A 523,822-nucleotide genomic window follows, 5' to 3' on the forward strand; every position below is an offset into this window, starting at 1 on the left:
TAAGTGACTTGCCCAGAGTCACAAGGAGCTGCCTGTGCCTGAAGTGGGAATCGAACTCAGTTCCTCAGGACCAAAGTCCACCACCCTAACCACTAGGCCACTCCTCCATAAAAAATAATCCAGAAAACAGTGAAACAACAGTAAGGAAAAACACAGAGTATAGAGGGGCCAATTCCCAGTTACTAGTGCTGTCCTTGATCTTTACCTTTCTTTTGTCCCTGCCTAGGGAATGGCACATGCATCATTTTTAAACCCTGCCCTACCGCTTCCAATTTGCTCTCCCAGTGCAGTCTGGAGAAATACATGATTAGAGCTAAAGTGAGAAGGCTGGAGAACATCACCCTTTACCACACCCAGCTGCTGCTGCTTCAGGAGGGGCAAGTGAAGTCCATACATCGCCTGCACAGGAATAACAATGTTTGTTGATGTAGCTTAGTTTACCCTCCTGGTAAGGGGGGGGGGGGGGGCGACGACTTTACCTGTCTCCACTAAATAACCTGCAAGCGATCATAACAACCGTAGGCAGCCTGAGCAGCTGCAGCATACTCCGAGTAAGGTGACAAATGCATTTTGGAAATGGACCCCATTAATCAGCCAAAGCTCGGTCACCTCCCCACCCCCTCCAAATCTGCATATGAAATGATGTCCAACTTTATAGCCCTTACCTCTGATCTCGACCAAAACCAGGCAAACAACGAAAGCCGATCTCAAAGGCAGCATTATGGTCTGCAAAAGGGTAAAGTCGATCCAGAGCAGATAAACGGACCTTTTAAAAGCACAAACCAGCTTTACTGCCAATGCAACCCAACAACCCGGGTTGCACTAAAAATGGGGGCAACCAGAGCAACTTGTATAACGGTAAGATAACGTTAGCAAAAGTCATAAAATGTGTATAACCACTGCCCTCTTTTTTTATGTCCAATAAGCTGCGAGACTGTTGGCAAAAGTTGCACAGTAATGCTAAACAGACAGTAAGAAATCAATGCTGGGAGCCTGGAGCCCTTTCCATCCCCACCCTCCCCCTGTCCAAGCAGAGCATTGCCACAGACCCCTTAGTATTAAGACACCAGCTACAGTGTGTGACAGCTGGATGAATAGACCGCTGCTGCCTTAGGCTACAGATATTAAGGGATGGGGGCTGTGGTGTCATTGCAGTCTCTGGATCTCTCTCTCCAAAAACCTTGTACCTGCGGCCATCCTCTCCTGAGCTCTTGGCTAAGAGTTTATTTATTTACTTCCTTTTTGAAAGAATTCACTCAAGGCTACACTAAGAATAAATCAAACAGAAGCAATCGACAATTATAGCTGTAAAATATTCAAATAACAATACAAAATATGGCGTGGAGGGGGGTGTTTTCGAACGGGGCCGGCCATTTCTAAGGGTGCCCATCTCCGAGGGCGGCGCCGTGAAGGGGCGGGGCCAACCGTATTTTTGAAACGAGACGGGCGGCCATCTTTTGTGTCGAGAATACAGTTGGGGCCGGCCAGATGCATTGGATTTGGCCGGGTTTGAGATGGGCGGCCTCAGTTTTTGCCCATAATGGAAAATAGAGCCAGCCATCTCAGACCCGGCCAAATCCAAGGCATTTGGTCATGGGAGGAGCCAGCATTTGTAGTGCACTGGTCCCCCTCACATGTCAGGACACCAACCAGGCACCCTAGGGGGCACTGTAGTGGACATCACAAATTGCTCCCAAGTACATAGCTCCCTTATCTTGGGTGCTGAGCCCCCCCAATCCCCCCAAACCCACTACCCACAATTGTACACCACTACCATAGCCCTTATGGGTGAAGGGGGCACCTACGTGTGGATACAGTGGGTTTCGGGTGGGTTTTGAAGGGCTCCCATTTTCCACCACAAGTGTAACAGGTGGGGGGGGGGATGGGCCTGTGTCCGCCTGCCTGAAATCCACTACAGCCACTAAAACTGCTCCAGGGACCTGCATACTGCTGCGATGGACCAGAGTATGACATTTGAAGCTGGCACAGAGGCTGGCATAAAAAGATTTTAAAGCTTTTTTTTTTTTAGGGTGGGAGGGGGTTAGTGACCACTGAAGGAGTCAGGGGAGGTCATCCCCAATTCCCTCCTGTGGTCATCTGGGCAGTTCGGGCACTTTTTTGGGACTTGGACCTAAAAAAAAAGGGACCAAATAAAGCGGACCAAATTCTCGCCGGGGCCGGCCTTTTTTCCATTATCGGCCGAGGACGCCCATCTCTCCTCGGCCGATAAACACGCCCCAGTCCCGCCTTCGCTATGCCTCCAACACGCCCCTTGAACTTTGTTCGTCCCCGCGACGGACTGCAGTTGGGGGCACCCAAAGTCGACTTTCGATTATACCGATTTGGGCGCCCATGGGAGAAGGACGGCCATCTTCCGATTTGTGTCGGAAGATGGCCGCCCTTCTCTTTCGAAAATAAGCTGAATAGTATACTACTTACAATGTCAACACAATATGTAGTAAAACATTTTAATAGACAGCATAGAGTATAACAAAGATTGAACATATAGATAGGTTAGAGAGTAAGAGGAATTAGAAAATAAGGTGACTAATTTAAACAGAGTTGCACATGAGGTCAGAGAGGTGATTAAATAGAGTAGGAATGGATAAACATGTCCTGCTGCAGTACCTGCTGCCCGTGTCACTCCTCGTGTGTGTGTATGTGTGAGACTAACAGGTTAGTTATTTTTTTCCAGTAAAGGCTTGGTTGAAGAGCTAAGCTTAACCTGCTTCCTGAACTAGAGATAGTCTAGTGTTAAGTGGAGCCTTTCAGGGAGTCCATTCCAGAGTGTGGGGGCTACTACGGAGAAGGCTCGCTTGCAGGTATCATCGTGTAATGTCTTTTGGAGAGAGTGCGGTTAGTGAAAATCCTTGAGAGGACCTTAGTGTCCTTGAAGGTGTGTAGAGGGTGATGCTGGAACTGATTTTTTGGATAATTGAGGGATACACCATCCAAACTCTCGTCCACGCTCTCATTACCTCTCGCCTGGACTACTGCAACTTACTCCTCACCGGCCTCCCACTTAGCCATCTATCCCTCCCTTCAATCTGTTCAGAACTCTGCTGCACGTATCATATTCCGCCAGAACCGATATACTCATATCACCCCTCTCCTCAGGTCACTTCACTGGCTTCAGATCAGATACCGCATTCAATTCAAGCTTCTCCTTCTTACCTACAAATGCACTCGGTCTGCTGCCCCTCACTATCTTTCTACCCTCATCTCCCCGTTCCCGCCCGTAACCTCTGTTCACAGGATAAATCCCTCCTCTCGGTACCCTTCTCCACCACCGCCAACTCCAGGCTCCGCTCATTCTGCCTCGCCTCACCCTATGCTTGGAACAACCTTCCTGAGCCCATATGTCAAGCCCCCTCCCTGCCCATCTTCAAGTCTTTGCTTAAAACCCACCTCTTCAATGCTGCGTTCGGCACCTAACCCTTACCGTTCAGTGAATCCAGACTGCCCCAATTTGACTGCCCCTATCGGACCGACCGTTCACTTGTCTATTAGATTGTAAGCTCTTTGAGCAGGGACCGTCTCTCTTTGTTAAATTGTACAGTGCTGCGTAACCCTAGTAGCGCTCTAGAAATGTTAAGTAGTAGTAGTAGAGGGTGATGCTGGAACTGATTTTTTGGATAATTGAGGGATACAAGCATGAATACATAAAATAAATAAAAATAAAGGCCTTGAAGATCAGACATAGAGTTTTAAATTTGGCTCTGTATTGTACTGGTAGCCAGTGAAGTTCATGCAAAAATGGTGAGACGCGGTCAGGTCGCTTGCATTCTTCTATTAGTCTTTCTGCAGTATTCTGAATCATTTTGGAGCTGACGCAAACCCTTTGTAGTCAGACCATTGTACAGTGCATTGCAGTAATCCAGTCTTGATGTTATCATGGCATGCACAACTGCGATAAGATTTGCCTTCTCAGTGTGGGAAAGAGGCAGCATAGTTGTTGCAAATAGTAGAAGCAGCTCTTGAACATACATACATACATAGTAGATGACGGCAGAAAAAGACCTGCACGGTCCATCCAGTCTGCCCAACAAGATAACTCATATGTGCTACTTTTTGTGCATACCCTACTTTGATTTGTACCTGTGCTCTTCGGGGCACAGACCGTATAAGTCTGCCCAGCACTATCCCCGCCTCCCAACCACCAGCCCCGCCTCCCAACCACCGGCTCTGGCACAGACCGTACAAGTCTGCCCAGCACTATCCCCGCCTCCCAACCACCAGCCCCGCCTCCCAACCACCAGCTCTGGCACAGACCGTACAAGTCTGCCCAGCACTATCCCCGCCTCCCAACCACTGGCTCTGGCACAGACCGTGTAAGTCTGCCCAGCACTATCCCTGCCTCCCAACCACCAGCCCCGCCTCCCAACCACCGGCTCTGGAGCAGCTCTTGAAGGTTGCTTGGATTTGCTTTTTAGAAAGCAGTAGAACTTATGAATGTCCTGGTGGTACTTAAAGCATGGCAATAGCTTTACAGTTTTTTTTTGGTGAAGGATGTGGGTGTTTTGAACATTTTTTTTAAACTTTTTTTTTGTAGGAGAGATGGTACACAGTCTGATAGATGCAAAGGCCACTGTAAAGTAAGCAAACAGAATGTTAGGAATTATTAGGAAAGGAATGGAAAACAAAAATGAGAATATTATAATGCCTTTGTATCGCTTCATGGTGCAACTGCACCTCGAATGCTGTGTGCAATTCTGGTCACCTCATCTCACAAAAAGATATAATGGAATTAGAAAAGGTACAGAGAAGGGCGACAAAAATGATAAAGGGGATGGGACAACTTCCCTAAGAGGAAAGGCTAAAGCGGTTAGGGCTCCTCACCTTGGAGAAGAGACGGCTGAGGGGAGATATGATTAAGGTCTATAAAATAATGAGTGGAATGGAATGGGTAGAGGTAAATTGCTTGTTTACTCTTTCAAAAAATAGTTTAGTTTATTACAGGCTTGATATTCTGCCCTTCATAGACTATAAAGGCGGTTTACAATAAACAAGAGGAAGAAAAAAGGAGAAGGAACTGAGCAAAGAAGAAGCAGAGATACTAGGGGAAGGGGGCACACAATGAAACTACTAAGAAGTAAGTTTAAAACAAACCGGAGAACATATTTCTTCAGTCAATGTGTAATTAAACGCTGAAATTTGTTGCCAGAGAATGTGGTAAAAGCAGTTAGTTTAGCAGGGTTTAAAAAAGGTTTGGCTAATTCCTAAACGAAAAGACCAAAAAAACCATTATTAAGATGGATTTGGGAAAATGCACTACTTATTTTTAGGATAAGCAGCATAAAATCTATTTTACTGTTCTGGGATCTTGCCTGGTACTTGTGATCTGGATTGGCCACTGTTGGAAACAAGATACTGGGCTTGATGGACCTTCAATATGACCCAGTATGGCAACATTTATGTTACCTTATGTTATGTTATATGCTCCCACTTATTTTCTTTAAGTTTTCAAATCTCTGCCACGCATATACTTACGTCATTAGGTACGAATTTACAGTAAAGTCTGAACAAACAGAGCAACTGTATTAAGTTCCTATGCTCAGTCTCTCAGTCTTGTCCCACACAGTATTGTTGCATATTTCGAGCTTGATTCTTCGCCCTTTAGCCATAAGGGCTATTGTTGTGGTGTACAGTTGGGGGACAGTAAGTTTTTGACGGGTTGTGGAAGGCTCAGCATACAACATGAGTTACATGGGTAACGGTGAGATGTGTACCTGGCACCTTTTAAGTGACGTCCATTGCAGTGGCCCCCCTAGGGAGCCCCATTGCTCTGCTGGGATGTCTGAGTGGCCAGTCTACTAAGAATGCTGGCTCCTCCTACATCCCAATGGCTTGAGTTTATGCATTTTCCACTCGGCCTTTTTTTTTTTTTTCAAAAATGACCAAAAAGATAAATGCATTGAGCACAAAAACATCTAGCAAACGGCCATTTTCAAAACAAAAAGAAACATTCTTTCTGTTTTGAAAATGGCTATATTTCCTATTCGAATTTGGGACGTTTAGAGCAAAATGTCCAAAGTCAGATTTCAATGTCACATCAAAAATGCCCCTCTAGGTCTCTTTGCCCTGCAATAAACAGAATTCTGCCATGAGTGTCGGTGTGGCTAGCAAACCTGCCAAAAATAGAGACCACTTTACTTTATTGGACTACTTGCTTCACCAAGAAAAACATGAGGAAAATTACAAAGATTAAATATCAGTGCAATTACATTTGAAATTTATTTCCCCCTCCAGTACCACTGCATTCTGTTTCTTCCTAAATAATTTATTTGATTATCCTTAAAATCCAAGTCTTTAACTATTTCTTAAAAGACCCATAGCAGCAAAGCTATCATAAATCTAATGGAATGGTGTTCCACAATTTAAGCCCTAAAAGCCAAATATAACTTTCACCATATTTTCTGACATTTGGATTGATTTAAACCCCCAGAGGACATTGATTTATTCCCCTTTTATGTTTCTTTTAGTGCTTAATTTCATGACCTGCTTTCTATGAAGACCAGTGTTAGCTCCATGTAACACACAGCAGTAACATCCTTTTCAAACAATATAGTTTGTGATTAACAAAAACAATCAATAAAAACTTTGTTTAACTATTTAGTCTGTCTAGTGTATATTTTATCACCGTTTTCTTGCCAAATAAATATTAATAGAACAGTGACTGTCCCAATCAGTTATATTAAATAAATCTCCTGTTAAGACTTCTGATACATTCACCAAACATATGAAAAATGCTAGTACCAATAAAGATGTTGTTACCATAGCTGAAACAGGCATGGCTGTAGCTGTATTTGGGTCTGGAGGAGCACATGGGAGACCCGTAATGGCTGACCCCTGCAAATGTGAATCCTGTACATGATCAATGTTCTCATATATATGTGGCATCTGCAGTGTTAATTCCCTGATTAAATGCTTCAAGTCTGGAACCTGGCTGGCCTGCATTTCTAAAGCTAAAATTTGGGCTTTCATTTTATTTTCCTGAGCTGCCTGGCTTTGTACCTGCATTCTAAGGGCGTCTAATTGATCATTTAAGCAACTAGCCATTGTGATTAGAAAATCCTTTTCTGTGTTTACCTGCATGCATTCTCTCTCTTTGGCCAGTAACTTCTCATTCATTTCTGCATGTTCCCTTAAGACTTTCTCACACATGGCCCACATTAACCAAGTGCATGCAGAAATTCTCTTTCTCCCTTCCTTAATTGAATATAAATTACAATATTTTTCGAATTTGCTCTCCATATCAGAGATGCTACTAATGTCCTGCACTACTCTAGGGGTCCATGGATTGGGGCCCGAGGATTCTACGCATTGCTTAGGCAAAGTGGGGTTATCTATGTCCTTCTCAAAAGAAACTGCAAAATTGTTTTTTATTTTATGCCAGAGCATGCCTAAAGATTTGATTATGAGATACATAAAGTACATGAGTGCATAAGTACCTAAATAAGACCAAACATCCATCCAGCACAGCATTCTAAATATTCTAAATGCCCTGAAAACCTTATCAATTTATCAATCGGAAATTTAATTAATGAAACCTGATACTCAGTTCACTATAAAGCAGCAAAATACAAAAATATAATTTAAGAACACTGCTATTTTGGCACAATATTCCTGCGCGCAATTCTCCACCAATTAATATGTTACAAGAAATTCTACCCACTTCTCCAGCAATTAATATGTTGGAAGAAATGAGTTATTTTGGGGAAAATAGCTCTAGAGCAACTCGCCACTGCTTATAATTTAAGAGCAGGTGCTGTATTTATATTGATTTCTCCACCAATCACCAAAGGTGATAATTGCAATAAATTAAATAAATTAAGTATATATATATTCAGAACACAAAGAGACCATATTTTTAGCTTCAAAAAGATTGATTTAATTTACAATTGCACACGAGAGGTAGGTTTTAAAAGGGATCTTTACAGGTAATCTGTGCTTAAAATAGAACAAAGTAGCAGGTAGATCAAAAGTTGTTACTCACAAGTCCTTGTTACACAGTATGAACAGCATTAGGTAAGCACATGTTTTAGGAGCAAGGCTTCAGCGGAGCGGACCCCAAAGAGAGCAGCAGGTCCCAAGAGAAGCAGGTTCCAAGAGGAGCAGGTCCCAAGAGAGCGAGCTGGGCTGTTTCCAGGCCTTTTATAATGTTAGCAGAGAAGCATGGTGTGTGCATGTCTTGGATATTTTGCAAGGCATTATGGTTAATGTAGTCTCATCTCTGCACACGACCCCTGAGTTGGTCCCATGTCTTATGACATCACGAGACTTACAGTCTGGAGTTTGCTGGCAAATGTCTTTTGATGTCCTGTTCAGTCTCTGGGGCAGATACACATTACAAGTCCTTCCTTTCTGCACATGTCTGGAAGCTGATGGGAGGGGCAGGTATACCTTTGACAAGCAAATGTCCTGTTTATGCTTCTCCTGAGTATTCAGGTGCCCACCTTAGTCCATCTTTTGTTAGGTGGGAGGGCAGAGGAAGCTCTTTTGTGTTTGTTAAGTGTGTGTAGTTAAAAAGGAATGGAGAGAGAGAGGCTTGAAATGAAACTATTCTCCAAAAGCTGCACAAACATATATCTTCAAAAGATACACAAATATATTGGTGTATATATAATCCAGCAAACATGCTACATATTTCAGTAATAAACTGATACCGTTACATTCCCTCTCTTGGCTCCGAGTGAAAATAAATTTTTAATATATTGGAATGAGGAGCCATAAAATGAACTATAAAAGCTAAAATTAAAAAAAAACAACTGTAATCTAGTGCAGTAGCATAATAGCAAAGGTACTGAACTGTTTACATGGGCATGTGTACTGGAAGAGGTGAATCTTTTAATAATGGACATTGAACAGACTGGGCCGTGCAGGTATTTTCCTGCCGTCATCTACTATGTCACATCACTATGAATCTTGGAATATGTCCTTAGCTGGAATATGACTGTTATAAGCAAAAAGACTCATCATTATTAATTTTGTTTACTCATGACTTACATTTAGGTAGCTAGGGTTAAGTTTTCTGTGTTCAGTTTCATTAGGCTTCCATTCAGTCAGGTGGCAGAGTATGGCTTTGCTCTGGTTTAAAATAGGATTGCAAGTACATTTTATATGACTTCAGCCACACAAGCGTCATTTTGCTCTATTTCCAGAGACCACCTCTTTTTGTGTCACCTGCTCAGGGGCATAGGCTGCTCCCAAGTTTATGCCACAGGATATCTTACCCAGTATGCTAGCCAAATCAATGGCATGAGAGTGCGCAATTGACCAATTTACCACCGCAATGGGGTGGAACAATCTATTCAGTCATATTTTCAGCATTTGACATTCCAAGGAAAAATATTCTATGAATGTTTCCTAACACTGTGAATGTTTCCCTATATTCTCTATTTCAGAGGCTAACTGAGGTATTCACAGCAGTGATAAGCAAGAGTGTAAATGTGGAGCTATTATACTACTGTTTCATTAGAAACAAGAAAGACACATGTATGCAATTATAATAATTTACACACAAAACAATTATTCCTATCATTCCTATGCAATAATATTTACTTAATCATTGACCAAATAAACAAAAACAGAGTCATGGTATAGTGCCATGAACTACCTTTCAGAGAGAAACTTTTTATTTTTCAGAGAGAAACCTTTTATGGGTAATGAGTGTGGTAAAAGGTTACCATATTTATCTGCTTTAGCAGTGTTTAATGTAGCCTTTAATAGACAATACTCGTGTTTAATGTTGTAAAGAATTTAGAAAAGATATGTTAATTTTACTTTGCACACAGCCAATATTTCATTCCAGGGAGAGACATTGTGTGCGTCCTGTCTGTAATGTAGAATAAATTAAAAAGGTCAGAAACATTCCCTGTACTGATTGTACCTGATAGATCATGTAAAGAGAAACCTTTGTTCATAATTTCAAATATACACATGTGAATATATCAACAATAGTGAACATGGTTTTCTTTCCTATAGCTCGTCTGCCAGTGAAAATGGTCTCTTTTTTTTTTCTTTCTTAGACAATGTGAACTAATGGAGGGACTGTTAGTAGGGAGGGTCTATTAATGTCTGCTTATAGCTTCTTGTGTACCCCATAACATAAAACAAACATGTAACATGGAGACCACATAACAAACAAACAAAGAACTCTATTAGGCCTTTAGGTCTCTGATCGTCCATTCCAGATCCAGGATTGAGCTTAACCTGCAAATAAAGCACAAGAACACAAAAGCAACGTACGTGGCATCCATCTTGGATTTGCCAAAGCATTTTCATTCACTATCTCATAAGTAGAACAACATAGATCTGTTTATTTTTAAAATATCCTAGCACCATAAAAATATTAATCTCGTAAGTAGAACAGAATCAGATCTATTTAAAATTAATAAAGCACCAAAAAGCAGCACCTGCGGCATCCATTTGGATTACCACCGCAGTCTCATTCATTTAGAAATAAGCAACAATTAGCAAAATTATATATGGTTTTTATCTCAAGTAGAACAGCATAGATCCATTTATTTTTAAAATATAAGTAGAACAGGATCGGATCTATTTATTTAGAAATATATCTGAGATAGCCATATATATATTAGTTACTAGCACCATTAAATCTTAGATTTAATCTTAGATTTACACTCGAACTCTGAAAAAGACAGAAAAACACATTATACATTAATTTAGCAGGTCACATGGCTCTCCGGTTCTGGTGGGGGGGGGATCCCTCTCTTGTTCACAATTCCTTCCCATAATCTTATATCATTGTATGCGAGCAGCAGCGTGCAGTGCAGACAGGCTTTACTTTCTTAAGCTTTAGTTTCTTTTCTATAAAAATAAGCATATCTTGTTAATTCACATTAAAGCACAATATTAAGTTTCAGCTCCAGCGGGAGTTACCTATTATAAGGAGGCATTTTTAAAACTTCTTACCCAGTATTTTAGTTTCAACTCCAGTGGGAGTCACTCATCAGAAAAAAGACATTTCTAAATCCTTAAACAATATTATATCAAAAACAAATTACAACAGAAGCTATCACAGAGAGACATTTTAAATCTGACTTATTGCAAAGAGACATTACTAAATCTTAAATGTTCAAAAGAACAATAGAAGCTATATTTTTAATTAAAAGAACAATAGAAGCTACATCTTTAATTGTTAACAGTGTTACAAAGGGTTAATAGCAAAAACTTTTTCTATTTTCCTGTCCAACCTATACTAAAAATCAACCACCTGGATCCCACTGCCATCTGCAGAGCGGGTCATGCTGTGGAGAAGTCCAGTCCAGGCTGGATGCATCTCCTCATGTTTATTAGGAATTAAATTGCAGGAAGAGCTGACAGAATGTCAGTTTCTGGTCCAGCAGGACTTGCAGTTAAAAGTTTGTTTATCTGGCGGCAAATTTCTCTTTTTATTGTTAGCTATCTGCAATATCTGCAAGGCTACATGAGAGTTTAAAATGTCACATGCTTGCTTGTGGTTTTCAGTAGCTACATACTTAGGAGCTGATTTCTTTATTAGAGATTCCCTTCTATGGGAGCTTAGATCAGAATGCAGCCCAGTGTGCTGAGGAGCTGAATCATGAGCATTTAAATTAGACTGCAGAACAGGTTGTGCATATATGTGCTGAGGTTTTGGATGCTGTGAGGGGGCCTGGGAGCTAGTGGTTCTAGTTGAACCTCCTGCTACGGGTGTGGACTGTGATACTGTTACCATAGCTGAAACAGGCATGGCTGTAGCTGTATTTGGGTCTGGAGGAGCACATGGGAGACCCGTAATGGCTGACCCCTGCAAATGTGAATCCTGTACATGATCAATGTTCTCATATATATGTGGCATCTGCAGTGTTAATTCCCTGATTAAATGCTTCAAGTCTGGAACCTGGCTGGCCTGCATTTCTAAAGCTAAAATTTGGGCTTTCATTTTATTTTCCTGAGCTGCCTGGCTTTGTACCTTCATTCTAAGGGCGTCTAATTGATCATTTAAGCAACTAGCCATTGTGATTAGAAAATCCTTTTCTGTGTTTACCTGCATGCATTCTCTCTCTTTGGCCAGTAACTTCTCATTCAATTCTGCATGTTCCCTTAAGACTTTCTCACACATGGCCCACATTAACCAAGTGCATGCAGAAATTCTCTTGCTCCCTTCCTTAATTGAATATAAATTACAATATTTTTCGAATTTGCTCTCCATATCAGAGATGCTACTAATGTCCTGCACTACTCTAGGGGTCCATGGATTGGGGCCCGAGGATTCTACGCATTGCTTAGGCAAAGTGGGGTTATCTATGTCCTTCTCAAAAGAAACTGCAAAATTGTTTTTTATTTTATGCCAGAGCATGCCTAAAGATTTGATTATGAGATACATAAAGTACATGAGTGCATAAGTACCTAAATAAGACCAAACATCCATCCAGCACAGCATTCTAAATATTCTAAATGCCCTGAAAACCTTATCAATTTATCAATCTGAAATTTAATTAATGAAACCTGATACTCAGTTCACTATAAAGCAGCAAAATACAAAAATATAATTTAAGAACACTGCTATTTTGGCACAATATTCCTGCGCGCAATTCTCCACCAATTAATATGTTACAAGAAATTCTACCCACTTCTCCAGCAATTAATATGTTGGAAGAAATGAGTTATTTTGGGGAAAATAGCTCTAGAGCAACTCGCCACTGCTTATAATTTAAGAGCAGGTGCTGTATTTATATTGATTTCTCCACCAATCACCAAAGGTGATAATTGCAATAAATTAAATAAATTAAGTATATATATATTCAGAACACAAAGAGACCATATTTTTAGCTTCAAAAAGATTGATTTAATTTACAATTGCACACGAGAGGTAGGTTTTAAAAGGGATCTTTACAGGTAATCTGTGCTTAAAATAGAACAAAGTAGCAGGTAGATCAAAAGTTGTTACTCACAAGTCCTTGTTACACAGTATGAACAGCATTAGGTAAGCACATGTTTTAGGAGCAAGGCTTCAGCGGAGCGGACCCCAAAGAGAGCAGCAGGTCCCAAGAGAAGCAGGTTCCAAGAGGAGCAGGTCCCAAGAGAGCGAGCTGGGCTGTTTCCAGGCCTTTTATAATGTTAGCAGAGAAGCATGGTGTGTGCATGTCTTGGATATTTTGCAAGGCATTATGGTTAATGTAGTCTCATCTCTGCACACGACCCCTGAGTTGGTCCCATGTCTTATGACATCACGAGACTTACTGTCTGGAGTTTGCTGGCAAATGTCTTTTGATGTCCTGTTCAGTCTCTGGGGCAGATACACATTACAAGTCCTTCCTTTCTGCACATGTCTGGAAGCTGATGGGAGGGGCAGGTATACCTTTGACAAGCAAATGTCCTGTTTATGCTTCTCCTGAGTATTCAGGTGCCCACCTTAGTCCATCTTTTGTTAGGTGGGAGGGCAGAGGAAGCTCTTTTGTGTTTGTTAAGTGTGTGTAGTTAAAAAGGAATGGAGAGAGAGAGGCTTGAAATGAAACTATTCTCCAAAAGCTGCACAAACATATATCTTCAAAAGATACACAAATATATTGGTGTATATATAATCCAGCAAACATGCTACATATTTCAGTAATAAACTGATACCGTTACAATGTCACGCCTGCGGGGCAGCACTTTACAAAACCAGAACACTGTACCAGTGATTTCATGGTGAGAATTCTGAAAGGGAACTTTAAAACAATACAGGAACATAAGACCTTTGAAATCAGAACGATTGAATATTTTGACACCCACCAGACAGGACTTAAAGATCTGGGTTTTCTAGCCCATTATAAACCATAAAATTGTACTGCTTTGTCACCCTCCTGTCTCCATGCATATCCCCCTGTCCCTCTTCCTGTCTCTCACCTATCCACCCCCATCCTGTTAGACTGTCACTGAAATGCTTTGATGTTTCGCTCATATATACTGTCATCTACCAACATTTGCTTATTTCCGATCTGACGAAGAAGGGCAACCTTCGAAAGCTAATCAAGAAATGTATTAAGTCATGTCCAATAAAAAAGGTATCATCTTATTTTCTTTTCCATGTTTTATTTTGTTTTATTTCTATAGATTACTTTTAAAATTGGGCTAACATGGCTACCACACCTCTCTACCAAACTCTTTGAAATCTACTTTCTTTGTATGGCTGGGATGGCATGGGGGCCCTTTTATTAAGCTGCATAAGCGTCTGTGCGCGCCCAATGAACGCCAAAATGGAGTTACCGCCCAGCTACCACGTGGCTCTTGTGGTTATTTCATTTTTGGCACTCGTCTGATACGCGCAACTGAATAATTTATTTCTGGACGCACGTATCGGACACGAGCCAAGTGGCATTTGACGCGCGTAGGTCATTATTGCCCTGTTACCGTGTGACTCTTTACCACTAGGTCAGTGGCTGGCGGTAAAGGTCGCAGATCCAAAATGGACGTGCGGCAGTTTTGATTTTGCCACACGCCCATTTTCAGCAAAAAAAGGCCTTTTTTTAAAGGCGTGCTGAAAATGGATCAGCGCAGACCCAAAACCCGCACATACACTACCACAGGCCATTTTTCAGCGCACCTTAGTAAAAGGAGCCCTTAGTAAACTATCCATTTGAAACTCATGCATTCTAGGGCTACCTTCACGATCTCAGTGTCCACTGAACATAGAAAAGTCTTTATAATGATCATAGTTGCATTTTGCTTGTGTTGCTAATTTTGTGAGCAGGACTAGGTACATGAATGATATCAATACCAAAATAAACAATTAAGGCTTGCAACTAAAACCAAATAATTCTTGAGGACAGAAAGACAAATATGCTAATATTTTTATTATAAAGCCTACAATTTTTAAACCAGTCAAATTATCCTATATAATAATTCTCACCACCAACATTCTAATGTGGGACTGCCTGTGTCCGTGGCTCCTGGAGTTGCTGAGCTAGGCTCCGTAGCCAGGATGATGTCACTAACAGCTGATTCCCAGGCAGGGGGAGGAGTAGGGAAACACGCGGAGCATGTTTCCCTACTCCTCCCCCTGCCTGGGAATCAGCTGTCAGTGCGCCGCTCCCTGCCACTTTGGAGCAAGTGGCAGGGAGTGGCGCATCAAAAAACTACAAGCACGGCACCACAGAACCCCCCCCCCCTCAGCGCATCACCTAATCCCCCCCGGCACATCAAACACCCCCTCCCCCCCACCCCAAGCACATCAAACACCCCCCCGTCAAACCTCATCGCCACCCACAGATGCCAGTAGTAACGCTGTCCGGCCGCTGCTGCTTCTCCTGTTGAGCAGCAGCGGCCGCTACAAAAAGAAAAGAAGCGATAAATGTTTTTAAACCCAGCCCAAATCATTCGCAAATGCCCGAGTCTTACAACGCAGTCTCTGCAGCCGTTCCTCCTCTCGCCTACATGTCACTGCCCCTGGATTAAGACCCCGGAGGAGCGCAGTGACGTGACAGGCGAGAGGAGGAGCAGCTGCAGAGACTGCGTTGTAAGACTCGGGCATTTGTGAATGATTTGGGCTGGGTTTAAAAACATTTATCGCTTCTTTTCTTTTTGTAGCAGCCGCTGCTGCTCAATAGGGGAAGCAGCAGCGGCCAGACAGCGTTACCACTGGCAGCGGGTGGCGAGGGGGTTTGTTGCGCCGGGGGGGGGAGGGGAGGATCGCTGGACATGGATGGCTGGAGACGGGGCAGGGGAGAGGGAGGTGGGGTGGGGGTCCTGAGACCAGAGAAGTGGGGGTGGGGAGGGAGGCCCTGCGAGAGGGGGGGGTGGGGGCTCACACTCACTCACTGTCTCTCACATACACTCTCTCTCTCTCTGACACACTCCATCTCTCTGTCACACACACACAGTCTCACACACTCTCTCTCACACAAACATACACACACACTGTCTCTGTCTCTCTCTTATTCTCTCTCTGACACACAACTCCATCTCTCACACACATACTCTCTCAAACAAGTCCATAAACCGCTACTAAACGGACTTGGAAAAATCCAAAATCCCAGGAATAACATGTATAGAATGTTTGTACGTTTGGAAAGCTTGCCAGGTGCCCTTGGCCTGGATTGGCCGCTGTCGTGGACAAGATGCTGGGCTCGATGGACCCTTGGTCTTTTTCCAGTATGGCATTACTTATGTACTTATGTACTTATAAACATACACACTCCGAGGAAAACCTTGCTAGCGCCCGTTTCATTTGTGTGAGAAACGGGCCTTTTTTATTAGTAGTATATATTTGGACAGAACTTGATCCCAGGAAGAATTTGTAGCCAAAAAAAGAAGGTTCTGATAATTATCCTGGAGATCATAGAGGGTAGGGATGTTTAATGATTAGTCTGAATCCACACTGGGCTCTCAGTGATTATGATTTCAAAGTTTATTTATTTATTGGGATTTATTAACCGCCTTTATGAAGAGATTCACCCAATGCGGTGTACAGCAGGTAGAGTTTGACATAAAACTTACAATTTTGTTGACAACATAACAATAGTAAAATAACCAAGAATAAACATAGATACAATAAATAAAATGAAACATAATAATAGAACTACCGTGAAACAGTATCAAAAATATACAACACTGGAATTCAAATATCAGAAATATACTAAAATGTTAGCATAATACTAATGATATGCCTAATAAGCATGCATTAGAGCATTCAGCTAACATAGATATGATGCTACTACAATATGGCTTACCATATAGCTGAAGAACCAAGAGCAATATGACAGGATCAAGATGCGGGGTACAGCGTCAGCTGGGATAATTTGATGGTTCAATTGTCTTGACTCATTTCTTATACCATTTCAGCAGCAGGTCTCTGTCAATCACAGGTTACAACTGCTGTACTTTGAATGGTCTCTGTAACATTCCTCTCAGTGTTTCTTTTGTTACATTTGTACCCTGTGCTTTCCCACTGGTGACAGGCTCAATGCAGCTTACATGGGGCAATGGAGGGTTAAGTGACTTGCCCAGAGTCACAAGGAGCTGCCTGTGCCTGAAGTGGGAATTGAACTCAGTTCCTCAGGACCAAAGTCCACCACCCTAACCACTAGGCCACGCCTCCACTGTTGCTACTATTGGAGATTCTACATGGAATGTTGCTATTCCACTAGCAACATTCCATGTAGAAGTCGGCCCTTGCAGATCACCCATGTGGCCGCGCAGGCTTCTGCTTCTGTGAGTCTGACGTAGAGAGCTGCACGGCTTCCGTCCCCGCGGGAATCCCGCGGAACCCGCGGGATTCCCGCAGGGATGGGGGCAGTGCCTGTGGGGTTCCCGCGGGGATGGAAGCAGTTCAGCGGGGTTCCCGTGGGGACGGAGGCAGTTCCTGCGGGGTTCCCGCGGGGATGGAACCAGTTCTGTGGGCTTCCTGTGGAAGTGTAAGCTGCACCTGCACCAGTCTCTCATCTACCGAATACCAATTGATTTGAGTGCTGTCTCCTCCTCCTCTTCTTCCTTGCTTTAACAGCATTAAGGAGGTGGTAGAGTCACAAATGATGACGGAATTCAAAAAGGCATGGGATGAACACAGAGGATCTCTAATTAGAAAATGGAAGTTATATAAAAGCTAACTTTAAATGGCTGCATGTGTGTGGATATGTCAAGTGACACTTAGATGGCAACTCTGACTGTGATGAACTAGAGCGGATACCTGGCAGACTTGTATGGTCTGTGTCTCATACATGGCAATCTGGTGTAGGATGGGCTGGAAAGGGCTAAGACAGCAACTTCAGTGGCTGGAACATGAGGACAGTGCTGGACAGACTTTTACGGTCTGTGTCCCACAAATGAGAACATGAATAGGCTGGAGTGGGCTTTGATGGCAACTCCAGCAGTTGGAACATAAGGATGGGGCCAGATAGACTTCTGTGGTCTTTGTTCCAGAAACACGAAAGAAAGACCATAATCAAGTATATAATATCACACTCGATTTAATGATGAATTGATCATGAGTGTGACTATTGGGCAGAGTGGATGGACCGTTCAGGTCTATTTGTTTTCACTTACTATGTTACTATTAATCCTCTTTGCTCCCAGGCTGGTGCACAGACCTCAGCTCTGACACAGGCACGAGAATCAGATGTCACCTGACCTACTGGCGCGTGCATGTGGCGGCCTCTCAGCACACACTGCCAGTGAATCAGAGACAAATCTTACATGTGCGCACCAGAGTGTTCCAAGTTCCAACTTCCGTTCCTTCCTTGCCTACAGTGCTGTGGCTCAAATCCAGAAAGAGACTGAGGGAGCTGACTGGATCTTTCTTTTATGTACTATTAAATTCTTACGGGGATGGGTGGGGATGGGTTAAATTCTTACGGGGATGGGTGGGGATGGGTTAAATTCTTGCGGGGATGGGTGGGGACGGGTTGGGATGGTTTAAATTTTTGCGGGGATGGGTGGGGATGGGTAAGATTCCAGTGGGGATGGGTGGGGACGGGTAAGATTCCAGCACGGACGGGCGGGGATGGGTAAGATTTCTGTCCCCGTGCAACTCTCTAGTCTGACGTCAGACTCACAGAAACAGAAGCCTGCGCAGCCTTCTACATGGAATGTTGCTAGTGGAATAGCAACATTCCATGTAGAATCTCCAATAGTAGCAACATTCCATGTAGAATCTCCAATAGTATCTATTTTATTTTTGTTACATTTGTACCCAGCGCTTTCCCACTCATGGCAGGCTCAATGCGGCTAACATATGTGCAGGACGTCAGACTCACAGAAGCAGAAGCCTGTGCTGCCACATTGGTGGAATAGCAACATTCCAACATTCCATGTAGAATCTCAAATAGTAGCACCAGTGGAGGGAGGAGTGGTTAGGGTGGTGGACTTCAGTCCTGAGGAATTGAGTTCAATTCCCACTTCAGGCACAGGCAGCTCCTTGTGACTCTGGGCAAGTCACTTAACCCTCCATTGCCCCATGTAAGCTGCATTGAGCCTGCCATGAGTGGGAAAGCACGGGGTACAAATAAACAAAACAAATATTTTAGGGCTGCACACCCCTCTTTCCAGCTATCGCTTTGCAATTTGTCTGTACCACAATGCTGCTTAATGACGTCACCTGGAGACCAATGGCCGGTTCATGCAGGCTCTAGTAAAGCAAATGCACATTCATTAAACCTGCCTCTTAAGTTCTCCTCTCTTGGCATTTGGTTGGCAGCATTTTCCTACTCTTTTCTCTGCACAAAATCACCTGGCAGAGAAGCAGTCTGGAAACACTCTGCTTAGCTGAGCAGCAGGCACACCAGGAGGGAACAGTCGTTGAGAAAAGCAAATACACCTACTTGTCTGTCGTTCTCTCATAAGAATGAATATAATTTACAAAAAGATGTTTTTTTCAAACAAAAGAGAAGGGATCTTTCACCACTGCTGCCAGAAGTAGAAAATGTTGGTGTTGTTTGTTCAAGCAAATCTTTACCAATGATTGCCTTTTATTTTTCTTACAGCTGTGCCTTAACTTCCCTGCTCACAGCTACCCTCAGCCTACCTGTTCTGCATGGTAATCAGGCCTGTGCTTTTCCATCACTGGGAGACATGTAGGTATTTCCTTCCAGTGAAAAAAAAAAAGAAAGAAAGCAGAGCTGTGGTAGATGTACTAAAAATTTAATTGTAGAGATGACGAACAAGTATATTGCCCGGCACAGGCCGTGTTTCGCCCAGAAGGGCTGCGTCGGGGGCTATGTTGTACTCTTCACAATCAAAGACTTGTTAAAAGGTGTGTATATTATTCTCCTAAATAAAGTATTAAAAGCCAAAAGGCAGCCACACCATAGTAAAAAAAAACCAGCGCTGGGACGATACAAAACGCCAAGGTACAATCCGCACTTCAGTGTCAGATCTACCACTGATCTGCTTTCTTTTTTTTTTTTTCCACTTCGGAGTTTGCGGATCGTCTGCTTTGTTGTTTCATAGGATATTTCCTTCCATTACTAAGGGAAAATGCACAGGGTGGACCCTGGTGACTACAGTTGTTTCTTCCATATTCATATAGGAAGTTTGTAAACATGGGGATCAAAAAAGGTGAAATGCAAGCATTTTCTTCCCTTGCAGCTGAGATCACACATTGCCATTGGTCGACTCGGACATTTTCATTCTTTGCTTATATTTAGATTTATTTATCTATCGCGATTTATTAACCGCCTTTATGAAGAGATTAACTCTTATATCTAGATTGATTATACCTTACCATAAGGTGCATGTGGTGTTCTTACGCACTGCAAATGTTTGCTTTGGGTTTGTTTATTTTTTTCAGACCTCAGGGCAAGATGCACTAATCTAAACGTGCCTTTAACGAGCCTTTAACAAGCCTTTAATGGACAAGTTTTTAACCCTGGCATGTACTAAAGCCCAATTTCCGACGACGGAAGCAGCAAACGAAAACGGAATGCAGATGAGCAAATTGTGTAGAAACCCTATTGAAATGAGATGCACTAAAGTTTTCTGCTTGCCCTAACGCAGGAAAACTCCGGGAAAGCTAACGAGAGGCCTGTACCTCTCGTTGGGGCTGCCCGGCTTCAAAAACAATGTAAAAAAAAAATCGGGAGGGGGCAAAAACGCCCCCCCGCCTGAGGTCGCCGCTGCTCCCCGCTCCCCCTGCATTAAAATCGTGACTTTTTTAGGCAACCCCGGCCCCCCCTCTCCCTCCCTTCCTCTCTTTCTGCTTTTTTAGAAAAAACAGCTCCCGCCATCCTCCGCCCCCATACCCTGCCCCCGCCGTCCCCCCTGAGGGCAGCGGCGATCTTGGCCGAGGGGGGGGGGGGGCAAGGCCGTCCATAAGGGACGAGTTTGTTTTTGTTTTTTTAAAAATGTTTTTGCATGCGCAGAGCAGCCAGCATAACGCTTGGCTGCTCTGCGCATGCTTTACGGGCCAATTATCGACGGTTTTAACGAAGGGTTAGAGAATACAAGTGAGCTGCAACGAGCAGCTCATTTGCATTCCCTATCCTTCATGCATAGCCGTTCCGTACCGATTCGTTATGGAATTCGGTACGGAACGGCTCTAACGAGGACTTTTGTGCATCTTGGCCTCAGTCCTTGGTGTTTTCTTAAGGTGCCCCAGTCAGGTTCTAATTAGGCCTTACCCTGTGCAGCTGCTGAGGTTTAAGGTTTAAATGACATAGAGATGGGAGTAACTAGTGAGGTAATTAAATTTGCTGATGACACAAAGTTATTCAAAGTCGTTAAATCGCGGGAGGATTGTGAAAAATTACAAACGGACCTTACGAGACTGGGAGACTGGGCGTCTAAATGGCAGATGACGTTTAATGTGAGCAAGTGCAAAGTGATGCATGTGGGAAAGAGGAACCCGAATTATAGCTATGTCATGCAAGGTTCCACGTTTGAGCAGGGACTGTCCTTCTATGTTTAAATTGTACAGTGCTGCGTAACCCTAGTAGCGCTTTAGAAATGTTAGTAGTTAGGAAGTAACCTGTTCCGGGGCAGAAGGAGGGAGCTGCAGCGAACGAGAGAATTTAGCGAGCGTAGCGAACTGGGAGCAGACAGGCGCGCGCTGCGGCACCCCGCCAGCAGCGTGCGCCCAGGGCGGACCGCCCCCACCGCCCCCCCCTTGGTACGCCACTGGATACATGGAACAACATTACAGTAGAGGTGGTGGAAAGAAAGACTGTATCTGAATACAAGAAAGCATGAGACAAGCACATAGGATCTCTAAGAGAGAGGAAGGAATAGTAGACAGTATGGGTGGGCAGACTGGATAGACCATATGGAGGGGCATAATCGAAAGGGGCGCCCAAGTTTTCCTGAGGACGTCCTCGCAGGACGTCCCGGCGAAGGGACGGGGAAGCCCGTATTATCGAAACAAGATGGGCGTCCATCTTTCGTTTCGATAATACGGTCGGGGACGCCCAAATCTCGAAATTTAGGTCGACTTTAGAGATGGTCGTCCCCGATTTTCGGTGATAATGGAAACCAAGAACGCCCATCTCAGAAATGACCAAATCCAAGCCATTTGGTTGTGGGAGGAGCCAGCATTCGTATTACACTGGTCCACCTGACATGCCAGGACACCCTAGGGGGCACTGCAGTGGACTTTAGAAATTGCTCTCAGGTGCATAGCTCCCTTATCTTGTGTGCTGCGCCCCCCAACCCCCCCCCCCCAAAGGGGTGAAGGGGGGCACCTACATGTGGGTACAGTGGGTTTCTGGTGGGTTTTGAAGGGCTCACATTTACCACAACAAGTGTAACAGGTGGGGGGGGGGGGGGGTGGGCCTGTGTCCGCCTGCCTGAAGTGCACTGCACCCACTAAAACTGCTCCAGGGACCTGCATACTGCTATCAAGGAGCTGGGTATGACATTTGAAGCTGGCAAAAAAATATTTACAAAGTTATTTTTTTGAGGGTGGGAGGGGGTTGGTGACCAATGGGGGAGTGAGGGGAGGTCATCCCCGATTCCCTCTGGTAGTCATCTGGTCGTTTCGGGCACCTTTTTGAGGCTTGATCGTAACAAAAAATGGACCAAGTAAAGTCGCCTATGTGCTCGTCAGGGACACCCTTCTTTTTTCCATTATCAGTCGAGGACGCCCATGTGTTAAGCACACCCCAGTCCCGCCTTCGCTACGCTTCCAACACGCCCCCGTGAACTTTGGTTGTCCCCACGACAGAAAGCAGTTGAGGACGCCCAAAATCGGCTTTAGATTATGCAGATTTGGGCGACCCTCAGAGAAGGACGCCCATCTCCCGATATGTGTCGAAAGATGGGCGCCCTTCTCTTTCGAAAATAAGCCTGATGGTCTTTATATGCCTTAATTTTCTCTGTTTCTAATTATTATTAACAAAGAAACTGGATTTCCTATGAAAATTATTGCAGCACTACGCAGTGTGTTTTTTCTAGCAAAAAAGGTGCCGGTACTCAAATGCTAGGTCACCCTTCAGGGGTGGGGTGATTTCTGAGGGACCTATCCCACGATCGCCAGGTCCCCTGCAACCAGTCACAGAATCTATGACAAGGCAGAATTGGTGTGTAGAACCTGAGCTGTTTCGTTAAAACTTGGGGACCGTGGGTCAATTTTAGCAGGCAATGGAAAAGGTGCCTGTACTCAGTACCCCCAAGTACCCCCTCAAAAAAAAAAGCCCTGGCACTACCTGTACTGTACAGTTTTGAAATGGTATAACTGATGGCCAAATGTTGAATTTCAAATGACTTCAGCATGAAAGGAAAATCCACAGGAAAAATTCAGTTTTTCTCAAAGGAAAGAAATTAAACTTGTAAGTGTCACTTTGCTTGGATAATTTTGAAACAGCACATCTTATGTTCAATAAGTTTATTTCCTTCAGCTTCAAGGAGCCGAAAGAAAAATCCCTGAGGAAAAAAATCATCTAAGCAAAAACCTCTGCGGAAAGCACTATGCTATTTTTGCCTGAAAAAGATTACATTTAAGAATTTCTTTTGCTTGGGCAGGAAATTATTTCCTTGTGGGAAAGATGCACTGTGCAAAGATCAACATGTGAAGGTGAGACTCGCAACCATTTTTATAGTGCTTGAAAAATATCTTATGTCAGCAAAGTCATATATAAAACAACAAAAAAATGTCTACAAATGAAAATCCAATGTAGAATTTGGGTTTTGAGCAGACTCTTGAAATTGTACCAGTTTTCCTGAGACTATCAGATGATCTCTATCCTTTTCCATTTCAGAGGTGAATGTTACAAATAAGGTACTCCGGATGTGGTGATTTTTTTTTCAGTTGTATTTCAATTACATTTATGTGTATCATTTAGCTTCAAATGTTCTTTTTTAAATGATATTAGTATTTATAGTTTTGGCTTTCAGAAAACTCTTAATCCTATGAACCATGGCCAGTGCAATGATATTAAGAAGCCCGGGATGAAATACATATAAATAAATATTCAAGATTCTTAAGTAAGGAAGCATGGAGGTTGACATTCAAAGGGTTTGTATACGAACTGTGGAAATTAGCAGGCAGGGCCGGCTTAATGATCGGAGCAGGCAATGCTGTGGCTCAGGGACCTGGCAATGAAGGGCATCAACATCTCCAGCCTCTGATGTCACCTGGTCTAATGGTTAAGCCTCTTCCCCCTCCTCCCCATGGGTCTAGCATCTCTCCTTCCCTCCTTTGGTCCAGAGTTTCTTCCTTCTCTCCCTACCCAGTCTCCCAGTCCTCCCTCTGCACCTCCTTCCCCACGGGTCAAGCATTATTCTTCTCCTCCCTCTCCCCGTGGTCCTGTAAACTCTGTCCTCCCTCTGCACCTCCCTTCCCACAAGTCCGACATCAGTTCTTCTCCTCCCTCCGCCTCCCCCATCCCTGTGGTCCAGTAAACTGTGTTTGAGTTACCAGCAGCAGCAGCAGCATGAAGGCAGGTTGCCTTCTCCCAGGCCCTGGGTCTTTTTTCTGCTGCATCCCACCCACCAGGGAGAAGAGAGAGAGAGGAGAAGGAGTGATGCCGACCCATTGAGGGCCAAATTGAAAACTTTGAGGTTGACATTTTGAGGGGAACCTGACGGAAGAGTAAAACCAGGTTCTAGATATGCTCATCAGAGACTGAGTTAGGGGAGGTGCTGGGAATTTTACAAGAAGTTTTGGAACACTCTGTCCCCAGTGCTGTTGATGGATGTGTTGGTTAAGGAGAAGATTCCAAAGTCCTTTTACAAGATACATGTTTTTCAATTTTGCATAAAAGTGGAAAGCACTTTAGGGATGCAGCTCATCTAGACCAATATCCAGATTGAACACAGATGCAGAAATCTTAGCAAATATTCTAGCCAGATGGCTCACTGAGCTTATGCCTGATCTCATCCACACGTGCATTTGATAATGCACACTGAGTCATTAGTATACTTGATTGAACTGTGAAAAATAAAGATGACCTAATTGCGGGGCCCTTTTATTGAGATGCGCTAAGAAACGGGATTAGTGTGCCCTTAGGCCGGCTTTTTCCACGGCTAAGCCCATTTCTAGCTTGGCCATCAAAAACTTCTTGGAGTGGAGGAGTGGCCTAGTGCTTAGGGTGGTGGACTTTGGTCCTGGGGAACTGGGTTCGATTCCCACTGCAGGCACAGGCAGCTCCTTGTGACTCTGGGCAAGTCACTTAACCCTCCATTGCCCCAGGTACAAATAAGTACCTGTATATACTATGTAAACCCCACAGAAAGGCAGCATATCAAGTCCCATTCCCTTTTTCCTATTTGAGATTCTACATGGAATGTTGCTACTACTGGAGATTCTAGATGGAATGTTGCTACTATTGAGATTCTGTTGCTACTAATTGAGATTCTACATGGAATGTTAATGTTGCTATTCTACTAGCAACATTCCATGTGGAACCCTGCCCTTGCAGCCGCGCAGGCTTCCGTTTCTGTGAGTCTGACGTCCTGCACATATGTGCAGCCGCATTGCTGATCTGCAAGGGCAGGCTTCTACATGGAATGTTGCTAGTGGAGGAGTAACCTAGTGTTTACTGCAGTGGACTTTGATCCTGGGGACCTGAGCTTGATTCCCAGTGCAGCTCCTTGTGACTCTGGGCAAGTCACTTAACCCTCCATTGCCCCAGGTACAAAATAAGTACCTGAATATATGTAAACCGCTTTGAATGTAGTTGCAAAAACCTCAGAAAGGCGGTATATCAAGTCCCAGTTCCCTTTCCCTATTTGAGATTCTACATGGAATGTTGCTCCTATTGGAGATTCTAGATGGAATGTTGATACTATTGAGATTCTGTTGCTACTATTTGAGATTCTACATGGAATGTTAATGTTGCTATTCCACTAGCAACATTCCATGTAGAAGCCTGCCCTTGCAGCCGCGCAGGCTTCTGTTTCTGTGAGTCTGACGTCCTGCGCGGCTGCAAGGACAGGCTTCTACATGGAATGCTGCTAGTGGAGGAGTGGCCTAGTGGTTAGTGTGGTGGACTGGGGAATTGGGTTCGATTCCCACTGCAGGCACAGGCAGCTCCTTGTGACTCTGGGCAAGTCACTTAACCCTCCATTGCCCCAGGTACAAATAAGTACCTGTATACGATATGTAAGCCGCATTCAGCCTGCCATGAGTGGGAAAGCACAGGGTACAAACAAAAACAAAGGACTTTTTTTCTGTTTCATGAATATATGGCTATGCATACGTTCGCATTAGCGAGTTGCTATTTAAAAAAATTACTGCAGGAACAGTTACCACCTCCTATGTAGGAGGTGCTAAGGACCCCCGCATTATGGTCCTGCTAACCAGGTAATGCACCAGTTGTTAAGACGTTATTTTACTCAAAATACCAGCTACTAGTAACTAGATCTCATTATATAAAATGGGCCCTGTGGTAATATAGTAAACGAAGACCTGGACGGTCCATCCAGTCTGCTCAACAAGATAAACTCATTTTACATGGTATGTGATACTTTATATTTATTTATTTATTTATTTATTTGGTCCACTCGTATCCCACATTTTCCCAGCTTATGCGGGCGCAATGTGGCTAACAAAGTTACTAGAAAATAACATAAAACAATTGGATAAAATTGTTTCAGTAAAAATATTTTTTACAAATTAAGTACAGAGTTGCTAAAATAAGAGAATACGGATGGGAATACAGGAGCAACAAAAGGGAAGCTGACAGAGGGTGAAGAGCGGGTAAACTAACAAAACAGGGGGGGGGGAAGGGGGTTAAACAGCATTGTTGGCTTCGGGGTAGGCTTTACTAAACAAATAAGTTTTTAGTAATTTTTTAAAATATGTCTAGCCAAGTTTGATTTGTCCTTTCCATTCTCAGGGCACAGACCGTAGAAGTCTGCCCAGCACTCTTCTTGTACTAAAAGTTCTGAAGCTAACGTTGAAGCCCCTTAAAATTTACGCTCCAGCCCATCCATATCTATTCAGTCACGATCAGGGCATAGATCTTAGAAGTCTGCCCAGCACCGGTGTTGCCACCCAATTTCTGCTAAGATTCCATGGATCCATTCCTTCTAAAAAGGATTCCTTCGTGGTTATCCCATGCTTGTTTGAATTCCATTACCATTTTCATCTCCACCACCTCCCGCGGAAGGGCATTCTACGTATCTACCACCCTTTCCATGAAAAAATGTTTCCTGACATTACTCCTGAGTCTGCCCTCTTTCACCCTCAATTCATCTCCTCTAGTTCTACCACCTTCCTGTCACCTTTTCCAGAGACGGGAAGGTGGTAGAACTAGAGTACATGATTTAACACGTCTTAATGGTAGCCTGCTTTGGTAACTCTGTGCTCTGAACAGTTTATGCACATCTAAAATGGGAATGACGCTTCTAAAAGCACCATTGTAGTGAAGGAGTAGCCTAATGGTTAGTGCAGCAGGCTTTGATCCTGGCAACCTGGGTTCAATTCCCACTGCAGCTCCTTGTGACCTTGGGCAAGTCACTTAACCCTCCATTGCCCCAGGTGCAAAATACTCCAATTGTGAGCTCTCTAGGGACAGAGAAAGTACCTGTATATAATGTTTACAGCATTGTGTATATCTAGTAGCGCTATAGAAATGATTAATGGTAATGGTACCTTGAGCTCTGAGAGAGATAAGTAGACTAAAAATGCCAAATTAAGTTCAGAGTTGGGCCTCAGCCATACGAACCTTTGGTGAGAATCAGTTTAAAACTGTTTTTCACCTTTGCAAAGATCCAGGAATGTATGGGTGAAAGAGGTTTAAAACTGATAACGAAGGAGTATACATATACTTCAAGGGAGTAAAATAGAGTCTGATCATCTTCCCTCTATCTGGGAAAAGAGGGTTTTTCACAAACTGAACAAATCGCAGGCCTCTCCGCCTCTGACACACCCCTCCAAAAATAAATACTACATACTTAGCATTTACAGAGGCAAAACTAACGCAGAATGCTTTGCAGGTCCCACATTAGGCCGTTTTTCTAAGTTAAGTGGGCATTAGCGCCTAACACAGCTTAGTGAAAGGACCCCTATATTATTAATGATAGATGCTGAAAAAGCTTTTGATCGAGGATAATGGAGATACCTGTTTTGTGTGCTTAGGGCAGTGGCGTAGCTACGTGGGGCCACGGGGGCCTGGGTCTCCGTAGATTTGGCCCAGGACCCCCCCTACCGACGACACTCTCAACCCCACTCCCGCCGCCAACCCTCCCCCGCCATTGCCGTGGGCTACCTTTGCTGGCGGGGGACCCCAATCCCCGCCAGCCGAGGTCCTCTTCTTCCCGCGCAAGGCTTCGTTCTGTTTCTGACGTCCTGCACGTTGTACATGCAGGACGTCAGACTCACAGAAACAGAATGAAGCCTTGCGTGGGAAGAAGAGGAACTCAGCTGGTGGGGATTGGGGTCCCCCGCCAGCAAAGGTAGGCGACGGCAGCGGCAGGGGAGGGTTGGTGGCGGGAGGGGGGTCGAGAGGGTCATCGGTAGGGGGGGGGCAAAGTTGTTGTTGGTGGTAGTGGCAGTGGCGGGGGGGTCAGCAATGGCGGAGGGGGTCGGTGGCGCCGGGGGGGGGGGTGACTAAAATGTGCCCCCTCATCTCGGGCTCTGGACCTCCCTCCCGCCGAAGTCTGGCTATGCCCCTGGCTTAGGGAGAGGATTTTGGATGAGATTTTGATTTTAAAGCCACAGACACTATAGGGCTCATTTTAGAAAAAGAGAAAAACATCTAAAAAGTGACAGAAAGCAGCATTTAGACGTTTTCTTGCCAAAACGTCCAAATCAGTATTTTCAAAACCCATTTCCCAGATGTTTTTCTCTGCATTTCATCTGCAGTATGTCCAATCCTCAAGGGGGTGTGTTGGGGGCATGTTAAGGGTGGGATTTGGCCATTCCCAAGACCTGGCTGTTTTTCAGTCATAATGGAACAAAACGAAAACATCCAGGACTAAAACTAAGACGTTTTGAACTAGATCCTGTTTTAATAATGATTAAGCCACAAAACAAGTGCCCTAAATGACCACTGGAGGAATAAAGGAATGACTCCCCCCTTGTTCCCCAGTGATCACAGACCCCTAAACCTCATATATGTGAAACAGTACATACCAGCCTCTATGACAGCTTCAGATGTTATGGCCAGCCATATTAGAGCAGCAAGCAGGTCCCTGGAGGAGCCTAGTGGTTGGTGCAGTGCAATGTGGAGAAGGGGATCTAAGCCCATAATCCATTCTGCTGTTACACTTGGAATGGAAAGTATGAGCCCTCCAAAACCCACCAAAAACCTACTGTACTCACATATAGGTGATACCTGCAGCCATAAGGGCTATTGTAGTTGGGGTAGACAAAACAGCGAAGATGACAAAAAAAAAACCAAACACAAAAAACAAAAATATATGGAAAGGACGACACTTCTAAAATATGAAGCTTAAAAATCTTTATTGATCATAAAAATATTGCAGGGTAAAGGAGAATAGGACTCGACACAGCTGTGTTTCGGCCGGTGAGGCCTGCGTCAGGAGTCTTCTCACCATGCAGAGTCTCTTACTTAAGTTTATACACCAGATAATTCTAGTCGATGTATAGATGCGAGACGCCAAGTTCGCGCAGCTTCATTCCATATTGTTGCAAGGACATATAATTGGAGACTCAGTAATACAAACGCTCTTGATACACCCCATCTACAAGTTGTTTTATACATCGACTAGAATTATCTGGTGTATAAACATAAGTAAGAGACTCTCCTGACGCAGGCCTCACCAGCCAAAACACAGCTGTGTTGAGTCCTATTCTCCTTTACCTTGCAATATTTTTATGATCAATAAAGATTTTTAAGCTTCATATTTTAGAAGTGTCGTCCTTTCCATATATTTTTGTTTTTGTTTTTTTTTGTCATCTTCGCTGTTTTGTCTACTGTGGTTTATTTGCGAAGACTAGTTTCTTCTGTTTTTTTGCAACTATTGTAGTTGGGTACAGTTGGTTTTTGATGGGGTTTGGAGGGCTCACTATCTATATATATATAACTCACCCTCAACGTTCTATTGGCTTCTGACGTCACTGAAGCCAAAGTTCATATGTTCGAAGCTCTGAAGCCTCGAAAATCACAGTCTCTGGGCCCCGCCCTCGCGTCAAACGTTATGACGTTGAGGGCGGAGGCGGAGCAATTCACCGCCCTCGCGTCAAACGTTGTGACGTTGAGGGCGGAGGCGGAGCAATGCACCAACATCGACGACGGGAGGGGGGGCCACAGGAAAGCCTTGCTAGCACCCGTTTCATTGGCTCCAGAAACGGGCCTTTTTTTACTAGTACAATATAAGGGAGCAGCAGTGAGATGTGTACCTGGGAGCTTTTAGGTGAAGTCCATTGCAGTGCCCCCTAGGGTGCCCCATTACTCTGCTGGGACGCTTAGATGGAAGTCTAATAAGAATGTTGGCTCCTCCTACATCCCAATGGCTTGATTTTGTGCATTTTTCACTTGGACTTTTCTTTTTTTTAAATAGACCAAAAAGTTAAACACATAGAGCACAAAAACATCTAGCAAGTGGCCATTTAAAACAACAACAAAAAAAAAAGATGTTTTGCTGCTTTGAAAATCTTCATATTTGCTATTTGGATTAAGTTGGACTTTGGACGTCCTATCGAAAATGCCCCTCCACAAATAACATATATCCCCACCCCTGAATTCACCTTCAGCTCCAACATGATGCATCAGTGGACTGGCTACATTTGCATTTTCTTGAAATAATTATGCAAAATTCAGCTGGAGTGTGACAATTTTCCATGCCAGCAAATATTATTTGTATGTTATATTTACAGAGAAATTACAAATCTGGAGAACATACACTTTCTTTCTTCTTAGCTGAATTCTTTTCGTTCCCTCCCCCCCCCCCCCCCCCCCAACCTCACCTCCTCAGAAAATCACCTAATTTTATTCATATCACACTGTCTGAAGGAAGTATGAGTCAGATAAACAAGCAGCGTCACACCCTTTGGGGCTTTAATTAGTGAGAAATGATTCAGCGGAGTTGAACCATCTTCTAATACTTCCCAGCTGTTTTGCTAAACAATCATTTTGCAGGCCTAGTTTTTATGTATTTACTAGTTTACCCTGGGCAAATATGAAATTAATTCCTGCCATCAGAGTGTCCCAAAGCAGCAACAAGAACAGACTTAATGCATATCAATCATGTCTTTACAGTGTTCTGCACCAAGACATAACACTGTAGGCTTAGAGCAGCGGATAATACTTGCCAAATTCAAAATGCAGCAGAGCTGTATGACCTACATTTCTCACTTACCGGTCAAAAGGGAACAAGCTGGCAACTGCCAGGCAAGAAAGAGACCAAACTCCAATCATCTCAGGTTATCTGAAAGTTGCTAAATAGATTGAAAAACTACTACTACTACTACTTATCATTTCTAAAGCGCTACTAGACGAACGCAGCGCTGTACACTTGAACATGAAGAGACAGTCCCTGCTCGACAGAGCTTACAATCTAATCAGGACAGACAAGCAGGACAAATAAGGGATAAGGACAAAGAGTAGCAAGATTCTGTACAGAATCCCAGAGAGTAGCAAGATTCCGGAATCCCAAAGAGTTGCAAGATTCCGGAATCCCAAAGTGTAGCAAGATTCTGTGCAGAAAGAGTAGCAAGATTCTGTACAGAATCCCAGAGAGTAGCAAGATTCCGGAATCCCAAAGTGTAGCAAGATTCTGTGCAGAAAGAGTAGCAAGATTCTGTACAGAATCCCAGAGAGTAGCAAGATTCCGGAATCCCAAAGTGTAGCAAGATTCTGGAATCCCAAAGACTACTACTACTACTTCTCATTTCTATAGCGCTACTAGACGAACGCAGCACTGTACAGTTGAACATGAAGAGACAGTCCCTGCTCGACAGAGCTTACAATCTAATTAGGACAGACAAACAGGACAAAAATATCATATAAAGTGTTTTTCCCCCATGCAGCACATAATTGAGCTGTGTGGTCTAGGCAACTAATATAGTGGAATTCAGAAGAGGTCTGGCCAGTTCCTGGAGCAAAACTCCATAGAAAAAGTATTAGCCAGTTGACTTAGAGAGACATTACTCATCACTAAAAACACAGGCATCGCTATGGAAGTGAAAAGAATGGTGAATGCCAGTCCCCGAAAATATTCTTGCCACCCCAGTCAAAATTGTCCTCTTTGAGTTGAAAAGGAAGCAAGGCTGGCTCAAGCAATTATGGCGGTCTAAGCTTTAACTTGATCTGATGTCTCGCCCCCTCCCCCATTGATTCCTTCCCCAGTGCCCCCCAAGGTCCAGCATTTCTCCCTTGCTTGCTCAGTCCAGTGTCTCTCCCCACCCCTCTGGTTCGGTCTCTCTCTTCCTCCCTGCAAAATATAAGAATAGATATTGTATTGTGAATATCCTGAAAACTTGACTGAATGGGTGTACCCTGAGAACTAGGTTGAGAACCACTGCATAATTCTGTATTTTCGGAGGGTCTGTCCATGTCCTGTATGTGTCCTGTATGTGTGTATAGAGATCTGTAGCTTCGTCCAATCCAGATGTGGAAGCAGGATTATATTATTTTGGAAACTCTCATTCTGTGTCACTTAAAATTGCAGTAATCATGCATATTTGGAGGAGTGGAGGAGCAGCTTAACAGTTAGTTAAGCTACTCCTGCACTCCTCCAAATATGCATGATTTCATCCTAGTGAATTGGGTTCACTTCCCATTGCAGCTCCTTGTAACCTTAGGCAAGTCACTTAACCGTGGAACACACTACCAACGACCATAAAAACAATGCACGACCTAGCAATCTTCCGAAAACTACTGAAAACCAACCTGTTCAAAAAGGCATACCATAATGATCCATCCTAAATACTAGACGACTAGACTCTACATGAACTAGACAAAACCGAAAACTGCACACTAGACTGATAACCTATGAGCTACTAATGAAATTGAAGCAATACGCAATACCATTTTATCTCATATACCGGAAATGAACTTTCTATAGTTGATTGTCTAACTTATTCTATAATTCACTTTATCATTTAGGAACTTCAATGCAATACCACTGTGTATTCTACTTTACCGTTTATGCACCTTAATGCAATACCACTTGTATTTCTCTATCATGAAATGGCGATCGCCATTACGGTATAATGTAACCCACATTCAGCATGCAAATTGGTGGGAAAATGTGGGACACAAACACAACAAATAAAAATAACCCTGTTATCTCAGGTACAAAACTCTCAGATTGGGAGCCAACTAGGGACAGAGAATGTACTTGCATATACTGCCAGATTCTACATATCGCGCCTAGATTTACGCACCAAAATCTAAGTGTATTCCATAACAATGCACGCAACTTAGTTGGCTTAACGAGCCAATCAGCATTTTTAACAGCACTTAACGAGCAATAATGAGCACTAATCGGCAATCATTAGACTTTACATGCATAACTTGCTAAACGTATTCAGTAATGAACTGCGCCTAAATTCCAAAGCGCACAGTTCAAAAGGGACATGGCTATGGGCATTTCATGGGCTTTCCCAAATTTGTCTGTGTTGTTAGAAAACATAGCCCAGTCCTCGTAAATGTTTTCATTGGTGTAAATGGAGGCACTGGGATATCAACTAAGCATATTTTACATACCATGCCTAAAATCTTACAGAATATGCTTAGGTTAAAATGTGTACATCTAGTAGCGCTATGGAAATGTTAAGTAGCAGCAGTAGTAAAATGATTCCGCATGGATTTTCCAGGCACCATATATAGAATCTGGCCCCCATAATGTATACAGCACTGCATACATCTATTAGCACTATAGAAATGATTAGTGGTAATATATTTGTTCCTAGGGACATTCAGTTGGGAAATTGGGACATTTTCTTCATTTTTATTCAGCCATTTTGTCAACACGGCAGCAAAGTTATTGATTCATACTCTTTTCCCAGTTGTGCGTGTGTGTACTTACTATTCATACATGCACAGTGGATTGAATGGGTGCCCTGTCAGCAGTGGCATTCCTGGGGGGGCTGGCACCCGGGGTGGATCGCCGATGCGCCCGCCCCCTGGGTGCAGCGCCCCCCCCGATGCAGCGCGGACCTCCCCCCGGCAAAAGGACACCCCTGCGAAGGAAACCCCCCCCCCCCGCCGGGTGCACGCCGCTGGGGGGGGGGGTGCCACGCGCGCCTGTCCTCCGTTGTTCCATGCTTCTTCGCTGCCCCGGAACAGGAAGTAACGCGCTAAATGCTTGGAAACCCATACCTGTGGGCTTCATAGCATTTTGTGCTTGCTGAGTCCATTAGCGCATGCTAAGCTTTAGTGAAAGCAGCCCTAAAATTTTGTACTTGGAGCAATGGAGGATTAAGGTCTTGCTTAGGATCAGAAGGAGAGGCACAGTGGGAATCGAACCGAGTTCTCAGCCCACTGCATTAACCATTGCTTTCCTTACAAAAGATATATATTAAATTAAATGCTTTTAACAACTATATTTAAAAACTTAAATTTTTAGAAAAATCTGGGGATCCTTAGAAAAGTAGCAATATATACTATATGTATACTTAGCTTTATGGAGGTAATGAGTGCATCAGAGTGCTACCAACACAACACATCCGCCATGCACCGCTTCTCTGAAATCACACCTAATAATTGAACAAATACGTAGCCATCACATCTCTAACACAGCTTTTGTTTAGTTCACATTAACTACTTCCTCCTTTATCCATTTTATCTTTATTAAATTTTGTAAAAATAATAATAGCAATTGGAAGAAATGTATGATTGTGTTATAGAATGTTTCAGTCACGTTTTTTCCCCCCTTTGCTTACATTGTCTTTTTTCCCTTTATGTTATAGTTTTTCCCTTGGTTTGTATGTGGTACTTTTTTTTACCTGTGCTAAAAAGGGAGCATGTCAGGGCAGGCAGAGTCAGCAGGCCTTCAAGGATTTCAATTTGAAATCCCTGTGCATGATTTCAGCTGCAGGCTTTGTTCCCGCTGCAAAGCAGATCCCAAGTCCATGGACTGTATACGCACAGCACGGCAGGGGGTTTCTCTTTAAGAATGTCTGAAAATTTAGTCTGGATGAGATACTGAATACAAACACTAAAGGACATGGAAATACTGATCTTGCATTCTTGCTTGTTCCCAATGGGTCTGCGAGATCTTTGTAGAGTAACGTATTGCCTCCTGGGGCCTAGGGATAGATTCATTCTGTTTCAGTCAGCAGAACTAGTTAGTATTCTTTAAACAACTCCTGCAGGACGAGTCACTGAAGGAGAACTTCCCTGCTCTGCCAATACTGGCCTTCTGGCCTAATCTGAAGGAAAAATGAGTGAAAAGCAAGCTTCTAACAGAAACACAGAAAGAATTTAGAGCTCCTTTTACCAAACTGCGGCAAAAGAGGGCCTGTGCTGGCATCTGTGCGTGTTTTTCACGTGCGCCGAGGCCCTCTTTTACCACAGCAGGTAAAAGGGGAGTCTTTCTTTCCTATAGGAAATAGCCATGCAGCAAGTAAAGCACTTGACGTGCGGCCATTTTGTGTGTGTGTGTGTGGGGGGGGGAGCCCTTACCACCACCCATTGAGGTGGCAGTAAGAGCTCCCACACTAATCCAGCGGTAACCGGGCAGCATGTGGCACTGCCTGATTGCCACTGAGTATACTCCAGCAGTACAAAAATAAATATATTTTTTTAGTGCTGGATATGACGGCATGCTAGGGGTGAGAAGTACCACTGGGTTGCTGCAGTAGCCTAGTGGTACTTCCTGTTTAGCGAGCAGTAAGCCCCCCCCCTCCTCGGCCACACATTTCTTCCCGCAACACATTTCTCCTTCCCCACCCAAAAGGTATTCTGGGGGAAAAAAAGTTTTCAAAAATTGAGTTAATGTCAACAGTTTTCATATACAGTGGTGGAAATAAGTATTTGATCCCTTGCTGATTTTGTAAGTTTGCCCACTGACAAAGACATGAGCAGCCCATAATTGAAGGGTAGGTTATTGGTAACAGTGAGAGATAGCACATCACAAATTAAATCCGGAAAATCACATTGTGGAAAGTATATGAATTTATTTGCATTCTGCAGAGGGAAATAAGTATTTAATCCCTCTGGCAAACAAGACCTAATACTTGGTGGCAAAACCCTTGTTGGCAAGCACAGCGGTCAGACGTCTTCTGTAGTTGATGATGAGGTTTGCACACATGTCAGGAGGAATTTTGGTCCACTCCTCTTTGCAGATCATCTCTAAATCATTAAGAGTTCTGGGCTGTCGCTTGGCAACTCGCAGCTTCAGCTCCCTCCATAAGTTTTCAATGGGATTAAGGTCTGGTGACTGGCTAGGCCACTCCATGACCCTAATGTGCTTCTTCCTGAGCCACTCCTTTGTTGCCTTGGCTGTATGTTTTGGGTCATTGTTGTGCTGGAAGACCCAGCCACGACCCATTTTTAAGGCCCTGGCGGAGGGAAGGAGGTTGTCACTCAGAATTGTACGGTACATGGCCCCATCCATTCTCCCATTGATGCGGTGAAGTAGTCCTGTGCCCTTAGCAGAGAAACACCCCCAAAACATAACATTTCCACCTCCATGCTTGACAGTGGGGACGGTGTTCTTTGGGTCATAGGCAGCATTTCTCTTCCTCCAAACACGGCGAGTTGAGTTCATGCCAAAGAGCTCAATTTTTGTCTCATCTGACCACAGCACCTTCTCCCAATCACTCTCGGCATCATCCAGGTGTTCACTGGCAAACTTCAGACGGGCCGTCACATGTGCCTTCCGGAGCAGGGGGACCTTGCGGGCACTGCAGGATTGCAATCCGTTATGTCGTAATGTGTTACCAATGGTTTTCGTGGTGACAGTGGTCCCAGCTGCCTTGAGATCATTGACAAGTTCCCCCCTTGTAGTTGTAGGCTGATTTCTAACCTTCCTCATGATCAAGGATACCCCACGAGGTGAGATTTTGCGTGGAGCCCCAGATCTTTGTCGATTGACAGTCATTTTGTACTTCTTCCATTTTCTTACTATGGCACCAACAGTTGTCTCCTTCTCGCCCAGCGTCTTACTGATGGTTTTGTAGCCCATTCCAGCCTTGTGCAGGTGTATGATCTTGTCCCTGACATCCTTAGACAGCTCCTTGCTCTTGGCCATTTTGTAGAGGTTAGAGTCTGACTGATTCACTGAGTCTGTGGACAGGTGTCTTTCATACAGGTGACCATTGCCGACAGCTGTCTGTCATGCAGGTAACGAGTTGATTTGGAGCATCTACCTGGTCTGTAGGGGCCAGATCTCTTACTGGTTGGTGGGGGATCAAATACTTATTTCCCTCTGCAGAATGCAAATAAATTCATATACTTTCCACAATGTGATTTTCCGGATTTAATTTGTGATGTGCTATCTCTCACTGTTACCAATAACCTACCCTTCAATTATGGGCTGCTCATGTCTTTGTCAGTGGGCAAACTTACAAAATCAGCAAGGGATCAAATACTTATTTCCACCACTGTATATATTTTTATACAAGTTGGTAGCACTGCATAAAAATGGAATATTTTTTCTTTTTTTCCCGTTTTGTTCTCTCTCATTTGGGGGGGGGGGGGGGGGGGTAGGGAGTTGTTTAATTTGCCTTTTTGATCTAGTGCCACCCTCAGGGATCTTCCTGTGCCAGTAATTTACTGCCTCTGTTGTGTTCCCTCAGGCTGTCTCCTGCTGTCACCTACTGAAGGTCTGGCAGTCTCTTCCTGTAAGGCTTTGACAGTCTCTCTCTCTCTCTCTCTCTCTCTGTCAATCTCTCACACATGAAGGCTCTGAAGGTCTCTCCCTCTCTCACACACACATTCACAGAGAACTTGGAAGACAAAATTTGATCACAAAGCATCAGTTTTGGGAAAAAATTTAGACACTTACTTTACTGTTAGAAATTAGGAAAAGGGTTACTTAATTATCTGAAGTTGTTCCAGAAATGTTGAAAAAGATTTTTCTATGTTCATGAATGATACACTGTTAATATTCTGAGAGCACTGTGAATGAGAATGTGGGTAAATACTGCTGTTGGTTTGCATAAATGTTTAAAATAAAATTTGTTTTAATGTTAAATTTCCTGATTTGGCATAGAGATTATTTGGGGAAAACAACCATGATATATTTTAACATTCATTTATTGACATGCAATACCTTGCTTCGCCACCAGGGGGTCTAGAAAACGCTGGTTTATACTAGTCTCCTTGAACAGAGACGAAGCATGAGAAACCTAATCTGAAAGGGTCTCAGGGTGGGTTTGTGTCAAAGCAGTGCCTCTTGGGGTGCTAGGAACTGGCTTTCTAAGCAGTGCTATTTCTTCCCCTGGGAATGTATCTTCATTCAGCCCATTCATAGAGCTGTTATGTAATTCTGTTAGTCTTGTCCCTGTTCACTGATTGGCCCAGCAGGGACCAGCCCAGGTTGGACTTGGGTATTTATGCCCTGCCCCTGAGCTTATCCTCTTTTGGTTCACTATTTTGGCTTGCTGCTCCTGAGGTTCTGTATCTGTACCTGAATTGCTTTGCTTCTATTTGCCTCTGGATTCCAACGCCTGACAGCCTGGGTTCCTGTATCATCTTTCCTGTTTGGTGTTGGAAACTAGCCTGGAGGTAAAGTGACCTTATTAAACTTACCTTAAACAACCCTTCATTGTGTCCTGTACCTGTCTGTTGCAAGCAGAAGGATCCTCTGTTTCTCATCCGGTCACCTACTGCCAGAGGATCTGTCACAAAAGGCTACTGTTAATGGAATAGCCCTGAGGATTACTGGCATGTTTGCAAGTTTGAGCTCCAACCTGAGTAAAGACAGGAGCAATTTGAACTGATAGTAACCTCACTGCTAATTTGACAATGCCATGAGCTGGACTTGATACAATTATAATTAAAGATTTCTGCTGAGAAGGGTTTTAAGAGAGGGAGATGTTGAATCATTACTGGGGGATTGTGTGTACTAAAATTCACCAAACGGAGGCGCTGTGTCAGGATTTTGCTATCCATCTTATAGGACAATATTCAGCCAATACAGTCAGTATTTTTTAAACACAGATTTTCAGGGCTGGGTAGAGCGGCCTGCACCTCTGGTAATCCGGATAAAGTTAGGATAACTTTATTTCCATCCTGATTTTATATTGATAGTTATCTGGATAGTTGGTTGAATATGATCGCTTTCTGGACAACTTGCCAGGTCAGGCAGCCTCCACTTCCTGACCTCCCCCCCCCCCCCCCGAATAAGTACATAAATATTGCCATACTGGGACAGACTGAAGAACCATCAAGCAGAACATCCTGTTTCCAACAGTGGCCAATCCAGGTTATAAATACCTGGCAAAATCCCAGATCACAAGTGATTTATCCATAACCACCTTAACTTCAGGAAAATACTGAAAACCATCCTGTTTAAGAAGGCCTATCCCCCTGATCCAGATTAACTTTTTACTTCCTGTGATACAGCTAAATATGGACAAAACTAGACTTTTATTACCACCCCCCGCTTCATTCCTTGTAGCTTATACTTATGTTTCTTATCATGCTTTCTACTTTATTATGTATCTGTAATATTGAACCGGAGCTTTACGGTATTGTGTAAGCCACATTGAGCCTGCAACTAAGTGGGAAAATGTGGGATATAAATGTGTTAAATAAATAAATAAAAATAGTACAATACATTTTATGCTGCTTATCCTAGAAATAAGCAGTTGATTTTCCCCAAGACCATTTTAATAATGGCTTATGGACTTTTCTTTTAGGAAGCTATCCAAACCTTTTTTAAACCCCGCTAAGTTAACTGCTTTTACTATATTCTCTGGCAAAGAATTCCAGAGTTTAATTACACATTGAGTGAAGAAATATTTTCTCCGATTTGTTTTAAATTTACTACTTTGTAGCTTCATTGCATGCCCCCTAGTCCTAGTATTTTTGGAAAGAGAAAACAAGTGATTCGCGTCTTCCCAACTGTCGGCCTTCCCCTAGGTTCTAGTTTAAAAGCTGCTCTATCTCCTTTTTAAATGCCAATGCCAGCAGCCTGGTCCCACCCTGGTTAAGTTGGAGCCCATCATTCCGGAATAGGCACCCACTTCCCCTGAATGTTGCCCATTTCCTTACAAATCTAAAACCCTCCTCCCTGCACCATCGCCTCATCCACGCATTGAGACTCTGGAGCTCTGTCTCTTGAGCCCTGCACATGGAATGGGGAGCAGTTTGGAAAATGCTACCCTAGAGGTTCTGGATTTGAACTTTCTACCTAAGAGCCTAAATTTGGCAAGTCACCAAGCAATCATCACGTCCACCAGCCACCCAGATATCTATATGTCTAATAATCGAATCACCAGCTACAACAGTCATCCTAACCCTTCCCTCCGGGGGAGAAGCTCCTGGAGACACATCCTTAGTGTGAGAGAATATTGCATCCCTGGTGGGCTGGTCCTGGCTACAAGATTACTTGCAGCTGCATCAGGGTGATGCTTTCCTTTTAGAAGATCTTCCTCCTCCAAGGCAGCGCAGGGGCTGCCAGAATGGAGGTAGGCCTCCTCTATGTACTTCTCTGTCTCCCTCAGCTCCTCCAAGTCTGCTACTCTAGCCTCGAGAGAATGTACTTGTTCTGTGAGAGCTAGGAGTTCTTTGCATCGTACGCACACATATAACCTCTCACCAACTGGGATATAATCATACATGTGACACTCAATGCAAAAGACTGGAGAGCACCCCTCTCGCTCCTGGACTGCTGTCTGCATCTTAGTATTATAAAGCTGTTTAATTAAAACTTCTTAAGGTACTAGGGATATCAGATGAATATAAAGAGCCTTAAGATTATATGGTGTAATTTGTAATTTATTTAGTGTTTGCTTCATCTCCGCTTCATTTTAAATTTACTACTTTGTAGCTTCATCGCATGCCCCCTAGTCTTTGTATTTTTGGAAATAGTAAACAAACGATTTACGTCTACCCGTTCCACTCCACTCATTATTTTATAGACCTCTATCATGTCTCCCCTCAGCCATCTTTTCTCGAAACTGAAGAGCCCTAGACGCTTCAGCCTTTCCTCAAAAACTCATTGAACCAATTCAAAACAGGACCCACTAGACCAATTTCACTCAGTCTTGTCATCAATAACCCATGGTCAACTGAATCAACAGTAGCAGATATGTTGTATTGTAACAAGAGTAACTGTTTGCCCTTACATAAATATCTATGAACAACTGATGTCAAACTTAATAAAAGAGATTCAGTACTGTGCTGGGTTTGAAAACCAAATTGTGATGAATGTAAACATGAATACGATTCAATATATTGAGATAATTGCTTACTAATAAAAGTCTCCAAAACTTTAGCGAGTAAAGGAATCCCTGCAATAGGCCTGAAACTAGAAGTAAAAGACAAGTCTAGGTATTGGTGTAAGAGCAGTAGGACCTATTTTCAGAGGAAGTTTACCCCAAATTAAGATATTATTAAAAAAAATTAACAAGCCATAAAATAATATTAACCAAAGGTTAAATTCATAGACTAGATGGACAGCTATCCAATACACAATAACAGTTTGAGAACTTAGGGGTCCTTTTACTCATGCCACAGTAAAAAGTGGCCTGCAGTAGTGTGGGCACATGTTTTGGGCATGTGCTGGGCCATTTTTTACCATGGCTGGGAAAAAGGGCTTTTTTTAATGGGCCAGGAAATGGGCGTGCTCTGAAATTAAAACTAGCATGCACCTATTTACGGCCTGAGCTCTTACCGCCACCCATTGACCTAGTGGTAAGGTTTCATGCGCTACGTGTGTGGTAACTTTCAATCAAAAAGGACCCTACCACTCAATCTAAAGAACACCGTTCAGAAATTTGGTTGGTGTAACTCATTCATTCAAATGGTGAATGGAGGAAAGCCTCTGTTCGTCCCCGGTCACTCAATGAAATATCATGTGACTCCTCAGGACTCAGCTCTTCATTGGCTTAAAACCTCCATTATGGTCATTATTTAAGTTTTTTTTGTTTTTTATGTTTTTATATATTTTTATATATGTCCTTTATATATCAAATTTATGCAGTATGTAGCACTTATCTTTGCTTGCCAACGGGGTGCCCGTTTCGCTTCAATAAGCTTTATCAAGGAAAACCTCGTGTAAAAAATGAGGTCACGTTAGACTGGCTAAATCTTGTTTAATATATTCTACAGCAGTACAGCATATTTTCATTTCGTGCAATTCTTCATTATTTTAAACACCATATTTTTCATCTGATGTGGTAACTTACTTGGTCAGAAACAGCATCTCCTCTTTCTGCTGTTGCCAGAACCCATTTAAAGATGGCGCCCTTACATGCCCACGCTCATTAATTCAGGACAGCCACTATTGGTTGGCGATTTAAAGGGGTGATCTTCCCTATTCATTCCTTAAGGGGCCACAAAGCTGAATTACTTGTGTTTGTATTATAAAAAGGTTGCCCATTGTATCGTTGTATTGAGCCCATGAGGTTCCAGAGTCTGCAATCTATAAATTCAGCGTTGTTCTAATCATAAAAGACGTTTACCTGTGTCTCCCCCTCTGCTATTAATCTGCACCTGATCTATTGCAAAGCAGCAAAATTGTGAAAATTCATGTCTGACTGTGTTGCAATGGGCTGTCAAGGGGGCCCCAATTTGTTGTCTTTTCAGGCAGGACTTGTGTTCTGTCATGCGAGTATGTAATTTTCGTGTGGTTTTGCCCACATAAAACTTGATACAGGGGCACTGGATGATATACACCACATGATCTGATTTACAATTAGTGCTGGATCTTATAGAATAAATTTTTTGATCTACTGGATTCACGAATTCTGCCTCTTCTCTGGTGATATTACAAATGCTGCAATTGCCACATTTAAAATGTCCCTTTGTTGTGACTGTCTGTATCCAAGTTTTGTTTTAACATAGCGGGGCTGAGTATTTCCTTCAAATTCGGCCCTCTTGAAAAAGCTATGCGTAATTTGCTAGCTATAAATAAAGGATGGGATTGTACAATGTCCCAATTTTTCTTAATGATGTTGCCCACCTCTTCTCCTCCCTTTGTGTACTTCAGGACGAATGTTTCCACTTCTTCGTCTTTTGAACTGTATTGTCTTAGTAGATATTCTCTAGTATTGTATTTAGCTCTTGTGTATGCTGTACCTACTACTCTTGGAGGATAACCTCTGTCTTCCAACTCCCTTCTTAGTTGTTTTGCTTGTGATTTGAAATCTTTCAAATCAGTGCAATTCCGTCTATACCTCAAGAATTGTGAATAAGGTAAACTGTTTTTGAGGGTTTAGGGATGGCTACTGTGGTATTGCAGGAATGTATTCCTGTCAGTTGTTTTCTCGAACACAGTAGTTTTCCATCCACTTACCGTTCTTTCTATGCTCACATCTAGAAAATGAATATTTGTATTTGACCTCTCAAATGTGAACTGTATTGCCGTATTGCAGTTGTTCAGCCATTCCACAAAGGACTTCAGACTTGCATTGTCTCTCCCCCAGATCATGAACACGTCGTCAAGGTATCTTAACCATAATTATATGTGTTTGTATTGGGGGCATGTTGTGAGCCATTTCTTCTCATAATCATTCATATAGAGGTTGGCCACTGACGGTGCAAATGTGGCTTCCATCGCTATACCTGAAGTCTGAAGGTATAGTTTGTCTTGGAACAGAAAATAGTTCTCTCTCAAAGCCAACGTGGCCAATTGTATTAGGAAGTCTGTTGGAACTTACATGGGTCGTGGCCTATCCTCCGGTGTTTTGTGTAAAACTACTAAGGCTTCTTCCTTTGGTATGGATGTGTATAGTGATTTGATGTCCAGGGTGACTAATAATGTCTTACTTGTGGAAGCCAGATTCACAGTAATTAGCCTAAAAGTCCCCCAGAGTCAATTAGAAGAAGTACCCAAGTATGAAATATCATGCTTTTCTACATTAGATATTTTAGATAAGTGAGACTGATCATTTAAAACTTCATCCCAGATTAATTTTCTCTTTTTACAAATGAAATCAGCAAGTTCTTGAGAAGTAGGTTGTGAATTAACAATTGCAACAGAGACAGTGGAAGGTGCTAACAAATTATCAACTATCTGAAATAACTTCTTAGAATTTGCAAAGCCAGTACCAATACATTTTTGCGTTAAAAAACTTTTTTTGCTTCTGCAACATGAAACTTATAAGACTTTAAAACCTCTCTCCATTTACATTTAATAGAAATATCTTATATTTCTGCCAACTCCTTTCCAGTCGCCTACATTCCTGTCTCATCTCCCTTAATGTCTCAGTAAGCCAAGGAGCAGGTCTAGAAGATCTTACTGTCCGAACATTTAAAGGGACAACCAACTCCAAAATAGTTTCTATAGCTTGATCTCAATTACGCATCTGAATCACCGGGTCATATTCTGAGGTATCAAGATTACTAGAAACCAAAGGCCAGAATATATTAGCGTCTATTTTTCCTCTAGACTTAATCTGACGCTGAGATTGTGTTTTAGAGATAGATGCCATAAGAATATGAAAATTAAAATCAGCTTTAAAATGGTCAGCTGACCAAACAGTATCGGTGATCAGTTGACATGGATAAGAAATAATAAAGTCCAGTGAGTGTCCTTTATCATGTGTAACACGATGAGATGATAAAACTAGATGACAAGAATCTAAAAAAGATTTAAAACCAAAAATCCCTTACATCTGAATCCTGTTCTAACGGTAAGTTTAAATCCCTCCAAAATAACCATCCTAGGGGTCCTTTTACAAAGGTGCACTGAAAAATGGCTTGTGGTAGTGTAGGCGTGGGTTTTGGGCATGCAGCAATCCATTTTTCAGTCGAAAATGGACGTGCGGCAAAATCAAAATTGCCGCGTATCCATTTTGGGTCTGCGACCTTACCGCCAGCCATTGTCTTAGCAGTAAAGTCTCACGTGGTAACCAGGCGGTAATGGCCTACAAGCGCCAAATGCCACTTGGCGCACATCTGAAAATAAAAATGATCTTTTTTGGCCGGGCAACAAAAATGAATTTACCGCAAGAGCCACGCGGTAGCCATGCAGTAACTCCATTTTGGAATACATTGGGCATGTGTAGATGCTGACGCAGCTTAGTAAATGGGCCCCCTAGACTACTAAGTAGTATAATGGGACAAAAGTTCATATAAGGTATCCTGGACCAAAGCCCAAGAACCAGGGGGACAGATATATCAACAGCAGTCCTATAGTACCCAGGGAACAGGATAGATCATCTTGAAACTGATAAAATTGACATGCTAATCTGGTGATAATCGGACAGCACACACCCATGGTCGATTACCGTCGGAATGCCTACCCCTCGCCCCAGGGGCGTAGCTATGTGGGGGCCATGGGGGCATGGACCCCCACAGATTACGCCCTGGCCCCCTCTACATTTGACCCCTCCCTGCCGCTGCCCATTCCCCGCCCCGCCGCCGCATCAGGTACCTTGTTTTCCGGCGGGGGTCCCCAATCCCCACCTGCCGAAGAGTCTTCTTCAGCGCCAGTCGACTCCGGCACCTTCGTTGTGTGATCATCTGTTTCTGACGCCTTACGTCCTGCACCCTGCATGTAGCGCCTTGCAGGACGTAAGGCATCAGAATCGGATGATCACACAACGAAGGTGCCAGAGTCGACCGGCGCTGAAGAAGACTCTTCGGCTGGCGGGGATTGGGGACCCCCACCAGCAAACAAGGTACCTGATGCGGCGGCGGGGCAGGGGGCGGGGGCGGTGGCAGCGGGGGGGGGGGCGGTCAGCGGCAGGGGGAGGCGGCTAAACAGTACCCCCCACCTCGGGCTCTGGCCCCCCCTCCCGCCGAAGTCTGGCTATGCCCCTGCCTCGCCCCTGCGCTAGAAAATAGAAATGTTTTCTGGCATGGGAAACACTGTGCAGCCAACACAGAACTACTGCAGGGTACCACTGTGTGCCATGTGATAGTGCTGTTTTGTTATGTGCTCACACCCCTTTTTGCCTGCATATATTAGAATTTGGGCGCAATGCGTTACAGAATGCTTAGCAAGTTATGCAAGTAAATTCTAATTATTGCCAATTAGTGCTCATTATTGCTTAAGTGCTGTTAACAATGCTAATTGGCTTGTTAAGCCAATTAAGTTACATGTATTGTTACAGAATATGCTTGGATTTTGGCGCAGAACGCTAGGCGTGCTATATAGAATCTGGCTGTAAGCGGACAGATTTAGGGCATAAATGGGACCACATACAAGTCTGTCCTATCTATTCCCCTCCCTTTTACAAAGCCGCACTAACAGCTGCCCTTGTGGTAATGGGCTGCGTTGGTGTTACCGCACAGCAGTCACTAGGATGGCTTTGTAAAAGGGGGGCGGGGTATATGTGCTAAACAATGGCCAGCTTTGAATATCTAGTAATTACTCTGTTGGCGGTGAGCAAAAGGCTCACCGTCACCAGCTGAATATTAACCCCTTATTTGTCAGTTACTTACCACTGTGTGTCTTTTACTCAAAGATGTACATTTCAGTGGCTCTGAGATGTGAAAACCTTCCATGACAAAACAAAAACCCTGCAGAATTTTTGCAATTTCGTCCAGATTTTTAAAATAGCTCTTTCAGATTAAAGTTTCAAATTATGGACACTAGCTGAGAGGCCGATGTCATGTGTTATTGTTGTGCTCTAAAACTCAGTGAACAGTTCCCTAATGCGTGCGTTAAAAAGTTTACACTTGATGCTGTAAACAAATTCTGCTGGATTCTATATAGGTGCCTAGAGATCTGTGTCAAAATTGAGGCGTATTCTATAACAACGAGCATCACTTAATTGGCTTAACAAGCTAATCAGCATTGATAACAGCACTTAACAAGCAGTAATAAGCACTAATTGGCAATAATTAGAATTTACACACCGACTCGCTAAGCGTATTCTGTAATGAACTGCACCCAAATTCTAATGCGTACAGTTCAAAAGGGGTGAGGAAATGGGCGTTCCGTGGGCACGGGGATTTCCTCCATATTTTCGTTGGTGTAAATGGAGGTGCGTAGTTTTGGACACTGGGATATCAACTAAGCATATTCTACATACCACGCCTAAATCTAGGTGCCGCTTATAGAATACACTTAGGTGGAAATGTATACTGTGTGGATTTTTTAGGTGCCTTATATAGAATCTGGACCATTATGTACAAATAATGTGCATGTAACACGTGTACAAGTATGGGAGAGTGAACTGATTGCCACAGAAACATGAGTACATTATATAGTAACATAGTCGATGACGGCAGAAAAAGACTTGCATGGTCCATCCAGTCTGCCCAACAAGATAAACTCATATGTGCTACTTTTTGTGTATATCTTTCTTACCTTGTTTTGTATAAATGCCACAAATAAATAAATAAATAAATAAATAAATCTGTCATTTTCAGGGCACAGACCGTATACGTCTGCCCAGCACTATCCCCGCCTCCCAACCACCAGCCCCGCCTCCCACCACCGGCTATGCCACTCAATCTCAGCTATGCTTCTGAGGATCCATTCCCTCGGAACAGGATTCCTTTATGTTTATCCCACGCATGTTTGAATTCCGTTACCGTTTTCCTCTCCACCACCTCCCATGGGAGGGCATTCCAAGCATCCACCACTCTCTCCGTGAAAAAATACTTCCTGACATTTTTCTTGAGTCTGCCCCCCCTTCAATCTCATTTCATTGGGCATGTGTTGGCAGCAGAATAAAAATGTTATGCGAGAATGTACCAGGACCTAGAGAAACACATGGCTTAGAGGTGCTTTATCTGAAATGCATATTCTATGTATTATGGGTGACTTATAAATTCCTGCATTTAAGTGCATAACCCATCATTTCACAGGGGCCCTTTTACAAAGCTATGGCAAACAGTGGCCTTAGCATGCCCTTACGTCATTCCTACCACAGCTGGAAAATGGCCGATTTTCCATTGGCCATGCACTAATGTTATTATTAAAAACGTAATATACTGCCCAAGCTGACTCGCAGATTGGGGTGGTTTACAATCTAAAATAAGAACAAAAATAAGAAAATTGAAAATGAATTAAAATGTGTGGGTAGGACAGGAGCCTAGCATGTTGCTATTAGCCATTAACAAAGATTAGAGAATGAACCCTCACCAAAACTTAGTTTGTAGGTAGTAAGGGCTCAAGATCTGATCAGCTAGCCTGCGGCAATATGGCTGCACTAACTGATTAGCACAGACAAGTCCCCTAGGAGCAAAAAATGAAATCTATGTTTTAGCACGTGGGTGGCATGTGCACATATGCACCTTACCGGGAAATGCTTTAGCATACATCACAGTAGTATGTCATTTTAAGCTGTAGTAGTGCTTACCACAGTTTGAGAAAAGGGCCCCACAGTGACAACACCTCCCCTCACAAACTTTCGCCTGCCATTTTTAAAAAATTGACTCAACTCCTTCAGTAAATCAAGAAACGTTGGGAGTACTCCATGCTCACACAAAAGAAAAAAAAACAACAACAACAGGCATTACTACTACTACTACTACTATTTATCATTTCTATAGCGCTACAAGGCATACGCAGCACTGTACACCATACACAAAAAGACAGTCCCTGCTCAAAGAGCTCACAATCTAAATATGGAATGTTGCTAGTGGAATAGCAACACTCCATGTAGAATCTCAAATAGTAGCAACAGAATCTCCAATAGTAGCAACATTCCATGTAGACTCTCAAGTAATAGCAACATTCCAGAATCTCAAATAGTAACAACATCCCATATTCCACTGCTCTAACCACTAGGCTACTCCTCCACTAGCAACATTCCATCTAGAAGCCTGCCCTTGCAGATCAGCAATGCAGCCACGCAGCCACGCAGCCACGCAGCCACGCAGCCACGCAGCCACGCAGCCACGCAGCCACGCAGGCTTCTGTTTCTGTGAGTCTGACGTCCTGCACGTATGTGCAGGACGTCAGACTCACAGAAACAGAAGCCTGCGCGGCCGAGTTGCTGATCTGCAAGGGCAGGTTTCTACATTACTACTACTTTTTATCACTTCTATAGCGCTACAAGGCATATGCAGCACTGTACACCATACACAAAAAGACAGTCCCTGCTCAAAGAGCTTACAATCTAGATTGTAAACAGGTAAACAGACAGAACAATTAAGGGTAAGGGGATAAATAAGTGAGGATAAAGGACAGGGCAAGTGAGTAGTGGTTAGGAGTCAAAAGCATTAACCCCTCACTAGCACTAGCTGTAGTGCAGGCAAACTTTCTGCTCCTCCCTAGACCATGAATCTTCTGTGCATTGTTTTTCATCTCAATCTGATAGCTACATTTAAATGAGCAGTGCACTGATGTTAATGTGAGTCTTTGTACAGAGTTTTCTTGTGTGCTATGGTTCTTTCTGCATAGAGCAATCATTATAGTGCAGAAAGTTGTGTGCAGGGCCCCACGCTAAGCAGTGCACTAAGCCTCCTGCACATTATTACATCAACCTCTGAGTCATATGTTTTGCACTTTTTTTTTTAGTATTTGTCAGAAGATTTCACTGGGGTCCAGCAGGTGGCGCTATGAGATAAAAGTCAATTGAGCACATGTTCTTTGTGTATAAAGGCAGTTTCTAAGACCATAATGCTTCTATATTGATGTCTTTTTTTGTTTTACTACAATATTACCGGTACCACTGTTTTCTCTTCTCCACATGTTAAAACATCAACAAGTACAGGTCTTTTTCTGCCGTCATCTACTATGTTACTATGTAAGTAGCTTTTGTGTCTAAATATCTAATTATATAACACTTTAATCCCATACACAATTTCCTGAAATAAATCAGAACTAGAACCCTGTTAAATATGGTGTCCAGGGTGTAACAGAGGAAATTACTACTACTACTACTTATCACTTCTATAGCGCTACAAGGCATACGCAGCGCTGTACACCATACATAAAAGACAGTCCCTGCTCAAAGAGCTCATAATCTAAATAGCGCAGACAAACAGACAGAACAACTAAGAGGTAAGGGAATTAAAGAGGTGGGGATAAAAGGATACAGGGCAAGTGAGTAGTGGTTAGGAGTCAAAAGCAGCGTTAAAGAGGTGGGCTTTTAGCCTGAATTTGAAAACGGCCAAAGACGGGGCTAGACGTACAGGCTCGGGAAGTTTATTCCAGGCGTGAGGTGTAGCGAGATAAAAGGAACGGAGTCTGGAATTAGCAGTAGAGGAGAAGGGGACAGACAAGAGAGATTTATCCACAGAACAGAGTACTCGAGGGGGGACGTAGGGAGAGACAAGAGTAGATAGGTACTGGGGAGAAGGGAGTGAATGCACTTATAGGTCAGTAAGAGAAGTTTGAATTGAATGCGGAAACGGATAGGGAGCCAGTGAAGTGACTTGAGGAGAGGGCTAATGTGAGCATAGCGACTCTGGCGAAAAATGAGTCGCGCAGCAGAATTTTAGACTGATTGAAGAGGAGAGAGATGGCTAAGTGAGAGGCCGGTGAGAAGCAGGTTGCAATAATCTAGGCAACAAGTTTCTTTAGAGAACTCATTTTTTTTATTCAAAAAGTGTAATTTGTATATCACTCAGTGCCTCTCTCCTTTCTCTTCCACATTCATTTTTTTCTATCTCTTACTTATTTATTGGGATTTGCTTGCTACACCTCCTCTCTCCAGTTCCTTTCACCCGATCTCTCCAGTTATTCACCATCATAAAACTTACAATGGTTGTCTTCAGTTCAATGAGCAACATCAGTGGCCTCACAACCTAATCCTGACCTCATATCCTTTCTTTCTTGTTTGCCGCAGCTTGAGTAGGGTTGACACCTAATCCCTGGTCACCCTAATAGGCTGATTCAGTCCTGGTTTTATCCCCATCACATAACATTTGTAGTTTTGATTCTCCATTTAAGGAAATGAGAACAACTAATAGGGTAAACCAGGACTGCGCCCAACTTTGCCAACAAGGGCTGCCTCAGGGGCATAAGATAAAATTAGTATAAGTACAACATACAACAATAATAAATAATAATGAATGACAATACAGATAACAAGCACTAACTTGGACATATAGAGGGCCATTTTCGATATGACGTCTTAAGTCTGATTTTGGACATTTTGCAGAAAACATCCAAAATCCAAATAGGAAAGAAGGTAATAAAGAAAAATGTCTATTTCTAAAATCTATGCGTGTTGTTATAGAATACACCCGGTCAGTGCGTAATTTACTTGGTGTAACTGCACGTGAGTAAATTTAGTCATGCATTCTATTAACCGTGCAGAAATGTAGGCATATTCTATAAAGTAGACTTAAATTTAGGCATATTTTTATTAGCGCCAATTTTTTAGATGTGATATATAGAATCTAGCTCTAACTGATTAGCGTTTAGTTAGCGCAGGAGCCCTTTACCACCTACAAAATAGGTGATGGTAAGTGCTCATGAGATAATGGGGAAATTAGCCTGTGGTCATTAATAGAAAAAAAATGGAAAATGGGGCCTCTTACCGCCATGCTAAAAGTGGCCTCAGCACGCAGGAAAGACCACACTGGGGATAGCACAGGCCACTTTTTAGTGTGGTTTGGTAAAAGGATGGTAAGCCCAAAGTGACAGTAAGCCCAATGTGGGCTTACTGCTCGCTAAAAAGGAAGTACCACCGGGCTACCGCAGCAGTTCCCACCCCCAGCGTGCCGTCATATCCAGTGCTACAAAAATATTTTAATATTTGTAGCGCTGGTGTGAGCCGGTGGTAATCAGGTAGTGCCGCACGCTGCCCATCAGGTTAGCACGGGAGCCCTTACCGCCACCTCAGTGGGTGGCGGTAAGGGCTCCCCACCCCCCCGAAATGACCATTTCCTGAAGAAAAGAAAGAAGTACCTTTTACCCGCTACAGTAAAAAGGGGGCCTCGGCGCGTGTCAGAAACACGTGCTGACCCCAGCGCAGACCCCCTTTTGCCGCAGCTTGGAAAAAAGGGGCCCTTAAGAGAAGCTGAGAAACAGCAAAGTAGAAAATAGAAAAAGAAAACTTCAGCAAAATAACCATCTTTTTGCTGTAGAGCAGCAATTCTTAAAACGCCCAGGGGGAGCACTAGATTTTAAGGATATCCAGAATGAATATACATGAGATAAACTTGCATGCTCAGCTTCAATTTCATGCAAATTTATATCAGTGGCATAGCCAGTATGGGGCCACGGGGGCCTGGGCCCCTGTAGATTTGCCCCTGGACCCCCTGCTGACGACCCTCTCAACCCCCCTCCTGCCACCAACCCGTCGTCACCTACCTTTGCTGGCGGGGGACCCCAACCTCCGCCAGCCGAGCCGAGGTCCTCTTCTTTCCAATCCCGCGCAAGGCTTTGGGATTCGGAAGAAGAGGACTTTGGCTCGGCTGGCGGAGGTTGGGGTCCCCCGCCAGCAAAGGTAGGCGACGGCAGGTTGGCGGCGGAATGGGGGGTCGAGAGTGTTGTCGGCAGGGGGGGGGTCAGAGTTGGTGGCGGGGGGGTTCGGCAATGGCAGGGGGGGGGGTCAAAGTTGGTGGGGGGGGTCGGCAATGGCAGGGGGGGGTCAAAGTTGGTGGCGGGGGGTTCAGCAGTGGTGGGGGGGGGGGGGGTCGGCGGCGCCGGGGGGGGCTAAAATATGTCCTCTCTCCTCGGGCTCTGGACCCCCCTCCCGCTGAAGTCTGGCTACTTCCCTGATTTATATCATGCACATTTATGGGAAAATATCCACTGTATCTGATTGTAACTACAACTGAAAAATGCAAAAGTTAAAATCCCAGATCCCCTCCCTTCTCTTCATTGCAGATAGGCTGTAAATCTGTCTAGTTGGTACTCTCCCAGGACAGGTTTGACAACCACTGCTCTAGAGAGGAAGGCAATACAACTCCTCTGCTTTGCTCAAGAAATGCCTGTTTCCAAAGAAATATAGTCCAACAATAACGACTGAAAACAAATTGTCTAACTTTGTTGTCTCGACATTTTATGTTTCTATTTGGGCTATTCTCAGTGGGGCTCATTTTCAAAAGAAAAGGACGTATAAAAAGTGACACAAGGGGCAGATGGATGTGTTGCTAACATGAAAACGTTTAAACCATATAATCAAACAAGAAAGAAAGTTTAAGTCCGATATTCGCCAAAAGAAAAATGTTTTGAGAGCAGGCATTTTGTGGGCGTGAGATGGGCGTGATGTACGTTTTTTTTGTGATGGCAGACAGCAAAACGATCTCCTTATGCTGGAAAGAAAAACATCGTGAATTAGACCTGCTTTAAAAGTGACTATCTCAAGACCAAACTTGTCTTTGGACCCATTTAAGATTTTGCTGAGTTGGAGAGGTGAAATTGTTGGTTTGTGAAAAAGAGTGGAGAGTTGCTGAGTGGTCTGTAACCTTTTAACCCTCATATTTCCTGTCTTGCCTCCTCTGTGTCTCACCTCCTCAAGTCCTTGCCCAAACCTGCAAGCCCACCAGCCACACCCGTCCCTTGCTCTGTAGCTCGCCCTTCCTCCACCAAACCTTCACTCTCCCCAAACCTCCACACCTCCCATTCAAACCTTCTACCTGCTTGTCTTCTGTATCTGGTTGCTCCTCTGTTTTGTTCACTCCCAGTTTGTCAATGTGCTTTGCAGCTGTTTGTGTGAGGACTGTGTGCTAGTGCAGGGAGAGACTGTGCTGTGTGTTTCTGCTGCTTGTGTGAGGACTGTGTGCTGGCACTGGAAGAATGAGTGCTGGTGTTGGGATGCCTGTATGTCAATCATGGATATGCTGAATGCTGTTGTAGCTGTCGCTTTGCTTGATGTGGATGAGAGGTTGAAGGGGAGGCCCAGGAGGAAACACTGCAATCCCAGAGTATTTAGACCTAGGGCCCGCTTCATGGACCTCACTGACCAACAGTGCCTTACTAGGTACCGCTTTGAAAGGACTGCCATACAGCACCTCCTCCAGGCCAGGAAATGCAGGAATAATCCAATGCCAGTTCACCCGGGTGCACGCCGCTGGTGGGGGGGGGGGGGGGTGCCGCGCGCCTGTCGGCTCTTTGTTTCCATGCTCCCTCTGCCCCGGAACAGGAAGTAACCTGTTCCGGGGCAGAGGGAGCATGAAAATGAAGAGCCGACAGGCGCGCGGCACCCCCTCCCCCCAACGGTGTGCACCCGGGGCGGACCGCCCCCACCGCCCCCCCCCCTTGGTATGCCACTGTATGAGTCTTTGTCTGGCTTGGCCCCCAAGCTGGTGTGATCCCGGTTTAGCTCTGTGAGTGGGGGGAGGGGTCATCACCCTCTTGTTCTGCCTCCTGCTGCTGCTGCTGCTGCTGTGTGTCCTTTGACAGAGACTGTCTTCATTGCAGTGCAAGTTGTGCAGCATGCAGCAGGCCATGAATATCTTGGTGGTCTTGTCTGGGCTGTAGAGGAGCTCCCCCCTGGAATGGTCCAGACATCTCAATCTGTTTTTCAGGTAGCCAAAGGTACCCTCAATGATGGTGCGGGTGTTCTTGTGGCTCGTTATATTCCTTGTGCGCCTCATTTTGGGGGTGGACAATGGAAGTCATTAGCCAGGTTTCCCCTCTGGGGGGAGCAGGATTCATAGACATAGGTGTGTATTTTTTATGTGGACCTTGCATGTTCTGGGGGCAAGTTGAGGGAGATAGGGTGTTGACTTAAGGGAATGGAGGGTTAGGAATCCCAGTATTGCTTACCTAGGAGCCAGCCAGTGGTGATCTCCCCTCGGTCAAACCTGCGGTAGATTCCGGAATGCTACAGGATATAGGCATCATGGGTAAAACCTGGGTAGCGAGCACAGACATCCACAATCTCCCCTGGGCATCACACATGACCTGCATGTTCATGGAGTGATATGATTTTCTGTTCCTATAAATCTCTTCTTGAGCCTGGGAGGGTCTGAGTGTGACTTGTGTGCAGTTGATGACATCGGTGACTGAGGGAAAGTGGTCTATGGTGTAGAACTGAACCATGTTGTTCTGGAGGGCCCTGGTGGTAGTGGGGAAGGCAATGTAACGCCGCTCTGTTTCAGGCATAGTCAGACCCTGAGGAAAAGAATGTTGGTAGTTGTGGCCAACTCAGGAGCCCGACTCTGAACCTGAACAGGGAAGAACAAATCACTGACCTCGTCCACAGAATCCTGGAATAAGTCGAGGAAATTAAACTAAAATTCAGGATTTTTTTCAGCAAAAGGACCAGTCACATGTAAGGACAACAACAGTTTATTTAAAATTTCAGGTGTACTTGCGCATGAAATATTTCAATTAAAATAGCAAAATGTTTTCCCACTTTGTAATACATTTTGATTGTAATTCACCTGAATTATTTCCAACATTAATCATCATTAGTGTTCATTTTCCGGTCTAATAGCGGCAACCATTTGACAGAACCTCAGAAAATTACAGAGGAACAATATCAGATAAGTATTAGTTTTTCTCTTGGGTATCTTTTTTTTTTTTTTACTTCTGTATTTCCATTTTCACCTTCCCCAAAGAATTGATTCTTTCTGTTACTTTATTTTTCAGGTACCTGGACTCAAGATAAATTACAAGATACTCGGGTATGTGTTTATGCATTTGTGTGCCAGTTCCTATTTTTTTTCCCTTTAACTCCAGATAAAAGTGTCTAACACTTAGCTCTATAAAGGCAGTTTCTTCTTGCTTGGCTGGACTTTGGTCTTGCTTGAGCGGTGGGCCCCTTCAGTGACTCCAATGAAGCGTTTGTGACTTCCCCAAATGCAAGAAAAACTAATTAGATTCCCTAACTTTAGTAGCCTGTTCTGAATAATGATTGACCCTGCACTAGAGTGCTGTCTTATTTTCAGCACTTCGGCCACATATTTCTCACAGTCAAAATTAAACTGGAAGCAATTTTAGCACCACCACATTCACCACAGTTGTCAATATTTCTCAGCCACCACTCACACAATCATGCTGGATTTTTGTTCACTGGGCCTAGCCCTGCCCACACCATCATAGGCCTGAAACCAGGTCAGGTCTCAAACACACGATTGTAGCTCACTTTAAAATGTCAGGCAGTAAGCTGTTGGATAACCTCTCAGGACCCACAATAAGTTTCACAGGCACTCTCGATTTCAGCACAGTCAATACCCTCAGACATGTCAAGAGATGCAGCTGCTTCTGCTGCCCCATGGAAATTGGACCACCTGGTTAGCCCTGTGGATGAGTTGCTGCTGGACACAGCACCCAGCAAAGCAGTGTGTGCTACCTAGCTGCAAGGCAGACTCACTGACCTGGGGTCCTTCACGTATAAAATGTGCATATGTAGCTCCTGCACGAGTAACAGTCCTCAGTGTGGACTGTCATGTCTCTTCGGAGGGAGCCTAATTTTGGTGCGCCAGAGACAGAGCTCCTGATCTTCCTGATATATAGGCAGAGATGTTTATCTCAGATCATAGACTTACCAACCAGAAACACAAAAAGATCAACATGCACATACCTAAATCTCCACTACCCAAGCTGCAAAGGACTCAAATACAAATCAACCTATGCGTCCAGCTTCTCCTATATAAGCACGCAACTATGGAACACATTACCAAACGCTGTGAAAACAATGCATGACCCATCAAACTTCCGGAAATCATTAAAAACCAACTTGTTCAAAAAGGCATACCCTAATGATCCAACGTAAACGCCTGAACCCTGCTACACAACGAAACTAATATTCGAACTGGACAAAACTTAACTCTTCCTCCTTGATTCCCTAATCTGTCTGTCACACATGAACTTTACCACATTATCACTCTGTATTTGTCATACCAGAATTGGCGATCGCCATCACGGTACTATGTAAGCCACACTGAGTCTGCAAATAGGTGGGAAAATGTGGGATACAAATGCAACAAATAATAACAACATCTATAACATTTGCCATACGTACACTTTCTAAATGTTTTGTTTTGTGTGTGTATTTTCAAATATTGGAATATGTTTATTTATTTCTTCCATTATGGACTTGCGTTTTTAAATGTTTTCCGGGAAACATTTATTTCACCATTTGAATGTTATATCGAAAATGCCCCTCGGTGTCTTTTTTAGTCTTCTTACCCTTTTCTAGAGTCTTCCTTCCATTTTCGATTTCTTCTTTCCCCTTCTGTCTTCTTTCCTTTCTTCCTTCCTTCTGTCTCTAATGTTGATCTTTCCCTCTCATTATTTTCTGTTTCTCTCTTCTCTGTCTCTCTATCTGCAGTGTATTGTGACTTCATTGAATCATTTCAGGAGTTGAAGTTGTTGACTTTTGTTGTTTAGTTTCGTATTGTGCATAATTAGGGATGAATCCAAGTGCAGAAAAGCCATCTGAATGCTGTATTGTAATACAACGATACACTTCTATATTTCTAAACCATCCCACACAGTAAGTGTTTATGCTGATGTATGCACACACACTCCTTCCTGTTCCCTATATGCTAGAAACCTTAGAAGAGTAGCCTAATATTTGGGAGCTGTGTGAGTTTTATGAACGATGGAGAAATATGATTTCAAAGATATCAACATCGTCAACCTTTTTCATAGAGCAGGAATATCCTATTTGAACTCTCTAAGCACCTGGCCATTACCAGAATAAAAGGCTGATAATTTAAATGAATGAATAACATTAAAATTCTTATTTAATTACATTAAAGACAATCAAATCCTAATAGACTTGCAAATTGTCAAAAGGAGCTTTCTTGCTGTTTTGAGCATTTCGGTTTTGATCTGAGGTTGCTAATTTGGGATTTAGGAAAGGTCCTCTTGATTGTCAAATGTTCTCTAGGTTCTGAAATTCACAGTGGATATAATGAATCGATTTATATAAACCTGTGACCCTATAATTAATTGTAGCTCGATTTATAAATAAGGTGAGAAACCAGTCTTTATTTAATGCAGAGATAAGGAGGGGACTTGCACCTAAAATTATAATCACATGCATTTGTTTGTCACTAAAGAGGCTTTTGATGCCTGTCCCTCTCCTTGTTTTGGGAGGGGCAGTATTTCACTTTCTACTACATCTAAGCTTTCAACTCAGCTGGAACATAAATCAGGCCCCAATGCTCAAGCTTACCGTGTTTGCAAGGTTTGATTTAGCGGAATTAGAAAAGGATTAAAGAAGAGTGACTAAAATGATAAAGGGGATGGAACTCCTCTCCTATGAGGAAAGGCTAAAGAGGTTAGGGCTCTTCGGCTTGGAAAACAGATGGCTGAGGGGACATATGACTGAGGTCTACAAAATCCTGAGTGGTGTACAACGAGTAGAAGTAAATCGATATTTTACTTCAAATCCTTGCTCAAAGCCCACCTCTTCAATGTCGCCTTCGGCACCTAACCATTATACCTCTATTCAGGAAATCTAGACTGCCCCAATTTGTTTGACTGCACATTTTGTCCTTTAGATTGTAAGCTCCTTTGAGCAGGGACTGTCCTTCTTTGTTAAACTGTACAGCGCTGCGTAACCCTAGTAGCACTTTAGAAGTGTTAAGTAGTACTAGTAGTAGTAGTAGTTCCAAAAGTACAAAGGCTAGGGGACACTCGAGGAAGTTATATGGAAATACTTTAAAAACAAATAGGAGGAAATATTTTTTTTTATCTCAACGAATAGTTAAGCTCTGGAACTCTTTGCTGGTGGAGGTGGTAACAGCGGTTAGTATATCTGGGTTTAAAAAAGGTTTGGACAAATTCCAGGAGGAAAAGTCCATAGTCTGCTATTGAGACAGACATGGGAAGCAACTGCTTGCCCTTGGCTTTGTAGTATGGAGTGTTGCCATGATTTGGGTTTCTGCCAAGTACTTGTGACCTGGCTTTGGCCACTGTTTGGAAAACAGGATACTAGACTAGATGGACCATTGGTCTGACCCACTATGGCTACTCTTATGTTCTTATGGTTCTAGCCAGTCTAGCACACATGTTGTTCAGAGTCTAATGCACAAAGAGGTTCTGTGTCACTTTTACCATTTGCGGTAGCAGCTACCGATAATCCTGTGCAAATGTATTACAATCAGCTCATTAGTATTAAAATGGGCATTCTGTGTGATGCACAGATGTTTTTGTGCAATGCACAGAAAGGAGTGCCTACCTGTAACATTCAAAATGTTCTGACATGTCTGGAGCTGTCATTGCATGAGGGCGACTTCTCGGTGGAGCAGTCTGCTTGCATTTTTAAATAGTATTTGCACGTGTATGTTAAATGTGCCATGTGTGTGTGTGTTCCGCACGTAACAGTAGTGTGAAAAACTTGTTGTGGAACATTTGTTAATAGAATCTGCACGTGTGTGGGTGTGTGCGTCCTGCACATAAATGTGCTATGTGTGTGTATTATATGTGTGTGTGTCCCCCACACAGAGCACCACTGCTACTGTTCTGGATCCCTATGACACGGTTGTCGCCTTTTTTCCACTGGGCATACGTATAACATCAATGCTTACCATGAGACTATTCTATGCATGTGCCAGATGCTTTGCCTACCGAGCCGCTTGCAGAATTTCCGTGCATCTCATTTGCATGCGATTTCCTTTGAGCATCGATCGCTGTTTCAACATCGGTAAGTTCAACCATGGATATAGATGCACGTGGTATTTAACAGTGACTTTTGAGCGTTGGGGGGATAAGTGTATAAAGAGGGTGCTATAATTCCTTCACTGACTACCTGCGTAAATGATTAGAATACTGTTAATGGTATAGTTATCTATTGCAACACACGCAGGAAACAGCGAAGTTGATGATGAGTAGCAGAAGATTTATTTTTTTTATTTTCTATTTGCTTATTATTCCTTAGGTTTTCTTTGTTCCATTGTTCATGATGTCGGCATAAGCCCCGCCTTCGAGCACAGTGTAGCTGTCGTTTACTTTCACATTTCTTATTCATCCGTGTTTTGTACTCACTTTTTATAATTCTTAGGGCCCTGTTTAGTAAGACGTGCTAGCTTTTTTAGCGCATGCTAAAATTAGCATAGCCGCCAAGAGGGGGGGCAGGGGGACAAAATTCCCCGGGCCTCCAAGGGGGGCCCAGCGCTGCAGTCTCACCCACCCTCCGTCGTCGACCGTCTGCCCCCTGCTTTGAAATCGCAGTCTCACCTCCGTGAAAGCAGCACTGCAGGCAGCAGAACGCCTCCCTTCGCCCCTCCTTCCCTCCTTGTGTCCCACCCTCGCGGAAGTTACGTCAGATGAGGGCAGGACACAGGTGAGTGCAATTTCATTGCAGGGGTCCTGGCCCGGTGGCAGACGGAGGGGGGAGCGGCGGCAACCTCGGGGAGGTGGAGGGGGGAGCAGTGGCTGCAGCGATCTCGGGAGGGGAGCGGTGGCGACCTTGGGGGGGGGTGGAGGGGGGGTGCGGCAGCGGTGACCTTGGGGGGGTGGGGCAGTGAGGGTGGCAGGGGCCGGGCCCCGGGCCCGGCCCAGTCTCTCAGTGGCCCTGAAAATTAGTGCGTGCTATGGGCAACTTAGCATTTAGCGCATGCTAATCATTAGTGCGTGCTAAAAACGCTAACACATCCTTAGTGCTGCTTAGTAAACTGGACCCTTACCTTAGGTTTTTTGTTGCTTTCAACACATGATTAATCTCTGTTTTACATTTTTCTTATATAATATTTAATCATCATTGATGTATAGATTATTATTGATTTATAGATTGAGTGGAATTTACTGTTTTTGCTGGACAAGCTACACATTGTATTGTTTCAAAATCAGGCATGTCATAACCTTAGGCATACCATTGATTTCTTTCATTTTTAAGTAGAGAGGTGTGGTAGCCGTGTTAGTCCACTTTTAAAAGTAATCAATAGAAATGAAACAAAAGAAATCATGGAAAAGAAAATAAGATGATACCTTTTTTATTGGACATAACTTAATACATTTCTTGATTAGCTTTCGAAGGTTGCCCTTCTTCGTCAGATCGGAAATAAGCAAATGTTGGTAGATGACGGTATATATAAGCTGGTGTGTGACATAGGAGCCAACTTTTCAAAATTATTGGGGGTGCTAAGCCCAATGAAAATAACCCCTCCCTGGACACGTGCAAGAAATTTTCTCAATATTGGGGGTGCTCAAGCACCCACAGAGTCGGCTCCAATGGTGTGTGAGTGAGGTTGATGATTTATATATGTCGTTTAATATTGTACTATATAGTGTTATGAGTAGTCAGTGAACGTGAATCATGATTGTTAATGTAGCTTAGTGTGCTAGTCAGTGGCATAGCTACAGGGGGCCATGGGGGCCTGGCCCCCCAAGTTGGCTCTGGGCCCCTGGTTTGGCTAGTGGGAGTCCCCATCCCCCGCCAGCTGAAGCCTTTTTTCCAGCGCTGGTCTCCGGCGTCACTGCACTGCCTGCCCTACTCTCTCTTCCCCTCACATCCGACACGCTCATTTTAGTGAAACTTAGCATGTGCCCCCCCCCACACACACACTTTGGGCTCTGGCCTCCTCCCACCTCGAGGTCTGGCTACGCCCCTGGTGCTAGTATCATATGAGTGTGTTGATAACCCTTGCAGACCTGGAAATAGAGTCACAAGGATATTTATTGATTGCATTTGTATCCCACATTTTTCCCACCTATTTGCAGGCTCAATGTGGCTTACAGAGTTTTGTTATGACGATATATGATGTGTGCTGTTATCTCATTACCCCCAACTTGATATCTTTTTTATTCATTTATTTTAGTTAGACAACCATCCCAAGGCATTGCTGGGAATGTATATTAACAGGGTGAATTGCATTAATACAGTACTTATAGTCATTATTCCTCTTATATGGTCCAAGTAACTACTTTATGGCTGTGATAGATGTTTTTTTTTTTGTGCCTAATATTTCCTGAATATCTTCTTTTACATTAATTTGGCTAGTCTAAAAAGCCCACATTTTTCCAGTGATTTCCCTACCTTTCCTCCTCTCCTCAAGAGGTGAAAATGAGTTTCGGTGAACTGAGCCTTTTGTGAGTTTCTCGGAGCGGAAAGATTTGAGTCATCACTAAAAGATGACAAGAGTAAGGAACAAACTGCAATCAGCAGAATGTTGCCCAGGAAGGAAAAGGATTGCCCTGAGGGAGCTGTAGATATATTGGAAACATCTGAATCTTTTAATTTAACAAATTTCTTGGAATCTTTGCAAGATGTTATCGGTACATGAGCTATTCTCTTGGTCTCTTTCATTTCAGATCTGGATAAATCTCTTGTCTTGAAAGCTTAGTTTCAGCAAAAAAAATATATTTCTTTTATGGTCAGATTGCACAAGTCTGGAGCCATGCAAATGCATTATAAATCTTCTTTACAACTGAAATCTAAAGTGTGGTACCTGCAAAGCCTTTGTGGTAAATGCAGGGGTGTGATCAGCATCTGCCCTGCAATTAGCACACAGGGCAGATGCTTACTGGACCCAAGAACACTGCATTATATGCAGCAGTAGACAGAGCAGGAGCAACTACACTACCTGCCCCTCCGTGTAATGCAGTGCAAGGTCAACTGTAAGTAAATAAATAGTTCTAATGCACAGTAGCATAGCCAGAGTTTAATATTTAGATGGGCCTGGAGGTGGACTGGGTGGGCACAGGCCTCGCATTTCCTCTCCACCTGCTACCACCCCCCGCCCTTCGCCCGCTGCCGCCTTTCCTCTCCATCCACCCGCAGCCACCGCATTTCCTCTCCACCCGCTACCCCCCCCCCCCCACGACAGCCCCCTGCACATGGTCAGTTCTGGTCATTTTTACTGACCTGAGACGCCGTTCTCCCTCCAGCACCGGCGATTCCCATAGCCAGCCTTCTGCCAGCGCACGTCGTCGGGGCCTCTTCTCAGGCGCGTCCCACCTACTCTGCAACTTCCTGTTTTCCGCAAAGGTGGGATGCAGGAAGTTGCAGAGTAGGCGGGACGTGCCTGAAAAGAGGCCCCGACGACGCACGCTGGCAGAAGGCTGGCTATGGGAATCGCCGGTGCTGGAGGGAGAACGGCGCTTTAGGGCAGTAAAATTGAGCAGACCACGCGGACGGGGAGAGCGGGCAGAAGAGGCTGGGCGGGCCTGGAGCAAAAGTGGCTGGGCCTGGGCCCGTCCAGGCCCACCCGTGGCTATGCCCCTGCGTAGTGCATCAGTGCTCTTCTCCTCCTGCTTCTCTCCACCTGATCCCCCTGTCACACTTTAGAACCCCAATAGCACCTGTTCCGTACCCCATCCCCTGATGAAAACATCAAGACCCCTCCACATGCCCCTGATCCAAAGATCAAGATCCTCTGCACCCCAATGGAAAGATCAAGTCTTCCCCCCCCCCCCATCAACCGAGCTCGGTGACACACTAGCCCCACCCCATCCTGGAAAACCCTGCCCCCTGCCAGCAAACTGTAACCCCTATCTACCTTCCTCCACCCTTATCTCCTCCTGGGACTCACCCTGGTGTACGTATCAGTGGCCAGTGGTTCCAGATGGCAGCAATCTCCCTTCACTGACACATGAGTATTTATTTATTTATAGTACACTTCTACCCCACATTTTCCCACGCACACAGGCACAATGTTGCTAACATAGGATAAGTAAAAATGACAATACAATAAGAGAAATGGTAAGAGACAAAAATTAGGCAAGGAAGGGGAAGGGGGCATAACAATTGCAGGTGTAGGTAAGCGGGACTATCGATCTATAAGAGTGTGGGGGGAGTAGACCAGTCCAAATAGATGGGTTTTCAGCAGCCTCTTGAACAGTTGGTGATCATTTTGCAGTTTTAAGTACTTCGGCAAAACATTCCAATTCTTGGCACAGGAGTATTATTGGAAAGACGAAGTGAAGATCTTCTTGTATTTGACGCCTCTGCACCAGAATCTAAAATTGCACCAATGATTCCTTATATGGAAGGGTGATCTCTCGTAGTAATACCGTGAGATTACCACCAGGGTCATCGGCACCAATTTCGATTCTGGTGCCTACCTGGATGGCAGCGAAGGGGGATTGTTGGAACCCGGGACCACCGGCTACAGATGCAGATCTACACGGTGAGTCCCAAGGAGATGGGGGTGGGGGATGGGGTGGAGAGTAGACTGAGAGGTAGAGTTTTGCTGGAAGGAGGGGGGCACCAGAAGGGGTGGGATTTGTGTGTCAAGGGGCTGGGTTGTTAAGAGGAAGGACTTGGCCTTTGGATCGAGAGTGCCGGGGGTCTTGATGTTTTCATTGGTTTACCCTCTCACTCTTCCCTGTCTCCCTATCTCCATTGCCCCAGGTATAAATAAGTACCTGTATATACTATTTAAACCGCTTTGAATGTAGGTGCAAGAATCACAGCAAGGCAGTATATCAAGTCCCATTCCCTTCCCCTTTCCCTATACAACCATCAAATTAATATATTCTATTTTCTAGCTCTGGGATTGGTGCACACTGATCACAGCAATACCACAGGATGCCTCAGCACACCCTGCGGTGTATTTTGTCATGTGCTACCCACATAGTACCCCTACCATGCTTTAGTAAATGGGCAGCTTCCGCATTAACTGTGCGCTATCCACTTAGCATGCGCTAATCATAACACAGTTTCCGAATAACACAGGAATGCCTACTCTCCACCTATGAACCAAACTCCAGATGACAGTACAATCGTCTGCTGGCTCCCAAAATCAAACCTTGTTCTGATATTCACCCAGTTTATGCTGTCCTTGTAAATTAATATTTATTTATTACATTTGTACCCCACATTATCCCACCTATTTGCAGGCTCATTGTGGCTTACAAAGTGTAGTTATGAGATAGTCATGACAGGATCTTGTATACAATTAGTATAAGCAGAAGATATATGAGGAATTAGAGAAGTAGGTGTTAGATAGGGTGGTGTAGGAGTTGCATTTTGATACTTGAATGAGTTGGGTGGTGATTTGTGTCATTAAGGGTTCATTTTGTAGGCTTTGTTGAAGAGATGTGCCTTCAAGGATTTGCGAAAGTTAGTTAGATTGTCTATGGTTTTCAGGGCTGTGGGTAGTGCGTTCCATAGCTGTGTACTTCTGTATGAGAAGGTAGTGGCGTGTGCTTGCTTATATTTGAGTCCTTTACAGCTGGGGAAGTTCAAATTGAGGAATCTGCGGGCTGATCTTTTGGCGTTTCTGGGCGGTAGGTCCACTAGGTTTAACATGTAGAGTGGGGCATCCGCGTGAATGATTTTGTATACGGTCATGCAGATCTTAAACTCAATACGTTCCTCAATATATGTGGAGCAAAGCAGTAGACCCGTAAAAATCCGCTTGAATGAACACAAGTCTAGGATCAATACTAGGGCAGAACAAGCTCCCCTTGTCCTGCATTGGTTACAAAAGAATCATGGGCTGTCTGACCTACGGGGGCGGGTTATAGATCACATTGAGACAGGGTGGGAGGGTGGGAACTAGGAGGCTTGGCTGAACTATAAAGAACAGAAATGGATTTACACTCTTAATACAGTCGCCCCCTGGGGGATTGAACGTAGAAATAGAATGGATGACATTGATCTGACTGTCCTTTAAATCAGTGGCGTAGCCACAGGTGGGCTCGGGTGGGCCAGGGCCCACCCATTTATGGCTCAGGCCCACCCAACAGTAGCACATGTTCAGTGGTAACTGGTGGGAATCCTAAGCTCCGCCAGCTGAAGATTTCCCCCTGATGGTAACGAAAATGCTACTCTCCACAACACCGGCACCTGCGCATGCTCAGCTTTCAGTGCATGCCTGCTGCCAAGGTGAAAAGAAGCGTTTCCCCACCAGCTGAGATAATTTATTTTTTTGGAGGTGGGGGGGGGGGGGGGGGAGGGGAGAACACTTGGTGCCCACCCAATTCTTGCCTAGGCCCACCCAAAATCTGTTGTCTGGCTACGCCCCTGCTTTAAATTATGTTTTGCCCTCAAACCATCTGGGTTCTGTGATTGGTGGGGGTTCACGAGTTTGTAGTATTTAAGCAGTTTTGCATCAAGATGCCGCCGCTGCTGCCATTTTGACCGTGGGGCATTATGTCGGCAGGTTGGAAGGAGACTAGTATTAAGTAACTCTGTGGATTGAAAATGGTTAAAATATCTAGAAAGGGTTGGTTTAACACGTTTACCCTTTATTTATAGGGGACCTCCTTGATAAAGATATTGCGAAACACGTGCCGTGTTGGAGCAGTTTTCATTTCAAGATGAGTATTGGTTAAATTCTATCACTGTAAAATGAGTAATGCATAAGTAAAATTATTGAAGATATTTAGGTGGAGGTGGTTGGACCAATGATGACATACCCTGTTTCCCCGAAAGTAAGACATCCCCCGAAAATGAGACATGGTAGAGGTTTTCCTGAATTGGTAGATATAAGGCCTCCCCCGAAAGTAAGACCTAGCAAATTTTTGTTTGAAAGCAGGGCCGCCGAGAGCCGGACAAGGCCGCCCCCGGGCCGCCCCCCCACCTGAGGTCGCCGGCCCCCCCCTCCACCCACCCTCCGTTGCTCCCGGAACTAACCTTAAACGCCTCCTTTCACCTTCACAGCAAGCAGCAGGGCAGACCTCTCCTTCCTTCCGTGCCCCGCCCTCGCGGATGTTACGTCAGGCGAGGGCGGGACATGGAAGGAAGGAGTGGCCTGCCCTGCTGCTTGCTGCGAAGGTGAAAGGAGGCATTTAAGGTTAGTTCCGGGAGCGACGGAGGGCAGGCGGGCCAACCCCGATCCAACCCCGATGTTTCCCCGAAAAATAAGACAGCCCCTGAAAATAAGACCTAGTGCATTTTTGGGGGCAAAAATTAATATAAGACAGTGTCTTATTTTCGGAGAAACACGGTATGTGCACAAGACTCAACAATAATGCTGAGACTGAGGTTCACTGTCTTACAAAAAGAATTGTTAAGATACTTTCTATGAGGCTGGTTTCACTAACATTCAGAAAACTGGATGAATTTATTTTATTACCATTTTGCTCACACCTTTTTCAGTAGTAGCTCAAGGGGAGTTACATTCAGGTACACTGGATATTTCTCTGTCCCAGGAGGGCTCACAATCTAAGTTTGTACCTGAGAGGCAATGGAGGGTTAAGTGACTTGCCCAAGATCACAAGGAGTAGCAGTGGGATTTGAACTGGCCACCTCTGGATTGCAAGACGGGTGCTCTAACCACTAGGCCACTCCTCCACCCCAAAGAATCTTGTTACTCTTTGGGGTTCTACATGGAATGTTGCTACACTTTGAAATTCTGCATGGAATCTTGTTATTCTTTAGAATTCTAGAATCTTTATTTATTTATTTAGATTTTGCTCACACCTTTTTCAGTACATTGGATATTTCTCTGTCCCAGGAGGGCTCACAATCTAAGTTTGTACCTGAAGCAATGGAGGGTTAAGTGACTTGCCCAAGATCACAAGGAGCAGCAGTGGGATTTGAACTGGCCACCTCTGGATTGCAAGACAGGCGCTCTAGTCACTAGGCCACTCCTCCACTCAGAACAAGGTTACTCTCCACCTATGACATGTTGCCTTTAAAAAAATATTTCTGAAAAATAAGTAACATGCAGAACAGCATGCACACACAGCCTGTTTGTGTATGCTAGCCGTTCCTTATTGTGCAACTTTGACCCAGTCACATTACCTCTGTCATGCTTAGCGTGCAAGCTGTTTTTGACAAGAGCCTGAGAAGCATGTAGTCTATTTTTATCATCAGTACTCGTCAAATATTGCTATTAATAATATTTAAAAGAAATGGGAGAATACAAGCCCAAAACTCATTAACACCATCATCCACTGTAGAACTAGAAAACAGCTACCTCCAAATTCAAGGGGATGGGGGGGGGGGGGGGGGTTAGAATAGCAAAGCCATTTGCTCCAATAAACAGGAATAAAAAAAAAGAGATCTAACCTGTCTGAGCAGAAAGCAACTGAAAAATCAATAAATATATTTTTTCTCGGCTGTATCCAAACGCTGAGTGAAATAAAGGCAATGCCATGGTCATAGTGGTAATGGCACGTGAAGACCACTAGAGGGAGATATTGAAGGAGCCTTCTTTCATTATGAGCCAGATTGAGAGATCAGAGTTGATATTCCGCAAGAACAATGAAGGCTGAGTGTTTGGTATGGTCAGTACGAAGTCTCGAAAAGCATGTTAATGCAATAGGAGGGACGGAGCATGCAGTGCCCGAGGATGGAGTGGGGGAGTGATCCCTGCAGTGAGTGCTACAGTACAGAGAGAGAGAGGCAGATTTAGCGTGAGAGGGAGAGACTGCTTGGCTGGAATACTAATGAAGCGGGTTCCCAGCCTGCAGCAACGATCGCTGCAGACTGGCACTCTCTCTCTCTCTCTCAGACTGTCACATACAACAACCACACTGCCTATCGCACTCCCCTCCTCCCTCGCCCCCCTCTCTTCCACGCACGCATTTCCCCAATCACATACACCAAGCGCAGCACAGGAAGCAGCAGCTTCTCTCCAGCCTGCAACTTTCAGCCCTCTCTTGGCTTTGCACCTCGTCTCTGCCCGTTTGACGACTTCCGAGGGCAGTCTCTTGGGGAGCTCTTCCTTTCCGTGCCTGTTCCCTGTTGCTTCCCTCAACTTTGCACGCACTCGGTCCTCCCCGCTACCTTAAAAATCCGTACTAGAGGAAGTGAACCGGCACTGTTCCCATGGCCGGATTATTATTAGCATTATTAAGTTCTAATTTTTGGCCAGTGATTTTACGGCTGGCCCAAGCTTTAGCCTCCAACGCCGGGGATGCTGCTGCCGGGCACTTGAGGAATGGATGTTGATCTTTTCGTGCATGGGGGAAGCATTATTCTATCCGGTTTGGTTGCAGACAGAGAGAGGAAACCCATTTTTTTTTTTAAATCTCTGTCAACTTGGCACGAACCAATGCAGATGCTCCACAGGTTTTAGTTTGGTTCTTTCTGTGCAGTGGTGCCAGGGACCATCAAGTATCCATCATTGCACTGATCGCCATAATTACAAAATCATCTTCTTCCCGGCTGCGGCTCCAGGGTGACATGCAGTCCCTCATTTCTCCTGTGACCAAGGCTATTCTGGTAGCTTTGTTCATATTCGCCATTCTCCTCATCCTTTATGTCATTCTATGGTATATCTGCCGGGACGTGGATTGCGATCATGGAATTTAATCTGGGATGCCGGGCAAAGGAGTGGAAAAAGAATTAACATCACAGTCGTAAAAGAAACAGGGGGGGAAAAAATTCCCTAAATCCATAGACGGTGCCTACAATCAAAAACCACCCTGAAGTTGACCTTCAGATAGCAGGGTGACCTGGTAAGTCTTTAAGTTCTTTATTGACAGAGAGAAAGACAAAGAGAGAGAACCAGAAAAAAAAAAACTTCTTGTCAAATTGAATTAGAAATCAGCATTATTACAGGAAATATTACTTTTGCGTAGAACCAAAAATACGGCGCGGTTATTATAAAACTGCGCGTCGAAAGCACGTGCGGACGCATATTAAGGACACACTTTTTTTGTTCCCGTTGAATATGTCTGTGAACAAATTTGTGCTTCCCCAAAAAAAATGATTTCGGGTGATTATTGCTTAGAACAAGGAAAGCTCGCCTGGCTCCTTTGCTCTAACTGACCAGTCATCAATTTCAGGTCTCACAGAGGAACACAAAGCCTAGATTTCTAATCAAATGTACTTTTTTTTTTTTGCTTTCTGAAGTGTTTAGACGTCGCTTGTATCTGTTCCTTTTGCCTTTGTTTTTTTTTAAATAATATGCTGTTTTTATTTTCTGGAGATAGGGGAGAGGGCTGGAGGGCAAAGAAAAGCTGGGCTGCGAAACCCACTCATTGGTATGCAGGAGAGAGCTGCGCTGCTAAACAGACCATAAAGGTGAGCCCGTGGGACAGAGCAAAGAAAAACGTTTTATCCCGCAGTAGGAGCGGGAGCAGATACATGAAAAGACCACAATAGATGGTCTGATTTCGTTGGTGACTCCTTTATTCAGGGAGTAGATTTGATCTAAGGTACTTAAGGGAGGAAGCTTTACAGCCCCAATGAAAAACTTTGAGCTATTAAGTTCTGATGACTTAGGAGAGGGCAATTTTTGCTTTCGTCCGGCATCAGGACTGAAATCAATCTTGTCCGGATTCAGGATCATCCGTATCTGGAAGTGATGATCACACGCTCCCTCTCGGCAGTCAGATCACAGGGTGGTTGGTGAACGGGGAGCTCGCCTACCTCTAGTTTCCTCTTAGCCTGGTATTTTCTCGTTCATCCACAATGATGTCCTGATTTATTCTGCCGCGACCTGTCAAGTCAGTCAGTCACTGAGACCTCGGGCTGTGACAGAATCTCCGGATCTTTAAAAACAATTTGGAGCTGAACGCAGTGCCAGGCTGAAAGGATGCTTCCGTGACTCTGCCCTCTGCAGTTATTTCTCACTTCGTAGTGAACTGTGTACTCTTGGGAAGGAAAGAAGTAGCCACAACACCTCCCTTACACCTCCCTTAAAGTATTACCTTGTTGGGTGATGTCTGTTTGGGTGCATTTCTGTTACATTGTACAATCAAAGTCATTTTAAAGGGAGAAAATATTTCGCAGATAAATAAATAGTGATATACCTGGGTAAAAGGGCTGTTTGATAACGGGGGGGGGGGGAGGGTGAAAACATATGGGATGATTCTTATGTCATATATATATATATATATATATATATATATATATATATATATATATATATATATATATATATATATATATATATTAACTCTCTGCAAAATTCACTTTTGGTTAGGATGTGTATCCCTGTTCTTTTTGCTATAAACATAAACAGGGCTACCCAATAAATTTAACTATTGAAGACCCATCTCTTTAACAAGGCAGACCACAAAGATCAACAAATGTGAACTCCTACACATTTATCCAGAACTGCCTTACGATATTTGCTGTTATACTATCATCATGCTTTATCATTATCATATTTACTCAAGATCTTTTTGCAATACTAAATAAATACTAAACGCAATAGATAAATAAACAACAATAATAACGACAATTCCATACTGTTGATACAATTGTATTAGTAAGCTCATGAGTTTACTAATACAATTGTATAGATATATGGGATTGTTTTTGCTAGGGATAAGATGGGACATTCCTCTTCTAATAAGCTACCCTACTCATTTGATTATGTTTGTGACCTGTAAACAGCAAGGGAAGTCATGTTTTGTTGGTTTCTAGTTGGCAGACATCGTCTTCCTCCCTTACAAACCCCTTCACACACAGTAAAGCTTCCTTTTGCTTGAAGTATGAGGCCACAAAGGCTGAAGCGTCTAGGGCTCTTCAGCTTGGAGAAAAGACAGCTGAGGGGAGATATGATAGAGGTCTATAAAATAAGGAGTGGAGTGGAATGGGTAGACGTGAATCATTTGTTTACTCTTTCCATTATCAATAGAAATCAAACAAAATAAAACATGGAAAAGAAAATAAGATGATACCTTTTTTATTGGACATAACTTAATACATTTCTTGATTAGCTTTCGAAGGTTGCCCTTCTTCGTCAGATCGGAAATAAGCATTTGCTTATTTCCGATCTGACGAAGAAGGGCAACCTTCGAAAGCTAATCAAGAAATGTATTAAGTTATGTCCAATAAAAAAGGCATCATCTTATTTTCTTTTCCATGTTTTATTTTGTTTGATTTCTATTGATAACCTTAAGAGTGGACTAACACGGCTACCACACTCCTTTACTCTTTCCAAAAATACTAGGATTGGGGGGGGGGGGGCATGTGATGAAGCTACAAAGTAGTAAATTTAATACGAATTGGAGAAAATGTTTCTTCACTCAACGTGTAATTAAACTCTGGAATTCGTTGCCAGAGAATGTGGTAAAGGCGGTTAGCTTAGTGGGGTTTAAAAAAAGTCTGGACAGCTTCCTAAAGGAAAAGTCCATAGACCATTATTAAATTGACTTGGGGAAAATCCACCGCTTATTTCTGGGATAAGCAGCATAAAATGTATTGAACTTTTTCGGGATCTTGCCAGGTATTTGTGACCTAGATTGACCACTGTTGGAAACAGGATGCTAGGCTTGATGGACCTTTGGTCTGCCCCAGTGTGGCAATACTTATGTAAATAAATAGATGTTTTGCTCTGGTAACGTACAATAGGCCCAGCTTACCTGGCAAAGTAGGGGTTTTTTTCCTTAGTGGCTAGACAACTCTAATCCACTTGTTCAGAGCCCTTTAAGTGTACATGCCAAGGTGTGAATTTTGCTCTTGTTTTCTGTGTCTTTCCTAGCTGGCCTGAGCAAATCTATTTGAAAGTAATAGAACTTTAGACAGAATGTAATTTGAAAGAATGACTGATTCAACATTAATAAAAGTCCTATGATGCTATTGACCTATATGTGAATGGAGAAAGGCAGATTTCTATCTACAGTATATCTGTATCATAACAACATTCATTTTAAGAACAAATTCACATAGCACCATTTGATTTTACTGGTACCGTTGTTTTTGTGACCAATATCTTAATTATATTATTTATTTATTTATTTATTAGGATTTATTTACCACCTTTTTGAAGAAATTCACCCAAGGTGGTAGACAGCAAGACATGCACATCATGCAAATTCACCATAACACTGTAATATCTATGACACCAAGGATGACAATATGGTGACATTTCACGCTATATAACTGATCAGCAATCACAATATTTTGAAGGGAGACCAGGTTCTCAACTCTTCCTCTATAGCTGCAAATAGGTCTGGTTTTTCACGCTAAAACTATACAAATTAGCCTACGTTGTATGTATACAAACACAAATTTTTGACTACTGTGGAAATCCAAAAAGCAAACTTGTTTATAAACTCCCCTCCCCAAGAATCTGTGCTCACGTCATATCTGTCCATGGAGTGTAGAGGGAGACACGACTCACTAGCAGGGAGAATTTCAAATTGAAGCTCTTTATTAGGCACCAAAATAAAGACCCGACACGGTGTGGTGTTTTGCCTCAGGGGTCACTAGACTTTAAAAACATCAACTTGTATCTATAGCCCTCTCCTCAAGTCACTTCACTGGCTTCCTATCCGTTTCCGCATACAGTTCAAACTCCTCTTGTTGACCTATAAGTGCATTCACTCTGCAGCTCCTCAGTACCTCTCCACTCTCATCTCTCCCTACATTCCTCCCCGGGAACTCCGTTTACTGGGTAAGTCTCTCTTATCTGCACCCTTCTCCTCCACTGCTAACTCCAGACTCCGTTCCTTTTATCTTGCTGTACCATATGCCTGGAAGAGACTTCCTGAGCCGGTAGGTCAAGCTCCATCTCTGGCTGTCTTCAAATCTAAGCTAAAAGCCCAGCTTTTTGATGCTGCTTTTAACTCCTAACCCTTATTCACTTGTTCAGAACCCTTATTTTATCATCCTCACTTTAATATTCCCTTATCTCTTGTTTGTCCTGTTTGTCTGTCCTAATTAGATTGTAAGCTCTGTCGAGCAGGGACTGTCTCTTCATGTTCAAGTGTACAGCGCTGCATACGTCTAGTAGCACTATAGAAATGATAAGACGTAGTAGTAGTCTTTGGGATTCCAGAATCTTGCTATTGTTTGGGATTCCGGAATCTTGCTACTCTTTGTCCTTATCCCTTATTTGTCCTGTTTGTCTGTCCTAATTAGATTGTAAGCTCTGTTGAGCAGGGACTGTCTCTTCATGTTCAAGTGTACAGCGCTGCGTACGTCTAGTAGTGCTATAGAAATGATAAGTAGTAGTAAGCCCGCATTCGGCTTACCGGTGCTTAGTAAAAGGAGCCCTTAGTTTTGTTATCTATAAACTATCATTTATGAATCTCTTTAGAGTTATAAAAGTTTGGCACCAATTTTTATGTTTTCAATACGTCAGCAATTGAGCACTTTGCTATATATATAAAGAAGTATCTTCTACATTTCAGCATTATTTAGGATTTATTCCAATTGCCATTCAGACATCACTGCTTTTTTGAAAAAGCTTTCTGGGTGAATGATGCCATAGCTTTGAGCCAAAAACAAACACAATTTATTTATTTATTTTATTTATTTGTTGTATCCCACATTTTCCCACCTATTTGCAGGCTCAATGTGGCTTACATGGTACCGTAACAGCATTTGCAGTTCCAGTATGAACAAATACAAGGTGATATTATGGTAGAAAGATGTTCAAGTATGGTGAATACATTGGGGGAACTTAGAGAGAAACATGAAGAGTTAGGATATGCCTATTACGGTCTTTGGTTTCGTTATGTCGCAAGTGCCCAGGTTTTTTATGTTGGGTCGGTGGGCTATGCCTTTCTGAACAGGTTAGTTTTTAGGATCTATCTGAAATTTAAGTGGTCGACCGCAGTTTTTACTACTTTAGGCAGTACGTTGCATAGTTGTGCGCTTAAATAGGAAAAGCTGGATGCGTAAGTTGATTTGTATTTGAGTCCTTTGCTGCTTGGATAATGGAGATTTAGGTATGAACGTGCGGATCGTGTGGTGTTTCTAGTTGGCAGGTCAATGAGGTCTGTCATATATCCCGGGGCTTCTCCGAAAATAATTATTGTGAACTATTGCACAGATTTTGAAAGCGATACGTTCTTTGATTGGGAGCCTGTGCAGTTTTTGTCGTAGGGGTTTGGTGCTTTCAAAACGCGTTTTTCCAAATATAAGCCTGGCTGCTGTGTTTTGTGCAGTCTGAAGTTCCTTTACGGTTTGTTCTTTGCATCCCGCAAAGATTCCGTTTAAAGAGCAACTCTGCTGTTTCATTTTGTGTTTCACGTACACTTTGATCAGCATGCTGGCATTTCCTGTATCTTATAAGTGTACATTTTTCTAACCAGACTGCAAACGTATAGTTCGTGCCGCTGGGAAGGTCTTACAGTGTGTGTTTCCCACCTTAGAAGATGCGGCGTCCCACACAGCCTAGGATTCTGACAACTTTTTTGAGTCTTCTTTTTTAACTTCAGTCTAACAGGTATTTTTTTTAAACTATAGAACTAGCACTGGTTGGATTAAGAAAATTTTATATTTCATCCATACTTTTGTACAATGAGTAATTTTTTTTTAATATAACATATCTTTTTAATAGAGACGCGTTCTAACATGCACTATATGCACTTTTTAAAAATGTATCTAACATTCTAACAAAGGTACATTTTAACAAACATTATATGTTTCTTTTTATGGTTTAATATTTGTATTGGTTTTCAATACAATACAAACAGGAAACAATAGGTAGATAAGAGTAATACGAGGCAACTACAGAAAGCACTAAAAACCAACCTGTTTAAAAAGGCATACCCTACCGATCCAACTTAAATGCCTTATTTTATCATCATCACTTTAATATTCCCTTATCTCTTATTTGTCCTGTTTGTCTGTCCTAATTAGATTGTAAGCTCTGTCGAGCAGGGACTGTCTCTTCATGTTCAAGTGTACAGCGCTGCGTACGTCTAGTAGTGCTATAGAAATGATGAGTAGTAGTAGTAGTCTTTGGGATTCCAGAATCTTGCTATTGTTTGGGATTCCAGAATCTTGCTACTCTTTGTCCTCATCTCTTGTTTGTCCTGTTTGTCTGTCCTATTTAGATTGTAAGCTCTGTTGAGCAGGGTCTGTCTCTTCATGTTCAAGTGTACAGCGCTGCGTACGTCTAGTAGTGCTATAGAAATGATGAGTAGTAGTAGTAGTCTTTGGGATTCCAGAATCTTGCTATTGTTTGGGATTCCGGAATCTTGCTACTCTTTGTCCTCATCTCTTGTTTGTCCTGTTTGTCTGTCCTATTTAGATTGTAAGCTCTGTTGAGCAGGGTCTGTCTCTTCATGTTCAAGTGTACAGCGCTGCGTACGTCTAGTAGTGCTATAGAAATGATGAGTAGTAGTAGTAGTCTTTGGGATTCCAGAATCTTGCTATTGTTTGGGATTCCGGAATCTTGCTACTCTTTGTCCTCATCTCTTGTTTGTCCTGTTTGTCTGTCCTATTTAGATTGTAAGCTCTGTCGAGCAGGGACTGTCTCTTCATGTTCAAGTGTACAGCGCTGCGTACGTCTAGTAGCGCTATAGAAATGATAAGTAGTAGTAGTAATCTCTGCAACACAACCAAACTAAAGCACGTAATGGACATAACACAACTCTTCCATTCTCCGATTCCCTAATGTGGCTGTGCCACATGAACTTGTTCTTACCACAACATCACCCTGTATTTGTTCACACCGGAGCCTGCAAAGGCCTCTCCGGTACTATGTAAGCCACATTGAGCCTACAAACAGGTGGGGAAATGTGGGATACAAATGTAACAAATAAATAAAATAATAATAAAATGGTAAACGTGAAAAGAGGAAAGAAAAAGAAAAAAAAAAAAAAAAAGAAAAAAAAAAGGAAAGTACATTGCATGCAAACGCCGTAGGCACTTAAGTAACAATAGCTAATGACATTTAGCACAGCAAGTTACATTAGGAATTGTTGAAGTAAGATACAATAGGAGACCATTTCTCTTCATGTAGGGCAAACTTAAATGATTTTTTTGCGAGGTACGTTTTGTATTTATAAGCTTGGAGCAAGAGATTCCACCATTCTTGGTATGTGACTTGAGCCTATGATTTCCAGTGCAAAAAGATTACCTTCAAAGCCAAAGAAAGCATAAAAAAAAATGATACTACCTTAGAAAGAACACCACTGCAATGAGCACACGTGTTTTTATTTATTTATTTATTTTATTGCATTTGTATCCCACATTTTCCCACCTCTTTGCGGGCTCAGTGTGGCTTACAATACATTATGAGTCATGAAATACAATTTGTTACAACTTGGTTATGGATTACATTGTGATGAGTTTTTTGAGTCAAAGTTAAAGTATCGATAAGGAGTATAGTCATGGAAAAAGCACTGAAACATTGGAAGGAAACAAGGGAGACAAAAAGGGGCAATATATGATAACAGGAAAACACTTGGTATACATTTTCTGTGAGTAAAGGTATGAGTGTGGTAAGATTCCGGGGGATGAGAATTCAGGAGTGGCTGTATTGATGCATAACTGAACTATGAGTGTGGGCTTTATGTGTATTGGTTCTTTCCGTAAATTTTCTCAAAAAGATGGGTCTTCAATAGTTTGCGGAAGGTGGTTTGTTCATAGATCGTTTTCAGGTTGCGTGGTAGTGTGTTCCAGAACTGTGTGCTCATGTAAGAAAAGGTTGATGCGTGTAGCCCCTTGTATTTTAAGCCCTTGCAATTAGGGAAGTGGAGGTTGAGGAAAGTTCGGGATGATCTTTTAGCATTTCTGGGTGGTAAGTCTATTAAATCAGACATGTAGGCTGGGGCTTCGCCGTGAATGATTTTGTGGACTAGTGTGCATACTTTAAAAGTGATGCGTTCTCTCGTAAGGGTTTTGCACTTTCATATTTCGGTTTTCCGAAGATGAGTCTGGCTGCTGTATTCTGGGCTGTTTGAAGTTTCCTCATTATATGCTCTTTGCAACCTGCGTATAGTGAGTTGCAGTAGTCCAGATGGCTGAGTACGAGGGATTGCACTAGGCTGCGAAAGACGGATCTTGGGAAGAATGGTCTTATTCTTTTCAATTTCCACATGTTCACACTGTTCACACTGACAGCACTATTCATGCAGCTCTTTTTCAAGATATACATGTATTAGTTTGATTTCATCTCTTGTATCTGTCGGTGTATATGTTTTCATTATTTATTTATTCACTTTATTCATACTATGTTTATGTTTTATCAATTGACTTATGTTGAAAACATATTTATTTGCCTTTAAATTATTTTTAAATTATTTCTATTTTTAGGCTTGTTTGACTCCTACAGCAGGCCTTTGCGCCGAAACACGGCCGTGTCGGGTCGTTTCTATGACTTTTACAATAAAGTTTCTTACATATTTTGCTATCCCTCTTTGGATCCGCCTCATTTTTTTGTTTTATATTTCAACATTTTTATTGATGGTATAACATGTTTAAGAAACATCAATCGCATGGTACATTTCGTAATAAACCAAACAGCCTGGATAAATACAGATTGAAATGACCACCATCATACATTTTTCATTTTCTCCCCTTCCCCCCAGATCAGCCCTTCACAAGGAGATCCCCCCTCCCCCGAACTAAACAATATCTGCTTCTCGTAGGGTCCTGGCTCTTGTGACCCTCACGAGCTACAACCTCAGCAGGAAAATAAATCTAACCCCCCCCCCCCCCTCTATATTTCAACATTATAGATATTATTAATGACATACTTACATACCCACATGAAAAAAAACAATGTTGCCTGCTGGTGCCACTGGACATCACTCCCCACATCTAGTCCTCCCCTCCGGTAGTCTATTCAGGACTTGGCTGCGCGCTCTAGGAGACATGATATTAATGTACGGCTGCCAGATTGTTAGAAAGTTCACCCTTCTCTTTGGTGATAGTCTCGCCCCTCGGGATTCCCAAAGCATAAGTTGGTGAAACCTATTCCTCCAATACCAAAAAGAGGGGGGTTGATCAGATATCCAGCAATTGAGAATACACTTTTTACCCAATACACAAGCCTTATATGTCAGCATCTGCTCACCCTTGGCACCCCTTCCCCCTTGACTCCCCGAAAGAAAAATTATGCTCTCAAATATGAGATTGATCCTACGTCCCAAGATCTCTCTGAAAATGTTCTCCAACCTCCGCCAAAAGAGCTTAATATATCTGCATTGCCACATGCAGTGTACGAATGTAGCTCCTTCTAGCTTACATTTTTGGCATCTGTCTTTGTCAACTACGCCTGCATGGAATGCCCTCCTCTGAGAAAAATACGGTCTGTGTATTACACGAAATTGGCATTCCTGAAGTTCTGCGCTATGCACTATTCGGGTTATCCCCATTAATGACTTCCGTATAAGTGGTTCAGATATTGGTCTCTGCATATCTTTACTCCACCGTGCTGCTATCTTTGCTGCTTCCCGTGGTGGCTGTTCCCTTTCCAATAGCTTACAAAACCAGGAGACTGAAATTGGGCCTACAGCATCACCCTCCAGGAACTCCCTCAACCTCCTCCCAAAACTGAGCTGCAGGGTTTCCCGTGGGAGGCTGAGCACGTAACGTGAAAGCTGATGATATGCATAAAGTGCCATGTGTCCCCCCGAACAGGTATTTATGAAATCTTGTGTTGTCACCCTAATCCATCCTCCTGCATAAAGCTCTCCAGCGATGTGATTCCCTTTTCCTTAAACCTACAAAATATGCTGTTATCCCTGCCCGGCGGAAAGTCCTCATTACCCTGTAGGGGCAAAAGAACACTACTAGTCAGGTCCTGCCCCCAGGCTTGCAACAGCTCTCTCCATATCCATCTCAGAGGTTCTAATAACCTGCTATGTCTACCCCTCCGGGGTATCTTTTCCCGTGCCACATGCAACAAGTAGTTCACGTGCCATGGGGAAAAGTATGCCTTTTCCATTTCCATATCTGTATAAGTGTTTGTCCCCAAGATCCAATCCCTTAAGTGACGCATTAAACAAGCCTTATTATATGTGGTTATATCCGGTAAACCTAGGCCTACCCGCCTCTGAGCCCCCACCAGGTGTTGCCATTTCATCTTAGGTTTTTTACCCGCCCAACAAAACGATACCACTAACCTCCGGAGCGTTATCAGGTCTTTTCTCAAGAGTCTAATTGGCAGTGCCGCTCCATGTCTCCACCGGAAGTCCCCCTCACTTTTTTGTTTTATTGAGCTGTTAGTACGCAGATGACCAGTCCCCTTCTGAAATGGACAATAAATGGTCACTATTTAGGCCCACCCTAGTCCTACTCAAAATAGTTTTCAACCCAGTGCTCAGGGACCAACTAGCCACAGTAGTGTACCAAGGGGGGGGGGGGGGTCTGCCCCGGGTGCAGGCAGCAAGAGGGTGTATGGAGCAGTCGCATGGTTGCTGGCTGTGCCGGTCCCCTGTCCCCTCTGATGTTACTTCCTGTTCCGGTGCACAGGACCAGCAGAGCTGACAACCACACGACTGCTCCATGCACCCTAGAGCTAGGAGGAAGGGTGGTGGGGGTGATGCGCTTCGGAGAGGTGTACTGCACCTTTGGGGGGGGGGTGATGTGCCTCAGAGGGGTGTGACATGCCGGGGGGGTGGGCGCAAGCGGTGACCCACCCCAGATGGCAACCAAGATAGGTATGTCACTGCCTGGCCAGTAAGGTTTTCAGGATATCCACAATGAATATGCATGAGACAGATGTGCTTGCACTGCCTTCTAGGCATATCTTGAAAACCTGACTGGCCAGGTGGTCCCTGAGGACTGGGATGAAAACCACTGGCCTAGACCATGCCCCCTCGCCATTTGCACATTGTTCATTGTGAATCCAGACTGCCCCAATTTGACTGCCCCTATCGGACCGACCATTCACTTGTCTATTAGATTGTAAGCTCTTTGAGCAGGGACTGTCTCTCTTTGTTAAATTGTACAGCGCTGCGTAACCCTAGTAGCGCTCTAGAAATGTTAAGTAGTAGTAGTAGTACACGTTTGTATCCCAGCTTTGTAAATTGGAACTTAGATGTTTATGCAAGGTAAGTGTTTTAAGTGCTGGTTTATGCACATTTAAAACACAAATGGCACTTCTAAAATAAGCCCTTATAACAAAAAAGGACTTGATCACTATAAATAAATGTTGGTACTGTTTGTACTTCTAAAATAAGCACCATAGTTTGGCAGACTGATCATAGTTTGCTGCAGCAAATGCTAGTCTATAACAGATTAAGTACATAAGTAATGCCACACTGGGAAAAGACCAAGGGTCCATCGAGCCCAGCATCCTGTCCACGACAGTGGCCAGATTAAAATACGCATATGAAAACAATTTGAAAAGCTCAGCCAAAAAATACACAGCAACAGCCTGCAGGTTTTTTCCCCATATCTCCAGCCATACAGCTTACTAGTAATCTGAGAGGGTGCTTTTCCCCTCCCCACCCGTCTGACACAGGAGAAATTCCAAGTTGCGCCTACAAAGAAAAGCTACAAAAAAGGTATGGGATTTGCGTTACAAGACGTATGAGGAGAGACTTGCTGACCTGAACATGTATACCCGGGAGGAAAGGAGAAACAGGGGTGATATGATACAGACGTTCAAATATTTGAAAGGTATTAATCCGCAAACGAACCTTTTCCGGAGATGGGAAGGCGGTAGAACTAGAGGACATGAAATGAGATCGAAGGGGGGGGGGGGCAGACTCAAGAAAAATGTCTTTTTTCACGGAGAGAGTGGTGGATGCTTGGAATGCCCTCCCACGGGAGGCGGTGGAGATAAAAACGGTAACGGAATTCAAAAATGCGTGGGATAAACATAAAGGAATCCTGTTCAGAAGGAATGGATCCTCAGAAGCTTAGCGGAGATTGGGTGGCAGAGCTGGTGGGGGAGGCGGGGCTAGTGATTGGGAGGCGGGGCTAGTGCTGGGCAGACTTCTACGGTCTGTGCCCTGAAAATGGCAGATACAAACCAAAGTCAGGTATACACATATAGTAGCACATATGAGTTTATCTTGTTGGGCAGACTGGATGGACCGTTCAGGTCTTTCTCTGCCGTCATCTACTATGTTACTCCCGTTACTATGTTACTCCATCACTGCCATTTTTCATACTGGTGCCAGCTGATGCCATTTTGCTGCTGTGAAGGCGCAGAATAAATTTCTGCCAGTCTTGGGTCAATTGGTACCACAGGTAGGGCAGGAGAGATAGGGGAATGCTCTTGCCCCCAGGGGACTCCTATAATTATGGATAAATTGGGATGGTCGAGTGAGGAAAAAGGTTGGGGAGGGATTATGGCAGCAGTGATGGAGTGATCTTTTCAAGATGAAAGAAAAGAAAACTAGAGGCTTTTTTATTATTTTTCTTTAGTTGCATTTTTGATACACAGTGACACAAGACATTTCTTTGAAACGTCCTGATTTGCTTTTCTATTATTAGGATTTTTGAAATTTATACATTCCAATAATAGTCAAGAAAACATTATAATAAAATGCTAAAAGAAATAATAAAAAAAGATAAAAAATCATATGGCAGACCAGGGGCGTAGCTACGGGTGGGCCTGGCTGGGCCCAGGCCCACCCAATTTCAGCCCAGGCCCGCCCAGCGCCAGCCCCAGCACCCATTGCCGGCCACTGCTGCTTTCCCTGTTGAGCAGCAGGGCCGGCGCTACAAAAAGAAGAAGCGCTAACGGCGCTAAGGATGAGAAATGTTTAAAAAAAAAAAAAGCGCGGCACCGGCAGGCACTGTCTCGGCAGCCTTGAGGCATTGGCTGCTGAGGCATTGGCTGCTGGCTCGCAGGCTCCTCCCGTCTGCGGGAGGAGCCTGCGAGCCAGCAGCCAATGCCTCAGCAGCCAATGCCTCAAGGCTGCCGAGACAGTGCCTGCTGGTGCCGCGCTTTTTTTAAAAAAAACATTTCTCGTCCTACAGTCCTTAGCGCCGTTAGCGCTTCTTCTTTTTGTAGTGCCGGCCCTGCTGCTCAACAGGAAAAGCAGCAGTGGCCGGCAATGGGAGCTGGGGCTGGTGCTGGCATGCAGGGTGGGCCTCGTCGAAGAAAAGAGGGAAAACATGGAAGGATGGGGAGAAAAAGAGGGAAAACAGATGGAAGGATGGGGAGAAAGGGGGAAAACATGGAAGGATGGGGAGAAAAGAGGGAAAACAGATGGAAGGATGGCAGAGAATGAGGGAAAACATGGAAAGATGGGGAGAAAGAGGGAAACATGGAAGGATGGGGAGAAAGAGGAAAACATGGAAGGATGGGGAGAAAGAGGGAAAACATGGAAGGATGGGGAGAAAAGATAGAAAACAGATGGAAGGATGGGGAGAGAAAGAGGGAAACATGGAAGGATGGGGAGAAAGAGGGAAAACATGGAAGGATGGGGAGAAAGAGGGAAAACATGGAAGGATGGGGAGAAAAGATAGAAAACAGATGGAAGGATGGGGAGAGAAAGAGGGAAAACGGATGGATGGGGAGAGAGACTCTGGATGGAAGGATGGGGAGAGAAAGGGGAGAGACTGGAAGGATGCAGAGAGAAAGGTGAGAGACTGGAAGGATGTGGAGAGAAAAGGGACACTGAACAGAAAAGGGTAGAGTGATACAGAGACACTGGTTAGAAAGAAGGAGAGAGACATTAGATGGAAGGATCAGGAGAGAGGATAGATGGATGGAAGGATGGGGAGAGGAAGAGGGAAGACGCTGGATGGAAGAGTAGGGAGAAAGAGGTGACACTGGACGGAAGGATGCAGAAAGAAAGAGGGGAGACTACTGGAAGGATGGGGAGAGAAAGAAGAGAGCTGCTGGATGGAAAAGGAGAGTAGTGAAAGACTGGAGAATAAGAGGAAGGGGCATGGGGAAAACAAGGGTGAGAAAAAGATGAAAAGCCATAAGTAGATGAAGGAAATTAAAGAATGGATAGTAAGAATGAATTAAATCAGGACAGAGAGAGAGAGGCAGAAAAATATTGAAGAAAGCAAAGAAAAAGGAGAAAAAAAATGAGAAATGGCCAGGAAACCATGGCAGAAGAGTTAAGCGAAAACGAAGGAAAGCAGAATCTAGAGACTGGGAGCGACACAATGAGAAAAAGTAAATGGCCATACAAGAAAGGTAAAGAAAATAATTTTATTTTTAATTTAGGATAAAGTAATATGGTACCTGTGTTAATGAAGTTTCAGAGACCAATACTTCCTTCCTTAGGTCAGGCGAGGATACCGTAACAGCATTATACTGACCTGAGGCAGGAGGTTTTGGCCTCTGAAAGCTCATTGAAAAGGGTGTTAGGCTATTAAATAAATTTTCTGAAATCTGATGCACTGAAAAGCAGCACTTTACCCTGTGTGACAAATGCATCTGATTAGCGTGACTAAATTTTGCTGGGGGAGGGGGGTAGAGAGAAAAATTTGTGCCCACCCACTTTGGGTTCAGGCCCATCCAAAATTGGCAGTCTGGCTACGCCACTGTGGCAGATTCCCATCACGAGAAAGAAAAGAACAAACAAAACAATTACACAATGCAAGTAATTATGAAGGCTAAACTTCCACCAATCATCCCTAAATGAACTTTTTATCCCCAAACCCTCCAAACAACTATAGCAAGAAAAAGAAAAAAGCATCAATCCTCACTTAAGGGCCTTTTTATTAAAGCTTAGTATGTATTAACGTAATTAGGACATGCTAAATGCCAAGAAGAAGCAAAGCAAGCGAAAAGAGGAAAAAAACCTCATGTAAACAAAAGAGTGAGGTGAGTCCAAGGAGGATATCAAGAAGATTTTATTGTAAACAGCATAAAAGCGACCCAACACGGCCGTGTTTTGGCACAAAGGCCTGCCTTAGGGGTCAGGTTGATCTCTTGTGTTATGGCGAAAAAAGCTTAACGTAAGAGTAAATTTCAAAGTCCTTGCGGTTAGCTTGGCAGAGTTTAAAAAGGGGTTAGACGGTTTCCTAAAGGACAAGTCCATAAACCACTACTAAATGGACTTGGGAAAAATCCACAATTCCAGGAATAACCTGTATAGAATGTTTGGACGTTTGGGAAGCTTGCCAGGTACCCTTGGCCTGGATTGGCCGCTTTCGTGGACAGGATGCTGGGCTCGATGGACCCTTGGTCTTTTCCCAGTGTGGCATTACTTATGTACTTAACCTCTGTGCCAAGGTACCCATTCTATAACCATCGGCTTCTTGGCATTTAGTGCACACTAAGTGGTCCTTTTACTAAGTTGTGCTAACGGATTTAACATGCACCACTCAGCCCATTATATACCTATAGGCTGCATGGCACTTGCACACACCAAATCGTAAGCACGTGCTAAATCCATTAGTGCCCTAATTCTGTTAGCATCCCCTTACTCTGTTCTGAAAGACATTTTTCCAGCTATGAAGGCTGAAAGAAGGTATACTTGATCCCTTGAAATGCCACCAGGTATTTCCATGGGAACATTAAATAAAGGTAGCACCCAAAACAAGCATTTGTGTTTTCAATTGAAGAAAAGCCCATGGCACAGTTCAGTTGACTAGGCAACAGCAGGAAAAATGTGAACCTTTCACCCACAAAACAAAAACATTCTTCTTTTTAAAGTTAGATTTAAAACAGCAGACTTATCTTGTTCAGAAGCAAATGGCCCTATTTAAATACATACATACTTAAATACATAAGAGTGGCCCTATGAGAGACATCTTGAGAAGTCTTAAGAAAAGCGGAGTATTTATTTATTTATTTATTTATAGCATTTATTACCCACAATTTTCCCACCCACGGGCAGGCTCAATGTGGCTTACAACAGTTTACAAAAACATACAACAATTCAGCAAACAAACAATCAATCGCAAAGGAGGGAAAAAGAGAAAGAGTAGTGGCGATCAAAATGCCGCCATGACAGTTACAGTTCAGAAGAGATGCCAGGCGGGTTTGGAGCGTAAGCATTTCCAAATAAAAAGGTCTTGAAGCGCTTTTTGAAGGTCGGGTGATCAGGGGTAAGTTTGACCAATTTAGGTAGACCATTCCACAAATGAGCGCTAATATAGGAGAAGGTGGATTTATTTATTTATTTATTTGTAGCATTTATATCCCGCTCTTTCCTGCTCAATAGCAGGTTCAGTGCGGCTTACAATGTATGTGTACAAAATATAGCAGAGATAACACAATGTATGGGTACAAAGTATCCTAGAGGTAACATTCTGTTTCTGTGCCATCTCTGTGTTGCATTGTATCCTTTTGACTTAATGTAAGCCACATTGTGCCTGCTTTTGTGGGAAAATGTGGGGTAAAAATGCACCAAATAAAAAAAAGAAATAATGAATGGGTACAAAGTAAGACATGGATAACACAATTGTATAGAGAAGGGTAAGAGGGAGAGATGTGAGGGGAAGGAATGAGTTATGGTAGTGTTAGTGGTGTGGATTAGGTTTGTGAATTAAGTTGGGTTGTTTGGGATGTGTAGGTGGTCTTATACTTGAGGCCACAAAGTATTGGGTAATGCAGATTTAAGTACGAACGAGCTGATCTGGGAGAGTTCCTAGGTAGCAGGTTGATTAGGGTGTCCATATAAGCTGGGGCTTCACCGTAGATGATTTTATGCACCAGAGTGCAAATTTTAAAAGCGATGCAGAACTCACTAAATCTTTTCATTTTTCAGATTCATACTAGGTGAAACATTTTGAGGTGCAAATATTCAGGCATTTGGGAACATTACGTACCTCACTGAGAAAGTTCTTGAACAATATTTCAGTGGGGGTGTAACTTCATAACTGGAAAATTTAGGACGTGCAAGTTCTTAGATCTAGCAACGTTTTCCCAAGTTCTCTAATTTACAATGCAAAATAAAACTGTCCTTAATCTCAGAAACACCTGGGCTGGTAGGGGCTCGCATTTGTTGGTGCACTTCAGTTTGTTAGTGTGTGTTAAAAAATTTAGTGCACTCTAAACTGATGTGGAGCAGCATCTTCGAAAAGACGTACAAATCAGAATTGAGGCATCCATTTCTGGGCATGTCAAGTTCTTCTAGTATTTTAGAACATAATCTGTCGAGGGAGGAATCCAAGATGGCATCTTGCTAAGACATACCTTTGGTTCCTCTGTGATCCCCTGTGTGTTTGTTCTACTGTTTGGTCTACATTTGCTTGATGAAAGTATGGACTAAAGGAAAGGGAAAATCTGAGCTGCTCCCACCACAGTTGTGAAGACCCTGACCAGGAAGTAGACCACTCTGGAGGATTTTCAGGACCCAAAGATTTCCAACGTTCTTGTTTCTTCTGCTGGCCCAGTGGAGGTGTTCGTCAGCAACAGTGTCGAGGTGGCTTCTTTGAGTCCTGTGGATAAAGCGGCACCTCAACAACCTGGAACTGCTTCTGCTGTAAGGGAACAAAGCCAGAGCTCCGCAGGAATTGCATCCAGCTCAGTGTTGCCGGTGGGATCCTCTGTTGCAGTTTCTTCTCCCCGAGAGGAAGAGCCATCAAGAAATGCTGAAGCCTTTGACGCTTTGGCATTGCAGATTGCCATGGGTCTAAAGGGCATAGGGCGAGACTGCGCTCCAGGACTATAGGTGAGAGAAATCTAGAAGCCAGCCACTGTTACCTCAGAGGTGCTTTGGGAAGACAAACGTGAGCTTAACGTGTCTCTTCTAAAGATTTCTAATATGTTTGTGATTGATTCTAAAAGAGTTAAGGATTCTGTTATGACACAGGGTCAAATACTGGACCAGCAAACTACCAAAATTGAAACTTTAGAAATCAAAATGAATGAGGTTCATGATTTGAATATTCTAACTATTAAAGAAAAATATTTTATGATGCACAAAGACAGGAGTGCTCCAAAGCAATCTGCTGCCCGAGGCAGGGATGAGATGCCACCCATGCTCGAGGCAGGGATCAGATGCCATCCACGCCCATTCTGGCATCTCACCCCTTCCCTCCTTCCCTCCTCAACCTTCTTCTCCATGCTGTTTACCTTATTTTCTTCTTTTCCAAAAGGTGGCAGGTAGCAGCAGTGATTTCCATAGGCTGCCCTGCCGCGGTGCCACAGGCACTGGCCTCTTCACTGTACTGCGCGTCCCATCTCTGCGGAAGCAGGAAGTTATGTCACGAGGCGGGCCACAGTAGGGAGAAGAGGCCGGTGCCGGCGGCAGGGCAGCCTGTGGGAATCACTGCCACTGGCACTGTTGCCTTGTGGGGAAGAGGGTTGGTAGGGCTGCCACTGCACAAAGAACACGATCTGCCAACATAGAGCCTGTTTTAAAATACATCCAAGGATGGACGTTTATGCACCATTTACATGCAGCAGGAGCATCCATTCTGTAACCAAGAATGTCTGAAATATCAACAGGATCACCACAGCAATATAAATGTTTATACGCTGGCAACAACTGCCTGACACTGGGACTGTACAAATCATGAGCAAAGTTGATTTAAGAAGTGTCTGTCCTTGCACAGCAGCTTTTTCCAGTGCAGAGGCTCTGCAGCGGCATAGAAAATGTAGCGGTTCGCAGGTTGTAACAGCTCTCATTGGACCACCACTAAAATTGTCTCAGAATGCTGCTGTCCATGAGCTTGTGAGACCTCCTAGTTCCCTCATTCAGATGTGATGGAATGTGTACGGAAGAGAAAGGAGATACCACAAGGGGGAGAAAAGCAATAAAGATTTATACATCATGATGAAAGGCGTGCTCCAGAGAACTCAAACACTGAGAAGTGCAAGCAGTGTGACACAAAGTGCACGCTTCAAAGGGGTGGAAAGTGTCACTTCCATTTACAGAAAGTAAACTTCAGGTAGCTACAATACTGAGCATTAGAACGTGAGCTGCCATAGCCACACAGGATTAATTAAACTCTGGAATTCGTTGCCGGAGAACGTGGTGAAGGTGGTTAGCTTAGCAGAGTTTAAAAAGGGGTTAGACGGTTTCCTAAAGGACAAGTCCATAAACCACTACTAAATGGACTTGGGAAAAATCCGCAATTCCAGGAATAACATGTATAGAATGTTTGTACATTTGGGAAGCTCACCAGGTGCCCTTGGCCTGGATTGGCCGCTGTCGTGGACAGGATGCTGGGCTCGATGGACCCTTGGTCTTTTCCCAGTGTGGCATTACTTATGTACTTACTAGCCGTTAAGCCCGTTAAAATGAGCGAGATTTCCAGCTACCCTCCTCGCCGCCGCTCCCTCCCCCCTCCGTGCCAGGCCCCCTGCGCTGACCTGACAGCGCCTCTCACCTCCGTGTGAAAGCACTGCAGGCAGCAGCAAATCGCTCTGCTGCTGCCTGCAGCACTTCCACACGGAGGTGAGAGGTGCTATCAGGTCAGTGCAGGGGGCCCGATACGGAGGAGGGCGGGAGCAGCGGCGGGGATGGGGGGAGGGGGGAGGTTGGTGCGCGCGATGTTCGTTTCCAGGCGGCAGCGTCCGACAGTGACTCTGACTCTGTTTCTCTCTCTGTTCCGCCCTCTGACGTCATCATGTCTTGACGCAAGGGCAGGACAGAGAGGGAAGTCTCTACTGCGCATTTGCAGGTGAGTTGGTCACTTGTCTTTTATATGTTTGATGTACTTATGATTATGGCAACTTCTTAGTGTAATACGCTTTGCAGTAAGCATTTTCACACACGCTAAGGGGTGAATTCTATATATGTTGGCACCAAAAAAAGCGCTATTCTATAAGCCATACAAAGCTAGGTGTCGTCTATAGAACAGCGCTTCCGCCCAGGAATTGCATCTAACTTTAGGTGCAGCCGTTTGCACCAACTGAAAGGTGATGGAAATGTAAGCACCTAAATTAGCCATGTTTCTTATTCTATAGCAAAATGCATAAATGCTGGGAACGCCCCCCTTTTGCTCATTGCTTGTTAAGCCAATTACTGGTGCTAATTAGCTTGTTATTTAATTAAATTATGCACATAAATTTGGCATGTGCCCAAATTTACATGCGCAATTTTGGGCAAATTTTATAGAATTAGGTGGTAAATGTGCATTAGAGCTTAATGGCCTTTAGTAGATATACCCCATAGTTCACATTACTTATTACTTTACCCCGAAGTGAAAAGAAATAGAAGAAAACCTAAATAAAATCCCAAAAACGTTTGGCCTGCGCATCCCTAGTTCTATTGTTTATTTTAATTTTACTAAAGCACAAACAGAACTTGAAATGTATAACAGACTCCAATATACTAACCATCATAATGGAAACAATATTGTTTTCACCGCTTACATTTGTTCGTGGCAACCTCCCACCCCCCAACCTCTAAATCCTATAAACGACAGTACATAACAAATAGCGGTCACCTATGTAGATCCTTCATGGTGACCTATGCTGAGAACAACACCCCCCCCTCCACTGAAACCATCCCATACCCAACTCCCCCCCCCATCCCAAGCATTACATGTCCGACACACCAGTATCAAAGTTCACGGATTTAATCAAGAACTCCGAGCTCTAGGAGGAAGGGCTTCCCACATAGGATGCCAAATCTGCTGAAAGGTCCTCCGAAGTCTCGCACAGCCCCTCTGTGCATCCAATATCTCTAAATTCAATAAATGATACATTCGTTCCGCCATTCAGTCAATGATGGCAGATGTGATTGCCTCCAATTTCTCAGAATACGTTTCTGAGCCAAAGCAAAGGCTTTTCTCAATAAGTTATTAGATCCTCGCCTCAGTCCCAAAGAGACAAAATTAAAGAACAGTTGTACATCCGCCCGCAGTGGTAAATGCCTATTCAATACAGTCTGCAGATAGACCATTACAGATTTCCAGAACAGTTGTATACTAGCACAGGACCAAAATCTGTGAGTTAAGTTAGCCAGAGAGAACAGATACCCACGACATTCAGCCATAGTAGAAAAGCCAGTCTTAAATGCCTGTCCTGGGGCTACAAACATGCTCAGTAAGAACTTATATTGCTGCTCCTGTAGAGGCACTGATCTAGTTAACACTTTAATGTGTTTCATAAGAAGATGAAGACCAGCCCCTGTCACTTGTTCATTGGGTAAAAGTTCCACATTCCAGGCAGGCCAATGCATCACAATCCCATGGTTCCTGAAAGACACCAAGACTCCATTGATATAAAGAAAGGTTGGCTTTAGTTTGATGAGATAAAACACAAGTCTCAGTTACCAGGTCAGCCATATCTTGCCTTACTTGATGATTCGCATTACCAGTCCTGATGCTGAACCAATCCATCTGCCTCCAAATCCGCAAATGCCTTAATAGTACCGAATTCTGTTATCAGATCTTTGACATAACAAAGTCCATGTCCCTGCCATCTTTTCAAGTACAATTTGGAGGCATCTGGATCAAGATCTCTGTTGCCCAATGACACTGTAGTACGCAGCGAGGCCTTCATTGTCCAGCAAAGCCAATGCCAGCCCTGCCACATAGACTTCAATAATGGATGTTGACGAATAGGAAATATCAGATGTGTCTTAATATGCAGATAGGATAAAAGGTGCACAGGTGCCATTAGCTGTTGCTCCACAGATAGTGGAGTAAAATAATAAGTACCTTTAATCCAATCCACCAAATGTCTCATTTATTTATTTATTTGTTACATTTGTATCCCACATTTTCCCACCTATTTGCAGGCTCATTTTGGCTTCCATAGTACCGTTAGGCATTTGCCAAGACCGGTAGAGAAACAAATACACCTTGAAAACCTGACCTTTAATGGGTATCATTAGAAAATCTAGTTTCCAGCATTCCGCTGACAACATTCAGGTTTTTCTCTTTAGGAACCGAGAGAGAACTGCACAAAGTGTAAATGACTGCCTTGCAGAGGTCTGAAACTGAGTTTCTGTTAACAATAAAATCCAGCTATTAATTGTTGGTAGCTTCTTGGACTCCTTAGTGCATGGAAGGCTAATACTGGATGGTGTTTCCTAACTTCCAAATCTGAGGTAGCAGAGGCATTCTACTAGATTCCAAGTTAAATCTGGACTCTCACATCTCTATAGTTACAAAGAATGCCCTTTTCACCTTTTCATCAATCAGGCCACATTGTAATAACAAAGATTCAGGAGGGATAGGCCATCTCGCTCAATAGACAGAGACAATTGTTGTAGAGTGTTCCAAAGACATTTACATAATACTTTAGTAGAGGAGTGTGGCAGCCGTGTTAGTCCACTCTTAAGATTATCAATAGAAATCAAACAAAATAAAACATGGAAAAGAAAATAAGATGATACCTTTTTTTATTGGACATAACTTAATACATTTCTTGATTAGCTTTCGAAGGTTGCCCTTCTTCGTCAGATCGGAAATAAGCAAATGTGCTAGCTGACAGTGTATATAAGTGAAAACATTCAAGCATTACTATGACAGTCTGACAGGGTGGGAGGATGGGGGTGGGTCGGAGGTATGCATGGGGACATCAAAGCATATCATTGATATTCTAACAGGATGGGTGTGGATAGGTGAGGGGTGAGGTGATCAACAGAGACATACAGCTTTATGGTTTATAATGGGCTAGGAACCCCAGATCCTTGTTAAGTCCTTTCTGTTGGGTGTTAAAATATTCAATCATTCTGACTTCAAAGGTCTTACGTTCTTGTATGGTTTTAAAGTTACCTTTCAGGATTCTCACTGTGAAGTCACTGGTACAGTGTCCTGGTCCTGTAAATACTGTAATACTTTACAAATTTTATTATAATCCTTATTGGTTAAATACATCGGACCAGCACATATGTCCACTTAGGGAACAGCACCATCTTAAAGAGCGCTATTTGACCTCTCAGAGTAAGTGGCAAGGGAGTCTATAATGTCAGAAGATCCTGGGATTTATTCAATAAAACAGTGACATTTTCAGAATAAGCTCTTGCCACAGAAGCAGTGACATAAACTCCCGAATATTTAATGATAATGGTAAATCGGTTTTCTATTCTGCTATTACCTCGCAGTTCTAAGCGGGTTACAATTTTTAAGAAGCCAGTTTCATTTAACTGGGAAGAAGGACCATAGTAATAAATTCAATAATTGAAAACAAAAATACATATTAAAGTAAAGAATAAATACTGATGTTAATAATTAGAACGAGATACATATTTCTGAAACAAGAGGGTTTTCAAATGTTTCCTAAAAATCATATAAGATTGAGAAGATTTGAAAATAGATGTAATCATAGTTCCATAATCTTGCCGCTTGAAATTCCAAACCTAATTCAAACAGATATAACCTCTTTTTTTCCTTTTGATGATGGGAAAGAATAACCTACAGTACCAGTGTGTCTTGTTCTCAAAGCATAAGTAAATATAAAATGTGGATATAAGTAATCTGGTGCCAAGCTGTGTAGAAGTTTAAACAGAAAACACGCCAATTTGAAATAAATTCTGGCCTCAATAGGCAGCCAGTGTAATGATAAATAGCTGGAAGTAATCCTATCGAATTTAGACAACCAAAAATCATTCGAACTGCTATGTTCTGTATTGTCTGCAGTCTCCTTACCAAACTTCTATTATATCCTAAATATACCAGATTACAATAATCCAGTTCAGAAACTAAAAGAGACTGAACCAGGATTCTACAAATGCACTAACCTACAAATGCACTCAATCTGCAGCCCCTCATTACCTCTCTACCCTTATCTCCCCTTATGCTCCTACCCGAAGCCTCCGCTCACAGGACAAATCCCTCCTCTCTATACCCTTCTCCACCACCGCCAATTCCAGGCTCCGCCCTTTCTGCCTCGCCTCTCCTATGCTTGGAATAAACTTCCTGAGCCCATATGCCAAGCCCCCTCCCTGCCCATCTTCAAATCCTTGCTCATAGCCCACCTCTTCAATGTCGTCTTCGGCACATAACCATTGTACCTCTATCCAGGAAATCTAGACTGCCCCAATTTGATTGTCTGCACATTTTGTCCATTAGATTGTAAGCTCCTTTGAGCAGGGACTGTCCTTCTTTGTTAAACTGTACAGCACTGCGTAACCCTAGTAGCGCTTTAGAAATGTTAAGTAGTAGTAGTAGTAGATTCTAAACTGATCTTGTTCAAAATCACTATATGTACGCATCTCAATTTTTTCATCAGGAAAAACCATTTCTTCGCTAATGAAGAAGCCTGTTTTTCTATGGTTAAAGCACTATCAGTAAACACCCCTAACGTTTTAATGACTGTAGAAAATTGAAAGGTAACTTGGTTAATAATGATGGATTTTGGAACATTCTCTGGATGCATGTCAAAACAGATAAATTTTGTTTCATCAGTATTCAATTTTAACTTATGATCAAACATCCAATTATTTATTAATGACATGAATTGTTGATTAAAATAGGATCAATTACTGAAGTTTATAATCTACCTTCTTGAGGGGAAAGGTTTCAGCTCAATCTTCATAACCATAGCCTCCAAGAAGCATAGCTTCAGATTTATCAAAATTTAAGCACAAGCCAGATACATGTCCGTGTTGTTGTATTCATGATAAAACATTCAACAGTGACTCTTTTGGATTAGTTAACAGCAACAGTAGATCATCAGCAAAAGCCATACATGGGACCTCCTCAGTCCCAATTTTCAAACCCTGGATTGAGGCAGCCTCCCGTAATACAACAAGCAAGGGTTCCAAAAATAGATTAAACAAAAGAGGGGGACAATGGACACCCCTGCCTCGTATCCTATCCCAATGAAAAGATAACTGACCATTAGCCATAACTGACCAGACCTTTTTTTGAGGGGGTATTTGGGGGTACTGAGTACCGGCACCTTTTCCATTGTCTGCTAAAATTGACCCATGGCTCCTAAGTTTTAATGAAAGAGCTCAGGCTCTACACAACACCTCTGCCTTGTCACAGATTCTTTGACTGGTTGCAGGGGGGGCTAGCTATTGTGGGATGGGTCATTCAGTAATCACCCCACCCCTGAAGGGCGGTCTGGCATTTTAGTACCCTCACCTTTTTCGCTAGAAAAAAAACGCACTGGACCAGACTATATGATACCATCAATCAACTTACCTCAAAGAAACACTATATATAAGGCAAGAAACTATCTCAGACTACACCTCCCAAATTCCAAAAAAGTGATCTACAAAACTGCAGACTTCACTTACCTAGGAACCACATGGTGGAACTCCTTACCACCCAAAATAAGAAATATAAAGGAATATGCTAGATTCCTCAAAATCCTCAAATCGTTCCTATTCAAACAAACCCTCACAAAGAACAACCATATCTCACACAATTAATTATTACCTGAATTGGTTATTACTCTATTTACTATTAACTATCTCTTTGCCTCATGTACAATTTCTCATTCATAATAGATTTTCTAAATGTTAAACATCCATAGCTAACCCAGTATGTTTATGATACTGTATTGTAAAATGGGATTCTTACAACAAATTAGTTTCTTATTCATTATTCTTTGTTATGTATCCAGTACTATTTATTGTAAGCCACATTGAGCTCAAACTTGTTTGGGATAATGTGGGATATAAATGTCACAAATAAATAACTAAATTAGCCAAAACTGCTGATAGGGGATTAGTATATAAAATATGTATCATATCTGAATAATACCTCACAAAGCCATATTTATCCAGCAATTTAAACAACAATTCCCAGTTGACACAGTTGAATGCATTATGAGCATCTAAACTGACTACAAGGGCATGAATTTTGTAAGTAGCACAACGTCCCATAACTCGGCAGACGTTCCATACCGCCTGCCGCCCTTGCACAAAATCCACCTGGTCAGTATGAATAATTCCAGGCAACAGCTTAGCCAATCAAGTAGCTAATAGTTTAGCAATTAGTTTTAACTCAAAATTAATAAGAGAAGTAGGTCTGTAGGAGTCCAGCACAGCCGGATTCCTACCTGGCTTCGGTACCACTACTATTAGGGAACGATTAGCATGTGGTGGGAGTGTAAAGACTGCAAATCTGTCTCAGGGATAATTGGCAACCGAAGTTTAGATATATAGGAATCAACATCTTTCAAAGAGACATTTTGCTTGCGATAAAGATTTTTGAAATATTGAGAGAAAAGTGCCGTTATCTGCTCCCTGTCAGTGACCAGCTGATTTTGGAAGAGTATGCCTATAGGAAAATGGGGACTGCTCCATGGATGAACAAGATGGACAAGAAGTCGACCTGTGTGGTCACCATACCTATACAATCTATACTTATAATATTTATAGGACCGCATCGTGTTTTCATGTACTTTTACGTTTAAAGCCACTTTAGCTGCCAATAGTGCATCCCTATCAGATAAATTTCCAGTGAACAGCCATCGCTTCTTGCTCTGGTCTATTTGGTTTTGTAAATATAGAAGCTCTCTAGCTGCATCTTTCTGGTTACCCACCACATATGCTATCGTTTCTCCCCTTAAAACCGCTTCGGCCGTTTCCCAGGGCAATACAGGATCCGAAACGTCAGCCACATTATCTTCTACAAAGTGTGTCCATTTGCTAACTATATGCTGCCTATAGGCCTCATCCCAATATAAATAATTTAGAAAAACGCCAATTTTTAGACACAGGCTCAACTGGAAAACCTCGAATCTCCAACCATATAGTTGCATGGTCTGAAAGAACAGAAAGTCCGATATCTGCTTGCAGAACCCTGGGAAACAGCAAAGAGGCAACCAACATGAGACCAATGCAAGACACTGAGGGATGTGCATGGGTCACATAGGTGTAATCCCTGTCCAATGGATGCAATATTCTCCAGGAATCCACAAGGTCCAAAACTTTATAAAAGTGACTCAATCCACGAGTCACTGGGAATAACACCACCAATGAATACGGAAAACCCCCTCCCCCATTAAAAAGATTTGTAATGGATAAACTCCAGAGAAAAACATTTCCACTGATACTCTCTCACTGCTCCCAGGCTTGTCTTCCATCCTCCGCTCAGTTCCTGTGCCTTTTCTATGCTGAGGAATCCTTAATGACACAAACGAACAAACCAGAAAAGGTACCAGCAATAGTTCCTGTGGTGCAAATAAATATCAATTTTTTGTACACAAAATAACCTGGAAAATAAACACCTAAGGGATCGATAATGGACGGGAGAGGCTTATGCAGGTCCTGGCTGAATATCAGCCAGGACCCACCGTAAGTCCAGAGCCCAGCACACGTCTGGTCAGATATTTATTGCCACTGCCCAGACATAGCCTGACATTGAATATCCAGGTCTAATGTAGCTGGCGATCATCAGCACTTAAAAAAAACTACTGAACACCTCTGGCTGAATATCATAGGACTAGCCATTGAGCCCGTGTAAACGGGCTAGTTTAGGAATGGGGGGGTCCGAGGCCCCCCCGAGGTCGCCGCTGCTCCCCCCCCCCCCCCCGGCCTGAGCACTGTCTGTTATTGAACTTACATCGCACCATGCAGACGCAACAGGCACATCAGCAAAGCTGCCATCGGGACGGGCTTCCTTCTCTGCCTGTGTCCCGCCCTCGTGTGACGTAACGCGGCAAGGGCGGGACACAGGCAGAGAAGGAAGCCCGTCCCGACGGCAGCTTTGCTGATGTGCCTGCTGCGTCTGCGTGGTGCGATGTAAGTTCAATAAGAAAGACAGTGCTCGGGCCGGGTGGAGGGGTGGCGACTCCGGGTGGGGGGAGCGGTAGCAGTGACCTCGGGGGGGGGAGGGCGGAGCGGTTTGCGAGTACGTCTGCGGCATGCGCAGTAGAGACTTCCCACTCTGTCCCGCCCCCCTCATCACGTATTGATGCAGGGGCGGGGCAGAGAGGGAAGTCTCTACTGCGCATTTGCGAGTACGACACTTGCCTTTTATATGTTTGATAAATGTTCAATATGAAAATATGTAAGAAGAGAAGCCATATATGTACTGCATTGTGGCCCAATAGACATCAAATAAAATCCTTTACTGTAGCATCCATTAAACAATCGATACACACTTTAATGACGCATTATATCATTTTTTTGTATTTTATTTGTAAACACTTGTTTTTGAAACTTTTAAACACTGTATTCAAATTGGAATGCAGTGATAAAAGAGAAGACCACCTCTGATTAATCAGACTCTCTATTTCTGCAAGAGTTAAAACCATCCACCATCTCATTAGAGACATATGAATAAATTTTTGGAATTTTTCTAGTGCTTGTCATTCTTTGTAAGCTACTTGAATTACACCTTGTGATCGTGCTGAGGTCAGTTTTCCTTCTAGCTCCTTTTTGCACAGGTGCTTTTTCTGGCTAAAATAAGTCATGTGCACGTGTGTCCAAACCTCAGACCCCCCCTCCCCCCCACGCACACACACACACTGCAGGTAAAATTATGTGTAGCGCAAAGAGGCTAATTCTATAACTAGCCATCTATAAGTAACTGCCCAGACAGCACCTTGTAAGAGCCTATTTTATTTAGAAATGTGGGTGCCTTTTTATCTTTTCTACAATACTAGCATAAAAGCAAAACTGTCTCTATATTTTAGGTGTGAGCATTCTCTTCACATGGCCACACCCCTTTTTGAGTTACATGTGATTAGAGTTAGATGTCATGCCTTATAGAATACTGTGCAGCCAGATGCATGCACAAATTTTAATGGGTGCCAATTAGCATCATTAGTTGGTTAGCACCCAATTATTGATATTAATTGGCTTGTTAGCCAATTAATTTGCATACAAATCTCGGGAGCGTACCCAAGTCTTGGCGAGCAAATCTAGGTGTCATATATAGGATCTGGGGGTTAATGTACCTGTACCAAGGCCCCAGTGCTCAGAAGCAAATGCGGGCGCTAGAAGCCATTAGCGCAGGACTAACACCCACATTTGCTACCGCAGAATGCACAGACAGCTGTAGCATGGGGAACAACCAGCGTGCTGAATCATACTGTAAGTAGCATTCATGCTAAGGACAGATCTAAAGAAAGTTACTCTGAAGGTTCTGGTAACGTGAGTCCAAGATGCTCTAGTGAATGGCAGACGATCCTTACCCTCAGAAAAAGAAATGGAGAAGCCACCGTAGCTCCAGTCTGTGAAGGAGTCGAAAGGGTAGCTTTTCCTCCTTCTTCCCTCCTCCACTCAGCATTCTGGGCTTTCGCTTAAGAGCTGTTCTTGACACACAACTCTACAGCGCATGCGCGAGGCACCATCCTCCCTTAACTCTCCAAAATCTCCATCATGCTCAACACTATGACCATGCTTAAATTTGCATGTCATTAGCGTTGAGCATGAAGGAGCTGTTCAGAAGAGCATGAAGGATACAGCACTGGAGTTTAGATCACCTGCCTCCAAGTGCACAAGGACAGTGGGCAGTAAGCACCAGTCCCCAAATTCTATATATGGCACCTAATTTGTGGCATGGCCAAATTGCGTGCACAACTTAATTGATTGTCAAGCCAATCATCGCCGAAAATTTGTATTTAACAACCAATTAGCGGCACTAATTGGTTTTCATTAGAATTAAAGTGCACAACTTTCTAGGCATATTGTATAACAGAGTGTGCATAAATTCTAATGCGTGCAGTCATAAAGGGGGCGTGGTCATGGGTGTGGAATGGGTAGGTCATAAGCATTTCAAAAGATTATGCACACTATTATAGAATATACCCGATCTATGCCTAACAGGCTCAGGTTTTTAGAAAGGTGCATGAGATTATTGTGATAAGTAAGAGGGTGTCCTATATGGGGTAGGCCACTAGAGGGCGCTAGTAGGAGAATAGGTGGAGGTCGCTAGGACCGGGGAGAGCTCTGGGAGGTCCACAGGTGTAGTGTGATAAGAGGGTGTCCTATACTGGGTAGGCCACTAGAGGGCGCTAGTAGGAGAATAGGTGGAGGTCGCTAGGACCGGGGAGAGCTCTGGGAGGTCCACAGGTGTAGGAGGTTATGGGCTGGGTCCTGTGTAGCTAATTAACCACTTTATACCCCACCTGAGTTGTGAAAGGAAGAGAAGAGAGCTGGTAGCTGAAGAAAGAGAATCCCCCTGGAAAGAACTGGCTAACCCTATGGACTTGTGGTGGACTGTGTGTCCAAAGGAGATCAGCAGGCTGAAAATCCTGGGGTAAGAAGTCCCTAAAGCATTAGTGTTTGACTGTGTGTCCTCAGTACTTATAGGAACTGTGTGTTCAGAGAAAGGACTGTGTGTCCAAAGAAGAAAGGACTGTGTGTCCAGGACTGTGTGTCCAGAATTGTGTGTTCAAAGAGGGGACTGTGTGTCCAGAACTGTGTGTTCAAAGAGGGGACTGTGAGTTCAGGACTGTGTGTCCAAAGAAGGAAGGACTGTGTGTCAAAAGAAGGGGGGACTGTGTGTTCCAGTACTGAGAGAAGCAGGCTGCAAAGCCTGGGGTTAGAAGTCCCCAAAGTATTGGAGCTAGTACTGAGCCCATGTATCTGTGTGGGGAGGCTCAGCGTGAAGATCTATGAAAGCATAAAGTATTAAGCTAGAAGAAGTGTGCCCAGGGGCTGGAATAAAGAGTTGCCTGAGAAATATGCAGTTGGTGAGACCTGTTTAATTTGCTTAGTGGGAACCAGGTCAACCTGAGCGAGAAGGGGTAGCACACTAATCTGCATACAATTTGTATATTGAGAACCAGGTCACCCTGAGTGAGAAGGGGGATACCACAGTATTCTATAAGCTATGGGTAACTTTAGAATCACGGTAACCATGTGGTTTTTCAGCACCGATTTTTAAGGTGCCATATATATAGTTTGCAGTCCATTCTCATTCTCCACCCATAATCTTCCCTGTTCCCACCCCCTAACACAGCATGCAATTAATGCATGAATTAGAGCAAGCTGTTATGTCACCCTGGTAAGAATTACCCCTCTCATGCGTTAATAGCACATGCTAATTTGCATATTAACTGCTTAACCCACATTTGTAAAAGGGCCCCTAAATTTGGAAGAGACATGTTCCAGGGCTGTGTTCAGGTCAGGGAATATAAATTGCATTTTCAACTCTATGCATGTTATTTTTCAAGCAGAAAACAGCAATAATGTCATCAGGCTTTTTGCACCTGTGCTAATTTCCAAAGTGAAAGTTCGTGCTTACTTTCACTTTGAAGCTTGGTTCAAAATTCACAGGTGAAAAGTACATGCAGACCTGAACCCAAAGCAGCTAGGTGGGAAATTGCCCCCATAATATATTGCTGGAATTATTATTATCATTATTACTTTCATCATTTCAGCACAAGGGCTGAAATATCTTTTTAAAAAATTATTTCACTTACTATAATTTTCCACATGATGTCTAAAGCTCTCCTTCCTGGTTCCTGAATTTGGAAAGCTGGCACCCCACGTGGAATGGTGTTACGGGAAGCCTGCATCATTGTTTAGAGAATTTCTGCATATTTTACTGTCTGGTGGCAACCTCTGTAATTAGTCCTCTGGTACTTTCTGCACTAATGTTTTTGACCACCCTTCATCAGGAATTACAGTTTCAATAATAATTTTCCTGGTAAAAATAGCACAGCAGTAAAAGAAGTAAAAACAGTGACACAGCAGAACACAGGCAGTTCTGTATAATCTGATACCTAAGAAAAATCCAATTTTCTTTATTAATTTGCTTAATGGATTTAATAGTTCTTTCAAATTAGAAATGTCACCTCAGGCTTAAACTTGCCCAGCAACTGGACATTCATACGTTGCACTGTTTAAAAGCACGCCGCAGTTCGGAAACAAGAAAGGAACACAAGAAGTGGCATTGTGAAAGCGCAACCCTTTTTTTCCCCTTAATTGTAGGTGAACAAGAAGGACAAAGACATGAGTTGGATGTAATATGTTGTAGGCTGAAAAGTTGTGCCCACCGTCTGTGACCCAATATAAACACAACACCTACTGAATAATTACCCCTTTCATTTTGTTTGCATCCTGAGGGCTTATGCATAACAAATCAGCACTCACTCATTGGTTCCTTTTGCTGTATCATGACAGCGATGCTGGTTCCAACTTTGAATAACAGTAGAAAATTACACACCATCCTGTGAACATAGTGGTCACAATCCCTTGTCTTCAGAACAAACACCCCCATTCCACTGCCAAAGAAATTGGCCTGCAAATTTGTGACTATGTTGAACTGACTTTCTTCCTCAGGGTTCATCAGAGGGATTCATAATTAGAGCTTCCACCCAGAGGCATCTCTGGTTAGAACTGCATCCTGTCTCCCTTGTGCCCTGTAAAGCCATATTGCCCACACAGCTCGCACCCCTTCCATTGATGAAAATGCTGTCAATCAGGGATTTCCAATCCATCATGGGAACCCCGCAGCTAGTCGGGTTTTCAGGAGATCCACCGTGAATATGCATGAGATTTTTGCATGCATGTGCTAGTTCACCTCATTCATTGTGGAAATCCTGAAAACCTGACTGGCTGTGGGGGTCAACAGGACAAGTTTAGGAAGCCCTGTGATTCGTTTTTGTAGTTGTATATGGGCCCCTGAGAACAAAAGAGGGCCAAGTCCACTTTGTTACAATGGGAGATATTGGCCGTCTACGTTGTGAAGTATACATTTCAGTAAAAAGAACAAGTAATGCCTGAATCGGCTTTAATCTCTTTGTATGTAGCTATGGACATGGCTCAAATTTTCTTCTAACCATCCGATATTCAAAGAAATTTAAGTGGGTAGGAGAGGCTCCTGCCTGCTTAAATCACTCATGGCCACCAACTGCTGCTGACCAGCCACGTGGAAAATGGGAAGGTGAGGGACAGTACAGGGGTTGGAGACATGGAGGAGCTGCCAGTTATGTGGCCCCGATATCTAGCCTGATAAGATATCAAGACCAATTAAAAGATAAGTAAAGATGATTTTTTTTCTAGAAGTTAATGGCATTTAAAGAAATCTATTTAACAAAATTATACAATAAGAAATACACATAGGTGTTCCATACCATGACCAATGACGAGAAAGATGGGAAATATTAACCGTATGAGAATTTATAGCGTTGTACCGCCAGCAAACAGAGTACCGCCTCTGATGGTCTGAAGATACCATATATGTGTGAACAATTATAATAACTATAATAGTAATCAAATATGTATAACAGTGTATAGTATACAGTATTGTGATTATTGAATGGACAATTAAAGAGGGCATTTGACTTGACACTTCTCTAAAATGGCTGCCATGATCTCTAATGGCAGCCTCATGGTACTGCCCTATCACTTCTTGGGACCACCAGGGACTTCAGGTAGGTCCAGGATGGCATATCCTGAGTGGCAGAGGAGTTGGGAGAGGGGTCTAGCATTGGGGGAGAGAGGTGTTGGGGGGGGGGGGGCTATTTTTGCAAGGGGAGTGGTGGGGTTGCACAGGAAAGGGTATAGGAAGGATCACCGGTCGCTTTTCCTTTCTGCGAGTCATAGCCAATATTCCAATATTCAGCTGGGATCTGCATAACTGTATTATGTGGGCCCCAGCTGACTATTGGCTGAGACCCATATAAGCTCAGTGGCCAGCATCAATGCAGTTAGCCCCAAACATTTAATGCCAGTGCCCAGACATGGCCTGTTACTAAATAGCCAGTACTAATTTAGCCAGCAATGGTCAGCATTTAAAAACCGCTGACTGCCACTGGCAGAATTACAGCCAGTAAGTCTTTAAGGCCATATGGGCTATGAATCACTGCACAGCTGAAATTATGCAAAAAGTGGACATGGCCCACTTATGTTTTGAAGGGCTCATTATGTCCTGGTGTAAAATGAGTCTTTGTAGTCTGCGATGACCTTGTATTTGGTCAGAGTAAGAAGATCCACAGATATTGCACTTGAGCTTTGCAGACCCTATGAAGATAATATTCAAAACACCCACATTACTGCAAAGTCTGCCAATAAAAAAATATTCACATACTTTAATTTGAATATTGCCTAGAAAAAAAGTATTCATGGCCAGTTGTCTGGCTAAAGCAGGAATGCCCTAAATTAAAGTCTGTGGGCCAGATGTGGCCCGTGGAATACGTTTTCTGGCCTTTTATGATTTTCCTGCCCCCAATGTACTCTGTCTTACCTCTTTCCCTTCCTCCTTCTTTCCCTCCTACAGCTGAGAGTCGGATTTCAGGGACCAGACTGTGAGCAGTCCAGCATCCCTCTCAGCAGATCAATGTCTCTATCCCCTTCTGTTGAGCTTTCACTGCTCAGATCCTTTTCCTCCTTCCCTCTACCAGGAAGGTGTCAGAGGTCCCCAGAATGAGGTGGGTGAGAGGGCAGTGGGGGCTGACTATAGCCTCTTCCTCTGGAGCCTAGAACTACTAGACCTGCCCGAAGCCTGCCTCCCTCCTCTTCCAGTGGACGACACCGCAAAATGGCGGCGCCCAGCCCCACCCATTGCATCCTGGGATACGCTGGGCGGGGCTACAAACCATGTAAGGGAATCGCTCCCTTACATGGTCTGTAGCCCTGCCCAGTGCATCCCAGGATGTAATGGGCGGGGCTGGGCGCTGCCATTTTGCGGTGTCATCCACTGGAAGAGGAGGGAGGCAGGCTGCGTCCCTCCTCCAACTAAAGGTAGGGGGGGCCGGGAGGGAGGTTGTCACTACTTCGACTCATGCTGGACCACCAGGGATTCGTAGGACAACGCTGGGGGGGGGGGGAGTTGGGGTGGCTTCGCTCGCCAGGTGGGAGAGGGTAGGGGCCGGGAGGGGGGTTGTCACTACTCCTACTCAAGCTGGACCACCAGGGATTGGTACAACAATGCGGGGGGGGGGGGGGGAGTTGGGGTGGACCTCCAGCCCCCCCCCCATCACTCGCTGGGTGGGAGAGTGGGAGGGGGTTTGGCCGGCGGCGGCCACTTGATATTTTCTGGGGGTTTGGGGGGCTGGAGACCCACCGGATCTCCAGCCCTCCCTGAACTTGGGGGGGGGGGGGGTGAGATCATCGGGGGGACCGGAGGTCCGCCAGACCTCCAGCCCCCATTTTGCCTTGCTCGGGGCAGGGGTAGTCAGGGCTTGTTGGTCCCATGGACCTCCAGCCCCTGTGTTTGACAGGTTTGGGCTTTTGACAGCCCAGACCTGTCAAACAAGTGCGGGAGAATTGTGCTGAGCGCATGCTCAGGTACAATTCTCCTGCACTTTTACCCCTTGATCAGAGATAATTGCGCTGCTTAAATTTGCATGCATTATCTCTGATCATCGATGCAGAAAAGCCCTGCGCTGTTCCAGCGCTATTTTTAGAGCGCTGTTTGGAACAGCGCGGGGCTTTGGATCATGAGGGCCTTGGTGAGGCAGAGGTGGGCTTGTATGTTTGTTTCTCTGTTCCAGAGCTACAGGAACAGAAGTGTGTATGGGTGCTTTTGAATTCTGGAGCTGCAGGACTGGAATAGAGGGTGTGTCCCTCTCTGGAGCGGCATGACTGGGGTGCAATATTGGGTCATAACGTCATTACAGTAATTTGTTTCAAATTTCAGTAACTTACAATATAATGAGTTGCATTTGAATTACAGTGGTGGAAATAAGTATTTGATCCCTTGCTGATTTTGTAAGTTTGCCCACTGACAAAGACATGAGCAGCCCATAATTGAAGGGTAGGTTATTGGTAACAGTGAGAGATAGCACATCACAAATTAAATCCGGAAAATCACATTGTGGAAAGTATATGAATTTATTTGCATTCTGCAGAGGGAAATAAGTATTTGATCCCCCACCAACCAGTAAGAGATCTGGCCCCTACAGACCAGGTAGATGCTCCAAATCAACTCGTACCTGCATGACAGACAGCTGTCGGCAATGGTCACCTGTATGAAAGACACCTGTCCACAGACTCAGTGAATCAGTCAGACTCTAACCTCTACAAAATGGCCAAGAGCAAGGAGCTGTCTAAGGATGTCAGGGACAAGATCATACACCTGCACAAGGCTGGAATGGGCTACAAAACCATCAGTAAGACGCTGGGCGAGAAGGAGACAACTGTTGGTGCCATAGTAAGAAAATGGAAGAAGTACAAAATGACTGTCAATCGACAAAGATCTGGGGCTCCACGCAAAATCTCACCTCGTGGGGTATCCTTGATCATGAGGAAGGTTAGAAATCAGCCTACAACTACAAGGGGGGAACTTGTCAATGATCTCAAGGCAGCTGGGACCACTGTCACCACGGAAAACCATTGGTAACACATTACGACATAACGGATTGCAATCCTGCAGTGCCCGCAAGGTCCCCCCTGCTCCGGAAGGCACATGTGACGGCCCGTCTGAAGTTTGCCAGTGAACACCTGGATGATGCCGAGAGTGATTGGGAGGAAGGTGCTGTGGTCAGATGAGACAAAAATTGAGCTCTTTGGCATGAACTCAACTCGCCGTGTTTGGAGGAAGAGAAATGCTGCCTATGACCCAAAGAACACCGTCCCCACTGTCAAGCATGGAGGTGGAAATGTTATGTTTTGGGGGTGTTTCTCTGCTAAGGGCACAGGACTACTTCACCGCATCAATGGGAGAATGGATGGGGCCATGTACCGTACAATTCTGAGTGACAACCTCCTTCCCTCCGCCAGGGCCTTAAAAATGGGTCGTGGCTGGGTCTTCCAGCACGACAATGACCCAAAACATACAGCCAAGGCAACAAAGGAGTGGCTCAGGAAGAAGCACATTAGGGTCATGGAGTGGCCTAGCCAGTCACCAGACCTTAATCCCATTGAAAACTTATGGAGGGAGCTGAAGCTGCGAGTTGCCAAGCGACAGCCCAGAACTCTTAATGATTTAGAGATGATCTGCAAAGAGGAGTGGACCAAAATTCCTCCTGACATGTGTGCAAACCTCATCATCAACTACAGAAGACGTCTGACCGCTGTGCTTGCCAACAAGGGTTTTGCCACCAAGTATTAGGTCTTGTTTGCCAGAGGGATTAAATACTTATTTCCCTCTGCAGAATGCAAATAAATTCATATACTTTCCACAATGTGATTTTCCGGATTTAATTTGTGATGTGCTATCTCTCACTGTTACCAATAACCTACCCTTCAATTATGGGCTGCTCATGTCTTTGTCAGTGGGCAAACTTACAAAATCAGCAAGGGATCAAATACTTATTTCCACCACTGTATGTGATAAAAAAAAAAAAAAGTAACAAATTACATTTTGGCCGTAACCGTAACAAGAATCTGTGCCACAGCCCCCTGGAGCAGCCATCCCACCTGGATCCTCATCCTACTCTCTGAAGTACAAACTTGAAAAAAGGGGGGAAAAAGTGTTCCACGAGACTGTTTCAAAGAGAAATAGCAAGATATTGAACATTACCTGTATCACATTGCGTTTAGCTTGATATCAGCATACGTCCAACCAAAGACTCCTGAAGAAGGCCCTTGCGGGCTGAAACACAACTCGTGTCGAGTCCTGGATGCTTAATAAAAGGTGATAGTTCGGACATCGCCTGCTGCCCTTTCTTTTGTCACCCTTGTTGTGACTTAAAGGGAGGAAAGCCAGGAGTAAGGTTATGTAACAAATCTGGGACCTGCCTCCTCCTCCCTTCTCCAGAATTTGAAATTACTGAGAGGACCTGAGATGGTACCTTTCACCTTTGCTCATCAAATGCTTCTGATTGATTAATGAGCTGCTAATTGGCATTAACCACAAGTTGTTGGTTATAATTGGTGCTAATTGGCGCTAATTAACAGTTACATGCATAACTATCAGAGTTCTATAAAATGTGCCATTAAAATCCGAAGCGTAATAAGTGCAAAGAGGGGGGGGGGGGATACCTGGGAGGGGCATGCCCAGCACTTGCATTAGTGTACATAGGTTCTAGAATACTAGCAGCTACACGTCTAACTGCCAGCAGTTAGGTGTGAGAATTTACACCAGCCATTGAGCTAGCACAGGTGCTCACGCCTAAAATTAGGTGTGTAACTGAAGACTTGCACTAGCTGACCTAGGGGCAGCCCAAGACAATCTGCTGCCTGAGGTGAGCAATGTGCAGCTGCCCCGGCTCCTCTGCCACAGCCCTTCACTACCCCGCTACGGACTGATATCTCTCCCCTTCCTTCTCCAACCCCTTTCCATGAATTTACCTTTTATTTTCTTGTTTTTCACTACTACTACTACTACTACTTATCATTTCTATAGTGCTACTAGACGTACGCAGCGCTGTACACTTGAACATGAAGAGACAGTCCCTGCTCGACAGAGCTAACATTCTAATTAGGACAGATAAAACAGGACAAACAAGAGATCAGGGAATATTAAAGTGAGGATGATCAAATAAGGGTTCTGAACAAAAGGCGGCGGCGGCAGCGATTCCCATAAGCTGCCCTGCTGCCGGTCCTAGCCCCTTCTCTACTGCAGCCTGCCTCTGAAGAAACAGGAAGTTACATCAGAGAGGTGGACTGCAGTACAGAAAGGGTCCTGGATCGGCAGCAGGGCAGCCTATGGAAATCACTGCCCACGCCACATTTTGTAAAACAAGAAAATAAAAGATAAATGCGGGGAGGGGGGTTGGGAAGGGAGGGGGGGGGGGGGGGGGCGATGCTTTCTCAGAAGAGTGCCGCCTGAGGCCCACATCTCAGTTGGCCTAATAGTAGGGCTGCCACTGAGCTGGCCGATACAGAAAAACCATTTAACCGGCCAGGAACAGCACCTGGCTGGTTAAATGGTACTTAACCGGCTATCTGTCGATATTCAGCAGGAGATAGCCAGCTGTCTCCTGCTGAATATTCTCAATTAGTGCTTAGCAGATAGCTGGTTATATCGCTAAGTTTGGGAGCCAAATCTGGATGCGTTGATAGCAGATCTATCTTTGGCCGCTGTGAACTTAGCCAGCCAGTGCTGAATATCGACATGGCCAGCCTTGTTCTTAGTGGCCAAAAATAAACCAGATATTCAATGCTGGTCACCAGAAATGGCCCAGCATTGAATATCCAGCATCATCGCCAACTGCAGGCGTTAGCTGGGCTAACTCCTGAAGGTTGAATATCGGCCCCTAGGATTCTATAATGGCAATTGCACATGAAGTGCCAATATAGTATTTGCACATAGCTCGCATCATCCCGACGCTTGACTTTAGGCAATTTATAAGTGGAGAGGTGTGGTAGCTGTGTTAGTCCACTCTTAAAGGTTATCAATAGAAATCAAACAAAATAAAACTTGGAAAAGAAAATAAGATGATACCTTTTTTATTGGACATAACTTAATACATTTCTTGATTAGCTTTCGAAGGTTGCCCTTCTTCGTCAGATCGGAAATAAGCAAATGTGGTAGCAGATAGTATATATAAGTGAAACATCCAAGCATTACTTTGACAGTCTGACAGGGTGGGTAGGAGGTATGCATGGGGTCCGATCTGACGAAGAAGGGCAACCTTTGAAAGCTAATCAAGAAATGTATTGTTATGTCCAATAAAAAGGCAATTTATAAGAATTACCCCCATATGAAACAATACAAGGTGGAAATTTTCAAATATCACCCAAATGCAAGGAGAAGGCGAAAGAGAGCCTTCAGATGGTCATCTCAACAAAACTTGGAAGGAGAAGCAGGCCAGTGGTACACTGTCACAGAGAGGAGTCCGCTTCTAGAAGCTGAGTAAGCATTGGCTGGGAGCAACATATGGACCCAGGCTCCTTGTTGAACCAGACTTATCTCGTTTTGCTGCATGGGATGCTGCATGAGATAAGTGAGTGCTTTGCGAGTGTGAACTGTTATCGGTATGAAGAGCTGACTCATTTGTTAATAGTGGGCTTCAGTGTTGCTGGAAATATTTATGTGCAAGGGCGGCCCAAGACAATCTGCCACCTGAGGCAGAAAATGAGCTACTGCCCCGGCTCCTCCACTGCCAGCTCCCGCCCTTCCCTCCCCAACCCCTTTCCCGAAATTACCTGTGGCCTGATTAAGAAAACATATTGCAGCATTTTGAAGAGCTTTCGAATGCTTTAAGTTAGACATGGTAACGCCAGCATAAAAATTACCCCCGGAATGCGGAAAAGGCCTTTGCAAATCAGACTCAAGGACTATCTTCAAAATTGTATAGCTATGGGCTACAGGGACCTGAATGCACACTAATTTGTTTATGCGTGCTAAATCTGTTATTGCACCTTAGTGAAAGGACCCCTAAAGTCTGGAGAATAAAAGGGAAATGGAAAAGGGACTTGATTACTGCCTTTCGAGGTTTTTTGCCACTACATTCAAAGTGGTTATATAATATTCAGGTACTGATTTTGTTCCAGAGGGCAATGGAGGGTTAAGTGACTTTTCACAAGGAGCTGCAGTGGGAATTGAACTCAGTTCCCCAGGATCAGAGCCCACTGCATTAAGCACTAGGCTACTCCTCCACTTATCCTTATCAATGCACAGTCTGAATATCAGCTGGTGCCCCGATAACTTCTGGTAGTTGGTCAGACCCAAAATATTCATTGCTGGTATCTGGATTATTATACCTTTGACCATGTCTCACAATCTGCTTATGCTCATTCCTCAATCTCTTCCTCTCCATCCTTCCTACTCCTTACCCCTCCCAATCTCTTCTCCTTTTGCTCATCCTATCTTTGTTTACCTCTCTATGCTCAATTTACATATCCTCAAAACCCCACTACTACTATGTTTACTACAACTTGTAACATTCTCCTTCAAGACTTTGTAATTCTATTTACTATGTAAGCCACGTTGACCCTGCTATGTGTGGGGCAAGCGCGGGGGTAGAAATGTAATTAATAATAATAGTAATAATATAATAATTAAGTCTGACATTAAAAAACTGGGGGGAGGGGTCCTTTTACTAAGCTGTGATAAAAAGTGGCTTGCAGTAGTGTGGCGGTGTTTTGGGCCATTTTTTACCCTGGCTGGGAAAAAGGGCTTTTTTGAATGGGCGCGGAAATGGGCCTGTGCTGAAATTAAAACTAGCGCATGCTGAGCCCTTACCGTCACCCATTGACCTAGCGGTAAGGGCTCACGCGCTACCCCGCATGGTAACTATGCAGCACATGCCAACTGATGATTACTGCCAGGAATGCCCCCCCCCCCGCAGTAAACAATAGAAAATTATTTTCTAACCGCAGGATTCAGCGCACAGCAAACTCAGAATTACTGGCCGATGGTAGTGCTGATTTGGCATGTGCTACCCGCGCATTAGCCCTCCTGCACCTTAGTAAAGGGGCCCCTGGGTTATTTACTGCCTGTGGTGGGCAGCGCCTTTAAATTTGTTGACCACCATATTAGGTTCATAGTAGATAGCAATGTACACAGGAAAAAATAATGTGGTTTGTTGTCAATTCATAGTAACATAATAGATGATGGCAGATAAAGACCTGTACGGTCCATCCAGTCTGCCCAACAAGACAAACTCAAAACATAAGGTATGATGTGATACTACATATGTATACTTGATCTTGATTTGTCCTTGCCATTTTCAGGGTACAGACTGTAGAAGTCTACCTGGCACTGGCCTTGTTCTCCATCTGTCATCGAAGCTTCACTCCAGCCCATCCAAGTCGGTCCAGCCACAATCAGGATGCAGACCTTAAAGGTCTGCCCAGCAATAGACTATCTGTCTAGCCATGATCAGGGCACAGACCGTAGAAGTCTGTCCAGCACTGGCTTTTGCTCCTCAATTACTGGTGTTGCCATCTAATCCCCGCTAATCTTGTTTGGTTCCATGCCTTCCATACAGGATTCCTTTATGTTTATCCCACACACTTTTCAATTCTTTTACTGTTTTTATCTCCACCACCTCCAGCATTAGGGCATTCCAGATATCTACCACCCTCTCTGTGAAAAATACTTCCAGATATTATTCCTAAATCAGCCTCCCTGCAACCTCAGTTCATGTCTTCTAGTTCTACCATCTTCCCATCTCTGGAAAGGTTTGTTTATAGATTAATACCTTTCAAATATTTGGATGTCAGTATCATTTGCCCTTTTCTTCCAATTTTCTGACATTTTCTCTTCTTCCTTCCTTTAGTGATTATGTCCTCCATTTCTCTGTTCTTTCCATCTCACCTTGCTGTGACCCTCCTTTTCATCGTCTTCCTCCCATTCTTCATCTTTACCCCTAGTCTCTTTTGTCCCTTGTCTGCAACTGTGTCCATTGCCTTAATCACCTTTTTATTTTCTCCTCATAGCACAGGGATGTCAAATTGCTGGCCAGCCTGGCTTTTAGAATGTCTTTAGGCAAAGAACCGTGTTTGCCATTTTAGTTCCTGAGGATATATTTATTTATTTATTCATATTTGTATCCCACAACCCACAATTAGCCAAAAACGAGTTTCGGTTCAATGCGGCTTAGAGACTACATTGATTCAATTACATTTACAGGGTTGTATGATGCTGTGTTTTACAGTGGTTGGCAAGATAACTATTAGTGCCTATAGAATAGTCATTGGGTTCCTTGAGAAGACATGTCTTAGTTCATTTCTTATATGAAAAGGTACGTTATGGTTAGAGGTTGTGTTGTGTATTGTTGTTCCAGAATGATTAGCGCATACTTTACTCATTTATCATTCATGAATATGTATGAGAAATTATTTGCATGCTTTCCCTCAGTTTTATGCAAATAACCCTCATTCATATTCATCAGGGATCTCCTGAAAACCAGATGAGCCTGTGGCCCTTCATCCCTACTCCCCCTTTAAGATAACCAGTAATGAAAATGTTGCTTTGAAACGGATCTTCCAGATGGAACAGAGATTCGGTGTTAAGGATTTTTCTAATTCTCCTGCTCCTATGAGCAGAAACGAAAACAAATATAGTTTCGCATGATTACACATTCTTATAAGACCTGTCTGGAGTATACAGATCAATCATAGGTTAAACAAATAGACAGATCTACCCTTTATCTTATTGCACAGATGCATATGTCATTCAGATTTGCAAACATTTGTCCTGCTTTCTTCTGGCAGAAAAATGAACAATAGGCCCTGTTACAATACAGTTCTCAGTGAGTAAAAATGGAAATAGGATGAGAGTGGAAACATGATAGACAGAACAACATATTTACATTCATGATGGCTTACTTTATTTGCGGAATTGGGTGTCTGCCCATTTCCATATTTACCAAATGCTGTCAAACATTTTAATACATTACCGTGAATCTGGACAGACTTTAGTAAGTGGCATCTCCCTGGAGTCCCCTCCCCCCCCCCCATCATGTCTGTGTAGTTTTTTCATTCAGTACAAAGCTATTTGCTGCAACAGAGACATTTGTCAGCTGCAATCAGTGGTTTTATATAGAGAATTGCTCTGCTTTAAAAGTACATTATTCTGCTTTCAAGGTTAACATTCGCACCTTCTAAAATATGCATTTTCACTTGACAACATTATAAGACATCAGAGTGATTCATTTCTGTTACATAAGGATGGAAGTTCAAATTCATTTTAAAGCAAAAGCAAAGTGGGTCAGAAGACTGAGCAAAGAGAAGAGATGGGAGGGCCATTTAAATCCTGCTAGATTGGGAGATGATATTTCCGTTGTAAAGGAAGTGGCAATTTTTCATTGTCTGATACATAACACATGAAGAATGGTGTTGACAGAGCATGTCTTATTTAAATGCATAAACCCAAGAATTCAATATGAGGCTCACAGCAGGTAACTGAATGTTGCAAATGAAATGTCTCACCTCCCATTTAAAGGCCTCCCCTTCCTAAGGTGTGGTAAAACTTTGCAGTTACAGTGCAGTAATTGGCAGAATTAACATGCGGTAACCGTGAAACCTCTGTGTTAATTGTTTGAGGCATTCCCAGTAGTTTTCCATTTAATTAACACAGATAACATTTTTCTAACTGTGTTATGTACCACGTTAACAGTTAAAGTGCATAAACAATCTCCCCATTAACGGCATGAAACAATTCCTACCCATTTATTGCCCATTGCATGCCCGCTTCCACATCAGATCATTAGCACAGAAATTACCACATGGTAACTGCTAAGGTTCAGCGTTAATTGTTATCGCGTATTACAGGCCGACCAAATTGCTTTTTTTTTTCAGTTTCAGCTAAAATCGAAGCTGCCGCCAAAACTATATGAAAGCTTTCAGCCGAAACTGAAACTGCAGCCAAAATTCATCACTTTGTTTCAGCCAAACTGAATATGAAACCGAAAATTCAAGTGTGGTTGTGTGAATGCGAAACCAATGAGGTCTGCTGGATAGAGAATGACATGGGGCAAAGTTTGTCCCCGTTCCTGCCCTGTCCCCATGGGTTCTATCTCCATTCTCACCCTGTCCCCCCCAGGCTCTGTCTCCTCTCCCTATCCCATCCTTGTGGGCCCACCCTGTCCCTGCTGTTTCTGTCCCCATCCCCGTGGGCTCTAGTCCTCATCTACAGAAACCATGAACACTTATGATTTTATATTTAAATCTTTTTATTAAAGTATAAAAAGGAAACAATATGCTGTTCAACTGTTATAAATCACAAATAGAAAACAATAATAACAACGGGCAACTATAATAACACCCACCACCCTCCACCCTTCCAATCCCAATAATAGCAGATTTTCTACTACTCCAAGGAATCCTAATCCACCCTGTTAAAATGTACAGGGGTACAAAATACAATCCATTCTGTATGCCCTAGCAGGGGAGAAATATGCCCTATGAAGCACTGTTATGATTTTTTAATCTTTGGATGAATAAGTCATCAACAATCTCAGAATTCAGTCTAGCTTTCCTGTCTTCCACAGTCCTTCTTGCAATAGAAGATGTCTTCTTAGAAGATGTGCTGGTAGAAGGAATGCACAGGATCCCCTGTGCAAGTTTTCCCAGTTTTTGGCCAGCAGTTTTGCATGCTTTTCCAAAAAATCAAAACATGGTCGTCTGCATCACTCAAACATAAATAACAGTCCAGTTAATTAACAGACTTCAAAGTAGAAAATGACACAGGGACAGCATTTGACCCCATCCCCTTGGCTCTGTCCCCATTCCCGCCCATCCCTGCGGTATCTTCCTCCATCCCTGCCCCATCCCCTCAGCCTCTGTCCCCATCCCTGCAGTTACCGTGGGTCTCTTCCATTCCTGTGTCATTTTGTATCAAACCATTATGTGGAGAACTCTATTTGCCATGCATCAGCTGCAATCATGGTACAAAAAAAACCCATACAAACAGTAGCACCCCCCCCCCCCTCCACCCCTCCAGACTACCTTACAATCCCTGGTGGTCTAGTGGTGTAGTCAGGGCAGGAGCTATGCTTCAGTCCTGGCAGCCATTTTGAGAGAAGAGACAGAAAGGGCGGGAGTAACTGGCAATTGCTGTTGCCCCAACTACACCTCCAGACTACCAGGGATTGTAAAATAGGCCCAGAGGGGCCAATGGGTTGGGGATGGGGGGTGGGGGGGTGGGGGGAGGCAGCGGTGGAGGGGGGGGAGCCTGGGAGGAGAGGCAACTCCTGCTCTTGGAGGAGGGAAGTAGGTAGATATTATTGGACAAGACACAAATTTTCAGATTCTACAGAAAACACATGGTTGTTTTTGGTTGAAACCAAAAAGATGGCTGAAAGCTAAAATACATTTTTGGCTGAAGCTGAAACTGGGCAGAAAAAAAAGGATTTGGGGCCAGTTTTGGTGCCATAACCAAAACTTAAACCAAAATTCAGTTGGCCTCTATCGTGTTTTAATTTCCATATTAACAGCTAAATTAGCTTAGTAAATAATAGGGACGAGCAGCCAGAACATTTTTGTTTCATGTTGTTTCTCGTGTAGTTTCTGGGAATATTCAATTTTGTTTGGACATTTTTAGTCATTGAGTGTGTGCTTTTTAAAAAACAGGGTGAAGTATGTGCAAAGAGAGAACACAGGTCTCTTTAAACTAAAACTTAACGTGTGCTAACGGAATTAGTTGCACTAAATGCTATGAAGCCAATAGGGATCAAATGGGCTTCTTAGCATTTAGTGTGCACTAATTCCGTTAGCGTGCACTAAGCTTTAGCAAAATGGCCCCAATGTGCAAAGAGGGTGACCATTTGCTGAAACAGTGAGTACAATACGCACTTGCGCATGTGCAATGGGCACCCTCTTTGCATATAGGTCAGGGCCCCTTTTACAAACTGCGGCAAAAGGGGGCCTGCACTGGCGTTGACGCATGTTTTTGACGTGCGCCAAGGCCCCCTTTTACTGCAGCAGTAAAAGGTAGGGTCTATTCTTTTTTCAGGAAATGGCCACGCCGCAAGTGAAGCACTTGCCACGTGGCCTTTTCGGGAGGAGCCCTTAGCACCACCCATTCAGGTGGCAGTAAGGGCTCCCATGCTAACCCGGTGGTAACCGGGCAGCATGTGGCACTTGCCCCGATTTCCACCGGGTACCGCCGGCGCTACAAAAATAAAATATTTTTGTAGCACCGGATATGACGTGCGCTGGGGGTGGGAACTATCACTGGGCTGCTGTGGTAGCCTAGCGGTACTTCCTTTTTAACGGGGGTAAGCTCGCGTTGGGCTTACCGCTGCTTTGTAAAAGGGGCCCAAAGTGCACACTGTCTCGAATGAGTGCACAATATTATCGAGAAATAATAAAACAAATTTTCATGCTTTTTCTGCCCTTTTTCATTTGATAACAACATAAGCACATAAGCACCGCCACGCTGGGAAAAGACCAAAGGTCCATCAAGCCCAGCACTCTGTCTCCGACAGCGGCCAATCCAGGCCCCAAGAACCTGGCAAAAACCCAAAATTTAATAACGATCAATGGACTTTTCCTTCAGGAAACTATCCAGACCCCCTTTAAACTCAGCAAAGCCAGCTGCCGTCACTACCTTCTCCGGCAATGAGTTCCAGAGTCTAACTAAGCGTTGAGTAAAGAAAAACTTTCTCCGATTTGTTTTAAACCTACCACATTCTAATTTCATCTTGTGTCCCCTGGTTCTATTATTGTTAGAAAGTGTAAACAAACGCTTCACATCAGTCCGCTTTACCCCACTCATTATTTTGTACACCTCTATCATATCACCCCTCAGCCGCCTTTTCTCAAGGCTAAACATCAATATATCATTGATGTTTCCCATATCATTGTAAATGAATGTCCATCCCAAGTACATAAGGGACTTTGGGGACCTTTTACTAAGTGGCAGTAAGCCCAACGTGGGTTTACCGCTTGCCATTCTGAAGCTACCGCAGGGCTACCACAGGAGCCTGGTGGTACTTCCCACCCCCAACACGCGCCATTTCCAGCACTACAAAAATATTTTCTATTTTTGTAGCGCTGGTGTTTACCCGGCGGTAATCGGTTACCATTGGGTTAGAGTGGGAGCCCTTACTGCCACCTCAGTGTGTGGTGGTATGTGCTCTCTCCGAAATGGCCGCGTGGTACATGGTTCACTTTTTTACATTTGTAGCTACGCTTCCTGTGACCCGCTATGAGCGCACCACAAAGGTCTTTTTGAAGACCATCTTTGAATATAGCCAATTGCATTATGCTTGGTTCGTGACATGGACCCATCGTGTTTTAGGTACTTGAGAGTTCTACACGTTACGCCACAGCGGCAGACTCCTGATGCAGGCCTGTGGGCCAAAACACAACAGTTGTGTCGAGTCTTTTCGTCAATAAAGAGGTTTTTAAGACTGTTTCCAGGATTTGTATTTCCTTGGTCAAGACATCACACTTTTGCCTGTTTCTACGTGGTTCACTTACCACACGGCCATTTCATTTTGGGTAAAAAAGACAGCCCTTTGTGACTAGGGTCAAGGGTCATGAATTTGATATATCAAATCCATGAGGGTGGTGGATATGTAGAATGCCCTCCCATGGGAGGTGGTGGAGATGAAAATGGTAATGGAATTCAAACATGTGTGAGATAAACACAAAGGAATCCTGTTTAGAAGGAATGGTTCAGCAGAATCTTAGGGGAGATTGGGTGGCGACGCTGGTAATTGGGAAACAAAACGGGAGCTGGACAGACTTCTACGGTCTACGCCCTGATTGTGACTAATAGATAGGGATGGGCTGGAGTGTAAATTCGACATTAGCTCCAGAACTTAGTACAAGAACAGTGCTGGGTAGACTTCTACGGTCTGTGCCCTGAGAAAGGCAAGGACAAATCAAACTCGGGTATACATATAAAGTATCACATACCATGAGGCATACCATGAGTTTATCTTGTTGGGCAGACTGGATGAACCGTAAAGGTCTTTTATCTGCCGTCATTTACCATGTTACTATCCAGCTCATTTCGAAAGGGATCGCCGGCGATCTTCCGACACAAATCGGGAGATCGCCTACCAAATCGGTATTATCGAAAGCCGATTTGGCCGGCCCCACTGCTTTTTCGCCACGGCGCTTGCCAACCTTAAAGGGCGTGTTGGTAGGGTAGCGAAGGCGGGATGGGGCGGGGGCGTGGTTCTGGATGGCCAGCTTCACCTTAATGAAAAAAATATTGCCGGCATGAACGAGCATTTCGCTGCCGACTTGGTTCCATGTATTTTAGGACCAGTCTGAAAAAAAGTGCCCCAACTGACCAGATGACCACCGGAGAGAGACGGGGGATCACCTCCCCTTACTCTCCCCGTGCTCACCAACCCCCTCCCACCCAAAAAAAAAAAACTAAAACCTTTTTGTCAGCCTGTATGCCAGCCTGACATGTCATACCCAGCTCCTGACAGCAGTATGCAGGTCCCTGGAGCAGATTTTAGTGAGTGCACTGCACTTCAGGCAGGTGGACCCAGGCCCATTCTCACCCCCCCTACCTTAGGGCTATGGTAATGGTGTAGAGGTGTGCAGAGTGGGTTTTGGGGGGATTTGGGGGGCTCAGCACCAAGGTAAGGGTGTTATGCACCTGGAAGCTATTTTTGTTTTTTTTCTAATTTTTTAAGTGCCCCCATAGGGTACCTGATTGGTGTCCTGGCATGTCAGGGGGCCAGTGCACTACAAGTGCTGGCTCCTCCCTTGACCAAATGCCTTGCATTTTGCTGGATTTGAGATGGCCGGGCCCGGTTTCCATTATGGCTGAAAATCGAAGCTGAACATCTCTTCTCAACCCGTGATCCGGCTCTAAACCCGGCGAGCGATTTTGGCCAGCGCAAGCGTATTTCAAAAGATTGCTTGGCTCCGCCCCCTTGCGGAGCCGGCCCCGCAGATGGCCGGCCAGGGATTTGGCTGGCACCGTTCGATTGTGCCCTCCATGTTACGTTTCTGTGGACATACAAGCAGTTTACATATGGTGCTTTTTGTGTCTCTAATGGGCTCACAATAAAAGTTTATACCTGGGCAATGGAAGGTTAGTGACCCTTTTACTAAGCCGCGTAAGTGTCTACGTATGCCCAATGCGCGCCAAAATGGAGTTACAAGCTACTGTGTGGCTCCTGTGGTATTTCATTTTTGGCACCCGTCCAATACGCACTCTGAAAAATATTTTATTTTCGGACATATGGATGCGTGCCACGTGGCATTTGACGCACATAGTCATTACCGCCAGGTTATTGCCTGAAAACTTTACCGCTAGCCAATGGCTGGTGGTAAGGTCTCAGACCAAAATGGATGTGTGGCAATTTTCATTTTGCCGCACGTCCATTTTTGGCAAAAATGTTAAGATGGGAATTTTTTTAGAGGTGCGCAGAAAATGATTCTGTGCGCACCCAAAAACACGCTTCTACCTTACTGCAGGCCATTTTTTCAGCACCCCTTTGTAAAGTGCTCCTAAGTGACTTGTTCAGGGGTCACAAGGAGCTGCAGGCGGGAATAGAACCCAGAACCCAGCTCCTCAGCCCACTGCACTATACATTAGGCTACTCTGCCACTGCTAGAAATGGCTTCAATGGTAGAGATGGGCAGAAACTGAAGAGTTTCTTTTAATTCTCTTTGACATTGCCAAACAGGCCAATTGTTGTGCACTGTTGGTTCAGATTCAAAGTTTTCATAGCCCATGACTGAAAGCTCAGGCTTAAGAATACAAAACGATCTGCCTTCTGAAAAGCAGATTAATTAAAGCAGAGGTGTCCATCCTCAGCCCTCACCCAGTCAGGTTTTCAGGATTTCCACACTGAACATGCTTGTGATCTATTTGTATACGATGCAGGCAGGGCATGCAAATTGATCTCATACATATTAATTGTGGAAATCCTGAAAATCTGACTGGATGGTGGCTCTTGAGGACCGAGGTTGGAACCCCCTGAATTAAGCCTTTTTTTTTCATTTTCTACTAGTACTTCTATTTTTGAGATAATTCTATAAACCCTTTTTGCCTGTGAAATGCTGATTTATGGACGGATAAAGATTCTTATGTTTATTATGATTTGATAAAATCACTTATTTTATGCGCCTTTGTTAAAAGGCCCCTAGGTTTGGCTGAAATAGCAGACAAACCTACCTTAGGCATCTAAATTAGAACTCTCTTTTTGTGAATGTTGGGCCAGTACTAGATATGTATCTGTATAATCACTAAATAGCTAAATTGGCATGAACTCTATATAGATTTTGCATTTGAAATGCTGTATATTATGCATAAAAGTGTCCAAATTTTACTAAGGCTATTTATGCTAACTTCAAAGCACAATGAGATGAAATGGTGTGTTCTGGTTATAAATGTAATTACTATTTTCCCTGTTTTGATGTCTCTAATTCAGTCACAGCCTTTGTGGATGAGCTCAGATGTGCTGCCAAGGAGGAAGGCAGACCCATGCATGATGCTCCATACCTCCAAAGACCGCACAAGAACAGTAACAAAGTCGGCGATGCAGCCCGTACTGTACTAAGGCTTGCACACGTCTAGATCACTTCACTGTTGTTGTACTGTGGTTTGCTTGGCATTGAAACACGAACCACGTTACATGCTAATGCAACAAGTTGCAGAAAAGCCAGGACCAGCCCTGCGTTCTGCCCTCACAGGCCTTCGTTCACGGACAGCAGACTATGACAGCGCCAGTACTTTTTCTGGACTAAACCAGCATAAATATCTCCAACTGTTATATAAATGTAACTGTTATCGACACAAGTTGCAACAGCTTGACGGAAGTGGGGCCACTGTCCATGATACCGTGAGGTTGTACAAGAACGTGGTAGGTGCTGTGCCTGTCTTCAAGGAAACTGAGAGTACGGCAGATGGCACAAGGTACTGGCTTCCCTGTCACAAACAAGGCCATAAAAAATCTGCCGCTTACATCCAACAGTCTTAAGCACTGCTTGGAAGAATCACTTTCCAGGCACTTGCATGGAAAATGACATTGCATGAGATTCCGAAACTCCATTCTCCAAAAGAAAATGGCTGGCATGTTTCAGATAGTCCACTCAGCTCTGCTCTCAGGTCAGAGGACCTCCTGCAGGTGAATCGCTGGACCTTCCAACCTGCAGATGTCAGATATTCACAGGTCCAAGGATTGATCTTCTCAGTGTAATCAAGCACCTAATCAGCACCAAAGCCTACTTTGGCACAGCAGGCAAACTGTGTACAAGTGCCAATAGAACAATTCCTTATAAAGGTGACTCAGAACGAGACAGTTATAAAGTGTGAAACATCTATTAAGGTTTTGGAATTTCCAAATGTGCAAAATGCTTTGTGTATTTGTTTATTTATTTATTTATATTTTTAACTGCATCACAAAATAGTACTTCAGACAATTAGAGTGACCACTTTTTTTGTACCCGTGGAATCTTGTTGTATTCACTGTGTGTTTTGGGGCATAGACGTTTGTGACTTCACACATCCTTGGCTTGTTAAATGGTTCTTTGTCGCGTTGTAAGAATTCAGTGTCATGTACATACATTTTCACAGTGTAACCATGCTTTTCTTCAAGGAAGTTGGCTAACACTCACCCAGCTGTGAACAAATTTTCTATTCGCTTTCTCAATGAAATTTGTAGGTGTATAGTTTGAGCTCATCTGAAGGATGCATTTTGCCTGATTTTGGTAAAACAATCACATATTTAGCTGTCAACACAATAACTGCCATCAAGGTTTGTTGTCAAAAATACTTGTCTTTGGTCTTTTTCAACACAATCAGAGCTGTCTTCTTGTGCGCTGTGGTGTCATCAGTCTTCATCACATCTATGTAGGGATTCCCCATTTAATTTCCCCCCTCCCCCATATATGCCAGATGTTGGCCAATGGTCACACTGTGTTCCCTTCTGACTATGGCATGCTGGTTATTAGCAAGTAATTTTATTAAGGGGGTTTCATACACACATAAAGGCCTTCATACAATGACCTCTGTATATAAGCACATACTTCTAGGCAATCTAGGCATAGGCATGTTGGAGGAGGAGTTTGGGTAGGGCATAGGCGGGGTCACAATCACACAGGTAGGTTATAAAATACACACTTCAGCCACACAAATTTACTCCTGCTCCTGGTCTGGTATAAAATATATGTACCTGCATTTTAGTCAGGATTTTGTGCTAGTATTTTATAACAACACGAAGGGGAAGGGTAGGCCTACCATCAATATCACTGGTGGTCCAGTGGTCTTCAGGCAGGAGCGATCTTCAGTTACTCCTGCCCTGAAGTAACTGTCTCCAAAATTCTGCCCCTAGAAAAGTCTCACACTCCTATCATTACCCCTAGTGGTGGTAGCACAAGACTACCACTAGGGGGTGCCATTTGGAGACATCACCATCAGGGCAGGAGCAACTGGAGTTTTCTCTTACCAAAGACCATTGGACCACAGGGATACTAATGGTAGGCCTTTAAAGATGGTGGGGCTGCTTTGTGCTGGTGTTTTATAACAACGCAAGGGGAAAGGTAGGGAATGAAATAATTTTTGATTTAGCTCACACCTTTTCAGTAGTAGTCAAGACAAATTATATTCAGGTACGGGTGAGCCTATTTGTCTTTATAAAATAGCCTTAATAGTCACCTATTTTGGCCTCCAACCAATGCGCCCTGTTATAGAATGCTCTCAAATTCTGTAAGTATACCACTACCTGTATCAAAAAGGGATTGGACAAACCACTCTTCAAAGTAGAAAAAACCTCCAATAAATAAAAGAAGCAGCACTTAAATTTCTACCTTCTCCGAATAAAATATCTTAGAGGTTAGAGAGAGAGATTAAACATGGAGGAGAAAGCCTCAGAGCATACATGGGCACCTTTTTAAAAACTTTATAGTGGCATAAAATAACTCCATAGTATCTCTATAACTAATTTTTCAGCTCTGAATGCATTTCTATACAGTCTCTATCAATGGATTGCCCACTTCTATATTAAATCCAAGGAGCTTAGCCAGTTTTAATAATTCCAATCAGTCCTTACTGACATTGGCCAGTGTAGGCTCCCTATCATATCTTTCTTCTTTGACCATACCTTACACCCCTAAATGTTTCATAAGATCTCTTAACGCTAATCATCTTACTGTCCCTTCCCCTTGACTCGTTCATTACGAGTCTACCTACACTTCTGCCTTCTTCTATATTGCTCCTAAATTTTGAATGATCTCCTGCCCCTCATTAAGTCTGAATCCTCATTTATTACATGTATGTCGATGCTTAAAACCCACTTTTTTCAGTTAGGGGTCCTTTTACTAAGCTGCTGTAAAAGGGGCCCTGCCCTAGTGGCGGTGGCCGTTTTTGCCATGCGCCAGGGCCCCCTTTCCCGCAGCAGGTAAAAAAGGCTAAAAAAAGAAATGACCGTGCAGTAAGTTTACACTTGCCATGCAGCCATTTCAGAGGGAAGCACTTACTGCCACGCACTGACGGTGGCAGTAAGAGCTCCCACGCTAACCCAGCGGTAGCCCCGTGCGGAAATATTTGTTCAATATTTCCACTAGCACTGGAAATGGTGAATGCTGGGAGTGGAACTACCGCTGACCAGGGGCGTATCTGAGGTTCGGTGGTAGGGGGGGGCAGGGGCTAGAGTGAGGGGGCACTTTATAACGCGCCCCCCCGCCGTTAACCCTCCCCCACCGCCGTTAACCCTCCCCCACCGCCGTTAACCCTCCTCCGCCTACCGCCAACCCTTTCCCCGCCTACCGCGGTCACCCTACCCCCCGAGGTCCGCTCCTGACGTTTTTTTTTAAATATTACTTCAGCTGGCGGGGGACCCCAACCCCCGCAAGCCCAGCCGAGGTCTTTAACTTCTTCATCCTCGTGCTGTTCCTGCAATGCATCCTTCCAGTTGGACGGAGTTTGACGTCGCAGCATGTTGACGTCCTGCACGTACAACGTGCTGCGACGTCAAACTCCGTCCAACTGGAAGGATGCATTGCAGGAACAGCACGAGGATGAAGAAGTTAAAGAAGACCTCGGCTGGGCTGGCGGGGGTTGTGGGTCCCCACCAGCTGAAGTAATATTTAAAAAAAACGCAGGAGCGGTCCTCGGGGGGTAGGTGACCGCGGTAGGCGGGAGGAAAGGGTTGGCGGTAGGCGGGGGGAGGGTTAACGGCGGTAGGGGGTCCAGGGCAAAATCTGCGGGGCCAAGGCCCCTGTGGCCCCATGCAGATACGCCCCTGCCACCGACACCTGCGTTGGGGCCTGCGGTAGCTATGGGTTACCGTGCGGCAACCCTTTAGTAAAGGGCCCCTTATCTTTTGGACTCTAAATCTTAGCGCCCCTGACCTGCCTCCTATGATTTCAGGTACATTTAGCTCCAGCCTCTTCCTTTTCTTCTGGGTGAATGATTGCTTTTCCATTTTAAACTGGTGTTCCTTTCTAATTTTAATTCAATTTAATTCTATTTTATTGTAAACCATTGTGATCAATCTAAATGAACTATAACATATTATACCGCTGCTTCAGGGATTTTAACGTAGACCATTTAGCATAGTTTCAGCTTTCCTCTGAAACTCTGCTAAATGATCCATGTTAAAATCCCTGAAGAAGCGGTATAATACCGAGAAATACTGGCCAATGTCAGGAAATATTGATGGGAGTTATTAAAAACAGTTAAATTCCTTGGATTAAATGTAAATGTGGACAATCCATTCAGGACTGGCTCAAGGGACTGTGGCGCCCTGAACCAGCTTTTTGGTTTGGCACTCTCCAGTTGGCGCAACCCCCATTGACACACCCTTCCTCAGGCTATCCTTCCCTCAGCCTACCTTTGAAGGCAATTTCCCCCCTCCTGAATACCGACAGTGTTTCACCTAATGCTACCCACATCAGTCCCTGCGTCTTCCCTCTACTGCGCCCCTGTGGAAACATGAAGTTATGTCAAGGAGGGGCAGAATGTGGCAGAAGGAACACACCAGGGCTGATGTGGGTAGTGTTAGGTGAAATGTTGTCTATGTTTGGGAGGGGGAAAACTGCCTTTAAAGGTAGACTGGGGAGGTGACCTGAGACAAAGAGCAAGGGGGTTGCCGGTTCTTTTTTTTTCCCTGCACACGCAACACTGCCAGGTAAGCTCTGGGCCAGCTTAACCTATAGACCCTGTGACATCACAGGCTCAGGCGTTTGGCACCCTGGGCCAGAACCTCACCTGGTCCATAGGTTAAGCTGGCCCTGAATCCATTGATAGAGACTGTATAGAAATTGATTCAGAGCTGAAAAATGAGTTATAGAGATACTATGGAGTTTTTTTAAATGTCAATGATTGACCTAAAAGCGTTAAAAGTGAAGAAGGTACCCATCTAAGCTCTGAAGCTTTCTCCTCCATATTTAATCTCTCTCTAACCTCTCTTTATGAAATATTTTGTTTGGAAAAGGTGGAAATTTAAGTGCTACATCTTTTATTTATTGGAGGTAGGGGTTTTTTTTTTCAATTTTTGAAGAATAAAATTGCTCTCCAGGTGTCAATGCCGGCTGATTGCTGAGAATCACATTTGCACCCCTTCCAACTCTTCACCGCCCAATCACTCTGAATACAACAAAAAGAAAATGTAATGAAAATTTATGTGATCTAAATTATATCACTGCATGTATGCTTAATCATGCTGGTAATATGTTTCAACCTTGAGAAAGATCTAATGCATAGTACTGTATATTGTATGAACTAGAAAGAAAGAAGAAGTTTCCAAAGACTTGTACAAAACGTTTGCACTGTGAAAAGGCTTGTAGAGGGGTGTTTGGAACAAGAAACTGAATACCGAGCATTGAGGCATTAGTGACATCACATATCTAATGTACAACCGATCTTAAGACACGCTCAAAACATTCAGCTAACTGTATATAAAATAATTAATTCCAAATCCTGGACATGTTGTGAAAAATCTGTTCTAGGCCCCTTTTGAATACTGGCTTTTCAACAAGAGTATTATTTTTTTTTAACCACGTTTTGGTGCAGATTTACGAAGGGGTTTCTCTCATGTTTAGTACATTTGGCAAATGCGGTCACAGAAGAAACCACAGATTTGTAAATCTGATTTTGCTCAATTACCAGTATGCAACAACTGGAAGTAAAATGTATATATGTGAAAGACAATTCTGTAACTAGACACGCAGTTATGTGCGTCTCGCACAAATGCAAGGGGTGTACACCTGGAGGGGCATAATTGAACGGGGATGACCATATCTAAGGGCGCCCATCTCTAAGGACGTCCCGGTGAAGGGGCAGGGAAACCCATATTATCGAAACAAGATGGGCGTCCATCTTTTGTTTCGATAATATGGTCGGGGACGCCCAAATCTCAACATTTAGGTCGACCTTAGAGATGGTCGTCCTTAGAGATGGTCATCCATGGTTTTCAGCGATAATCGACACCGAGGACGCCCATCTCAGAAACGACCAAATCCAATCCATTTGCTCGTGGGAGGAGCCAGCATTCGTAGTGCACTGGTCCCCCTGACATGCCAGGACACCAACCAGGCACCCTAGGGCTCAGGCCCATCAACAGTAGTACATGGTAATGAAAATGCTGCTCTCCACAATACTGGCACCTTCGCATGCTCAGTTTTCAGCACATGCCTGCTGCAGACTACCAAGGTGGAGACTGGAGAGAAGCATTTTCCCACCATTTGAGATATTTTTTTGGTGTGGGGGTGGGGGAGAGAACATTTGGTGCCCACCCACTTCTTGCCTAGGCCCACCCAAAATCTGCTGTCTAGCTATGCCCCTGCCTACATGTGGTACAGTGGGTTTTCGGGTGGGTTTTGGAGGGCTCCCATTACCACCACAAGTGTAACAGGTAGGGGGGATGGGCCTGGGTCTGCCTGCCTGAAGTGCACTGCACCCACTAAAACTGCTCCAGGGACCTGCATACTGCTGTCATGGAGCTGGGTATGACATTTGAGGCTGGCATTTGAGGCTGCCAAATGCTCGTCAGGGACGCCCTGCTTTTTTCCATTATCGGCCGAGGACGCCCATCTCTTAATCACGCCTCAGTCCCGCCTTCGGTACGGTGCCGACATGCCCCTGTGAACTTTGGTCGTCCCCGCGATGGGAAGCAGTTGAGGACGCCCAAAATCGGCTTTCAATTATGCTGATTTGGGTGACCCTGAGAGAAGGACGCCCATCTCCCGATTTGTGTCGGAAGATGGGTGCCCTTCTCTTTCAAAAATAAGCCTGATAGTAACATAGTAGGTGATGGCAGAAAAAGACCTGTACGGCCCATCCAGTCTGCCCAACAAGATAAACTCCTTGTGCTACTTTATATGTATACCTGACCTTGATTTGTATCTGCTAATACAAATCAAGGTCAAGTATACATATAAAGTAGCACATAGGAGTTTATCTTGTTGGGCAGACTTGATGGACCGTACAGGTCTTTTTCTGCCATCACCTACTATGTTACTATGCACAAATGCAAGGGGTGTGCACATGGAAAGATCATAGGTGGGTCTCCAACTTACTGTAAATACTGTGAGTTACGCGTTTTGCACGGTGCACCCATTTACGCCATTAACCAGGTATAAATGGTCACACCTACAATTAGGCACACCAATGTGAGTTTGCACTATTGTTCTGTAACTTCAGGGCCTCTTAATTGTCCTTTGACAAGTAAAAAACCCGGGTCACCTTCAAGTATAAGGAGTCAAGATTTGAAACAATAGTTTTCCCTTTGCCTGGACCTGTTTGAACCATTGTAGAATAGGTGTGGTGCACCCTACAGAGCACTGGGGAGTGGGAACCTGTTACGGATTTGCCCCCCAAAATGTTTTTTGGGAGTCAGCGATGGTATCATTGGGCTCGATATTCAGCCAGCAGCAATCAGCATTTCGCTGACCACCCCCAGCATTTTACCCGTGAATTCAATGTCAGGCCACGTCCGGGCTCCAGCACTGAATTTCTGGGTATAAAAAGCTGGCAAAACAATAGCTGGTTAAGTGCGATATTCAGCACTTAACTGGCTATGAAGAACTGCATAAAGACAGGACTGTGTTTTATCTTAGCTGGTTAAGTGCTGAAAAATCGACGCTTACCTGGCTAAGGGGCCCTTTTACTAAGATGCGTAGGCAGCTACACGCATCAAATTAGAACTACCCCCCAGCTACTGCGTGCCCCGGATGGTAATTCTAATTTCTACATGTCCAAAACATGTGGAAGAAAATAATTTCTATTTTCTATCGCGTGGTGCTATCCGGTCAGTAAACAGCAGTGTACACGTGCTGACGATTATTGCCCGGTTAATGCGTGAGACTTTACTGCTAAGTCAATGGGTGGTGGTACGGTCTCAGGCCCAAAATTGACACATGCTGATTTTTATTTTGCCACATGTCTATCTTCTGCAAAAAAGGCCTTTTTTTGCAGGTGCGCTGAAAAATGGACATGCGAACATCCAACACAGGTGCAGCGAAGGGCGACAAAAATGATAGCGGGGATGGGACGACTTCCCTATGAAGAAAGACTAAGGAGACTAGGGCTTTTCAGCTTGGAGAAGAGACAGCTGAGGGGAGACATGATAGAGGTATATAAAATAATGAGTGGAGTGGAACAGGTGGATGTGAAGCGTCTGTTCTCGCTTTCCAAAAATACTATACTAGGGGGCATGCGATGAAACTACAGTGTAGTAAATTTAAAACAAATAGGAGAAAAGTTTTCTTCACCCAACGCATAATTAAACTCTAGAGTTCGTTGCCGGAGAACGTAGTGAAGGCAGTTAGCTTGGCAGAGTTTAAAAAGGGGTTGGACGGTTTCCTAAAGGACAAGTTCATAGACCGCTACTAAATGGACTTGGGAAAAATCCACAATTTCGGAAATAACATGTATAGAATGTTTGTACGTTTGGGAAGCTGCCAGGTGCCCTTGACCTGGATTGGTCGCTGTCGAGGACAGGATGCTGGGCTCGATGGACCTTTGGTCTTTCCCCAGTATGCCATTACTTATGTACAAGCAGTGCAGGCCATTTTTCAGTGCAGCTTAGAAAAAGGACCTGTAAGTGCCTGCTGCACCCCTGAAACATCCCAAAGTAGCTGGTTTCAGCATGGGCCTAACCAGGCATTTTCAGCAGCACTGTCTTGTTAAATGCCACTGAAAATGCCCGGGTTATAGCCCCAGACACGTAATTTAATGGACAGGACCTTCCAATTAAATTTTTGGTAAAATGTGCGTGTGTGCATTACTGCATATGAGCATCTGTCAGCAAGGGACAGACACACGACTGGAGTAGCTGCTGGAGCTGATGCTGAAGAGTCATGGAAGTTGAAGTGCAGGGAAGCAACTGAAGAGCCACAATACCTTGGGAGAGCAGGTGAGCCACATAAGCAGGGAAGGAGAGAGAGAGAAAGAAAGAAATAATGTTGAGGGTGGGTGTGGGAAAGAGAGGATGGGAAGGGAGAAGAGAGAGAGAGAGAGAGAGAGAGAGAGGGAAAGTGGGAGGAGGAAAGTGACATTTGAGGAACGGAAGGGGAGAAGGGGGGGAGAGAGAGAGAAAGAAATAATGTTGAGGGTGGGTGTGGGAAAGAGAGGATGGGAAGAGAGAGAGAGAGAGAGAGAGATGAGAGGAGAGAGGAAAGTGGAGAGAAAGTGACATTGAGGAAAGGAAGGGGAGAAGGGGGGAGGAAGAGAGAGAGAGAGAGAGAGAGAGAGAGAGACTGCCTTCAAAAGGGGGGGGGGGGGGGGGGGGAGATGAGGCGCTGGGTGGGGGAAGAGAGGAGAAAGCACCTGAGTTTAGGTTGGGGGAGATAAATACTGGTGTCACCCAAATATTTTTTGGGGGTAGCATGTGCATCACAGAATCTTAAGAAATGGATACCATAGATAACTGTGCTTATATAAAATTATTCCATGTCTTAGGGATGGGAAGTTGGATATTTAGGTGACAGCCTCACTTTCCAGCTGATAATAAGATGATAATACCTGGAGGAAGGAGGGTGGCTTCTGGGTTTTACATTAGGTATGAGAATTTCCATGTTCATTTATGCAGGATGGCACGGAATCAAAGAGGATGACTACAAAACTGATTTAGGTAAGGAGTGACATTCTACAACGAACTTAATTGTCTGTAGCTGGAAACTGGGAAATATCCTTAGCAGTGTGGGTATGAATAACTGAGCAGATGAACGGCTAATTATTTTTTATATGCTGTCATCTATTAAGTTAATAAATTTATGAATCAGAATTCATGATCCAGGAGATTATGATTAAAAACAGCTCTTCTGATCATGATTTTTAGTTCATATTATAATCTGAGATCACTAATTTAGAATCCAAGGTTTTATCAGAAGGAAAACAGAGCCCTGGTTCACAGTCCCCGATTGGGAGGAAGGGAGGGGTAATCATTTCATGGGAGAGATGCCTAAAAGGTTAGGCGCTGGGCCCATGATTGCAGGTTTCTGAAGAAAACCAGGCTAAAAGACCTCCTGCTCAATGAGCCAACTATTTCTGGAGGAAGGAGAGAATATAAAATCAGGGGGAAAAATTCCCAGCTAGTGTAAATAAAGATGAATGGTGCCAGGTGGAGACAAGAAAGAGCAGAAAAGAACTGCCAGATAAAGCAAAACAAACAAGAAGAAATAAAAGAAACAAAAAAAAAATAGAATTTTTTGCAACCAGTAGCATTCATATTCTACCCCATCATCTCCCAGATTCTATTTAGCACGATCAAAATTCCGTGCCCAAATCCAGTCGTATTCTGGATTTTGTGTGCAATTTAATTACCTTAAGACAATAAGCACTGATCATTGCCAATTAACAAGCAATCTATTGATACTAATTGGCATTAATTAGAATTTACATGAACAACTTGCTATGAGTATTCTGTAAAGTGGTACGTGTAAATTCTAATGCACGCTGCCAAAAAGGGGGCATGGCCATGGGCGTGGAATGGGCGGGCTGTGGGTGTTCTGAAAAATTACACGGAGGGTTCTCCGCGCCTAACTTAGGCGCCGGTATTTACACCAACCTTTAGTTGGCGAAAGTGGACATGCGTAGAGTTAGCTGCTAGCATGGCCATTAGGCGTATTCTATAAACCCGTTAGGTATATTCTATAAACCACACCTAGATTAGGCACGGTTTATAGAATATGCCTAGGCAGAAATTTTTTCAATGCTGATTTTTCAGGCGCCATTTGTAGAATCTAGTCCCATATGGTTGTGGGGGGGTTAAAAAAAAGTCTTACTGCCAGAATTTAGTCCTCTAGTTTGTTTGCTAGTTAAAAAAACATCTTCTATGCTTTGGGGGGGGGGGGGGGTAATTTTATAACAGGACACTTGGTTTAAGGGTTCAAGTAGGCACTTACTTAGATGCTATTTTAGGTATTTTATAAACATAGATGCCTAAATGCTAGCATAAGAGGCAGAAATGGATATTTGCACCTGCTTAAAAGCAGATGTAAATGTCAGCGCCTAAGTATGCGGGGATACATCCCTTTAATTATAAAGCAGAGCTGACGCTAAGACGGCAAGGGGGGTCAGTCCTTGAGACAGCCCAGGATTAGGGCGAAACTTGCATGTCGGGCGATAACATCAGTCCCCTGACCTGATACAACTCATAAAAGATGAGTATTTGAAATAAGATATATATAAGAATAAGTTATTCATAATATAAAACAATTTAAAGTGGCGTTAAAAGTGAGCCGATGAAGAACTGTGTGCTTGATCCATTACCAAAAAAAATATTGTTGGCAATGAGCACAGTTGAGGTCACTACGAAGTAGATAAAACACTTTTGTATTAGATGAAGATACTGTAGTGTTTCAAGGTCTTGAATCTGGGACCCAAGGGTGACATAGCGCCTAAGTATGTGCACATATTAGTGTATTTTATGAGTTATGCGCACACTTGCAAACTTCACCTGTGCTCCACCCTCTGTACAGTCCTACCAGCAAAATGCACAGCATCATGTGAGCACATGTACTTTTACACAGGTTGGAATTTTATAAACAGGCCACATATGTATGAAAATGACATTAGAAAATTACTCCTAAAAGTATGATAACACAAGTTCACAAATCTCAGGGTGGTTCAGTCTTAACACGATTGTCTGATGCTGGGTATATATATATTGTAATCAGTGGTGTTCCTAGGGGGGGGGAGTGGCGGTGGGTGCGGTCTGCCCCGGGTGCACCCCGCTGGGGGGTGCCGCGCGCGCCTGTCCTCCGTTCGTTCCATGCTTCTTTTCTGTCATGGAACAGGTTACTTCCTGTTCTGGGGCAGAGAAGAAGAATGGAACGAACGGAAGACAGGCGCGTGCGCGCGGCACCCCCCCCCCCCCCAGCGGTGTGCACCCGGGGGGGGGGGGGTTCTTTTGCAGGGGGTGTCCTTTCACCGTGGGGGGTCATGCTGCATCCGGCGGGGCGCTGCACCCGGAGGACGGGGCGCATCGGTGATTCGCCCCGGGTGTCAGCCCCCCTAGGAACGACACTGCAGTAAGTTAGTATGAATTTGTCTACCATTCAACCCCGTATTGAAAGCCATATGCAACATACTAGTCCCAGTTAGCATACAGCCTGCATTTTTTTAAAGAAAAAATTAAAAATTTGTTCATTTTAACAGTTTATTAAAAAATAAATTCTATTTAAGAATATTTTATATTTCCCTTGCATCATTATTAATAATGAAACATTTAGGATTTTATTTTTCTTCAACTGTGACTTTCAGTGTTCAGCATGTCACACACATTGTCAGATATGTCACAACAGAAGAAAGGTTGAGAAACACTAGTATACAGAGTAGGAGAAAAAAGTAGGAGGTGACATTATCTCTGATCTTGTCACAGCCATTTCTGCTCTCCAGAACACCAGGAGCCAGCAACATGTAGGGATTTACAGCTGCTCCCTGGCCTATATTGGTCTTAAAAGGTGCTTGTTTCAGCCAGCTCTTTACAGGAGAGATTAAGGGTGTGTTAGTGATTTTAGCAGACCTGCCAAGTCTCCCATGTTTCAGCGGGAGACTTTCCTGCTTTGGCGGGTCATCTCCTGCACTCCTGCCAAAGCGGGAAAGTCTCCCGCTGAAACACTCAGCGCTAGCTCCCTCTTCCATTTCCGGCCACTGCTGCTTCTTCTGTTGAGCAGCAGCGGCCGCAACAACAACAACAACAACAACAAAAAAGAGCTAACAAAAAATTTTTTTTAAAGCAAACGCTGCAGCCGCTCCTCTCTCCTCTCACGTCACTGCCCCTGGAGCAGGAAGTTGAGATCGACTTTCTGCAATGCTGCGCTCTTCCGGGGACAGAGAGAGGAGCGGCTGCAGAGCCGACAGCCAATGCCTGAAGGCTGCCTGTGGTGCTGCGCTTGCTTTTTAAAAATGTTTTTTGTTAGCTCTTTTTTTTTTGGTTGTTGCGGTCACTGCTGCTCAACAGGAGAAGCAGCAGTGGCCAAGAAATGAAGATCTGGTGGAAGGAGGAGCAGGAGGAAGGAGGTAAAATAGAGAGAGTGGGGAGAGAAGGCAGCTGGTGGAAGCACTAGGCACCTGGAGTGGAGGCTACTACTACTACTACTATTTAGCATTTCTATAGCGCTAAAAGGCATACGCAGCGCTGCACAAACATAGAAGAAAGACAGTCCCTGCTCAAAGAGCTTACAACCTAATAGACAAAAAATAAATAAAGTAAGCAAATCAAATCAATTAATGTGGACAGGAAGGAAGAGAGGAGGGTAGGTGGAGGCGAGTGGTTACAAGTGGTTACGAGTCAAAAGCAATGTTAAAGAGGTGGGCTTTCAGTCTAGATTTAAAGGTGGCCAAGGATGGGGCAAGACGTAGGGGCTCAGGAAGTTTATTCCAGGCGTAGGGTGCAGCGAGACAGAAGGCGCGAAGTCTGGAGATGGCAGTAGTGGAGAAGGGAACAGATAAGAAGGATTTATCCATGGAGCGGAGTGCACGGGAAGGGGTGTAGGGAAGGACGAGTGTGGAGAGATACTGGGGAGCAGCAGAGTGAATACATTTATAGGTTAGTAGAAGAAGTTTGAACAGGATGCGAAAACGAATAGGGAGCCAGTGAAGGGTCTTGAGGAGAGGGGTAGTATGAGTAAAGCGACCCTGGCGGAAGATGAGACGGGCAGCAGAGTTTTGAACCGACTGGAGAGGGGAGAGGTGACTAAGTGGGAGGCCAGCAAGAAGCAGATTGCAGTAGTCTAAACGAGAGGTGACAAGGGTGTGGATGAGGGTTTTGGTAGAGTGCTCGGAAAGAAAGGGGCGGATTTTACGGATGTTGTAAAGAAAGAAACGACAGGTCTTGGCGATCTGCTGGATATGAGCAGAGAAGGGAGAGAGAAGAGTCAAAGATGACCCCAAGGTTTCGAGCTGAGGAGACAGGGAGAATGAGAGAGCCATCAACAGAAATAGAAAACGGGGGAGCGGGGAGGTGGGTTTGGGGGGGAAAATGAGAAGCTCGGTTTTGGTCATATTTAATTTCAGGTGGCGTTGAGACATCCAGACAGCGATGTCAGACAAGCACGCTGAAACTTTGGTTTGGATGCAAGGTGAGATATCAGGGGTAGAAAGGTAGATTTGGAAGTCATCAGCATAGAGATGGTAGGAAAAGCCATGGGATGAGATTAATGAGCCAAGGGAAGAAGTGTAGATAGAAAAGAGGAGGGGACCAAGAACAGAACCCTGAGGTACGCCGACAGGCAGAGGGATAGAAGTAGAAGAGGATCCACCAGAGTGAACACTAAAGGTGCGGAGGGAGAGGTAGGAAGAGAACCAGGAAAGGACAGAGCCCTGGAATCCAAGTGAGGACAGGATATCGAGAAGTATGCTGTGATCGACAGTGTCAAACGCAGCGGAAAGATCAAGAAGAATGAGGATGGAATATTGACCTCTGGATTTAGCCAGTAATAGGTCATTGGAGACTTTAGTAAGCGCAGTTTCGGTTGAGTGGAGAGGGCGAAAACCAGATTGTAGTGGGTCAAGAATAGCATGTGAGGAGAGAAAATCAAGGCAGCGGCGGTGAACAGCACGCTCAGGCTCTGGGTAGTATGGGGTGGATCTGGGAGTCACCCCAGAGAAGGTGGAGAGGATATGCAGATATGCTGCAAGTCCTCCACAGCACCTGGAAGGCAGCTGGTGGAAGCTCTTGGAACCTGAAGTGTAGGCCCTTGGTGGTTCAGGGTGGACCTGGGAGTCACCCTGGAGAAGGTTGATTTAAGCTCTGGAAGTCACTGCTGGAGGACGTGGAAACAGAGGTTATCATATCTGGATTTAAAAGTGATTTGGATAAGTTCTTGGAAATCAAGTCCATAGTCTCAGGGCCAAGAGGGGGGGGGGGGGGGGCAAGATTCCCTGGGCCCAGTACCAGCAAGGCTTCCAGACGCAGGCAGAAGGTTTTGTTCCCGCGGTCTGTCTCTCTCTCCTGCTCCTGTGTGTAGGTACCTGGGTGACTGCATTAACATAATAATCCGGTTCCCAGCACACAGGAGCAGGAGAGTGACAGACCGAGGAAGGAGTAGACGCAGGAAGGTAAGGGGTGGGGTTCAGTGATGGCGGCCTGAGTGGGGTGCGGCGGCGGCTGCTGCGGCCTGAGTAGGAGAGGCAGCAATGGCTGCAGTGGCCTGGCCCAGCTCTATCTCTTGGTGGCCCTGTGTATTCAGATGGACATTGGGAAAGCCACTGCTTGCTCTGGGGTCAGTAGCATAGAATCTTGCTACTCTTTGGGATTCCAGAATGTTGCTACTTCTTGGGATCCTGCCAGTACTTGTGACCTGGTTTGGCCATTGTTGGAAGCAGGATACTGAGCTAGATCGCTATTCTCATGTTCTTATGTGTCATTACTTACATGTGTAAGTTGCTGAGTTTCCTCCATTGATTTTTCCTATGTGTGTATTTGTACATTGGCTGCTCCCACTGCCCATTCTGGAAAATACATACCCACTCCTGCAGGTATTTTAGAAAGGTCTGCAGATCCTTTTCTAAAATGGCACAGGAACCGAGTAAAACCTGACCTGGACGTCTCAGTTCCAATATCTGTGTTCTATGTAAAAATGGGCCTTCATTCTAGCACAATGTTTTGGTCTACCAATCAGATGTAGCTGCCATATTTAGTAAAAATAACACTGATGACACCTTCATCCAGATTCACTCTTGTAGGGATGTGCATGGAAAAACATTTTGGCTTGTTTACAGTCATTTTTTGAAATGCTTTTTTTCCTGATTTTCAATCATTTTTTCGATTTATATCAAAATTTTTTAAAATACATTTTTAATGTGGTTTAATCAATTTACACACAGGCTAATGCCAATTAATGCTTGTAAAATTGATTAAATCAATTTTACAAGCATTAATTTTAAAGACATGCTAATGAATGCACATTTCTATAATTTTAAATCATTCACAATTAATACTATGGCAGAGTCAATAGTACTAATAGACAGCTAGCAAATTTTACTGCAGGTTGGTGGCCCTCCTAATTGTGCTACTACCTGACCAGCATCATTCCCCCCCTCCCCCCAAACTCTCTATCCAAGGTCGGCTCAAGGGACTTTTGCTTTGATGCCCTCTCAGTTCAGTGCCTCTCCCCTGCCTCGGTGCTCCCACATATCAGTTCCCTTCTACCCAACCAGCCCACCTACATAACCCCAATTTACCTAAGGGTCAATCCCCACTCATTCTTGCCCTGGTGGCTACCTTCTTCAAAATGGTGCCACTAAGGGGCTCAAGCTGACATATAAAAGATAAAAGCCTTTATATGGCAGCTTGAACCCCCTCACCCCCAGTGGTAGTACTGGAAGACATCACTAGAGGTCAGCAATACCATTTTGAAGAAGGCTCTAGAACATCATTACACCTACTGGAAAAACTAAATAGGTCAATTACTAAACATCTCTACACAGAATTTCCATGTGAACAGAATACCTGGTCTCAGTCACATGCTTAGAACATAGATAGACCATCAGAATGTATAGAATAATTGATCACAAATTAAAAATAGAACTATATACACAAATGAAAGTGACCAAGAAGTCACACCCTGCACAGAGTACAACATCAAAAAAATAGGAAATGCAATCTTCCCTGTACTGTGCAAAATATAAAATTGCCAGATTTAAATGCCAGAAATCAACATATACAAATCACCAAATTGAAAATATTTTTCCTACCTTTGTTGTCTGGCAGTTTCATTTTTCAAATCATGTTGTTCTCAGTCTTTGGTTTCTGTTTCCTCTGTTTTCTCTTCTTCCAGAGTGGAGGCATATACTAATAGTTAGTACAGTGGCCTGAGAACCTGGGGAACTAGGTTTAATCCCACTGCAGCTCCTTGTTACTCTGGGCACACCACTTAACCCTCCATTGCCCCAGGTACAAGATGAGTACTTGTATATAATATGTAAATCACCTTGATTATAATCACAGAAAGACAATATATCAAATCCCATTCCCCTTTCCAGTGTCTCCAGGCCATCTGATATTTCTTCTCTCCCATATCCATCTCAGACATTGAATTCTCTCAGCTTGCTTCCATTTGATTTTTTTTCTCTCTCTCCACTAAAATTTTACTCCTCCTCCTTACCATTCACTCCTCAATCTCTCTCTCTTCACTGCATCTTCCTACTGCTTTTCTTCTCTTTGCCTAGTGTGAGGAGCCTGAGGGGATAGGGCGCGAGGAATTTGAGGAACGAAGAGGAACATGCAGCACACGGGCTGGGGATCCGAACTACAGTTCCCAGAAACCACTGCAGTACGAGAGGGACCCAGGAAAGGAAAAGAACTACGGTTCCCAGAAGCCACTGCAGGGTAAGAGGGACACAGGAGGGGAAAAGCACTACAATTCTCAGAAGCCACGGCAGAGCAGGAGGGAGCAGAAGAAGAACTACAGTGTCCAGGAGACGGAGGGAGAGGAGGAAGGGTGCATGGACACTAATCAGAGGGAAGGAGAACAGCTGGAAACCACAGATGAGGAAGTAATGGATTGGGAAACAGGAGAAGGTGAAGCCGAGGGGGGAGCAGCAGGAGGCCCTGAGCCTATGGATACTTCAGCTTTGGCTCAGGTACAAAAAGGGGACCTAAAGGGCTTAATTGGGGACGTGGTTCTCCAGGCTGGAGAGGAGCTGGAAGAAATCAAGGTGGCCTGGACTAGTGAGGAAAACCGGGTGCGGTTTCTGGAAGAAGGAGACCCCAAGCAATGCTTAGAGGATTCCAGGGAGGGGATAGAGGTCTGGGAGGGATCCTCTTCCGGGAAGGAGGAGGGGGGAAAAGGGGAGGCCCCCTGGAACTTTTGTTGCATTATGAGATGAATGAACTCTAAGCTGAACTCTGAGGACAATTTGTATACCTGTTTGAACGGGAACCGGGGAACTAATAAAAGGTTCTTAAGAGGACTGAAGCCTGTGACTGAGGTTGAATCCTTTCCAGGTCTTCTCTGGACCTACGGGAGCAGCAGCAAGAGGGATTGTCAGGCCCTCTTAGGCCCACCTAAGTGGCTGGGTGACATAATTGGTGGCAGTGGTGGGATCCCTTTTTTTAAACTTTCATGCGGTGCTGAAGGGAGAGAGTGGACCAGAAGTGCCTGAAGGAGAAGGACGGTCTGGGAGGTCTGCCTGGAGGGCCTGCATCGGAGAGAGGCTTGATATTTTGCTGTTTCTGGTAAGCTTATAAGGAAACAGTGGAGGATTGCCGAGGTTCTTCCTTCCAGGGGGACTCTAGGGGGAGTGCTATCAAAGAGCTGCACTTGGTGTTTGTTTGTTTTCTTGTAGGTTCCAAGTTCTGGGAGAGACGGTGACATGGATCCTAAAGAGCTGTTTTCCTTAATGATGCACCAGTTTCAGAAGCAACAGAAGATGGCACAGTCCTTGGCCGCCTCACGGGCACGGCAGGAGCCCTTGCTGAACTTGTTCCAGGAGTTCCTGAGAGGGGGCGGGGCGCCCTGAGTGATACATCCGGCTCCTACCTTGGCAGGACTTGAGGGAGCCCAGTCTGCAGTAGGACCTCTAACTATTAATTGGCTCTCCTGGGGCAAGTTGTCGGACAATGATGATATTGAAGACTATTTAAAGGCATTTGAGAGGATGGCCCCGGAACAGTGGGCAATTCGCTTAGCGCCTCCCTATCTGGAGAGGCCCTAGCAGCTTTCAGGAGCCTACCGCCAGCAGAGGTGACGGACTATCCGAAGATGAAGGGGGCTATTCTTGATCGGTATGGCTTGAGTAGACAAACCTAGCGACGCAGGTTTAGGGAGTTGCGATGGACTGAGGGGGAAACTCCCAGGGCATTAGCCCAGAAGTTAATGGATCTGGCAGGGAAGTGGTTGGAGCCAGAAAGAAAAACTGTGCATCAGATCATGCAGGATCTGGTTTTGGAACAGTACTTGGAGGCTTTGTCTGGGGAACTAAGGAGGGATCTGGTGCGGAGGGGTTTTCCAACACCCAGGCATTGTCCGTGTCTCGTATCTGCAGCATGGCTAGCTCATACCTGCGGGCATAAGTGACAGGGGACACCCGGCTGCCAACTGTCCAAACTGCATCCCATAGATGTTGAATCTTTCCATAATCCCACCACATATGCTTCAACGTGCCCAGTGCTCCGCATTGCCTCCAGCACATGGAGGAGGCTCCAGGACTAAATCTCTGCAATTTGAGTGGAGTGATATAGACTCTGCGTAACAACTTGTATTGTGAATCCTGATGCGAAACTGCAGTAGCCGTCTTCCTGAGTGTCATCATAATCCTTTCCCATTGTTCGTCCGTGAAAGAACAGCCCGCCTCAGCCTCCCATTGTTGATAGAAAGGGTCTGGGGGGACAGCTCGACCAATGAGTAATGCTTGATAAAAGCAGGAGATAATACCCCTTGAACCCGGTGACTTCCACAATATAAATTCTATAGGGTGCAGCTTCCGCGTGAAAACAGCCCAGTTCATGTGTAAGAAATGAAGGAGCTGGTTGAGAGCAAAAGGGTGCGGAGGCACCGAGCATAAGTCCAGAATTTGAGCCCTGGTGAGCACAGACCTGTCTCGTATGAAATGAATCACTCAGGTGAGCCCATTAGCCTGCAGCCAGTCAAACCGAATACCACAGCTCTGGTTCGGAGAAAACACAGGAGAAGTTCGAATACCTGTCAATGGAGAGAATTCTAGTTGAATTTTACAGTACTTCATAATCTGGCGCCAGACCTGCATGGTGGATCCAGGTATGGGGTAACTTGTGAGAACATGGCCTATGCTGTGGGGATCCCCAAAAGGAGCCACGCCAATCTGTAATGGTGCCACCGCTAACTGTTCCTTAGCTATCCACTGTTGATCTGATGAAGCTCTCTGCTAAAAGTAAACAGTGCGTAGATTTGCTGCCCAATAATATAACTTCAAATTAGGTAGGGCAAGGCCTCCTCTGGTAACAGATTGCATTAAGGCTTTGAGAGAGATTCACGGAGCCTTACCCGCCCATATAGATATTACACGATGTAGTTCTTCAAAAGAATGATCACGGATAGTGCATGGTACTGCCACAAACAGATAAAGAAGGTGAGATGCCACATTCATCTTGATCATATTTATCCGTGCATTTAGTGATTTAGAGAGATGGCGCCATTGATTAAGATCTTCTTTAATGCGGGCCAATGCCTTGGGGTAGTGTACTTGATATAAGTGAGAGACATGAAGGGGAAGAGTTACTCCCAGGTATTGCAATCCTTGAAATTGCCATGCAAAGGGCACCACGTTTTGCAAACAATGAATGTCCCCAGCAGAAAGATTAATTGGCATCAAAACAGATTTAGATACATTTAGTTTATACCCTCACACAGCACTATATTGTCGAGTTACAGACACGAAAGAAGGGAGAGAGTTCCGCAGATCAGATAACATCAACATGGCATCATTTGCATACAGGGCTATTATATGATTCACTGTCCCAACAGTGATTCCCTCAATCCCCCCGCAGACCGCAATGCCCGAGAAAAAGGCTCGAGGGCCATTGCAAAAAGCAGAGGTGACAGAGGACATCCCTGCCTAGTGCCTCTATGCAAATTAAAACTAGGGGTCAAAGTACCATTAATGCAAATTTGGGTCACTATACAGAGCCTGAATGACTTTAAGAAAATGTGGGCCACATTGTAACTGCTGCAAGACTTGATACAAATACCTCCATTCAACCCTATCAAATGCCTTTTTGGCATCTAATGCTAGAAATGCTGCTGGAATATGTGTTAACATTCAGATAGTGCAAGACATTTAACACTCCATGTATACTGTCCATTGTGGTACGCCCCCCTATAAATCCCGTTTGATCTCTATGTATAACAGTGGGAAGTATAGGAGTCAGACGGTTCGCGTAAATCTTTGCTAAGATCTTTGCATCTGTGTTTAATAACGAAATAGGCCTGTAGGAGCCGCATTGCATAGGGTCCTTTCCTGGTTTAAGTAAGACAGTTATCACTGCCTGAGAAAATGATTTTGGCATCTGACCTACCTCGATCACCCTGTTAAGCACCCTGGTAAGAATAGGCCCCAATACTAACGCAAAGATCTTATAAAACTCAGGAGGAAACCCATAGGAAGGTCCCTTATCACCTCCTGTATCTCAGTTTCTGTGATAGCCACCCTGGATGGGGATATCTGTTCTTCCGAGAAATGCTCCGTAAGGTTAATACATAATTAATCAGAGATTTCTGTATCAGAGGCGGACAGCTCTGACGAATACAGGGTGTGGTAAAAATCTACAAATTGTTTCTCGATATCTGTCTTGGAATGAACCAAAACACCCGCCCCATCCTGAATTTGAGTGACAACTGTCTGAGACACCCTCTGCTGCATCTGTGCCGCAAGAATTTTATCAATTTTGCCCCCTTTGACATAGTACTTCTGATTGACCCTTTTATAGGCTTCTGCTAACCCTTCGTCCAAATGCTCCTGATAACAACGTTTACAATTCTGTAACTGTACAGTGGCATCAGGTGTCGGGGAACTCTTATGGCCCTCCTCTACCCGTCTCAGATCACCCAACACCTCAGCAAGGGTCCTGGTCCTCTTTTTTAAAAAAATATGAGCCATACTGAATAAATTTACCACTTACCACTGCCTTAAGGGCATCCCATAATGTAAAGACATCCATCTTTGGGGTGTCATTAAACAGCAAGTACTCCTGAAGGGCTTCCGTGACAGATTGTACAAAGGATGTGTGCCCCAGGACTGCGGTATTCATCCTCCACAGAGTAGGCTCTGGGACACCCAACTCTGATCCTTACAATGATATTTGCAAGGGCGCCTGATCAGAAATAGTGATAGGGTCAATAATACATTTAGTGAGCCTGTGGAAGAGCTCAGGGGAGCATAAAAAATAGTCGATTCGAGAATAGGAATTAACCCCTGCAGCAAAACATGTGTAATTTCTAATTCCGAGATTCTGCTGCCTCCACACATCCACCAAAGAATGTGACTGCAATAGTTTCTGAAGCCCCACATTATCAGAACCCATACTCAGACTAGATGAGGCCACCCGCCCAGATCGATCCCAAGCATCAGATGCCACCAAATTAAGATCTCCCAAGAGTACGGGCAACGTCGTCAACCCAGATTCCCTTTCCAGCAATGTTCGTAAGAAGTCCAACTGCTTATGATTGGGGACATAGGCACACACCAAGCAACATGTAAAAGAACCCACTGCTACCTCCACTGCCACACCCGCATCCCAAGTCATCTTTCCAGGAGTGCAGAACTCTATCTTTAAACCTTTTATGTAACAAAATGAGCACCCCAGCACTGTTAGTGATCCCAAAAGAATGAAAACCTTTTCTCACCCAGTGTGCCCAAAAAAGCTTACTATCCCGAGCCACCAAGAGGCATATTTTCAAAGCACTTTGGGAGGCTAAGTTCCATAGGTTTCTATGGAACTTTGGGAGGCTAAGTGCTTTGAAAATGAGCCTCCAAGTGAGTTTTCTGTATGAAAATAAATATCTGATGCCATGTTGCTTAATTCCCTCAAAACTCTCCTCCTCTTGCGTGCCCCCTGCATGCCCCCTAACATTATAAGATGTCAGGGTAAACAGAACCTCCCCCATGATAAGATACCTTCAGCATATGATAGAGTAGGGAGATTAAAAAAAACAACTGATTTTTGTCACAATAGAGAAATCCTAATATGAAATTAAGAGTGCATGTCATAAATAATGGAAAAAACCATGAGAGGATTGTGAAATAAAGAACCAACAGTAACTTATGTACATTAGTAAAGTGCACTAGCCGGGTCAGCAGAGTCGAGGGGCAAATGAGGGCAGCCAAGAATTTGGGAGTCCTCATTGCTGATGAAAAGTGTCCTCGACCTGCGTAAGATAGAACCACCCGGGTTAACCCGCCAGAGAAGCAATATCAAATCACTCTCCCTGGCTGGCGTGCTAGGTCATAGATTACAGCACCCGAGGCCACAGGGATATAGGAGTGAGCCTCAAGCGCATCGCCATGGGGGAGCTCCCGACCCCATCGGGAGACAAAGAAAAATAATGATCATCATAATAATACTACTACAGGAAATTTTAACAGTCATCCCATCCTCTGCTATCACCACATGAGAAAAAGAAGAAGAAAAAAAAGATATTCGTCAAGATCCAAATACATCTGAGGTGTTCAAACTAACACTCCTCTACAATTACCGAACAGCTGGTTGACCGACTCAGCCCACAGATGTCTATGGGTTTGAATTGGCAAAAGCATTTATCACTTTTTCCACCATTAATGCGTTTTGCCGCTGCAGTTTACTTGAAGATTGTGATAAACTCACCTCCAGGATAGTTGGGTTAAGGCAGTTTCAGTCTGAAATACAAGTCCCAGAAGGCATTGCAGGCAAGGAGCCAGAGGGGGGGGGGGGATGAAGAACCCGGACTGGACTCCTAGCTGCAATCAGGGAAGACATGGGTGTAAGCTGGCAGGTTGTGTAGAATGGCTGCCACTAGGCGGAAAGAGAGTTAGGAAACCCTGTGTGCAGGAGCTCATCATTGGTCTCATTAGTTTAATGCTTAACTCAGCTGGTTTGGGTGTGAGGAAGCTAATGGAAGGAGAATGATTGGTTGTGGTAGCTGAAGCCAGGGATTGATTAGGCAGGTGGGAAGGAGTCCCAGGAGTGGAGTTCAGTTCAGGAGAGAGAAGGAGAGAAGTATTTGCAGGCTGAAAATCCTTGGGAAGGGAGGTCCCTAAAGTACTGAAGCAGGCTGAGATTCCTTGGGTGAGAGGAAGTCCCAAAAGTATTGAATTCACTGTGAAGCTGATGCAGGGGAAAACCCTTGGGTAGAAGGAGTCCCTAAAATATTGAACTCTCCTGAAGGTAAAGAGGATAGAAGGTAGAAAATGCTGCTTGGTGACTGAACTGTGATGATGAACTGAAAGAACTGTTTGTCTGGGGAATTGAATTATTGTTTATTGTGCACTGAATAAAGAGCCCAGACTGGAGCCTGTAAGCCTGTATTGAATCCTGGTATGTGCTATGCTGCTGTTGGAACTGTGTACTAGAAACCTGCATGGAATAAAAGTCCTTAAGATTGAAGTTACTGGTGGACATCTATTTCTTCATTGTACCGGGAGCCTGTGGCTGGAGGAGATTGTTCTATCCTTGGCTGCACAAGAGAGGTCTGGTTACAAGATGTCATTGTGGGCTCTGTTTGCCTCACACCTCCTCGTTGAGATTGAATGAATGGGGGGTCATCCGGAAAATGCACTGTTAGAAATTTCTCAACCCCCGCCGGATCCTTGAAGAGGAGTTTTTCACCCTTCCACAGAATACTGAATGTAGCCGGGAAGTGCATGGCCATTGGAATGCCATGCTGAAATAAACGTAGTTTCACTTCTTTATAGGCCATACGCCACCTATCCACCTCTGGACTAAAGTCAGGGAAATACAACACACGATGGTTCCGCCACGTCATAGATTTTTGCTTTCTGGCCCATGTCATCACCAGTTCCTTATGGAAGAAATAAAAAACTTTTACCAAGATGGGGCGAGGGGAGCTTCTGGGGTTCCTTTGTGTCAGTTGCGTAGGTACTCTATGAGCCAGCTCAACTGTAAAATCCGCCAAGAATGTCTCAGCAGAAAAAATCTCTCGGAGAACAGTTTCCACAAAGTCCGCCATGTTGGTAGACTCACTTCCTTCTGGGATACCAATAATACGGATGTTAGATCGACAACTTCTATTTTCTAAGTCATCCAGTTTATGCAACACTGAAGCAATAACTGCATCGTGAGAATCTGTGTCCCTCCTAAGGCCAACAAAATCATCTTCCAGGGTACTCACTCGGTTCTTCACCTGATCCAACCGGCCTGCTACCACATGTAGTTCCGTTCTTATCCCAGCAATATCCTTTTGTATGTCTGTGAGTTGGGCAGTTAACTAAGCGTTGCCCTCTTTGATCGCTGTCAGCACTGGATCCGTATTAGAAATGCTAGGATTTATCTCGTTCCCTTCCAGTAATGTGCTCAAATCAGCTGAGGAAGGCGATGCCGAACCTGACTGCGAGATGCCATCTTGCTGGGAGAGGCACTGCAGAATGGGTTGCCTGTAGTCTTTTGGTGCTTTTGCCCCTGTGCTAGGTTGAAGATTTTTTAGGATCAGCCCATGGGGGCATAGCTCACTGATGTTAATATAATGTTTTCATAGCTAAGTCGCGGCAATGAACAGATAGAATACTGTCGATAGTGAACTAGTCGGGAGCTCTTCCCGCCTGTGTTCTCACTCTTCTCCAAGGATCATGTGACCCCTGGGGTGGAATACATTTTAAGATTTATTAGTGAGGTCAGGGTCAGGGCCAGCTTGCACTTGGAGGCTATTGGCACTTTTAATCCACTCACTCTGCATTCCAATTTTGCTGATAAGTCAATCCAGACTGGGACTATTCTCAACAAGTATATTACAGGAAGAGGCAAAGAAAATACTTTCCAACATTTACAGTATCTTATCAGCTACTTTAGGGCTCTCTGGTTTTAGGAAGCTTCTAAGGATGGTTTGGTTATGCCCCCCCCCCCCCCCCCCCATCTGAGGAGCTTTTCTCCAGATGGGAACTCTGATGAAGGTCTCTTTATAGTGGTAGATCCCATGATCTTTTCTTGGTTTACTCCTGCTTCTCAGGCTTGGATCTTCTGTACCTTTTCTCAACTCTCCTCTGTTTTTCACCTTAATACTCCTCTGCAGCATGTGGTTGTAGACTTGTTCCCTGTTCCAACTTACACCAAGGCTAGTATGGGAGCCTAAACTCCTATGTCACTGCTGTCTACTCTTTGCTTCTCCAGGTGCAGTGGCTGTGTTAGCTAGAGATCCTCTTTGTGGTACAATGGTCATGGAAGCAGAAGTGAAAGACAAACAAAATCAAACTAGGCTGGGATTTCTTAAAAACTGTATTGTTTATTAAGCAGGCAAGATAAACTTGGGCTGGGATTTTTCTTTTTAATACCAGCACAATTTCCCTCCAAGAGGTATTTCCTCCTACCATGTCAATCACTGAACAGGGGAAACATTCTCTTGTTCCAGAAGCTGTGGGGGTATTTACAAGTCAAAGTTCAATACTCTAGTAGAGCCACTAGGTCTCTGCAATCTTCAATAGAGCAGAATCCTCATGGTCTCTACATATATACAAAAAAATAGCCCTTCTGGAATCCCAATTGTAAAGGATACAGGTAATCAATTACTTTTACAAAAGTGAAGAAACTGATGGAAAATGCTCGTTCCATCCATTTAACAAGAAAATGGAAATTCAGTTCTGGTCAACAATTCACCAAAACATTTGAATTCTGATGGGTTTTTTAGTAGTGTTGAAACAAAGCATATTTAAGCAAATTAGGTATGGTCACTGCCAACAAGGAGGCATTGATGGTAATCAAAATAATATCCTTCTCTATACTCCAAATAGAAGATTTAATTAAGCTGCAAGGACAGAGTCCATTGAACATGTTGAAGTATCCGTTTTCCGAATGAAAGCTTCAGTGTAAGTTGTATTTACAAGCTTGAATTCAGACCAGCTATATCTGTGAGATGAATTCAAATTAAAAGACAGAATAGTAGACACTGGATCAGGCTACACAGACCGGTCTTGTTGCACTGCATCAATTTTATCCAGGAAAAGAACTAATAAAACTCATAATAAGTAAGACCTGCAGATGAAAGAAGATGAAATAGGGAAAATAGCAGTGATTACCAATAAAAAGCTTCTGCAACCTATTTAATGCAATCAAAACTGAAGATCCAAAATAACTTTATTTTGTTAAGAACATAGCAGTTTTGCAGGCCTAAATTTGATTCAAACAAATAATTCTGTCCGCCCCCAACATGGAACAATGCCATTTCTTCTCTGAACTTTCCCATAAAAGATGAGGGGGTCGATATTCAGCTTGATGTAAGCAGGGAGGAGAGGTTCTTGCCCACTTAAAACATGCAGGGGAGCAACCGAAGAGCCACAATATCATGGGAGAAGCGATGATCCCATGAGCAGGGAAGGAGACAGAAAGAGAGAGTGCTGGGGGCGGGGAGGGGAAGGGAAAGGAGAGAGAAGAAAGTGGAGAGAAAAAGCGACATTTGAGGAAAGGAAGGGAAGAGAGAGACGGGGGAGACAGACTGTCTTGAAAGGGGGGAGAGTGCACTGGGTGGGGGACAAAAGTAAGGAGAACGCACCTGAATTGAGTTGGGGGAGATAAATATTAGTGCCACCCAAATATTTTTTAGGTAGCATGTGCATCACAGAATCTTAAGAAATGGATACCATAGATAACTGTGCTTATATAAAATTATTCCATGTCTTAGGGATGGGAAGTTGGATATTTAGGTGACAGCCTTACTTGCCAGCTGATAATAAGGTGATAATACCTGGAGGAAGGAGGGTGGCTTCTGGGTTTTACATTAAGTATGAGAATTTCCATGTTCATTTATGCAGGATGGTACAGAATCAGAGGAAGACTACAAAACTGATTTATGCAAGGAGTGACATTCTACAATGAAGTCAAGTGTCTGTAGCTGGAAACTGGGAAATATCCTTAGCAGTGTGGATATGAATAACTGAGCAGATGAATAGCTAATTACTTTTTATATACTGTCATCTATTAAGTTAATAAATTAATGAATCAAAATTCATGATCCAGGAGATTATGATTAAGAACAGCTCCACTGATCGTGATTTTTAGTTCACATTATGATCTGAGATCACCAATTTATAATCCAAGGTTTTATCAGAAGGAAAACAAAGCCCTGGTTCACAGTCCCCAAATGGAAGGAAGGAAGGGGCAATCATTCCATGGGAGAGATGCCTAAATGGTCAGGCTCTGGGTCCATGATTGCAGGTTTCTGAAGAAAACCAGGCTAAAAGACCTCCTGCTGAATGACCCAACTGAGTATTTCTGGAGGGAGGAAAGAATATAAAATCAGGGGGAAAAAATTCCCAGTTAGTGTGAATAAAGATGAAGGGTGCCAGGTGGAGACAAGCAAGAGCAGAAAAGAACTGTCAGGTAAAGCAAAACAAACAACAAACAAAAAACACTCTACTTGCTTGTCTTCCCAATAAAGATACATCACATGATAAACCAGCTGGCGAAATACAAATAGCTCCAGTCACAGAAACAACATAAAAAGAATAATACACAATAACGAAATTATACAAACATAATGACTGGAATATAATTTTCATTAGACCACAATGCATAGGAGCCGACTCTGTGGGTGCTTGAGCACCCCCAATATTGAGAACATTCCTTGTATGTGGCCAAGGAAGTGTTATTTTCACTGGGCTTAGCACCCCCCAATAATTTTGAAAAATTGGCTCCTAAGCCACAATGCAACATCAAGCGGAGGAATGGCACACTAAGAGGGTCCTTTGACAAGGTTGCAGTAGAGAAGTGGCCTTAGTGCGCACTTTCACAGGTTTTCACATGTGCTAAGGCCATTTTTATCACTCACAGAAAATGGTTGTTTTTCCATTTTCTGAATTAATGGCCATGTGCTAGTGTGGCCATTAGTAACATTTAGTGTGGGAGCCCTTACCACCACCTAGTTCTTAGATGATAAGAGCTGATGCACTAATCCTGCGCTAATCAGTTAGCACTTAATGGTGCTCAATTGATGTTTTCCTTACAAGCTATTTGGAATGCACTCCTTTTATCAATTCGATCTGAGGCTGGCTATATGCTACTATGTAAAAAATGAAAAACATGTTTTAATTTAATAAATTCTGATTCCACACAGGTGATAAATAAATAGAGTGCCCTCAGTATGGGACCTAAAGTGACTGACTGGGTTAAAAAAACTAGTTAAACAGAAGGAGACAGAGGGTAGTGGTAAATGGAGTTTGCTCTGTTTATTACCCTTCTCTCACCTACCAACACCCATCCTGTTAGAATATCAATGAAATGCTTTGATGTCCCCATGCATACCCCCACCCTCTCACTCTGTCAGACTGTCAAAGTAATGCTTTGATGTTTCTCTTATATATACTATCTGCTACCACATTTGCTTATTTCCGATCTGACGAAAAAGGGCAACCTTCGAAAGCTAATCAAGAAATGTATTAAGTTATGTCCAATAAAAAAGGTATCATCTTATTTTCTTTTCCATGTTTTATTTTGTTTGATTTCTACTGATAACCTCTGAGGAAAAGGATGTTACAAGTGGTGTACCGCAGGGGTTGGTCCTGGGGCCGGCTCTTTTTAACATCTTTGTGAGTGATATTACAGAAGGGCTATCTGGTAAGGTTTGTCTCTTTGCGGATGATACCAAACTCTGTAAGAGGGTGGACACTCTGGAGGGTGTGAATAGCATGAGGAAGGATCTGGTGAAGCTTGAAGAATGGTCCGAAAATTAGCAACTAAGATTTAATGCTATGAAATGCAGGGTCATGCACTTGGGTCACAAAAACCTGAGGGAAAGGTACAGTATAGGGGATGAAGAGATTCTGTGTACGAAAGAACAGCGGGACATGGGGGTGATTGTATATGATGACCTTAAGATGGCCAAATGGGTAGAAAAGATGACGCTCAAAGCCAGAAAGATGCTTGGGAGCATAAGGAGAGGGATGACCAGCAGGAAACAAGAGGTGAAAGTGCCCATGCACAAGTCTCTGGTGAGGCCCTATTTAGAATATTGTGTGCAATTCTGGAGATCGCACTTTCGGAAAGATATAAACAGGATGGAGTCAGTCCAGACGGCAGCTACAAAATTGGTCAGCGGTCTCAGTCATAAAACATATAGGGACAGGCTCATGAATCTCAACATGTATACGCTGGAAGAGATGTGGGAGAAAGGGGATATGATAGAGATGTTTAAATACCTCAGAGGCATTAATGTACAGGAAGTGAGCCTTTTTCAAATGAAGGAAACCTCTGGAATGAGAGAGCATAAGATGAAATTAAGAGGAAATAGGCTTAGGACGAATCTAAGGAAATACTCTTTCACGGAAAGGGTGGTGGATGCGTGAAATAGCCTCCCGGTGGAGGTCATGGAGATTAAGACTGTGTCAGAGTTTAAGAAGGCATGGAACAGACATGTGAGATTTCTTAGGAAAAGAGGAGTTAGTGGTTACTGAGGAGGGGCAGACTGGATGTGCCATATGGCCCTTATCTGCTGTCATGTTTCTAATTGACAGTAGGTATCATAGTTGGGGTTGAGTTGAGAAATTATGAATATTTTTTTTTTATTTTTGTTACAGTTGTACCCCGCGCTTTCCCACTCATGGCAGGCTCAATGTGGCAGGCAATGGAGGGTTAAGTGACTTGCCCAGAGTCACAAGGAGCTGCCTGTGCCAGGAATCAAACTCAGTTCCTCAGTTCCCCAGGACCAAAGTCCACCACCCTAACCACTAGGCCACTGAAAGTGATAGGATTAGTGAGCACATGATCTTTAGTTGCCTTCACCCCTGCCAGGACCTGTGAGAAGAGGGGGGGTGGTGTCCTGTGAGATTTTTTGCCAACAAAAGCAATAACTGGATTGTGAGGAGTGCTCCAGGTTAGTAGAAAGGGTTAACCCAGCCTGGGAGCAGAACACGAAAAAGCCTGTTCGGTACCAGAGGCAGCATCTTGAAGAAGCACCTTTGGAGGGACAGACAGGGAGGTTTGATCCTATGCGGGTTCAGCAGCTGGATAAGCCCAGCGGGGCAGCTTGCTGCAGCAAGCGCTACAAGCAGGGCCGGTCTTAGGCAGAGGCGACCGAGGCGGCCGCATAGGGCCCCGCACCTAAGGGGGCCCCGCGCGGCATGCCTCGCCGACCACGCTCGCCTGCCCTCCACCCATGTCCCGCGACGCGAGTCTCCTCGTTCCCCTGCTGCTCCCCTCCCTCCAGCCACCTGAGACATCTCCTGTCTGACCCCCCCCCTCCCCGACCCGCCAAACGACCCTCTTCTGCCGCCCGCACCTCACCTGACCCGACCCAGCATTTAAAAAAAACCTCCAAGCAGCGGTGCCGGTGCCTCGCGTCTGAGAGAAGAAAACTCGCTTCATCGTTGGCCAGCCTTCCCTCAAGTCCCACCCTCTGATGTAACTTCCGCAAAGGCGGGACTTGACGGAAGGCCGGCCAACGACAAAGTGAGTTTTCTTCTCTCAGATGCGAGGCACCGGCACCGCCGCTTGGAGGGTTTTTTTAAATGCTGGGTCAGGTGAGGTGCGGGCGGCAGAAGAGGGTCGTTTGGCGGGTCGGGGAGGGGGGGTCAGACGGGAGATGTCTCAGGTGGCTGGAGGGAGGGGGAGCAGCAGGGGAATGAGGAGACTCACGTCGCGGGACATGGGTGGAGGGCAGGGGGGACGGGGGGGGGGGTTAGTGGACATAGGTGGATGGCAGTTGGCAAGGGGGGCAGGAGGGTCGCTGGAGATGGGGTGGATGGAGGGGAGGGGGGCTTCTGGACATAGGCGGATGGCAGGGGAGGGCATAGGGGACAGGGGGGGTTGCTGGACATGGATGGCAGGGGGGACAGGAGGGTCGCTGGACATGGGTGGATGGCAGGGGAGGGGGGTTCTGGACATAGATGGAGGGCAGGGGCACAGGAGGGTCGCTGGACATGGGTGGATGGCAGGGGAGGGGGTTTCTGGACATAGGTGGATGGCAGGGGAGGGCATAGGGGACAGGGGGGGTTGCTGGATATGGATGGCAGGGGAGGGGGTTTCTGGACATAGGTGGATGGCAGGGGAGGGCATGGGGCACAGGAGTGGGTCTCTGGACATAGGTGGATGGCAGGGGAGGACAGAGGGGACAGGGGGGGTTGCTAGACATAGATGGATGGCAGGGGGGACAGGAGGGTCGCTGGACATGGGTGGATGGAGGAGAGAGAAGAAATGCTGGACATGGATGGAGGCGAGTGAGGAAGGAGATGAGGTGAGGGAAAAGGAAAAGAGGAGAAAAAGTGCACATGGATATAGAAAATAGGCAGAAGCTGGATCCACTGGACAGTCAAGTCTGCGGAGGACCCAGCTTTACTTACGGATGTAGGGCAAGAAATGAAGAAGAAAGGCGGAAAGTAAAGAAATAAATGGAAAGGAAGCCCTGGAAACGGAGTTAAGAGGACAGATAGCAGCACAATCGGATACTGAGCCAGCATGATCAGAAAAACAAAGTCACCAGACAACAAAGGTAGAAAAAACTATTTTATTCAGGATTTATTAATTGGAATATGTTAGTTTTTGGAAATGTGCATCTGTGATATTTTTCATGTAAGTTTTAATTTTTGTAGTATTGCTACATACTGAGTCTGACTTCTTGAGGTAACTTTCCAGTTCGGTATTTTGCATTCATGTGTTTTTCAGGTGTGATCAAGGAAGGTGCAGTATTCTGCTAGCTTATAGTTTGCAGTCCTTTTTGTTTGTTTTTTTTCACTAGGTTGTGCACTGGTGTTTTAGAGCCCAGTGTAATTACAGTTGCCTTTCCATGCCACGCATAAGGTTGTAGCTCGTCCTGTCCTTGGAATTAGTGCTGTTTATGGTTTGTTAAGGTTATGAGTGTGTTTTTGCACACGTTTGTGTATAGTGTTTTGCAGTGGAGAGATTGTGTGTTGGCCTTACTAAGGTGGCACCAAACATCGGAAAGGGTGTAGAGCCTAAATCATGACACACTATCTCTAAAAGGGTGTTTTGTGACTCTACATGAGAATTGTGATATTATGATCCCTTGCTAGCTTCATATTGTTGATAGTCTGCATTTTCCGTATGGCTGGTATATTGGTGTATAAGGTATTAATTGTGACTTTTTTTTTCTACTTATTTTTTTTCTGTGTTGTCAGACAATTATGGATGACAGAGTCGGAGTCTTCTTGAGTCAGAGAGTTGTGGTATATATTTTAAAACAATTTTAATACCTTGGTGGTCTATATGTTTTTATATTGTACATTATATTTTACATATCACTTTATTTTATTGTATATCTTTTCATTTCATTTTTATTTTATTGCATATATGGGTTACAGAGTAATAGGGGAATTTGAAAGCACTGAATCTTTTCTTAATATTTTTCCTTTATTCTCCTTTGTTATGAGAATTGGAACTACTAATTGTAGTGGACTTGAACTGAATAATTTCTGGGGAGGGGAGGTTTCATGATAGCATTGTGCTTATTATTTCAATCAGTTTTTTGTACAAGTTTAGCTTCATTTGTCTTTATTTGAAATTTCATAAATAAAAAATGTTCTAAAAATGGAATAATTTTATCAATGGGATGGAGCTAGGGTGGGGCGGGGCAATGGTGGGGGTGGGGCTAGGATGGGGCCCCACCAAATTGGTCTGCATAGGGCCCCGCACTTGCTAAGACCGGCCCTGGCTACAAGCACAGCCTTGGATTATTCAGCCCAGAAGGATGGGTATTGGACTGGTGGATCTGTAAATATGTAAATACTCTGGGATTACAAGAGACTGCTAATTTAGTGGATAGTAGATTTACCAATAATCTTGGACTGGCACAAAAACCTCTTTCAGCATGTTAAACTCTTTTGATATCAAACGAACTGTTTGTTAACAGAAAAGTATGAAGTTTGGATATCTGCCTGTTGCAGCTTTCCAGTAATGTTTGTTTGCATAAAACACAAATCTTAGAGTGGAGAGTTTCTTTGGAATGAGAGTGAAGTTCAGTTGCTCCCTGAGAAAGAAATAAAGTACCAGGATCAAGCCCGAAGAGCTAGCTGGTGCCTGAAACTTTATGGTAAAGACCAGGGTTACACTACCATAGGAACACATGCTGAACTCGACAGAGGTCTAGGATGTGCAAGCAAGATAGGAGCACTGAGCAGCACCCAGTGCATGGCCTACAGGATCTCCTTTGTCTGGAAAAGATAACTTTTTCTGCTCATTACCTGCACCTGCATCATGCTGCCTGGATTGAGGAGGTAAAGACTAAAATGAAGCAGGGAAACAAACCAGCACACCCCATGCAAAACACCCACATGCATTACCCTCTCAGCATATTTTATGACATTGTCACAACTACCCACCTCTTCGATGCTGCTTTTACATAGTAACATAGTAGATGATGGCAGAAAAAGCCCTGCACGGTCCATCCAGTCTGCCCAACAAGATAACTCATATGTGTCACTTTTTGTGTATACCTTACCTTGATTTGTACCTGTCTTTTTCAGGGCACAGACCATAAAAGTCTGCCCCGCCCCCAACCCCGCCTCCCACCACCGGCTCTTCAACTGTCCCCCATCCCTGATATGTCCTGTCTGTCCTAACCCTTATCCCTTACTTGTCCTGTCTGTCTGTCTCATAATTAGATTGTAAGCTCTATCGAGCAGGGACTGTATCTCCATGTTCAAGTGTGAAGCGCTGCGTACGTCCGGTAGTGCTATAGAAATGATAAGTAGTAGTAGTAGTAGTACCCCGTCTCTGCAGACAGTCCTATCTTTTAGCCTATGTCTGCAATTGCCTATTGGGATCGTTTCCTTTACAGATTGTCTCAACACACAAAGCACAGGGCTTGCACAGTAACAAAAGCTTTTCTTACAGGTTGCTAACACGTCTATCCACTGCCAAGACTGCTCCCAAAGGCTCCACTCTTCCGTATCCCCCTATGGCCTACAGCTTCTTTTTTTAAAGCTCTTTATTTATGATACTTCGGCTGTACAAATTAGAGACATTCAAAGCACACAGTACAGCATGTGCAACAGACATTAATATGTTTGTCAGCTAAATAATTACACCACTTTAGGAGTCCATTTAGAAGCTCCAAAAACAATGTTCAAAGACATCCTTTGCTTTTCCTTTCCATGCTGGTAATCAGGAAAGGGATATGTAAAAGGGAAATATGAAGAGAGGTGAAAAGATTTATAACATAAGACACAGGTAGTAGGGATGGTCATAGGAAAAAAATTTGTATTGGTTAATTCTCAGATCAATTGTCTATTTGGATTGTTTTAGGATATTCATATCATTTGTTCCCATTAAAGTCAATGAGTCAAGGAATTTTGGACTATAACAGTGGGGTTTTCCATTCATTTTCAGTAAAGCTGGAGTGGTGTAGCATACTAGTAAACCTTGGAGCTGGGACCCGTTTGACCCCAATGACCCCCACCCCCCATCACTTACCCGAACCCCCCTTGCAATAACTCCACTTGATAACCAGTATTGGGTAACATAGGCCACAGCTTGCTTTATTAACAATTCAACTTCATTAGCTTGAACAACCAACAGCCCCCTTTGGCCCGAGCTACATATGTCCAGGCTTAACGCCAATCATGGCCCCCCTTCCACCGTTCGCCATGTCAGCAAAATGGCAATCTTCCAGGCTCCAAGGAAAAACCACACGGAGTGTGGAGGTGCACTTGATCCCCACAGGTCAAAAGGGAGAAAACAGAGAAGGGGTGGGGAAAATAGGCTCTATTCAAACAATGGGGGAGACGTATGGATTAGTTAAAACAATGTTGTTTTAACTAATCCATACGTCTCCCCCATTGTTTGAATAGAGCCTATTTTCCCCACCCCTTCTCTGTAATCTTCCAGGCTCCGCCTTCTCAGCAAGAACCCTGCTCCGTGTGGACCTCCACACGTCTCCTGGGTCGCCGACCCGCCTTTCAAGCCCTGGCTCAGCCCCCATGAGCCATGCCTCCTGTAGCTCGGGTTTGTTGTGTTCTTTTTGCCACTGCGACAGCCCTTGCCTTTCACCTGAAAAACACAAGAACAGAATCCGTTCCCCCACCCCTGACCCCCGCGTGAGGGTGGGCAAACACCTCCGCGGATCGCCAGAACACCCTCACTACGTCACCACCCTCCACCTTAAACTCTCTCCTTGCCCGCCCCCTCCTTTCCCCCAATAGGTGTCCTTCGATCCTACCATGCCAGCTGCCTCTTTCAAAGCCTCCAATCACGCGACGGGACACTCCTGCCCTGTCCCCGTGGACCCCCTATCCCCCCGCGCCTACTTCCGGCCTCAATGCCCTCTCGAATGGGCCCATCCCGCGTTTAAACGGGCCCGTCGAGACCAGCTCTCAGGCCCACTATTACTGCAGTAGGCTCAGAACAAGGAAGCCAGGTTCAAATTCCACTGATACTTCAGTAGCTCAAATATGAACTTTGAATGTAGCTCACATTGAAAGTGTGACACAAATCCAATTTTTTTAAAAAATTTGTTGGCAGTTATCTATAACAGAGAAAACAGCACTTTGAGACACCAAGAGTGGCCTGAAGATCCCACAGCACCAAATGAGGAGCAAAGGGCAAGAACAATGGAATAAAGAATCTAAGCTACTTTGAGAGGGGTAAAGCAGCACCAACATTGGCAGGAAGATCCCCAAAGCACTGGAAGAAGGGTAAACAATAGCAGCCCTACCATTAGGCCACCTGAGGCAGGGGCGTAGCCAGATGACCAATTTTGGGTGAGCCTGAGGCCAAGGTGGGTGGGCATGGAATTCACCCCCCCTCCCACCGGTCCCCCTCTAGTTTGTTCCTCTCTCCACCTCTCCCTACCCACAAATCCCAAATATTAAATACTTCATCCCCAAACACTTCCAGCTGAAGATTTCCTCCTCCTCATCCAGCAGCCAGCACTCTTCCGAATGGCAGCTGGTAGCGCTTGCCTCAAACTGAGGCTGCTGCCAGCAGGCTGTGCATGCTCAGTGTTTTTGTATGTACACAAGGGCTGGTGTCTCAGCGTCAGCTTAAGGCAAGTGCTGCTGGCTAACATTTGGAAGCAAGCTGGCTGCCCAAGGAGAGAAAATCTTCAGCTAGCAAGGTTTGGGGATCCCCACCAGCCACATCAAGAGTGTCATAATTTTGGGTGGGCCTGAGTCCAAAGTGGACGGGCCACGGCCCACCCAGGCCCACCTGTGGCTACGCCACTGACCTGAGGCAGGGGCCTCAGGTGGCACTCTCGTGAGGCGGCATTGCCCCTCACCCTTCCCCCCAACCCCCTTCCCTGAAATTACCTTTTTCTTGTTTTTCAAAAGAAGGCAGAGGCGGCAGCAGCGACTCCCATAGACTGCCCTGCCACCAGTCCCGGCTCCTTCTCTCTACTGTGCAGCCCACCTCTCTGATGTAATTTCATGTTTCCTCAGAGGTGGGCCGCCCGTAGTTGACAGGAGCTGGGACCGGCATCAGGGCAGCCTATGGGAGTCGCTGTTACCGCCTTCTTTTGAAATACAAGAATAGAAAAGGTAATTTTGGGAAAGGGGGTTGGGGTTGGGGATGGAAGGGCCAGGAGGCAGCTCATTTTCTGCCTCAGGCGGCAGAATGTTGTGGGTCGCCCCTGGGGGTAAAGTAACACCAACATTGCCAATCAAATCAAATCTTGTATACTACCAAGCTCCCCTTTTGAGTTCAGTGCGGTGTACTACTACTACTACTAAACATTTCTAGAGCGCTACTAGGGTTACGCAGCGCTGTACAATTTAACAAAGAGAGACAGTCCCTGCTCAAAGAGCTTACAATCTAATAGACAAGTGAACGGTTGGTCCGATAGGGGCAGTCAAATTGGGGCAGTCTGGATTCACTGAACGGTAAGGGTTAGGTGCCGAATGCAGCATTGAAGAGGTGGGCTTTAAGCAAAGACTTGAAGACGGGCAGGGAGGGGGCTTGGTGTACACAGTTAAAACAAATCAGGAAGCAGTTAAAGCCTACATTTCTAACAATTCGGAAACAGAACGGTTTTTACCTTCTTTCTAAAACTAAGATAGTTATAGTCTGTCCTAATAAAAAGAGGTAAAAATAATTCCATAAAGGAACTCCTAAAACGGAAAATATGGAATTAACTATTTTCTGAAACTGAACTTTCTTATAAAGAGGCAGAAATTAAATCAATTGCTCATGTAAACGAATGTTTTACCATCATTTGAAGTCTCCTTGTTCTTTCCTGGTCAGCCTGGTCTATTTCCCACTCCCTTCATCTCTCTGTATTTTACCATGGGATCTCAGTGTTCCTCCGCCTTGGCGGACCTTCGCTAGTGATTAATGATACCATATAAATCAACAGCTCAGATGTGAATCCAGGCAAGATTTGAAAAAGTAGACAGACTGCTTTAAACGTAATTTTCTGGACTATAAGGAGCCAATGTAACTGACCAATATATGTATCTTTTTAATGTAAAAATCAGTTTCACTGCCCTGTTCTGTATTAGCTGCAATTTCCCCAGATGTTTCTTAAGTCAAACAACAAAACACTGCAGTAATCTAAATGAGGCAGAATTAACATTTGAACCAACAAGGCAAAGGCCAATGCACTTTTCAATTTATTTCAATCAGACATCTTACTATGGTATCTGCCTACTCCGCATCATATAATTTTTTTCTAATACACAAACTAAGACAGTGCCTAGCCGGAGGAGTAGCCTAGTGGTTAGTGCAGTGGGCTTTGATCCTGGGGAACTGAGTTTGATTCCCACTGCAGCGCCTTGTGACTCTGGACAAGTCACTTAACCCTCCATTGCCCCTGGTACAAAATAAGTACCTGAATATATGTAAACTGCTTTGAATGTAGTTGTAAAAACCTCAGAAAGGCAGTATATCAAGTCTCATTTCCCTTTCCCTCTCTGTATCTGAGCTCTGTATGTTCTCTGCTTTCATTCTCTCTCTAAACCTAATCTTTTTTTTAACCCTTTTTCTGTCTAAAGCCTACACCTTCCTAACACAAATTTTTCTTCCTCTGATTCCAGATGATATCATCATCCATGAGATTTAGAAGTAAGGATGGGATAGACTTGTTTAGCTGGTTGTCAAAAACTTTGTGGTCAACTAAATAACTCCTGCTTTTTCCTTGACCCTTTCTAACTGCACTTTATTTCATTTGGCTATAAAGTTCATTCTGGATTGAACTCAAACGCATTAAAGCATTTTGCAGTAAGTGATCTGTTCGAGAATGCTAACTGCGTGGTATTTATTTATTTAAATGTTTCCGAGGGAGCATGTCTGGGGTGGAGAATGGGTGTGGAAATGATATCCAGCTACCACGTTCTGATTACTGCATGCTGTTTAGTGCATCCATAATGCTGGAGTCCTTAGCGTCTCCTAAATAGGAGGCAGTAAGTGCTCCCCCATCAATTTTTTTCAGGTTACACTTGCTAATGTGAACATTAGTACATGACTTGAAAAACAAATGCCAGAAATTGCTGTATTTCCTAGGCACACTAGGAACAGACTTAATGCGTGGTAAAGTCCGTTAGCACAATCTAGGCTCATTTACTAGTGGACTTTAAACATGTCCGTAGTGTAGATACAGTGACTTGGAAATAGGATGGGTAGCTGACAATTATGTACTGTCATTATTGTCCCTTTTCGAGGCCCTTTTACTAAGCTGCGGTAAGCACTAATGCATACTTACTGCAGCAAAAGTGGGCTTACCGCAGGATGTGTTCAGGCATTCTGCAGTAATTTTTGCATGTACACCTGCTACCTATGCGCTAAAATATATAATTTATTTTTTAGCGCTGGGTGGGTCGGAGACAGAGAGTAGGGATGTTCTACACTAATCAGTTAGTGCAGCTACATTGCCACGTGCTAACCCCAAAATTCTATACAAATTGCGTGTGAAAATTTGGGTGCATGCTGAATGTGCACCTACAATTTAATTACATAGCAAGCCAATTAGGACCAATAATTGGCTTTTTAACAAGCAATTAATGGCACTAATTAGATTTAAATAAAAATGTGTGTAAATTTAGGCGCAGGATCGGTGCCTAAATTTTAAGCACAGCCCAAAAAAGAGGACATAGAAATGGTAAGGTCATGGCCATTTTGGGGCAGATTGGGATCATGGTTTTGAGATACATGCATAATTATAGAATACTAGTAAAAAAGCCCCGTTTCTGATGTAAATGAAACGGGGGGGGGGGGGGGGGCTAGCAAGGCTTTCTTCTGTGTGCATGTGGGAGTGTGTGTGTCCCTTTCCTCTGCCCTCTCTCCCCTCCCCCCTCTGAGTCCTTCAGTAAAAAAGCCCTGTTTCTGATGCAAATGAAACAGGGGGCTAGCAAGGTTTTCTTCTGTGTGCATGTGGGAGTGTGTGTGTCCCTGCCCTCTGGCCTCTCTCCCCTCCCCCCTCTGAGTCCTTCACTGTTACAGAGCGAGCAATTTGATTTCGTGCTTTGCTGTTTTTCTTCACTGACTGTTTGTGTTACAGAGAGGGCGGGGCAGACACTCATGGGGGAAACCGGATCTCTCTCCCCCTTCACACTTCCGACTGGAGGCTTCATAGAACGTTGGTGTTGCCTTTTATATAGAGAGATGGGGGCTTCATGCGTAAATTTAGGTGCTAGCATTTGCACGTTTTCATTGGTGCAAATGACAGTGCCTAAATTTATATGTGACCCCTGGGCATAAGCACTATTCTATAACTTTAAGTGTGGTTTATAGAATAGTGCCTTTTTTGGCGTCATATATAGAATCTAGCCATAACTAATTAGCACGTGAGCTCTTACTGCTTACAAAACAGGTGTCGTTAAGGGCTCACGTGCTAATGGGAAACTAAGTTTGTGGGCCGTTAATGCTGGAAACTGGAAAATCAACCATTTTACCCATGCGGTAAAAATGGTGTTACAGTGCAGGAATGACACACATAAGCACATGCAAAGGCCACTTCTTACCACAGCTTAGTAAAAGGGATTCGGCTCATACCTTTTGCAGTAGTCACTTAATGTAAGTTACATTCAGGTGTTCTTGCCTTTAAGGGGCCCCTTTACTAAAGCGTAGTGTGCGCTAAATGCTGAGCATCCTATGGGCTATGCTAAGCTTTAGTAAAAAGGATCCTAAGATTCTTGTGCATTATTAGGTGCCTTTTGTTTCTTCAATTATACCTATTTGTAGTTCTATAATGTTCTGGCCATGGATATACCAAGTATCTATATACAGTTATAATTCCACTATTATCCTGGGTAGAAACTATTTTTGTACTGTCGGAAATGGCGCACACCAGGGGTGGGAACTACTGACCGGTTCCTGCGGTAGCCTAGCGGTATTCTGGATTGGCACGTGGCCATTTTACAGCAGCGGTAAAAATGGCCTTAGCACGTAGGAAAGAGCCGAGTAAGGGCACGCTAAGGCCATGTTTTACTACAGCTTAGTAAAAGGACCCATTTGAGAGTTATGCTCATAAATTGATCTCTGAAAATTTACTAGGGCTGAGTGCATAAATATTTACTCAAAATTTTAGTGAACATAATTTAGGAGCATAAAAAGTAGGCGGCAACGGGGAGGATTTAGGATGGGGAAAAGAATTTAGAAGCTTAGTACTGATTTTCAGCCCTAGGCTCATAAATTTAGGGAAATAAATGACAAATCTCATCTCTGCCTCCACTAGGAGCCTGTTCTTTAGATTACTCCTCATCCTATAACTCCTTTCAATTGAAAAAGGCCTACATCCTTTGAACTTACTCAATGCAGGTACTTAAATGCTTCTGTCACCCTAATCTTCCACTCTGTGTGTGTGTGTGTGTGTGTATATATATATATATATATATATATATATATATATATATATATAAATCTTTAAATCTGTCCCCATATATTTTATGATGAAGACCACTAATGATTTTAGTAGTTCCATTCTGGACCAACTCCATCCTGTTTATATCATTTGAAGGGCAGCTTCCAGCACTGTACACATTATTCCAAATGAGGTCATGCCAAAGGCATTATCACCTCCTTTTTCCTACTGGCCATTCCTTTCCCTATACACTTAAACACTCTTCTGGCTTTTGCCATCACCGTTTCTACCCTATTTGGCCATCTTTACGATCACCCCCAGAGTCCCCTCTTCTGTCATGCACAAAAGTACTTCTCTCCCTTTATTGTACCAATCCCTTGGATTTTTACTGTCCACATGCATAGCCCTGCACTAGTATTAGATCTTAGCTGCCATACTTTAGACCTTTCCTCATGCTTTGCTAGATCCCTCCTCATGTTACTTACAATTTCCAGGGTGTCTACCCTTTTTCAGATTTTATCATCATCTGCAAAGAGCAAACCTTTCCTAACAGCCTTTCTATCTCTTACAAAAATGTTTAAAGAACCATACCAACAACTGATCCCTTTGGCATATCACTAGTAATTACCCTTATCCTCATGGTGAACTCCATGTACTACTAAGCTTTGACATCTTCCACTCAACCAGTTTCTGACCCACTTACAGGCTCATTTTCGAAAGAGATGGACGTCCATCTTCCGACATAAATCAGCACGTGGACGTCCATCTCTCAGAGACGTCCAAATTGGTATAATTGAAACCTGATTTTGGATGTCTCTAGTGAAAGTCCATCGCAAGGACGTCCAAATCTGAGGGGGGGGGGGGGGGCGTATCAGAGGCATGGTGAAGGCGGGACTTGGGCGTTGCTAAGACTTGGAAGTCTTTGAGCCATAACGGAAAAAAGCAGAGATGTCCAAGACTAATTCTTGGACGTTTTCACCCAGACCTGTTTTTATTGTGAAAAAAGCACAAAAAGGTGCCCAAAATGACCAGATGAGCACTGGAGGGAATTGGGGATGATCTCCCCTTACTCCCCCAGTAGTCACTAATCCCCTCCCATCCTCAAAAAACATCATTAAAAATACTGCCAGCCTCAGATGTCATACTCAGGTCCATGACAGCACATGCAAGTCCCTGGAGCAGTTGTAGTGGGTGCAGTGCACTTCGGACAGGTGGACCCAGGCCCATACCCCTCCCTGTTACATTTGTGGAGGAAACTTTGATGTTTCTCTTATATAAACTATCTGCTACCACATTTGCTTATTTCCGATCTGACGAAGAAGGGCAACCTTCGAAAGCTAATCAAGAAATGTATTATGTCCAATAAAAAAGGTATCATCTTATTTTCTTTTCCATGTTTTATTTTGTTTGATTTCTATTGATAACCTTTAAGAGTGGACTAACACGGCTACCACACCTCTCTACTGGAGGAAACAGCGAGGCCTCCAAAACCCACCAGAAACCCTCTGTACCCACATGTAGGTGCCTCCCTTCATCTGTAAGGGCTATGGTAATGGTGTACAGTTGGGGGTATTGGTTTTTGATTGGGGGTTGCGGGGCTCAGCACACAAGGGAGCTATGTACCTGGGAGCATTTTATGAAGTCCACTGCAGTGCCCCCTAGGGTGCACAGTTGCTGTCCTGGCATGTCAGGGGAACCAGTGTACTACAAATGCTGGCTCCTCCCAAGTCCGAATGGCTTGCATTTAGACATTTTAGACTTGGACGTCTTTGGTTTCGAAAATCGTCAAAAATCAAAGACGTCCAAATCTAAGGACGTCCTTGGTATTTTCGACACAAAAGATGGACATCCATCTTTTTTCGAAAATGGCCAAATTCCAACTTAGATGTTTCTTTCGAAAATGCCCCTTAGTCACTTTAAAGCCTATTCTAAAGGTGCTAAGTTCATTTATGAGTCACCTATATGGAATTGTGTCGAGACCTGTTTTCTTCTTTTTGCGATATCAAACTATAGGTGACACAACACTGGCTGCCAATAACGTACTGAATAAAATTCAAAAATTTTAAATTCATTTACAGAGTGCTCCATACCAATCAGCTAAATTACTTCAGACTGCTTGATCCTGTGCCAAGTTGCAATCTAAGTTCCTCCCAAGCTTGTTTACTCACCATGTCCCTCCAGAGAGGAATTGAGAGTACAAAGTATACCGTTTTTCCTATGGTGCTCTGACATTATGGAAGTCTTTACCTCTTTATCTTAAAGAAGTTTTCATTCTCTGAATTTAAGACTGGCTTAAAAACCTAGATATACTGGCTGACTTTTGAATCCTAAGTTTTTCCTAGGTTAGTTAAGCATGGAGGTTCTATCCTCCCATCCCTTTCCTCTCCTAATTATGACTTTTTATAATCTGTTTAGAAAAGTTATATGCATCTGATTGTGACTGGATGTTGGATGTATTTGCTTGTTTTAATTTAAACTGTCATGATGTCCTTGGGTCCAAATGGCGACCAAGTAAATTGTGTATTATCACATACCAGGATGCCATAATGTGCCTTCCTATGCAGTGGTAGGAAGAACAGCTGGGGTCTCTGTTTCAGAGTAGTGCCAGCCAAACTAATGAAGGGGTGGTCTATTCTGGTGAAGTAGTAAATCTTCAACTACAGTCTAGGGAAGAGTCTGGCCTTTTCTTCCCCAGAGGGGGTCCAGCAAAGAAAAATGTAGTATGCAGTATGGAGGGTTCCCACCCTGGGATCCATCATTGTCTTAGTCCTCTGTTCAAATGGTTAAGCAGGAGAAGTGAAGGAAAAGGCCAGGAATGGGGCCTGTTCCCATAAGCAAATGGAGAAGGGATGAAAGCCTTAAAATCAGCAGAACCCCAGTGAACAAGGCATCGAAGGGAGGGATCATCAGGGAGATCTTGCACCTGTTCTTGAGGAGAAACAAACAAAAAAACCCAAAAAGCCGCAACCAGTTCCACTTCCAAATCAGAAAAAAGGATTGGAACCCAGAAGCAGAAAGTACATGCTCACAGCCTAAGAGACAGAAAGTGGGACGCACTTGGGTGCATCCTGCCTATCTAATCCAAAAAAGTTGAGTATGAGGAGCATGTGATAAGGAGCAAAGAGCACTAAATCCTAGAGAGGAGAGAAGGGACTATTATGAGCACTGATAGACTTCACAATCTGTGAGAAGTGTGGGAAGAAGGAGAGCTTAGAGACCAGGTAATATCCTAAACCCTAAGACAGACTTATGCCTAAGAGTAGCAAGAAGTAGACTGGGGCTGCTAGAAGCCTTGAGAGTAAGAAGGCACTTACCAGGGAGCAGAGGGGGTTCAAAACTCATCTACAAGTGAAGGAGCACAGGAGATGCAGAATAGTGGAGACAGTATACCACAGAGATTAAGGCAGTGGTTCCAAATCCTGGTCCTGGAGGCACCCTGACCAGTCAGGTTTTCAGGACATACACAATGAATATTCATGACAGAGATTTGCATGCACTGCCTCCACTGCATGCAAATCTCTCCCATGAATAGTCATTGTGGGAATCCTGAAAACCTTACTAGCTGGGGGTGCCTCCAGGACCAGGTTTGGGAACCACTGGATTAAGAGCTATAAATATTTGGAAGTTAGTTTGATAGTTTTTGGCATTACTTTGTTTTTATGGACCTTATTTTCATAGCTCTATTTCTGTACAATTTTGAAGAGTTAGGGAGGGCCCAAAAAAGTATGGAGTCCTTTTACAAAGACGCGCTAAAAAATGGCTTGCGGTAGTGTAGGCAGGGGTTTTGGGTGCGTGCAGATCCATTTTTTAGTGTGCCCATAAAAAAGGCCTTTAATTTTTGTCGAAAATACATGTGCGGCAAAATAAAAAATTGCCGTGCATCCATTTTGGGTCTGAGACCTTACCGCCAGCCATTGACCTAGTGGTAAAGACTCATGGGGTAACCGGGCGGTAATGACCTATGCGCGTCAAACGCCACTTGGTATGCGCCCGAAAATAATAAATATTTTTCAGACGCACATATCGGATGCGTGCCTAAAATGAAACTACCGCAAGAGCCATGCAGTAGTCAGGCAGTAACTGCATTTTGGCGCATGAAGATGCTTACACGGTTTAGTAAAAGGACCTCTAAAATTCTTTGTTTTTATTTTATTTTTTAATCAAAATTATATACAATGACTTTCCAAGATCTCACATTTTGTAACATAAATAGGAAAAGGGTAAAAAATATTAATAAGGAAACATAATATTGCCCATGTCCTCTCTGCTGCCAAAACAGCTGCTGCGAACTTTAGTGACGGTCAGAGCAGTCATTTTGACAGGAGTGACTGGGGATCACTCCTGCCTGCGCAGACTCCAATTTCAAAGTCTTTCTGAGAAGGAATGACTATTATTGAGACGGACATGGGGGAAGCCACTGATTGCCCCGGGATTGGTAACATGGAATGTTGCTTCTAATTGGGTTTATGCCAGGTACTTGTGACCTTGATTGGCCACTATTAGAAGCAGGCTACTGGGGTAGATGGACCATTGGTCTGACCCAGTATGGCTACTCTTACGTTCTTATGGCTGTTTGTCAGTTTTCCCTTACTTTTACTAGGTATATGTTTTGTTCAATTATTCAATTTGCATATATTATCATTCAACTTATTCAAACAATGAACCAGACCAGAAATATTGGTGATTCATTTGTTGGAGCGTTTGGAATACTTTTCATATGATGCACGACAGTGATAGATTTGTTTGACTCTGGACTTCCGATTCAGCTGCGAATAATTTGAGACTGGGAGCAGAGTGTTTCTGACTCAGCTTCAAGTGAAATCTTCAACTTCTGTTACAGTGGTCCTTGTGTATAAGGATTCAAGAATGAACTACTACAATGGTGTAATGTTTATATTCAGTGTGTGAATCATGGAAGGAACTATTTTACAACTGATTTAAAATAAGGACAACGTCGGACATCATTTGTTTGGTATTTTTTGTATGTTTGTGATTTTTGTATTTTTTGCACATTTTGCATTGGTAATTATTGTATTCATTGTTTGAATAAGTTGAATGATAATATATGCAAATTGAATAATTGAACAAAACATATGTGTAGTTTATTATTGAAAAAGAGGTAAATCAAGGTACATTAGCCATAATATTGGGATATGTAAAGCTGACTAGGCTAATCATAGTAAATATACCCCTTGTAATTTTGTAGTAAGTTACTTTTACTAGGGGGAAGTGTGATTTTTAATTCCCTTCTAGTTGTTGTCCCTGACACAGCTTTCCATATGCGAAACATGGCCATGTTGGCTATTTTAATAAAACCATTTTTAAATTCCCCTTCCTGTAATCTACTTTCTTCTATTGATGCTATTAACTGTTGATCCTACTTGCTTCTTCTGTACTGATGCCTTTTTAGTGTATCAAGATAAACATGGACATTATAATTCAAGAAAGAAGCATCATGATTGTGGGGAAAAAAGCTTTTAACACCCAATTCCTATCTGGCTCTAGTCTAGAACAAAGTTAGCAATCAACATGGCTGGAGTCGCATGCATGTCCTCTGATTTATGGTATTTTCAATACTTCCAAAAAACACTATTCAGTGTCAAAACTGAAGCCACTCAGGGTAACTCAGGAAAATGAACAAAACAAAGTTTGAGTGTGGACAGTATTTTCCAAATTTTCAAACTTTCAATGAATTAGCAAATTATCTTCGTAAGTCTATGTACTTTGAAAATGAGCCTCTATATTAGTCTGTTGTTCAGAAAAACTTTCAGAAGTTTTATTTTGTAGTAAAAAAAACCCCTCCCTTTTCCAAATTCTGTTGATCCGCCACCGACTGATGTAATGTTGCATACAAGGACATAAACGTTTGAGAAAGAAAAGTTTCAAACTTAGCAAAAGCATCCCAGGAAGAATCAAGAGTAACTGAAGTTGGTTTTACTGCAATAATCAAATGTTTGTCCCCCTTCCCCCCCGTGTCTTCTCTCCTTGGGTTGGGAAGCCACGGACTTACAGAGATGGTCACACTAGTCAAACTGGTAGTTTGCAACAGAACTTCTCTGGTTGAGTTGGCCCTACTATGGGGCTTCAATCCACCTTATCAACATGGGACGGCCCCACTTGAATACTAGCTGGAGTACTGGATCTGCCAGGCTAATCTACTCCTCCTGGCTCAAGGTAATATCTGATGCAAATGAGCCAGCCAGCTCCCTTTCTATGCAAATGAGCCAGCCAGCTCCCTGTCTCTCATATTCATTCACAGTAGGCTCCCGCTCTGAACGCCTCAACACTGCCAATGGTGACAAAACAATCCATCAGTCTGACATTCTCAGGAATAAATAGCACCATAGAGTTGGTGTGCATCTTACCTTTCCTTTTTACCATCTTTACAACCAAAGTAATTACACAAAACACAGAGGCAGAACAGACAGAGGAGGTTCCAATGCTACCTAAGCAGCTGCCATCTTTGCCTTTCTGATCATGAAAGTATGTCTTATCTCAACCATGATCAACCTCCTCCACTTTTCCTTTTTAAGATCAGCGTACTCATCTACAAATTTCTTTTCGGCAAGCAGTTAGCCAACAAGGGGACATTATACCTGCTCTCTGTGTGATTGTATAGATGATTTTGAGAAGCCTAATTTTATAGATACAGACATCTAAAAATCAGGTTGGTATCCATCCCCAAGTTCACCCTAAGCCTCAATCCTTTGGAGGACCAGCAACAATTACTCTAAAAAGACTAACCTCTTTATTCCTTAAGCATTGTTGGTACTTCTTTAAAAAAAAAAACATAAGGGAGTCTTTTCGGTTCTGCCCACTGCTTTTCTTCCCCCAGATGCTCCTATCCTGTTAACGACTCCTTGTGTTACACCTCCACCTTGAGTTTTGACTATATAACTTTTGCTGAACTTTAGGCACGTACACTTTTGAATTAATCCTCTCACAACATGTCCTAATATTGAACCATACCCTCTGACTCTGGTGATTACTGGATCCAGACGCTCACCCACTAGGATATCACCAGAAACACTCTTCTCATAAGTACTAGGGGGGGAATTGCTCCACTATCCTGAAACCACTTCCATTTCTGATGGGTTTCATGAGATGGTACATAGCCCCAGGAATTGGAAAGTTACCAACACACGTTCTCTCTCAGCTAAAGGGCCGAGAACGCTTGATCTTTCTGACACAGCTCGCAACCTCCGGCCTGCAGGCAGGACCCGATAGGGGAGAGAGAGTACGAAAGGGAACCCAGGCGGCAGCCAGTGCCCCGGGCCGGAACTGTGGAGCAACAGCGCGCGTTTCCGCCGGGGGTGTCTGGGCGCGCTCTGCAGCGCCGTCTGTCACCCGGCGGAGTCAGAGGAGACATTCTCTCTCTATTCTCCCGACAGCCCCGAGGAAGCCATGTCGCTATGGTCTGCGATACTGCCGCCCCTCCTCAGAGTCTATGCCGCCGGCGTCTGGGCGCTGCTCGTACAGCTCTTTAGCCGCCACTTTGCTTTACCAGGTCAGAACTGTCATTGCCTATCGCCGCCGTTATTCTCGCTCAAGGGGAGGGGGGGTGGGAGGAGGTCAGGAGGAGGAGGATTAGGCCGCAATATCTCCTCCTATCGCGGGGCGGGTGTGTGCGCGCGGCTGGGAGGAGGAAGAGCCTCTCCCGACAGGCGCTGATGAAAGTTTTCCCTGCGGAGGAGTCACCTGAGGAGAGAGCTGGTGGCCGTGAGACGCGCCGAGTTGCTGCCGCCGCCGTTTCATGGTTAGCCCGCTGCTAAGGGATGGATTTGGGAGGGGTGGGGTGGGAGGGGGTCGCCTAATTTGCAGCTCAGTCGCGGACGAAGAAGGGTTGAAGATTACGACCTGCGACCGCAGTATGGCAGCGCGGCGGCCACAGCGCCCGATATGTGCGATATGACCTTGGCTGGCCGCGAGACTTAGAACCCTCCGCCATGATTCCTCACCCCCACCCCCCCGCGCGCGACTGTGTAGAACTGGGCCCCGTCGGCCGCTGTGTAGTAGAAGCGCAAGCTCGCGATAGAGAGAGCCCCTCTGTGGGGAGGGGGCTACGGAGGCGCGCGCGCTCGGGTTGTTTTGAGGCGGAGCTGCGCCGCGAGTCAGCCCGGGGGGGGGGGGGGGGGGGGGGGGGTGCGAGAGTACGGCCGATTGGCCAGGGAGGGTCTTTGGCTGTTGCTAGTACAGAGAGGGAGACCTACTGAATGTATCATGATTACAGTAATTAGTATGACTGTAGATGATTATAACTTAACGGTGGGGGTTTGTCCTGAGCAGTAAGTGTTAAAAGGTTACGCTTTGCAGCACGAAGTATGTTATTTTTATGCAACTTTTTTTTTTTAATTTTATTTTCAAGGATGACTGCTTTCTCTTAAAGACTGTTACTATAAAACGAACCCTTTAATTAGTTAAGCTGATTTTGGAAGCAGTTATAAAAAAAATATTCCGTTTTTAGTAGTTTGTAATTTGATACTTGTAATTGACTGCAGAAGTCTATCAGAAGCCTAGTTCACAAATTGCAATTAATATGGCAGATTATATTTCCAAAATCACGAGCTCCTATGAATACCATGTGTTACTGTCCTGGTTTGTAAATACCTGTGGTAGACCTTTAAATTGACAGGTCAGTGGTGCTCACAGTTGGAGGTACAGGATCAGTGGCTGGTAAATGGGAAAGCAAACATTAAAAAGGTTAAGAATAGGCACAGCATGAGGATGATAGGGAATTAAATCAGACATGCTCATCAGTACTGCTTTATTGAAGGATACAGAGGATTACTGCTACTACTAATTATTTATACTGTGTAACTTCCTCTAGCTGCACTATAGAAATAAGCACTAGTAGTAGTCAAGTGGCACCTTCTACTAACCATTTTCCCAATGGATATAAATTGGGAGAAAACCTCTTTGTGTATTTAGCTTACTATGAAGTGAAATATTTCCTCCTAGAATAATTTGAAAAAGTAAGTTGCTGCAAGTATAAATCTTGTTTCTTTAAGCAGCTGCATAATTTTAAATATTGTAAATTTTCTGAGGCTGTCATTTCCTTGTAGAAATACAGAGCACCATTCTTTCCAAATTATACCTGTACCTAGGTGTCTTTAAAAAAACCCTTTTTTTATTTTATAACTAGAAATTGCTGTTGATTTATCAAGGTTGTTACCTGTATTGTGAAGATTTTATTTTCTGGAATCTTTATTTTTCTCCACCTCAACTCAAGTTCTTGGATTAAAACGTTTGTCATATATTTCTCTTAGCTAGTTCATCTTGTTTAGTATAAGAAAAAGCTAGTTAAGTAATAAGGCTTTATAGAAATATTTTGATATGAACATTGTTACTAATTTAACTATGCTGAGGTAGTGTTTAGCAGGTGTAGCTGTACACTGATTGTTTACATTATAGTAACAGTATAACTTTAATAAAATGACCAAATGTAAGCATAATACACAGAACAATGAGAGAAAGTAGGCAAATTACTATACTTATTACAGAAATATAATACTCGTAATGCCAGCAGAATACAAATGAAACATCTTAATAGGGGAGACACGTGCAGTTGGGACATATAGACAGACAAGATGGGTAAGACAAAGGTATTGTAATTAAGTATGTGGCTGGAGTGAAGGAAGATTGTATGTATAGTTGAATTAGGTATGTGAACTGGTCTGAGAGGGTGTGAAGCAAATTAGTCCTGATGCGGTGAGAGTGACAGTTGGCATAGTCATTAAAAGAAAAGAGCCAGGTTTTTACCTGCTTCTTGAAGTGGGACGAGGGGGAGAGTAGGCAAGTACAAAGGGTGGCCTATCTAGTTCTTATCTGTGGGCTAGATGTACTGAAAGGGTTTTTCCCTTTTTATGTCTTATTTGGAATGCTCAGAATGCATGGTTCTGAACTGTGACTTGGGGCTCTGTATGTCGGACTGGGAACTTTCACAACTCACTAAATTACACACTAATTTTTGTTATACAAAATATTTTTGGGCTGAAATTAATGTGTCCATATGTGTGTGTCAATTTCTGAGGAAAGTAGTTACTAGTGTAAGGACAAGGCTGGCATTTTGCCACCAGGAAATAAAAACCATAGTTGATCTTAGGTAACCTCACTTTCCTCAAAAGGCAGTGTATGAAAAGTTGAAGCAGGGTTAGATGAGACAAGACTAAAAAAGCTCAAGCTTTCCACTATGCTTTTTCACAATACCAAATGTGGAATCGCATTGAGTGAGAAGTATGATCCAGTGCTGGCTTTTTTGCATATAATGGAAAACAAACAAAAAAAAAAATCTTAAATACAGTTTTCCATGCTGTGTGTGTTGCAGAAGTATGTAGTAGAGTAGGTTAAGAAATAAAAAAATAAATAATAAGAAAAAAACCCCATTGTCAATGTGTAGTTACCAAAATGGTTTTCACATCTTGAAGTTTGACCTTAGATTTTTAAGTTCAGCAGGTCTGTGATTTTTTTTTCCATGCGTGGATGAGTGTCTTGAAAACTTAGGGGTCTTTTACTAAAGTGCAGTTTTCACTTACTGAACTTTAAAGGCAAAAATTAACATGTGTAAGTGCAAAACATTTGCAGTAAATGCAGGGGCGTGCCCAATTTCTGCTCAGTATTTACCACACAGGGCAGAGAGATACCGCATATCGAGGAAGGGGGGCACAGAGGACAGCATCAGAGGATGACTGGACATGAGAGAGAGTATCGGGAGTCCAGATGGTGTAGCTGCATGATACCCAGTTCACGATACTGTCTTGGCCGATGGCCATGCCTCTGCTCCATCCCTTTCACGGTCACTCGGCACATTATTTATTTATTTTTGTTACATTTGTACCCCGCGCTTTCCCACTCATTGCAAGCTCAATGCGGCTTACATGGGGCAATGGAGGGTTAAGTGACTTGCCCAGAGTCACAAGGAGCTGCCTGAAGAGGGAATCGAACTCAGTTCCTCAGTTCCCCAGGACCAAAGTCCACCACCCTAACCACTAGGCCACTCCTCCACTCCACATTAAGCTGCTAGCATGGATTTTTGCCACACTAGAGGTTTTTAAACGTGTTAGAGGTTAACGTGGGTCCACTCTAGATGCCTAACTTAGTTTAGTAAAAGAGCCTCCTAGTAATGGATTAGTCCCATTGGATAGTTATAGCAAGCATTAAAGTGAATAAGGATCTTAAGTCTTAAATAGTTCTAACACATAATACTCTATGCTGGAGAACACTATTTAATAAAATAGCATTTGGCATGCTTATTTTAGAACATAATTGCTTCCATAGACAATGTCCTTTGGTGACCACATTTTGGGGTACAATCCATAGACTGAAAACTGCTGATCCTGATAAAATTAGATTTGTTAAAATTAACAAAAGGATTTTTTCCCCCTCAAAATTGCCTTGAATAACAGAAACATAAATCCAGGTGCTTGCCGTCAAAAAAATTGCAAACAAAAATCAGTTGTTACTGAAGCTGAGAAAACACCAGTGCCAGCCTGTCATCCACATGACTGCAAAATTTATTGGATGTGGTCTTTTTGCTAGTAGGGTTCTGCTTGGGTAATATTTATTTTTCTCCTGCTTAAACATAGATGATTTTATTTCATTGTTTGTGTGTGGTAAATGTTTGGGGTTTTCTCTTCATCATTATGTGCCCTTTAGGATTGTAGGAGAGAATGTGCAAAATTATATGGCATGCTCTTCTGTGTAATCCCAGGGCTGTATTTGTGTTCGGGAATATGCACTGCTTAGAAAGCTTCGTTCATACAGTAATAAATACAGCTGCTAGGTTGACCTTTAGTCTGTGAGACTTAAGCAACAAAAACCTCTGATTCTGCAGTAGCTTGCACTACATAGTAACATAGTAGATGACGGCAGAAAAAGACCTGCACGGTCCATCCAGTCTGCCCAACAAGATAACTCATATGTGCTACTTTTTGTGTATACCTTACCTTGATTTGTATCTGTCTAGGTCCTAAAATAATGCCTGAATGTTGTTGTTTTTTTTGTTTTTAACAGCATTTCTTGTTCAGATGTTTGGTTTGTGATTCATTTTGTTCAGCTCATTTTGGTTTCATTTGGTACTCCCTTGACGTTGGTGGAAGATGGAACCAACACCTCGAGGCCCTTCTCGAGGACATGGCTCCTCTGTTGTGCGGGAAATGGCAGCTGCTATTCCCATTTGTTTGGAGACAGAGGACGATGAATCTCCTCCTAGAGAGGCTGTGACTGTCCCCCTTCACCGGATTCTGAACGATGTTCAGGTGAAGAACTGGGAGTCCCCTCTGTCGTGCCCTGTCTTGCCCAAGAAGATAGACACCATGTATCGGGCAGTGTACACAAACCAAACCACTTAATGCTGTTAGTGACACTGCATTGTAAGGATTCCTAATTTTGTTTGACAGAATATAAAGTCACACTTTGTTTGAATTTGACCATTATTTGTTACATCTTAGTTTATATAGTATATGCCAAACATCTTTCATCCTCTTATTTTTCAGAAGCTGCTATGCTAGTAGCCTTGTTTTCAGATCTCTGAAATGTTGGGTTGTAAATGTTGCTAGTTTTCTGTAAAAATCCTTCAGATGACATTTTAATAGGAGTTTTATGTGACATGAGAGTGGGAGGAGGGAATTGAAGAGTGCAGCCAGCTTTGATATTTCATTTTTTTTCTAGGCATAATGAGAAGTTTTGCCACTAGCATTATTGCCTTGAAGTAGAAACACTAGGAAAATATTTTATAATACAGTTGACTGTTAAAGTGAAGGGCTTCTGGGGTTGAGGTGTCCCGGTCCTGAGACTTTGGTATACACCTGGTAGTGCCAGGTACCCCCCTTCTTTCCCTGTCACACCTTCTCTGCCTGCCCATGTATTTTTTTCCTCCGGTTAGCTCCAGCTCACTCCCCTGCCTCTAAAACATTAAGAAAAACTTTGCTGTTGAGCCAAAAAAAGACCGAGTGTAGGGTTTCTGCTTTGGAGGTTGCTAGAACCAGTTCCATTGACTGCCAGAGGTGTGAAGGGGTGAGACTCTGCAGAAGGCTGCTGGGGATGAATAGCTCCAGGGAATGGCATTGCTAGCAGAAATGGCGAAATGCTATTCCCGTTGTGGGTTTCTGTACTTCGTGTCCCTGTTCGGACCCTCTGGGCACAGCACCGCTTGAGTCCGCCGTGCATCCAGAGTCCGTGAAGTGTCTAGCGGCTTCGGAGCCTGTGTTGGCAGGCTTAGCTGGCCTTCCCTTGACGTACACGCCTGCAAGCGCCATCTTTCATAACACACTATGTGGTGTGGCTGAGATGCCGGCAGTGGAGCTTTCCGGCGGGGGTGGGGGTGCTGTCATTGCACTTCCTAGTGGAGCCTAACTGCTTTGAAGATCTGGCAGCGGGCATGCCGTTCTCACTCGAGTTGGTGCTGTTGATGCATAGGGCCTTTCTATTGAAGAGGCCTGGGGGGGGGGGGGTGTAGGCTCCCCTTTTGTCGTAGGCACCGGTTGCAGCCCCTGGGGCATCATCACAAGACACCTGGGACGGGTGATTCTGGTGCCACCTGATTGATCCAGACGCCTGTGATATGCGGACCTGATCAGACTACAGATCGACAGACTTCTTCATCTGTCTTCTGTGAGGGATCTACTACTGCAGGATCCCATTCTCATGGAGGATCCCTTCCCACTTTGGTCTTATGGCTTGGCTCTTGAAAGGGCACACCTGAGGAAGAAGGGTTACCCTGATAGGATGATTACTACCATGTTGCAGGCGCGGAAGCGGTCCATGTCTACGGCTTATGCACGTGTCTGGTGGACCTTTGTGTCCTGGTGCTCGGAGGCAAGCCTCTGTGCTGAGTTGGCCTCAGTGGCTACCATTTTGAGTTTCTTTTAGGCCAGTCTGGACTATCCCTGAGTTCATTGAAGGTTCAGATTGGGGCGTTAGCCTGCTTTAGGAACCATGTGTGGAACATCTCATTGGCAGCCCACCTGGACATTGTTAGTTTTTCTTCAGGGGGTGAACCACTTGTGCCGGCCTCATCAGGTAATTGTTCCTTTCTGGAGTCTTAACCTTGTTTTGTGGGCCTTGCAGAGGCTACCATTTGAGCTTCTAGATCTACTCTCTTGAATAGATCTCACTCTGAAGTCTGTCTTTGTGGTGGCCAATTTCCTTAGCTTGTTGTGTGTGTCGGAGTGCAGGCGCTCATGTGCCAGGATCCCTTCCTCCACTTTATAGAAGCAGGAGTGTGTGTATTTGGACGATTCTGTCCTTTCTGTTGAAGATAGCATCCTAGTTTTACCTGAATCAGCTGTTGTTTCTCCCGGCTTTCCGTATGGAGGATTATCTGGAGGATTTCCGGGCCCTGCGATGTTTGGATGTGTACATATTCTTCTGCGCTATTTGGAGGTTACCAATGATTTTGCCATTTGGACCATTTGTTCGTGCTATTTGCAGGACGAAACAAAAGGAGAACAGGCTTATGAGGACATAGTTTCCTGGTGGTTGATGGAAGCAATAGCTTTGGCATGTATCTTAGCGGAGAAGCCGCTTCCACTTCATTAGAGGGCGCATTCCATGAGGGCACAGTCCACTTCCTTCGCCGAGTCTCGGGCAGTATCTTTTGAGGAAAGTTGCTGCTCAGCTACATGGTCCTCAGTCCATACCTTTTTGAAGCATTACAGGCTGTATGTTGCAGTGCTAGGGATGCCACTTTCATGACTTCGGTCTTGTCGGCTGGGGTCGCTGTGTCCCACTCAACTTGAGGACTGCTTTGTTAATGTCCCACAAGTCTCTGGATTGATCTGTTGGATGCTATAGAAGGAAAAATTAGTTCTTACCTGTTAATTTTCTTTCCATTGGTCCCAACAGAAATCCAGAGACCTCTCTTCTGCCTGTTCTTTGGCTTGCTGTGGGGTTTCCCTCGCTCCTCTGTCACTTGGTGGCTGTGGCTCCTTTTGTTCTGCATCCTAGGTTTCAGTCTGGATTCTGCCATTTTCTCGGCATAGGTTTTGGGTTAGGTTAGGGGTAGGAGAATGCTTGGCTTTACTGTTCTCCACTGCTCTGGTATTGACAGTACTGAGGTAAGAACTGCTGCACAGGACCATATATAGCAGACCTCAGATGTTCTCTCCATCTCCACATGCTGGTAGAGGGACATAACCCACAAGTTTCTGGATTGATCTGTCGGGACTAATGGAAAGAAAATTAACAGGTAGGAACACATTTTTTCTTTACTAAAAGTTTCTAAAGTGGTCCCTGGCCTCTGTTCTTATTATAGACCGGTGGCTAATAGTCCATTTTTGACCAAGATGGTGGAGGCTATGGTAGGTTTGCAACTGCAAGAGTACCCTTCTTAGTACCAAATATTAGATTCTAGACTGTCAGGATTTCAACCCAACTGTAGTTTTGCTGGCATTGATGACAGCCTTGAGAATGAACCTGGACAAGGGTGTTCCAACTATGGGCCATGCATCTGGATTTTGTCGGCTGCATTTGATCTGGTTATTCATGAAATTATATTGGGATGATCGGCTATGATTTCTAATACAGTATTACTGTGGTTTTCTGGATTCTTAAAACACAGAAATTTACAAGTGATGTGGAATAAGGCACTTCAGAGTCATGGAAAATGGAATGTTGAGTACCACATGGTCCTCCGATTTCTTTATTCTTTGAGTGAATTGCAGCATGTGCTTAGGCTTTTGATGTAATATACTTATGCTGACGACATTTCGCTACTCCCCATAGTAAAAAGCTTTCAGGTGACAACAGAGGTGATGTTGCAAGTGTTTGAAAAGATTTCTCAATGAATGCTTCTAAATGGTCTGAAAATTAATCCCAGTAAAACAAATATTTTATGGGTTGCAGGTAGATGTTCCACAAGCAAAAATTAATTAGCTACAGCCCAAATCTCTTACAGGCACACATTAAAATTTTAGGGATGTTTCTGGATTCTACTCTGGGAATGGAAAAGTAAATAAATGAAATTGTGAAGAAGGCAAATTGAAATTACTTCATCGCATTAAGCCACTATTAGATCCTGCTCAATTTAGAAGAATTTTAGTCTATGGTTTTAAGTCAAATTGACTATTGCAATATTGCTCTATTAGGTTTACCAAATATATGTGGGTCGAATTCAGGTAATTCAGAATGTGGCAGCAAAGCTAATATTTGGTGGAAGTTACATTTCAACTTGTCTGATGTGGACTGGAGCGTCCCGTCTGCGGAATCGGAAAGAAGTAGGGAGATTGTGGACGCCTGTCAAAGTGCCTTGCTCAGATAAATGGTGATGGAACCCACAAGGGAAGGGTCAGTACTGGATCTAGTGCTCACAAATGGAGAAAGTGTTTCTAATATCTGGATGGGTGCCCACCTATGTAATGGTGATCATCACACAATATGGTTTGATATAAGGGCGAAGGCAGAGTGTGGACGCACAAAACTAAGTATTGGATTTCAGACGTACTGATTTTGATAAAATGGGGGAATATCTGAAAAAGGAGCTGTTGGAGTGGGAAGGCATAGGAGAAGAGGAACATCAGAGGTCAAAGCTGAAGGCTGCTATAAATATGGCGACTGATCTTTACATGAGGAAAGTAAACAAAAACAAGAGAAACAGGAAGCCTATATGGTTCTTTAACCAAGTAGCTGAAAAAATAAGAGCAAAAGAGGCTTTGTTCAAGAAATACAAAAGAACACAACAAGAGGATCATGGAAAGATTATTGGATTAAACTGAAAGAAGCGAAGAGGGAAATACGGCTAGCCAAAGCACGAGCAGAAGAAAAAATGGCTAAAGATGTAAAGAGGTGACAAGACCTTTTTCAGATATATTGGAGAAAGAAAAGATAGGAATGGAATTGCGAGACTGAAAGATAATGAGACTGGTTATGTGGAGAGTGTAGGGCTATTTCCCTGTGAGCCTCACTCTGCTGGTCTCTGCCTTTGTATACAACTATGTCAAGATGGAGTCTGTGAACTAAGACCCTGCACTTCAGTGACCAAGCAGATTCAACTTTCTGTTTGTGGCAGAGCTCTGCTTGTGGTAAATAACTGGCAGGTCTGGAAAAAAACTCAAGGATATGCAGTGGGCTACCTGACCCTTGCACCTCCCTGATGAGCTACAGGGGGTAAGGCCATGGTGCCAGCGAGTCTGATGAGAGACAGGAATGCATACCACAATGTAACAACTGGAAGATCAAAAAGGTTTTTCTTGCTCAGGGAAGGAGCTGGACAAGATCCTGATTGGTTGCGGTCTGGCCACCTGGGAATCAGGGGCCAGAGAGCGGGCACCAGAAAGAGGAGAGGGAAAAAGGACAGACGAGAGAGAAGGAAGAAAGGAAGAAGGGAGAATTTGTCTGGTTCTACTGGAAGAAGGGTAGCTGGCAAGCAGACCAGCGAGACCTGAAGTGGTCCACAACCTTGTGACCTGACCATCTGAAGAAAGTACCTGTTGGTTCAGCTGTACTGGCCAGAGGGACTGTAATCCTGCATGCTGCAAGGAGCCTGTGCTGTTTCCTAAGACGGGGACTCGCTGTGGAAGACAGCTGGAGTCTAAAAGGAAACCGGTGTCCACTTCATCTGAGCGACCACCCAGGGTCAGCTAGGTGAGGATTACAGAGGTTTATTTCCTAATAGTTGGGGATTAGCTAGTAGGTTCTTGCCTCAGCAAAGGCGGGTTAGTCAGAACTGTGATCAGGAAGATGTGCTGCTAACTGTATTACTTCATGACCTAGTCAGTATTGCTAATCAGGATTGTGTAATAACCTAGTAACCAGTGATATCAGTGTTTTAGTTAGACAATACATTCTATAGTTTGCTTATCAGCATAAGGGAGCTACATTTGTACAGCTAAGCCATAGTGTAGGGTGTATTATTTATATTTTCTTACCTATATAATAAATTAATATATTTCAGCAGTGACTTTGTTTTATTCCAGTTCTCTCTAACAGAAGAAAAGTTCTGGGGGTAGGCCCAGAACAGCCAGGTTCCTTTATAGTATAACCCCTGGACAGAGTTAGGAAGTTGGTTTAGCCAGACTCCTGTAAATGGAACCTGGGAATTACTCATTGGGTAGCTTTGCCCAGAAGATTTATTCACCTATAAATGTTTACATATGTGGGGGCTCGTCTGGGAGTTGAGAAAAGAATCCAACTATTTTCTTTATAGAGAACTGCTAGAGGAATGTCTTTGTGTGTATCCCTGCTTTTCTCTCGTGCTGTTAAAGTCTGTATCCATTCACTAATTCGTTAACTTGCTGTCTGTGTCTCTGACATTGTTTCAGAGACTGCAGGGGGGGAGGAACTTAAAGGAGTCAGGTTTCCGTGAAGCTGCTATTCAAGATTTACAGTTTAAGAGTGAGGAGGATAAAGTGAATGTGCTAAACAATTACTTTTCTTCGGTGTTCACGGAGGAAAATCCTGGTGAAGGACCGCGGTTGGCTGCCAAAGGAATATCTGGAAATGGAATGGATACTGCGCTGTTTACAGAAGAAAGAATTTTTAAACAGCTTGAGAATCTGAAAGTGGACAAAGCTATAGGGCCGGATGGGATACATCCCAGGATACTGAAGGAGCTCAGGAAGGTCCTGGCAGGACCTCTTAAAGATTTATTTAATAGATCTTTAGAGACGGGAGAGGTTCCGTGAGATTGGAGATGAGCGGATGTGGTCCCTCTTCACAAAGGTGTAGACAGGGAAGAAGTGGGAAACTACAGACTGGTAAGTCTCATGTCGGTGGTATGAAAAATAATGGAGTCGCTGCTAAAAGAAAGGATGGTTAACTTTCTAGAAGCCAATGGGTTACAGGACCCGAGGCAACATAGCTTTACCAAAGGAAAATCCTGCCAAACGAATCTCATTGACGTCTTTGACTGAGTGACAAAAGAAATGGGTGAAGGCTGTGCGCTAGATGTAATCTACTTGGATTTAAGCAAAGCCTTTGATACGGTCCCCCACAGAAGACTCATGAATAAGCTGAAAGGGCTGAACTTAGGACCGAAAGTGGTGAACTGGATAGAAAACTGGTTGACTGACAGGTGGCAGAGGGTGGTGGTAAATGGAATCCGCTTGGAGGAAAGGATGGTGAGCAGTGGTGTTCCTTAGGGGTCGGTGCTGGGGTCCATTTTGTTTAATATATTTGTGAGAGATATTGCTGAAGGGTTGGAAGGAAAGGTTTGCCTTTTTGCTGATGACACGAAGATAGCCAATAGAGTAGATACCCTGTAGGTAGTAGAAATGATGAGAAGGGATCTCCAAAAGTTAGAAGAATGGTCAAGGGTTTGTCAGTTAAAATTTAATAATGTATTGCCTCTTCTATGAAACTTTTGAGTATCGACTTTATTCTTTTTTTTTTTTTTTTTGCTTATGCTTTGCTCTTAGAAATTTCTTCATTATTTAATTATTTCTTAAAAGTGTGTAGTGCTCAGTGATCACATATTACACCGGCTTGGACCACACTTAGTAATATTGTGTACAAAACATCATTTCACTATAGCCCTCCCTGCCTCTTTCCAATATTGCTTTCTATTCACCACATTAATTGCTTATTCACTTATCTTAGGGTTGCTGTCATCTTTTGTGCTATTGATGATGAGCCAGTGCCTCCGGTGTAACAAATGTGTTCAAGATGTGCTCGTGAACGTTCTGGGTTCTATCTTTGATAGGTAATGGTCCTGATTTGTGGAAGAAGGCTCTACATACTATACGAGATATTAATTGTTGCTGTTCTTTTAGGAGGTATCTCTTTACAAAGTACCTAGCAGGCATATAGACGAGTTTAAATGTCTAAAGAGATTAGAAAATAACTAGTTGTCCCTGGATCTATTCTCTTTTACTCTGTGATCTGCCTTGAGTCAATTGGTAGAGTGGAATAGAAGTGTCCATATTAGATTAGATTAAAAGCACTGATAACCAGGGGGGCCCAGTTCAAATTTTTGTGCTCCTTATGATCTTGGGCAAGTCACTTGATCCTCCTCAGGTACAAACTTACCCCCTGTTTACAAAGCCACTTTAGCTGCTGCTGCTGGTGCGGCAATGCCGACCGGGCTGTGTTGACTTTGCTGTGCGGCTTTGTAAACAAGGGGGTTAGATTGTAAGCTCTCTGGGGACAGGAAAATACCTTACATAGCAGAAAGTATGAGCTAGTTTCAAATAATGCTATTATGAATCTTAAGTTGGAGCACTGTTGTATGTACAGTCCCATAGCAAAACTGTACACAGGCATCACACTGTTATAAAGTATAAATACAACTGGAGAGAGCCATCAACGAAGGGATTGTTTTGTGATAGGGCGTGTGCTCAAGTGTAATAAGATAAAAAGGAAATACTTTGGCATAAGAACCAAAGGTGGATATAGTGCAGATGATATGATTTTGGGAAATTGTCTCCAATTTATCAGTGGATAATGATGAATAATCTGGTTGTAAATTGAAGAAGTCAGAAGCCCTGGTAGTTTTCCTGCTGTTCTATGTTTTTTGGGGGATATTCTGTACAAGTGCAAGGTTAGAATATCCCTCTCCCTACTTAGGTGTGGGATATCCAAGGGGAATTGTTACATTCTTCTCCTAGGGCCCTGTTTACTAAGGTGCGCTAGCATTTTTAGTGCGTGCAAAATGCAAGCTAATCTTGTAGATGCCCTTAGGATTATGGGCACCTGCATGGTTAGTGCGTGCTAAAAACATTAATTCGCCTCAAGCGCGGCTTAGAAAACATGGCCCTTAAATTACAATCCCAGGTAAAATGTCTCTTGAAGAATTAATTTTTTACCTTTGCTTATTGTGGAGGTTGAAACTTTGCTTTCTGGTAATTTTTAGTTGGTGGTCCAATCGATATGTGTACACTAGCTATTACAATGCTATTTATATAGGGTTGCCAAATGTAATTAGCACAGAGCATGGCAGCTAGGTTAATTATAGTTGGCTTGTTTAGAGAACACATTATCCCACTTTTTAGTTGAACTATATTGGTTTGTTGCTAAATTCTGCTTGCAATTTAAGCAGCTTTTCCTAGTTTGGAAAATTTATGTAAATTGAGTGTTGGCCAGTTTCACTCTTGTTTTTAAAGTTATGCCCTTCATTCCATACTCTTTTGCGTACAGTTTTATGCTTAGCATGCAAATTTGTGCACACAGATTATAGAATACCTAGTTATACCCATAACCTAATTGATAATTCTGCTGATTGGTCCTAACGACTAGTTCCATTGCAATAGTGAAGGAGTGGCCTAATGGTTAGTGCAGCGGGCTTTGAACCTGGCAACCTGGGTTCAATTCCCATTGCAACTCCTTGTGACCTTGGGCAAGTCACTTAACCTGCCATTGCTCCAGGTACAAAAACAGATTGTGAGCCCTCTAGGGACAGAGAAAGTACCTGCATATAATGTGTACAGAGCTGCGTACATCTAGTAGCGCTATAGAAATAAGTAGTAGTAGCAGCAATAGCAACAAATGAATCCATGAAGTGTGGGTTATGTCTGTCTACTGGCAGATGGAGATAGAGGAATACTGGCTAGCTGAAGCTTTTTTTACCCTCTGTCTCCAGCAGGTGATGCATGGTCTCCCAGCACTTTCTGATCTCATCTATGTGCTCGCTCCTGTTCTGTGTCTTCCAGTTCAGTTGAGCTTGGGGGTTGTTTAGACTGGTTGAAGTGTCTACTTGGGGGTATACCTGGTGGTGCAAGGTCCCCCTCCCCCTTCCAACATTTCTTCTCCTTCATTGGGAAAAAAAAGAAAAAGGAAAGGGAGTAGTTGTGTTTTACTGCTAAAGGGAGAGAAATTCTGTCATTGTGTCTGAGCTTGGAGAACCTGGTCTGGCAGAAATCCTGCGAAGAGTTGGGTTGCAGGGCGGTTAGGCTATACTCTGGGGGAGAGTACTGCTTTAGTTCTCTATTCTCTGTTGGATCTCCTATTATGCGCAGTTTCAGTTTCCACTCTTTTCTATGATGGCTGAATTGGTGAAATGCTGCATGAAGATCAGCGTTTGGTTTCTGCTCTAATTGTTTCCCGGGACCATCGAGCTCTTTAGAATCATCGGCAGCACTCTCAGAGATTCCTGTATGAGAGAGGATGCTTCTGGCCCCTCATAACCACTGATTTCATCCGTGGTGACAGCGGCGGTTTTGAATCACTGAGTGGCTGGCTCTGACTCAGGTTCCCAGCAAAAAATAAAAAAAGGTGGGAGAATAAGCCAGGCTATCCAAAGGAAGGAACCAAATTGGTAGAAAAACAAAATTTATTAATCTTTAAACAAATAATAATAAAACAGTAATATATTAAAATTGACTCGACACAACGTTGTGTTTCGGCCTGAGGGCCTACATCAGGAGTCTATGAACATAAAAAAATAATAATAAACAAACTATTAATAAATATATCAAAAAAATAATAAACAAACTATTAATAAATATGTCAAAAAAAATTAATAATTTGCCAAATATAAGTGATTTTAAATTATAACATATATAGATGTCAGATTGGCAAAAATATATAAATGATGTCAATTAATCGCATATGTAAATATCAGATATATTATCACAAACATTAATAAATATGTATAAAAAAATGTCAAATCATAACGTATGTGAATGTTAGATATATTATCGCAAATGTTAGTAAACAGCGGATGGCTGGCCAAATATAAGTGACATTGAATCATAACATATATGAATATCAGCTATATTGCCATAAAAAATAAAAATATACATGTACAAAAATTCAATGATTGAATAAAATAATTCATGATGAGTTATATAATTGCACAAAAATTGATTGCAATAATGGATGAAATAATGAGTATAAGTTATGTAATGACACAAAAATGATTACATTGAATCAAAGAGAATATTTTTACACAGATATAAATGGAAAATTAATACAAGAAACATAAATGTATATTCTTTTCTTTAAAAAACACAAACTTAATTTTTAAAAAAAAGAAAATTCTTTATAGGAATGGGCGAAAATCTATCTCATTATTGAGACCATTGGGACTGATAGTATTTAAATCGTAAATTAATCTTTGTTCTTCCTGAAGTATACGTTTATCAAGATCACCTCCCCTCCATTTATAAGTAAATGTCTTAAAAACCAAATACCTAATATCTGCTATGGTGTGATTAGTCGTATGCCAGTGTTGAACTAGAGGTGCAGATTGAATATTTCTTGATATACAACTTCTGTGTTCAATAATGCGTGTTTTGATAGATCTAATGGTTTTACCCACGTATAACAAAGAGCATGGGCATTGAATGATATAAACAACATGAGTAGTATTGCAATTTGAGGAGTGTTTTAACGAAAAAGATTTATTGGTGATAGGATGAGTGAAAGTAGTGGTCTCTATGCAGAGATTGCATACACTGCAATGTCCACATCTTCTATGTCCTAAATGGAGACTATCTAAAGGATCCCTGATGTCAGGCAAAGTGGAGGGGACTAAATATTCTTTTAAGTTTTTATTTCTTGAATATGCAATTACCAAATCTTTATTATTAAAGCAATCTAGACCCTCCAATATGTGCCAGTGTTTGCGTATGGACTTAGCAATGTGCTTAGATAAGAATGAATACTTGAGCGTACAGACTATGTCTGGATTCTTCTTTTGTCGATCGGGTTGAAGAAGTTCTTCACGATTCTGGGCCAAAGCTTTGGTATATCCAGCTGCAATGTGTTTCTGAGGATATCCCCTGGCGGAGAATCTATTGCTCATAGATGCAGCTTGTGAATTAAATTCCTCAAAGTCTGTACATATCCGGCGGAGACGAAGAAATTGACATAAAGGAAGATTGCTTTTTAATTTTGGGTTGTGATAACTAGAATAATGCAAGAAGGTATTGCGATCAGTGGGTTTTTTGTAAATGGTTGTGTTGAATAAATAGTCATCTTTTCGAATAACAAGGTCCAAAAAATTAATCTGGTGAATGTTATAGTCAGATTTGAATTTGAGATTAGGATCCTGGGTATTGATCCAGTTGAAAAAGGACTGTAGGGTATCTTCACTGCCCTGCCACAGGATAAAGATGTCATCTATATACCGACGGTAAATCTTGATGTGTTCCTTGAATGGATGTGATGTCAGATGTTGTTTCTCAAACTCTGCGACATAAAGATTGGCTATGTCGGGAGCCATACTTGAACCCATGGCTGTACCTTTGATTTGTTGGTAAAAATCCTTTTCAAAACCAAAATAATTCTGTGTTAGTGCAATGGTTGCGCATGTCAAGATCAAATGATTAGGGATGCGTCTGTGTGTAGATCTACCTTGTAATGTATTCTCAATGATTCTGAGAGCTTCCAACTGCGGAATATTGGTGTATAAAGATTCTATGTCCATCGTAACAAGTATAGTATCTGTAAGCGGTCCCTCATAATCCTGTAAGATGTTTATCATATGGGTGGTATCTTGGATGAATGAAGGTATGAGTGGTACGAATGGTCTCAAGAAAAAATCCACAAATATGGACAAAGGTTCTAAAATGGATCCATTTCCTGAAATGATAGGTCTCCCTGGAGGATTGATGAGTGATTTATGTATTTTGAGCAATACATAAATGGTTGGAATGGTGGGATGTGAGACTTGTAAAAAGTCCTTCTCTTTGGATGTAATAAAACCCATCCTGGAGGCGATATCAATAAGTTCTTTAATATCCTTTTGTATATCCATCGTGGGGTCCTTATCCAAGGGCACATAAAATTCACGATCATTCAGTTGCCTCTTAATTTCAAAAATATAATCGGTCCTATTGATGATCACAATTCCTCCACCTTTGTCAGCTGGTTTAATGACAATGTCATGATTGTTTGCTAAGTCTCTGATAACCTGATGCTCGGTTGTGCTAATATTATAATGTCGTGGTTTTTTGTTCCTTTCAAATTTTTTGATATCTTTTTCTACACACGAATGAAATGCTGTTATCAGGGGGTGTATTGGGCCTGGAGGTATCCATGTAGACGGTTTCTTGACATCCCTTCGTTGATGGCTCTCTCCAGTTGTATTTATACTTTATAACAGTGTGATGCCTGTGTACAGTTTTGCTATGGGACTGTACATACAACAGTGCTCCAACTTAAGATTCATAATAGCATTATTTGAAACTAGCTCATACTTTCTGCTATGTAAGGTATTTTCCTGTCCCCAGAGAGCTTACAATCTAACCCCCTTGTTTACAAAGCCGCACAGCAAAGTCAACACAGCCCGGTCGGCATTGCCGCACCAGCAGCAGCAGCTAAAGTGGCTTTGTAAACAGGGGGTAAGTTTGTACCTGAGGAGGATCAAGTGACTTGCCCAAGATCATAAGGAGCACAAAAATTTGAACTGGGCCCCCCTGGTTATCAGTGCTTTTAATCTAATCTAATATGGACACTTCTATTCCACTCTACCAATTGACTCAAGGCAGATCACAGAGTAAAAGAGAATAGATCCAGGGACAACTAGTTATTTTCTAATCTCTTTAGACATTTAAACTCGTCTATATGCCTGCTAGGTACTTTGTAAAGAGATACCTCCTAAAAGAACAGCAACAATTAATATCTCGTATAGTATGTAGAGCCTTCTTCCACAAATCAGGACCTTTTTCTTTCTTTTCTTTTTTCTCTCTAAAAGGAGCATTTTCATTTAATCACTAACAGCATTGTTCCATATACTTAATTCAAAATTGGAAGACTTAGTTTTTAACTTGGTAGTTACCAGCTGCCAAAAATTATCTGGATCTGTCTTCTTCCTTTGCATATTAGTTAAAATCTGCTAAGACCCACTACCATTCATTATAGATGTTTTTAAATAGAAAGTGAGACAAACGTAATCAGACCACGTCAGAGGTTCCCAACTTTTATGACTAATTAAAACATTTGTAGAAACCCCAGAACAAGCAAGAAAATCTAATTTGCAACCCCTTTCATGTATAGGAAAAGTTGAACCTGTAACAAAATGTAGGGATTCCAAAAACTTGATAAATTGTTATACATATGGATCCATATTGAGGCATATTTTCAAAGCACTTTGGGAGGCTAAGTTCCATAGGTTTCTATGGAACTTAGGGAGGCTAAGTGCTTTGAAAATGAGCCTCATTGTCTTCTAGATGCAAATTAAGGTCTTCAAAATATGTAGAATAACAAGATATCATTTCAAATCACTTCTGCTGAAGAGGTCTATATACATCGATCCCAATTTACCACTGTTTGCCCAATTCGTAACTGGACACACCATGAGTTCCAAGGCATCACCACAAATCCTATTTACTAATCTAATATTGAAAAAAATCACTGTAAAAAAGGGCGCGAGACCACCACCCTTCATATCTAGTCTAGAACAATTAAGTATTTTAAAACCAGGAGGACAGATGGTTAATATATAAGGTGAACTAAGATCAAGAATCCATCTTTCAGTAATTAAAAAAAAAGTCAAACCTGAATGAGAATCCCCTATAAAAATGCTTTTCCACACACTGATCTATTATTAAAATATACACATTCTATTACCTCTGAATTATTGAAGAAATCTTTAACTGTCTTTAATAATATATAGATTAAATTTTGGTACTGAATTTGATTTGTTGTTCTACTATTCAGTTTACGTCAATTCCCCATAACTACTGGAATTGATTGTGGGCATAGAGACAAACAGGTTAACAAATTGGTAACTTTCCTTGAATTATTGTGATTTTACAGCATCATGAATGACTACAAACTACTGGAATCAAAGAAATAGTACCATAACTAATCTCTTCCTGCATAAAACCTCCCAGTGAGCCTAACCCCAGTCATAACACTAAAAGAATGTTGAACTAGTACATTTTAACAGAGAAAAAAAATAGCAATCCTAAAAACAGAAAATCTTAAGAAACTTAAAAACAAAATTTCAAATACTACCTCCAACCAAGAATAAGTTTAGTTATTCAAACATAGTCTCTGCACAAAGGAGCACGCCTTCGGTTTTGCCTTAGACGACGCACTGAGTGGCGGCACACCACTGGGCACCACCACTTTAACGCAGTGTTGTCTGATGTCAGCTAAGGGGGTGGAGCAAACTCCCATGCCTGGGAAAGTCAAACCGGTTTAGAATTTAAATGCCATGGATGTTATCAACAGACCTCAAAGTCGGGAACAGACAGCAAGCCTGTCTAAAGTTTCATATGTATCAGTATCATGTCTATTGAAATATTAGCTGCGATAGTAGGGAAACCACTGTTAAATTCTGAAAATTTTTTTTTTTAAATATGTAGGCTTATTTTCAAAAGAGAAAATAACACAAATTGGGAGATGGGCGTCTTCTCACAGGGTCGCCCAAATCGACATAATCGAAAGCCAATTTTAGGCGTCCCCAACTGCTTTCCATCGTGGGGACGACCAAAGTTCCCAGGGGCGTGTCGGAGGCGTAGCGAAGGCGGGACTTTGGCATGCCTAACACATGGGCGTCCTCGACCCATAATGGAAAAAAGAAGGGCGTCCCTGACGAGCACATGGCTGACTTTACTGGGTCCCTTTTTTCTTACAGCCAAGCCTCAAAAAGGTGCCCGAACTGACCAGATGACCACCGGAGGGAATCGGGGGATGACCTCCCCTTACTCCCCCAATGATCACTAACCCCCTCCCGCCCTCAAAAAACAACTTTTAAAATATTTTGTGCCAGCCTCTATGCCAACCTCAAATGTCATACTCTGGTCCCTCGCAACGGTATATAGGTCCCTGGAGCAGTTTTAGTGGGTGCAGTGCACCCCCTACCTGTTACACTTGTGCTGGTAAATGTGAGCCCTTCAAAACCCACCCGAAACCCATTGTACCCACATGTAGGTGCCCCCCTTCACCCCTAAGGCCTATGGTACTGGTGTACAGTTGTGGGTAGTGGTTTTGGGGGGCTCAGCACACAAGGTAAGGGAGCTATGCACTTGGGAGCAATTTGTGAAGTCCACTAGGGTGCCCGGTTGATGTCCTGGCATGTCAGGGGGACCAGTGCACTACAAATGCTGGCTCCTCCCATGACCAAATGGCTTGGATTTGGTCGTTTCTGAGATGGGCGTCCTTGGTTTCCATTATCGCTGAAAATCAAACGACCAAGTCTAAGGACGACCATCTCTAAGGTCGACCTAAATTTCAGGATTTGGGTGTCCCTGACCGTATTGTCGAAACGAAAGATGGGCGCCCATCTTGTTTCAATAATACGGGTTTCCCAGTCCCTTGACGGGGCCGTCCTGCGAGGACGTCCCCAGGAAAACTTGGGCGTCCCTCTCGATTATGCCCCTCATGGTGTCCTGACTAGTTTGCCTTAATTTAATGGGAATAGAATGTAAGAAACAGTACAAAACTGCATGATAAATGTGAAAACAGAGTGAGAATTTGAGGTTCAGAATAGTCAGGTTGAAAAGCATGGGTTTTGTAGTTGAGATCAGGAAACAGAAATAGATGTGACATCCTGGACTTTTTGTGGGGGTGTTTATTCCATGGTGTAGGATCTAGACATGAAAAGGAACAAAAATGAGAAGTGGTCTGCTTTAGTACAGAGAATGCAGAGGAGGAGGCAAGGACAAGACAGCCTTTAAGAAGGAGATGAAAGACAAGGTGGTCAGTTGAGAGGGCAAGAATGTTTTAAAGGATAGAAGAATTTAACAGAAAACCAGTGAAGGGAATGCTGTGAGAGTGAAGTGGGAAAACAATAAATTAGTTGCTGAGTTTTATAAGTTAGAGTGGGTGGCATGATGTGTCAGGGAGATCTGCAAAGATTGCTAAATAGTCTAGTCAGCTCATGTAGAAAAAAACACATCTTGAAACAGGATATGGCAACTATTAAAATATATAGAGGTTTCTGTTGTATAGATGTTTAAGTAGTTGATAGTGGAGGTAAATTTATGTAACTATGGAGAAAGAGGTCTAGTGGTGACCTCAGAATTTTTGTAGTGTGACGTGGAGAGAGAGTGGGACTGAATCAATGGAAGGAATAAGGGGGTAAGATAAATAACAGAGAATTGCAATGTTGGAGGGATTTAAGATAAGGAAGTGAGAGCATTTTGTGAGACATGTAATATGAGAAAAGAAGCTGGAGAATGGTGAAAAAGTAGGTGATATATAAGGTTTTGGCAATGAAGTTTTATGAACAGCTGAAGGACGAAATAAAAGTACATAGGACTTGGCTGTAGACAAGAGAGACAGACCCTTGCAAAGCAGCAACTTAGAGAGAAGACCAAGGAGTTATCGACAATAACAGCAGTGCGGGAAATCCGAATGAACATGGAGGAAGCCAGTGTACTAGAAGATGGCTAAGTGAGGAAGGCATGATGTAGAGGCAAAAAAAAAAAAATTGCCCCAATCCCATAGATAACAATGCCAGCCCCACTGTCACCCAAGATCAAACTGGCAGCTCTGACAGTGGTAGTCTCACAGTACTCCATAGTATCCAAAACAAAATTCCTCCACCATGAATAAAAGAATGGAGGAAGAGCCTCAGAATACCCAAGTAAATAACCTGTTATGGCGCTGATCACATGTGATAGCAGCCATGAATTCTGTAACCACTTCTTTGGATAGGGCTCCATTATGTGTGTCATCCAGTGCCTTGTTGAGTTTGGGAGGTCAACCTACCCCCTCCTCACTTGGTTTGCAGTACAAGCTCTTTCAGAGGGAGGATCCTTTGTGGTCCCATCTTAGTTGCGTGTTCAGGGAATTTTAGTTCACTGTTCTCTTTGGTTCCATCTAAAATTCAGCTTCCAGTTCCAGTTAAATGACCATCTTTGGAAGCAGAAGTGGGTTAAATGACTAAAGTACCATCTAGTATATATCTGCTTGATATTGTGAAGATTGTTTCCAGACAACAGTTGTTGAGCACTGTGACTTTTCCCAGCAGATGGTGGAGAAGGTTTGTGAGCTTGATAGTAGATTACTTGAACTTGAGTCTTGGATAGAACTGTTGGTACCTCATGTTTCTATATTGCTTTTGGGACAAAAAGCAGCTTGGTACTGCATTGCTACATGAAATATATAAGAATCTGCAAATACAAATTTTTTTTTTTTTTTTTTTTTTGGGGGGGGGGGGGGGGGGTTATTATCTGCGAAATGCTTATGGAAACAATATATAAAAGAAGTGCTGTTGCTGATAAAATTATTCATAATTATTACCTGTCTACAGACATAGTCGGACAAAATGATCACGAAAGGAATCGGCTCCTTCATATTGCTGGTTTCCTCTTTCACGTATTTGTTGAGGTCAGCTACAAAACTTCATAGGTTAGTTGTCCACAGAATGTTTCTCCATTTCTTTCGGTAGGCACAGCTCTTGTCCATATGTCCAGTAATGATTGACCCCCCCCCCCCAAATAACCTGGTGATCTAGTGGGCCCACTGATATCCCCCCCCCCCCAATTTAACACCTGCCCAGTGTAATCCCACCTCCTGACCCCTTCCACATACCTTGTGTAGTCGGAGACAGGAAAGAGGCCTACTTTGTCCTGCTTCTGGGCCCACCTGCTGCAAAATGGTGGTGTCCCTGTGCATCCTGAGATGTGCTGGGAGGTGCTGGACACTGCCATTTTGCAGCGGTTGGCCCAGAGGCAGGAGGAGTAGGCCTCCCTCCAATCATGCAAGGTATGTGGAGGGGGGTTGGGATTACACTAGACCACAAGGCCAATGTTAAATTAGGGAGGAGGGAGTCAGTGGATCCGATGGACTACCAGGTTATTTTTTTTGGGGGGGGGGGGGTCCCAGATCACCAAGGATTTTGTTAAGGTTGGGGGAACTTGGGGGTGGGGGCTGCATCACCAGACTTTGCTGCCAGTGCCCGAGTCAATCAGCACTCAGGCACTGACTGGAAAGTTAGCACTGGATCCCAACAGCCCTGCTAGGGCAGAGCTTTCCCGTGTGCTGGTTTTCTGCTCATTGCACGGAATTGCTAATGAGCTTGTTTTAATACAAGCAAGCTCATTAGTATGGGACTTTCAGTCACTGTTTCTGTGCACGGTATAGCAGTACGTTAGCCGCACAATAACGTTTCATTTAGACTGGCTAAAACCAGTCAGAATTAAAGTTTGCAAGCCCAGTTTGCTTTGAGCGTTGGACTCTTAATCATCTTTGTGCTTCTTTGTTAGGCATTACAGGATAAATGTCCTCACAAAAGGTGGGGCAATGTTTGCTAGAGTGGTGGTTAAGGGATCTTGTCTTCCTTATAGTGGGATATTGCTTGGGTACATCATGCTTGTCTGGACTAGTCTAGAAGAGACGATAAGGAAGATTAAATTTATTCATACCTGTTAATTTCTTTTTCTTGAATCCTGCCAGACCAGTCCAGGACATACTCTGGAAGATTATGGTGTTTGGGATTTCCCTCAGGCTTTGTCTACTCTTTTTCTGTGTCTGTATGTGGTTCCTACTCTGGATTCTTTTTTTTTCTTCAATAAATTAAGCTGCAGTGGTTCTGATGGGATTAAGATATGGTGTGACAAGGTGGAACTAACCCTTCTTTGGAAGTGGCATGCTAGAAAATTCTAGGCTGCACTAGCCCTTATAACGGTGATGTCACTAGATAAATTCAGTATCTCCACTTCCGGGAAGGGACACAATCTGCATGTCTGGACTGGTCTAACAGGACTCAACGAAAGGAAATTCACAAAAAAAGATGAAATTTATTCATACTTATCTACAACTTTCCATTGATATAGGCTATTTATTATGATTTAGTTTTTTTTTCTAATTTTATTCTTTTCTTTTGATTTATTATATGATCATTACAAATATATTCCTTTATGTTTTCTGCTTTGGAAATTTTCATTCCGAACTGTAAATAAGAAAACTGGCATCTGCACTTTGAGAGCACCTGAAACCAAGATTGGAGGCATGGGTATTGGAGTAGGGGTCACTGAAGCAAAGTATCTGTAACGTGGTCTGGAATACCAGGAGATGAAGTCTTGGAAGTAGGAGGCTATGAAACACAGCTTGAATTTGAAACCACAGACTTTGGAATCTCTGGAGCAGGTGAGGGGACCTCAAACCTGAGGGTCATGGCAGTTACAAAGTCTTTCAGATTTCAAAAAGTGGGCTGCTTTCATCCAACAAGGAGTAACCCCAGTGTAAGGCAAATTAAGACCAACTGGGTCTCTTCTGTAAGAAACGCCAGTGCCAGGAACCACTGAAGACACTTCATAAGAAAACACTAATGCAGAGATCCAAGTTACCTAGCTCAAGGAGGGAGACTTTTTGGTCAATCCTGGTTTAGAATTTACACCCCAAAGCAGCATAGAATTTATAGTCCCTGATTCTGCCCGTTGAAATCCATGCTGCAAGTCCTATAGTGCTGTCATAAAGAACGGACAAACATAGAGTGGAAGAAAATGGTTCCAAGAACTACTAAAAGTCCAATATTTTCAAGATTAAGAAGTTTATTCTTCAATAAAACTTGCATAAATAGTTCAGACCCTACACGGACTGTGTTTCAGCTAAGTGCCTTCCTCAGGGGTCACAACTTTCTTCTCTGTTTGTCTCTGTGACCCCTGAGGAAGGCACTTAACTGAAACACGATGTTTATGTAACTTTTATTGGATAATAAGCATTTTAACTTTGAAGATATTGGATTTCTGGTAGTTCTTGGAACCGTTTTCTTCCACTCTGTGTTTGTCCGTTTGACTGCTGTGGAAGCATTCAACCCCCCCCCCCCTTTACTTGTTTTGACTAGTGTTGTCATCAGGGGCGTATCTGGACTCCGGCGGTAGGGGGGGCCAGAGGGAGGGGGCACATTTTAGCCCCCCCCCCCCCGGCGCCATCGACCCCCCCCCCCCGCCATTGTCAGAGCCCCCACCGCCACCAATGACTCTCTCCACCCCCCCTCCCGTCGCCAACCCTCCCCCGCTGCCGTTGCTTACCTTTGCTGGCGGGGGGGCCCCAACCCCCGCCAGCCGAGGTCCGCTTCCACCTGCCGCTGCCTTAAAAACTACTTCTTCAGCCGGCGGGGGACCCCAAACCCCCGCCAGCCGCCCCAAGGTGTTTAAAATTCATCTTCGGCCTCCGTGGCCGTGCTGCTGTTGATAGGAGCTGTTGAATCCACTTCGGAGTCTGACGTCGCAGCACGTACAACGTACAACAACGTCAGACTCCGAAGTGGATTCAACAGCTCCTATCAACAGCAGCACGGCCATGGAGGCCGAAGATGAATTTTAAACACCTCGGGGCGGCTGGCGGGGGTTTGGGGTCCCCCGCCGGCTGAAGAAGTAGTTTTTAAGGCAGCGGCAGGTGGAAGCGGACCTCGGCTGGCGGGGGTTGGGGTCCCCCGCCAGCAAAAGTAAGCAACGGCAGTGGGGGAGGGTTGATGGCGGTAGGGTGGTCCAGGGCAAAATCTGCGGGGGCCCAGGCCCCTGAGGCCCCACGCAGATACGCCCCTGGTTGTCATAAAGCCAGGACTAGCCTAAAATCTTCCTCTTGGAACTGGGTAACTTGGCAGCTTTATTAATGCTGCTTGGGCGCCATCAGACTTTTTAGGGAAATGCTCAGAAGGTTCTTGAAATCTATAGGTTTCTAGGCACAGGGTATAATTGCAGCTTTTACTTTTTGGAAATGGTTTCACAGAATTTCTAAACTGGATCACTAATTAGACAACTAGGATGTCGAGTAGACTTGGAAAATGTCTCAGACAGTATAATAATTGGGAATTTCACACTGTAATTTAGGATTGTGAGTCCAATAATCTAATAAGGAAAAAATTATAATATGGGTTCTATAATTCCAGAACTATCAGGGGCTAGGAACATGGAACGTAAGTCTTTGGAGGAAGTCTCTTGAGCAGACGTTAATAGAGTCACAATACCCAGTGTATCTGAATGTTTATTTTATTTATTTATTGGGATTTATTTAGCCACCTTTATTAAGAGATTCACCCAATGCAGTGTACAGCAAGAACAGTAACTGACCTTGAACTACTACTGAAAAAAGGTGTGAGCAAAATCCAAATAAATAAGGCCAAAAAATCCAGGCAGGATTTTCCATGGAGCTTGAGACCAAACAGGGAGATTTAGGCCCATTGGGAAATAGGAACTAAGATTACCAGAAATATATGACACAGCTGTGCTGTGCTAGAATAGCTTCACCTGGAAGACAGGTGTCCTCTAACCTAAGGGGCACCAGTTTAAGGCCAGACCATGACAACGGTTAACGATGGTAAATAAAAAAAAACAAGCACACAAAAAAAACCTGTTTTTTTTTTTATCATCAAAGAATAAAAAAAATATGAAATGACCCTATGTCGTTTATACTTCCTACATCATTTCAAACAAATGCACATCTCTGTTGAGGAGTAGGTTTCTGGGAAGAGATCTGGGCGGAAAGCATAGGAAGGGATGACAGGAGTGGCTGATTTATTTTTTTTTAATCATCTTTCCCTTTGCACATACATAGCTAAGTAAAACCTTGACTGGCACGAATGGTTTCCCTTTCCAAAACATGTTGTTAATGTCATAAATGAAGCCGTGTTTCATACTAGACATCTTTCTGGGTAGAATTGGGCAAATGTAAGAAAATAGGTGTATAGAAGTGACTGTTTCTTATGTATATCTTATGCAGGGCTGTTCGTGGGAATCTTATAAAACCTGTCTACCCTCTGATTTCCCTGGAAGCCTGATTTTAAAACAAAAATGAAATATCCAGAATTTTGGGTTGGTTTCCAAAAGAATGATAGACATCTTAACAAACGTTCTCACTGTATTTTGATCATTATAGTGCTGAAAATCACCGTGTCTGCTTATCCTGTCATTGCATTGAATTGTATTTCTAGTATTCGTGATCTTATTAATTTAATTTAATTGAAGGACTTTCTGTGTGGTAAAATTACCATAGAAACAAGAGGGATTTGTCGTATGCTAAAATTTGATATTTTGTAGTACAGACGTTTCATTGAAAATAGTAGTTAAATACAGTTTAGGTCTTAAAGTGATCTCTTAATACCAGTTTTGTGTAGGCTAGTGAAATTCTCAGCTTCTGTACGTATGCACAGAGCTTTACAAGAGGTTCGATTTAGGAAAGGTTCAAAAAAGAGCGACCAAAATGATAAAGGGGCTGGAACGCCTCCAGTATGAGGAAACGCTAAAGAGGTTAAGGCTCTTCAGCTTTGAAAAGAGACAGCTGAGGAGGGATATGATTGAGGTCTATAAAATCCTGAGTGGCATAGATTAAGTAAAAGTGAATCAATTTTTTTAAAAATTCTTTTTCAAAAAGTACAAAGACCAGGGGACGCTCAATGAAATTATTTGGAAATACTTTTAAACAAATAGGAGGAAATATTTTTTCATTCAAAGAATAGTTAAGATCTGGAACTTGCTGTTGGAGCATGTGGTAACAGCAGTTAGCATATCTGGGTTTAAAAAAAGGTTTGGAGAAGTTCCTGGAGGAAAAGTTCATAGTCTTCTATTGAGATGGGCATGGAGGAAGCCGCTGCTTGCCTCAGGATTGGTTACATGGAATGTGGCTACTAATTGGGTTTCTGCCAGGTACTTGTGACCTGGATCGGCCACTGGGCTAGATGGACCATTGGTCTGACCCAGTATGGCTATTCTTATGTCCCTTTGGGTGGGGAGAATGCAGACTATTTGTACTTTCTTTAGAAATGTTTTTACTTAAACAAACAAAAAAAAAAAACAGTATATACAGAGAGACGTTCACTAGGGCAGTGTTGTAAATTTAGCTTAATTCTGTCTTTAGAAGATAGTGCACTAACATACTTTTTGTATTGTGTATTAATGGCCAGGCCTCAACAAATTTTCTTGGGATTTAGGATGCAGCCTTGGAATGACTGGAATTATTTATTCATTTGTACACGTTTATAAATCACACATTCATAATGTGCTCAGTGTGATGTACAGCAAGCTATTTATTACAGTTGCTGGGAAGGAGTGGCTAAGAGGCTACTACTGCTCTCCTTACTGCCTACTCATGGGCAGTGTGTATCTGGCAATGAAGAGAGGCTGTGGTAGCTGGGGCAAGGAAAAAGCTGCAGCTGCTAAGGGTGGCTGGGTAGTGCACTCGCCTACCCACCAGAGACCTCAGCCTTAGCCTCTCCATTGCCTACCTGTCCCCAGAAGTTGCAGTTTTAAGGGGGAGACTGTTCCAAAAGGATGGACTCCACCTTAACTGGGATGGAACCAGGCTGCTGGCGCTAACTTTTAAAAAGGAGATAGAGAAGTTGTTAAAGTAAAATGGGGAGGAGGGGGAGCCGACAGTTGCCCAGAAGCGCAGGACTGGGGAATCTTTCCTGCCTGCCCCGAAGAATTCGCTGGACAACCTGGGTGGCTGGAGGGGGGCAGGGGAGAGAGGAGAGTTGCTGGACATGGGTGGCTGGAGGGGGGGGGGCAGGGGGAGAGGAGAGTCGCTGGACATGGGTTGCTGGAGGGGGGCAGGGGGAGAGGAGGGTCTCTGGACATGGGTGGCTGGAGGGGGGCAGGGGAGAGAGGAGAGTCGCTGGACATGGGTGGCTGGAGGGGGCAGGGGAGAGAGGAGGGTCGCTGGACATGGGTGGCTGGAGGGGGGCAGGGGAGAGAGGAGGGTCGCTGGACATGGGTGGCTGGAGGGGGGTGCAGGGGAGAGAGGAGGGTCGCTGGACATGGGTGGCTGGAGAGGGGGCAGGGGAGAGAGGAGGGTCGCTGGACATGGGTGGCTGGAGAGGGGGCAGGGGAGAGAGGAGGGTCGCTGGACATGGGTGGCTGGAGGGGGGGCAGGGGAGAGAGGAGAGTCGCTGGACATGGGTGGCAGGTCAGCTTTTTTTTCTCCTCCACCTACAAAAACCTTACAGCTCCTGCACCCCAACACACACTCGGCTCTCTCCCTCCTTTCAACCCTTGCAGCATACAGAACCCTCCTCTCTTTCTCTCTCTTGTTCTGCACCCCCCCCCCCACTGCATACAGGAACCCAGACCTCATAAGAACATAATAATAGCCATACTTGGTCAGACCAGTGGTCCACCTATCCCTGTATTCTGCTTCCAACAGTGGCCAAACCAGGTCACAAGTACCTGGCAGAAACCCAATTAGTAGCAACATTCCATGCTACCAACCCTGGGGCAAGCAGTGGCTTCCCCCATGTCTATTTCAGTAAGACTGTGAACTTTTCCTCCTGGAACTTGTCCAAACCTTTTTTTAAACCCAAATACGCTAACACATCCTCCGGCAGTGAGTTCCAGAGCGTAACTATTCTTTGAGTGAAAAAATATTTCCTCCTATTTCCTCATTTCATTTCCCCCTCCTGTTTTTTTTTTTGAAACTCGGGGTTCAAATTTCATATTCAGTACTGGGCAGCAGAAGAGGATGCTGTGGCTTGATGCACAGCTGCTGTTCTTCCACTTGTGATCAGCGTTGGCCTACGACTGGTGTATGTATGTATGCATATATGTGTGTGTGGATGGGTGCGATGTATGCGTATGCATGCATGTGTGGGAATTGCTGCTGTAAGGGGTGAAGTAAAGAGTAGAGAGCTTGCTGCTCATGGTCCCTGCTTCCTAAAGCTCTGACTGAACCGCCTGCTGCCATATTCTGTGCCAGCAAAATCTAGGTGACGGATCTGATTTCTTTTTTTCTTTGGTTGCCATGGTGACATATCACCTGGGGTTTGTCGAGCCCTGTTAATGGCCAGTGTTAATGAGATGCAAATGAGGCACATTTTACTTCTGATGCTAAAATTAGTGCATTCAGTTTTTCTTAACTACATCTTAAAGATACATGATAGCAACCATAACTGATTTTACTTCATTGAGTGATTTTATCAGAACTGTCATGCAAACTTCCTCACCGGTCTGAAAAACCTCCTGATAGTTAATTTTGAAAATTTTTATAATGTTCATATATAGGTTTTTAAATCACTTTTCTTTGAATATTTCTTGAATGCTCTCTTGGCTTGGTGGTTTTCTCAACAGAGCCCCTCCGTTTCACTGTAAGCTTCTTCAGGAGACAAACCGGCAGTTGTATGCCCTGATTACATGCTGTCTGGTTCATATGTCCTGTTCATAAAGAGAATCCAAAAGTAAAATCTAGAGCATCAGGGGTCTATGAATTTAAAAATCACACATAAACAATAATAAATGAATATACATACTGTATTAATATATATATATATATATATATATATATATATAATAAAATGAAATAAATTGGTAAAGAGAGACATACCTAGGAAATAATAAACCACTAGGTATTTCCAAGACTAGTCATCAAATGGTTAAAAAAATAAAAGATAAAAAATAATAAAAAATGGATAAAAGAATGAATAAAAAGCGAATAAAAATGATAGAGGATAAATGTAAACATAAGCTAAAAGTGTAAAACAAACAACAATCAAAAAAACACCATGAGGGATGTGTCATATAAAAAAATTCAAAATAGCGAGAGGAAAAACTATTGCTGGAAACTAATGTTGCACACTATAAAACATTGCAGAGCGCAATGTTGCATATTATAAAAGTAAAAAGAAAATAAATACCACTGTGGCAAAACAAAAATATTTAAACTTATCGTGGTGCAGGGTAAAAGGAGATCGTTTGAAAGACAACGACAACGAACATTGCAGAGATCAATATTTTATTATTTTTTTTATTTATTGTCCATTAATGTCGTCCTACCTCAGTATGTTGGTTTCTCTTGGTGCAGATATGTTTTATTAAATTCCTGTTCTCTTTTCATTTATTGCTTCATAATGTTGCATTTTGTGTGCATAGAGTGACGCTTGATATGTAATGTTTACTTTTAGTTACTTGGATACAATACCATTTTTTAAGGCCACTTAGAGTATATCATTTATTTTATTTTACTCGGCAATTGATGTACATATGTTCTTTATTCTGTTTGACAATTGATGCCCATATATTTTCTGTTTATTCATTTTATTTATTTGTTTATATTACTTACATCATGATAACCCTGTTGTCTCTCTTTTTTTGAATACCTGGTTTTTTACATACAAATATGTATTACATTTTATATTATGTATTTGTTTTAATCTTGATCACAGGTTTTTTAACCATTTGATGACTAGTCATGGAAATACCTAGTGGTTTATTATTTCATAGGTATGTCTCTCTTTACCATTTTATTTCATTTTATTTTTTTATATATATGTTATTAATACAGTATTCATTTATTATTGTTTATATGTGATTTTTAAATTTATAGACCCCTGATGCAGGCCGATTGGACCGAAACATGAGTTGTGTTTGGTTGTGTTCCATGTTTTTAGAAGAATTCTGAATAAATTTTGTTTTGAACATCAGCTGTGAGAAGTTTTGTTACTCTATTCTTCTATATTTTTTGGTGCCCCCCCTTTTCAGTAGAGTATTTTTCCTTCTGTTTGTGACTGACTTTGTAGCAGTCTCATTATTTGCTTTAGGGCTGAGACTTATTCAGGAACCCTGAACCCGTAGTGATGTCATACACTGCCCTAGTGAGGGAAAGGAACCTGTTTTCCTAATTCATGAGAACTGCACACACATGACCATGAATTTAAGTACAACTCATTTTTGCTAGAATTATGTTGACGTGAACTAAGACATCTGTTAATATAATCAATGAAATATGCTTTAACTCTGCACAGGGATGTTACTGTTTGGCAAATTAGATTTCATCCCAATTGCCCATTATGGTCTGTGTAGAATTTCTGTAGCTATATTAGTCCTGGATAAAATTGGCATCTTCCTTATCATCCTGCTAGACCAGTCCCAATCAGTGGGTAGAATGCATGCGATGTTGCGATAGCAGCGTGCGATAGCAACGTCCTCAACTTTATCCCTATTTCTAGGGCTTTATATGCCAGCGATGAAAAAACAACCCTACTTTTTTTAAAGGGTTTGAAACATGCTCTTTCTAATGAAAATGATTAAAAAGAGTTTCCAGAAGGTCTTTTTTTGTAAAAGTGGGCTAAAAATACCCTATTTTTGGCGTTTTTGCAAAAATCATCAACTTTACACTCAATTTGTGAACTAATGGAAAATATTAGGAGAATTAAATTTTATATTCGAAAACCTTGTGTTGATAAGTTGTTGTGTGCAAAGTTTCATGTTTATCACACCTTTAATTCCAGAGATATAAAAAGCCAAACTTTACAAATTTTTCAGACCAAGTTTGCTCCAAGTTTTCTTCATGGAAATCGCTCATGAAGATTTTTTTTTATTATTTTGTTTAATAGAGCGCAAAAAGTTGTACAAGGTGGCCAAGTTTTTGTTTCTCTCAACAAAATATTGCCGGAGATACAGTGCATATTTTCAAAGCACTTAGCCTTCCAAAGTTCCATAGGTTTCTATGGAACTTTGGAAGGCTAAGTGCTTTGAAAATATGCCTCCAGTGTCTCAAAGTTGCCGAAATCTCGGAGTCATACCATAGAAGGCTGCAGTATGGGGTCAGATTACTATATCTCAGCACGTATTGCATCGGCGAATGTAAAACTTTACCAATGTTCATTGGAGACATGTATGAATGTTCACAGAAAATTTCATCGAAATCCGTGATGGTCGCGCAGGGCACTTCTCTGAAATCAGACCACTTGACATGGAATGACCCAAGTGTTTTATTACCCCCGTCCCTTGTCCCTTGGGAGGGGGGAACACTTCAGCCCTGTGGGCTAAAAAAAATAAGAGAGACCAATAGGCTTAGATATAGGCGCAACTGGTAACAGCTTTATTGGTATCTCACTAAGCCAATACAAAGTAATTATTCTCTCTGAAGCAGGTTGTCAGACAGCAAACACAAACACTGAATAGCAAAGACTGCTCAGCTAACACTGTCCCAGCCATTACATATATACTGTTGCAAGTTTCGTTTCTTCTAAATCATGTGATTTCTCCTAAACTAGAATTAGGTAGCCTATGAGGCATATTTTCAAAGCACTTAGCCTTCCAAAGTTCCATAGAAACCTATGGAACTTTGGAAGGCTAAGTGCTTTGAAAATGAGCCCCTTTGCCATATATGGATTGTTCCTGTATCCTATCAGTCTCTCCCAACGTGTATTCACTTGGACACCAGGTGGCTATTGGCTAATTACATATCAGTTCTGCGTGCACAGCGTGTAGTTAGTCACAGAGCAAAAATACATATAACAATACCCTTGTGTCCTCTTACCCCAAGACTGAAACATTCCTTAGGCTCACTGTATCCTCAGTCTGTCAGCACGTCCCAAGGTTATATCCACATTATATGAAAGGCATACTCAGCTCCAGCCAAATGTGCATCTTTGAAGTGTCTGTTCTCAGCTCCTGAGAAAGCAGCACTGTATGTTATAAAGATGGCAACTTATTAGGCCAACTTGTGAGAACCAAACAGAGCAATGCACAGGCCTCTGTAGCAGGCCTAGGCCTTAGTAACAGGCCTAGTATAGGAAGGAATATACACTTCTCTATGTAAAATAGAAGCCCACTTCTATTTGGTAGACATACCCAAACTATGCCCAAGTCAGGTTCCCTTAAGAGGGGCTCTACAATGTGCAGATAGCAATTTTGGAGCACCACTAGTTGTCTAGCCATTTATATGTCTAAATGTTTGTAAAATATGGATCTAGGTGTTTTATACTGAGTGACTCTAACCATCATTTTCAGCATCAAAGACTTCACAGTCAAATCTTATGAGATAATTGAGTCATTTAATAATACCATGCGCTTTATACCTTAGGATGCTAATCAATTAGCACCACAAATGTATACAGCGTGCAAGGACTAGTAGGTGACATATGACATTTCTGGACTGTTTTCACCAATCTGCAAGTTTAAGAGTTTTCCATTAATTTTCTTGTTTCTTGAATATTTTATGTGAACAGGCATACTCAGTGTCACAATGAAGCTAAGAAGACAACAGGGATGGGGATAGAATTAACCATCAGCAGCAGACAGGCAGAAGTACAAAAAAGAAGGGAAAGCATGGGAAGCAATGAAAAACGGAATTCTTTCCAAAGTATGTGTGTGTGCACACATGCACCTGCTCTTACACATGCATGTATGTTTATATGTGCATGTGTCTCTCTGTGTTGTCTGTATGTCTGACCTGGAGAAGAAAAGTTGTTTGAATATGTTCCTAAATATCCCATTGGTTGGGAAAGTATAATAAAAATGAAACCAACTGTGAGAACCATTATCTATCAATGTCGGCAGATTTGAAAGGATGCATTTTACATTGAAAATGCAGAGTACCACTTTGGCAACACGGATCACTGTGCTTCTCCACCACTGAGTGGCAGTACACATGTCAACCAGCAGCAAGCTACACAGATCAGCCTCTAAGTAGGTAATTTTATAAGGAGCCATGTAGACTTAGGTGGCAAATATGCACAATAATGCCAGTTTATTCTAGTCATCTAGGCATGTATGTGAACACATATGCGCATAAATAGCAATAATTTGGCTACATGCTTTTTCTGTAAGTACATACCTATCTTCAATGACGCACACTTTGCAGGTGGATATTCACATGGGTGAAGTTTGGACAGAGCATACCCTTACATGTGATAATTATAGATTATTAAAATTTATGTTGTAAGAAAGAAACAAGACCTAAAGGGAGAACCCCACTAGTCCTGCTATCTTTCCCTCTTATTCCGTCAAAGAAAATAGATAAGCGGAGAAAAGCGGATACTACTGAAGGTTTCCCTAGTAGAGGGTGCTGGGACTCAGTTCAGCCAAGAACTAAAGGTTTCCCCAGTAGACAGTGCTGGGAACTCCGTTCAGCCAAGGGGAGGGGAGAACTCTAGATGGGGGAGGGAAGGTTCAGGAAAACCCTTGTGGTTCTGCCCATTTGGAGGGAGGTTTCCTGGGAAAAAGCTGGGCTATATAAAACCTCAAGGTGAACCACAAAGTGGTGGAGAGGAGGAGACAAGCCAGCCCATGGAGGTGGAAGAATACCCAGGACCTGAGGAAACTAATGAGAAAATGAGGAGGTTGCACGTGAGCTCCAAGGTTCACAGGAGAAGATGGAAAGTGTACTTAGCAACCCTAAGGGAGTGATCAGCATCATCCCAGCAAAAACCCCGTGAAAAATAATAAGGACAGATAATTTTTGCCTCTAAGCTGGAAGAGTGGGGAGGGGAATGTAATGAAGTACAAGTCTGCTTCATCGTGAGTAACAGGGGATTTGGGGTCTGCCAGAAGTTGAAGCCCTAGGCTTATGTAACAGGGCTTTCAACTTTGTAATCTTTAGAGGTAATTGTGATACTGTGAACAGGGGAGGATTTTTGCTTCATGTTTTGTGTGCCCAAGCGTGCCCTCTTTCTAAGAGGGGAAAAGACTGCTTATAAAAAGGGGAAAGCTAAGACAAGGCAAGCAGCGCCTAGCCCTGCGGCGCAGCCTGTGTCTCTGGTGGGGACATTGGACTGCTTTCTGCAGTCGAGTGCAGCGACGGGAGCTTCTTTGCAGCCGGTGAGTCTGGGGAGAGGATTGCCATTCTCCCGGCTTGAAGCTGAAACAACCTTAAGCCCTGAGACGCGCAAACCCCCACCAATGCGGGCGGAAACCCCAAGTGCAGCTCTGGAGACGCCGAATACCAAAGACCCGACAGGGTCTCCGGTCACGGGCGCCGCCTCGGATGTAAGAACGCCGACTTTCCCCACGTTTGGAACAGCGGGTGACGGAGGGGAGAATATCCTTGGGGAAAATCAAACTGCACTTGAAAGTCAGCCATCAATGGAATCAACATCTGCAGCTGGGCTAGCAAGTAAGTCTTTTTTGCCACTAAAACCGGAGTCCATAACTTTGGACACAATTTGGCAAGCATTAGTGGGTTTAGAAGCTTCCTTTTCACAGAAATTTACCTCAATGATTCAACATTCTAACCAAATGCTTGAAAAAATACCAACACTTGAAAAACAAATTATAGCTATGGGTAATGAAATGGAAAAACACTCTAAGACTTTACAAGATTGCCAACAGATCCAAGTTAACATGATTAAACAAAATCTTGTCCTCTAAAACAAGATGGAAATCCTGGAAAACTGTCAAAGGTCTAATACCCTTGGGCTAATAAATTGTCCTAAGCAATTGTCAATCTCACCTCTTATAACTTTAAAAACAAATATCTAACAGAGGTTTGGAAAATTTCTGAACAATCACATCCTCCTATATCAAAAATATACTACATTTCGCCTTTCCAGAAGAGAGAATTAGACCGAGGAAATAGACTTGATCAACCTGTGAAAACCTTAGACCTGAATCTAACACAAATTCTTGAGGATGTTTAAGTGGGACTGACAACTGCTACACTTAAAGTAACCTTTTTTACAACCCGATAGAGACTGGCTACTTAAGCAGTATTTTCTAAATAGAGATCAAAATTTCTTGAATGTAAAATAAGAATGTATCCAGATATATCTAAAGCTACTCAAAAGATAAGGCAAGAGTTTCTTAAATTGTGCCCTAAAGCTTTGCAGCTGGGCGCTTTATTCTGGTTAAAATTTCCTTGCAAATCGATGCAATACTGGCTGAGATTGTTCACAGAAAATTTCATCGAAATCCATGATGGTCGCGCAGGGAACACCAGACCACTTGACATAGAATGACCCAGAAGCCACGTCTCTAAAAACAAACACAAAATCTCCATTGACATTTGCACCTTCCTCCAAGCATGCACAATTGCTGACTTGAAGGAATAGGTGCAAGGACTGATGGAACCTCCTACCCACACCTCCCTTCAGGCACTCTCTCCTCCAGCTGTGACCAGGGACCCTTCCTTATGGGGTGCTCAATTGTTCCTGCCTGGCTTCAAAATGGTACCTCTTACCCTTAGTAGTAGTCCTTGTGCTATTACTGCTAGTGGTACGATGTCAAATAAGAGTTGAAGGAAGAGGTTCTGGTTATATTAGTGGAGCGGGAGAGGGTTTGATGGTGTTGGAGGAGGGGGAGACCTTTAGCATTTTCATTTCCTTCCCTTCATTGGGGCAGTGTGTGATGCCATTAAGGGTTCATGGCCCCTGAATAAGTCTCAGCCCTAAAGCAGAAAATGGGAACACGCTTAACAAATTTTCGGGAAAAATAGTGATTCTTCGGATATCTGGTTTCTGACGAGACAGGTTGGGAATGTATACAGCAATCCGCTATGCAAGAACATAAAATTTATCGTGGGGGAATTCTGTTCAAACATTTTGAAGATTCTACATTGCTTTTTTTGTAATTTTTTTTTTTTTTTTTTTTTGCATAGAATATCCCCCAAATAAATGACTGGCTCTTCCTTGCTCCTAGACTAACAGCATCTGGCTCAGGCTTTAAAAAAAAATTTCAACCCTCCCCCCAGGTAGCTTGAAACCCTCCCTCCTTGCCCCCTGGCAGGCTTAAACCTAGTTTTCTCTACCCCTCCCTCCACCCAGTTTTCTCTCTCTCAATCTCTCTCCATCCTTCCCAGTGTGCACACATCCCATACCTCACTTTTAACCCCTCCCCGAAAAAGCACGCAGAGCTTGCTTTTTCATGCCTCCCCTAGTTCACATATACACTACCTCTGTTATTAAAATCTGTCTTGCCCCAGCCCACAGTCCCATAGTTCTCTCAGATTGCACATCCCCACCATAGATGTCGCTCAACTCCCAAGCACATACCCCCTAAAAGCTCTTTGTCAATCTTTGCCCCCACCCAGGCGCACACCCCATCATAAGTTGCTCAACTTTCCCAGCACTCGCAGTATCATAGCTCTCTCAAACCTGCCTTCACTCCGCAAACACTGTTCCCACAGCTATTTGTGAATCCCTTCCAACATACCTCCCCAGCTCCTTCTCTCCATATCCCCCTCTGTACATACACCCACGCCCATCTCTCTCTCTCACCGCCTCCCCGTGCTATCCTCACACATCACCCATGGCAGTCCCCAGCTTGCCCTCATCTTCTCTCCTTACCCCTGTACCTCTGGCACACACACTTCTCCCAAGGGAATCCCCTCCTCAGCTTTCCCCTTTTATTTCCTCTCACCCCTCCCCAAGTTCTCGCCCATCCCCAGTGTTCTCAGCCTGGCTTGTCCCATTGATTTCCTCTGGACCGCCCCCTCCCCAGTGCTCAGCACAAGCAGAGGAACGGGAGGAGAGTGGCTGCATACCAGGTCACATCCTGATCCTCTGCCGCATTGGTTCCCACTGCTGAATTTGAACCCTGTGGGATACCGTGGAGAGCACTGAAGAGGGAAGGGGTCCAGAAGTAGTGAACGGGATAATTTTTTTTTTGGGGGGGGGGGGAGGAGACTCAGTGTATGATTTTTGAGGGCTTAACTGTGCCAGTTGCCGTTCCTCCTTGGACCCTATGCAGAATTGTGTGCAGCAAAAGCAGAATTCTACATGGGAGAGAAATTGTACACAAATTCTGTATTGTGCAGTTGTGTAGAATTCCCTCAAATGTAATAAAATAATTACAACTAACAACCAACGAGTTTTCTGCAAAATTTCTTAACAAGTCTTTAGTGTACCTTCTGATGACTCATTTCCCCCCACAGCTACTAACTATAAATGAGTTTGATTAAATATCAGTACATCATTAGAACATTTGATCAATTTTATGTAATTCCACATTTCTGCTTTACATCAGACTGCTGTGATCTTCCTTTTATTTATTTTACTTATTTTTATTTCAGATCTTAAATGTTATATATAAATGCTCACTTGATTCCCGTTATCTGGGTTGCTGCATCAGTGTAAAGGTGTAAAATGACATTTCTTTTTGACTTTCCCCATTTCTAAAATTGCTGCGCCTACTGGATTTGCTATCAATTTGATGTACACCCTATAGCTTGACCAAAATAGGTTTTTTTTTTTTTTCTTTGTTTAAGCTGAAACCGAAACTTCCCCTGAAATGGTTTGTCTATTTTTGGGGCGAAACTGAAAATGTGGCCAAAACTAGGTGCTTAATGTTGGCCGGAACCGAAACAGAAACAACAAGAACAACAACAAAAAAACGGTCTGTGTCTTGTTGTGTGGATCTGAATAAATGTATTAATAGTACGTGTTGCCCATAGAAGCAGCAGTTAGAACACAATTGACTCTTTGAAGCTGGAATGCGTAGGAGAGACTGTGCTAAGGTGAAGGGAAGTTATTCTATGTATGTTAATTCAATGCAGACTCGGAACCTTAAGTTCACATTTTCAAACTGTTTTGCTAGTAAATGTATTGCATCTGAATCTCTTTGGATCTGGGTTCTGTTAGATATTATTCTGATGCACTGATTGCACTCTTGGGGCCATTTATTGAACGTTAGCTTCTTGCCCATAGCAGCAGCAATTAGAGCACACTTTTTTATTTTTGCTGCTGGAGGTGAGCTTCTTTTGCTACTGAAGTTGAACTGCTGCTGCTTTTTTTTTTGCTGCCAGAGCCAGTGAACTGTGCCTTTTGCTGCTGGAGATGAGCTCCTCTGGTGGGTGGGTGGGGGGGGGGGGGGGGGGGAACTGCTGTAAACAAGAGACCAGTTTCAGCCGTAACCCATATCCTACATAAAACTTTTTTTTTTTTTTTTTACAGAAACTAGCCTTTTTGGGTCTGTTTCAGCACCAGAAACAAAACCGAATATTGGTTGGGCTCTAGTACACTTCTGCATGTCCTTTCAGGTATTTTACAAAAGGCTCTGCCTTTTTAGAACCTTTTCTTAAAAACGGGGGAAACTGAGCACATCCTGATCTTGGATGTCTCAATTCCTCCCTTGACGGTCATTCTTTGTAAAATGGGGCTTCATGTGAATCCTTTTTTGTTACTTTAATTTATAGATATTTTAAGGGGTTTTCTTTTCAGTGCATTGGTTAATTTTTGTGAGTGTTGGTTTTGCATAGCCTAGTGTGATTAGACACCCCCCCCTCCAGATGTGCCTGTACTACTACTCTGGTAACTATCTTTAACTATACCTTCTGCTACCCCCTCTTTCCTATCTTATATTGTAGTTCCTTTTCATCCCTCACCCACTGCCAACCCTCTCTTCATCTATTCTTTCTTTCTACTCCTTCCTCTATACCATGTAGATCTGTTAGCCGCTCAGATGCTTTTTAAAAATGATGTGCGGGATATTAAGTGCCTAATAAAATTGGAAACTTGGAAACTTTCTCATTGTCTGTTTTATCTTCCTGCCTTTAGCAGGTGCTCATTCATGAGTGAAGGATCAAAAAGCGGAACGTGGCTCAGAAGTAATGGAGAACAAAAGCTCAGAAAGTTTGCAGTCAGACCTTAAACTAGTTGCTCATCCCAGAGCAAAAAGTAAAGTGTGGAAATACTTTGGGTTTGACACCAATGCTGATGGATGCATATTACAGTGGAAGAAGATCTATTGTCGCATCTGTATGGCCCAGATTGCCTATTCTGGGAATACGTCCAACCTTTCATACCATCTTGAGAAAAACCACCCAGATGAGTTCTGTGAGTTTGTGAAAAGTAACACTGAACAGATGAGGGAAGCCTTTGCTACTGCATTTTCAAAACTGAAGCCAGAGTCTTCACAACAAGTTGTTCAGGAAACCTTCATTATGAAAACCAGCCATAGCTATGAAAACAAAAAACACCAAGAACTGACATCTGCAGTAATCAGCTTTATTTGTGAGGGCATGTATCCAGCCTCCATTGTGGACGAGCCTACATTTAAAGCACTCTTCAAAACAGTTGATCCCAGGTATGAGCTTCCAAGCAGAAAATTCTTCTGTACTAAGGCAATACCTGAAAAATACAATGTGGTTCGAGAGATTATATTAAAGGAACTTATTGACATTTTATGGTGTGGAATATCTACAGATATGTGGAGAAGTGAAAATCAGAATAGGGTGTATGTGACCCTTTCAGCTCATTTCCTAAACAATCGTGCTTCTAACTACCTGTCTGTGAACTCACGATGTTTAAAAACATTTGAAGTGCCAGAGGAAAATACTGCAGAGACTATTACTCGAGTTCTTTATGAGGCCTTCATTGAATGGGGAATCAATACAAAAGTATTTGGTGCTACAACAGACTACAGTAAAGATATTGTAAAAGCTTGTTCTCTCTTGGATATTCCAGTCAATATGCCTTGTCTGGGGCAGACTTTTAATGCTGGAATACATGAAGCTTTTCAGCTTCCAAAACTCTATGGTCTTCTTGCCAGGTGCAGGAAGCTAGTTGAATATTTTCAGCAATCTGCAGTGGCAATGTACGTGTTACACGAGAAACAGAAGCAGCAGAATCTGTTGCCTTGCATGCTCGTAAGTGACCGTGTTTCCTGGTGGGGTAGTACACTTGCAATGCTACTGCGTCTTAAGGAACAACAGTTTGTAATTGCAGCTGTTCTGGTTGAAGATAGCAATAACCATCACCTGATGTTAGAAGCTAGTGAGTGGAATACTATTGAAGGTTTGGTGGACTTACTGCAGCCATTTAAACAGGTGGCAGAAATGATGTCAATTTCAAAGTATCCCACTATAAGTATGGTAAAACCCCTTCTTCACATGCTGCTCAATACTACATTGAACATTAAGGAAACTGATTTGAAAGAAATAAGCATGGCCAAGGAAGTAATAGCCAAAGAGATATCTACGACCTATCAGCAGACACCTGAGATAGACATGTTTCTTAATGTTGCAACATTTCTGGATCCTAGGTACAAAAAACTTCCTTTCCTTTCTGCTTTTGAACGCACACAGGTTGAGAACAGAGTGGTAGAGGAAGCAAAGAGCCTTCTAGAGAGAGGAAAGGATAACTCTTTCAGGCCCGATGAAAAAGGCTTTTTGATTTCAGAAGAGCCACCACTTAAAAAAATGGTCATCTCTTCCACTCCTCCCCCAACCAGCAGCATCAACAACATGCTTGCAGAAATCTTCTGCCAGACTGGGACCTCAGAAGACCAAGAGGAGTGGCATGCTCAGATCATTGAGGAACTAAGCAATTTTAAGTCACAGAAAGTCCTTGGTCTGAATGAGGACCCACTCAAATGGTGGTCTGACCGACTGGCATTATTCCCTGTATTACCAAAGGTACTTCAGAAGTACTGGTGTATTCTGGCCACCAGGGTCTTCCCTGAACGGCTTTTTAGTTCATCTGCCAATGTTGTGAGTGCTAAGAGGAATCGATTGGCTCCAGCACATGTAGATGAACAAATCTTTTTATATGAAAACACTCGAAATTGTTCTGAACCAGAACCTGAAAATGAGGATGAAGGGGAGTGGGGCTTACAACAGGAACATATTTTTAATATGAATGATTCAGTTAATGTGAGCAACAGCTTTTTCACTATAAGGGACAGCGGGTTCATTTAAAGGAATGCTCATGGTATATTTAATGGAAATAGTAATATTAATAATAACAATAACTAAAGGTATTTGTCTTAAGTTACCAAAAACACATTTTTTTTGTTGGATGCTATGATCACTGTAAATATTGAACGGTTATGAAACAAGTTGATTTAGCTTCCAATATATATATGTGCTCTCCACAATGTTAAGTTATCATGGTATATGAGCCACAGTCCTTGAACACTGAATTCAGAATAAAAAGGAAATCTGATGGTGGTTTGAACCCTTATAAAAACTGAAAAGCTAAGAATCCTTCTGTAAGGCTGGCTTGCTTGATATTGTAATTTGAAATTTTAAATTCCTCAATAAATGCAAAGCTTTAGGGTTTTGTTCTCTTTAAAGCATACATTCTTCTATTTGAATTTTTCTTTTCTTTTTTTTTTTTTTTTGGTGGGGGGAATAAGTGAAAGCATTGATAAAACAATAGGACTAGCACAAAACCCCCCAAAACTTTCACCATTATAAATCTTGATGATTGGCAATTGTTATCAGATCTTAACTGTCATCAAACTAGTACACGTATGTGATAAATATAATATGAACAGCCAAAGAATGAACTTCAGGACTATTTCAGGAATAGTGGCCATGGAAGTAATAAAGGGAGACACTTTCTATAACAGTACTGTTCTAGAAGGAATAATGGAGCCCTTTTACTAACGCAGATTAAAATGTACTGCGTGATGTACTCAGACACCCTGGGTAACTACCAAATTAACTTGTGCTAATGGTGTGCTAAAAAATATTTTAAATTTTTGTTTTGAGGAGGTGTCTCTGGGGTGGAGAGTGGGCATTCCGGTACTATTCAACACAGCTACATCACTGCATGCTAGCTGGTTAGCACAGGAATAGCGCGTGAGCCCTTACCACCTACAAAACGGGTGATGGTAAGTGCACATGCACTCATTTTTTTTTTTAAATGGTCACGTGCTCGTGGCAACGTTAGCACTTGTCCATTAATACAGAATGGGCGGGAAAAACCAGTGCAAGGGTGCGCTATGGCCATTTTTTACCACAGCTTAGTAAAAAAGACCCTAATGTATTCAAAGATAAGAGTCACAAGAATAATAATAATGTTTGTAGCCTTAAATTATTCAGATCTTCTGTGAAACCACTTCAGTTTCTTTGGCCAATATGCAGACTACTGAGGAATAAAACAAATTTTAAAAAGCATGGATTCCAATCATCCTAAAATCCCATTTATGCAATTCTTTCTCTCGGGGGCATTGTACCCCAAAGGGTTAGTTTTTCACTTACAGTACCTTGATAATAATGAACCTTGCACCTCACTCCTAAACAAATAGTATGAAAGTCTCTGTGATATAGCAGGCTAGTCCAGTTGGTTATTGATGGTCTCAGTTAAACCTGACGTCCAGTTTGGCATCTGATTTGACTCCCAGGTAAAAACAATTCTGTTCAGAATCTATTAAAAATGTAACAAAAAAAGTTTTTAGAAAATTGTACAATAACTAATTTAGGAGTATGAAAATGTCACATTAGCTGTTTTTTGGGTCATTAGAGTGAGTTTAAAAGCAGACCATGTGAATTTTCTTTCAGTTAAAAATTTAGGAATAGTGAACCGAAAAATTCTTAGATCGAGTAGAAGTGAACTCGATATTTATCCTTATTTTGATGTAACCATATAATTGGTGCATTGTGGCCTAGTTGCTTCAAATTATTTCTACTGCTACTTGTGTATATTTATATATACTTCATAAAATTAGATGGAAAAAGAGCATCTGCAATAAGGTGATAGGCAGGAAATTATCCTTTTTTTTAATTAAAAACCATATGTTCAAATACAAGCTTCTCTGAGGTCAAGCAGGCCTTCTTATTCTCACATCTGGGTGATGTCATCCAACTGAGCCTGGTGTGGACAGTAACTAGCATATACAGTAGAAAATTCTAGCAGCATCCCATTGTGCATGTGCTAGTGCCTTCCTGCCTGATGTGCGAGCGTGGGTCCTCTAGTCTTATTTTTTTCCATGAAGCTGAGAGGGATGCATTCTCATGTTCTCTACCTCATGCTGTGTTTAAGACTTGTCTTGTGCCTTCTATGCGGGTTTTTTGTTTTATTTTTCAAGTATTCTTTCTTCTGTTTACCTTTTTCGTTGACTCCTTGTATTTTCCTAGAGTTTTTCAGCTTTGCAAGTTTTCTTTGTTTTTCAGGTGTGGCTGTGCAGTTAGACCGCAGCCCCTGCCTCAATTTGAACACTGCCCCTTTTTCTCAGTTGAAGTTTGAGGAGTTTAATTTGGCCAAGATTCTTTTATCAATGCCTTGGCTTCAAGAGATGTGCCCAATGTAAACGGGTGATTTCTGCAGTGGACCTGCGCAATTGGTGCATCCGGGTGCCTTGGGCCAGATCATGACTCTGATTGTTATCTGTGTTTAAAAATGCAGGTGAGAACTCAGCGGTTCGACTGGCTCAAATGGAACATCTTTTTGTCTCCTTGAAGGCTGGAACATCAATTTTAGCACCACCGACATCAACCTCCATGCCTGCTGTGACTTGGGCATTGAGTGGGTCTCCACCTGCCTCAACACCGGGTGCTAGTAGCAGGCCCCGGAACTGGTCAGTTCCTGACCCGACACCGAGGAAGTGTGTAGATTCGGCGCCATCCTCATCAGCACTGGGGGATCGAAGCTGTGTGCATTTGGGGGGTGGGGGGGGAGAGGAGCCCAAAAGCATCAGTCTTCCTCAACGAGTGGTACCAAGAGTATTGGCACATCAGATCCTCCGGTACCCGAGAAGCGCCGGCACTGGGAGGAGTGCTCCCCCTCCTTAGAAGAGGTGCCAGTGTGCAAGTTACTGAGCGGCCTGGTCTCCGCCACCAGTTCGGCACCATCTTCTCAGACTGCCTCTGCCCCAGCATCCATGCCTTTGCTGATGCCCACTTTTGATGAACAGCTCTGCAGCATGCTCTGAGAGGAACTGGCACAGTTGCTGCCAGGAACTGCTGCTTTGGCATCGAGAGCGCTTGCGCCACCAGTAGAACAGCCCCAGGTCCTCTCTGAGGCTCAATCGGTGCCGGTGCCCAGATCTTTGACGCTAGCGCCTCTTAGGGTGTCAATGTTGATGTCAGGGAAGGCAGTACTGCCTTCTACATTGGGGGAGGAAGCTTCCCTGGAGTCTTGTAGGTAGGGGGCAACACTTCGAGGCTCCACCAGGCCAAGGTCTGTACAGACTCGTTCACCTGAACCCGAGTATGGGGAAGAGTCTGATTGGGACCGCTCATGGGAGTCAGATGAGGATCCAAATTACTTCTTAGAGGAGGAGTCATATGGGATTCTATCCGATCCTTCTCAAGAGAGATGGAAAATCTCCATCTAAGGTGCTCTCTTTCACTAGTTTTGTGAGGGAGATGTCTTCAGCCGTCCCATTTAAGTTGGAGACGGAGGAGGAACCCAGAGCAGAGATTTTGTGTATTCTGGGCTATGTCCCTTCTAAGGAAGGGGTCACTGTATCATTGCACCCTATCCTGTTGAAGAACTGGGAATCTTCCCTTACACTGGAGGTTTTACCCAAGAAGATGGATAAGCAGTATCGTATCCAGAAGGCTCCCAGATTTGAGAAGGCACATATGCCGCTCAACTCCATGGTGGTTGTATTTGCTCTCAATATGGCCAAGAGTTCTCAGTCTCATGTCTCAGCACCAGGACTTTAGATTTGTTTGAGTGAAAGACTTTTCAGGCCTTGATGCTTGTTGCCCACATCCAGTGCTACCAGCTGTACACAAGCCTTTATATGGAGTCTAGTGAACAGTACTCTGACTCTGGTGGACTCTTTCCCTTTGGAGAAGGCCGCAGAGCTTTGCCAGCTGGCCAACAAGCAGATGGCGTGCAGGCATTATCTGGCCATGAGTGTCCAACTCTCTGGCATGGGTGTGTGGATGCGCAGACTCTCATGGCTGCATGTCTTATAACCTGAAACCAGCAGTTCAAGAGAAGTTGTTGGATGTGCCGTGCCAAGGGGACAACTTGTTTGGAGAGAATGAGGAGGAAGTCGCTGACCTTATAAAAAAAACATGCGGATACTATCCATACTCTTGGCATACTCCATCTGCATCTTCTTCAGCGAGAATATTTTCAACCGGGTCCAGGCAGCATTCCTACTACTCTCAAATTAGTAGGTTCCCGCCTCCTGCTCGTTTCACTCAGGTGACTCAGGCCCAACATTCCAGGCCTCACCAGCCCCATCCTCAGAAGTCTCAGCTGGCTCTCCAGTCAAAGCAGGGCATGGGCGTTTGACTGACTCCAGCAGAGTATTTGTCCCAGATGACCTTTCGGTCAGGAAGGCGATGCTTATTTTTTGCTAGCACAGATGGCCCCTTGTAAACTCCGACTGGTGGGTTCTTCAAATACTTCGTCTTGGGTACTCTCTGAATTGGCGTTGGAGACCTCCATATTGCCCACCAAAAGTATCTTTCATCAGCTCTGCTGCAGAAGAAATCTCTGCCTTTCTACAGGTCCGAGCAGTCGAACCTGTACCACCAGGGAATAAAGGAAAAGATTCTATTCCAGGTACTACCGTGTGACCAAAACAAATGTGTGTGTGTGTGTGTGTGGGGGGGGGGGGGGGGGGGGTGAATACTGGCCCACCCTAGACCTAAGAGCCCTGAACAAATTGCTAGTCAAGGAAAAGTTCAGGATGCTTTCCCTGGGTACCCTTCTTCCTCTAATTCAGGAAAACGACTGACTGTGCTCTCTGGACTTGAAGGATGCCTATATCCACATTTCATTACTTTCAAGTCACAGGAAGTATCTCAAATTTCAAGTGGGGAAAGGTCATTACCAGTATTGTGTTCTGCCTTTTGGCCTGGCATCTGCACCCAGAGTTTTCATCAAGTGTCTGGAGGTAGTCGCACTGTATCTATGTAGACTGGGGGTGTATATGTTTCCCTACAAAAACACATCTCAGGAAAGAGCCAAGGAGTCAATGAGGATGATTATTCAGGTGATGGAGCTACTGGGGTTTGTCTTCAATTACCCTAAGTCCCACCTACACCCAGTTCTCCAATTGGAGTACATGGGAGCCCTGCTAGATACAGCGCAGCTCGGGCCTTCCTTCCTCAAGTGAGAGTGGATACTTTAGTAACGCTTATCTTGCAGGTCCACAGCAGTTAGCAGGTTTCAGCTCTGCAAATGTTGAGACTGACTGTGCATGTTGCTCCCATGGCAAGGCTCCACTTGAGATCAGCACAGTGGATCTTAGCTTCACAGGGGTCTCAGGTGACAGTGGACCTATGTCATTCGCATACCACCAGAACTGGTCCACATCCTTCTCTGGTGGACAATTTGGGTCAGTTTGACTCTGGGACTTTCAAATTCCACTGCCTCGGAAGGTGTTGGCAATGGATGCATCCAACCTGGGTTTGGGAGCTCATGAAGATGGGGGTACAGGATCCTACCCCTTGTGTGGACTGTCCTTCATGGTATGGACCTATGTGCCACTTAACCTGCTAGGGAAGATCAACTGCTTGGCAGACAGATTGAACAGAATATTGCAACCACACGAGTGGTCTCTAAACATGGGTGTAGCCCGGAAGATCTTTCGACAGTGGGGCACCCCCTCATTGGATCTTTTTGCCACTCATCTCAACAACACAGTCCCTCAGTTCTGCTCCAGGCTTAGGTCACATGGCAGATTAGCATCAGATGCCTTTCTTCTACAATGGGGGGAGGGTCTTTTGCATATCCTCCCATACTTCTCATTGAGAAGACTTTGTTGAAATTCAGGCAAGATCAGGGCACCATGATTCTGATCGTTCCTTACTGGCTCGGCAGATTTGGTTCCCGCTTCTTCTGGAGTTGTCCTCCAAAGATCCATAGAGATTGGACTGTTTTTCGACCCTTATCACGCAGAATGAGGGTTCCTTTCTGCATTCCAACCTCCAATCCCTGGCCTTCACGGTTTGGATGTTGAGAGCATAGATTGCCCCTGGGATTGCCTGAGGGTGTTTCCCACATCTTGCTGGCTTTCAGGAAAGATTCTACAAAGAGGTGTTAACTCTTTTAAGTGGAAGAGATTTGCCATCTGGTGTGAGGGCAAGGCCTTAGATCCCTTCTCTTCCCCTACACAAAAACTGCTTGAGTACTTCCTTCTCTGAATACCAACTCTATAAGGGTTCATCTCTGTGCAATTGGCGCTTATCACTGTGTAGGAGGTGAGTCCATCTCTGTACAGCCTTTAGTTGTTTGCTTCATATGAGGTTTGTTGTTGATAAAGCCCCCTACCAAACCTCCCACTGTGTCATGAGATCTCAACTTAGTTCTCAACCAGCTGATGAAATCTCCTTTTGAGCCTCTGAATTCTTGTCATCTGAAGTATTTGACCTGGAAAGTTGTGTTTCTGGTGGCAGTCACTTCAGCTCGCAGTCGGTGATCTCCATGCCCTGGTAGCTCACCCACCGTATATTAAATTTCATTAAAACATTGTCCTCTGCATGCACCCAAAGTTCTTTGCTAAAGTAGTGTCAGAGTTTCATCTTAACCAGTCAATTGTTCTGCCAACATTTTTCCCAAAATCTGATGCCCATCCTGGTGAATGTGTACTGCATACTTTAGACTACAAGCAAGCTTTAGCCTTTCATCTGGAGCAGACTCAAGTCCATAGACAGTCCACTCAACTTTTGTTTCTTTTGACTCCAACAGGTTGAGGGTAGCCATCGACAAATGCACACTTTCAAATTGGATAGCAGATTGCATCTCCTTTGATTATGCCCAGGCTGGGCTGACTCTTAAGGGACATCTCACGGCTCACAATGTCAGAGCCATGGCTGCGTTGGTAGCCTACTTGAGATCAGCTTCCATAGAGGAGATTTTCAAGGCTGCAACATGGTTTTCAGTCCACATATTCATATTCACTTCCCACTACTGTTTGGATCAGGATACCCAATGTGACAGTCGGCTTGGACAGGCAGTTCTGCAGAATTTGTTTGGTGTCTAGAATCCAGCTCCACCCTTCTAGGCTCTATTTTATTCTGTTCAGTCTGCAGCTACACAGCTAGTATGTATATAGTTTAAGGTTGATTTAAGTTTTAGTCTCGATGTTTCGAGACTCCATTATCCAAGCTTTCTTGTTTTCAATGAGCCTGGTAGCTAGGGAGTCCCAAATATGAGAATAAGAAATCCTGCTTGTCCTCGGAAAAAACAAATATACTTATCTGTTTCTGGTGTTCTCCGAGCACAGCAGGGTGATTATTCTCACATACCCTTGCACCTTCCCTAGGAGTTGAATTTAGTTGTAAGTTTTTTGCTTTTTCCCCTGACTGGAGAACCCATGCTTCCTCGTCTGGTGGGAAGGCACCAGTGCGTGCGTGGTGGGACACTGCTAGAATTTTCTACTGTACTTGCTAGTCAGTGTCCGCTTTGGGCTCTGTCGAATGACGTCACCCAGATGTGAGAATAATCGACCTGCTATTCTCAGAGAACATCAGCTTATAGTTAAGTATCTTTGCTTTACCTGGCATTGACTTCCTTTTGCTGAATGCTTGCAAGTTATTTCAGCAGAGTCCAGGTTGTCTCAGATTCAACTTTAATATTCTACTTGTGATTACAATTTGCCTTAACATGTAAATGTGTTGTTGGTAATATCTCTTAGAGAGCTAGCTTAATAATACTGGGAATAATTGTATATGTGATTTTCAGCATGTAGTACAGTGTTTTAAAGTAGGCACACAGATGAATGGAGAGGAGGGAATTTTATCACAGGGAGCTATGTTGGCAATTCTATAGAGTGGAATTCCAATGCCATGCACTTGGTGCCAATTCTATAATGGCTTCTTAGTGCCAAGATGCTGTTATAGTATACTAACGTAACTCGGCATTGGCGTGCCTGAAATTAGGCACCAACATTACGCCAAGTCAATGGCAGTTGTAACTGTTGGTGCCTAATTGTGCACAAAGAGAAAACCATACAGTTCCTATACAACACAAAATGTGGCAGAGAAACACAGTGGGAATGACCAAAGATAAAAAACTGATGATTCAAGAATTTCCAAGATGAAGACTTTTATTGTAAAACACCTTATAATGTACAGTAGTTGGGAGGTACAAACTCAACATGGGCCGTGTTTCTGCACAGTAGCCTTCGTCAGGAGTCCAGTAATCAACTAAGAAAAAACAGAAATATCTCTATATATAAAAGGCACCACCAACGTTCTAAATGAAGTCTCCAGCTGGAAGTGTGAAGGGGGAGAGATATCCGGTTTCCCCATGAGTGTCTGCCCCGCCCTCGCTCTCTCTGTAACACAAACAGTGAAGGAAAACACAGCAAAGCACGAAATCAAATCGCTCTCTCTGTAACAGTGAAGGACTCAGAGGGGGGAGGGGAGAGAGGGCAGAAGCCCTCACTATTTCTGTAACATAAACACAGCACAGCAGGAAACTTAACACTGAAGGACTCGACTCCGAGGGGGGAGAGGACAGACAGCACAGGGGAAGGGAGAGAGGAGAGAGGGCAGAGGGCAGGGACACACACACTCCCACATGCACACAGAAAAAAATCTTGCTAGCCCCCATTTCATTTGCATCACAAACGGGGCTTTTTTTTTTTACTAGTAAACATAAAATGTCAAGAAAAGTTAACACCCTATGAGTTAAAGTACAAAAACATATAAAGTATGAGCAAAAAATAAAAACAAAGAGTGATGGACGATAAATATACCTAATTGCGCACTGACTTGCATGTAGCTTATAGCATTCTATAAGATATGTGCATATTCCAGAGACATGCCCACCACCTGCCTCTGCTTTTGCTCCCCTCTCTCTTGGCTCTAAGAGAGATTAGCTTGTATGTTACAGAATAGTGCCTAACACACACATAATTACCAGTTAGCACCAATCACACACTAGTGCTATTATTCTGAACCTACACAAATAATTGGCGCCTATATTTAGACTCCGATTTATAGAATTTCCCGTTATATGAAAAGTCTAAAAATATGCTTGTTCTATATAGGCAATGTAGGGCCTGTGTGACTATGAGGCATATTTTCAAAGCACTTTGGGAGGCTAAGTTCCATAGGTTTCTTTGGAACTTTGGGAGGCTAAGTGCTTTGAAAATGAGCCTCTATATAACTTAGTCTGCCAGAATTAACCCTAGTAGTAGTGCATAAGTTAAATGGATATTGCGACTACATCCTGGGAATGCAATCTTGCAGATAATGGAATGTAGGTACACTACTGAATGTGTTTACCCCTGTGCAGTTGTATGGGAGCTTTTATTGCATGCAAAGTAGGCTTTACATGTGGAAAAAGTTTATATTACTCATGTAAATTCATAAAATTGTGTATAAGTATGCACGCAAAAACAGCTGCACTGCAGAAAGCACCTATCTTTACATGATTTTTGCTTAGACGTTCCAAGGCTTAATTTGGGAAAAATTGAGGTATGCATATCCTTTATAAAATACTCATGTATATGTGTAGAATACATGCACACATTTATGCAGTTTGGAGTATGTATAAATTTATAAACTCACATAAGTATGTATGCTCCCTGTTACAGAATTAGCTCGACCATGCCTAATTGTATACAATATACACTTCTGTTCCAATCTTTCTTTAGGGTGAATTTATAAAGGCACATTTTGAGATTTGCATACCACACTTTTTTAATAGTTTTTCTGGCAGCCTTTACAAAATAAGCACAATTTGTGCACCTACACGCCTTGCTAGCCGAAGCACGCTGGGGAGAATTCTGCATAGATTGACTAAAGCTGGGTGCCAGCATGATCCACGCTAAACTAGTGATCTATAAAGGTTGTCCCATGCGGAATGGCTTTATAGAATACTAGCTTAACACACCTTTTTGCACCTAACTTTGGGCACGAGCATTTACACCTGCCCAAAGGCTGGTGCAAATGTTCCCATTCAACAGTAGGCGCGGAAATAACATTATTCTATAATTCTGTACCTAAACCTGGGAATGCCAATGACCTATCTGTGCTCCTCCTCATGGTTACGCCCCCTTTGGAGTTGTGCACTATGAAAATTAGGCGTGCATGTTATAGATTAGGGCAGATCTGTATATAACTCTTAATACCTACTAATTAAGTGTTAACTCCAATTATTGTTACCAGTTAAGCCAATTACTTTGCGTGCGGATATTCAATCTGTGCCCAGAATTGCACACCCAACTGTGAGCGACCTATACAGAATCCAGAGGGCTATTTCATAAATGTCATCTTCCTTAGAATCAATGGCATAATTCTGAACAAGTGGATATTATCCCCTGCTAGCAGCACGTGGAGGTAGAGAAAAAAACTAATCTCTTTCCAGTAGTATAAGGTCTGGTGCTCAGAGGAAAACCTCTGTATCTTTCTCTACCATCTATAGAGGTAGGTCTCTCATGCTGGTGATTCTGTCCCTGGCCTAGTTCTGCTCTGTTGCCTGTGACCCCACAGCGAAGTTGATCCTAATGGCTCCCATATTCTCTGGTGCCAGACCGGTCCTGATTGAGTATAGAGCTTGACTCCATTGCCCCCAGTCATGCTTATTACCGTCCACTGGGTGACAATTTGGCTCATCCCTATGGGGCGTTGTTAGAGGGGTGTGGATCTCTGTTTCCCCCCCCCCCCCCACCCTCCTTGCCTGTATACCTTGTGTGGGTGTTATTCCCTTGGGCTCCCCTGCAGCCTTCAGGTAGTTTCATTTGTTCTTCTTTGCTTCAGCTTTATTCCCTGGTGCCGTTAAAAAAAAAAATCCTGCTTTTACAGCCTTGAAAAAGAAACATATTTGGAGCCACACCCAAGTAAGCAGGAGGATGGCTAAGAAACTGGAGTCCTGTGTCCAGGTTGGCCTGAGTGGGCAGGCAAGCCTGCATGCATTGACCATGTGGCCAGGCATCCTGTGACAGACTGTTCTGACTTGTGAAATGGGGGGGGGGGGGGGAATTCAGGGATATCAGGGGAATGTCTCAGGTTCCCTGCATGGAGGCGTTGGCAGGATGGGCAGACTGGATGGGCCAGTCTTCCTTTTCCTAAGTGATCCCACATGTTTATCCCATTCCTTCTTAAATTCTGACGCAGGATGGTATGGAAATACCCTCCATCCCTCTGAGCCACAATAATGGCTGAAAATGATCCTGTTGCATAGAATTGCAGCAGGAGAAAAAAAATCCAAAGTCAAAATAGCTGCCGTTCCTGCCAAAATCAAACATTGGGACCAGAGTTGCCCCTGGATTCTTTTTAGCACCAGGGCTTAGCCCAGGTGGTTAAGCAAACCCTGCTAGCAGATGCTGGTCCTTCAACTAAAGGTGGTGCCCCAAGGCAGGGGTCAAGTGTCAACAAAGGGACCAAGCCACCTCAGAGCCCCTGAATAGGTTTCCAGATGATTCAGAGTGCCATTTGGATGCACAGACCCCCTCATACTCAGATTTGTAGTAGGAGCTTCCTCAATAGAAAAGCAGTCACATGTGATTTGGCTGTTTAGATGAGTAGCTGTCTTGCCTTACTGATGCAGTCTCAGAGGCCCTTGGTCTCCCTGGAGTACCTACAGTTGACCCCTCATATGGAGACCCTCTGTTGGAAGGGCTGGCAGGGCCACTGAAGTATTTTCTGTTTCATAAAGCTCTCTCTTGCATGATGATGAGGGCAAGCCAGGCCCTTTTCAGTGGTTCAGGTGGGAGGCAGATTGTTTCTTTTCCACCATAAGTGAGGCCCACATCACCTTGGAGCGGTGGGTCCTGGAGGTGGTCTAGAAGGGTTACTCCCTCAAGCTGGCCTGATCCATCCCTATTGCCTTCACGGTGTCTCCCTGTGGCTCCGAGCTAAATTGGCATGCTGTCACTTTATAGCATCTCCTAGCCCTGAAGGTGGTAGAACCCATTCTGGAAGAGGAACAAAGTCTGGGTTGTTATTCCATTTATTTTGTGTTCCTAAAGAAAGGAGGCACTTTTCATCCTATTCTGGATCTCAAGGGGGTCAGTGTCTGCCTTTGGATACAGCATTTTCTTTCGCATGGAGACCTACTACTACTATTTAGCATTTCTATAGCGCTACAAGGCATACACAGCGCTGCACAAACATAGAAGAAAGATAGTCCCTGCTCAAAGAGCTTACAATCTAATAGTCTGGTCTATGTTTGCCTCAGTGTGTCCAGGTGAATTCTCGTCACCCTTGGACCTCATGGAGGCCTATCTGCATATTCCCTTTGTGGAACATCCAAGTGGTACCTCTGCTTCTGTGTTTTGGGGCACATTTTCAGTTTTGGTCACTTCTTCCCTTTGGGCTATCCATAGCACTTCAAACTTTTTCCAAGTTAGTGATAATGGGAGGTCAGCGCATCTAAGATGTCTAGGCATGCTGGTCTATCCCTGACAACTGATTGGTTCGAGGCAGCTCAAAGGCGGAGACCAGGTTGGCCACCTTGCAGATCACAGCCCTGTTTAGAGAGTCTGTGCTGGGTTGTGAAACATGTCAAGAGTCACCTGCTTTTATCTCTGCTCCTGGAGTACCTGGGGAGATTTGCTTAGATGTGGGGACTAGTTTCCCGCCTAGAGGTCTGGGTGGTCAAACTACAGGCCCAGCTGCATAGTTTGTGCAAGCTGTCAGTTCCCAGGGTTTGGGACAGTTTACAGCTTTTGGACTCTATAGTGACACTCGAAGTGGTGCCTTGGGCATGAGAAAACATGTGGCCTCTTCAGTCAGCCCTTCTGTCTTGCTGGAGCTGTCTCTCAGGATTTCCAGTGTCAGTTGCCACTCTCTGCCAAGGTGAAAGCCAGTCTGGACTGGTCAGACAAATCTCTTCACCTCCTTTTGGAGGTTCCCCTGGATTCTCCAGAATGGATCATAGTACCCACATAAGCAAGTCACCTCGGCAGGGGAACCCATTGTGGAGGAAGCATGACCCTGGGAAAGTGATCTCTGCAAAAAGTCTTTTGATTAACCGCCTGGAGACTCTGAAGAAGCCCCTCCTCTGTGATTTTGGAGAAGGCAGTCCATGGATGTCAGACAATGCCATAGCAGTAACCTATATCAGCAAAGCAGGGTGGCACCAGGAGCTAGGCATTGGCATTTGAGGTGGAACTCCTGCTGGTGGGTAGGGAAAAATCTGCAAACTTTCTTGGCAGTCCACATTGCAGGCAAGAACAATGTCCAGGTGGACTTTCTCAATCGGTTTCTCCTGGGAGCTTGGTGCGGCGGCCTTCTAGCCCTTTCATGACTGATGGGCCTGCCAGTTTTCAATCTAATGACGACTCAGCTGAGAGGTGGTTTCATAAGGGATAGATGCTCTCATTCAGCCATGGCTGGCGGAGGAGCCCCTTTTAGGTCTTCCCTCCATGGCCTCTGATAGGCCGGCTCTTACGCAGGATTGGGCAACATTCTCACCTTGTTCTACTTGTGGCTTATTCTTGGTTTGCAGATCTGGTGCATCTGTTGGTACCAGAGCCACTTCCACTGCCTAGAGGCCACAATCTTCTCTGGCAAGGGCCAGAGGAAATGAAAGATCTCGATCTCTTTTGGGCTTATGGTTTGGCCCTTGAGGGGCAGTACTTAGAGAGGTATGGGTTCTAGCTCAAGGTTATTTATTTATTTATTATTTATTACATTTGTATCCCGCACTTTCCCACTCAAGGCAAGTTCAATGTGGCTTACACAGTAAAACGAATACAAAATATTGTTAGAGAGGGTAAAAGTTAAGTATACCAGAATAATAGATGAGATGAGTAGGTAGAAATAGGCAATGGAAAGGGGAGTAAGGTGGGAGATGTAGTCTGGGTCAATGTCATTATTATGGGGGTATGTGTTAGGTAGATGGTTCATAAGATTAATCTGGATCGTTTGGATAGGCTTGCTTGAATAAATGGTTTTTTAGTACTTTCCGGAAGGGTAGGTAGTCACAGATTGATCGGATAGATCTGGGGAGAGCATTCCAGAGTTGGCTGCCCAGGAAGGAGAAGTTAGATCCATAGTAGGTCTTATCTCTACTTTGCTCAAGTATCTCAAGATTTCCACGTCCCTCATTTATGTGAGGGTTTGAAAGATGTTCAAATTTGGTGCACTAAGCAAGCACTGTCCCTCTGGAAGGCACGGATCCCCATCATCCTTGTTTTCCTGCCGCAGGGCCTGGATCAAGGCCTGGCACTGAATTAATTGATGTTGCAGGTGGCTGCCCTTTCCAGTTTTTGAGGTAAAATCCTGGGGGCTTCTCTGGTTGCAGATAGAGATGTGGCCTAGTTATTTGAAAGGGGTCGTGCATTTGTATCCTCTGATTCAACCTTTCTCGCGATCATGGGATCTGACCTTGGTTTTGTCAATGTTCTCCACGGCTCCTTTTGAGCCGCCAAGATCAGTTACCATTAAAGAATTTTCTCTCAAGACAGTTTTTCTACTTGCAATTGCTTCAACTCAGAGAGGCTTGGTGTTGCAAGCAGTTGCTTCAACTCAGAGAGGCTTGGCGTTACAACCAGGGGACCATACATCTCCTTTTCAGAGGGTTCTTTATCTATTTTTACAGTTGCTTCCTTTCTTCTCGAGGTGGTTTCTCCTTTCCATGTGAACTGGGAGGTCTGTTGGTCTTCCTTGTGAAGGAGGACTTGACGCTTTGACTTGGAGATTGCGTAAACTGGATGTCTGGTGACGTTGCTGTGTTATTTGAAGGGAACAAATTAATTTTGTGTCTCTGTCCACCTCTTCATCCTTTTCCATGGCCATAGGAAGAATCAGGCAGCTTCCAAGGTCTCTGTTGCAGTGGATCAAGATGGCTGTAGAGTCCACTTACAGGATTAAGGGCTCACTCAACTCAGGTTCAGGCAGCTTCCTAGGTGGATGTCTGGACAGTCTGTCTGGAAGATATCTGCAGGGCGACGACATGGTCATTGCGCCATTCCTTTTGTAGAGCATTACAGGTTGGTCATGCTTGCCAGAGCCCATGTGGATTTTGGCAGAGCAGTCGTTGGGGGGGGGGGGGGGGGGCTTGTGTTCCTCCATCCAGTGAATCTGCTTGGGTATATCCTACTTATTCAGGACAGTGTGGCTGACACTAAGGAAGGTGAAATAATGTCTTAGTTTGATATCAAATTTCCTTTCCTTTAGTCATCTGCATTGTACAGAAACCTACCCTCAGAAGACTGGGGCAAGGGGCTCACAGGCTGCTCTGCTCCTTCCTTTGTGGTCTCAGAAATAAATTCTTCTACCTGTAGGGTAGCAAGTACCATGATGTGGTGTTGTGCTTGCTTGATAATCGTAGCTGCAGTGGTTGTTGGGGTATAGGTGTACGTTACAGAGGGATCACCTGCTGCTTTGGCAGATGCATACTGAGGCTTTTCTCTGAGCACCAGACCTCATACCAATGAGATCACTGGAAAGAAATCAATTTTTTTTCTCTACTGCCATCTGCTGGTAGGAGGGGATAACACCCACTCATTCAGAATGGTACGGCTGACAAAAGGAAAGGAAATTATCAAGGTAAGACATAATGTCATCTTTTGTAAAGGTGTGTTCCTTCATCGACTCACATTGAAACTTGATAAGGGAAGCATACTAATGCTACTACTACTACAAATCATTTCTAGCAATTGAAAACCAGTTACAGTTCTAGTTGTTTATTTCAGTAAAACATTATCACCTACAACTTATTTGTTCATCCTTATTTCTACATATTTAACTGGGCTGATATGAAACCACAATATTTTATTCAAGTATGAGTAAATTGTCTCTCTTGTCCTGAGCACATCTTGAACGTTTCTAAGTATCCGGTCCTTTTTACTAAGCTGGATTGCTAATGTAGGGATAAATGCCAGTTTACTAGTTAACATGCAGTAATTTCTGCTTTAACTGCCAAAATGAAACATGCGGGAGAATGGGTGAGGACTTTGATTTACAGTTAACCTAGGGTATGCAACAGGTAACATGGCACTGTGAATGCCACTTGAATAGGTGTAGCAAAACACACAATATTATCTGCCATAAAGTTTAAACAGGTAAAGAACTTTCTGTTAACCAAATAGCAAAACGTTGAAAACGCCCCAGCAGTTAATGTGGGGGATTTGCAGTCATCGTGTTTTGATTTTTGGCCATTAACCCTTGGTATCTGCAAAATATTACTGCACTGTAGTAAATGTGTCCCATTATGTTTCCTGGGGAAATGCCTACAGATTCTGTGTTGAGCTTAGGTCATACTAAGAATTTGTATATAATCTAAGAGGAAGTGAATTACTTTTGGCTTGTTTTAAGTTGCATAGGTCCTGGACATATATTTGTAAAGTTTAAAGTTGCTTTTGTGTGTGTAACACACACACACACACACACACACACACACACACACACACACACACGTCAGTGTTCTAAATAACTTATGCAGTTGGTGGGGCAGAGGCTGCATAAGTGTGTGTGGTTATTTATTTTAATTCCTAATATTTGAACATACATCTTTTGACATAAAAATCACATTATCGCAACCATGATTGACTGTTAGTATGATGTACTTACTGTGGAATACTATATTTGCTTTACCCAGACATAATGAGACCTTTGGCCAAAGAATTCCACTTTTGACTTGTCTGTCCATGGAAAATTATCCCAAAAGGCTTTAGGATCATCCAGGTGTGTTTTTGAAATATGAGACGAGCACTGATGTTACTGAAGTGGCTTCCATCTTGCTATTCTCCCATGAATCTCATTATTGCCCAATTTCTTCTTTTTGTGGTGTCATGATCACTGACTTTAGCTGAGACTAGAAAGGCCTACAGTTCTTTGGATGTTCTTCTGGGATGTTTGTGACTTGAGTTGTCGTTGCACACTTGGAGTAATTTTGGCAGGCCAGCGACTGTTCCAAGTCTTCTCCATTTGGAGATAATGGCTTTCACTGGTGGAGTTTGGTGGAGTCCCAGAGTTTTAGAAATGGCTTTGTAACCCTTTCCAGACTGATATATTTTTTTCTCATCTTTTTTGGAATTTCCTTTGATCACGGCGCAGAATTCTTGTAAAAGCTTTGTGTTGTCTACTTCCCTGACATGATAATGTTCAATATATAGTGAGGTTTAGAATTAACAGGGCTAGCTGCAATCAAGCCTGGTCCGATTCATTCAGCTGAGTCTTATCAATTAAATTTGGTCAATTGGTCAAAGTCACTAAGGGGCAGTTACTTTTTCACATGGGTGATAATGGGCATTGGATAACTTTGTTCCATAAATAAATTAAGTAATTTAAAAACTGTTGTCATGTGTTTACTCAGGTTCCTTTTGCTTAATATTACATTTTGTTTAAAGATAGAAACTATTCAGTGTGACATATATGCAATAATAGAGGAAATCAGGAGGGAGGTAAATACATGTTCACATCACTGTAAATCTGTTCCAGTCTTTGATTTCGATCCTTCGTTGTTTTTAAAGTATTTGTTGAGTTTTGTTTTGCTTTTATATTGCCTATGTATTTACTTTAAAAGTAAAATGAGACATGGGAAGAACATTTTTAATTTTATTTTACAGGTTGAATGAGGTTGATTAAAGGCCACATGTAAAAATGAGTTATATTAAAAGAAATGTTGAAAAAGTTATTTAAACCTGTACTGCCATGTTCTTTTCCTGATTTTGTGTGGGTGGTTTATTTGCTGTCTTATAGCTGATCATCTCTGCTCATGAATGTAGGAGATTGATGTCTTTCAGGATGATCACTGTGATGCACCCTGAATGTCACAGCAGGGATCTTACTGTATAAGAATGATTAATTTTGACAGACTTCTACTTTTCAAGACTATTTTGAATTTTTAGATCTCATGCACATAAGTTTTTCTTTTTAACCTAAGAGTAAATTTTTTTTACAATGAATAAAGCAAACTTTTCTGTTTTTTACTTTCTCCCAGCTAGTATTCTTGAGAACAAGATGATGTACACCTAAAATATTTGCTATCAGTACCTGGAATCATATACCTGGTGCTTTCTTTTTGTAGTTGCAGGGAAGGCATAAGAATGTTTTTGTGTGTCCTGCCTTGTTTTGTTTTGTTTTGAAGCAGAACTGCATATAGGGAGTCTGAGAAAAGATACAGCTTGAGGTGCCCAACTTTAGGAAACATTTGTTTGCTAGAACCATAGAATAAAGGAAAAGGCACATTATCCTGTGATTTTTTTTGTGTGAATGTATGTTTGAATATGACAACCTTCCATGAGTTCCCAAAAACAATTGCTGATGCCCAACAACAGAACAGAGAAAACCCATTTTTGAGTACCTATGTCTTGTGTCCCAGATTCTTACATTTCTGGTTAGTAGCACACACTGCTTTTTCACCTCTTCATCCAGTTCCAAAATTGCTGGTTATCACATATACCTCTCTCAGAGAGGATTTATGTCAGAAAAAGATCTTAGTAGCATACTGCCTTTTTTTTTTGGTTACATTTATACCCCGCACTTTCCCACTCATGGCAGGCTCAATGCGGCTTACATAGGGCAATGGAGGGTTAAGTGACTTGCCCAGAGTCACAAGGAGCTGCCTGTGCCTGAAGTGGGAATCAAACTCAGTTCCTCAGGACCAAAGTCCACCAACCTAACCACTAGGCCACTCATCCACTGTTGCTACTATTTGAGATTCTACATGAAATGTTGCTATTTCACCAATGTGGCCGCGCAGGCTTCTGCTTCTGTGAGTCTGTATGTGCAGGACGTCAGACTCACAGAAACAGAAGCCTGCGCAACCTTCTACATGGAATGTTGCTAGTGGAATAGCAACATTCCATGTAGAATCTCCAATAGTAGCAACATTCCATCTAGAATCTCCAATAGTATCTATTTTATTTTTGTTACATTTGTACCCCGTGCTTTCCCACTCATGGCAGGCTCAATGCGGCTTACATGGGGCAATGGAGGGTTAAGTGACTTGCCCAGAGTCACAAGGAGCTGCCTGTGCCTGAAGTGGGAATCGAACTCAGTTCCCCAGGACCAAAGTCCACCACCCTAGCCACTAGGCCACTCCTCCACTCACTTCTTGAGCTAGTTCCAAATTTGCTGCTTATCATATATACATACCTCTCTCAGAGATTGATGTCTGAAGAAGATCAATCATGTTGAGCAATTCATCTTTTTCCCGTGTGTACTTATCCTACCCAACTGCCTGGTAAGTTAGAGTTCAGATGTTTTAACTTTTTAAAAATGTATAACATCTATGCATAGTTTAAACATCTAGCATTGTGTTAGATGGTCCATACTTACTTTGGCTTGACTAGTATGATGCTGTACATCTGTGACCACAACTGGACAAAACAATCGCATTTTTTACTTAGTATATTTTAGCATTGAACATTGAGGTCTATTTACTATTCAGCACTAGGTTTTTAATGTATGCTAACTGGGCAATACCACATGATTAGTTAATGCAACACAACTGTTAGTGTGTGCTAATTTGCCACATTAAAGACCTAATACAGAAATCACTGTTAAGGGGTGTGGAATGGGTGGGGTTATCAATTGCTGCATTAGCAGTGAATGCATAATAATGCAAAGTAGGTATTCCTTTCAAGAGGTGTAGCTAATTGGATTCCACGTTATTTGCTAACCCATTAAAGCATGGTAGTCAAATTTGCTCTGTGCTTTAAGGTAGCGCTCCCAGTGGTCAAGTGTTAGTTACCATAGTGAAAAGAACCCTGGGCTTATTTTAAACTGACTGTATTGCTGCGAAGTCTGTAAGTACTTTTTAACTCCCTTTGTACTAACCTTCAATGTGAAAGTACCCATGAACGTTTCCTTTGAAAATTGCCTTGAGAAAATTACCCACACACATTTATTTGCTATTTTGTGTAGATTAGTTTTTCCATTAAAACGAAAAAATGATTTGTGCTGTTCAATATTCAGAAGTGGGTGCATAGTTTGAAATGCTGCCCAACTCCCACCCTCACCCTAAGAACATGTTCCTTTACTATGAGTGAAAGTGGGTGTATGCTGGACAAGCATCTATATTCAATGTATTCATTGTAAACCAGGCACTTTACAACAGTTTAGTTTATAGGAAGAGATTAGCTTTTGGCATGAAATCATCTATTTTGTAACATCCTAAAGACTACTCATTTACAATACTTTCTTCTACCACCATTTAACCGCCGTTATTTGAATTATTATAAAGTGAGTATTTAGAGACTGATACTACTAGAAATTGTACTTTTGTACTGCATGTTTGGTAATACATTGAAAGCCTTTGCTCAGTATGCGGTGACCACTAAAAAAGCAAATAGAATGTGGTATTGTTAGGAAAAGAATGGAAAAAATGAGGACATTATAATGCCTTTGTATCGCTCCATGGTGTCACCGCACCTCAAATATTGCGTTCAATTCTGGTCACCACATCTCAAAAAAGATATAGTGGAATTAGAAAAGGTACAGAAAAGGGAGACGAAAATGATAAAGGGGATGGGACGACTTCCCTATGAGGAAAGGCTAAAGTGGCTAGGGCTCTTCAGCTTGGAGAAAAGATGGCTGAGGGGAGATATGATAGAGGTCTTTAAAATAATGAATGGAGTGAAACGGGTAGACATGAATCACTTGTTTACTCTTTCCAAAAATACTAGGACTAGGGGGCATGCAATGAAGCTAGAAAGTAGTAAATTTAAAATGAATTGGAGAAAATATTTCTTCACTCGATGTGTAATTAAACTCTGGAATTTATTGCCAGAGAATGTAGTAAAAGCAGTTAACTTAGCTTGTTTTTAAAAAGTTTTGGATAGCTTCCTAAAGGAAATGTCCATAGACCATTATGGGAAATCCACTGATTATTTCTAGAATAAGCAGTATGAAATGTACTGTTTTGGGATCTTGCCAGGTACTTGTGACCTGAATTGGCCACTGTTTGGAAACAGGATGCTGGGCTTGATGGACCTTCGGTCTGTCCCAGAATGGCATTACTTATGTACCTATATAATAAGATTTAGGAAAAACATAATTTTCAGGCAGTCCTACCAAAAAAAAAACCAACCCAAAATTTGCCATTTGTGTTTTGTAACATGTCACAAATAGGTTTTTTTGTCCTTTGTGTAGTTGGCATGAATATGACCTACATTTAGTAAAAATAAAATGTGTGCACATTGAACCATAAAATCCTGCGGGTACGCACAAAAGAGCAGGATTTATACATTATAATGCCCTATCACATCTATGCCCATGAATATATTCATTTGTACTATGCAATAATTGACTTTTCCTACCAGAGAGGTATTTGTAGGTTCATGTGCACCTGACCTGTTTCTTTGTTGTTTTTTTTTTTTTAAATAGCGCTCCATATTCTTGGCATTAATTTACAGGGCAATTCTATAAAGTACATGCTCAGTTATGTACCAATTATAAACTTACAGTATTGTTGATTATCTGATGCAAATGGAACCGACAGGTTGTTGGATAATTGAAAGGGAAGGGAAATGGGACTTGATATACCGTCTTTCTGAGGTTTTTGCAACTACATTCAAAGTGGTTTTCATATATTCAGGTACTTATTTTGTACCGGGAGCAATGGAGGGTTAAGTGATTTGCCCAGAGTCACAAGGAGCTGCAGTGCGAATCGAACTCAGTTCCCCAGGATCAAAGTCCATTGCACTAACCACTAGGCTACGGATAATATAGAAAAAGTGGATGAGGGATAAAACAGAAGTATATTTGAATTAATGTTTCAAAAGAGGAAGCAGTAAAAAAAAGCCTAAACCTTAATATGCCACACTTCTGGGTTTTAACTAAAAGTGATGCTGGGAAAGAGAAAGCTGCCCACACCTCAGTGGCAATGATGTGACATCACCGGAGTATGTCTGATAATCCAGAGCATTGGATAAGCGAAGGTTGGATAAGCAAGACTCTACTGTACTTCATTAGAATAGTGGCATATATACATGTATATGCCAAAATTCTGTCTAAGCATTATTCTGTAAATATGCATTTATCTTACATTACATGTATTTTACAAGTAGGCATATGCATGGATGGATTCTGGGTGATGCATGGGCGAAGTGCAAAGTTACACACATATCTTAGTCAAGTAGGCAGTATATGGGTGCCCTCCGGATATCCAAAAGTAGGGACACAGTTCAAAGAATTACCCCTTAGGTTGGAACTAGAGAGTTGCATGGGGACAGAAATCCAACCCATCCCCATTTGTCCCTGTAGGGAATCTAACTCGTCCCTGCGGGGAATCTAACCCATCCCCGCAAGAATTTAACCTGTCCTCACCCAGTCCTGGAAGAATTGCTGTTGACTCTCTCAGTCTCTCTCTGGGTTTGAGCTGCAGCACTGCAGGCAAGAAAGGAACGGAAGTTGGAACACTCTGGTTTGCACATGTAAGACTTCTCTGATTCACTGGTACTGTGTGCTAACAGATCGCCAAGTGGCAGTAGGTCAGGTGACATCTGATGCTCATGCCTATGTCGGAGCTGAGGTCTGCGCATCAGCCCAAGAGCAGAGAGGATTAATTGTAACATAGTAAATGCAGAGAAAAACCGGATCGGTCCATCCAGTCTGCCCAATAGTCACAATCATTACCAATTCATGATTAAATCAGCAATGAATGTGTGATTGTATACTCGATTATGGTCTTCTGTGGCATTTCTGAGACATAGACCATAGAAGTCCACCTGGCTCTATCCTTATGTTCCAACTGCTGGAGTTGCCCTTGAAGCCCACTCCAGCCTATTCATCTTCTCATTTGTGGGACACAGACCGTAAAATTCTGTTCAGCACTGTCCTCATGTTCTAGCCACTAAAGTTGCTGTCTAAGCCCTTTCCAGCCCATCCTAAACTAGATTGCCATATATGAGACACAGACCGTACAGGTCTCCCGCTATCAGCCCTAGTTTATCACAGCCAGAGTCGCCATCTAAGTGTCACTCAACACTTCCATACACAAGCAGCTATTTAAGTTTAGGTTTTTTATAACTTCCATTTTCTAATGAGTGATTCTGTGTGTTCATCCCATGCCTTTTTGAATTTCATCACCATTTGTATCTCTACCACCTCCTTAATGGAGACTTTCCGCATCTGTGCTGTTAAAGCAAGGAGGAGGAGGAGGAGGCAGCATTCAAAGAACTTGGTACTCGGTAGGTGAGCGCCTGGCGCAAGTGCAGCATACACTTCCACAAGAACCCCACAGGAACTGCTTCCGACCCCAAAGGAACTGCTTCCATCCCCACGGGATCCCCACAGAATTGCTTCCATCCCCATGGGAATCCCGCAGGATTCCTGCGAACCCCGTTCCCATGCAGGTCTCTAGTTGGAACTGGATCGTACTGATTCAATCAACCACACTCCTCTACAGAATGATTGAATATTTTAACACCCAACAGAAAGGATTTAACAAGGATCTGGGGTTCCTAGCCCATTATAAACCATAAAGCTGTATGTCTCTGTTGATCACCTCACCCCTCACCTATCCACACCCATCCTGTTAGAATATCAATGATATGCTTTGATGTCCCCATGCATACCTCCTACCCACCCTAATCCTTCTACCCTGTCAGACTGTCATAGTAATGCTTGAATGTTTTCACTTATATACACTGTCAGCTAGCACATTTGCTTATTTCCGATCTGACGAAGAAGGGCAACCTTCGAAAGCTAATCAAGAAATGTATTAAGTTATGTCCAATAAAAAGTAAAATCTTATTTTCTTTTCCATGTTTTATTTTGTTTGATTTTTATTGATAACCTTAAGAGTGGACTAACACGGCTACCACACTCCTCTACTTATGATAACATCTGAAATCTGAAGTTCACGCCTCCTTCTCATCCAGATCTCTCTAGTTTATCTAATGCTATCCATGGGGGTCTTATTCTTTCATAAAAATTTGGTGGAATGTTTCTGTAATCTTCGCCTTTTTTTTTTTTTTGCAAATTTCTAAAGGTAATGAAAAGTATAGCATACTTAAGGTTAAATTGATTTTGGGTGTGATAACCCTTTTTATTGCATCCCATCTTTCCACCAAGATAATATAATAGAGACCATCTTTCTGTCAATTCTTTTCTATTTTAAATCATTTCTTCCATATTTTTGGTTATCAAATTCTCTGGGGCTGGGGTTACCCAAATAAATAATTTAAGTGCACTACTTTGATATTTAAAGAGCAGTTTAAAAACTCTTCTTAACTAAATACTTGTTCCATAGAAGAGATTCAGATTTTGTCTAATTAATTTGATATCCAGATATTCTAGAATTGGTCCAATATTAAGGTACATAAATATATCACCTGCATAAATATGATCCAACTTTTTAAAATTATTGGGAGTGCTGACATTTTTTTTTTACAGGCAGTGCGTCCCCCATCCCCCCCGTACCTTAAAATCCTGTCTGCTGCAGTCTTCACCTGGGCAGTTGCACCTGCACCAGGACTTCTTCCCTGAACAGTCCCACCCCTCAGTCCCCCTGTACTGTGCAAATATAAAGAGATGCAAATTTCAAAAACTGACATAATTCAATCACTATACTACAGGTTAACAAATACAAGTAAAACAAAAAATGGAAAATATGATATCATTTTATTGGACTAAATACATTTTTCAATTAGCTTTCAAAGGCCAAAACCTCTTTCCTCGGGTCAGGACTGTTATGATTGGGGTCTGAACCCCTCTCAAACTTACCTCTTTCCTGGGAGTCAGCTTCTTAGCTGGCTTCTGTTTCTTTCTCTGTCCTTTCTGAGCTGGCTCTGCCTCTCTGTGCTGGCAGCTTCCAGCGGCAGGGCTCTAATTGTTTCACTATACTGCACCTGTGTGGGTAGTCTGAGTTGCTCTAACTCTCTTTGGGTGTACTGGCTTCAAGTGTTTCACAGTTTTGCATTGGTGTGGGTTGGGCCTCTCTGGGTCAGTGTGCTTTTGCCTAGGTCTAGGGAGTGTGACATCATCAGGGAGGGCCTTGATAAGGAAGTGGTGTTGTTTCCTTCAGGGCCTTTGCAACAGTGGTGTTTGCTGTAGGTAGGGTGGTGCAGTGTGCACTTCTGACTGTGTCTAGTTTCCCTGCTTGCTTTTGCTAAGGGCCAGGTTAGTGTTAGTGCAGTGTGCACTGGTGACTGTGTGTTTAGCTTTCTTGCTTTTCCCTTATGGGTCCCCTGCTTTTCCCTCTTGGTTTTGGAAGCATTGCTGTGTGTAGGGCTTTGGAAGCTCTGTTGCTGATAGAAGTACTTCAGGATTTGGTGTTGTTAGGAACACTGCAGAGTTTGCTGTTAGAAGTACTTCTGGTGTTTGTGCTATTGGGAGCATTGCAGTCTTTGCTGTTGGTGTTTGGTGATTTAGAATCACTTTTGGCTTATGTGTTAGCTTCCCTTCTTTTTCCTTGTGGCTCCCCTGTCTTCCCTTTTAGTGCTAGGAGCTCTTCTGGTTGCTTGCCAGAGTAGTGCTTGGGAAGCACCTTGTTAGTTGTATCTAGCTTGCTAGAGCAGTGCTTAGGTAGCTGGTTAGTTCTGTGTTTAGCTTATTAGTGTAAAGCTCTGCTTGTAGCTTGGTGCTTAGTAGCACCTGTGTTAGCTTTGTGTTTAGTTCCCTGCTCTGTTAGTTTAGGGCTTAGGAAGTCCCTTTCTTGAGCAGGGATTAGGAGCTCCTGTTTTAGTATAGGACTTAGGAAGTCCTTTTGTCAGTTTACTGTTAGGAACACTCCTGCTGGTTTAGGGCTTGGGAGCACGTAGATCAGTTTAGGGTTAGGAGCACTTCTGTTTCCAGTCCTGGTCCCTATGTCATCCAGTATCCAGTAAGTCCTGTCGGCTACTCGAACCCAGGAGCTCAACTTCAGGGGGGCTTAGTAGCTAAGTGCAGGTGAAGCTGTGTTGACCAGTCCAGTGTGTTCCAGTCCCGTGTTCCAGTCCTGTGTCCTCCAGTCCGGGGGACCAGTCCAGTGTGTTCCGGTCCGGTGTGTGTTCCAGTCTGGTGTGCTCCAGTCCAGTGTGTTCCGGTCCGGTGTGTGTTCCAGTCCGAGGGATTGCAGTCCAGTGTTCCAGTCCTGTGTCCTCCAGTCCGGGGGATTCCAGTCCAGGTGTTCCGGTTCGCTGGGCAGTGCCTGCAGTCCCTGCCGGGGTGCTTACCCAGTGTTGGTTGGTGGGTTTTGCCTGCTGCTGTCGCTCCTCGGCAGCAGCCCGAGGGCTCACGTTTGCTCCAGAGCCTGGCCCCGCGGGCTCTGAACCTGAGAACCTGACAGATTGCAAAGGCCATGAGCCCGGCAAGAACCCCCGCCCAGCTGACCCAGCTGGGGTCCAGCTCCATCGTTGTTCTTGATCCTTCTATGACTCTTTGTCAGTATCGTGGGAAACCTTTGTCTCATCCTGTTTTGAAGAAGACCCCTGAAGCGGCAGCTGAGAGAAAACGTGTCCGGTGGCTTGGAATCGCTGAAAACCCAGTTTCAGATATGGACCCTTTCATCACGCTCGCTGAATATCGCCGCAGCCTGGTCTTGAATCCAGCTTTGTGGGATACACCTGAAGCTGTCGCTGAGAGAAGACGTCTTGGGAATTCCACGCTCTGGGCCCAGCAGGGGTCCAGTCCCGTTCAAGCAGCGCGCCCAGACAAGCCTCTGAATCCAGTCCGAGCAGCACGTCCAGCCAAGCTTCAGAGTCCAGTCCGAGGGACGCTTCTGACCGAGCCTCCGATGCCAGTTCAAGTGGCGCTTCCACTCAAGCTTCAGAGTGCAGTCTGTGGGACGCTGCTGGCCGAGCCTCCGATTCCAGTCCGAGAGGGGCTTCTCACCGAGCCTCCGGTGCCAGTCCAGATGGCGCCTCAACGCAAGCCTCGGAGCCCAGTTCAAGTGGCGCTTCAAACCAGGCCTCCTAGTACCAGGTTGGATCCCAGTTCCAACCCCATTTTTGATCTGGATCCGTTTCTGACACTCCAGGATTACCGGGTTGCACTTTTGTCTGATCCAGCCTTGAAGAATACTCCTGAAGCTGCAGCAGAGAGAAGGCGTGTCTCCTGGCTTGGATTCGAAGAGAACCCAATTTCTGCTATTGACCCTGCTACCAAGCTCTTCTTTTATCGCTTCCAGCTTCTCTCGGAGCCAACCCTACGGGATACTCCTGAAGCCCAAGCTGAAAGAAGGTGGCTTCCTGATTTTTCCCGACAAACTTCTGAGTCCAGCCTGAAGGGCTTTGCCTGCCAAGATGCTGAGTCTGGATCGAGTGGCAGCAGTGGCAGCCGAGATGCTGAGTCCGGAGTGAGTTGCAGTAGTGGCAGTCAAGATGCTGAGTCTGGAGTGAGTTGTAGTTCCAGTCAAGATGCTGAGTCTGGATCGAGTTGTAGTTCCAGTCAAGATGCTGAGTCTGGATCGAGTTGTAGTTCCAGTCAAGATGCTGAGTCTGGAGTGAGTTGCAGCATTGACAGTCAAGATGCTGAGTCTGGATCAAGTTGTAGTTCCAGTCAAGATGCTGAGTCTGGATCGAGTTGCAGTTCCAGTCAAGATGCTGAGTCTGGATCGAGTTGCAGTTCCAGTCAAGATGCTGAGTCTGGATCTAGTTGTAGTTCCAGTCAAGATGCTGAGTCTGGAGTGAGTTGCAGCATTGGCAGTCAAGATGCTGAGTCTGGATCGAGTTGCAGTTCCAGTCAAGATGCTGAGTCTGGATCGAGTTGTAGTTCCAGTCAAGATGCTGAGAGTTGTAGTTCCAGTCAAGATGCTGAGTCTGGATCGAGTGGTAGTTCCAGTCAAGATGCTGAGTCTGGATCGAGTTGTAGTTCCAGTCAAGATGCTGAGTCTGGAGTGAGTTGCAGCATTGGCAGTCAAGATGCTGAGTCTGGATCGAGTTGTAGTTCCAGTCAAGATGCTGAGTCTGGGTTGAGTTGCAGTCCCAGCCGGGATGCTGAGTCTACACCGAGTGATGAGTCCATGATGAGTGCTGAGTCTGCACTGAATGTAGAGGCCAGCCGAGATACTGAGTCCACGATGAGTGCTGAGTCTGCACTGAGTACAGAGTCCAGCCAAGACAATGAGTCCACGATGAGTGCTGAGTCTACACCGAGTGCAGAGCCCAGCCAAGATGACGAGTCCACGATGAGTGCTGAGTCTGCACTGAGTGCAGAGTTCAGCCGAGATGCTGAATCAGAATTGAGTTACAGGCCCGGCCAAGATGCTGAGTCCGGTGAGAGTTGCCGTCCCGGTCAAAATGCTGAGTCCGGGTCAAGTTGGAGTTCCAGTCCCAGGCAAGATGCTGAGTCCGGATCAAGTGGCAGTTCCAGCCAAGATGCTGAGTCCGGAGCGAGTTTCAGTGCCAGCCGAGATGCTAAGTCTACGCTGAGTACCGAGTCCAGCCAAGAGGCTGAGTCAGAATTGAGTGGCAGTTCCGGCCAAGATGCTGAGGCCGGATCAGATTGCAGTCTCAGGCAAGATGCTGAGTCTACTCTGAGTTCCCACTTCAACCAAGATGTTGAACTCCTCCTGAGTTCCAGCTCCAGCCAAGAGGCAAGATCCAGTCTGAAGTCCTGTTCGAGTTCCTGTCCGGCTTCAGATTCCAGGATGGGTGTTGGCTCTAGCCCAGTTCTGGCTGCTACAGTGGAGTGCCAGGAGGTCAAGGAAGTTGTGGACTCCTTAGGGAGAGGGTTCCTGTTGAACTGGATGCCACTTGGTGCATCCAAGACTCTGATCCTGCCTAGCAGCCGTACTAAAGAGCCTCGTGGCGGCCAAAGCCACTCTGGTTTCCAAGTTCCAGATGTACTAGTTACTTCCTGCCCAGCCATCCAGATTTATGTTGTGAAACCCATTGGGAGATTTCATCACAGCTACCCATGGAGACCTAAATTGTCTTTTGAGACCTGGGGCTCCCGTGGGGACACGGGAGCCTTGAGGGGGAGGTGCTGTTATGATTGGGGTCTGAACCCCTCTCAAACTTACCTCTTTCCTGGGAGTCAGCTTCTTAGCTGGCTTCTGTTTCTTTCTCTGTCCTTTCTGAGCTGGCTCTGCCTCTCTGTGCTGGCAGCTTCCAGCGGCAGGGCTCTAATTGTTTCACTATACTGCACCTGTGTGGGTAGTCTGATTTGCTCTAACTCTCTTTGGGTGTACTGGCTTCAAGTGTTTCACAGTTTTGCATTGGTGTGGGTTGGGCCTCTCTGGGTCAGTGTGCTTTTGCCTAGGTCTAGGGAGTGTGACATCATCAGGGAGAGCCTTGATAAGGAAGTGGTGTTGTTTCCTTCAGGGCCTTTGCAACAGTGGTGTTTGCTGTAGGTAGGGTGGTGCAGTGTGCACTTCTGACTGTGTCTAGTTTCCCTGCTTGCTTTTGCTAAGGGCCAGGTTAGTGTTAGTGCAGTGTGCACTGGTGACTGTGTGTTTAGCTTTCTTGCTTTTCCCTTATGGGTCCCCTGCTTTTCCCTCTTGGTTTTGGAAGCATTGCTGTGTGTAGGGCTTTGGAAGCTCTGTTGCTGATAGAAGTACTTCAGGGTTTGGTGTTGTTAGGAACACTGCAGAGTTTGCTGTTAGAAGTACTTCTGGTGTTTGTGCTATTGGGAGCATTGCAGTCTTTGCTGTTGGTGTTTGGTGATTTAGAATCACTTTTGGCTTATGTGTTAGCTTCCCTTCTTTTTCCTTGTGGCTCCCCTGTCTTCCCTTTTAGTGCTAGGAGCTCTTCTGGTTGCTTGCCAGAGTAGTGCTTGGGAAGCACCTTGTTAGTTGTATCTAGCTTGCTAGAGCAGTGCTTAGGTAGCTGGTTAGTTCTGTGTTTAGCTTATTAGTGTAAAGCTCTGCTTGTAGCTTGGTGCTTAGTAGCACCTGTGTTAGCTTTGTGTTTAGTTCCCTGCTCTGTTAGTTTAGGGCTTAGGAAGTCCCTTTCTTGAGCAGGGATTAGGAGCTCCTGTTTTAGTATAGGGCTTAGGAAGTCCTTTTGTCAGTTTACTGTTAGGAACACTCCTGCTGGTTTAGGGCTTGGGAGCACGTAGATCAGTTTAGGGTTAGGAGCACTTCTGTTTCCAGTCCTGGTCCCTATGTCATCCAGTATCCAGTAAGTCCTGTCGGCTACTCGAACCCAGGAGCTCAACTTCAGGGGGGCTTAGTAGCTAAGTGCAGGTGAAGCTGTGTTGACCAGTCCCGTGTTCCAGTCCTGTGTCCTCCAGTCCGGGGGACCAGTCCAGTGTGTTCCGGTCCGGTGTGTGTTCCAGTCTGGTGTGCTCCAGTCCAGTGTGTTCCGGTCCGGTGTGTGTTCCAGTCCGAGGGATTGCAGTCCAGTGTTCCAGTCCTGTGTCCTCCAGTCCGGGGGAGTCCAGTCCAGGTGTTCCGGTTCGCTGGGCAGTGCCTGCAGTCCCTGCCGGGGTGCTTACCCAGTGTTGGTTGGTGGGTTTTGCCTGCTGCTGTCGCTCCTCGGCAGCAGCCCGAGGGCTCACGTTTGCTCCAGAGCCCGGCCCCGCGGGCTCTGAACCTGAGAACCTGACAAGGACAGTATACTGCTGTTATGGTATTCTGTTCTGACACGAGAAAGGAGGGTTTGGTCTCCAAACATTAGTCAAAAATGTATTAAAATTAGTCCAATAAAGATATCACCTTACTTCCATTTTCTGTATTTATTAACGCAGCTACCACACTACTGTTGGAGTGGCCTAGTGGTTAGAGCACTGGTCTTGCAATCCAGAGGTGGCCAGTTCAAATCTCACCGCTGCTCCTTGTGATCTTGGGCAAGTCACTTAACCCTCCATTGCCTCAGTACAAACTTAGATTGTGAGCCCTCTTGGGACAGAAAAATATCCAGAGTACCTGAATATAACTCACTTTGAACTGCTACTGAAAGAGGTGTGAGCAAAATAAATAAATACTTTATCCTAAAATAAAATTCATTTTTTCCTACCTTTGTGGTCTGGCCGTTTACTTTTTCTTTCCTCAATCTTAACTCTCCCCCCTTTCCATCCAGCGTCTACCCCCTCTCTTCCCCCTTTCCATCCAGCTTCTGCCCCCTCTCTTCCCCCTTTCCATCCAGCATCTGCCCCCCTCTCTTCCCCCTTTCCATCCAGCATCTGCCCCCTCTCTTCCCCCTTTCCATCCAGCATCTGCTCCCTCTCTTCCCCCTTTCCAACCAGCATCTGCCCCCTCTCTTCCTTCTTTCCATCCAGCGTCTATTTTCTCTATCCATGTATAGTTATTCTCCTCTTTTCCCTTTCCCTCATCTCTGTCAGTATGCATCTCCTTCCTCTTTCTCCACTCCCCTCCATCCGTATGCATCTCCTCCATCCATGTCTACCATTTTTCCTCTCTCTATATCTACCATTTTTCCTCTCTCTCACTTCCCCTCCATCCATGTTCATCTCACTTCCTCCATCTTCCCTCTCCTCCATCCATGTCTACCATTTTTCCTCTCTTCCCGCCATCCATGTGCATCTCCTTCCTCTGTTTTCCCTCTCCTCCATCCATGTCCAGCATTTCTCCTCTCTTCCCTCCATCCATGTGCATCTCCTCCTGTCTTCCCTCCACTTCATCCATGTCCAGCATTTCTCCTCTCTCCCTGCCATCCATGTGCATCTCCTCCTGTCTTCCCTCCCCTTCATCCATGTCCAGCATTTCTCCTCTCTCCCCACCATCCATGTGCATCTCCTCCTGTCTTCCATCCCCTCCATCCATGTCCAGCATTTCTCCTCTCTCCCCACCATCCATGTGCATCTCCTCCTGTCTTCCATCCCCTCCATCCATGTCCAGCATTTCTTCTTTCTCCCCTCCATCCATGTGCATCTCCTTCCTGTCTTCCCTGTCCTTCATCCATGTCCAGCATTTCTCCTGCCCTCCACTGCATCCATGTCCAGCAACTCTTCTCTCCTCTGCCCTCCCCTCCATCCATGCCCAGCAACTCTCATCTCTTCCCTCCCCTCTCCTCCATCCATGTCCAGCAACTCTCCTCTCTTCCCTCCCCTCCCCTCCATCCATGTCCAGCAACTCTCCTCTCTTCCCTCCCCTCCCCTCCATCCATGTCCAGCAACTCTCCTCTCTTCCCTGCCCTCCCCTCCCCGCATCCATGTCCAGCAACTCTCTTCTCTTCCCTTCCCTGCCCTCCCTCTTCCCTCCATCCATGTCCAGCAACTCTCCTCTCTCCCCGGCATCCGTGTCCAGCAACTCTCCTCTCTCCCCTGCCCTCGCCCCCCATCCATATCCAGCAATTCTCCTCTCTCCCCTGCCCTCCCCTCCATGTCCAGTGATGCCCCAAACCCCACCTGCCACTCGAGTTCCAGTTCCAACCCTCCCTATCCGACCTGCCTGCCCTCTTCTCCCTCAACAGCCCTCCTTGCCTTCCTACCGCCCAGCCAGCACTTAAAACTAATTTTACCTGCCTGAAGTCATGATGACAGTGAAAGAAGCAGAATAGAGCTGGCTCACCTTCAGCCTTCCCCTTCCCTCTCAGTGTCATTTCCTGTTTCCGTAAGGGCGGGACGGTGAGAGAGAAGGGGAAGGCGAGCCTGCTCTGCTTCTTTCACTGCCGTCACGACTTCAGTCAGGTAAAATGAATTTTAAGTGCTGGCTGGGCGGCAGGAAAGCAAGGAGGGCTGTTGAGGGAGAAGAGGGCGGGTAGGTCGGGCTGGGGACGTTGGAACCAGAACTTTGGATGACTGACAGGTTTCAAAATATTGGGGGTGCTCGAGCACCTACAGCACCAACGGAGTAAGGGCTTATGCCTGCATATACAGATATGAATGAATTCTTTGCTTCGGTCTTTACGGAAGAAGATGTAAGAAATTTACCTGTACCGGAAATGGTTTTCAAGGGTGATGGTGTGGAGGAACTGAAAGAAATCTCGATGAACTTGGAAGACGTACTGAGCCAAATCGACAAGTTAAAAAGTGATAAATCATCTGGACTGAATGGCATACACCCCAGGGTACTAAAAGAACTCAAACATGAAATTGTTGATCTGTTGTTAGTGACCTGTTGTTAAAATCATCCATAGTATCTGAAGATTGGAGGGTGGTCAATGTAATGCCGATTATTAAAAAGGGTTCCAGGGATGATCTGGGACATTACAGACGAATAAGCCTGACTTCAGTGCCGGGGAAAAGAAACTATTATAAAGAATAAGGTTATGAAACATATAGAAGAGCATGGTTTAATGGGACAGGTGCCCACAGGAATATTGTGGGCGCCTATATAGCGCGTGCTAATTTTGTGCACACGCTAAAAACACTAGTACACCTTAGTAAACAGGGCCCTTAGTGTGATCAAATAATCAAAAAAAGCTTTGGTGAAATAACAAAAACATGCCATAACAAGTATCCAAAATCTAAACTGTAGAAGTTAAGAGGCTGCAGCCTAATTATTGTTTCAAAAAACATCGTGTCTTTATTAATATTTTATTTCTTATATTTTGGGTCTTTTTTTTTCCTTTTTGTATGGTGGGCAATTGGATTTATAATTATTTCCTTCTACTGAAAAGAAGGATTTGTATGTTTCTATATGTCTGTTTTATCTCAGTATGTTCTTTATTGGGATATGCTATTTTATAATTCAATAAAGAAAAGTAAAAAGAAAAGAAAATTGGTTTTCAGATGACATCATAATAAGGAGACAGTTGTTACCTCATTACTGAGTAAAATTCATTCTATGAACTATCAGCATTCGATTTTGTGGACTATTCTCTCCTAACTAGACTAGCTGAGATTGGGGTTTTGGGCCAAGTCTGGGACTGGTTCACTTCAGTTTTTTGGCTGCTCATTTCTTAACTATATCTTTTTCAAAGTCTTCTCCCTAGTCTCTCTCTTGTGGGGTACCACAAGGTGGTTCCATTTTATCTCCATTATTCAATATTTTTTTTAGCCCTCTGGTCTTACTGAGTGAGTCAAGATCATGGCATTAGCACATATTATTATGCAAATGATATTTTGTTACTATTATACTACTTCTTATCGTCCTGATCTGAGCCCTCTACAGTGCTGTAGTGGGCTGATTGTGAGTTTATCGATTGGTTCAACTACTGCTTGCTGTATTTTTGTTGGCTGTCTCATTCTGATACGGTTCTAGTTTTGTTTGGGTCTCTAGTTCAGACTGTAGACTCCCTCAGATATCTTAGTCATTACTGATTTTCAACTTAGGTTTGAGCCACAGATATCTAAATTTGTTAAAAAAGACTTTCTAAATTCTCTGCCAACTTTGTTCTGTTTGTTACTTTTGATGATGCTACCTTTCATTCTTTCCTTCATGCCCTCTTTGTCGGTTAGACTATTGTAATACCATCTATGTGCACATTTCACAAACAGATATAAAGAGACTTCAGGCTCTTCATAAATAGACCATTAATTTTTTGAATCAAGCCTGAAGGACAGATCATGCCACTCTATTATTTCACCACCATTGGCTTTATGTTCCTTATCGGATTAAATTTAACATTCTCATTTTGACCTTTATGGTGCTTCATGAAGGCCTTTTACACACTTTAGCAGCCCTGACTTTGATAGCATTAGAGGCAAAAAAACATAGTAAAATTTTTTTTCAGTATATTAAAAGCAGGAAGCCGGCAAAAGAATTGGTTGGGCCGCTGGATGACCAAGGGGTAAAAGGGGCGATCAAGAAAGACAAAGACGTAGCGGAGAGATTGAATGAATTCTTTGCTTTGGTCTTCACCGAGGAAGATTTGGGTGGGATACCGGTGTCGGAAATGATATTTCAAGCGGACGAGTCGGAGAAACTTACTGACTTCACGGTAAACTTGGAGGACGTAATGGGGCAGTTCAGCCAACTGAAGAGTAGAAAATCTCCTGGACCGGATGGTATTCATCCTAGAGTACTGATAGAACTGAAAAATGAGCTTGTGGAGCTACTGCTAGTGATATGCAATTTATCCTTAAATTTGAGTGTGGTACCGGAAGATTGGAGGGTGGCCAATGTAATGCCCATTTTAAAAAAATGTTCCAGGGGAGATCCGGGAAATTATAGACCGGTGAGTCTGACGTCATTGCCGGGGAAAATGGTAGAAGCTATTATTAAAAACAAAATTACAGAGCACATCCAAGGACATGGATTACTGAGACCAAGTCAGCACGGCTTTTGTGTGGGGAAATCTTGCCTGACCAATTTACTTCAGTTCTTTGAAGGAGTGAACAAACATGTGGACAAAGGGGAGCTGGTTGATATTGTATATCTGGATTTTCAAAAGGCATTTGACAAGGTACCTCATGAAAGGCTACAGAGGAAATTGGAGGGTCATGGGATAGGAGGAAAAGTCCTATTGTGGATTAAAAACTGGTTGAAGGATAGGAAACAGAGAGTGGGGTTAAATGGGCAGTATTCACAATGGAGAAGGGTAGTTAGTGGGGTTCCTCAGGGGTCTGTGCTAGGACCGCTGCTTTTTAATATATTTATAAATGATTTAGAGATGGGAGTAACTAGCGAGGTAATTAAATTTACTGATGACACAAAGTTATTCAAAGTCGTTAACTCGTGACAGGATTGTGAAAAATTACAGAAGGACCTTACGAGACTGGGAGACTGGGCAGCTAGATGGCAGATGATGTTTAATGTGAGCAAGTGCAAGGTGATGCATGTGGGAACCCCCCCCCCCCCCCCCCCCGAATTATAGCTACGTCATGCAAGGTTCCACGTTAGGAGTTACGGACCAAGAAAGGGATCTGGGTGTCGTCGTCGATATTACACTGAAACCTTCTGCTCAGTGTGCTGCTGCGGCTCGGAAAGCGAATAGAATGTTGGATATTATTAGGAAAGGTATGGAAAACAGGTGTGAGGATGTTATAATGCCGTTATATCGCTCCATGGTGCGACCGCACCTTGAGTATTGTGTTCAATTCTGGTCGCCGCATCTCAAGAAAGATATAGTGGAATTGGAAAAGGTGCAGCGAAGGGTGACTAAAATGATAACGGGGATGGGACGACTTCTCTATGAAGAAAGACTAAGGAGGCTAGGGCTTTTCAGCTTGGAGAAGAGACGGCTGAGGGGAGACATGATAGAGGTATATAAAATAATGCGTGGAGTGGAACAGGTGGATGTGAAGCGTCTGTTCACGCTTTCCAAAAATACTAGGACTAGGGGGCATGCGATGAAACTACAGTGTAAAAAATTTAAAACAAATCGGAGAAATGTTTTCTTCACCCAACGCATAATTAAACTCTGGAATTTGTTGCCGGAGAACGTGGTGAAGGCGGTTAGCTTGGCAGAGTTTAAAAAGGGGTTAGACGGTTTCCTAAAGGACAAGTCCATAAACCGCTACTAAATGGACTCGGGAAAAATCCACAGTTCCAGGAATAACGTGTATAGAACATTTGTACGTTTGCAGTGGCGTTCCTAGGGTGGCTGACACCCGGGGCGGATTGCCGATGCGCCCCTCCCCCCAGCGAAAGAACCCCCCCGGGTGCAGAGCGACCCCCCACCCCCGGCGAAAGGACACCTCCCCCCGGCAAAAGGATGGTCACCTCCCCCAGGTGCATTTTTACCTGCTGGGGGGGGGGGGGGGTGCCGCGCGCCTGTTGGCTTCGCTCGTTCCCTGCTCCCTCTGCCTTGGAACAGGAAGTAACCTGTTCCAGGGCAGAAGGAGCAGGGAACGAGCGTTGCCGACAGACGCGCGGCACCCCCCCAGCGGCGTGCACCCGGGGTGGACCGCACCCACAGCCCCCCCCCCCTTGGTACGCCACTGTACGTTTGGGAAGCTTGCCAGGTGCCCTTGGCCTGGATTGGCCGCTGTCGTGGACAGGATGCTGGGCTCGATGGACCCTTGGTCTTTTCCCAGTGTGGCATTACTTATGTACTTATGATTATTCCCTATGTGCCAACTGGTTCTCTTAAGTTTCTAAATAACCATCGTTTAGTACTTCCTGTCTCTTCAATGGCTCAGTTAGAATCCACAAGGCTTGCATAATTTTTTTTATGTTAGTACTTGAATTATGGAATGGTCTTCCATTATTTTCTTTGAGCACAGACTTGCTACAAGGTATTTTAAAAAAGCTTTAAAGATTGTTTCTTTCAATTAGCCTTTGGGGAATTAACTTGAAATTGGGTTGCAAGGGACTTGACCTTATATGTGACATAACAGCTTTTAATCTAATTTTAATTTACCCTATCTCTTTTGGGTGACCTTTTGTGAATGGGTGAACCTTTTTCTTATCACTTAAATGGAGTTCCTTTCCTAAATTATGTTAGATTAATTGCCTAGATCTGTACACAAGACAAAACAGCACAGAAAATCTTAATGAACTATAAACTAAACTATTCTTTCAGCTTTATTACTTTACAAATTATAAAATTGATTTTATGTAAAATGTTTCTTTTGTAAAAAAAAAAAAAGGCTAAATGGGCTAAGTATTACTTTCATAGGCACAATGGAAGAGACCCTTTTGTGCACCTGACCCTAATTATAGCATCCCTACCTCTTCTACTCTGTAGATTTGGGGGGAGGGAGGGAGGCAGGCATCACTGATCCAAAATCCAGTCCCTTTCTCACCTTTGAAAACCTAGCATGCATTCTTTGACTAGCGAGGAGTGAGTACTTCAGAATGCTAAGCACAGTAACTGTTTAACAAATTAATAAATAAAAATAATTTTTAAAAAACCCCTCTTACAGCCCCATCCCTGTATGGTGTTCCAAAACATTTACTGAAATTTATTGTAAAATCTTATTTATTGCAATTCACAAACATTTCATTTCTAATGGGGTTCCCATTCCGGAGGGGCTTCTGAAGCCCCTCCAAGTCCTTCCCACTTTTTAGAGCCCTATCCCTAAGCTATCGAGGAGGTTCAGCAGTATGTCATGATCAACCATGTCAAAAGCACTTGACATATCGAACTGTAATAGCAGAAGACTTTTTCTGCGAGCTATCTGTTGCCGAAAGCTGTTGAGTAAAGTAATGAGCACGATTTCGGTGCTGTGGTGTGAACGAAACCCAGACTGAGATTCATGGAAAATGGAAAACTGGTTAAGGAAGTCTGTGAGTTGTTTTGTCACCATGCTTTCCATTATTTTTACAAAAAGAGGTTTTGAGGCAATAGGGCGATAATTAGTAAGATCGCCACTCTTTTTCTTGGGGTCCTTTGGGACTGGAGTGAGTAATATATTGCCATGCGCTACAGGGAATAGACCACGCACCAGCAAAAAGTTGAGATAGGTTGTAAGGTCCACAAGAAAGCATGAAGGTGCAGACTTGAGCAGGTAATTAGGACAGGGGTCGAGCCGATAATATTTCTTCGAAAATTTGTGAAACCCTTTGGTGACATCCTCCAAGGTGAGTGGGGCAAAGGTAGACAAGAAACGGTCCACTGGATGCTCTCCGGGGATAGGCGTGAGACACTGGAGAAAGAAATCAATGTCAGCATTTGTCTGTGGGATAGTTTTGTGTAGATTAGCAATTTTTTCTTGGAAGTATGTTGCAAGATCGTCAGCAGGTGGTATAGTTTAACAAGTGGTGGTTAATGAGTTACAATCTGTTAATTTATTGACAAAGTAAAATAGTTTCCATAAGTCTCTGAAGGCTGGACCTAGTTTAGTTTTGTAATACTGTTGTTTGGTTTGTCTTGCTGATTGTACTGGCACATCTTCAGATATGGTGTACCTTTGAGCAATGGTGCTCTGAGGATGATCTCTCCTCCTGGTAGAAGGATAGTATCTGTTCTTTCATTCTTGCAGAAAGGGTTTGAGCAGGGGCTAGCCCTGAATTCTCTCAAGCTGCAGGTGGTAGCCTTGTTGTGCTTCTGAGGGAAAATGTAGGACGCCTTTGGAAGCACAGGTGGATATAGTTCAGTTTCTGCATGGAGAGAAGTACATCCATCTTCTGCTTAGAGTGCTATTACCACAGTTAGATCTTACCTTGGCCTTCAATGCCCTGGTCGGTTCACCATTTGAGCCATTAAAGTGAGCTTCTTTGAAGGATTTGACCTTGAAGGCTGTCTTTCTAATAGCCATTTGTTCAGCCAAGCATGTTTCAAAATACAAGCCCTTTGTTGTTTTGAGAGAATTCAGTAGCTCTTTGCACCGAACCATCATTCTTGCCTAAGGTGACTTCCCCTTTTCATGTAAATCAAGTGGTTTTGCTCCAGGTGTTCACGAAAAGGAAAGCATTGGGATCTTCTCAAAAGCTTCATAGATTGGATGTAGTAGGGTGCTGTTATATTAACTGGAGGTGACCAATTCCTTCCAGAAATCAGATAGGCTCTTTGTCCTATTTCAGGGGCTGCACAAAGAAGAGGCAGCTTCTCACAGCAGGCTGTGTTAGTGACATCACTATATGTGAGGATTCAAGTCCTGCTGTCCTTGGAGAACTTCTGCTACATGTTTAGTAACTTTTGTTTTATGTGTATATTGTGCCAGCTCTACGGCTGGTGTAAGTGGTTGGGCTTAAAATCTTTCTGCATATTTGCCTTCCTATGCTAGTACCGTACCCTATTAATAGGCTCCTACTAGGTGCCACTTTGTGAAACTATTCTGATTTTAGAAAACTGCGCGCAGTTAATATTGAGGCAGAAATAAAATGGGGGATTAAGAAGTTTACTCCCTTAATCCCTCATGTAAAGTTCTGGCCAAAATGAGCACTTTAAAGAAAAATTCTTTTAATGTTGAACTCAATGGGGAAATGTGTTTACATATAGGTGCATTTCTATTTTAAGATGGGAAATACATATATAAATTTTCAGCCTACCTAATCCACACCCTCTCAATTTCTCTGTGTCCCACTCATTACCACATGTTTTCTGAAATCACCATTTGTACATGTAGTCTATTTACATGTGTAAATGCCACTATTTACATGTAAAGATGCTTTTAAAATGACTTCCATGTTGACATGTCCCGTGACAGTCAAACATAGATGGTATAATTAAACTTCTTTAGTTTGGTAGGGGCTCCTCATTTTCCTTTTGTGTTCTTTTAGTATGTAAACTGCTTAGCCATGCCTGCCAGTTCAAGCAGTATAGAGAGTCTGGAATGAATGAATAATTAAATTTGCAAGGAGGTAGATTTATTCTGTGGCTACCTAGTAAAATAGTAGATGATGGCAGATAAAGACCTGTACGGTCTATCTAGTCTGCCCAACAAGATAAACTTAAAGCATAAGGTATGATGTGATGTATACCTGGTCTTGATTTGTCCTTGCTGTTTTCAAGGCACAGATTATAGAAGTCTGCCTAGCACTGTCCTTGTTCAAGCCGCACTCCAGCCCATCCAAATCTGTCCAGCCACAATCAGGGCACAGACCTTGGAAGCAGTGGCGTACCGGGGGGGGGGGGGGGGGCGGTGGGGGTGGTCCGCCCCGAGTGCACGCCGCTGGGGGGGGGGTGCCATGCCAGTCAGCGTCGTTGGTTTCCATGCTCCCTCTGCCCCGGAACAGGTTACTTCCTGTTCCGGGGCAGAGGGAGCATGGAAACCAACAACGCTGACCGGCACACGGCACCCCCCCCAGCGGCGTGCACCCGGGGGGGGGGTTCTTTCCCCGGGGTGGCGGGTGTCCCTTTGCCGGGGGGGGGGGGGGTCGCGCTGCACGGAGGGTGGCGGGGCGCATCGGCGATCCGCCCCGGGTGTCAGCGCCCCTCGGAACGCCACTGCTTGGAAGTCTGCTGGTAACTGTCTTTGCTTCCCAGTTACTGGTGTTGACATCTAATCACCACTAAGCTTCTTTGGATCCATTACTTTTAAACAAGCTAGAGCTGTTGAATGGAATAAGTTACCGGCTCCCTTCGGGGAAACAGAAGAACTTAGTTGTGTGGGTTTTTTTAACACTGCCGAGGCAGCATTTGTTAGCACAGGCGGTGTAGTGAAATAGGCTGCAATGATTGTAGGATCTATGGTTGATTGAATGAATATTAGACTGGTATGAGACTTGTTTTCTTGTTGGTTTAGATGGTACCTATAGTTGGTTATTATATGATTTTGTTCTGTTTTTATTATGTATGTTGTAATCTGCTCTGGATAAGGATGGAATATAAATTACAATAAAATGAAATGAAAAATAAACATATTGTAAAATGGAAACAAATTTCAGATTCAAGGTCACCGATTCTGAGAACCAGACGTTCTAATTCATGTCAGTCTAGTCTGTACCAGTGATATGTTTGAATATACATGTATTGTCTTGACTTCATTCTAATATGTCTCAAGTCCTTCCCTTTGGAATTCTTTCCCACTATTTATATGGTTGGAAACGTCCTTGTCTATTTTTAAGAAACGGCTAAAAGCTTGTTTCTTTACTGATTCATATAGATCTTACATGTTGAAGTATTGAACTGGATGCTAGTATGGCACTGCTGGATTTGTAAGCATTTTTATTTTACAAATATATGTTTATTTTTTATTTTCTTTTCTAGTAGGGTAGATATCTAAAGCCTCTTTAGAATCTTTTTAGTTTCCCTCTTTGGAAACACTTCTGTTTCTGTCCTCTTCTGTCTTATTAAATAATGGTGTTCCTATTTTCTTGATTATTAATTTTATATTTTAATTTTGTAAACTGCCTAGAAAGTACTCTGATTGGGCAGTATATCAAATGTTTAATAAACTTGAAACTTTATATATTCTTGTTGCTACCAGAAGAGAAACTTAATTTGCCTTGATCGGGGTGGTCATTCAGTTAAAGGGCAATTCTATAACTGGGAGCCTGCATTCACCCATCATTTATATAAACCCTCATGCTCCTTATGGTCCTCTTCAGCAGATTTATTAGACTAAGGGGTCCTTTTACTAAGCTGAGGGAAAAAGGGCCTTGCAGTAGCTGTTTTTCCCACTAGCTGGGGCCCTTTTTACTGCAGCTGGTAAAAGCCCAAAAAGACCACGTGGAGAGAACTCTTGTCGCATGGCCATGCGGCGGGGAGCCCTTACTGCCACCCATTGAGAGGCAGTAAGGTCTCTTGCGGTAACCTGGCGATAACCAGGCAGTGCACGGTGATGCCCGATTACCGCTGGGTTACCGCTGCACTAGCCATTTCTGGATTTTCCCCCCTGACTCGGAATTACTGCTGGTGGCTGCATTGGGCCGGTGGTAGTCCCAGAATAGCGAGCGGTAAGCCCACATTGGGCTTATCGTCACTCTGTAAAAGGGTCCCTAGAAGAATAAAGAACGCCAGTATTCTATGTTGAATGCCCAAAAATGTGGAATGAGTTGCCACCTCAAGTAGATCTATAATATCTATCACAATTTTTTTTTAAACTATGAAAACACTGCTCTTTCACCAGGCGTTTGGTACAAATTTGTCTGTGTCTGCTCATTTTGCTGTTAAGTTGATGACCTTGCTTATGTTGTTGCTAGGAAGCTATATTTGTTTCTGCTTGTGTTGCTGCTTAAGAAGCTTTGTCTGTTTGGGCCTATACCATCCAGAATAAACTGCTTTGTACTCCCTGTAGTCTACCGCACCCTGATCGAGCCAAGATTTCTATGAATCAGATGATTGAGAAATATTTGGAAAGATGCTCTAGTTGTAGGATTTTCTAGGAAATCACAAAGAGGACAGACAAGATAGACTGGAAAACACTTGAAATTAAGGGTGGAGAAACAAAATTAAGTTTGACATGTTGCAAGTAGATTTTTCTGTTGCATTAGGCCATGGACTCAGGCATTTACATGCCTTTAAATTAATTCAGTATTCAGAGAGATCTGTAGAAATCCTTCTCTTAAGAACATCCAACCAGTGGCCCAATCCAGGTCACAAGTGCTTGGCAGAATCCTAGATAGTAGCAAGATTCCATTCTAGTATGATCCCAGGAATAAGTAGTGGCTTTCTCTATGTCTGTCTTAATAGCAGATTATGGACTTTTCCTCCACATACGCTAACTGCTGTTACCACATCCTCATTGAGTTCCAGAGCTTAACTATTCATTGAGTGAAAAAACATTTTTTTCTCCTATTCATTTAAAAAAATATCAGCATGTAACTTCATTTAGTGTCCCCTAGTCATTGTACTTTTTGAAGGAGTAAATAATTGATTCATGTTTACCCATTCTACTCCATTCCACCCTTTTGAAGAGGTATGGTGCTTTGTAGTTTATCACTTATTTTCTTGTATTGGCTGGGTGCTTGGTCTTAGTACTTTGTTGTTGTTTATTTATTTATTTGTTGCATTTGTACCCCACATTTTCCCACCTATTTGCAGGCTCAGTGTGGCTTACATAATACCGTCAAAGGCGTTTGCCCAGTCGGTTGATAACAAATACAGGTTGTATAGAGATCGAATGAGATATATGTGGAGGATCGGAAGGGATGAAGATTGCGTGATGTCCAGTACAATCATTAGTCATGTTATGTTCCTGGGTGAAGAGGTTTACGTGGGGTAGTTGGGATAGGCTACATTTGTTCCATATTTGAGTGTCTTAAATTGTCTAATGGCATGTGGTTTGGCATTTATTCCTGTTAGGAATGGTAGTGGGCCCCTCCCTCATTGATTGTCGTGGATTGCACCCTGGCTACAATATATTTTGTGCACTTCGAGACTGTCTGCGAGCATTGCTTTTGCCTTTCTTAATTTCTTACTTTTACATGTAGGTTGCTTTGTTCAAAGACCACACTGCTTCAGGATCTGCTGGAGCAATATGAGGCTCAAGTAGCCTGTCTTACCGAGATGTGACTTCAAGAGTGCGAGGAGCCCTACCTTGTGTGCTATCTCCTTCTGTGCTATGCAGTGCTCTCGTACTCATGGAGGGAAAGAAAAGGTGGGGCCATTGCTCTATTTATATTCTACCCTAAGGTTTTGTGGGTATTGGAGTTGCTCTCTCGGTTTGTTTCCCATAAAGGAAGTATTGTTGGTAAGACTGCTTCTTAGGGGACCTCTTTGTCTTGCTGGGTTTTTTTATATTGCCCCCTCCCCTCTGATGACTGTGAGGCTGTCTGCTTAATTATAGTAGACCTATCCACTCGATTTGAGATGTGTTAATTATTGGTTACTTTAATATTCATGCGGATGTGCCTGATTCTCTTCATTCATTGTCTTTTTTTTTAAATCCTTGTTGGAGGACCTGGGTCTTTGTAAGGCAGTCTGGCCCCACACATATGGGGGAACATACTTTTGATTTGGTACTCTCCAAACTGGGTTGTTGGTTCTCCTTGACCCAGGTCTCTACGAAGCCTCTGTTAGTTGAACCATTTTGTTGTCTGCTTTTGACTATGTAGTTGGGCAGCTCCTGCATCTCCAGCATGAGATCTGCCATTTCAGTCTCTAAGTTGTTGAATAAGGTTGATCCTTCTTCTCTTACCCCTCTCTGTTCTTGGTCTCTCAAAGACTTTTCCACCCTTTCTTTACAGGAATGTGGCTTTAGGGGAGGTTATGGATAATATGGCCTCATTATGGTACTACAAGGGTGCCTTTTCTTGGCACAATCCATAGTATCACCCTGTGCTTGCACTACTTAAGAGTTACTTGTGCAGGACTGAGAATTTTTGGCATGTTTTGTACTGCTGCTGCTCTGTTGGCAATTAAAGAGCAGCAGTTCTATTATACTCAAAAGATTAAACTCACTAAAAAGACCTATTTTTCATCACTGATTAGTTCTGCAGACTCAGGAAATTATTTGCTGTGGTCTCTGATCATTCTGATATAGGGAAGGGCAGTCTGACTACAATTATGCCTGAGGTATAAGCCTTGGCAACTTTTTTTTCATTCTAGACTGATTTATTATAAGTTAATCATTTATGGAGGACACCCAGCCCCCTGGGTTGTGCCGGTGGGGGCTGCTCTGTCTGCAGGGTCAGGAGATGAGGGTAAGCTGTTAGATGTCGCCGGACCAGCATTAGGGAATATCCCGATGTCAGGCTAAATCAATCGCCATTGGGGGTCTTTCCAGCCACCTACCTTGACCACCCTATCTAATGTTCTTATGAAAATGCATACTGCTAGCAGTCCTTTAGATGTTGTTGCTCCAAGGTGGATTTGTTTATATTCCCTGGGATTGCTACTGCTGTTACTTTTGATGACTGAGTAGAGCTTAAGGATGGGTTTTGTTCTCTTACCCTGGAATCAGGCAGTAGTATGACCAGTTTTAAAGAAACCTCATTTGAATCCCACTGTGCCTACTAAGGTTAGGCCAACTTCTAAGCTCTGTTGACCTGTTAAAGTACTTGAGAAGGTGGTCTTGGACCAGCATTATTTGGACTTTCTCATTCTGCCAATGTTCTTCATGTTAGGTGGTCTGGCTTTCGGCAAGGTCATAGCATGGAGACGGTGGTGGCTTCCTGTCTCAGTGCAGAGTTGCGATACACTTGCATATTTTATACAATGTGTATACATGTAGAGTACACGCACACGTTTACACATTTTTGTTGGAGCAGGTATAAATGTGTGTGTTGGCATTTCCATGCTATTGAGATGGGTTTTGGGAGGCCCTTAATTTTCATTTCATTTCCTTTTCTTTTTTTCTTTTTTGCATCATTGCCCTTTTATTGTTGCTAACCAGTTAAAACCTAAAATCAGAAGTCCTGTTTATAAAATTATTACCTGCAGAAATTGGTTTCTGTAAGTTTGCTCACCATGTATGTGGGTAATTTGCAATTACGTGCTTATTTTTGGATTTTCAAACCTAGTCATGTATTTTACCTCAGGAAAAATATGTGCGCCAAACAGCAGGTGTACACGTGTGTGCATAGTATTTCTGGGGTATTTTTCAAAGTGTATGATGAGCCCCAGCAGATAGTGCAGATGCACCTATGCTATCTACCAGGGTATGTAATGTGGGCCCTGGTGCAAGCTGAAATACAGAAGATGTCACAATGGTGCAACCTGCCCCCCCCCAAACAGCATTCCCCCCTATCCCACCCTATCCTGCCCTCAGTACCCCCCAGGCAAGAGTCTCCTAACACAAGGCCCCCTCCACAATGAAGACCACTATGATGAACCCTCCACCACAGCAACCCCTGAAAGCTCAGACTCCCTCCCCTCCCTCCAGAATCACCCAGGGGTTTTTTCTGGTAGTCTAATGGGCTAAGATGGGAGTGCAGCTTAGTAAACATCTTAAATGAACTGTTGAGATTAGGGGTGTAGCTACCATTGAACGAGCCCAGCAAAATGCCCAGGGCCTCCCAATGGTAGGAGGTACCTGAAATGGGAATCCTCTTCCCCTCCGTGTGCTCCTGCACAGGTCCAGCATCTGCCTACCTTCATGCCTTCTCTCCCCTCCCCCCCCCCCCGGTCCTCCAAATGCTGGCAGGTCGCAGCAGAGGCAACTCTGAAGGCTGCTTTCTGTCCAGTGGGGCCTTTCTTATGCCGTGTCCCGTCTCTTTGTTGCAACTTCCTATGAGTGGGGCATGGCAGAGGAAAGCCCTTGCTGGACAGGGAGCAGCCTTAGGGAATGGAAATACACATTACGGACCTGCATGGGTGGCTTGGGGGAGAAGATGCCTGACCTGAGCGCTTGGGAGGGGGAAGGAAAGGGAGAGAACCTGGATCAAAGGAGAAGAGAGGGAGAGAGATGCTGGACATGGGTTGGGGGGGGGGGGGTTTAAGGAAGAGAAAGAGAGACCTGAAGCAAATGGGAGTGGGAAGAGAAGGTGCATATACTAGGGTGGGGGAAGAGAGAGAGAGGCAAAGAGTGGACTGGGGGAAAGACACTAGCCTTATTAGAGGGAGGGGGAGAGAGAGAGAGAGAGAGAGATATTCCAGAGTACAGAAGGTAGGTGGGTGGGAAGGTTGGGGTGGTCAAGGGGGCGCAGGAGAAAGGGAAGCGGAGCAGCTGGACATAAAGAAGGACAAGGATACAAAATAGATGCTGGCTCTGGAGGGAGCATAGGGACAGGGACACAGACACAGAGGAGAGATACTGGACAGGATGGATAGAGACATATAAGAAGGATGGTGGATATAGAGAAGAAACGTCAAAAGGCCAGGAGAAACTGGAGAGAGAAGAAAAAAGCAGAAGAGAGACACTAGGAGCAAAGCAATGCTCAAACAACAAAGGTAGACTTTTTTTTCTGAGCATATTCATTTTAATAAGTAAGGTTTAGGAAATGTGCATTGCCTCGCACCATCCACCCCATCTCAATTTTTCCACCTGGGGCCCATTCAGCCCTAGCTACGCCACCAGTTGAGATGGCTGACTATTTTCTCTTATTGTTTTGCATAAGTAAAGGGTCCAACTATTTCCCTCTCCTCACCCCCAACTGAATTTTTTTTTTTTTGGTGGGGGAGAATAGCATTTTTTTTACTTACTGATTTGTGTAAGAACCAGTAGCTACCTCACTGGCTTACGTTAGCGGGCATGAACTTTAGCTGTGTTGAAGTGCTATACTAGAGGAGATTATTGTTGTACAGTACTTTGACATTTCTTTGTAAAGTCAGCGATCTTTAATTATCAAAGTTATCATCAGATGCATTAAATCTGGATTAAAAGAATCTGTAACAGTCAGACACATATGAAGAACATCGCTGGAGGAGCCTTCTAAAATAATCCAACCTCAAAATTATGAGAGAATGACCTGGGATAGCTAGGTACGCCAAGCTTCAGCTGAAGAAATGGAAGTCATCATTTTTCAAGTCTAAAGACTCTACTTCTTTCTGCTAAGACAGGTTTCCTTTCTGAACTCATTTCCTTGAACCTGTATTAACTAGCCAGGGTGTTGATGCCCTAAGTAAATAATTACTATGTTGTGGTTTAACCTCAACTGACGCCTTTTTCTTGTCCTTAGTTCACTCTGGTGGGCGTGCTGTGAATGTTTGGAAAGCGTCTTCCCTGTGCAAGTCCTGCCAGACAAAAATAACTTTTCTCCTTCCCTTGTGCTTACCTTATTCACTGCCTTTTTGTGCTAGTCTGCTGGCAGCATTTTTAGATTCTACATGATCCTTTTTCGCAACTCTTTGTACCTTTACTCTCCCATTTTGTGGTTTTATATATTCACATGCTTACAGTCAAGCAGGACTGTAATTCCTAAAGCGTTTACAATCCCAAATTTACAGACTTAAATTTCTGCTAAACATTTGTATCAAAAACATTTATTTGGAGCACTCTACCATGAAAACTATTGTGCTAGATCATAACTTCATTAATTGCAATTGTAGTACAAAAAAAGAATACAAAGAGTAGTCCCCCCCACCTCTCTCCCGAATTATATTACAACACTAGTAAAAAAAGGCCCGTTTCTGGAGCCAATGAAACGGGCGCTAGCAAGGCTTTCCTGTGCCCCCCCCACCCGTCGTCGATGTTAGTGAATTGCTCCGCCTCCGCCCTCAACGTCATAACGTTTGACGCGAGGGCGGTGAATTGCTCCGCCTCCGCCCTCAACGTCATAACGTTTGACGCGAGGGCGGGGCCCAGAGACTGTGATTTTCGAGGCTTCAGAGCTTCGAACATACGAACCTTGGCTTCAGTGATATCGGAAGCCAATAGAACGTTGAGGGTGAGTTTTATATATATATATAGATAGTGGTGTAATCAGGTTAGGAGCAATGAATGCTCCAGTTGCAGCAGCCATTTTGAGAGCAGAGCCACAACAGGCAGGAGTAACTGGGGACTACTCCTGCCCCAACTAAACTCCTAGACCACCAGAGATTTTAAGATAGGCCCATGGAGGACCTACAGGTGTGTGTGGGGGGGGGGGGGGGGAGAACACTTGGTGGGGGTCCTGGAAGACGTGCAACTCACCAAAAACATGTGGTCTTTTTTGGCCAAAACTGAAAACATGGCCAAAATGAAAATAACCTTTCAGCCCAAACCAAAACCAGGTAGAAAAAAGGATTATGGCCTAGTTTCAGGACCGTAACAAAAACTAAACTGAAATTTGGTTGGCCTCTATGAATGACTGTTTGTTTTTTTGTTTTGTTTTTTTACTTTACCCAATCCATTCCAGCTATATACTTTTTAAATCTTCCTCTGCAACAGTAGTATTCTAGTTAGAATTTTATATCCATATCTATAGCTATATATTGGTCAATATTCAGCTGGCAGCAGTCAGCATATAAAAAGTGCTGACTGTCATTGACTAAATTAGCCCGGTTGTTCAATGTTGGGCCATGTCCAGGCACTGGCATCAACAGACGTGCAATAGCAGCCGAAACCTATGTGACTCAGCAGATGTTCAGCCGGGACCTGCATTATCAGGATTTATTAATCACCTTGATGAAGAGATTCACCCAAGGTGGTGTACAGCAAGTATAGTTTAACATAAAACTTAACAACTGTGTTAACAGCATAACAATAGTAAAATGAACAAATAGGCATAATTACAATCAATAAGGTGAACCAGGAGATGGCAAATTGATTCCTAGTAACAGGACTAATGTGAATCAGTATCAGAAAAAGTACATATTTGGGGAGAGCTCAGTTTTTGATGGTTACATATGAGAGCTAAGATTCCAGGCCTTTGCTAAAGCGACCCCTGCCCCTGGCTTAACTCCACATCTGGAGACTGCAAAGATTCTGGGCCCGATATGCAGCCAGCAGTGAACATCATTTTGCTGACAGCCGCTGGCGTTATGCCTGGAAATTCAGTGCTGGGCCATGTTCGGGTTCCAGCACTGAATTGGAGGAGTGGCCTAGTGGTTAGGGTGGTGGACTCTGGTCCTGGGGGACTGAGTTTGATTCCCACTTCAGGCACAGGCAGCTCATTGTGATTCTGGGCAAGTCACTTAACCCTCCATTGCCCCAGGTACAAATAAGTACCTGTATATGTAAGCCACATTGAGCCTGCCATGAGTGGGAAAGTGCGGGGTACAAATGTAACCAAAAAAAAATTCCAGGTTTACCGAGCCAGCTAACATATAACCAGTATAGTGCAATATTCAGCATGTAATGGCTGTGCTGAGTAGCCTAAAGATATTTCTCCCCTGCTGGAGCATACAGAGAAGGTTTTATTTTGTCCCCCTGGACATTTTAATAGAGTGGATTAAGGTTCTTTGAGGCAGTAGAAGTCAGATATTGTTGGAAGGGTAGAGGGTGGCGGGGTGGGGGACACGTTATTTCAGTTGCTTGTTGTTGTTTTCTATTTGTGATTTATAAACAACAGATGTACAGAATATTGATTTATAAATATAAAATCATAAGTGTTCAAGGCTTGTGCAACTGAGGAAAGAACCTGTGAGGATGGGGACAAACTTTGTCTCCATGTCTGTCTACCTAAAATACCTACAAAGTAGGAATGTACGGTACCACTTAACATACACGCGTCCTTATGAAGTTATCCTCCGCATGTCAAAAACATACTATATGCAATAGTAGTCAATAAAATAGGGTGCAAGATGTGCATTTCTTTCCTGACTTAAGGGCCCTGTGTTCTGCGCCGAACTGTAGGTGCGCGTACTTTTTAGCACACGGTTAGTGGCCGGTTGAAATCCCACCGCTGCTCCTTGTGATCTTGGGCAAGTCACTTAACCCTCTATTGCCTCAGGTACAAACTTAGATTGTGAGCCCTCCTGGGACAAAGAACTATCCAGAGTATCTGAATGTAACTCATCTTAAGCTACTACTGAAAAAGGTGTGCGCAAAATCTAAATAAATATTTGAGATTCTACATGGAATGTTGGTACTATTTGAGATTCTGTTGCTACTATTTGAGATTCTACATGGAATGTTGCTGTTGCTACTATTGGAGATTCTGGAATGTTGCTACTAGTTGAGATTCTACATGGAATGAATGTTGCTATTCCACTAGCAACATTCCATGTAGAAGCCTGCCCTTGCAGATCAGCACGTATGTGCAGGACGTCAGACTCACAGAAACAGAAGCCTGCACGGCCGCATGGCTGATCTGCAAGGGCAGGCTTCTACATGGAATGTTGTAAGTGGAGAAGTAGCCTAGTGGTTAGAGCACTGGTCTGGCAATCCAGAGGTGGCTGGTTCAAATCCCACCGCTGCTCCTTGTGATCTTGGGCAAGTCACTTAACCCTCTATTGCCTCAGGTACAAACTTAGATTGTGAGCCCTCCTGGGACAGAGAAATATCCATAGTACCTGAATGTAACTCACCTTGAGCTACTACTGAAAAAGGTGTGAGCAAAAATCTAAATAAATAACAATAGAGACACTCATAGGAATATAACGGGTGTCTGTTGTTAGCATGCACTAATTTTTAGCACACATAAAAAAGTTTGTTAGCTTTCAGTGCAACAGAATCACTAATCTCGTATCTGTCACACTGTTATCAAACTAAGGACTTCTATTCTCTGGGGCTCTGCAAATCACATGAAAGCGTATTTCTGATTGTGCTGTTAAAATATCTTGCATTCGAGATAGATAACTTAAACTACTAAACACTGGTATACAGAAGCATATGAATAGTATGCTGAAAAGCAGGATGTTATGATGTAGAAAACCAGGAATGTGTTGGGAATTTTTTTTTCTCACTTGCCTGCTAATTTGTAAGGCCTAATGAGCCATTCAGTGATAGAGGAGAATGTATCAGAGCTTGATGTATTGTGGCATATCATTATTTGATAAAGATATAAAGCTGCATTTACAGTTTAAAAAAAAACAACCTGAAAAATCAAAGGTGAGATGCTCAGATTAAATTTAATGTGGACAAGTGCAAAGTGTTGCATGTAGGGGAGAATAACCTTAATTTTAGCTATAGTGCATAATGCTAGGTTCCACATTAGGAGCCATCACACATGAAAATGATGTAGACATCATTGTGGATACTGCAATTAAATTCTGCTCAGTGTGTGGCAGTGACCAAAAAAGAAAACAGAATCCTAGCAATTGTTAGGAAAGGAATAGAAAATTAAATAAAGAATATCATAATATCTGTATATTGCTCTATGGTGTGACCACACCTTAAGTATTATGTGCAACTCTGCTGCATCTCGAGAAAGATACAGCAGAATTGGAAAAGTACAGAGAAGGGCAACCAAAATGATTACAGGAATGGAATGACTCTCATATGAGGAAAGGCTAAAGAAGTTGGGAGTCTTCAATCTGGTGGGTGGAGTGGAATGGTTACACGTGAATTAATTGTTTACTCTTTCAAAAAAGTACCAAGACTAGTGGACACACCATGAAGATAAAAACGTGTAACATTTAAAACAAATTGGAGAAATGTTTTTTTTTTACTCATTTAATAGTTATGCTCTGGAGATGACTGCCAGATGATGTGGTAAAATAAGTTAGCATAGATGGGTTTAAAAAAAAAGGTTTGAACAAATTCCTGGAGGAAAAATCTGTAACCATAGAAACATAGAAACGTGACGGCAGATAAAGGCCAAATGGCCTATCCAGTTTATCCATCCGTAGCATCCATTATCTCCTCTTCTCCCTAAGAGATCTCATGTGCCTGTACTATGCTCTCTTGAATTCAGGTTCAGTCTTTTTCTCAACCACCTCTACCGGGAGGCTATTCCACAAACCTACCATCCTTTCCATAAAAAAGCATTTCCTTAGATTATTCTTGAGCCTATTAACCTTTTAACTTCATCCTATATGCCCTCTCATTCCGGAGTTTTCTTTCATTTGAAGAAAGCTTACCTCCTGTACATTAATGCCACAGAGATATTTAAACATCTCTATTATATCCCCTCTCTCCCGCCTTTCTTCCAGAGCATACATATTGAGGTCTATAAGTCTGTCCAAATACGCTTTACCATAGAGACCATTGACTAATTTTGTAACTGCTCTCTGGACCAACTCCATCCTGTTTATATGTTTTTGAAGGAGTGGTCTCCAGAATTGTACACAATCTCCTGCATTCTGTACAGCAGGAATTAAGTTGCACGCAATTCCAGTCGTATTCTGGATTTGCGCACACAACTTAATTAGTTAACAAGCCAGTCAGTGCTGATAATTGCCACCTAAGCAATTATTGACACTAATTGGCAGGAATTAGAATTTACACACAGAATTGTTTAAGCGTGTTCTATAACATGATGTGTGTAAATTCTAAGTCACATAGTTGAAAAGGGGGCATGACCATAGGTGTGGAATGGACGGGTCATGGGTGTTTCTAAAATCTATGCACGTTGTTATAAAATACACCTGGTCAGCGCATAATTTAGGCGTTCGCATTTACACCAAGTTTTTCTTGGCATGATATATAGAATCCAGTCCATTATTCTAAATGGGATCTCACCAGAGACTTATGCAAGGGCACTATCACCTCTTTTTTTTTTCTGCTGGCCTCTTCCTGTGCACCCAAGCATCCTTCTGGCTTTTCTACCTGTTTGTCCACCTTAAGAGCAGCAGATATGATCACTCCCAAGTCCCTCTCTTTTTTTGTAAGGTAGACCTGGGGAAAGCCTCTGCTTATCCCTGGGGGTAAATAGCATGGAAGCTATTTACTTTCTGAGACTCTACCAAATATTATAACCCGGAGTAGCAGCCCTGCAGCTCAGTGTCCACCTGCAACACCAGAGGAATCAAGGGATCTGTGAGGCTGAGCAAACATTTGCCCTCCTGCTCTAGGTTCTTCCTAGCCCCAGAGACTACAGAAGCACTCGCTGGTAAAGATTGCACAAAAGTTGTTATGGTGGTCTGCTGCATCATTTGGGTCTCTGGCTTCAGGGGGTGGGATCCTTTCAGCTTCAATTGGTATTCTGGCATATTTCTATGAATAGTCAAATAAATAAATAAAATAAAATGAAACCAGGAAATGGAGCTGCAAAAGGCAATTCCTACTCAGATGCCATTTTGACTCCCTCTTTCGTACTTAAAATCCTTAACAAGAACGATAAACTGAATTGCATAGGCACCTTAATTATAAGAACATAAGAGCTGTCATACTGGGTCAGACCAAGGGTTCATGAAACCCAGTATCTTGTTTCCAACTGTGGCCAATCCAGGTCACAAGTACCTGGCAGGACTCAAAAGGCTAAATAGATTCCATGTTGCTTATTCCAGGAATAAGTGGTGGATGTTCCCAAATCCATTTTAATAATGGTGATAGACTTTTCTTCCAGGAACTTGGCCAAACCTTTTTTTTTTTCTATCTTGCTAAACTAACAACTTGTACTTTTTTTCTTTCACTGTGTTTCTTCTCCACTTCTTCTACTACTTTTCAAGCCCCTGTTCACCGCATTTCTATATTCCATGTAACTGTGTAATTTGGATTGAGAATGCAAGAATTATGGCTGCTGTATTCTGTTTATTAGGTTTTCAAATCCAAATTCATCATTCTTTCTTGTACAAGTCTGGTGTTTTTGGCTTCGGTTAAATCATTTTATTTTGCCCCTAGCAGTACAATTTATCTTAAATGCCTTTCAAAAGATGTGATGTAGACATCAGATAAGTTTTATCGGTTTTCTTTTCGTAAGAAGGTTATTCATTTTGTATTGTGTAGATCTGATAGAAGAGAGCAGTGTCTTCTTTTGTATTCTACATAGGAAGTGAAATGATAAACCTTTCTTAATTAGGAATGGCTTATCGCCACAGTTTTTGACTGTGTGATGAATTAAGCCTCCCTTAGGTTGACAAGTCCCATCTGCCACATTGACACAAACAATAGAACAGTTTGAAGTAAAATCCTCAAAGGATATTTTGCTGGAAAGCAACAACAACAAAAACAGAGTTTACTAGAGTCACCAAAGTCGATATTTGCACAACGTTGAGGGGCATTTTTGATATGATATCTAAATCTGATTTTGGATATTTTAAGAAAAACGTCCAAAAATCCAGTGTCAAAAATGGCCATTTTCAAACCAGAAAACGTCCAACTTTTTGTTTCAAAACTGTCCATTTGCTAGATATTTTTTGTGCTCAGTGCATCTATCTTTTAGGACCATTTTGGGGGAAAAATGAAGTAAAGGGAAAAATGCACAAAAATAAGCCATTGGGATGTATAGGGTAGGGGTGGGGGGCAGCATTGTTAGTATAGACCGACCAGAATCCAGCAGAGCAGTGGGGCACTGCAGTGGATTTCATATAAAAGGTTCCAGGTACACATCTCAATGTTACTCCCTTATATTGTATGAGGAGCTCTCCAAAACCCACCAAAAATATACTGTACCTACATATAGGTGGCACATGTAGGTATAAGGGCTATTATAGTGGTATTCAGTTGGATATAATAGGTTTTTGGTGGGATTTGGAGGGCTCACGTGTTCCACCACAAGTGAACCAGTTAGAGTAAAATATGGGCCTGGGTTCCCTTCTCTATAGTGCACCGCACCGACCATTAGGCTATTCCAGGGACCTGCTTGCTGCTCTAATAGGACTGCCATTACATCTGAAACTGTCAAAGAACCTGGTATGTACTGTTTTTTCACATCTTTGGGGGGGGGGGGGGGGGGTCAGTGACCACTGGAGGAGTAGCCTAGTGGTTAGTGCAACTTTGATCCTGGGGAACTGAGTTCAATTCCCACTGCAGCTCCTTGTGACTGTGGGCAAGTCACTTAATCCTCCATTGCCCCCTGGTACAAAATAAGTACCTGTATATATGTAAACCGCTTTGAATGTAGTTGCAAAATACCACAGAAAGGCAGTATATCAAGTCCCATTTCCCTTAATCCCTCCAGTGGTCATCTCATCATTTAGGGCACCTTTTTGTGACTTAGACATGATTGAAACAGGTCTAGACCAAAACATCTAACTTTCAGCCCTGGACATTTTTGCTTTGCTCCATTATGGTAGAAAAACGTCCAAGTTCTGGGAATGCCCAGATCTTACCCGTAGCATGCCCCCTTGTGATTTGTATGCACTGTAGAAAAAAAATATCTCAAACCTAAGTTTGAAAATCCCTATTTGGACGTTTTTCAAAGAGAAACATCCACATGCCACTTTATGCCATTTTTGAAAATTTTTCGCTTTTGAAAATGAGCCCCATATTCATATTCAGTTTCCTTTCTTCTCCCTTTTTGATTGCAGATTTCCTTAGAAGCTTGTACAATACCAATCAGAAGCCTAGATTAAAAGTTTTCTTTCTCAGATTTTTTTTTAAAATGTTGATATTGTTTTATTGGTTGCCTTTTTAAAGTTGTTTTCCAAACCAAAGGAGTGTTGAAAAATTTTATATAAAAAGAGCCCAGAATATCTGTTCATCTGTGTGTGGTCAAAATAATTCTCTGAAAACTTAATGGAATAGGATCAAATTTATGTGAGGGGTTAAAACTAGGGAAAAACACATCAAAATTGAAAAAGGGCCAGATCAGACTTGGGCTTCCTATAAAATAAAGTACCCCAGAAAAAATTCTATTGGGTTTCTATGGGAGAAGCAGTTTCAGCAGCTGAAATATTGAAACATACTGTTTAGGGAGTTGCTCCTTTCAAACTTCTCAGGTCACAGAGACAGACATGTATGTGTAGAGCAGCTGTTAATCTGGCACTGAGGAATGTCTACTCAGATTCAGTGCACTACTTTATCCAATGAAATATCCCTTGTCGGACCTCATTGGTAGGCAGGCAGACCAAGAACTGATAGGTGACAAATTCAGGCTTCTTCTAGAAAAAAGAGAGAAGCTGGGAGAACCATAGTATAATTAGAGGGAGGAACCGGTAGCGGAAGGAAACTCCTCTTGGCTATAAAACCCAAACTCAATGTTGACATCTTGTCTTTGGCTTTTCCTGCTACTCTCCAGCCATTGATCCTAGTAACTAGGGGAGGTTGGACATAATTCAGGCTGGTGCTCGGTGACTCAAGCCAGTACTCTTAGCAGTCCAGGAAGTAGTCAAGAGTACATAGGTGATAGAACAACTTAAGTTGTTGTCCTATTGGATGGCAAAAGGAATGGGGAACCGTCTGTCATCACTCTTTTGTACTGCTAAGGAGAGGAGGATAGACTGGTCTCTTTGTACATATGTTAACAGCAAAATGATTTGGGTTTTATCCCAGCTACTGGTGGTGCAGGAACACATCAACGATCTGATGAAAATACACCATCTACAGGGTCCCTTAGGATCCTAGCACAGTGTGAGCATAAACGACTTTTTTCATAGAGCCTCTGAAATTTTTTTTGATCATGGCATGATGCTGTCCTGCAGGTAATCTGGATCTCTGCTCAGATCCGAAGCTTAAAGAACCTGCACTAAGCCTCAGATGTTTCTGAGCCTCAAGCTGCTTCTAAACTATAAATAGAGCCCTAAAGTGAACTGTATTACTCTGCTGCAGCAGGCAAGTAATAAAGGGGACTGTGTGTACTCCTGTCACACTTTGTAGTAGGACTAAGGAGATAAGAATATTGAGACATTCTCTAGGAAGAACTGGGATTAAACCTGCAAGGGTGTTGTATATACCTATTTATTGCTGCTGCCTTTATATCTGTTGCCTCTGCCACTGGTGACTTTAAGGCTTACTTTCAAAAGAGAAGGGCGCCCATCTTTCGACACAAATCGGGAGATGGGCATCCTTCTCCCAGGGTCACCCAAATTGGCATAATCGAAAGCCGATTTTGGGCATCCCCAACTGCTTTCCATCGTGGGGATGACCAAAGTTCCCGGGGGCGTGTCGGAAGCATAGCGAAGGTGGGACTGGGGCGTGCTTAACACATGGGCGTCCTCGACCGATAATGGAAAAAAGAAGGGTGTCCCTGACGAGCACTTGGCCGACATTACTTGGTCCATATTTTCTTGCGACCAAGCCTCAAAAAGGTGCCCGAACTGACCAGATGACCACCGGAGGAAATTGAGGACGACCTCCCCTTACTCCCCCAGTGGTCACTAACCCCCTCCCACCCTAAAAAAAACTTTAAAAATATTTTTTGCCAGCCTCAAATGTCATACCCAGCTCCCTGACAGCAGTATGCAGATCCATGGAGCAGTTTTAGTGGATGCAGTGCACTTCAGGCAGGTGGACCGAGGCCCATCCCCCCCTACCACTTGTGGTGGTAAATGTGAGCCCTTCAAAACACACCACAAACCTACTTTACCCACATGTAGGTGCCCCCTTCACCCCTTAGGGCTATGGTAGTGTTGTACAGTTGTGGGGAGTGGGGGGCTCAGCACCCAAGGTAAGGGAACTATGCACCTGGGAGCAATTTCTGAAGTCTACTGTAGTGCCCCCTAGGGTGCCCGGTTGGTGTCCTGGCATGTTAGGGGGACCAGTGCACTACAAATGCTGGCTCCTCCCACAACCAAAGGGCTTACATTTGGTTGTTTCTGAGATGGGCATCCTCGGTTTCCATTATCACCGAAAACCGGGGATGACCATCTCTAAGGACGACCTAAATTTCACGATTTGAGCGTCCCCGACCGTATTATCGAATCCAAAGATGGACGCCCATCTTGTTTCAATAATACGGGTTTCCCCACCCCTTCCCTGGGACGTCTTGCTAGGATGTCCTCAGGAAAACGTGGGCGCCCCGTTCGATTATGCCCCTCTTTGTGTCTGCCAGTAATTGGCTTAGTAAATATTTGGTTCAGAACAAAACCTGTGGAGTTGGCTGAGTTCTCAAGTTAGTACAGAGAGTGTAAGTATCTGTAAACATTGCATATCAGTCTCCTGGTGCATACCAGCCCTGGTCCCACAATTAGAAACCTTGTTTATGTACTGGGGAGTATCACATCCAGGTATGGACTAGGGAACCACCTAGTATGACACTAAAACCCCAAGGGTACATAAATTGGCACACCAACCAGGGACTTGATAAGCAAGCAAAGATCAACAGTTACAGTTTCTGGATCAAAAGACTGTTAACTGTGGCAGAAAGGCAAAAATTTGAGGGAAGACATTTAAAAAAATGGAGTAGGAGAAAGCAAATAGCTACCTGAATGGTATGTTCTGGCAGAGAGCTGGTGGATTACAGTATCAGTGTTAGAATCCTTACTCTTCTCTTTGTTAACATTCAGTATTTGGTTGCAGCTCCTGCTGAGATTCCTGGAACACATTTCACTTGGTTGGTACCCATCGAATGTTCCCCAAGTTAATACCTCTAAAAATGGAGTTGCCTAGCAGCAAGAATTTTCTGTTTTGAGCTGATCTCTCAGTGGTTTTAGAATGTCTTTTGGATTGACTTATCTTCTTGGTCATTGGCTGTGCCTCAGTTCTGATTTTCAGAGCATCATAATGCTCCAGTGCAGCAAAACAATTAGAGAGAGGCAACAATTGGGAGGGCAAATGCCTTTGTGTTACAGGTCTTAATCTTCCTTGCCCTACTGTAACCATCTATTCTTGGGCTTCCTTATCCTTTGTGGCAGGGAGGATGGCAATTGTTTGTCAGTTCAGTTGTCCTGGATGCTCCTTTAATTGCAGCCAATTCCTGCTAAAGTTTGTTGATCTCTTCTTTCATAGCAGAGAACTGAGGACACACGGTACAAGCCCTAAACCTCCACATGGTCTGCCTTAGGACCAAGACACAAAAATTATTGCATTAAATTGGTCAGAATGAATATAAAATAGTAAGGGACACCAATGAGCAATATTACCCGAGTGCGACTTGGAGGATGGTTATCAGATATTAATTGAGACATCTATACTACTACTACTACTACAACTACTACTAATTTCTGTAGCGCTACTAGACATACGCAGCGCTGTACACTAAACACATAAGAGCCAGTCCCTGCTCAACAGAGCTTACAATCTAATCAAACAGATAAACAGGACAAAAAAGAGATCGAGCTTGATATACTGATTCAGAAAGTCTATTCCAGGCACATGGTGCAGCAAGTTAAAGGGAATGGAGTCTGGAGTTGGCAGTAGAGAAGAAGGGTACAGATAAGAGATTTGCCTGATGAATGAAGTTCCTGGGGAGGAATGTACCTAGAGATAAGAGAGGAGAGATACTGAGGAGCTGCAGGGTGAATGCACTTGTAAGTCAATAAGAGGAGTTTGAACTGTATGTGGAAACAGATAGGGAACCAATGAAGCGACTTGAGGAGAGGGCTAATGTGAGCATAGCAACGCTGGTGGAATATAAGTATTGAAGCAGAATTTTGAACAGATTGAAGAGGGAAAAGGTGGTTTAGTGGGAGACCTGTGAGAAGCAAGTTGCAGTAATCTAAGTGTGAGGTGATGAGAGTGTGGATAAGGGTTTTGGTAGTGTGCTCAGAAAGGAAGGGATGAATTTGGTGATCTTGTAGAAAAACAAATGACTAGTTATAGCAGTCTAGGATTTGTGCAGAGACAGAGCAAAGTCAAAGATGACCCCCAAGGCTATGAGCTGAAGACAGAGTTTATCCACAGAAACAGAGATGGGGGAAGAGGAGAGGTGGGTTTAGGCGCAAAGATAAGAAGCTCAGTCTTGGCCATGTTCAGTTTCAGATGGCAGTGAGACTTCCAGGCAGCAAAGTCAGAGAGGCAGGCTAAGACTTGGGCCTGGATTCCTGTTAAAATTTCTGATGCGGAGAGATGGATCTGAAAGTCATCTGCATAAAGGTGATATTGAAAACCATGGGAGGAGATCAGAGCACCAAGGGAAGAATTATAGATGGAGAAAAGAAGAGGTCCTAAGACAGAGCCCTGATAGTGGGACAGAAGTGGAGGAGGATCCACCAGAGCATACACTAAAAGTGTGATGGGAGAGATAAGAAGAAAGCCAAGAAAGAACAGAGCCCTGAAATCCAAGTGAGGACAATGTATCAAAGTGATGATCAACAGTGTCAAAAAGCAAGAGACAGAGAAGGATGATGATAGAATATAGGCTTTTGGATATGGCCAGGAACAAGTCATTGGAGACTTTAGCGAAGGCTGTTTCAGTTGAATGTAGAACAGTTGCAGTAGAAAGTAAAAGATTGAGGATATGACAGATAGAAGGGATGGCGGTAAGAAAGAGAGAGTGACGAGTAGATGGGTGGGAATAGGAACAGAAGAACAGGTACTGAGTTTGAAGGAGGAGAAAAGAAAATGTGAAGTTTCCTCTTCAGTGATTACAGAAAAGGAAGAAATCACTATTTGAAGGAAGGTTGATAGAATGGACTGGGAGAAGGAGAGATGGAGGTGACTTGTTTGAGAACTCAAGGTTAATCTTGTGAACCTTGGCATAGAAGTACTCAGCCATAGTCTGGGGAGAAAGTGAAGGAGAGGTTGTGGGGGTTGGAGTTGAAGGCACCTTTAGTAGTTAGTTCAGTGTGACAATGTGATGGTGAGGGTTGGAGAAAAGAGAGTTTGTCAAATGGATGTAGTAGTCTAGTTCGGAAAATGAAAGAGCAGATTGGAAGGAGGTCAGCAAGAATTTGAAGTGTGTGAAGTCAGCATAGGATTTTAGCCAAAGGCATTCAACAGATTGGGCACAGGAATGTAGGTAGCGGATTCTAAACTTCAGCCAAGACTGGGGTTTGGTATGCCTTACAGAACAGGAAATGGGAGGAGTGAGAGTATACAGAGCAGAGGAGAGACAACCACATTGACAAACTTGGATAACATAATGGTTGAGAAGAGGGATGAAAGACTGGTGGAGAGAGTACATGGGTCAATAGCCTGAAGATTCCTAAATGTATTTGGCAGCCTGCAACATTTCTGCTCCTGGTAAAAACCCTACAAAATCCAATTCTCATTCACTGGACAGCAACTTAGATTGGTTACTGCATAGTAATGGAATCAGTGAAAAACATAAGAATCCAATTTCCTAACTTTAGGTAATATTCCAAAAAATTTCATACAACGAGACAAAAACATTTAGGGCTATGTTTACTAAGCAGCACCGTGAGCGCTTTAGTCTTTTTAATGCGCATAAATTGTATACGCATGTTAAACGCTAACATGCCCATAGAAATGTATAGTGTTTAACGCGCCTTAAATTTACAGGTGCGTTAAAAACGCTAATGCACCTTAGTATACATACCCCTTAATTGACAAAACCTAATATATATGAAAAATCACAAAGACCTAAAAAAGACTCCAAACATTATTAACCATTAATAACTAAAGTGTAGGTAAGAGGTACTATCCTTGGATGCAATGTTTTCTTGTGTTTCCCTTGTAAGTGCATGATCATGATCGTTGTTATCAACTATGAGCTGAGCAACTGTAGGTGTCCGATGCTCTCTTGACTATTTTTTCCCAATGATTTCTGTCTAGTGCATCTTGGCTTAATTCTTGAAGCTCTGCATCATTTCACAATGCCATCTACCTCTTTGAGGTCATCCACGTCTGTTGAGGCCATCCATCATTCCAAATACCAATGTTTTAATTTTCCTTTTGCTTTCATTCTGCAGATGTGTCCAAAAGGTCTATGCTTCCTCTGAATTATTTTGTGCATGAAGTTTTCTTTTGATTGTATTCTCTTGTAGAGCTCTTTATTTCTTACCTTCTGTGACCATCCTATTCACAGAATCTTTATTTCAACATTTTCTCTCAAAAGCCAGCTCTCTTCTTTCAGATTACCCATGCTTTACAGCCATATAATATGCAACTGAATGTACATGTTTTCAGGTTGCTGACTTCGGCTTATAGTCTTTCTTTTCAAAATGTTGTCCATTGCAAAGTTTAGAAGCTCTTTATATTTTTTGGATTTTATTTTAGATTTTATTCACACATTTTCAGTAATAGCTCAAGATCAGTTACATTCAGGTACACTGGGTATTTCCCTATCTCTGGAGGGCTCACAATCTAAGGGCCCTGTTTACTAAGCAGCATTGTAGGCACGTTAACATTTTTAACGCGTGTTAACCATGTATGTGCTTACAATATCCCTATAGGCGCCTAGATGGTTAGCGCACACTAAGTGTAGGTGCACTAAAAACACTCACACACCTTAGTAAACAGGGCCCTAAGTTTGTACCTGAGGCAATGGAGGGTTAAGTGAGCAGCAGTGGGTTTTGAACTGGCTACCTCTGGATGTCACGACTGATGCTCTAACCATTAGGCCACTCCTCCACTCCATATTTTTTTCAGTCACTCTCAGTGGAAAGTTTTTATGCAGTATAGAGCAGTTGATGCTTTTGGGAGTAATAGTCCACCTTATGTTTGGGTGATTAGATGAAATACAGTATGTCTGAGAATCTGTCTTAATAATTGTTTGTGTTATTTTCTTAATTTTCTTGCTGTCTAAGGGTTTCTGTTCTTGGATCCCTCTCTGGTGGACTGCAAACCCCTCTGTTTTTCCTGAATTTTTTGGATGATTTTCTGTAGTTTTTTGTTTTGTGGTGTGAGAAGAGAATTTATTTGTATCAAGGATATCTTGATTATATTTGTAAATTTCTATAAATATAAGATTTTTAAAAAATCATCGATATTAAAGAATGACTTTCATTATGTAGAATTAAGCATGTACATGTTACTTTATTTTAATATCAACTGTGAAGTATACTAGAAAATAATTTCAGTTAAGTATATTTCTCATCAGGCGAAGAAAGCCAGAGACTACATAATCAGGTCACTTGCTGGTTTGTCTCCTGAAGAAGCTTACAGTGAAACGGAGGCGGTCTGTTGAGAAAACCAACAAGTAGCTATTTTGAATTATGATAAGCGTCCTTCTACTTTAAAGTCCTCAATTGAGAAAGATGCAAGAAAGTATGTAAGAAACCTTTTTAAAAGAAGTGACAAAAAATATCATAAAAATTCCTAAGATCATTATCAGGAGGTTTTTTAGACTGGTGAGGAAGTTTGCCCGGCAGTTCTGTTTTTTAATGGATATCAAACATAGGTGTGAAGCCATTTTATTGTACTTTATTTACAACACACCCTCTGTACATAAGCATTGCCATACTGGGACAGGCCAAAGGTCCATCAAGCCCAGCATGCCGTTTCCAACAGTGGCCAATCCAGGTCACAAACACCTGGTAAGATCCCAAAAAAGTACAATACCTTTTATGCTGCTTATCCTAGAAATAAGCAGTGGATTTTCCTCAAGTCCATTTTAATAATGGTCTATGGACTTTTCCTTTAGGAAGCCATCCAAACTTTTTTTAAACCCCGCTAAATTAACTGCTTTTACTACATTCTCTGGCAACGATTGAGTGAAGATAACTTTTCTCCTTTTTGTTTTAAATGTACTACTTTGTAGCTTCATTGCATGCCCCCTAGTCCTAGTATTTTTGGAAAGAGTATTCACATCTACCCGTTCCACTTCACTCATTATTTTATAGACCTCTATCATATCTCCCCTCAGCTGTCTTTTCTCCAAGCTGAACAGCCCTAGCTGCTGTACATTCTATAACATTTATCATTATAGATAATGCTGTTTCACATTATATTAAGTGTACAAGTAGTTGTCTGATTTACATAATATAAACATTATACAAACGTATTTCTTTGTATGACATGTAGGATGAGCAGTTCAAAATGTAAGCATATTTTTCATGATGTTTTACATCTGCTTGTTTTCCATTTAGCAGTGTATAAGTGTTTGCTTCTGAGGTGTTACATTTTCCCAATTACCATATATTTTGATTGTCGAGACCGTTCACATAATTTCATACTGCATTCGTTTTAGGTTTTGGCACAATATTTCTTCTCATCAGCACCACCAGTTATCATGCAGTTTCAAGAGCCAAAAACCACATTTGCATAAACATAATCCTTTGAATTTGTAAAGCACATTGTGCAGTTTTTTAATATCAGCTTCTCTATGCATGAATCCCGATGTTATTTTGGGCAATAAGTAACTCTTACTTTTTAAATTTTAATTCTATAGAGCATACATATGGTTTAAATGCAATGTATAATTTGTTTTTAATTCATTTGCTTAATGTATGTTGTCCTTAGTTTTAAAGCTGTTCTATACACTGCACTTCTCACAGTTTTTATACGTTGCATCTGTCTATCTGTTTTTCTCAGAATGTGTTACGAATTATTTGTTGTTTACACAAGAGTTTGTGTGTAAGTGTTTTATGTTCCCCTTTTTTATGTAGACCATTTTGCATTTCGAATTTCTGAAAATAAGTGCCTTTTTTGGATATTATTATATGAAGGATCGTTTATAGAGGTCAGTTCATACCTTTATGTCTACTTATGCTTTATTTTTTAAACTTCGTATTATTTAGCTTCACTTGTAAACCAAATCCATTACTGTATAAGTTTATATCTTTATGTAATTAATATACATAGCTTGATTGGTTTATTTCCACACCTGTTGCTAAAGTTTTATTTGTGTTTGCTGCTTTTTAATTATGTATTATTTTATTATTATATTGTGTTATACATGTTTTCCTTAGACTCCTGAGGCAGGCCTGTGGCCGAAACACAGTACTGTGTTGAGAGTTCCGTTAATGAAATTTGTTTAAAATATCCTAAGTTTCTTTGCACATCTCTGAATCACACGATCCATTTCCCACTCCGTCTGCTCTCTTTTCTTCATTAGATAAAGGAGGCATTTCTCTAGGACCCACATGGGTGGGATCAGACCAAGGGGTGGCAAAAAGTTGTTGTGGGCAGATTATTTTAACCCAATTGCAAGGTGATTTGGGTGAGGTTGGACAGGTTTCTATTAGGGCTGCAAGTTAATTGCAACAGGCTCACTGATACCTCTTGTGCTTAATGCAAGTGACTCAGCCCAGCAGCCAGAGGTTGCCCAGAATCCTGCTTTCTCTCACAGTATGCTACTGTCTTAATGACTGCTCTTGCCTCTTGCAGACCCCTGGCTACAGAACTCCAGTGCAGCGGCTAGTTGAGTGGCTCAGGAGCTCTGGATATTGCTGGCAGGGGGCGAGTTAGGGTTGGCTCAGTCCTTTGGCAGCGGTTTTGCTGAAAGCATCAGCAATCAAAACAAAACAATAAATCCAAGCAGTCACACACACTCAAAGAACTATCAGCACATACTTTGATTTGCAAGAAGGGTGAGCAGTTTTCATGTAGCTTATTTACCTGGGTGAATAACTTTTGAAAATTGCCCTCATTACACACACATGCACATACCTACTTTTAAATATTAAACTTTTTTTTGAATGATGTCCAGTTATACATTTTACAGGATTGTTATGACAGGGGTGGTGTTGGGATGATCATGACAACGGAGTTTAACTTGGGGGGGGGGGGGGAGGGAGCTAGAGGCCTGAAAATTAATTGAAGGGGATACATAAGGCTAACATTATATTATATCTCTGGTATTTTAATTCCTTCCAGTGCTGTTAAATTTGAATATTTTTGATACTGTTTCATGGTAGTTCTATTATTAGGTTTCAATTTATTGTTTATTTATTTGTTACATTTGTACCCCGCACTTTCCCACTCATAGCAGGTTCAATGCGGCTTATATAGTAGTAGGATTACCAAGAATAGAACAGAGAAAAACAGGTTAAGGTTGACAAAGTAGTGGGAAATGTAGATAGGTAATATTATAAGGGAGAGGGGGTAGAGGAGGTAGTAGGAGATGCTAGTTTTAGGCTAGATTGAGATAATCAGGGGATAGGGTAAGCATAGGGAAAATTGGAGGAGACGTGATCTGAGTCATTGCCAGTGTTGCAGGATCAGGTTCGTAGGGTTAGCACGTGGCGTTTGGATAAGCTTCCTTGAATAGATGGGTTTTCAGTGATTTTCTGAAGAATAGGTAGTCTTTAATAGAACAAATGGGTTTATTGTTGTCAAGTTTACCTCATTTATTGTATTTAGTTTATTCTTGGCTATTTTACTATTGTTATGCTGTTAACAAAAATTGTAAGTTTTATGTTAAACTGTACCTACTGTACACTTTCTCGGGTGAATCTCTTCATAAAGGCAGTTAATAAACCCCAATAAATAAATTAAAAAAAATAATGTCTCACTTAGAGGGGCATAATCGAACGGAAACACCTATCTCCATGGGCGTTTATCTCCGAGAACGGGTCCGTGAAGGGGTGGGCCGAACCGTATTTTCGAAAAAATGGACGTTTTTGAGTTGGGCGTTTGGTTTTTTTTAGCGATAATGGAAACTAAAAATGCCCAGCTCAAAAACGTCCTAATCCGAGCCATTTGGTCGTGGGAGGGGCCACGATTCGTAGTACACTGGCCCCCCCTGATATGACAGGACACCAACTGGGCACCCTAGGTTAGTGCGGTGGACTTCAGAAAAAGCTCCCACAAGCATAGCTCCCTTACCACGGGTGCTGAGCTCCCAACCCCCCTCCCCCAAAACCCACTACCCACAAATGTACAACACTACCATAGCTCTTAGGGGTGAAGGGGGCACCTACATGTGGGTACAGTGGGTTTTGGAGGCCTCCCATTTACCAGCACAAGTGTTACAGGTAGGGGGGGATGGGCCTGGGTCCACCTGGCTGAAGTGCACTGCGGTACCCACTAAAAGTGCTCCAGGGACCTGCATACACGCAGGCCTCTAGGACTTGTTACTGCTGTATAACATTGGCACACCAGTTGACACCTGAAGACTAATCACTCCGAAAACATCCTTTATTGGAATAACCGCGTTTACTCACAGTTAACTGCAGATCAGAGGTTGTGCCCCACCACTGGCAACGAGTCTCCCTGGTAGTGAAATTAGCAGGTTAGAGCTGGCAGAATGCTGTACAATGCCCTCTTTCAGCCACATTCAAGGTAAGAACTAAGTTCTCTAACGTGGCTAACACATGGAAGGGATCTAAAACTGGCTTACAAAAATGGCCACTACCTCATGGACTACTGGAAACTCAACAGGGCACACTCTGACCCAGTAGGCAGGGGAAAAAGCACCATGGGAGAAGAGCCTACCAACTACCAACATCGTGAGACTGTAACACAAGCTAATGAAATCACGGAGCCCAATACCCTACACCCACCACAATGCAATGCTGATGTGACCCTGTAGTGCACCTGAGAGCCACATCTGACCTAGGGAAAGGCTGTGACAGGATCGAACATATTCTGCTGTCATGGAGGTGGGTATGGCATTTGAGGCTGGTATAGAGGCTGGAAAAAAAGCTTTTTAAAGTGGGGTTTTTTTGGTGGGAGGGGGTTAGTGACCACTGGGGGAGTCCGGGGAGGTCATCCTCGATTCCCTCCAGTGGTCATCTGGGCAGTTCGGGCACTTTTTTGGGACTTGTTCATGAAAAAAAAGGGTCCAAAAAAAGTGACCCAAAATCGCGGTAAAAACGCCTTTTTTTTTTTTTCGATTATCAGCTAAAGACGCCCATCTCTCCTCGGCTGATAACCACGCCCCAGTTCCGCCTCCACCACACCTCCGACACGCCCCGTCAACTTTATTCGTTTCCGCGATGGAGTGCAGTTGGAAACGCCCAAAATCGGCTTTCGAATATACCGATTTGGGCGCCTTTGCGAGAAAAACACCCATCTCCCGATTTGGGTCGAAATATAGGCGTTTTTCTCTTTCGAAAATAAGCTGGTTAGCGTGCTGAATACCTTTGCTTTGATCCTGAAGTAATTGTCAGCAGCAGGAGGCTGTAGCCACCCTTTTCCACAGCCCGAACAACGTCGTGCTGGTGGCTGCAAAAGTAGAAAATCCAGCATTAACTGAAATGGAAGATTACACATGCATGCAGTCAGCCATAACTGACACATAACTAGTAGCAGGCGTAGAACATACACACAAAAAAGAAAACCCCAGCAGCAACTGCACAACAGGCACATGCCTAGTAATAACGAGCAGCTATAACAATGACTCATATTCTTTTGACAACAGGACACAGATGCAGCAACATCACATACCACACACACACACACAGCATTTACAGTATGGAAGCTTGTAAATATGTCCTTGCTAAATACCTTGCACTTCTTATCTTCTATTACACATGGACAAAGTGAAAACTGTGCCTAGGGAAGAATTTTCTACTACATTTCAACTTTGCTACTGTTGAAAATGGCCTAAACCTTTTCAAATTGATTGATATTTAATAGGATAGATGCCAGGCTCACTCTCCATATGCTCCCACTGACTTCTACTGACAGATCAGCTGTGTAATCCTGAGTCTCACAATTAAGGGTAAATTGCAAGAAAAAACCCCCCCTTTTGCTGTACAGTCATATTTTTTTTCTTTGAATCAAATGCCTCACCTACAGGACACAGCCAAACTCTTGTAGTGATCTGAGTGCCTATTACGAAACAGCACTATGTCACCCATGCTCTCAGTCGCAGCTCTTTTTAATCACGGGCCTGCTTTTCACATACCATCTCATTCTAGATGAACCAATATTTTGATGATTCAGTAGAACTTGGGGGGGGGGGGGGAGGGCTTTAGAATTATGGAAAATTGCCAGTAATAATATCCAAATTATTAAATCTGAAGCTAAAGAGCAATAACTCTAAGAAACTGCACAGCATAAATTGCTCTCCAATTATTGTAGTGAGTAGCGAACTATCTTAACAAAACTCAAATTTTAAACAAATGAAACCTCACAAGTCCAGGGTGCCTACAGAGACGGCCTCCCCTTGAATGGACTCAACATCACTGGTTTCCTAGAAACCTCCGAAACCAACCACAGAGTTAAAAACTCCCTAAAAGGAGAAAAAGTCTGTGGCAAAAAAAACGGAGGAATCTATTTACTATATACATAGTCCCCTATACAATTTCTCAAAGGTGGCCACCTTTGATATGTTTGAGTTGAAGCCGAGGCTCTTCTAAGCTGGGTCAAAAAAGAAATCGTTCTTTGATCCAGCATTTAAGCTAAGTGATGGTTCCTCTATGTTCATATATGGTGCACCCGTTTTGTTGATATTGGAAAATTTCTCCAGTTCTTTGAGAAATAGATTGTTTTGGATAGGGGACTATAGTTGGTTTCGGAGGTTTCTAGGTAAACAATAGAAATAAAACATGGAAAAGAAAATAATATGATACCTTTTTATTGGACATAACTTAATACATTTCTTGATTAGCTTTTGAAGGTTGCCCTTCTTCGTCAGATCGGAAATAAGCAAATGTTGGTAGATGACAGTATATATAAGTGAAACATCAAAACATTTCAGTGACAGTCTAACAGGATGGGGGTGGATAGGTGAGATATGCTCTACTGCTAATTCCAGACTCTGTTCCTTTTATCTCGCTGCACCTCATGCCTGGAATAGACTTCCTGAGCTTGTACGTCTAGCCCCGTCTTTGGCCATTTTCAAATCCAGGCTAAAAGCTCACCTCTTTAACGCTGCTTTTGACTTCTAACCACTACTCACTTGCCCTGTACACTTTTATCCCCACCTCTTTAATTACCTTACCTCTTAGTTGTTCTGTCTGTTTGTCCTATTTAGATTGTGAGCTCTTTGAGCAGGGACTGTCTTTTCATGTATGGTGTATAGCGCTGCGTATGCCTTGTAGCGCTATAGAAGTGATAAGTAGTAGTAGTAGTAGTAGTAGTAGTAGTAATATGCATGGAGACAGGATGGTGACAAACAGAGCAATACAACTTTATAGTTTATAAAGGGCTAGAAAACCCAGATCTTTGTTAAGTCCTGTCTGGTGGGTGTCAAAATATTTAATTATTCTGACTTCAAAGGTCTTATTTTCCTGTATTGTTTTAAAGTTACCTTTCAGGATTCTTACTATGAAATCACTGGTGCAGTGTTCTGGGTTTGTAAAGTGCTGCCCCACAGGCGTGGCATCCTGGCTGGCACTGGCATTTTTCATGTGATGTCTATGTAAATTAAATCTTGTCTTTAGCATCTGGCTTGTTTCTCCAATATAGCATCCTTCGTCACATTTTTTACACTGAATGATGTATACCACATTGGAAGATGAGCATGTAAAGGATTCCTTTATGTTGAATATTTTTCCTTAGTGAATGACTGTGGGGTCCTGTGAAATGTTTTGGCATAGCTTGCAGCTGGACATATTTCAAGGATGTGTGCCATTCTCTTCTTTTTGAGTCTGTGTTGGGAGCTTACTTCTGATTAGCTTGTGTTTTAAGTTGGGTGGCTGTCGGAAAGCCAGCACTGGTGAGGATGGGAATATCCTGGAGTAGAGGCTGAAGATCTTTTATGATTTTTCTTAATTTTTCCAGCCCACTATAAGGGGGATTCTGTCTGTGGCTTTTTTTTCTTTGTACTGCAGCAGATTTTCCCTGGGTGTTTTGAGGAAGGAGGCAATATTCTTGGAGATTATTTTGGGGTTGTAGCCTTTCTGTTCGAAGGATGCAGTCAGGATTTCAAGGTGTCTGTCTCTGTCCCTTGGGTCAGAGCAGATACGGTGGTATCTTGTGGCTTGGCTGTAAATAAGGAATGTAAGACCTTTGAAGTCAGAATGATTAAATATTTTGACACTCACCAGAAAGGACTTAACAAAGATCTGGGTTTTCTAGCCCATTATAAACCATAACGTTGTATTGCTCTGTTTGTCACCCTTCTGTCTCCATGCATATCTCACTTATCCACCCCCATCCTATTAGAATGTCACTGAAAGGTTTTGATGTTCCCATGCATAACCTATCCACCTCCATCCTGTTAGACTGTCTCCATGCATATCTCCCTGTCTCTCACCTAGCCACCCCCATCCTGTTAGACTGTCACTGAAATGCTTTGATGTTTCACTTATATATACTGTCATCTACCAACATTTGCTTATTTCCGATCTGATGGAGAAGGGCAACCTTCGAAAGCTAATCAAGAAATGTATTAAGTTATGTCCAATAAAAAAGGTATCATCTTATTTTCTTTTCCATGTTTTATTTTGTTTTATTTCTATTGATTACCTTTAAAAGTGGACTAACATGGCTACCACACCTCTCTACTCAAGATGGAGGTTTCTAGAAAACCAGTGATGTTGAGTCCATTCAAGGGGAGGCCATCTCTGTAGGCACCCTGGACTTGTGAGGTTTCATTTGTTTAAAATTTGAGTTTTGTTAAGATAGTCCGCTACTCACTACAATAATTGGAGAGCAATTTATGTTGTGTAGTTTCTTACAGTAGTAATATCTCCCATGAGAAAAAGCTATGCATATTGCCACACTTAACACTATATAGCATACATGGAAGTAAAATCTGCACCTAATCAATTACAACTAATATTAAAAAAAAATTGACAATATTTCCACCAAATTTAACTCTGGAACAATATGTGGAAAACAGAAAAAGAGTTAAAACCAACACAGCCGTTGGGTTATAAATGTATAGGTTGACATTCAAAGCGATTTAACTGGACAGAAACAGCTCCTTGCTGGTTAAATCACTTGTTTGGGGTAAACCGGTCATATTCAGTGGCACGTGAGCGGTTTGTGTCCCTGAAAATGTCCGGTTAGTGCCTATCTCAAAACCAGCTATTTTGGGGGTGTTCTGGGGGGGGGGGGGGGGTGGAGTCCAGCATTTATTTCCTGGGTATTACAATGGCAGCAGTCAGCTGAATATCGACCCCCATACTTTTATGCTGGTAAAGGATTATTCCAGGCACAAGCTTTTAGTATCATTAGGGTTCCTTCCTCAGAGCATGTATAAGTTGTTTCTTGTTTGCAGCAGCACATAAATCATCTTGTATTTCTTGCACATATTTAAAATGCATAGAGGAACTCAATTTTTTTTTCTCTGTTTCTTATAGAGTTTCCCTCACAACATGGAAAAGTTGCTGTGGTAACTGGAGGTGCCAAAGGAATGGGCTATTGTACCTCAAGACACTTGTCAAGACTTGGAATGCATGTTATAATAGGTACTGCATTTATATTGAATGATGAATTGTTATGAACAGCAATTGTTTTATATTAAACTTTTATAACTGTGTATTACGTTTTTTTAAATATGTTGTAAGTCATTTTGGGTGATTCTACAGAACCAATAAGGTAGAGCTCAAATGTAAGGTTTGATTATTAGTATTATTTTGTTTAGAGAGTATATATATCTTCATATTTTCTGTCATCCTGGGTACGCAAAATGTTCTTAACCAGCCACGAGCCGGAAGGGAAGCCTTAGAAGTTAGTTAATAGTTTTTAAAATGATGTAGATCTGTATAACCATTGCAAAATGATTATTGCCATCTTTTATTTGGGGCCAGTGCAGCTTTTGTCATTTCTCCACCCCCCTCAAATAACTCCCAGGCCACTAATCTGCCCCTCTCCCAAAACATCATGCTTTTAAAAATTGAATTTGTTTTGTGGGTGTGTATGTAGCGCAAACACATAAATAATGAGTTCAATTTCCAAAAGTCATTTTCCCAGTTAACTGGCCTATTTGAAAACTGCCTGTCCTTAATGCAGGTTGTTTGAGTTAGTGAGGTTCTCAGGATCTGTTGTTTGCTTTTGACTGCAGCTGGTCTTTGCTGCCTCCCCTCAAGGTCAGGTTTTCAGGATATCCTCAATAAATATACAGGTGATAGATTTGCGTGCACTTGTCTCTGTGGTATGCAAATCCATCTCATGCATATTCATTATGGTGTCCTAAAAAATCTGAGCTGCCTGGGGCTCTTTAGGACTGGAGTTGCCTGCCTGTGCCCTAGACTGGCCCTGCCTTTATTCAGATAAAAGTACACATGTATGCCTCCAAAGTGTGTGCTTGTATCCCAGAGTGTGAAGGTAGGTCGGGGAGAAAACTATACGTGTGGGTTTGACTAATGAAAACCGAGCATGTAGTTTTTCCTCGGCGAGATACCAGCAAAAAAACAGGTCTGATTATTGCAAGTTTGTACAAATCCAGAGGTTTGATTATTTACTCCAGTATTTACCATTAAATCATCTTCAGTTTGAACTCATGGATTTTCTCTTATTACTCATTTTAAATGTAAATTTTCTAAAACAGTCTGTATGTGTTTGGTGGTGCTGGGGTGGGGGGGAGGAGATTTTGTCTGGAATTCATAATACAGTGCAATCTGCTTGAAAAATCGATTCACCTCCACCCGCTTCACACCACTCGGGATTTTGTAGACCTCAATTATATCCCCCCCTCAGCTGTCTCTTTTCCAATCTGAAGATCCCTAACCTCTTTAGCCTTTTCTCAAATGGGAGCAGTTCCATCCCCGTATCATTTTGGTCGCTCTTCTTTGAACCTTTTCTAATTCCGCTATATCTTTGACCGGGACTTCCTCTCTGAACCGTCCTGCCCCTTCTGATGCAACTTCCTGTTTTGTGAAGGGCAGGACAGTTCAGAGAGGAAGTCCCGGTGCAGGCTGCAGGCAGCCTATGTGGCCCACTGCCGCTGCCTGGGTTAAGACTGCAGCAGAACTGATTTTAAGGTATGGGCAGGGGACTGGGTCTGTTAGGGGGGTGCGTACGCAACACACACACCTAGTATAAATATGCCACTGCTGTATGGGTAGTGAATCTAATTCTGGTTATGTTCTATGGTGCTTAAAAAAAAAAAAGAACTAATGGATGATGTGTCACCTTTCATTTGATAGCGAAATAAGCAAACTGCCCATTTCAGGTGTTGCTGAAATCTAGAATCTTCCTGCTAGATGTTCTTAGAAAGTAAGGCACTGTAGGCATGTACAAATGTCACCACCTTGTGACAAACACATGACCATGGTTCCTGTAACGAGAATCTACAGAACTGATTTTTTTTTTGGGGGGGGGGGGGGGGAGATAGAGGTTAGCTCATAGTTTCCAGGTACAATGACATATTGATTTTCAAAGTCTATATGAACTGAACTAAAACGAGGAGGAACATGAGTCTTCTGTTTCATTAAGTATAGTTCTGCAACCTTGGCAGTTTCCTTTGCATAATTGCTATTGCCCAACATTTGACCCAGTCAGCTGTGCTGTTTTCTCTAGTCTCAACTGGCGTTTGTTTAGCAACATACCTGGAAATACACATTAAATTATGCTCTTTGGCTATTAGACGTGGTTTCATTAAGATTTAGTAGTTCCAGGAATCACAGTTCTTTGTCACGAGTCCACACCTAACTTGACTTAGTAATACCTCTGAAAAAATATTCATGACTTAGGACAGAAGAAAGGTGGATTTGTAATTACCATTTTTAAAATTCATTTGTTCATGAATTGTTCAGCTTTTGGTACTTTCTTTGCTGCCTCCAGTTCCCCCACCAAGATCTTCCTCATTGTGCCCTTCAGTATTTCAGTTAGCAAAATAAAAAGCAGCAGCAACTTATCAGGCAGTGTTGCACTCCAAAGAATTCTGAAACGCATTATGCAGTTTTCTTTATTCTCTAGGTTAGAAGTCTTCTGATGATATAAAATTATCAAGCTGTGCATAGTGGTGAGTTTGCCAGAGAGCAAAAAAAAAAAAAATTTTTTTTTCAGAAATGGATATAAACTAAATTTTTTTAAAAATAAATGTTCTCTCTCTCTCTCTCTAACCCTAGTTAACCCCTTCAATCAGGGCTGCCAGGTCAGGTACTCAGGACCAGAGTTCACAAAAGAGATTGTACTTAGAATGAGCTGGGCGCAGGCCAGGGCTGAAGAAAATCTCCAACAGGCCAAAGAGTATCCCCACCCGGGGAGATGCAAAAGTCCACGTTTCAAACAACAACCAGCAGTCTTACTAGATAAACTTCAAACCTTCTTTTACTCGTTCAACAGCAAAGCAACAACAGTTCATAAACCAGTGGTTAGGGTGGTGGACTTTGGTCCTGGGGAACTGAGTTCAATTCCCACTTCAGGCACAGGCAGCTCCTTGTGACTCTGGGCAAGTCACTTAACCCTCCATTGCCCCATGTAAGCCGCATTGAGCCTGCCATGAGTGGGAAAGCGCAGGGTACAAATGTAACAAAAAAAAAAAATAGATACTATTGGAGATTCTACATGGAATGTTGTTGCTACTATTGGAGATTCTAGATGGAATGTTGCTACTATTGGAGATTCTAAATGGACTGTTGATATTCCACTAGCAACATTCCATGTAGAAGGCTGCGCAGGCTTCTGTTTCTGTGAGTCTGACGTCCTGCACGTACGTGCAGGACGTCAGACTCGCAGAAGCCTGCGCGACCACATTGGTGTTCTGAAAGGGCAGACTTCTACATGGAATGTTGCTAGTGGAATAGCAATATTCCATGTAGAATCTCAAATAATAGCAACAGTGGAGGAGTGGCCTAGTGGTTAGGGTGGTGGACTTTGGTCCTGGGGAACTGAGGAACTGAGTTTGATTCCCACTTCAGGCACAGGCAAGCTCCTTGTGACTCTGGGCAAGTCACTTAACCCTTCATTGCCCCATGTAAGCTGCATTGAGCCTGCCATGAGTGGGAAAGCGCAGGGTACAAATGTAACAAAAATAAAATAGATACTATTGGAGATTCTACATGGAATGTTGTTGCTACTATTGGAGATTCTAGATGGAATGTTGCTACTATTGGAGATTCTACATGGACTGTTGCTATTCCACTAGCAACATTCCATGTAGAAGGCTGCGCAGGCTTCTGTTTCTGTGAGTCTGACGTGCAGGACGTCAGACTCACAGAAGCAGAAGCCTGCGCGACCACATTGGTGATCTGAAAGGGCAGACTTCTACATGGAATGTTGCTAGTGGAATAGCAATATTCCATGTAGAATCTCAAATAATAGCAACAGTGGAGGAGTGGCCTAGTGGTTAGGGTGGTGGACTTTGGTCCTGAGGAACTGAGTTCGATTCCTACTTCAGGCACAGGCAGCTCCTTGTGACTCTGGGCAAGTCACTTAACCCTCCATTGCCCCATGTAAGCCGCATTGAGCCTGCCATGAGTGGGAAAGCGCGGGGTACAAATGTAACAAAAAAAAAAACAAAACTCTCATTTCTTCAGTTTAAGTGCATAAAAAGGCAAAGTCATATCCAATCAAAATTGATTGAAAGTCTGTCCCATCTCGGATTAGGGATCCTCTGGTTGGCTGGCAAAGTTGAGAGTGGGACTCCTCCGCATCCACATCCCTCCAGGCTGGGGTGTCTTTTTCCAACTGGCACTCCTCAATTCTCATGAATCCCCTGGACAAGGACCTTACTCAGACTCCCTCTGCCCCCTGGCAGAGGTTTCCAGCAATAGCCACTGCAAGGTCCATATGTTCAGCTCCAGGACACCCCCCCCCCCCCCTTGGTACTCAGGATCTTCACGGGGGTGAGGCGACCAACGACCCGGATCCACTAATTTATTTATTGGGATTTATTAACCGCTTTTATGAACAGGTTCACCCAAGGCGGTATACAGTAGGTACAGTTTAACATCAAACTTACAATTTTGTTAACAGCTTAACAATAGTAAAATGAGCAAGTATAAACATAAATACAATGAAAGGGGAAAGCTTAAAAACAGCAAATTGAAACCTAATAATAGGACTGCCATGAAACAGGATCAAAAATATACATATTTAAAAGCACTGAAATTCAAATAACAGAGATATAATATGATGTAAACATAATAGTGATGGAATATCTAATAAGCAGACAATTAGAACATTCAAATAACATTGCTATGATGCTAATGCTTTTCTACAATACAGCTTACCATATAGCTGAGGGGCCAAATGCAGATATATAGATGGGGACAAGATGCATGGTACAGAGTCAGTTGGGATAAATAAATGGGTGGCTAAACTAAAGGCAAGTTCCTTGTACAGTTAATCTAGATATAAGGAACTGGTCTAAGTTACAAGCTTAGCAAGCTAGTCCAGGGGCAGAATGAGTGTATAGTTAGGCACCCTATCCAGCTTATTTTCGAAAGAGGACACCCATCTTTCGACACAAATCGGGAGATGGCATCCTTCTCCCGCGGGCGCCCAAATCGGTATAATCGAAAGCCGATTTTGGGCGCCCCCAACTGCAGTCCATTGCGGGGATGACCAAAGTTCACGGGGGCGTGTCGGAGGCTTAGTGAAAGTGGGACTGGGACGTGTTTATCGGCCGAGGAGAGATGGGCGTCCTTGGCCGATAATGGAAAAAAGAAGGGCGTCCCTGACGAGAATTTGGTCCGCTTTATTTGGTCCCTCGTTTGTTAGGTCCAAGTCACAAAAAAGTGCCCGAACTGCCCAGATGACCACCGGAGGGAATCGGGGATGACCTCCCCTGACTCCCCAGTGGTCACTAACCCCCTCCCGCCCTAAAAAAAACCCAACTTTATAAAAGTTTTTTGCCAGCCTCTATGCCACCCTCAAATGTCATACTCCGGTCCATCACAGCAGTATACAGGTCCTTGGAGCAGTTTTAGTGGGTGCAGTACACCTCAGGCAGGTGGACCCAGGCCCATCCTCCCTACCTGTTACACTTGTGGTGGAAAATGGGAGCCCTTCAAAACCCACCAGAAACCCACTGTACCCACATGTGGGTGCCCCCTTCACCCCTTAGGGCTATGGTAGTGGTGTATAGTTGTGGGGAGTGGGGTTTGGGGGGCTCAGCACCGAAGGTAAGGGAACTATGTACCTGGGAGCAATTTGTGAAGTCCACTGCAGTGCCCCCTAGGGTGCCTGGTTGGTGTCCTGGCATGTGAGGGGGACCAGTGCACTATGAATCCTGGCCCCTTCCACGACCAAATACCTTGGAGTTGTTCGTTTTTGAGATGGGCGCCCTTGGTTTCCATTATGGCCGAAAACCGAGGGTGCCCATCTCTACAGCCGGCGATCTCAGCATTTAGGTCGACTATCTCTAAGGTCGACCCAAATGTTGAGATTTGGGCGCCCCCAACCGTATTATCGAAATGAAAGATGGACTCCCATTTCGTTTCAAAAATATAGTCGGGCCCGCCCCTTCGCGGCGCCATCCTCGGAGATGGGCGCCCTTAGAGATGGGCGTCCCCGATCGAAAATGCCCCTCCACGTATTAAAGGTTTGGGTGAAGAGCCAGGATTTTACCTGCTTCCTGAAGTAGAGATAGTCTCAAGTTATACGTAGCCCCTCTAGGAGTAAATTCCAGAGTGTTGTGGCTACTCCTGAGAAGACTCACTGGCGGGTATCACATTGTACAATTTCTTTTGATGAGGGGACAGAAAGCAATGATCCTTGAGAGGATCTTAGAGGTCTCAAAGGTGTGTAAAGAGCTAACTTATTCTTTAAGTACTCTAGCTTATTTTTTCTGAGGGCCTTGAAAATCAAACAGAGAGTTTTAAATTTAGCTCTGAAAGTACTAGTAGCCAGTGTAGGTTTTGCAGGAAGGGTGTGATGTGGTCACGCTGCTTGCAGCCTTTTATCAGTCATGCTGCAGCATTCTGAATTAGTTGGAGCTGATACAAACTCTTTTTGGTTTGACCAGTGTACAGGGCATTACAATAGTCTAGTCATGATGTTATCATGGCATGGACCACTGTGGTCAGACAATCCCTTTTATCACTTCTCCGTCCCACCTCCGGAGGCTGGGCTCCCCTGATTTCTACCCACCAGGCCAGCTTTGCGACACCATGTATGTTCAGGGTGAGGCAAAAAAAGTAAGCCCCTACAGTTTTCTCAGCAACTGCTTTGAAGTTCAACAAGAAAATTTACACATTTTAGTCATCGTACTTAATTCATTTAATTATCTTAAGCTATGTTGATGTTACTAATGTTTTAGCTTTACTGCCCAGCGAATTTTGCACGTTAAAAATTTCACGCTAAAACACAGTAAAATAATGTCATTAAAACGATACAATTAACAATGTCAAAATTTTGCAGTCAAGCAAATCACAGTGCTGTGATTTCAGTTTTTGAGATGATACACAGCCACTATCGCCTTTCCTCCTAAACCTTGTTCGTGCAGTGTCTATATTTTCATTTTGTCCGCTACTGACACCCTGCTCATTATTGCCGTTCTGATCGAAATTCTTTTGAAGAAATTATCTGTAAATTATCATATCAAAGACAAATTATTCAAATTATTGTGTACAAAAGTCTGTGTTACTGAGACATCATTAACAGTAAAGCTGGTGCCCCCTTTTTTGTTATTCCAAATAATGGTAGTTTTACAGTGCAAACTTTTGAATGTGGGAAAATCGCTGGGTGTTCATGCTAAAAAGTCTTTAACTTTACTGTGTTTAAAGATAATCTCAATCCACTTGGCACATAAATGTAGATAGTAACAACAAATAAAGCTGTAAAATTTCACTTTGAAATTCCAAGTGGTTGCTAAGAGAACAGCAAAAAAACTCTAAGGGGTCCTTTTACAAAGGCGTGCTGAAAAATGGCCTGCAGTAGTATAGACACGTGTTTTGGGCACGCACAGAATCATTTTTCAGCGCACCTGTAAAAAATGCCTTTTTTTAAATTTTTGCCGAAAATGGCCGTGTGGCAAAATGAAAATAGCCGCACGTCCATTTTGGGTCTGAGACCTTACCGCCAGCCATTGACCTAGCAGTAAAATCTCACGTGGTAACTACTACTACTACTACTACTATTTAACATTTCTAGAGCGCTACAAAGTGTACGCAGCGCTGTACAAACACAGAAGAAAGACAGTCCATTACCAGGCGGTAATGACCTACGTGCATCAAATGCCACTTGGCGTGCATCCGATACGCGTGTCTGAAAATAAAAATGATTTTTCGGACATGCGCCAAAAATGAAATTACTGCAAGAACCTCGCATTTTGAGTTACCGCCTGGCTACTGTGTGGCTCTTGAGGTAATTTCATTTTTGGGCACGCATAAATGCTTATGCGGCTTAGTAAAAGGGCCCCTAGGAGATTACTCTTTTTTTTTTTGCCTCACCGTATGTGTGTTTGTATGTATGTATGTATGTATATCCTTTAGTACTATGAAGGAGTCTGCAAGCATAGTTTTCCCAATAATTTGCAAAACAGTCTTGAAAATTCTAAAAGCCTGTAGTACTAATTTTGATGCTATAGTAATAGTTACGGCTCTGCATATTATGCTTTCTTCATCAAAATTGACATTTTAAAATTCTTAAGCAGACAAAATCAGGAAGGCAGTAAACATGTTGAGGCAGGGGCGTAGCCAGACAACAGATTTTGGGTGGGCCTAGACAAGAAGTGGGTGGGCACCAAGTATTCTCCCCTCACCATCACCACCACCAAAAAAATATCTCAGCTGGCGTGAAAACGATTCTTTCCACCTTAGCACTCTGCGGCAGGCATGTGCTGAAAACTGAGAATACGCAGGTGCCGGTATCGTGGAGAGTAGCGTTTTTGTTACCATCAGGGGAAAGACTTCAGCTGGTGGAGCTTGGAATCCCCACCAGCTACTGCTAAACGTGTGCTACTGTTGGGTGGGCTTGAGCCCTAAGTGGGTGGGCCCTGGCCCACCCAGGCCCACCTATGGCTACGCCACTGTGTTGAGGGTGATTTTTATAACAAGGCATATAGCCAGGAAAGATATAGGCTCATATATTGTATTTATGTTTAAGGATCGCATATGGACGTATGTAGCTTTAAAAAAATTGTGCCAAGGAATACAGGCATGCGCATTTACTCCTGCTCCAAGGTAGTATTTGTGTACATGTATGTGCAAGTAAGAATGTGTGAATAAACATGTGGATAAAAGAAAGCCAGTTCATGTAGTGTATCTAGATTTTCAGAAAGCTTTTGATAAAGTTCCTCATGAAAGACTCCTGAGAAAATTAGAGTCATAGGATAGGAGGCAAGATTCTGGTGTGGATTAGGAATTGGTTATTGGACAGAAAACAGGTAGGGTTAAATGGTCATGTCTCTCAATGGAGGAGGGTGGAGTGCCACAGAGATCTGTGCTGGGACCGGTGCTATTTAACATAATTATAAATGATATGGAAATTGGAACAACGAGTGAGGTGATTAAATTTGCAGATGATGCAAAACTATTCAAGGTTGTTATAACACATGCGGGCTGTGAAATATTGCAGGAAGACCTTAGGAAATTGGAAGACTGGGCATTCAAATGGCAGATGAAATTTCATGTGAATACCGTATTTTTCGGACTATAAGACGCACTTTTTTCCCCCCAAATTTGGGAGGAAAATGGGGGGTGCGTCTTATAGTCTGAAGGTAGACTTCTCCCTACTCACGCGATCTTCCCTGGTGGTCTAGTGACGTCGGGGCAGGAAAGACCCTCCTCTTTCCTGCCCAGCGCGCTGCTCTCCATCCTCCTGTATGCAGCCTGACGGTCTCGGCGAGATTCAAAATGGCTGCCGAGACTTAAATTCTCGGCGGCCATTTTGAATCTCGCCGAGACCGTCAGGCAGCAATGCATACAGGAGGATGGAGAGCAGCGCGCTGGGCAGGAAAGAGGGGGCTCTTTCCTGCCCCGACGTCACTAGACCACCAGGGAAGATCGCGTGAGTAGGGAGAAGTGGTGACAGGGCTGGGGGGAGGGTGGGATTCGGACAAGACGCACCAGAGCACCTAGGTTTTAGAGTTGGGAAAAAGGAAAAAAAATTTTTTCCTATTTCCCTCTTCTAAAACCTAGGTGCGTCTTATGGTCCGGTGCGTCTTATAGTCCAAAAAATACGGTAAATGCAAGGTGATGCACATTTTTGATGTGCACTGAGGCCCCCTTTTACCACAGCGGGTAAAAGGTTGTCTTTTTTTTTCTCAAAAAGAAATGGCCATATGGTAAGTGAACCACTTGCCGCGAGGCCATTTTGGGAGGGAGCACTTACCACCACTCACTGAGGTGGCAGTAAGGGCTCCTGCGCTAACCTGGCGGAGAGTCAGTCTTCTAGAATTATGGAGAATGGATCGCTAGAAGATTGACTCTGACAGGTCAATTATCACTACCAGAAGCCCTGCGTTGGGCTATGTCATTTCTGACTTCTAAATTGTACGACTTCTGATGCAGGCATTGTATGCCAAAACACGGCCCGTGTTGGGTCAGTGATGTACAGCATCCATTCATACAACTGATTAAAGGACCTGTTTCGGATTTGAAGGCCCTTGGTGCTTTTTTCCTTGCACTGTTTTTTGTGTGTGCTTCAAATCCCCCTCTGTACCTCTGAGATTTACGTGCTATGCCACTTATACGAGCCCTTACAGAATAGCACATAGTTGATGCACGTAAATGTACACTCACCCATGAAAATGCCAGTGTTCTCTCAGAAGCGTAGCCAGGTTGAGGGAGCGGAGAGCGGACTTCCGACAGCACCGGCGAGTATTTTAAGCATGAGAGATCGTGTGAAAAAATAAGCGCTGTTGCCATCTGAAGTCCGTTTGGGGGAGCGGCCGCTCCCCTGGCGACCCACCCAGCTATACCTCTGTGTTCTCTACATCTGTGCATGCGAGTGGCATGTAAATAGAAGCCCCTAATTAGAGAACTGTTGTTTATAAGGATAGCTCTCAGTACTCTATTTGATTATTCTATCCTAGGTGTGGATGGTATTCAGAACAAAGGGAAGGTTGAGTTTCACTTGTCCGCAGGAAGTGTGGGAACTAACATAGATAGTTATAGGAACAGGGGGGAGGGGGGAGAAAAGTGTTAACATACGATGTAGAAATCATCACAATGTTGGCAATCATATGTTTTGTTTTATGATGAAAGATTCAGAGAATGTTGATTGTCTATTCTATCTGTTCATTAATAAAAATCATTGAAACATAAGGATAGCAGTCTCACTCTGCCTGTGGATTGCCTTGGCACTGTTCAGATAGGATTAAATTCAGTAAATGGTGCCTACATTTGGGCACCACAAAAAATGAGCACAAACCATTATTCTATAAATGGATCTCTGAGTTGGGCGCTGGTTATAGAACAGCACTTCACGCCGGGATCCCTGTCCGACTGAAATTAGGTACGGATCTGCCATGTTTTATAGCACTGTGCGAAAACTCTAGAAACATCTGCAACAAAGGAAATGTTAGATCTGTTTTATTGTATATCAGTTGATGTGATATTTTTGATTTTGGAAGTGTGTGCTATCTTACATTTGAATGAGGTGGTTTTTTATTTTACTTTCTTACCATTTTATGGAACTCTTTTATTTACTATGTTATATACTGTATATATTGCATTTGACTATTGTAAACCATTCTGGCTTGCATCGCAAATAGAGACAGTCTAGTAAAACCGATGAAACGATTCACCCATGCTCCTCCCATGGACACGCCCTCTTTTCAGATCTGCATGGAAAATTTACACGTGCATCTTTACAGAATCCTGACTAGGAGGATTAATGCGTAAATTCTCATTGTCAATTAGTGTCAATAATTGTTAGCACCCAATTATTGGTGGCAATTGCCTTGCTGTTAAATTGCGTGCGCAAATCGGGAGCAAATTGCATGCACAAGTCTGAGTGCCATATGTATATAATTTGGGAGATAATGCCTATGCATTTTGTAAGGATATTCAGCAGCACTATCAAATTTTCACAGGCTTGTACCCCCAGGCAATTTTGTGAGCCTATTCAAGTGCATAAGTAACTGTTCTACATGCTCAACAGGCTTGTAATATTACCCCTAACAATATTATTAGCGATATTAATGGGAATCAGTGTAAATGAGTTGGTGGCCACCATTCTACAAGCTGTTGGTGCAAATCCTTATATGTAACATCTTTTTAGTCTCTCTTCTGGTAATGTACTTTAGCTCTATTTATCTATCGTAACACTTAAAAACAAAATATATTTTTTAAATTATTACAGCTAGTAACAATGAAAGTGAAGGCCAAGAAGCAGTGAGGACAATAAGGGAAGAAACGCTGAACGAAAAAGGTAAGCGTTGATCATGCATGTTGCCGCTGCTTTATTTGAATCACCTGCTACATTTGGAAATGACTGTTTTGTGAGTTCAATAACTAAATATTAAGGCAAATTAGTAATTTTGAAACTGGATCTTCAATCACCATAGATCATAAATTTTTGAAATCCAGTAGCTATACATACATACAACTTCTTATCATACTAATTCTAAATGTTCCAGAGTCATGTATCTTTATAGCTTTTATCTTAGTATCTTCAAACCATCTCACACTGGTTTCCCCAGAACCTCAGTGATGTTAATCGCTACAATTTCAATTGCAGCGATACAGTATATGCAACATCTAAATCTTCACTGGTTCTTTTACACCTAACCTCCTCTTATAATTATCAAAACTTTTCCACTTATCTCATTGTGTCTTGCTTTATTGTCGGACCCAGGGGGACAGTTGTCCGACATGCACGTTTCGCCCAAACCTGGGCTGTCTCAAGGACCTTCCCCCTGCATTTTCATTAGCGTCAGCTCAGCAAACGTAACTTAGTATCTAGGTTTGGGCGAAACGTGCATGTCGGAGGGATATTTACCAAAAGGCCTCACTGAGATTGAATGAGTTCTGTAGCTATAGAAATAGATGAGGCAAAAAAATATTACTTGTATTTATTATCGGACAAGGTAACTACATTTACTTTGAGTTTGAAGACGTCCATGTTTTCTTTGATTGTTTTGTTACTAGTGTAGAAGAAAGTTACAGAATGTATTAAGTATAAGATGACCAATAAATTCAGCGAGGATGCATTGAAACATCCCAGTGTTTTGCTTATCAGTTTCTTTATTGGAAAGTGCTTTTTCTGCCAGTACAGACTATAGACACTCACTTAGGGAAGCAATTAAAAATCACAGGTTTGATGCTTGAATGATTCACCGCATTGATATCTTAGTGTTTGTCATCCGTGGCTCCACTTTTCTGATATTTGGGGATGTAGGCAGTGGCAGCGTAGAATCCCTTAGATTCTATATACGTTGCTCAAAGTTGGGTGCCCAAATTTGGATGCCTAGGGCAGATGAGGCACCAACAATCAATAACCGATGTAAATTGGCAACAATTTAAAGTTACACACACATCTGCCTAGGCGCTATTCTGTAACTTCTGTGCCTAAATTTTAACGTGTACCGCTGTAAAGGGGTGTGACTATAGGGAGGAGCATGGGCAGATCAAGGGGCGTTCCCAGAAGTTAGGCACGATGTTATAGAATACTATAAAATGCATGCCCAGCTGGTATAGTTGGGTGCCAGCATTTACGCCAGGTTTTGTCAATCATAAATGCTGGCGCCCAAAGTTGAGTGTAAAATCTGCATGAAGCTAGTATTCTATAAAGGGAGCTTTGTGTGGAGCACCCTTTATAGAATACCAGTTCATTGTAGGTCTTCCTGGCACCTAACTTTGGGCGCCATTAACTGGATATTGCAGTGGCATAGCTAGGTGGGGCACAAGGGGAACGAATAAGCAACTATTGAAAGCACATTATTTTACTCTTGTATTTGGAGCATCTCTCCCTGAGGGCTGATGGAGATCGAACCCTGGGTAATGGTTGGATTTTGGAGCTGTTTGTTTAATTCTTTCCTCTCTGAACATTGTAATTCTTCTGATGTTTTATGTTTTCTTAATTTTATTATTGTGCACCGCTGTGATCTTTTTCTTGTAAAATGCCTAGCAGTATAGCAAATTTAATAAGCTGCAACTGGAATAACTGAAAAATATGTGCTTTCAGTAAGCAGCAGGCTTTTTATACTTGATTTCACTAGCAAAGGGCAGCCAATGTTGTTCTTTAAACAATGAGGTGACACAATCTGTTCTTTTAGCATTATACAGTAGCTTTGCAGCAGTATTTTGTAAAGCGTGTAAGCGTTTAATGGCCTATGTAGGAAGCCAAATAAAGCAAAGTGTTGCATGTTGTTATAATGAGCTGGATAGATTATTGCAACAACGTTTTCAGTGTTCTAGAATCCAAGGAAGGTTTAAAGCGAAAAACATTTGTTAACTCACTCGAAAAATCGAAATGCCTAATGACAAGAATAGGTTGAAATGGAGATGTAGTAAAAATCCAAAGACAGCCTGATTTAGCAGGATTAAGAAGAAGTTGGGGTTGAGATATCCATTGAGTAATTTTGTCCAAATTTGCAGGAAGTATAATCAGAAATTGAGGATCCCAAGTGTTGTAGGCCACTAAAAGTTGAATGTCATTCGCATTAATGTAAGGGGAGATGCCAATGTTTGAATAAGCAAGTGGAGCTATAAATAAATTGAATAAGATAGGGCTATGAGTAGACCACTGTAGGACTCTCTTGATAAAAACTGTGCGTGAGAAAGCGTATTATTAGAATTTACTTTGAAAGTACGATATGACAAATACAACTGGAGCCAATTTAAAGCCACTCCTTTTACAGCAACATCAACTAGCTAATCTAGGCTGAACTTAAGTCAGGTTGTATGAAGAACACTTCTTTCCTAGCTTCTCAATGACAGTTGATATAATTAAGCATTCCTAATAATGCAGTTTCTGTACTATGCCCAGTATGAAATCCAGACTTTTTAGGGTGGCAGCTATTGTTAATATTCCAAAAACAAATGTTCTACTGACATAATGTCTTTTTAGTTAGCTTTGCCAGAAATGGTACTTGAGCAATGGAGCGAAAAATATATAACCCTTGTGTAATGAGACGGTTTTGCCTTTTCTTTCCATCTTTTCTGCCACTCTTTCCTGGTCTAATGTGCCAAACCAGTATAATGAAAAGAAAATTGGAATAGTTTCTCTTCTTTCCCATCCAGAAAGAGTTGGGGTTCAGTGGTAGAGCAGTCAAATTCATTGAAATAAAGGCCTCTGGTTTGAAGAGGAGCTTACTCTGAAACCCTTCTTGGTCAGTAGTCACAGTGACTGATTGACTGTGAACAGTAAATGTGAGATTTTTGGAGTTCTTTATTCCATTACTCCTGGGGGGGTGGGGGGGGGGACTTCTTTACAAGCACAATCCCAAGTCCTTCACCTCTTCTACTACCTATACCAGTGGTTCCCAAACCTGGTCCTAGAGGCACTCCAGCCATGGTTTTTAGGATAACTATAGTACAAATACCTGGTCTGGATTTCAGGTTCCTTTTTGATTAGTACTATGTGACTGCTGAGAGAGAGAACCTAGCCACTAAATGTAGGGCCTGGGAACTGAAGAGAAACCTTCCCTCTGACCACATGAACCCAGAAAATAAAAGTGCTTTCCCCTTTCAGATCTCAAATTTCCATAGGTCCAAATGTAAAGGAGGTACCAAGGGGGCTCCATATGGAACTAGCAAAACTGAAGTGGATAAAGCCATGGAGTGAGATGCAATGAATCCTAGGATGTGAAGGGAGCTCAAAAAGATACTGACAGGTCCAATGAAAAACGTATTCAATAGCATTTTGGAGACAGGAACGGTCCATTAGAGTACAAAAGGGCAGATGTGGTGCCTCTTCATTAAAGTGGTTACAGAGAGAATGTTAGAAGCCATAGGCTGATTAATCTTACCTCAGTGGTGGGAAAGTTAATGGAGACTCCTGAAATTAAAGATAGTGGACTGTCTAGTACAATCTAGTGGGCCACAGGACCCACGGTAGTATGGTTTTTATTAAGGGCAAATTGTGTTAAATGAATTTGATTTAATTATAAAATTAGATCAAGGACATATATTAGATGCTTACTTGAATTTCAGTAAAGTCCAGTAGTTGGAAAGTAGAGCCAGTGCAAGATAGACCTTTTTATTATCTGACCTCTGAAAGTGGCAAGGTGTCAGGTCCTCGAGGCAGAACCGGAATACGTGAGCCCTTGGACCACTGCCGAGGAGCGGCAGGCAAGACCACCCTGGAACTGGATACACGGAAGGACAGGGCTGGACCTCTGAAATGGAGTTGGGACTGAGGCAGGCAACTGGAACCGGCAGAACAGGAACAGCTTCACCTGCACTTGTCCCCCGTTCCCCTGGAGTTGAGCTCCAGCATGCGGGGGACCGGCAGGACTTGCAGGACGAGGCCGGTACTGGAGATCCAGAGGACCCACCCTGGGTCAGGGAACATGAGGAAGCTAGACGAGACTCAGACTGAAAGCTGCTGCGCTGCCCCTAGCAAGGAACCCAAGACAGACCAGGGAGACAAGACGAACAGAAGTGAAATAGGAGCAAGGACTAGGGCACACAGCAAGCTAGGCAGAACGGGGTACCGGGAATACTCACAGGGTAAACCCACTAGCTAGGTAGAGGCAGGATACAGGATAAGCACCCAGGAAATACACACTAGCTAGACAGAGACAAGATGAACACTCAGGCTATACAAGCAGGGTTCAGGATATACACCCAGGATATACAAGCAGGGTTCAGGATATACCCTCAGGGTAAACACCCTAGCTAGGCAAAGGCAGGGTTCAGGATCTACCCTCAGGATATACAAGCAGGGTTCAGGATAACCCCTCAGGGTAAACGCCCTAGCTAGGCAGAAGCAGGGTACGACAGGAACCGGCAGAGATCAGGGCTGGCAGCAAGCAAGGAAAGTCAGGAACAAGCAGGAGTCAAACTCGTCAGGCAAACAGAAGGAGAACTAGGAACTAACGGAGTCTTAGGGCTGGCAGCAGGCAGAGGAGAATATCGGGGTTCAGGCACTAGTCAGACACAGGCAGCAGACGATAGAATTAGAACTAGCAGAGTCAGGCTGAAGCTTCAGACTCCCACCACAAACCAAGGGAGAGTGGCTGAAGGCTTCAGATACCAAACACAGAGCAAGGGAGTAGAAGGACAAGCAGTCCACAGACACAGAGTAGCAGGGCAGAGTCCCCCACGGAAGGACTAGCAGTCCACAGACACAAAGAGATGCTGGGCCAGAACCCAGAGAAAGGCTAAGCAGTAGTGCAGCAGAACACTAACTAACCAGACCTGGCCTAAAGGCATAACACCATGCAAAGGCCCTGAATGCAGCACAGCACTTCCTTAAGAAGGTCCTCACTGATGATGTCACCTGCGCGGGACAGGAGCAGGAAACACACTCACACCAAGGGGAGGCTGGGAACACATAGGAAGTGAACACACAGGAAAGACAAGCAGGAGCCATCTTGGAAGCTGGCACAGAGTAGGCGGCAGCCATCTTAGATGCTGGCTCCCTAGAGCGGCATAGCCCACACAGGTGAGGTCTAGTGAAGTAATCAGCACACAGAGCCAGAGACAAAACTAACACAGAGACAGACAGAAGCCAGCTCAGAGGCTGACCCCCAGAAACAAGGTAAGGCTGAGGGTGGTCACGGCCACAGACGTGACACAAGGACAGATCAAGTACTGTATGTGTATTTTTTTATACCACATTCATATTGTATGCTTTGAGTATGGAAAGACATCGTAAAGTGGACCTTAGCTAATAAAATATTGTAATAATATTATTGAATTGTTGGGTCAATAAAGATTCAATAATGAATGTGACTGTTGGGCAGACTGGATGGACCATACAGGTCTATATCTGCCATCATTTACTATGTTACTATGAATTTCAGTAAAGCTTTTATACTGTCCCTCATGTTGATAAAGAAGGAACTTTAGAGTGGTTCATTAGGCTGTAGATTGGATTAGAAATTGATCCAATGAAAGGATGATGGTAAATGGCACTGAAAGGAGAAAGCTGATTAGAGGAGATCTGTAATGTAGTAGACACCCGGGATGTACTAGGAGTGAGGAGGAGAATGAGAAGGAAGGATCTAAAAAAAATCTTGAGAGTAATCAAATACTTGACTCTGCATTTTTTTTGCACTGATTTGTAATTGCCACATATTAAATTGGCAGTTCTAGGAATCACAGTGCTTGTCATGAGTTCACACCTTACTTGTTTTAATAGCATAAGTGCCTATTAAAACAATATTCATGATTTAGGATGGAAGATGGTGGTTTTGCAATTATCACTCTTCTTACTGGGGTATTCATGAAATATTCAGTATATGGGGGGCATAGAAGGGTGAAGGAAAGCATTAAATGATGCAGGGTGATAAACTAATGTGTTCCAAAAAATAAGAAGGTGGTAGGAGTGGTAGCATCTTATGATCTCAAGGTAGGAAAACTTTAACAAGGGTGTGTCTAGAGCCAGAGGCATGTATAGTGATAGGTACTGATAATGCATAGAGATGTGCATTTGTTTTTGGACAGATTGGCAAACATGACAAATTAAGCCATTTTTTGTTTGTATACTTCTATTCAAAAGATATTCAAAAGATCGGTATGAAAGGGGAGGTGCTACTGTTGGGAGATTCGTTTGCGGAATCGGAAAGAAGTAGGGAGATTGTGGATGCCTGTCAAATTGCCTTGCTCAGACAAATGGTGACGGAACCCACGAGGGAAGGGTCGATGCTGGATCTAGTGCTCACTAATGGAGGTAGTGTTTCCGATATCCGGGTGGGTGCCCACCTATGTAATAGTGATCATCACACCGTATGGTTTGATATAAGGGCGGAGTGCAGACGCACAAAACTCAAAGTACTGGATTTCAGACATACTGATTTTGATAAAATGGTGGAATACCTGAAGAAGGAGCTGTTGGCATGCGAAGGCATAGAAGAAGTGGAAAAATAGTGGTCCAAGCCCAAATGAGCTTGATAGCCAGAATAGAACCACCTTGGGAAGAAAATATGAAGGAGCAGAGGTCACTTCAAAGTCCCATCATCGATGTTGACATCATGATTCTGGGACCAGTATCTTTTCCTTACCATTTCTCTCTTGGATTTCATAGGGAGGGAAGCTTGTGTTAGTGAGGTATAGGCTTCAGAGGAAAAGAGGTGACTGTTGTCAGGCTTAGACAGAAAGAAAGCAAAGAGCACACATACACAGAGCTTACAGTAGATGAGCAGAGGGGCTAGGCCTTGATTGAATTTGTGTGTCCGAGAAAAGTCAAACAGAATCCAAAGTGAGAAGCTTGATAATAATGCTGGTGCCACGTTACCAGTGGTGTGCTGGTAAATTTTTAACAACAGGCTCTCTCCCCGGTCCACCTCGGCGCCCCCCCCCACGTCCACCTCGGCGCCCCCTCATCCACCGCTGTGCCCCCCCCCCACCTCTGCGCCCCCCAAAAATTGCAGAGCTGGCCATAGCCGGGGGGAGGGGGCAATGCATTATTCTCTCCAGGAAAAAAAATTAAATGATCCCAGGTTCCAATCTAATTCATGTTTAATATGGGATAAAATGCCATAAATAAGTAAATAAATATAAACTTTTAATGTTCAGCACCTGATTCTCAAAGTGGACATATTCCAAACACTATAATGAAAATAAAATTATTTTTTTCTACCTTTGTTTTCTGGTGACTTTGTTTCTCTGATCATGCTGGTCCAGTATCTGATTCTGCTGCTCTCTATCTGTTCCCTTGACTCCGTTTCCAGGGCTTCCTTTCCATTTATTTCTTTTCTTTCCTCCTTTCTTCTTCATTTCTGGTCCTCCGCAGACTTGACTGTCCAGTGGATCTAGCTTCTTCCTATTTTCTCCATCCATGTGCAGTTTCTCTCCTCAATTCCTTTTCCCTCATCTAATCTCCTTCCTCTATCTTCCCTCCATGTCCAGCATTTCTTCTCTCTCCCTTCCCTCCTCTCCATCCATGTCCAGAATTTCTCTTGTTCTCCCCTCCATCCATGTCCTGAAACTCTCCTCTCTCCCCTGCCCCCCTCTACCCATCCATGTTCAGCAAGTCTCTCCCCTGCCCCCTCTCCCCATCCATGCCCAGCAAATCTCTCCCCTGGCCCCCTCTCCCCATCCATACCCAGTGATTCTCCTCCCTCCCCTGCCCTTCCCTCCCGCTCCCAAACATGTCCAGCGAATGATGTCCTTCGCCCCCACCCTCCCCTCCCGCTCCCATCTGTCTTTTTTAATTACCTCCATCGAAGCCCGCGCTATTTAAAGCCCTGCTGCGTGCAGGCTGTCTCTCCAGGTTTCCCCTGCTTGCTTCGGTGATGTTCGTGCCCTTAGTCCCGCCTTCGCGGAAAAAGGAAATGACGTCAGAATGACGTCAGAAGGCGGGACTAAGGGCGCGAACGTCACCGAAGCAAGCAGGGGAAGCCTGGAGAGACGGCCTGCACGCAGCAGGGCTTTAAATAGTGGTTTCGATGGAGGTAATTTAAAAAGTCAGATGGGAGTGGCAGCGGGAGGGTGGGGGCGAAGGACATCGTTTACCATGTTTCGGAGCGGCAGGGGAGGTAAGCATGGCCTGTGATGGCGCCCTCCTGCCATGCTTACCTCCCCTAATGGAGCCGGCTCGCCCCCAACAACAACCGGCTCGCAAGAGCTGTCAAAATTTAACAAGCGGCTCTTGCGAGCCGGACAGAGCCGGCTCCAGCACACCACTGCACGCTACCTCTCTGCTTTGAGGTCTTCCTTCAAACGTTTTTGTTGCTGTGCCTCTCTCCTGGTTCATTGGGGTCTTCTGAGCAGTGTTGATGCTGCATTGTCCCTGTCCTGATATCTTGGAGTCTTCATTTCTCTGTTTGTGCCCTTTTAGTCTTTTTGGTACCATTGGACCTTCTTGCCACACCTGATGTAGTACAGTGCTGTTTTTTTCTGTTAAGGAGGCCTGTCAGCAAGTTCAAAAATATTTGGATTTAACACTTACCATTCCTGTATTGTTAAATTTAGAAAGAGGAGAAGGCATATTTTTTGCACAGACTTTTGCATGAAAAATCTCATCTCTTATGTCTTATTGAGGTTTGTGATTAACTTAACTGTTCTGAGTGTATTTATTTTAAGGATTTACAGAATTATTTGATTGTAGTGTTTTGTTGGTTTTGTAATTACTTGCTTTTAACTATTTATATTTTACATTATATTACTGTATATACAGCACATGTGTATAAGTTGAAGAATTTATGCTCAATAATTGAACTTCCTTTTCATCCTGCTTGATCAGTCTAGACAAATGGGTTGATTACTGCAATTATATTTTGTCAGGGCTTTTAATGTTATCCATGAATGCATTACAGGCAATACAAAATGCAGCTACTCACTTAGTAAGCTGGCTGTTCTTGATTTGATCATATTTCTCCTAAATTTCAATTGTTAATTGGCTTTCTGTGGCTGCTCCTTTGAAATTTAAGATCATTCTACTACTTTTTAAACCTTTATGTTATGATGTTTCTTTATATTTACAATCAGGTTTTAGTTTGTATCATTAATTGTCTTTTGTGTTCTTCACAACAAGGATTATTAGCTGTTCCTTCTTTAATAATGTGAAAAGATGGCTGTTTCAGAAATATGTGGGTTGAGGTGCGGATGGGTGGGTTATCTTGAAGTCTGTATGTGAGACTACCACCAGGGGGCAGAGGCGCCATTTTGGATGCCGGGGTCAATCTGGATGGCAGTGGAAGGGATTGTTGATGCGCGGGACCACCAAACTACAAAAAAGATCTGGGGGGGGGGGGTTAAGGGATGGGGAGGGGAGGGCTCTGAGGGGGTAGTGTTTTTCTGTTTGGGGGGTGTCCATCAGCAAAAAGGATTAGATGGGGACACATCTGGGGGAAGGAGTTCTGACCAGCTGGGGGGGATCCTGTTAGCAACCACACTATTGGACTGCTGATAGTGTGGCTGCATTTACGGCTCCCTCTTGAGATGCAGTAAGTTAGGTTGCACTATCATCATTCTTGACTGACAGTGTGTGGTACCAACCTGTGTACCTATTACAGCTGACAACTCCTCCACCCATCCATGTCACACAATCTCCTGCCCATTCCTGCATTAATCAGCTAGTGCAAGATTTTCTGTACTGGCTGTTGTAATAGCGCAGAAGACATTAGCACAGGTCCGCACTAATGTCTACCGTATGGTAAACTCTGTGTTAGCTGCTTAACGTAGCTTAGTAAAAGATGTCCTATGTGCTTAGTTTTTCTATAAAAATTGAAGAAACATCTGTATACTGAGTAGAGGCAGACTGATTTTTGGTTTCAGCTTCAGCGTCAAAACCAGCCCCAAATCTGCATTTGGCCTTGTTTATGTTCCGGCCAAAAATGCCAGTGCATTTTCAGAAACCGAAAATTTTGTGCTATGTCTGTTGGCAAACCTAAACTTTTGTGCTGTGTCTGGTGGCTCTTCTCCCCCATCCTTTCTTGTGAACTGAAGGAACTCCTAATTCCTCTATCCCCCCCCCCCCCAAAACAGAAGCTCCCCCCCACCTGGTCTACCATACCTCCTTGGTAATCTTTTGGCTAGTCAGGAAGTGGTGGCAGCCATTTTGACACTGGAGACGGCTTGGACAGGAATGACTAGGGATTGCTCCTGCCCTGACTAGGCACTAGACCACCAGGGTGGGAAGGTAGGCCTCGGGGAGGGGGAGAGGGCAGCCAACAGATGTGTTTGGGAGAGGAGCTGCTTCTGTTTGGAGAGGAGGATGCTGGAGCTCCTTTGGTTTGGGGAGGTGGCAGGGGAGGGAGAGAGAGTGTGGAGGCTGTATCCATTCTAGGGCTGGACCAGTTTCAGTTTTGGCTGCAACCAAGCAGCAAATTTCGGCCACAGATATGGTTTGGCTGAAACTGGAAAGAATGATTTTGATTGCCCTCTAGTACTGGCTGCCTAAATTAGGCAGCCAGTTAAAAAAGTACAATATAAAATCCCACTAGAGCACAATAAAATATTCAGACAGAAAACAATATTTGAAAGGTATTTGTTTTTCTGCTTATATAAAATAAAAAGTAAATAACTTAGGGGACCTTTAACTAAAAATTACTAAGAAATGGGCTTGGTGCATTTTAACATAACACTGACCCATGTGTTAAGCCCATTTCTAATGCAACTCCAAGATAGGACTTTTTCCTTTTTGTAGGTTCCACGCTAATTTTCCATTAGCACACGTGACCAGGGCTGCCGAGGGGGGGGGGGGGGTAAAATTCCACAGCCCCGGCATCCAAGGTGGGCCCGGCACTGGGGTCTGCTCTCTCCTGCTCCTGTCAGGACCCGGGTGACTGCGGTAATGCGATAACCCGGTCCCAGCACACAGGAGCAGGAGATAAACAGACCCAGGCACTGGGTCCCCCCCCCCCCCCTTGGAGGCCAGGGAGGAGCAGACACACTGACACAGGCAGGTAGGGGGTGTGCGATTGTGGTGGCCTGAGCAAGCAAGGAGCAGTGGCGGTAGCTGCGTCCTGAGTGTGTGTGTGTGTGTGTCGGGGGGGGGGGGGGGGGGGCGTGGCAGCTGTGGCTCTCCTTCGGGCTCTGCTCTGTCTCTCAATGCCCCTGCACGAGACCTGCAAAAATATTAACGTGAGAACACTTATTGCCTTCTATTTGTCAGTAAATGTTCCTGCATTAAGCCTTCATTATCCATTTAGTGAACACTAATGCAAAACCACTAGCTGGATAATGCTTCCACGCCCATTCCTCACCCATGACATGCTCCTTCCTGGAAAATAACAAAAAATAAATAAAGCGCACTGACAGGCAAATTACTGCAAAATACTGTAGTGCATTTTATGGAAAACATTTTTTTTCCCATTAAGCATGTGTTTATGCTTAAAGCGGTTTACAGAAAGGGCCCCTTTCTGTGCAAAATAATTCAAATATATGCAAGTATGTCACCATAGATTTTCCTGTTACCAGAGAATCTACCCCTGATCTGCTACAGGAAACTGGGGGCTGTGTTTATAGCATGTAGCTGTGTTTTGAGAGACTCCATTTTTAAATTTAGACAATTCTAATTAAGATGCATCTTTAATTAGCATTTGGTATGCATCATGTGTGAGGGTGTTAGGCTATTCTGGTAGAGGCAAATGTTTATTTCCGTGATAGTACTTCACCAATTTGGATGGAAATGTGATCTATTATAAAACAGAGACTGCGGTTGGTCTATAAATTCCATTCTTTTGAATTCTTTGTTTTAATTAAAAAACAAAACAAGACAGCACTTTGAGACCTAAGAGCCTTTGTCCCAGCTATTAATGGTATGTATAAACTACTTTTGATAAATTTGGTAAAATTGGGTTTTACTGTGTGTTTTTTTCTAGCAAAAAAGGTGTCGGTACTCAAATGCTAGGCCACCCTTCAGGAGTGGGGTGATCACTGACTGACCTACCCCATAATAGCCAGACCCCCTGCAACCAAACACAGAATCTATAATAAGACAGAATTGGTGTGTAGAGCCTGAGCTCTTTCATTAAAACTTGGGGATCATGGGTCAATTTTAGCAGACAATGGAAAAGGTGCTTGTACTCAGTACCCCCTCAAAAAAGCCCTGGTTTTACATATTTTCATTATGTGTTAATATGAAATTATATTTTTCCTTTCAGTTGAGATATCCTGGTAAATGTTTTGTTTCTTATGATAATCATTCCTATATATTTTATGAACTGTCTAAGCTGCAGTTTCTCCTGGAGGATAAAGGACCTGTAAAATGGCGGATTCAGAGTGGTCTTGACTGAGTATTATAATTTTCAGGTTATTCTTGCTTATTTAGGGACCCTTTTACTAAAGGGTTGCCGTACAGCAAATCAGAACTACCACAGTGAAAGTGATGCCATGGCCAGAAGGATGCTAGGCTGCGTAGAGAGGGGCATAACCAGCAGAAGAAAGGGGGTGTTGATGCCCCTCTACAAGTCGTTGGTGAGGCCCCACTTGGAGTATTGTGTTCACTTTTGGAGGCCTTATCTTGCTAAAGATGTAAAAAGACTGGAAGCGGTGCAAAGAAAAGCTACGAAAATGGTATGGGATTTGCGTTGCAAACCGTACGATGAGAGACTTGCTGACCTGAACATGTATACCTTGGAGGAAAGGAGAAACAGGGGTGATATGATACAGACGTTCAAATATTTGAAAGGTAGTAATCCGCAAACAAACCTTTTCCGGAAATGGGAAGGCGGTAGAACTAGAGGACATGAATTGAAGTTGAAGGGGGGAAGACTCAGGACTAATGTCTGGAAGTATTTTTTCACGGAGAGGGTGGTGGATATGTGGAATGCCCTCCCGCAGGAGGTGTTGGAGATGAAAAGGGTAATGGAATTCAAACATGCATGGGATAAACACAAAGGAATCCTGTTCCGTGGATTCTTAGCGGAGATTGGGTGGCGACGCCAGTAATTGGAAACAAAATGGGAGCTGGGCAGACTTCTACGGTCTACGCCCTGATCGTGACAGAATAGATAGGGATGGGCTGGAGTGTAAATTTTAAGGGGCTTCGATGTTAGCTTCAGAACTTAGTACAAGAACAGTACTGGGAAGACTTCTACGGTCTGTGCCCTGAGAAAGGCAAGGACAAATCAAACTGGGGTATACATATAAAGTATCACATACCATGTAAAATGAGTTTATCTTGTTGGGCAGACTGGATGGACCGTAGAGGTCTTTATCTGCCATCATTTACTATGTTACTATGATATAATGCACCTTTCTGTAAGCTCCTTACAGTTGGATTTTGACTTCTTTCCTCTTCCTAGTTGCTTTTTTTATTTTTACTCAAAAGTCCATTATTTAAACATGACAACTCAGTTCATTGACCTATTTCACTAAGACCTGTAAAGTATATGAGGGTTTAAACGCAAGTTAGCATATACCCACTGTATCAGATTTAGCACATGCGAAAGGACTTTGCAGTGTTCGGTCTGGTTTTCCCCCACCAAAAGAGAATGGCAGAAATTATTTGTTCAATTGGGCCCTTTGTTAGAAGGAAGCATTATTGCATTATTTAAAAAATAAAAATTTTTATTACAAATGTTAGAGGACTTGTATAATTATTAACTCCAGGGGGAATGGTTAGGAAACCCTCTTAGGACCTCTCTTATGAGCAGCTAGCAGTGAATACAAAGAAAATACTAAAAGTGAACACTGTATGTATATTTTCTGTTATAACTAACAGGAGATTTTATCTGATGGCTTTTATTGTGAGCTGGTATAGTTTTCTATGACTGATCCCATTAACCTTATTTGAAGGTTTTTATTTTATATGTTTTTTATTTTTTAGTCAATCCTGGTTTCCTCTCTTTTCTTTTGTTCCTTTTTTTCTTCTTTTCCATTCACTTCATTCCTTTTTTTTTATTCGCATCCTATCCTTTCTCTTCATCTCCCCTTTCCATCCATCTGATTTAACTCATGATGGAAATTATTTACAATTATTTAATGAAACTGCCTTTATATGTTTATCTTCTAGCTGTAGAGAAGCAAGTTGTATTTTTTTCCTATTCTTTTGTTTTGTTAACCTATATTTCTGCCCATGCAAGACAGATTCAAATAAGGTTAGCCCTAGATAAAATGAGAATCAGCCAGCTCACCCAATTTAAAGATATTAGAAAATAATGGCAGAATATCTATATGTTCCGTCTTTGCTTATACCCTATGCTGTCAATTAAAATGTTCTATTACGTATTGCGTTGACATTGTAAATAATATACTCTGCCATACTTTGTATTGTTATTTGAATATTTTTATTGCTGTAATTGTCTATTGCTCATGTTTGATTTATTTGTACTGTACACCGCCTTGAGTGAATTCCTTCAAAAAGGCGGTAAATAAATCCAAATGAATGAATAATTTTCAAAGAAGTCCCTAGAAAAATTCTTCTTCCGCTACTATTAAGTCCATCACAAGATTCTAGAGCTTTTTATTACAGTGGATGAGGTTCAGGTTTAGATCTCTTGCTTAATCATTCTCTGGAGGTTTTTTCCCCCCTAGTTTTGCATCAGTCTTTTGGATTGTTCTATCACATAGGTCAAGATCAAATTTTATTTCAAGCATCTCACCAAATCACTTGAGAGTGAAACCACATGCTCTTTTCTTTCGACTTTAAACTTCATACTCTTCTGACCTTGCAGGGTTTCACTGGCTACAACTTTCATACAACTCTAATGTCCGCCACCGAGCCAGGCCCCCTGCATTGAAATCACAGCGCCTCTCACCTCCGTGTGAAAGTGCTGCAGTCAGCAGCAGATCGCCTCCCTTCGGGCCTCCTTCCCTCCCTGTGTCCCGCCCTTGTCTGATGTAACTTCCGCGAGGGAGGGACACAGGGAGGGAAGGAGGCCCGAAGGGAGGCAATCTGCTGCTGCTGCCTGCAGCGCTTTCACACAGAGGTGAGAGGCGCTATGATTTCAATGCAGGGGGCCTGGCTCGGTGGCGGACGGAGGGGGGCGGATGTAGAGGGGGGGAGTGGTGGCGGTGACCTCGTGGGGGGGGCAGCAGGGGCGGCCTTGTCCCGGGCCCGGCCCAGTCTCTTGGCGGCCCCGCTGTCCATAGGCGGTCGGTGGTCCAACTGTTTGGGGAGGCTAAAGGGGGCGGGGTTAGGGGTGGGGCCAGGGGTGGAGCTTAAATCCATAATTGTCTGATAACACACAGAAAAAAAAAATAAATAAAAATAAAAGTCACAATTAATACCTTTTATTAAATTTAGATATTAGATATGTATCATATGTCAAAGAATAAAGTGGTTGCGCAAAGCATATTCTAAGCACAATCGCTCAACTGCAAAACACTGTGCACAACTTTGTGCAAAAACACACTCAGAACCTTACTGTACCATAAATATTACACTGGGCAGACTTAATACACCAATATACCACCCATACGGAAAATGCAGACTGTCAACAATATGAAACAAGGGATCATATCATCACAATTCTCATGTAGAGCCACAAAACACCCTAATTCATGTTTAATGTGGGATAAAATGCCATAAATAAGTAAATAAATATAAACTTTTAATGTTGAGCACCTGATTCTCAAAGTGGACATATTCCAAACATTATAATGAAAATAAAATGATATTTTCTACCTTTGTTGTCTAGTTGTCCGATTCCGCTGCTATCTGTTCTCAGTGCAGGTCAGGAAGTCATCCTCGTTAAATATCTCCCTGGCAACCCAGCCAACTCCCCCCCCCCCTCCCCCTGCTCTCCCACCAGTAAGGTAAACAAACCATAAACCAATATCTACAACTGGTTACACAACTACTACAAGGCTAGAGGGCTTTCACTGCAGCTCCTGCTGTGAGGATGAAGGTAAATCAACAATTTAAACCTCTCAGAGCACAGCAGGGGAGGCTTAGCCTGTCCAAGCCTCTTATACCGGGCGCCTATGCTGCTGTCCACTTCCTTTCCTCCAAGGAGTACTTCTCAAGGCTAGTACCTTTGGCTCCGAACAGTTCTTCCTGCTCCCAGGCTGGGAACCCCAATTTCCCACCTGGAGCACTCCTCCTCACGGTTAAGGCTAGAATTAGCAGAAACCACCTCTTTGGTCAGCCTTAGTTTCTTGAACCCATCCAGGATTCCTCCTGTCCTTCAAGGGTCCGAGCAGGGGTAAAGGCAACTAAAGACCTTGTGCACTCTCGTCAATAACATTTATTAACTCCTAACTCCTCTCATCACTGTCACTCAAACAACCCAGAACATTTTTCTCTGTAAGCTATCCAGGAACCCCCCCCCCTTGGGCTGGATCCTTTACTATCCACAACTCAGAACCTCCACATTTTAACTCTTAGCAATCCCCATTATAATGGGGGATTACACAAAGAATAAAGAAAATCTCTCAGTCAATTTGGAACTTGACCTCTAGGGCTAGTACTACGAGACTACTGCTAGAGTTTACCTGTGCTATTTTGAACATGGTGCTGGAGAGGGCAGAAGGGACTGGGGATTTCCTTTATCCTCAGCCTCTAGCAACCAGGACTCCCTCCCCCAAGTAGGTCCTGGGGGTGAGGGAGGGTCAGCTGCTTCTTGATGTGGGGGCTGGGTTGATTGCTGATGTGATGTTGGGTGTGGAGGGGCGATTGGTGCTAGAGGAATCAGGCGCATTTTCTTTGATACCTATGGCTGTACCTGCTGCAGATACTGTGGTTGCATTTAATACTTCCTCGTGAGGTGTTGAATGCAACCGCGGTATCAGTAGCCTTGACAGTTCACAGTTATTTACCCTGCACTAATTGTAAATGCTGCCCACACCTCCTCTCTGCCCATGACCTATCCCGTTTTTGACGCAACCTGTGCTAAACAGCTCTGGATTATTACCATGCTGGCTGGTTTCATCTTGCAGTACCCATTAGCGTGGGTCCATGGTAACGGTTAGAACACTCTAAAATCTCATGCTATGGTAAACAGGCTGCTTAATAACTAATAGCTGCTGACTGGAAAAGAAATTAGCACAGTGATAATGCTATGCCTGCTCTAATTTGTTTATTAATCTGCAGTCATCTGCTCTGTCACTGAAGCAATAAAACATGACAGGGTATGGTGATACTGTGTGAGATGTCAACACACTTGTGTACATAGAAGCTATAATGTAGCGTGATATGTGGCAGATGTGCTCACAGTTTACCTGTCACACCTTGAATTAACAGTGATATTATAGAATGATTCATGTGTTAAGAAAAGAAACAAACCATTTTTTTCTGTCCCAGCTGTTTCCTCTGCTCTTTTTGGGCTTCTGGTTAAATTGGAAATGACCTCTCTCTCCAGGGTTGCTTTAACCAGTTGTAAGGGGCCTCTCAAATAACCCCATGGGCAGATACACAAACATATTTAGAAGTGTCTGTGGGTAATGTGTTCGAACTCCCCAAAACTCTTCTTCCAAGCTCACAGATTTGACAAAGGCTCCCTTGAAAGTCAAGTATTCACTTAACCCTTTAGTGTCCAATGTTCCCATCAATCTGTTCCCATAGGGCTTATTACGGGAACATTGGACACTAAAGGGTTAAAACAAGGTTTTTTAGGCAGGCACTACAATGGCACCTTCAAAAGAAAATTCTGCAGGGTATAAATAAAATATAGATGTTGTTTGATCAAAATTTTTAATTGCAACTAATTGCCTAAGTAAAAATTTTGATGGCAGTTAATTGCATTTTTAATTGCTGTCCTGGAGACCCCTCCCCTAAAGGGCATCGAATGGCTATCCCCTACTTCTCTGTAGGTCCCATCTGGCCTATCATAATGATGCTGTGGTAGTGTAGGGTAGGGTGAGCAGAAACAATTCCTAGTTGCTCCTGCTTTGCTGGCTCCTGGTTCAAAATGTTGCAGTAATGCTTCAGGACATAACCCTTCGGCTAGCACTTTGGCAGTAGGAGTGTCTTTTTCTTTTTCTTAGATTCTCATGTCAATATTTAGTTACTTACAGTAATGCAAAATGTGTTTTCTTTGATCCAATTCAGCTTGAGAGGTTCCTTTTGGATAAAGAGGTTTCAGATGGCGGGGTTTGATTTATGGGCCTAGTTTTAATGGCAGCCTATTTTGTGGGCATCTTTTTAACTCTTTCTCTCTGTCACGGAACCAGGGATGGTAAGCCCTTGGGCTGCAGCAGACAAGTCCTCTGGGGAGGCGCAGAACAGAGGCGAACCAGGCACTGAATACAAACAAGATACCAGACATGGCAAATAGAGCACACTCAAGACAAGATGAAACCAGAGCCTGGCTAAAGCGAAAACCAGGAACGGAACTTAACAAAAGCAGGAACCAGGAACAAAGGAAGGACACTCATACGGGCCGCAAGCCCGAACTGGACCCCACCCATAACAGAGTCCAAGCATATGGGCCTGCAAGGCCGAACTGGAACCCACTCATACCAGAGGAAAGGGAAAAGAAACAGAACAGAATCTCTTGAGCAAGTACTACTCAAGCAGTGCACACACAGGCACTCAACAAAGCCATAAACAAGGGGTCAAAAGACCCTACACACAGGCACAAAGAAACTGAAGGGGAAAGGACAACCCCTCATAGACTTACATGGTAGAAACCACAAGTAAAAGATAAGAAAACTACACAGGGAGGCAGCACAGGGCCGGGCTTAGAACCACAGCTATAAACGAATAGTCCTAACCAAGTTTTAGTTGAAATGCATTTGCCCATGAATCCATGATGTTCAGGCGGAGCTTGATTTCGTTGGTGATTTCTGTCAGTTTGGTTTTGTAAGGAATGTATATTATGACATTGTCTGCATATATGAAAGGGTTAAGGCCATGGTTGGATAAGGACTTGGCAAGTGGGGTCATCATTAAGGATAGCGATGATCCTTGTGGTACTCCACAGTCTGCTTTCCACGGTGATGATATGTTTGAATTTGATTTTACTTGATATGTTCTTGTGGTTAGGAAGCCCTTGATCCAGTTAAGTATGTTTCCACCAATCCCGAACTTATCTAGTAATCTTATTAATATATTATGGTTTACCATGTTGAATGCACTAGACTTGTCGAATTGGAGGAGAAGGATGTTTTTGCCTGTTGCTATTTTCTGCTTGAATTTGGCTAGAAGAGTTTCCGTGCTGTGGAGGGGGTGAAAACCTGACTGTGATTCGTGTAATATTGAGAATTTGTTTATGTGATCTGTAAGTTGTTTGGTTACCATACTTTCCATCAGTTTGACCACCAACGGGATAGATGCTACTGGACGGTAGCAATGCTCACAAGAATCAAGAGTCAAACACAGCAAAGAGTTAAAGCAGGCTAAAGGGAAGGGCTGCTTCTAATACACGAGTCAGAAAGAAGCAGGGCTTACACTGCAGTCAACGGTTTAAAGCAAACAAAGGGAAAAATAAACAATGTTCTTACCAGAACTCAGCCAGTACACAGCTGGGTAGGGAAAGGAAAGGAGACAGAGCAGACAGAGCACACACAGCTGCACGGAAGCAAAGTAATCAAGGAAAGCAGCTTGGCTGGGGAAGCAAAGTAATCAAGGCAAGCAGTTGGGCTGGCAACAACCGGCTCTCTGAACAGTGAAGGTTAACAAGGGAAACCACACAAGGAAACAGAACAGGCTTATGCTGGATAGCCTAGATAACAAGGAAGTAATCCATTCAGGTTCAAACCAGAACCACACACACAGAAAAACAGAACAGGGCTTTGCTTGGAAGCAAAACTAACAGGTAAGTAATCCATACAGGTTTAAACCAGAACCACACAGGGAAACAGAAGAGGGCTTTGCTTGAGAGCAAATCTAACAGGAAAGTAATCCATACAGGTTTAAACCAAAACCACACACACACACAGGGTTTAAGGCTGTGCCCAGAGGCACAGCTTAACAAGAAGACCAGTTCCCTCAGAATCAAACAGTACAACAAGAAAAGGGAAAAACAGACCTGTTTCAAAGGCAACGCAGGAAAGCTCCCTGGGTCCTTATAAAGTAGTAGGCTGATGATGTCACAAGTAGGAAATGAAGCAGAAGCAGGGAGACCAAAGCGAGGCTTGGCTTCAGGGACACCAAAGCGAGGCTTGGCTAACAGGAAGAACAACAACAGGAAAAAAGGCAGACTGGAGAGGTCACAGAGCTAGATACAGAGAAACAGTAGGTCTGGACATAAGGGCACGGACACAGCCATGACACACTCCTCACTGATGTGGACTATGGGGTCCTTTTACTAAGGTGCGTTAAGCACAAGCAAGTGCTTTCCACAGGTTAAAAGGGCTTCCTGAGGGACTCAGGCATTCCGCGGTAAGTTCCAAATGTACACATGCTACCCACATGCTGATGTAACGTCCCTTTGCCTGGGTCCTTCTGGGTCCGGGGTCCAAGTGGGCTGGAGCTCCTGCGAAGGGCAGACTCCATCGGACCCTCACTCACTCACATGGCGCGTGGTGCCTCGACCTGGGAAAAGAAGTGTTAGAGTGTGGGATAATCCTCTTCTTCCCCAAGAAACTCAAACTCAAGGTCCAAATCTCTGTAGGAAACAAGGGTGGCAGTTAATATAGGCTGCCTGTGGGAAGACAGTTGTACACCTTTTAATCCAAATGACCATTCTGCAGTCAGCAGCTTGAAACTCAAATAGTTTCTTCTTCAACTTCAAACCACAGGAACATCCAACTGTATAACCTCTTCATCTAATAGTACAATCCTTAAATAAATCTTCCTCTGGTATTTCCCCAGCAGAACTCCTGTATTCTCCTCAAATTGATGTGTTACAAGGTACTCTTAAGAGTGGCGTACCAAGGGGGGGCGGTGGGGGTGTGCACCCGGGGGGGGGGGCGCATCGGCAATCCGCCCCAGGTGTCAGCGCCCCTCGGAACGCCACTGACTCTTAAACAGGATTATTTACACTATATACATTTCCAGTGCATGCCTATCCCCAAAGACAATTCCAAAGGCTGTGCTCCTCTCTGTTTCCAGGTTCAGACCCTCCTAACCTCCATCTAGGGTGACTTTGCGTTAGCTCACCCTGGCTACAGGATGGGCACTCCCTGGCTCCTATCCCACGCTCCTGGGCTGGATCTCTCCACTGCCCACCCAGAGCTGTTCTTTATAGTTACTGCTTCTCCTAACAGCAACTCTCCTTTCATTTAGCCAATGGATTCACTTCTTTTAAATGAGATCCCCCTTCTCCTTCTTTGTGTCACTTGGCAGGGGCTTGCAGGCAACCAAAGACCCACAGCTACAAACAGAAAACCAAAAACCCCAAAGGAAAAAAAAACTTTATCTCCTCCCCCCCCCCCCCCCCCCCTCTTGTCACTCTCCCTCTCATTGTAGGGTTACCATATGTCCTCTTTTAAGCGGACATTTTCTCGTTTTGGACATCTTCAGATATGTCCTCCAGGTTTTTTTATTTTTAGGAAAATGTCTTCTTTTTCTTTTATATGCCTATGACGACACATCTAGCCAGGTAATAAGAGAAACCCTCTCTGGCCTATTAATCAGTCTGGACACATGAGGGTGCTAAAGAGAGAGAAAGGCATTGCTGAATTCCTCTCTGTTTCCCTGCTGGTTGAATCTGTCAAAGGGATTTTGTTTCTGCAGCACAACTTTAAGCTCTGTTATGCAAAGACTTTCACATGTGTCTCAGAAGCCAGCCAGGGTTGTGGAGGGATATCTGCTCTTCTCATAAGTACGCTTGTGCTCAGACTCAGTCAAACTCAAATCTAGAAGTTCTTGAAAAGTAGATTAGTGTCTACTGTTGTACTGTAAGTCAGTCACTGTTTGATGTGTGTTCATTAACTAAAGGCTACGATTAAAATATTTCTGTAGTAAAGGTAGCATCCATTTTTAATTTTTCTGTCCTCTTTTTTTTTTTTTTTTGTCATGTGGTAACCCTATCTCAGTACACTTTCTCTCTGCATTTATTTCAGAACTACTCCCCTTGGGTTGGTCTTATTGTTCTAGTAATCCCAAACTAACAGAGGGTTACACTAAAAAATGTTATTTTTTGGCTGACAAGGCGAATCTGAGGGCTGGAGAGTGGGCGCTTTTGTGTTAATCAGTTAGCACAGTTATATTACCACACACTAACTGATTAGCATGGGATTAGCACATGAACCCTTACAGCCTACAAAATCAGTGTTGGTAAGGGCTCACATGCTAATTTTTAATAATGGCAACATTAGCACATGAGATTAAATATAATGCCCACTATATTGTAGCAGATTATCAGTAATATATTATCCGTTGAAAATAAACTCAATTAATTATTACTGAGATTATTTTTCTTTTTCTTTAGACCTTCAAAGGTAAACCCAGCGTTTCTTATTAATCACCATCACACTGTTTTATGTGTGGTTTCAGGGTTCCTTCGTATCACTGGTCATAGCATATACTCTTATACTTTAATTAATTTTCTTAACTTTTTATGTATTATTATCAGCTAAAGAGTCTGGTTATACAGCAGCTTATAAATTCTTAAGAAGCTGGAAACATAGGGCTATACACCGACACATGTTTCGCCAACAGGGCTTTCTCAAAGTATACCCCTTTAGATCTCAAAACGAGTATCCAATGATCAATACACCAGCTGCCAACAACAACATTAGCACATGGCCATTAATTTGGAAAATGAAAAATCGGCTGCGGTAGAAATGGTTTCAGAATTCAGGAAAGACCCACGTAAGTGTGTGCTAAGGCCACTTTCTGTAGGACCCCTATGTATAATTATTTTTTTATTTGATTGGTGTTACGGTAGTGCAGCTTTGAGCCCACTATAAACATGTACACGCAAACTGTTTGGGCCCCAGCTGAATGAAGTAGAAAGTGAATTGTTGTGAGTATGCAGGATGTGCTGTTCATATAGAGCCTAGACAAAGCGAATATGATATTCATTGCAAAAATTTCTCAACAATGAAATAGAAAGAAAACTTAGGGCTAATGGTGACTTCAATTATTAACTTTGTTGTTTTTTTTATCATTTTATAATTTATAATATTATAGTTTAAAATGGTTATTTTTCCATTTTTTTAAATAATTAATAGCATTCATATGGTCACCTGGCTTAGAAGAGATTTGGGCATGGATATGAAGAGAGCTAAGGGCCATAGAAACAGAGAGTGAGAAATGAACTGTTGCCAGTAAATGAAAATAAATGTGGCAAGATATTCAACTTACAGTTTATGCTAAAAGCATTATCTGAACTAATTCAATTTGTCAGAAATCCGTGATTCAACTGCATTGTATGCTTATATTGCAAACAGTGGATCTTCATCAGGGCTGCCTGTAGGGGGGGAGGGGTCAGGATTTCCCCGGGCCTATCCTCCAAGATGGGCCGGCACCGGGGTCTGTCTCTCTCCTGCTCCTGACAGGACCCGGGTGATCGCGTCCCGACAGGAGCAGGAGAGAGAAATCTGCAGTGCCAGGCCCCCCTTAGAAGATGGGGAGGAGCAGGCACAAGGCTTTGGGGCATCTGGTTTGGCTGGCGGGGGTCCCTAAGGCCCACCAGCGGATGCCTTCCTCCAGCATTGTTCGCCGCATTGGGATGCATGACGTGAGGGGAAAAGCAGCCCCAGGGTATTCAATGCAGCGGAGAACAGTGCTGGAGAAAGGCTTCTTTTGGTGGGGATTGGGGACCCCTGCCAGCCAAGGTATGTGGAGTTGCGGTGGGGGGCAGGGAGGTGGGGCAAAATGTGCCCCCCCATTTTTGTGGTCTGGTTATGCAGTGGTCCGGGGAGGGGCCCGGCTCAGTCTCTCGGTAGCCTTGATCTTCATTAAGGTTGTGTATGGGCACAAAGTAGGTGAGCATAGTGTGGCCTGCAGGGTATATGTGGCTCATAGAGGTATGATAACTCCTTCCTGTCTGCATTAGCTGTTCATGCAAATGCCTCCATCCCTGTTCCCCTTCCCCCTTCTCCTCAGATCTTCAGGGACTGCCCTTTACCCCCGCTAAAACATAAAATAATGATTCATTCTTTTATTTTCACTACAAATTTCAAAATTAAGCAACCAGGAAATTACATTTTCTACAGAAAAGCTGACACTGTAGAAGAGAAAGGAACAATTAATTATCAAAAAAAAGGAAACAAAATTAGAATCATCTATAGTCCTCAATTATTTAGAGAAGGGGCCAGTTGGGTAACGAAAAGGAAATCTAACAACTAATATTTAAGAAAAAGTGCAGCGCCATATCCGAGGATGTAAATATACTTAACATGAGACTTTAGTCATACGCCATCACCTAAAACAGCTACTGGGGGTGTGGCAGATGCTAAGAAGGAGATTCTACATATGGTGCCTAAAAAACTGGCGCTGAAATCAGTGCAAAGTATATTCTATAATCGGCACCTAGATTTAGGCGCCGATTATAGAATATGCTTAGTTGATACTTCAGCACCGATATCTGCTCGCATCCATTTATGCCAACGAAAACATGGTGTAAACCTCAGCGTGTAGATTTAGGTGCACAGGGTCATATTCTATAACCAGGCACCTAAATTTTTGTAATGCCCATGAAATACCCATTTCCCTGCCCATAGCCACACTCCTTTTTGCCTCCACGTGTTAGACGTTCTGCACACATCGATACAGAATACACTTAGCGAATTGTGCGCCTAAATTCTAATCAGTGCCAATTAGTGCTCATTATTGCTAAGTGCTGTTATCAGCGCTCATTAGCTTGTTAAGCCAATTAAGTTACATGTGGTATTATAGAATCTGCACCAATTTTTGCACCTAAATCTAAGTGCACTATATAGAATCCGGGGATAAAGGTCTCTTGGCAGCCATGAAGCTGGTAAAGTAAAGTATCACAGACTGATACCTAATTTGCTAACAATGATTCATTCTTAAATAACAAGCACAGTTGGAAAGATATAAAATAAAGAAAACTACATTTTAAATCCATCAATAAATGGCATCACAAAGCAATGTCTTGTTAAGCTTAGAATCTGAACTGCAATACCATACCAACAGAATGTAAAAGAACACTTGAATATATCATGCTTACTCATTATTTTGGGGAGGGTGAATAAGCTCTAATGGACTTGATAAATGTGGCCAGGTGTTTCAGGGAAATAAATCACCTACATGTTAACAAAATGTTATATACTGTAGTAAGTATATAGAATAATATTGTGAAAGTAACTTTTCCGGGGGAGGGGGGTTTGCTTACTTAATTAAATATTATATTAAGGGGGTTAAGACCACATTAAGCCCTTTGCATAAAGATATAGCATTCAATATTGAGCTTTTAGATTATGGAGTCTTTAATGCCTTAGCTGAAATTAGTTAGTAGAAAAATCATATTTATATGGATTAATGAGAAGCCTTCCATCAAACAGAAACCTTGACATTAATAACTGAAGCAATTTGCATAATATTCTCAGATGATGAAGTTCGAATTAGCATTTTTTGCTGTTTCAGTAAGTGACGCTTGAGTGCTGGGTGAGGATAGAACCGTCAGTGTTTTGATTTATTTCCTCCCTGCAGGCTTCCCCTGGGCTTCTCTCCTTTATTTACCGTGCTCCCTTGCCATCCTGTTCTCCAAACCAAGATTACTATTGATTTCACACTCCTTGCAAAGGAGTGACTCAATGTGACAAAATAAATCAAATCATCTTTCAAACATTTAGTTTGACCTAGTGGGCAAATAATGCTTGTCAGAATATCTCCAGAATATTAAAACCTATCGTCAGTTTGGTGAGCGACCAATATCTGTGTGGCAATGAATCAAGATTTGCTTCTCAGCACTTTCCTTTTTATTCATATTAATGAAATCTTCAGATTATATCACTGAGATGGCTATTACCAATCCAATGGTATTATCTTTTCTGTAAATGCACTATTTCACCCGCACATTATGATTAGAAAAAAATTAACAGTTCAGTGCAGGTTATAGTAATGTCCTGTATGTATTTGCTCTTCAACCAGTAATAATTTGGTGCACAGGATCATATATTTAAGCCTTTGTTGCTTTTCACTGATTAAAACAGGTAAATTGTAATTCAATTACCTACTTAAATATTTCATATATTTTGGCCTTTCAGTTTCATCCTACTCCAATGGACTTCCAGCTCAATCAAAACTAGCCTTCACTGGGCACAGCACTATGAGCCTTTATTTCAAATTAGCCAGGATATTCCCCCCCTTACATTGGCCCAGCGATCAAAGTGTTCCAAACCACAGCAGGGCCACCGAGGGGAGGAGGGCAGGAGGGGTAAGATTCCCCCAGTCTTGGCCTCCAAAGGGTGGCCTGGCCATAAGCATCACTATGGCTGGCACAAATGGCTTTACCACCCCAGTTTTAAATGCAAACCAGCATTACATTCTTCCCCCTGCCCCCACCCAGCTCAGTATCTCTCTCATCTTTCTTTTCTCCCCCTCGGCAGTATCAAAAAAGAAAGCAACCTGCCTCCTCTGGCTGACCTCGGAAGTGTTCCCTCTACTTTGTCCCACCTCCTCTGATACAACTTCCTGTGTCTGCGCAGGAGGGACATAGCAGAAGAAACACTTCGGAGGCCAACCAGAGGCAAGTTGCTTCTTTTTTGATGTGGTCGGCAGCCTGCAGAAATACTGCTGAGGGGAGGAGAGAAAGACAAGAGAGAGATTGAACCAGGCGAGGGGGGCGGCGCTGATGGCAGGCAAGCAGGGGTGCATTGTTTGCCCTGGGCCCAGCTTTGTCTCTCGGCGGCTCTGAACCACTGCTCTCTTTGAAACCTAACTAGCATGGGCTCTGAGTTTGACCACAAGGTGTCACTCCTAGAGTGGCTATGCCTAACTCAAGACTACCTCTACTTCAGGAGCAGATGAAAGCCTGGCTGTTCTCTCAAGCCTTTAATGCAAGTAGTGATTTATCTGCTCACTCCACATTTGGACTGGCTTGCAATAATCTGGTAACTAAGACCAGTTCTACATATCTTATGCAACTGTACATAAAATATGCCATCAATTTAGCCACCCATCTATTTATCCCAATGACTATGTTCTGCTCATCTTATTTATTTGTCTGTGTCTAACTGCACTTGTCCCCTTGGCTACCTGTTATAATATTCATAATAACATGGTGATACAATGAAACATCTTATCTGTGTTATTTGGATGTTCTCATGAATGCTCTTAAGGTGTGTTATTTGTAGTTTGTTGACTTTGAGAGGCATTTTTGAAAGGGACGTCCACGTTTCGATTTGGACATCCTTGCAAAACATCCTGATCTAGGGGCAGGGAAACCTGTATTTTTGAAACAAGATGGACGTCCATCTTTCATTTCGAAAATACCGTCAGGGACGTCCAAATCCTTAAATTTGGTCATCCTTAGAGATGGACATCCCTAGACATGGACGTTTCTGATTTTCAGCGATTTTTGAAACCAAGGACGTCCAGCTCAGAAACAACCAAATGCAAGCCATTTGGTCGTGGGAAGAGCCAGCATTTCTAGTGCACTGGTCTCCCTGACATGCCAGGACAGCAATCGGGCATCCTAGGGGGCACTGCAGTGGACTTCATAAATTGCTCCCAGGTACACAGCTCCCTTACCTTGTGTGCTAAGCCCCCCAAAACCCACTACCCACAACTGTACACCACTACCATAGCCCTTACGGCTGAAGGGGGGCACCTGTATGTGGGTACAGTGGGTTAGTGGTGGGTTTTGGAGGGCTGGCTGTTTCCTCCACAAATGTAACAGGTAGGGGGATATAGGCCTGGGTTTGCCTGTCTGAAGTGCACTGCAGTACCCACTAAAACTGCTCCAGGGACCTGGATACTGCTGTCACAGACCTGAGTATGACATCTGAGGCTGGCATAGAGACTGGCACAAAATATTTTTAAAGATGTTTTTTGAGGTTGGGAGGAGGGTAAGTGACCACTGGGGGAGTAATGGGAGGCCATTCCTGATTCCCTCCGGTGGTCATGTGGTCATTTTGGGCACCTTTTTGTGCCTTGGTCATAAGAAAAATACGACCAGGTGAAAACATCCAAGTGTTCGTCAGGGACGTCCAAGTGTTAGGCATGCCCAAGTCCCGCCTTTGCTATGCCTCTGACACGCCCCCTTGAACTTTGACTGTCCCTGCGACAGAATGCAGTTGGGGATGTCAAAAATCGGCTTTCGATTATACCGATTTGGACGACCCTATGAGAAGGCCGTCCATCTTCCAATTTATGTCGGAAGATGGGCATCCTTCTCTTTTGAAAATGAGCCCAATTGTGTTTGTTATATCTATGTTATGGTATTTATTATAGAGACACCATTCTCATTTTGGATATCCATAAACTGGCACTTAGACATTTATGCATGATCATGTGTATGTTCTGATTTTACAAAGCTGGGATGTGGATGTCTAAAACTGAAGAATGTCCAAATAGCAAGGGGGCTTGATCTGGGCGTGTTTTGGGAGCCCCCCCCCCCCCCCCCCCCCCCGCAAAAAGAAGACACTTATTCTCCATTTCAGAAGGGGAATGAACATGTGTGTCCACAAAGATGGATGTCAGGAGTTAGAAAAGCAGAGATGGGTAGTAACAAAGTACTTAAGTACAACTGGCTGTACATTTACTTGTAATGAGTTACATTTTTTTTTTTGCCATACTCATTACAAGTAAGCTGAACTTTTGTACTTAGTAACGAAGTACAAGTTTAGAAAGTATTAAAAAAATATATTTTCCATACTTCTGCTTCTTCTCATTTACAAGCGATGTTAGACCCGTCTTGCAGCTTACTGGACCCGAACTTCTGGTCCCAGAAACAGCTGAATTGGGATCGGAAGTTCGGGCCCAATCAAACGCAAGCCAACGTCTGACAACACTTGGAAACCCTAGTTCCGCCCCCTCTCCCCACCAAGTATGATTGGCTGTAGAAGTGTACCATCAGCTTCTTACCAACCCTCCTAATTTAGCAACAGACTAGTGCAGCTGCTCTGATTGAACCAAGGAGGACTTGGAGGAGGCAGTACTTATGTGCTGAAGTCTTCACATGTGCACAGCAAAGTCCTGCTCCTGCAGCCTGACCAAGTTGCCCATAGCTCCTCTGTTAGTGTTTCTCACTTATCTCCAGCTGCCAGGGCCACAGAACCTGGTGCAGCTCTTTGGCAGATATGGGCTGGCACTGTTCCACAAGTCTGCAATCAGTCTGCAGGGAAAGCCTCCCCTGGAGCTAAGCCCTCTCTGATCCCAATAAATTTATTTATTTATTTATGCATTCTTGTATCCCACTATTTTCCAAAAACTGGTTTCGGTTCAAAGTGGCTCACTATTTTACAGTTAGATGAAGTTATAGTAGTGTTTTTATTTATTTATTTGTTGTATTTGTACCCCACATTTTCCCACCTATTTGCAGGCTTAATGTGGCTTACCCAGTACCGTAAGGCGTTTGCCAAATTCGGTAGAGAACAGATACAAGGTTATGTTGTGTTTGAATATGGTAGATGTATTCCAAGCTCCATTAGGGTCAAAAGGAGGGAGGTTGTGTATTGTCCAGTATGGTCTTTGGTTTAGTTGTGTGGCCGTATTGTATTGTAAAGCTCACAGTTTTAGTTAGATGAAGTTACAGTAGTATTTATCAGTTTTAAAGTATTGTAGAGCATCTGTAGTTTATGTGTTTAGTTATAGAATTTTTTGAAAAGGTAGGTTTTCAGGTCTTTTCTGAATTGGAGGTAATTAGTGATGCTTCTTATGGCTTTGGGTATTGAGTTCCACCATTTGGAGTCCAGGTGGCTGAATCCAGCTGTGTAGATGGTTTTGTAGATTATGTTCCTGCAGTTGGGTAAGTGGAGAAGTAGGTAGCCTCTGGTTTCTGGGCTTGAATTTCTTGGGGATAGTTTGATTAGGTCTAGCATATATTCAGGGGACATTCCAAATAGTATTTTGAAGATGAGGGTGCTTATTTTGAAGAGTAGTCTTGCCTTGATTGGCAACCAGTGTAACATTACAAGTAGTGGGGTTGCTTTCTCGTATTTTGATATCAGCCTTGCTGCCATATTTTGGACAGTTTGTAGCAATTTTATTGTGTTTTCTTTGTGTGCTGCATATGCTGCATTACAGTAGTCTAGTTTTGACAATATCATCAATTGTACTATTAGCCGGAATGATTGTCTAAGAAAGTAGTCCCTGATCCTTCTCAGTTTCTATAGTGTTTTAAAGCATTGTGATGTAACTGCTGATACTTGGCTGTCCAGAGATAGGTGTTTGTCAAGAATGATTCCCAGTATTTTTAGTTGTGTTTCAACTTGGTAGGTTTGGTGATCGATAATAAAGCTTTGGTGAGGTGTGGGGTTGTGTGGGCTTGAAAGAACCAAAAATTTAGTTTGAGCTTGAAATTTGTGGCCTAGTTTTCCATAAGGTCCAGTCCTTCTTTGATCTTGTCTAGTATTTCTGTGATGCTGTGGTTAAAAGGGATGTAGATGGTGACATCATCTGCTTATCAGTTTTTTTTCTGAGTGGGGTCATCATAACATTGAACAACATAGGTGATAATGGTGAGCCCTGTGGTACCCTGCATTTTGAGGTCCAAGTGGCTGATAACTATTGAAGATAACAGAGTTTCTCACTGGATCCTCAGCTCTGACCAAACCTGGGAATCAAACCCAGGTCCATTACATGTCAGTCCGCAGCACTTGCCACAGAAACAGCTTAAATTTGACTATGTCAAGTTGTTAAGAAATATAAAAAAAACCCCACTAAACTCTACCCAGAACAAAAAGTTTGCTTTTGCAAAATACGTGAGTCATGTAAATGGGCATTTTATATTTTTCATTTTAGTGCTTCGTGAAAGATACCTAGGCTGGTTCAGTAGGGATTGAACGTTTTGTTATTGAGATTTGCTGCACATCAGAATGGGCCTCAGCAACATATCCTATACTCATAGAGCCTTGCTTTCTGCTGCTGCTGTCACCAGAAGCAACTGTAAATCCCGATGTTGATCTTCACCCAAAACACTCCCCGATCATGCCATCTTACCACATGTATTCTCAATTTAGGCAGACAAATCTCAGCTTTCTAAAATCAGGATGTAAATGTGTATGCAATATTCACAGCTAAGAGTCAGTTTATACATGTCCAGATTGTGAGTAGGGTTTCAAAAATAATCACTGGCACGTGCACCTCAACATTTTTTTCCAAAAACATATGGATCTAGCCCAAAGTTGAGAAAAATGATGTATTCAGTGGCACTGCTAGCACAGGGCAAAGGTGGCAATATCCTATTATTATAATAGAGAATACTAATATCTTATGGCTACCGTGAGTACTGCACATATGGATGGATGACATGAATTCCCAAGCTGCCTATTAGGTGTCTATTTAGGGCAGCAGAATTTGTGTGTGTGAGGGGTGGGGGGCAACAATGTAGTTGAGGTATGGGTTGCAAGATAGTGGCAGAACAGCTGTGGGTCTTTGAACACCAGCACGCACATGTGTGTATTAAGGCTTATAGCATCCTGTCCCATCTGATAAGATAGTTGGGATGAGGGGGATGAGACAGAGGAAGCCTTGAGTGCTTGTGGGTGCTGAAAGGCCTTGTGTCATGATGAGGCTGAAGAATAAAGGTAGGGTGGCAGCAGCAGGAAGAGAAGGGGGGTGACATGTTGGATACTTTTGGGTGGTTAGAGAAGGAGAGATACTGGACTATGTGGAACAGGAAAAGGAAGAGTAGATACTGGACACCAGAGGGAGATGCTTGACTGTGGGAAATAGGGAACAGAAAGTGATGGACTACAGGGGGTTATGGAAGGGGAGATGCTGGACTACTTGGTGGGGAGGAGAAGAAAAGTAGAGAAGAGATGTTGATTTGTGGGGTGGGGGAGGGGTGCATGGCTGAAGGTCTGAGTAATGTGTTATACTCTTGGGGTGGCCCTGTTGAGAAAAAAACACCTCAGGCAAAATGACACTTTTTTCCTTTCCTATATTTTCAGATTCATTTAGTAATTTAGTAGCGTCATGACTCATGAGATGCTTGTACTGTCCTCAGTGAGTAAAAGTATATGTACGATTTTCAGCATGCAGACTTTTGCCCACCTGTACAGTGATGCAGCTGATGAGTCAGAGGAAAGTCTAGGGAAGAGAGGTATGCATGAAGTTTTCCACTTTGAAAGTTCATTGCTTACTTTCACTGCATACATTTGCACTGGCTTTAAATCAGTGGGGTTTCCTATCGAAAGATGGTTCACAAATTATCACCATGGACTTAGAAGCCCCACAACCAGCCTGAAAATTGCCCCATTAATGCCTTGTTTTGTGTATATTTCTTATATTATAACCAATGTTCCACATTTGCACAGTTTTCTGCATTACAGTAGGTGTACGGCAGCAGGTTTTGATGATCAGCAACTTAGTCTTTTTTCCAGTTCAGCTTTTTGCTGGCCTATCATTTTCCTAAAATACACTGTGCTAACTTTAGGACAAGCACAGTCTGTACTTCATTGTTCTCTTCCATTTTAGTTGCAAAAAAAGTTTTGATTAGAAGCAAACCTTGATTAAATAGTCATCAGATTCATTGACATTTTACATGTGTAACTTGTGGCAATCTTTCCATGCTGTTTTCACAGATGTTCTTGTGGCTTTTAAGCTGGTTTCTGAAGACTGGCGTAAACATATCAGCACAAAGGAACAGTAGATCCCAGTGTTTTCATCTGCGCCCATAAAGTACATGTCTCAGGATTATGGTTTATCTGTGATATATCATCTGCTTTCACTTTGTTTCTATGTTGTGTTGCTGGATTGATTCTTCATGTGATAATTAAGGATTAGCCATCAAGTGAACGTTAACATTTTCCTTTCATATGTACAGTCAAGTTTTTTTGGCTTAAGGAACGCGAAGTGCTGGATTCATACTTTAATGCTGGACTACAATCCAAGGTGTACTGATAGATTGCGCAAAAGTGGTTAAACTCAGTGGCGTAACCAGACCCAGTATTTTGGATGGGCCGAGAGCTAACTTAGATGGGCCTTTATACAGCGCTCCACAGCCCCCCCCCCCCCAAGATATTAAAAAATTAGAGTTTTTCACCTACCCCACATCAACATCTCTCCTCCTCCTTGGTGTCCCGGCATCTCCCCTCCCGTCACTGAACCCTGTCCCTCCCTGGTGTACCTTATAGGCATCCCCGGCACCTGCAGTGGTTCAGTTATTGCTGACTGTGCCAGCCCTGCAGCCTTCTATTGGCCGGGCCCCGCCAGACAGGAAATGATGAAAGCGAGGGCGGGATCTGGCCGATGGAAGCCTGCAGGGCTGGCGCAGGCAACAATAATTGAATCACTGCAGGTGTTGGGGATGCCTGTAAGGTACACCAGGGAGGGATGGGGTTCAGTGATGGACGGTCAGATGCAGGGAAGCCACAGAGGAGGAGAGATGTTGATGTGGGGTGCCCACTCAGTCCCACCCTTAGCTACGCCACTGGTTAAACTAAGATCTTGATCAATTTTTATGAGCCTAAGAATTCAGTTTTTTACAATGTTAGATAAATCATTTCTTCTCTAATGCAGGAGTCTGCAAACATTTACGGGAAGGGGCACACTGAACATTAGGGATGAGCTGTCATTTGTAACAACATATCTCATGTCATAATGGGCCCTGTTTACTAAGCAGCGCTGTAGACGTGCTAGTGTTTTTATCGTGTGCGCTAATGCTAGAGACACCCATATATTCCTATGGGTGTCTCTAGCGTTAGTGTGCGCTAAAAATGCTAGCACACCTTAGTAAATAGGGCCCTATATGTTAACAAATAGAAAAGAGCAGAGAAAACTTTTTTTTTTTTTTTTTTTAATGGTTTGTTGATAAGGGTGCACACTCATTGCAAATAGAATTTTGCTCTTTTGGAAAGAGTGCACCCTTTTCCCCTATAGTGCATGCATGCAGGAATTAAGTTTGCAAAGAAGGTGCGCTCTTAAAACATTTGACAACATTTTCATCAATGACATAGGAAATGATGCAAAACAAAAAAATTTCTGGCTGCCCATCCCTATTAAACATTTCAAATTACTGAGAGGTTAAGGGATCCCTCTTCAATACTTTGATAAGCAGGGAAGGGAGAGGACCTTCTTGGTGATTTTAAAGACTGGGAAAGGAGGTACCAGGGGATCCATGGTATAGAAGATAAATAGACTAGCATAAATAACTTGTGAATGAACAGAAAGATGCAGAAATGTTAGTAAAAAGGGAGACTAACAAACTGGGTAACAATAATAATAGGTGATTTCAATTACCCTGATATTGCCTGGATAAATATAACATCAGGACATTCTTTTTTTTTTTTAATTCCTTTATTAATATTTTATAATATATCACAAAACAATGTGAATATGCAATCGGCATTCATTTTATAGGAAAAAACTAAAATACATTAAGGAAAAAAAAAATTTATACGGCCTTTCTGTCCACAAGAAAAAATGATTCCAAGATTCCAAATATCTAATAGACATTAAGGAAAAATATACAGCATACAGTTGCTACCTCTGCTTTCAGACCCCAGCCTGCAATTTAGGGAGGGCACACAACATTCACATCAGCTCTAGCATCTAGAAATTCTTTAAGCTGTTTAGGTTCCACAAATTGAAATTGCTTACCCTCAAACATTACAAATACAAGGAAAACTTAATACAAAATTTGCTCCCAATGCCACAACTCTGGGTCGCAGTTCTAAAAATGCCCTGCGTCACATCTGTGTAGGCTTTGAGAGATCAGGGAAAATTCGAACCTTTGAGCCCCAAAACGGTTTTCTAAGTGTCTTAAGGAAAGTCTTAATACAGCATTCCGATCTGGCTCCAGCATAAAAGTGACCAGCATAGTTGACCTCTGAATAATGATTTCCAATGAACTTTCCAGGAAAGAAGTAAGGTTCTTTCCTTCCCCAATCACAGGGGGGGGGGGGTTCCCTTCCATCCCCTTAAGATTCCAGATATAATAGGCTCGTGTGATGGGAGGTAATGTATCTTTGTCCATTCCTAGAATTTCAGTCATATTTTTTCACCATTTCTGAAGGGGAAATTAGTGGTGACTTGGGAAAATTGAGAAACCTAAGGTTAAGTCTTCTAACCTGGTTCTCCAGGTGTTCCAACCGTTTATGTAAGAAATTATTATTCTTAACCAGAGCAGTTTCCAAAGTCCCCATTTCTTGAATCTTATTATCCACATTTTCCATTTGTAAGGATTGCTGTGCAGTCACTTGCGCTTGAATCAGAGCAGCCTCAGAAAGAGTTTTAATGTCACTAGTATTTTCTTTCAAAGTATTTTGCATAGAGGATTGAATATTGTAAACCATGTCCCACAGTGACTCAAGCGTCACAATAGCTGGTCTAACCACACCACTTGCTGGTAAAGAGGAGTGAGATTGGACCTCACTATGAGAAAGTTTAGAAACAATGTCTTGCAGTAATACCTTTAAGGCTGCTTGTATTTGTATTTCTCGAACCTGGGATCCGCTCTCTCCTGCTACAGTCCTCCCCTCGAACAGGTCGGGTTGCACCCCTACGGTATCCGTCTCTGTTCGGGCTGCCACAAGGAACTCACTCCCAGGCTGAGGCGGTGCTATGCATTCCACGGGGCTCAGGGAAGCCCCGTTACCGCTCTCTATCGACGTCAGCGCGTCGACAGTGGCAGAGGGGGGTCGAAGTACCCAGAGGACCCGGTTGTTTCTTAGAAAATTGAAGGGTCGTTTGCCTTAACGATGACACAGCTTCAGGAGCCGAGGGGTACTCCTTAACCTTTCCCCTCCGCTTCCCCATTAACAACGACGAAGCGAAGGCACCAAATAAAGCTAAAGACCAGAGCAACTTCTAGGATCAAACTCAGGTGCGTCTGTTCAGAGCGCCATCTTGGAATCCCTCATCAGGACATTCTAAGGAGATAATGTTCCTAGACAAAATCAAGGACAGCTTTATGGAGCAGCTGGTCAAGGAACAAACAAGAGGGGAAGCAATTCTAGATCTAGTCCTTACTGGAGCACATGCTCTGGTATAAGAGGTAACACACAGACACACACCCTTAGAAGAGCTGCTGCAAAGGTTAAAAAAAAAAAGTGTGCATTAGGCATGGATGTTCTTCAAAAATACCATCCTAGAAGCCCTAACCAGATATATTCCACCTATTAAAAAAAAGTTGGAAGGAAAGCCAATTGACAGCCAGTATGGTTAAAAAGTGAGGCGAATGAAGTTATAAGAGCTAAAAGAACAGCCTTCACAAAACGGAAGAAGAATCTGACTGAAGATAATAGGAAACAGATCAAGGAATGGCAAGTCAAATGCAAATTGCTAATAAGGAAGGCAAACAGTGACTATGAAAAGAATATTGCATTAGAGGCAAAAACACACAATAAAGATTTTTTAGGTATATTAGAAGCAAGAAACTGGTAAAAGAATCAGTTGGACTGCTAGATGACTGAGGTGTAAAAGGGGCACTCGGGGAAGGCTAGGCCATAGCAGAGAGACTACATTAATTCTTTGCTTCAGTCTTCACTGAGGAAGGTGTGGGGGTAGTATTAGTCTCAGGGAAGGGAGGAGGGGAGGACCAATTAAATTCCAAGAACTACAGAGGTGAATAAATATACTGTAAACAGGCCCGCTTCTCCAGTATGGGGGAGGAAGCTGCCTCCCATGAATAGCCAGAACTTCACAAAACTGCCACCAGGAAATACTTCAAAAACATTCCTTTATTTTCCAGATTCATAAACAAAACTTCACTCCAGACTAGAGACTTGCTTCTCAGGCAGGGCTGTTCTGCCTTGCTTAGTACCTCAGCCAATTACACAAAGACTTTGCCCCCTTCCCTGAGGGGAATGCAAGAGCCCTTTGGAAATCCCTGCTTTTTTGTCCCAGCCAGTAACAAACAAATAGTACTTGTCCCACAAGCAGGATTTCCCCTCAAGACAGTTAATCACCAAGCAGCCTTTACTTCCAGGAGGTGCAATAATTTTGGGACTTCCTCAACCCAAGGTATTTCAGCCTGCACTGCTCCTCTCCTCCTGAACTGAACCCCTCTTCCCACCAGACAGCCCTCCTTCATAAACAAGCCTTCCAACTTCAGAGGTTCTCACAATAATCAGGTTTCAAAACAGGGTAGTAATTCCCCCACCATTCATCGTTTCCCCAAAGCAAACAGGTCTCCCACAAGAAAAACAGACTTTAAACCAAAATAAATTCCAAAACCATGTAGGTTTCCAAATCTTCAGGGGCTGCCTTCCTCAGCTCTCAAGCTCCCATTCCGTTCTCCTTCCTTCCCCTGCTCAGGCTGATTAATTCCCTCTTCCATCCAATCCTCCTCCTGCTTCTCAGCCCACCCCTTCCTATTACAGGTGGGCAGCATGATATACTGATTGCTAGTTCCGGGAACTGGCTCCTTCATTCACCCTCCCTCTTGTGGTCAGAGACGGTATATGGCCAGCTTGCCTATCCCCTGGGCTCACACTGCTAGGACTGGAAATGCATTCTGGGATATGTAGTTCATGGTTTTGCTGCTTCACTCGATACATCGGGGATGTAGCCTTGTCATAATACATAAAGTGGTATTTATTAACAGACCAAAAAACAATGATAAAAAAATTTCTAAAAAAAATAAAATACAAAAACAGATTGCCAGATTCCATTACATACAGAAAAGGGTTTGCAATACACATAAAAATGTCAGATATCAGTACCAGAAATGGTATCCAATGGTGATGAGTTGGAGGTACTGAAGCAAATCTCTATAAACCTGAAAGATGTAATAGTGTAATTTGATAAATTGATAGCAAATTGCCTGGACTGGATGGTATACTTTTCAGAGTGCTGATAGAACTAAAAAATGATCTTGCAGAGCTATTGTTAAAGCGATATGTTATTTATCTTTAAAATCGAGCATGGTAATGAAAGATTGGAAGGTGGCAAATGTAATACCAATTTTTTTAAAGGGTTCCAGAGGTTACCTGGGAAATTACAGACTGGTGAGCCTGACATGGGTCCAAGGCAAAATGGTAGAGGATATTATAAAAAACAAAATTACAGAGCATATACTTAGGCATGGATTAATGAAACAAAGTCAGCATTGGATTTAGTCAAGGGAAATATTGCCTCACCAATTTCTTTGATGGGGTGAATAAACATGTGGATATAAGTACTACTACTACTACTTAGCATTTCTATAGCGCTGCCAGGGTTATGCAGCGCTGTACAAGTTTAAACACGGGGGGGGGGGGGGGGGGACAGTCCCTGCTCAAGAGAGCTTACAATCTAACGGTAACAGACTACGTAGTCAGTGTAGGTAACAGGAATGGGGAAGGTGGTTAGGCGCCAAAAGCAAGGGAGAAGAGATGGGCCTTGAGTAAGGACTTGAAGATGGGCAGGGAGGGCGCATGGCGTAAGGGCTCAGGAAGTCTGTTCCAGGCATAAGGTGCTGCGAGGCAGAAGGGGCGGAGTCTGGAGTTAGCGGTGGTGGAGAAGGGTACAGATAGGAGTGATTTGTCCTGAGAGCGGAGGTTACGGGTGGGAACATACGGGGAGAGGAGGGTAGAGAGGTAATGGGGGGCAGCAGATTGAGTGCACTTGAAGGTCAATAGGAGAAGCTTGAACTGTATATGGTAGTGGATTGGGAGCCAGTGAAGCGACTTGAGGAGAGGGGTGATATGAGAGTATCGGTTCACGCGGTAGATAAGACGTGCGGCGGAATTTTGGACAGATTGAAGGGGGGATAGGTGGCTAAGCGGGAGGCCAGCGAGGAGAAGGTTGCAATAGTCAAGACGAGAGGTAACGAGCGAGTGGACGAGGGTTCGGGTGGTCTGTTCAGAGAGGAATGGGCGAATTTTGCTAATATTATAGAGGAAGAAGCGACAGGTCTTAGCTGTCTGTTGGATATGGGCAGAGAAGGAGAGGGAGGAATCGAAGATGACTCCGAGATTGCGTGCTGAAGAGACGGGGAGGATGAGGGTGTTGTCAACAGAGACGGAAAGTGGGGGAAGAGGAGAAGAGGGTTTGGGTGGAAAGATAAGGAGCTCAGTCTTTGCCATGTTCAGTTTCAGATGCCGGTTGGACATCCAGGCAGCGATGTCAGAAAGGCAGGCTGAAACTTTGGCCTGGGTTTCAACTGTGATGTCGGGAGTGGAGAGGTAAAGCTGGCTGTCATCGGCATAGAGATGGTACTGGAAACCATGAGATGAGATCAACGAGCCTAGGGAAGAGGTGTATATCGAGAAGAGAAGTGGTCCAAGGACAGATCCTTGGGGAACCCCAACAGAGAGCGGGACGGGGGTGGAAGAGGAGCCATTAGAAGATACTCTGAAGGTGCGTTGGGAAAGATACGAGGAGAACCAGGAGAGGACAGAGCCCTGGAACCCAAGTGAGGACAGTGTGTCAAGAAGTAAATTATGATTGACGGTATCAAAGGCGGCGGATAGGTCGAGGAGGATGAGGATGGATAATGGCCTTTGGATTTGGCGAGGAACAGGTCATTGCAGACTTTAGAGAGTGCTGTTTCTGTCGAGTGTAGTGGGCGAAAGCCAGATTGAAGCGGGTCGAGGACAGCCTGAGAGGAGAGGAAGTCAAGGCAACGGCTGTGGACAGCACGTTCAAGTAATTTGGAGAGGAAGGGTAGAAGAGAGATGAGGCGGTAGTTGGAGGGACAGGTGGGGTCAAGTGATGGTTTTTTGAGAAGTGGTGTGACTACTGTGTGCTTGAAGGTGTCAGGGACAGTAGCAGTGGAGAGAGAGAGGTTGAGGATGTGACAGATTGAGGGGTTAACTGTAGGAGAGATGTTGGTAAGCAGATTGGTGGGAATGGGATCCGAGGAACAGGTGGTGCACTTGGAGGAAGAAAGAAGGCGAGCAGTTTCCTCTTCGGTGATCTTAGGGAAGGAGGAAAAGGAGGCCGGGTTAGGTTGGTTGAGGGAGTGGGTTAAGAAGTCACAGGGAGGAGAAGGCTTGGAAGTGAATTCAAGGTTGATCTTCTGCACTTTATCGCGGAAGTGGTCAGCTAGTGATTGAGGAGAGAGTGAGGGGGGAGGGGTGGGAGCGGAGGGTACTTTAAGTAGGGAGTTGAGGGTGGCGAAGAGGCGACGAGGGTTGGAGCCAAGAGAATTGGTTAATTGAGAATAATATTCCTGTTTGGCAAGGAATAGGGAGGAATAGTGAGCCAGTTGATACTGTGTATCTGGATTTTGAAAAGGCATTTGATAAAGTATCTCATAAACGATTCCTGAGGAAATTAGAAAAGTCATGAGATAGGAGGCAGTGTCCTATTGTGGATTAAGAACTGGTTAAAAGATAGAAAACAGAGAGTAGGATTAAATGGTCAGTATTCTCAATGGAGAAGGGTAGTTAGTGGGGTTCCCCAGGGTCTGTACTGGGATTGCTACTTTTTACCATATTTTAATTGATTTAGAGATGGGAAAAACTAGTGAAGTAATTAAATTTGCTGATGAAACAAAGTTATTAAAAGTTGTTAAATTACGAGAACACTTTACAAGACTGGGAGATACTGAGAGCCCCTTTTACTAAGCGGCGGTAAACCCAACTTTTTTTTTGTTACATTTGTACCCCGCGCTTTCCCACTCATAGCAGGTTCAATGCGGCTTACATATTATATACAGGTACTTATTTGTACCTGGGGCAATGGAGGGTTAAGTGACTTGCCCAGAGTCTCAAGGAGCTGCCTGTGCCTGCAGTGGGAATCGAATGCAGTTCCCCAGGACGAAAGTCCACCACACTAACCACTAGGCCACTCCTCCACACACACACATATATATATGTGTGCAAATGAATATGCTAATATGCCCCGCCCATCCTTTGCCCCCCCCCCCCCCCAAATGAAACAGTCAAACTACGCCCACGCTTAGCTTGAGTTATCTACAGCAGGGCCCATTTTATTCCTGCTGCAGATAACTCGAGCTAAGCTTTAGTAAAAGACCTCCCTAGGACTCTTCAGCTTGGAGAAGAGATGGCTGAGGGGAGATATGAATAGAGGTCTATAAAATACTAAGAGCTAGGTTTACTAAGTGACGCATTACCGTTTTTAATGCGCATAAATAGTGTACGCACATTAAATGCTAACGCGCCCATAGAAATGTATAGGCGCATTAGTGTTTAACACACCTTACAGGCGCATTAAAAACGCTAATGCACCTTAGTAAACATACCCCTAAATGGATTAAAAATGGTCAATGTGAATCTCTTGTTTACTCTTTCCAAAACTCCAAGGACTAGAGGGCACACAATGAAGCTTCTAAGTAGTAAATTTAGAACAAATTGGAGAAAATATTTCTTCATTCAACATGTAATTAAACTCTGGAATTTGTTGCCAGAGCATGTGGTAAAAGCAGTTAGCTTAGCAGAGCTTTAAAAAGTTTTAGCTAGGTTCCTAGAAGAAAAGTACATTATTAAGATGGACTTGAGAAAATCCATTACTTTTTTTCTAGGATAAGCAGCATAAAATCTGTTCTACTCTTTTACTTGTGACCTGGCTTGGCCACTTTTGGAAAAAGGATACTGGTCTTGATGGACCTTTGGTCTGTCCCAGTATGGAAAGACTTTTGTTCTTATGTGAGAAATATAGAAATATTATTGCCAAGTCGACGATCTGTCTTCCTCATTGTCCCTCCCCAGGAACCCTGCTACCTCATTTATCAGCATATGCCCTTGACCTGTTCATGGAATTGGCAGGGATGTGCAAGGTCTGCAATTAAGGGAAACAGGAAGGGAGTTCTGTGTGTGTTTGTGAATGGAGAGAGGTAATTTGCAGCACTATCTCATTACTTTTCCTAGGTACTTGCCTCTAGCTTGCCCCTCTACTGACTAGTGAGTCTAATGACACAGTCACCTTGGGGGAATTCCTTTGTTATGATGTGGATGTTTTGCTGATGAGAATGGTTATGCAGAAGTATATCTCTTTCCTTCCTATCTTCTTCCAGCTTTTCTCTCCTTTCTTCCAGCACCTCCGTCTTTACCTCCTACCCTGCCTTCTTCTAGCATGTTTTTCTCTTTCTTCTGCCCCCCCCCCCCCCCCCCGCCTTCCATACTCTTTCCTCCTCCCACTTTCTAGATAATTCTCTCCTCCTGCTATTGTCTTTCTGCTTTCAGACAATCTCAGTCAGTTTCTGTCTGGCCTCCCCTTCTCTTTCATTATCACTGCTGCTTTTTTCATGGTTGGCCTACTGCTTTCTTCAGCTGGCACACACTGATAACACGGCCACTGCTGCTATTTCCTTGACATGCAGTGATGGTGAAGCTACTGCTGTTGAACTCAGGTTGGACTGAAGCTCCCAGAGCCGGTGGTTGGGAGGCGAGGATAGTGCTGGGCAGACTTATACGGTCTGTGCCAGAGCCGGTAGTTGGGAGGTGGGGCTGGTGGTTGGGAGGCGGGGATAGTGCTGGGCAGACTTATACGGTCTGTGCCTTGAAGAGCACAGGTACAAATCAAAGTAGGGTATACACAAAAAGTAGCAAATATGAGTTATCTTGTTGGGCAGACTGGATGGACCGTGCAGGTCTTTTTCTGCCGTCATCTACTATGTTACTATGTTATATGTTACTATGAGCTGGGTGAAATGTGTTCATTGGCCCAAGTTAGGAACCTGTGCTTAATTTTATAGTTTAATTTTCCACTTCATAACATTTTCAGTAATTCTTTGGTATTGGGGTAAAATTGTGTGGTGCTGTATTACTCTGCCTGAATGCACAGAAATGCACATGTTCTGGTAATATAATCTTTTTCTTCGTTTGGTTCTGACTTGAAGCATGGAGTTTCTCCCCCCTTCCCCCCAGAAACTGGTCAGGAAGAGTATTAAGTTAGTCTAGTAAAGCAGGCATTGTCTTATTTTATTTTTGCTAACCTTTGATATTTGTAAAAATGGATAAAATTGTTGATTATTATATAACATTATTAATACACAAGTGAGTGATGTCCTTGCATATTGCAGGGATTGACTATCTCTCCCAGAGCTCAGAACATACAGGTCAGTATTCAAATGCCGCTGTCAGCGTATTTTAATGGATGTGGTATTTAAATCTGTTCCATACATTCAGCACCGCTATGATAGCGAGCAGCACTGAATGTACATGGAGAGCAACAACTGCCGTTGACGATACAGAAAGCAGTGTGTGATGATGTGGTCAAGGATGTGACTTGGATCAGGCATAAACTCAGTCCAGACATATCAAAGGTTTTAGAAACTTTCTCCCTGCTATCCTTTGGTTAATAAAGTGTTTTAAGTTTTTAATAAACAAGTGTCGTCTTTTTCATTTTTTTATTATTATTTTTTTATGCATTTGTATTTTTAATTACAAATTTGATTTTTTTCTTGTTTTTAATTTTTGATTATTTTTGTTTTTGTTAGTCATCTTCGCTGTTTTGCTTTTTTTTTTTCTATAAATCTGCTAGGCAGAAATATTTTCAGCACTGATTTTTTCAGGCGCCATATAGAGAATCACGCCATATAGAGACTCTAACCCTATTTAACTTATGCATACCCCTATAGAATAGTGATTCAGTCTCTTGCACATGATCCAATTTCCTCTGCACATATGTGTGCTAGTTCACAGTTACAGAATTGCCCTTCCTGGGGCTGATATTCAGATCATGGGTGGTAGTCCGGCTAACTCCTGCGGTCGGCAGTGAGGCTGAATATTCAATGCCGGGCCATTCCTGGTGACCAGCATTGAATATCCGGTTTATTTTTGGCTGGTTTAAACTTAATTGACCAAGTCAATATTCAGCGCTGGCCAGTTAAATTTAAACTGTTCAAAGATAGGCCTGCTATTTGGATTGCCCAATTTGGTTGCCAAACTTAGCCAGAGATGTGCTAAATATCACGTGATATGACCGGTAAGCCATTAAGGGTTAGATTTTATATATGGCGCCTGAAAAAATCTGTGCGGAAAAAAAATATGCAGAGGCATATTCTGTAAAATATGCTTAAATTTTATACAATAGGCTTAAATTGCCACAAGAATATGCCGAGAGGCTCACCCCTTGACCTAGTTTGGTTGTGTCCATTTAGGCCACATTTTACTTGGTGTAAATCCCAATGCCTAAATTAGATGCAGATCAGATGTATTGTATAATAATGCACATAGATTTTAGAAATGCCCACACCCCCTATTCAAGTATGCGACTTAGAATTTAGACGCACCACAATACAGAATACACTTAGCAAATTGTATACGTAAATTTCAATTAATGTCAATTTGTGCTGATAATCGTTTATTAACCAATTAAGTTATGCACATTGTTATAGAATACGCTTCGGTTTCCGCATAGATTTTCAGGCATCATATATATAGAATCCCGGGGTAAGAGCTGACCGCGAATATTCAACGAGAGAAAACAGGCTATCTCCCACGGAATGTTCACAGATAGCCATTCCTGGCCAGTTAAATAGCACTGAAATTGGGATGCTTGTGTTTTTTGCTTAAATATATATAGGTTCAAATTTTTTTCATTGCAATATCTTATTACATTTGTATAGTTAGACTGATGGTGGACAATTTTATATATATTTTGTTCATTATTTTGATTTGGTATAGTAATTTTTGAAAAGGATATATGAAGGGTTTTTTGGTGTGTGGTGATTATATTCAAATGAATGCAGGCTGGAAGATCTCTGATGTATCCTGCATCTTTCTTATGAGCTCACCATTTTCCTCATTTCTTTTGTTTGAATTTTTATTGTATTGAATTTATGACTATTATATTCATTAGCGGTTGAAGATTTGTTGATTCTAGAATTCATTTTATTTTTGACTAAAGAAGAAAATATGTGCATCATCTCTTAAAGCTATTTAGGAGTAGGTATAGTGGCTAAGGAAGAAATGTGGACACACACACATGTATCTATACTTATATCTCTGACTCTGCTTTTTCTAGCTATATTACTTGCCTCCTTTTGTATATTGGTGCTAAAAAAAAAACCATTCTTGATTAGAAGTAATAGATTTATATCTGCCTTCTCCTTTTGTATCTTTAACCTTGAATTGATTTCCGAAGGACAAGATGATTTTTAATTTAAAAAATCTAGCCATTGCTCTTGTTTTGGCCTGTAGGTTTCTAATATATTGTAGGACACTCATTTATACCTTAATGAGTTGAATTTTCTGGAATAGGTCAAAGCATATGCTGAGCTTGTACAATTGTAGTCATGAAAGAGTAAATATATGCACTTTTATTCCATACACTAAGAGAGAATGTTATCACGGTACGATAAAAGGCAATCTTTTAGCACACCTTGATTTACCACGGGATTCAGCAACCTGTGGGTTGGTAAGTTCCATGGTAAAAGAATAACACTGCTTGCGAGTGTAATTCCAGTGGCCTGGGAGAGGAGGTCTCCCCCTCAGCTTACTGCCCACCCAGCCCAAAGGTCTTAGTTGATCCCCGGCTGCAGACACCCTCCAGGCTCAAGCCCCATCCAACTCCACCCCCCAAAAGGTCCAAGCCCCATCCCCACCCCCACAGGGCCCTAGAACCATAAAGGGCCTATCATTTGAAATTTGGTAGTCCAGGGGGTTTTCTGGCAGCAGCGATGCCCAGCCGCTCCTACCCAGTCTGGCACCATTTTCAAACTGCCACCCTGAGTGGTAGTCTAATGCCACTATTGCTTGAGATCATATTTCCTTATACAGAAACATAACCCCTAGCAGTAGTCGTGCCATTTTGAGGACGTCAGCGGTCTGGAAAGGAGCGACTGGACATTGCTTTTGCCCAAAGATTTCCTGGACCACCAATATTTCAGATGGTAGACCCTTTAGAAGGTCTAGGGCCTACGGGGTTTTGGGGAGGCTTGTGGGGGGGGTCTGGAGCTAGGGGGGATGACTAAAGCCTTTGGGGAGTGGGAGATATGCTAGAGGGGGCCTGCTCTGCTAGCCCTGAGCATTGCATCATGGCTGTGCTGCCCGATGCTCCCGGACAGTAAAATAGATTCAAGGGCCCTAATGTGACTTGCAGTTATCACCACAAGTTGTGTTAGGGTATTTACATAGTAATGAGATGCAAAACACCTGCGGTGATTTAAATATCACCATGGTAAAGTTGGTCAAGCTGTATTACGGCCCACTAAGTCATATTAAGGGACAAATAATGTCACTTAAATCTTTAATGCAGCATGATAACTTCTCCCCTAAATGTATGAAAGTTCTTCCTATACTTCTAAAGTTTAATTTATAGTAATACCAAATTGCAAAAAATTAAGGGACACTTTCAGTAAAATGCATTTAAAAAAATGGGCTTCACGCATTTTAATGTGTGACTTTCCCACATGCTAATCCCATTTTTAACACATCCTTAAAATAGGGCTTTTGTTCTTTTTAAAATTTGCAGGTCCTGTTCTAATTTTTCCATTAGCACGTGAGACCTGCAAAAATATTAACATGAGAGTTCTAACCATCTCTTATTTAGGAGGTGCTAAGTGCTCCCATGTTAGTCTGTATTATCTAATTACCACGCGCTAGCTAGGTAACGCTTCAACACCCATTCACCACCCATGAGTTACCCCTTCTCGAAAAAAATAACAAAAAAGAAATAGTGTGCGATTAGCACAAGCTGACAGACAAATTACCACAAAACACTGTAACACGTTTTGTGGTAAATCTTTTTTCTTGCATTAAGCATTTGTTAGCACGTAACATGGTTTAGTAAAAGGGCCCCTAAATGTTTTAATTGTTCTGCGAGGATGAATTTCAAATAATTTCCATGATACTATGCATTAGTGATCTTCACTATTTTTCAACCGAGGACCACATTGGCAAAGTCCTTCAATGTGAGAGCCAAAACTGTCACCAAAGTGACTGTGACAGCCTGGAAAAGGAGAGAGTCCCAGTGCGGGGCTATAACGTCTCTATGATCAGAGCTAATGGCATGCAAATTTAGGCATGCTATTAGCTTTGATCATAGGGGAAAACTGCAGGAGGATTGAGCGTGAACCCTCCTGCACTTGTTTGACAGGTCTGGGCTATCAAAAGCCTGGACCTGTCAAACACAGGAGACAGAAGTCCATTGGACCCGTGGACCCACGCCATCATTCAGCCCTGGTTGCCTAGTTGCCCCCAAGCTCCCCCCCCCCCCCAGACAGCAACACAGGGGCTGGAGATGTGGCGGACCTTGAGTACACCCAACACAAGGAGGGCCCAAGGGGCTAGAGATTTGATGGATCTCCAGCCCTCCTACCCACCCCACAACACAAAAGAAAATCCCTGGTGGCCTGGTGGGCTGCTACCCCCATCCCCACCCACCCTGGTGTTGTAGCAGCCGCCAACTCCCCCCCCCCCCCCCCGTAGGCATGTTCTTCGTCAATGAGTGAAGGAGGATGTAGCACTCCTTCCTCCTTCCTGTGCCGCCTTCAAAGTCAATCCCAGAAAAAGCATGATGGCAGAAGGAAAGGTCATATAAATAACGAAAACCATCCTAACTCAATTCACACATGGAAAGCAATGAGCACAAATGCTCGTAGTCTAAGTAGAAAGGTTCAAGATCTTCAAGCCCAGATGTTCAAGGAAAACTTGGATATTGTTGCTGGTACAGACACATGGTTCAATGATTCCCATGAATGGGATGTGACCCTACCAGGCTATTAATCTTTTTAGAAAGGATAGGGAGGGCCGAAGAGGTGGAGGAGTGGAATTGTATGTGAAAAACAGTATCAGAGTGGCTGAAATGCAGAGTACCTGGGGAAAGGAAAAAGCTATGTGGATCATCCTTTAAAGACAAGTTGGAACTTGTATCCACATGGGTATTATCTACAGGCCTCCAGCACAAATGGAGAAGCTGGACAAGGACTTGATAGAGAAGATATTCATAAGCTCGGTATGAAAGGGGAGGTGCTATTGTTGAGAGATTACAACTTGCCTGATGTGGATTGGAACATCCCGTTGGCAGAATCGGAAAGAAGTAGAGAGATCGCGGATGCCTGTCAAAGTGCCGTGCTCAGACAACTGGTGATGGAACCCACAAGGGAAGGGTTGACATTGGATCTAGTGCTCATAAATGGAGGAAGTGTTTCCAGTGTCCATGTAGGTGACCACCTGGGTAATAGTGATCATCACAAAAGTAGAGTGCAGACATACAAAACTCAAAACACTGGATTTCAAATGTACTGATTTTGGTAAAATGGGGGAATACTTGAAGAAGCTGACGGCAGGGGTAGGAATTGGAGAAGTGGAAGTACAGTGATCCAAGCTGAAAACTCCTATGAATATGGCAAGTAATCTTTATGCACGGAAAATAAGCAAAAACAAGAGAAACAGGAAGCCTATATGGTTCTCCAAACAAGTGGCTGAAAAAATAAGGACAAAAGAGGCTTCGTTCAAGAAATGCAGAAGAACACGACAAGAGGATCACAGAAAAGATTACCAGATTAAACCCAAAGAAGTGAAGAAGGAAATACTGTAGCAAAAGCTTAGACAGAAGAAAAATATGGCTAAAGATGTAAAGAAAGATGACAAAACCTTTTTTAGAAATAGTGGGGGAAGGAGAAAAAATAGGAATGAAATTGCAGGACTGAATGATACTGAGAATAACCATGTGGAGAGCACTGAGGATAAAGTGAACATGCTAAACAAATACTTCACTTCGATATTCATGGAAGAAAATCCCGGAGAAGGACCCTGGTCAGTTGCCAAGGATATAATGCGTGGAGGAGTGGAGGAGTGGCCTAGTGGTTAGGGTGGTGGACTTTGGTCCTGGGGAACTGAGTTTGATTCCCGGCACAGGCAGCTCCTTGTGACTCTGGGCAAGTCACTTAACCCTCCATTGCCCGCTGCATAGAGGCTGCCATGAGTGGGAAAGTGCGGGGTACAAATGTAACAAAAAAATATATATATATCTGTGAATGGAGTGGATATAGCATCATTCACGAAAGAAAGCATTTATAAATGACTTGAAAATCTAAAAGTGGATAAAGCTATGGGGCTGGATGGGATATCCCAAGATACTGAGGGAGCTCAGAGAAGTCCTGGTGGGACCTCTTAAGGATTTATTTAATAGATCTTTAGAGATGGGAGAGGTTCTGCGGGATTGGAGACGAGCTGATGTGGTCCTTCTTCACAAAAGCGGGGACAGGGAAGAAGTTGTAAACTACAGGCTGGTAAGCCTTACTTTGGTGGTAGGAAAAATAATGGAATCGCTGCTGAAGGAAAGGATAGTTGACTTTCTAGGCACCAACAGTTTACATGATCTGAGGCAACATGGCTTTACCAAAGGAAAATCCTGCCAAATGAAATCTGATTGACTTCTTTGACTGGGTTACCAAAGAACTGGATGAAGGTCATTTGATAGATGTGATCTACTTGGATTTCAGCAAAACCTTTGATATGGGATCTCCAAATGTTAGAAGAATGGTCAAGGGTCTGGCAGGTAAAATGGTCAGTTACATGCTCGTTTTTGGAATGCAGCAGACGAGTCACAGGATAGAAATCCACAAGAGAGTGATGAACCCCTGAAGCAGCGGAAGCGAAACGGGGATTCCCTGTTGGGTTGTAGCCGGTGTTTGTTGTTGTTGCTGGGCAGACTTCTACGGTCTGTGCCCTAAAAATGGCAAGGATAAATCAAGATCAAGTATACATATAATGTATCACTTCATACCATACGCAATGAGTTTATCTTATTGGGTAGACTGGATCGACCATACTACTACTACTATTAAACATTTCTATAGAGGTCTTTATTTGTTGTCATCTACTATGTTACTCTGGAAGTCTCAGAAGCCATCTTGAGGCAGGAGCAGGCATGGGCAGGAGTGAGTGAGGATCACCCCTGCTTCCACTAGCCACCAACAAGTCTGACACGGTATACCGAGCAGTTGGTGGGTTCAGGAGGGGGTATTGCTGCTGCCGGGTGGGTCCGGGAGGGGGCTGTTTTTGTTCAGGGAGGAGAAAGGGGGGAGGGAAGCCAAAACTGAAGCTAAAATTTGGTCAGCCTCTATCTTTCATGTCTGTGCACTTTTCATGTATTCACATTATTTGCATACATTATTTTTTTTTATAGTATTGGTGTGCTTAGCTTCAGCATTCTGGTCTAACACATGGCCTTGTATGATTGACATGTACTGATATTGTCTGACGCTAGCGTCCACTAACTGTGCTCTTTCTAGGCATTACTTTGATAGTTTTTAAGGCAGGGCATGTCTCTGTATTAACAATCTGCACATTGTCAGGGCTACCTAACAAAGAAACATTATTGTTCTACACCAGTGATTCCCAAATTGGGTTCCACAAACACTCTTCAGGGGTTCCTCAAGAAATTAGATAATTGAGAGTTCTTTGGCATATGAAAAAATATATATATTAGAGTTTCCACAACGATAAAACATTTGGGAATCACTATTCTACACACAGGGCCAGATTCTGTAAATGGCATCTAAAATATAGACGCATCCGAAAAAGCACAGCGCTATTCTGCAGAACGTGCCTAAAGTTAGGTGTGGTATTTATGCCTCTGAAAACCTGGTATAAATATCCACCCCTAAATATAGACACATTCTCCAGAATTCTGTAACAATGCACCTAAATTTGAGAAAGCCCCCCGACACGCCCACACTACTTCCATTGCTGCACCCCCCTTTCAGCTATGCAGTTTAGAATTTACACATGCCTGTTTTTAGAATACGCCTAAAAAGAAGTATGCATACATGCCAATGATTGCCAATTAGTGGTAATTGGTTGTTATCAGCCAAGTATCATCACTGATTGGCTTGTTACTCAGTTAAGTAACACATGCCCAATTTAACGCATGCTACTTGCTACGCCTTATATAGAATCCGGGGGACAGTGCTCTTTGTGATTCCTGACTGGCTCAGAATAATTATAGGATGAGCTGGAACTTTCTGTTTCACCTCCTCAGAGGTTAGTAGTATATATGTCTTTTTGCATTTCAATTTAGAAAATTGCAATATGACAACTGCACTGTGTTATTTGCTGAAAGTCACTTTGTGAAAATGAAAGACACTTGAGTGTGTGTGTCCTTGCTGTATCAATGCAAGATCAAGTCAGCTCAATTTTCCACTTACCGTCTCTATTATTGCTCAGTAAAATGGACTGTTTAGCTCAGCCTTTGTCCTCCTGACTCATTAGATAATAATTAATTTTCTGATGATATCAGATTTTTTGCTGTATGAAGCTCTGCATTTGGGTGGACAGCTGAAGAAACATGACTTGGAAATTGTAGAGAAAGTGACACACAGGGGAGGCAGGTAGTTTATTTCTATATGGTGACTTTTAATAGGGCAAAGACATTTTTTATTAGAAACTATTACATCATCTAAATTCATTGCTTGCTACTGGCTCCTTCATGTAGGATTTTGGCAATAGTAACATAGTATATGACGGCAGATAAAGACCTGAAGAGTCCATCCAGTCTGCCCAAGATAAACTCATTTTACATGGTATGTGATACTTTATATGTAAACCCGAGTTTGGTTTGTCCCTGCCTTTCTCTTGGCACAGACCATAAACGTCTGCCCAGCACTGTTCCTGTACTAAAAGGTTCTGAAGCTAACGTCAAAGCCCCTTAAAATTTACACTCCAGCCCATCCATATCTATTCAGCAACGATCAGGGCGCAGACCGTAGAAGTCTGCCCAGCACTCTCCAATTACTGGCGTTGCCACCCAATCTCCGTATATTCATAACTGCTCTCCTCCAGGGAAACTGCATGTTGTTGAAAATTATTATGGGGCTCATTTTCCAAGGAGAAAAACATCCAAAAAGTGGCATAAAATGTTTTTCTATGAAGTCTGTCAGAAGTGCGTTCAAATCACAAGGGGGCGGGATCTGGGCGTTCCTAATACTTGGACATTTTTCTGCCATAATAGGACCCCCCCCCCAAAAAAAAAAACATTGTACAGTCCTTGCGGAAGTGCTGTTTCATACACTTTAGCTAGACTGTCAGCTAAACCAAAGTATAAAACATCACTGTGAAGAGGCAGACCTCTTGAATCAAAACTTCTTTAATGCAATCAAACAAGGAAAATATGACTTATAGTTTGTAGTGATGCACAACAAGAGTCTCTGCCCTGCAGAACTGGGAGTCTGTCCTCTACCAGCTCACACTGTAACCAGGGAAGCCAGGAAACCTCCGTACTGGCTGATGAGTAATGATGAGAGATGGTGAAAATATGATGATGATGATAAAAGGCTTTTGGAAGACTTAAGCAGCAAGCACAGTGGTAGATTAGATTTAGTCCATAACAAGCATGCTGCAGACAGATTCCTTGTTTCACTCGATGGAGAGAGAATATGCAAGCTACACCCCATACACAGACAAGAACCTAGCCAATAGAAAAAGCCCCACAAGGCATAGGGAACTGGGACATGTGCTCAGGAAAAGCCTATTACAAAGCACTGCAGGAAGACTAATATTTGTAGTAAAGAAAGGCACAAGTAATGCAACCTGTTACATACAGGCAATGCAGTCTGCTATAACGATGTCTAATATATACATATAAAAAATAAACAAACCTGCCTCCATGAATATGGGGGCAGAACAAACATCCAGGGTTATAAGTTGGACATTTTGGTCTAGACCTGTTTTAATAAGTAAGCCACAAAACGTACCCAAAATGACCAGATGACCACTGCAGGAATAAAGGAATGACACCCTGTTACTCCTTCAGTGGTGACTGATCCTCTCCCACCCCACAAAGATGTAAATGAAACAGTCCATACTAGCCTCTATGACAGCTTCAGATGTTATGGCCTGTCCTATTAGAAAAGTAAGCAGGTTCCTGGAATAGCCTAGTGGTCAGTGTAGTGCACTGTGGAGAAGGGAGCCCAGGCCCATAATCCACTCTATTACACTTATAGTGGAAAGTGTCAGTCCCCCCCCCCTCCAAAAAAAACCCCAAAACCTACTGTACCCACGTATAGGTGACGCCTGCAGCCATAAGGGCTATTGTAGTGGTGTATAGTTGGGTACAGTGGGTTTCTTTGTGTGTTTTAAAGGGCTCACCATAAATATAAGGAGGTAATGGTGAGATGTATATCTAGGACCTTTTATATGAAGTCCACTGCAGTGCCTCTAGGGATGCACCTGGGATGCCTGTGTGGCCAGTCTCTTAGGAAAACTGGCTGCTCCTATATCCGAATGGCTTGATTTTGTGCGTTCTTCACTTGAATTTGTTTTGTTTTTTTAATGGTCCAAAAAGATAGACATACTAAGCACAACAACGTCTAGGAAATGGTCATTTTGAAATTTAAAAAAATAGATGTTTCTCTGGTTTGAAAATGGTCATTTTCACTACTTGATTTTTGGATGTTTTCCGCAAAACATCCAAAGTCGGATTTAGACGTCATATCGAAAATGCCCTTCCACATTTTCTTTATTTTGTCAAGAGTGTGCTACTTGAAATGTTAAGGGCTAGATTTACAGAAGTGACATGGTAGCATACTTCAGTAAATCTAGCCTTAAAGGTTTTCTCTTGATTTGTTTTAATGGACACACAACTGGTTTGGGGTTATTTTAATGGTTAGTGCATGTTAACGCACACATTACGGGAGAGGTAAGTAGGCAGTGCACAGACGGAGAAAGGGCATGGAGATTATACTGCAGTTAGCGTGCAGCTCATACCGTACGCTAATCAACAGTTGTGCAGATAAGAGATGCTAAGCACATTTGCATTAATTACAACCGGGGTACCGAATGCTAATGGACATTGTAATGTGGGACCTGCAAAGAACATGTTGAGCACAGTCCTCAGTAGTTGCTGCATTAAATTTGCACTTATGGCATGTTATTTATTGTGCTAAGGTGCAGTGTAGGGTTAATTAGGTGATTAGCTAATAAGCTAATTAGCTAATAATTACTCTGGTCAGAGTTTGTGGCTTGTGTCATTTGTTTGAAGTATGATTTTGCCCTAAAGTCCCAAAACAAAGAGAGAGGTTCTCACCAAGGTTTTGCTTGCAATATTGAGAGAAGAGTACCACACTTTGAAAATCTATCTATCTATCTATCTATCTATCTATCTATCTATCTATCTATCTATCTATCTATCTATCTATCTATCTATCTATCTATCTCACCGACCAGCTTGGTTCTCCCAGACTGACCCAGGCCACAAAAATTTAATATCCTTTTCTGTTCACACCACTCATTTTCCACACCTCATCCAGTCCTTCTGATTTGAGCTTGGGCGCAGTCTTCTGGGGTCGAATAATGATCCTGAAGGCCGTAGGATGTTAAAGCTGGGTTTTAGTCTGAGTATCCTTTAACAGTCATTTCCTCTCATACTCAAAAAAAACAAAACAGAAAAAACTCATCACACAAAGTCAACTTTTATGCCAAAATTTTCTAAACCCTGCAATGGATAGTTAATCCAAACTCCCAACAATCCTTCTGTAAAGATAGCATTTGGGAGCGAGTACCGCCATTGAGTGAGATAACCTCCGGGAGTTTAAAGAAACGCTGAGTGCTGAGGCGTCACGCTTCAGGCATCCCTTTGGCAAGCCCTTTTTTGCGCGCCTGAGAGCCTGATTAAAGTTAATTATATGCATAGATCTCCATTGAGGTGGTCTTAGAAAGAGGCCGTTAGGGTGCTCTGCCAAATTTTTCTGCATGCCATAAAGGATTTCTGGTGTAGACACATGTACTGGATGCGCGCAGGTCCATTTTTCAGTGCACCTGCAAAAAAGGCCTTTTGGACGTGTGGCAAAATAAAAATTGGCATTTATGCGGCAAAATAAAAATTGGTGTGCATCCATTTTGGGCCTGAGACCTTACGGCCACCCATTGACCTAGCGGTAAGGTCTTACGCGTTAACCAGGCGGTAATGATCTACGTGCATACAATGCCGATTACCGCCCAGTTAGCACCGCACGCTGGAAATTTTCTGGCGTGTAAAAAATGAAATTACTGCCCGGGCCACGTGGTAGCCAGGCAGTAGTTCAAAATTGAGGTACTTAGGGTGCACATACGCGGCTTAGTAAAAGGTCCCCTGAATATGGAAGTTTTAAATAATTTTAGGCCAATTTCTGTTCTGCCTTTTCTTGCAAAGGTTATTGAGAAAGCTGTTTTACGTCAATGAATGGAATTTGTTGAAGACAGAAATGTATTAGATGACTATCAATTTGGCTTGAGGTCAGATCACAGTGTGGAACTTTTACTTCTCTCTATGATGGATGAGCTAAGAATCGGTATGAATCAGAATTTGTGATTTTGCATAGTTACTTTAGACATTGCATCAGCATTTGATACCATTGATCATCATCTTTTATTTAATGTATTGTTTGATTTTGGTATTCGTGAGCAAGTGTTGTCATGGTTCCATTCCTATTTGTAAGGTAGCAGTTTCTACCAGTTTTGCAGTTTCACGAGGAGTACCGCAGGGGTCTGCCCTATGGGCAATTCTGTTTAATTTGTTTCTGGTGTCTGTTGGGGAAAGTATTTCAAAGATTGAAAGTTTCTTATAGAACGTATGCAGATGATGTGCAGTTCTTCGTTCCACTTGAGAAAGGTTCTAATGATCCATCTTTAAAACTGAAGGAAATTATGGATGAAATTGTGAGCTGGATGAAACATAAATTGACTCCGAATGTTGCAAAAACAGAAAACATTAGATCCATCTTTGTTGGTGAATTTTGATTATAGAAGAGAGAAGATTGCTATTAAATCATCCTTTTGTAGTCTTGGAGTGTTTCTTGGTAATAATTTGATGATGCAAAAACATGTGGATCATGTAATCTCCACATCTTTTTTTCAGCTCCGGGCTCTAAGTAAATTGAAAGGAATGATGTCCATGCAGGATTTCTGAACAATCGTGCAGAGCCTGATTTTCACCAAGCTTGATTCTTGTAATTCGTTGATTTTAGGTATTTCTTCTTTTCGACTTCAGGCACTGCAGGTCATTCAGAATGCAGTTGCACAATTAATTACGGGAGTTTCAAAATCTGAACATATAATGCCAGTGTTGAAAGAGCTACGTCGATTTCCTGTTACGTACAGAGTTTTGTTTAAAGTGCTTGTGCTACTTCATCAGCGTATATATGGGACTATGCCTACATATTTCTGTAATGTTTTGAAGATGTGTAAACCAGGATGTGCTTTAAGATCTGATATTTCTCAGCAGTTCTGTCTGCCTTCTCCAAAATCATATCATATATTATGTGGAGACAAAAGTGCAAGCCTTGTCAGTTGCTGGTCCATCACTATGGAATGCTTTACCGGGACATTTGAGAACCTGTGAAAATACTCAATAATTTAATTTTTTTAAAAAGACTCACTATTTTTGTAAAGGCCTTTTTTGAAGAATGAAATAGATTGTTAAGAGTCAGATTTATTTATTTTTTTTGACTGTTTATGTTTTTATGTGTATATCTTTGTTACCCGCTTTGGAGAAAAGTGAGCTATAAATAGGTAAATAAATAGATTTAGTTTAAGAGGTTTTCTTTCCGTCCAAGACAATTTGGTGCAGTCTTATCCACTAATTAAATGGTTTCTTATAGCAATCCTGAATTATGTGCAAATATACAACTCTTCCAGTCCATCACCCATTCCTTTGTGCTGTATAATTCAAGGTTGTGCAAATAGCATTGGTTGTCACCAGGATCAGACCTTCCTGCCTGTCCTCTGTTCCAGAGTTACACCTCACTGGGCTGCACACTTTGGCCTTGAACAGGCTCTTACCTGTTCCTGCAAGTGGGCTGGGCTGTCCTTGCCCACTCAACTCCTCTCCAACAGTTACTGCTTCTGCTGATCATAACTCCCCCTTAGGTTATCTGGCCTTTCCAGGATACCCCCTCTCCTCCTAGGGTCCTGGCAGGGGTGAAGGCAACCAAATACCCTGTGCTTAAACAAACAGGAACTTTTATTACTTTCAAACTCCATCTCTATTGTCAATCAACTACTAGAAACATTTCCCTCTGCAACTTATTCTATACACACACCCTCTGGGCTGGATCTCAGTCCACCCACACCTCAGATGACATCCCACTCCTCCCCTCAGAGACGCTGGAGCATTCTCTCAGATGATTCTTAGTAATCCCCAATATAATGGGGGATCACACACACACACAATAGAGAAGGATAGATATATTAGTTTGGCAAAAGCAATAAACAAAACTTAGGTAGCAAGACTTATCAATACATGGAAGAACAGTACTACAAATCATTTCTATAGCGCTACCAGTCGTACGCAGCGCTTCACAATTAGGTAACAGTAATTATTCCTGAGATATAACTACTGGTGCTAACCTAAAACAACATGCCAAAAGGTTTTGATCCACTCGGAACTTGGCAATGCTTTCTATCTTGCCATGACTATAGGAAGGATAACTGACCTCACCCTGTAGGCTGTTTGGCTTCCTCTGTGTGGCAGGTCTCTCCTTTCCCTCTTGAACTCCAAACTGAATTTTCCCAGCTAGCTCCTGGACAAGGCTGTGTAGATAGGCTGTCTGCGTTGCTCCACTATGCATTCAGTCTGTGTTTGTTGTGGAAGGCTATCAGCAATGAATCTAGAATGCACACAGCTCTTTTCTGGAATTATCTTAGTTAAAGCTAAGATGATACCCAGTACTGGTTCTTACCTAGGACGGCACATTTTCATATTTCAGTTCCTTTATGAGCATAGAGGGCTTCAGCCACTCAGTGATACTACTACTACTTGACATTTCTAAAGCGCTACTAGGGTTACGCAGCGCTGTACAATTTAACATAGAAGGACAGTCCCTGCTCAAGGAGCTTACAATCTAAAGGACAAGTGTACTGTCAGTCAAATACTCAGAGGTGACTACACGTTGGCTAGTGAAATAACACCCAGCAGTGAAAGGTGTTTGTCACTCAGGCTAGTAGGCTAACTGCCCGTGTAGCTGTTGTGTATCTAACTGCCAACTCCTCTGTCTTTCAAGAATGCATGATACAAAGGAAATCATATCACATGTATAGGGTTGCCATCGATATCTGTCCTCCAGGATTTTTAATTTTTAGGGAAATGTCCTCCTTTTCTTTTATGTGCCTATGACCAACACACCTATCCACATAATGAGAGAAAGTGTCTATGACCTTATTAGTCAATCGGGGTGCTAAAGAGAGAGAAAGGCATTGCTGGTACCCTCTCTGTTCCCCTGCTGGTTGAATCTGTCAAAGGAATTTTGTTTGTGCAGCACAACTTAAAGCATATGTTATGCAAAGACTTTCACACGTATCTCAGAAGCCAGTCAAAGTTGTTGAGGGATAAGTACGCTTGGGTTCAGACTCAGTCAGACTCAAATCCTGAAGTTTTTGAAAAGTAGATTGTCTACTGCTGTACTGTAAGCAAGTCACTGTTTGATGTGTGTTCATTAACTAAAGGTTACGATTAAATATTTCTTTTAGCAAAGGTAGCAACCTTTTTTATTTTTTGTGTCCTCTTTTTTGTGTCTGCAAGTACGGTAACCCTACACATGTAGAACAGTTCTCTAAAAACGAATGTAGCGTCAGTGTAAATCACATTGTTGCAGCTTCACACAGCTGTCTCTTGGAATGTCAGTGTCCAGTGCTGGAGGAGGTCTTGTAACAGCCAAGATAGTACTGTCCTAAAAAGATGGTTTCTGGCCTATTCAGAGTTGGTTCATAGGCCTCAGTTAATCAATGCTATCCTTATGCATTCAAACAGGTATGGGCAGTACATCCCACTACAGCAGTAGCTAAAAAATCTAACACATTGTAGAGAATGGGCCCCCTGGCGTGTTGCCATGCACAAATGCATAAAGATGGCATTCTGATTTTCAAGGAGATTGACTGATAACATTAAGCAGAGGGACCTTGAGAAGACAAGGGATTTATGTCACTGAGAAAAAAAGATAACTCTGACAAATCAAAAAGCATTTATTTCACATGCCTATATTTTGTTATACATTTACAGATTTGAAGAACTCTAGGCTTTATTAGGAGGAAGTTCTTCCTCCTTTTCTTGGTTGACCTAGCCACACCAGGAAACACTATTATCTTAATATCTTAAGTTTATTGGTGGAGGAACCAGCACCATTAGGTGATTTGATAAAGACTTGGAATGACACATTAGATAAAGTAATAAATGAGGTAGACCCATGGAAATCAGTGATTGATAGGTCTAAGATATTTCCCTTTTTCAGAACAATTGAGCAATAAGAAGAGGGAGTAAAAGTTCAGTGGGAGACTTTTTTTTTAAAGCAAATCAGAGTGAGATTAAATGCTGTTAAAAAAAACAAACAGTGTTTCACTGATTGGATTTTATTAGCTCCCAACTCTTCCCAGGAACTTTTTCAGATTATGAAAATATTGAATAATATAGATCAGTAGCGTAGCCAGCGATTAATTTTTAGGTGGGCCTGGAGGTGGACTGGGTGGGCACAGACCTCTTTCCTCTCCACCGTCCACCCCCCGCCCGCCCGCCGCCGCCACCACATTTTGTGTCCACCCGCGACCGCCCCGCCTGCGACAGCCCCCTGCACTGACCTGAAGCGCGTTCTCCCTCCAATCCAGCACCGGCGATCATAGCCAGCCTTCTACCACGTCCAGCGCGCGTCGTCAGAGCTTCTTCTCAGGCGCGTCCCGCCTACTCTGCAACTTCCTGGTGGACCTGGTAGAAGGCTGGCTATGATCGCCGGTGCTGGATTGGAGGGAGAACGCGCTTCAGCTCAGTGCAGGGGGCTGTCGCGGGTGGGGCGGGCCTGTAGCAAAAGTGGGTGGGCCTGGGCCCATCCAGGCCCACCCGTGGCTACGCCCCTGATATAGATAGGGGATACAAAAGCTGTGCAGATGTATTACTCTGAGCAATTATTGGCACAATTTCTTAATGATAAAACCAGAATTGTGAAGGATGATGTAATCCCCTATTAGTTTGGAATTACTAAGAGAGTAAGTCCCTGTAGAGAGTCACTGGGAGGTCCCTGGGTGGGGGGAAGCCCCGCCCAGGGGGATTAGTTTTTGAATAAAATGCAGAGAAAAGAGTGACAAGGGGGAGGAGACTAGGAGGAGATAAGTGTTTGCCCTGTAAAGGGGGGGCGGGGTGGGGTGTCTTTCTTTCTTTTGGTTCCTTTTTCTTTTGGGTTTAGGGATTTCTGTTGTTGTGGGTTTTTGGTAGACTGCAAACCCCTGCCAAGTGACCCCAAAAAAGAAGAAGGGGGATCCCATTGAAAAGAATTGAATCCATTGGCTAAAGGAATGGAGAGCTGCTGCTAGGAGAAGCAGTAACTGTGAAGGAGAGCACTGAGTTGACAGTGGAGAGACCCAGCCCAGGAGCATGGGATAGGAGCCTAGGGAATGCCCATCCTGTAGCCAGGGTGAGCCAACGCAAAGATCACCTTGTGCGGAAGTCAGACCAGGAAGGTGTGCACCTGAATCATAGTGAGGAGCATAGCCTTTGGAACACTGTCTTTGGGGATAGGCACGGACTGGAGCTGTATAAAGTGTAAATAACCCTGTTTAAGAATGCTTGGTAACATATATTCTATTAGGAGGAGAATACAAGCGTTCTACTGGGGGAATACCAGAGGAAGATTTACTTAAGAATTGTACTATTTAATGAAGAGTTCATACAGATGGATGCACTGTGGTTTGAAGTTGAAGAATAAACTGAGTTTAAGCTGCTGACTGCCGAGTGGTCATTTGGAGTAAAAGGTGTACAGCTGTCTTCGCACAGACAGCTTGTCTTAACTGCCAGCCTTGTTTCCCACATAGATTTGGACCTTGACTTTGAGTTTCCTGAAGGAGAAGAGGATCATCCCACCCGCTAATACTTCTTTCCCCAGGTGGCGGCACCATATGCCAAGTGAGTGAGTGAGGATCCCACGGAGTCTGCCCTTCGTGGGGGCTCCAGCTCATTCAGACCCTAGACCCAGAAGCGTCTAGGCAAAGGGGCGTTACATTGACTTAGCAGTTCAGCTTGTGACTTACCAGGATCAATTCTAAAATTGGGAAGGAGAAAGATTGAAGGGATATTGTGAATTATTGGAATTAAAAAAAAAATCCTTCAATTATCTCCAGCAACTTTTGAATAAATTTCTTGATAGGCAGTAAAATAGATCTGTGTCACCAAAAGTAGGAGAAATGAACTATTTGAAATGAATGAAGTATCAATCGTTGGATTGGAAGATATGCCAAAAATGCTAAAAGCATGCACTGGTTAGACTTATCCCCAAAAAGCTATTACAGCCAACAGATGTTGTGAGCTGTAGGCCTATAAGATGATAGAGGCATGCGTAACTACTGAGCTTCAGAATTATTTAGAGGAAGCTCAAGGATTGAATCCAAGATGTCAGGATTTTACCCTGTTTATAGTACTGAAATGGTCATGTAGACTTGTTAGAAGATACGCAAAGATGTCTGGATCATAAGGGTCCAGGATTGTTGATTTTATTAGATCTCACAGCTGCTTCTGATACCATCGATTACAATATTATGTTGCATAGATTGGAGAAGGTAGGTGTGCAGGACACTGAATATCAGTGGTTGACTTCATTTTTGCAGTGTCCCGCACACCTACCTTCTCCTGTGTGTGAGAAGGGTTTCTTACACTCCCAAGCACCTCTTCTGGTATCCACTGTACTCTGCAGGGCCTTTGTCCTCTGCACATAAGCTGCTATGAACATTGCGCTGGTCACAGATCATAGTGGCTGGACAACAGGTTTCAGTAACCATAGAACCAACAAGGACTCACCTGGTGAGTGACATGGTAACACCAAAGCCTGGGTAGATATAATATCTTTGTCTTCTCCAGCTTCTGATTGGCCAAGTCCCCTTCTGTGCTCTGACTGGCTCTTACTTACATGTTATCAGAGGCAGAGTGCAGCCCAGAGTTACCAACACCACAGTTTTCCTGCAGCAATGGGCGGTTTTTTTTAAGTAGCCTATGGGCAGCTTTCACAGTTGTTGGTTGCAACCTTTTGGGCTACTTCCGTTTCTTTGGATGGCCCACACTGTTTGGTTCCAGCTCTGTCTCTGCTCGTCCTTCTGTTGGTTGAATTTGGAGCCAGAATGAGACTTGGTGCATTTCAAGCCTTATTCTGGCTTCAAATTTAACCAATAGGGGGTGAGGTGGGTGTCTGGGTGATGAGGTCATTTATGATTCAGTGAGGGCCCAGCCGAACGGAGCACTAGCTTATGGGCCACACTGGAGGAGGAGGAGGCAGAGCACATAGGTGAGCAGGCTGGGCAGGGGGGTTGAGTGAGGGACAGATGGGAGGGACCTTCTGCTCCCCCTCCACTCCCCACCCCACGTGGTGTCACTATTTTTAGGCTACTTTAGAAGGTTAGTTCGGTTTGAAAGTTTTTCGTCATCTGGCAACTCTGGTGCAGCCATGAGGAAATAGCAGGCAGAGTTAGCCATGTGGAGAAGGTTTGCAGATATCCAAAGGCCACAATTCAACAATGACCTAGCTGCACTTTCATGGCAGGCAGAAAGGTATGAAATGGCAGATAAAAGAGCAAGGTAGGAGGGTACTAGATATTTATTTATTTTTACTTTTTGTAGACTTCTTTGTCTTTTCATCTTTTTCTTCTTCTTCCTGCCCTTCTAGTAATGACATTATTTATTTATTTATTTATTTATTTATTTATTTATTGCATTTGTATCCCACTTTATCCCACCTTTTTGCAGGCTCAATGTGGCTTACAATTCATCGAGGATATTGGAAATAGAAGAGAAAATACATTTGGTTACAAGGAGTTTTGGGTAAAATGATAGTATTGAAGCAAAGATAGTATGGAACACTTCTGGATAAATCAAACACTGTACTGTTAAATGTGTTGATCCTTGTGATATATCTTGTCGAAGAGATAGGTTTTCAATAGTTTGCGGAAATTGGTCAGTTCGTAGATAGTTTTCAAGTTGCGTGGCAACGCATTCCAGATCTGCGTGCTCATGTAGGAAAAGGTAGATGCGTGCATTGATTTGTACTTCAGGCCTTTACATTTATCAGATTTCAGATGCCAAATATGATGTGACATCTGCTGTGTGAGTGGCCCCTTAGGCCATGTTGTTTAACTTAACTTTTGGACTTAAGCTGAGTCTGTCAATGATGATATGCAATAAATCATACCACGTTTATTTTTCAAAACATTTCACTGTCTCATTGTCTTTTGATCTGAAAAAATTGTGGCTTTATATATGCTTAAATAAGATTCTGGGCAAATCTCCCAGAAGATCTGCATATAGAGCATCATGTTCTAAATGTTGTAATTTAATATGTATGTTTGTGCACAAAATTAAATTCCGTTAATAAATAGTAATTAAAACAAAAAATTAAGGCAAAATCATTCCTGGAATGGTTTAAATAGGCTTTGTTCCATATTTTGAGGTGTAAAATATTTGAAATGAGAAATATTTTCATGAATAAAATATAAACAAAGCAGAATTTATTTCCAACATAATGTTTATCAGAAAGTTTGGCATCTGGCTGTGCCCCTTAAAAATTTCTAGTTTTTATTTGAAGCTATGTCGATACAAGAAGTATAAAATTTTAGGCCTTGCAAGTAGGATACAAAGAAGGTTTGGGATGGCAAGCAGGGCATTTTCCTGTGAACTCAGCCCTTCAAGGGGACCCTTTGCAAAAGCTGGCTGATATGACTGAGGCAGAGTTTTTCGGTATCGGGCACTAACTGGACTCACACCTTAGTTTCTGCCCTGGGCCCCAGTGTGCCTAACCCTAGCCATAGTAAGCAATTATTTTCAAGCAAACATCTGTCAATATAGTTACTGGATTTAAAGATGCCCTCTAGCTTGAGTGAATCAAGAACTTTTAAATTGAAATGCCACCATCACAACTTCACTATTATTTAGTTCAAGTTGACCTTTTGTCTATTTTCGATCTTGAGGATCATAATATTCTCTTATGAAACCTTTTTAATACTTGTCTACAACAATGTTTCTCAACTTCAAGTCCAATTTCCAAGTCGAACAAATTTGTGCCAAGTACACCTGAGCTCTGATCAACATAGATTTTGAAATGGACATTCCAAAAATTGTCATATTCTAATTATTCTAATTATGAATAGAATTATGAATAGGATGGAGTGGAGGAGTGGCCTAGTGGTTAGGGTGGTGGACTTTGGTCCTGGGGAACTGAGTTCGATTCCCACAGTCACTTAACCCTCCATTGCCTGCCGCATTGAGCCTGCCATGAGTGGGAAAAGTGCAGGGTACAAATGTAACAAAAATAAAATATCAGTTTCTTCCTTTGTTGTCTGGTCATTTTATTTTTCTAATCATGTTGGTCTGAGCTCTAGTATCAAAAAAGACAGTAGCTCCCCAGAGCTCTGGGACTAACCTCAGAATTGATAACAGACAATATTCAACAACTTAATTGGCGTATAATTAGTAAGGGGCCCTTTTACTAAGCCGCATAAGCATCCACATCTGCCCAATGCACACCAAAATGGAGTTACCACGTGGCTCTTGTGGTCATTTCATTTTTGGCGCGCGTCTGATATGCGTGGCCGAAAAATCATTTTTATTTTCTACCGCGTGTATTGGATGCGCATCAAGTGACATTTGACGCACGTAGGTTATTATCACCCGTTTACTGCATGAGACTTTACCGCTAGATCAATGGCTAGTGGTAAGGTCTGTGACCCAAAATGGACACACGACAATTTTCATTTTGCTGCACGTCCATTTTCAGCAAAAATTTAAAAAGGCCTTTTTGAAGGTGCGCTAAAAAATGATTGTACACGCGCCTAAAACCCATGTGTACACTACCGCAGGCCATTTTTCTGTGCACTTTAATAAAAGGACCCCTAACTTTACTGTACACTGTAGCATAGAAAGGTACTCATTAGAATATAAGCAATCAGTTGAGTATTAAGCAGACATTAACATAAAACATATAGATTAGTCTTAATATAAATGAACACTGGCCTTGTAGCTGTAGGAGCTGGCAGCCAAAAGAGGCTGACAGAAAACGATGAGTAAAACACTCTGTAGAGGTGTGGACTAGGGTTTCTAACTAGCTCCATATTCACTTAACAGGGTTGATCCAGTCCTAGACTTACCCCACTGCATGCAGGGACTTGTAGTATGGCTTTTTAAAAAAATTTTTTGTTACATTTGTACCCCGCGCTTTCCCACTCATGGTAGGCTCAATGTGGCTTACATATTGTATACAGGTACTTATTTGTACCTGGGGCAATGGAGGGTTAAGTGACTTGCCCAGAGTCACAAGGAGCTGCCTGTGCCTGCAGTGGGAATCAAACCCAGTTCCCCAGGACCAAAGTCCACCACACTAACCACTAGGTGACTCCTCCACTAGCAACATCCATGTAGAAGTCTGCCCTTGCAGCCGCGCAGGCTTCTGTTTCACAGAAACAGAAGCCTGCGCAGCCGCGTTGCTGATCTGTAAGGGCAGGCTTCTACATGGAATGTTGCTAGTGGAATAGCAACATTCCATGTAGAATCTCAAATAGTAGCAACAGAATCTCAATAGTAGCAACATTCCATCTAGAATCTCCAATAGTAGCAACATTCCATCTAGAATCTCAAATAGGGAAAAGGGAATGGGACTTGATATGCTGCCTTTCTGTGGGGTTTACATAGTATATAGAGGTACTTATTTGTACCTGGGGCAATGGAGGGTTAAGTGACTTGCCCAGAGTCACAAGGAGCTGTGCCTGAAGTGGGAATTGAACTCAGTTCCCCAGGACCAAAGTCCACCACCCTAACCACTAGGCCACTCCTCCACTCCACTCTTAGGGAATCCAATGAGAAAATCATAACCACAAGTTGTTGCATGCAATGGGGTAAGCCCTGTTGGGCAAATCTGGATCTAGTTGGCAACCCTAGTGTTCTCGCAGTTCTGATAGGACCCGAGGTGACATGGTGGAGATGTTACTTTCTTAGGCAGTTCCTTGAGAACTCTAAAATGAATTCTTTATCAGAGTTGAGAACTCTCAACCACATGGCGACTGTGTAACATATGCTGATAGTCTCTTCTTGGGCTGAATGGCTTCAAAATGCAGTTCCTTTATACTCCCAATTCTGAGTGAAATTTGCACAGTTTGCCTTATGGTAATGGTGGGGATGTTCTGTCAAAGTCCCTCTGTATGCTCTGGCTTCAGGCTGGGGAAGGAGCTCAGCTCTGCGTTCAGAGGAGATTTTGCTGCCCCTAAGAAGTTTCTGCCATAGGTGACTGCCTGGTCTTGCCTAATGGTCGAGCTGACCCTGGATGTATGGTCCCTTGTGGCATGGAGACTCGGGGTAATTGCCCTGGTTGCACTCCCCTATCATCAGCCCTGCCTAGATGAGTTGTCTGGCCATTGCCTCAGGTACAAACCCAGACTGAGAGCCCTTCAGGGCAGTGCCGTAGCATGGGCTAATGGCACCCGGGGCGGGTCGCCGCTGCGCACCCCCCGGGTGCAGCACGGCGTGACACCCCCCCACCCCCCAGAGCGCAATCCCCCCCGGACCGCATTCTTACCTGCGGGAGGGCCAATCCGCCCCGAGTGCACGTCACTCAGAGCTGCGTCGGCCCCGCTGGTTCCCTGCTGTCTCCGGGGCAGAGAGAGCAGGAAACCAGCCGGGCCGGCACCCCTCGAGCGCGTGCACCTAGGGCGGACCGCCCCCCCCCCCTTCCTAGGCCACTGCTTCAGGGACAAGGAAATACCTAGTGTACCTGAATATAACATGCCTTGAGCTACCACTGAAAAGGTGTGAGCTAAATGTAAATAATGCAGTCTCTTATTTATTCATTTAATACTGCTGAATGTATATATATATTTTTTTTATAAAAAGGACTTATTCAGGGAGCACCCTAGGCTGACCACTGAAGTGCTTTTGAATATCAATCCCAGCAATTTTAAACTTGTGTAGGAAGAAGATGCAACTATAATTTTGTTGAGATATACCAGTAGCCTTCAATATCAAACATTTTATGATATATGTAACATTACTTTGAACTAGGTGCCAAAATGAATAGAACTTTCATAAGAGGGACCATCTTTTACATCTTTTAGTTAAAAGCAATCCATCCCTACTGTTGAAGCTTGGTAACCTTGAACAGACAGTTTCCACATTGTAAGAATACAATTGAAAGCCATGGTTTCAATTTATGTGAATCGTGATGATCAATCAGTTTTATTGCTTGGCCGTCTTCCCGGGTCCTGGGTGCACCACTCAGTGTTACATGGGAGCAAGCAAATAATGTTCCAGTCACACAAAATCATCTTATTTCTCATCTCATCCTTTGAATTTGTTTTTGCAGTAGAATGAAGTATTTCAGCATGTTCTTAGAGAAATATTATAAAAGTAGCTGATATCTACAAAATATTTGCAGTCAAAAGAGATTTTATATTCAAATTTCCTTTGCCTCTGCCTTTCTTGTTTTCTGTTCTGTGCCTTTCCACTGTCCCACCTATTTCCATCAGCCCCCACACCCATCCCTCCTATTACTTCCTTTTCAATCTCTTACCTAGCTTTTCTCAACCCTATAATAATAATATAATAATAATAATAATTATTATTATTATTATTGCACCACAGAACACATGCAGTGCTGTACCATGGTGATAAATATTCAGATTCAATATGTCTATCTAAGTGGGTTCTTGAGGCAAGCCAAGATTAAGTGACTTGTCAAGGAGACAAGAAGCAGCAATGGTAGAAGCTTGAACTGAATCCTGGTGTCTCTGGTTCTCAACCTATTGTTCTATCCACTAGACTCCCCTACGCTACTCCACTATCATTTCAGCTCTTTCATTTCCCCTCCCCTCCTCTCTCCAACCCCATACTCTTCTCCTTCTCCTATTGTCTGAATCTCTCTCTCTCTCTCTCTTCCACCTTTCCGAGCCTGACACCAGCATCTCTACCTGATCTATGCTACAAGGTGTGGATTTCTACAGCAGAACACACATGAACCCCTTGCCAATCTTTTGCTGCCATAAGAATCCCAGCCATGTGAAGAGCAGCAGGTCCGCATTAGGGTATACATGCATACTCCACTGATGTGTGCAATCACCTGAAGTCCAACCCATCTTTCTCAAGAACTGGTGTGTGTTGAGGTACCCATGCATGTGTGTTACCTGATTACCACTGACAGACATCTAAGTGCTAAACACATTATGGTGCTCATTTTCAAAGCACATAGACTTACAAAGTTATAAAGAACTTATGTAACTTTGTAAGTCTATGTGCTTTGAAAATGAGCATCTGCGTATAAAAATATTTTATAAATTTTTATAATGAATTATGCTAACTCTCTATAGCGAATTAAAGGTGATTCTCTGCTGGAGACTATTTGATATGGTGTATGCAAGCAATCAGATTTGTTTTTCATTAATATTTCATCCACATTTAAGGGCATGGAGAATGTCATTATGTCTCTGAATTCATCCATGGTACATTGCGGATAGTAGACAATTTTCCCCATCTTCATTAAAATATAGCAGAACTAGAAAAGCTGTAGTGAAGGACAACCAAAAAGATAAAGGGAATGGAATGCTAAAAAGGTTAGTGCTCTTCTGCTTGGAGAAGAGTCTGAAAGGAGATATAACAGATTTCTGTAAAATTGTGAGGACCATAGAACAGGTTGATAGAGAACAGTGGTTTACCTTTTGAATAAGTACCAAGACTAGGGGAAATTCCGTGAAACTAACAGGTATCAATCAGGCTTAAAACAAATCTATAAAAATATTTTCTGACTCATCGCCCAATTAAGCTGTGGAATATGCAGGGCTTTTTTGAGGGTACTAAGTACCGGAACCTTTTATTTATTTATTTATTTGTATCCCACATTTTCCCACCTATTTGCAGGCTCAATGTGGCTTACATTTTCCACAATGGTGATCACCAATTCCGGAAGAGAAATACATATTTAAGGTGAAGGAGACAGAGAGGATTAGGTATACAGTTACAGAAAGTGCATTATTCATAATCAGAAATAAAGATGTTGGATTAACTTCAATCGTGAATAGATTAACTTTTCCATTCTCTGCTAAAATTGACCCATGGTTCCCAAGTTTTAATGAAAGAGCTCAGGCTCTACATACCAATTCTGCCTTGTCATAAATTCTGTGACTGGTTGCAGGGGGCCTGGCTATTGTGGGGTGGGTCCCTCGATCACCCCACCCCTGAAGGGTGGCCTGGCATTTGAATACTGGCACCTTTTTTGCTAGAAAAAATGCACTGGGAATATGTTGCCAGGATGTGGTGAAGGCATCTTGCTTAGCTGAATTTCAAAGAGGTCTACATAAGATCCTGAATAAAGGCCTATAAACCATTATTAGTCATAGATACTTGGGGAAGCCACTGCTTAACGATGGGAGTGAAGAAGAAAGAATAGATTTATTCTTTGGGATTTGCTTGGTACTTCCTAGTGACATGGGTTGGCCCCTGTCTAAGACGGGTTGCTGGGCTCCATGGACCTATGGTGGGTTGCATTGCTGTGGCATATCTTATTTTTTTAATGATGTTCAGTTTAGCTATATTGAGAAGAAAGATTTTAGGAAGGAAATATGATATTATGGAGAATATCATATTAAAGTGGCACAATTTGTATTGATTAGCTTTTGATAAATTTCTAAAGAACTCCTTGGTTTTATGACACAATGCAGTAACAATGGGGGTTCAACTGTTTGTTTGTTTATTTATTTATTTATTTTTATTTAGTCATTGTTTTTACAATTCAAATATCAAAGTGGCTACTAAGCAGGATAGAAATTAGTAACACAATTAGAGATATCTTAATACAGCTAGGAGCTGAACACACATAACATCAAATATCCTCAAACAAACATATAACAGGAGCCATAAGGACGGGACCTGGACATATATACGCAAGATTTAGGGGTTCATGTACTAGGCTGCAATAAAAAGTGGTCTTAGCCCAACCCTAGGTGGGTCTTTCCCTAGCACTAAAGGCAATTTTACCGCAGCTGGTAAATGACCTATTTTCTATTTTTTTTTTAATTAATGGCCACGCGTTAATGTTGCCATTAGCATATGGCCATTAACAAAAATTAGCACATGAGCCCTTACCGCCACCTATTTTGTAGGCATTAAGGGCCCACACGCTAATCCTGCACTAATTAGTAAGTGGTAATGTGGCTGCACTAATTCACGCTGTGATGCCCCCTCAGAGAAAAATAAAGCAAGCGTTTTTAGCGTGTGGTTTGTGCATGCATATTGGGCTCTTACCAGAGGATGTCTCAGTGCATCCCACGGTAAGCCCTTTTAACCTGTACATAAGTTCATCTAACGCCTACTACTGCTGCTTAGTAAAAGGAGCCCTTAATGATCAGGGAAAGAAAGCCTTGGCTCAAACAGCTGATCGTAAAGCTAGCATAACACTGCTCTGCTCTCAGATATGCTGGCAGAGAATTCCGTAGCGTGGGGGTGCCACAGCTGAAGTAGGCACGACAGGAAGATTCACTACTAATGGTTACTAAATCTGCTTATTTCCAATTTCCTATTATTTAATGAAGATTTTTTTCCCTTACCCTATAATAATTTGTTTATAACTGCTTTGTTCAGACATCGGTCAAGGTTAGTGTATCAAGTTCAATAAATATAAACGTATGGCTCACTCCCAAAAGTATGAAGTGGAAACTCCCAAATCTGTCTGGCAAACAGTTTGTAAATCTTGGCCTCCAGAAACCTGCTGGACCACATACTCTGGTAATAAATTCCAGAGCTTTACTGTTCCTTGACTGAAAAAATATACATTTTTTAATTTAAATCTTCCATTAATTAATTAATTTCATGGGGGGGGGGGGGGGGGGCTGATATTCAGACCATGGGAGTTAGACCGGCTAATTCACAGTGGAATCCATTTTAGGACTCTCTGTTATTGTACACTAAGCACTAAAATGGCCAGTTTCAGTGGCTAGTATAACACTCAGTTTTCTACATTCCTATGGGTGTCTATAGCGTTAGTGCATATTCATTTTTAGCACACTCTAAAAACACTAGCGCACCTTCGTAAACAGGGCCCTAAGTTTGTTCCATAGGCAATGGAGGGTTGTGACTTGCCCAAGATCACAAGGAGCAGCAGTGGGATTTGAACCAGCCATCTCTAGATGTGAAGACCAGTGCTCTAACCACTAGGCCACTCCTCCTACTGAGAGGTTCATAGGAATATAATGGACATCTCGGCATTTAGCGCCAGCTAAAAATGCTAGCGCACCTTAGTAAAAGACCCATTTAGGGCCCCTTTTACTAAGCTGCGTAGGCGCCCACACGCACCAAATTGGAGTTACTGCCCAGTTACTGCATGGCCCTTACGGTAAATTTCAATTGTGGTGCGCATCAGCAAAATATTTTTTATTTTCTGGCATGCATAATGGATGCGCGTCAAGTGGCATTTGAAGTGAGTAGGTCATTACCACGCCAGATTCTTTACCGCTAGGTCTATGGCTGGAGGTAAGGTCTCAGACCCAAAATGGACACGCGGCAATTTTGATTTCGCTGCACGTCCGTTTTCGGCCAAAAAAAGAGGCCTTTTTTTTACAGGTGCGCTGAAAAATGGATCAGCGCGCGCCCAAACCCAGCGCCTACACTACCGCAAGCCATTTTTCAGCCCGCCTTTATAAAAGGACTCCTTAGTGTGTAGTTGCTCCTACTTTTTGGAACGTTCTTCACTTGCGACTTGAAAGCTCATTTGTAAACTTTAAATCCCAACTCAAAAGTTTATTATTTTTCCCTTTCATTTCCAAATACCAGTCATTAGAATACCATCTTAGAACAGAATCACAGTGTCAGTTGGCAAGATTGTTTTTCCTTCCCTTTTGTTCTTTCCTTCCCCAGTTACTCTCTGTTTTAGAATTTTATTTTACACCTTGTAATTTTCTGTTTATACTTGTATTTGTCTAAGTCCTTATAAAACAAGCATAAAATAAGTGCATTTTCCCAAAAACTTTTAGGTGCTCTGTTATAAAATTCTCCTCTAGGTCTATTATTCTAATCCAGCACACTTTGTCATGAGACTCATGCAGCTTATACAAATTCTGAAACGTTCAATTACAGCCTTCTTTCCATAACCCCATTTCTTATGGTGCACTGCAACTATACGAGTGTACTGATTCGCAATTCATGTAAATGTACAAGAGAAGAAAAACACTTCAAGAAAGAAATTGGAATAGAGTGATACCATGGCACTTAGGGAGCACGCAATAAAAATGCATTTAAGGATAACTACACACATCTTTTCTGCTTCCCCTATCTTCTCAAATGATATGTCTAAATTTTCTATCCTTTATTTTCACAACTGAGTGCCTGGCTTATTCTACAATTTATTCTTAAAGAAAAATGAGCACAGGCAGCAATGCACAGAGAAAGTTGTAGAGCGGAAAAAGAAACCATCGATGAAATATTTGTGTTCAAAACATGTCAGATCTAAAAGCTGGAATCTTTTATTAATTATATCATAGACTCCCACTGGCACATTGAGTACCACCTCAGCTAATGAATGTCATTCTGGAGGCAACATCTAGTGAACCAGATTGTAGGATCCAAGTAGGGCCAAGAAGAAAAACTCAATGTTCCTTAACTATGTGCACCTGCCAACATTGCTCTAAATTTACAACTGTCGCTTTTCCTACTCCCACTCCCACCCCACCCCTGAGTGCTGGGCAGATCAAACCCTTATTCAGAATTTTTATTTTATTAAAATGAAAATTCTGCTTGGGAATGCGTAAAGGTAGAATTTTAAAGCAACCTACCCACTTGACTGTGGAATTAGATAGCTAAGCAGCTAAGAGAGGGTAGTCATCAAGATGGATTATAGTCATAACACCTTATAAAAATTTAGGAATGTTATTCATTTGCCAAGATTTATGAGCCTAATTTATAATTGTAGTACTGAAAATCGGTGCTAATTTCCTAAACTTTTTCCTTACCCTAAATCTGCCTGTGGCCACCTATATTTTATGCTCTTAAATTTTTAGAAGTTTACTGAAATTTTGAATATAAACTTATGCACTCCGCCCTAATAAATTCTCAGAGGCACATGTAAGATTATAGGGCCTGGTATTAAAAAAAAAAAACTGAGCGCCTAAATTTATGTCCTATTTTCAGCCCTGATGCTCAAAACTCTGACACTGTTCTGAATAGCACCGTAAAAATACCACCGGAACAGCGCAGAAGAACAACGTCCTAATCCTCAACGCTATGCAAATATAGGTGAGCTCAGAGCGTTGAGCATTGGGGAGTTCAGTGGAAGGATTGTGCTTGGCGCATGTGCAGAAGAGTTCTGCAGTAAGCTGAAGATTCATCTTAATTTAGGAGTTTAAAAGTTGGCCTTATAAATTTAGGCCTGCCATTCATTTACCTAGACTTATGATCCTAGTGCTGAAAATAAATGCTAGGGGCTATGTTTACTAAGCGGCACGTCAGGGCTTATCTGACATTCAGCGGTAGGGGGGGCCAGAGCCGAGGTGAAGGGGCACATTTTAGCCCCCCTGCCCCCGCCGCCATCATCACCCACCCCCCGACACCATCGCCATCATCGCCCGCCGCCACTGCCGCCGCCATCATCGCCGACTTGACCCCCCCCCCACTCGCTCACTCGCTCGCTGTCGCCTATCTGGGCTGGCGGGGACCCCATCCCCCGCCGGCCGAAGTCTTCTTCCTTCCTTTCAGGTTTCTGAGTCTTCAAACTCAGAAACCTGAAAGGAAGTAAGAAGACTTCGGCTGGTGGGGGATGGGGTCCCCGCCAGTACAGGGAGGCGACGGCAAGGAGCATAAAAAGTGGGTGGCAACAGGGGCAGGTTTAGGGTGGGGAAAAGACGTTAGACTCTTGGGGGTATGTTTACTAAGGTGCATTAGTGTTTTTCACATGCATGTAAATTTAAGGTGTGTTAAACGCTAATGTGCCTATACATTTCTATGGGCGTGTTAGCATTTAACTGGTGTAAATACGTTATTGATTTTGTTATAAAAGAGAAAGCAACAATATAGTAACATAGTAGATGACGGCAGAAAAAGACCTGCACCTGTCCATTCAGTCTGCCCAACAAGATAAACTCATATGTGCTACTTTTTGTGTATGCCCTACCTTGATTTGTACCTGTTCTCTTCAGGGCACAGATTGTACAAGTCTGCCCAGCACTATCCCCGCCTCCCAACCACCAGCCCCGCCTCCCACCACCAGCTCTGGCACAGACCGTATAAGTCTGCCCAGCATTTTCCCCGCCTCCCAACCACCAACCCCGGCACAGACCGTATAAGTCTGCCCAGCACTATCCCCGCCTCCCAACCACCAGCCCCGCCTCCCACCACTGGCTCTGCCACCCAATTTCGGCTAAGCTCCTGGGTGGCAGAGCCAGTGGTTGGGAGGCGGGTATAGTGCTGGGAATGGTAGGGGGGTCCAGGGCCAAATCTACGGGGGCCCTGGCCCCGTGGCCCCATAGCAGCGACGCCCCTGCTATGGACACGTGGCTGTTGGGAAGAGGATCTCCAGCAAGCCATTACAGACCACAGTTGGGAGCAAATGTGGTGTTCTCTCTTTAAGTGTTCTTACTCCTCTTCAGTGACACAGTCACTTTATTTCTTCGCACACAGGTCACTTTGGACTCCTCTTAGCGCATACGATTGATCCTTGCGTTTCTAGTATGTGCTGGTCCTGTCAGGTGCAGCGGGGTACTCGTAAGCATCTTATTTTTGACTGTAGGTGTGTCCATAACTTCTGGAGTAATGTATGGCTCACTTTGGCAGAGATCTTTTTTTTTTATTTCTTCCATGACCTCTTGCACTTGTTCCTGATTGCTGTATTTTGCTGTACTGTGTATTTGTGCAGTTGTATTCTAATAGGAAAGACACTTAGATGGAGCGTAAATCATGGCCTTGTAGCTGTACAGAACGTTTCTTGTCCCTGACAAAAGTATTTGGGTGATAGTGTCAAAATGTCGAAACAACGTGGCCAAAGCCTAAAGGGTATTGTTTATTTATTAGGTCTGCCTCTTCTGTTTGGGCAGCAGCGGCATGGGCTTTCTACTAACCTGGAAAGAACTGCATATCCCCTCTAAATACTTAATTACTCTAACCTTGTATCTGCTCTGTCAGATTTACAGTCTAGGCAGTAGCAAATTCAGTAATTAGGAGGAAACCCAGTATTCAAAAGATATAATAAGATAGTTTATTAGCAAAAGCATCTTACCCAAAGATAGTACCAGCAGTTCAGACATTCACATGGTAGAACAACACTTCACGACTGATGTCATATGCCTTCAAAGGTTGCTGGCTTCACTCTTCTTCTCCGAAAACACTGCTTAGGTAGCAGACCTTTTATACAATTTTGGTCCTATAGATCCCTATGAGCATTTCACTTTCCCACCTCACTTTCGTCATAATTGGCACATATATCCAATTATGCCCAAGTTCTAACTTTTCTTATCTTTCATCCAATTAGGACCGCGTTTCAACCTTAGCAAGTTTGCTTATCTCTTATCCAATCATGACCAAGTCTCAGTTTTCTTATCTCTTATCCAATTATGACCAAGTTTCAGCTCTCCTATCTCCAAACTTCGCTTACCCTTAAATTGAACTTTTCTTCACCTGGCCCAATTAGTTTTATAGTTTCTCAGTATGCCTATGTCCAGCTATACACAACCCTTGCCAACTTTGTAACTCTGCCAAGGTTAAGCAGGCTGTCACATTTCTTCAGTGAAGTATCAGGACTGAGAGATGCTATGATTTTAGAGGCCTAGTTTACTTTAGAAAGCCTGAACCTGTTTTTCACTGCATTCAATTTGTGACAATTATTTACAGTATCAACCTAAGTAGAGATTAAGGCATAACCAGCTAGAAGGAGGAGGAGGAGGTGATAATGCCCCTGCCCAAGACACCAGTAAGGCCTCTCTTGGAATACTGAGTTCTGTTCTAGCTAAGGACATAAAGGGGCTAGAGTCACTGCAGGGCTTAATTTGTAGATAAAAAGGAAGTGGAATTATAGAGCCGGGAGAGGCTTGGGTGGGCCAGGAGCAACAGTTGTTACATTGTGGTATGCATTCCTGTCTCTCATCAGACTCGATGGCACCATGGCCTTACCCCCTGTAGCTCATCAGGGAGGTGCAAGGGTCAGGTAGCCCACTGCATATCCTTGAGTTTTTTTTCCAGACCTGCCAGTTATTTACCACAAGCAGAGCTCTGCCACAAACAGAAAGTTGAATCTGCTTGGTCACTGAAGTGCAGGGTCTTAGTTCACAGACTCCATCTTGACATGGTTGTATACACAGGCTGAGAGCAGCAGAGTGAGGCTCACAGGGAAATAGCCCTACAGTACAGCCAAGGCAACTCTACGAGAGGACTGGATGGACCATATCAGTCTTTATCTGATTTCATCCACTATGTTACCATGTAATGCTTTTGTAGCTTGCATCAGGGGCGTAGCTACGGGTGGGCCTAGATGGGCCCAGGCCCACCCAGTTTAGCCTCAGGCCCGCCCGCCCGCCCGCCCAGAAGCAGATGCTTACCGTGACCGTCTCCCACCCCTGCCGCAGCGCTTCATTTAATGTTGTCGGCGCTGCAGTTACAATTTCCCACCCCCGCGGCAGCGCTTTACACTTTACCGACAGCAGCGCTACAGATGCAGCGCTGACGTCCGACGTCCTGCTCCGGGGCCTTCCACGCTGATGTAACTTCCTGTTACAGAGGCGGGACGCAGAAGGCCCCGGAGCAGGACGTCGGACATCAGCGCTGCATCTGTAGCGCTGCTGTCGGTAAAGTGTAAAGCGCTGCCGCGGGGGTGGGAAATTGTAACTGCAGCGCCGACAACATTAAATGAAGCGCTGCGGCAGGGGTGGGAGAGGGTGAGGAAGTCAGTGGGGTGCTGCGTGCTGGCCCAGTAAGGGGAGGCAGGGAGGGGAGGGAACAGAAGGGTGCTGGACTTGCCAGGGGCAGAGGGTTGGAGGGAAGGGAGAGAGGTTTTGGGATTTGCAGGGGAGAGGTTTTGGAATTTGCAGAGGGGAGGTTGGAGGGAAGGGAAGAGGTTTTGGATTTGCAGAGGGGAGGTTGGAAGGAAGGGGAGAGGTTTTGGATTTGCAGAGGGGAGGTTGGAAGGAAGGAGAGAGGTTTTGGGATTTGCAGAGGGGAGGTTGGAAGGAAGGAGAGAGGTTTTGGGATTTGCAGAGGGGAGGTTGGAAAGAAGGGGAGAGGTTTTGGAATTTGCAGAGGGAATGGAAGAGGTTTTGGATTTGCAGAGGGGAGGTTGGAAGGAAGGAGAGAGGTTTGGGGATTTGCAGAGGGGAGGTTGGAAGGAAGGGGAGAGGTTTTGGAATTTGCAGAGGGAATGGAAGAGGTTTTGGATTTGCAGAGGGGAGGTTGGAAGGAAGGAGAGAGGTTTTGGGATTTGCAGAGGGGAGAGGTTGGAAGGAAGGGGAGAGGTTTTGGATATATAGGGGGGTGGAAGGAAGGGGAGAGGTGCTGGATATGCAGGGGGGGTGGAGGGAAAGGGGAGAAGTGCTGGATATGTAGAGGGTTGAAGTGAAGGGGAGAGGTGCTGGACATGTATGGGGGCTGGATGAAAGGGAAAGAGATGCTGAACATGTAAGGGGGCTGGATGAAAGGAAGACAGATGCTGGACGTGTGGGGGGGGGGGGGGCTGAAGGAGAGGTGCTGGATATGCAGATGATGATATGCAGAGGGAAGGGAGAGAGATGCAGGGAGAAAGAGCCAGATGCATAAGGGGAAGGAAAGAGAGGAAGATAAGCTGGTTGGGGGGTGGGATCAGAGAGGAGAGGGACACATTGGTGTGGAGGAGGGAGAAAAAGGACATAGGGAAGTATACAGATACAGAAGGGAGATGATGGGCATTAGGTGGGAGCATGGGGACAGGGACACAAATGTGAGATGCTGTATGGAGATGGCACATGGGCACAGAGGGGTAATACCTGACCAAGGGGGGGAACGGGGATATGGAATAGAGATAAAATGCTGGACACTGGAGAGGGGGGAATATGGACACGGGGGGGGGGGGGGGGGGGGGGGGGAGAGATACCAGACAAGGGAGAGAATAGGAACGCAGAAGGGATATACTGGGCATGGGGTGCATAAGTGCACAGAGGAATGATGATGGATGAGGGGATATGAACACAGGGGAGATACTGAATAAGGAAATATAGGAAAACAGAGATGGGAGATGGATGATGGACATGAAGAAAGAAGAAATGTCAAATAGGAGACCCTGGCAAGTGAGTTAAGAGAAGACAGAGGGAAGCAGAAACCAGAGACTGGGACCAATATGATTTGAGAAAAAATGACCAGACAACAAAAAGGTATAAAAAATATTTTATTTTCAATGTTGTGAATATAATATGTTGGATTTGGAGTGTACATCTTGCCAAAGTTGATGGTAAACATGGCTGGGGTCCAGGACAGAAATCTAGGAAAGGACCCCAAAGTCCATTACCAGGCTGCGCCTTCAGCTTCCAGCATGCAGGCTTTCTCTGGCCAAGGAACCAAGCACAATTGCCCTAGTTGCATCCTCTAACACCATCCCTGGCATGTGCCATCTTTATATTTTGCACAGGAGCAAATGCCTTTCTTTCTTGTTTCTCTGGTGTTGTACTACATGCAAGGTCTAGTTTCTTGGGGTTTCCATTTAATTTATATTTCTAGAGTTTGTGGTCACTTATTCTGTGTCTTGTGTGTGTGACTGAGGTATTCTGTTAGCATGAAGTTTCCATGTACCATTCTGTAGTAATTTGGCTTGTTCAGCTTTCCTGATAAATGTATTTGTATTTTAGGGCCCTACTATAATATTTAAGGCACTTCTTTTTCATAGGTAGGATCTTTGTTTTTGGAAGTTAGTGTTGGCATGGTAGATTTGCTCTAGGTTCTGAGTGACTTTTGTTTTATAGATTTTTTTAAAGTTAATTTATAATATGTCTGTAATTGAGATTACACTAGAAAACAAAATTTCTTTATATGATGAGTTTTATGGAGAATTGTCCTTGCTGTGCTCTGTATCCATTGTTGGTGGACAGCCAGGAGGTTCTCTGGATGCAGAATGTGTTTGGCTTCAATACCATATAAGTGTTGGAGGACCATGGCTCAGTGGGGCTGAATAGTGCAGTCTATTGTACTTCCCTTAGCTCTCAATTGGCCTGCAGCCACTGAAACCTGCACTGCAACCCTCATTGAAGTTATGGGGAGTGGGGTAGGGACAGAGCATGGGTGCATCAGGTTTGCTGTTTTTTTCTTTTTCAAAAAAGTTGGCAACTCTAGTGCCCACCCATCCAACCTGTTGGCCCACCCAAAAATTGCTTTCTGGCTACGCCACTGGCTTGCATGTTCAAAAGACTTCACACTCTTGTTGCATTATTTAGTTAGTGGAACTGCAGGTTGCAAATGTGAAAAAAAAACTACATTGTGGGTACACTAGTAGCATTCTTTGAGAGTACAGATCTAACTATTTTGTTTAACATAATCTGTTTCACATACACACGTGCAGTTTCTCTCAGCTAGGGTTTCCATCTTCTCAGGCCGAAATAATCCCCCTCAAAACAGCCACTCTTCCTCCTGTTTACTGCGTATCTCAGGAGTTTGATTTATATACCAGAAATCTGACTTGACAGGCTCCAAAATGAGCAAATGGCAGAGCTATAGAAGGAACTCACTGCTCCCTCTCCTCATGAGCATGTGGCTATTGAAATACAACTGGGGAAGGTAAGGAGAACTCCTGGATGCTCACCAAACAACTGTATACCCCCTGGGGATGATTTTTAATTTGACTGACTTTTGAGTCAACCAAGATGAAGAGTCTTGTTTAAGATGCCAACACTCCTGACTGAATCAGCTTTGGAATCCTGGAGCAGATGAAAATTTGGTCTAAGTTCTTTTCTGCTTGAGAAGGTCAAATGAATTCCACGATGTTGCCAGGCACATGTCTGTATCCAGGGAGTTGCTGAGTAGTCTTTTGAGGAGCAGGGAGGATCTCTTTACCAGCTATTATTAATTCCAGGGCAGCAGGATGTAGAATTAATCCATTTGAGGTTATTTGAGGACACAGTGTGAGTATATACAGCAGTGTGCAGTTTTACAACTTTTAATGTTTTGGGGTTTTTTTTAAATTGAGGATTTAAGAATTTTAGGGGTCCTTTTACCAAGTTGCGGGGAAAAGGGGCCCTGTGCTAGCTGCAGGGGCCATTTTTCCCACATACCAGGGCCCTTTTTACCGCAGTGGGTAAGAAGACCCCAGGCACACATGGCCACGTGGTAAGAGAGCTCTTACCGCATGGCCACATGACAGAGAGCCCTTACCGCCATCCATTGAGGTGGCAATAAGGGCTCCCGCGCTAACCCAGTGATAACCAGGGGATTTTCTTTTTCCACAGAAATGGCGCGCGCTTAGGGCGGGACTACTGTTGGCAGCCGCATTGAGCTCGGAAGAGCGAGCAGGAAACCCACATTGGACTTCGCTCTCTGTGAAAGGGCCCCTTACATCTTAAACACAATAAAGAAAATCTAGCATCAGTATATATATATATATATATATATATATATATATATATATATATATATATATATATATATATATATTCTGCACATCATTTTGAACAAGCCCACATTACACAAATTTTAATATTTTCAGTGTCTGTTGGTTAAAGAACCAGGCTGCCAGGTTAAAAATCCCACTGCTTCTCCTTGTGGTCTTCGGCAACTCACTTAGGGGGTCTTTTATTTATTTATTGCATTTGTACCCCACGCTTTCCCACACACAGCAGGTTCAACACGGCTTACATAGTAAATAGAATTATAAAGTATTGTAAGGAGAATATTAGCTTGCGGTAGAAATTAACTGGTGGTAAATGCTGAGACGTTCATTATATTCCTATGGGCATTTCAGCTTTTACCACCAGCTGATTTCTTCCGCAACCTAAAAACACTACTGCAGCTTAGTAATCCTTAACCCCTTAACCCTTTATTGCCTCAGGTATAAACTTAGGGGCCCTTTTACTAAAAGGTGGTAAAATCTGGCATAGTGTGTCCCATGCCCTAATGAGGAACTTTCCTGAACGCTAAACCCAGAATTTACGTAACCTTTTTTAAAGCTTTTCTTAAATTTTTTTTTGCAGGTTCTATGCTAATGTTTGCCATTAGTGCACGTTACCTGCAAAAAGTTAACGCAACAGCACTTACCACCTCCTATTTACGAGGCGTCGAATGCTCCTGCATTAACCCTTAGTTAACCAGTAATCCTAATGCTCTAGCTGGTTGGCGCTTCCATGCCCATTCTCCGCCCATCACACGCCCACTGGAAAAAATATTTTTTAAAAATAGTAACATGGGGGATAGCTTGTGCTGACAGGCAAAATACTGCAAAATGCTTTAACGCATTTTGTGGTAGCCTGTTTTTCACGCGCTAAGGGACCCGTTTACAAAGGCGCTGTAGGGATACCATGCGGGTACCACATGGAAAACAGCATTATTACCAGGCATGCCCAGGTGCCCTGCGGTAGTTCTGCTTTTGTCATGCGCCATTTCCCATGCTTGAAAATGCCCATAGGGCACAGGGGGCAGGGAGTAGGCATGCCCAGCAGTGATCAGGCAGCGCAGGCACATTGCTGCACGCTGCCGCATTACCTCATGAGTAGTGCATGAGCCCTTACCACTTGCTAAATAGATGGCGGTAAGGGCTCAGGCGGTAATGGCCATGCACTAATTTGAAAATTAGCTCGTGGCAATTAATGGCAGAAATAGAAATTCAGCCATTTGAGAACCATGCCAAAAAGTGACCGGAGCACATGGGAAATTCACACACTAAAACTACCACCAGCCACTTTTTAACACGGCTTAGTAAAAGGACTCCTAAGCATGGGAAAGGGTCCCTTAGATTGTAAGCCCTCCAAAGACAAGGAAATACCCAGTGTACCTGAATGTAACTCCCCATGAGCTAGTAATGAAAAAGCTGTGAGCTAAATCCAATTATAAATAATATTTGTACAGTTCTCTTTCCAGTTTTGTTTTCCACTCTACGGTCTAAATTTTATAATTCTATTTCTTTTTAACTTCAGATGTAGAAATACTTTTTTGTAATTCCAGGTTTAACTATATTGTGTTTTCTACTTGCCTTAAAACAAGAAAAGTTAAATAGGATTTCAAATACTTTGAACCATCATAGAGGCTACCCCTTTATTTGTAGGCTTGAGGCAAGGAAAAATGGATATTCCCTCTGTAGAACAGGGAATCCCAAGGGAAGGGAACTCAAATTGATACAGACAGACTGAAGTTTTGTTTATCACATTTTCTTTTGGCTTGACTTTTCCCTGTCTTGTATTTCAAAATAGAACAGATCAGTCTTTTTCTTTATTGTTAACACTTTTTCCACTCTCTTCCCTCACCCACTCCCTCTGCGATACTTCTATTTATTCTTTTTGTTTCTCAAATGATGCAACCAAAAGTGCAGAAATGATCTGTTCTGGAAGAATGTTTCTACCCATTGCCGTGGGCCCAATATTCAAATGGAGTTATACATTCATCAGTGGCTGATAAACATATGGAGTGTAAACTGATAACACTCTTTTGGGGTGTTTTGGGGATCATGACACTTAGTATATATTACAGAAGAACGTGACTCTTCCACATTCTAGCATTAGACAATGTAGTGTCCATACCTAAGGATATTATAAAAATAGATTGCTTATTTTATTTTACAATAGCAGCAAAAACAATGAAAGAGATGAAAGAAGAATGACACGGATGGTGCTTTGTCCCAATAAACAACATGTTGTTGCATTCTGCTTCTCCAGCCATTATGTTGGCTGCTCAGTCACCAAGGGAATTTCCAGTTGTCCTTGGCTGGCCTGCAGCCCTTGAAGATGTTTTTGTTGACTGCATACATATAAGCCTTAGCAGTGAAAGATGAAGTTAGCCAAAGTCTGTATTTTAATACCAGGTAATGCTGGAAGGTACCATAGTTTGAAATTCCCATGTACCTTTGTTATATAAGGAGCATACAGTGTTGTATATAGTGCTTCATGCAGGGGCCCTTTGTCTCCCACAAACCTATAATTGCTATCATATATTTATGGTCATGGGGCAATTCTATAACTGGATGTCAAAGTTAAGTGCCTAGCAGGCTTATTTTCAAAAGAGATCGCCAGCGATTTCCCAACACAAATCGGGAGATTGCCGGCGATCTCTCAAAACTACTACTACTACTTAACATTTCTAGAGCGCTACTAGGGTTACGCAGCGCTGTACAGTTTAACAAAAAGGACGGTCCCTGCTCAAAGGAGCTTACAATCTAAAGGACGAAATGTCAAGTTGGGGCAGTCTAGATTTCTTGAATAGAGGTATAGTGGTTAGGTGCCGAAGGCGACATTGAAGAGGTGGGCTTTGAGCAAGGATTTGAAGGTGGGCAGGGAGGGGGCCTGGCGTATGGGCTCAGGGAGTTTATTCCAAGCATCTCTCAAAAGCGGCAAAATCGGTATAATCGAAAGCTGCTTTTTTGACACCATCGCTGCTTTCACGTCGCTGAGCCAGCGAAAGTTCAAGGGGGTGTGTCAGCAGCATAGTGAAGGCGGGACATGGGCAGGCATGGGCATGGCTACCAAATGGCCAGCTTCCGCGGATAATGGAAAAAAAAAGCGGCATTAATCAGTATTTTGATGGTTTTATTTGGTCCTTTTATTTTCACAACCAAGCCTCAAAAACTCACCGGAGAGAATGGGGGATGACCTCCCCGCACTCCCCCAGTGGTCACCAACCCCTGCCCACACTAAAAAAATAAAAATAAAAACCTTTTTTGCCAGCCTGTATGCCAACCTCAAATGTCATACCCAGCTCCCTGACAGCAGTATGCAGGTCCCTGGAACAGTTTTTGTTGGTTGCAGGGGACTTCAGACAGGCCGGCCCAGGCCCATCCCCCCCTACCTGTTACACTATGCACCTGGGAGGTATTTGTATATATTTTTTTAATTTTTAGAAGTGCCCCCTAGGGTGCCCAGTTGGTGTCCTAGCATGTCAGGGGGACCAGTGCACTACAAATACAGGCTCGTCCCACGACCAAATGCCTTGGATTTCGCCGGGTTTGAGATTGCCAACATTTTTTGTCCATTATCGCTGAAAAACAAAACCGGCCATCTCAAACCCGGCGAACTCTGGCATTTGGCCGGGCCAAACCGTATTATTGAAAGAAAAGATGGCCAGCCATCTTTTTTGATAATACGGTTCGGCCAGGTGTTTGCGGCGCCGCCAAAATAGATCGCCGGCGCCGTTCGATTATTCCCCTCTACATGTACTGAGGCATTGTAAAAGAGCCCCAAAGTTGGCACTTAGCTTGCATTAATGTAGGTCACAGTCCCTTCTTCAAAATAGAGAAATAACTGTCACACATACAGTAAAGCTTTATTAGGTCGACATTCAGCATGAGAGGCACACTGTTACCCTGACAAGGGCCACTTGTTTTGCCGAGTTGCTTCAGAATTTGGAACTGTGTTTAGACAAATTATTTTGCCAGGAAACTTGGATTCCTTTATCTTTTAAAAGTCTGAGAACCATAAAAGAACATTGAGGAGCATTTTCAATATGACATCCAAGTCAGTCTTTGCGTTTTGTGCTAAACATCCCAAATCCGAATAGAAAATATAGCCATTTTTGAAACCGCAAAACGTCAATCTTTTTTTTTTCCAAAAATACCATTTGTAACAAACTTTTGTGCTCTATGCATTTTTCTTTTTAGGCCATTTTTGAAAAAAAAAAAAACGTAGATAATCAAGCCATTGTGATATAGGAGGGGCACCATTTTTACTAGACTGGTCCCCCAGACATCTCAGGAGAGCAGTGGGGCAACCTAGGGGGCAGTGCAGTGGACTTCATGTAAATGCTCCCAGGTATACATCTCACCGTTGCTCCAACGATGTTAGCCTGATGATGATATATGTGATTGTCACAGAACAGTATGATGTTTATAGGTACTTTGTATTGATTTCTATTGATTTGAGTTGCTATCTATTAGAACATGGAAACCCACTGATACTTACTTTTTAACAAAGTGAATATTAATTTCAATATTTTTAGATCATTGAATGTGCATAAAAAACGGCAATTGAAGCCAAGCATTGTGAGATTTTATTTATTTATTTTGTATTTTTTAGGTGGTTGTATGACTACTTTTAGGGGTTCACTTTGCTTTTTACCCCTATTAGGTAGGTGATATTTAGTATGTACGGTCATTCAGTTATTTTAGTGTTGTATATCTCCACCTATCTGTCCTATGCAGTTCTGATGATATACATTTAGTGTTGATATTATTTTTTGTTGATATCATGTCTTATATTAAAATTATTATTTTATTGCATGCATATTTAATCTGAATGTTTTTAACTGATATTGATTTGATGTTATATTTTATTGTATTATGTTTTTAGACTTGATCGGTTTTTATTTTATGTGATGTGATAGTGTTTTTAGATGTGTTTTATTATCAAATATACAATGTGATGTTTATGTTTTACTCATTATGTATTTTTATTTTGTAGTTTTTTTACCCCTGACGCAGCCTGAGGGCGAAACGTGGCCACGTCGGGTAACTTGTAATAAACCACTTCTTCTGTTACCCTCCTGTTCTATTTTTTTGTCTTTTTTTTATCTGCTTTTTTTCTTTTGATTTGCTATTTCTGTGGCAGATCTTTGCCTTTTTTTGTTTCTGTCTGTTCGTTGTTTCAAGGCCGGTGTGTCTATAGAAACAATGCAAAAAAAGGACTTAGCGTGTGTACATTGCAGCCTATTTGTTCAAAGCTTTAAAAATCCCATAATTTACTTTTAACTATGTTGAACGAAGTCTAGCGGCAAAGAGTCAGCTTCCATGCACTCTAAAAATGGCTACCTGCCTATTAATAGAATGATATCACTGGCTCCCTATCCGTTTTCGCATCCTGTTCAAACTTCTTCTACTAACCTATAAATGTACTCACTCTGCTGCTCCCCAGTATCTCTCCACACTCGTCCTTCCCTACACCCCTTCCCGTGCACTCCGCTCCATGGATAAATCCTTCTTATCTGTTCCCTTCTCCACTACTGCCAACTCCAGACTTCGCGCCTTCTGTCTCGCTGCACCCTACGCCTGGAATAAACTTCCTGAGCCCCTACGTCTTGCCCCATCCTTGGCCACCTTTAAATCTAGACTGAAAACCCACCTCTTTAACATTGCTTTTAACTCGTAACCACTTGTACCCACTTGCCTCCACCTACCCTCCTCTCTTCCTTCCCGTTCACATTAATTGATTTGATTTGCTTACTTTATTTTTTGTCTATTAGATTGTAAGCTCTTTGAGCAGGGACTGTCTTTCTTGTATGTTTGTGCAGCGCTGCGTATGCCTTGTAGCGCTATAGAAATGCTAAATAGTAGTAGTAGTAGTAGTAATATCAGACACTCTCCTTCAGGAAAGCACCACACCACAGAACATTTAAAGGGACAGTTCTGTGGTTTTTGTTTTTTCCTTCTAAAAAGAAGTGTTTAGTTTGCATACCTGCTGTGTTACTTTCAGCAATTGGTGTCCATATTGTGTTTGGCTGTTTGATGGTGTTGTGTTTATATCTGTTTCTAAACAGTACAAAGAATTTACAAGTCCAATTGAAGTTGAGATTCTTGAGGCAGGCGCACTGCGTGCCAAAACGCAGGACTGCATTGTCTTGATATTACATTTTAATGGATTTTATAGATCTCTATGGACTGTATGTCTGCGTCCCCCATTTTTGTTCTGTTGTTTCTTCTTGGTTGGTTTTTGCAAAGAGGGTACTTTGGCTCAGGGGCGTATCTGCGTGGGGCCACAGAGGCCTGGGCCCCCGCAGATTTCGCCCTGGCCCCCCTCCCGCCGCCAGCCCTCCCCCGCTGCCGTTTCTTACTTTTGCGCCGAGGTCCGCTTCCTCCTGGGCCTTTAAAAATATTTCTTCAGCTGGCGGGGGACCCCAACCCCCACCAGCCAACCCGAGGTGACATTTTTCAAGTTTTTCGTCCGCCGTGGCTGACGTGCTGGAGTTGAGCGGCTGAATCCAGTTCGGAGTCTGACGTCGTGCGACGTCAGACTCCGAACTGGATTCAGTCGCTCAACTCCAGCACGTCGGCCACGGCGGACGAAGAACTTGAAACTTTCAAGTTGAAAGACGTCACCTCGGGTTGGCTGGTGGGGGTTGGGGTCCCCCGCCAGCTGAAGAAATATTTTTAAAGGCCCAGGAGGAAGCGGACCTCGGCACAAAAGTAAGAAACGGCAGCGGGGGAGGGCTGGCGGCGGGAGGGGGTGGAGAGAGTCGGTGGTGGCAGTGGGGGGGTCCGGTAATGGCGGCAGGGGGGGGGGCTGAAATGTGCCCCCTCCCTCTGGCTCTGGCCCCCCCTACCGCCGGAGGCCAGATATGCCTCTGCTTTGGCTTTTTTGGTTTTTTAAATAATTGTTAATGAACATTTCCTTCAGGAACTTTTCCAAACCTCTTTTGATTCCTGCTGTTAGTTGCTTTGACTACATCATCTGGCACCAGCATACAAGAGGGTGAAAAGGAAAGTACCCCCCTGGGAGCAATTTGTAGAATTGAATTACAGAGAAAAAGGATGAGAAGAACTTCAAATCTAAGGGCTTTTCATCTGCCACTTATATGTTGATTTTTGTATTGCTTTTGCCTTTGAGTATACATCTTATTTTGGGAGGAATCACCTAAAAATATAATTTTGCCTTTTTCTTCTCTTTTCATGTACTCCAGTTTGGGCTATCCATCATAGTAGCATAGTAACATAGTAGATGACGGCAGAAAAAGACCTGCATGGTCCATCCAGTCTGCCCAACAAGATAAACTCATATGTGCTACTTTTTGTGTATACCTTACCTTGATTTGTACCTGTCCTTTTCAGGGCACAGACCGTGTACGTCTGCCCAGCACTATCCCCGCCTCCCAACCACCAGCCCCTCCTCCCACCATCAGCTCTGGCACAGACCGTATAAGTCTGCCCAGCATTATCCCCGCCTCCCGCCACCGGCTCTGCCACCCAATCTCGGCTAAGCTCCTTGGAATCCATTCCTTCTGAACAGGATTCCTTTATGTTTGTCCCACGCGTGTTTGAATTCTGTTACCGTTTTCATTTCCACCACCTCCCGCGGGAGGGCATTCCAAGCATCCACTACTCTCTCTGTGAAAAAATTCTTCCTGACATTTTTCTTGAGTCTGCCCCCCTTCAATCTCATTTCATGTCCTCTCGTTCTACCTCCTTCGCATCTCTGGAAAAGGTTAGTTTGCGGATTAATACTTTTCAAATATTTGAACGTCTTTATCATATCACCCCTGTTTCTCCTTTCTTCTAGAGTATACATGTTCAGGTCATCAAGTCTCTCCTCATACGTCTTGTAACGCAAATCCCTTACCATTCTCGTAGCTTTTCTTTGCACCGCTTCAATTCTTTTTACATCCTTCGCAAGGTACAGCCTCCAAAACTGAACACAATATTCTAGGTGGGGCCTCACCAACGACTTGGTGAGGCCCCACCTAGAATATTGTGTTCAGTTTTGGAGGGGCATCAACACCCCCTTTCTTCTGCTGGTCACACCTCTCTCTATACAGCCTAACAACCTTCTAGCTACGGCCACCGCCTTGTCACACTGTTTCGTCGCCTTCAAATCCTCAGATACTATCACCCCAAGATCCCTCTCCCCGTCCGTACCTATCAGATTCTCCCCACCTAACATATATGTCTCCCGAGGATTTCCATTCCCTAAGTGCATCACTTTGCATTTCTTCACATTGAATTTTAATTGCCAAACCTTAGACCATTCTTCTAGCTTCTTTCAAGACCCTTTATTTTACTTTTGGTGCATTGGTTTATAGATTTTTTTTCTTCTCTCTGATTAAAGCAACAGGCACCCCTATAAATTCTTTAGTGTAGGACCTCCAGGGCTATCCTCATTCCCTAATGAGAGGATGGCTGCATTAAGGATATTTCAGGCACCACCTTCCTATGGGAATACTGCTTTGTCTTTCAGTGTGTTTCCAGGATTCAGAACCTTCTGTACTGAGGGCCTGGCACATATTTTGTTTTTTCTCAGCCAGAACCATCTTTGCCTTCTGTGAGCACAGCCTATTCTCAAAGCATGACACACTTTCAGCATGGTACTAAATAATTTGAAACACACTGGTTGGGGAAATTTTCAACAATAATAAAACAACAGCCATCTGACCCATTCTGCCATCTGGTTTCCCTTTATTAATTTGGCTGAAGGAAACTTTATGGCTGCCAAATCTAGTTCTTTGAATCTCTAAACGATTATGTAAAAGGGCATCCACTTTTTCAGTTTTGGTTTAATCTTTTCTATTTCTTTATCTCTAAATACTTAGTCTGTTTTATTCTTGTATTTTGCCTGAATAGGCGCACTTTTGTTCTATGACTGCTCTGGCACATGAGAACACTACACCGGGCACATAGAAATTGCACTCTGGAGCCCAGGATTTAATGCCCCTCCAAATTTTAGGTTGTTTTTTTTTTTAAACTCTACCTGGCATCTCTTATGCTTCTGCACCACAATTTGGCTCTCTATATAAGCTTGAGTTGCGCAGTGCAGGAAGCTTGGGAGTCTCGCAGGTCTCGAAACTGCAAGATGACCTGAACTTCCTATTCTACCTGGCTCAAGTTTATATGAGAGCTAAATTGCAGCGGGGGCTAGGAAGCCTGCTGTTTCCTTTGCAAAGGCAGCCTGCGAGGTGAGGGGAATAGGTAGCAGAGAGAGAGTGTGGGGGCGAAGGCTGAGGGCATTTGAGAGAGAGCAAGTGGGTGAAGACTAAGAGGGGTATTGAGAGATAGAGGGTGAAGGCTGGGGGAGTTGAGAGAGAGAGAGTGAAAGCTGAGGGGGGTTGAGAGAAAGAAAGAGAGAGTGGGTAAAGGCTGGGGGTTTAGAGAGAGTGGGTCAAGGCTGACTGGGGGTTTGAGAGAGTGAGTAGGGGAAGGCTGGGAGGGGGTTGAGAGAGTGGGGTGAAGGCTGAGTGGGGGTTTGAGAGAGTGATTAGGGGAAGGCTAGGGGTGGAGAGAGTGGGTGAAGGCTTGAGGGGGTTGAGAGACAGTGGGTAAAAGCTAGAGGGGGATTGAGAGAGAGTGGGTGAAGGCAGGGGGGTTGAGAAAGAGTGAGTAGGGGAAGGCTAGGGGGTTGAGTGGGTGAAGGCTGGGGAGGTTGGGAGACAGTGGGTAAAAGCTGCAGGGGGTTTGCGAGAGTGGGTGAAGGCAGGGGGTTTGAGAGAGAGAATGGGTAAAGGTGGGGGGTTTGAGAGAGAGTGGGTGAAAGCTGAGTGGGGGCTTGAGAGAGTGAGTAGGTGAAGGCTTGAGGTTTGAGAGACAGTGTGTGAAGGCTGGGGGGGGTTGATAGTGAGTGAAAGCTGGGGGGGGGGTTGAGAGAGTGAGTGAAGGCTGGAGGGTTTGAGAGAGAGAGAATGGGTGAAGGCAGGGGGGTTGAGAGAGAGAATGGGTGAAGGCAGGGGTTTTGAGAGAGAGTGGGTGATGGCTAGGGGGTTGGGAGAGTGAGTGAAGGCTGAGGGGGGGGGGGGGTTGAGAGAGAGAGAGAGAGAGTAAGTGACGGCTGAGCGGGGGTTTGAGAGAGAGAGACGCTGGCAGAAGGCTGACTGTGAATCGCCGGTGCTGTGCAGGAGAGAGAAGGCTTCAGGGAAGTAAAAAGTGACCACGCAGACGGGAGAGACGGGCAGAGGAGACTGGAGGGAGCAGAAAAAAATATTTATTGGCACGAGGTGCATAGGCGCCATTTTTTCTAAACAGCTGTTTGGGGGAGCGACCGCTCCCCCTGTGCCCCACCTAGCTACGCATTTGGGCAGGATGCAGCAGCGAGAAGGCTGTGGGCTCAGCAGCTGACGGGATATGGAAATCGCTGCTGCTGCTGCCTGATGCTTTCTACTGAAATGTGGATGCGCATTAAGGTAAGGAGCAGGGAGATGTTCCGAGACAGGAGGACAGATGTACCAGAGATGCAGAGCCCCTAGGAGTGCGGGGCCCTGTGTGAACTCCCCTATCGCCCATGCCTAAGACCGGCCCTGCAGCTAGCCTATGGAACTGTAATAGAGACTTTAAATGCTAAACAAAGAAACCCTTAATTCCTTAAACTGCCTTTGCTAAATAAGTAGAGTAACTTAAAAATAGATACTGAGATAACCTATTTAACTCTAAATCTACCTGTCCCAAGTTTAAGAGCAATTGCCCAACAAATAGCATTAAAGCATGCTGGTATTTTTCCTGTATATATTTTTTTATTATTTTGTGGAGGGGTGTGTTGTGAGCTTTCCCACATTATCCAGTTAGCACATTACGTTTAGTCTGTGGTGACTGGATAATGCAGACTTGTAAGTACCCCCGCATTATTTTTTTGCAGTTCCACACGCTAAAGTAAACATTAGCACACTACCTGCAAAAAAAAAAAAGAAGGAAAATAAAATATGCCTTGTTAAATCTAAGCTTAGCACACAAGAAAGATCTGCATTGGAACATGCTAAGCCCTGATTTTACTGCACTTTAATAAAAAGCCCTCTAAAATATTTATACAGTTGTTCCCTTTCAGTTAATCAGCAGTAATTCCTGTGTTATCAGCTAATGCATAATAGGGAGAAGAATCAGTGGAGACTATGCCTTACAGTTAATGTGGAGGTAGTTACTATAAGTTAACTGCCCATCCTCTGCTTTATTTATCTATTATATAAAGAGAGAATCATGTATGCAGCAGTAAAAAGTATTCTAGACAGGGATGGCCCAAAACAATCTGCCGCCTGAGGTGAGGAATGAGCTGCCTTCCCGGCTCCTCTGCCGCCCTCCCTCTACTACTACTACTACTACTTAACATTTCTAGAGCGCTACTAGGGTTACGCAGCGCTGTACAATTTAACAAAGAGAGACAGTCCCTGCTCAAAGAGCTTACAATCTAATAGACAAGTGAACGGTCGGTCCGATAGGGGCAGTCAAATTGGGGCAGTCTGGATTCACTGAACGGTAAGGGTTAGGTGCCGAACGCAGCATTGAAGAGGTGGGCTTTAAGCAAAGACTTGAAGACGGGCAGGGAGGGGGCTTGGCGTAAGGGCTCAGGAAGGTTGTTCCAAGCATAGGGTGAGGCGAGGCAGAATGAGCGTAGCCTGGAGTTGGCGGTGGTGGAGAAGGGTACTGAGAGGAGGGATTTGTCCTGTGAACGGAGGTTACGGGCGGGAACGTAAGGGGAGATGAGGGTAGAAAGGTAGTGAGGGGCAGGAGACTGAGTGCATTTGTAGGTAAGAAGGAGAAGCTTGAATTGAATGCGGTATCTGATCGGAAGCCAGTGAAGTGACCTGAGGAGAGGGGTGATATGAGTATATCGGTTCTGGCGGAATATGAGACGTGCAGCAGAGTTCTGAACAGATTGAAGGGGGGATAGATGGCTAAGTGGGAGGCCGGTGAGGACTAAGTTGCAGTAGTCCAGGCGAGAGGTAATGAGAGCGTGGACGAGAGTTCGGGTGGTGTGTTCAGAGAGGAAAGGGCGAATTTTGCTGATGTTAAAGAGGAAGAAGTGACAGGTCTTGGCTATCTGCTGGATATGCGCAGAGAAGGAGAGAGAGGAGTCAAAGATGACTCCGAGGTTGCGGGCAGATGAGACGGGGAGGATGAGGGTGTTATCAACCAGCTTCCCTAAATTTACCTTTTCTTTTCTTGCTTTTCAGAAGGCAGTGGCGGCAGCAGCGATTCCCATAGGCTGCCGTTCCGCAGGTCTCAGCTCCTTCTCTCTACTGTGGCCTGCCTTTCTGATGGGCCGCAATATAGAGGAGGGGTCCTGGACCAGTGACAGGGTAGTCTATGGGAATCGCTGCCACTGTGGCCTTTTAAAAAACAAGACAACAGAATGTAAATTCCAGGGAAGGGGGGTTTGGGAAGGAAGGATGGGGGGCAATGCTGTCTCAGAAGAGTGCCACCTGAGGCCCCCGCCTCAGTTGGCCTAATGGTAGGGCCGCCACTGATTCTAGACATAGTAATTCCGGAATGTGGTTACTATAATCCTTAATTGTCTGGGGGGTTTTTTCAGAGTCTGGCAGTTTTATGAGTCATGTCAGGTCAGGATCCTGATGGGAGATTGAACCTCCAGCCCTCCCAACTGTTCAGTAGTTGTTGGTGGGGAAATTGTTTACCCCGCTCATGGGGAAATGAGGGTGGGAAAGAAGTTTTTGTAGAGTATAGGGGAGAGGGTTAAAACATTGTGGAATGTTAAACAACATGTATATCCCACATTTGATATTTATGAACAGAGGAGTGTGCTATCGGAGGACTCACATGTGAATGTGAAGGTGACCATTGTCCTGCTTCACTCACTTAAGGTGTCCAGTTGGTCTGTTTATTTATTTCAAAATGTTTTAGTCTGCATGATCTACTAATCTTGTCAGTTTGCGTCATTACATCCATAATAAAAATATAAAATAACATACCTAAAATGTCAGACAGTTGTTGTAGCCAAACCTTAAGAAGAAATGGGATAAAAATTGTATCGCCACCTAGTGGCTGGAAAATTAAACCATATCCTCTATGGGCCCCTTTTACGAAGGCGCACCAGGGACATAATCAAATGCGAACGCCCATCTCCATGGGCGTTTATCTCTGAGGATGGGTCCGCGAAGGGGCGGGCCAGACCGTATTTTCGAAAAAGTTGGGCATCCATCTTTTGTTTCGATAATACGGTTTGTGCAGGGCAAATGCATCGCATTTGGGCGGATTTGAGCTGGGCGGTATCGGTTTTCAGCGATAATGGAAACCGAAGGCGCCCAGCTCAAAAACGAACAAATCCAAGGCATTTGGTCGTGGGAGGGCCAGGATTCGTAGTGCACTGGTCCCCCTCACGTGCCAGGACACCAACCAGGCACCCTAGGAGGCACTTGTAACAATTAAAAAAAAAATTAAAATACCTCCCAAGTCCATAGCTCCCTTCCCTTGGGTGCTAAGCCCCCCCCAAATCCCCCCAAAACCCACTGCCCACAACTCTACACCATTACCATAGCACTTATGGCTGAAGGGGGGCACCTAGATGTGGGTACAGTGGGTTTTGAGGGCGGTTTGGAGTGTTCCCATTTACCAGTACAAGTGTAAAAGGTAGTGGGGGATGGGCCTGGGTCCACCTACCTGAAGTCCACTGCACCCACTAACAACTGCTCCAGGGACCTGCATACTACTGTGATGGAGCTGGGTATGACATTTGAGGCTGGCATATAGGCTGGCAAAAAAAGTTTTTAAAGTTCTTTTTCTGTGTTTGTGAGGGGGTTAGTGACCACTGGGGGAGTCAGGGGAGGTCATCCCCGATTCCCTCCAGTGGTCATCTGGGCAGTTGGGGCACTTTTGGGGGATTTGTTCGTGAGAAAAAAGGGTCCAAAAAAGGTGGCCCAAATTCTCGCTTCTGGAGCCCTTCTTTTTTCCATTATCGGCCGAGGACGCCCATCTCTCCTCGGCCGATAAACACGCTCCAGTCCCGCCTTCACCACGCCTCCGACATGCCCCCGTCAACTTTGTCCGTTCCCGCGACAGACTGCAGTTGGAGGCGCCCAAAATCAGCTTTCGATTATACCGATTTGGGCACCCATGAGAGAAAGGTGCCCATCTCCCAATTTGGGTCGAAATATGAGCGTCTTTCTGTTTCGAAAATAAGCCTGATTATATTCCTATAGGCATGTTAGCATTCAGTGCATGTAAATTTTTCACTCACACTGAAAAACAGTGGCGTAGCCACAGGTGGGCCTGGGTGGGGTGGGCCGGGCCCATCCACTTAGGGCTCAGGCCCACCCAACAGCAGCACATATTTAGTGCTAGCTAGTGGGGATCCCAAGTCTAAGATTCCTAAGCTGCTGGTACTGGCCTCATTGCATTGGGGGGGGGGGGGGGGGAAACACTTGGTGCCCACCCTCTTCTTGACTAGGCCCACCCAAAATCTGCTGTCTGGCTACTCCCCTGCTGAAAAAGCTAGCACACCTTTGTAAAACACCCCCCCTATATTAGTGGTTCCCAATTCTATCCTGGGGAACACCCAGCCAGTCAAGTTTTTTGAGATATCCAGAATGATTAGCATAAGAGAGAGTTGCATGCAATGAAGGCAGTGCATGGAAATCTATCTCACAAATATTCTTTGCAGATATCCTGAAAATCTGATTGTTGGGGGGACCCCTAGGCAGGTTTAGAAATCATTGATCTCGATTCCTGTTGAAAACGTAAGGAGAAGGAACTAGGTAAAGCTTAGATGCTTGTGCTAAGTCTGTGTTGCAATCCCTTTATAATCTGCTGTTGTTTCTCAAAGAATTTATTCTGTATAACCCATTATCACTATAGTTATATTGTATATTCTCCAGCTGGATAGAAAATAAAATTATTCTTTCTATGATATCACTGCCAAATGTGCTTAGTCTTTAGCAGGATGAATGATCTCAGCCACTTTCATTTAGCCAAATAGTGACATGTACCACAGTCACTGATTTGTAGTTTAATTAAAAGAAACTTAAAAAGGGAATAAATCAAAGCTTTTGCATACATACAAAGGAGCATTAGAGCATCTAGAGTTTTACTGTAGTGTGTACCTTCAGATGTCCTTGCCCAGAGCTGAGAAATATTATTCCAGTGTAAATTGAGAATGAACAATGTTTTGACCTTTGCAAGATGGCTTTTGATAATTTTTAAGTATATTATATGACGGTAGTCAATTCATCCCTAATGCAGCAAGGTGAATGTGCATATTAATAAATATGCTGAGTTTGCAGCTCAGTTTGCTTCTAGAAGGACATGTAAGGTAAATAGAACTTGTAAAACCCCTCTGATATATTTTTGTACATATGAAATGTGTTCAGTCTTTCACTTGGTCACTTGCCTGCCTAGTGTGAAGGTGGCAGATCTCACACGTCACCTAGATAAGATATTAGACAGTGCTGGAGAGGAACCGGCTGTCTTGGTACATGTGGGTACTAATGACATAGGAAAATGTGGGAGGGAGGTTCTGGAAGCCAAATTTATTGGCAGATGATCAAAAACCCCGTGCTGTTCCAAACAGTGCTCTAAAAATAGGGCTGGAACAGCGCGGGGCTTTTCCGCTCCTATGATCAGAGATAATAGCATGCAAATTTATGTGTGCTGTTATTTCTGATCATAGGGTAAAGTATGGGAGGATTGTGCCTGAGCGCCTCCCCACTTGTTTGACAGGTCTGGGCTGTCAAAAGCCCAGACCTGTCAAACACAGGGGCTGGAGGTCCATAGGACCTCCAGACCCCAAACAGCATGGCCCTGGTGGCCTAGTACTTCCACCCTGAGCCAGCGACACGGGGGCTGGAGGTCTGGCGGACCTCCAGTCTCCCTGACCCCCCCTCCCCCCCGACACAAGTTCAGGGGTTTCCCGTAAGTTCAAGTGAAGCTGGCGCTAGAGACAGCCTGTTGTTTATAATGAATAAGGCACAAAATTGTGCCCTAAATGACCAGATGACCACTGGAGGGAATCAGGGGTGACCACCAATACCTCCCAGTGGTCACTGACCCCTTCCCACTCCACCCCCAACAAATGTGAATACAAATATGATTTAACGGTCTCTATGACTGCCTCAGATGTTAGAGCCAAGTCTATTAGAGCAGCATGCAGGTCCCTGGAGTAGTGTAGTGGTCAGTGCAGTGCACCATGGAGTGGGGCACTCTGGTCCCTATCTCCCTCTACCTGTCACATTTGTGGGGAACCTGTGAGACCTCCAAAACTCACCAGAAACCCACTGTACCCACTTATTGGTCCTCCCTTCACCCATAAGGCTATTGCAGTGGTGTAAAGTTGTGGGCGGTGGGTTTTGGGAGACTCAGCAGACAAGATAAGAGAGCAACGGTGAGATTTGTACCTGGGAGCATGTTTTTGAAGTCCACTGTGGTGCCCCCTAGGGTGCCCCATTTATCTCCTGGGATGTCTGGGAGACCAGTCTACTAAAAATGCTAGCCCCTCCTACATCCCAATGGCTTCATTTTCTACTTTTTTCACTTGGACGTTTTTTTTTTGTTTGGTTTTTTTTTAATGGACCAAAAAACAAAATGTCCAAAGCACAAAACCTTGTTAGAAATAGTATTTTCGAAAATAAAAGATAGACATTTTTTTTTTTTAAATGAACTTCTTTCCTATTCAGATTTTGGATGTTTTTTTGCAAAACATCTAAAGTCGGACTTAGACGTCATATCGAAAATGACCCAGCAAATGTCTTTAAGTAAAGAGCAGACAGATTTTAAAGATTGCAAATTATCATGGGCAACTGCTGAGCAAGCTGTAAATAAGAACAACATGCATTGTTTGAAAAGTCTGTAGGCAAAAGCCAGAATCCTAGGAAATAAGATGGGAGAGTTAGAATGTGTTGCACTAAATGAAAAGGTAGATATAATAGGCATCTCTGAGACCTGGTGGAAGGAAGATAACCAATGGGTCACTGTCATATCAAGGTACAAATTATATCACAGGGATAGGGCAGATCGAATTGGTGGAGGGGTAGCATTATACATTAAGAAAGTCCTTGGATCAAATAGGCTAAAAAGTCTGCAAAACACATCTTGGAATCCCTATGGATAGAAATTCCATGTGTAAAGGGGAAAAGGATAGTGATAGGCGTGTACTACTAATCACCTGGCCAGAATGAACTGACATGTACAGAAATGTCATCAGAAATTAGGGAGGCAAACAAACTGTTAGCTGATTTCAGTTGACTAATATTAACTAGGTAAATGTTTTATTTATTTGTTTGTTTGTTACATTTGTATCCCACATTTTCCCACCTTTTGGAAGGCTCAATGTAACATCAGGCAGGGCATGCTAGGAAGGTAAAATTCCTTGATGAAATCAATGACTGCTTTATGGAGCAGCTGGTTCAGGAACCAACAAGAAGGGGAACAATTCTAGACCTAGTCCTTAGTGGAGCATATGATCTGGTGCAGGAGGTGATGGTGCCAGTGCCACTTGATAACAGTGATCATAACATGATCAGATTCGATAAAATCTCTGGAGTTAAGTAGACACAGGAAATCCAATACATTAGCATTTCACTTTCAAAAAAGAGACTATGATATAATGAGGAGAATGGTCAGAAAAAAAAAAAACTTGATTGGTGTGTCCCGTATGCCGAACAAGATTCTATCTTCCCCCAACGCATGCTCAGTAATAGGCTTCTATGCATATAGTTTGTGTTGCAAAGCATCCTATTACCAAGACTCACCTGCCATTGTAAAGCTGCTTCTTGTGGTTACTGCGGATGCCCCTGCAAAGTCTCTGGTACTGCCCAAGAAGAGTGCCTATCAGTGCATTTTTTTCTAGCAAAAAAGGTGCTGGTACTCAAATGCTAGGCCACACTTCAGGAGTAAGGTGATCACTGAGGGACCCACCCCACAATAGCCAGGCCACCTGCAACCAGTCACAGAATCTATGATAAGGCAGAATTGATGTGTAGAGCCTGAGCTCTTTCATTAAAACTTGGGGTCCATGGGTCAATTTTAGCAGGCAATGGAAAAGGTGCCGGTACTCAGTACCCCCAAGTACCCCCTCAAAAAAAGCCCTGGTGCCTATGCACTGCAAAACAGCTAAAAATGGAGAGAGCCTGCTGAAAATTGCCTGTGAGGGAGGAAAGGTAAGTGCTGCCAGTGGAGAGACATGCAAAACATATTGGAATTTACATGTTGCATAATAACGGCTATCTTAGAGAGTTGTTTTGTAACAACTGACAACTCCTCCAAAATCTGCTATCAGTTTGATCACACTGTATTATTTATCTTATTGCTGTGATGAAGAAAAAAGAAGGCGGATCACTGTTTTATCAAGAATTACAACAGCATGGTGAATAGTTCATAGGATGGACGGTTTGGCAGCTCATCTGTTAATTTCTGGCTTTGGAAAGTACATAGTAACATAGTAGATGATGGCAGATAAAGACCTGTATTGTCCATCCAGTCTGCCCAGCAATGTCAGTTCCTACACATCTCATGTCCACTTGGAACTGTTTACCATGGCTCAATGGGTGTATAAAGTAATGGCGGTGGTAAATGGCCTGAACTGGCTTCTCAAACAGGTAAAATTTCTCCGTAACGATAAGGCAAGGCTACAAGAGCTTGTATTTTCCAGCATGCCCTCCAGTAGAGTATATAAAATGTTTTATTATTATTATTATTATTAGCATTTGTATAGCGCTACCAGACCCGCACAATGCTGAACACCTGACACAGAGAGAAAGTCCCTGCTCAATAGAGCTTACAATCTAAAATAACACAGACAGACAAGACAAGGGCGAGGGAAGTACTGGGTGAGAAGGAACAAGGAGGGGGAGGCAAATGAGTAGTGGCTAGGAGCCAAAAGCAGTAGTGAAAAGGGGGGTTTTCAGCATAGATTTGAAAACAGGTAGAGATGGAGCTAGACGTACAGGCTCAGGAAGTTTATTCCAGGCATAAGGTGCCGCGAGGGAAAAGGAACGAAGCCTGGAGTTAGCAGTGGAGGAGACGGGGGACGACAAGAGAGATTTGTCCAGTGAGCGGAGGTCACGGGGAGGAATGTAGGGAGAGATGAGAGTAGAGAGGTAATGGGGGGCTGCAGAATGGATGCATTTCAAGGTCAGTAAGAGAAGTTTGAACTGTATGTGGAAGCGGACAGGGAGCCAGTGAAGTGACTTGAGGAGTGGGCTAGTGTGGGTATAACGATTCTGGTGGAAAATAAGCCGTGCTGCAGAATTTTGGACAGACCGGAGAGGAGAGAGATGACTGAGCGGAAGACCAGTGAGAAGTAAATTGCAATAATCCAAGCCAGAGGTGACAAGGGTGTGGACAAGGGTTTTGGCAGCGTATTCAGAATGGAAGGGGCGAATTTTGCTAATGTTGTAGATAAAGAAACGACAGGTTTTGGCGAGCTGTTGAATATGTGCAGAGAAGGAGAGAGAGGAATCAAAGATGACACCAAGATTATGAGCTGAGGAGACAGGGATTGTGTTTTAGATAATGGGTACACTGCAAATATATGTGTCTCTGAATGTTAAGGGAATGAATGACCCAATTAAGAGAAGGACAATATGTTCTTTTTGGAGAAGGAAGGTGCTGATTTACTCTTTTTTTTTTTTCATGAAACACATTTAAACTATGAGGAATTGAGACAACTGCATACTAAATGGTATCAGCAGCTTTTTTTTTTCCCAGCTGTAGAATGGAAAAATGGCGTGGCTATTATGTGACGTAAGTCAAATTATACCGTACAGAATCAGGTATCAGATAGTGAGTGTAGTTGGGTGGGACTTGTATTATTGATAGTGGATCAATTGCTGCTGCTTAATAATATTTATGCACTCAATAATGACATCCTTCCATCTTTTAAAAACCTGAAAGGCTCCGCTTAACACAAGACTATCTCTACTCCAGGAAGCAGGCCTTCAGCCAGGCCTTTAATGGAAGAAGTAGCTAACTTCTTAGTCTCACACAAACACACAATTAGTGACATAGGCTGCACATACTTCAGCAGGACATGTTTATCCACTCCTACCCTAGCTGAGATAACATTTAATCATCTCTCTGACCTCATGTGCAACTTTCTTTAAATTAGTCACCTTATTTTCTAACTCCTCTCACTCTCTTATGTATCATTATGTTTCATCTTTGCTTATACCCTACGCTGTCTATTAAAATGTTCTATTATGTATTGTGTTCACATTGTAAGTAGTATACTACACACCATACTTTGTATTTTTATTTGAATATTTTTACTGCTGTAATTGTCTATTCCTTATGTTTGATTTGTTCTTACTGTACACTACCTTGAGTGAAGTCTTTCAAAAAGGTGGTAAATAAATCCGAATAAATAAATAAAATAAATAATTGGTAGTAACTCATTAGTAGTTACTTACAGTGGAACTGTAGAGTATACAGTGAACAGTGTTCTATTACAACTTATTAACTAACTAACACGCTTGAGCTATCTTCTAAGATTAACTGATAATATTATTCTAACATTAGAAAGGCTTAACTGTTTATATAAGATCAAATTTAATGTGAAACATAATAGTCTTTGGAACTCATTGTCTATTATGAACTGGTTTGGGTTCCATTTTTGTGTGTTTTGCCAGAATCAGCAGGTGGTTTCGTGTTTCATCTTCCGTGTCCTGTGTTTATGTGGTGCTAGCTTTTCAAAGATTGGGCCTAAGTGTTTTTGAATAATCAGGTTTTTATTGAACGTCAAAAATGCATATAGTTCATTATTAATCCTATTTCTCGCGGCAACAGGTACCACAGTTCCGCTCCTTTGCCTGTGATTGTCAAGTTGTGTGTTCTCTTCATTCTTATGAGGTTGGTGTAATCATTTTGATTTCCTGTAAGGATCTTGGGGTTCTTTTGGGTTGATGTAGTTGGATGATGTTCTGGATGTAGGATGGTGTGAGGCCATAGAGACTTTTGAAGATCGTTAGTAGCTTGAATTCTTTTCTTGCTTTAATGGGTAGCCAATGTAGTTCGATGAGGAATGGTGTAGCATGATTGGATCAGCAACCTTCTCCTATCAATTTAGCTGCTGCATTTTTGACTATTTGTAGATGTTTGAGTAATCTGTCTGGTAGTCCTAAATAGACTATGCTGCAATAGTCGAGTCCTGTAAGAACCATGGCCTGTACTATGATACGGACAGTGCATTTTTTCTAGCAAAAAAGGTGCCGGTACTCAAATGCTAGGCCACTCTTCAGGGGTGGGGTGATCATTGAGGGACTCATCCCAAAATAGCCAGGCCCCCTGCAACCAATCACAGAATCTATGACAAGGCAGAATTGGTGTGTAGAGCCTGAGCTCTTTCATTAAAACTTGGGGTCCATGGGTCAAATTTAGCAGACAATGGAAAAGGTGCCGGTACTCAGTACCCCCTCAAAAAAAGCCCTGGATACGGAAGTGGGTTTGATCAAGTAGATTTTTGTATGTTATAGAAGCTTTTATGTATTAAATTATCTGCAAGTACATATTGAGGTGTGAGTCTATCCATATTCCCAAGAGTTTGATTTCGCTTTTCATGGGGATTGTTGTTCCTGCCAGTTCAGGGTGTATGTCTGGTTGTTTTGCTGTCTTGTTTCTCACCCATGGTATGTTGGTTTTGTCAGGGTTGATTTTTAGTTTCAGGGAGCAAAGCCACTCATAAACCATCATGAAGACTTCTTTCATTAGTGAGTATATCGATGGTGGGTTTGTTCCTGGGAATAAAAGAATATTGTCATCTACTTAGGTGTAATATTTGATTTTGTGTGGGGTAAGATCTTCCCTATGTCTCTGGGGTAGAAGTTGAAGAAAATAGGAGAGAGTGGGGAGCCTTGTAGGACTGCATGTTTTATTTGCCACGGTTGAGATAGAGATTGTTGCCATGTGACTTGAATGAATCTGTGTTTTAGAAATTCTGAGAGCCAGTTGAGAACTCCATCCCTCATTCCTACTTCTTCAGGTATTGTTAGGAGAGTTTCATGGTTGACCAGGTCAAAGGCAGTTGATAGGTCTAGTTGCATAATGAAGATTTTGCTGGTTTTTATCCATAAGAAGGTATAGTTCCGATAGAAGCCCTGATATCACTATTTCTGTGCTGTATGTGGAGTGGAATCCTGATTGCATTGGATCCAGTTGTTGGTGTATTTAACTGGTTTGAATCTTTTTTGCAAAATAGACAGTATCTAGTTCTAAAGGGAGGCTGCTTTTTATCTCCCTAGGAATCTCCTTGTGGTGTTCCCCAAGGTTCTCCCATCTCTTCATTCCTGTACAACTTATTTATGCGCTCCCTTGGTCAACTCGTATTAACATCTGATGAAAGCATGCTGTCCTATGCAGACAATATGTTTTTTCTTGCATCCTGTTAACCAGGCTGTGGATTCTGTGTCTTCTAAAATTAATGTCTATATGAAAAGGATAAAAGATTGGTCTGTCAGGGCCAAATTAAAACTTAATGCTGACAAGACCAAGATATTATGGTTCTCAATGAATTTAACCAAAATTCCTCAGATAATTGTGGGTGATGATGGATCTCGGTTTAATGTAGAAAAAACTTCCAAAGTTTTAGGAATGGTATTAGACTCATCTATAGTTTGATTAGAAAAGTCTATTTTAAACTAAAACAATTACATCTGTTAAGATCTTATTTTTTAGAAGATCATTTTAAAATTATTGTGCAGTTAACAATTCTGTCCTGATTAGATTGTAGTAATTCACTTTACTTGAGTCTTTCTTCTAAGAAACGATTCCGAATTCAGCTGCTAGGTTAATATTTCGGAAAACTTGGCTGGATCATACAAGTCCTTTATTAGGACTATTGCATTTTGGTTGCTCGTGAAGTCTCGGGGTTATTTTTAAGGTACTTTGCTTAGGGCCCTGTTTACTAAGCTGTGCTAAGGGTGTGCTTGCATTTTTAGCATGCGCTAAATGCTAAGTCACCCATAGAAATATACGGATGACTCTAACATTTAATACGTGATAATTTTAGCGTGCACTAAAAATGCTAGCACACTTTAGTAAACAAGGCCATTAGTTTTTAAGTTTTTGGAACGTTTGTGCCCTGAAAGTGGATCTCAGGTGGTGAATGTGCTGAAATCTAGGACGGTTTCCAGAAGATGTAATTATTCACTGTTAGCTTTTCCTTCAACTAACAACATATGGTTTAAGGCCGCTTTCACTCAATCATTTTTCTTTATCACTGTTCGTTATTGGAATAGTCTTCCGTGTGAGTTATGTTTATAAACAAATTATTTTATTTTTTGCAAAGCATTGAAAACATATTTGTTTACTAGACCTGGGGGGTTATAACTTTTTATTGCATGCAATATATAAGGTTTTTTTTTCTTTCTGCATTTGTGTAATTCCTGATTTTTGTTGTCAGCCTCTTACTTTACATTGGTTGTAACGCGCCTTGAATCTACTTATAGAGAGTTGACGAGAAATAAATCCCTGATAACATAATATAATTATAGTTTAGTTTATAGTTTATTAAAACTTGCTATACCACCCAAGCTAACTTGCAGATATGGGTGGTTTACAGAATAGAAATCAAATATAAATAAAAGTAGGAAAAGACCTACATTATTGGACAGGAAAGGACAGAGCCAGCCATAACAGAACAGTCAACCTCGACAAGATAGCAGAGAAGGGGCAAGAGAGGGGAAGAGGAAAAGGGCCGGGATAATTCATAGGAGGAAAAACAGTGAAAAAACCGATGCCAACTCTCTGCCTTTCACTTACTGAGTTAAATGCTTGTCGACCTCTTCACCTGAAGTGTAATGATTATTATAATAAAATCCAATGTTCCCTGTGTTATTCTTACAGCATGCTAGATACTATGAAGAGTCAAACAGAAGTGCACACCAATCTTTGAAAGGACCAAATTTAAAACTCTGTGTTCTCAGACAAAATAGATCAGCGTACCTCAAGATTATGTTAGCCCTATACATGCCTTTGAGGCCTCTGAAGTCCTCCCAAGGGACTTACCTGTACTCTTGTCAAAAGAAATCACATAAATACTTACTAGCAAAACTTCTCATTAAAATGAGCTTGCACGGCGTGACTGAGAACAGAGCAGGGCAGGCAATGCGAGACCAGCTTGTGACCAAAGCTTCAGCTGGCGGGGGTTGGGGCCCCCTGCCAGCCAAGGTGTCATCATGCGGCGGCGGTGGGGAGGCGGGCCAAAATGTGCCCCCCACTTTGGGCTCTGCCCCCCCCCCCCCAGTCGAGGTCTGGCTAAGCCCCTGGCTGTAAGCCCTTTTAAGCTGCATTAGGCGCGTGTTAGTACCTAACACAGCTTTGCAAAAGGGCCCCTTAGATTTTAAGCCCTAATGTACATGAGTTTAACTCACTTTTAACTACTGAGAGAAACATGAGCTAAATCCAAATTCTCTTCTCCCTCTTCCCTTTCCCCTTATGCTATGGTCATGACCCATCCACCCACAATGAATGGTCTCTCGAACATTGTCTGTGCCTGGTTCTTGGGTTCAGGGGGAGCAGAAGAGAAGAGAAGGAATCCATGCGTGCTGGGAAGATTAGCTCAGACAGAGCAATGCCTCTATACTGCCTGATCAGCTTCTGTGCTCTTACTTAAAGCTGACTGTACCCCTTTCTTTTTTTCTTTTTTTTTTCTCTCAGTGGAATTCATATACTGTGATTTGGCTTCCATGAAGTCCATCCGAAAATTTGTGTACCAGTTTAAAGCAAAGCACCTCCAGCTACATGTTTTGATTAACAATGGTAAGTCTTAGCTTTTCATTCTTCCCATCAAATCTGATAAGTTCACTTCCCCTGTAATGCATACATTTTTTTAAAGCATGCAAGGAAAATGTGGTAGAAGTATTAAAAATACATTTCTTTATTTATAAAATCTATACCACAAATCTGATGGACGTTATTTGAAGCAGTTAACAATAACAGTATATACTGAGGGGCATTTTCTAAAAAAACGTCCAATCAGAATTGGGTTGTTTTGCTCATTATGTCCTAAAAAAATAAGTCCATCTGACAGCCATTTTCAAACAGGAAAAACATCTGGGTCCCTTTTGAAAATGGCGCAAAGCACAGACATTTTGCACAGAAAACATCTACAAAGAGTCATTTCCAAACTGAGATGTCCAACTTATAAACGCCCAAAAACCAAACACTAGAACATTTGTCTGGCATCATTTTGAGAAAAATGGCCACATAGGCATCCCTGCAGATCAGAGGGGCAACCTAGTGGTCAGTGCAGTGGACTTTAAATAATGGCACCCAGGTACAATTCTCACCATAACGCCTTTATTTTGTATTGTGAGCCCTCCAGGAACAGAATAAACCCTACTGTACCTAACTCTACACCATTATAATATCCCTCCACCCTCCAGTGTCTCCTATGTTGAGGTACAGTAGGTAATGTGGTTTTGGAGGGCTCACGATTTCCACCACAAATGTACTAGGTAGAGTGGGATTTGGACCTGGATCCCTATGTTCACAGTCTACTTCACTGACCACTAGGCTACTCCTGAGAGCTGCTTGCTGCTCTGTTGGGTATGCCCATAATACCTGATGCTATCATAGTGTCTAGTATCCCCCTTTCAGTTTCACTTCCTAAGGGGGTGGGAGGGGGACACATCAACTAGGGGATTATGGAGAGGTCAAGCTTTAATGCTTCCAGTGATCAACTGGTCAGTCAGAGCACATTTTTGTAATTTAGACATGATTGAGACAGGTCTAGTTAAACACATCCTCCTTTTTTTTGCCTTGGACGTTTCTTCCTGTTCCATTATCGCTTAAAGAAGTCCAACTTTTGGGCCTGCCCTAGTCTTACCCAAAACACGCCTCCAACCTTCCTTCTCTCTTCCCTTTCTTAATCTCTGTATATTACTAATTGTATGTGATATCCTGGAATAACTATGTCATAACAAAACTCTGTAAGCCACATTGAGCCTGCAAATAGGTGGGAAAATGTGGGATACAAATGCAATAAATAAATAAACATGCCCCCTTACTATTTGGATGAACTGCAGTGTAAAAGGTCTTAATTTTGCATTTTGAAAATCACAAGTTAGACTTTTTCGGCAGATAGATGTTTTCCTGGCTATTTTGAGCCGTCTATCTGCTATGAAACTGAGCTTCATAAATACTAAGCATGCAGGCATCTCACCACTATGCTAATAATCCAATACACTAATACACACCCAGAAAACAGTACTCAATAATGACCCCCCCCCCCCCCCGCCAGGAAGCTCCAATACCATTCATATAAGTCCACAACTCTCTTGCTCTCATTCCTGTGTTGCCTCATATGTGTGGTTGCCCGCCAGATATCTCATCTCTCACCAGGCAAAACATACGGGGCCCGATATTCAGCTGTCGGTGGGCAGCGCATTTGATGTCCACTGCCGGCACTAAACCCCGGTATTCAATGCCGGGCCATTTCTGGTGACCGGCATTGAATATCTGGGTTTATTTTGGCCACTAAAACGTTAAACAGTTATGCCAATATTCATCACTAACTAGTTAACTTTTTAGCGGTCAAAGATAGGCCTGCTATTTAAGCGGCCTACCTGGACTGCTCAACGTAGCTAGTATTTATTTATTTATTTATAGCATTTATATCCCACATTTTCCCACCCATGGGCAGGCTCAATGTGGCTTACATCAGTCTAAAAAGGTATACATCAATCCGGTAACAAACAATCAAGCACAATGAAGTTGAAGAGGTTAGTGAGTAATTACAGAGGAGAAGAAAAGGATAAAGGGTAATAGAGTTCAATATGCCGTTACGATGGCTACAGTTCAGGAGTTATGGATACAAGGAGGGACTTTGGCGTATGGCACCGAATATCCATAACTAACTGGCTATGTTGTGCGATGTAACCAGGATATTCAGCAGGAGATAACTGGTTATCTCCCGCAGAATATCCGCAGTTAGGCGCTTAAATGCTATGTAACCGGCCAAGAAGTCTATACTAAATTGCTCCTTGCTTTACCCCCTTTTCTGCCAGACAAACTCACAATGATGTCGGGGAATTTTTCAAAGGTATAATTAAGCTGCCAGTCCTCAGTGCTGGTGATCAGATCCCTGTTTCGAATCCTGGGAAGGAATGCCTAGGAATTTTCAGGCTAGAATGATCTGCATAAGGGTGGGAAATACAAATTCCTGACTTTTACTGATAATTTTATATCACATATTACTGCACCGATAAATAGTAAATCAACTTTTCAGCCTCCTGGGGGGGGGGGGGGGGGGGGGGAGGGAGGGAGAGATGTTATATGTTGTAGAGAGTAAAACAAAACTTTCAGAAATGCATTTACTAGACCCTAATATGTATAGGATTGAAACCATAGCTGGATGTCAGAAAGAAAATATAAAAGATTGATCAGGAGGTAGAGCTTGCACATTCTCTCTATATCTTCCTGCCTGGATTTTGGTCTTGCAGCTGAGAAATCCAACCTAGCTAGAAAAAGTTAAATTGTAAGCCGTAGGCTCAGCCAGCTAGAATCACTGAGTAAATGTATAAGCCATAGACCTAGTAGAATTGCAGCCCCTGGCAGTTGAAACCCCTCAGAACAAGGAAGGCACAAGAGGGATTAGACTATCAAGAGTAGCTACTTATATTAACAGCAGCTGGGTCAATAGTAAAATGCTACGGTCTGCATTTTTTTTTAAACATTGGCTACTACATTTAAATATTTTACATATATTCGTTGCCACTATCTGCAAAAGTGGAAGTGCTGAATCAACATATATAGTGACAAGTGCTGCTGTTATATGGATGGTTGGCCACATTCATTTGCTATCCGGATACATTTAGAACAGCTTTTACCGCAGCCTATCTGTTGACATAAGTCGAACCCCCATGCTCTACCCACACTCCACCCCTACATTTTCTGTTTAGTGTCACTGAAAATTGACAATTTGGACACTTACTTCCTTGTTCTATAATCTATCCCCAAATTCTATAGAAACTGTGCGCTCAAATTTGGGCATGCACCTAATTTGTATGTGCAATTTAATTATATAACCAATTAGTGCCAATAATTGTTTTTGTAACAAGCAATTTTTGGAATTAATTAGATTTAATTAGAACTTACGTGCATAAATTTAGGTGTGGGATCCGTGCCTAAATTTTAAGCATAGCCCAAAAAGGAGGCATGGAAATGAGAGGATCATGGGCATTTTGGGGCGGATTGGGGATGTGATTTTGAGTTACATATGTAATTATAGAATATTGGGGGGGGGGGGGGCTCCATGTGTAAATTTAGGCGTGGGCATTTGCACCACTTTTTTGTTGGTGCAAATGGCAATGCCTAAATTTATTTGCAACCAGTGGCGTGGCTACGTGGGACCACAGGGGCCTGGGCCCCTGTAGATTTGGCCCTGGACCCCCCTGCCGACGACCCTCTCGACCCCCCCTCCCGCCGCCAACCTGCCGTCGCCGTTGCCTACCTTTGCTGGCAGGGGACCCCAACACCTGCCAGCCAAGGTCCTCCTCTTCTGGTGCAAGGCTTCGTTCTGTTTCTGTGAGTCTGACGTCCTGCACGTACAACGTACAGGACGTCAGACTCACAGAAACAGAATGAAGCCTTGCGCCGGAAGAAGAGGACCTCGACTGGCGGGGGTTGGTGTCCCCAGCCAGCAAAGGTAGGTGATGGCGGCAGCGGGGGAGGGTTGGCGGGGGGAGGGGGGTTGAGAGGGTCGTCGGCAGGGGGGGGCTCAAAGTTGTTGTTGGTGGTGGCGGTGGTGGTGGCGGCGGCGGAGGGGGTCAGCAATGGCGGGGGGGGTGTCGACGGTGCCGGGGGGGGCTAAAATGTGCACCTCGGACTCTGGACCCCCCTCCCACTGAAGTCTGGCTACACCCCTGTTTGCAACTGTTGGATGTAAACGCTATTCTATAAACCATGATAGTGCTTAAGGGGGGGGGGGGGGGTTGGTGTCGACTTTTTTTTTAGGCGCGATTTATAGAATGTAGGCCATAAGGACCAATCCTGCCTCCATCCACCCATTTTCTATCTGTGAAATCTCCTATCCATATATCACATAAAAGTAGGCACTACCTACTTTTATGTACACATACACCGTCATTTTATAAAATTATCTCAACGATGTCCTCAATTAAGTACTTAATTGAGCACATAATGGAGATAATTTTATAACTTTGCACCTATAAATGGCTGCTTATTCTAAAGGAACTTAGGCATCTAATTTCCTTTATAGAATACTAGTGTAACAGTGAAAATATGTACCTATTCAGGCATGAGCGTGTATGAATTCAGAGATATGAGTGTAACTTATAGCATTTGATAAGCTATGCTTGTAAAGGTGAGTTCCGCCCACGTGTACACCTACCTATAAAATACATGCTTTATAAGAACATATGTGTTTACAGACTAGCTCTTAGGTGAAATATTGGCATTTATGCACATTTGTGTGAACATACGTGCATATATGCCATTAGTCCAATGATTTACATGCTTTATTGGTATGTACATATTAGCACAAACATTACAGAATTACCCTCCACATGCTGTTCCATGCACTAATGTACCTCCACGACAAGCATTCGAGGATATGCCATTTTTCACAGAATATTTTTTGTTAGGTCTGAGTCCCTCATATTTGATTTTACTAGGAGATTTCAGTCTCCACATGGAGAAAATTCTGGTGTTGCAAGCAGCTAAAGATTTATTGAGTCTTATACTCTTTAGGTTTTGAGCAAATTAGGAAGACTTCAGCTCATTAGAAGGGCAACATTTTAGATCAAAGAAAGGTCATTAGCTAGTCATCCAGACATGTTTCGTTTCTTTCATAGAGTAGGTCTCATTCTTCCTCCTTATAGACCTGCTTTTCCGATATGAGATCTCAATTTGGTTCTTTCAGTCCTTACTAGGCCGCCTTTTGAGCCTTTGTCTCCTTGTTCCCTGAAGGATTTGACTCTAAAGGCAGTACTTTTGGTGGCCATTGCTTCAATTCTGTACGTGTCGGAGTTGCAGGCCTTTTCTTGTCCATCTCCTTTTCTGCTGTTTTCTAAGTAGCATGTTATTCTTTGCCCGGTCCCTTCTTTCCTGCCTGAGATCTTATCTAAATTTCATTTGAACCAGTCAGTGATTTTGCCCATGTTAGGTTCCTCTTCTGGTTCTGAGGAACAGAGACAGCTGCATAAGCTGGATATTAAGAGAGTGCTCAAACAGTATTTGCAATGCACGGAGGAATTTAGACGGTCCAATCATCTTTTTCTGCTTCTTGTTGTCTCTCGCAAAGGTTTAGCGGCTTCGAAGGCCATCATTTCTAGGTGGATTGAGGAAACGATTGCTTCTGTTTATCATCTTTCTGGTAAGCCTATTCCTGACAATGAAAACGCATTCCATGCAGAGTCAAACAGCGTCGTGGGCTGAGTGTTTTTAGGTGCCTCCACTGGAGATCTGTAAAGCAGCGACATGGTCTACCTTGCATTCATTTTCAAATCACTACAGAGTGGATGTGCAGTGTCGTCAGGATGTGATTTTTGGCGAGTGAGTACTTACTGCAGGATTCTTAGTGTCCCTCTCTTAAATGCACTGCTCTGTTATTCTTCATCAGTCATTCTCTGGGCTGGTCCGAGGGGATGCTAAGGAAGGAGAAATTAGATCTTACCTGCTACTTTGCTTTCCTTTAGTCCTTACTGACCGGCCCAGATCTCTGCTTTTTCAGTTTTGTGTGGAGCTACTTCTTGCGATTTTGTGCATAATTGTTTTCCTGTTTTACAATTTAAAAAAATAAAATAAAAAAGGACTGCCTGTACTGTATGAGAGGCTGTTATAGTTCGTTGGCTGCACAGATGGTGTTCTGTTTGTTCTTTTCCTTCTGCTTTGTTAGGATAATACTGAATTTTGCTCTAGCTGTTCAGGGCTCTTATTGGCTCTCATGAGAATCAGAGTTCTCAGTCTCCATCTGCTGGAAGGCGTGCACAACCCATCAGTCATTCTCTGGGCCGGTCTAGAGGGACTAAAGGAAAGCAAATTAGCAGGTAAGTTCTAGTTTCTCTTTTTCCTCCTAAAACTGATTTTATTGTACGTGTTCACTGTCTTTTTATCTCCAGAAGAAAAGCAGTATATTAAATAAAACTACACCTTAGAATCTAGCATACCTGGGTATATACAGGACCGCTGAGGGGGGGGGGGGGGGCAAGGGGGGACAAAATTCCCTAAGCCCGGGCCTCCCCGGCTCCGGGCTCCCTGCATTCGAAGCGGCAGTCGCAGATCGCCTCCCTTCGGGCCTTCCCTCCCTGTGTCCCGCCCTCGTGTAAACCGGAAGTTACATCAGATGAAGGCAGGACACAGGGAGGGAAGGCCCGAAGGGAGGCGATCTGCGACTGCCGCTTCGAATGCAGGGGGCCCGGAGCCGTGGAAGCAGGCAGGTGAGACTAGGGACTGCAGCGGCAGGGGGAGCTGCAGGGGATAGCAGCGGGGGGGGGGGGGGAGGCCTTGCCCCGGGCCCAGCCTAGTCTCTCGGCGTCCCTGGGTATATGCAGACATACAGACGTACGTGGTTGGGTGCATGCACTTGTGCGACTCATAGAGCTAATGTAAGTCGTCATGCCTAAATGCTGGAGATGCATTTGTAGTCAAGTGCAAGTGTGGCTCCAACCAGACTCCACCGATGTGTATGGCAACCTGTTATGTAAGATATGCATGCATTTACAGAATAGCACTTAGGAGGCATATTGGCATTTATGTGCATACGTGCACACATATACACGAGTTACATTCAACAATAGTAGGTATTTCCCTGTCCTTGTACCTCAGGCATTTGAAGGTTAAGGGGGTCTTTTGCAAAGGTGTGCTAGGGTTTTAAGCTCGTGCTAAAAATTAGCATGCATTAAACGCTAAGATGCCCATTATATTCCTATGGGTGTCTTAGAGTTTAGCACACTCTAATTGTTAGCACACCTTTGTAAAAGGGACCCTAAGCGACTTGCCCAGGATCACAAGTTGCTGAAGTGGATTTGAAACAGGCTTCCACAGGTTCTCAGCCCACTGTTTTTAAACATTAGGCTAATCCTCCACTCCTGTCATTCTAATCATTTATGTATGTATTTTGGCACATAAACGCTAGTGCTCAGGTTAATAGAATTACCTCGTAACAAGCAGTTAAACATACAATGCTCTTTTTCTGTACAATTCCAAGTCCTGGAGTTTTTTGTAGTTCACAGAGCAGAGTTGTACAAAGGGACATTCTGTTATGAATTTCTATGGAAACATGAGCCAAGCTTCTTGGGTTATAGTTGCCCTAGTATGACTTATCAGGAAAGACATTATTTCCTCTCACTCACAGAAACATTCCAGTTCCTGAGACAAATTAGATGTTTCAGAGAAATCTCTGAGAAAGCTGTAATTAAATAGATGGTTTCACTACGCTTTTCATTGAGACTGAATCACATGAATAATCAGCTGCGGAACAGTGGAGGCCTCTCCAGAATAATTAGGTTACAGCCTCCTTCAACTGACAGTCACAAGCAGAATCACCAGACCTCCACTTACGAGAGAACTGTTTCCTCTTCTGCTCAGCATCCTTTTTCGTATTTTCACTAGTATGTGTCCTTGTAGTGTTAAAAAAAATACCACATTTTCCTTTGTTTCATCAAGAAAATGCCATAGTAATGTTCTGCTCCAAACAGTATCTAGTTATGTATAAAAGGCTAACTGCTATCTTCCTTTTTACATATATGTTAGAACAGAAATGCTAGGGGATTATGGGTAATGTGAAACCAGCCTTAGACCGGGTGAATTAGCATTTGCTGCTCCATTAACTCTTCTTGGGAAAGTGCCTGCTTCCTAAAGCTGGAGAGCTCACATTTGTGATCTACCTCCTGCTACATCTAGGTTTCATAATTTATCAAAAAACCTTCATGGGCTGTAAAGCTTTCATGGCTTTTGAGAATGGCAAGTTGTGAGAAAGCCAAATATACATATCTGAGTGACTTGTTGTCCATTTCCAATCTTTCTGTTGGGCTAAAAGAGACTTTATTTGTAATTATTTATTACATTTTGTTACCTGACTTTTTTAAAAATATCACCACAGGTGATGTACAATATATTAAATAACAATAAACAAACATGGACAGAGCTATATTGGTCCACAGCATATACATAGTATGTATGTATATAGATAGTAATATGTGATCAACAATAATCCAGATATTGAAACTACCATACAAAACCTCACCTGTAGCACACAACATACATAAACCTCTGAAAAAGCACATGCCTCAGATACCAGTAGCCTACAGTAGAAAGAAGAAAGACAGACCTGTATAAAATAAAGGACTCAAGGTATCTTAATTCCATGAGACTCCTCAGATATTGAAGAGTAGTTACTAGCAGTAAAATAATGCATTTTACTGCAGGCCAATTTACAGGTTAATATTAGCACAGTAAATTTCTTTTTGCATTGCTACAGATGGAATCATTGTGCATTCCTGGCAGAAGCAAAACAAAGATAGTGAATCCTATCTCAGATCCACTAACTTTTAAAGGGGCCAGCGATTCAGATCTGAATGCTTGCAGCCTTGCACTCCTGATCCCCCACTGAATCTCAGACAGAAATAGTGCCCAGTGGTATAAGTCTGAATGTTTGCACCCATTATCCCCCACTGAATCTCAGTCAGAGCAGGGGCGTAGCCAGACTTTGATGGGAGGGGGGTCCAGAGCCCGAGGTGAGGGGGCACATTTTAGCCCCCCGCCCGCCACCACCGCCAACTTTCACTCCCCCCCCCCCTTGTACAGCGTGCAGGACGCACGCACAGAAATTTGATCAGATCATTCAGCAAGCAACGCTGCGCGGCCAAGAAGAGAACTTCGGCTGGCAGGGGTTGGGGTCCCCCGCCAGCAAAGGTACGCGACGGTGGCAGGGTAGGGTTGGCGGCGGGAAGGGGGGTCGAGAGGGTCACGGCAGGGGGGTCCAGGGCCAAATCTATGGGGGGCCCAGGCCCCCATGGCCCCATAGTAGCTACACCCCTGAGTCAGAGATACTGGTCAGTGGTGTCGATATGAACACTTACACTCCTGATAACCCACTGAATCTCAGACAGAGATAGTGGCCAATGGTGCAGGACTCAACACTTGCGCCTCTGATATAGTACATAAGAACATAAGTGTTGCAATACTGAGACAGAATGAGGGTCCATGAAGCCCAGCATCCTGTTTCTAACAGTGGCCAATCCAGGTTACAAGTACCTGGCAAGATCCCAAAACAGGACAATACATTTTATGCTGCTTATCCTAGAAATAAGCAGCAGATTTTCCCCAAGTCCATCTTAATAATGGCTTATGGACTTTTCTTTTAGGAAGCTATCCAAACCTTTTTTAAACCCTGAAAACTAACTACTTTTACCACATTCTCTGGCAACAAATTCCAGAAATATTTTCTCAGATTTGTTTTAAAATTAGTGCTTTGTAGCTTCATTGCATTCCCCCTAGTCCTAGTATTTTTGGAAAGAATAAACAAGCGATTCACTTCCACCCGTTCCACTCCACTCCACTCCACTCCTCCTCCTGCACCAGGTCATGCGCTCCATTAAGGACTAGGTCTAGAATTTTTCCTTCTCTTGTTGGCTGCTGTACAAGCTGCTCCATAAAGCAGTCCTTGATTTTGTCAAGGAATTTTACCTCCCTAGCATGCCCCAATGGTTACATTTGCCCAGTCAATATCAGGGTAATTGAAATCACCCATTATTAGTGTGTTCCCCAGTTTGTTAGCCTCCCTAATTTCCGATAACATTTCTACATCTGTCAGTTCATCCTGACCAGGTGGACAGTAGTACACTCCTATCATTATCATTACCCTTTTCCCCTTTACACATAGAATTTCAATCCATAGGGATTCCAAGATGTGTGTTGTGTCCTGCAGAATTTTCAATCTATTTGATTCAAGGCCCTCCTTAACATACAATGCTACCCCTCCACCAATTCCATCCACCCTATCACTATATTTAAAACCAGCCATTTAAACGGCACTTCACCAGCTATCCAACAATATTCAGTGCATCGCCGGCTAAGTATGGCAGACAAATTAGGCACCAAAATACTGGCCTATATTTGGCTTGTTTCAATTTAACCGGCCAGCGCTGAATATCGGCTTGGCCAGTTAAATTTAAACTGGTCAAAATACACCCAGATATTCAATGGCAGTCACCGGAAACGGCCTGGCATTGAATATCTGGGCTAACCTCCGACCGCAGACAGAGATAGTGGCCGGTGGTACAGGTCTGAACACTTACACCCCTGATCCCCCACTGAATCTCAGACAGCAGCAGGCAGGTTTCCTAAGACTGGCTTTATATCTCAAGGTCTTTTGTTGTACTGTAAAATCGAATTATGAAGTATCTGAAGATGGGAATTATGGTGGATTTAATGAACGCAGTGCTCTATGAGATGACTAGTATTTCATTTAATATGGACCAGGGGCATAGCCAAACACCCAATTTTGGGTGGGCCTGAGTCCAAAGTGGGTGGGCATGACAGACCCACCAGCTGAAGATTCCCAACATCTCTCCCTCCTCTCCCCTTCAGGCGATTGGACATCTCTCAGCTTCATTCGCCCAAACCCCTGGTACCTTTTAAAGCCTTCAGTTCTTCATAGGCAGTGAGCAGCTGGCGAAGAACTAAAGACTTTAAAAGCATAGGCGCCCGGTATAAGAGGCTTGGAGAGGCTAAGCCTCCCCTGCTGTGCTCTGAGGGGTTTAAATTGTTGATTTATCACCATCCTCACAGCAGGAGCTGCAGTGAAAGCCCTCTAGCCTTGTGTAACCAGTTGTAGAAATTGATTTATGGTTTGTTTACCTTACTGCTGGGAGAGCAAGGGGGGGGGGGGGTTGGCTGGAGGTGTCCTGGGTTGCCAGGGAGATATTTAAGGAGGATGACTTCCTGACCTGCACTGAGGACAGAGAGCAGCAGAATCGGATACTGGGCCGACATGATCAGAAAAAGTCACAGACAACAAAGGTAGAAAAGATCATTTTATTTTCATTATAGTGTTTGGAATATGTCCACTTTGAGAATCAGGTGCTCAACATTAAAAGTTTATATTTATTTACTTATTTATGGCATTTTATCCCACATTAAACATGAATTAGGGTGTTTTGTGGCTCTACATGAGAATTGTGATAATATGATCCCTTGTTTCATATTGTTGACGGTCTGCATTTTCCGTATGGGTGGTATATTGGTGTATTAGGTTCTGCCCAGTGTAATATTTATGGTACAGTAAGGTTCTGAGCGTGTTTTTGCACAAAGTTGTGCATAGTGTTTTGCAGTTGAGCGATTGTGCTTAGAATATGCTTTGAGCAACCACTTTATTCTTTGACATATGATACATATCTAATATCTAAGTTTAATAAAAGGTATTAATTGTGACTTTTATTTTTATTTATTTATTTTTTCTGTGTGTTATCAGACAATTATGGATTTAAGCTCCACCCCTGGCCCCACCCCTATCCCCGCCCCCTTTAGCCTCCCCAAACAGTTGGGCCACCGACCGCCTATGTTTAAAAGGAATTGGGGGGGGGGAGAGGTTGGCAAACGGTATTTCAGGGGATGGAGAAATGCCAGGAGTCTTCAGCTGGCAGGGCTTCGGGATCCCTGCCAGCCACATCACAGCTGGGTGAGCCTACCTAGGACTATGGCACTGCTATGGACTTTGTTTTTCAAAATAATTTTGTTCTACTCTGATAAAGAAAATGTTGACAAAACAGCTCACTGCAAACCAATCCACCAAAACCCCAACAAATAGAACAACACTTTGCGAAAATTTTAAAAAACACAAAAAAAACCAATGTTCTGCAGAAAACACCCTTCACTTATAAAATATGTTTGTGGTTTTTTTGAGTTCTTGAAAGAGAGTCCCTCAAAGTAATTGAGGAAGCAGCAGGCAGCAGCAGTGGCAATTCTGGCACTTTTATAGAAGCAGCAGTGATGGCTTCAATCATTTATGAGTCTGGAGTTTGAATGGGATTGTTCCCTAGCGCCCGAAGCAGGTTTTATGAAACTCAGCGCAGAGTCGAGCAACAGGAGATCGCAGTACGGAGTTGCTACAGATAATTGCATTGCTGTTTGCATTATGAAGAAAGCTTTTTGCTGTTTTGAACATATGCTTGCTCAAATATTCAATGTATATGGACACATTTGAAAACTGCTGTACTATTGAGCACACATGAGTCTTTATTGAAATGTAATCACTGGATGTTTTTGTGAGCACCTATGATTAACATCCTGTACTAGCTATTAATAGCAGCTGAATGTATGGGCTGCCTGTTGGCTTTTAGGAGACTATGAGAAGCTCTGTTTCATACATATTTTATGTGAAGTATGTTTTTTTTTACAGAACATTGGTTTTTGACAATAAGATTCAGACTGTGTATTGGTGACCTGAATTACCCTACTAATGAAAGCCTAGAAGAGGCATCTTTGCCAAGGTAGAATTTTTCACTGGCTGCTCCTGACAGCAATGGTTGCTTCTGGAATGGGTAGCCGTCTTCCCTTTCTCCTCATCTTTGACATGGACGCAGCAGTGGTGCAGGATGGCTGAAGCATGCCACCACAATTAACTTGAGTTTTGAGCCAATAAAGGTTTTATGTATGTAACCCTTGCCTGTCCAGGTGAGCATCGGGTAGGTTACTTTAAGTAATTTTTAATAGTTTGTAGGAAGGTCTGGGCTGGGCCAGTTTACACTGGAAGGCCATAGGCACTGAAAATCAACTCGCTGAACATTCATCTTTCTCTGAGATCTTGTGACAGAAGACAAGCAGACCAGCGGTCTGGAAAGATGTGGAGCTTTATTTTATATAGTAACCCAACGCCGCCACATTTTGCCCACAGGCTGCTTCAGGGGTAGGAATAATGGCCTTTTGTCTCCATCCTTTCAAATCTTCATGACAGGAGTGGTGGAGCAGCTAAACAGAGTGGCAGGCTGAGAACCAGGAAAGCCACAATTCAAATCCTGCTCTGTATGACCTTGGGGCAAGTCACTCTGGGGCCCTTTTACTAAGCTGCGGTAGGATCTACGAGCTTGCAGCATGCACCCAAATGAGACTACCGCCAGGCCAGCACACCCTCCTGGCAGTAATTTCAGATTTGGCATGCGCCCATAATACGTGGATGAATTATTTATTAATCGGCGCTTCGTGCATGCTGACCGGTCACCACACATGTAGCGTGTGAGCCTTTACCACTAGATCAGCGGGTGGTGTTAAGGGCTGAAGCCGTTTTTGGGCACGCGCTGGTTTCATTTTTACCGCAGGCCCTTTTCCCGTCCCAATGAAAAAAGGCCTTTTTTTGTAGATGCGGTAAAAACTGTCCTGGCACGCGCCCCATACACGCGCCTACACTACCACAGGCCACTTTTTACCATGGCTTAGTAAAAGGGTCCTTTTATTCTCTACTAGCCGTTAAGCCCGTTAAAACGGGCGAGATTTCCGGCTACCCTCCTCGCCGCCGCTCCCTCCCCCTTCCGTGCCGAGCCCCCTGCACTGACCTGACAGTGCCTCTAAAAGCTTTTAGAGTCTTTTCATCAATAAAGAAGTTTTTAAGATATTGTTTCCAGGTTTTGTATTTCTGTGGCCAAACATCCCACTTTTTACCTGCACCAATATTTTAGGTGGAATCACTTACACGAGCCGTACACTGTAGATAACTAGAGATTCTATCATCTACCCACATAAATGTGCATTCCATCCATAGTGCACCCATGTGAATATCTACCTGCAAACTATGCGCCATTGCAGTTAGGCACCATTTTACAGAATAGTGCATAGCTGGAATATTGCCCTTTACTCATATATGTGTGCACATACATCCAGGTTATCTACATGCATCCTTGGTTCTTAATGGCGGGAGCTTATCGAATTGCAATAGGAATTTAAGTCGGGTTATTTGCCCCTTAATGTGACTTAAATAGCCCTAATGCAACTGGACTTGTCTTACCATGGTGATGTAGGTCGCTACACGTTACACAATAATGAGATGCAAAACATGCAAATGCATGTAAAGTAGCTCATTACAATGTAAAAAGAATAACGTGACATTTCAATGTCTTGCATATGGGATGAAATATTTTAAGGAACCCAAGAATCAATGACTATTTGATATGTAAATTTCTTCTTGTGACATGCTTCTCATTGCTTCTCCAAAATGCTCAATGAGCACATTCTACACTTATTTGATACCCGCAGTGGTGTCGCAAGGGCAGCTGACACCCGGGGCGGGTCGCCGCTGCGCACCCCCCCCCCCCGGGTGCAGCGCGACGCACCCTCCCCCCTCCGTAGCGCAACACCCCGCCCCGCCCGTGAGAACATACCTGGAAGGCGGTGAGGGGCGGGTGGGAGGGCCAATCCGCCGAGAGCACGCCGCTGGGGGAGTGTCAGCGCCTCGCTGGTTCCTTGCTCTCTCTGCCCCGGAACAGGAAGTAACCTGTTCTGGGGCAGAGAGAGCAAGGAACCAGCGAGGCGCCGACACCCGCCAGCGGCGTGCACCCGGGGCGGACCGCCCCCCCCGCCCCCCCCTTCCTACGCCACTGAATACCCGACAATTGTGTTTGGTGTAAGTCTGTGGGATTATTATCTGGTATAAATACATAGGAGGCAGGCCTCTTTAAATTGAAAGGAACCTCTGGAATGAGAGAAAATGGAGGAGAAGTATGCTTTTACCTATGGCTATTTCCTGCTTGAATTTGGCCAGGAGAGTGACTAGGACAGTTTCAGTGCTATAGTGGGAGTGGAATCCTGATCGTGAGTCGTGTAGTATTGAGAACTTGTCCAAGTAATCCGTAAACTGTTTGGTCACCAAGCTCTCCATCAATTTTACTACTAGAGGGATGGACGCAACTGGGCGATAGTTTGTGAGATCATTTGATTTTTCTTAGTGTCTTTTGGTATTGGGGTAAGTAGGATGTTACTATATTCCTCGGGGATGGAACCTTGTTGTAGCATGAAGTTTAGATAATGTATAATGTTTTTATCATCTGATACTCGTTCCACCACCTAATGAATTAATATAGAAAAAGCTTCAAAACAGGAGCAAGAAATTGAACATCCCATAGGTATAGCTTTATCAAAAAAGAAATGTGACTGAAATTTGAAACGAAGCAAATAAAATGATTCCGTGTGAACAGATAAAAGCCGATTCAATATCAGCTTTTGCCGTCAAAGCGCCCTTACCACACCTCCTCAACAAAATTAATGCTTTATTTATTTTATTTATTAATTGCATTTGTATCCCACATTATCCCACCTCTTTGCAGGCTCAATGTGGCTTACAATACATCGTGGATAGTGGAAATTAGAAGAGAGTAGACATTAGTGTTACAGAAGGATTTTGGGTTACATGGTGATGGAATACATGATAATAATAAAACAGAAGGCATTGATTTACATTTCTGGATATGTGTAAAAGTTTCACATGTTTTGGTCTTTGTGGTATATCTTGTCAAAGAGATGGGTCTTTAGTAATTTACGGAAGTTGGTCAGTTCATAGGTCGCTTTCAGGTTGCTTGGCAATGTGTTCCAGAACTGCGCGCTTATATAAGAAAAGGTTGATGCGTGCATTACTTTGTACTTTAGACCTTTACAGTTGATCAAAAGAAGCATATTTCACCGAACAATCATCATGATCTATAAATGCAATAAAACCATAACTCACTGGATTAGATAGATTATGAATTAATATAAATTTCCCTGTTCTTTTATAGGAAAATTCCCAGTGGTGAAATAACCAAACTCTCAGACGGAGGACTACTAAAAGGGTCAGCTATTCCACCCAAATCAATTTCTTTACATAGTTTTTCAATCGTGATCCTGCTATGATTAAGTACAGATGGTGAATTTCTTGTCGTATGAACTAAATCAGGACCCTGAAAACAAATTTTAAAACCATCCCAGAAACCCTCTAACAGCAATCGCGCGTAATCTCTCAATGAATAACACTGTAACCACTCCTCCAACTCTGCTACCTTAATTGGAGATGGGGCCTTGCTGAACACTTCTCAAGGGCACTGTTCTGGGTCTATAGGCTTGGCAATCAATCCCGCTCTAACATTGCGTATAAAAGCTGGATGATTTCCTGCACGTATGGAACGCGTGCTTAAATTTACAGGCCTGTTTTGCACATTGACCCGAACTGAAGTGGAAGCAAGCATTCCCCCCACTGTCCCCTTCACAGATCCCCACCAATCCTGCTCCATTATCCTCCCCATGTAGAGAAATTGGTTTGAAGGTGTGTGAAATTCTGCTGCCCAAAATATTGAAAGGACCATGGCCAAAATGGAGTCATTTTTGTTAGCCAAATGTCCACGTCCCTAAAGCTCCATGCATTAGATTTATGCTTAGCAAGACTTTTTCTAAAATGAGTGTCATTATTTAACCACGACCAAGCTCTGTAAGTCTGATAAGCCCTCAAAATCATATCTGCATATCTTAAGAAACTCAAATAATTCAGGCTTAGCCTCACCCAAAACAGCAGCATAAATATTAAAACCTAGCAAGCAATCATGAATGGTCACTTTCACCCTCTTTTTTTTTCGATTCCTCCTTCCCATCATCATTTTTCTTTTCCTCATAATCCTGTTCTTTCACCAACAATGAAAATAAATCCACAAATCTTCCCTTCAAAATTTTCCTTTTAGCTTTCAACGAAATATGAGTCCCTAAAGGTGCTAAAGCACTAAACGTATGACCAGATATATTCAATTCCTGATACACAACATTATCCTTAGCCACCCCACAACTCTTAGATAACGTTTTAGATTTTACTACAGGGGGAACCTCAGAATCACTTCTAGAATTAGATGACGATAAAGATGAAGATTCAGACGAATCTAAAGGCTCAGGATTATTTCCCACATCCCTTCTCTTTCACTTTTCCAAACCAAGGCACTTAACCACCCTCCTCAAATTATGCATAAACTTTTTATCCTGGAAACGCTTGCGTAAACTTTTACCTCCCATACTCATCCCATGCCTCCAACCACCCTTCTTTTACTCCCACCAGAATTATAATCATGCTTAGGGTTACCCATATGTCCTCCAGGTTCTTTTATTTTTAGGAAAATGTCTTCTTTTTCTTTTCTATGCCCATGACGACACACCTACCCACATAAGAGAGAAACCTTTCTCTCTGGCCTACTAATCAGTCTGGACACATGGGGGTACTAAAGAGGGAGAAAGGCATTGCTGAACTCCTCTCTATTTCCCTGCACAGCTTTAAGCATATGTCATGCAAAGACTTTCACATGTATCTCAAAAGCCAGCCAGGGTTGTTGAGGGATATCCGCTCTTCTCATAAGTACGCTTGGGCTCAGACTCAGTCAAACTCAAATCTGGAAGTTCTTGAAAAGTAGATTATTGTCTACTGCTGTACTATGTCAGCCACTATTTGATGTGTGTTCATTAACTAAGGCTACGATTAAAAATATTTTTTTAGCATAGTTGGCATCCATTTTTATTTTTTCTGTCCTCTCTTTTTGTCTCTGCAAATATGGTAACCCTAACCATGCTCTCTGTTAGAAGTCTCAGGTTCAGAAGTGTCATTATTTCTCCAATCAGATTTCTTTTACCCCTGAGACTGCCTTATATTCCGTGTACAGTCTTTAACTTTCTTAGCAGCCACCTGCTTCATAACATTCTTAATAACCTTTCTGTCCTTAGCTTTCCGTTTAGTAACATCATTTAATGCCACATTTCCCTTCTTACCAGTTTTTTTCCTCAGATACCACAGCATGGCTATTCCCTTCACAATAATTCATTTTTCTCAGCCTCTTACTCCCAACTCCAACATTGCAACCCTCCTCCCCTCTTTGGTGCCGTGATTACCAACAAAGCCAGTACCGGAATCTTCGATCCGCATACAAATTTCGGTGCTATTTACAAAATCCAAGGCTGTCGCCATTGTACAATGACTATAGCACCCAATCCCAAGAAGCTATGAAGGCTCCCTCCACAGCACCCCCATCCTTAGCCTCAGCTGATCCAGGAAACGGAAACTGAGCCTTTAGGCCATCACCCTTAGCACTTTTTTGTACTCTTGGAGAGGACAGTAGTGTCAAAGTTGCTCTGAACTAATGTAATTATCCTGTTTGTTTGATTAATAAATACAAGTGTTGTATTCATTAATCAAACAAACAGGATAATTACATTGTGTTGATCTTGTTGATCTGAATATGAAGCAACTTTAAGTAATTGTGCTTGAATTAAAGGAAACGTTAAGGCATGTGGTTGGTATAGAACAGTGTATTTTAAATACTATGATATTTCTGAAAGAGAACAATGCTTATATTAAATATTACCTTTAAAATACTGAATGGAGAAAAACACTGGAAAATGGATTTACTATATCCCTCCACAGATCAAAAGTGCCTTTCATTATTATAATACTGCAATGATCATCATGGATTTAACAAAGCAGAATTTACTCAGGAGAAGTGCACATGAGGAAAAAAAACATATTTCAAGAGCCTTATACTCAGTGGTGTGCTGGAGCAGGCTCTCACAGGCTCGCAAGAGCCAGTTGTTAAGTTTTTAAGAATTTTGGGAGCCGGTTGTTAAAGTAGGGCCCTCCATGGCTACTTTAACAACTGGCTCCCAAAATGTGGGCTTGGGCCCCCTGCTGAATTATCTTTTACTTTGCTGGTGGGGAAGCTGAGCCCTGCCAGCCAAGTAAATAGACTACTGCTGCTCCCCGCTCCTTGTTTCCAGCTCTGGGCAGCAGGCTGGGACTTCTCGAGCATGTGAGAGAAGTTCCAGCATGCTGCTCAGAGCAAGACCTTGGGAGTGGTGGCAGTCCATTTATTGGCTGCCACCAAAGGTATGCCTAGCGTGCCTGCACGAAGGGAGGGAGGAGAGAGAGGCAAGTGTTGCTCCCCCACCCCACCCCGCCACCCCTGGCCCTTCCAACTGCAGAGCTGGCTACGTCCAGAGAAAGAGCCTGTTGTTAAAAATTTACCAGCACACCCCTGCTTATACTAACATATGCACTTTCCCTGCCCCACTCTTCCATATTTCCTGATCAGGTGAAGAAAACAGCAAAAGAAATATCAGCTAAAATTAGTTTCATTAGTCAGCTAGAGCAACCTCTACTACTGCTTCTTTGGCTATTTTTGATCTTATCTCCTTATTCTTTTATGTTACTGTGCGGGCTTTAAATTATTTTGAATTTTGATTTATACTGGGATGTACAGGGCACCTGAGACAATGTCCTCTTTCCTTTAAAAATGCAAAGTCATGTTATATAGATAACATGTTTTGTTTTGGGTTTTTTTACAGATGGAGCTTTAGTGCATTTCCTTTAAAGCACCCCAAAATCTGAGCATTCATAAATTATACAAGCTGCTGAAATTGCTCCCACTGGTTTATTATTCAGGGCTTGTTGTCACAACCCGCTCACAGTCAAGAGCAGATCTGGCAGCCTGCACTTCAATTTTAGTGAGAAATGGAGCTTGGCGGTGAAGTGTCTTACTGACACATTTGCATCAAAAATGAAAATAATTCACTCTTTATGTACATCTCAACTGTCTGTGTGTTTAATGGAAAAGCCACCATCATCAGCTGTTAAAAGAGGACAAGTGGAAGGGATTTTTGTAAACGATGCATTACTCAGGGTTTGCTTGTATCATTATCCACAAGTGCCATTGCTCCAGTGTTCTGGGACCCTGGTCCACAAACAGTCCCAAACATCCAATAAGAAATTATTCTATTCCCTGGACCAATGTTCAAAACCAATTATGGGTTCACCAGCAAATAGTGAATGCATATATCTTCCCTTTCATGCTGTAGGGGCTACATTTAGAGGTGCCAATAGTCAGCCAGCACAGTCTCCCCACGCTGGCACCAAGGTTTAACTTAGGCCCAGATGCACAAAGTCAATGCTAAAAGCCCCTCCCTTACCGATCCCTGGTTGCTGCTTACTGATTTTGTAAACAACGGGCATGCATGAAGGAAATTGCATGCAAATGAGCTGCTCGATGTTAGCACATTTGCATGCGATCTCCTTCCAGTCAGTTGGTCAGCTGAGCAAGCGCAGAGCAGCCAAGCGTTAAGTGTGGCTGCTCTACGCATGTCATAGACAGCTTCATACACGTAGACAAGCTCTGTGTATAATAGCTGTCTACAGCACTTGCCTGCCTGCCTGCCCACCAATCACAGCGCGTTTAGCTGATACTGGTGTCGGCTAAATGCGCTGTGATTGGTGAGAGAGACCAGGACTGTATAAATGGGTCGGGAAATGAAAAAAAAAAGTTTTCTGTCGGAGTTCAATTCTATTTCAAACAGGGACCTTTAAAAAAATGAGAAATCACTGTCTTGAAGAGACAGGCTTGTATTTTCCCCTATTCCTCCCTCCTCTTCAAGTGCTTCTGGAAGGAATAACTTCCTGCCCTACAATGCCAGCACCAGATGAGAGCAAGAGGACACAAGGGAGATTTCCAATGGGCACCGAGCAGCTCCTGAACATCAGCTTCCTTGCAGCAGCAGCCCAGCTAGGGATTAACGAGAGCTGCAGACCTCCCGTTAGATTTCCACGGTAAAGGTAGGGACTGCTTTGTGCATGGGGTCGGAAATGGCTGTGCATCGCCTTGCATGCACATTATAATAGTAATTAGCGCATTATAATAGCTTTGCATTCCGTTTTCGTTATTTGCTACCGTGACAGGAAAATGGGGGGAACTCCTTTGTGCATTTATCGTTTTACTACTTGCCCGGATTCCACTATAGGACACTAGTATAATGAAATTTTGCCTAAGGAGCTTCTGATATAAAGAATGTGCCTTGGCCCAGCAGACCGAGAGACCTCGAGGATTCCAGTGGTGTGTGGGAGAGGAAACTATAATCCCCACCAACCAAAGAGCAGACAAAAGTGCAAGAGGTCAAACATCTATATCAGCAAAATTTGCCCTTTCCTTTCTGAGCACACTACCAGAACCCTCATCCACACTCTTATCACCTCTCGCTTAGACTATTGTAACTTGCTTCTCACAGGTCTCCTACTTAGCTTTCTCTCTCCTCTTCAATCTGCTCAAAATTCTGCTGCACGACTAATATTCCGCCAGTGTCGTTATGCTCATATTAGCCCTCTCCTCATGTCACTTCACTGGCTTCCTATCCGTTTCCGCATACAATTCAAACTCCTCTTATTGACTTATAAGTGCATTCACTCTGCAGCTCCTCAGTACCTCTCCACTCTCATCTCTCCCTACATTCCTCCCCGGGAACTCCGTTCACTGGGTAAATCTCTCTTATCTGCACCCTTCTCCTCCACCGCTAACTCCAGACTCCGTTCCTTTTATCTTGCTGCACCATATGCCTGGAATAGACTTCCTGAGCCGGTACGTCAAGCTCCATCTCTGACCATCTTCAAATCTAAGCTAAAAGCCCACCTTTTTGATGCTGCTTTTAACTCCTAACCCTTATTAACTTGTTCAGAACCCTTATTTTATCATCCTCACTTTAATATTCCCTTATCTCTTGTTCGTCCTGTTTGTCTCTCCTAATTAGATTGTAAGCTCTGTCGAGCAGGGATTGTCTCTTCATGTTCAAGTGTACAGCGTTGTGTACGTCTAGTAGCGCTTTAGAAATAAGTAGTAGTAGTAGTATAAGTCTGCATTGACATGCCAACATTTAGGCCAATAGCAGCTGCAAATGTGGGCACCAAAATGTGGCACCTTAGCAAGTAACTTAACAATATTCTAGAAGTTGTCCGTGGAATTTCTGGACATGCCAATGCCTTGCCCATGTGTTGCCCCCATGAATGCCCCCTTGCACTAAGGGCTCCTTTTATAGTGCGGCAGTAAGCCCATTGCGGGCTTACCGCTCGCTAAAAAGGAAGTACTATGAGACTACCGCAGCAGCCCAGCGGTAGTTCCCACCCCCAGCGAGCGTCATATCTGTGCTCTCTAAATATTTCTCCAGTGCGTATGCTATCTTTTTTATTTTTATTTATAGCATTTATACCCCGCTCTTTCCCACTCGATAGCAGGCTCAGTGCGGCTTACAGTGTATGGGTACAAAGTGTCGCAGAGATAACACAATATATGGGTAAAAAGAATCACAAAGATAATGCGATTGTATAGAAAAGGATGGGATGAAGATAGGTGGGGGGGGGGGGGGTTAGAGGCATGTTTAATGTTAGAGGTGTGGATTTTGATCGTAAATTAAGTTGGGTCGTTTGGATAGGCTTGTTCGAAGAGGTATGTTTTCAGCAGCTTTCGGAAGCGTAGGTATTCATAGCCATAGTGTGGGCTATCAAGACATATGCATTGAGAGTTCAGGGTTTGCTTGCCACCAGAAGGCAGATCCCTGTTAGCACATTGCTGTACAGCTTATTTATTAATTCTTTTCTTTTTCTTACCGCCTTAGCATTTTTGTTGGCACTTTGTTCAAACAAAGATCTCTGCTGTCAATACTGCTAAATCAGTGAAAGCAACAGAGAAGACAACCCTATCAAAACAAGGGTTATGTGACATTAATGTTCTGCATTCTGCCATTTCATTCTGAATCTCGCTTTCTAATCCAGTCTGAAAAACACTCTGGAGAATTGTAAGTCCCAGGGCAATTTTCACAGCAAGAAGCACCAACGCTGTGTGCAAATATCGCAGGCACAAATATCCCTGCATCTGTCACACAGGCTGAGCGAAGAGGGAGAAAAAGTGGCCGTGTGCCCCCAAAATTAAATAAGCTAGGGTTTTATTGGAAAAGAAAAATGGAAATAACCTTGGCTTGGTTTACTGCTGAAGAAAGTAATCCCTACAGTAGCATTGTTGAACTTCCAAACATGAGGAAATGGATGATGCGCCATTTCAGTTGCTATTGAACAAAAAATATGTTTGCCACAGTCATTTTTTCCCCTTATATATTCATCTAGTTCTTTTAAGGGGAAAAAATGACTGTGGCAAACAGAAATATCTCTAGCATGTGAAAAGCTAAATTTTAGTTTGCCATACCCATCTCATTGCTGAGTTACATTGTACCTTGTCCAGAGTGTCTTCAGACAAATAGGCTAACATGGGGATATGGGACATCCGTCCCTCCAAAAGATTCATCCACACCTCATTCTGCCACCCCCACCCAAAAACGCTGCTGTTCACTGAATGCATTTAGCAGATCAAGCCATAATTATATAGGGCACAACTTTAGAAACAAAAGGCCACAGCTTTATTTACTGTACAGAAATAGAAATGTTGAGAGACCTTTTCACCTGAGCTAAAGCTTAGCAAAATATAATGGGCCCGATATTCAGCTGGCAGCAATCAGCATTTGCTGACCGCTGCTGGCATTATACCGGAAATTCAGTGCTGGACCATGTCCGGACTTTGGCATTGTTTTTCTGGGTATACAGAGTCGGCCATCTGAGTAGCTGGTTTCAGCTTGGGCACTAACCAGGCATTTTCACTGGCACTATCCCGTTAAATGCCCAGTTAGCCCGGGCCAGGCAATTTAAATGGCTAGGAGCTTCTCCTGGCCATTTAAATCATTTTGAATATTGAGTCCAGTGTTCAGTGGTCCAGGCAGAACTGGACACCATGGTTAGCTAGATAGGCCACATTCAATATCTGGTGCAATAATCCATGCTGTCCCAGAGTGAACCCCATCATGCTCCTAGGTAGGGCCTACAGAGCTGGATATGGACCTCCACACCACACAGCCAGCCTCATTCGACACCGCCTGGTGCAAAATAAGTCTTTCACCTCCCCAAAGACTTCACGAAAAAGTGTGAGTGACCACCATCTACAACAGACATGTCAAGTCACATGAATTCGGCATGTGACACACACAGTTGGGCCCCTTATCCAGATCACATGCATTGGTTCCCTCCTTGCACCCTAGTGATCTGACTCTCTTCCCGTGCGAGTCTGCCATTGTCTCATCTCTCTCTCTCTCTCCTCTCCCTCGTTCCAGCATCTCCTTATAAGATTCAAACCCTATGCAAGACATGTTCTAAGACTGAGTAACCTCCTCTCTCTTCCCCACCCCCCCCTCCAAATAGCTTTGAATTTTTTTATTGCTGACAGAGGTTTATTGCTCTTTGCATGTCCCTGAAGTGGTTGGCAAGGGATGTGCTGGTCTTAAACTGATTTTTGCCCTTGCTCTATGCTGATCTCCCCCCCATCCCAACTACTATAGCAAGGGTTAGTAAATTTGAGAGACTGAGATCATACTCTATATACAGTCTTAGAAGTGATGTTCATGACCATCATGATATGTGAAAAATTAGCTATTAGAAACATTGCCCCCGAAGAGCCTACACAAGTTTCATAAAAGGCCCAACACAACAATTCTCATAGCACCTTAGTATAGGGAATGACATAGGGGCAAAGTTTGACCCCCATCCCCGCCCCATCCTCGTGGGTTCTGTCTCCATCCTCACCCCGTCCCCATGGGTTCTGTCTCTGTTCCCACCCCATCCCCACAAGTTCTGTCTCCGTCCCCGCCCCATCCCCACAGGCTCTGTCTTCATCCCGTCCCCATGGGCTCTGTCCTCATCTACAGAAGCCTTGAACACTTATGATTTTATATTTAAATCTTTTTGTTAACGTATAAAAAGGAACAATATGATGTGCAACTGCTATAAATTAGAAATAGAAAACAATAATAGCAATGAGCAACTGTAATAACCCTCCTTCCCACCACCACCCTCTACCCTTCCAACTAGAAAATGACATGGGGACAAAGTTTGTTCCCATCCCTGTGGGCTCTGTCTCCATCTCCGTCCTGTCCCCATTGGATCTGTCCGCGTCCCCGCGAGCTCTGTCTCCATCCCCGCGGTTACTGCGGTTCCCTGTCCCCGTGGCATTCTCTACCTTAGTGGCCTCAACAGAGCTGTCTCCCTCAAGTTATGACCCTGTGTAAGGTTTGAATATTTTCATCACTAGTCACACAGAACTGTTGCTGTGACAGTCCCCCAATCCTGAAACTGTTAGCCCTGAAAGGATGGAAATTGAGCAGTGTTTATTTTCCACTTTAGGCCTTCCAGTGCCTATGCAGGATATACTGGTTGTGGCAAGGAGTAGCCTAGTGGTTAATGCAGCAGACTTTGATGCTAGGGAACTGGATTCAATTCCCACTGCAACTCCTTGTGACTCTGGGCAAATCACTCAACCCTCCATTGCCCCAGATACAAATAAGTACCTGTATATACTATGGAAACCGCCTTGAAGTAATTGCAAAAACCACAGAAAGGTGGTATATCAAGTCCCCCTTCCCCTTCCCATCTATCAAGTGTAGCTATGCTGTGCCATCTCTATAAACTAGAGCTACAAGCATCCTCCCATCGGAGTACATCTTGGCACTCATCAGTAAGCTCCTCGCTTCAAAATATTCAATAATTTATGGACAACTGTTTTCATACCACACCACCACTGCAGAGATCTCCTGTGCCCTTGGACTTTTATGTTGTTGTTAACTCTCGTATAAGGCCACATTTTGAGCTAATGGGAGTCCAGTTCACTTGAACATGTGACCTGTTCTTTCTAGAAGCAGTTACTTCAGCTAGAAGGAAAAGCGGACTTCACAAGTCTTTGTTACTTGTGAGCTGTATGTTGTACTCAATTTCATTACCACAGAATAGTTCTTCATACTCATCCTAAGTTTTTACCAAAGATAGTCATGTCTTTGCACGTCAGTGAGGAAAGAAGTTTCCTATGTTTTGCCCTAAATGACCTAAGAATTGGCAGGAGAAACCCTTCAAACTCTCTGGGCTTTAAACAGGCTCTCACTCACAGCTCTTTGCAAATCAGAGCCAATGCCGCTACTGTAACCCTCCTGAAATCTGCATCACTGGCAGGGCTTTTTTTTGAGGGGGTACTCGGGTGATACTGAATACCGGCATCTTTTCCATTGTCTGCTAAAATTGACCCATGGTCCCCAAGTTTCAATGAAAGAGTTCAGGCTCTACACACCAATTCTGCCTTGTCATAGATTCTGTGACTGGTTGCAGGGGGCCTGGCTATTGTGGAGTGGGTCCCTCAGTGATCACCCCACCCCTGAAAGGTGGCCTGTCATTTGAGTACCGGCACCTTTTTTGCTAAAAAAAAAAAAAACGAACTGGTCATTGGATACCATATACATAACAGCAACTTGGTGCTGTCGTGAAAAATTCACCTCCCACTACTGCTTGGACCAGTCTGTAATCAAAGACAGTGCATTCTGCTGAGCTGTGCTGGCCACAGTGGCGTAGGAAGTGGGGGCGGTGGGGCGGTCCGCCCCGGGTGCACGCCACTGGGGGGTGTCGGCTCCACTGGTTCACTGCTCCCTCTGCCCCGGAACAGGTTACTTCCTGTTCCGGGGCAGAGAGAGCAGGGAACCAGCGGAGCCGACGCAGCTCCCAGCGACATGCACTTGGGGCAGGTCGGCCCGCCCCCCGCTTTTGTATGGCAGTAAGAATGCGCTCCGGAGGGGGGGGTGCCGTGCTGCACCCGGAGGGGGGGGGGTGCGCAGCGGCGACTCACCCCGGGTGTCAGCCGCCCTCGCTACAGCACTGGCTGGCCAACCTCTCTTTTTAACATTGACAACTTTTGCATCTTTCTTTAAGAATGGGCTGCTCCTGGACAATGAACAAATTATAGTTCAATTGGCAACCCTGATTCAATCCTGCCTATGGATGAGAATGCGATGTTTCTCACCTGTAACAGATGTTTTCCATATAATTCCACTTTCCCGAGATTTGCATTCCTTCTTAAGCTATAGAACTGAAGAGCTGAGGAAACTGCTGTGAGAAGAAGGGCCATGAAGGCTCAGCTCTTGACACTAGTTCTGTTAGAGCTGTTCCTTTCCAATGCTGTCGGATGACATTACCTTTCCACCTGGATACCCGATCAATCCTGCTAAGGAAACACATCTTGCAGGCAAGAAACAATGCTTTGCCATGTCGTACTGGTCCAGTCATCAGCAGAGGCGTCCATGATGGGTATGGCCAGTTCAAGGCGAGAACCAGGGGAGGCACTGGCCTGGCTCAAGGTGCCAAAACTCAAGGGTACCAAAAGCCTGCCTCACCAGCTTGGCCTTTACAGTGGTGAGAGCATGTTTTGCTCATGCTGCTGTGCTCAACTCTCCGTATGGCCACCGGTACCGCTGGAGATTTAAATGTGAGAACAGGTACTTCCTCTTCTCGCATTTAAACTTATACCAGGGGAAGGGGCAGGGAGGCACCGATGCCGTAGTCCCTTGAGCCAGCACTGCTGAGAAGTTTGGTTGTTAAGAAAAATTCCTGCTTCTCTGAGTGGCCTTACACTGTGAGTGTAAGGTTCTTTGAGTTTGTCCTATTCTGAGATATGTCATCCTCACCACACACTCCAGTGAAAATACCCTCCTATTTTTCAGCACTTCTTAATCAGTGCTTTAAGACAGGAATTCTGCTTCTGTTGCTGTACCAGGCCTAAGGAGTGTTAGACAATGGGATGCAGCAAATATGTGAAGCATCTGATACCATGAAAATCCCCCTCCTTCACTGCCTTAAACTGTTCTGTCTGTGGTTTATCTGCCATCCTGCAGCATTCCCTTATTTCTACTAAGATATGGACCCATTTATAGCTATCATATCATCTACTACCTGGGATGCACATTCCATCAGTACCCTCTTCCTGATGCACTCCTCTTATACCTAATTTGTCTAGACTCATCCAGTAGAGAGCACCGGTCTTGACATCCAGAGGTGGCCAGTTCAAATCCCACTGCTGCTGCTTGTGATCTTGGGCCTAGGGTTACCATATTTGGTCCCCCGCAAAAGAGGACACATACCCTGCCCCCACCACACCCCTCCCCACCCCCTTTCACACACCACCCCACCCCCTGTCACATTATTGCCCCACTCCTTCCCCCCCCCCCCCCGTCACACCCCCCCTAAGGGTGTCCTATCCTCCCCTTACCTTACCTTACTCTACTGCCCTGGTGGTCTAGTGGCCTCTTTGGGGCAGGAAAGAGCCCCCCCCCCTCTTCTTTCCTACTCACAGCGCTGCCCTGCATTCTGTTCCCCTTGCAATGCTGAGTGCTGACGGTCCCGGCGACAATTCAAAATGGCCACTGAGAGTTGAAGCGGCCTCGTGAGACTTCTGCAGAAGTCTCTCGAGGCCACTTCAACTCTCGGCGGCCATTTTGAATTGGCGCCGGGACCGTCAGCATTGCAAGGGGAACAGAATGAAGGTGCTCTGGGCAGGAAAGAGGGGGCTCTTTCCTGCCCCAAAGAGGTCACTATAACACCAGGGCAGTAGAGTAAGATAAGGGTAGGGGACTAGGATAGGACACCATTAGACCAGCCTACCCAATTGTCCGGGCAGGCTGGCAAAACCCACCCAGTTGCCCAGCCATGTCCTCAAAAAGAAGACATGTCCGGGTAAAACCGGACGTATGGTAACCCTACTTGGGCCAAGTCACTTAACCCTCCATTACCTCAGGTACAAAATTAGTTTGTGAGCCCTCCAGGGACAGGGAAATACCCAATGTACCTGAATGAAACTCACCTTGAGCTACTACTAAGAAACAGGCCTGAGTAAAAGCCAAATAAATAAAAAAAAATAGTTGACCATCTATTTGAAATGGTTGAAGCTGTACCCTCATTAAATGAAGAACAGGTAGTATAAATAAGAGAAACAGCAAAGCATTACTTTCTCTTAGTTATACTACCTGCTACCACATTTGCTTATTTCCGATCTGACGAAGAAGGGCAACCTTCGAAACAGAGCCGTAGCGAGGGGAGCTGACACCCGGGGCGGGTCGCCGCTGCGCACCCCCCCCCCCCCCGGGTGCAGCACGGCGCACCCTCCTCCCGCTGGAGCGCACCCCCCCTGAGCGCATACCTCCCCCCCCCACCGGAGCGCATACCTGCGGCGAGGGACGGGCGGGAGGGACGGGCGGGAGGGCCGATCTGCCCCGACTGCACGTTGCTGGGGTGTGCCGGCTCCGCGCTGGTTCACTGCTCTCTCTGTCCCGGAACAGGAAGTAACCTTATGTTATGTTATGTTTTCCTGTATTGAGAAGGTGACAGTTATTGTGAAAATAAATTGTTTTACTGTTTCTTGTTTAAAAGAATGCCCGTTTTAGTAGTTCTGTTCTTTGTTTTTTTCTTTCATATCTTGGCAGCTACCACTATTTCAGTGGCTTGCTTTCTTTCTTTTTATTTACCGCCTTTTAGTGTTGCAACTAATGAGGAAAGCATACACGAGACAGGAAGCAGTGTGAAAATGTATTATTTCTCTAACACATTTCCAATGATAATCTGGGATTTTGCTTTATCTGCTTTAGCTGGCGTGATGCTGGTCCCTAAAAGAAAGACCGTGGATGGGTTTGAGGAACATTTTGGGTTGAATTACCTGGGGCATTTCCTATTGACAAATCTTCTCCTGGAGACTCTGAAGGAGTCGGGAAGGCAGGACTGCGATGCTCGAGTGCTTACAGTATCCTCAGCCACCCATTATGTAGCAGAGCTTCAACTCCATGAGTTGCAAAACAGGTACAAATACCTCTTACTGTTTTATTTTTGACAGCTGTAGCATGGGGAGATTAAAAGCAGCGACATACAATCTGCTATTAACTACCTGCTGTGATTATCTTCAACAAGCACACTCAAACAATTATTACTGCCATTGGTATGGTATAATACCTCTAGAAATTGGGTGCCTTTGTGCAGATCCTGCTGTCGCAAAGATCTAATGGCATCAGTTTAAATATTGTGTCTCTTCTATCATTATTTATTTTTCCAGTCTGGTTGCAGAAATCTTGTAGGAGTATTCAGTGAATGCTTTATAATTTGGAAAAGCTGCAAACCTGACAGACTTGCACTGTGCATACAGTGTTTCAATCCTTTAGAATAGATAATAGGTGACAAATAAAAAGATAAAGATCATTAATAGCTGTGTAAGGAAGAGAGTGCTACTGTTATATTCTTTCCATTATGATTGTTATTATTTCTCATAATAGCTGTGCCATTTATTGCTTAAGGAGAAGTTATGTCTTATCTGCTAGTTTTCTTACCTTCAGTTTCATCAGACTAGTCCAGCACCTGTGGGTTATGACTGTCAACCAGTAGATGGAGACAGAAAATCAATCACCGTGAGGCTTGCCCTACTAGGGCACCCTGCGTACTCACCTCCTCTATATTTTGATAATAAAGCAATGGACACAGTAGCCCTCTCCTGCACCAAATCGCTATTCTTTAGAAAAATCATCTTTTTTCAAACCGGAAACAGCAAGACAATCTAACCCCCCTGTTTACTAAGGCACGCTAGGGGCTGCCATGTCAGCATTGCTGCACAGCAACTGCTAGCACGGCATAGTAAATGGGGGTAAATTTGAATAAAGAAAGAAGAATAAAATAGGGAGGGAAACTGGCCTAGTGAGATTCAAGGAAAAAAAAATGATTGAGGTATTATAATAATAGAGAAAGGTGTAAGTCAAGGTACAATATACCGGTTATATTATTGTAATTCGCTTTGGGCTGTTACAGGGATTGGGTGGAATATAAATGATTAGATTAGATCAGATCAGTAAGAAAGTACAGTAAAGTCTCAATTATCCAACCTAAACGGGACCGACCCATTGTCAGATAAGTGAAAAGTCAGATAATACAGAAAACAATGGTAATCCTTCAAACAATATAGAAACAAAGGCAGTAAAAGCAGGGTCCTGGCTCACAATGGTGCTATTTTGTGGTAAATGTAGGGTCCCAGGTTTGGAAAACAGAAAGAGAAGCTGCATGACGTTACCGCGCGGGGGGATCCTGTCAGATATGCCGGATGGTCAGATAATCGAGATTGTACTGTATGAGGCCGAAATGCAGCAGGATGGTATCCAGACAGCTCTTTACAAGATGTTCGGTGGATTTGACCGGAAGTCTGACTGTTAAATTAGATCAGGTCAAACTAGGCTGCTGAAATAGCAAGGTCAGTTTTTCCAGTAGTCCGACTTAACCACTTAAGTTTAACTGGATGGTGTAAGTAATTTAGTACTATCTGGCTAAACTTTGATTGTACCCCTAGCGTGCTTCAAACTTTTATACCCAGATAAATATTGTCCAGTTAACAAGTTAGCCAAGCAAAATCTTTCAGCCTATGGGAGGAGAAATTTAAAAAGCTCAGAGAACTCCTGAAGTTACCCAGACACATCTTTTGGATATTGGTCTTTATGGGGCTCAGTATTCAGTGGGATGACAACTGCATAAAGATGAGCAGAAAACTTTTCTGATTAGTTTCATGTGGAAATTCAACCATATTATCTGTTTGTCAGACCATCAACTATGTAGTTCCAAGTTATCTGTTTAAGAGGGGAAGTTATCAGTTTGAATGGTAACCCATGTTGATAACTTCCCCCTTAGTGTGAAGAGTGTCAGTCTCTGGTAAGAAGAGCTGATATTGTGATGTCATATTGCCTCATTCCACCAATGCCAAAGAGCCAACCTCATCAGTGATGTCACAATGGCTTCATTGCCCTATACTTGGCTCACGTTTATTACATAGAGCAGCGATTGCAATTTCTAGAGACATTTCCTTTTACTTTAATTACGGGGGGGGGGGGGGGGGGGGGGGGGGTGGAGTTATCAACAAGGCCTGCCTTGTTTTTACTGTTATTCCCAGTTATCCCAACTCTGGAATGCTCTACCCAGACACATTCGGTCAATTAGTGAATATCTTCCCTTTAGGAAACTATTGAAAACCCATCTATTCAAACAGGTTTACCCGAATGACATACCATAAGCAACCATAAGCAATCCATCTATTTACCGGTTCAACTAATTATTAACTACAATGACTCAGAAAATATATCCTACCAACCTTATTACCCTCCATGCTCTTCCCAATTTCTCCTTTATTGCCCCACCTCCTTACCTATCCCTATCCTCTCTCTCACACCTCTTCTATCCCATTTACTCCTTGTTCATTTGTCCTATCACATACCTCCTTTGTTGATTCTGATACTACAGATTGTATTCTCTTGTTACTATGTAAGCCGCATTGAGCCTGCGATGAGTGGGAAAGCGCGGGGTATAAATGTAATAAATAAATAAATAAATATTCAATGCTAGGCCATGTATTGGTCCCAGCATTGGATATCCAGGCATATGTGGACAGAAAACATTTATGTGCTTAAGTGCAATATTCAACGTAATATGTTGCCAAAGGATATAGTGAAAGCAGTTAGTATAGCCTGCTGTATAAGGGGTTTGGATAAGTTCATAGAGGGAAAGTCCTTAGACCTTTATTAGCCAGGTAGATTGGAAAAAACACTGCATATCCCTGAATATGAGTAAGAAGGATTTGGATCTATTCTTTGTGATCCTGCTGGCTAGTAGGATCCCAGTTGTGCATGCCATAATAACATCGAGACTGGATTACTGCAATGTACTGTACAATGGTAGGGCCTCCACCAGCTCCAATTGATTCAGAATGCTGCAGCAAGGCTCATAGAAGGTTGCAAGTGATGTGACCACATCACACCATTTTTGCAAAATCTTCATTGGCTACCAGTATAACACAGGACTAAGTATAAAACTCTATGTCTGATCTTCAAGGCCCTTAAAGGAAATGGCCCTGAGGACCTGAAGGAATAGGGTGATCTTCTACACACTGCCTAGGACACTAACCAGCTTATTTTCGAAGGAGATCGCCGGCCATCTTCCGATACAAATCGGGAGATGGCCGGCCATCTCTTGAAGCCGGCCAAATCGGTATAATCGAAAGCCAATTTTTGCCGGCTTCAACTGCGTTCCGTCGTGGGGCCGGTGAAACTTCAAGGGGGCGTGTCAGCACGGTAGTGAAGGCAGGACGGGGGCGGGACATGGGCATGTGTTGAGATGGCTGGCTTCGCCCGATAATTGAAAAAAGAAAGCCGGCCTTGACGAGCATTTCGCCGGCTTTACGTGGTCCCTTTTTTTTTCAGGTCCAAGTCCCAAAAAAGTGCCTGAACTAACCAGATGACCACCGGAGGGAATCGGGGATCACCTCCCCTGACTCCCCCAGTGGTCACCAACCCCCTCCCACCCTCAAAAAAACAACTTTAAAAACTTTTTTTGCCAGCCTCTATGCCAGCCTCAAATGTCATACTCAGGTCCATCGCAGCAGTATACAGGTCCCTGGAGCAGGTTTAGTGGGTGCAGTGGACTTCAGGCAGGCGGACCCAGGCCCATCCCCTCCCCCTACCTGTTACACTTGTGGTGGAAAATGGGAGCCCTTCAAAACCCACTCGAAACCCACTGTACCCACATGTAGGTGCCCCCCTTCACCCCTTAGGACTATGGTAGTGGTGTATAGTTGTGGGGAGTGGGGGTTTCGGGGGCTCAGCACCCAAGGTAAGGGAGCTATGCACCTGGGAGCTATTTTAATTTTTTTTTTTACTTTTTAGAAGTGCCCCCTCGGGTGCCCAGTTGGTGTCCTGGCATGTGAGGGGGACCAGTGCACTACGAATCCTGGCCTCTCCCACAACCAAATGCCTTGGATTTGGCTGGGTTTGAGATGGCCAGCTTCGGTTTCCATTATGGGCAAAAACCGAGGCTGCCCCCGGCCATCTCTGACATTTGGGCGGCCCCAACAAAAGATGGCCAGCCATCTTTTTCGAAAATACGGTTGGCTCCACCCCTTCACCCCGGAGATGGCCGGCCATGGAGATGGACGTCCCCGTTCGAAAATGCCCCTCTAAGGTCTTCTCAAGGATTATCACTAACCACACCCTCTCCAAAAGACATTATATGATGTGATACCCGCAAGCAAGCCTTCTCCTGAGTAGCCCCCACACTCTGGAATGCACTCTCTGAAAGGCTCCACTTAACACAAGACTATCTCTACTTCAGGAAACAGGTGAAAGCTTGGCTCTGCAACCAGGCCTTTAATGGAAGAAGTTACTAACTTGTTAGTCTCACTCACACACACAAGGGCTTCACATACTGCTCCAGGACATGTTTATCCACTCCTACCCTAGCTGAGAAAATATTTAACCATTTCTCTGACCTCATGTGTAACTTTCTTTAAATTAGTCACCTTACTTTCTAACTCTTCTTACTCTCTTACCATCTTTGCTTATACCCTTGACTGTCAATTAAAATGTTCTATTACATATTGTGTTGACATTGTAAGTAGTATACTATGCCATACTTTGTATTGTTATTTGAATATTTTTACTGCTGTAATTGCCTATATTGCTCATGTTTGATCTATTCTTACTGTACACCACCTTGAGTGAATTCCTTCAAAAAGGTGGTAAATAAATCCTAAACAATAAATGAATGAATGAATACCTTTGACCTGGATTTGCCATGGTCAGAAATATGATGCTGGGCTTGACAGACCCCTGATCTGAACCCAGTATACTTCTTTTGTCCTTACCATTTAAAGTTTTTAAGCCTTAAATGAAACATGGTGAGATGACAGCTGTGTGTGCCTGTGTGTGATTTTCATCATCTCCATACAAATCTATGATTGCCTTGAAAAATGGTGCAAGTACCCAGGCTGTCTGACATATTGGGTCTATTTGTTTGGCGACCCTGCAGGGACGGCAAGCAAATGCTATTTATCCTCAGAATGACTAGTTCAAATTCTAACTTCCTGAAAAAAAAATAAAAGGTTTTGAAATACTGAGCCAGAGTACAAATTGTACCAGAGTGCTAATAAATGTCGGGGGAAGCTGTTGATGGCTTCTCCTGAGCTGTTTCATTTTTGCCATATTGCCTGAAGGAAAAAGGAGTAGTGGGGGGAGGGAATCTGATGAAACATAGGGGAGAAGATGGAACTGTGTCTTAGTGGATATGTATAACTGAGCTAAAATATTTTCTATTGCTTTAGCAGACATCACCATTTAAATGCTACATAGACAGCCGGAAGAAACAAATACTTAAATTACTGTGGTGGTAGTTATAAATCAGCATGCCATGAATGATCTTGCTGGAGGCCCACATGCACAACCCAAGAATTATTTTTTCAAGTATGGAGGGCAAAAAGCAGGATATTAAATAAATGATGGAATAATAAACACAATTCTAAGAATGTAATTATTATCCAGTCAGCATTCATGTGTGCAAAAAAAGAGAAAAGAAAAACTGCCTGGGTTAGGTTTTGAGATGAGCCCAGAAATGTGTCTGCCCTTACTGCAGAGACAGCCTTATGGAGCACACTTACAAAGGGAAATGGGACTTGATATACCACCTTTCTGAGGTTTTTGCAACTACATTCAAAGCGGTTTACATATATTCAGGTACTTACTTTGTACCAGGGGCAATGGAGGGTTAAGTGACTTGCCCAGAGTCACAAGAAGCTGTAGTGGGAATTGAACTCAGTTCCCCAGGATCAAAGTCCACTGCACTAACCACTAGGCTAAGAATGCTGAGAGCCCAGCAAGGAGCAAGTTCAGTGGTAATGTGAAGTGCAGTTTTTTTGTACTGTAGCCCTTTGGATATTCCTGATCATTTTTCGCATGACTCTGCTTAGCAGTGGCGTAGCAAGGGTGGGGCAGTGGGGGCGGTCCGCCCTGGGTGTCAGCAGGTGGGGGGGTGCTCCGCTCCCGCTGCTCCCACCCAAAGGGCCACTGGCGCTGAGTCCCCACCTGCCTACCAGCTCTGTCAACAGACGACAGCCTCTTCTCCTGCCACCACCCTGCCTTTAAAAAAAAAATTTGTGAAGTGGCATCGCAGGCAGCGCCTTGCGTCTGCCCTGCGTGTAAAAGAAGCAAATCTCCTCATCGTCGGGCCTTTCCTCACTGTGTCCCACCCTCGCAGAAATAGGAAGTTACCTCAGAGGAGGGCGGGACACATTGAGGGAAGGCCCGACGACGAGGAGGAGATTTGCTTCTTTTACAAGCAGGGCAGACACGAGGCGCTGCCTGTGACGCCGCTTCACAGATTTTTTTTTTTAAAGGCAGGGTGATGGCAGGAGAAGAGGGCTGTCATCTGTCGACGGAGCTGGTAGGCAGGTCGGGTCTGGTTGGGGGGGGGCTCAGATGGGAGAAGAGGGGAGGGGGGTTCTCAGATGGGAGAAGGGGACTGGGATGAGGAGGGGGTTCTCAGATGGGAGAAGAGGGCTGGAACTGGGGTCTGAGAAGGGGCCATGAGGGAAAATGGGGGCCATGCCTGGGGCTGGTGGGAAAATGGGTCTGGGGCTGAAAAGGGGGGCCCTAATGCAAGGCATATGGATGAAGGGGGCTGGAGCTGGGGGCTGAAAAGGAGGGTAGGTGGGATAAAAGGGCTAGTACTGGGACTGGTGTCTGAAAAGGGGCAGGGGCTGAAACTGTGGGGACTGGGGTCTGAAAAGGAGACGGTGAGAAGTGGCTAGGGCTGAAGCTCTGGACTGGTGGGAGAAAAGGGCTGGGGCTGAAACTGGGGACTGGTGGGATAGTGGGGCTGAAACTGGGAGCTGAAAAGGGGTGGCAGGTGGGAGATGTGGGCTCGGGCTAGAACTAGGGGCAGGTGGGATAAGGGGGCTGGAACTGGGGGCTGAAAAAAGGGGCAGAGAGAGGGGACAGATCCTGGATGGAAGGGGGAGCGAGAGGGAAGGCAGACCCTGGATGGATGGGAGAGGGAGGGCAAATGGTGGATTGAAAGGTCAGACAGTGGATGGAAGGGATAGAAAGGGCAGACAGTGAATGGAAGGGGGAGAGAGAGAGAGGGCAGACAGGGGCAGATGGTGGATGGAAGGGGCAGAGATAGAGGGCAGATGTGGATGGAAGAGGCAGGGAGAGAGGTAGGACATTGGACGGAGGGGACAGCAGAGGGGCAGACACTGGATGGCAAAGAGAGAACGAAGACAGATGCTGGATGGAAGGAAGACGGTGAAAAGAAGATGAGGAAAGCAGAAACCAGAGACAACAAACTGTAAATAAAATATGTATTTTTATTTTTTTGCTTTAGGATAAAGTAGTATTGTAGCTGTGTTAATAAATGTTTTTAATAGAACATTTAAACAAGGTAATCTTTTTATTGGACTAATTTTAATACATTTGACTAACTTTCGGAGAACAAACCCCCCTTCCTCAGGTCAGGATAGGATACTTTAACAGAACTATATTGTATTGACCTGAGGAAGGATGTTTTGGCCTCTGAAAGCTAAATCTGTTAGTCCAATAAAATGGTATTATTTTATTTTCTATATTTGTTTTATTTCTATTTGTTAATTTGTAAAGTGGTGATTGGTACTTGTTAGTTTTTTCAAATTTAGATCTGCTGTCTCTATATTTTGCACAGTACTAGGGGACATTTTCTGTTTCTAGGGTGTTGCATTGTATGCAGAGTCTGGCATCTTGGGGGTTCAGTTTAATTTTTATCTAAATAGAAAGTTTATGATTACTTATTCTATAGTGGATTAGGGTGTATCTGTGTTTGTGAAAAAGACATGGCTTTCAGTTGGCACTGACTGTGCAGGATCTACGATCTGTACTATTCTGTCTGGTTTTGTTTTACAATAGGTGAATTGATGTTCTAGTGCTCACTGTAGTGTTTAAGATGCTTTCCTTTTCCTTGTGTGACCTGTAGAAATGACTGCTTATGGTATGGTAGAATTGCTGTATAGGTCCTGAGTGTTTTGTATTGTCGGCATGCCTAGTACTGGATTTTGGAGGGGAGTGTTACAAAATGACCAGCCCCGGGTGTCAACTACCCTAGCTACGCCACTGCTGCTTAGTGCCTGATGTTCTCAGGCACTTTTAAAAGGGGTTGGTGATAATTTAGCAGCTGCCCCTATTCCACCTTTCCCTGATAACCTCCCTGGAGGTCACACTGCCCAGTGCCCCCAGTGCATTTCCCCGTCTCGCCCTGCTTGCACATCCTCCCTCTTGATGCCCACCAAATACAAGCCCCCTTTTTGATGCCACTTACCCCAAACAATCCCCCATCACCAAAAGTGCATCCCGACCCTTCCTCCATAGGCCTTTTTCCCAGGCCTATCTTTAATAATCCCTGGTGTCTAGTGGAGACAGGGCAAGGGTGATCCTTAGTCACTCCTGCCCCTTACAAGCACCAGGCTCAAAATGATACTATTGACCCCTAGCAGTAGTCATGCAGTACTACCACTTGGGGTCAAGCTGCCATATAACAGCAAAAGACCTTTATACGGCAGTTTGACCCTTAGCAATAGTACCACCAGAATACTGCTAGGGATCCCTGGTGCCATTTTGAACTCAGCACTGGCAAGGGGCAGAAGCGACTGGGGATTATTCCTGACCCTACTAGACACCAAGAATTACTAAAGGTAGGTCTGAGTGATGGGGCATGTGCGAGGGTAGGGAGTGCTTTTGGTAATGAGAGGATTTTGGGGGAGGGGAAGTGCCGTCCTCCTTAAGAATCATCAAGGAGCATCGGGCCACAACTTTGTGATCTGAAGCTCCTAGCCAGGAAAAATAAAGCCAGCTTTTAGCTGGCATTATTTTTCCGTGAATAACACAACTTGTGTTTACATAGTAATGAGGTGTTTTGCATGCTTTGCATCTTTCTAATATGTATCCCATGGTAACTTGTTTTAACATGCATTACAGTAATATAACACACATTATTGCCCTTATTCACACATTAAGGGATAACTAGCTTGCATTAGGGCCGTAATTCACTTTAATAGCTAGCCACCTTAGACTGAAAGACCTATAAAATGGAGGAATGTGAAATGTGTTTATCCTGAATGTGTATGACGTCAGGAAAATTAGAGAATCATTCTTTATCACACTGAACAGAACTGCTTAGTACTGAGACTTAAGAGCCAAGCTACCCCCCCCCCCCCCCCCCCCCCCAGCATCCCAGCCCACCCTTTGGATCCTTCTATGCATCCAATTTTTCCTTTTCAGGTAGCCAGCTTTGGAATGCTCTACCAAGACCTATCCGTATCATTAACGGCCTTTTGCCCTTCAGGAAAGCACTGAAGACCCATCTTTTCAAGATAGCTTACCCCAATGATTCAACCTAACCAAACCTTGCCCACATGATTCTTATTGACAACTGTTTTTACATTGACCATGTTACCCATTATCCTTTTTTTGCTACCCCATATCCATTCCTTTCCATCTTCCTACACCTACCTCCCAATGCTCATTTCCTTCTGCACCCAATTCCTTCTATGTTCAATTTACTTATCCGTTAATCCCATTATTTTGCATTTACTACAAATTGTTTATTCCTCTTATGACTTTGTAATTCTTTATATTGTTACTATGTAAGCCGCATTGAGCCTGCCATGTGTGGGAAAACGCGGGGTACAAATGTAATAATTAAATAAGCCTGGCGAGTGCTAGATCAGCTGCTGAGAAATTCTCCATGATCCATGATGTCATCTGTGAACAGCATCTAGACATTTTAGGAATAAGTGAAACCTGGTGAGATGAAACCAGGGGTTTACCACTGTCTGAACTATGCTCGACATGTTTCAACATCCAACATCAACCAAGATTGGGTGGAGGGGTAGCAGTCCTGATCCAGGATACAATCAAACTGCATGGAATCGCCATCTCCCAGCTAAAAGAATCAGAATCCCTTGTAATTCTGCTAGAAGAGGAGAAACCAATCTGGCTGCGCCTAGTATGCTGAGCACCTTGTAGCACATCATTTGTGCAAGAATTGTTTGATCTGATTACAGAGGTGACCTTGAATTTCCCTAGGCTAGTGATCATGGGAGACTTTAATCTACATAACAAATCCCAAGATACCATCACAATTGTCTTCCTGGACACAATGACAGCAATAGGATTCACATAGGTAATCAATTTTTCAACCCACAAAAAGGATCACATACTAGACTTGGTACGCTAGAGGAAAGAAGAGATAGAGGAGATATGATACAGACATTTAAGTGCTTGAAAGGAATTAATATATGAACCAATCTTTTCCAGAGATGTGAAGGACATGAATTGAGGTTGCAGGAGAGTGGACTCAGGAGTTACATCAGGAAATATTTTTTCACATAGGGGTAGTGGATGTCTGGAATGTCCTTCAAGTAGAGGTAGTGGAGCCAAAAACAGCGAGGCAATTAAAAAATGCATGGGATAAACACAGGGGTTGCCTAAATAAAAAGCGGATGGAAGCAAAACTTGACTGTTGAGGTGTTAATGTTGGGCCAGTGTGTACGCTGTGGTAATTGGGCAGTGCCATGCACTTCCCGGTTGCTGCCGGGTTAGCGTGGGAGCTCTTACCGCTACCTCACTGGGCGGCTGTAAGTGCTCCCCCCCCCAAAAAAAATGGCTGTGCAGCAAGTGCTTCACTTGCCGCATGGCCATTTCTTAAAAAAAAGAAAGACCTGCCTTTTACCCACTCAAAAGCACAGCCAAAGCCAGCGCAGGCCCCCTTTTGCCATAGCTTTGTCATTTGCTTAACCAGTTAGTGGACTGAATATCACCACTAACCTGTTAAGTGTGGCTCTGCCCAACCTCTGCCCCCGGACCACCCCTAACCTAGCCATAGTGGAGATATTCAGCAGCATTACCCAGTTAAGTTTTGCTGAATATTGTCGGCCAGCCAGCTCATTGAGGTTTAACCAGGCAGGACCTGGTATAACAGCAGGCCAGTGGCATAGCTATGGGGGGGGGGGGGGGGGGGGCAATTGGATCCTGGGCCCCTGGTTTGGCGCATGCTCAGTTTCACTAAAACAGAGCATGCATGCAGCATGAGGGGAAGCGGGGCAAGCAACGCGTAGAGAACAACGCTGGAAAAAGGCTTCAGATGGCATCTTGTTGTTGGTTTACAGGGCGTTGAAAAAGGATGTGCCTTTGAAGGTGTGTTCGTTACATATTTATCAATTAGCACGTTCATTGCTAAATTTTTAAGTGTACCCTCTTTTCACCAAGTGCATGTACCTTTTTGTGAGGTCTTTGTTTTCTCACTGTTGCTATTTTATGATGGATGTTTTTTTTTTTTTTTTTAGTGAGTGAAAATACTGGAGAATATATTTTATGTATTGTCTTCATTATTGTTGTATGTGTATTTTATAATGTGTGTAGTTTGGAAACTGCTCAGAATGGTAGATGTAGCAGGGTATACATTTGTTTAAAATAAAATAAATGTGGTGAGGACACAACTTACAGTATTCTGTAAGTGGTGAGCATAAGTGACAGCACCACCGATGCCCTTCCTATGCTGTTTTCATGTGAGCACCTCGTTTACATTTATGCAGAATCCCCTGGATTCTATGTATGGCATTTGGGCACACTTGTGAGATGCACGTGCAACCTAGTTGGCTAACACACTGTTAACCATCAATAATTGAATGCTAAGATTGGCAGAAATTAGGATTTCCACATGCAACTGGCTGCACACTATTCTAAAATTCTGGGTTCCTAACTCCCGTGGAGGGGCATAATCGAATGGGGACGCCCATCTTTAAGGGCATCCATCTCTAAGGACGTCCCAGTGAAGGGGCGGGGAAACTCGTATTATTGAAACAAGATGGGCGTCCATCTTTCGTTTCGATAATATGGTCGGGGACGCCCAAATCTCAACATTTAGGTCGACCTTAGAGATGGTCGTCCCTTGTTTTCGACCATAATGGAAACCGAGGACGCCCATCTCAAAAATGACCAAATCCAAGGCATTTGGTCATGGGAGGAGCCAGCATTCATAATGCACTGGTCCCCCTGACATGCCAGGACACCAACTGGGCACCCTAGGGGGCACTGCAGTGGACTTCACAAATTGCTCCCAGGTGCATAGCTCCCTTACCTTGGGTGCTGAGCCCCCCAAAACCCACTCCCCACAACTGTACACCACTACCATAGCCCTAAGGGGTGAAGGGGCACCTACATGTGGGTACAGTGGGCTTCTGGTGGGTTTTGTAGGGCTCACATTTACCAGCACAAGTGTAACAGGTGTGGGGGGGATGGGCCTGGGTCTGCCTGCCTGAAGTGCACTGCACCCACTAAAACAGCTCCAGGGACCTGCATACTGCTGTGATGGAGCTGGGTATGACATTTGAGGCTGGCATAGAGGCTGGAAAAAATGTTTTTTAATTTTTTTTAGGGTGGGAGGGGGTTGGTGACCACTGGGGGAGTAAGGGGAGGTCATCCCCGATTCCCTCCAGTGGTCATCTGGTCAGTTTGGGCACCTTTTTGAGGCTTGGTCGTGAAACAAAATGGACCAAGTAAAGTTGACCAAATGCTCATCAGGGACGCCCTTCTTTTTTCCATTATCGGCCGAGGACGCCCATCTCTTAACCACGCCCCAGTCCCGCCTTCGCTACACCTCCGACATTCCCCGGGAACTTTGGTTGTCCCAGCGACGGACTGCAGTTGAGGGCACCCAAAATCGGCTTTCGATTATGCCGATTTGGGCAACCCTGAGAGAAGGACGCCCATCTCCCGATTTGTGTCAAAAGATGGGCGCCCTTGTCTTTCGAAAATGCCCGATAGTGTGCAATCCAAAAAGGGGTGTGGCCATGGAAGGGGCATGAGCATTCCAAAGACTTGTGTGCAGTGTTATAGAATATTGGATTTCTATGCCAGACTTAGGTACAGGGATTTACACCAGGTTTTAGCAGGTGTAAGTCTGGAGGTGTGGAAACCAATACTAAGTGCTATTCAATAAAAGGCACACACCCATTATAGAATAGCCCTTAGTGCCAATTTTTTTCTGGCATCCATTTTTGAGTATAACACCTTAGGGTTCTAATCTTTCAATCTGGTACTGTTCAATTCAAAAGACATATACAATTAACACTAGTACATTATTTTATCAGCTCTAAACCAACATTTTCAATTTTTTTTTTATTTTTTAATATATGCAGTGCTACCGTGAAAAATGGGAATTTGGCACATCAATATAGGGGGAGGGGAGGGGGAGGGGGGAGAGGGGTGGGGAAGGCATTCATATAAAAAATGAGAAAAGTCAGAAGGGGTGTAGATATGGATGGTCTTGTACAGAGCGTTGGTCATTTTTGGAAAGTAATGATGGACAAAATGTTTGCATATATCTTGGACCGTGTATGTATAGAGTTTTCATGTTCAGAAATGTATTATGTGATTATTTGCCTTCTGGCACCAATAAAGATAATTCAAAAAAAAAAAAAAAAAATAATAATTTTTTTTTTGAAAATGGTTTAGAGCTGATAAAATAATGTACTAGTGTTAATTGTATATATCCATTTTTGAGTGTCAGTTATAGAACTCCCCCTACGCCACTTATGCACACCCTTATAGAATAGCCATTGACTGTTTTGCTGCTACTTTCTGCTAGAAATTGACGACTTAGTAGATGAATCTTTTCTTACTCTCTGCCTAAATGCAATAAATCAATGGTTGTGAGGTAACCATTTACAACTTAACATGGCAAAAATGCAAATTTTACTTCTATCTAGTTTTTCTGTTGGGGACATTCTTAATTTTGTTCTCAACAATGTGTTGATTCTGATTGCTAACACTATCCGTAATTTGGGTGTCATGTTGGATTCTGAGCTTCCTATGAAACCTCAAGTGCAGAAAATAATTAAGCAAGTGTTTTTCACATTGAAATTAATTAGATTACAGGATCTTCTTACCTGTTCTAATTTTAGAACGATTATTCAGAGTATAGTCATGCCATGCTTTGACTATTCCAATGATCTTTTAATGGATTTGCGTGGAGGACTATTAAAGGGAATGCAGGTTGCTCGGTTCCACTTAAAACAGTATGAGGGGCATTTTTGAATGGGGATGCCCATCTCTAAGGGCGCCCATCTCTGAAGACGTCCCCGCGAAGGAGCGGGGCATCCTGTATTATCGAAACAAGATGGGCGTCCATCTTTCGTTTCGATATTATGGTCGGGGACGCCCAAATCTCAACATTTAGGTCGACCTTAGAGATGGTCGACCTAAATGTTGAGATGGTCGACCTTAGAGATGGACGACCTCTGTTTTCGCCGATAATGGAAACCGAGGACGCCCATCTCAAAAATGACCAAATGCAAGCCCTTTGGTCATGGGAGGAGCCAGCATTCGTAGTGCACTGGTCCCCCTAACATGCCAGGACACCAACTGGGCATCCTAGGGGGCACAGAAGTGGACTTCACAAATTGCTCCCAGGTGCATAGCTCCCTTACCTTGGGTGCTAAGCCCCCCAACACTCCCCCCCCCCAAAAAAAAAACCCACTCCCCACAACTGTACACCACTACCATAGCTCTAAGGTGTGAAGGGGGGCACCTACATGTGGGTGCAGTGGGTTTCGGGTGTTGGAGGGCTCATATTTACCACCACAAGTGTAACAGGTGGGGGGGGGGGGGCCTGGGTCCACCTGCCTGAAGTGCACTGCACCCACTAAAAACTGCTCCAGGGACCTGCATACTGCTGTAATGGAGCTGGGTATGACATTTGAGGCTGGAAAAAATGTTTTTTAATTTTTGGGGGTGGAGGGTGGGAGGGGGTTGGTGACCACTGGGGGAGTAAGGGGAGGTCATCCCTGATTCCCTCCGGTGGTCATCTGGTCAGTTCGGGCACCTTTTCGAGGCTTGGTCATGAAAAAAATTGGACCAAGTAAAGTCGGCCAAATGCTCATCAGGGACACCCTTCTTTTTTCCATTATTGGCCAAGGATGCCCATCTCTTAACCACGCCCCTGTCCCGCCTTCGGTACACTGCCGACACGCCCCCATGAACTTTGTTCATCCCCACGACAGAAAGCAGTTGAGGGCGCCCAAAATCGGCTTTCGATTATGCTGATTTAGGCGACCCTGAGAGAAGGACGCCCATCTCCCGATTTGTGTCGGAAGATGTGCGTCCTTCTCTTTCGATTATGCCTCTGTATGTCTTAATAGTACATACATTGTTAGTGCAGTTAATTTAGGTTTTATAATTAGCATAAGTTCAAAAGTAGCAAATAAATTTCACATTGTGGGCTAGATTCTATATATGGTGCCAAAAAATTCAGTGCTGAAAAAAACGCTATTCTATAAGCCACACTTAAACTTATTCACGGTTTATAGAATAGTGCTTATGCCCAATCACACCTAACTTTAGGCACGACCATTTGCATCAACTGAAACATGGTGCAAATGTACATGTTTAGATCAAGTATCCCCGTTATTCTATAACAACGCATGTTAATTGTAGGAATGCCCCGTTACGCCCATGACCCTCCCATTTCTGCACCCCCTTTTCAGATCAAGTGTAAATTGTAGGTACTTAAAGTTGAATTAAATTTAATTAGTGCCAATAATGGCTTGTTAAAAGCCAATTATTGGTGTTAATTAGCTTGTTATTTAATTAACATGCATGTGCAAATTGGACGTACATCCAAATGTGCACACGCAATTTTCAGAGACCTGTATAGGATTAGGGGGTAAAAGTGTTTTATGTGCATGAGAAGAGGTGGAGGAGGACAAAATGTCATTCAAAGAAGAAGCAAAGGCGAATTTGGAAACCAATGCCAATGTTCATGATAGCTCAGATGAATCTTTTCTGCATGAAATGAATGAGCAAGAACTTTTTCAGACACAACATAATCCATTAAGTCAGACAGACAGCGAAATGCATGTTGTAGATTAGAATATTAATGAACCCTTCACTGAAAATATTATGCCCCTCTCAGATGATGACAATGACAGTAAGAACATTTGTAATAATGAACCAGTGACAAAATGAAGACAAACTATTAATTTAAGTGGAGAAAAAGGCATCATCAAAGCTAATAATGATCTGCTACAAGAAAGGCATTTATTAAGATCTCAAATATTGGGAAAATCTTCAATATTTAGTGGGCATTAGTGAAGCTTTTTGGTTGAAAAATTAAAAATACTGGGGTCAATATTCAAAGCAATTTAACTGGGCAGGAGAGCCCTCTGCCCGGTTAAATTGATTCTGCCTGCCTATCCGCTGATATTCATTGGCACATAACCAGACAGTGCCACTGAAAATCACACTAAGCACCCTGCACTGTCCAGTTAATGCAGGGGCAGTCCATGGGCAGAGTGTGGGCGGAGCTGGTACTTAACTGGTTAGCAGCAATATTCAATTTGTTAACTGGCTAAGGAGCCCTTTTACCAAGCTGTGGTTAAAAAGTGACTGCGCTTGTTTGGACACGTGGAATGTCCCGAGAATACATGCTAGACCTGATCGAATTATTCCCCAAGAAATACAAGCCCAGAAACCAGAGGCTACCTACTTCTCCACCTACCAAACTGCAGAAACACAATCTACAAAACCGTCTACATGGCCAGATTTAGCTATCTAGGCGCCAAATGGTGGAAGTGAAACTCAATACTCAATCACTAATTATCTACAGTTCAGAAAAGAACTAAAAAAAAAAAAAAAACCTTTTCAAAAAAATTCTATAACTAACAACATAAACCACAAATGATCTAAAACACCTTCTGACAGTAAAATTGTAACTGCAAAATTATAAGCCACTTTGAACCAAAATAGTGGGATGCAAGAATCTATAAACTAAAAATAAATAAATAAAAGCACACGCTGGACCATTATTTTAATGGGGTGGCAGTGGCGTAGGAAGGGCGGGGCGGTGGGGGCGGTCTGCCCCAGGTGCACGCCGCTGGAGGGGTGCAGAGAGCAGCCGCACGGCTCTCGGCTCAGCTGTTTCCCTACTCTCTACCCCGGAACAGGTTACTTCCTGTTCCGGGGCAGAGGGAGCAGGGAGCCAGCAGAGCTGAGAGCCGCGCGGCTGCTACCAGCAGCCAAGAATGCACCCCAGGGGGGTTGATGCACCGGGGAGGGGGTGTCATTGCGCCGGGGGATGTTGTGCTGCACCCAGGGGAGGGGGAGTGCGCATCGGCGATCCGCCCCGGGTGGCAGCCGACGTAGGAATGTCACTGTGGGGTGGTAAATGGCTGTGCACTAATATTAAGTAGCCCGCTGCTATTTACTGCCTGCACCCTTAACGCCACCTGTTTACTTGGTGGTAAGGGCTCACATGCTACTCCTACGGTAATCAGACAGCATGCAGCAATGTGGCCATGCTGATGATTACCGCCGGGAACACCCCCTGCGGTAGAAAATTATTTTCTACCATGGGAAACAGCGCACGCTAACCTTGAAACTACCGCAGGGTGCCCACGCTACCCCGGCAGTAGTGCCGATTTAGCACTCGCTACCTGCACGGTAGCCTTACCGCAGCTTAGTAAAAGAACCCCTAAATGAACGGATGAAGTTTGGATAGCGAAAAGGTTGGTTAACTTCCTGGTGACTGCACATACCTGGTTATTAAATGTCGGATCCAAGATATGACCTGGCATTGAATATCCAGGCTCAGTTCTGCCCAAGGTTTAAAAAAACTCTGACTGCCACAGTCAGGAGTATATCCCACAACAAGTCCAACAAGCAATCAGCACACAGTAACAAGCCAAAAACATCTGAAAAGACCCACACCTCCCCTACCTACTCTTCCTCCCTATCAGCAAGTACATAAGCACCAGAAGCTTTGAAGAGAACCATTACTGAGTTTAAAGAAATGGCTACTATGCATGTCAACTCTCCAAACATAGTCCTGGATTCTATAGATGAAGCCGAAATTTGCATATGATCCTGAGATCCGTGCTCAAATAAATTAGTTAATGGCCATTACCAATCAATTATTGGTGTTATAATTTGGCTTTGAATGTGGATTTGGCTGTGCACGATTTTATAAAGATCAGTGCCCAAATTTCATAAGCAACTCTAAAGGAGGTGTGGCTATGGGAGTGGCATGGGCGGGTCAGGGGTGTTCCAAAGAATTACAAGTGCATAAGTATTGCCATACTAGGAAAGACCAAAGGTCCATTAAGCCCAGCATCCTCTTTCCAACAGTGGCCAAACCAGGTCACAAATACCTGGCAAGATCCCAAAAAAGTACAAAACATTTTATACTGCTTATCCCAGAAATAGTGGATTTTCCCCAAGTCCATTTAATAATGGTCTATGGACTTTTCCTTTAGGAAGCTGTCCAAACCTTTTAAAAACTTCACTAAGCTAACCGCCTTTACAACATTCTTTGGCAACAAATTCCAGAGTTTAATTACACGTTGAGTGAAGAAAACTTTTCTCTGATTTGTTTTAAATTTACTACATTGTAGCTTCGTCGCATGCCCCCTAGTCCTAGTATTTTTGGAAAGCGTAAACAGACGCTTCACATCTACCCGTTCAACTCCACTCATTATTTTATAGCCCGCTATCATATCTCCTCTCAGCCGCCTTTTCTCCAAGCTGAGGAGCCCTAGCCGCTTTAGCCTTTCCTCATAGGGAAGTCGTCCCACCCCCTTTATCATTTTCGTCGCTCTTCTCTGCATCGTTTCTAATTCCACTATTGGGCTCATTTTCGAAAGAGAAGGACGCCCATCTTTCCATATAAATCGGAAGATGGATGTCCTTCTCCCAGGGTTGTCCAAATCAGTATAATCGAAAGCCGATTTTGGACATCCCCAACTGCTTTCCGTCGCAGGGACGGCCAAAGTTCAAGGGGGCGTATCAGGCATAGCGAAGGCGGGACTTGGGTGTGCCTAACACTTGGATATCCTCGACCCATAATCGAAAGAAACAAGGATGTCCCTGACGAATACTTGGATGACTTTACCTGGTCGTGTTTTTCTTACGACCAAGGCACAAAAAGGTGCCCGAAATGACCAGTTGACCGCCGGAGAGAATCAGGGATGACCTCCCCTTACTCCCCCAGTGGTTACTAACCCCCTCCCACCCTAAAATAATATCTTTCAAAATATTGATTGCCAGCCTCAGATGTCATACTGAGCTCCATCACAGCAGTATGCAGGTCCCTGGAGCCGTTTTAGTGGGTGCAGTGCACTTCAGGTAGGTGGACCCAGGCCCTTCCCCCCCCCCCCCCCCCCCCCACCTATTACGTTTGTGGAGGAAACAGCGAGCCCTCCAAAACCCACTACAAACCCACTGTACCCACATGTAGGTGCCCCCTTCACCCATAAGAGCTATGGTAGTGGTGTACAGTTATGGGTAGTGGGTTTTGGGGGGGGGGGGTTGGGGGGCTCAGCTCACAAGATAACGGAGCTATGTACCTGGGAGCAATTTATGAAGTCCACTGTAGTGCCCCCTAGGGTGTCAGGTTGGTGTCCTGGCATGTCAGGGGACCAGTGCACTACAAATGCTGGCTGCTCCCACGACCAAATGGCTTGCATTTGGTCGTTTCTGACATGGACGTTCTTGGTTTCGATTATCGCCGAAAAATCAGAAACGACCAAGTCTAGGGATGACCAAATTTAAGGATTTGGACGTCCCTGATGGTATTTTTGAAACGAAAGATGGATGTCCATCTTATTTCGAAAATACTAGATCGGGACGTTTTGCGAGGACGTCCTCATCAAAACTTGGACGTCCCTTTTGAAGATGCCCCTCCACATCTTTTTTGAGATGCAGCGATCAGAATTGAACAGCAGTGTTATAGAATTCAGGGGCTGTGTCACCAGGATTTCTATCAAGTTTCAGTTGGGCGCTGGAATATACAGTAAGGGCCAGATTCTATATATGGCACTTAAAAAATCTGCACACTTCCGCCTAAGCATATTCGAAAAGATTTAAGTGCGATATATAAAATGTGCTTAGTTGATGTTCCAGTGCCTAAAACTATGCACCTCCATTTACACCAGTGAAAACGTGGCGTAAATCCCTGCATGTAGATTTATGCGCACTGGGACATAGTCTGTAACTATGCAAGCAAAATATGAAACACCCATTTCTTTGCCCATAACCCCGCCCCTTTTGAACTGCACGCATTAGAATTTAGGCACAGTCCACTGCAGAATACACTTAGCGAGTTGTGCACGTAAATTCTAATTATTGACAATTGGTGCTCATTATTGCATGTTAGGTGCTGTTAACAATGCTGATTAGCTGGTTAAGCCAATTAAGATAAGTGCGTTTTAAGGAATATGCTTAGATTTCAACACGGAATGCTAGGCGCATTACATAGAATCTGGCAGTAAATGCTTATTGTATAAAGAGCGCTCAGCCCAAAGCGCCTTTATAAAATAGCGCTGAGCACAATCCAGCCTGTAGTATATATTGGGGCTGAGAAGAAACAGCGTTTTAAGCCTGTGAAATGTACTGTTTTCCTGCATTGATTATGTTCTGAAGTGTGTTTCTCCTATTTGGCCTGCAGGTGTTGTTTCCTTTGCTATAAAGCTGTTATAGAGAACTGAGGGCCCCTTCTACCAAGCTGCGGCAAGAGGGAGCCTGCGCTGGCATCAGTGTGTGTTTTTCACGCGCGCCGAGGCCCCCTTTTACTTCAGTGGGTAAAAGGGATATCTTTCTTTCCTGCAGGAAATGGCCATGCAGCAAGTAAAGCACTTGCCGCACAGCCATTTCGGGGGGGAAGGGGGAGCCGAGGACGCCCATCTCAAAAACGATCAAATGCAAGCCCATTCGTCGTGGGAGGAGCCAGCATTCGTAGTGCACTGGTCCCCCTCACATGCCAGGACACCAACCAGGCACCCTAGGGGGCACTGCAGTGGACTTCACAAATTGCTCCCAGGTGCATAGCTCCCTTACCTTTGGTGCTGAGCCCCCCAAACCCAGTCCCCACAACTGTACACCACTACCATAGCCCTAAGGGGTGAAGGGGGCACCTACATGTGGGCACGATGGGTTTTGGAGGGCTCACATTTACTAGCACAAGTGTAACAGGTAGGGGGGTATGGGCCTGGGTCCACCTGCCTGAAGTGCACTGCGCCCACTAAAAACTGCTCCAAGGACCTGCATACTGCTGTGATGGAGCTGGGTATGACATTTGAGGCTAGCATAGAAGCTGGAAAAAAAAATTTTAATTTTTTGTTTTGGGTGGGAGGGGGTTGGTGACCACTGGGGGAGTAAGGTGAGGTCATCCCCGATTCCCTCCAGTGGTCATCTGGTCAGTTTGGACACTTTTCGAGGCTTGGTAGTGAAAAACATTGGACCAAGTCGGCCAAATGCTCATCAGGGACACCCTTCTTTTTTACATTATCGGCCGAGGATGCCCATCTCTTAACCACGCCCCCGGTACACTGCCGACATGCCCCCGTGAACTTTGGTCGTCCCCGCGACGGAAAGCAGTTGAGGACGCCAAAAATCGGCTTTTGATTATGCCGATTTGGGTGACCCTGAGAGAAGGACGCCCATCTCCCGATTTGTGTCAGAAGATGGACGTTCTTCTCTTTCGATTATGCCGCTAGCGTTTGCTAATCAGCGTGCTAAAATGCTAATGCACCCTTAGTGCTGCTTAGTAAACAGGACTCTAAATCTGTTAGCGTACCTTAGGAAAAGGACCCCTTTGTGTATATATGTACATATCAATGGATATGCATGTATTTTATAAAACATGAACATAAGTGTTGATCGTTTCCTGGTATGCTCATTCTCTGGCTTTGGGAATGCCTAATTTCTGAGTACCAACTTTTGTGTGTAAATATTCCTGGGCAATTTTCTAAGCACCTACTTGAGCACATAAAACACAGTTTTACACGTAAGTTACCTGTAAAATTACCCTGCCAGATGACTTTTTTTGTAGTAGGGGGTGACTATAGATTGCAGTGTGCACCTGTTACTGGTGTAATCAAGCTTCAGGCCCAAAATACTTAGCAAATTGAGGCTGTCTTGGAAAAGTGATGGCTTTGACTGGAAGAGATTTGAAACAACATTGTGACAAAAAGCAGTGCATTTGTAATAAATTTTACCCAGCAGAGCTTCCTTATCTACATGTGTTTCACAGATAAGCTAATGAATCTAATTGAAGGAAGGAAACATCCTGGCTTGGACAGATAAGGATTTTACTGGGCTTGTTCAATCACTGCTATTTCCTTGTAGTATGGTTCAACATACTGTCAAGTTTGGCATTTAATTCTCCCCCCAGTTGGGATTGCAAGACACATTTGAGTAAATGCTTTTGAAATTCAAATGGAAATGCATTGCAAACCCTGTTGAGGGAAAGCTAAATTAGGGTTTTACTATGCTTGATGGCAGTGCTGTTCTCATTTGGTGTCCCTTCTTTTTTGGAAACAGTTGTTACTACTCATCCCATGGAGCGTATGCCCAGAGCAAACTTGCCCTTGTGCTGTTTACCTATCAGCTCCAGCATCACCTGACAGCAACGAGATGCCATGTGACCGCGAATGTGGTGGACCCTGGAGTCGTGAACACAGAACTGTACAAGAACCTCAACTGGGCTGGCAAAGTGATTAAGTGGATGACAGCCTGGTTTTTCTTCAAGGTATTGTTTATTTTAACTCTTTGTGTTTGTGCATCGAGGTTTGGGCTTGTTATATTATTCATTATTTTGAATTTAACTTTGATTATTTCAGGAGTTTGCTCTTGTCCTTGCTCTGTTAACTGCTTAGAACTACAAGGCATTAGTGGCCTACATGACTTTTTTTATATATTATGTTATCGCCGATAAACGTATGCACAATCATGGCAATTCTGTAAAATGTGGCATTAATGCATGCAAAATCAATATTAGGCCACCCAAAAGCCACCAATGTGCTTGGTGATACTCTCATGCTTGATTCACATCTTTTTATTTTAGGAATACCCAGGTAGAGGGAGAGAAGGGGGTTAGGATAGTGAAGGGTGGAGCCACCGACCTGACTCCAGTGTGCAATTCATCTGGGTGTCACCAAAACATATAGGTCTATGGTGATGGAGGCACGCCTACATTAGATGATAAGGTGAAGGCATGCAGGGGATGGATGGGTGGTGCAGATAGGAAAACAATATAGGGTGAGCACAACCATGTAACCAATATGCACATTGAGCCTGCAAAGAGTTGGGAAAATGTGGGATACAAATGCAATAAATAAATAAATACAAAGCCATATAGATCTATAAATAAATGTAGCATAGGTCATAATGTATGTGCTCTCCTGCATGCTGTATCATGCTCACTGACCCCTGCAATGAAGGCTTGGTCACAGATGGCCAATATGTTTCTCTCTGGGAGGGGGTGGGGGTTGAGGGCTATGAGGCTGCCAGCAGTGGCGTAGCTAGGGGGGGCACCAGGGGAGCGGCTGCCCCCCCCCCAAATGGAGTTCTGCCGGCGCCTATTTTTTTCTCAATGTGTTGCATTGAAAATGTGCACCGGCGGAAGTCCGCTCTTGTTCCCCCCTTGCCGTCATCCTGGCTCCGCTTCTGGTTACCCGGGTCCTCGCGATGTCGAGCGACTTCATTTGTGTAGGCTGTACCATACAGGTCTCTTTATTTTTCTTTGACATTCCCATCATCAAGGTTTTGATGGAAATGGCATGGCACTGAAGTGCTGGAAAATGCCACAACATAGTGAGATCTTTTGGTTGGCGCTGACCTTGCTTTTACGTATGCAGGCATAAACAGACACATACTACTACTACTACTACTTATCATTTCTACATACAATCTAAGTGCATGAATTTACAGAATTAGCATAAAATTGCCTGCCTCTGTGAGGAGAACCTACATGTCAGTGTTCTGAGCTTCCATTTGCTACTTCTATCATTGGTAATCCACACACCTGCAGGAAGGCATTGCCACACTGCCTTCCCCATGGCCGCCGAGAGACTGAGCTGGGCCCGGGACAAAGCCACCAGGCCCAGGGCAGAATCGTCACCACCGCCGCCACCCCCCCCCCCCCCCCCCAAAATAAATCGTCATCGCCCCCACCAGCCCAAAGTACCTTGGCTGGCCCCGCCAGCTGCAGGCAGCGTGGCTCCTTCCTCTGCCCAGCATTGCCTGCCCCTGCGGCTGCTTTCCTCAGGTTGCACATGCTCAGTCTCAAAATTGAGCATGCGCGGCCTGAGGGCTCAGTAGCTGCTAGGCAGGTAATGCAAGGGGGGGCAGGTGCTGGAGTTTTCTCTCTTCTGCTCCTGTGGGACGTGATCACCTGGGTCCCATCAGGAGCAGGAGAGAGAGACCCCTGTACTGGGTCTCCCCTGGAGGCCCAGGCCTGGGGAATTTTGCCCTCTCTGCCCCCCTCTTGGCTGCTATGGCCTTCCCTCTCCACATGGTTATGGTTCTTATTAGAGTGCATTCTCGGCACTTAATCACAAGGTATCCCAGGCGCTTTCTGATTGGCCTTATCTCAGTAGGTAGCAGGGTGAATGGTACTTGCAGCTGTTGTGCACTCTCTCCATTCCAATGAGGCCACCTATAGTTATTTTGGGAGCTACTTGTGGCCCCCTGTCCTTTCACCCTTTGTCCTTCAGCAGGAACACACATCTCAGTAAGCCTGCACATGTGTATCTCTGTATTGCTGTCGCCCACACTGAAGAAGCAGCTCTGAGTTGGTGAGGTACCTCTTCATTGTGTTTTGGGGCGTCACAGATCTGTTCTCCACATGCATGTTTCTGTCTGCCAAGCAACCAGCCATTCCTGGTGAGTCAGTCTTTTGGTCTAGGATAAAGTTTTCAGAAATCCTGGACTGGCCTAAAGTCTTGCTCCTAGAACTGGGTAACTTTGCAGTTCTACAAGGGGAAAGGTCAATTCACCGGGTTTTGGGAGAAAATACTGATCTCAGAGGGCAGTGGTGGCTCCTGTCTCCTGTCTTCCTCTTAGGTTTCTTCTTCCTGCCAGCCAGTGCCTTACCAAGTAAAAAAATCTACTTTGAGCCCCATAGAATTCCCATATCCAAGAAGGCACCCCCCCCAAAAAAAAATAACTGGGTCCCAGGCACATGAAAATATATGAGATAGATTTGCATGCACTGAGGGGCATTTTCAATATGACGTCTAAATCTGATTTTAGATATTTTGAATAAAACGTCAAAAAATCCAGTAGTGAACATGGCCATTTTTTATGCTCAGTGCGGCTATCTTTTAGGACCATTTTTTTCGGGGGGGGGGGGGGGGGGAACGTCCAAGGGAAAATTGTACAAAAACAAGCCATTGGAATGTGTGAGAGGCCAGCATTCTTAGTAGACTGGCCACACAGACATCCCAGCAGAGGACTGGGTCAGTCTAAGGAGCACCATTGTGACTTCACATAAAAGTTTCCAGGTACACATCTCACCGTCATCCCCTTATATTGTATGGGGAGCCCTCTACAACCCACCAAAAACCTACTATACCCAATTGTACATCACTACAATAACCTTCATGCCTGCAGGTGTCACCTCTATGTAAGTGCAGTAGGTTTATGGTGGGTTTAGAAGTTCTCACGTGGTCCACCACAAGTGTACCTGTTAGAGTGGGATATGGGCATGGGCCCTTTCTCTACAGTCCACTACACTGACCACTAGGCTACTCCAGGGACCTGCTTGCTGCTCTAATAGGATTGGTCATAACATCTGAAGCTGTCGTAGAGGCTGGTATGTACTGTTTCTTACACACTTTTTGGAGGGTGAGAGGGGGGTCAGTGAGCACTTGGGGAGTAAGGGGATTATGCCTTAATCCCTCCAGTGCTCATCTGGTTATTTAGGACATCTTTTGGTCAATTAGTCATGACTGAAACAGGTCTAGCCAAAAAATCTTAATTTTGGCCCTAGACATTTTCATTTTGTTTCATTATTGCAGAAAAACATCTGTCTTTTGATGCTGTCCATGTCCCACTGAAAACAGTCCCACAAAATGCCCCCTTGAAATTTGGACGAACTGTGGAGCAAAACATCTAAAATCGGAGTGTCAAAAATTGCAACTTTGGGGAGAAAAACCTTCTTATGCTACCTTATGACGTTTTTGGGATGGTTCCTTCTTTTGAAAATGAGCCCTACTGACTCCGTGGAATGCAAATCTCTCTCATGCATACTGATTGTGGATAACCTGAAAAACATGACTGGCTGGGTGTGCGCCGAGGACGTGGTTGAGAAACACTGTTCTAGCCTATAAGATGATTTTAAACCCAGGGGTCCTTTTACAAAAGTATGCTAGCATTTTTAACATGCGCTAAATGTTAGACACACCCATATATTCTCTAGCGTTTAGTGCACACTAAAAATAGTAGCTTATCTTTTGTAAAAGGACCCCTTAAGGTAATGAAGACAGTATGTATGAGTCATGTTTACTGTTTTACAAGTGTATTCATTCTATAGCTCCTCTCTACCTCTCCACTCTTATACTCCTCCCTGGGAGCTCCATTCATGGGGTAAATCTCTCTTATCTGTACCCTTTTCCTCCAGGGCTAACTCCAGACTCTGTTCCTTTTATCTTGCTGCATCCTATGCCTGGAATAGACTTCCTGAGTCAGTATGTCAAGCTCCATCTCTGGCCATATTCAAATCTAGGCTAAAAGCCCACTTTTTTTAGGTTGTCTAGATGGAGAATAAGTTATCAATAGTCATAAAAGAAAAAACATGGAACCAGAATAATGGTATTGGTAGCATGGAATGTTGCTACTATTTGGGTTTCTGCCAGGTACTTGTGACCTGGATTGGCCACTGTTACAAATAGGATACTGGGCTAGATGGACCATTGGTCTGACCAGTATGACTATTCTTATGTTCTTAATGGATTTTATGTTCCAATAATAGTATTTTAAAGGTACTTCTATGTGATAATGGTAGCGAGTATTTCTCACAAAGTAATGGAGTTATGTGGCCGTATATTTTTGCCCCTGTTATGAGCTTGACTTCCATATATTGAAAAGAAAATAGCCCTTTTTCGCAGCTGCAGTAAAAGTGGCCGTAGCGTGCAGGAAAGACCCGCGTAAGACCACAATAGGGCCATTTCTTACCAGAGCTTAGTAAAAGGACCCCTCAGTTTGTTAGTGCACCTTAAAAATTATAGGGGGTCTTTTACTAAGATGCGCTAAACGCTAAGATGCCTATTATATTCCTATCAATTATCTCATTATACTCAACTTCAGTATCACCTTAATAATGTCATATTCAGAATAGCATGATCTAGTTAAATTTTTTAATAGGATCATCAGACCCGCATAACTGCCTCAGTAATGGCTTAAGTGAGCCAAGCACTATTCAGAGGTGTTATCGTAATCCTCATCGATCCTTATTATTCGCTTATATTTTTCAAGATTTTTTTTCTCTTTTTTTCATAACTATTCATTAAGCTTAGTATCTATTTAAATTTAGTGCTTAGCTTTACGCTTTTAAGCTTCATCATGCATAATGGAGACCCGGATTCACTGACATAGATCCATGTTACGCAATAAGCTTGAAAAAAACAGGAGACTACCTTGAAACAGAGGAGTGATTTTAAGACACACCAATCCTAAAAATTCTGTACTAAAATGAATGATACTGAGGTGGGGGGAAAAAAATCCATGAAAACCAGAAAACATGATGAAAAAACGAAAACTAACCAAATTTGTCTTGCTTATGAATATCCCTCACAGTTTTCCCTTTTGGAGACTGATAATGCACATAAATTTATCATCAAAGAACCTACACTGAGCTTTAAGTAACATTAACAGAAAGATACATTTTTAGAGCTACAGAAAGGGAGAGGTTTCAGAAAAGGGGATACCACTATAGAACAAACTAAGAAAGCGGAAGAATGATAACACAGATGAGGGCGAAATGGTGAATAACCAATTAAAAAGGGAACAAAAATAGGAGTGGGAGAAAAGGAATTTCAAATAAAAGATTTGGCGGACTCAGTTGAAAGGGACTACAAGAAGGCTGAGAAAGATTGAGCATTCAAGTCTGACGGTTACAGAGAGAGGGTGCAAAAAATAAAAAAAAGTCAAATTTATTTCATGCCACAAGGTTTGTGCACACAGCTCTGACAGCTCCACATTTGCCATTCAAATTGAGGTGTTTAATTCCCCTTGGCACTCTGAATGCAGAGGATGCTCCTCTGTATCCTTCTAGAGTGCCAGAAGACAGCACATCACTGGAGATTAACAAGACACACACCAAAGCGGAATAAATAAATACAGCAGCTGAAGGCACCAGTTCAACATAATCAAATGAGTTATGCAGCGACGGCTTTACCTTACAATAGGAGGATTTTTCTTATCCCAGAATTTGGCTTAAGGGAAGCAAACTAGATGAAAAAATATATATATTTACTTTGAGATTTTTCTTAAGTTAAACAAATTATTCCATCTTAGTACATTGACAAAATATAGTTTTAAGGTAGACTGAGGATAATTTTCAAAGACATTTCCACATGTAAAACATGTTTACACGCAGAAACGGCCTGTCACAAAATTCCGTGGACAACCTGTTAGCACACAAATGTACCCACTGTTTCTGAAGATGTTCCCGAGAATGGGCTTCAGGAGGTGTTTGCACTTATGCACATATATTTGTAAATGCAAGCATAAATGCATGTCTTAACTCAGAAAATTTGTGCTCACCAAATAGCAGATGAATATAGAAACAAACAGGGCCTGATATTACAAAAGATTTAATCAGGCAGGAGAAGCTCCTGCCCAGTTAAATCATACCCAGTGCCTCAGTAGGGGGATATTCAGCAGTACCTAGCCAGACTGTGCCACTGAATATCCCCTCTGACCACCGGAGCACTGTCCGAGGGTGGATTCAAGGCGGTCCTGGAAGTTATGTGGGCACTGGCAATATTCAGTGCCAGTAGCAGCATAGCTAACCAGGGAAATAAGACTGCTTAAATCAAGGAGATTTTATGACAGGAGACAGCATGATGTCAAAAAGTTGAATTCGTCTCCCCCACACAGCTGCCATGCAGTGGCGTAGGAAGGGGGGCGGTGGGGCGGTCCGCCCCGGGTGCACACCGCTGGGGAGGGGGGGTGTCGGCTCTGCTGGTTCCCTGCTCTCTCTGCCCCGGAACAGGTTACTTCCTGTTCCGGGGCAGAGAGAGCAGGGAACCAGCGGAGCCGACGCAGCTCCCAGCGACGTGCACTCGGGACAGAGCGGCCCTCCCACCCATCCCCTTTCCTATGTCAGTGGTAAGAATGCGCTCCGGGGGGGGGGGGGGTGCGTGCCGAGGGGGGGTGCGCCGTGCTGCACCTGGGGGGGGTGCGCAGCGGCGACCCGCCCCGGGTGTCAGCTGCCCTCGCTACGGCACTGCTGCCATGTTTTGTGACCCCAAATATTTGCAGATGCTATGTGAGGTTTATGACTTCCTATATATGTGTGTGTGTGTTTTATTTGACAGCTTTTTTATTTATTTGAAAACCTCCCATATGTAGCCCGAGGTGTTTTTACCTTTGGGAGAGAGGGGTCCTGGGGCATGAGCTGCGGGCACTCAGGAGCAGCAGCTTTGTTTTTGAAGCTGCAGGAGGCTCGATTTTTGTAGGGGGTGCTTTAAGAAAGGCCCCGTCTCTGCCTGAGCCTTGTGGCCAAGTTGTGAGGTCTCCCATGGCTCCAAAAACAAGTCTGCCATTCTGGAGTGCCCGCACCTGCGGCAGGACTGCAACTCATGTCCCAGGACCTCCCTCCCCCTGAGGTTAAAAAAAAAACCTCAGGTACATATGAGAAGCTTTCATATAAATAAAAAAAGCTGTCAAAACACACACACACACACATAGGCAGTCATAAACCTCACAAGTTTGCTATTGTCTTCAATAGCATCTTTGAATGTTTGGGGTCCCACAGTATGGCAGCAAGCTCCGCCCACTGGCTTCAGCCCACAGATTGGGCCAGATAGGCTCATGCCGTTTCCTGTTATATAACCTCCTGGGCTTAAATAATAGTCCTAACTCTACTCATTTAGCTATGTGGATATTCAAAGCCGGTGCTCAGTCATAGCCTGCCACTGAATATATCGATCTAATTTAGCTGGCTGCGTTTCAGGAACCGCCTGCATCAGAGGTGTGCAGCAGGAGATTCCACTTGTTTTCTAGATGCTGTTCCTAATTTTTAGATTTCTGAGCTTAGGAGGAATGGTTACCGAATGTTGACGGGACTTGCACATCATGCCATTGTTCACTTTCCACAAAGGTATTTTGTGATACTCCTGTGCAGGCAGTTGCTGAAACGTGGCCATGTCAGGTTTTATGACCTGCGGTATAAATTGTCCTTAATGGGCCCTCACACGTCTCTTTCCCACATACTAAGGCCATTTGTACCGTGGCCGTAAAAATCTTCTTTTCTAATTTTTGCATTATTGGCCATGCACTAATTACCACAACCCATTTTGTAGACGGTAAGGGCTCACATGGTATCTGTGCACTAACCAGTCAGTGCACGGCAATGTAGATGTGCTAACTGGTTAGCACAGAAACACCCACTCTCTGCCCATGACACACCCCCTCAAAAAATAGAAAAATTATTTAGCATGTGGTTAGCATGCGCAGATTTCCAAGTTACCACAGGGTGCCTGAGCGCGTCCCATGGCACTCAATTTTTTGCTTCATTAGGTGCACATTACCGCCTAATGCAGCTTAATAAAAGGACCCCACTGTTAGTTACCCAACAGGTAGAAAAGGCGATGCTAAAGCCAGAAGGATGCTCGGGTGCACAAGGAGAGGGATGGCCAGCAGGACAAAAGAGGTGATAGTGCCCTTGTACAAGTCTCTGGTGAGGCCCCATTTAGAATACTGTGTGTAATTCTGAAGACCGTGCTTACGGAAAGATATAAACAGGATGGAGTTGGTCCAAAGGGTGGCTGCAAAATTGGTCAGTGGTCTCGGTCATAAAACATATAGGGACAGGCTCATGAACCTCAACATGTATATGCTGGAAGAGAGGCGGGAGAGAGTGGATATGATAGAGAAGTTTAAATACTTCAGTGGTGTTAATGTACAGGAGGTGAGCCTTTTTCAAATGAAGGAAACCTCTGGAATGAGAGGGCATAAGATGAAGTTAAGAGGATATAGGCTTAGGACAAATCTGAGGAAATACCCTTTCACAGAATGGCCTCCCAGTGGAGATCGTGGAGACAAAGACTGTGTCAGAGTTTAAGAAGGCGTGGGACAGATATGTGGGATCTCTTAGGAAAAGGAGTTAGTGGTTACTGAGGATGGGCAGACTTGATGGGCCATACGGCCCTTATCTGTCATCATGTTTCTCTGTTTCATACTGTTTGTGGTTATCTGCCTCAGCACTGGCTAGGTCCTCCTTGACTTGGTCCTTCTTGTTTTGTCATGTCGACAGACACTAATAAATGCTAAAATCTTTTAATTCTCATTTCTCCACCCTGGAAAACACATGTTGCAAAACCAATTCAAAATGCCTATTTGTGAGAATGAAAATGTATGAACTCTTGGTGGAACTGGCCCGTTGATGTAATAAGCCAGCCTTATTTCTAATGTTTGTGTGGGCTGGAAGTTTTTTTTTTTTAATAAAACCCCTGAAGGAGATTTGTGCTGAGCCAAAATGTAAATCAGAATTATGCACACCAGGAATTCTTGGGTGTTGAACCTCACGGCTGAATTTGAAAAAACGTTCCGCACAATTCTTGCCTAAACGTTCTTGTGCAATAGAAGTGTTTCATGCTGTTGGTTTTAGCTGATTGATTAGCCTAGTAACTAGTATACTCCCTTTCTGAGCTATTTTCATTTTGGAGTGTGCTTGCATTTTTTTTTAAAGGCAAGTTTACAGGTGTTGCCATTGAATAATGGCTGAGTCTCCTTCTCCCTCAGGGACTGTAAATGTTGTTTTAATAGCATTTCCCAGCTCTGGCTGACGGTATTAAACCCAGATTGAAACCATAACTTTAACTTTCCTTCCTCCATTGTTCCACAACATGTGCACTTTTATCCTTATTTAAAGGAGTCAATAATAAGACAAATCTTCTTATTTTGCCTTTCGAAAACTTATCAAGTCATTACTGTTTCAACAATCTTATAACTGGTGGTTGTTAGTTCTTAAGACGGACTGTGGTTATACAGGAGTTGTGAGTTTGTATATTGAGAATTATTTAGAAAATGTAAACCACTTTGACACCGATGCAAATTGTGGTATGTTAAGCTAATAAATGTAATCCAATCTAATTGTTTGCATTTCATATTCAATCAAATTTGTTAAGAGCTGGATACTTAGAGCAGACCCTAAGGAAATGCAATCAACCAGTAAGTATCCTGAAACATTTTTTTTTTTTGGAGTGTGACAGAGTCACCAACACACAATCAGAGCAAATATAAAGGTAGATTATCATTTTCAGTATTGAATGAGGAGGTTCTCAAATGTTCTTATATTCTAGGCACTTTTTAAAAAAATATATTTAATGAAAGATTTATTACAAATACAAACATAAAGCTGTAAATTAGGAATAGAACAATTACCAATATCAGAAATAACATAAAAAGGGGAGGAGAGGAAACCATAGTCCTGCCCAGTGCATTTTTTCTAGCGAAAAAGATGCCGGTACTCAAATGTCAGGCCACCCTTCGGGGTGGGGTGATCACTGAGGGACCCACTCCACAATAGGCAGGCCCCCTGCAACCAGTCATAGAATTTATGACGGCAGAATCGGTGTGTAGAGCCTGAGCTCTTTCATTAAAACTTGGGGACCATGGGTCAATTTTAGCAGACAATGGAAAAGATGCAGGTACTCAGTATCCCCAAGTACCCCCTCAAAAAAAGCCCTGGTCCTGCCTGAGCCTTGGGAGCAGTGAGGAGTGTGGAACTTGTGGACCTCCATTGGCCGAAATCAATCTGGTGACATTAGTATCTGCCTGGTAAAAGCTGTGCTGTGCTGTGCTGTGGAAAGTTGGAGGAGAGGAAGTCATGATCCTGCCTGAGCCCTGGGAGCCGTGAGGAATGTGGTACCTGCAGGCCTCCTTTGGTGGAAGTCGCTCCTGTGACATCAGCATCTGCACCCAATAAATGTTGGGCCTTGCCACAGAACATAGCCTACAGATGAATGTCTGTTGGTACATGTCCAAAAGGACACAGACTGTCCCCTTTGGAGCCAACTAGAAAGCTGACCAGGGAGCCAACTGGGAAGTCTTTTTTTTTTTTTTTAATTGAAATGTCAAATATGTACAAATTCAAGACAAACCTGAAACAGAAAAATAAGTAGTATCCAGAAAATCAGACCAAAGAAATTAGATAGTAAAGAAAAATAAAACATTACTACTTATTATACCAGTCCTCAGTAAAGATGGGGAGTTAAGAGATCCAACGATACATGAAATTATAATCTCTAGTGAACAGATAATCATAATATAAACAGAGGAGGGTGGCAAATTCTATGTTCTCGGCTTATCAAGCAGCACTGATTCCATAGCCTGACCCTGATCCACCATTTTATTACTCAGGAACATCACAAGTTGTGAAGGGTCAAAAAACATGATTCTTTTTTGAAATTTTATCATGTATTTTCAAGGAAATTTTAACAGGAATAAAGCACCTAGTGCCAAAACTCTAGGTCTCATAAGAAGAAATTGCTTACGACATTTCTAAGTATCTTTTGCCATGTCTGGAAACACTCATATTTGCAAAGAACAGCATAATTTGTCTCTGTGTTTAAATATAGCTTTAAAAGCCAATCTTGATCATAATCTAAAATCATTATAACCAGTAACGTAGATGGGATTGCCACTTCTTCCTTAGAGGACTGCAGAAAAGCAGTTAAATTTAAGCTATCCTCAGAAATTGGGGACCAGTTTTTCTCTTATATGAAGGTAAATAAAAACTCTAGATACAGGTAGGAACATGCAGGACTTCAGCAACATAACGTTTAAAGTAGCCTGTGCTGGAATACAGGAAAAGTTAATCAAACAGAGGTTTCTCCTTCTAACTTGATTTTCAAAATTTTCACATTTTAATTCTAGGTTAGTTTGACCATTAACCAAGGCTAAAGATACAGTGTTTATTCACTGCAAAGTAGTAGGTAATAGGGCTCATTTTTTTAAAGAGAAAAACATTTAAAAAGTGCAAAACCCATTATTTATTTATTTATTATTTATTCGATTTTCACATTACAAGTAAACAAACTTGTATTAGGAAAAATTGGATAAAGAAAGAAACACCATTACAAGAAAAAAAAAACTATTACATTCATAAATTTCTTCACTCCAATATAAGTCCACCTTGGGGAGTTCAAAATCTACAAACTTGTTGAAGAAATAGCAAGAAATTTAAATCCGGTCGCAACATTACATTATCAAACACTATCACTAATTGGAACTACTGTTCCAGCAGTCTTTCTAGATGTTATAAACAGTTCCAGTTGGGGTGGATCAAAAAAGATACATTTTTTGGACTGGTAGGTGACTAAACATTTGCAGTGAAATTTTAGGAAAAAGTAGCTCCCAAGTTGATCACTTCTTGCTTCTTCTGAAGAAACTTTCTCCAGCACAGCTGTGTTTCCCTTGATACATCTGGAAAATTTTTAATTTTTAAACCCTTGAAAATTTTATCACGATTTTTATAAAATAATCTCAATAGCCAAGGTTTATCTGGTGATAAAGCCACTGTGGCCACCAAAGTGGCTGGCACAATTTGATCTGTATCCGAGATTTCTAATAAGGCCGAAACATCCAAGGGTTGATTTTCTAAATGTTGTTGCTGTTGGAAATTCCCAGAAGGAAGATAAAATACTTGTGTGAAAGGAGGTAGGTTTTCTTCATTGATTTGAAGAATCTCTTTAAGATATAGTTTTAGCAGTGGCGTACCAAGGGGTGGGGGCGGTCCGCCCTGGGTGCACGCCGCTGGGAGGGGTGCCGTGGCGCGCGCCTGTTGCCCTGTCTCCGAGTTCGCATGTGTTCACTGCTCCCTCTGCCCCGGAACAGGTTACTTCCTGTTCCGGGGCAGAGGGAGCAGTGAACACATGCAAACTCGGAGGCGACAGGCGCGCGCCGCGGCATCCCCCCCCCAGCGGCGTGCACCCAGGGGGGTGTCATTTCACCAGGGGGGGTCGCATCGGCGATCCGCCCCGGGTGTCAGCCAGCGTCGGAACGCCACTGAGTTTTAGCATCTCTTTAGGAGCCATATTAATCCCATAGGGAAAATTTACAAACCGTAAATTATTATTTCTTGCAAAATTTTCCATATTCTCCGCTTTTCTTCTTAGATTAACTAAGTCTTTTAACATAACATTTTGGACTTCTTGTACTTGTTGTATTTCTTTGGCCTGTTTGTCAACCTGTGTGTTTAGCTGTTTAACTTTATCTTCCACACAATCTACATCTTGTTTAAGTTTTTGTATCTGTGGTAATAGAGCTTTGCTCAAGTCTGCAATTAAATTCCAAAGACAATCAAGTGTCACTTCGGGGGGTTTAGTCTGAAATACTGCAAGTGAAAAGACTCCTACCTCCGTTTGCTGTGCGAAAAGTCCAACCCCACTGGAAACAATCTCTTCCTTCATCGATGTCTCAACCGGCAAGTTCGACACCGCTCCTTCACGTTCTCCATTTGCCCTCAGTCTCTCTTCCTCTAATTCCCTTTCCGGGGTTAGATTCGGTGACGCTGATGTTGAAGGGGCGAGTCCACGCGGCACTGGAGGGGGAGGAGGCGTTCGCGCGTCGGGGCTCAATGATACTTCCAGCTCTAAGGATCCCGGCACGCATTCAACTACAGCAGGAGACACAAGCAAGCCGCTCCCCGGCGTACTTGCTTCCTGAGCCCACTACAGAAAAGAGTCTATGGGGCCACCGAGTCAGGGTTCCCAGTCGCTGGGCAACAGCTTTCCCCCTTCTCTTCGGCATTTCTGAGGTATAGTTATGGTGGGAAAACCACCAAAATCAAAGTAGGAAATTTTTTCAGCAGGAGCTCCAAAAATACATCTGTCCTACTCGGCGGCCATTTTTAACTCCAAAACCCATTATTTAAACGTATTGATGTGCAGTTCATCAGAAATATGTCCAGGGCTACAGTCTAAGCATTTTGGTCCAGACCTGTTTTTAGAATGAATAAGGCACAAAAATTGTCCTAAATAACCAGGTGACCACTGGAGGAATGATGGCATGACCCTTCTTTACTCCCCCAGTGGTAACTGACCCCCTCCCACCCCCACAAAGATGTGAAAGAAACAGTACTTACTAGCCTCTATGACATCCTCAGATATTATAGCCAGTCCTATTAGAGCAGCCCAGTGGTCAGTGCAGTGCACTGTAGAGAAAGGGACCCAAGCCCATATTCCACTCTACCTGTTACACTTGTTGGTGGAAAGTGTGCGCCCTCCAAATCTCACCCAGTCATGTGTGGGCAGCTCGTCGCGCAGCGGTCCCACACTTGCTGCACAGGGGACAAAACGCTGGTCAGCAGCAGCTGATCCCCCCCCATTGTCCCCTTCCTCTCAGTTAAGGTAACTGCAAATGCAGAGAGGAAATTTCAAGTAAACAAAGACAGAACTTCAGAGGACAACTGGGCCGTTGAGCATACGAGCTTCAGGTCACCATCTTTCCACTCTCCCTAGTTTGGGACACTCTTTGTCTGGTTTCTCCTCAGAGGCCTGTCTGATATGGGTAACCCTTCAGCATAGCCCTCTGAGTCACTGAAACACAGAAGCCCCTCCACCACTACAAGGTGGTGTCCCTTCGGAGGGGAATAATAACATCTTTAACACTGGGTTAGAAGCAAGTCTGTGGAGTTGGTACACCAAACCTTTGACTCCTACTGATATTAGGCTTTAAATTTTTTGTTCTGGATTTAAAGTACTGGTAAATATAACTTATTAGAAGCTGGAGTAGGAGTTGGTACATTTTTACCGCGTCCAACTCTGACTCCACCCAAAATTGCTTCCAACAGAGTTGTAATGGTGGTGACCTTTCACAGCGTTCTAGATCGATAGAGTATTATCTGCCTTTTTTAAAGGTGTGTATGACACCTTGCATGGTCAAAAGGCATATATACCCAGATTTATCACCTAAGATTCAAGCCCTCCAAAGAGAATTTTTACATTGCTGGCCATAAGCGTTTGCTTTAGGTATGTCTTTTTTTCATTTTCCCGTTAGTTTAAACATTGTGAGAGAGTATGTTTTCTTTGATCCTGCCCAATTAAAGGAGATGATAATTAGGAGGCTAGGGTAGTTAGTGCTTCCCCCTCATGAAGTATGTAATTGATTTCCTGCTGATTGAGAATAGGCAGTTATATTTAATTTATGATTAGATTGTGGATAATTATCTTTATTTTACTCAGTTGATTTGCTTTTCTTTTCCTCTATATTTCTCTCTGTCTAGTTGTTTGATGCTGAGTGAAAACCTAGTAGATATTACTTTGTTATACTTCATAATTAAAACTTGCTATTCCACCCAAACTAACTCGCAGAACTGGGAAAAGGAAAGGGAAATGGGACTTGATATACTGCCTTTCTGAGGTTTTTGCAGCTACATTCAAAGCGGTTTATATATATTCATGTACTTACTTTGTACCGAGGCAATGGAGGGTTAAGTGACTTGCCCAGAGTCACAAGGAGCTGCAGTGGGAATTGAACTCAGTTCCCCAGGATCAAGGTCCACTGCACTAACCACTAGGCTACGCCTCCACTCATTCCACCAATAAGAGCCAACCTCATCAGTGATGTCACTATGGCTTGATTGCCCAATACTTGGCTCACTTCTGATATTGTGATGTCATAAGGGAAAGGGGGAAAGGGAAATGGGACTTGATATACCACCTTTCCAAGGGTTTTGCAACTCTATTCAAAGCGGTTTACATATATTCAGGTACTTATTTTGTACCAGGGGCAATGGAGGGTTAGGTGACTTGCCCAGAGTCACAAGGAGCTGCAGTGGGAATTGAATTCAGTTCCCCAGGATGAAAGTCCACTGCACTAACCACTAGGCTACTCCGCCAGGAAAGGAACTACAATGTTGGATAAGAAAGACCCATTCCACATACACCAAGACTAACTAAACTCAATTTCAGCAACATCTAAGGAAAGCAGGAGGTGGAAAGAAAACAGAAGGGACCAGAAAGGGAAGAGAGGGGAAGGGGAGGATCAGGAGCAGAAAACATAAAAAACATACAGTGAGCTTGATGCTGCTACTCCTGCTAGGTAGTTAAGTACTACCAAATGCTTGTTGAAATAGCTAAGTTTTTATTGCTGATTTGAATTTTTTAAATGACAGTTCGGCACAAATAGGGAAGGAAGAAGCAAAAAGAAAGCATGATGTCTAGTAAATTCCAACTGGGCCAATTTGGGGTTTTGCAAAACTAAACGATGGTCATTGATTGACTGGAGAAGCCAACTAGGAGAATAAGGGATAGTCAAGGTTGCTACATAGTTAGGGAGGCCAGATCTGTGAGCCTTGAATGCGAGTATAAGTAATTTGCATATTATTCGTTGCTCAACAGCAGCCAATGCAGTTTTTTTAAACAACGGGGGCACATGATCAAGTTTTCGTGCATGGCAGATTAATTTGAAGCTTTTTCAGATTTGTATGCAAGCATCCCAGGTAAATAATATTACAGTAGTCAAGCCTGGAGACTAGTAAAGAGAGAATAGAAGAGCGGAATGTGTCCAGGTCAAAAGAAAAAAACCAGAATAACTTTGATGGTGCTTGTTCGCCTGTTTCCTGTTTCATAAGACTTTGGGGCCTACCGCCAGGGTAACACACAATGAATCGGCCCTACAGCCGCGCTCTTTCTGGCACTAGAAAAAATATTTTTTCTTTTCTAGCGCTGGTAGGCGGGGAATGGTTGTGCCTGGGGGTAATTGGGCAACACCATGCACTGCCCGATTACTGCCGGGTTACCGATGAGCTTCAGCAGTAAATGGCCACGTACCAATTTTTTAGGTACTGCACAGCCATTTACTGCCTCTGGGGAAAAACATCCCTTTTACCTGCAGCGGTAAAAGATGGCCTTTGTATGCGGCAATCCCATACGCCAATGCCGCCACGGGCCTCCTTTTACCACCACTTGGTAAAAGGCCCCTTTATATGTATTCATTTATTTTATTTTATTTAACACATTTATACCCCACATTTTCCCACGTTGCAGGCTCAATGTGGCTTACACAATAACATGGGTAGGCTACAGTTCAGAATAATATCATTAAACAATGTCATAGTAAAAAATAATCGTAAACGTATCGTCTAAGACAACAAAGATAATAAAAGATAATGGAAAAACATTAGGGTCCATAAATTTTGCTGAACAGAAAAGAAAGAAACTAAGTAACGTCTGGATGGTATGCCTTCTTGAACAGAGTGGTCTTGATTAATTTCCTGAAGTTTAGATGATTCTGAGTTGATTTTAAGAGTTTAGGCAATGCATTCCATATCTGAGTTCCTATGAAGGAGAAGCTTGATGCGTAGGTAGATTTATATACTACTACTTATCACTACTTATCATTTCTAAAGCGCTACTAGACGTACGCAGCGCTGTACACTTGAACATGAAGAGACAGTCCCTGCTCGACAGAGTTTACAATCTAATTAGGACAGACAAACAGGACAAACAAGAGATAAGGGAATATTAAAGTGAGGATGATAAAATAAGGGTTCTAAACAAGTGAATAAGGGTTAGGAGTTAAAAGCAGATACTGGGTCTGTGCCTAGTGGCATTAGTTGTATGTGATTTGATTTTGGAAATTTAATAAATACAAAGTGAAAAATAAAAGAAACAACACATAAAGGAAAAAAATAAGGAAAATAATTTTCACTGGTTAGTTCCCATTATATAGGAAGGATCCATAGGAAAAACAAGGAACATATAGTACCTAGCAATCAAATCTATTCTATTATGTGATTTCTATTCCGCTTTTAACTTGTGATTCAAAGTCGATCACAGAGCAAAGAGATAGCCCAACCGGATAGAATTGCATTCCCTCGTGATCCTGGGCAAGTCACATAACCCTCCGTTGCCCCAGGTACAACATTAGTACAATGTACTACTTAGATTGTGAGCCCACTGGGCACAGACCCAGTATCTGTAAAATGAAACTGTAAACTGTTTATGTCTAAGCGGTATATTAATACTTAAAATGAATGAATAATCTTAATAAAAAATATCCAAGTCTTTTTTTTATATATAAAACATAACATTAAGAAACAAATAAGTCTTTAAGACCTTTTAAAAAGAACTGTAAGGAGTAGTTAAGTGAACTGTTGTAGGAAGACTATTCCTACTACTACTCATCATTTCTATAGTGCTACTAGACGTACGCAGCGCTGTACACTTGAACATGAAGAGACAGTCCCTGTTCGACGGAGCTTACAATCTAATTAGGACAAACAGGACATTTTGTGTGCCTTGGAAGGCAAAAGAATGTTCCCAAACAGATTTTAATCACGTGGTTTTTTTTTTTTTTTTTTACAGAAGGGACATCGAGAGACAGATTTTTAAAACTCCTTAGATGTCCTCTATGACTTGGGCATAAATTACAAACAAGGCACTGTCGAATAACTTATTTCATTCTAATGACAGCCTATATCCCACCCCAACTCAGGGCACGGCAACTGGTTGATGAGACTGCAGAAATGCTTTTAACTGCTTGGGATAAAAAACAAAAAGATTTGTCTATTATTTTCAAACTGAATCAAATATTTAAAAGGAAAAAGCAACAGGAAAGAAGCACCTAGTGCAGCAATCACTTGGCACGTTGACAAAAACTGCTTCCATTTACTGTGTGTAGTAATACAAACACCAAGAAACATTCTAGGCACCTTTTGTGATCAATGCCAAAATTCTAATTTAATTTATTAAGACTTGATCACTTTTCCCACAAAAAGATAACAAGGTGATGTACAAGTTCAGTAAAAGAAGAAAACACAAAAGAACGCCACATTTATAAGTAAAAGAAAGAAATCAAGAAATGGAGAACATAGAAGCATAGTTAGGAAGAAGAGGCTATTTAGCTAATGGATCTCCAAAAAGCTGTCTGGTTCCAGCCGAACAGAGAAGGCTTTTTCCAAGAGATGTGTCTTCAGTAGTACTTTAAACTTGGGGTAGGAACACTCTAAGCAGGTAGTGAAAGGGAGGGAATTCCAGAATGACGGAGCAAGTGGGTTTCTTTCAGAGAGAAAATTCACAAGGGATTATCATTGAGGGAGTGGAGGATTCTGGTAGGGATTGTAGAATATTGTCAGCACTGGTCTTCTGAGAAAAACAGGTCAAGAGGGTTTTAGCTGCCAGCTAGGCCTCTAGAAGCAAAACTGTGTCTCACCCCAAGATTTCACAGTCTTACAGCAACAGGATTGTGACAGCCTGAAAGGATGAGTGAAACTTGGCAAGTTTGCAAAAAGAGCTCAGCTGAGGTAAAAATGGCAGCTGGACAGAGGCATAACGAGAAGCAGCGGTCAGGGATATTTTGCAAGAGATAGATGAGTAGATGGCCAGGTGCAGGAAAAACAGAACTTTGAAAGGGGGGGGGGGGGGGGCAGAATTAACATGGTGGTCGAAACTAAAATGTGAAAAGTCATTGCGGTCGAAACTGTAACAGATATTTGCTAATTGTGCCTAATAGATGTTAATGTAAGAGATAGGGCATGAAAAGGGTACAAAAGCTGTCAGCTGGAAAAGTCTATGGAGAGCTCAGCAAGTGTGAAACCTGTTTGAATCACTGTCTGACCCTGTGAGAAAACATGCTTTGAATGACATTACAAATGATGTTATAGATACTGCTTGGTGAGTATAGATTTGCTTCAGTAAACTTAACAGCTGATTTCTCATATTCACTGTTCTCCTCTGATTATTGTCTCCTAACTTATTCAGAGTAAATGTACTGCTCTGGGCATGAGGGAGTCTAAATAAACGAGGGAAATATATAGAGGCATCCTTGGGTTATTTGCTCATTCCTAGATATTTGTGGCTGGACCACTGTACTAGGAGGGGTAAATACACCCTAAAATTGACATAATGTAAGAAATAAGGAGCAAGGAAAGGTAAGAAGGGGTTCTGGAGTAGTATATTTTATGAGTGAGAACTAAGATCTTATAGTGTCAGTTTTCTCTCAATTTTCAGTTACATTGTCAAGATATATTTATTTTAAATCAGGATATGTACCAAGGAATGCAACTTATGATTAATATATCCCACTGATAATCTTCAGTTTGGTTTCTCCACGCTTTAATTTCAGTTTAAAGATATTCAGACCTTGAAGAAATCATTTTAACACACGCTCAGTTTCTGACAATGAGAATCAACAAAGCCTTCAGGACTGGAAGAGCTTACAGACCTTCCAACTGCTAAGTGTCATTGTCTGTCTAAATTATAGACTTGAAACCTTGCAATTATCATCCAGTTAATATACTCATCAATCAAAGTAAGGGCAAAGAGGTGATACAGGTGACAAGCAATCAGCTCACCTTCACTCTAAGCAATAAATGTCCTTCAAACAGATTTACTAATGATAAAAACCCATCAGTCCAGGTCTGCTAGATGTCTTCTATGTCACAGCAACCTTTCTTGTAAAGTACACTGGAGCATGTGCTGCAGAGTGTGTAATGTGTTCTCTCCATATTGGTGGATAGGAATAACATGGCCTCTGTATTCTTGAAGTGGCCCCTCGGTGTTAGATGTCCCTATATTTAGAAGGGAAACCTCAATATATGTTTATTTTTCAGAACTTGATTGCAGCAGGTAATAGAATGAGCTTTCTTTAGTGGCATCAGATCGAGATGATACTGAGCTTTTTCCTCCATAGTTTAAAAAATAGCTGTTGTGAAATGCAAAACAAAAATCTATACCCTTTGTTTTACATATCACAAGTATTTTGATAATTTTGTACTGCCTTGTTTGATAATTTCACATTTATTTATTGCATTTGTATCCCACATTTTCCCACCGTATGGCAGGTTCAATGTGGCTTACATATTGCTAAAAAAGTCAATTTGAGGGAATAATACAGTGGTGATAGGAAAGCAAGTATCTTAATTTTCCAGAGCCCTGAAATTCCATAGTACAGTAGAACTGAACCCAGCCCTCAGGACCCAGTTAGTCAATTGAGTGTTTAGGATATCCACAATGAGTATATATGAGATAGTACATATATAGTACAGTCAGCATCAAGTGTTAATCCCATAATGAGTCTATATACTAAAGTGTGGAAAGATTTTGCAATTAACTTGGCCAAATATATGGCATGGTAACTTCAAAACCTTTGCATTAACTGTTGAGGGTCATTCCCGGTATTTTGCCATTCAGTTAATGCAGCAAATACAACAGATTGGCAGATAACATGATACAATTACTTACAACTCTTGAGATGATGTTCAATCATTCCACATTATTTATTTATTTATTAGGATTTATTTAATGCTTTTTTGATTAAATTCACCCGTCAGTGTATGGTAAGAATAACATGGACATAGGCAATAAACAATGACAGCAATAAAAAAAACATTCAAATAATTAATTATACATATCATGCTCTTTCCAATGTTATCACAACACACATTAGCATCTTAATAGCACAGGTAAGTGGAGATAAAATATTTAGACAGATGAGCTAGAGTAACAGGAGTTTAGATAGAAGATAGACATGGTTAACAAGTTAAAATTGCACAGGTTTAGCTGCATTAGACTTGTGTGTTTAACTATCTAGTTAGTTGCTCCTTCCATCAAAAGCTTGAGAGAAACACCAGGCTTTCACCAGCTTCCTGAAGTAGAGATGATCTTGTGTTTGGCGAAGCGTATTTGGGAGTGCATTCCATAGTGTGGGGGCTATTCCAGAGAAAGCTTGTTGGCAAGTGTCACATCATGTGATTCATTTGAAGAGGGCATGGTTAAAGGTACTCCTTATAAGGATCTTAGCGACTTTGGAGTTGAATAAAGGGAGATTCTGTTCTTTAAGTACTCTGGCCCATTAAATTTAGCCTTTACTTGCTGGTAGCCAGTAGAGTTCTTGCAGAAATGGTATGATATGATCATGCTGCTTACAACCTTCTGTCAGTCACCCTGTGGCAATGTGAATCAATTAGAGCTGGTGCAAGCCCTTTGTAATCACTCCAATGTAGAATGCATTACAGTAATCCAGCCTTGATATTGTCGTGGCATGAATCACTATGTCAAGACTTTTCTCAGTTGTGTCAACAATTGCTTGTTAAAATGCCAATTAGTGGCATTAATTAGCTTGTTACTCAAATTGCGTGCACAATTTGGGTACACGCCCAAAATTGTGCATGCAATTTTTAACGCTTTTTATAGAATTAGAGGGTACATGCAAATATCTTGTGGGTATTCATTATGAACATTCTGAAAAAAAATATCTTCTGGTGTAGTCCCCTGAATAGTGGAATTGAACACCAAAAATGTAGTGGACAGTAGCCTTTTATTTTCTAATAATTTTACAAACTAAAGTACAATAAAACACTTCAAAAGAAAACAATCCATTCCATATTATTGAGAAAGAAGATCATTTGAAATGCCAACACTATTTTGATGAAGATCTGGAATTCAAAGTAGTTTTTGGCAAATGAAGTAACACATGTAAATATATTTTTGTTTGATGAAAGACAGAAAGATATGGTTATATATTCTGAGAATTTTAACGATTTCAGAATTTAGTTACATTTTCTTATTCCTTTAACTCAAATCAAAGCACCTGTAACCTTTGTTTCATTATGTCTTGACAGAACTGCAAAGTAGTCTCTTGGTTACATGATGACATTGATTTGATATGCCTTTGTGGCTGTTGAAATTGGTAGTACTTCAATCACCTTTCTTCTGCTAACAGATTGCTTGTTTAATACTGCTTCTTTATTACATAATGCAACTTTGCAGATCAAGCAGTGAGGAAAAAGACTATAAAGAAACAGCAATTAAATGCATTTATCTTGCCATCTGTCAAATATAAAGTTTTTTACAGAAAGCACAATGGAGACGTAGATGAGACAAAAATCAGTAAAAGAATTCAAGAAAGCCTGCGGATAACCGGCACAGGGGATATGTAGTTGTAAGGGAGAAGTGGTAAAGGTAGAAGTCAAGGTATATACAATGTTTTATCGCAAGAGGAAGGGAAAGTAGATAAATGACATGAGCCTTGTGGTCCTTAACTGCTGTCATGTTCTGTATTTCTACATAATTTGTTACATAATTTTCTGCTGAATACACCTGAGAGATTCCGTTTAAACTGGTGATGATATTAATTTTTGATGGTTTGAGAGATTAAAATTAGTCCAGTGATGTCTACAGCATTATTCTGGAGTGATTCCATTATATATACCTAGGAGCCAATTTACTTGGCCGCATTAGCTGTTAAAATATCAGTTATCACATGCAAATAGCACAGATGTCACATTAGAAATGAACACAGGGGTCCTTTCACACTGAAAAATGGCCTGCGGTAATATAGACGCAGGTTTTGGGCGCGCACAGAATCATTTTTCAGCGCACCTACAAAAAATGCTTTTTTTAAAAAAACTTTTGCCAAGAGTGTGACGTGCGGCAAAATGAAAATTGCTGCCCCTTCATTTTGGGGTCTGAGACCTTACCGCCAACCATTGACCTAGCGGTAAAGTCTCATGTGGTAACCGGGTGGTAATGACCTACGCGCACCAAATGCCACTTGGCTGAAAATAAAAATTATTTTCCAGACACGCATATCGGACGCGCACCAAAAATGAAATGACCGCAAGAGCCACATGGTAGCTGGGTGGTAATTCCATTTTGGCACGTGTTGAGCGAACACAGATGCTTACGTGGCTTAGTAAAAGGGCCCCACAGTGCCTTAGCAGTTTGAGTATGCTCATTTTTGCTGTAGGACCATAGTTATCAATGTGTGCTGCCATTAAGACATGTAATTTTACTGTTAACCCCACTGCATGAAATACAACCTGTGGTAAAATAATGGGGTCAATATTCAACGTGATTTTTTTTTTAATTTGTACCCCGCGCTTTCCCACTCATGGTAGTCTCAATGCAGCTTAGGTACTTGCCCAGAGTTACAAGGAGCTGCCTGTGTCTGCAGTGGGAATGGAACCCAGTTCCCCAGGACCAAAGTCTACCACTCTAACCACTAGGCCACTCCTCCACTCTAACTGGCCAGATAGCTTCTGACTGGTTAAATTTCCTCTTTGGTTCTAACCATTCATTTTCAACAGCATTTCATTGATTAGCATTGCTGAAAATAACCACTTAGTACTGAACTCAAAACTGGCTATTTGAGGAGGGGGGGTGTTCCAGGTGTGCAGTCAATACTTGGCTGGTTAAGTTCTAATATTCTGAACTTAACTGGCCAGGTTAACTGCATAAAAGTCAGTCCTATCTTTATGCGGTAACCCATAGCCAATTAAGTACTGAGTATCACACTTAACCAGCTTTGTGTTTGCCAGCTCCCCAAACCTGGAAATTCAATGCCGGTGCTCGGACATCACCCAGCATTAAATGTCTGTGTTTAGCGCTGGCAGTGGTCAGCAAAACACTGATCATCACTGGCTGAATATCCTGTTCCGGGGTAGAGGGTGCTGTAGCGAACGAGCAAAGAAGTTTAGCGAACTCGGAGCAGGCGCGCGCCGTGGCACCCCCCCCCCCCAGCGGCGTGCACCCGGGGGGAGGTATCATTTCACCGGAGGGGGGGGGGGAAGGTGTACTTTAGTGGGGGGGCACTGCACCCGGGGGGGGGGGCGCATCGGCGCTCCGCCCCAGGTGCCATCCAAGCAAAGAACGCCACTGCAAAAACAACAGCTTTGTAGAAAAAGGCTGCCTATTTCATCTACAGTGTCTTGTATACCTCTTGTTTTGTTTTTGCTCGGGTACCATTCTGCTTCCTGGTATTAGGGGGAGGGGGGGGGAAAGGGGATGGGACTTGATATACCACCTTTCTGTGGTTACAATCAAAGTGGTTTACATATTATATTCATGTACTTAATTTATACCTGAGGCAATGGAGGTTTAAGTCACTTGCCCAGAGTCACAAGGAGTTGCCTTCGGAATCAAACCCAGGCTATGAAGGGTCAGAAGAGAGCTGGTATACACAAGGATGAGCAGCTAATCTGAAACTGGAGGAGTGGCCTAGTGGTTAAGGTGGTGGACTTTGGTCCTGGGGAACTGAGGAACTGAGTTCGATTCCCGGCACAGGTAGCTCCTTGTGACACTGGGCAAGTCACTTAACCCTCCGTTGCCCCATGTAAGCCGCATTGAGCCTGCCATGAGTGGGAAAGCGCAGGGTACAAATGTAACAAAAATAAAATAGATACTATTGGAGACTCTACATGGAATGTTGCTATTCCACTAGCAACATTCCATGTAGGAGGCTGCGCAGGCTTCTGTTTCTGTGAGTCTGACGTGACATCAGACTCACAGAAGCAGAAGCCTGCGCGGCCACATTGGTGGAATAGCAACATTCCATGTAGAATCTCAAATAGTAGCAACAGTGGAGGAGTGGCCTAGTGGTTAGGGTGGTGGACTTTGGTCCTGAGAAACTGAGTTCAATTCCCAGTGCAGGCAGCTCCTTGTGACTCTGGGCAAGTCACTTAACCCTCCATTGCCTGCCGCATCGAGCCTGTAATGAGTGGGAAAGCGCAGGGTACAAATGTAGCAAAAAAAAAAACTGGCTGCCTGCAGCTGGTCGTTTGCCTCTTCTCCTTAAGTAGGAACTTTGCTTCAGTCTCCCCTGCCTGGTTTAATGAGAACTGACTTCCTGGCCTTTATTGAATGGATGTGTGCAGCTCCTCTGTCTCCTGACTTTGGGTATGTTCTGTTTTTATTTGATCTGTTGGGGCCAGATCAGAGAGCTGAGGGTTTATTTGCCCTCCTCTTGGGCTGGTTCAGTGCTGGGTCTTTATCTGTGCCATGATTCTTTGTCCCTGTCTCAGATTCCAGATGGTCTTGTCAGTGGCATTCCTGGGGGGGCTGGCACCCGGGGCGGATCGCCGGTGCAGCGCCCCCCCCCCCCCCCGATGCAGCGCGGACCCCCCCACGAAGGACCCCCCCCTGCCGGGTGCACGCCGCTGGGGGGGTGCCGCACGCGCCTGTCCTCCGTTGTTCCATGCTTCTTCTCTGCCCCAGAACAGGAAGTAACCTGTTCTGGGGCAGAGAAGAAGCATGGAACAATGGAGGACAGGCGCGCGCGGCACCCCCCCAGCAGCATGCACCCGGGGCGGACCACACCCACCGCCCCCCCTAGGAACGTCACTGGGTCTTGTTCCCTTGTACATCCTTCACATTCTAGTGTCTAAAAATAAGATTTAAAATGCAGTGTATTAAAAGATGCAGATAAAGGTTAGCTGACCTTGTTCTCTTGTATTCCTGGATGACTTGTCCTCTGGATTCATTCTTCATACCTATCTGACCTGGGTATGAATGAACAAATAAATGCATTTATTTATGTCTTTCATTTGATATACCGCCATTTTAATACAGACCAGTCAGAGCAGTCCAGCTTCACATAAGAGTACCTTACAATATAAAACGGCAATACAATTCCACAATTCGCCACCATTATTAATCAGGTACCCTTCATGTTGCTATGTCCCCTGTGCCACTCTAATCATTTGTGACCCTGCTTAGGCCAGCATAACAAAATACGTTTTAATCTCTTTTAAATATGATCCAATCGCACCTCAGTTTGCAGGTACTGCAGAGGAGGATTCCACAATGTGGGTGCCCAAACAGAAAAAGCTGAAACTGTAGTAGAGTTTGATGGAACGACTAATCGATTGTGGTATTGTTAGTGTTTCTATACTACCTTTGTTTAAGAGGACATGTCCTCCTTTTGGGCTTCTTTAGATATGTCCTCCCGGTTTTTTTTTAATTTTTATGAAAATATCCTCTTTGTGCCTTTGATCAACACATGTACCCACATAAGGAAAGAAACCATCTCCGGCTTATTAGTCAGTCTGGACACATGGATATACTAAAGAGAAATGCATTTCCCTGCTGTTAGATTCTGTCAAAGGAATTTTGTTTCTGCAACACAACTTTAGGCATATATCGTGCAAAGACTTTCATATTGTAGATGATTTTGGGGTCCCCGGCCCAGCAGGGGTTGTCCCTACTCTCACCCACACTCACTGTGGTGGAGGCAGTGGCGTACTCAGGCCGGGCCCCAATTTGACGACCCCTCCCTGACTGACTGTACATTTGTCCTTTAGATTGTAAGCTCTCTGAGCAGGGACTGTCCTTCTATGTCAAATTGTACAGCGCTGCGTAACCCTAGTAGCGCTTTAGAAATGTTAAATAGTAGTAGTAGTAGTACCCAAGGTGCACAACGCTGGGGGGGGTGCAGAAAGCAGCTGCGTGGCTGTCAGCTCTGCTGGTTCCCTGCTCCATCTGCCCCAGAACAGGTTACTTCCTGTTCCGGGGCAGAGGGAGCAGGGAACCAGCGGAACCGACAGCCGCACAGCTGCACCCAGCAGGCAGGATTGCACTCGGGGGGGGGGGGGGGGGGGTGCGCAGCAGCGAACCGCCCCGGGTGGCAGCCGACCAAGGATCGTCGCTGGGTGGAGGATTACCTTCCCCCACAATCACCCCTGTGGGGGGCTTCCCAATACTTATACTATATCACAAATTGCACACCGGAGACACCAAACTGTGTTCACTCTTCTTTATTCAGCACAAGAAACAGCAAGCAAAACAGTGTAAAAGCAATAGAAGGATCCTAGATAGATAATACAAAAGAGGAAAGGTTATAAGGTTATTGTGAGGGAGAAGGAATGCACGTCTGCCCTCTCAATGCTGGCGACTGCCATATATATATATATATATATATCAAACATATAAATGGCAAGTGACCGACTCACCTGCAAATGCACAGTAGAGACTTCCCTCTCTGTCCCGCCCTCACGTCAAGACGTGATGACGTCAGAGGGCGGAACAGAGAGGGAAACGGAGTCGGATGCTGCCTGCCGCTGGAGCCTGGAAAGTTGAAACAAACCAACATCGCCTGCGCACCAACCTCCACCCCCCCATCCCCGACGTCGTCGTCGTCGCCGCTCCCGCCCCCCTCCGTATCGGGCCCCCTGCACTGACATGACAGCGCCTCTCACCTCCGTGTGGAAGCGCTGCAGGCAGCAGCAGAGCGATCTGCCATTTTTGAACCGTGTTTGTGCTTCCCTAAATACTTCTAAAGCACTCCGTTCCTGAAGAAGCCACGTTTCTAGGCGAAACGGGTTCCCGTAGAACGGACAATGAAGAGTGCCTGATTCTAAAGCTAAGTAGCGCAATACTCTATGCCTTACTGCCACATTTTGGTGATTGATTATTCTAACGTGGGAAAGAATAAGAATGCATCAGAAAATAATTTAAAAATAACAATAATAATATAGTATAAAAAAGCTATAAAATTGCAAGCTTACTACAGAATGAAATTTTTTTTTAGCCCAATGATCGAATCGTGGTGTGTGTTATAAAAGTTTTCATAACCGCACACTAAACCCTGGGTATTTTACCCACGGTTTCTGAGGGCTTTTTCTTCATTTTCTAATGAGCACGTCAATTGTTACTGGAACTTTAATTTTGTAGTGTAAACATGTGTTTTGGGCACACGCAGAATTATTTTTCAGCGCGCCTACAAAAAATGCCTTTTTTATTTGCCGGAAATGGACGCGCAGCAAAATGAAAATTGCCGCATGTCTATTTGAGGTCTGAGACCTTACTGCCAGCCATTGACCTAGCGGTAAAGAATCCGGGCGGTAATAACCTACGCGCATCAAATGCCACTTGGCGCCCATCCATTACGCGTGCCTGAAAATAAAAAATATTTATCAGACGTGCGTATCGGACATAAGCCAAAAATGAAATGACTGCAAGAGCCACGCGGTAACTCCATTTTGGCGCACGCTGGGCATGCGTAGACGCTTACGTGGCTTAGCAAAAGGCCCCTATGTAACAATGGCTGATTTACAAATAGGTGAATTGATCTGATAGAACATAAAGACTCAAAACAATTGAAGAGGTGAATTGCAAAATCTGTTAAGTACATTTTTTTTGTTCAAAAATGGGTTGATGCCGGAAACAGACTGACTTTATAGGTAGCCATAGGATGTGTGAACTTTGCACTCAAAGGCTAAGATATATGATATTCAGTTGTATTGGCTAGAATTCTTGGAAATAAAAACTTGCATTTCTCCAGAAAATAGCTTTTTGTACTTAACAGATTTTAGAACTCACCTCTTCAGTTTTGAATAACTGTCACAATATGTGGTTTAAATGACAGATGTGAATCTAACGTGATTCCTAAGAATTTTGTAAGTAGCTCTAGTGGCAAGATGTGACCTAATAACTGTGGGGCTAAAGACAGGGGAGGGAAGAACACCTGATATCTAGATGTTTCGGGATTTAGGGGCTCATTTATGAAAGTGCAGTAAAATCTGGGTTTAGTGCATTCTAACACAGGACTTTCTCATGCGCTAAGCCTAGATTTAACATGGCATTTTTGTAGGGTTTTTTCTTTTTGAGCCAGGATCCACTTTAAGGCTTGTACTACGATATTTAAGACATTGCATAATCTTGCACCAGAGTATATGATCTCATTATTACTTCTTCCATCTTACGAATCTGTTATGCAACTGAGGAACAGATTGGTCTTGCATTTGCCTTCTTTTAAAGCTGTTAAATAGAAAAGGATGTTTTAGTGTACGTATTCTTTTACAGGAGATGCTGTAAGTTTTGGAACAACCTCCTTGTAATTGACAGATCTTTTTGCTGATCTTATATTATTTATAAAGTTTCTCAAATAATGGTTGTTTGAGAAGTTTTTGTATTGAGACTTCAAATGTATGATCATTTTAATCTGCTTTTAGTTATTACTTCTGTTAATTGTGATCCTCCAGTTATTTCTTATTATTTTTAAACCGCATAGAACCCACAAAGTCGCTGCGGTATGTTTTCGTTTCTTTTCTTTTCTTTTTTTGCAGGTTGTGTGCTAACAGATGAAACCTGCAAGAAATGAATACAGGAGAATGCCTCCTATTCGGAGGTACTAAGTGCTCCTGCATTAACCCTGCGTTATCCAGTTAGCATGCACTAATCCTACCACGCAGGCTGGATAACACAGGAATACCCATTCTCTGCCCATTACGTGCCCCCTCCAAAAATATATTTTAAGCATGTAAACAGGCAAAATACTACAAAATACATTCTGCAATAGTCTGGTAGCATGCGATAACCGCAGGTTAAGAGCTTAACTCCCTTTTGTAAAAGGGCCCCTGGTTCAGTTTTAAACAATAACCGTCTAGCCAAGACTACTGCAAGACTGAGTACAAGTAACCAAAGTTCAGTGTTATGTTTAGCCTTCCTCTCTTCTTATAGCTAGTGCAATTAAATTTTCCTTTGAGCTGCACTCATTATTGCTTACCTGTAAAGGCAGTGGCGTAGGAAGGGGGGGGGGGGCGGTGGGGCGGTCTGCCCCGGGTGCATGCCGCTGGTGGGGGGTGTCCGCTCTGCTGGTTCCCTGCTCTCCCTGCCCCGGAACAGGTTACTTCCTGTTCCGGGGCAGAGAGAGCAGGGAACCAGTGGAGCCGACGCAGCTCCCAGCGACGTGCACTCGGGGTGGAGCGGTCCTCCCACCCGTCCCCTTTCCTACGTCAGTGGTAAGAATGCGCTCCAGGGGGGGGGTGTGCCATGCTACACCTCGGGTGTCAGCTGCCCTCGCTACGGCACTGTGTAAAGGGATCACTTCCCAGTAGCTACCACCATCCCAGGTAGGATCCCTTCACAACTGGTCCTTTGCTTTCTTAGGTACAAATATTTGAACACAAATATACGAAAAAGACCATAACTATCATCCTGCTTATGTGTATCATGCAGTGGCGTAGCCACAGGTGAGCCTGGGTGGGCCGGGGCCCACCCACTTAGAGCTCAGGCCCACCCAACAGTAGCACACGTTTAGTGGTAGCTGGTGGGGATCTCAAGCTCCGCCAGCTGAAGACTTCCCCCCGATGGTAACGAAAATGCTACTGTCCACGATACCGGCACCTGTGCATGCTCAGTTTTCAGTGCATGCCTGCTGCAGACTGTCAAGGTGGAAAGAAGCATTTTCCTGCCAACTGAGATATATTTTTGGTGGTGGTGGGGGGGGGGGGGGAAGAGAGAGAACACTTGGTGCCCACCCACTTCTTGCCTAGGCCCACCCAAAATCTGTTGTCTGGCTACGCCCCTGGTATCATGGGCCCATGCCCAGAACTCCCTCGCTATAGGGAACAGTGCCTGACCCATACCATGGGAACAGCACCAAAACTTAGCTTCTCAGTTCTCAACACTAATGGTATGCAAATGGTACGCGAGCTGTGAGACTGAAAGTATGGGGAAAGAACTTGTCTGGCACATGCACGGAAGAGTTTGCAGTAAGCACAGCTCTTGTGCACATGCCCAGGCAAACCAGGAAATGAAGCACACATTGGTGCTGTTCTTCTATGCCTTTAAACATCAGCTTTAAAAAAAAAAAATTTTTAATTTGAAAGGCTTATATTTAAGTGCAGAAAACAGGCGCCAATGTGTGCTTTGACTTTTGGGTTTGCTCAGATCCGCACACATTTGTTTTTCACTCCCAGCACTGCACAAGCTTCTTTCTGCTCCTGAAATAAATCAAAACTAGCAGACTTTAAGCTGAAAAAAAATTAGAAATCACTCTTCAAATACCCCAATGCCAGTTCTGAGCTGGCGCTAGGTTTCCAGTGGTAAGGGCAGGGTTTGTTTATGCGCGGTTCTCTGAGCATTGGGAGAGAATAGCAAATGACCTCATTTACATCCATTTGACTACATTTAAATATAATTTGTGCTAATCTTTGGCGTGGTCGTAGTTTCCTGTGATGCATGCAGCCCTCTAAACATTCTGCTCAGATTAGCGCCGGTTCTAGTCCAGCGCTAATCGGCTCTACTGCCAGCATTAGGTTCTGAGCCTCGACCCATCAGATTTTAACTTTACCTACTAATCGTCACCCTAGTAGAGCTGCATGTGAAAATAATAAGCATTTCTATCCCGCTGCTTACTTTTTCCCCATCTACTATTTAGTTAGCGTTGGTCAAACTTTGGAATTCTCTTCCACCAGAGTTACGTTTTGAACAGGATTACCAAAAATTTTGCAATCTCCTGAAGTGGCTTTTTTTATCAATTTTTTAAAAAAAGGTTAGATAGTACTCCTTGCTAGTTATTTCTCTAATGTATAATTCTGTAATGACACTTCTGTTATTATATTTTAGATTGTAAACTTTTCTGAGCTTTTCTAGGTTTGACATGGTATACAAACACTGCTATTTTATGTTATTTAGTCTTTAGTAGAAAATTATATTAACATACAGTATAGTTATTTTGATGCTCAAGGATGACACATTCATTTAGGAATAATATGTTTTCATATTGGTATATCTGTAATTCACCTTTTGGGTTTGGGTTGTATGGCTTGTTTGTATTTTTTTATATGGTGAATGGTTAGACTTAGAAATATAACTTCCAATGAACCAGGACATGAGTAATTAGCTTTGCTGTATCAGTGAGTTTGCAATTAAATAGCAAACATGGAACCTTATGAATTAAAATTTGGTTTCTTGAAAGTGTAATTATCTGTCTCTGATTGCTATCCTGGTGCCTCTTCTATTTTCTGTAATGAAATTTAATTAACCTTTTTTTTAATCAAAAATGCTCTTAATGTTAATTAAATCTTACTGTATTATAAAGAGGAATAGTGATAATTAAACTTTAAGAAATTTAATTTTTACACATACCTCTTTGTAAGTTGGAATAGAAATTGGAATTAGGGCTGTCACAAGGGAATGACAAGCAGGGTGACCAGGTTCAAGCTGCCCTTTTGATTTATTCTGGGATTTTGCAAACACGCATGCTCAAAAAGGGGTGGGGTGCCAAAAGCAAACCCTGCCCATTGTGCCAAAGGGCAATGATGTTATTTATTTGGTTGGTTTTAATAAAACTGGATGTGCTTTTGCTGGTTGTTTGGTTCTGTTATCTACCATTGAGACATTGGGATCCTTTTACTAAGGTACACTAATGGATTTAGTGTGCATTAAATACTAAGAAGCCCATAGGTATAAAATGTGCTTCTTAGCATTATGGAGGTCTTTTACAAAGTGGTAGTAATCCCAAGTGGGCTTACCACATGCTAAATGGAACTACTGCCGGCCCCACTGCGGCCACCGGTGGTGGTTCCAGCTGGAGTGTACACCATTTCCGGCACTCAGGGAAATTTTTTTCCCTAGCACGGTGCTAACCCAGCTGTAATCGAGCATCACCGTGTGCTGCCCGGCTTGGCCACCGAGAGACTAGGCCGGGCCCAGGGCAAGGCCACCCCGCCTCTGCCGCCCCCTATGGCTCCCCCTGCCACTGCCGCCGCCCCCTGTGGCTCCCCCACTGCTACCGCCCTCTGTCGCACCCCCGCCACTGCAGTCCCCAGTCTCACCTGCCTGCCTCCATGGCTCTGGGCCCCCTGCATTCAAAGTGGCAGTTGCAGATTGCCTCTCTTGAGTCGCAGATCGCCTCTCTTCTGGCCTTCCCTCCCTGTGTTCCGCCCTCATCTGATGTAACTTCCGGTTTTTGCGAGGGCGGGACATAGGGAGGGAAGGCCCGAAGGGAGGCGATCTGTGACTGCCGCTTCGAATGCAGGGGGCCCAGAGCTGAGGAGGCAGGCAGGCGAGACTGGGAATTGCAGCGCCGGTGGCCTGACCCTGGTGGGGGGTGTCCCCCCTGCCCCCCCCCTCTTGGCGGTCCTGCTGCCCGGTTACCGCCAGGTTACTATGGGAGCCCTTAGCGCCACCTCAATTGGTGGTGGTAAGTGCTCCCTACTGCATGGCCATGCGGTAAGAGTTATCTACTGCATGGCCATTTTTTTGGGGGGGGGGGGGGGACATTTTACCGGCTGCAGTAAAAAGGGCCCTGATGCACGGGAAAAATGTATCCTGCCGCTACCGCAGCTCCCTTTTTCCTGCAGCTTAGTAAAAAGGACCCCTTAGTGTATAGTAAATCCGTTAGCTCACCTTAGTAAAAGAATCCCATTGTCTATATTTGTCTCATTAAGTGATTTTTTTCCTGAAAATTCATAAAGATATTTGAACAGTATTTACTTGGATTGGCTCATGCCCTTTCCAGTTGAGTTACATTCAGTGCTATAGGTATTTCTCTGCCCCTGGAGCGATTACAACCTAAGGGGCCAGGTTGCTGAATCACATTAAGCATGTAACACCTGGTTTACCATGTGGTGATTGTTAACACACAACCAAATTAAGGGGCTTTGTAGTCATTTATCAGTTACTGCGCGGTGAACTATGAGTTAAGTGCTTTTTGTGTGAGGGAGCATGGCATGGCCACAGAGCAGAGGTTCTCAACCCAGTCCTTGGGACACACCTAGCCAGTCAGATTTTCAGGATCCCCACAATGAATATGCATGAGAAACATTTGCATGTGCTACCCTCTATTCCATGCAGCCTGAAAACCTGACTGACTAGGTGCGTCCCAAGGACTGGCTTGAGGATCCCTGGCACAGAGTGAGCATTGAAGGTATTTGGTAGCTAGCTAGCTTGCTGCTGTTACTGTGCAGTAACTAATGAGTTCAAGTCTGACCACTTACCATCTCCAAAACAGGATGCACTGAGTGCCTACCTGGTAATTTAACACCAGGTTCAGGTGTTCATAGGCACTTTTACACAGGAGCTGTACAGGCACTCTCCCCCCCCTCCTCCCCACCAATAGTTGCCCCGTTAAATTTGTAGATGCTGTACGGTAAAGTCAACTGCAGACTGTACCCTGGCTTAATAACAGTGCTCCTTGCCCTGCTGCCACGGCACTTGAGGCTTCCACATGGCTACATGCTGCTGTGCAGCCTAACCAGCACCTTAGAAGACAGGCACTGATTGGTGGGTCAGAAAGACTGAGTGGGCCTGAGCTGAGATTGGATGGGCCTGGACCCACCCAGGCCCACCTGCAGCTATGCCCCTGATTCTAATCATTCTCTGAAATTCTTGCATATTTGTGCGGTGGATGTATTTGCCGTTATGGGAGACATTATAATATTCTATTTAGAATTGTCTATATTCTGCTCACACACACAGCTCTTCTTACTAATGTTAATTCTACTAGAAATGTGTAAAATAAATCAAATCTGGGTGTTTTTTACTGCTTATATTTTAACCTGTACCATCTTTTGCTTTTCATAGACTCCAGAAGAGGGAGCTGCCACTGCCATCTTTGCAGCAGCCTCACCAGAGCTTGAAGGAGTAGGAGGCTGTTATTTGCACAACGGGAAAAGAACAAAATCTGCAGACATATCATATGATGAAGATCTGCAGAGAAAATTGTGGGTTATGAGCTGTAAGATGACTGGGGTTCATGATGTGACCAGCAGCAGTCATGAGAACTAGTTGTCCCACCAGACGTTTTCAAAATCAACTGCGTCTGCACCCATCTGTATGCATTAAAAACTCAGATAACAGCTATCTCTCCAATGTTCAGTGAATTCAAAGGTGCTGACTACTGCAGACTGAACTGGTGCCTATGCCAGGCACTGGCATTTGACTTCCAGGTCATTGGCAGCCACCTTTTTGCTGTCACTGCTGCTAACCCAGTATGTCTCCACCAGTGGCGTAGCTACGTGGGGCCACGGGGGCCTGGGCCCCCGTAGATTTGGCCCTGGACCCCCCTGCCAACGACCCTCTCGACGTCAGACTCACAGAAACAGAATGAAGCCTTGCGCCGGAAGAAGAGGACCTCGGCTGGCAGGGGTTGGGGTTCCCCGCCAGCAAAGATAGGCGACGGTGGGTTGGCAGCGGGAGGGGGGTCAAGAGGGTCGGCGACGAGGGGGGGGGTCAAAGTTGTTGGTGGTGGTAGTGGCAGCGGGGATTCAGCAATGGCAGCGGGGGTCAGCGGCGTCGGGGGGGGGGCTAAAATGTGCCCCCTCACCTCGGGCTCTGGACCCCCCTCCTGCCGAAGTCTGGCTATGCCCCTGGTCCCTACTTCGCCCTGGCACTACCCAGATAGTACCACAGTGGCTGATATTTAGTGGCATTAACTGATTAAATGCCACTGAATATCAGTGGCAGAGCCAGCCAGTGGGATTTAATCAGGTAGGACCTATCAAGTCCAAATAAATATCTACTCCCATATGCCTGAATCTGCACAGTGCCATGATTCAGTTTCCTCCAGCTTGCTGTGGAGTTTGTTTTTTCAGATAGAAAGATCTCAGCTGCTAAAAGTTAGATCTCCCCAGAAAAGGAGGAGGTGTAAAGGGGACAAGAAAAGCAGCCCTCATTCATTCTGTTGGTACCAGCTTTGTAATCTTCATTTCAGTCCCCTTTGACCTATGAATAACTGACAAAATATTGTTCTGCTGTTTCATTCTTTGTTTCAGATTCCCTTGTAAATCCACTTCGAGTTGCCTTCACAGTTCCCAAACTTTCTGTTTGGATAAAGGGAAAGGGAATTGTTTGCACATCACAAAATAATTATTCCCATGGCATGCTTTCTGATGTCATGAGTCAAGGATTATGGTTGATGATGAGTGTATATATCTGAAGAGCTGGAGCCAATGCAAGGGTATTACATACCCTAGGCAAACGTTTGCCTTGTGACCCAGCTGCAATTAGCTTTCATGATCACAGGCTCCTTTTCAAGCTTTTGATAATTAAACACAACAATCATGATGACCCCCACCATTTCCTATCTCAGAATATTTCTCTAAACTACAAAAGATTCACAATTGCATTTTCTTCACTGCCTGATTTTTTCCATTGGAATATCCTCTATGCTGGTGACACAAACCCCCTCCATTACCAGGCACTTTGTGAAGTAACCCATAACCCATCAATAAAGACATTCAGAAGCTGAGTAGGAAACCTGCCATACCAAAACAGTACTAACTCCCAAACTCAAACAGTAACAACCATACAGAATACCACAATCAGAGACATAGCTAGGTGCGGGGAGCAAGGGGAGCGGCCGATCCCCCAAACGGACTTCCTGTCATGACTCTTGGAGCTTGGTAATTAGAAGCCCCAATATCATGGAGTATAACCCTGGCACAGCAATCACCTGAAGTCTCTATTATTTTATGAAGTCTCTTTTATTGAATAAATCACAGATAATTTACTCACAGATAGATGTTCAGGATACAGAGACTTCTTAATCTGGAGGTTGTGGGAGGTGGAGATCTGAAGAGAGGTAGTTTTATTGCAGGGGGAGGGGAAGGTAGTTGAACAGGTAGAAATAGTCCAAAGCTGGGTGACTGGAATGTGCGATATCTCATTTGGAAGGAGATATTCTCAGGGTAAAAAACCAGGTTCTTTACAGGGAGTTCTCAGCAGGACAGAGCTGTCTGGAGCCAGATGGTGTTAGCTCCATGTCCCTGGCTAGAATGGTGAAAGAAGCCCCTCGTGGCTGAAAGGACAAAGAAGTGGTGGGGCTTCACACAGGGAGGAGCAGATAGAGACCAATGGGGACAGAGCCTGCCATCGGATAGCAAGGGGTAGTCCTAGAGATAGGAGGGAAAGGTCATACCTGGCTGACCTCTGAGGACAGATAGTAAGACAGAACAGGAAGACAAAAGAGCCAAGCTTGGCAGAGAGAGAGAAGGTCTGGGCAGCCTCACAACCAGTGATAACAGTTCTTACACAGCCAAACAAGTGTGGTTGCACTGCCTCTGAACTACATTACCCACAGTGCATTGCTCATATATTTTTCCAGTGAGAAACTGCAGCAATGATAGTCCTTGGAACTGAGAATAACAGTAAAGGCATTACACACATTTTAGGATCACGTTATAAACTAGTGCGAGGCTGTCGGAGGACAGAACACTTCCAATGAAAACGGCGCCTATGTGGTTTTATAAACCTACTCACAGTGGCTCCTATTTTTTTTACACTGTGAGTTCCCCCAGTGCTAAAACGTGGCTACGCTTCTGACCATAACGTGACCATATGCAAAACATGGACAGATCCTTGCCAAATACAGATCAAAGCCACACATTGGAAACAAATATGCAGCCAAAACCTGAACTTATCTTTGTTCTACTGTCCATTCCAAGTAGCCAAAGCAGAGATAGCCCAGAGAAGGAGAAACCACAAATCCAGCCACAAATAGGTTTATTTGAAAAATGGTCATTTTTTTTCAATAAACCTATTTGTGACTGGACCTTCTCCTTGTCTGGACTATTTCTGCTTTGTTTGGGCTACTTGTGGTGTTTATGCAGAGGTTTTTGCTTCTGTTGTTGTTGCTGCTGCTCTCCATTCCAGCCTCACCTCTCTACTCCTGTTCCTAGCACCACAGGAGGGGAGGATCTGGATTAGGAAGCAGACTAGCTGTGCTCTGTCTGCTGTTACCTCCTTTCTCCCCTCCTGTTCCCTGCAGCTACTGGGGAGAGAAAGGAGGAAGCAGAAGAGAATGAGCTGAATTTGGGAACAGAGTAGGTCTTCTGTGTTCATCCTCCTTCAGCCTCACCCTTTCCAGTTCTGTTCCCTAAGCCCTGCTGATTAGCTTGTTAACTAATTAAGTTATGCGCATGGTTATGGAATACGCTTCAATTTCTGCGTGGAAATCTCGGCGTGATATATAGAATCCTGAGATATATATATACGTAAGGCTGAGCAAATGCCAAATGGACTAATGCAATAGTTCCCAAACCTGGTCCTTGAGGCACACGAGCCAGTCAGGTTTTCAGGATATCCATAATCAGTGGCGATCCTAGGTCGGCGCACCCCCCTCCCGGGTGCAGCGGCGTCCGTCCCCCCAGGTTGCAGCACGACACACATACCCCCGGCGCAATGACACCCCCCTCCCTGGCGCATCAAGCCCCCCCCCCCCCCCCCAGGTGCATTCTTGGCTGCTGGAGGATGCAGAGAGCAGCCGCGTGCCTGTCGGCTCCACTGGCTCCCTGCTCCCTCTGCCCCGGAACAGGAAGTAACCTCCAGCAGCGCGCACCCAGGGCGGACCGCCCCGCCCTTGGTATGCCACTGTCCACAATGAAGATTCAGTAGCGAGATTTGCTTGCACTGCCTCCACTGCATGCAAATCTCTCTCATTTGTTTACTTATGCATTCTTGTATCCCACTATTATCCAAAAACAATTTTACATTGGAGCACTATTACTAGATTGGGGTGTCTAACTGATAGTATACCCTGGGCTTTGAAATGGAGAATCCCTTCGCCACATTAGGAAATACACAAGCAGGTCTTGCAGGAAACCTCTGAAGCAGAGACCTGGATCCGCCATCCCGAGTAGTGAAAGGGAAAGGGGATGAGATTTGATATACCGCCTTTCTGTGGCTATGATCAGTGCAGTTTACATATTATATACAGGTACTTATTTTGTACCTGGGGCATTGGAGGGTTAAGTTGCTTGCCCAGAGTCACAAGGAGCCACAGAGTCAAACTCAGTTCCCCCAGGTTCTGAGGCTGCTACACTAACCATCAGGCTACTCCTCCACTCTAATCTAGCCATAATTATGTTATGTCTTAATCCTAGCACACAGTATTTAAATATTGATACAAATTTGGTAAATGAAAGACTAATAATTGGAACAGAGATAAATATATTATGTATCATATATATGGCTTTCCATATCTTGGGTGATTTACTTATGAATCTTTAACCTCTAAGGGATCAAATTAGTGGCATCGCGAGGGCAGCTGACACCCGGGGCGGGTCGCCGCTGCGCACCCCCCCCCCCCAGGTGCAGCGCGATGCACCCTCCCCCCTCCGTAGCGCACCCCCCCCCCCCCGAGAGAACATACCTGGAAGGCGGTGAGGGGCGGGTGGGAGAGCCAATCCGCCGAGTGCACGCCGCTGGGGGGTGTCGGCACCTCGCTGGTTCCTTGCTCTCTCTGCCCCAGAACAGGAAGTAACCTGTTCCGGGGCAGAGAGAGCAAGGAACCAGCGAGGCGCCGACACCCCCCAGCGGCGTGCACACGGGGCGGACCGCACCCCCCCCCCCCCACCCCTTCCTACGTCACTGGATCAAATGTCCTCCTAAAAAGTTTTTATTCACAACTTCTTATGATGTCTAGAGTCATTATCCACGGAGGAGCTTAACGTTTATAATCCTTGTGGAGAGATGAGCAAAAAAAATCCCCATTCTGTGATGTATTCGTCCACAACTCACTCCTGATCAAACTTGATTGCTACAGTTCAAACGATGTTTGTATTTTCCCCTCATATTAAACCAGTAGAGATCTTTGTTCAGCAATTCTTGCAGCAATTAAGTTTGATCAGAAGTGAGTTGTGGACGAATACAACACAGAACAACGGGGATTTTTTGCTCATCTCTCCACAAGGATTATAAGCATTAAGCTCCTCCGTGGATAATGACTCTGGACATCATCTTTTTAGGAAGACATTTGATCCCTTAGAGGTTGTATTTTCAACAACATTGTGGAGAATGATATATGTTTGAATGTCAGAACAGTGTAGTAAATTTAAAATAAATCAGAGAAAATTTTTCTTCACCCAACGTATAATTAAACTCTGGAATTCGTTGCCAGAGAAAGTGGTGAAGGCGGTTAGCTTAGCAGAGTTTAAAAAGGGGTTGGACGGTTTCCTAAAAGACAAGTCCATAAACCGCTACTAAATGGACTGGGGAAAAATCCACAATTCCAGGAATAACATGTATAAAATGTCTGTATGTTTGGGAAGCTTGCCAGGTGCCCTTGGCCTGGATTGGCCGCTGTCGTGGACAGGATGCTGGGCTCGATGGACCCTTGGTCTTTTCCCAGTGTGGCATTACTTATGTACTTAAGTACTTATGTAATGATTTGAAACTGTTATGGTAATAAATAGATTTTGATATGATATTTTATTCACAATATTCTATTCTTATTAATTAAGGCTATGTAAGAAATATGTCCAGACAAGATGTTTCAGAATTATTTTTACACTTGTATAGTAGAAATTTTTAATGTGTATCATGACATTTTGTTATTCCATAAGATTTCTCACATATGTTACTCAGAACTAGGTCTGATTCCAGACTAGCTGCAAGTCATTGTTCTTATATGTGTCATTTTGGAAGATATTACGTTAAAATAAAAATTTCAGCCAAGTACCAGCTAGAGTGGCACTTAAAATTCAGCCCTGCAAGGAGGTAAAAGCTTCTCCTCCTAAGCGTAAACTTATGTTTCTGTAAGGAAAGTTTTTATATTTCTATATTTTTATAAATTGGATGAGGGTAGAGAATGACACGGGGACAAAGTTTGTCCCTGTCCCTGCGGACGCTGTCTCTGTGGTTAACTGCATGTCCCCATCCCCGTGTCATTTTCTACTCTGGAGTCTCAGGAAGGGGGCAGGGTCTCTCTTGGGGGTGGGTCAAGTTAATGAGGTTTAGTGTACCAGGTGAAAGGAAATATTCAGAGTGAGAGCTTGGAGTGGTTGTAGAAGGGGGTGGGGGAATTAAGAGAGACTGAGGAAGCTGCTGGATCCTAATGGATCGCAGACTAAGGGTGCTTGTGAGGGGTATATTATTGGGAACTAAGGTTTGATGTTTGAGGATTAGGGAACTGAAGGCTTAGTTCTGCTCTTACTGCTTTTTTTTTTTTATTAATTTCCATGGGCCCTTCTGCAGATAACTCGAGCTAAGCTTTAGTAAAAGACCCCCTAAAAGATGTAGGTGGTGGCAGGGAAAGAGACCTGTTACACAGAACTGCTACTACAACAAATCATTTCTATAGCGTTACCAGTCGTACGCAGCGCTTCAGCACTCACTCTCCTAATAATGCTGTCTCTGCCCTGGAAATTGAGGGTGCTCCAGGAATAAAATCTGAAGTGAGTTCAGTAAAAATAAGTGACACCCTACGTATGTAATTTACCAGATATTCCTTAGACAATGTCAGAGCTCTAAATAAAATGCTAAAGGCTCCTTTGGCAAAGCTGTTCTACCAATTAGCGACGTGCTGAATGTGAAGAAGCCCAATCTATTCCCATGGACTTCTTTGCATTGAAGCTCACCCTAATCAGCACATCACTGTAAAAGGAGCCCTAATACTGCTAAGTACATAAGCATTGCCATAGCCATATGGGAACAAATGACCTGGCTAGAAATAATATCTTGGTAGCGTAAAAAGACTTCCAAATTTTAGAGAAGAGAATTAAACCACACCATGGTGTGATACAAAAGCACTATAAAGCGAATGCTACATACCTGTAGAAGGTATTCTCCGAGGACAGCAGGCTGATTGTTCTCACTGATGGGTGACGTCCACGGCAGCCCCTCCAATCGGAAACTTCTCTAGCAAAGTCCTTTGCTAGTCCTCGCGCGCACCGCGCATGCGCGGCCGTCTTCCCGCCCGAAACCGGCTCGAGCCGGCCAGTCCAGTATGTAGCAAGACAATACACTTCAAGGGAAGACACAACTCCAACGGGGAGGCGGGCGGGTTTGTGAGAACAATCAGCCTGCTGTCCTCGGAGAATACCTTCTACAGGTATGTAGCATTCGCTTTCTCCGAGGACAAGCAGGCTGCTTGTTCTCACTGATGGGGTATCCCTAGCCCCCAGGCTCACTCAAAACAACAACCATGGTCAATTGGGCCTCGCAACGGCGAGGACATAACTGAGATTGACCTAAAAAATTTACCAACTAACTGAGAGTGCAGCCTGGAACAGAACAAACAGGGCCCTCGGGGGGTGGAGTTGGATCCTAAAGCCCAAACAGGTTCTGAAGAACTGACTGCCCGAACCGACTGTCGCGTCGGGTATCCTGCTGCAGGCAGTAATGAGATGTGAATGTGTGGACAGATGACCACGTCGCAGCTTTGCAAATTTCTTCAATGGAGGCTGACTTCAAGTGGGCTACCGACGCAGCCATGGCTCTAACATTATGAGCCGTGACATGACCCTCAAGAGCCAGCCCCGCCTGGGCGTAAGTGAAGGAAATGCAATCTGCTAGCCAATTGGATATGGTGCGTTTCCCTACAGCCACTCCCCTCCTATTGGGATCAAAAGAAACAAACAATTGGGCGGACTGTCTGTGGGGCTGTGTCCGCTCCAGGTAGAAGGCCAATGCTCTCTTGCAGTCCAATGTGTGCAGCTGACGTTCAGCAGGGCAGGAATGAGGACGGGGAAAGAATGTTGGCAAGACAATTGACTGGTTCAGATGGAACTCCGACACGACCTTTGGCAAGAACTTAGGGTGAGTGCGGAGGACTACTCTGTTATGATGAAATTTGGTGTAAGGGGCCTGGGCTACCAGGGCCTGAAGCTCACTGACTCTACGAGCTGAAGTAACTGCCACCAAGAAAATGACCTTCCAGGTCAAGTACTTCAGATGGTAGGAATTCAGTGGCTCAAAAGGAGGTTTCATCAGCTGGGTGAGAACGACATTGAGATCCCATGACACTGTAGGAGGCTTGACAGGGGGCTTTGACAAAAGCAAACCTCTCATGAAGCGAACAACTAAAGGCTGTCCCGAGATCGGCTTACCTTCCACATGGTAATGGTATGCACTGATTGCGCTAAGGTGAACTCTTACAGAGTTGGTCTTGAGACCAGACTCAGACAAGTGCAGAAGGTATTCAAGCAGGGTCTGTGTAGGACAAGAGCGAGGAGCTAGGGCCTTGCTGTCACACCAGACGGCAAACCTCCTCCACAGAAAGAAGTAACTCCTCTTAGTGGAATCTTTCCTGGAAGCAAGCAAGTCGCGGGAGACACCCTCTGACAGACCCAAAGAGGCAAAGTCTACGCTCTCAACATCCAGGCCGTGAGAGCCAGGGACCGGAGGCTGGGATGTAGAAGAGCCCCTTCGTCCTGCGTGATGAGGGTCGGAAAACACTCCAATCTCCACGGTTCTTCTGAGGATAACTCCAGAAGAAGAGGGAACCAGATCTGACGCGGCCAAAAAGGAGCAATCAGAATCATGGTGCCTCGGTCTTGCTTGAGTTTCAACAAAGTCTTCCCCACCAGAGGAATGGGAGGATAAGCATACAGCAGGCCCTCCCCCCAATCCAGGAGGAAGGCATCCGATGCCAGTCTGCTGGGGGCCTGAAGCCTGGAACAGAACTGAGGGACTTTGTGGTTCACTCGAGATGCGAAGAGATCCACCAAGGGGGTGCCCCACGCTTGGAAGATCTGGCGCACCACTCTGGAGTTGAGCGACCACTCGTGAGGTTGCATAATCCGGCTCAGTCTGTCGGCCAGACTGTTGTTTATGCCTGCCAGATATGTGGCTTGGAGCACCATGCCGAGACGGCGAGCCCAGAGCCACATGCTGACGGCTTCCTGACACAGGGGGCGAGATCCGGTGCCCCCCTGCTTGTTGACATAGTACATGGCAACCTGGTTGTCTGTCTGAATTTGGATAATTTGATGGGACAGCCGATCTCTGAAAGCCTTCAGAGCGCTCCAGATCGCTCGCAACTCCAGGAGATTGATCTGTAGACCGCGTTCCTGGAGGGACCAGCTTCCTTGGGTGTGAAGCCCATCGACATGAGCTCCCCATCCCAGGAGAGACGCATCCGTTGTCAGCACTTTTTGTGGCTGAGGAATTTGGAAAGGACGTCCCAGAGTCAAATTGGACCAGATTGTCCACCAATACAGGGATTCGAGAAAACTCGTGGACAGGTGGATCACATCTTCTAGACCCCCAGCAGCCTGATACCACTGGGAGGCTAGGGTCCATTGAGCAGATCTCATGTGAAGACGGGCCATGGGAGTCACATGAACTGTGGAGGCCATGTGGCCCAGCAATCTCAACATCTGCTGAGCTGTGATCTGCTGGGACGCTCGCACCCGCGAGACGAGGGACAACAAGTTGTTGGCCCTCGTCTCTGGGAGATAGGCGCGAGCCGTCCGAGAATCCAGCAGAGCTCCTATGAATTCGAGTTTCTGCACTGGGAGAAGATGGGACTTTGGATAATTTATCACAAACCCCAGTAGCTCCAGGAGGCGAATAGTCATCTGCATGGACTGCAGGGCTCCTGCCTCGGATGTGTTCTTCACCAGCCAATCGTCGAGATATGGGAACACGTGCACCCCCAGCCTGCGAAGTGCCGCTGCTACCACAGCTAGGCACTTTGTGAACACCCTGGGCGCAGAGGCGAGCCCAAAGGGTAGCACACAGTACTGGAAGTGGCGTGTGCCCAACTGAAATCGCAGATACTGTCTGTGAGCTGGCAGTATCGGGATGTGTGTGTAGGCATCCTTCAAGTCCAGAGAGCATAGCCAATCGTTTTGCTGAATCATGGGGAGAAGGGTGCCCAGGGAAAGCATCCTGAACTTTTCTTTTACGAGATATTTGTTCAGGGCCCTTAGGTCTAGGATGGGACGCATCCCCCCTGTTTTCTTTTCCACAAGGAAGTACCTGGAATAGAATCCCAGCCCTTCTTGCCCGGATGGCACGGGCTCGACCGCATTGGCGCTGAGAAGGGCGGAGAGTTCCTCTGCAAGTACCTGCTTGTGCTGGAAGCTGTAGGATTGAGCTCCCGGTGGACAATTTGGAGGTTTTGAGGCCAAATTGAGGGTGTATCCTTGCCGGACTATTTGCAGAACCCACTGATCGGAGGTTATGAGAGGCCACCTTTGGTGAAAAGCTTTCAACCTCCCCCCGACCGGCAGGTTGCCCGGCACTGACACTTGGATGTCGGCTATGCTCTGCTGGAGCCAGTCAAAAGTTCGCCCCTTGCTTTTGCTGGGGAGCCGCGGGGCCCTGCTGAGGCGCACGCTGCTGACGAGAGCGAGCGCGCTGGGGCTTAGCCTGGGCCGCAGGCTGTCGAGAAGGAGGATTGTACCTACGCTTACCAGAAGCATAGGGAACAGTCTTCCTTCCCCCAAAAAATCTTCTACCTGTAGAGGTAGATGCTGAAGGCTGCCGGCGGGAGAACTTGTCGAATGCGGTGTCCCGCTGGTGGAGAGACTCTACCACCTGCTCGACTTTCTCTCCAAAAATGTTGTCCGCACGGCAAGGCGAGTCCGCAATCCGCTGCTGGAGTCTATTCTCCAGGTCGGCGGCACGCAGCCATGAGAGCCTGCGCATCACCACACCTTGAGCAGCGGCCCTGGACGCAACATCAAAGGTGTCATACACCCCTCTGGCCAGGAATTTTCTGCACGCCTTCAGCTGCCTGACCACCTCCTGAAAAGGCTTGGCTTGCTCAGGGGGAAGAGCATCAACCAAGCCCGCCAACTGCCGCACATTGTTCCGCATGTGTATGCTCGTGTAGAGCTGGTAAGACTGGATTTTGGCCACGAGCATAGAGGAATGGTAGGCCTTCCTCCCAAAGGAGTCTAAGGTTCTAGAGTCCTTGCCCGGGGGCGCCGAAGCATGCTCCCTAGAACTCTTAGCCTTCTTTAGGGCCAGATCCACAACTCCAGAATCATGAGGCAACTGGGTGCGCATCAGATCTGGGTCCCCATGGATCCGGTACTGGGACTCGATCTTCTTGGGGATGTGGGGATTAGTTAGAGGTTTTGTCCAGTTCGCAAGCAATGTCTTTTTTAGGACATGGTGCAAGGGAACAGTGGACGCTTCCTTAGGTGGAGAAGGATAGTCCAGGAGCTCAAACATTTCAGCCCTGGGCTCGTCCTCCACAACCACCGGGAAGGGGATGGCCGTAGACATCTCCCGGACAAAGGAAGCGAAAGACAGACTCTCAGGAGGAGAAAGCTGTCTTTCAGGAGAGGGAGTGGGATCAGAAGGAAGACCCTCAGACTCCTCGTCAGAGAAATATCTGGGGTCTTCTTCTTCCTCCCACGAGGCCTCACCCTCGGTGTCAGACACAAGTTCACGAACCTGTGTCTGCAACCTCGCCCGGCTCGACTCAGTGGAGCCACGTCCACGATGGGGGCATCAAGAGGTAGACTCCCTGGCCCGCATCGGCGAAGCTCCCTCCGCCGACGTAGTCGGGGAGCCCTCCTGGGAGGTGGCCGCAGTCGGTACCGACGTCGGGGACCTCACCCCGGGCGATGGGCCAGCCGGTACCGGAGGGGTAGGGCGCAACAGCTCTCCCAGAATCTCTGGGAGAACGGCCCGGAGGCTCTCGTTCAGAGCGGCTGCAGAGAAAGGCAAAGAGGTCGATGCAGGCGTCGACGTCAGAACCTGTTCTGGGCGAGGAGGCTGTTCCGGGCTGTCCAGAGTGGAGCGCATTAACACCTCTTGAACAGAGGGTGAGCGGTCCTCTCGGTGCCGATGCCTGCTGGGTGCCGACTCCCTCGGCGACCCAGAGCTCTCGGTGCCGACGCAGGGAGGCGACCGGTGTCGATGCTTCTTCGATTTCTTCCGAAGCATGTCACCGGAGCTCCCCGGCCCCGACGAGGAGGACGTAGAATCCAGCCGTCGCTTCCTCGGGGCCGAGGCCGAAGGAGGTCGGTCTCGGGGGGGCTGTACCGCAGGAGCCCTCAGGGTAGGAGGAGACCCACCCGAAGGCTCACCGCCACCAGCAGGGGAATGGACAGCCCTCACCTGCACTCCTGATGATGCACCACCGTCCGACGACATCAGCAGACGAGGTCCCGGTACCACCGACGTCGATGCAGCTATCCGATGTCTCGGCGCCGATGCAGAGGCCCGATGCCTCGATGCACTCGAGGCAGGGGCGGCCGAGAAAGATGGTCTGGACGCTGACGACGTCGATGCACTCGAAGATCCTGGTGCCGATGCCGACGAAGAGCCCGAGAACAACACGTTCCACTGGGCTAGTCTCGCTACCTGAGTCCGCCTTTGAAGCAGGGAACACAGACTGCAGTTCTGAGGGCGGTGTTCGGCCCCCAGACACTGAAGACACGACGAGTGTCGATCAGTGAGCGAGATAACCCGGGCACACTGGGTGCACTTCTTGAAGCCGCTGGAAGGCTTCGATGTCATGGGCGGAAAAATCGCGCCGGCGAAATCAAAGTCCGAAATGACGGAAAAAAGAGCACCAAAAAATTTGTAAGGGAGAAAATCTCGACCGAGGCCGAAAAGAGGCCTACCCCGACGACGAAAGAAAACTTATCGGGGCAAAAAGCTGGAAGTACGGGGAGGATTAACACGAAACCCGGGGGGGGGGTTCCGGAGCACTTCCCGACACTTGAAAGACTTTTCCGAAGAAAAAACACGTCAAAATAAATTTGGACGCGCGAGGTCGACTTTCCGGGGCTCGACACGGCGAAAACACGACCGTACCGAGTGCGGACAAAAGAAGACTGGCCGGCTCGAGCCGGTTTCGGGCGGGAAGACGGCCGCGCATGCGCGGTGCGCGCGGGCGCGCGAGGACTAGCAAAGGACTTTGCTAGAGAAGTTTCCGATTGGAGGGGCTGCCGTGGACGTCACCCATCAGTGAGAACAAGCAGCCTGCTTGTCCTTGGAGAATATTGATTTTCATTCCTTTCCTTAGCTGCCGCTGCACACTGTGCAGAGGCCTGGGGGGTATTTCTGAACAACATCCATGCTTGATGTACATTTTTGACCTTTGCAGCTGTTCCTCTAAGGTTTCTTTTTGACCATTGTCCTCATTTTATCATAGTCTCCATTTTGAAAGTTAAAAGCTAATGTATTAGATTTCCTCTGTGTACTTACTCCAGTTATTATATCAAACTAGTAAAAAAGGCCCGTTTCTGACACAAATGAAACGGGCGCTAGCAAGGTTTTCCTTGGAGTGTGTATGTTTGGGAGAGTGTATGTGAGAGTGACTGTTTGAGAGTCAGAGTGAAAGTGTGAGTGTGTGAGAGAGTGAGTCTGGGTGTGAGTGTGTTTGTGAGAGAGTGTGTGTGAGAATGAGAGTGTGTGCAAGTGTGTATGTGAGACACAGTGTGAGAGAGAGTGTGTGTGTGTGGGCAAGAGAGAGAGTGTGTGTGAGACACAGATTCTCTGTGAGAGTGAGTGTATGACACCAAGCGAGTGTGTGAGTGACTGTGTGGCACATAGAGAGTGAATGTGATACAGTGTGAGACAGAGTGTGTGAGAGTGAGAGTCAGAAAGACATTGTATATGAGAGAGAGAGTGTGAGCCGTGCCCTTCCAATCCATGGCCATCTGTCCCCTGCCCCCTCCATTCATCCTTTTCCAGCAATTCCCCTCTGTCCCTGAGCCCTGCCCTCCCAATCCATGGCCATCCATGTTTGTCTGTCACCTGCCCCCTCCATTCATCCCTATCCAGCATTTCCCCTCTCTGCCTGAGGCCTGCCCTGCAATCCATATCCATCCATGCCCATCTGTCCCCTCCATTCATCCCTATGCAGCAATTCCCCTCTCCCTGAGTCCTGCCCTTCCAATCCATGCTCCTCTGTCACCTGGCCCCTCCATTTTTCCCTATCCAGCATTTCCCCTCTCTGCCTGAGGCCTGCTCTGCAATCCATATCCATCCATGCCCATCTGTCCCCTCCATTCATCCCTATCCAGCAATTCCCCTCTCCCTGACTCCTGCCCTTCCAATCCATGCCCATCCATGCTCATCTGTCACCTGGGCCCTCCATTTTTCCCTATCTAGCATTTCCCCTCTCTGCCTGAGGCCTGCTCTGCAATCCATATCCATCCATGCCCATCTGTCCCCTCCATTCATCCCTATGCAGCAATTCCCCTCTCCCTGAGTCCTGCCCTTCCAATCCATGCCCATCCATGCTCCTCTGTCACCTGGCCCCTCCATTTTTCCCTATCCAGCATTTCCCCTCTCTGCCTGAGGCCTGCTCTGCAATCCATATCCATCCATGCCCATCTGTCCCCTCCATTCATCCCTATCCAGCAATTCCCCTCTCCCTGAGTCCTGCCCTTCCAATCCATGCCCATCCATGCTCCTCTGTCACCTGGCCCCTCAATTTTTCCCTATCCAGCATTTCCCCTCTCTGCCTGAGGCCTGCTCTGCAATCCATATCCATCCATGCCCATCTGTCCCCTCCATTCATCCCTATCCAGCAATTCCCCTCTCCCTGAGTCCTGCCCTTCCAATCCATGCTCATCTGTCACCTGGCCCCTCCATTTTTCCCTATCCAGCAATTTCCCTCTCTCCCTGAGTCCTGCCCTCCCAATCCATGCCCATCCATGCTCCTCTGTCCCCTGCCCCCTCCATTCATCCATTTCCAGTAATTCCCCTCTCTCCCTGTGCCCTGTCCTCCTAATCCATTCCCATCCATGCTCCTCTGTCCCCTGCCGCCTCCATTCATCCTTTTCCAGCAAGTCCCCTCTCGCCCTTCCATGACCCCCCCCCCCCCTCGCATCCATGCTACTCTCTCTCCCATGTCCCAGCCTGGCCCGCCCTCTTCTCCCCCCCCCCCCTTCGCATCCATGCCTCGCATCCATGCATCCCTTTTTTTTTTTATTATTCTTTTTAACTTTACCTCCGTGGCGGTTCGTGCAGCGAAGCGTCAGGGAAGGAGGCGGCGCTCCCGACGTCTAGCTTTCCCTTCGCTGTGTTCCGCCTTATTTTGAAGGCGGAACACAGCGAAGGGAAGGCTAGACGTCGGGAGCGCCGCCTCCTTCCCTGACGTTTCGCTTCCCGATTTGTTTGTTTTTTTCGTGAGGGCGGGGCAGAGACGGCTGGCTGGCTTGAAGGCTTCACACCACGAATCCACGAACCCTACAGCTTCAGTGACGTCAGATGGCTTCAGGGCTTCAGGGCTTCACAGAACGTTGTCCTCATTAGAACGTTCACGGTGCGTTTTATTATATTAGATTTGATCATGCTATGATCACTGTTGTCAAGAGGCCCCAACACCATTCCTAAAATCTGCTTGTATACTACTACTTTGTATTATCATCATGTTGACCAAGATCATGCAATACTAAATGTTTATATTACTAACATTCTTCCACTACTCATGATGTATTGTAAGCCACTTTGAGCCTGCAAAGAGGTGGAATAAGGTGGGATACACATGCAACTAATAATAATAATAATAATCTTTTGCATCTTCCCCCTCTTGTTGGTTCCTGAGCCAACTGCTCCATAAACCAGTCCTTGATTTCATCTAGGAACTTTACCTTCCTAGCATACCATAATGTTACATTTATCCAGTCAATACTGGGCCACAATCCAGTTGTGTTTTCAAGATTTCCACAATGAATATCATGAGATCTATTTGCATACAATGGAAGAAGTACACAGAAATCAATTTCATGCCTGTATAGGAACAATGATAGGGAATTCTATGGAGTTGAACTCAGAAAGAAAAAAAGGTGAGTGATAGGTCTATCCAAGCCTGAGACAACAGGGAAAGGAGAGAAGAAGCTTACTAGAACATAGGTTATAAACTGGTTAATATAGGACCAGCAAAGAACAGCTGTGAGTGTCAACATGAGAATTTAAAATTGAAACTGAAAAGATACAGGGAGCCAATGATGCCGATACAGTAAGAGAGAAACATAATCTGATTTATAGGTATAATAGTGGATTCTGCTGCATTTTGAATGGATTTTAAATGTTTAAGAGAATAAGAACATAAGAATAGCCATACTGGGTCAGACCAATGGTCTATCTAGCCCAGTATCCTGCTTCCAGCAGTGGCTAATTCAGGTCATAAGTACCTGGCAGAAACCCAGATAGTAGCAACATTCCATGCTACTGATCCTTGTTCAACATGACCCCTCCCCCCCTTTTCTTCTGCCTGTGATAGGTCACACACAGATGAAGAGCGAGTTATCGGCATCAAAGTGACTTGCCCCGGGTCCAAAGGCGATTGTTTCTCATTTGCAAATAGTGGAACATTTGACTATACAACATATTATGAGGACTAATAATGCTTAACCATGTGATAATAAGTTCGGGAAGGTCTTGGTCAACTAACACAGGCAGAGAAAATCTATAGTCCTGTGGGGATTGCTTAAAGAGACATTATTATCATTATTATAATAATCCCAATATAACAATTTCAGTGTGATGGGGTGTTAATATTCCGTGGACAGCATGTTAGCATAATATAAAGTGTTTCATTTATTATCTATTGAAAGGTTGGGGGATAATAAGGAGGAGTTTATAGGTGAGAGTGAATGAGCGAGTGACTCCTTGAGGCAGCTGGGTAGAGTCGCTTGGGTGCTGAATGTATATAAACATAAGGTGATTATTTGTATGTAATGTGAGCTCAATTGCATTCATATTGAGGGATAGTACAAAGTGTTTTAGGTAAAGGTATCCTAATAAAGGTGGTTACATAAAGCAATTTCCACAATGTTTGATTCATCCACCTTACAGATATCTAGAGTAAGATAAGCAATTATAGGGAATATAAGATAAAGGTATGCATATATAATTAGATCCTGTGAACTATAGTAATTAGTATTGCACGGGAAGTTAAGTAGTGTTTTCCCGGTTGAATTCAAAGGGAATTAAACTTTAACTGCCAGACCCTCGACCATTCTTCTAAGGTTCGGAGAGCCCTTCTCATCATTTCTACTCCCTCCAGGGTATCCATTCTATTGGCTATTTTCGTGTAATCCACAAAAAGGCACACCTTTCCTTCCAACCCTTCAGCAATATCTCCCACAAATATATTAAACAGAATAGGCCCCAGCACCGACCCCTGAGGAACTTCACTGCTCACCTTCCTTTCCTCCGAGCGGATTCCATTTACCACCACCCTCTGCCACCTGTCGGTCAACCAGTTTCTTATCTAGTTCACCACTTTCAGTCCTAAGTTCAACCCTTTCAGCTTATTCACGAGTCTTCTGTGGGGGACCGTATTAAAGGCTTTGCTGAATTCCAAGTAGATTACATCTAGCGCCCGTCCTTCATCCAGTTCTTTGGTCACCCAGTCAAAGAAGTCAATAAAATTTGTTTGGCAGGTTTTTCCTTTGGTAAAGCCATGTTGCCTCGGGTCCTGTAACCCATCGGCTTCTAGAAAGTTAACTATCCTTTCTTTCAGCAGCAACTCCATTATTTTTCCTACCACCGACGTGAGACTTACTGGTCTGTAGTTTCCCACTTCTTCCCTGTCTCCACTTTTGTGAAGAGGGACCACATCCGCTTGTCTCCAATCCCGCGGAACCTCTCCCGTGTGTAAAGATCTATTAAATAAATCTTTAAGAGGTCCCGCCAGGACCTCCCTGAACTCCTTCAGTATCCTGTGATGTATCCCATCCGGCCTCATAGCTTTGTCCACCTTCATATTCTCAAGCTGTTTATAAATACTTTCTTCTGTAAATGGCGCAGTATCCACTCCATTCCCTGACGTTCCCTCAGCAGCTAACCGTGGTCCTTCTCCAGGATTTTCCTCCGTGAACACCGAAGAGAAATAATTGTTTAGCACGTTCGCTTTATCGTCATCACTCTCCACATAGCTATTCTCATTATCTTTAAGTCTCACAATTACATTCCTATCTCTTCTCCTTTCTCCAATATATCTGAAAAAGGTCTTATCACCTCTCTTTACATCTTTAGCCATTTTTACTTCCGCTTACGCTTTCACTAGCTGTATTTCCCTCTTCGCTTCTTTGAGTTTAATCATATAATCTTTTCCGTGATCCTCTCATTGCGTTCTTTTGTATTTCTTGAACAAAGCCTCTTTTGCTCTTATTTTTTCAGCTACTTTGTTTGGAGAACCATATAGGCTTCCTACTTCTCTTGTTTTTGTTTACCTTCCTCACAAAAAGATCATTCGCCATATTTAGAGCAGCCTTTAGCTTGGACCACTGTTTTTCCATATCTCCTGATCCCTCCCATGCCAACAGCTCCTTCTTCAGGTATTCCCCCATTTTATCAAAATCAGTACGTCTGAAATCCAGTACTTTGAGTTTTGTGCGTCTGCACTCCGCCTTCGCCCTTATATCAAATCATACGGTGTGATGATCACTATTACATAGATGGGCACCCACCCGGATATTGGAAACACTACCCCCATTCGTGAGTACTAGATACAGCATCGACCCTTCCCTCGTGGGTTCCGTCACCATTTGTCTGAGCAAGGCACTTTGACAGGCATCCACAATCTCCCTACTTCTTTCCGATTCCGCAGACGGGACATTCCAATCCACGTCAGACAAATTGAAATCTCCCAACAGTAGCACCTCCCCTTTCATACCAATCTTTTGAATATCTTCTATCAGATCCTTGTCTAACTTCTCCGTTTGCACAGGAGATCTGTAGATAACCCCCGTGTGGATACAGGTTCCGTCTTCTCTTTCCAGGACGATCCATAAAGCTTCTTCCTTTCCCTAGGTTCCCCGTATTTCAGCCGCTCTGATATTGTCTCTCACATACAGAGCCACTCCTCCACCTCTTCGGCCCTCTCTATCCTTCCAAAAAAGATTATAGCCCGGTATGGTCACATCCCATTCATGGGAATAGAACTATAATATAGATAGAAAAGAAGGTAGGGTTCAAACAAAAAGATGTATGTATTTGTGATCAAAATCACAGTGAAATCCTCAGAATCCTGAAGCAGATCTAATAAAAATAGAGTTCTCAATTAATGAAAAAGGCACCCTTAAAAAGGGTAAGTTTATATAATAGTGTCTAACTACAGTTAGGTGCGTAACTGCAAATTGGTGCCAATTAATGCCAGTTAAGCCTCATTATTGGCAGTTAAAGCCAATTAACACTGTTGACTTGTACATCCTATAAATAAATCCAAATCTACAAATGGTCAGTGAAACCAGTCATTTATTTTAGATTTGCATATCAGAGCTTGTTAACAGGGAGAGGAGGAGTGGCCTAGTGGTTAGGGTGGTGGACTTTGGTCCTGAGGAACTGAGTGCAATTCCCACTTCAGGCACAGGCAGCTCCTTGTGACTCTGGGAAAGTCACTTAACCCTCCATTGCCACATTGAGCCTGCCATGAGTGGGAAAGCATAGGGTACAAATGTAACTAAAATAAAAATAAAGAGACCAGCAGGGACATTGCTCACCTTAGTCTCTTCTGGGCTAAGATTCAAGATGGATACATTTTTATAGCCTAACCCACTGATGAAGTAATGAATCCATTCTATTCAGGGATAGCAAAATACAAAGATAGGGGCCAGTTCCAGGACTGTAAATAAATCGCTTTGGTGCCTGAAAAAGGTTAAGAAAACATTCTTCAACAGCCAGCTTATCTTTTAGCTGTTGACTGTAGTGGCTGGACAACCCTGAGAATAAGGGTGAAGGCTGAGAGAACAGGTTAGTCTTATATAAATTAACAACATTTTCTACTATTTCTCAATTTAAAAGAAATTAACCCTATACTGACCAGTTCCACAGCACCCATTTAAACAATTGTTAGGCGCTGTTCTATAACTTGTGCGTGTATTTTGCACACCAGTGGCAAAATTATGCACCTAAGTTTATAGAATTAGAGGGATGATGAGAAAGAGGAATGATTCTTAATGACATTTTAATGGCTTTTAAGACTGAAATAAAAATACAGCTCAGTGTTTGAAAGGGGCACTGGCTGCTTCCCCCTCAAAATCTAGGCTCTTCTATTATTTATTGATTTTGCTCACACCTTTTTCAGTAGTAGCTCAAGGTGAGTTACATTCAGGTACACTGGATATTTCTCTGTCCCTGGAGGGCTCACAATCTAAGTTTGTACCTGAGGCAATGGAGGGTTAAGTGACTTGCCCAAGATCACAAGGAGCAGCAGTGGGCTTTGAACTGGCCACATCTGGATTGAGAGACCAGTGCACTAACCACTAGGCCACTCCTCCACTCAGCAACATTCCATGTAGAATCACCAATAATAGCAACATTCCATGTAGAATCACCAATAATAGCAACATTCAGTGTTCCACTGCACTAACCACTAGGCTACTCCTCCACTAGCAACATTCCATGTAGAAGCCTGCCCTTGCAGATCAGAAATGCGGCCGCACAGGCTTCTGTTTCTGTGAGTCTGATGTCCTTTGAACCGGCCACCTCTGGATTTCAAGACCAGTGCTCTAACCACTAGGCCACTAGGTAACTAACCTCAAAGCATATAGAGAACCTATACCAAAACAGTAGAGGAAAAGAGGCAAACAGAAAGCCTTATAGTGCTTGAAGGAAAAGATACCTACTTGAGACACTAAAAACATGCTAAACTCTACAAAGGATAAAGAGGGCATTTTGGCTGGAGGTTTCAGGAATAAAGAAAGACTGTGAAAATAGTTTAGCCTTATCAGAACATTTTCTGGGGATGGAGACACAAAAATTGAACGTAAAAATTCCCCCCCCCCCCCCCCCCCCCCCCCCCCCCCAGCTGCTAGAAAAGTGCCAGTGGAACTGTAAGGTAGATTTATTAACTGAGCCAGTTGTGTTAATGCTGGAAGTTATTCAGAAAGTGAAAGAGCTCAATGAATCACTCACTTTTTTGTCACAGCTGAATGACTTGATGGAATACTTCACCTAGGGATTGACTCCGATAAGTGAAATGAATACATAAAGAGAAAGGACTATTATCTTTCAATAGAAGGAAATGGCTAAAACAAAATAATTTTTAGTCTCTTGCATCATTATTTATGTATTTACGAGGATTTATTTACTGCTTGTTAAAAGAAATTCACCTAAGGCAATTTACAGCAAGTATAACCTGGACATGGACAATAAACAATTACAGCATTAAAATATTTAAATAACAGTACACATTATAGCATATTTATTTATTTATTAGGATTTATTTACTGCCTTTTTGAAGGAATTCACTCAAGGCGGTGTACAGTAAGAATAGATCAAACATGGGCAATAGGCAATTAAAGCAGTAAAAATATTTGAACAACAATACAAAGTATGGCATGGTATACTACTTGCAATGACAACACAATATGTACTAGAACATTATAATTGGTAGTGAAGGGTAAGGCAAAGTTGTAACATATAGATGAGTAAGAAAGGGATATACCACCTTTCTGAGGTTTTTACAACTACATTCAAAGCAGTTTACATATATTCAGGTTCTTATTTTGTACCAGGGGCAATGAAGGATTAAGTGACTTGTCCAGAGTCACAAGGAGCTGTAGTAGGAATTGAACTCAGTTCCCCAGGATCAAAGTCCACTGCACTAACCCCTAGGCTACTCCTTCACTCCAAGAATTAGAAAGTGAGTTATATACAATATCAACATAAAACACATTACATCCTATATAATAATTTCCAACTCCATCGTTCTGAAGCTGACTCCCCATAGGGTTCGTGCAGTTCATAGGGTTCATGCTGCCTGTCTCTCTGTCCCGCCCTCACGTCAAAACATGATGACGTCAAGGGCAGAACAGTGAGAAGGAAGGGAACACTGCAGAGTTGCCAGGCAAAGGAACGCAACATCACATGCATGAGGGTGTTGTCATCCCTCCCTCCCTCCCTTCCAGTTCCAGGCCCCCCTCCCTCCAATTTTTAAAAGTCATCTTCACTTACCAAGTCAGGGTTACAGCAGCTGGCAGCAGCGGTAAAAGGCGTGCAGGCTCGGCCCTTCTCTCTCTCTCAGCTCTGGTCCCACCCTTGCGGAAACAGGAAATGAGGGCAGGATCACAGCTGAGAGAGAGAGAAGGGCCTTGCCTGCACGCCTTTTACCGCTGCTGGCGGCCGCCATAACCCCAATGAGGTAAGTCAAGATGGCTTTTAAAATTCGTAGGGAGGGGGCCTGGAACTGGAAGGGAGGGATGATGACCCTGGAACTGGGAGGGAGGGAGCCTGAAACACGGACGGAGGGGGGGGACCCTGAAACTCGGAGGGAGGGAGGGAGGAGGGGAACCTGGAACTCGGAGGGAGGGAGGGGATGAACCTGGAACTTGGAGGGAGGGAGGGGGGGATAACCCTGGAACTGGAAGGGTGGAAGGGAGGGGGGGCACCACTGGCACCCAGTCTCACTCTCTCTCTGTCACATACACACACTCACACATTCACTCTCTCACACACAGTCACTCTCACATACACTCTCCCAAACATACACACTCTGAGAAAAACCTTGCTAACGCCCGTTTCATTTCTTTCAGAAACGGGCCTTTTTTACTAGTATCTTAATATTTAGAATGGGTAAAGACTGTTCTACACTACTGAATTGGATTTAGAGGCTGGGATGGAAGAACCTGATGGATTTAGTGGCGGTCACAGAGACGTTCAAGGGAACCATGACAGGAATAGTTATACTATGATTTAATCTGTCCAGGAAGGACAGGGTAAGAAGAAAGAGAGTAGGAGTGGCTTTGTATGTTAAAGATAATATTAAATTAATAGAATTGCAGGACTTACGTGGAAAGGAAGAGGCACTGTGGGGAGGGGAAATGGGACTTGATATACTGCCTTTCTGTGGTATTTTGCAACTATATTCAAAGCAGTTTACATATATACATGTACTTATTTGTACCTGGGGCAATGGAGGGTTAAGTGGAAATTGAACCCAGTTCCCCAGGATCAAAGTCCGCTGCACTGACCACTAGGCTACTCCTCCACTCCCAATCTGAAATGAGGGAATTGAAATTCTATTTATTTTGGTGTGATATACAGCCCTCCTTCACAAGCAGAAGTAGATAGAGATTTAATTGAAGACATTCACATATAGCTATGAAAGGGGAAGTACTACTAGCAGGGCTTTTTTTGAGGGGGTACTTGGGGGGTACTGAGTACCGGCACCTTTTCCATTGCCTGCTAAAATTGACCTATGGTCCACAAGTTTTAATGAAAGAGCTCAGGCTCTACACACTAATTCTGCCTTGTCCTAGATTCGGTGACTGGTTGCAGGGGGCCTGGCTATTGAGGGGTGGGTTCCTCAGTGATCACCCCACCCCTGAAGGGTGATCTGACATTTCAGTACCGGCACCTTTTTTGCTAGAAAGAATGCACTGACTACTAGTAGGTGATTTCAATATGCCAGATATCGATAGAGGTATCCTTGTTGCAGGGTCAGCTAGAAGTAGGGTGATCCTGCGTTCTCTACTGGGAGAACTATTCCAGCAGTAGGTAATGGAATCCATGTGGGATGGGGACATACTGAAAAGTGCTTAAAAATAGGGAGAGTGTTTCTGATGGTATAGTGAGTTATCATCTGGCATCCAGTGATCACCAGATAGTGTAGTTCAATATTAAGACAGACAAGGAGAGGGTTAATTCAAAAGTGAAAGTTCTAGACTTTATAAAAACTCTGTTGAGATGGGGGAGTACCTCAAATTGTTAGCTGGTTGGGAACGTCTGAGAGAAGTAGAAAAGCAGTGGGCAAAATTGAAAGGAGCTTATTTAAGGGCAATTAACCTTTTTGTAAGGAAAGAAAAAGAAAGTGGCTTTGGTTCTCAAAAGTAGTAACTGAAAAGGTAAGGAAAAAGAGATTACTCACTCTGAAGGGACACCACCTGGTTGTGGTGGAGGGGCTTGTGTGTTTCCATGACTCAAGGGCTATGCTGTAGGGCACCCATATCAGACAGGCCTCTGAGAAAAAACCAAAGTGTGTTCCAAACCTGTTGGAGGACCACGATTTGTGCCAGAAGAGGTTGTGTTGGACAGAGCTCTAAGATCATCAGAGCTCTTCTGGTTCTGAGATGGGGAAGAGAAGAGAAAACCCAAGACTTACCCTTCCATGCCCAAGGACCCTCCCCACATTGTCTGGCCAGCCTTTGAAAATTGCGGTGTCTATCCAGTAATGGAGGGAAGTGTGGCTTCGGGCAGCCCTGAGAGGTTGAGACTGAACTTGGAATATACGTTGGTTAGACTGACGTATGAAGTGCACCTCCGCAACCTGGAATCTCTCAGTTCCTCCATACTGTCACTCTTAAAAACCATTTCTGGTACAGGTAGATCTCTTACATCTTCATCCTTAAAAACCAAAACAAAGAATTCATTCAATCTCTTCGCTATGGCCTTGTCCTCCCTGAGTGCCCCTTTTGCTTCTTCATGATCTTACAGTCTCCCGGTTTCCCTCACAGGCTTTCTGCTTCTGATGTACCTGAAAAGTCTGAAGTTATGGGTTATTTGGAAAAACGTTGGGGGTCCCGTTTTTCTGGACACCCTATAGTTTCTTTTTTTACTCTTTGTGAACTGTACTGAACCAAAGTAGTTGGAAAAAAGTGGCATAAAAGAACTATTATTGTTATTATTATTATTATTATTAATAATAATAAATCAAGAATTTATCTATGTAAATTTTGCACCTGAGATTCCAAAGATATTCTGCAGGACAGCTGAAAGCAAATGAGAGCCCAAGGAAAGAGTGAAATCCAAATGGAGCATTATATATGCAGAATCCAACATTCTTTATCAAACATTGCCTACTAAAATCCTCACACAAGGACTGACACTGGCTGCACATATTGTAGGAAAACTTGCCTATCACACATACTCTAGCTAAGATCATTTTCATGTACTGTTTCTGACTCCACGTGCCTTTTTTGCTTAAATTAGTCACCCTTATCTTCTAACTCCTCTTACTGTATCTTATCTATCTATATGTTCCATCTCCATTTACCATATAATCTTAAGGCTCTTTATATTAATCTAATATCCCTAGTACCTTAAGAACTTTTAATTAAACAACTCAATAATTCTAAGATACAGACAGCAGTCCAGCAGTGAGAGGGGTGCTAGCCAGTCTTTTGCATTGAGTGTCACATATATGATTATCTCCCGGATGGCGAGAGGTTATATATGTGTACTTGATGCAAAGAGCTCCTAGAACAAGTCCATTTCCTTGAGGCTAGAGTAGCAAAATTAGAGGAGATAAGAGAGACAGAGAGGTACATAGAAGAGACCTACAGGGACAATGTAGAGAAGTCCCACCTCCAGTCTGGTAGACCCTGTGCTGCCTTGCAAGAGGGAGGTCTGCTAAAAGGAAAGCATCACCTTGGTGAAATAGGAAAGAAATTCTTTATCCAGAACCTGCCTACCAGGGGAAGCAATATCATCTTGCACTGAGGATGTCTGTCCAGGAGCTTCTGCCTGGGAAGGAAAGGTTAGGACAGCTGTTTAGTTGGTGATTCAATCATTAGGCATGTAGATATATCAGTAGCTGATGGATGTGAGGACCGCCTGGTCACTTGGTTGCCTGGTGCAAACTTGGCAGATCTCACATGTAACCTAGATATGATTTTAGATAGTGCTAGGGAGGAGTCAGCTATCTTGGTACATATGGGTACCAATGACATAGGAAAATGTGGGAGAGAAGTTCTGGAAGTCAAAATTAGTTTCTTAGGTAGAAAACTGAAATCCAGATCTTCTAGGGTAGCATGTTCAGATTCCACATGCAGAGCTCAAGAGGCAGGCAGAGCTCCAAATTCTCAATGTGTGGTTGAGATGATGGTGCAGGGATAAGGGATTTAGATTTGTTAGAAAATAAGCAACATTCTGGGAAAGGGGGAGCCTGTTCCACCTCAACCGGGATAGAATCAGACTGCTGATGCTAACATTTAAAAAGGAGATAGAGCAGCTTTTAAACTAAAATAGGGGAGAGGAGGAAGCTGAAAGTCACCCAGAAGCTCATGGTTCGGTGTGGATACTATTGAAATAGGATCTTTAGGGAATCACAATAAAGAAGTTCAATAATGGTGAAAGAAAGCCAGGAGTGTTTAATAGGAGAACAGAGTAAAGGATGCAAATTATCCTCATCAACTTCAAAGCTTGTAGATATAAGGAAAGAACACAATTTGAAGTGTCTATATACAAATGCTAAAAGCCTAAAAAATAAAATGGGAGAGTTGGAGTATATAGTACTAAATGAAGAGGTAAATATAATAGGCATCTCAGAGACCTGGTGGAAGGAGAACAATCAATGGGATACTGTACATAAGTACATAAGTAGTGCCATACTGGGAAAGACCAAAGGTCCATCTAGCCCAGCATCCTGTCACCGACAGTGGCCAATCCAGGTCAAGGGCACCTGGCACGCTCCCCAAACGTAAAAACATTCCAGACAAGTTATACCTAAAAATGCGGAATTTTTCCAAGTCCATTTAATAGCGGTCTATGGACTTGTCCTTTAGGAATCTATCTAACCCCTTTTTAAACTCCGTCAAGCTAACCGCCCGTACCACGTTCTCCGGCAACGAATTCCAGAGTCTAATTACACGTTGGGTGAAGAAAAATTTTCTCCGATTCGTTTTAAATTTACCACACTGTAGCTTCAACTCATGCCCTCTAGTCCTAGTATTTTTGGATAGCGTGAACAGTCGCTTCACATCCACCCGATCCATTCCACTCATTATTTTATACACTTCTATCATATCTCCCCTCAGCCGTCTCTTCTCCAAGCTGAAAAGCCCTAGCCTTCTCAGCCTCTCTTCATAGGAAAGTCGTCCCATCCCCACTATCATTTTCGTCGCCCTTCGCTGTACCTTTTCCAATTCTACTATATCTTTTTTGAGATACGGAGACCAGTACTGAACACAATACTCCAGGTGCGGTCGCACCATGGAGCGATACAACGGCATTATAACATCCGCACACCTGGACTCCATACCCTTCCTAATAACACCCAACATTCTATTCGCTTTCCTAGCCGCAGCAGCACACTGAGCAGAAGGTTTCAGCGTATCATCGACGACGACACCCAGATCCCTTTCTTGATCCGTAACTCCTAACGCGGAACCTTGCAAGACGTAGCTATAATTCGGGTTCCTCTTACCCACATGCATCACTTTGCACTTGTCAACATTGAACTTCATCTGCCACTTGCACGCCCATTCTCCCAGTCTCGCAAGGTCCTCCTGCAATCGTTCACATTCCTCCTGCGACTTGACGACCCTGAATAATTTTGTGTCATCGGCGAATTTAATTGCCTCACTAGTTATTCCCATCTCTAGGTCATTTATAAATACATTAAAAAGCAACGGACCCAGCACAGACCCCTGCGGGACCCCACTAACTACCCTCCTCCACTGAGAATACTGGCCACGCAATCCTACTCTCTGCTTCCTATCTTTCAACCAGTTCTTAATCCATAATAATACCCTACCTCCGATTCCATGGCTCTGCAATTTCTTCAGGAGTCTTTCGTGCGGCACTTTGTCAAACGCCTTCTGAAAATCTAGATATACAATATCAACCGGCTCCCCATTGTCCACATGTTTGCTTACCCCCTCAAAAAAATGCATTAGATTGGTGAGGCAAGACTTCCCTTCACTAAATCCGTGCTGACTTTGTCTCATCAGTCCATGTTTTTGTATATGCTCTGCAATTTTATTCTTAATAATAGCCTCCACCATCTTGCCCGGCACCGACGTCAGACTCACCGGTCTATAATTTCCCGGATCTCCTCTGGAACCTTTCTTAAAAATCGGAGTAACATTGGCTACCCTCCAGTCTTCCGGTACTACACTCGATTTTAGGGACAGATTGCATATTTCTAACAGTAGCTCCGCAAGTTCATTTTTTAGTTCTATTAATACTCTGGGATGAATACCATCAGGTCCCGGTGATTTACTACTCTTCAGCTTGCTGAACTGACCCATTACATCCTCCAAGGTTACAGAGAATTTGTTTAGTTTCTCCGACTCCCCCGCTTCAAATATTCTTTCCGGCACAGGTGTCCCGCCCAAATCCTCCTCGGTGAAGACCGAAGCAAAGAATTCATTTAATTTCTCCGCTACGGCTTTGTCCTCCTTGATCGCCCCTTTAACACCATTTTCGTCCAGCGGCCCAACCGACTCTTTGGCCGGTTTCCTGCTTTTAATGTATCTAAAAAAATTTTTACTATGTATTTTTGCTTCCAACGCTAATTTCTTCTCAAAGTCCTTTTTTGCCCTCCTTATCTCCGCTTTGCATTTGGCTTGGCATTCCTTATGATCTATCCTGTTACTTTCAGTTGGTTCTCTTCTCCACTTTCTGAAGGATTGTTTTTTGGCTCTAATGATTTCCTTTATCTTACTGTTTAGCCACGCCGGCTGACGTTTAGTCTTTTTTCCCTTTTTTCTAATACGTGGAATATATTTGTCCTGAACCTCCAGGATGGTGTTTTTAAACAGCATCCACGCCTGATGCAAGTTTTTTACTCTGCGAGCTGCTCCTTTCAGTCTTTTTTTCACCATTTTTCTCATTTTGTCGTAATCACCTTTTCTATAGTTAAACGCTAGCGTACTTGATTTCCTAGTTTCACTTCCTTCAATGCCAATATCAAAACCGATCATATTATGATCACTGTTATCAAGCGGCCCTCGTATCGTTACCCCCTGCACTAGATCATGAGCACCACTAAGGACTAAGTCTAGTATTTTTCCTTCTCTTGTCGGCTCCTGAACTAGCTGTTCCATGAAGCTGTCCTTGATTTCATCAAGAAATCTTATGTCCCTTGCGTGTACAGATGTTACATTAACCCAGTCTATATGCGGGTAATTGAAATCCCCCATTATTATTGTGTTGCCCAGTTTGTTTGCGTCCCTGATTTCCTTTAACATTTCCGCATCCGTCTGTTCGTCCTGGCCAGGCGGACGGTAGTACACTCCTATCACTATCCTTTTCCCCTTTGCACATGGAATTTCAATCCACAGTGATTCCAAGGAGTGTTTTGTTTCCTGCAGAATTTTCAATCTATTTGATTCAAGGCTCTCGTTAATATACAATGCTACCCCTCCACCAATCCGATTCACCCTATCACTACGATATAATTTGTACCCCGGTATGACAGTGTCCCACTGGTTATCCTCCTTCCACCAGGTCTCAGAGATGCCTATTATATCTAATTTTTCATTTAGTGCAATATATTCCAACTCCCCCATCTTATTTCTTAGGCTCCTGGCATTCGCATATAGACATTTCAAACTATGTTTGTTGTTCCTAAGTACATCATGCTTAGTACTTGACAGTATTAATTGGCAATCTTTTGTCTGATTTTTATTGTTATTTAAAGATACCCGATCTACTACAATCTCTTTTGCAACCTCACTATCAGGATACTCTATCTTCCCTGTTATGGTGATATCTTTGAAAGATACCTTATCCCGAACCATGCTCTTTTGAGCGACTGTCGGCCTTCCCCCCATTTCTAGTTTAAAAGCTGCTCTATCTCCTTCTTAAACGCCGATGCCAGCAGCCTGGTCCCACTCTGGTTAAGATGGAGCCCATCCTTTCGGAATAGGCTCCCCCTTCCCCAGAATGTTGCCCAGTTCCTAGCAAATCTAAAGCCCTCCTCCCTGCACCATCGTCTCATCCACGCATTGAGACTCTGGAGCTCTGCCTGTCTCTTGGGCCCTGCGCGTGGCACAGGTAGCATTTCAGAAAATGCTACCCTGGAGGATCTGGATTTCAGCTTTCTACCTAAGAGCCTAAATTTTGCTTCCAGAACCTCTCTCCCACATTTTCCTATGTCATTAGTACCCACATGTACCAAGACAGCCGTCTCCTCCCCAGCACTATATAAAATCCTATCTAGGTGACGCGTGAGGTCCGCCACCTTCGCACCAGGCAGGCAAGTCACCAGGCGATCCTCACGTCCACCAGCCACCCAGCTATCTATATGCCTAATGATCGAATCACCAAGTACAACAGCTGTCCTAACCTTTCCCTCCCGGGCAACATTTGGAGATATATCCTCGGTGTGAAAGGATGATACATCCCCTGGTGGGCAGGTCCTGGCTACAGGAGTACTTCCTACTTCACCAGGGTGTTGCTCTCCTTCTAGGAGACCTCCCTCCTCCAAGGTAGCACAGGGGCTACCTGACTGGAGGTGGGACTTCTCTACAACATCCCTGTAGGTCTCCTCTATGTACCTCTCTGTCTCCCTCAGCTCCATCAAGTCTGCTACTCTAGCCTCAAGAGAACGGACACGTTCTCTGAGAGCTAGGAGCTCTTTGCATCGGGCACACACATATGACACCTCACCAATTGGGAGATAATCATACATGTGACACTCAATGCAAAAGACTGGATAGCACCCCTCTCGCTGTATTATCAGGATACAAATTATATCGCAATGATAGAGTTGATCAAGGGGGGGGGGGGTGCACTATCCACCTTATAATCGAAAGAGAAAAACGCCTAGATTTCGACCCAAATCGGGAGATAGACATATATCTCACAAAAACGAATAAATCGGTATAATCGAAAGCCGATTTTGGACGTTTTCAACTGCACTCCATCGCAGATGCGGACAAGGTTGATGGGGGCGTGTCAGAGGTGTGGCGAAAGTGGAACTGGGGCGTGGTTATCGGCCGAGGAGAGATGTACGCGTTAGGGTGATAATCGAAAAAATAAAGGCGTTTTTAGTGAAAATTTAGGACACTTTTGTTAGACCCTTTTTTCACACGAACAGGTCCCAAAAAAGTGCTCTAAATGACCAGATGACCATCGGAGGGAATCCCCCAGTGGTCACTAACCCCCTCCCACCACAAAAAAATGATGTTTCACAACTTTTTATTTTCACCATCAAATGTCATACCCACCTCCTTGGCAGCAGTATGCAGGTCCCTGGAGCAGTTGTTAGGGGGTGCAGTGGACTTCAGGCAGGTGGACCCAGGCCCATCCCCCCTACCTGTTACAATTGTGCTTCTTAATGCTTATTAGTCGTCCAACCCCCCCAAACCCACTGTACCCATATGTAGGTGCCCCCCTTCACCCCTTAGGGCTATAATAATGGTGTAGAATTGTGGGCAGTGGGTTTTGAGAGGGATTTGGGGGGCTCAACACACAAGGGAAGGGTGCTATGCATCTGGGAGCTCTTTTACCTTTTTTTTTGTTTTTGTAAAAGTGCCCCCTAGGGTGCCCGGTTGGTGTCCTGGCATGTGAGGGGGACCAGTGCACTACGAATCCTGGCTCCTCCCACGAACAAATGCCTTAGATTTATTCGTTTTTGAGCTGGGCGCTTTCATTTTCCATTATCGCTGAAAAACAAAAACGCCCAGCTCACAAATTGTCGATTAACACATAGACGTCTATTTTTTGCGAAAATACGGTTCGGTCTGCCCCTTCACGAACCCGTTCTCTGAGATAAACGCCCATGGAGATAGACGTTTTCGTTCGATTATGCCCTAAATTAGTTTTCACTCCCTAAATTAGTTTTAACTCCCGTTTTGACTACCTAAATTAGTTTTGATTCTCAGTTTTGACTCCCTATTTAGTTTTAACTCCCTAAATTAGTTTGTTCTCCTAGCTTTGACTCTCTAACTTAGTTTTGACTCCCTAAATTAGTTTTGACACCCATTTTGTCTCCCTAAATTAGTTTTGACTCCCTTTTTGACTCCCTAAATTAGTTTTGACTCCCTAAATTAGTTTTGACACCCATTTTGACTCCCTAAATTAGTTTTGACTCCCTAAATTAGTTTTGATTCCTAGTTTTGACTCCCTAAATTAGTTTTGACACACTAAATTAGTTTTGACTCCCAGTTTTGACTCCTTAAATTAGTTTTGACACCTATTGTGACTCCATAAATTAGTTTTGACTCCCTAAATTAGTTTTGATTCCTAGTTTTGACTCCATAAATTAGTTTTGACTCTCATTTTGACTCCCTACATTAGTTTTGACACCCTAAATTAGTTTTGATTCCTAGTTTTGACTCCCAAAATTAGTTTTGACTCCGTAAATTAGTTTTGACTCCCATTTTGACTCTCTAAATTAGTTTTGACTCCCTAAATTAGTTTTGACACCCATTTTGTCTCCCTAAATTAGTTATGACTCCCTAAATTAGTTTTGATTCCTAGTTTTGACTCCCTAAATTAGTTTTGACTCCCAATTTGACTCCCTAAATTAGTTTTGACTCCCTAAATTAGTTTTACTTTCTGTTTTGACTCCCTAAATTAGTATTGACTCCCTAAATTACTTTTGACTCCCTAAATTAGTTTTTTCTCCTAGTTTTCACTCCCTAACTTAGTTTTGACTCCCTAAATTAGTTTTGACACCCATTTTGACTTCTAAATTAGTTTTGACTCCCTAAATTATTATTGACTCCCTAAATTAGTTTTGACTCCTTAAATTAGTTTTGAATCCTAGCTTTGATTCCCTAAATTAGTTTTGACTCCCTAAATTAGTTTTGACACCCATTTTGACTCCCTAAATTAGTTTTGACTCTGTAAATTAGTTTTGAATCCTAGCTTTGATTCCCTAAATTAGTTTTGACTCCCTAAATTAGTTTTTTCTCCTAGGTTTGACTCCCTAACTAAGTTTTGACTCCCTAAATTAGTTTTGACACCCATTTTGACTCCGTAAATTAGTTTTGATTCCTTGTTTTGACTCCCTAAATTAGTTTTGACTCCCATTTTGACTCCCTAAATTAGTTTTGACTCCCTAAATTAGTTTTGATTCCTAGTTTTGACTCCCTAAATTAGTTTTGACTCCCATTTTGACTCCTTAAATTAGTTTTGACTCTCTAAATTAGTTTTGACTCCCTAAATTAGTTTTGACTCCTAGTTTTGACGCCCCTAAATTAGATTTGACTCCCTAAATTAGGTCTGCCCCTTCACGGACCCGTTCTCAGAGATAAAAGCCCATGGAGATAGACGTTTTCGTTCGATTATGCCCTAAATTAGTTTTGATTCTCAGTTTTGACTCCCTAAATAGTTTTAACTCCCTAAATTAGTTTGTTCTCCAAGTTTTGACTCCCTAAATTAGTTTTGACTACCATTTTGACTCCCTAAATTAGTTTTGACTCCTTAAACTAGTTTCGATTCCTAGTTTTGACTCCCCTAAATTAGTTTTGACTCCCTAAATTAGTTTTTATTCCTAGTTTTGACTCCCTAAATTAGTTTTGACTACCATTTTGACTCCCTAAATTAGTTTTGACTCCTTAAACTAGTTTCGATTCCTAGTTTTGACTCCCCTAAATTAATTTTGACTCCCTAAATTAGTTTTGACACCCATTATGACTCCCTAAATTAGTTTTGACTACCATTTTGACTCCCTAAATTAGTTTTGACTCCCTAAACTAGTTTCGATTCCTAGTTTTGACTCCCCTAAATTAGTTTTGACTCCCTAAATTAGTTTTGACACCTATTTTGACTCCCTAAATTAGTTTTGACTCCCTAAATTAGTTTTGACTCTCAGTTTTGACTCCCTAAATTAGTTTTGACTCCCTAAATTAGTTTTTTCTCCTAGGTTTGACTCCCTAACTTAGTTTTGACTCCCTAAATTAGTTTTGACACCCATTTTGACTCCGTAAATTAGTTTTGACTCCCTAAATTAGTTGTGATTCCTAGTTTTGACTCCCTAAATTAGTTTTGACACCCATTTTGACTCCCTAAATTAGTTTTGACTCCCTTTTTGACTCCCTAAATTAGTTTTGATTCCTAGTTTTGACTCCTTAAATTAGTTTTGACTCACTAAATTAGTTTTGATTCCTAGTTTTGACTCCCTAAATTAGTTTTGACTCCCATTTTGACTCCTTAAATTAGTTTTGACTCCCTAAATTAGTTTTGATTACTAGTTTTGACTCCTTAAATTAGTTTTGACTCACTAAATTAGTTTTGATTCCTAGTTTTGACTCCCTAGTTTTGACTCCCATTTTGACTCCCTAAATTAGTTTTTTCTCCTAGTTTTCACTCCCTAACTTAGTTTTGACTTCTTAAATTAGTTTTGACATCTATTGTGACTCCATAAATTAGTTTTGACTCCCTAAATTAGTTTTGACACCCATTTTGTCTGCCTAAATTAGTTTTGACTCTGTAAATTAGTTTTGACTCCCTTTTTGACTCCCTAAATTAGTTTTGATTCCTTAAATTAGTTTTGAATCATAGCTTTGATTCCCTAAATTAGTTTTGACTCCCTAAATTAGTTTTTTCTCCTAGGTTTGACTCCCTAACTAAGTTTTGACTCCCTAAATTAGTTTTGACTCCCTAAATTAGTTTTGACTCCCAGTTTTGACTCCCTAATTAGTTTTGATTCCTAGTTTTGACTCCCTAGTTTTGACTCCCATTTGACTCCCTAAATTAGTTTTTTCTCCTAGTTTTCACTCCCTAACTTAGTTTTGACTTCTTAAATTAGTTTTGACACCTATTGTGACTCCATAAATAAGTTTTGACTCCCTAAATTAGTTTTGTTTCCTAGTTTTGACCCCCAAAATTAGTTTTGACTCCGTAAATTAGTTTTGACTCCCATTTTGACTCTCTAACTTAGTTTTGACTCCCTAAATTAGTTTTGACACCCATTTTGTCTCCCTAAATTAGTTATGACTCCCTAAATTAGTTTTGATTCCTAGTTTTGACTCCCAAAATTAGTTTTGACTCCGTAAATTAGTTTTGACTCCCATTTTGACTCTCTAAATTAGTTTTGACTCCCTAAATTAGTTTGTTCTCCTAGTTTGACTCTCTAACTTAGTTTTGACTCCCTAAATTAGTTTTGACACCCATTTTGTCTCCCTAAATTAGTTATGACTCCCTAAATTACTTTTGACTCCCTAAATTAGTTTTTTCTCCTAGTTTTCACTCCCTAACTTAGTTTTGACTCCCTAAATTAGTTTAATTCCTAGTTTTGACTCTCTAAATTAGTTTTGACTCCCTAAATTAGTTTTACGTTCTGTTTTGACTCCCTAAATTAGTATTGACTCCCTAAATTACTTTTGACTCCCTAAATTAGTTTTTTCTCCTAGTTTTCACTCCCTAACTTAGTTTTGACTCCCTAAATTAGTTTTGACACCCATTTTGACTTCTAAATTAGTTTTGACTCCCTAAATTAATATTGACTCCTTAAATTAGTTTTGAATCCTAGCTTTGATTCCCTAAATTAGTTTTGACTCTCTAAATTAGTTTTGACACCCATTTTGACTCCCTAAATTAGTTTTGACTCTCTAAATTAGTTTTGACTCCCTTTTTGACTCCCTAAATAGTTTGATTCCTTAAATTAGTTTTGAATCCTAGCTTGATTCCTAAATTAGTTTGACTCCCTAAATTAGTTTTTTCTCCTAGGTTTGACTCCCTAACTAAGTTTTGACTCCCTAAATTACTTTTGACCACCCATTTTGACTCCGTAAATTAGTTTTGATTCCTTGTTTTGACTCCCTAAATAAGTTTGACTCCCATTTTGACTCCCTAAATTAGTTTGACTCCCTAAATTAGTTTTGATTCCTAGTTTTGACTCCCTAGTTTTGACTCCCATTTTGACTCCCTAAATTAGTTTTTTCTCCTGGTTTCACTCCCTAACTTAGTTTTGATTTCTTAAATTAGTTTTTGACACTATTGTGACCTCCATAAATAAGTTTTGACTCCCTAAATTAGTTTGATTCCTAGTTTTGACTCCAACATTAGTTTTGACTCCGTAAATTAGTTTTGACTCCCATTTTGACTCCCTAAATTAGTTTTGACACCCATTTTGACTCCCTAAATTAGTTTTGACTCTGTAAATTAGTTTTGACTCCCTTTTTGACTCCCTAAATTAGTTTTGATTCCTTAAATTAGTTTTGAATCCTAGCTTTGATTCCCTAAATTAGTTTTGACTCCCTAAATTAGTTTTTTCTCCTAGTTTTCACTCCCTAACTTAGTTTTGACTCCCTAAATTAGTTTTGACACCCATTTTGACTTCTAAATTAGTTTTGACTCCCTAAATTAATATTGACTCCCTAAATTAGTTTTGACTCCTTAAATTAGTTTTGAATCCTAGCTTTGATTCCCTAAATTAGTTTTGACTCTCTAAATTAGTTTTGACACCCATTTTGACTCCCTAAATTAGTTTTGACTCTGTAAATTAGTTTTGACTCCCTTTTTGACTCCCTAAATTAGTTTTGATTCCTTAAATTAGTTTTGAATCCTAGCTTTGATTCCCTAAATTAGTTTTGACTCCCTAAATTAGTTTTTTCTCCTAGGTTTGACTCCCTAACTAAGTTTTGACTCCCTAAATTAGTTTTGACACCCATTTTGACTCCGTAAATTAGTTTTGATTCCTTGTTTTGACTCCCTAAATTAGTTTTGACTCCCATTTTGACTCCCTAAATTAGTTTTGACTCCCATTTTGACTCCTTAAATTAGTTTTGACTCTCTAAATTAGTTTTGATCCCCTAAATTAGTTTTGACTCCTAGTTTTGACGCCCCTAAATTAGATTTGACTCCCTAAATTAGGTCTGCCCCTTCACGGACCCGTTCTCAGAGATAAAAGCCCATGGAGATAGACGTTTTCGTTCGATTATGCCCTAAATTAGTTTTGATTCATAGTTTTGACTCCCCTAAATTAGTTTTGACTCCCTAAATTAGTTTTGATTCTCAGTTTTGACTCCCTAAATAGTTTTAACTCCCTAAATTAGTTTGTTCTCCAAGTTTTGACTCCCTAAATTAGTTTTGACTACCATTTGACTCCCTAAATTAGTTTGACTCCTTAACAATAGTTTTGATTCCTAGTTTTGACTCCCCTAAATTAGTTTTGACTCCCATTTTGACTCCCTAAATTAGTTTTGACTACCATTTTGACTCCCTAAATTAGTTTTGACTCCCTAAACTAGTTTCGATTCCTAGTTTTGACTCCCCTAAATTAGTTTTGACTCCCTAAATTAGTTTGACACCTATTTTGACTCCCAAATTAGTTTGACTCCTAAATTAGTTTTTTCTCCTAGGTTTTGACTCCCTAACTTAGTTTGACTCCCTAAATTAGTTTTGACACCATTTTGACTCCCTAAATTAGTTTTGATCCCTTTTGACTCCCTAAATTAGTTTT

General features: G+C 43.5%; 2 protein-coding genes across 12 annotated transcripts; both read left to right on the forward strand.

The window, feature by feature from the left end:
* The first annotated feature begins 167,875 nt into the window (after positions 1–167,875).
* On the forward strand, positions 167,876–487,116 carry DHRSX (dehydrogenase/reductase X-linked). Its single transcript, XM_030202103.1, has 7 exons — positions 167,876–168,352; positions 282,888–282,995; positions 294,724–294,792; positions 399,761–399,862; positions 429,359–429,566; positions 451,958–452,165; positions 486,679–487,116. Exons 1-7 carry the CDS (start codon positions 168,250–168,252, stop codon positions 486,880–486,882), a joined length of 1,002 nt encoding a protein of 333 aa, XP_030057963.1. The 5' UTR covers positions 167,876–168,249; the 3' UTR covers positions 486,883–487,116.
* ZBED1 (zinc finger BED-type containing 1) lies at positions 168,275–211,315 on the forward strand. Of its 11 annotated transcripts, XM_030202092.1 has the most exons (5): positions 168,496–168,601; positions 192,577–192,762; positions 202,556–202,689; positions 208,214–208,299; positions 208,817–211,315. In XM_030202092.1, exon 5 carries the CDS (start codon positions 208,870–208,872, stop codon positions 210,955–210,957), a length of 2,088 nt encoding a protein of 695 aa, XP_030057952.1. In that variant the 5' UTR covers positions 168,496–168,601; positions 192,577–192,762; positions 202,556–202,689; positions 208,214–208,299; positions 208,817–208,869; the 3' UTR covers positions 210,958–211,315. The 11 variants fall into 11 exon arrangements, with proteins under 11 accessions (XP_030057955.1, XP_030057962.1, XP_030057958.1 ...); XM_030202093.1 differs by lacking the exon at positions 202,556–202,689; XM_030202094.1 differs by lacking the exon at positions 192,577–192,762.
* Positions 487,117–523,822: the final 36,706 nt, after the last annotated feature.

This window comes from Microcaecilia unicolor, chromosome 4 (genome assembly GCF_901765095.1).
Source record: "Microcaecilia unicolor chromosome 4, aMicUni1.1, whole genome shotgun sequence".
Classification (NCBI taxonomy): domain Eukaryota; kingdom Metazoa; phylum Chordata; class Amphibia; order Gymnophiona; family Siphonopidae; genus Microcaecilia; species Microcaecilia unicolor.

Bases quoted from the DNA above. Each gene is read 5' to 3' on its own strand.
- ZBED1 (XM_030202095.1), top strand. From the start codon at position 208,870: ATGGAGAACAAAAGCTCAGAAAGTTTGCAGTCAGACCTTAAACTAGTT.
- DHRSX (XM_030202103.1), top strand. From the start codon at position 168,250: ATGTCGCTATGGTCTGCGATACTGCCGCCCCTCCTCAGAGTCTATGCC. The intron at 429,567-451,957 runs GTACAAATACCT...TTTTGGAAACAG, and splicing joins CTCCATGAGTTGCAAAACAG to TTGTTACTACTCATCCCATG. The intron at 452,166-486,678 runs GTATTGTTTATT...TGCTTTTCATAG, and splicing joins CAGCCTGGTTTTTCTTCAAG to ACTCCAGAAGAGGGAGCTGC.